Source organism: Aotus nancymaae, unplaced genomic scaffold (assembly GCF_030222135.1).
Source record: "Aotus nancymaae isolate 86718 unplaced genomic scaffold, 86718_ANA_hifiasm-v0.15.2.pri h1tg000020l, whole genome shotgun sequence".
Lineage (NCBI taxonomy): Eukaryota > Metazoa > Chordata > Mammalia > Primates > Aotidae > Aotus > Aotus nancymaae.
In genome coordinates, this window is record NW_026988432.1 from 15,423,076 (window position 1) to 15,924,864 (window position 501,789).

Below are 501,789 nucleotides of genomic sequence, written 5' to 3' on the forward strand. Positions count from 1 at the left end.
AAACCAGTGATCCACGGTCATGCTCTTCAGCTGGGCATCTGTGACCAATAAAGTCTGGGCAGTGACCATGATTAGTGCTTTTATAACCTACCAGATGTGCAAAAGTAATTTTAATTTGCTTGCGTATTTTTGCTTTTCTCCAGTATTTGCGGGGAACCAGCGCTCACTGGGTAACAAAAGATAAAACCACCCAGGGAATTTCTTTCCATCTGGAGCATCGTCTAGGTTTCTCACAAGAAGGATGAAGCCAAGAAAAAGGCACCTTTAGGAGAATAAGTTTTCTTAAATTCACGACGTGTGGATTTGACTTTAAATTTAAATGCACTGGAACATGGAATGTTTTCCACTTCTACAAGGCTAACCTACAGACGTACGATTATTTAGGAATAAAAGAGGATCCATTTATGCTATTCTTATCTAGACAAAGAAAATGCACACTAAAATTTCAACTTTACGCCAGGGACAGTGGCTCATGCTTGTAATCCCAGCACTTTGGGAGGCTGAGGTGGGTGGATCACGAAGTCAAGAGATGGAGACCATTCTGGCCAACATGGTGAAACCCTGTCTCTATTAAAAATACAAAAATTAGCTGGGCACGGTGGTGCACATCTGTAGTCTCAGATACTTGGGAGGCTGAGGCAGGAGAATCGCTTGAACCCAGGAGGTGGAGGTTGCAGTGAGCCCAGATCCCACCACAGCACTCCAGCCTGGGTGACAGAGCGAGACTCCGTCTGGAAGGAAAAAAAAAAAAGAATGCCAAGCTGCAGCAACTTGGAGTTTTAAAGATTTGGGGACTAAGTACCTGAGTGCTTCTTCCAGCATGGATGAATTAACCACCTAGGGGAAGGTCACATAACGAGCTTGGTTCTGCTTAAGGACTGACACAAACTTAAAAACATTCAGGAGAAAAAATAGGATTTTCCCCCTTTTCTTTCTTTTAGAAAAATGAGAATACAGAACATTTTTCAGAAAATGAAAGTCCCACCACATGTTCCTAGCAACTATCTCCAGGCCTCACACGTTCAGCCTTTTCCCAAAAGTGCTTAGAATGAACACACACTGGGAAAGCCATCTCTGAAATGCTGTGAGAAGGGGCACAAAAGAAAATATGTAAAGGAGGCCAGCATGGGGGTTCATACCTGTAATCCCAATACTTTGGGAGGCTGAGGCTGGAGGACTGCTTTAGCTGGGGAGTTTGAGACTAGCCTGGGTAACATGGTGGAACCATGTCTCTAACGGTGGGCAGTGTAGGGGGCTGGGGCGTGGAAGCTGGGCGTGGCATGCAGCTGTGGTCTCAGCTACTCCGGAGGTTGAGGTGGAAGGATCACTTGGATTGCTTGAGCCCAGGAGTTAGAGGCTGCACTGAGCTATAATCTCACCACTGCCCTCTAGCCTGGGCCAGAACCAGGTGCCAAAAAAAAAAAAAGAGAGAGAGAGAGAGACAGAGAGAGATGAAAGAAAGAGACCCTCGCCTTTAGGAGAATTTTTGAGAAAACTTTTAAATTAAAAAAAGAGGGGGGAAGGTGTCAAGAAATTAGCTGGGTGTGGTGGCACACACCTGTAGTTCCAGCTACTTGGAGGCTGAGGCAGGAGAATCACTTGAACTCGGGAGGCGGAGGCTGCAATGCCCCAGATCCCACTACTGCACTCCAGTCTGGCGACAGAGTAAGACTGTGTCACCAGGAATACAAATATGGGGGGGGGGGCACAGATTCCCGCCCCCCCCCCCCACACAGAACAGGAGTCATAAAAACAGCTGTCATAGGGCCACAAATTACTGCTGCGAGTTTGAGGGGTGGCAGGGGAGGCATCTGCCCCCCGTGTGGGGGTCTGCTGAGCAGCCGTGGGCATCGGGGAAGATCTGATCAATTCACTTTCTGAAAAGCCCATTTCCTGGAGGGCGAGGTGGGCAGAGAATGCCCGGTGGTCTTCCTCGACTGTACCGATCGATCCCTGGGTGGCCCGGGCTGGGGCAGAGACCGAGGTGCTGCCCTTTGCGAGCTGCGGGGTCGGGCAGGCCGGGCCAGGCTCGGCTCAGGTGCGGCCGCGCGGTCCAGGTCGGCGACCCTGGCTCCAGGCTTCGGCCTCCCGGCCATGTCGGGGCGCTAGGCCGGGGCTCCGCCCTGCTCCTGCACCGGCCGCGAGGCCTTCTCCGGCTCCTGGAGCCCCGTGGGGCCGCCGCACAGGTCCGGGAAGCGCGGGCCGTTCCCCGCGAAGGAGTCGCGGCGCGCCAGGGTCTCCTCCTGGACTGGGCGGCCCACGGGCTCCGCCGCCGCCGCCGCCGCCGCCGCGCCCTCCTGTGAGGTCTGGCTGACATAGACCACGATGATGTCGCCCTTGAAGTTCATCACCTGCCCGCTGGAGATGAACGTGGAGTTACTGTTTCCAGTCACGTTTCCTGCGGGGAGAGGAAGGGAGAACACGGGGAGGGTGAGTCAGCGCCGGGAGCCTGCCAGGTCTCCCGGGAGGAAGGTTCCGGGGGTGGAGGGCGGCTCCTCGGCTTCCCGCAGCCCCGGGCCACAGGGAACCGCCATCACACTCCAGGCCCACTGAGGCAGAGGAGGGTGGGGCGGAGAAAAGAGGAGGAGCAGAGAAAAAAGACAAAAAGAGAAGAGGCAGGGAGGGGAAGAGAGGAGGCAAAGGAGTGGGAGGAGGAAGGGGGAGAGGAAGGAGTGGGGAGAGGAGGAGGAGGAGGGGAGGAAGAGGAGAAGGAGAAGAGGAAAAGAGGAAGAGGGGGAGGAGAAGAGGAAGAATAGGAGAGGAAGAGGAGGAGGAGGAGGAAGCGGAGGAGAGACAGAGGAGAAGAGGAAGAGGAGAAGAGGAAGGGAGGAAGAGGAGAGGGGAAGAGGAGGAGGGGAAGAAAAAGAGGAGAAGGAGGAGGGGAGAGGAAGAGATGAGAAATGAGCAAGCTTAGGGGCAGACTCATGCTTTACTATTTGCCTGTGACTTGGGATCCTAGGATACTGGCAAGAGATCACATCAGGATTATAAAATCACAGAGATTCAGATGTTACAAAAGTGTGTGTGTGTGTGTTCAACACACAACAAGCACAGCTAAGGGAACAGAGAGAGCCCAGTCTGCTCTCCTCTCCGGACTCACATCCGGGGCCCCATCACCCGGGGTGCCCTGGTTCCTCATGGTCTCTAACAGCTCAGCCCTGGAGGATCATGGGGCCACGTGGGCTCAGCTTTCAGCAGAGAGTAACACAGTTCCTTAACATTAAAAGAAAACTACTTCTGGAAACAACAGAGATTCACAAAACTAAAATAGAAAAAAAAAAATTCCTATAAATCACTCTTTCCATCTGAACTCTGAAGGGTGTTTTGTCCCTAGGGGCTTCTATGGTCATTTCTTTATGGGTGACTAGGTGTGGCCAGTCTTTAAGTAATGGACCTTTTGAAAAACAAACAGAAAGTCCAACAGATGTTAGGAAACCTGCTAGCTCTTATGATTCTTCCATTTTAAAGACAGAAATTTCCTAGACTTTGGTCTAGGAAACTGCCGCAAACCAAGCAGATTAGAAACGCCCCAACATTAGCATCACAAACAGAATCCTTCAATTTGATCAGGGGCAGGAATGTCAAAATGGCTCCTCACGATTCACCACGTTTATCTTTTTCTTCTCCATTGTGACTCAGCTTAGTAATAATTAATATGAAAATGAAGTTTCTGTTACCACTCCACATGAGATTTTCCTCAAATATGGAAGGCATGTTTTGGATGGTCTGACTAAAATACTGATAGGCATATAGGAAATTCCTTTGAGGGGCCTTCCCTCGACCCACTGGGTACCTCTAGAGAAGCCAAGACCAAAATACAAAGAAAAGCTCATGAAAACACAAGGATGTCAAGTATGAGCAACAAATCCAAAGTCATGAAGGAGGTCTGCGTCTCATGATTTTTCTCCCACAGGCAGTTGTATGGAATGTCCTCCAAGGTGGACAGTGGAAGGACTTATTTGCCTAAGAACCCCCAAACAGCATGAGGGAGGCCCACTGGCATTTCTGTTTACCACCCACCCACCACACTCTACACCCACTCTACACACACCGCCAGGCACGCGGTGCACTCCAGCGAGGGTCTGCTCTCCAGTGTGTCTACGCCCTTCTGCGCCCACCACTTACCAAGTTCCTTCTCAAGTCTGTTATCACCAGATAAACTCATCAGGAAGTTTAATTAAATATTAGGTAAAGCAGTGAAATATTACAGTGAAAAAATGAAAAATGTTTCTATGAAAACTAAAGTGAATGTTTCACAAGTACCCAAATAAAGGTGAGTCACTAAAAAACCAAAAAAAACACAACATACAAACAAAATGAAACCACCACCACCACAAACTGTTAAACTGGTCTGGGATGTGGGCAAGGAAACTATGAAAAAAGAAAGAAAAAGAAAGGACTTCTGGTTTCAAAATGGGGGCACAGGAGCAAGCTGGTCCCACTCCCCCACAGAAATCCTAAAGCTAATATACAGTTCCGACGCTATCATTCAGAATATTCTAGAACACAAACATGACAATGAGACAGTTCCCAGGGCCACAGAGAAGTGAGAAAGGAAGAAAAAGAACAGGAAAAGGAAATAGTAAAAGTCCAGAAGGATTTTGCTCTCCAATATCTGTAACTTCTCATTTCACACTGAAGAAATAGAAACTGGAAATTAGGGTGCTGTGGTTAATGTAAAAAGGGCTCAGGAGGCCAGGCACAGTGGCGCATCCCTGTAATCCCACCACTTTGGGAGGTGGATCACCTGAGGTCAAGATTCAAGACCAGCCCGGCCAACATGGCAAAACCCAATCTCTACTAAAGATACAAAAATTAGCTGGGCATAGTGGCAGGTGCCTGTAATCCCAGCTACTTGGGAGGCTGAGGTAGGAGAATCTCTGGAACCCAGGAGGTGGATGTTGCAGTGAGCCGAGATTGTGCCACTATGCTCCAGCCTGGGCAAAAAGAGCAAGACTCCATCTCAGGGAAAAAAAAAAAAAAAAAAAGGGCTCAGGAAACTATAATCAGCCAGTACACACAGCCCTATACCAAACAATAATCAGTGTGTAAATATAAAGTATATGTTTTAAGTAAATTATTTAAAAGGGTTTCTACCATAGCAGCAACAGAACAAGTAGGCACAGCAACACAGTTAAGTCCTCTTATTTGAGAAATCACTACTTAGTTAATAGAAAAAGAGTGAAAAATAAAATGTACATGGAATGGAACATTCAGTTTAAAACAATGTACATACCATGAAAATTCTAGTCTGATAAAAAAAATACCATGTTAATTGAATAAAATAAGTAATTCAAAGTTGCTTAGACATATGATTATTCTTGACATAGTTTCCTCTACTTTTAACATACACCATGACACAAACAGCTACATCTCTGACGAGTAAGATAAAGAGACGAGGTTAAATGTAAAACCATCCATCAGGAGGTCTGATCACAACATCACTGCCTGCTGGTTCTGTTGTTCTTCAGCATAATGTAAAACTACACAGAGGACCTCTCTAACCACTGCATGGTTGATTTATGATTCTGAATCTGATCTCATCTCTTCTTTATCCTCCTCACTGATTTATCTGCTTATGTCATGGTATACATTATTTCTCTACCATTTTAAATTTTATTTTTGAACAAATCATCATGAATCCATTGTTGTTTACTTCTTTCTTGTCAGAACCTTTTGTGAGTCTGAACCTAGATAAAACTTACGCTTCTTGGCAGCATCTTACACGTCAAGGACCAGTGTCAAGTCTTCCATCTTCAGAATTTCATTCCATGCCATTGCTCCATGGCCGACAATATCTCTGATACTGATAACCTAAATATGCTATAGGACCTATATTCATTTTTGTTTTCTTTTTTCTTTTTTTTTTTAAACCCTGCAGAAAAATGTTTTCTTTTTTTCAAATGGACCTCAAACCCTTTTGCCTAAGTAAAATATTTAAATATTTCAGAATCCTTTGTTTCATGGACTGAACCAAGAATATTATTCTTGGGGTGCTGCTGAGTGCAGTGGCTCAAGCCTGTAGTCACAGCTACTTGGGAGGCTGAGGTGGGAGGATCACCTGAGCCCAGAGATGCTGAGGCTCCAGTGTGCCGTGATCACGCCTCCAGCCTGGGTGACAGAGTGACCCCTGTCTCAAAGAAAAAAAAAAAAGAAAGAAAGAAAAAGAAAAAATATATTATTTTTGAAAGGCTATGAGGCTTGTGAAAGGGCAAAAACTAGGCCTTTAAACTCCCGACCATTAAGATGTAAAAGACAGTTACCTAGAAAGATTTAGGAGATTCTCAAACAGGTTTATTCTTCAAGTGTTTCTTTAACAAAGTTACAATTAATGACAAAAACAACCTTTGGTCAAGTCCCTTCATGCTGATTCTTGTGAGATACAGTAAACTGATAGAGACTAAACTTTTTAAAAAAGTTATACTGATCTGCCCATCACAACAAGTGGCAATTCTTAAGCGGCAGCAGAGTGATGTCCGTGGGCCTGTGCAGCTGCGCAAGGCCTTATGCTCTCAAGAGCTCCACGCTGGGCTAAATTCTTTGCTGCCATCATGAAATTCTTATTCATTTTTGCAAAAGGGGAAAATTTTTCATTTTCCACTGGGCTATGCCAGTTATGTCACCAGTCCTGAAGGGTGGGCACCTCTTAGGAGCATTACTCTGGGAATTTTCCCCACTGATGCTCTAATCTAGCACCACCATTTACGGAAGTAACATCTTTTAAGTTGGACATTTTTCAATATTACAGAAGTGTTAGCTAATCAGATTTTCTCTACTAATGAACTAAATATTCAGAAAAACTGAGTTGTAGAAGCTATCCACTGATGCTTCTAAAATACTGATCCTGTGATGCATTTTCCTGATGTTTGAGCCACCCACCACTCGCTGTAACAACACCAACTTTCTGATGTAAAACTGGGGCCTGTCCTTTGAGGCCTGGGTCTACTGATTGCATCAACTGTATCATTAATGCCTTACATACAATTTCTAGCTTTGGGTTCTTTAACGTGTAATGAAAACTAAAAGTCACTTGCCAAGCAGTCTAAGTGTAGGATCCTTCTAGGGTTTTCTTCCTTCCACGTATCACAGGTGTCTCATTCACCTCAATTTCAATACCAAAAAGGTTTTAGCAATTCATTCCTTGAATCATCCCAAAGTACTCAATAGTTTTCATAGAAATAATGGTTATCAAACTCATGTTTTTCTTGCCAGTTAACATAATAGCTAATGTTTTAAATGACAAGATCTGTTCACACTCACAGAATCGGGAGCACCCATGGACTTTAGAAAACATGGCCCATTCAGGCCGGGTGTGGTGGTTCACACCTATAATCCCAGCCCTTTGGGAGGCTGAGGCGGGCAGATTATGAGGTCAGGAGATCGAGACCATCCTGGCTAACACGGTGAAAACCCATCTCTACTAAAAATACAAAAAATTACACAGGCATGATGGCATGTGCCTGTAGTCCCAGCTACTTGGGAGGGTGAGGCAGAATTGCTAGAATCTGGGAGGTGGAGGTTGCAGTGAGCCAAAATTGCAACACTGCACTCCAGCCTGGGCAACAGAGTGAGACTCCATCTCGAAAACAAAAAAAGAAAAAAAAAGAGAGAAAACATGGCCATTCAGCAGGTGGGAGCAGGAGGGTCTGGGTATTCCAGAGAGACCCATGAGTTGTGAATAATCAGTGTGCTATGGGTTTCAGTTGGCTTCCTAGGTGGGTGTAGGTTAATCTGCAGATTAAGTGGAGATAGACTGAGTACCTAATACCATAATAACAGTAACAGAAGCGACACTCCACATGCAGAATTGACTAAGCACTCTGTTCAGGACAGGCTGGCTGCATCACAAACACCAGCTTGCAGGTGCTCTGCATGTGAGCATGCCAGGTTTCTGTGGTTGTTTGTTTTCCCCTCTACCGACTGACACTGTTTCAAGGATGAAAACTGTCGAACAGCCTTCTTTTTCCATGGCTTGTCATAATTCAGACTCACTGGAAAGCAATCTAATGGCATCAATGTCATCATGGTGTTTCAGTCTCTGAAAAGCAGAGGTGAATAAAGGGGTGAATAGAGGGATGGAGGTATTAAGGCTGCCTGGATTCAGGAGGGGCAGAAATGTGGGACAGAGGAGAGAGCAGGGGTCTAGAAGCTCTTGGGTCTTGTCCTGACTTGGCTGTCACCAGTGGTGAGAGTTTAGGATGAACCACCTAACTCTCCCAATCTGAATCAAGCTGTGCTGGCCTGGCAGTGTGCAACTGCATAGAGCAAATATGAATAATGCACATTTGCCAAATAAATGAACAAATGAGCACATGAATATCCGTAGGATAGCATAAGGGTCAGACAAGATGATGGATTTGAAAATGCTAGGGAAATCGCAATCAGTCGCAGGTGCAATGGTGCCATTCCTACACCCAGAAAGTAATATCAGTGCTCACGGAACTCCCAAAGACACAGAGATTCATGAAATACACTGAGTAGTAGTAATATCTTTCCATCCCTGTCTTGTTGGAGGATCTCAACGTGTCTTGAAGACTGAAAGCGTGCTTTCTCTGGAAATCTAACCAACTTCTTTTTGCTCTGCTGAAGTCCTCAATCATTATATGATTGTCTTTGGTTAGAACACTCATCTATATAATTCTACACAAACCCCACAGTCTCATTTCTCATCACGCAAGTCTGCTATGAGTTGAATGTAGCACCAGAGTAGATCAAGGCTTAGAATTAGTTGGTAATATCCTTATCTACTAAGATACCTCAGTCCTGAACTGTCCTTGCTAAAAAGTAAGACTTCCTTAACACTTGATCTCTGAATTGCAGAACAGATTAGTTGTTCACATCAGAGAGTTCACATCTGATCTGCGATGGTGACATCAATAGGTCACCATGTTGGCAGCTGTATAATCAGGCAGGTGCTGTGGGTTTCCTTTTCAACATGGTTGCCATGATTTCTGCAGTTGATATGTGTCCCAGGAGGGTAACTCTTCCCACTGAGTGCCAAGAAACTCACTGGGGACCTCTGCAGTTAGCGGTGACCTCTCCCTTGCTGGTGGCTAGTAAGGGAGTATAAAAAGCAGGGGGATGGTTCAGACGAGGCTTACCCAAGAGGGCCCAAAAAGATCTGAGGCTTACGAGAATGAAGAAATGGCTGGGCATGGTACTCACGCCTGTAATCTGAGCACTTTGGGAGGGAGGTGGATCACGAGATCAGGAGTTCAAGACCAGCCTGGCCAAGATGATGAAAATCTGTCTCTACTAAAAATTAGAGAGCAGTGGCAGGTGCCTGTAATCCCAGATATTTGGGAGGCTGAGGCAGGAGAATCGCTTGAGCCTGGGAGGCAGAGGTTGCAGTGAGCTCAGATTGTACCACTGCACTCCAGCCTGGGCAACAGAGTGAGACTCCGTCTCAAAAAAAAAAAAAAAGAGAGAGAGACAGAATGAAGAAACAAGCCACAGACTGGAAGAAAATATTTGCAAATGCCATACTGATAAAGGACTGTTTCCCAAAATAAACAAGAAACTCTTAAAACTCAACAGTAAGAAAAACAACCTGATTAAAAAATGGGCCAAAGGTCTTAAGAGATAACTCACTAAAGATATCCAGATGGCAAACAGGCATATGAAAAGATGCTCCACATCATATGTCATTAGGGAAGTGAGAATTAAAGCAACAGTGAGACACTAGTACACACCTATTAGAATGGCTCAGATCCAGACCACTGACAACACCAAGTGCCAGCGAGCATGGGGGTGGGTGGCAGGGACTCTCATTCTTGGCTGGTGGGAATGCAAAAGGATACAGCTGCTTTGGAAGACAGTTTGATGGCTTCTTACAAAACTAAACATATGCTTATCATATGATCCAGCAATCATACCCTGGTATTTACCCAAAGGAATTGAAAACTTATGTCCACACAAAAATCTGCACACAGATGTTTACAGCAGCTGTAGTCATAATTGCTAAAACTTGGAAGCAGCCAAGAATCCTTCAGTAAATGAAGGGATAAACAAAACCCCCACGTCCATCCACACAATTTAATATTATTTAGTGTTAAAAAGAAAAGAGCTATCAAGCCATGAAAAGACATGGAGGAAACTGAGATTCATAATACTAAGTAAACAAAGTCAATCTGAAAAGGCTATCGCACGTATGATTCCAACTCTATGGCATTCTGGACAAGGCAAAACTGTAGAGACAGTAGAAAGATCAGTAGTTGCCAGGAGTTTGGAGAGAGGAAGGGGTGAGTAAGTGGAGCACAGAGGATTTGTAGGGCAGTGAAACTACTCTGTATGATACTATCATGGTAGATACATGCCATGATACATTGGTCCAAACTCATAGAACATACAACACAAAGAGTGGACCCCAATGTGTCAATGTGGGCTCATCAACTGCAGCAAATGTACCACTTCAGTGGGGGAGGCTGTGCAAGTGGGGGGAGCAGGAGGAAGATAGGAAATCTCTGTACCTGCCCCTCAATTTTCCTGTGAACCTAAAACTGCTCTAAAAAATAGTCTACATGAAAATCATGAAGGCGTGAGGTTTTCATAGGCATTGTTAGTCCATTAAGCCAAACCAAGCCCTGTCACTCCCCTCTTGCCTCCTCTCCTCGGGACCCCTTTCTGACAGCATTCCTCTTCAAGGCTGCCTCTGACCTTTATTTGCATTTATTTTGCTTGCAAAAAAATAAAAAAGAAGAAGATAAAATTTGAAGCATGTCGAAGAAAGGGCTTTCCCCACAGGAGAAAGTGATAGCGAAAACAGTGACGTTCCGAGACAACTGGCAGGAGAGGAGTCTCACCATAACCAGGGGACCATCACACACCATGCATCCTACTGTCCCTCCTGTGGAACCCTCCGGGCTGGGCTGGGCCTAGCCACTGCCTCTCTGTCAGCCAGAGTAGCCAATGATGCCAGGACTGTGTTTGTCCCTATTCTGTGGCACAGTGAGGATTCTCCAAGTAAATTCTCCAGAGTAAATAAATGAAATCAGCATCACTAGTACTGACTTAATAGGAGACAGCACGGTGGTTTAAGGCTGCACTGCAGCTCTGACCTCCCGGGCTTAGGTGATCCTCCCGCCTCAGCCTCCCGAGTAGCTGGGTCTACAGGCACACACTACCACCTCTGGCTAATTTTTTTTTTTTTTTTTTTTGGAGAAGAGGTCTCAACTATGTTGCCCAGGCTGGCCCCGAACTCCTGGCTTCAAGAGAACCTCCCACCTTGGCCTTCCAAAGTGCTGGGGTTACAGGTGGGAGCCACCGTGCCCTGGCCTGCAATCAGATATTTAAATCACGGCCTTGTCGCTTACTAGCTGTGTAATCCTGGGCGAGGAACTTGTGCCATAGAATTTCTGTGAGGAATAAGAAGATAATACACACAAAACACTTAAATCTGGTGACTAACATCTATCATACCACCGATAAAACTGTCATCTTCAGGCTATTGAACCAATCTTATAGGTCCCTGAATACAATATGACTGACAGAATTTGAAGGCTACCCAAAAGTATGATTTGAAAGCCAGAATGACATGGGGATTTTTATTAAATATGGGTATTTTGAAGTGTTTCTAACATTTAAAATAGATTAATTGTCAGGGTGTGGAGGCTGACACCTGTAATCCCAGACAGTGCGGTGGTTTAGGGTACCAGCTTCACAATCAGACATTTGTTTTTGTTTTTTTGAGAAAGGGTCTCGCTTAATCGCCCAGGCTGGAGTACAGTGGCGCGAACACAGCTCACCACAGCCCTGACCTCCTGGGCTCGCTCATCCTCCCACCTCAGCCTCCTGAGTGGCTGGGACTACACACCTTGGGAAGCTGAGGCGTGTGGATCTGCTTGAGCTCAGGACTTTGAGACCAGCCTGGGCAGCATGGTGAAACCCAGTCTCTTAAAAAAATACAAAAATTATCAGGTTGTGGTGGTACAGGCCTGTTGTTCCAGCTACTCAGGAGGCTGAGGTGGGAGGATGGATTGAGCCTGGGAGGCGGAGGCTGCAGTGGGCCAAGATCATGCCACTGCTCACCAGCCTGGGTAATAGAGTCAAACCCTGTTTCAAAAAGAAAAAAAAAATGGATTAGTTGACTTAACATTAATATTTAATGTGACTTAACCAGCAAAATGTTCAGGTAACTTGAGAGTGTTAAAAACAGCAAGTAAGTCAACAGAAACAACGAATCAAAGGAGTCTCCTGTTATAAGCAGAAGGATGCTTCTACTTCGTCCATGCTTGACATAACAGGCTCCGTGGAATCTGTATTTCTCAGGCAGGAAGAACAAACTTAGTTCTAAGAACACAATCCCTGACAGAATTTACATTTTTAAGCAAGATAACGCACACTTTTCTTCTCGAAAGCTTATTATGTTGTTCAAAATGCATAACATACGAATATTAAATCACAAGAACTATGCTAAATAATACCACCAAATTGTCATGTAGATTTTCTTCCAAGGAAGAGAACTAAAAATACACACAAATACACTCAAACTACCCAGGCTACATTGGGTTCTTTCGGAATTTTTTTTTAAACTTATTTTATATTTAACCCATATGCTTCTCATGTGATTTTCCTTTTTATGGAAATGTAAGCTCTGTTTCAGGCATTTGGAAGAAACTGGGTATGTGATGATAAGGGAAGGGAATCAGTATTTAATAGTTCCATTCTGAATCATGCTTGAAAATCACTTAGAAAGTCTTACAGACCAAAGCCTTCCAAAATGAGCCCTGTCAGTGCAGAAAGAAGGGAGGCCAGGCTAAATGAAGAAGAGTACACACTGACCACATTTTTCATATATTTTGAAATAGCGCATCGACGTTTTACAGCAATGAAAGCTGGATATTATCACCAAATAACCAAATTACGAAATACCTGTTTTAACTTAAAGATTCAGGGCCAAACCAGTATCTGCCTTTACAAGATTGAGCTGATAGTGAAACGCAAGGTGGTGAATGGCATTCTAGCAAGAGTGTGAAGAAAGAGATGGAAGGCTGTTGGTGGCTGGAGGGAGAGAAAGGAGGGGAGGTAAAGATAAGAAAATCTCTTGTCTACTCTCAGAATGGAAATGGATGGTCAACAACAGTCATTTCAAGAGAGAGTGGGACCAGGGACGGGGACTGAGGACAGGGGAGGATGAGGGGTCAGGCAGGTCTTTACTGTCCTGTGTCTCTGGCTCCCAGGTGATGGCCTTGGAGTGCCTGTGCTGCTAGGATGAACCAGCTCATCTGTGCTCTGTCACTTCTGCCTCCTCTGCCCAGGACACTAGGTGAGCCCAGGGCAGCCAGTGCCAGCCCTTTCATGCCCCTCCTCCTCCAGTTCCCTAAAGCAGACCGAAGAATTGGGAGGCTGACAGTGACTTGGAGGAACAAGCAGGACACAGTGGTCTTGTGTTCATCTATTTATTCCTGAATGGATGAATGAATGAGAGAATAAGCATCTATTCATTTAACATACTGAGAAACTAGAAAGGTTAGGCTATGCAAATTCCTTTTTTTTTTTTTTTTTTTTTGAGACAGAATCTCTCTCCATCACCCAGGCTGGACTGCAGTGACGCAGTCTCAGTTCACTGCAACCTCCGTTTCCCCAGCTCAAGCAATTCTCCTGCCTCATCCTCCCGAGTAGCCAGGATTATAGGCACCTGCCACCATGCCTGGCTAATTATTTTTCTATTTTTAGTAGAGACAGGGTTTCCCCATGTTGGCCAGGATGGTCTGGAACTCTTGACCTCAAGTGATCCACCCACCTCAGCCTCCCCAAGTGTTGGGATTACAGGCATAAACCACCACGCCTGGCCAGAATTCCTACTAACTGGTTGCTGCTGCCTAGAGCTGGGGTGTTGACAGGGTGTGAGAGTATCCAGGCTGGTGAGAAAGGCCTCAAGATTCATTACAAACAACAGGCCTCAGGTCAGAGGGGCAGGCTGTGGAAGGCCTGGATTTCTCAAATGATTGATTGCTTTTCACATCATCCACTCCCTGGCATTAATCCCTACTTGTTTTCCAGGCTTTGTTTTTCAAGTCTCTGTAGCTCAGTGGAACTTCAATAAAGGTCTGATTGAAAAACAAATAGGTATTCAGTGTTCATCAATAAATTTCTGCAGCCATAAAAAAGGAAGGAAAGCATGTCCTCTGCAGCAACATGGGTGCAGTTGGAGGCCATTATCCTATGCAAATTAACACAGAAACAGAAAACCAAACACTGCATGTTCTCACTTATAAGTGGAAGCTAAACACTGGGTATTCATGGACATAAAGATGGCAACAAGAGACACCGGGGACTCCTAATTAGGCAGGGGAGAGACGGAGAGAAACAAGCATGGAAGATACTGCGCTTACTGCCCGGGCGGCAGGATCGGTCGTACTCCAAACCTCAGCATCATACAGCAGACCCAGGTACAAACCTGCACATGAGCCCCTGAACCTAAGACAAAAGTGGAAATAATTAAAAAGCAAAATGATTTTTAAAATATCAAACAACAACAACAACAAAAAACAACTCTAACTTCCGTGGCTGAACCTAATGAGTGACTTAGGGAGCCAAAACCAAGCCGCCAGCCAAAAACAGACACATTAATCAGATGCAGTTATGGTTTCTTTCATGTGAAATAACTCTCTAGGGGCACAGTGAGAATGTGCCACTCTCCAGGTGAGAGGGCTTGGAACCAAGGCAACCATCACGCCATCAGGAGTAGGCACAACTTCAGACCTAAATTAAGGCATGGTTATTTAAGACGTCACCAGAAGCGTGCCTCCCCCTTGCTGATCTTGGCCCACCATTCTCCTTGCTTCTTAGGACCTATCACATGGCTAAAAGAGCCTGAACAGCACAGGGTATTATATTTTTTAAAGTTGTCTACACTTGCAGAGCTATCTGAAAAGTCATTCTCCTCAAAGAGATCCCGGGACAGGAGACACTCTTCCCTAAGGAGAAAGTCCCCCGTCACTGTCATTTCTCCAGAAACTGTATGATGTGATTGCAAGTAAAAACAAACAAACAAAAAATCCTCATCTAAAAATCCAGGAAACCTGAAAAAATGCCACATCAGCACAGTGCTGAGAGCGCAGCGGCTGTGCGAGGACCACAGGAGAAGACCCCTGCTGGACTGCTCACCTAAGCTCCATCCTCTTTCACGCATTTTACAGAACGTAAATTGTGACTTTTTAAAAACTATATAAAAAAAGCAAGAATGAGAAAGTACTATTTTGACCAGAAACCATAAGGCCTGTTCATGGAGGAGTGATTGTGGAGAGACCTCACAGCCTCCAAAATCAGTCTGGCTGCTGCCTCTCCTCAGGCGAAAATGAATTTGGCCTGCTTGCTGGCGCCGGCCACGGGCAGCCTCTCCACGGATGTTTTGCATGGCTAAGCACCAGACGAAGACAGAAACAGCACTATAAACTTCTGCAAATTAACACCACTTAGTTGATGACACACTTTTATTACTTTCCTCCATCCCTAGATGGTTTAGCACTGGAGAAATAAAAGATGATGGAAAGCAGACTAGGCCACTGTTTTGACTCTGACGGGAGAGCAAAGATCGCGCTTTTTGTTTTACGGCATTAAAAGATCCATGTCTCTCTCTTTAAATCTGGCCAACACTGTTCTTCTAAGAACTGCTGCTGATTTTCACACAGTGGCAACGTCATCTTCCTGGTGTCACCCATGGAAAAACCGGTCTGCCCCTGACAGTGCGGCCAGGACCTGGCTGCCACCAGAGACAGAATGCCAGCCTTTTCGCTCCCCACACCCAGGGTCCTGTCTGTCTCTACAACCAAGGGGAAGAAAACAAACTGAGTAAAGAAATAGAACAGACTGGGCACGGTGGCTCACGCCTGCAATCCCAGTACTCTGGGAGACTGAGGCGGGTGGATCACCTGAGGTCAGGAGTTTGAGATCAGCCTGGTCAACATGGAGAAACTCCATCTTTACTGAAAATACAAAAATTAGCTGGGTGTGGTGGTGTGCGCCTGTAGTCCCAGCTACTCGGGAGGTTGAGGCAAGAGAATTGCTTGAACTCGGGAGGTGGAGGTTCCAGTGAGCTGAGATCGTGCCATTGCACTTCAGCCTGGGTGACAGAGTGAGACTCGCTCTCAAAAAAAAAAAAAAAAAAAAAAAAAGAAGAAGAAGAAGAGAGAAAAGAAATAGAACAATGCAAATGAACAGCAGGTCCAGTCATAGAGATTCCTTACAATCTTAAATTTAAAAAATTCTGAGATCTTCTGATAGGAAAACATACCAGTTCTTTGAAAAATATCCTCAAACATATCTCCTTCTCCTTTCTGTTTGCCTGAGAATTATTATTGCTGAATTTATACATCAGTGAATCTATGTAGCTGCAGCAAAATCACAAGCTTGAGGAACAGATTAAAGCCAGGAGCCATCATTACCTCAAGGCAAAACAGTCTCTGTGTTTAAGGCACAGTTCTAACTACCTCAGGGTTATAAAACAATTCTAAGACCGGCTGCTAGCAGCACTTGCAGTCTAAATAAAGAAGCACAGAAGAAAAACCATCCCTGGAGAGGGATGGCCTATGAATGGGCCTTTTTAAAATTATGAGTTGGAGGTTTCTGTGAAGCCCCTTAAATAGTATATGTCCATATATTCGTTTTTCTGGAGGGAGCATCTGTAGCTTTTGGAAGATTCTCAAAGGTATCTTGACCCTTTAAATGACAGATAATTCTCAGAGCCAGAGCCCTCACTATCAGCTGCAAAGTCCTTTTTAACTACGTAATAAAACAGATGGTGTTTTACCCTCATGGAAAAAAAGTTATAATATCATAGCTGGTGGGTTGTTCATGCTCAGGCGGTGTTACAGTGATAAATCTTTATAATGATATTAAATTGTTAAAATTATCCACCTAGTTCCATAAATATATGATACATCGTGGTTATAAAAGGGGCCTCTCTTATGAAACTTTTTAAAAGACAGTTTTATCGTATCATTAATTTGGTATAGAATCAACACATTATTCACAATAAATATTAATTAAGGAATAACTAAACAATTTTGTGTGTCCTCCTAAAATTTATAAAAGCTTTCTTGGGGGAGATTTAAGAGACCTAAGGTGCTTTGAAAACAAATACCAACACCCAGAAATCTGAAGGAATGCCTTGGCTCAGCCAGTCCTGAGGCCGATGCTGACTGTCTTTCGGGGGTCAGTGCCGGGGCTTGAGGTCTAATCCCATCATGAGAAGCCTGAATGCGAAAGGGTAGACATGAAGCAGAAACTGCCCCAGCGGTAGAGGATGAAGCCACACAGCACTGGGCGCGATGCATAACCAAACACATGGAATGAATCCAAAGCCATCCTGTAAAAACGCTTATTAAGAAGCGCAAGCTGAGGCTTTCCCGTTCGTTTCCTCCTTCCTAAATGGTATGTGCTACCTGCCCCCAAACCCTGTACCAAGAACTGGCCCTTCTGCTCAGAAGCAAGAGACTGGGAAGTCACTTACCAGATGCAGGGGCCTGGCCACCAGGGGAGCTTGCAGACCCAGTGCCTGCCCTCGCAGAGCTTGGGGGCCTCCCATCGTCCCCGTCCTCGGGCTGGTCTCCAGCCTCTGCCCTGCCGGCTTCTTTTTCAGGGGGAAGGCCCATGCCATAGGTGCACCGGGGCAAGGGTCCATGTTTTGGGGAACCCTCCAGGGGCTCACGGTCCTCCCCAGGAGGGTTCTGGCAGCCTGTGCAGACATCTGCCCAGTTGGGGCTGGGGCTGGCTGCCCAGTGCGGGCAATGGCCACCGTCCACCTCTTTTTGCAAGTAGTTTTCAGAGGACACAGGGATCCAGTCAGTCCCGCACAGGGGCTCAGTGCAATTGCAGCTTTCTGAACACACGGTGCTCTGCGTCCCCGTGAAGCACTGGCTTAAACTGTCATTCTCCCCCACCTCCAGGGGTTCGGAGAAAGGAGGTGTGGATCTGCTTCCAGGCTCAGTGAGGAACAGTAAACGGTCTGCGGGCTGTGAGGTCCTGTCCATGTATTCATCTTCCATGGGCATCTGTCTGAAGCTGTCTTCCTCCATCTCAGTCTCGATGACCAACGAGAGCATCCTGGCACCTTCGCCTTGTGCGTAGGGCCCACTTCCTGCACACGTGCCCTGACAGACACCACCTTGATCTGGGTAGCACATATCATCTGGAAATGTCTTCTCCTCCAGAGTCAGTAGTAAGACACTTTCACACACTCCTTGCTGACCAAAGGTTGTCGTGTGTGTACTGACACAACTGTCGCCTGAGGACTCCTGCCGATATACATTCAGAAGGCAGAGGCGTTAATACCCAGAGTTATTAGGATGAGTTCAGCTAAACACTGCTGAAAACAGTGTTTGCACTGATTATTTCCACCATAACAAGTACAGATGGAGTACTGACCATGGCACTTTGTGCCATTCCAAATTCCCAAGTAGAGGAGAACTCTAGAATGGAATACAGCTAGAAACAAATGCATCTAGCTGCATCTCAGAGGGAAAGCATGTTCACACCTAACAAGGAGAGGAGCTAACCCAGAACCCAAGTTCTGTTCTGACAGAATACTGTCAGAACACAGTGTTCTGACTACATATTCTCAATCGAAATCCCAAACCCCAAACAACTGTAAACAAATATTGAACTCGAGTTAGCAGCTCTGTATATGACTGTGGTATGGTTTAGTAATTCTGAAACTACTTTCTGTGTATTCTAGAATTGAGCAAATGAGGAAGTACACTGAGAGTAATAGGAGCCAGGTTTCATACAGCTGGAGAAAGCAAGATTCAAATGTGGGAGAGGGAAAGACCAGAACGAATCCTGCTGTGTTGGGCCTGGAATTGGAGAAATCAGTTTGAGCTTAAACTTTCAAATGTATATGTTTTGTATCAAAGAAAGTAGATCTAGCCAGGTGTGTTGGTTCATGCCTGTAATCCCAGCATTTTGGGAGGCCAAGGTGGGTAGATCACCTGAGTTCAGGAGTTCAAGACCAGCCTGGGCAACACAGTGAAACCCCATCTCTACTAAAAATACGAAAATTAGTCGGGTACGGTGGTAAGTGCCTGTAATCACAGTTACTGAGGAGGCCGAGGCAGGAGAATTGCTTAAACCTGGCAGGCGGAGGTTGCAGTGAGCAGAGATTGCGCCACTGCACTCCAGCCTGGATGAGAGTGCGAGATTCTGTCTCAAAAAAAAAAAAAAAAAAAGTAGATCTAAAGGACATAATGAGATGATTAATGAAAATTTGACATCAAATGTGGGTTGAATAATAGCATTGTACCACGGTTAAATTTATTGATTCTGATACATGTACTATGGTTATATATGAGAATCTCCTTGTTCTTAAATATACATTGAAATATTTAAGGATGTGGGGCACACAGTCTGCCATCACTCTAAAATGGTTCAAGAAGAAAACGTACCTCTGTGTTCATATACGCACATACAGAGAGTAAGCAAATCACAAAGCAATGAGAGGAAAATATAGACAACTGGTGGGCCTACGTGTAGGGCATATGGGAGGTCTTTGTCCTATTCTCACTACTTCCCTACAATTCTGAATTGTGTCAGAATAAAATGTTACCAAAATAACTGCAGAGTCAAAGAAAGTTGCAGCTCATCCTTCCTAGGACTCTACCAGACAGTCGAGATTGGTACTAACATAATCACATGAACACAGAGATGAGAGAAGTGGAAACAGACAAAGAAAACAGGCATCTAGACTGAGCCTGCGCTTGGGCTTTGGGCCGCTCTGCAGGGAGCCATCCTGGAATTTAAGGTTCGATCACCACACGTGGAAGTGCCCCTTAAGCAAAAGGGCTCAGGTCGGGCACAGTGGCTCACACCTGTGATCCCAGCACTTTGGAAGGCCGAGGCGGGTGGATCACTTGAGGCCAGAATTTCAAGACCAGCCTGGCCAACACGATGAAACCCTGTCTCTACTAAAAACACAAAAATTAGCCAGGCATGGTGGTGGGTGCCTGTAATCCCAGCTACTCAGGAGGCTGAGGCAGGAGAATCACTTGAACCTAGGAGGCAGAGGTTGCAGTGAGCCAAAATTGTGCCTCTGCACTCCAGCCTGCGGGACAGAGCGAGACTCCATCTCAAAAAAGTGTGTGGGGGGGCGGTCTCATTATTTGACTAGGATGGCACTACCACCCTAACTGTTGAATGTACTTAACAAAGGCACCAACTGTTCACTCTACCTTATCTCCACTTAGGCGACCACAGGCCTCATTGATCCAGTGCCACAAATTAGCTAGAAAATACAAAGCAAAGATAAGGACTTTAGTTATTATTGCCCACTTCTTTTTTTTTTTTTAAATAAAGGTTATTATGTATATTTAAGGTATACAGCATGTTATAGCACAAATACAGATGGTAAAATGGTTACTATAGTGAAGCAAATTAACATACCCATCATCTCACTTAGTTACCCATTTTTATGTGTGTGTGGAAAGATCTGCTACAATCTACAAATTTAGCAAAAACCCTGAATACGATACAACATGATGAACTACGGTCCCCATCGTACATTTGATCCCTGAGCAGCTTCCTCCATCCTGCGCATCTGTTACTTCGTATCCTTTGACTCACATCTCCCCATTTTCTTTCCCCTTCCCCGGTACCACTGTTGTATTCTCTGTCTCTGTATATTTGACTTTTTGGGGGGATTGCACATATAAGTGCAATAATTCTAGATTCTTCTTTCTGTATCAGGCTCAGTATTATGACCATTAGGTCAGTTCAATATTATCTTTCAACTGTCTACTGCAAGTCTTCCAGTGAGCGTTCCTGGGAGTGAAAGCATTTAAAAGTAAGTCAATTGACTTAAAGGCTATGAAGGGCCAGGCGCAGTGGCTCACACCTATAATCCCAGCACTTTGGGAGGCCAAGGTGGGTGGATCACTTGAGGTCAGGAGTTCAAGACTAGCCTGGCCAACATGGTGAAACTATATCTCTGCTAAAAATACAAAAATTAGCTGAGCATGGTGGCACTCGCCTGTAATCCTAGCTACTAGGGAGGCTGGAGCCGGAGAATCGCTTGAATACGGGAGGTGGAGGCTGCAGTGAGCTGAGATCCTGACACAGCACTCCAACCTGGGCAACAAAGCGAAAACTATGTCTCAAAGAAACCAAAAAATTAAAAAATACAAAATAAATAAAGGTTATGAAGCCATCTTACTCCTATCAAAAACAGAACTTCCTGTTCTATGCAAAGCAAAATATGATTCACTAATGCTTCAGTGACTACCTCTAGGCACATCTGGGGCTGTCAGAGCTGCTGCTGTGATTATAGACATTCTCATTCTCCTAACAAGTTTTCTCTGACTATGAGGGACTAAGTTAGATATCATAGAAGAACAAAGAAAACATGTCTAGGAGACTGATTTTTCCAGTAAACTAGCTTGAATGTACTATAAAAGAAGGCGAACACAGCAAGCTAGGTGTCAGGCCCACTGAGTTCCAGCGTGCCCCAAGACCTTTTCCACTACACCTGGCTGCTTCTCAGAAGAAAGAAGAATATGTTCAAAAAGTGTGTCTTCACTCACTCTTACAGAAGTGATGAAACCTAAAAGGTTAAATCTATGAATTTTAAGAAATCTATGAATTTATATTATGCAAAGATACAATTTTATCCCACTTCTAATGAACATTTTATGTTGTTGTGCTCACTATAAAGACTAAAGTTAAGGTCATGCCCTGTGGCTCACGCCTGTAATCCCAGCACTTTGGGAGGCTGAGGCAGGTGGATCACGAGGATAGGAGTTCAAGACCAGCCTGACCAACATGGTGAAACCCCTTCTCTACTAAAAATACAAAAATTAGCCAGGTGTGGTGGCACATGTCTGTAATTCTAGCTACTCAGGAGGCTGAGGCAGGAGAATCACTTGAACCCGGGAGGCAGAGGTTGCAGTGAGCCGAGATTGTGCCACTGCACTCCAGCCTGAGTGACAAAGCAAGACTCTGTCTTGACAACAACAACAAAAAATGGTCACCACTCAAACATTGCTCAATGCTTAACACTGGCATCTGCAATCCCCATGTTTTCTCTTTAATTAGTCTTCTGATTGACTAGTGTGCCATTTGGCGATGTAATTAATGGTAAGAGAAGTAGCTATATATGCAGGGTCTCATGACGTCCAAGGGTGTGATATGGGAGAACTCATCAAATCACAGCAAAGCAAAGGCGGGTCATATAAATAAGCAAGCAACTGGGCTGGATGCAGTGGCTCATGCATGTAATCCCAGCGCTTTGGGAGGCAGAAGCCAGTGGATCATCAGAGGCCAGGAGATCAAGACCATCCTCGCCAATATGGTGAAACCCCACTTCTACTAAAAATACAAAAATGAGCCGGGCGTGGTGGTGAATGCCTGTAATCCCGGCTACTCGGGAGGCTGAGACAGGAGAATCACTTAAACCTGGGGGGCGGAGGCTGCAGTGAGTGGAGATTGTGCCACTGCACTCCAGCCTGGGCAATATACCAAGACTCTGTCTAAAAAATAAATAAATAAATGAGTAAGTAAATAAATAAGTGAGCAACTGAAAATGGAACAGGATGGTAAAACAGCAGGCTTTTAATAGTCAAGTCAAAGAGAATGACTTAAAGGATTAAGAGATATTCTTAGGAAATCTAGTGAAGGCTTGAATCCTTTTGTAAAAATTATGCATTCTTAGCTTTGTAGTCTAAAAGTTAAACATGACGTGATGTTTAAAGACACTAACAAATTTGTATGGAAAAATGATTCTCAAGAAACAGGATAAGACTTGACTGTCTATTCTAAGAATAAGCACCCAAATTTTATTCAATGTAACTTATTTTCAGAATCTGAGGCTTTTTTTTTTTTTGAGACAAGAGTCTCGTTCTGTCACCAGGCTGAAGTGCAGTGGTGCGATCTCAGCTCACTGCAACCTCCACCTCCCAGGTTCAAGTGATTCTAGTGATTTTCCTGCCTCAGCCTCCCATGTAACTGGGACTACAAGCACGCACCACCACACCCAGCTAATTTTTGTATTTTCAGAGATGGGGTTTCACTATGTTGGCCAGGATGGTCTCAATCTCTTAGCCTCATGATCCTCCAGTCTTGGCCTCCCGAAGTACTGGGATTACAGGTGTGAGCTACCGTGCCCGACCTTTTTTTTTTTTGAGATGGAGTTTGTCTCTTGTTGCCCAGACTTGAGTACCACTGGCGAGATCACGGCTCACCACAACCTCTGCCTCCCGGGTTCGAGTGATTCTCCTACCTCAGCCTCTCAAGTAGCTGGGATTACAGGCATATGCCACCATGCCTGGCTAATTCTGTATTTTTAGTAGAGATGGGGTTTCACCATGTTGGCCAGGCTGGTCTCAAACTCCTGACCTCAGGTGATCCACCCGCTTTTGTCTCCCAAAGTGCTGGGATTACAGGCATGAGCCACTGCACCTGGCCGAGGTTCCTATTTCAAAGTAACACTCCAGTCAGTCATATGTAGATGATTCCCCCTACTGATCATCTAAATATTTTATATATACTTTAAATTTGTGCATTAAAAATTGATGTGCTCTAGGACAAATGCAAGCTTCTGTATGTGTGATGCTGTGTGGTCTATGCAACTTAAACACGGAGCTTACAAATCATCAGTTTCCTGAATGCCAGATTATTCTTGTTCCCTTATATACAACTGGTAGAATATTAGCTTTTTAAAGTTTTTGGAGTTTGGTTTCTTTTTGCAGAGAATGATAAAACATGCTTTGCTTTAGTTTAAGCAGATCACCACAGGCAGCAAGTGGACAATCTACTCATTTTTCAAAGCATTTACCTAGAAATGTATCTCTTTTAAGATTAATTTGCAAAAACCACCATAGACACAATACCTGTGAGTGCTTTCCCTTTTTTCCTATAGTAAACGCCAAAGATGATGGCAGCCACTAGGGCCACAGACGCGAAGAGAAGCAGAATTATTAAACCCGGCAAGAAAACCTGGGGTTCTGTATTGGAAGAAAATGAGAAATATGGTATTAAAGATTCTTTAATATTGCGCAGTTAAAAAAAACAAAACCCAGTAAATCAAACCTCAGAATCAAGGATGCTGGTCTAGGATGACAGAAGTGAAAGTCCCCACCCCTGGCTGCCCTTTGTCTGCGAGCACTCACATTCTGAAGGGTGAAATCCACAATGTCAGCCAGCCTCGTTCAGTCCAGTTTCCTCTATGGGAGGCCAGCCCATGCCATTATGGTATTTCTACCTTAGAACAACTCTAATCATGCTCACCACGCCACCCACTCTCATTCTGGCTAACCTCCAGAACCCTTCAGTATCCCCAGATGACTCTGCAAACAAAAGGAGCTTCTTCTAATCTCTTTCCTAATAGCCACAGGGCACCAGGGGTTTGGCGGTCATGAGAACAGAACCACAGCCATCCTGTGAAATATTTCGGTAATTTTCATCCACGACACCATGTGGACCCAACCGTCTTCTTCAGCCCTCCCTGATTACTTCGTTGCTAGAATCCTTGTGTTAAAAACTCCTGATTTACTTGACCTGGTTTCCTGGACTCCTACTTTTCCTCTTCTTCTCTTTTTTAAAATAACTTATTCCTTCAGTTATTTTTAATGTTATCTGCCAAGTGGTCTTTTAAAAAGTCTACCTGATTGTGTAACTCCACATCCAGAATGCTCTAAGGTCTTCCTATTTCCCCAAATGTCAAGGCTAAACCCCTGATTTCTTTGTCAAAGCCTGTTAACCCAGTTATTCTGTGGCCTGTGTTCTCTTTCCTCATCAGAAAGGTCCCCTTGCCACTTAAGCAGTCTCTTCCAATATCTGCACCCACACCTCCACACTGTCCTGCTCGCCAAGTAACCAGCCTCCATGATCAACTTTATGGCAATCTGAAACTCTAAAGATTAATTTAATCTACAATGTGTCCCATAGATGATAGCTAGATCCTAACAGTTTTCAGAGATGACCAAAATCTCCTCATAGACACCCTCACTGTGACCACCATCATCCCACCAAGTTTGAGCATTTTAACTTATGTTTGTAGCTCTATTTTTTTAATGTATATTAATACATTGTTAGCTATCCTAGATCCAGCATAGGAAATTATCAAGGAAACAGTATACCTGGAATTAAAATACTAATTAAAATGGGGTATCACGCTGACCATGTGCAGGATGAAATACAGGGGGAGATGACCCCTCCAGATCCAGGTGCCATCTGGGAGGGATCTAATCAAGTTGACTACCCCGGGCACATCTATCAACCAACAGGCTGTTTTTAAACATACCATTTGGTGGTTTTCTGGATGGCAGAGAAGAACTACAAATCACATCGGATTTCTCTGTCCCATGACGTTCTACCTTCTTTCCAAGGATGGTACAGCTGTGGGGAAAAGGTAGTTATGTGCTTTGGTTTTATATGCTTCTTTTTTAAAAAAAAACGAACAAATGCAAGACTCTCCCAGATTGCCAGCTCCTTCAGGAGAGGAATCCATGCCTTCTTGGACATTTGAGTCCCCAGTGCCTTCCACAGGGAGGAGGACATCACAACAGGGGACAAACAAGTAAACAAAAGCAAACGCTTCCCGTGTTCTCTGACAGCTACTCTGAGAGCGTGGTCAGCAATGGAGCAGAGCAGAGTCTTCAGGAAAGAATATTCTGGCTATGCACAGTGGCTCAGGTCTGTCATCCTGGCACTTTGGGAGGCTGAGGCAAGAGGATTGCTTTAGCCCAGGAATTTGAGACTAGCCTGGGCAACATGATGAGACCCTGTCTCTATCAAAAATTTAAAAATTAGCTGGGTGTGGTATACATGCCTGTGGTCTCAGCTACTGGGGAGGCAATGGCGGGAGGATTGTTTGAGCCCAGGAGGTTGAGGCTGCAGTGAGCCATGTTTGTACCACTGTACCTCAGCCTTGGCAACAGGGCGAGATCATGTCTCAAGAAAAATAAAAAAGAATATTCCAATAGCTTCAACTACATAGCTAAGTGATACACTTTTGCTGATTGGCTCTTTGAAAAACACAGAAAATCCTCTTGAACATAAAATCTGGATAAGTGAATCAGAAAATAAACATTTATTTATGTATTTTAATTTTCATTGTTTAAAATGTAAGATAGGGTCTTCCTGTGTTGTCCAGGCAGTTCTCAAACGCCTGGACTCAAGCAATCCTCCTGCCTCAGCTTCCTGAGTAGCTGGGATTACAGGCATGTACCACCATGCCCAGCAGAAAATAAACATTTAATAAGGAATACACAGGGAACTGAAAGAATCATCACATTGATTAAAAGTATTCAACAACAGGCATGCGATGAAAGGACCCATGAATTCCACTGTAGATATATTCACATACGTGAGAAATCATACACATATGAGATTCTTCATTACAAAATTATGTATTACTGTAAAAGACTGGGAACAATCTAAGAATATTATTAATATTCTTATTAATAATATAGAACTTATTAAATAACTTATGGTACACCTCTACAATGAAATACGACATAGCTGTGAAAAGCCATGAAGATCTAATGAACTGGTGAACTGATATAGAAAAAGCTTCAGGATATATATATATTTTTTGGGGACGTTTCGCTCTTGTTGCTTAGGCTGGAGTGCAATGGCATGATCTCGGCTTACTGCAACCTCCACCTCCCAGGTTCAAGCAAATGCTCTGCCTCAGCCTTCCTAGTACCTGGGACTACAGACACGTGGCACCAAACCCGGCTAATTATTATATTTTTAGTAGAGATGAAGTTTCACTGTGTTAGCCGGGATGATCTCAATTTCCTGACCTCGTGATCCACTCGCCTCGGCCTCCCAAAGTGCTGAGATTAGAGGTGTGAGCCACTGTGCCCGGCCTGCTTCAGAATATATTATATGAGAAAAAAAAACATCCCAAGATGTTTGCAAACATTTATACAAACAGGAAGCTTCTATATGTACACACACAAATATCTGGATGAATGTATCAGTGATGCTGGGAAGTCAGAAAAAGTAGGAGTGACCCCTAAATGATAATAAAACATTCTAAGTCATTTCAACCAAACAAGGTTAGAAAAAGCTGCACCCATAAGTCACGGGTTACCAAACCTAAAAAGTCACACGACATTCCTGTCACACATAGGGCTGAAGAATGAGTTTGACTGGTTTATTTTCCCCATGCTGAATTGACAGACTTTTTCCATTTTGAATGTAGCTTCAAGAGGAAGCCTAACCCAACAGAATCTGTCTGTTTTCAACTCAGAGGAGACAGTGGAGGTTGAGTTGTTGAAAACCCAACCATCTCTCCTGACTCCTTGGCTGTCACCTACTTGGTCCAGGGTCTGCATTTGTCCGTGGAGGAAAAGGCGTCTGAGAAGTAGCCTGCGAGGCAAGGTTTGCATACTGTGTCCTTGTTGAGCTGCACTGTGAAAAAAAGAAAACCCAGAAAGAACACACAAAAACAAACGAGGTCACTTAGAGATCATCCAGGAGACCCCTGTGTCTAATTCCTTCAGCTCCCATAGGCTCGGGCCTGCGAAGCAGTTCTGACCCCAGCAGTGAGTTACGGAACCTGGCTCAGTGTCAGGCCACTAACACTGGTATGTGATGTCCAGGCCGGGCTAGCTCTGGTCCTGACTTTCTGTTGTTCGGAGTCACTTCCCTGGTCACCAACACTTTTTTTCCTAGTCTGGGAGCCGTTGTTGACGGCTCCTGCTGTCTGCCTCTTGCTTTCCCCCACACACCTGCCAGCTAACCCAGCCTTTGTCTGCAGGGAATGGCAGACCCATTACTGCTTTGAAGGGAAACTCATTGTCCTGACCTCTTCTGATGAGCTTAATCTCTTCAGTCCAAGTATTAGAGTGTCAACAAAGTTTTCTCAGTTAAAAAAGAAGAGGAGGGGGCCGGGTACAGTGGCTCACGCTGTACCAAAACTTTGGGAGGCCGAGGCAGGCAGATCACAAGGTCAGGAGATTGACCACATCCTGGCTAACACAGTGAAACCTTGTCTTTACTAAAAATACAAAAAGAATTAGCTGGGCATGGTGGCATGCGCCTATAGTCCCAGCAACTTGGGAGGCTGAGGCAGGAGAATCACTCGAACCCGGGAGGGCGGAGGTTTCGATGAGCGGAGATCGCGCCATTGTACTCCAGTCTGGGCAACAAGAGTGAAATGCCATCTCAAAAAAAAAAAAAAAAGGAAAAAAAAAGGAGGAAAAGCCCTGCAGGTCCCTTTCCCTGCAAACAAGGGTTGGTATCAAATATTTTCTATAAAGGATCATAGAGTAAGTATCTTAGGCTTTGCAGGCCTATGGTCTCTGCTGCAGCTACTCACAGCATGAAAGCAGTCCAACAATACATTAAAACAATAGATGAGGTTGTGTTCCAATAAAACTTCACTGATAAACACAGTGGTGCAATGGATGTTGGACCCCTTCCTTAATGGACAGTGTTGAAAGCAGGAGCTCATCCTCGTTAATAAACTGACTTGACTCTCATATTCCTCATGAACTACACTGTCAAAATAAATATGTCAGGTTTCCTATGCCTATTACCTCTACTGCAATCCACACACGATGACCCTTTGGTAAGTCCCATGAAGAACATTGGCTACTAGGTGATATCATCATCAGGCAATTGGCTGGTGCCCAAACCACAAATTACTCCTAAAATTAGTAGCACTTCTGTGATTTACTTTCATGAATAAAACACTAACATAAGGAATTAAATTTTCTTTGTCCAAAGTCAAGTAGGAAGTATGTTCTTGATTTCTGTAATTTGGCTGGCTAAGTAGAGTACCTGCTCTTTCATCTGGCAATTTGATTTGTCTTAAATCTTTATTAAGAAGAGCCCAGTTAACATCTAATAACTCACATTTTTTTGAACAGTTTTTTAAAAGATAATCACAATCTAGAGTTGTAAGAAGCCCTCAAAATCAAAGGGGGTGGGGCTAACAGGCATACAAAGGGTTAAGGGCGTTAATTTCCATAGCTTGACTTCGTAGGACTCTTAGTAACACTGATCTGCCAGAAACATCCTGCAGGCTCCTTTCCTTGATCACTTTCATAATCACACTTTTCTCACTTTACAAAAGATATACTTCATACCCACCCCAAATGCTGCTATGCTACCAAACCTGAGATGCTGAACAAAGTGACCAACAGAGATGCTGGTGATGGCACAGCTCCCACCTTTCACTCTCTATTAAGGGCAAAAGCAGGACAACAGAAATGGGGCAGCTGGGATCAGGCTGAGTGGTTCTGAATTCAAATATACCTCAGGGTGGGGCAGGAGTGAAATTTCCATTCATCTACCCTCTACCCTCTGCCTATTTTGTCCAAAAATGAACCCATTTCTAAAGGTGCAAGGCAGAGAGAATGTCTATCAGAACCCCTGATGTGACATGATGGTGAAAACCTGGAGGAAAGGCTCTGGGCCTCTTTTATTTTAGAATCAGAATTCAGAGGGAGTTGGCTGTGATAGGGAGATCTATTTTAACAATTAAAAAAATCAAATCGGACTTTTTCTAAGAGAAAGTACATCTGGTTTAGTCAATGCATTTGATAATAAAGATCGACTGTCTCAGACTCTGTGAAGGACATTTTCCTTGATATGAATTGAAATAAATAATATTTTAATTCTCCCAACCCTGTCCAAGATTTTGGGTTAAAACCAGGTACCTCGAAGGGAATGATTAACAGGTATAAATAATCATTTGCTAAGTCTTGGAAAAAAACTGCTGTTGTTATACTTCCTAGAAGTCAGGAAAGCAAATGACTCTAAGAAATACTTTTTCAAGTCAAAAAGATTTCTATTTCTTTACTTTCAACAAAATTGAAGGACACAATTGAATTCTGAACTGATAGATTATGAAAAATAACTTCTGATACCACATCAGTAGGTGAGCTTGGACACATAAATCAGAAGGTACTGAAAAAAATTGAGGACATATCTGTAACAAAAGTATTTCTTTAGTCATTCAGTTATCTATGTGAACAAATTTCTCAGCACTTATATATATATAAACAAAAAGTAAAAACAGAATTGACGTTGAATGCTGGTGCATGTTAGTAATAAGTAATATTCAGCCATAAATATGTGGATTGGAAAAAAATCCCACTCATTATGGAGGTCAGAAGTTTTTACTTTTATGATTATAATATAGCAAAATAGGATATATTCATCTTTGACCAATTGTGTGATAATAAATGTAGTGACAACTTGGTCCAGGAGAAATGTTTTTAACCCTGAGTCAAAGTAAATTTTTAAAATTTTCAGATTTCAAATACATACGTATTTTTAAATAGGTGTATATTCAAATATGTAAAGGAATCTGAAAAGGTGATTAGTAAAACCCCTCCAAGCACAAAAAATATATCAGGATAAAATTCTGTGGGGAAGGCGGACTGGATAGGAAATCAAAGGACAGAAAGGAACTATGTAAACTGTCCAATAGTTAAATGTGATTTGCCCATTTAATAATGAATCATGGTGGGCATCAAATGGCCGTGGTATTTAGATTCCACTGAATTCGTTTTTTTCAGTGTTGTCCCAGTTATAGTTCCCTGGTAACTAGGACCTTATCAATTCTTTTTTTTGAGATGGAGTCTCACTCTGTCACCCAGGCTGGAGTGCAGTGGCACGATCTCAGCTCACTGCAACTTCTGCCACCTGGGTTCAAGCAATTCTCCTGCCTCAACCTCCTGAGTGCTGGGATTACAGGTGTGCACCACTGAGTCTGGCAAATTTTTCTGTGTTTAGTAGAGACAGGGTTTCACCATCTTGGCCAGGCTGGTCTTGAACTCCCGACCTCGTGATCCACCCGCCTCAGCTTCCCAAAGTGCTGGGATTACGGGTGTGAGCCACCGCGCCCAGCCTCAATTCTTTAAACTTGTAATAAAAATTTTTAGATGTCAACTTAAAAATGTGCTGGGGTGGGAGATGGATGGTTTTCCTGAAATTCTAATGGCTGTACACTTTTTAAAAAGTCCAACGACCCCGGCTCTATCCTGTTGGCTCCTAAGTGGGGATCCCAGGTTTCCATGGATGGAGGAGCCCCAGCACCCCACAGCCATGGCCAGAGCACGTGGGCATTTTACCCACGGTCCCTTTGAAGAACCTAAGCTGGGGATTCATTCTCAGGTCTTGTCTGGGCCTGCATCCTCTGGAAAATCAGCCCCACCCCCCACCCCCCAGGTTCCTCCAAAGCTGCCTAGCACCCTGGAGCGTTCTTGCTGCTGTGATTAAAACTGTCTCAAAGCTGGCTTTGCATGGCTCAGCAAGAGCCGACAGACACACACATCCAACCCGTACACGGGTGCTGGGCGCCCAGGCCTGGCGCACACTCGGTGTTGCGGCGGCAGCACTCGCAGTCCTGGCTCCAGTGGTACCCGGCTGTGCAGGTGCAGCGCCGGGGGGCCGTGCTGTTGCCGATGTCCACAGCTACCAGGGCCTTGCCTGCGGGAGACAAGAGACAGGTCAGCGGCCAGGGAGGAGCAGGCAGCCCAAACATACCACCCATGACTGCCATGTCCAACATCCAGCTCAGAGTGGCCCAGACCAGCAGCCCGCCTGGCGAGCTTGCAGAGTGAATCACCAGGACACTGCTGGAAGAGCCTCAAGTTCCTCCTCATGCTTCCTGCACTGGCACGAAAGCGTCACAATGGGGTTCTTCTCTGTCTCATAATTAAGAGTTTTGTGGGCTTTTTTTAAGAGTCAATTTTCATGTTAGTAGGAAGATAAGGAATTGGGAATTGATCACTGAATGTTTTGGCAAATAGAAGGGTCACGGAGTTGAGCTTCCTTGTTTTTGGTAAATTCAAATGCCGTATGGGTAAGACTAATGCGAGTTTGGACCTAAGAGAACAGGGTTTCTGGAAGTTTAGGATTCATCTTAGGATCCTGAGGCGTGCCAGGGTGAAACATGTTGTTGTGGAGTGCCATCAGTGAAGCGGGTACAGAGGCAGGCCTGGTGACATGCTTGCAGTCAGACTCTCCTCGAGCACCTAGGATAATACTTTTGTTTCTGTTTTCACAACACACGGCCTTCTCATTCCAAGTCTCCTGGCCCCTTCCTGTTTTTCTGGAATGCAGGTACCTGGAAATTGATCTGCTGTAAACCACATACACACACACACACACACACACACACACACACACACACATTTATCTTATAAACTGCATACACACACAAATATGAATCAATCAAATTATTGATATAGTCGGTCCTCATTATTTGCAGATTTATATTTGTGAATTCACCTACTCGATCAAATTTATTTGTACCCCAAAATCAATCCCCTTGGTACTTCTGCAGTCCTTCGGGGACAGAACCGTGTACATTTTGAGTTGCCCCACACGCAGGTTTCTGACTGAGGTTCGGCCAGGTGATGCTCTGCCTTCTGGTTTCAGCTCACAGAAGGTAAACAAGCTTTTTGTTGGTAATTTCTCTGCTTACAACAGCCCCCAACTGTCATGCTGAAGAGCTGTCTAGTGTTCTAAGTGCAAGAAGGTTGTGATGTGCCTTACGGAGAAAATAAGTGTTAGAGAAGCTTCGCTCAGGTATGAATTGCAGTGCTGTTGGCCATGAGTACAATGTTAATGAATCAGCAACATGTATCAAATAAGGTGTCTTTAAACAGAAACACACATAAAACAAGGTTATGTGGCGATCAATCCATGACAATGTGACTGGAGGCCTGCAGGAACCTCACCCGGTAATTCCCTAGGAGTATGGCTCAGGATTTGCTAATTCAGTGTTCGTGGTGACTTTATAGACCATAGCCGCTGTGCATAACCAGAGTCAGCTGCACACAGTGCATGACCCCGCCCCCAACATGATACAAAACAATAACATTATTTAAAACAGACCTCGTTCCCTTCTAGGACTCCTTCTCACCTGGATTGTCCAAACAGCCCCTGCACCTTATATTCCTGAATACTTACAGGAATTCCAAGGGGAAAAAACCAAGGGAAAATTCCAAGCAAACAAACCAGAAACCTGCTCTCTCTTATTGTCTCAAGTTACAGCCAGTGGGAGGGGACATTTCCTATTTCCAATCTTTTTAGACCTAAGCTTAGTGACCCTGGAGAAGCCCCCATTCCCTGCAGTGTCTACCCTTCCAAGGCCCCAGTCAGCTCTGCAACATCAAGACCAATATGCAGACACATGTCTACAGACACAGGCCACTTCTCTGGAAAATTCCAAATACTCCTAGGATCCCATTGAAATGTAAGCCTGGGTAGGTGATGATGAATAATTTTGACGTAATTTAAAATATTGTATGTAATGTACCAGATTTTTGGCTTTAATAAACTTTGGCATTAGACAGAATGAATCTTTATTTCCAAGAGACTATAGTGAGTCAAGGTCATTACTAAGCAGTGGGAAATAAAAAGGGCTTGATCAGATGCTTCTGCTCAGTAGTTTCCATGTTACCTTCTCCAGCCAAAATCTGCCAGCTGTCTCCAGCACATTAGAAAAATATGGTGTTTAAAGAAAGAGGTACGATCTAATTCTGTCCATTGGGGGAAAAAAAACCTATACACAAAGGTCAATACAGTAGTGAGTCTTCTCTAGAATCCAGACTGAGGTCACTAAATAAAATGTTCCTTTAAAAACCATCAGGAATCCTTAGAGAAACATCTGATTGTAGTTTAAGACAGAATTATGCAAGGTAAGCATCGAAGCAATAGAGTTCTTCATGATGCCTGGGCTGTATCAAAACCCACTGGGCCACCTCACAGAAGTGTGACGATCTGAGCACCATTACAACAGTTACTGCGGGCTGGCACCATGGCTCATGCCTGTAATCCCAGCACTTTGGGAGGCCGAGGCAGGCGGATCACTTGAGGTCAGGAGTTTGAGATCAGTCTGGCCAACATGGCGAAACTTCGTCTCTACTAAAAATACAAAAATTAGCTGGACGTGGTGGTATCTGCCTGCAATCCCAGCTACTGGGGAGGCTGAGGCAGGAGAACAGCTTAAACCTGGGAGGCAGAGGTTGCAGTGAGCCGAGATTGTGCCACTGCACTCCAGACTGGGTGACAGAGTGAGACTCCATCTCAAAAAAAAGAAATAAAAAAGAAAAGATACATAAGGGACAGAAGAATACATTAAATGATACCAAGTGAATGTAGCCAACAAAATCTGACCTGTGGAATTTCCACAGGACTAACATCATGGCTTCTTCAACAAATACGCTCAATAGAAAAAGGAAAGAAGAGAGAGAAAGGAACCTCTGTCTCTTAAGAGATTAAGAGACATATTTTGCTCCTGATACCCACAAATAAACTATACTTAAAGAAAACATTCCTAGCATTTGACCCAGCAATCCCATTACTAGGTATATAGCCAAAGGATTATAAATTGTTCTATTATAAAGACATGCACATGTATGTTCATTGCGGCACTGCTTACAATAGCAAAGACCTGGAACCAACCCAAATGTCCATCATCGATAGACTGGATAAAGAAAATGCGGCATAGATACACCATGGAATACTACGCAGCCATAAAAAATGATGAGTTCATGTCCTTCATGGGGACATGGATGAATCTGGAAACCATCATTCTCAGCAAACTAACACAAGAACAGAAAACCAAACACCGTATGTTATCACTCATAGGCGGGTGTTGAACAATTAGAACATGTGGACACAGGGAGGGGAGCATCACACATTGCAGTCAGTAGCAGGGATAGGGGAGGGACAGCAGGGGTGAGGAGGGTGGGGAGGGATAATGAGAGAAGAAATACCAGATATAGGTGATGGGGGGGATGAAGGCAGCAAACCAACTCACCATGTATGTGCCTATGTAACAATCCTGCATGATCTGCACATGTGCCCCACAACCTAAAGTACAATTAAAAAAAAAAAGGTTCCTAGGCCAGGCTCATGCATCAAGGTGGGTGCATCATGAGGTCAGGAGATTGAGACCATCCTGGCCAACACGGTGAAACCCTGTTTCTATTAAAGATATAAAAATTAGCCAGGTATGGTGGCATGCACCTGTAGTCCCAGCTATTTGGGAGGCTGAGGCAGGAGAATTGCTTGAACCTAGGAGGTGGAGGTTGCAGTGAGGTGAGATCACACCACTGCAGTCCAGCCTGGGCGACAGAGCAAGACTCCACCTCAAAAAACAAAACAAAACAAAACAAAAACTCTTCCAGGCAAAAAACTTAAGGCCGTCTGCTAAGGAGATCAAACTGTGTTAATAAAATATTTATAGTTTAGGAAAAAGGTGAAGAGTAGATCTGGTTTTGAGTCCTGCTTCATATGTCACCTTGGAGACGTGACTCAACCTCTCTGAATCTCAGTTTCGCAGCCTTTAAAAGGGGTAAGTATGGCTACCTACAGGGTTTCAGGGAGGATTAAACCACACAAAATGGGTGGGAACATTACGGAAACATTATGCCAACTCTAAGATGTGTCCCATGATTAAACCGCAGCATAAGTATATTCCAGAACGAATGTTCTAAATGAAGAATTTTAGCACAGGCCTTGGGGATCTAAAACGCATCTTTCTTGGGATCTGTAGTCACAACTTCTTTCCATGTTCCTGAAACGAAACACCATAGGCTGCCTCTAAAAATACGTCTATAGAAAGAGATCTTAGGTTTCTACACTCCTCACTGACACACTGACATGACGGGCTTACCGGTATCACAGACTTTATGCAGCAAGCATTTATCTTCTTCATTCCAGGTATCCAAGTATTCATCTGGGCCACAGGGCAGACATACACTGTCAGAGTTAGTAGTGCATTTAGAAGACATGTACTTTCCTTAAAAAAATGAAGAGGAAAAATGCAACCATCAAAAAACCTAACAGTGACAGCAACACAAAGCAAAACAGCAACACAAATCGCACCCACCTATGGGACCAATAATCACCAGTGCCCATGATCCCAGGAAGCCCCCCAAAGACGACACGGCACAGGAGAAGAGGCCACACTGCACAATGACTGCAGTACCCTGGGCTCCTCAGGCCACTCAGCTGGCTGAAATAACCTCTCCTGGGTCTGCTGAGCCTCTGGTCACAGTAGTCTCTTCATTCTTCTAAGTAAAAAGCCAGCCACCCTCTGCACCCAGTCTGCGAAGGAATAGGATGATGGGCAGGGCACGGTGGCTCATGCCTGTAATCCCAGCATTTTGGGAGGCTGAGGGGCGCAGATCACCGGAGGTCAGGAGTTTGAGAGACCAATCTGGCCAACATGGTGAAACCCCACCTCTACTAAAAATACAAAAATCAGCCAGTGTGGTGGCACATTCCTATAGTCCCAGCTACTCGGGAGGCTGAAGCAGGAGAATTGCTTGAACCCAGAAGACGGAAGTTGTGGTGAGCCGAGATTGTGCCACTGCACTCCAGCCTAGGCAACAGAGCTAGATGCTGTATCAAAAAAAAAGGAGGTGTAAAATGATGATTCTAAACTGGGCCGTGCAGAAATCGAAAGATTCCCTGGAACCCACTCAGGGAATAAGGGGGGTAGGCAAGAGGAGCTTCATCACCCATCCCCTCTCCCCTCTTCCTTCCATCTGGATAAGTAACTTCTTGTTAACTTCTTCTACACATTACTGGCTCATGGTTAGCTTCGTTTGACCAAGTGTCACGCCGTGCCGCACTCGCCCCATCCAACACACACTTGAAAAATCACTGGATCTTGGTTCTGCACATCCAAGAAATATTTGTAGCTGAAATATCCCAGATATCTTTTTATAAGGTAACCCACCTTCGCGCCCCTCCACCCCGAATGATGAGAGTGCGGACCCCGCGGACTGTGGATTTCACTGGGGCTGCGGAAGTGCTTAGTCACATTTCTGGCAGAAAAACTTGGGGTAGGTGGCAGCCAGTCCACCTTCTGCTCCTCAACAGGTTTATGGAAAAAGGTATGACAAGGGTTTAGGCAATTTTTAGCAGCAACAATTCCAGTTTGGTTATTCCCAAATGAAATTTCTGTGAAAACAATTTTAAATGCGAGCTGCATTTCACATTTTGAGAGTTTGAATCATAAAGGGCTTAAATATTAGTTTTTAAAAACTCCTTGCCATCTCGAGAAATAGTGTTTTGGAAAATTGTGTTTCAGCACAAATTAAGCAAGAGCTTTTGAAGTTGTTTTTGGTTTTTTAAAGGATTTTAAAATCTCCTCAAATCTCTCTCTATTGAAAGATTTTTGCCTTCAGAGTGACAGACATTACCACCTGCCACTACCATAAAGAGTCTATCCAATTTCTTTTTTGATCTGGCAGACAGAAAAAATAACAACGAAAGCCTCACCCACTTTTGAGGGACAATGCAAGGTGGCTCAGAAGCAGGTGTACCTGGTTCACATTTGCTACAGCACCGTCCCAGACGCTCATAATGCCTCTCACTGGTACACGGAGGAGCGATCTGCAGAGCCACCTGCAAAGAACACGGAGGTCAGGCAGAGATTGCACACAGCTCTTTCTGGATAAAACAAAAAGTGAATCACCAAATTACCTTTTTTTGTGAGACAGAGTCTCGCTCTGTCGCCCAGGCTGGAGTGCAGTGGCGTGATCTCGGCTCACTGCAACCTCCACCTCCTGGGTCAAGTGATTCTTCTGCCTCAGCCTCCTGAGTAGCTGGGATTACAGGTGCCTACCACCATACCTGGCTAATTTTTGTATTTTTAGTAGAGACAGTTTCACCATGTTGGCAAGGCTGGTCTCAAACTCCTGACCTCTAGTGATCTGCCCAGCTTGGCCTCCCAAAGTGCTGGGATTACAGGCCTCAGCCACCGAGACTGATCTGCTTAACTTTCAATGTGTTAAACATGCAGAGAATTTTAAAAAGCAGGAAGAGCAAGGCATTGCAGGGGCTTCCTGGGCTCTGCCCTCCCTACCTGTTCTGAGGGACTGCAGGAGCCGTTTAAGCTTCCTCAGCCTCTGGTTACCATTTGGTTCAAAAGGGTATGATTCCAAGACAAAAACCAATTTCTGAATCTGCCCATCTGAGTAAAACAAAAGAAAACAAAGCAGCTCAGGCGCCTACTATCAACCAGAGATTCTTATCAGTTTGCCACAGAAAAACTCTTTTCCTCATCAGCAGTCTTGGTGTGAGAAAAAAAATAACAAACACTCCTGTTGACAAGCAGTCATGTTAGAAACCGAAGAGCTGGACTTAGCGGAACAGACATCCAGGTATGCATGCCACACTTGCAATTCATGCAAGTTCTCTGCTGCGTCCTGGAATACAGAGTCCCAAACCTTCCCCTCAAGGGGCTTAGAGTGGAATGAAAACACATATCAGGCTGGGTGCTCCAAGGGAGGCAGATGGGCCCTACCTCAGCAGAAGTAGGAAGGAAGCAGAAGTCGCCCAGGAAGGCTTCCCAAGGGAGGTGGTACGTCATCAGCCTTCCAGGACACACAGAAACCAGCCAGATCAGGAAACAGAAACTGCAGGTGGAGGTAGCAGGAGGATGTAGGAAGACTTCGGACAACAGGAACAGTTCAAACAGGGGCAATGAGGCCTGCAGCAGCTCTTGGGAGCAATAAGAGACCTTCAGTCCAGCTGGAGCCCAGTGTCACAAAGGCAGTCTGGGGAGGGCTTCATCTGCACGTGAAAGTGCTCGGATGGAGGGCGCAGAGATAACTTGGGTTGGAAGAAGCCATGCATCCTCGAAATACCTCCATTAAAGAAGGCAGGTTTATAAAGAAAGCACCAAACCCAGGAAAGCCCAGGCTAGCTGAGCGGGTGTGGGGCACAAAGCCATCAGGGGCCTCTTTGACCTCGCCCTGACCAGCAAAGGGCTTATGAGGCTGAGGTCCATGAGAAGGTCCCAGTGTGCTATTGGGTGATGTATGCCAGGAAGACTGACTTGGACCTGCTTCCTGTGCCCACCTAACACTCCCCATGGACACCAGGTAACATACATCAGATGCTCCCCATGTATTCACTGGGTGACAGTCTTAGGACACTGCATGGAGCACAGCGGAATGAGGAAGAATGGCTTAAAAGAAACCACCACATCTCTCCCTTCTGATGTGTTTTTGTTTTAGATGCCACCCTTCTCTGTCGCCCTCTGTGTGTAATGTATGTGCACAGAAGAAACAGGCAAAGTGGTAAAAATGCACACAGCCATGCAAACTGGGTTGAAAAGCAGGATTCATCCGAGCCTAAGGACTCGTGAGCACTGCTGCAGTGCTGATGACAAGGGCAAACAGGGTAAATACGAGGTGGGACTGCATTTCAGATACCAAAGGGCATTAAATGCTTCTGATCCCTGAAGGGGACAGCCACAGACTCAGTAAAATGAGCACATACTTTGTGTTAGACACATAGAAAGGTACTTTTTAGGGGAATTTGGTAAATGGAATACCCCTGAAGTAGCTGCTTAGGGACACTGTCAGATGTCACAGCTGTGTCCCGGGCTCCAAGCCCTGCTGCCTGTTGAGTGTATCTGACCTGAACATGGTAGACAATTCACTCCATGTTTATGGGGATGGCTGTGATTCATTCGACCCACCTAGCCTGTAACCCAGGAGCTTTACACCTCTTCGAAGAAACAAGGAAGTCACTACTTCCAGAAATGACCAGCTGTCCTGACCTTTATAGATTTTCACAGATATAAAATCCATTTCTCTCTCCTAAGCTTCTATCTCACTATGACTTTTTACCTGAATATACATTTCCCCCCCCCCCCCAAAAAAAAACTGAGGTGTAATTCCCGGACTATGAAATTAAACCTTTTGAAGTATACCGACCGTTCAGTGGTTTTTAGCACTTTCGCAAGGTTGAACAACCATCACAGCTATCTAATTCCTGAACATTTTCATCACCCCAAAACTGACACGTCTACTTGACAGAGCTATAGGATCACAGATCTTTTAAGCAGCAACAGAAATTTTGGTGCTGGGAAAATTGCTATGGTGAGGCAGAAAATTATGCTTTTAATCTCATTTAGGGTCCAGCTTAAGCAGAAACCTACTTTGTTCTCTAGTTATATGATATACTTTGAAGTATACCTCCAAACCTTCAACATGGCAACACACATACAACTTAAAAGGCCGCATACGTACATATATTTAAGGAAATGCGGTTTGCGGGTAAGTAAAAGAAATCTGGAAAACCCTTTAGGCTGCTGGTGCATGCCAAAGACAAAGCGTGGTTTTATTGTCCCTTTTCCTCTTGCTTCCTGGCTCTCTGCTTCCAAGCTTCTTTCCCTCCCTTTGCAGACCCTTTTCCTCCCCAGACCTCATATAGCCTGTAAAGCACACCCTGTGCTGTCTCGTTCTAATCCCGTGCCCCAGTTCCAGCAACGAATGGCCTGGTGACTGTGCACTGCAGCCCAGTGCTTGTTACTGTCAGGAAATCCAGCTTCTGAGACTCCAGCCTGTCTTGCTTTGCCAGGTACCTGAGGACTGACCGACTTGTTCCTCGATGCTGCAGGCCAGGCTGGCTCTAAATTGTTCCCAATCCTCAGAGTCTGTCCGGAGTCCCACATGTTTGTCGTCAGTTTCCTATTAGACTGTGCTGGATCTGTTTCCATATACCAGTCTCCCACTACCTGGATGGCCTGTCACATTCATCCTCTTGAGTGTCATTTTTTTGTGTGCATGAATGAATGAGTGTCCCTGCCCCTCCCAGTCTGACTTCTCATTTTGCCTACAGGATTCTGGTTCTGATGTCTACTATTTCACCACTAACTGCCCTGCCGGCCAGCAGCTGGCAAGAACCTGAAGGTGGCTCCAGACCCTCTTGGCAGTGGCCCTTCTGGGCTTTGGCCCTTCCCTTCCACCTGTCCAGAACTTCAGCCCGACTCTATCCTCCAAGATCAAGCTCCCCATGGTTGCAAAGTGGTAGCTATTATTATTGGTAGCAACCATAGTAAAGCAACAATTTGATAAAAACATGTTCCTGCTTAAGTGTTCTTAAGGAATCTCCCGGTGAATGGGGGAATTTGGGCATAAGGCCCCAGATCTTCAGTTAATAGAGTGATTTTGTCAGCCACTTACAGTTGCCTCTCTTTCTCCAACAGGCAGCAAGGAAAAGCCTTTGATGACTGAGTTGCGATGTACAGGCTTTTATTTACTAAGATTTTTCTAGTTCACCTTTAAGACTATTGATAGAGTCAAAGCTTTTGAATCCCAGTTGTTTTGATGAAGTAAACAAAGTGGAAATACTTTTAAAATATTTATTTATTGAATAGGGAATGTAATATAGTCCATGATACAAAATTCAAAACGAACAACAACTTGTTTAGAAAACTCTATCCCGCTCTCTCCAGTCACTCTTGCCATAGGTAACCCATGTTACCAGCCATTTTGGGGGGTCCAGTCTTCCGGAGGCAAAAGGAGAATGAATTTGTGACCTAATTGAGGCGCTATTCTACATCACAGCCGCCTTGGAGGCTGGCTAGGATCAGGTTGCTCTTGTGTTTTGGGGAATATAATTTGACTTCTTAGAAGTCTTGTTTAGAAAAACAGCCATGTGTTGATAGAGTACAGTTCTTAATAAGCTACAAATATTCTCTTTGGTCCACAGAATCTATATCAACTAACCTGTTTTCTGACAGAACTCACCTGAGTTCATAAGGAACATCAGAGTCTGTGTATAGCACATATTCTCTGCACATACAAATTCCCCCTACAAATTCCTTGCTAAGTCTAAAAAAAGGAGTTAAAACAGCAAGATGATTTGACTTCTCTTGCTTCACTTTCTTGTGTCTTTTTGTGTCTTCTACGCATTTGTTTCAGGGCATACAGGCTGGTGTTTATCTTAACGGCTGATGGACTCTTCTAGAATAACCATGTCCACAGTCTGTGCAAGGCTTTGGGAGGAAGGGGGAGATATAATAAATTTGAAATAAAAAAATCCCTTTATAAAACAACGTGGATTTCTTTCCCTAAGCAAAGCCATGTTGAGTCTAATTCTGAAAAACCATAAGCTGAAGAAACATAACATCTCTGCCAGTGGAGCCACAGAGATGAGCGGATCTGTATTTAGAATCCTGCAGGGAAGGTTGACTTAAATATTTATTTTCCATGCTGTTAACCCAATTGTAGTGCAAGTCATTATGGATGCTAAAATTACTTTCTTGCTCTACTGAAAATTCATGCTGACATCGAACGAGGCAGAAAGAGGCTTGGCCACTCTTGTCAGATCGAGATGAAAAGAACGTAACCTAGAAGAACAAATGAGGGATTTTCCATAGATTTTGTTTTATAAAATATCATCCGTGACTATGTTTCAGAATTTGGCTATAATTTCTGTAAGGCTGGTATCAAATTTCTGAATGTTACAGTAGAGTCGAAAGATGCGGTTTTTGTTAAGAAAGAAACTATTAAATGTGAAAATAACACTTCACTTAACAGCGCTGCTGTCCTGGGAAAAAATATCCTTAAAGAAAGTCACTATCAAAACTGCTCCTACCCAGAATAGAATACAAATAAATTACTAGTGACCTGTGTGCCCAAAACACTAAGAGAGCTTCCTTAAATAAGACAGTCTTACCCTAAGCATTTTGTTTTAGAAGTAAATAACAAACATACAAAAGGTAGTATTAATAGATCAGTGTAACCTACAAACAAATGCTCTTGCTTCCTGTCCATTTCTTCGAATGTCTTTTTTCTCAGACAGCTGAGCTGGGGGGCCAGCGAGGTCTCAGTTTCTCGTGGTCACAAGTGTTTCCATGAGTGAGTCAAAACATAGACCCTTTGAATTCAGACGTTCTGGGCGATTGTTCTTTGTCTGCCCCTTCCTTAGCTGCTTTCTCCAGCTAATTTTCTCTCAGTCCCATCCAGCTTTCTACTCTTGATCATGGCACAGTCCTGTGACTGTGAATGTAAGGAAAGCATCCCGCCATTGTGATTCTCAGCAAAATATTCATAACCAGGAGTGGAAATAATGCAGGAATCACATGAGGCCCAGACACCAGATAGGGTGGATTTCTATTGAAAACATTAAATGACAACGAAAATAAAGTCTGATATGACAGAATACGGGAATTTTTTTTTTTTTTGAGACAGAGTCTCGCTCTGTCACCTAGGCTGGAGTGCAGTGGCGTGATCATAGCTCACTGCAGCCTCGACCTCCCAGGGTCTAGAGATTCTCCTGCCTTAGCCTCCTGAGTAGCTGGGACCACAGGTGCCCACCACCATACTGGGCTAATTTTTGTATTTTTTGGTAGACATGGGGTTTCACCATGTTGCCTAGGCTGATCTTGAACTCCTGGGCTCCAGAGATTTGCCCACCTCAGCCTCCCAAAGTGCTGGGATTACAGGTGTGAGCAACCGTGCCCAGTGTGAATATGGGAATTTTATAGCAGAGCAGGGGTAAGGGCCGGGAGAACTCAGGTTGGAGGAAGGGACAAGGTACCTGGAGTGCTGGTGACAAGAGTAGGAAGTGGCCTGGCCAGGCGGTCCCCAAGAGCTGAATAGGCTTAAGGACAGGAGGATTTTTCTCCCCAGGGCAGCCCTCAAAACTGGGCTTCCAGTTTAACCCCGAGAGAAGAATGCCTGATTATTTCTTTAATAAAACTGACTATGTTTCTAACATGTCAGGACAAAAAAAAAAAAAAAAAAAAAAAAGAAAAGAAAAAGCCATTCTCAGCCTGATTCTCTTCACTTGTACAATGGTGCTAATAACTGTGCCCATCCTGCTGCACTGAGAGGCAGATGCGAGAATTCCCATACATGATGTGGCACTGGCAGGTGGCCATACTCCACACACACAAGGACTCTGCCTACTCAATTCAAAGCTGAAGATCTTTCTAGTAGGCTGCTGGGAAAAATGGAGATGTGATTGCATCATGCCTGCTCCAGTGCAGTGGTCTGCATTCAATAGAGGAAGGATATTAATGGGCACAGCTGCGTACAATTAGTAAAAGTATACATAACTTCCACCCAGTCATTCCTCGAGGGGGGAGAGGGAAAAGGGTGTCACTAGAAAGGGGCAAAGGATGGAAAAGATAAACTGGGGACCCAGAGACAAATCCTCAAGACCTGACAATTTTCCCACACAAACCATCTTTGTGCACTTTTAACCTGGTTATGACAAACTAAAGCTGCACAGCAGAGTATTTTAGCAGGACAACTAGGAAAAAAATGCATGCTTTAAAAAGCATGTTTGGGCTGGACACAGTGGCTCATGCCTATAATCCCAGCACTTTGGAAGACTGAAGTGAGCAGATCATCTGAGGTTGGGAGTTCAAGACCAGCCTGATCAACATGGAGAAACCCCGTCTCTACTAAAACAAACGAACAACAAAAGAAAAACCCCACAAAACTAGCCAGGCATGGTGGCACATGCCTGTAATCCCAGCTATTTGGGAGGCTGAGGCAGGAGAATCGCTTGAACCTGGAAGGCAGAGGTTGTGGTGAGCCGAGATCACACCATTGCACTCCAGCCTGGGCAACAAAAGTGAAACTCTGCCTCAAAAAAAAAGGATATTTGGTTTCACAAAAAGAAGTCCTTTGCCAAGGGACTGGAAACTTGAGGCATCAATCTGAAATTGACGATGAGTGGTCCGAGTCATTTCAGTGGCTTTCTGTCTGGGGGTTCAGTCAGTTCCATGAGCCATGCTTGGGTGACGGCAGACAGCTTACTCAGTCCGTCTGCTGATAAAGCTGCTGCCAGATTATATCTGTGATTTCTGTTAACTAGGACTTACCTAAGCAAATTATGAGCGAGTGCCCTTCTAGACATTCTCATTTTAAATAAGCTCGACAGAATTTCAATCTTACAGATTCACAGAGAAAATATCAGACATGTTTCTTTTGACAAACCAGAGCTTCATATTTCAAGCTTCAGAACAACATTGCACAGGCACCTACGAGGACAGTGTGTTATAAAGTGACAAGGAGGATAACGGGGTGGTGTTTTAGGATCCCCTGCTCACCTTGCTGGATCACCTGGCACACTCCATGGGTGTATTCACCCTACCTGGGAAACCTGTCAACTATGGAACATGTTAAAAACTTGGAGATCCTAAGTGACACCAGTCAGGTACACGGCCTAAGTCATAACAGAGGTAGATACAGAGAATCACAGAGTTTAACAGAAAATGCCCCGAGTGTTTAAAATAGAATTCATTTCTAAGAAATCTATTTTAAGATTTCTTGAAAAAAAAAAAATCCTGCTGCCAAAAGTTAGGCTCACATATTTTGTGAATTGTACAAAATGAAAAGATGGGTCTAGTTCATTGGAGAAGATCGTGAAGAAATTGTAACTGTCACAAACAATGTTATAATTGAAAAAGCCTGGCATAGTGGTTCACGCCTGTAATCCCAGCATTTTTGGAGGCAGAAGTGGGAGGACTACTTGAGCCCAGGATTTTGAGACACTTGTCTCTATAAAACTTGAAACATTTTCCAGGTGTGATGGCGTGTGCTGGTGGTCCCAGCTATTCAGGAGGCTGAGGCAGGAAGATCATTTGAGCCCAGGAGGTTGAGGCTGCAGTGAGCAGTGACTGCACCACCGCACTCCAGCCTGGGTGACAGAGCAAGATCCTGTTTTTTGAAAACGAAAAAACCAAAATGATTGATAAAAGATTTAGGACTTTTTTCTGAGACCAGGTCTCATTCTGTCACCCAGGCTAGAGTGCAGTGGTGTGATCACTGCTCATGGTGGCCTCAACCTCCTGGGTTCAAGTGATCTTCCCAGGCTCAAGTGATCCTCCTGGGTTCAAGCCAACTTCCCATGCCAGCCCCCTGAACAGCTGGGACCACAGGGCCTAGGGATTTGGGACATTCTAAAATGCACTTTATGAATGTGTATCTAGTGATAAAAAGTATTCAAAACTCCAACTTCAAGGCACTCATCACAGCTGGTCAGCTCCTACTGGTCTCACTGAAAATTACAAATACGAATCAGTCCTCTCCCCACACACATACTGTTCCCCACAGAAGGGGCCATGAGTTCATTTAATTATCGGGTAAGAGCAAGGCCAGTCATTCCTTTACCTGTCATTCAGCTTTATCTCAAAAAATTATTTTTCACCAGAAGAAATAGTTTGATGTAGTCAGAGTTTAACAGTAGGAAGTGTCAATCTCTTTACGAAGTTCTGCTGTCATCACACCGTCAAAGGCATGTTCGCTGAGCTCTCTCCCATACCTGCACGAGGTCCTGGCTTGCTGCAGGACTGAAGGCAAAACCTGTCTCTGCCCTTTTAGTAAACGGGGACACAGCCACAGATAGAGAGGAAGGAAAACTGTGACCAGTCAGAGCCCACACAACAGTCCCAGAACTGAATGCATTGGAAAGATCCTCCCTGATCGTGGACAAGGAAGGAGGGGAAACAACCCTGGACTCAGACTGGTGTCTATGTCTTCCTTGGCTTGGGAGGGGCAGGGAAACAGAAATGAGGAAGGGCTCGCAAGAGGAAATGCACAAGCTGGAGAGGGTGAGGTTTCCGGCAGAGGCAGAAGGATTTGAGATGAGGGAGGGGACAGAGCAAATGGGAGACTCGAGCAGGTGCAGGGGGAGAGCCTGGGGGGCTGGGGCAGTTATGTTCTCACCAGAAGGAAAAGGTGGGGGCTGTTTTGGGGCTTCCAGGAAAGGGCAGCTAGGCAGTGAGTTGTAGAAGAAAGGGAGGGTTTTTTTTTTTTTTTTTAGCAGCACCATGAAACATATTGTGAAGACTGTTGGGATGAGAAAGCGCAAGAAAGTGCAAACTCGTTTCAGACAAGAACAGAGCCCGGGCTAGGATCTCACGGAGGAAACGGAGATGGAGACGAACAGCGCGAGCAGGCGCAGACAGCAAAGTGGCAACTCAGGATGGCGAATCTGCAGGAGGCCAGGAACGCAGCTCATTTCGGGAGGCCATCCGCTGCCAAACACTGGGTTTGGCTCTTTTTATGCCTGTCCTTCGAATGCCTTTTTTAAAAAAAACTTGGGAGTAATTTAAAATTTTTTATTGTGGTTAAACATATAAAAGTTACCATTTTAACCATTTTTGGCTAAAATTCAGTGGCATCAAGTACATATACGATTCAGTGGCATTAAGTACATATACAATATGGCGCAACAATTGCTACTATTTCCAGAACATTCTCATCACCCCAAATAGAATCTCTGTAACCGTTGACTAGTAACTCTCCATTTCCCCTCTTTCAAGCCCCTGGAAACCACCTTTCTACTGTCTGTCTCTGAGTCTGACCACTCTGCATACCTCATATAAGTGGAACCATCCAATATTTTTCCCTTTGTGTCTGGCTAATTTCACTTAGCACAATGCCTCCAAGGTTCATCCATATTTTGTTATGTGCCAGGAATACCATTCCTTTTTATGGCTGCATAAAGTTCCACCACATGTATAGACTACATTTGGTTTATCCAATCATTAACTGATGGACACTTGGGTTGCTTTTGCCTTTTGGCTACAGTGAATAATCCTGCAATGAACACTAGCACACAAGTATCTAAGTCCCTGTTTTCAGTTCTTTTTGGTCTAGACCTGGGAATCCTATGGTAATTCCATGTTTAGCTTTTCGAGGCACCCACCCCTCAACTGTTTTCTGCAGGGGCTGCACCACTGTACATTCCTACCAGCACCACATGAGGGTTCCAATTTCTGCACATCTTCAACAACGCATGCTGTTTTCTGGTTTTGTTTGTTTGGTTTTTGGTTTTAAAATAATGGCCATCCTGATGTGTGTGAAGTAGTATCTCCTTGTGATTCCAATTTGCATTTTCCTAATGACTAGTGATGTGGAGCATATTCTCTTGTGCTTATTGGCCGCTTGTGTATCTTCCTTGGAGAAATGTCTGTTCAAATCCTCTGCCCATTTTTATAGGGTAATTTAATTTTGCCTAGATCTCTTCACAGGATTTGATTTAGCTGCTGACAACACTGACTGAGTTCACAACCTAAAAGTCAACAAAATAGATATACATTCATTTATGCCTCAATTAAGTGAACACATACTATGTGCCAGAGACAATGTCAGATCCTCTGGATACAGGGGATAGATACTCAACAGAGAGAGTCCTGGCTTACAGTCCAGGGGAGAAGAACGACTATAAGTAAACAGATAATGAAATCTGGTGGCAACAATTGTCACAAAAAAAATTAAACCATCTATGTAAGGTGATGGTATGACTACAGGAAGCCTCCTTGAGAAGATGACGTTTGAGTGGAGGCCTGTTTAAAGCCAGGAAACAAGCCAAATGAACAGCGCATGCCAGGAGGAGGAGGACTGCAGGTGGACACATTTGCAAAGGTCCTTGGAGGGAGCCTGCACAGCTTGTTGGAGAAACAGCAAGACAGCCCGTGTGCCTAAGCGCAGTGTGAGGTGGGTAGGGTATAAGGTCACACAACCGATTACGTAATTTATACAAATTGTGTGTTAATACACACCCATACCCATCCTGTCAGGATTGTGTGGTATTGATCATACTGGACATTGCCATTACCCCATAAAGGTTTAAATACTAAGCACTTCATGCTATTTTCATCAGCAGGCAAGAATTACCACCTTTGTCATGAGATTTAAAAAAAATATGTATTATCAATTGTGATGAAATACACATAAAAATTTGCCACAAATTTTTAGTTTTAACGATTTTGCCACAAATTTTTTTTTTTTTGGAATATATAGTATGCAAAGAAAAAAAATCTAACTTAGGTCAGGTTTGATTTAAAAAAAAAAAAACCTTCCTAAAATGCAATAAAAAAAAAATTGGGAAAAAAAAAACAAATTATCCCTCCAATAAAATATGCGGTTTAAAACTAAAAAACAAACAAACAAAAAACCTTAAAAATATAGGATAACTGTGATTAGAAGTCCTGACATATTCACTGTTTTGATTTAGCAAACTTTCAACAACTGACTTCATAAAGCATCTTGAAAGTTGCTTGCTATTGGGCCCATCAGCGTTCCCACCCTCCCAACCTTGATTCCCCTTGTGCTTCTTAAAGGAAACAAAGCGCACAGCACTGCCTCAGACAGGCGCACATCAAAGGTCTGTTGAATTTCACTCAGCCCTCTGCCTTACTCCCCTCACAATGCATTTATTATCTCTGCTCCTTGAAAATAAAACATAGGGCCCAAGGGAAAACGAAGAAACAACCTTGCATTTCAAAACCTTAATTGTAAGTTTGTCTTCCAGAGAGATAAAGAGTGAAGATGTCTGCAGCTTCGGGCTACCTGGAATCCAAGTGCAAAGCAGGTTTGTTTCCTAAACACAGTAATTAGGATGGCTTTGACTGGTCTTTATGCTATGATGCAGATGCACTCCCATTTCCTGTCAATGTCCCTTTATTCTCCCACTGTGAGAGCCTCTTTAAATTGTCATTCTTGCGGTTTTTTTTTTTTTTTGAACTTTGTATTCATTTCAGATAAGAACTGCTTTCTCTTCTGTAGGAGAAGTCCACAAGCCCAGTGCTCACTTCTGAGAATGCACTGGTCTGCTGGAGGCCATGCCCTTCTAGGCTCTGCCTGCATGCTGGGGGCGCACCAACTGCTAAGGCCAGGAGTCCTGAAAATGACTTAAGGAGAAGTATTCTCCTTACCTGCTGCCCTCCCTCCCTTCACTGCCCAGCGCTCAGGGTGAAATCCAGTGCTTACGCAGTGTGCACAGAATCGCCTGAAAATCTTACGAAAATGCAGGTTCTGATTCACTGGGTCTGGAATGGAGCCTGAGACTCTGCATTCCTAACAAGCTCCCATGTCAATGCTGGTGTCTGGGGAGCAAGGCTAGAGATTTTATTAAAAACCAAGAGCCAGGACTTTCCCATGTTCCCAAACACTGCATAGTCATCTCTGACTATACAATAGACAGTGAGAACCACCTCTCCCATCCCTGGACACCTTTATCTATTTATGAATGGGGGCAGAGGAAGAACTGGCCCGAGTGAAATATCTACTATATGCCAGGCACTGTGCTTGGAGACCTGACTTCCCTTCCCTTCCTGCACCCTCCCAAGAGAGATTAATCAACTTGCTGAGATGGCTGGTGATAAGGAGATTGGAACAGCGCTAGACATGTAGCAAATATTCAAATACTTGGTAAGTTAATGAATAATTTTTCCCAAAAGACCACTGTAACCTCATAACTTCCCTTTACAGAAGACTATAAGTTTCCTACTAGCTCTGAATCAAATTCACACTCCCAAGCATGCACTTGGAAAGACTCCACTAATTTGGGACAAAATCCCAGATACCCTGGGGGAAGGGGATTGATTGCAAAATCACGATTAGCAATCTCTTTCTGGGCTGGAACTCTCTTTTCTAATAAGGACTGAACATAGGGCTGCCTAACAGAAAACACAGCTGCTTCAGCCTCTTTGTGCCTGCCACTCATGCCAGGGAACCAAGAGCCTCCCACAAGGCCCCTTCTGCGTGATCTCACCCCTTGGGTGCAGAGGAGCGGGTGCCCGCCACTTTGAGTCCCCTTACCCATGAGGACTGCCCCACACAGTTAAGATGACTGGTTATACATTCTGGTACTTTGGTTACTTGCAATTTTACATAGCAATCAGACCCCAGGCCAGGTGTGGTGACTCACGCCTGTAATCCCAGAACTTTGGAAGGCCAAGGCAAGTGGATCACCACCTGAGGTGAGAAGTTCAAGACCTGCCTAGCCAATATGGAAAAAAAAAAAAAAACCCTGTCTCTACTAAAAATACAAAAAAATTAGCCGAATGTGGTGGTTGGTGCCTGTAATCCCAGCTACTCAGGAAGCTGAGGCAGGAGAACTGCTTGAACCTGGGAAGCGAGGCTGCAGTGAGCTGAGATCGCACCACTGTACTCCAGCCTAGGTGACCCCCCACTCCCACCAAAAAAAGAAAGAAATCGACCCAGTGGCCTAGTCACAGGGATTCCCAACTGGACCCAACTGGAGCATAGAAATTTCAGCCCGTTAGAAAGGGGCAATTTTTCACTTTTAAACCTTGTGACCCATAGAAATTAATAGGTTAAGGTTTAAGACAGAGATTCCAGTTATGTTTTCACTGAAGTTAACTGCCCCCTCGATCTCACAGGCCACTGTCATAGGTGTGGGGTCTGTTGCTAGATTTCTGGCCACTGTGCTTTAGTAACATCATGTGGCCATTCTCCCCCTAAACCCAGCAAGTGTCTCCTGATCTCACTCCAAGTAAAAGCTTGAGGCTGACCGTGACCCAGAGGCCATGTGTGTTCTGACCCTCTTTCTTACTTGAGCTTTTTCTTACTACTTAGAAAGTGGCTTTTAAGGGATCAAAAAAATGTTAGTAATAGAAAATGATTTTGATTTGTTCCATGGTAGAGACATGTCAAAAGAGGAGCCCAGGTCCTCCTCGTCAACGAAGAGTCCCCAGATTAGCTGTAATTATAGTAAGACTAAGACATAAAGGATCTTTAAAAATATAACTACCTACCTCCAAAAGCTTATGAAGGCAAAGGTTTAACCTATCACTGTCTGCTGCCCCGGGGCTCCGAGGCCATCCTTCTCCCTCCTCCCACCCTACATGGAGCCTGGCAGGTGGCGGGAGTGGGATGAACATGCATGGAGAGATGCGACCCTCTGAGCCGGGGCACCCGGGGCTACAGCACAGTGGCACAGTGCAGTCTACCTCTGGGGTGCAGGCGCATCGCAGAGCCAGTGCTGCCTTGGCTTCGGGAAGTGGTGATGATTCAAGACATACACTTCTTTTCCTCCTGAGTCAGGGATCAACTGCCACGTGGACCCCGTGCCAAGGGTGCCCAGAGTGCCTGTCTTTTATCTGGATCAGCCTTAAAGACACAGCATTGTCATTTCTGCTTAAGAATAGTTCTAGAGGTCAGGCGCGGTGGTTCACGCCTATAATCCCAGCACTTAGGGAGGTCAAGGTGGATGTATCATCTGAGGTCAGGAGTTTGAGACCAGCCTGGCCAACATGTCGAAACCCTATCTCTACTAAAAATACAAAAATTAGCCAGGCATGGTGACAGGCACCTGTAATCCCAGCTATTCGAGAGGCTGAGGCAAGGAGAAGTGCTTGAACATGGGAGGTAGAGATTGCAGTGAGCAGAGATGACACCATGGCATTCCAGCCTGGGTGACAGAGTGCGATTTCTTCTCAAAAAATAAAAAATTATATATATATAAAATAGTTCTATAAAGCCCTCAGTGAATGCATTCTTGAGCAGACAAGACAGACTCCCACAATTGCAGACTGGGCACGCATTTGCAAGGGTCTCCCCAAATACTAAAAAGCTTTCTGTCCCATCATTCTGGGAGATCTCTTTCTCCATTCCCTACCCATCATAGAGTTGCCTGTAAAAGCAGTTTACCTGAGGGGTTAAGACCACAGTCACTGGAGTGGCCACCTGGTAGGAGCTCCAGCTCTGCCACTCACTAGCTGTGCAAACTCAGGCAAGTTGATCAGTTTCTCTGTGCCTCAGTTCTCTCAACTTACTAGCACGGTGGAGTGAGCATCAGACATGATCCATATAAAGCACATGCCTGGCACGCAGGAGAGGTTTGACAAATGGCCAATACTTTTAATACAGTAATCATATAATATTGTGAGAGCTATTGTCAGAGCTGAGTACGAACCTTTTCATGGAATCCCGCAGTCTCTAGCAGCTGTTCTGAAACTTGAGCCTGTGTCAGAATCACCTGAGAGGTTGTTAAGCCACAGACTGCTGGCCCAGCCTGCGTTTCTGATTCAGTAGGAGTTGGTGGGGGGCCTAAGAATGTGCATTTCTAACAAGTTCCCAGGTGAGACTGATGCAGGGCTCAGACACTACAGCTGGAGGACTCCCGGCTTCAGGGCAGAGTCCCAGTTCTGGAGGTTTGTTCGCAAGCCCTTTGTGACCCAGACCCCCAGGACTCTCCCAGCTGGCTTTATCCTTCCCTGGTCCCGCTCACCAGCCCTGGGCCCCATACACTGGGGTGGGCCATGATTTTCTTACGCTTGTCACCACCTCGCCCTTCTCCCTCCAGCTCTTTTTTCCTCTCAAAATCACACCCATCCTTCCAAGACCAGATCAAACACCTCCCGCTCGATAATCCACTCAGAAGTCATCCTTTCCACACCTGTGTCCTGGAGGATCTCCTGTGTTTGTCTTGTGGGGCTTCAACAGAATGAGAACTGACCTTCCCCATCAGATCTCAGGCTCTCTGACGTCAGAGGCAGCAACATCCTAAGTCTGATGTTCCCAAAATACCTGGTAGGTTTTTGTTTGGTTTGGGGTTGTTGGTTTTTTTGCCAGTAAATACAAAATAAGTATCTAATTGAATTAAAAAGAAAAAAAAGCTTACAAAGAGGTTAAAGGAACTGGAATGAATAACCCTGGGGAAAGGGAAGCTGTGGGCTAACAATCTTCAACAATAGAAACATTAAAATAAAGAAGACATTGACCAACTGGTCTTTATCCCATTCAAGAACAAATTTGAGGAAATGGGGTCAAATTGTGACATGTTAGACTCAGGGCTGTTAGAGGGAAGTTCCTGACATTAGGAGCTATTCAACAAGGAAACAGGTTAGCAAGGGCGGAAATGAATAATCTCTACTAAGCTTTAAAAATGGAATAGATTCTCAATTACCATGAAAGTGTTAGATGTGCTCCTGCTTGTATATCTGACTATGAAGTCGAGAGAAGATAGGGGCTTTTAAAAGTCTCTTTTACTGGCTGTGAGTTTGCCAGCTGTTTGTGCTACTAAGAGATGCACTATTCAGTTAGGTGCTCACTACATTAGATAAGTAATGCATATTTTTAAAAAGTCCATACTTTAGAAGTGGTTCATTTCCCATCTATGGGATGTGATGCAAACCCCAAACCAGCCAACACAGTGGTGCTGGAAGGATTTCTGGCAATGCCACACAGCCTTTCCCCATATGCCCAGTTCAGCCGTCACATTCACCAAGAGCTAAACAGAGTTCTTCTTCCTCATTTTTAATGGAAAGTCTTCAAATTTCTGAGAGCTTGAGGAAGTGGTTCTTGTACTCTCAATACTCTGAACAGGAAACGTAATAAGTTATTATTACTATGATGAACTAAAAGGGTGGTTTTTGCAGTCAGGTCTTCCTGAGACTTGGAAATCTGGCAGGTCCGTCACTTTGCTGGTGCCAGACGGGGCTCCGTGTCACCTGCTGGGTTAGGATTTTTTGGGGATGTGGGGAAGTCTAAGAGGTGCTGGACACAGAGGAAAGGAAACACTCATCTTAGGCAAGGGCGATGTGCCAGGAAAATGTGCATCATGCAAACAGACAGTTTTTGCGCAGCTACTGGTCCAACATAAACACTGCTGCTTTTGGGGTCAGGTGACATATTTGAGGCCAGTGTGGGAAGACCACAGGCCAGGTCACACCTGCCTCTGCTCTGATGCGACTCTCTGGGGATCACTGGCTGTTTATCTCTCTTCAGTGTGTGTTAAGAGCTCTGTCTCTATCTCGACCTTCTCATTCCAAGACATCTCTAGGTCCGGAAATGGCTCTCTAGATTCCAGAGCTTGCAAATTTCCTGCAGAGCCCAATGCCATGGGGCTTTTAGCAGGAACTCTATCTCTGCCTCTCAATAAAATAACCCAAAAAAGGCGAGATTCAAGAGCCTAAACTTAATCTTTCTTTTTTGTTTGGGGAAAACAACAACAACACTTCTTCACTGGAATCTCAATGACATTTCAATTTGCACTAAGGCAGCAATTTCCTTAATAAAGGGAAAAATGGAATCCAAACGGCCGGCTATTTTGTCCTGACATCTGCCATGTCTTTTTTATTTTTTTTTGCCAGTTAAGTGAAGCAGTGGGAAGAGGAACAAAGAAATCTGTTGGGCCGGGAGCTGTGCTCAGGCCTGGAATCCCAGCACTTTGGGAGGCCGAGGCGGGTGGATCACGAGGTCAAGAGATTGAGACCAGACTGGCCAACATGGTGAAACCCTGTCTCTACTAAAAACACAAAAATTAGCTGGATGTGGTAGCGCACGCCTGTAGTCCCAGCTACTCAGGAGGCTGAGGCAGGAGAATCACTTGAACCCGGGACGTGGAGGCTGCAGTGAGCCGAGATCACACCACTGCACTCCAGCCTGATTACAGAATGAGATACCCTTTCAACAAAAAAAAAGAAAGAAAGAGAGAAAGAAAGAAAGAAAGAAATCTGTTAACTGGTTGTAAACACCACTGCACTCAGACCAGCCTGCCATGTCTTTTTTTTTTTTTTTTTTTTAAATAACCATCCACATTCGTCCTTTGCCCCTTCTCCTTCGGCCTCTGCACAGCCCCGCTGGCTCTGCAGTTGCCCCTGTACTCACCTTCTCCTTCTCTTGCCATTGCCCTAACCTGATTCAGGCCCTTTCCTGAACCAAGACAGTGGGCTCCTTCCTGGTCCCCCGGCCCACTCCCAGACACGTTTCTCATAACACACAAAACTGATCATGGCCCTCCCCTGCGCACAGTTAAGCAAGATTAAATCTGAACTATGTTCTTGTACCTATAGCCTTGGAGTGCTGGCTTTTCCCTTTCTCTCTCCCCACACCCCTGTCCTTCCTTCAGGTCCTGCAAACACTCCACTCTGAGGTGAGTCCCTGCTGTTCTCCCACCAGACAAAGCACTGGTCGTTCTGGAACCCGCCCCCTCTCTCAGCGTGCCACTCTCTCACGCTGTCTGCAGTGCTTCAGACACACGCAACCACACAGGAGGATTGGAGTCCTCCAGACACTCGCAGGTGAAGGCACCCCTTGATCTGTGTGCCCACCACAAGTTGAAAACCCTCCCCAGAACAGCGGAACCTGCTGTCTGGTCATTGTCTGCACACGCCTGGATTGCAAATCTCCTGAGGACAGGAGCTGTGGCCCTTGGTCTCTGCTTCCTTAGCCCGTTGCAGAGTGTGCTACAGGTTTTAGGCGTTCCATTTGTTGCAGTCACTGAATGCACTCAGCACAGATTCAGGTTTATTTACTCATTATTGAATGCTCTGCCCTGCATGCAGTGACCCAAAGCACTCAAAGGCTGAAAGTCCACGGTGGCTCATGAAACAAATACGCATAGAAAGTTATCATCACAAGGCCCTGAGGAATGTACCTCCCGCTGCTGACTGGGGCTGCTCTGGGCTTCTTGGTGTGAGACCACACTGCAACTGGAACGCAGTGCAGTGAGAACAGCAGCGCCAGCCAACTCTGACAAGGAGCTACTGGTGACCCAGGCAGACAGGCAGTCTGCCCGGGGAGCGCTGCCAGGTCGGTCTCGCTGGCAGGAAACGGAGCGTCTCTCAGAACCAGGACAAAAGACATGGGGCTGTGCGTAATCTTGCTCGACACCCACTCGGTTTTAAACCTCAAAAGTTCACTAAGAACTTCAGAAGGACCAAGGCTATTTTGCTGAAACCCACTGCTCCTTGTTGGTTCTCTCAAGCTCAGTGCTTTGGGGCAGAAAGGGTGAGCTCAACTTAAACTGTGTTGCCAGCAGTGGACACCATAGAAAGCCCACACACTGCAGCTAGCGGGGAACACACAGAAAGGCCTTCCCACAATCCAGGTAGAGCACGAAAGAGTGCTCGGAGGAAAAACCACCTGCCAGTCCTGGGGTGCACTGAGCTGGAGTCAGCAGCCGGTGTGCTCAGAGGCAGGGGTGCTTCCCTGTGAACTAAGGCCAGGACACTGTGAGGAGACAGCAGACAGGCCATGGGCCACCTGGCCATGGGGCGGATGCCCAAGGGAGTGAACCACCTGGACAGTTGAGGACCATCAGGATGGGCTGCAGACCCATCAGCCAAAAAAACCCAAAAACCAACAAATGGCCTAGACAACATTCCTAGAGACCACTGGATACAGCATGTGGGAAAAACGCTCTTTTTTTTCATGCACTTCAAAAATAGGAAAATACAATGGGGAAATTTGATGACACGGCAGATGAAGTCCACCCTACACCTTCTTAAAACAACACTCTTCGCAGAGGAGGCCCTGGTTTGGAACTCCCCTTTCCCTGTTCTCATAAAACACTGATTTACCGACCTTCAAAGGCACATTTTTATTGTTTCAGTTTTCCTGGTGTGAAAAGTTCTGGTAGATAGCTGAAAAAGCAAGCCCCTCTTTCCTTATCAACACAGAGAGTACGTTCGTATTACAGGTTTGCCATTTTTGAGGGAAGTGGTAGAAAGGAAATAACAGGGGAGGCATTTGAAATATTTATCAGCAGAATGAACTGAAAGTCCACAGATCTGTGTCTGTGCTCTCCAAACAAGGCACTACTGCATCTATCCCAGTCTCCCGTCTCAGATGGGATGGGGGGCAGGAGGAAAGGTGGCACAGAGCACCCACCCACCCTATGACCCAGGGCCACACCCTAGGGGATTTCCTCGGAGGGGTCTCCCTGCCAGCCTCTCCAGGTCACTGTGGCCTGTTTCTGATTAGTCGACTTTACCACCTCAGTAAGGGCCATCCAAGAGTTATCTCAAAACTATAAAAGTTCAATGACCAATTTGTTTGGTGGGGTTTCCTGAATTAGGTGCTTTGTGCTATCTGTAAGGTCATAAAAATATGTTTGGTTGTTTTTTTTTTTCTTGTCAAGTTTCCTTTAGGTCTAAACCACTCACACCATCCTCCCAACACAGGGAGCTTTCTTACACCTCTTAGAATCATTTCTTCTCTGACCTCTGGTTTCCCAACCATCCTTCAAAGACCACTTGGGAAATCTCTTCTTCCTGAAGTCCATATGGAGTCATCCAAAGGGCTTCCCTCCCTCCCTCTGCCACCATCTGTACTTTTCTTATCATATGCTGCTTTCTTATCACAGCTTTGCCCGTCTTGCCCTCTCCACTAGACTGTGACCCATGCGCCTTCCCCTTGGTCCTCACTAGCTCAGTGTTTTACACCATCAAGTTCTGCTGCCCTGCATTTGCACGCACCTGCTCTTGCATCTTATAACCCCAGATAAACATGGCAATGTACAATCCATTACCTTCAAGAAAACAGGGTGCATCTACATTTGTTTACTTGGAATAAACAGCAGGACTAGCAACATAAAAATTCAAAATGTCTTTATCTGTAGTTTCCTTCTATCTGAAAATGAATTCCCTCACAAACACAAGCAGGTAGAGGTATAATCATAGATATGTTTCAAAGGGCAAAACTTACAGCCTTTCAGCTAAGTTTAAATCTATTTAATATAATATAAATGGAACTAAATACAATACCTACAGATAAGGCACTTTCTGGATGTCATTTATGCCAACTATTTTGCAAACCCAACTTCCCTGCCAAACAGTTCCTGAAATCTTGCCCAGTGTTTGATCACTAACATCCTCCATGAGTTGTCAATGCCACTCCTAAATTTTGAGCTAATAGAATAGGCTGGCCAAAGAAGCAGTCACTGAATACAGAGAGTGCTTGGAACCACAGTATCCCTAGGAGATATTCTTTTAAGGCTGCGTCTAGTCTCACCTTTCAGAGAAAACGCATTTCTACTAGGAAGGCTGGGCACCAAGTGAAATCAGCAGAAAAGCATCCCAATGTCACTTGATTGTGAAGGAGTTCAGGAAATGCCACCCCAAAATATGCCACTATGGTACGCTTATTATTTTGAACTGAGGGCAGGTGGCAGTGACCACTGGCAGGGGTCTCTCTGAATTCTGCCCAAATTAAGAGCCTCCAAAAGGAATTCAAATGTCTCCAGTCTCCTCCGTGGGAATCTTTTCACCCAGAGGAGATTCACTCAGATTACAGGGAGGAGACTGCAGGTTGACATCAGCCCAGACTCTCACCTATTCTCCTAAGCGCTGCTCAGAGACCATTTTTATTGCCTGAGAACTTTGTATGTGCCTGACAAGATGTCCTTTATTCACCATCGAAGCCCTCCCATAACCTGTGTGCCGCACCCTGCAGAAGCCCCTATGGATGCTATAATGAGCTTCAATCCTCTGACCCTTCCTCAGGTTTCTTATTTTGTAGGAGTCTTGTGCCTATGTATGTAATTAAGTACGGTTTTTCTCCTGTTAATCTGCCTTATGTCATTTGAATTCGTAGCCCAACCAAGGAATTCAGAAGGTTCCTAGAAGGTTCGCTCCCCTAGAATTGAAACTGACCAATGCAAAAGTTTAGATAGAATTTTAAACATGCATAATGAAAGGGGCTTAAAGGGAAAAAGAGGGGAAATAGCACTTGTGGAAAGGTCTCCCTGAAAAATAAACTCATTGAATGACGTGTTGTTCACATCAGAACCGAATGCCTTTTATGCACATATGCACTATGTCATCTTGCAACAGCGGTGAGAGATCATTTTGCAACTGTGTGGTCAGGCAGGTTTTTCTTAGGTGGCTAGCTGTTTGCTAAAATCCTGGTCCTTTAGTTCAAATAAGGTAGCACCCTGTTCAACCTGTTGAACACTTAATTAAGCAACATCTGAAGTGCTTAAAATGAAAAAAAATCCATTAGATTTTTCCGCCTTCGTTTCTCTCAACCATACTGAGAGACCCATACAATTGGGAATGAATCTTCCTTAGAATCTTTTGCTTCAGTCCGCAACGCATCCCCATTATTTCTGTTAAGGCTTTCCCCCTGTCTTCTCACCCCAAACACGGTTCTCCAAGCGCTCCTCCACACGCCTCTCCGGGTCCCGTGCCCGGCTGCGGAGGGACGGCGGCAGCCTAAGCCAGTGTTAACAGAGGGGAAATCTGACCCTGCGGGAACCAACAAAACCACCTCTCGCCCTTCCCTCTGAGAGCTTTCAAGTTCGTGTCAACGACTTTTAAAGCGTTTGTTGTGCTGGGTGTGCTGCCCGAGGCGGCCCTCCTCCGGGAGGCAGAAAGTCCGTGGCTGGCTGCATTCGCTCGCTAACTGTGCTGAGAAATCTGTCCCCAGAGGACCGGGAGTCACTCGGGTCTGCGAGGGGCAAGTCCAGCATCCCCGGAGCGCGCGCGCAGCCTCCAGGCCAGCGGGCATCGGGTGTCCCCGAAGGGGCTCAGGGAGGGCAAAGGCAAGCCCGTAGTTCAGGGACGGAGGGAATCGGGTCTCTTTCTGGATGGAAGTTTGAGGCGGAGGCCACCTGGGAGAAATTGTATCGGGAACGGTGATCTCCCGCAGGTGCGGCCCCCACGCCACTGCCTCCCGAGGCACCGCCCGACGCAGCCGCTTAGTAGGTGCTCAAGAAGCGTTTGGAGAAAATGACAGCAACCAAGCCTGCGGCTAAGGGGGCTTTTGGAAGAACCCGTGTCGGGTGTTGGGGTCCCGCCAACCTGCTCCTTCTGCGCCCCAGTTTTCCTCCGCTTGCCCTTTCCCGCTCTCCGCCGTCCAACTCTGGAAGCGCCTCCCCAGCTTCCCAAGGCCTCCGCTCCCCAAAGCCCCTGCTCCTCTCGGAAGGCGGAGGAGTCAGGATGTCGCCGGCCCCGGCCGTTCCCTGGACTCCCGAGGAGGCGTCGGGCCGCGGGGCCGGGCGGGCGCCGGCGCTCCTTACCTGCAGTTGGGCGAGCAGCGCGCAGAGCAGCAGCAGCGCGGGTAACGGGCGGCGCCTCCGGGCACGCGGGGCCATGGCGCGGGGCAGGCTGGCAGGCGCCGCGGCCTCTGCGGCCTCTGTGGCCCGGCGGGCGCGCCTGCCGTGGGCCTGGGTGGTCCCGCCCCCGCGCCCCGCCCCGCACCTGCCCCCGCGCCGCCCTCCTGCGCCCCCCTCCGGCCGGGCCGGACCAGGCCATGCCCGCCAGGTGGTGCCCGAGCTCCCCGGGTGCGCGGAGGGACGCGGAGCCCCGGTCCGGGAGGGTCCCTGGGGGGTTCGCCGCGTCCGGTGCCTCCTTAGTCCGGTCCCCGCCCTGGCCTGGGTGTTCGGGCGGCGGACAGGTTGGTCCGAGACCCGCCCTGGGTTGCCCTTCGCCGCACTGCCCCCTGCCTTGCCGCACCCCAGACCTGCGGGCCCCGCCTTCCGGGAAGGAAAGGGTGTCCCTGCTCCGGCCCCGCGCGCCCACCCTTCCAGGCCTGGCCTTCCGAAGGTGGATGCGCCACAGTCAAGAAAGAAGGGGAGGAAGATCCTTCCTGGAGGAGATTTCATCAACTACAGTTAAGGGATCAACAGAACACACCATCCACCAAGCTTCGTAAAATACTACTCCTGTTTCTTTGCTTCAAAATTTTGAGGCCAGCAGCCACTATCTCTTATTCTCCTCCAGATCCTCTGCCTCCGCCCCTTACCCGCCCTGCACCCACCAAACTCCAGAATGGCTCCAGGCTCCACCAGCTTTGAGGCGCCTTCCAGCCCCCATCACCACATGGGCCCTTTCACAGACTGGCCAAATGTCTGGGGCACAGCGTTACCCAAAGAACTGAGGTCCGTTCTTCTGGTGCAGTAGGGCCAAGCAGTCCGCACCAAGGTTTGCAAAAGGAGAAAAGAGGGTACTGAGGTCCGTTCTTCTGGTGCAGTAGGGCCAAGCAGTCCGCACCAAGGTTTGCAAAAGGAGAAAAGAGGGTACTTATCTGCAGAGCGCCAAGGAAGGAGAATGGGGCAGCTCTTGCTTAAACCCTGACCTTCGGTTGGGTTGCAAGTAAGGACTTTTAAGTGCAGGGATAAATTTCAAGAAAGCAGAAGTTACAGGCAAAATTGTAATATACGGAGATTGCACATTGGTTTGGCCTAACAAGGTGGCTATCTTGAAAACTTGAAAGTGGGGGTGCTTATACGTTATAGATTCAAAGGTTTTCTGACTTGCCATAGGTGAAGGAAGTTTTGCTAAAAATTTGGAGTCAGCAAAAAAGAATGTTAGCTGTGGCTCCTGGGTGTGACTTCCTCCCGGCCCTTCAGGAAGAAATTTAGAAGAAAGAATGGTGGTCAGTTCAGTCCTCAGTTCCCCCTTGTCTGAGGTCTACATGCCAGTGGCTCTGTTTTGGTGGGGGTCTGGGTTTCTGAGAAACAACTCAGGGATATAAATTGAAATGCTATCTTTAGTTTCTGTAGGGAATCTAATTTCCTTGGTTATTGTTTTAAGCTACAGTTACCTTCTTGCTTATCAAGTTGCTTATTTACTTCTTAGGGCTAGCTAGGTACCTGGAATTTCCCTTGAAGGAATTCAAGATTTTCCTTTATTTCCATGCTTAGGGGCACTCCACAGGCTTTTAAGAAGGATCCCTGCTCCATCTCAACAGCATTCTATTGTTTTTGTTTGTCATTACTTACTTAGGATTGTGACTTTCCTCACATTCTAGGTCCATGTGGATCCATACATATAATCCCTCCTTTGTACGGGGTATAAATCTGTTTTCATGCTGCTGACATACCCAAGACTGGGCAATTTACAAAAGAAAGAGGTTTAATGGACTTACAGTTCCACGTGGCTGGGGAGGCTTCACAATCATGGTGGAAAGCAAGGAGGAGCAAGTCACATCTTACGTGGATAGCAGCAGGCAAAAAGATAGAGCTTGTGCAGGGAAACTCTCATTTTTAAAACCATCAGGTCTCATGAGACTTATTCACTATCACGAGAATGGCAGGGGAAAGACCTGCATTCATCTTTTAATTACCTCCCACGACGTCCCGCCCACAACACATGGGAATTCAAGATGACATTTGGGTGGGGACACAGCCAAACCGTATCATACAGTAACTGTTTATATGAAGATACTTGTCTCATGCCAATAGAATATAGTCTTTTTTGAATTCCTGGATTGCCAGGACTATTTACTTGCCCTACTTTTAGCCCAGCACATGGTGTATCTTAGTCAAAATTCCATGTGCACTTGAAAAAGCTATGTATTTTGCTATTGTCAATAAAGTATTTTATGAGTGTCAATTAGGTCAAATAGGTTGAAATATCCATACTGATTTTCTGTTACTTGTTCTGAGAAAAAGTGTGGAAATTTCTAACAACAACTGGATTTGTCTGTTTTTCCTTTCATTTCTGTCAGTTTTTTTCATATTCTTGAACCTCTGATTAGAGGTATAAACATTTAGAATTATTATGTCTTCTTGATGAATCGAGACTTTTATTATTATGTGTCTTCCTTGATTTGTGGTAAAATTTCAAATTTTCATGTCTACTTTGATATGAATTATATAGCCATTTCACCTTTCTCATGAATAGCATTTGTATGATATATCTTATTCTATCTTTTTACTTTTATCTATATCATTTAAAGTGACAGCATCCAATTGGCTTTTTCCCCCCATTTTACCCATTTTGATGATCTCTGCCTTTTGATCTGCTCATTTAGATTGTTCACATTTAATGTGATTATAGATATGGTGAAGTTTAAGTCTACCATGTGCTATTTTTCTATGTTTTCCACCTGTTTTTCTATTTGTTCCTTTTTTCCCTCTTTTCCTACTTTGTTTTGCTTGGAGTATTTTTTAGCATTCTATTTTCTCTTCATTGTTAGCTTATTTTATATGCCTCCTTGTTTTATTATTTTGGGGGCAGCTCTGGGTTTACAATGCGCATCTGTAATTTATCACAGTCTACTTTCAGATAAAATTCTGCCCCTTTCTCCCTCCCTACCTTTTTGCTGCTATAGTCGTACTACTTGGCTGGCTTTTTAACTCCCTACTCTACAGCCTAATTGGCGGACTGCTCAGTTGCTTTTGTGCCTTTTAGAAAGTGATCTGGCAGTGTCGATTTTAAAAATTAAAAATTGCAAATATCCTTTGATGAAGCAATTCTGTATCTGGGAAGCAAACATATCAATACATAATGAAAGAGACAAAAGGATGTTTGCTATAGCATTTTTGTAAAACCATAAAAAGAAAAAAAAAGTGAATATCTGTTGATAGACAAATGGTGGAAAATATTGCCCATCATAGTTTCAAATATCATGTAGCTACTTAAGTGTATTATGTAGTTTTGGAAAGATATTCATGATTATTAAGTAAAAGAAGCAAATGACGGAGCAATATTATCCCATGTTTGTAAACAACCACAAACATGATTTTATCTGTATAAGCAAAGAAAGTTTCTAGAAAGGATAATAGCAACCACTAATAGCATATTCACACTTAAAAATTAATTTAATCCTCACAACAGGCATGTGAAGGGTACTATTATTACTCCCATTTTACAGATGAGGTTACTGAGGTACAATGAGGTTAAAAACTTACCTGGGGTCACTTGTCGATAAGTGGCAGAGCTGTGACTCCAGTCCTGGCTCTCTGACTCGGGTGTGCGAGTCTTGCTTCAGTAAGCACCAAATGTTTAACATCAGGTGAGTTGCAGGAGGAAAAGGAGAAACTCATACTTTTATTTTTGATGTTTCTAAACTATTTACATTGAGGAAAATGCACTTTTTCTTTCTTTTTTTTTTTTTTTTGAGACAAAGTCTTGCTTTGTTGCCCAGGCTGGAGTGCAGTGACGTGATCCTGGCTCACTGCAACCTCCACCTCCCAGGTTCAAGAAATTTCCTCTCTTAGCCTCCTCAATAGCTGGGATTACAGGCGCCTGACACCACACCCAGCTAATTTTTGTATTTTTAGGAGAGACAGGGTTTCACCATCTTGGCCAGGCTGGTCTTGAACTCCTGACCTCGTGATCCACCTGCCTCATCATCCCAAAGTGCTTGCATTACAGGTGTGAGCCATCACACCTGGCCAGCACTTTTGCATTTTTAACTGGCAGTTGTGTAAACTTGGTAAATAGATGTTAAAACTCTAAATGAAGTAAGTACAGGAATGGTCATAAGCACAGTCAAAATAATGCTGGGCTATCTAGAATGTTGTCATATTCAATGAGGAGACAGACTTTCTGGAAAAAGCATGGTGGTGCTAGATGAGATTCTGATTTTGCTAAAAGGAACTGACTTGTGGAAGAAGGTACTTTCGCTGTGGCACTTCATGAAAAATACCAAGGCTTATTCGTGGCACATTTCCAACATTACCCCCTTCTATTTTCAAAGAAGAGTAGGGGACTTAAAACTTCTGCTTGGAAAGCCCCAGAGGTGAGTGTGCTGATTTTGGAAGCAATTTTGAACAGTAGAATGCCTATGTTAACACATTCAATCTACTAACAATTAAAAAAATTTTTTTTAATTAAATTACTCTTTTTTTTTTTTCCTGAGATGGAGTCTTGCTGTGTTGCCCAGGCTGGAGTGCTAGAGTACAGTGGTGTGATCTCAGCTCACTGTAACCTCCACCTCCCAGGTTCAAGGCATTCCCCTGCCTCAGCCTCCTGAGTAGCTGGGACTACAGACATGCGCCACCACGCCCAGCTAATTTTTGTATTTTTAGTAAAGACAGGGTTTCACGATGTTGGCCAGGCTGGTCTCGAACCCCTGACCTCAGGTGACCCACCCACCTTGGACTCCCAAAGTGCTAGGATTACAGGTGTGAGCCACCTCGCTCGGCCTTAAATTAAATTACTCTTAAAGATATCTCTGTTTATAGAACTATCACTCAATTCAAATACTTTATAAATATTAATATGTAATACAATATCATAATAAAATCAAATGAAATAGGCTTGAGGAAGTTATCTTTCCTATACATATAGCATTATTATGAGAAACATGGAAGTAATTTATCTCAAATAGTTTTTCTATATTTTTAAATTTTATTTTATTATTATTTTTTTGAGACAGAGTCTCCCTCTGTCGGCCCGCCTGGAGTGCAGTGGCACGATCTCAGCTCACTGCAACCTGTCTCCCGGGCTCAAGCAATTCTTCTGCCTCAGCTTCCCAAGTTGTTGGCATTACAGGCATGTGCCACCATGCCCGGCTAATTTTTGTATTTTTAGTAGAGATGGGGTTTCATCATGTTGGCCAGGCTGGTCTCAAACTCCTGATCTCAGGCAATCTGCCTGCTTCGGCCTCCCAAAGTGCTGGGATTATAGGCATGAGCCACCATGCGTGGTCTGTTTTTCTATATTAACTGAAGAATAAATGCATTATAGGTAAGGTGATTGCTCAGCTCCCATTTGCAAAAACTAGTTTCAGTGTTATTTGTGATTCTAAAAACTGACATTTGGCTGGGCATGGTGGCTCATGCCTGTAACCTCAGCACTTTGGGAGGCCAAGGTGGGTGGATTGCCTGAGGTCAGGAGTTTGACACCAGCCTGGCCAATATGTTGGAAGTCTGTCTCTACTAAAAATACAAAAATTAGCCAAGCATGGTGGTGCACATCTGTAATTCTAGCTACTGGGAAGGCTGAGACACAAATATTGCTTGCACCCGGGAGGCAGAGGTTACAGTGAGCCAAGAGGACACCACTGCACTCCAGTCTGGGCAACAGAATGAGACCCTTTCTCACACACACACACACACACACACACACACTCTCACATTTATAAGGACATATACAATTAAATTTTAGTTATATGTAACAAATGTAAAAATGTTTTAAACAATAGATGCTTTAATATTTATTAAAGCTAAATATTTTCCATTTTTAAAAAGTAATCAGCTGACAATGGACTTTCTTATTTGTCCCCAGGAAAAAACAGAGCACATTATACATATGCAGGAATCATACATTGATATGAAAACTCTTCTACATGGATAGTGTGCACCTCGTGCTGGAAATCCCCACTTCTCAATTCTGCAGAACTCCTTGGTTTTCAGAATTAAAAAGGTAAAATCAAAATGTAGCTATAATTTTTGTTTCTAGTGGATAGCTTGCAAGGATTATGTTACATTTTAACAGGTCTTCATTTAAGCACCAGAAAACATAGGCACAATCTTGTTAATGAAATGCTTATAAATCTCAGCAAGAATAAGAATTAATCAATCAGTGTATGTATTTTTTTTTTTCATGTGGTACTATATAAATAGTTGCTGTTACTGGGTATAGAACTAAAGAGAATGCATAAAAGACTTAAAGTCATTAAGCAAATGTAAGATTTTATGAATCTTTCATATAGGGAAAACTTATTAATAAGTAAAAATGTTTTTATTACCCACCTGAAATTTTTTTTTCTGAGACGGAGTCTTGCTCTTGTTACCCAGGCTGGAGTGCAATGGTGCAATCTCGGCTCACTGCGACCTCCGCCTCCTGAGTTCCAGCGATTCTCCTGCCTCAGCCTCTGAGTAGCTGGGATTACAGGTGTGCACTACCACACCCAGCTAATTTTTATATTTTTAGGAGAGATGGGGTTTCACCATGTTGGCCAGCCTGGTCTTGAACTCCCAACATCAAGTGATCTGCCTGCCTCGGCCTCCCAAAGTGCTGGGATTACAGGCATGATTACTGCGCCCCACCACCACCCTGTAATGTTTTGTTCTTCCTCTCATATCTCCTAGTAGTAAGAAATATAATTATTTTTTTACAAAAGTAAACCAATGATAAATCAGTGTTGACTCAGATAAATCAAGGTGCAATACTATTCCATAATCATACCCAAACATAACATGAAAACTTTTAAACTGTATACACGACACCTCTCTTGCCTTACTTTGGTAGGCAATAATTTCTTTAGTTGTGCAGATTTGGTATTCAAAATAAATGAATTTCTAAATTGTATGAGTCATATTAGTAGTTATCACATACTTTTTGGATATTTTGTTACAGGTAAAGTAGTATCTAGTGGAAACAGGGACATAATTGGCGTCTCCTTTGTTTCCTTTATTTTTTATTATTTTTTTTTTTTTGAAAGGGAGAAAGAGAGAAAGCTAAGAGAGAGAGACAGAAAAAGAAAAAAAGCCGAAAATACAGTTTTTTAGAAAACGGGAGCCTTTTATGCCAAAAGGCCAGCACGTAAATAATCCAATGCAAGGGGTTTTATTCAGGCTCCCGGACGAGGTTCTGCGGCCCGGACAGGAGGGGCCGGAGAAGTCGCCTGTTTCCTTTATTTTTAACTCTAATGATCTGATGCCGCATTTGGAGGAAGTGGCTGTGTGTACCTTATCCACGCACAGAAGCACAGGCGTTATCCTACAGGCTGATGGCAAAGTTCTACTTTCAGACTGGTCAGGTTCAGACTGCCCTAATAGACAACAAATGCTGCTACGTAGATTGAGATAGAATTATTGCCTTTAAATAATATTTTTATTGGAAGTATAACATATAAACCTTGCTGAATCATCAGAAAACGAAAACATACATATAGCCAGCAGTCAAATTACAAAGTAGAACATTCCCAGCAGCCCCAAAGCCCATTTATGCTCACTTGAGTCAGTATCCTCATCCTTGTAGATTAAATTATCATATCATGAATTAGTTTTGTCTGCTTTTGAACTTCATAAAGTCTATACTGTAGTATGTAGGATTTTGCATGTGGCTTTTGTTTAATATTTTGTGAGATTCATTCATGTTATTACTGGATAGTGTTGCATTGTATGAATGTATCACAATGAAATCATGATTTTGCTGATGAAGGATATTAAGATTTACAGTTGGGGCCCTTATGAATAATGCTGCTTTGAGCATTCATGGATGTCTTTCGGTGAATATGTGTATGTATTTCTGTAGAAATGCATGTTTTGCTGGGTCATAGGGAGGCTTGGTTCAATTTTAGTAGGTACTGCCAATTTTCCAATGTGGTTGTACAATTCCACTCCTACTAGAAGTGTCCGAAGAGTTGCACTGGCTCCACATCCTGGTCAACAGCTGAAATAATTGGACTTTTAAATTTTGGCTTTTTGAAGTATGTGTAGAGTGTGAGTATTCATTTTAATGATATATCATGATAAATGATACATCATTGTGATAATGTAACATTACATCTAAAGATGTCGCATTAGTATCATTTTATTTCCTGATGACTAATGAGATTGTGTCTTTTCCTATATTTATTGGCCATTGGGTTATCCTCTTTTGTGAAGTATTGATTCAAGCCTTTTGCCCATTTTTCTATTGGGTTCTTGTCCTCTTTATGGATTTGTGGGAATTCTTTGTATAATATGGATATTATTTCTTTGTTGGTTGTGTATCACAAATATATTCTCCTGCTCAGTGGATTTTCTTTTTAATCTTTTTCTTTTTAGACAAAGTCTTAGTTGCCCAGGCTGGAGTGCAGTGGCTTATGTATGGCTCACTGCAGCCTCAAACATCTGGGCTCAAATGGTCCTTCCACACCAGCCTCCTGAGTAGCTGGGACCATAGGTGTGTGCTACCACACCTGACTAATTTTTAAATTTTTTTGGAGAGACAAGAGTCTTACCATGTTGCCCAGGCTGGTCTCAAACTCCTGGGCTCAAGCAATCCTCCCATCTTGGCTTCCCAAAGTGCTGGCATTATAGGTGTGAGCCACTATGCCTGACCTTTATCTGTAGATTCTAAAAAGATTTTTTTTGTGTACACAATTGTGTTGTGTGTAAATAATGACAATCTTATTTCTTCTTTTCCAATTCCTATAGCTTTTCTTTACCTTGCCTTGTTGCACTGAACAAGGTCTCTGGTACAAAGTTGAATTAAAGTGGTAACAGCAAGTGTACTTGACTCATTCCTAATTCTGTATTTTACTCTGAAGTATGATGTTTGCTATAGGTAGTTTTTTGTTTTTTGAGATGAAGTCTGCCTCTGTTGCCAGGCTGGAATGCAGTGGTGCAATCTCGGCTCACTGCAACCTTTGCCTCCAGGGTTCAAGCAATTCTCCTGCCTTAGCCTCCCAAGTAGCTGGGCCTGCAGGCATGCACCACCACATCACACTTAGCTAATTTGTATATTTTTAGTAGAGACGGGGTTTCACTTCGTTGACCAGGATGGTCCCAATCTCTTGACCTCGCGATCCACCTTCCTAGGCCTCCCAAAGTGCTGGGATTACAGGCGTGAGCCACTGTGCCCGGCTGCTATAGTTAGTTTTTTGTAGCCTATATGTACATTTCCTTCTAAGTGTGGCTTTAGCTCAGTATCATCTCACAAGTTTGATATTTTTATAATTTAATAAGCATATTTTCTAGCTTCTATTGTCATTTCTTCCTTAACCTATCTTTTAGAAGTACATTGCTTATATTTCCAACATTTGGTGTTTGTAGTTACTTTTTTTTATTGGTTTATCACTTAATTCCACTGTGGTCAGAGAACATCGTCAGTAGGCTCGTGAGATAGCTGGAAGTTCCACAGAGATTTCCATCCTCCCCTCCAATCAGCAGCTGACTCCGGGGAAATATTGAGTTCATGTCTCTGGCTTCCCTTTAGCTACAGGATCTTGGACCTACGAGTACTTCCTTCCTGGAGAGCCCTCCAACATCTTTTAACCTATTTTTCATATTTTGTCCAGATTTTCTAGTTGTTCTCAGCAGTAAGGTTAACTTCAAATAAACAGATTTGCCACAGTTGAAAGTGGAATTCTGATAAAAAATAATATCAAATAATCTATAAAGGAAAATTATCAGGCCATGCCTGGGGGCTCCCATGTGTAATCCCAACACTTTGGGAGGTTGAAGCTGGAGGATCACTTGAGGTCAGGAGTTTGAGACGAGCCTGGGCAATATAGTGAGACCATCTCTACAAAAAAATTAGTTGGGCATGGTGGTGCACACCTGTAGTCCCAGCTACTCAGGAGACTGACTTGAGAAGATCACTTGAGCCTAGGAGTTTGAGACTGCAGGGAGCTATGACTGCACCACTGCACTCTAGCCTGGGCAACAGAGTTAGAAACTGTCTCTTAAGAAAACAAAAGAAAAGGAAAATCATATTTTTGGTTCAGAGGGCCTCGTATTGAGTTGTTGCTTTTTAAAAAAAATGATTGTGATAGGTAACCAGTAACATCTACTCTGAAAATTTTCGGGCTAAAATTAGTGCTCTAACGTACTGGAGAAGAGGTTAGCAAACTATAGCTCGTGGGCCAAATCTGACCCCTCACCTGTTTTATTGGAGACAGCCATGCCCATTTGCTTACTTACCATAACTGGTAGTTTCTGCACTGCAGTGACAGAGTTGAATAACTGTATGGCCAATAAAGCTCAAAATGTTTACTATCTGGCACTTTACAGAAATAGCTTTTCTACCCAGCAATTCTACAGCATGCAAAGAATTTTGAAGCCGAAATGCTTATTTGTCATTATGGTGGAACAAACGCACAGTTTGTCTGGTGGCAAATCTGGTTTTGCCTCATTGTTTCGGCCTTCTTTTTCATGTAGCGATTGGGGGTGCAATTCAAAGTATTGATTTGGAATAAGATTGTATCCTATTTCTCTTTGAAAAAGCATCTCAGCTCTATTTGCACTCTAAGGCAGGCTACTTAACATTAGTTTCGTCACTGAAAAATGGGAGAAAATACTATCTATCTAGTAGAGTTAGTATAAGGATTAGAGATAATGTATAAATATGTCAAGTGCCCAACAATCGTACACTCATGTTAACAATGCAATAAATAGTAGCTATTGCTACCTTTGGTTCTCTTTAAGCGTACTTCTATACAGGGGGTGGTGGCATTCTCTTCAAATTAGGTTGAATATAATGACTTGGTTCCTAATGGAACCTTTCTTGGTTCACAAGAAAATGTCAACCTCCTCAAAAAATAGAGAAGTGCCTTTAGATTTCAATACACACAGAACATCTGTATTCCTCATTTCTTGACAAAGAATACATTCTTAAACTCTGTCATCCAACTCCCTTTGAGAATTTGGTTGTAGGAAATAACGTTCATAAAAAAAATCATTTAGAGCTCTCGAAGTCCATCTGATCAGTGTCTCCCAGTGTCACCTAGAAAATTTCTTTGTTGAGATATTAATAAGGGAGACATTAAAAAAAGAGGTTCTTTGGTAAAATAAATTAGAGAAAGGCTACATTAAAGTTAAATCTATTTTTTTGCTGAGAAGAAATTTTCACAATCTTGAATGTGTTGATGTGCATTTTAGAAAAGGGCTGGGCTGGGTGAGGTGACTCATACCTGTAATCCCAGCACTTTGGGAGGCTGAGGCAGGCAGATCACCTGAGATCGTTCCATTGCACACTAGCTTGGGCAACAAGAGTGAAACTCTGTCTCAAGGAAAAAAAAAAAAGAAAGAAAAGAAAGGGCTAAGCTGGGTGTGGTGGCTCATGCTTGTAATCTCAACATTTTGGGGGGCCAAGGTGGGTGATCACTTGAGGCCAGGAGTTCCAGACCAGCCTGGTCTACGTGGCAAAACCTCGTCTCTACTAAAAATTCAAAAAATTAGCCAGGCATGGTGGTGCCTGCTGGTAGTGCCAGCTACTAGGAAGGCTGAGGCATGAGAATCACTTGCACCTGCGAGACAAAGGTTGCAGTAAGCCAAGATCACCCCACTGCACTCCAGCCTGGGCAATGGAGTCAGACTCTGTCTTAAAAAGAAAAAAAAGAAAAAAGAAAAAAAGAAAGGGCCAGAGCATGCAGCATTTCCCAAACTTATTTGACTATGAATCCCTTGAGGTATGCATCTACGTTCTGGCTTGAATCAAATGATTGGCGAGCAATATACTTGGACTATTTGTCTTGATCCCTTCTGGATTTCCTTTCCTGAATTCAGCTTTGGTAGTCTTCATTTATAATGAGGGACACTGTAGGAAATTATCGTTTAAAGCTCACTAGAAATTATAGGGCTATTGTTGAGGAAGAAGCCCATTACATTTATGAGGACTCATGGGAGAGATTTCTCTTGGGCTTCAGTACCAGGGAAGCTTGCCAGAAGATAAGCCCTACTCACTATCAAGAATTGTGAAGGGTCTGAGATTTTACCCTAATTTGCAAGCCCACAAGTTGGCCCATTTCATGGATGTCGGCAAAAAACACAAGGCTCCTGGGTCAGAGACAAACGACAGTTTGTTACTCATAGCAATCACAGTAACCAGACTAATTAGCATTTTCTTCAGCTCCTTGAACTCTAGTCCTACAGGGCAATGCAAAGAGGGCATGTGATGGCTGAACATGCATTACAGGAGAGTAACCATGAGCTTAGGGAACCTGAGTCTTTAATAATAGGCAGTAAACTTGCCTAACCTTTGCCCCAGAAAAAGATATTCTTATACCATGTAGGAAACAAATTTGTTCTTGGCTGTGGAGTAAGGTACTATCTGTATATCTTCCAAGACTGGATGCAATACCAGCATCCTTAAAGAGTCTGGAACTAAGTTAATGCCTGTGCATGTAAGACCTGCAAAAACTAGATGCCTATGGAGAATATTCTCCCAATATCGTATGCACAAAGATCCCAATTAGCTTACTTTACCTTTTTTTTTTGAGACAACGTCTCACTCTGTTGCTGCAGTAGTGCAATCATAGCTCAATGGAGCCTTGACTTCTGGGGCTCAAGAAATCCTCCTGCTTCAGCTTCCTAAGTAGCTGGAACTACAGACACATGCCACTATGCCTGGCTAAGTTTTGAGTTTTTTGTAGAGATGGGGTTTTGTCAGCCAGGCATGGTGGTTCAAGCCTGTAATCCCAGCACTTTTGGACGCCGAGGTGGAAGGATCACCTGAGGTCGGGACAAAAATTACCTGGGTGTGGTAGCACATACCTGTAATCCCAGCTACTCAGGAGGCTGAGGCAGGAGAATCGCTTGAACCTGGGAGCCGGAGGTTGTGGTGAGCTGGGATCATATCATTGCACCCCAGCCTGGGCAACAAGAGCGAAACTCTGTCTCAAAAAAAAAAAAAAAAAAAGATGGAGTTTTGCCACGTTGCCCAGGCTGGTCTTAAACTCCCGAGCTCAAGTAATCTGCCAGTCTTGACCTCCCAAAGTGTTCGGATTACAGGCATAAGCCACGGTGCTCAGCCTTATTTCAGCTTTAAATATGAATGAATAACCAAAGGTGACCAGATGTTTAAGAAAATGTCCATTATGAAAGAGAAAATGATGAACAAATAGAAAAATAACACTGAAGGAAACAGAGATAAGTAATAAACTAGAAAATTAAAAAAATGTTCATTAGTATCTGCAAGGAGATTAAAGCAGTTTTTGCATCCTTAAAACAGCAACAGAATGCTAAGAAAAAGTTTCGTAGAACACAATAGAGCTCTTGGAATAAACATAAATGCCGAAGGAAAAAAAAACAACAACTCAATACAAGGGTTGCAAGATAAAGCCCAGGAAGTATTCCAGAAAGTAGAACAAATGAGAGCAGTAGAAAATACAGAAGGAAAAAGGGTTTTCACAAACTTCTCTACCTTACGTCCTGTAGGTAGAATAGGTGTATTTGCTTTTCATTTTTACTTCCAAAGGAAGTTTCCTGCCGGTTCACTTATTTGCATTTTCTCACTAGAACATATTTTTTGGCTTTATTGAGACCCACTCATCAGATGATTTTCCCTTCAACATTTACCCCAATATCTCATTTTCCCTGTACCCAGTTTAGATTCTATGGGCAATCACTATAATCATTCCTTTGCAAACACCTTTAACGCCCGTGTCCTTGCTCTTCATCTTACACACCTGGAAAACCCCAGCCCTAATTACACTTTATTCTCTGCATCTGCTCCTGAATAGCTGCTCCTAGCTTGAGAAAAGTAAAAACAATTGTGTTCACTGGCTTCTCTTTAAATTCATAATTACTATTTTCAAGTGGGCTCTCAAAATTGCCCAGCAATCCTATAGTTCCTGTTGTAATCTACTCAGCCATTCTTGAAGACAACCATTGCTACCTTCTTTCTCCTCAAACCTCCAATACTTCCCATATACAGCCACGCTAATGTCTTTGCTACATACGTCACTGAGAAAATGGAAGAAATCAAATGGAAACCCCCTAATCTTCCCACCACTAAATCTACTAATTACCTGCAAGTCTATCTATTCTCTGCTTTCTTTCATTACAGTGGAAGCCAGTCCTCCATTTATGCTCTGAATCTCATGGCCCTTGCCTTCTCAAGGATTCCATTGTTATTGACAATTGCTGCTGCCACATCATCACCCTCTCTCACTTCACCAGTTTATTCTTGTCAATGCACGAATGTGATCTAACTGCTCCCGTTACAAAACAGAACTAAACAACCCCTCTCTTGACCCCATGTTCCCTTCTAGCTACCAGTACTTCTGCTCCTCTTCAAGGACTTTTTTTTTTTTTTTTTTTGAGACGGAGTTTCGCTCTTGTTACCCAGGCTGGAGTGCAATGGCGCGATCTCGGCTCACCGCAACCTCCGCCTCCTGGGTTCAGGCAATTCTCCTGCCTCAGCCTCCTGAGTAGCTGGGATTACAGGCACGCGCCACCATGCCCAGCTAATTTTTTGTATTAGTAGAGATGGGGTTTCACCATGTTGACCAGGATGGTCTCGATCTCTTGACCTCGTGATCCACCCGCCTTGGCCTCCCAAAGTGCTGGGATTACAGGCTTGAGCCACCGCGCCCGGCCTTTCAAGGACTTTTTTTTTTGAGATGGTGTCTCACTCTGTTGCTCAGGCTGGAGTGCAGTGGTGCAATCTTGGCTCACTGCAACCTCCGCCTCCCGAGCTCAAGCGATTCTCGTGCCTTAGTCTCCTGAGTAGTAGGGACTACAGGCAGCCCCCCCATGATGTCTGGCTAATTTTTGTATTTTTAGTAGAGATGGGGTTTCACCATGTTGGCCAGGCTGGTCTCAAACTTCTGACCTCAGGTGATCTGCCCACTGCAGCCTCCCAAAGTGCTGGGATTATAGGCGTGAGCCACCATGTCTGGTCCAAGGCAAGATTTCTTGAAAGAGCTGTTATCTCACTCTTTTTCCTTAACCTATTCCAATCAGGCTATTTCCACCAATCCACTGAAACTAGTAATGAAGTCATCAGTGACTTTCGTCTTCCAGTGGATGGATCTCAGACCCATTCCATCTTGAATGATTGTAGTTAGCAACTGATACAGCTAATTGGCCCCTTTGCTGTAATGCTCCTCTCTTTGCTTCCATGATGCCACTCTCTCCCGGTTTCTCTCCTACCTGATTGTCCACTCCTTCCGACTCCTTCAATAGTTCCCCTTGCTCTGCTGAATCCCCAATATGAGTGCCTCAGAGTTGACTTGGATCCTCTTCTCCACTGTTACTCTCTCCCTATGCCATCTCACCTAGTCCCATGGCTTTATCAAAATACTGATGACTCCATAATCTTCAGTCCTGACCTCTCTTGAGACCGAGATTTGGCTAAATTCTTTTTTTTTTTTTTTTTTTTGAGACGGAGTTTCGCTCTTGTTACCCAGGCTGGAGTGCAATGGCGCGATCTCGGCTCACCGCAACCTTTGCCTCCTGGGGTCAGGCAATTCTCCTGCCTCAGCCTCCTGAGTAGCTGGGATTACAGGCACGTGCCACCGTGCCCAGCTAATTTTTTGTATTTTTAGTAGAGACGGGGTTTCACCATGTTGACCAGGATGGTCTCGATCTCTTGACCTCGTGATCCACCTGCCTCGGCCTCCCAAAGTGCTGGGATTACAGGCGTGAGCCACCGCGCCTGGCCCGATTTGGCTAAATTCTTATTTGACACTTCCACAGGCAACTCTCAGACATCTTAAAGCTAACACATCTAAGACAAAATTGTTCTTTACTTCACTTTGTAACTATTGTCATCACCTATTATGTACTGTTATTAATGCCAAAAATCTAGGTGACATCCTTGGATTTTCCTTTTCCTTCACTCTTCGTATCCAATCTATCATGCCAATTCTATTTTCACAACATATCTCAAATCTGCCCTATTCCGTCCACTTTCTTGCAAGCTATCATCTCTTGCCTGGACTACTGTATTTGCTTCTGCCTTCAGCCTCTACTCTTGACCTTCTGCAACACATTCTTATATAGCACAAGTATATCTAGCCATGATATGAATTGGATCAAACCATTTCACTACTTATACTATTCAAGGGCTTCCCTTTCTAACGTCTAACCACAGTGTACAAGGTGCTATGTGATCCAGCCACATGCCTCTCTCCATCTCATCTTCTGATACTCTCACTCCAGCCATATTGGTTTTCTTTTTTTCCCAGTTCCTTGAACACAGCACAATTTCTCACCTTGTGGCCTATGCACACACTGCTTTTTTCCCCTCTTCTTAATTTCACATGGTTAATGCCTATTCTTCCTAGTTATCAAGTAAAATGTCACCTCAGCAAAGCCTTCCAAAGTAAACCATAATCACCTTAATTAGAGCAAATCCTCCTTAGTCCTTCTCTCTCAAGCTTTGTCTCCTTGCTTGCTTGCAAGCTCTGTAAGTAGGTTCTGTGTTGGTCTTATTCCCTCTATCCCTATGCCTAGCATAAAATAGGTACTCCATAAATATATGGTGAATGATGAATTACTTGACCATCTTTAGAAAAAAAATGGCTTCTCTGCATTTACAAATCCCTTGGTAAACTTGGTGAGGCTTGTTGATCAGGGGTGCTGCCAGAAAGCCAGATATGAATATAAGCTCAGCCTAGCTTTTTAGGCCACACTCTTTATCTGCACTCTTATTTAGCCAATATTTTCTACCTCAGATAGAAACAAGGACATTATGAGAAACAAGTACTTGCTGAGGTCAAGATGCACAATACTACACCATCCTCCTGACTGATACATAATAGCTCTATCAAAAGAACATTAGTTTTACACGTAGTCCTAGCAAACTCAAGTATGAGTTTGGGGGACCTAGAAGGATGTCTAATTATGCTCACAAACCATCCTTTTAATCTAGTCAACAATCTTGCATGGAATTAGTATCAAGCTCAATGATTCAATAATCAAATGTTTGTTGAGTACCTAGCATATAAAAGGCATTCTTTAAGTACTGAAAAGACACTGGTTGAAATGGATAGACATCATTTCCTTTCACAGAGATGAGACTAGTGAGAAAAAGAGACCAAAATGAAACAAAACAAGAAAATGAGTAAGAGTCATCATAAAAAAGAAAATCCAAGGTGCTATGAGGGACTCGCAGGGGGTTACTTTAGATTGGGTGGTCAGAAAAGGCCAACCTGAAGAGCTGTTATTTGGATTGAAAACCAAATCAACGATAATCCATGTTTTGTAAAACCTACTGGCTTCTCATTTTTGAAAATCACATTTGCCCATCTCTAGTATTCTGTCACCCCTCCATGACTTCCTGAGGATAATTACAATGCCGTAAGGGTTTGAGAGGTATGGCAAAGAAAACAAAATGGTCTCCACATTTGATATGTAGCATTTATTCCCTAAGATCTGAACACATTTATAGCTTTAGCAAGAAACCTAGATTCTAACTTCTTTCATTATTGGTCAATGGTTAACTGAAGAGGTTCTTTTTAAAGATAACACTAGGAGCCAATTGTTTTCAAGAAATGTCAATTCTTATTTTCCTTACTAGTATGAAAAGTTTAGTTCCAAGATTAAAGGAGGGAGCCAACACACTCAAACTCAGTATCGACGGAAGCCAGTTACTGTGAGAATCAAACGTACACTAATAGACGTGAGTGAAGTTATAAAGGGTAAAGTATCTTTCAGAAACCTACGTAGATTACGTAATGGAAAATTTTAAGTTGACTACTTAAATCACAAGTTTTGGTAAATAAAAAGTAAAATAACCTTGCTAGTCTTTACTAGGTTAGAAACTCTGGGAGAGGTTAAAGTAGGCAAAGTAACAATCAAAGTGGTTTCTGCCATCTACTGCAATTTTTCATCAATTATGCCTGGCGTGGTAACCTATTTACTTACTGGAACATGAGATCTAACAAAAAGATAGAGAAGAGGGTTATCCATGTTTACTCATGCTTTAGTTATTCAGTGGCTTAAAAATTTTAACTCCACCCTGAACTTCTCATATACTTTTGTCAAGTGAAGAATCATGAGGTTTATAAACTTGGAAATAAGAGCTTCATTTCTCATAAAGGACTGCAGCCTTCAGGTTGGCCGTCCTGCAGGTTGGGAAGTGTAGGCATCTGGCAGAAGCCAGAGCAAGCACTTTGAGGGAGGGGTAGAGGGAACAGGAACTGATGTTGACTGGTGTGGCTATAAACAACTTCAACAAGCTGTAGGAGGAGTCATGAATATTAATGAAAGGAGAAACATGCACATGTGAGCTTCATGCCTCTTCATGGATACCGTGTTAAAAATATGGCAACATTAACATGATCCGAGAGTGGCATTTTTGGCCCTTTGACATCAAAAGGTGAGGCAGAGGACACAAATTCCCTCACTGTGCATCCTCAAGTGGGCCAAAACTTGTCTGGAGATGGTCAGTTTCGAGGAAGGGATGCATTGTGAAATTGGTGAGCAGTCACACTGAAATTGCAAAGAGGCGGCTGCAAAGAGGGAGGGGGCAACCAGCAGCAGCCTCAGATGATTCGCTAAAGGCAATAAAGGAGTAAGTTGTTGGTTTCTTGTTTCCCAGAGCTGGTTTCTGCATCCTCCTTAGAAAAGAATTCTGGTTAAATGTTAATAAGGAAGAGGCATACTGAGGTGTGTCTGACCTCCCATCCTGTCATGCCCATATCTTAGTTTTGAAGGTTTCTCTGGGGTCCCCTTGGCCGAAAGGAGGTCTGTTCAGTCAGCCTGGGGGGCTTAGGATTTTATTTTTATTTCCCATTCCCTAAGTACTAAAGCACTTTCAGGTTTACTGTTATGTAATTTCTATAAATAAAGTCCCATGAGGAATAGAAAACAGGTTTTCATGCTCTTTAGGGGTCAGAAAAGAATTTGACCAGAAAGGTGACCATATTTAGAAATTCCAATGAAAAATAAATTAGAAAACAGTTTACATTATGAAAGTATTCACCTTTAAGGTTCATTATTTAATACATGATGGGAAGGCTTATGAACAGAAAAAGCTAAGAATTTAAAGAACTATCAAGTGATGATCAGAAATGAAGATAAAACATCTATGAAATCATAAAGACAATGAGAAATTATTAGATTTATATTACTCAGCAATGTATATTTTATAGAGAGATATCTGTAACATTTCCAGCTTCACTGAAGATGCATATGCTGAAAATATCTAAGGTTTAAAATACCAACAATTCAAGAAAGGGTTACTTTTCTAGGAGGGAAGTAGTTTGTTAAGGTTATAAAAAGCAGATTACTATTAACAAATGCCACCCTAAAAACATCACTGACGAATTTAATATATAACACGCAACACAAAATGCCAGTTTATAAACTACATATATTTTACTACATTAAAGTACCTCCAGAAATCTATTCATGAATGATCTAGCTGAAATAAACATGATGGATTAGTCTGTAATGGAATAAAAGGAATTAAAATAGTAATATAGTCCTCTGTATAGATATACTGGAGAAAGAATTTTCCAGATTTATTGAAGCCTCTTTGGAGAAAAGCAAACAGTTTACATTCCTCATGACACTGAACTGAAGGTATTACTTATATACTATCAAAAATAAAACATATTTGTTTTTGATGCAGTGTTAAGTTTATATTAACTGTTATGTACTTTATGATTGGTGTGGTCTTATAGAGAATAGGATATTTTAAGATTTTTTTAAACATGCAAAGTAAACCACAGAAAAGATAATCAAAACAGTCTCCTGTACTTGGTCCTGAAGAGAAAATATGAGTGATGAGATGTGCCACCTGGACACTGTGATTACAGTGTAGGTTCACACAGAAAATACATATAGAACACATTCTTATGTAGTATGAAAACTGTCTAAAATCCCATTATTTACCAATATGCAGAAACTTACCAGATACATTATTTTTGATTAGCAGTTTGTCTCTATTTTTTTTTTTTTTTTTGAGATGGAGCCTCGCTCTGTCACCCAGGCTGGAGTACAGTGGCATGATCTCGGCTCACTGCAACCTCCACTCTCTGGATTCAAGCAATTCTCCTGCCTCAGATTAGCTGGGATTACAGGTGTGCACCACCATACCTGGCTCATTTTGTATTTTCGGTAGAGACAGGGTTTCACCATGTTAACTAGGCTGGTCTTGAACTCAGCCTCAAGTGATCTGTCCGCCTTAAGCCTCCCAAAGTGCTGAGATTACAGGCATGAACCACAGTGCTTGGCCAGCCTCTATTTCTTTTTAATGTACTGAAAAAAATAGTAACAAAACCAAGCACGCTGTAAAGTTACAGTAGAACTTTGAAATACATGTCTACTCAGAAAAAGCTAAACTTATTTCATAGTTTGCTTATAAAAGAATTAGCATCCAACCTTGAAGTTTGAATTTTGTTACCTGGCTAATCCAGAGAATTTCATGAATTAGAATTGCTAATTACAAAGCTGTTTTCTTTATTTTGAGACAAGAGTCTCCATCTGTCACCCAGGCTGGAGTGCAGTGGTGCAATCTCGGCTCACTGCAATCTCCTCCTCCTCCTGGGTTCAAACGATTCTCCTGTCTCAGCCTCCTGAGTAGCTGGGATCACAGGCGTGTGCCACCACACCTGACTAATTTTGTATTTTAGAGGCAGGGTTTCACCATGTTAGCCAGGCTGGTCTTGAACTCCTGAGCTCAGGTGATTTGCCACCTTGGCCTCCCAAAATGCTGTGATTACAAGGCATGAGCCACCGTGCCTGGCCCAAAGCTCTTTAAGTGTAACATTAAAGAGCTAAATAAAGTGTAACTTTCTTTAATGTACTGAAAAAATTAGTATATTCTTTACACAAAGAATAGTTAAGAAAGTATAACCAGCACAGGATGTTCACTGTAGTTAGCTACTGCAGTTCAAAGATCAGCAGGGTAGTATCTAGAGAAAGTCATATCCTTGAAGTTCAAATAATGGTCCAAATAGGTTGTCTTAAAAAATAGGATGATGAAAAGACAGTTTAATACATACTGATATCACCTCCCTAAACTTTAACAGATACTATTTGAACCAACTTTTTAAAAATAAGAACGTGGTAGCAAGTTCACTTGAAACCTCCATTAAAATTACAGTGTAAAGCAGAGTAGTTGACATACCCTAAAAGCAATGTATAATGAGGACGGTATGACTGAAATTACTCACAATTTCGTTCAGGTTGAAAGTCAATTTGGTATTTAGCAAAAAAATCTCTCTAAAGAGGTGAATGATGCAAACCAATGAAGGTTATAGACACGTATGTATAGAGATAGATACTGCCATCATTCAAACACTGTTCTTGGAAGAATTTGGCTAAATTAGTAATTATAGCACTTCTGGATTTGTGAAAAAATTTAATCTCTGGATTACTCTGGAAACACAGGTATAATTTGAAATTAGCTTTTCATTACTTTGCAAACTTAGTTTTTCATTAAGTTGAATACTTAAAAACTTGTACCATAAGTTTACTTCTGTTTAAAATAATGAGTATGGGAGTTTTATGCCCTATTTTGGATCCAGTCCAAAACTCAGTCTCGATTATTAGTGTCTGTCTTGTCTATAATGACAAGACATATTTTAATAAAAAACAAAAAAACACAATGTGAAACAACAAAAAACACAAAAAAACACAATGTGAAATCTTAATAATATTAAAATATTTAAGAAGGGAGATTCTCACTTGAAATACACTGTGAATCTTGCCTACTATTGCCTTTTAAAAAAACATTAGCACTTAAATAAATATATTCACTAAATAATAAAAATGTTCACGAAAAAAAATTATACCCATTCACCTGATAACAAACATACACATATTCTACTATAGTCTGAAGCAAATCAGAGTTTAAACATTTTTCTTCCAGTTACCTCTTAAATATATTAGTTTTACAGCAACATGGTCCCTTTTTAGTAAAAGTAAATAAAAATAGATAATTTATATAAATTATATTTCTTTTTTTTTTTTTTTTTTTTTGGTGGAGTCTTGTAGTGTCACCCAGGCTGGAGTGCAGTGGCACCATCTCGGCTCACTGCAATCTCTGCCTCCTGGGTTCAAGCAATTCTCCTGCCTCAGCCTCCGGAGTAGCTGGGACTACAGGCCTGCACCACCACACCCAGCTAATTTTTTTTGTATTTTTAGTAGAGACGGGTTTCACCATGTTGGCTAGGATGGTCTCGATCTCCTGACCTCATGATCCACCCGTCTCAGCCTCCCAAGATTCTGGGATTACAGGCGTGAGCCACTGTGCCTGGCATAAATTATATTTCTAAAACATTAGTATATTTTCATGAATGTAGGTTTTTCTTATTTCCTTTTGTGTAATAGAAAATACAGTATTTCAAAATGAAAGTAAAACACATAGCCCAAACCAAAACAAAAACATATGCAAAAACATTTTATTTATAATAGATCAACATTTTTGACATGAAAGGTAGCCACTTTCAATTTCTCAGGAATGCCTAGAACCCAACAGTTTTCAGAAAGACTACTTAGTTCACAATTATTTCACTGTAGGTAAATGAAATAATTTCAGAATGAACTTTTTAAATGGCTTTGCCTATGGCAAATCGTTTTATAAACTTGAATGTGTGGTAAGCTAGCTTTCCCAGGAAATGAATGTAATCCAACTATGCTCCAAATGTATTAAACCAGTTTATACAACAAATAAGAGAATCACCTAAGTGCATCGACTGTGCTCAAACAAGAATTCTCTTTATCAAAATATTCATTTTTCAAAAAGGCCTCACATTAACCCCTCAAACCAATCACCCCTTTCTATATCCAGCACTCTTTTCTACTTCAAGTTGCATGACTGTATAGACAACTGTCAAATTCCAGTGGAACTGTACACCGACTTAAGACTCTATGTAATATACACCAAACACAGGAAGTCACTGACTTTAAGGGACAAGGTGAAACTAACCAGTAATAATTTAGCCAATGTCATTTTTAGTTTAGAGGGAAAAAAAAAGCAGCCCCCAAGTGTCCTTAACTTTTCAGTACTTCTCTGTAACACACAGAATGAAAAGATACTCTCTAAAATTAAAATCATTAGAAAATATCTTAAATAAAATGTTTTACATAAATGTTAAATTTCAGATTCAAACTATATTTTCTTCTGTATCTCAATTTGGGAAACATCTTACAATTATAAGCTCTTCTCAGTTACATTTATTTTTGAGCATTTAAATCTACTACACACCAGTTTGTAAAATTCACCTTGGTTACTTCTCCCCATGCCAATGTGCTGTCTTTCCTTAGGTAAGTCCATTGTATGCATCTAAGTGCTGGGGAGGTTTAAATAGCACTTAAAGAATATTCATGAGCATTCTGAAATGCAGGTTTCATCTTTAGCTAATTACTGTAGGATTTGTAATTCAAATCATCACAGCATCCTAAAGAAATACTGTGTGAATGGAATGCACACAATTCCTACAGAACACACAAACTGAAGTCCAAAAGGCACAGAGTAATGCTGGTGGCTCTTTCTAGTCAGTTAAGAAACAATAAAAAGTCTGCATTATTCTTTCATAATTTAAATACTTAAGTAATCTCCACTTTATTATTTTATAACAATGACTTCAAATTTACATTATTTAAGTACCATTGTAATAGCTTAGTGTATAATACAGATATTTGTGAATATCCCATTCAAAAATTAAAAAAAAAAACAACTTTTCACTATATATATATATTTATATAAAAATTATTCTGAAAGACAAGAACATAGACAAGGGACTTGGTACAGACCATCAACTCAATTTTCTATCACCACAGTCGTAACTCCCAAATCAACAAATATACAGCAGTAATCAAAAGCAGTGCAAATATCTTTGGAGGTTAGGATAAAATTATAATGCAAGAACATAAAACTGAGGAAATAAAAAAGGCAAGTACTTCAAGTACAAGGAACCAGTCTGCTTGAGGTCCACCTTAGTGTTTACTGGGGGCTTCCTTCCTGCTTCTACTTCTTTCTCTGAAACACATTGGCCAACATGGCACCTGATGTTGTCAACTGGCCCATTTTGTTCAAAAACTTGGTCTTTGTATCTTCACTCACTAAGCTTGCAGCAATTGACATTGAGCTAGGAAAGAAAATTTAAAATTCATATAAAGCAATTAAAAAACCAAAATAACATTTTTTTTTCATTTCTTTAGTAGCATATCCTGAATGAATATACTCTGTATGGCATCACAAAAGGGAAACTATATTTTGGAGGGTAGTTTGTCTATTCCATACTGGGTTTGGAGCTTTCACGTTCATCATCTATAGTAAAGGAAGCATCTATGTGTGGCGGTTAGGAAGAAGTCTGAGGCTGCACTGAATCTTGGCTCTGTTTACGAGCTATGTGATCTCAGGTAAATTATTTAATCTTATCTGTAAAACGAGGAGGAATTAATATAATTCCTAATTAGAATTATATTAATACAGTAAAGTGCTTAGTATAGTGCTAGGCACATAATAGCATGATGTAATTGTTAGTAGTTATTCTTTATCACTTCATTTAATTCTTACAGAAATCTTGGAAGATAAATATTATTAGTATTTTCACAAATGAGAAAATTAAATCACAATGAGGTTTTTGTCCTGTGCTGATAATAATCCTATGTTATATTCCTTTTTTGGGGGGGATATTCCTTTTTTGGGGAATGTCCTGAATTGCCAGTTGCATTGATTTCAATCAGGTTCACATCCATTTCTTCTTTCTTTTTCACCAACCTGCTGTGTCGGGATAAACACAATCTAAATGTCCACTAAAGATTGCTAATTTATCATAGTCCTGAACAGAAACAGAATACTGAACAGAAACAGAATACTGATCAAGCACAATTTTTCAATGACCTGACAACTGTCCTGTAATAGACTCAGGAATCCAGTTTATTGCCTTGTGGCTTTGGCCAAGATGTTTTAGATCTCTCTGACTCAGTTTCCTCATCTGTAAAACACAGCTTGCGATTTCTGTTGCAAAATATTCTGAGGATTTAAGATAACATGTTTGAACATGTCAAAGACAACATGTGGCAAGCTGTAAGTGCTCACCATGTCTACTCAGCAGTTGAATCTACTGCATGAGGTGTGTGCTGCCACAGAGGACACCCAGGTCTATGCAGTCTATAAGGGTGTGCACTGTGAATTACTCAAGTTAAAAACCCAACCACGACCCCCACCTTGAAAATCCTCACATTGCTCGCATCCCTTTTTCCGAGGGTCAGTCCCACATTACTATTATTTGCTAGATAAAGCCAACATCTCAAGCTTTTGTTCACACTCTAACTTTAGAAATTAAACTCCCCATTTTAATTCTTCCTCCACTTTTTTTTTTTTTTTTGCCAGTGGTTCTGCCATTTTCCTCTGTTCCTAACAGTGAATATAATAGCTCCTTCTACTTCTATTTCAAACCAATCTCCAAGTCCTGTGACCTTATTCTTTGAAGCATTTCCTCTGTTTCTTTTTACTTCCATTGCTAATACTTCACAACTCAGTGATTCCAAGTCTTGCATCTTTAAGTATCAGATTAACTTCTAAAAGTCACTTCTTGATATCACATCTTAGCTCAAACATCTTTAATGCTTATGTACCACCTACAAGATAAAATGTGCTTTGCATTCAAGAAATGTAGCAATCTATTTCGTGTTTTTCCATACCACTGTCACTATCTCTTTGACCCGCTCAGTCAGGTTTGCCCAGTCTATTGTTCAATCACTCTCACATCTTTCTCTCTATCCATTGACTACCCATCTTTCAAAGCCCAGCTGAAGTCCTATGGTGCCTTTCCTTAACACTCTAGCTTTTCAGTGCTTTTCCTTTTCTTTAGAAAACTCATCATAAGTCAAAAGATAAGTATGATTTACATTTACATCTAGAAAAAGGGGATCTATGGGTCAGACCATAGTTGAGATATCAAGTTTTAATGATATTCTCAGAGGAGGCCAATGATGATGTTAAGGAGTCTGGAAACTGTAAGAGGTTAAAATGAAAGAAATGAAGAATATTTGGTCTGGAGAAGATTTAGGTGACCTAACTGATGCCTCCATATGTCATATGTGAAAAAACTGGATATATAATGTATATCTGCAGGGGTATATATATCTACATAAGTCTATTGATTCACATCACAGTCACCTGGAAAACTTTTTTGAAAATGCAGATGCCTAGGCCTAATCCAGTACTTTTGATTCTTTCCATCTGAGGTAGAAGGCCCAGGTCTATATTACAAAGCTTTCCAGTAAGAAAAAAAAAAATCATTGGATTACAGCAATTCCACCCCCACTCCAAGACAGAGTGTAGATTTTTATCAGTTTTATAAAGGGGTCTGTAACACTCCCCCACCCCTCTACCAGATAATAAAGACCTGTTTTCGAGGGTGTAGGAATTTTGAAAAGGGAGATATTAATCCAAGAAAAGAGAAATTTTAAAAAAAGTTATTAAAATGAAATGGGCTGCCTAATAAAGTAATGTGCATCCTTACTGCAAGTTTTCAAGCAAATCTCAGATCTTTCCATTGCAACTAATATCCCTATCTTCTTTAAAACTATTTATGTCCTATATTATTTAATATTATTTAACTCTTTCCTTCTCTTTAAAATCTCCACTTGATTTCTAACACCATTCTGGTTTGCCTTCTATTTCTCAGTGAAGTTTTTCCACATGCATCTTAAATTTTGGTCTCTAATTCCATGCTTGGTCACCTTCTCCCCATCAGAGCCCCCTTTTCAAGTAATGTAATTTATCTACCCCTACTCCAACTGTAAGCCTTTAATTACCACCCATACGCTGCTAATGGTTCTTAAATCTCAATGAACTGCCTATAGTGTTTCTCTACCTGTGCTTCACATTTTAAATATTCCTCTTCAGAATAGTTCTTCTTATAGTTCCATTTTGTTGTATTTTATCATCATCTGTTTAAATGTTCTCATCAGAAATGTAGGAATCTTGATTCTGTTCTCTTTCACTCTTAATCTGCTGCCAAGTTAAACTGAGTTTACATATGAGATACATATCTCAAATCCATCTTCTCATATTCACTGCCATACACTGGCATTATAACATGGTGGTTAAGATCATGGTCTCATGATCATACTGTCTGGGTTCTGGTTCCTCCACTTAGTAGCGAGGTGGCCTCTGAGCAACTTAACTACCTCCCTGTCATCTGTAAAGTGAGAATAGTAAAAGTATCTGCTTTGTAGGGCTAGTACGACAGTTATTAGCAAATATATGAAAAATGCTTAGAATGGTATCTGGTTCATAAGCGTTATTTACTGTTACCTTCCCATCCAAGCCCACACTTCCTCTCATCATGTATTCCTGTTACAGCTTTCTAATCTGTTCTACCCACTTCCCTATTCACTAGAGTCTGATTCCTGAAGAGGGATTCTCAAGGTGTGGTTCCTAAACCTGCAGCATTAGCATCACCTGGGAACTTGTTATCACTACAAATTCTCAGACTTCACTCAGATCTTCTGAATCAAAAACTCTGGGGATGGTACCCAGCTATTTTCAGGTGATACTGATGGACACTAACACTTGACAACCAAAAGTTCCTAAGTGTTGGCTACAGGTAGCAGGCCAAATCCAGCCTGCTGTTTTTGTAAATAAAGTTTTACTGAAACACAGCCAGTGCATTCATTTACATATTGTCAAAGGCTGCTTTCCTGGTACAACAGCACAGTCCAGCTGAGTAGCTGTGACAGAGATTGTATGGTCTCCCAAGTTTAAAATAATATTTACCATCTCTACAAAAAAGTTTGCCAACACCTGGCCTATAAGATAAAGTCCAAATCTCCCAGTGTGGCACCCAGAATTCTTTATTGTTTGATGCCCGCCTACCTTTATGCACTTATCTCTACCATTCTCCCACATGTACTCTATGCTGTAGCTTTACTTACAGTTCCCAAATACACTCATCGGTAACTTTTGTCATTTTGCACAGTGCTGATTTTTCTGCATGTCATCCTCTTTTTCTCTTCCTTTTTCCTCCCTAGTCAGCCATTCATATCTGAAGACTCCTGTGTTCCTTTTTCCTTGGAACCATTGCAGGCATTGTTTTAGTGTTTATCTATATTTTTAGCTTCTTTTTCCCACTTTCAGCTGTGAATTCCCCGAGGGAAGGGATTACAATTTGCTCAAGCTCATCTTTGTGAACAGCCCATGGTAAGCACTCTGAATTTCACTTACTGCTGAATGAATATAAGAAGGGTACCAAAATAGTTGTGCATACTCTTTTCTGCCTGCAGATTACTGCTTTTCAAACTTTTCTGACACAGATCCATAGTCAGAGACACATTTTAAGTGATGACTTATAGCACTTACACAGCTAAGTGATGTTTCACAAGAAACATTCATCCTTACTACTTGGGATGTATTCTCTATTTGATTCTATTTCTTGGGACGTAATACTTACCATAACCAATTGAATTAATTAAACAATGTACTAACGTCATGATCTGCAGTTTGAAAAACACTGCTTTTAACCATAGGCTCTTTGAAGGTGAAACATTTGCATGCATCATCTTTGTATTCCCCACAGCAAAGGGGAGAGCTCTTCACAGACATAGATATCTTTATCTGCACCCACTATCGCTTTTCCTTCCATCCTAGAAGCAGTTCCTTTTACTGTTTAAGGCTTTCCTCTTGCACTTTTGATCTACAATAGACTTCTGAGCAAGGCTGGGGTCAAGGTAGGTTTCCCTGAAGAGGCAACATCTAAGCTCTGTCCTCAAGGATGAATAGAAACTAGCTAGGCAGAGTAAGAATACTCCTGGCAGACAGAATCATATGTGTAAAAACCTGAGGAGAGCAGAAGCTTGTCCTGAATCTGATTAAGTCTAGATCTTAATTTAGATCTAGACCCAGCTACTAAATTGGGTCTAGATCTAGACCCACCTACTAAATATACAAGAAATATAGAAGAACATGTTAAAAGACAGAAGAGAAATGCAATCAGCAAAATTCAGATGGTGGGAAACTCTATAGGACTCAGTTTCTTCAATAAGTAAATTATATGGAGAAAAAAGCAAAATTCAGACTGTGGGAAACTTTCAATAAGTAAATCACATGGAGAAAAAAGGAACAGAAGGGTAACATTCTGTCTATGGGTTAAAGGAGACCTAACATAGCAACCAACTGCAATGTATAGAACTCATTTGGATCCTAACTCAAAGAAACAAACTGTAAGGAAAGACAACCAACCAACCACTGACATTTGTGAAACAAGGAGAAATTTGAATAAAGGCCAGATAGTTGATGATATTAAGTTGTTATTATTATGTTGGTGTGTTAATGATATTGTATTTATGTTATTTTTAAAGTAATACTTATCTATGGGAGAGAGGGAGAAGTAGGTGGGGTATGGATGAAATTGAAGCTGGGTTATGGTTATATGTTCAGAAATTAATTATATTTTGTTTATTTTTGTGTTTGTTAGAAAATCTCTATAGAAAGCCACCAATAATATAGAAGATGTGAATGTGTCCATTGTTTGAACCCTCCATGGCTAAAATGGTAGGTATGTATGAAGATTGCTTCCATCCTAAGATGCTTTATAACGTAAGGGTTCTAACACATCAAAGACATATGTGTGTTGCACATGGGGAATAGGGAGGAGCACATGTGTGAGTGTGTGTGTGTGTGTGTGTTTCTAGACTGATAGGATGAAACACTTATTCCTGGTAGTCAGCCTTAAAGAAAATACTTTTGAGCTTTTTATATCTAACAGAGTCCATTTAAGATGCTCAAGGTTTATACACAGTCCATCTGTAAATAACTCCCACTCCTGAGAGCCCAACATTATACTCTTTCACATCTATGCTTATGTTTTCATTTTACTGAATACTTGGATTCCAATTAGTTTGATTAGAAGCATGTGACTAGAACATTCCCAAGTTTATAATCCTTTATGCAGTATGTTGTTCATCTTACAACTGTGTCACAAGTTTCTTGACATTATTTTGAACAGTGAGTGAATAATCCAGCTACATATCAGAATTTCGTTGGAAGCTTTTAAACGTACAGATCCCTAGGCTGACTGAGACTATTGAGAGGAAGGCAAAGGACATGGGGTAGAGACCTGAATTTTAAATTCCCCAGATAATTATGATGAGATGATTTATGGACCAGCATTTCAGAACCAATGACTTAAATCATTTTCTTGTCTTCCAAACAGATGACTATTAACATAACACAAAATGACACATTATACTCATTGATAGCAAATTTAGATAGAGAAATTAAGGTTAACACGTCGCCTTAAAAAAAGAATTCATGTCTTACCCTTGAGGCTCTTGGACGGTCTTGTTTTCTACTTTTTGTTCACATTCTTTTATCATGGAACTTAAAATAACCTGATTAAAAAAATTTACTTTAGTGAAATACAGTTTACATAGTAAAATACTATGGTTTAATCTAATGTTTTAATTTAATTTTTAATATTCTCATAAGCTAATATGTTAATTAAAAATTTAGTTTTGGCAGTTACTTTGTTAAAGGAATTCATACTAGATTGCTAAATTAGGCACAGAAATAGCTTTAAAAAAATCTCAATCATATAACGATAATTTAGTTTGATTTTCACTAGTCTTCTTTCTAAATGTTTTCTATTCTCCCTTAGCTTCCCCACCATTTAATGTTAAAAGTAAAGTTCGTATGCATCTATATACTTAACATACACACATACTATGGTCACATACTTTCCCAGCAAAGGCTGTTTTGTTCTATGCCCCTTTCCTTTCTCCGGGTTGCAAAAAGTAAGATCCCTTATTTTAATGTCTAGAGCTCAGACTAGGTACAGCTCCACGGCTACTGAAATATAAGGGATATGCTGGGTGGCTAAAAGTTAACACCATTCCTGCAGGGAGACTGAGTGATAGAAAGGGTAGAGAGATCTAAACTGCTGCTCTAATATCTGGCAACCACACCAGAAAATGCATGGCTCTTCTGAATATTCTTGGTCCATGTTTGGGCATGGAGGTCACTAAAAAAATATTTATTGTCTACCTACTATATGCTAGGCACCTTTTTAGACAGTGGGGATAGAGTAAATAAAACAGACAATATTACCTTCTTGTGGAGCTTATGTTCTAGTAAGAGAGATAGACGTACAAACAAAAAGCAGGTAAATTATGTAGTGTATTAGAAAGTGACAGGGTTTTAGAAAAAGCATTGAGTAAGATAAGGGGTACTAGGAAGACCAAAGTGGAGAATGGTACAATTCACATGGAGGTGTTCAGAGTAGGCTTCATGGAGATGGTAACGTTTCAGTAAAAACACGAAGGAGATGGAGGAGTAAGTGCTATAGACACTAGGAAGAGACTGCTCAAAGGCTGTGGGGTGGGGGTAGACCTGCCATGTCCTAAGGAAAGAGGCCAGGGTGGGTGCAGGGTGAGCAAGGGAGAGAGGATAGAAGATGAAGTCTTAGATGTACTAGAAGAGAGGGCCGGATCCTATAGTGCCTTGTAGATTACAGTAAGGACTTTGGGTATTATTCTGAGAGAATAAAACTTTTATCATGTGGGAAATTCTAGATTACCCTTTTTTGAATGTAATCTCTGCTTCCCCACTCTCTTGTCTTACAGGTTATAGCATTTGTTTGTTTGGCTAGTTATTTGCTTATTGGTTTTTAAGGAGTTTTTTTTGTATTTTTCTTTCTCCTCCTTACATTGTCCCGGTTTCCTCCAGTATCCTCCTTCTTTCTTCTATATTTTCATCTGTCTTTGGTATTCTAGGTCTTTCTCAAATGACTGGTAATCTTGGGATATCTACTAATGACCAGGGCACCAAAATGTGGATTAGAATCTCTTCATGCATGGGTAGACTTCACTTTAAGTTGAATCTGGCACAAGCCTAATGTTCTGTTGATCTTTTTTTCCCATGGGTCTAATAATCCTGACTGCCAGCATCAGAAGGGTAATGAGGTGTCCCAGCATTAACTAGCTGTCACTTATTTTCCCTTTTTACAGCATGGTTTGATCTATGAGTGCGCACCTCACTACTGCTATCAGCTATGCCAGATATCTCAAGTCCACAGAGTAAAGCTCCAGTCTCCCTTCAAGGTTGGAGAGGGAATCTGGGAATCTATCTGCTCCTTTTAAAGTCTTTAAATTAATCCTCTTACTCAGTCCAACCATACCCTAATGGAGGTAGGGTGATCTGTGGTGAAACAGGTTTGCATCTTATTTGTTCTGTCCTACAGACTTAGATTTAGCATTTATCTTAGAAGCCAGGATCCTCAACAAAGTACTAGCAAACTTAATCTAGCTACATATAAAAGGAATTCTACAATATAACCAAGTGGGATTTATCCCAGGAATGCAAGGTTGGTTTAATACTCCAAGATAAATTAATGTACTACACTGTATCAATAGAAGAATAAACAACCTCATGATCATCTCAACTGATGTAGAAAAAAATCTGACAATATCTAACATCCCTTCATAATAAAAACATTCAAAAACTAGGAATAGATGGAAACTTCCTCAAGCTGATAAAGGGCATCTAATTAACATACAAAGCAAAACTGAAAAGAACTAAAAGGGGAAGTAGACAATCCTCAGTCATAACTTTTCTTTTTTTTTTTTTGAGATGGAGTTTCACTCTTGTTACCCAGGCTGGAGTGCAATGGCGCGATCTCAGCTCACCGCAACCTCTGCCTCCTGGGTTCAGGCAATTCTCCTGCCTCGGCCTCCTGAGTAGCTGGGATTACAGGCATGCGCCACCATGCCCAGCTAATTTTTTTTGTATTTTTAGTAGAGACGGGGTTTCACCATGTTGACCAGGATGGTCTCGATCTCTTGACCTCGTGATCCACCTGCCTCGGCCTCCCAAAGTGCTGCGATTACAGGCGTGAGCCACTGCGCCTGGCCAGTCATAACTTTTAACAAGTCTTTCAATAGCTGACAAAACCAGCAGGTCACAAAAAAATTGATACAAAGTTAGAATTGAACCATAAAATTAACTAACTTTATTTTATTGAAATATATAAAACAGTATACCTAATAATGACAGAAGGTATATTATTTTCAAATGCCACATTGATTATATTCTGGGCCATTAGGATAATTTTAACAAATTTCAAAGGACTGAAATCAGAGTATCTTCTCTAAATGTAGTTAAGTTAGAAATCAGTAACAAAAATATCACTAGAAAGGCCGGGCGCGGTGGCTCAAGCCTGTAATCCCAGCACTTTGGGAGGCCAAGGCGGGTGGATCACGAGGTCAAGAGATCGAGACCATCCTGGTCAACATGATGAAACCCCGTCTCTACTAATACAAAAAATTAGCTGGGCATGGTGGCGCATGCCTGTAATCGCAGCTACTCAGGAGGCTGAGGCAGGAGAATTGCCTGAACCCAGGAGGCGGAGGTTGCGGTGAGCCGAGATCGCGCCATTGCACTCCAGCCTGGGTAACAAGAGCGAAACTCCGTCTCAAAAAAAAAAAAAAAAAAAAAAAAAATATCACTAGATAATTCCCATTGTCCCTCAATTAAACAAACCCCATGGGTCAGTAATGAAATACTGGAAATAAAACTCTAATTGGAACTAAATGATAATAAAGATAAAATATAGCAAATGCATGGGATACAGCTAAAACAATACTTAAAACCTTAAATTCATAGCCGAGCATGGTGGCTCAAACCTGTAATCTCAGCACTGTGGGAAGCCAAGGTGGGTGGATCACTTGAACTCAGGAGTTCGAGACCAGCCTGGGCAACATGGCAAAACCCTGTCTCTACTAAAAATATAAAAATTTAGCTGGGCATAGTGGTGCACGCCTGTAGTCCCAGCTACTCAGGAGGCTGAGGTGGGGTGATCAGTGGGAGGTGGAGGTTGCAGTGAGCCAAGAAGGTGCTACTGTACTCCAGCATGGGCGACGGGGAGACCCTGTCTCAAAAAACAAACAGAAAACCAAAACCCTTAAATTCATATACTAGAAAAGTTTAAAAATGACCTAAGCTTCTTCCTCAATAAGTTAGAAAAATACAATAAAAACAAATCTAAACAAAATAAAAGGAAATAAAGATGAAAATGGATATAAATGAAATGGAAAAAAAGCAGTAGGGAAAAATCAGCATAGCTAAAAGTTCAATATTTGAGATGATTAGTTCAAAACTAACTTTAAAAGAAAGAAAGAAAAATAAAACAGGCTGGGCACGGTGGCTTATGCCTGTAGTCCCAGCACTTTGAAAGGAGAGCTAAATAAATATAAGATAGAGCATGTTCTATATAGGAAGACTCAAAATCATACAAAAGACTCCCCAAATTAATTTACAGAATCAATTCAATTTCAATCAGAATCTAAATAAGATCCTTCTTGGAACCTGTCAATTTAATACTAAACTTTACATGAGGAAGCTAAGGGTCATGAATAGTCAAAACATTTCTAAAAAGGACAGGATGCTGGACTTGTCCTACTGGGTTTCTGGACTTTTAAACAAGGTAACTGTAATAAAGACAGCATATCATTTTAATAATAATTGGCAAAGAAATCAGTGAGAAAGAATGCTGCTCAATAACAGATATGTACATACATTGGGACTTCATATAAGACAGAGGCAGCATTGCCAATCAGTGCAAAAATGATGAACTGTTCAATAAACAATACCAAATACTGAAATAACAGACTGTCCATATAGAAAAAATACATAACTGGAGTGCTAGCTCATATCATACATAAAAACCAATTCTAGTAAAATTAAGAAGTTTATTGTATAAAGTCAATTAAAAAAATTTCAGAAGTATAGGAAATAATGTCTTTAGAAATGATCAATCTATTAACAAATTAAGAGTCAGTGTTCAAAGATGCCAAAACTATGAAAACACATATCATAAATTGGAAAAAGATATTCATAAAACATAAAACTAACTAAGTATTGGTATATTCCAGATATATAACAAACTTCTAAAAAATAACTGTTAAAAAGACAGCCTAAATGAAAAATAGGCAAAAAACCTAAATAGACTTTAATAGAAGAACACAACTCGTCAACAAGCATACCAAAAGATGCTCAAATTTGACAGCAGAGAAATGCAAATCAAAACCACAATGGTAATTTTATACCCACCAAATTAGAAAGTTTATCAATACCAAGTGTTGGTAAACATAGAACTAAAAGGGTACTCCCATACATTGCCTACAGAGGTATAAATTGTTAGCATTTTGGAAAACAATTTAGCATTAGCAGGCAAAACTGAAAATGTGTACACTGTACAACTTGTTGATTTTCTCCTATGTATATCTCACAAACTTGCACATGTGCATCATAAGATGCTTGTAATTCTGTTTGTAATAACAGAATACTGGAAACAACACTGATTTTCCCAAAAAGAAGAATGAATAAACTATGGCATAGTCATACAAAGGAATACTATTCAGTAAGGACAATAAAAGAACTACTTTTGCAAATATCAATAAGAATGAAACTTATAAACAAAATGAGTGAAAAAAGCAAATCATATAATACATACGGGAGATTCCATATACACAGGATAGGAGAAATATGCAAAATTAAACAATATGTTGTTCAGGGCTAAAAAAATATGTGGTAAAATAATAAAAACAAAATATGATAATATAAAATTCTGGGCAAGTGTTAAACTTGCAGGATCACAAGAGAGGGGCATGATTAGGGAGGGGCATATATGGAACTTTTAAGATATTGGCAATTTTCTATTTCTTAAGCTAAGTAGTAATTATATGGGTGTTAGTTTAATTATTATTATTTAAAATTTTTTTACTTCTGTTTTCCCTCATCATCTTTGTGACAGTATAATTATTGTTTTTTAAACCATACTGATGGTTGGTCATAGTCTTCTGTGTCAATTTGGCTAGGATATAGTACCCAGTTATTTACCCAGGCTGTGAAGGTATTTTGTAGATGTGATTAACATCCACAATAAATTAGTTTTAAGTAAAGGAGATTATTGCCCTCAAAAATATGGGTAGGCCTCATCCAAGCAGTTGAAGGCTTTATGAGCAAAAAGTGAGGTTTCCTGAAGAAGGAATCTACCTCAAATACTGCTTGAGTTTTCAGCCATATTTTGGACTGAAGCCTGCAACATCAATTCCTGCCTGAGTGTTCTGTCCTATGGTCTCTCCTACATATCTTGGACTTGCCAGCCCCCTCAACTGCATAAGCCAATTCCTTAAAATAAATCTCTTAATATATCATATTGGTTTTGCTTCTCTGGAGAACTCCGACTAATACAAACACATATGTAATATTATAGCCTTTGAATGTATATCCTACACTTTACATTATAAAATGGTATTCTTTTGACAGAGGAAAGAGAATAGGCAAAGGCATGGAAGCAGAAGATGATGTTACGTAGTGGGAGATGAATTAGTTTGGCATGGCTGGGGCAGAGTGTGTGATGGAGGAGGAAGGGAGAGGAATGAAACTATCAAGATGAACAGATGTCAGATGATAAAAGGCCTTGTGTGTAAGAAACCTGTAAAGGGTTTTTAACAGAAGAATAACATGAAGAGATTTATACTTAGAAAAAGTACTTTGGATATAGTGCGAAACAATAGTAGAAAGCTAAGATTGGAGAAAAATTAAGATATTCTATAACGGTTTCAATGAAATAACAATCAAGGATTCAACTAACAGAGTGGCACAGGTATAAAGAAAGGGAAGAGATTAGAAAAACATTATGAAACTAAAGAACTTATTGGATATATTCTAGGTTAACTATCAGGTATGCGACTTGGGGAGAAAGCAGTATGGCATTAGCCAAAGTGGGAGACAGAGTAATTCTGGTTGTGGGGATTGGCCATGCTGAATTTTACATGATGCCTGTGGGACATGCAGGTGGAATCAACAGGTGGCAGTGAGACATGAAGTTCTACGGCTCCAGCATGTTAGAGCAGAAGATGGGAATTTGTGTGATATAAACATACAGTAAAAGCAAGTTAGCTGATGAGTATGGATGAACTTGTTCATGGAGAATAATTCTAATGAATGAAAAAGGAAACATTTAAAGGTGAGGTAAGAAAAGAAGGGAGATTGGGAAGAACTGACTAGAGAAAAAAACAGGAATACAAGTGGAGTCCCAGGAGCCATAGGAGTTTTGAAACAGAAGATGCTGCAGAGAGACCTGAAGCTGTAAGAACTAAAAAAAGTCCTGTCAGGGTGGCAGCTTGGTCATGAGTGATCTTAAAGATGCCAGTTTCAATGGATTAGTGTGATGCAAGGAATATGTACCAATAGATACTGTAAAAGTTGAGAGAGTAAATGTGGATGATCAGGAAGAATAAGAGACTTGGAGAGGGATGAAAGGAAGTTTTTGCTATTTAGGAGTGGAGAGTTAAACATTGTAAAAGGAAAAGCTGATAGAAAAAAAGGTTGAAGATACAGAATAGGAAATAAATGATCACAGGGTTTTGGAGGAAAGAGGAGGGGAAGCAGGAGACAAATAGCATGGAATAAAATAGTTATGAGGAAATGAAGACAGAAAACAGAAACTCTGCATCTAAGAAAGTTACTGGTCAGAGATAACTAACATTTTATAGTTAAAAAATTTTCACATACATCATCTTATTAATGTCTCATTATATTAAATGAAGGAGAGTGTATTATCCCTAATTTAGACAATTAAAGAGAGGCTCAAAGATGTTAAAGAGCTGCTGAAGGTATCACATCTTGTAAATAAATTGGTAAAATGACATTGAGCTAGAGGTAAAACAATTACGATAGCATATCATAAGCCTCACACAGAGAAGAATGCAAGTGTGTATATGAGGTATTAAAACATGAACATGGCAGTGCTAATCACAGTGGCTCACCTCATGCTCTGGAGAGAGATGTTCCATGTCAGTCCGTAAACATCTGAGACCAGGTAAAAAGTGATTAACCATTAAATCCTCTGAAATGACTTAGGACAAGGTAGTTAAGGGAATTAAATGAAACCAAACTGGTATGTCCAAACAACTGAGTTACTACTTTATAAAAGAGACGCCTTCTTAGATGATGCTTATGGCATGCTGATCGCTCAGAGTAACGAGGCTCCCCTCAAGTATGAATCCTCAATTGCAGAAAGTAAGTTATTTATCAGGAGTCAATTGTGTTTATTCACACAAATCTAGTGATGTCAGTGGTATTCATCATTTAAATTACAGAATGTCATGTAAATGTATAAAATGAGCATAACAATTAAATCATGTAACCTAATCAGATGTTTCAGTGAATATGAAGGAAGTATCAAAAGTAAGAAAATGAATGTTTCCATGACAATTAAGTTGAAAGTTTTGGGGAAAATTGATAAATGCAAATTGCTTAAAACATTGCTGTTGAATTATTATGTATAGGACAATTGTAAAAGATTGAGAGAAATATAAAAATCTAGAAGAACTCTATACTGCTTATCAGAAATATTTCTGGATCCTCTTTAAGGAACTTTAACCAGAAAATTATAGACAATTGCATTACAGATGTGATTTACCTGAGAAAGAAGATGTTTAACTATAATCAACAGATTCACACAAAAGAAATGCCTACAAGAGACTGGTAAAAGAAAATACATGTATACATTTTAAGTTAAAATAAGTTATCTAAGGTAGATACCCTTTTCCTGATTTCTTGCTTTAACCATTCTGTTAAACTGACCTACTGTGGGTGTTGACTGAGTTGGATAACGGAGCTTTTGCTGTAATAAGAACGTTTGCTAAGTTTAGGATTCCTTGTAGTTCTTGGTCATCTTTGAGTTTCAGTTGATTATCTTGACCTTAAAAGGTATCAGGAAAGCAGACACATTTCTCCAGAAAACAATTCATCTTGTTCATTCACATCAATTCTGATACATTCTCCATTTATTCTAGTTGTTAGCCATGAAAAACTAGCTCCTATTTAACATCACACCACAAAAATGCCAGTAAAGGAGTTCCCTTATAAAAATGACGTAGTCAAAAAAAATGAATTTCTTTAAGAAAAAAGTCAGTGTAACTATTGCTTTGAAAATACAGTTATAAATAAAAATTGTTCACAAAGCTCCTATAATGAGTGATTTATACATTTAATAGGTATCAAAAATATAAGCATCATTTGGTCAAACCAAATCCCTATGGACATATAGATGGCTGCAACCTAATGATTATTGTAGTCTTGCTATCTAGATATGGGGAAAGTGGCACCAAAATATAACTGTGAATGATCTTTGAATTAGTAGTTAAGAGTCTGATCTAGAGAAATATGGGCATGAACTGAGAATCTGAAGATGGCCCTACTTAGAGAGAAGAGGGAAATCACTTTCCATTTCCTCTCTTTCTACTCACTGTTGGGGCCTACCTTTTCCCTATGGATCAATCTTTCTCAAGGACTGGAAACTCAGAGGTAATTACTTCCATCAGATATTAGGAGTCACCTTTACTTCACTGGTGAATGACAGTTAGCCTCTGACTGCTAACAATGAAAGGAGATTCACAGTTTATTAAGGGAGATCACTGCATTTTAGATAGCTCAATTATGAAGTTTGTTTATAAATGAAATCAGCTTCTGTTACCTCTGCTTGTTAGTGTCAGCTCTGTACCTTAGCTGCACAGTGTGCCTAATCATCCTTTTACCTAAAACCCTTTTTTTTTTTATTGAGACAGAGTCTCCCTCTGTCACCAGGCTGGAGTGCAGTGGTTCAATCTTGGCTCACTGCAACCTCCACCTCCTGGAGGTTGCAGTGCCTCAGCCTCAGCCTCTCATGTAGCTGAGACTACAGGCGGGTGCCACCATACCCAGCTAATTTTTTGTATTTTTAGTAGAGATGGGGTTTCACCATGTTGGCCAGGATGGTCTTGATCTCCTGACCTCACAATCTGCCTGCCTCGGCCTACCAAAGTGCTGGGTTTACAGGCGGAAGCCACCATGCCCGGCAAAACATTTAAAATACCTTTTCATCTACAAGCCATCTCTTCTCCAGGTTAAATATTCCTAAATTCCTTCAAACTTTCCTTAAACATGACTTCTTGACTTATTATTATGCCAAAATGTTACACACTACAGTTTTTATAATGTCTGAATTAAAACACGATATAGTGCTAAAAGGAACACTCTTCTGATTAGCTTAGCATATAATGGAGTGAAACAGATCAGAACAATGTGATTTTATTAGGGGCCACAACACTGTTGATTCAAGTACATGTTCTGACTCATGTAGAACTAACACTTTTAGTATTTGAACAGGGACTATTGCTAAGATGGTTCTTTCCATTACCGTATTGGTATGAAGACTTTTTACTGTATTTACTCTAGTGATATTCCATGCGTATCTAAACACACAATAATATTCCTTCTACATAGATTTCTATGCTCTTTGGAAACCACTGCCTTCCCTACTTGGAAAATTTGGTTTTACAGAGATAAACATTTGGATCTTTTGACTTTCCCATTTTCCTTGAGGCATATTCCTTTAGAAACTCTCTGCTATATAAGATTCTACATAACATTTTGCATAAGTTTTAAACATTACTTTCACAAAGTCCATAAACATACCAATCTTTTATTTTTTTGATACACAAACTCTGCGATGTGTCACTGTTGCTTTCTTGCAAGGGTCTTATCACTTCTCCAATAGTAAAGAATTCTTACTTGCTAATTCAGAATATCAGTTCCTCTTTTTGCTTCCTCTATCTTTCCTAAGTTGAAAATGCCAACAAGAAATCAAGAATAATAAGTTCTGCTTTTAGCGGAACTAAACTTATAGAAGATGTGAATAGTTGAGGTTACAAAATTATTAAATTATTAAAATATGGTGTCATCTATATTATAAAAAACATGGTTCATATCCTTCACATGATTAGGCCATTTGTAATAAATTTCCAACATAAACTGCTCTCAACCATGTATCCAGCTTTCAGTTTTTGTATTTCCAAAGACATATGGCTATTTAACAGATAGCTCTACTTTTCTACTTCTTCTGTTTGATTTATTCTAAACAAAAATAACCTCCTGTTGGTACATTCCAGTCAAGAGTCCAGTGTCAATGAGTGTTAGTAATATTTTAGGGCATATTTATCTCATTTAAAATTACCTGTTCATGCTGCTTATTACTTCAGTCTGGTATATAACAATGTAAACCATATATAATAATCCTGAAACTCTTCCTTTGCTCTGTTTTTTGTTTAGCATGTACTTTAGTATTCAGCCTTTCACTCTTTTTTCAATCTCTCATTTCCTCTTTCTTCAACCCTTCTGGATTTTAAATAAAACAGCCTAAAAGTTGGGAGTTCACTGTGTCCATTGTTATCTTTACTTCCTTCTTAGTTTGATTTTATAGGTATAGGAGAGTAAAGAGAACATTTAACAGAAAGGCTAAAGTTCTTTGTTCCAGTCACAATTTTGCTTTTAACTATAAAAAATAGAAGCCAGTTATATCTTTAAGCCTTAGTTTAATCATTTACAGTCATTGACATGGGATTATATGATCTCTAAGTTTTCTTCCAGTTCTACAATCCCTGGAGATCATTAGCCTTGTTGGCTCTGTACTTTTCCAATGTGTGATATCTTTCTAAGAGATAGTCATAATATTCCACTGGATACTGAGAGTTAAACATTCACTGAAAAACCTAAATGCCAAGTCATGTATATAAGGCTTCCTTTTGATTAACAGAAGTCACAGCTGTAATTCTTTCTGCCCTTTATTACTTGCTCAGTGATGTAGCTAACTAATAAAAATAAAAACCTCAGGTTAAGAACCTTATCAAAATTCTCAAAACTGTAGAATATAAAAGCACAGATGACTTAAAATTATCTTTTAAAATTATGAAATGGCTAAAAGAAGGAGTAGAGTGAAACAAATCAAATCTTCAATTTTCTACAATTCTTATGTAAGTTGAAGCAAAAAAGTTCTCCTTTTCAATATTTAGCAACTGAGGTCCCCTGTAAGATTGGTTATATAAATGTAGATACACCTTAATAAAGCAAGGATACAACAGCAGGAAAGTGCACTGTAAGCTTCAAAAAGATGTGTAGCAATGTCCAGTCTTTTAGAATCTACAATCTGTAAGTTGTTCACCAAGGCTAACTTATGCAAATGTGGTATAACAACTGAAAACAGAAAAAAGAAAGGGTTAAATTTTTATCCAAAACACGCATATAAAACCCTGATACACTTTAAAAATAATTTATCACTTTAATTTATTAAATTTCATTTTAATTCTGAATGACTTCAAAAGATTATCCACATCTTATACTTGCTTTTTCTTAACGAGGGAAGAAAGTAGTTTTCAAAATAAAAAGTGATCTAGCATTTGGGAGAAACAAATTGTGGCACTGTCACTATTACCTAATTATGAGGATGTATATAAATTATTTGGCCTTACTGTAATTCAGCTTCCCAATTTGAAAAAATGAAGCCCAAATAATTATAAACAACTTGCCTCTTATATTATTTATACTTTCAAATAAGTTTCTTTATAAAAATAAAATATTACCATTGCTATTAAATAAATACAGAGCATATTCTTTTTCAATAACCTATTATTTCACTCCTTCAGAATACTATTATTAGCTTTAGTTTCTCAAATTCTTAGCAAAGACCAATATGAAATAGCACTGGTGGCTGAGTTTTCAAGTTACTCAATGAGTTTAATATCCTCAAAGAGTAAAATAAAATTTCAACCTACTGCTAAATAAAAGCAACGGTCCAAGAAACAAAAACCAATTCAGTAGCAATGAGCACCTCTAGAGCCTAAGATTGTGTTTTCTGGATACTACTTTCGACTAAAACCAGGGTTCTTTGAAGAAATGGCTTCAGGGTGAGTGACTGTTAAATTGTTAATCACAAGACCAGTCACACAACCCCTTTCCAGTCTCTGCTAGGATCACAAAACTCCACTCATAAGAATCAACTGAGGACCAACTGTAGTGACCCCTTTCTTGTTTGCACTGAGTTTGTGTATATAAAAGTCATAATCTTCTCTTGGAAAAACTCCTGCTTCCTAAATAAGCTGAGGCAATAATCACAACTTTCATGCTTAGCTTAGTAAAACCCCACAAAAACTTAGAATAACAATGATCATTTTTAGGGGACCTTTTGACTTGTCAAAATTAATAACAGTATGTTTATGAGAGGCTCTAGAACAAATCAGGAGACAAAAACTCCAAACATTCAGTTGAAAACTTCATTAACTGGCATGCTGAGGCCTCAACAAAATAGGGACTCTTAACTTTCTCTCAAAGACGCACTAGTTCATTTCTACCCAAACCTTCAGAAACTTATCATCCTTGCACTTTATCTATTCATATATGGTTCCTTTTTTCCATATTCTCCTGAGTCTCTAAGCTTTTTCAGTGCTTTTCTTTAGAAATGCAACAATCACACTGCATAATATCCCCTTAAAATTGCTTGGCTAGAAGACAAATCTACAGAAGTTCATTTAAACTCTAGTCTCAAGGCAGTTAAAGGCCATAATTAAGGATATTCCTAATTCTCAGGAAGACAGACAGAACTTTACTATAGAATTCAGATTTCACTACACACATATTGTCCTGGGCTACCACATCTGTATTAATTAATTCACTTAATTGTTAACCCTTCAGATGTAGACAGATGGTCAAAAGCAGTAGGAGATGAAGGACCAGGAGGTGATTTAATAATAATCCAGATGGATATAATTCTTTCTTTTTTTATTAAGAGATAGGGTCTTGCTTTGTTGCCTTGGCTGGAGTGCAATGACTATTCACAGGTGCAATCATAGTACACCACAGCCTCGAACACTTGGACTCAAGTGATCCTCCTGCTTTGACCTCCCAAGTAGATGGACTACAGGTATGTGCCACCATGCCTAGGTAATTTAAAAAAATCTTTTGTAGGGACTTGGTCTTGCTATGTTGCTCAGGCTGGTGCTGAACTCCTGGCCTCAAGTGATCCTCCCACTCAGCTTCCTGAGTAGCTGGGACTGTGGACATGTGGCACCATGACTGATTCAGATGGGCGTAATTCTAAAACTGACCTTCAGTGGGAAAGAAAAAGAGGAAATACATAACATAAGGTCACTGCAGAAGCCTTTTTCTTTAGGCATATTGAACAAAGATTTAAAATTGCAAAGGGAAAAAGGATAATAGGAGATTTTATAAAACTGTACTTTACAAAAAATTAGCTGGATGTGGTGGTGCGCACCTGTAATCCCAGCTGCTTGGGAGACTGAGGCAGAAGAATCACTTGAACCAGAGAGGCGGAGGTTGCAGCGAGCCGAGATGGTGCCACTGCACTCCAGCCTGGGTGACAGAGCAAAACTCCGCCACAAAAACTGTATTTCAGAAAATTTTCAAAAAATATTCTGGGGTAGACCCAATAGTCATAAAGGGAATCTTGTCCTGGTTTTTTTTTTTTTGTTGTTGTTGTTGTTTGTTTGTTTGAATAAATGGGCTCAGACTTGAAACAAGAAACTTAGGGGGAAAAAATCAGAAATGGAAACTTGCCACTTTAGAAAATCTCCAATGTATGACTGAACATTTTCAGAGAGCCTTACTAAGTAAAATAGCTGGAAACAAAAAACAACTCTATGGTGTTCCAGATAAAACAACTGGCTCCTAAAAATAAAAGAATAAAGGCCCTGTGATAACTAATAACTGGGAAAGAACAAGGGCCACTGAAAGAACTAATGTCCTCTAATAGCCAGGAAATAGAGGGGCAAACACCTAAATACCAAAAATGCCACTCCAAGGGAGATATGACCACCCAGAAATTCTCTGTCCATCCTCCAAACTCCCAAAGCCAACTGAATTCTTCGTACAAGTTCTACTTCAATTTTTATGTTCTTAATATAGAATACTATATTACTTAAAGTTCAAAAGTAAAAGAGAAGGCACTTGAGTGAAAGTAAGTACAAAGTGGGGAAAAAATGGCTAATTTTTATCTTTAAAAAATTTGGTTTTACCAAAATGTGAAAGAAGATTGTATAAGACATACCTGTGGGTACACAGTAAGTTGCAGGAGGCTTCAAGGATAATGGTTTACTAGAACTATTCAAGCAGTGGGAATTTCTAACCTCAATCTGTTCCCAAACCAACCTTTAATTGTTATTTTGGGGCCATTAAGAGAAGAAAATTCCTTTTTTCCTCTTGTACAACTCCTACGGAATTTGATAGGTGGGTATCTACTCTACAATTAAAACTGTCAAATAAAATGGAAGGGTTATTTTAAGATGTTCTTGAAAATTTTAGAGACATTAAGATATTGATACTATGCTTAATTTAAGAAATAACTAGGCCGGGCGCGGTGGCTCAAGCCTGTAATCCCAGCACTTTGGGAGGCCGAGGCGGGTGGATCACGAGGTCAAGAGATCAAGACCATCCTGGTCAACATGGTGAAACCCCGTCTCTACTAATACAAAAAATTAGCTGGGCACGGTGGCGCGTGCCTGTAATCCCAGCTACTCAGGAGGCTGAGGCAAGAGAATTGCCTGAACCCAGGAGGCGGAGGTTGCGGTGAGCCGAGATCGCGCCATTGCACTCCAGCCTGGGTAACGAGCGAAACTCCGCCTCAAAAAAAAAAAAAAAAAAAAAAAAAAAAAAAAGAAATAACTATAGTCCCAGAACTACTGAGAACAAAAGATTCCAAAGAATCAACAAAATAATTGGAGCAGATCCTATAAGAATCCAGATTAATTCTTACCAGATTATCATGAGTCTTTCTTTTGAATGTACATTAAAAGGTCAGATCATGCTCTAGAAAAGTTTTCACTATACAACACAGCACATAGCAAGGACCCATTTAATGCAATGACATTGCACAAACCAAAAGCCCATTTAACTTGAGAACATACCAAATACCCATTTAACTCAACAACATGGCATACACCAAAGAGACTCAACAACATGGCACACACCAAAGACCCATTGCCTGTTGAGCCTATCCCTTAATCCAGGAGCCAAGAGTTATTCTCCTCACTTCAGAGCAACTACAGCCTCAAAAAGTCAAAGCACCTTCAGAGCTCCCACCTAGAATCACCTGTAAATTTGATCCTGCCACACGTGAAACTATCCCTAGTGCTAACTAAAATATCAATTTTCTCCTGTTAGTTGGCTAATTATGAAGACACTTACCAAGTGAAAAAAATGTCATGACTGCGTTTCTGTAGCTTGGTCAGTGTCTATGCTCTCAACCGATATTTTGGACACTGCAGTCCAATCCTGACTTAGTATTTTTTGTTGATGACTCTTATCTTAAAGAGTCATCTGCCAGCCTGGATATGTAACAGTCTGCCGGAGAATAAAATAATGTAGTAGAAACTAAACTGATTTAAGTGGCCCAACTTGTGGCCCTCTCTAGAGCATGTCAAACTGCTAAAAATAAAAGAGCTAAAATATAATAGTGATAACTGATATGCTTTTAGAGTCATAACTTCTTGGTGCTTTGATGCTATCCAAAGAAATTGTGGGCAGAAATATTGAGACCCACAGTAAAAGACACTCTGTAAAAACTAGAGAAAAAAGGCAGATAATCGTGGAAGAGCATGTAGCAGATCAACAAGCTATGAATTAAAACAAAGTCATGTATCATGCTGAATGGCATGCTTAGTGGGAGACAGGTATATTTTTTATAAGAACATGTCTAGAAACACAAACATTTCCTTAAAAATAAAACATAAATATAAGACAGCATAGTATTTAGCAATTGGCAGTTATTACGAAATATTTCTAAAATAACTTGAAATTAAATTTGAGTTACTCTTCATAGGTCTTACAGCAATCAGTATATGGTATAAGTCCATCCACTAGGATGGGCATAGTGGCTCATGCCTGTAATTCTAGCACTTTGGAGGCAGAGGCAGGCAGATCACCTGAGGTCAGAAGTTGGAGACCAGCCTGAACAACATGGCGAAACCCTATCTCTACTAAAAATACAAAAATTAAGGGGAGGAAGGCAGCAAATCACACTGCCACGTATGCACCTATGCAACAACCTTGCATGTTTTCCACATGTACCCCAAAACCTAAAATGCAATAAATAAATAAAAAATAAAAAAAAAATAAAAAAAATAAAAAAATAAACAGAAGAAACATATTTTTTAACTCAAAAAAAAAAAAAAAAAAAAAAAAAAAAAAAAATACAAAAATTAGCCAGGCGTGGTGGCTGGCGCCTGTAATCCCAACTACTCTGGAGTCTGAGGCAGAAGAATCACTTGTACCTGGGAGGTGGAGGTTGCAGTGAGCCAAGATAGCGCCATTGCACTCCAGCCTGGGTAACAGAGCAACATTCCGTCTCAAAACATAAAAATAAAAAATAAAATAAAAGACCATCCACTAATAACAATACTTATTAATTCACAATTATTAACTTGTTTCACATTCAGCTTTAGTACACAAAAGTACACAAGGCTTTCAGTACACAAGGCTTTAACACATGAAAAAGGTACACAAGGCTTTCAGTATACAAGGCTTTAACATATGTACTTTTAATACATGACAAGTCCTCAGAGGAGTGTCTAGCATTGATCTTACATTACAATTCAGGAAATAAAGTAGAAAAATGCAACTTACACTCATCTCGGAACCTGGGTTCTGCGTTAGGGCCAACTCTACCAAATGTTTTTATGATCTCTGTATGCAAAGAATGTTGGTCTTGATACTGAGGATCTTCCAGGAAAGAAGCCAACTGCATTTTCACTCTTTCCAGCAACTTAAAATTGGATATTGTACAGTCATTTTATAGAATATTGAAAACTGAGTAGTGTTGTTATAGTGAAAGACATACATTAAACATGACTTACAGCAGTGGATTAAAGCAACCTATAGTCCAATGATAGCAGAAATTTGGAATTAAATAAGTATTTAATCCTTTGGCTCAGAGAAAGTTTCCTACTTTTGCTTATGTTTATAAATTCTTAATTAAAAAATACAAATATTCCTGAAAAAATTGTAACAACAAAAGAAAAAATATCCCACCAGATTTAGGGAAAAGTAGGTAAGTTTATGATGATTTTGTATCTAAATTATAATTCTTAAAACAAATCATACTGTAAGTTACCCAATTATTCACCTTCTGAAAGCAATGAGTCATTAATGACTTATATCTTACTCACATTTCCCTAAAAGACATTTTTATTTTAGGATTGAGAACATGTTGAAATTCTGCCAAGACTGCAAGCTTTGCAGAATGATGTGCTTTTCCTCTGTGGCTTCACCAGTAAAAGATATAAGTGAAAAAATGAAAAACATTCTTTCTGTAACTAAAAAACTTTAGTTTTTGTTATAAAAAATCTATATGATAAAGGCATTTTATTAAAACTTTTCTTTTTTGGGTAATATGTCCACAAATTATGTTCTAATCTACAGGGTTTTTCATTTCTTTAAGGATATATCCAATAGAATAACAAATAATAGAAATCTGATACCAATTCTGAGAAGTATGTTATAGCTAGTGTTGCAAAGAGAACCTAAAAATATTGAAATCAGTTTCAGAATCAAAATACACATTTAAGAAGGAAGGCCTTGGTGGTATCCAGAAACAGGCATGACAGAGGGTCTGACCAGAGATCTACTCTGCAACAAGAGGATACCAGTCTACTAAATGACTTTTAAAGTTGGTATCAATGACACAGTTATCAGAATACAAGTGCCCCCTTGCCTTCATTTGTAACTGAGACAGATTTGTGTTCCTAATGTTATCTGGCAAAACAGTCCTCAAATCTGTGCAACATTGGCAATCATGAATTTATGTAGATTGGCCAGAAGCCTACTGGAGAATAGAAGGCTTTGGAACCAGACCTGATTTGAAGGATTATTCAAAACTGCAATATCCAGTTAGGCTTACAATAGAACATCTAGCAAGCTTGTCCAACACACGTTATTTTGTTATTGTTTTGTTTTGTTTTAAGGCTTTTAACAGCCTGGAGCCATGGTTTTTAGTTTCTGTCTCCAGTGATGAGTAGAAAAGAGGGATGAGGAAGGGGCTTTACTGGCCCAACCAGAAAGAGAAACTAAGAATCCATGACTATATTCTCTCCCTTGGACATCCCTGAAAGCTTGGCCTATACTTAATGTTCTGATTAAGAGGAAAGACTAGAGATTTCCTTAGGATATGGAAATAAACCTTGGTTAGGGTACCATGTTTTCACATAGTGAGATCCTCCTCTGGCCCATAACTAGGGCACAAAGTAAAAGATAAGATGCTCCCTGCTGCCTACCACCGAACACATGTATCAAGATCACCTCAAACATACACAGACATAAATAAATTTCAATTATTTCCTACCTCTCTTTGAATTACTGTTTCCATAATAGTGCCAAAGGCTGGAATTGTGGCAATCCTGACAGAGCTGTTAGAATTAAAAAAAGAAAGAAACTGAAGCTTTGAGATGAACAATGAGTATTATTAAATGTATATTAAAGTAAGTACAAGGTAAATATACTGTATTAGTCTCTAGCAATGACAAATTAAATAAATTTAAAAAAAGCAGACCAAGAAGAATGCTCAAAAAGACAGACAGGATAACTTAAGGTCGCAGTCTGTGAAACTCACAATTCAGGATCACTGGACAAGGTAACAAGGGCCGGAGCAACCCGCTTGTCAACTAACGCTTCACTCATGCCTCGAAGAGTCAGCTGTAAACCAGTCAACATGCAATAAAAAATGGTTTGGTAAACTGGAATAAGAACTGGGTTAGCTGTGACTGAGGATGGGCAGGCAGACTCATTGGTCTTTCTTGGTTTAGTCATCCACACGAGACATTAAAATGTTAGGCCTTTGGTTCATGCTACTACACTTACTGGTAACAACCTGTTAGTGAGATTAGCAGAGCATCCCTTCTTGGCTTGAAAGAAACAGTCCATCAGCATATTTTAGGTTTTGGAAGTATTTATTGAGCACTAACACTACTAATATATTTTTTCAATACATGGCCTCCAAATTACACTTAAGGTGAGGGTTGATTTAAAAAGAACCATGATATTTAAAGAATAATATGATAAAGTTTAAAATAAGCATAATCCAATATTATTGATTTAAAGAGATTCTTCAAAAAATTTAAGAGCTGATGGTTATTTCTTGACAGGCACATTTTGAAAGGGATGCTGAATGTAAAAGGCAGGGATGACACTTACATTTCAGGGTCACTGGAGAGAGTAATGAGAGCAGGAACAACCCTCTGAGCTACCAGAGTTTCATTCACCCCCTTCACCAACAGCTGATTGGTCAGCGCAGGGGGTATTCACAGGTGATGCATGGAAAGAGCAAACAGTGCGCCACGGGAAGAAGGAAGGAACAACCAAGAGAAAGAGAGAAAACACAAAAGCAAAACCAAAATTAGAAGCTAAGCAAATACTGCTACTAGAGTGCTTTACAAAGGCAGAGAATGCTTAGGAAGAAAATAAAGCTTAAGTAGCCTAGCAGTCCATGAAAACAGATTCTGTCACCAGTTGAACAGCGTTTGGACTTCTGATCAAAGAGTCTAAGCAATTTCAACGTCAATCAAAATGCAACTTAAAAGAATACTTTTTTAGCTTCTTTAAAACATATTGTGTTCTATGGTTAAAATTCTCAAAGTAAGGTGGTATGCTTTTATTATGACCAACAGGGTACAAACTGGGCTGTTTTTAAACCAAACTCAAATTGCTAGCAGCCACCACTAAGCCACTTATTATTGTGCTATAGCTATAGCAAGTGTATTTTAAAATCAAACAGGAAAATTCCTAACCTTTGAAATAATATAGTTTTCTCTTTTGAGGTACACAGATAATAATACTGTCTATTGGAAAGTATTACACTTGGGAATCAGATCTGGGTTCAGATGCTAGTTCTCCACTTATGAGCCACGTGGTCTTAGATACATAATATTTTCCATAATCTCTTGAAACCCAAGTTTTCTCATCTGAAAATGGTGATATCATTATCTACCTCAAAGGGCTGTTGTGCTATTAATTAGCAAATAACACACTTAAATACTGTGCCTGACAAACAGGCATTCAAGAAATGAGAGTTCAATTATTTTGATTACTGCAAGAACATATGATTTGTGATATGTTTGGAGGAAATGATCTTATTTTAAAAACTTTTTGGTAGTTAATACTTAAATAGGTCTTTTAGATTTCTTATATATTCAAATAAAATTTGAAATAAAAAAGATGAGTAGAACTAGCTCTCTATAATCTAATCACAAAATAATTTTAGCAACCAGTGCTAAATTGCAAAACAAGAGAACAATACAGAGCCTATATATTTTGTTTGATAAATATTACTGAATTTTATGAGTTCAACAGAGAAGGGCAATCCCTTCTCAATTTCAGAATGTAAGCACATATTAATCCTAAATGCTCATCAATCTGTTAACCTAGTAACTAGTACCTAGTCTTCACAGAAGATCAAAGATGTCACAGGATTTTTGGGAGGCCGAGGTGGGCGGATCACTTGAGGTCAGGAGTTTGAGACCAGCCTGACCAACATGGAGAAACACTATCTCTACTGAAAATACAAAATTAGCCGGGCATGGTGGCGCATGCTTGTAATCCTGGTGGAGACCGTGGTGAGCCAAGATTGTGCCACTGCACTCCAGCCTGGTCAACAAGAGCAAAACTCTGCCTCAAAAACAAAAAACAAAGAAAACCCTACCATTGTGTGCCTATGTGAAGGTATTTCTCTTATATGAGACATCAGAGAAAGTAGCTCACTTTAGGTGAAGATTCTTAATTTTGCAAAGATTTTTCACCGTTTACCCACTGATTCATTTTAGAATCTACTTTAATATTTTGAAATAATTTTATAGAAAAACACAGATTAATTAGCCAGGAATAAAATGACAAAGAACTTTTAATATCTTAAACATTACAGATATTGGATAGAAAGAAATAGGACAAAGGAGTTCAAATATTGTTAAATAAAACTTTCTTCTATTATTTTATAAATAAGATTGCTTAGAGTTGTATCAGTGTCTTGAAATTTCTGCTGTCTTGAGACTGTCAAAAGCATTTTAAAAAGAGGATAATGTAGGGGACAAATTAATTTTTCATTGCTGTAGGTTTTTTAAGTTCAATTTTTTAATAAGCTAGAAAATCAGAAAGTAAATTTAAGAGCTATCAATTGTGATACACTTTAACACAATATATCATTTGATCTTTTCACTGAAGTACAAATATTATCAACATTTTAACAGATGAAGAAACAGGCTTAGAGAAGTAACTTGTCTAGGGTATTAGACTCTAAGTAGTAGGGCTGGAAAAGGAACTCTGTCCAATCTGACTTAAAATCCATGACTTCTTTTAGTTGTGTTTTAATGTTACATGGTCAATTTCCTAAAATATATATGAAGTTCTTTTCTGCATCTTTTGGAAAATTTATGACACATGACAAATTCCTCTTATAATTTCATTAATTTGCTACTTCAAAAAGTAATTTATATTCTCTTATTTACATGAGAATAATATGATTGATTGGGTTCCCTCTTTTTGTTCTGCTGTCTAAAAGCTAACCTAAATTTAGTATTGAATTTCAGTAACCATATCCTATTAGGTTCCTGGTATATGCATTTCTTACTTTCTTCTCAACAGTTTCTGGTCTCACCTTTTAAAAAAAGAAAGTGTTTTTATATGTTTTTATTTTGAATTAACTAATTTTTAGGGTAAGCAGGCATAATTCCAAATTATAAAGCGTTGGAATCAAAATACATTTTATGACCCATTATTCTTTTAATATAATTTAGTTCAAATAAGAATCATTGACAAGAAAGGAACCTTAATTTCTCTGACAATTTTTTTGACATGCTCATTGAAATTTATCATAAAGGAATTTGAAAAATATTGAAATAGTTTCTCAAATAAGACCCAGAAGTTCATCAACAACCTGAGAAGACACTGACAGCTGCTTAAGCATAGATATAGTTTCCAGACCAGCACTGACAGCAAACAGAGAAACCAAAACCAGACATAAGCCACATATAAGAAGTAAGGCAGAAAACCAAACAAATCAAGCAAAAAACTCCAAAACAAATGAAAAGGGAGGCTACTTCATTTTATTTACTTATTTTCATTTACATGGTATGATTCACCAGTGCATACACACATTTCAGAGACAAAGGATTTAAGAAAAAGAAACAGCTTTTATGAGCTTAGAATAAAATCATAGGAAGAGAGTGTACTAAAGAAATAGCACTTCATTTAAAAGGATACTTTCTTCTTTTTGGGGAGAGGAAGGACTGATGAATGACTTTTCTTTCATGGTAATGCTCCCTTATCAGCATACTGAATAATCAAAATGATTTATACCCAGAAGGACCTTGTGCTAGACATAAAACCAAATGTGACTTTGCTATTCATCTTCACAAAGAACCTCTGATTATGGCTTTTTAAAAAACTGCTTTTGTTTGATAACTGAGGGAATAACATGGATGGAGAATTTTCTGATAATGTAATTTTCTTGAATTCACAAATCTAATTTATATATTTCAAAATTTTAGAAAGCATATATTTTAAATATATCAGTACCCCATCCTTCCAATTGCAATTTATCTTAAATTGTGGAGAAATTCTGATATTTAGGAAGATTTGAACTACCCAATTCTTTTTATAGAAATAAATGTTTAGGTATTTTAAGAATCACATGCATATTAGGGCAATTTTAGTTTGGATAAGTATATGTCCCCTATTACTATCATATATTTTGTGAAATAATAGCATAAATAAAAAAAAGATAATGACAGTAAACATCTATTATAAGCACTTATTAAGTTCCAGAGACTGCTTTAAGGGCTTTACAAGCATTAATTTAATATTAACAAAAATCCTTTGAGACTGATACTTTGAGACAGATACTTTTTATTATCAACTTTCTTTTGTAGATGAGGAAACTAAGGTACGAAGAGGTTCAACCTTGTCAAAGTAATTTACAAAGTCACTAAGTAGCAGAGATGAAAACCGAACCCAGACAGCCTGGCTTTATGGCAAGACTAAAAATCAACAAGAAGGAGTAAACCAATTTTAGTGCTCAAATAAAGTTCTAATGCCCCCCTCCTTTTCGCACCCCCCTCACAAACATACTAGGGCTATGATATAATTTGTTACATGATGGGTACAAAAGTTAGTTATTTCAATTTCATACCTAACTTGGGTAGGTGGCAGTTTAATGCAATTCAGGTAAATTATCTGGTCTCCTCTCTTTTACAACTCTATGGGCAGTTAATGTATTGGGATATTATTCTACATATGAAATGTTAAGGAATAGTTAAGTAAGAGTAATCAATAAAATAAACATTTCCATAATTGCAATAACTGATTTTCTAATGCTACTGATAAATTCAACTATATTTCACAACTTGAAGGTATCCTGTTGTTTCAGTTTATTTTCCTCAGTAAATAGAAAAGTATAGTCTGAAAGAGTTATGTAAGTCAGAAATTAATAAGATTTTAAAGATAATTAGAGAAATAAAAGTGATAACTGAATAACAGTCAAAGAACCAGTAAGGCGAGAAAACATTTTTAAATATGTCAAAGCTAAATTTCTGCCCCATCACACAGTACACAACTAGACACTGTTCAAAGCCATAAAATATATATGAACATAACATGATATGCAAAGCATTAAAAAAAAACCCTTCTCCTTCTTCTAAAAAAAAATTATTGTAATTGAAACCAACAGAGGCATCTGTTGACATACCTCAAACATTCTAGCAGCAGTACACCTCACGAGTGCTGAAGTATGGACAACGCCATACCACAAAACAGTTAATAGCAACTCATGGTAGGCTGGATTTGCACTAGAAGAAAAAAAACAGTGTTAACATTGAGAGCCACAGTCCCTTCCCAGTGTACTGAAAAACACTGTATTTATAAGAAATATTAATGACAACAATATTTGCAGAACATATGGAATTACTTTGGCTAGATAGGTTACAACTAAGATTCTCTAAAAAAGGATGTCACCTTCTTTATTCAACCACAATCTTTCAGCATATTCAGAAATCACATTTTTAACTTCTCTAAGAATTTGCAATTGTGACAGATAATTCCACTCTTTTTAATAGCATGCAAGTTAAAATTATGAAGAAACAACAAATTTCTCCATGAGAAAAAAGGAAGGTACACTGAACTAAGAGTCAGGTGGGTAAGCTACAACCTCTGTGGGTCTTGGTTTCTGGATCTATAAAAATTGGGGAAGCAGTACATATCCTATTTATGTCACATGGCTGTTGTAGAATCAAATAAAATCAACTCAAACCATCTGTATGGAAGGGTACGTCGGCTGTGATGCCTATGCAAACGTAAGGTGGTATTATTAATAAATGCATGATCTGTTTTTAGTAAAGACTGAGATAAAATTATTTTAGCAGCCAGATGATGTGATTATGAGCAGGACTAAGCAAATCAAACAGAGTGAAAATAGGAGCCAAAGAAACTGGCTTTCATTTGGGGCTCCTTTTTCAGTTCTGGGAAACTAAATTTTCTTCAAATCTGTATTTGATTTTATTTCTCCAACTGCTTGAAAGAAAACATATGTCTGCACCCTTTCCCCTACTTTTTAAATTACAATGTATTGATTACAAAATATTAAGAATGAACAAATAAGCAAAAACAAAAAACAAACTAAAATACACACAAAAAACCTTGAAGTTTCAAAACCAAGAGAACGGGTGTGCATGTCAATCCTTTAGAGTTAAAATATGTACTCTAGAAATCCAATCTAAAAATTTTATATGCCTTTTAGCAAACTATAAGCTGTTATTTCTTACCCTAATTCCACAAAAGAAGCCTTCAGGCTATCAAGAGGAGCATGAGATAATGAAAGCAGCGTCATTACATCTTCTAAGAATCCAACTAACAGTTTTCGGTCTTCTTCCTACAGAGGAAAAATACTAATAATGAATTTCCAAACAATCAATTAGAACTAAATACCATATTTACCTATCTATAATTAGAAAATGTTACCAAATAAGGGGAAAGTATCCAAATTTGGAAGCTATTTTAATTAAAAGATATTTATTAAAAGCATATCTATGGTCAGAACGGTATGAAGACAAAGACTCCTGATTCTTCAAGTTAGACCTGTGGTCTAATATAGTAGTAGACACTAGCCACATGTGGCTACTTATATTTAAATTTAAATAAAAAAATATGTAAAGTGAAAGATTCAGTTCCTTAGTCAAACTGCGTACAATGCAAAGGCTTAATAGACACATGTGGCAAGTGCCTAACTGATTGGATAACTCAGCTATAGATTATTTCCATCAATGTAAAAAGTTTGGATGTTCCTGATTTAGAATATTAAAAGGTATAATCTTACATTAAAATTTACCTTACCAATTTTAGTTCCCATGAATTTTGGCTCTATATAATACAAACTATTAGAATCGTTACACCCTGTAGAAAAAAATAGTAGAAAACTGATTTCTAAGAAATTATCTTTGGACTATCTTAGTGGTGAAAACTGCACGCTTGGTAAAATGTAGACTACTGTGTTCTTTTAAGAAACAGTTGCATACCTTGATTAAAAAACAGTTTGCATTTTTCAAAACTTTCTTTAATGAACTATTACTTTTAGAATCAGAAAATATGTTAGAAAAAGAAAACCTGCTAAATTAAGAGAGTAAAAAAAAAATAACTTTGTATGTTAAATTAACCACAATATGAAGGGGAAGGGAATCTGACAGTTTGTTGGAAAATAAATACATAATAAAGTCAAATTGACATTAGGGACACAGAAGGTCTACAGTAAATTTTAACAGATCATAGGAGGTCTACAACAAATCAATAGATCCATGAAGAAAACTGGATTATCACCTACCTTTTTTACTTCCTACATAATCAGGTTAGTTTAGAATGAAGTAGAGATAAGGACTGACAAAAGTAATGGTTAACATGAAAAAAGGATGAATACAACAGCTTTAAGCCCTGCAGTTTACTAAGTCTACTTAGTAAAAAGTAGACACTGACACATTAGCATCAAGGCAATGCTGGAATTGCGATTTCACCCATTTTTAGTTGCCTACTATTTCAAATATAAAATAGACATAACTTTGGAAAACAAACTGGAAATCTGAGAAAAACTTAAATATAAAATAAGAGGTACAAAATAAGACTTCTAAATAAGTATGAATTTTTTTGATTTTTAAAAATTTGCTATAATTTTATTTATCATTTTCGGAATCTCAAAACAAGTAATACTGCTTATATATTTGATTCAAGATAATTTTTGTTTACTGTGATTTATCCTAACAAAAATTTTTGTTCAGTAAGATAAACATTAACTGGTGTGCTTCCCAAAATAACCCCGGCAATCTGTGATTGCTACCTCAATTTACTATTTATTTTGTAATAAGTTGAAAAGTTCTTATCTCTTTACAGATATGAATAACATATAATGACTTCCTAATGACTCAAAAGAAATGTCCCTTATTCATTTATTCAACAGATCCAATCTGAGGGCCTACTATGAGCCAAACCTTGTTCTTAGTAGTTAACTATTATGATTTAAAATGTTACTTATGGTCAAAATAAAAATATTAACAAAACTTCAAGAGGGTGAAAAAGAGAATAAAATATTGACACCACACATTATACAAGGACACTTTCCAAAGTTAAAGAGGAGACTGGTAGGTATGCTGTTGTGTCTGGCACTGTTCGGACTTAATATCTTTGATCGCCACAAATTTACGAAAACAGACACACTTTATTAACATATATGACTTAAAATATTTTAAAAACAGAATAGTATCCATATCAGGGCAGTATTAGAAACTAGGGTAGAAAAGAAAAATTTAAAAGAATACTGTGCCCCTTTAACAGAGCTGTAGCTTCCATTGCAAGGTAATATGTGATAACAACTTCTGTTGCAAGGTAATATGTATTTTAGGTTAAAAATTCAGGAAACCATTGGAAAAGGTGTTCTTTCTTCATTCTTACATGTTAACTTCTAAGAGTGCTTTATCCTGAGTCAGTATTTCCACCTTACTGGTGGGACTGCCTTATACTTAAAAATTACTACTATGCTTTGAGACACATGATCATATGTTATTTACTTAAAACAATGTTAAGTAGAGTGTAGCAGCTGTTATATTGGTGGCCATCACTAAACCACACCTCCTAGTTCATATCCTGGCTTACTTCCCTCATTTCGTTTGAATCTGGGTTGGGCCTGTGACTTATTTAACAAGAGACTGCAGTAGAAATGACGTGCTAATTCTAGGCCTAAGCTTTAGCGTAGCAGATTCTGCCTTTTCATTCTTGGGAGCCGTTAGCCACCAAGTGGTAAGTCTGGCTCTGCTGCTTCCGAAGCCATGTGAAAAGAGAGAGGTCCTGAGACTTATTTAGAGTGGAGACCCCCTCAGCTAACCCACTTACTGCAGCAACAGAAGTGACCACCAGGAAGAACAGCAGAGGAGAAAGCTGTGTGAGGCCCAGATTGCAGAATCATGAGCAAATGAAACAGTTATAATAGATCATTACGTTTTGGGGTAATTTGTTATGCAGTAAAAATTAAGAAAAATAAATTTTCAGGTTGAGTATCCCTAATCTGAAAATCCAAAATGCTCTAAAATTTGAAACTTTGTGAGTACCAAATTGATGCTGCGTGTGAAAGCCTGTCGTCATTTGCTGTGGCTGCTGTGTAACAGCAGATACAGGTATTCTGGTGATGCTACTGTGCTTACCCTGAGGACATTATTTTTTCACTGTATTAATGATATGTTATATTTTCTTACTGTTAAGTACCTACATGTGAAAAAGTTTAAGAAAACGATTGCTTATTTGTAGCATATAAATGCAAAGTCAGGAACGATGGTGATGCCAACCAACCAGATTGTCCACACGGGTGTCTGAGACAGTGACTCCTTTGCTTTCTGATGGGTCAATGTACACAAACTATTTCATGCACAAAATTATTTAAAATATTGTATAAAATTACCTTCAGGCTATGTGTGTAATGTGCATATGAAATACATTTTGTGTTTAGACTTGGATCCCATCCCCAGAATATCTTATTATGTATATGCAAATACTCCTTTATCTGAAAAAAATCCAAAATCTGAAAACACTTTTGTCCTAAGCATTTGATAAGGGATACTCAACCTGCATTATTAAAAAGTACTTAGCTAAAAATGCTGATAAGGTATAGTATTCTACAGCACTTTGTAGTTTAGTTCATCTAACACATGTGTTCTGTTTGTCATTTATTTATAAAAACATTATGGCACGGAAAGAAACTCTACTAAGTAAGTACAATCTAACACTTCTAACACAATATCAAAAAGCTCATAATCTCTAAATTTATTTGTTCAACTGAGGTTTTAGTCAGGCCCTTATTATTCATATATGCTATCCATTATAAATTATTTATTGAATTGTTTTCAAAAATTATAAATTGTTTTCCTTTATTGGTAGCAATGTCACATACATACACGTTGAGAAGGCACAATACTAGGTGTTTTTCTAAATAGAAGAAAGACTTTTACTAGAGAATCAGAATTTTTCCCTTACCTGAATATAACATGTAAGGACTCCTGTTGCATAAATGGGGACTGTAGCTTTAGTGAGGACCCCATTTCCTGCTGAGGAATCTAAAATTATTAAAATAATTTAAAAAATAAGTATATTTTAAGTGTAAAGAATAAAATCACAATGTGATTATATTTAAAATTACAACTGTTTACGAGGTTACAAATAAATATTGTCATTACTTTGAAAAACATGTTTATTAGTGGTTGTAAAATACAACTTAAGTGTTTCTTGAAGAGCCATTAGCAAAAACATTTCAGATAAATGGGAAAGAACATGAATAAGCAAAACAAGATGTTATACTCTTGATTTCCATAATTGGAAATCAGAACTTTCCTCTTGAAAGTCTTCTAAGTGTCCATATAGGCAGATACCCAACATTTTTATGTTTTCAATTTTCAGTTTGGTAAAATGTAAAGGCATTCACCTAAAAACACCTAGATATATGTTACTTGATCTGTTTCTAGATAGGAGGTAGTTTCCCATACTAGCCTGATTTCCTGAGCCCCTCCTGCATCATCCTCAACAGGGTTTTCAGCCAGACAGAATCCTGATTATTTTCATGGAGGAGGAAGGAATCATGCTAAGTAAAGCAGAGAAAAAGGAGAAAGCATGCAACCGTAGTTGTGTGCCCTGAGACTGCTTTAAAAGAGATTTTCTTATACAGCTTCTGTGGACAATTCCAAAAGGAAAGTTGTAGACAATGATAATGAGATGCTAATTATTATTCACAGTACCCAGAGCTCTTATTTACTGATCATGAGGCACTGTTTTAAGTGCTTTATGTTTGCTGTTATGTTCCCAAGAATATTTTTTTACTATACTTATTTTTTTTATATGGCTTTCAATTATTTCCTGAGGGTACCAAATAAATAAATTAAGTTGAAAAGATTTATTTAACTAACTGCCCTGAAGAAATTTTGCAAAAAAGCAGTTCCATTTTCACATTAGTTAGTATTTGATGTTTGTTTATTCTCTTGGTAAGAGTACCTTTTCCTTGGGGAGTGTTGATGTTAATGTCAGAACATAAGCTTAAAGTATATTCATAAATATGGACTACACATACAAGGGTTAATAATTACTTCCTATTTCAACAGCTAAACATTCATGGCTAACTAATAATTCCAAAAGCTGTCAGTTTTTAAAATATTTACCTTTTTTCTTCACTAATGTATCACAATCATTAACAATAAACATATAATACCAACAATTTAGGCATTCCAAATATCATTCCTTTAAAAAGACATTAAAAATAACCTTCAGGAGTTATTTGTCGTCCCCCACCCCCCCACCCCCGTTGACCCCTTGCAAAATCTCTTCAGTGTCTTCAGGCTTAAAATAATTAATTTATTCATTCTCTGACTACCTCTGAGGACTGCCAAAAATGGACTTTTCTAGACCATTGAACCCAAACCACTAACGGGTGTGTGCGTGTGTGTGTGTGTGTGTGTGTGTGTGTGTATTCTCTATATCTATCTATCTATCTATCTATCTATATTCTATCTATATATCTATATATCTATATATATTTATATATATTCAAAATCAACCAAGTTAAAAATGGGGGTGGGGGTGCTACACATGTTCCACAGTTTATTCCTAGAAACTAGAAAAATACATAGTGACACAAGATCCATACGTGAACAAGTCCTGAGGCCAATGGCACCATAACTAGACTTCTTAAGGCAGATGAGGGAAACTATCAACAAAGTAGCTGGAGCTACACAGTCGAGCCTGTAGTTTCTCTCATGTTTCATTTTGAAAACATATATGGATATATACTGTTCTTTTCTACTATGTTTAATTTTTAAAAGTATTAAATAACTAATTAGGAATTAGATGCAACTTATTTTATAACTGTTAGTCTCTTGAATATACTATTTCAAACCTCTAAAGGTATGAGTACCCAGGTTGTAAAGCTCAGCCTTACATCAACTTGGTTACAATGAAGGTATATATTTACAATCAGATCGACAGGAATTAATCTCACTGCCACCTCATAGGAAGGATATTAGATGTGATATAGTTATAAAAACCAAGAACTCTATAATATACATTTTCCATTTTGATTGTACTTGCAAGTTCATTTATACAATTTAAAAATATGGAGAACATAGTATTTTTCCTGCATAAAGAAATGCAATTGTTTTTAAAAGTAGTAATGACAAACTTACCAATATTTTCTTCAGATAGTCTTAAAATCTCCTGGAACTGAGGTTTTACCTAAGCAACCCAAAGAAAAGATTCAAAAAGTCTCAGGTTCAATGGACCAATTGACTAAATGAAATGTCTACTACTGTTGCTACTACTATTTATTTACTTATTTAGCTTTATAGATGACTTGAGGCAAGTGGTCAGAAATGTAATAATTCTTAATCATGAGTCTTAGGATAAAAAAGTCAAGTTACTGAAAATAAAAACTTTAAGGATAAATTTTTGAAAAAGATCAGCTCAGGTCAGCAACTACTTTCTGAATGGCCTCTGGTTTCTCTTATTAAATTAAAATAATTTCCAACATGATTTTAAGTAGTTGTAATTACTGCTTTCTAAAACTGAACTTGGTTATAGAAGTATTAGTTAGGTAGATATTATATGGTTAGAATTATTGAAAAAAGCATTTGGCTGTATTTTTAAAAAATGAAAAGGAAATTTCAGTCACTTGAGGTGTTCAGTAAGTATCATAGTCATCATGTGATATTTATCTTAATCTTCTATTGTAACTCCTCAAATTTAAATATGAAATATAGAATTTAGTTTTAATATTTTAAGTTAGAACAAAGACTTGCTTAAATTTTTTATTATTAAAGTTATCATAGATTTCAGGCCACTGAAGACAACCACTTACTGTTAAGTGACTAAATGGATTCCTACTTGCTTTTCTAAAAAAAAAGAATAGCTACTTGTTTTGGAGATATCAAACAATTTTTGCCAATACTGATAACAGAGAAATCAAATTATATTTATTTAACAACTGAATGCTAGTGAAAAACATAAAATAATTTTGTTTTTCCTATAATAACTTCAAGGTCTGGTGTTTGCCCTCCTCTCTGTGGGTGAGGCACATAATTTGTACATTTAGCTTAAACTGAGAGAAAGTCCAATGTTAAAAGATTCATCTACTGAATCATACTTATAGAAGTAAAAGACACTTCTATAAAAATTCTTCATTTTACACATGAAAAGACTAAGTCTAGATAATTTGACTTATTTATTAAAGGTCACAAACATTAGTCAACAGATCACAGGACCATAACCTAAGTCTTCTGAATTTTGTCCAGTTCCTTACATCACACTATTTGCTTTAAATGTTTCAGCTATAGATTTAATAGTAAAGAGCTACACTAAATCAAATTTAATAATTAAAATGCTTACCTTTTAAATGTCTTTATTAACATTTGATTATAGAAACTGTATCTTTTTATGTTTTTTATTAGCTCTCTAAAGAACTGGCTTAACAAAATGTTATGAAGACAAATGGTTTAATAGGATTAATGAATACATTAGGATCTAATGACATTTCAATTTTAATATCTGAAACTACAAAATAACCTGTATAGGCATATGTGACAAAAGATACTTTTGGTAATGACTGAAATATGTAGAGTTTATCTCCAGTGTCCATGCTATTCTAAGAGGTGGTATCTTCGCAGCAAGTTTTATATATAAGTTGCTGTGGTTCCACAATCACTTGAGGTTTTTACCAAAGTGTCCTGAGCAAACAGCCGCTTCCTGAACCGGTGATATTAAGTACCAGCAGCACATTCAAAGGATTGTGGCTGAGTTCTGTAGCTGACACTTACATTGAAAATCTTTGAGGATATCCACAATGAGTAAAGCTTATATCCAAGTCTGGGTATGAACTAAGCTTAGGCTAAATCATCTACTGAAAATCAGTAAAGATAAGAATATTACCAACTAGAACTTTTTTTTTTTTACTATCATAGTATTCTAAGATACTAAAGAAGTGAATTAAATAAAAGAATGGTTCATGCTTTTATTTACTCTATTACAGTGTTAACACATTACATTTCTATGTCTTTTTCATATAAGAAAACATAGAATACAAGTTTTTACCTTAGTGTTTGTAAAAATTTTGCCAAATGTCCGGCAAAGGCGCCAGAAAAATCTGGAGAATTCATGGACACAGGCAGTTGAAGTAACATTAATTTTGCCAACTATTTCTATAAGTTGTGGCAACCTGAATATGAAAGGAAAGAAAAATAGGCAGGGGATACATATAAATTACTGTTTCCTTGCCAATTTCTGAAACAATGCAAATCTAACAACCTCTTCTATTTCATTCTCTGAAAGGAAAGGCATTGTTTGGGACCCTCTGAAAATGTTGTGAGATTACATTATACTGTATACACTTTAAAAAATAAATTTTAACTGTTTGCCAGAAAATATATGGAAAATGGTAGAATTCTGAGTACAGAGTTAATGTGACTCAAATCTATGGATCTGATGCTTCACATAAGAGCTTGGCTTTACACGGCATCATTTTAGCCTCAAAAATGAGAAGTATGGATGTAGTTTAAAATCCATTGCCACAACAGGACAAATGAGATGGCAGATAGATCTGGATAAAATACAGCAGCACCTTCTTCTCAGATAAATTACATATCCAATGGTGTGAGTCCTCTGTGTCCTAAAGTTGTTTACCATAAATGATGCCCAGTTACATTTTAAAAGTTTTCTTATATTTTGTTCTCAGGGCCAAGGCTAAATATAAGAGTTATCATCCATTCAAAGTAATACAGAGGTGGTCACTTACAATTGATTGACAACCCACAGTAAACTCTCCCAGCCTGTTGTACCCTCCTGTTCCAGCTGGTAGTCATAGAGTTGTAGTAGCACTGCCAGTTGCTCACGACTTCCGATAATAGTGGACACATCTTGAAGAGGTGACATAGGCCGAGGAAACCTAGTCACTATACATAACAGAAGCAAAATAAATCACATAGAAATTGGCATTATGGGAACTTAGATATTCTGTTGAAAGGAAAATAAGATCCTTCCTCCTCATATTTAATTACTTTCTTATTGTAAACTTTAAATATAAAATTGAAATATACTAACGAAGTCATTTTTTAGGAAAATCAAGAAATTCTTGTGATATGAGAACAAATCCAATGAATACCAAAAGATTTTACAAGACTAATTAAATGGAATACTGTAATAAAATGATTTGCTATTGAAGAATAAAATTTCACTTACATTAAATTAAAATTGCTCCAAAGATAAGACTGTTAGCTAAAACATGGATTTGAGTTTGGTTTTGAAAAAAACATAAATACTTGTAATTCTACTAGACTGTTTATGTCAGTGAAATAGTAAATTGATAGCATGTTTCTTTCAGGGAGTAAGGAACTAACAGGTTAACAGCAGGGAAAAAACTGTTTAATACCAGAGAATAATAATATAAAATGCCTTAAAACTTTAGCTGAACAGGTTTAAGTATTTAATGCTCACTATTAAATGCTTTTTTTTAAAAAAAAAAAACATTTTTCATAGTTTGAAAAATATTAACATAAAATGTTAAAGCCAGCGACTAGTAAGATACGGCAAAGTGTACTACAGATATTATAACCAAGGTCCTATGTTATACACTTTGAATGTTTTTGGAGAAAACTGAAAAACTTACTTTTAAAATTCTATAAATAAAACATGAATATATATATATATATATATATACACACACACACTAGTATATTTGAAAAGTTTAAATGTATCAATAAAATCTATGATCTACAGATAGTAATATCAGTTTTTTTTTGGATGGAGCCTCATTGTGTCTCACTCAGGCCAGAGTACAGTGGCATAATGTTGGCTCACTGCAGCCTCTGCCTCCTGGGTTCAAGCGATTCTCCTGTCTCAGCTTCCTGAGTAGCTGGGCGTACAGGTGTATGACACCACGCCTGGCTAATTTTGTATTTTTAGTAGAGACGAAGTTTCGCCATGTTGGCTAGGCTGGTCTTGAACTCCTGACCTCAGGTGATCCACTGCCTTGGCTTCCCAAAGTGCTGGGATTAACAGACATGAGCCACCACACATGGCCAGATACCAGGTTTTATTAAGTATTAAGGGAACATTTCTTGGATAGGTATTCAATAAATAATGCACATCAACGTTAGCTGTTGGTCCGAAACTTCTAATGGAGGCAACTCCTACATAAAGTAAAATATCCTAAAAAGACACAAAAGGATGAAGCATTTCTCAAAACATATTAATGTCTTAATGATAAGTATTAAACTTAAGAAAATTGAAAATTGCACCTAATTCTTAAAATATTCAATGACAAAACAAAGATTTTATTGTATTTCTATGCTGTACCAGGCATTTAACAATGTATTAAGTACAAAAGAGGTTATTTCTGGCTATCTGAACTCTCTATTTGCCATTATACTACACAAACAAAGAAATAAATGTGGATAATATGGTATCCCTCACTATCTAAGGTTTCTGCTTGAATTCCCAGCCCAGGAATCACACAGATTTGAATGGTGAAGGATATTTGTACTTTATATTTCTGTACCATGTCAAAGCATATCTGTTTTAAATATGGTTCTATTATATTGGTAATATTTTGCTATACTATGATGAAAGGAATGTTATTCCTTCAAAAATATTGATAAGTTATTGGAAAATAATAGAGTATTTAAAAGGTAGGTCCAACAGAAGCAGAGCAGTGCCAGGAAAATAAACAATTACATGGATTACGCAGTGATTATAGCTAAGCAAACAGAAAGGTCCAGGGGCTTCAAAATATTATTCTATTTAACTGTTATTTAAAAAAAAATCGAGTGTCTAAATTACAACACAGAAATGTTCCCAGAATGCAATTTTAATAGGCTGGCAAAACACTAGCATTATATTGTCAACAAAATAACTACAATATTGAGCAAAATAACAGATGTCGTGCATCTTCTTCCCCCAACAGAATGTAAGCTCTATGAGCAGAAATTTTTATCTATTTTATTCATTATTGTGTCCTAAGTGTCTAAAACAGTGCCTGACATAAATATTGGTTAATGTTGTATAATAAATTGGTACTAAAAATATTTATATGGGTTACCATTTTTATGAGAAAACAAATCTTCATTCATAACAAATTATAACCCAAATTATATGTGTGTGCATATATAAATGGACATATAGACACAGATATACCATAAATGAGGATATAATAAATTCTCATTTATAATAAATACATTGTAACCTAAATGAAGGTATAGTAACATTAACATTTATAGCTACTGTTGAAAGTTAGAAAGTTAAACTGAGTCAACAAGAATGAAAAATAAAGGACAATCACAAGAAAATGCCACATAAATGTTAGAAGGAATCCCACAAGTATTAGAAGGAATATGTTCAGGATGGTACTGTTCTATCTAATCTCCAGCATAGGCTTGGCAATAGATGACATTTAAGAATCATTTGTTAAATAAATGAGAGAATGATAACAAGTATTATGCTCCACCTATCCCCCAATTTTTATGTTTAAGTCCTAACCTCCAGTGTCTGAGAATGTGATCTTATTTGGAAATAGTGTTGCTATATAGATGTAGATAGATAAGATGAAATCATACTGAAGTAGTCCCTTATCCAACACAACTGATGCCCTTATAAAAAGGGGAAATCTGGACACAGAAACAAGCACACAGAGAGTATGCCACGTGAAGATACAGGCAAAGTTTGGGGTGATGCATCTACAAGCCAAGAAACACTAAAGATTGCCACCAAACCACCAGAAGCCAGGGGAGAGCCCAGAACAGCCTTTACCCCATAGTTTTCAGAAGGAACCTACAACACCTTGACCTCAGACTTCTAACATTCAGAAGTGTGAGATAATACATTTCTCCTGTTTAAGCCACTCACTTGGTGGTACTTTGTTAAGGCAGCCATAGTAAATGAATACAGAAAACTAAAAAGAAAAAGGGAATTAGAAAGATAGGAAAATCCCTAGGCGGATGAAACCTAAATGAGTAAGAGTAAAGGGGGAGAATCTGAAGTGGCCAGCTGTGAGAGCTTTATGAAGTCTTATTTAGAGTTTAAATTTTCATTCTCCTCAATAATATTATTTCAAAACGTTAAATTAACTCACCATTCATTCTCAATTTTCCAAATGAAACTGACATTCAAATAGTATACACTATTTTTATCACATGGCTTCATGTATCTTTGGACACACTGCATCATACTCCAAAGATTATAGGTAGTGTACAGTTTACTTTATATGAAAATGAAATCTTAAAAAATTAATTGTCTGTTGATGTTCTCAATGTTATAATACTTTGTCCATTAGAAACCAGTAAGAGACATGGATAATTTCACAACTTGGAAAAGGCTGCAAAGGTGCCTGATACATAGCAATAGCGTGTCTATAGCATTTGTCCTGGAGGTTAAGATGAAACATGGTTATCAATTGTCTGCCAAGTTTCAAAGGTCATTTACTAGCTACCTGGAGAGTACAACAAGAAAATACTGGTCTTTGCTGCCAATTTTATGTACTTCTGAAAGTAAGTCACATTTCCTCTTTGGATAAACAAAAATTCTGCCACCGATGCTTATATTTCTTTCTAACAAGGACATAGTAGGAAAAAGTAATTACATTTAGTTTCCTCTATTAAAAATAAGAATAAAAAGTTGGGGAAGAAAATATAAAGAAAGCAGAAATGACAAGCTTCATATACTGGCACTAATAACTATTAAATGAATCTTTTATTGACTCAGATCTATTCATGGAAGGAAATACTTATTTCAGTTTCCCCAGAAAGGCTAAAAAAGACTATAGATTAAGAGCAAAAAGAAAGTATAAATATTTTAAAACAAGACCATGGGGCTTATCCATAAAGGATGAAGCCATATTGTTTACCTTAGGTATCATATAATCTTACGACCATGAGATTCTACACACATAATACATTTTAGTAATTAGGCTATCATATAAGGTGATTTTTAGATTTTTAATAAAAAGCAATTCTTTGGGAAGCTAAGCTGTCCTCTACATTTTCCTTCTAGAATTTAAGTTCAGTACCTTCTATCTGTGGCACTTCACCATGAAGCTTGGCTTTGCTGGAGAAAGGTGCATTCTGCAGCACTAATGCAAAGAGAGATGGGATCAAGGACTGCAAGGCAGAAAGATACATGTGGAGCTTGTGTTCATCCAGCCCATGTTCTCCTTCCTGAAACATAAGGAGGTGGAAGCTAATTTTAGTCTTTTGAAGATACATTGCTAATTGGATTTATGTATGATGTTCTTCCTTTCTGTGGCAAATCAAAGATTTAAGGATCCGTATTTGGACTCAAACAAACAGTAAGGCATTATAGAGTGGCAGAATCTTTTATCTGGAAAACTATAGAGTAAATATCAGTCATTTCCATTTGTAGGGAATGGTTTTTATAATTTTACTTCTTCATTACAGAAGGCCTTATCTTTTGAAATTTTGTAAGTTAGGGTTAAGAAATTAAAGTAAGGCCCAGGAACCACTTTATCTTTTTTCTTGTTAGAATTGATACATAAATAATTGTACATATTATGGGGTACCATATGATATTGTGATACACGCAAACAATGTGTAATGATCAAATCAAGGTATTGAGATATGGATCACCTCAAACATTTATCATTTCTTTGTGTTAGGAACATTCCAAATCTTTTCTTCTAGCTATTTTTGAAAAATACAATATATTATTGTTAACGATGTTCACCCTACTGTGCTATCAAACACTAGAATGTATTCCTTCTATTTAACTGTATTTTTCTATTCATTACTCCCCCATCTCCTTTCTGGTAATCACCATTCTACTCTTTACCTTCTTGAGATCAACTGTTTTAGCTCCCACATATGAGTGAGAACATTCAATATTTGTCTTTCATTTCAATATTTGTGCCTGGTTTATTTCACTTAACATAATGTCCTCCAGGCTATCTGCTGCAGCAAATGACAGGATAGCATTCTTTTTTAATGGCTGAATAATATCCCATTGTGTACAGACACCATACTTTCTTTATCCATTCATATGCTGATGAACACTTAGGTTGATTCTATACCCTGACTATTATTAATAGTGCTGTAAGAAACATGTAAGTGCTTGAAACTCAACATGTGAGTGCTTGAAAGTATGTATCTTTTCAATATACTGACTTCTTTTCCTTTAGATATATACCCAGTGGTGGGATTGCTGGATCACAGATACTTCTTGCTTTCAGTTTTATGAGGAATCTCCACACTGTTTTCCATAGTGGCTGTACATTCCTACCAACAGTGTACAAAGATTCCCCTTTCTCCACACCCTCATCAGCATCTGTTACTTTTTGTCTTTTTAATAATAGTCATTTTAACTGGGGTGACATGATACCTCATTTTGGTTGAGATTTGCATTTCCCTTATGATTAGTGATGTTAAACACTTCTTCATAAACCTTTTGGCCATATGTCTCCTTTTGAGAAGTGTTTTTTCAGATAATCTGTCCATTCCTTAATTGAATTTTTTTGTTGTTGTTGCTGTTGAGTCCTTATACATTTTGGTTATTAATTGCTTGTTGGATGGTGAGTTTGTAAATATTTTCTCCCATTCTGCAGGCTGTTTGTTCACTCTGCTGATTCCTTTGCTGTGCGGGAGCTTTTTACTTTAATATAATCCCATTTGTCTATTTTTGCTTTTGTTGCCTATGCTTTTGAGATCTTTCCTCAAAAATCTTTGCTCAGACCAATGTCCTGAAGCAATGTTTTCTTCTAGTAGTTTCATGTCTTACATTTAAGTTTTTAATCCATTTTCAGTTAATTTACTGAAGAAACTGTCCTTTCTTCAGTGATGTTCTTGGTGCCTTTGTCAAAATTGAGCTGGTTGTAAATGGGTGAATTTATTTCTGGGTTCTCTACTCTGTTACACTGGTCAATATGTCTTGGTATTTATGCCAATACCTAGATGTTTGGTTGCTACTGCTTTGAAGTATATTTTGAAGTCAGGTAGTGTCCTTTTTCCAGATTTGTCCTTTTTGTTCAGGATTGCTTTGGTTATTCAGGGTCTTTGGTTCCACATAAATTTTCAGATTGCTTTTTTGATATCTGAGGAATGTCATCGGTATTTTGATAGGGATTGCAATGAATCTGTAGATCACTTTGGGTAGTATAGGCATTTTTAACAATATTAATTCTTCTATGAATAACTGAATATGGATACATTTTCTTTTCTTTTCTTTTTTTTTTAACATTTCCTCTTCAATTTCTTTCATCAGTGTTTTATAGTTTTCATGGCAGAGATCTTTCATCTCTTTGGTTATATTTATTCCTAGGCATTTTTTTTAAAGCTATTGTAATGAGACTGCTTTTGGACCGGGCGCGGTGGCTCACACCTATAATCCCAGCACTTTGGGAGGCCGAGGTGGGTGGATCACGAGGTCAAGAGATCAAGACCACACTGGTCAACATGGTGAAACCCCGTCTCTACTAAAAATACAAAAAAATTAGCTGGGCAGGCGTGGTGGCGCACGGCTGTAGTCCCAGCTACTCAGGAGGCTGAGGCAGGAGAATTGCTTGAACCCAGGAGGCGGAGGTTGCGGTAAGCTGAGATCACGCCATTGCACTCCAGCCTGGGTAACAAGAGCGAAACTTCGTCTCAAAAAAAAAAAAAAAAAAAAAAAAAGGAGATTGCTTTCTTGATATTTTTTTTTCCAGCTTCTTCACTGTTGGCATATAGAAATGCTCAACTGCTAACCCAGCAGCAGTTCATGCTATAATACTTCCCCTCTCCTACTTCCTAACTCTTTTTATAGATTTGGCACATAATAAGCACTAAACAAATAATAGTTTGTCTTCTAGGCTCTAAAAGAAACTTTTAGAACGAAAATTGGATCAAGAAATTTCTATTTTTTCATCAACATTTCTTTAATTCTTGTATGTGGGAAAAATAAAAAGTTCATTTTAAAAATGAGGGATGAATTACTGCAGTGGAATAACCATGGTTAAAGCAATTTTGATATTATGTAAGAAAGCTTTAGAGACTCATTTTCTCTACCTTCTGGAACTAGGGTTGATACTTTATGTAAAATATTTACGTACTCAGAAGGATCAATAAAGTGCTGGCTTTCTGAATAATGCAGGAGTTACTTCCATGAAGGTGCATTTTAGCTAACAAATGCACGTCATGCCCTTTCTCCTCCTCTAGCTTCAGCCAAGTAAAACTTCCCCAAATCTCTTTCTTGGGTCCAGTCCAACAGAATCTTTAACTAGTAATGTATTAATATGTTAAGCAAAGGGCACTTTCTATCTCTGTTCCCTAACTTCTTCCAAGAGGGCTTAGGACAGACCTTTTAAATTTCTATAAGCTATATAAACAAAGGAAGAACTTACCCTGAGAAGTTTTTCAATCTTGTTCAGTAGTGTAAGTATAAGATGAGACTGTAAATTTCCAAGTTCTGTAGTCCACGCAGCGTAAGCTGGTAAAAATACTTGATGTGTAGCACTAACTACTCTTTCTGAGGGATCACCCAAGGCTGATAGCAACAATTCAAAACCCTGACAATAGAAAACAGGCAAATGCAGAGTCTTAAAAGGATAACTGTAAATAAGATAAAATAAAAATTTCAATAAATTAAAAAAATGTTTTTAAGCAAGAAAGAAGGCCATCCATAATCCTAGCCTTGCCATGTATCCACTGATAAGCAAACCAAAGAGAAGGTGCAGTAAATACAGAATACCTCTTGCCAATTGCCTGCCAGAAAGCTGTGGCAGATACTATAGATGAACTGTAGTATTCTCTCTTCTGAGCAGTAACATTGAAACCAGGCAACCATCCCCAAATGACTAAAGTTGACACATCTGCCATCCTTATGATACTTTATAAAGTATCTAATCCAGAGATTTGGACTATTATATTACTTGGAATTTTATAATGGAGTAAAAGGAGTTCATTCTGAAAAACATACCTGTTGATATTTGTCTGGGTCATCAATGTATCCCATAATGATACCAAGGCTTTTGATCACAGCTTCTCTTACCAAATCTGCCTTATCTTCCATTAACATTTGTTGCAACATTGAAAGAACCAAGGAGCTACGGATTTCTTTCTGAAAATAAACATGTTTTTGCTATTTACACTTAAGCACAGAAGTATAGAAAATAATGTGACAAACATCAGTGTGGTCAAAATTCAGATTAAACAGGTATTAACATTTTTACTAAAAATGCTGAGGAACTGCTGATGGACAGAGATTTTGCTTCAGGCCTTAGTTTTCTGAAGACATAAAACATTACAGATACAGTCAAAATATCACTCACCGCCAAATCCCTTCCTCTCTAGAGGCAATAACATCTACTCTGAATTTGGTATTTATTATTCATCTCTCAGCATGTTTTTGTATCTTTACTAAATATGTAAAAATCTCTCAAATCCTTGCAGTTCACACTAGGAGGCACTTTCGACAAATCAACAAAGTCTACTACAAACTCTACTACAAATGGACAATGACTCCCTTGTCACTATTTGTTCCACTCAGAGAAGAGCAGAGAGTTACAACATGAGGAATTACAAAAATCACTCTGACAATTAGAATATTTGTCTGGGATATGGTAAGAAAACAAAATAAAATCCTGGCGTTCTTATTTCTTTGAAGAAGTGGGAAAAAAATTCAACAGGATAATAAAATATGAGAGCGAACCTTAGAAGTACTTAAAAAACTGCATTGCTCTTTTATTATGCTATTATTTAATATAATATACACCACCGCCTGCCTTGATTTCACACAGAATATTTTCCAGTTATGATAAAGAATGTTTTAGCTTAATGGCTGAGGTTAGGATAAAGAACTACCAATATACAAATTCATGCTCCTCCTATCCCTACTTGTACTATTACTGCGATTTAATCAATCTATAACATTCTTAAAACATCAACTTGTTTAAGTCCTTTTCATGTAATAATAACTAGGATAAAATAAAAATAAAGGCAGAGGACATGGCTATTTTTATAAATTTACAGCATGATTTGGTATGTAGAGTAAGACTTGAGAGACTTTTTTAAAAAGTCTGGTTTTCACTTTTTAGAAGCAAAAATACAGGCAATTTTAGCATTTCTTAAACACATTTAGGTTGGTGAATATATAACATCTTTTGTTATATGTTTATTTACTCATTTATTTTTTAGGCTAAAAATTGCACTAAAACACCTTAAACTATCTTAAAAGGGCTTGTTGGTTGGTATCAGCACAAGGCAATAAGACAGAGGTAAATAAGCTTCAAGTGGGCATTCATACTGATTTGGGCTGGGGTCAACTGTGGAAATTAGTTTTAGTACGCCACAGGGACCCCACCAGAGCATCGATCGGGAGGCTTTACTCTAAGTCATGAACACACTGATGTACAGAGATTTTGCTGCTGTCAGTGACAGTGGGGTACACAGAAGGCAAGTATAGATACACTGAGGAAACATTACATCTATTATTAATACTGCTTAGTATTCTAAGAGTAGAGTAGAACAGCCTATTTATCCTTTGAGAGCAAGGGATGCTCATCTGTCTTGGAACAATAAATAATAAGATGCTCAAACCCATTTGCATCAATCTATCTATATGATTTATCACAACAATAAGGCATTTTCTTCCATTAGAAAAACATGAAAAAAATTTCACCATGCCTAGTTCCTGGTTGAAGGTATGGGAAAATAAAAACTCCATGGGACTGTTAGTAGGAGTATAAATCCATGCTATTCCAGTTTTATCACTGGCAATGAATGCTGTCTACTTGTTCTCCTTGAAGTGACATTGTCACTCCATCCAATTTCATGAAAATGTCTGCGATATACCCAAGTCTGAATAACCAGTTTGACTCTAAGTGGTTCTGTGAAGTAAAATTGGTGTCCCATTAAGAAAAGCAGCTAGTTGAGCTCATAACTCAAATAACCACATAAGTGCTTTTCTTGCGAACAGCTACAATTTTTCAGTATGTAGCAAAGGGTTTTTACATGAGTACTTTCTATTTTGTCTCACAGAATATTAAAAAGATGCATGCTTCATGGGTCAAAATTTAGTAAAATTAATAATTTTACTGATTCAGCAAGCTCCTTTTTAGGTGAAATTGGCTTTTTCTGTAAAAGCATGGCAGTAAAGAATCCAATCATTATTATAATAGTACATTTGGGTGCCACTGCACTGACGAGTGCTAATGCAGCAGCATTTTTGCCCATCCATGCTTTTGCACCAACAATACAAATTTCAACACAGGGAAAAAGACAAAAAGTGTCTTATTATTTTGAAAACAGTTTTCTCCTCATGGACCATTTGGGAAGGATCTCAAGAAAACCCCCAGGGTCCTCAGACCACACTATAAGAACTGCTGATATCGTTTAATATATTCATACTCATCCAAAATTAGTGGTAATGTACCTACGTGTCTGCAATGCCATATTGTATTAATGTGAGTCTTTTCTTCTTTAGATTGTCTCTTTTCTTTATTAAGACAGCATGCCCAGGAAATATTTGTATAAAAATCTATAAGATACTCAAAAAAAGGTTTTTCTACATTAAAGAAGAAAAACAGTTTTAAGAAAAAAAAAAAGACAATTCTTACAGGAAGGTAAGGTGCCAGTGCTCCACAGGATTCTGCCACAAGCAGTCGTCTTTCTGGGTATTTGTGATTAATCTAGAGCAAAAATAAATAAATAAATCAAGTATAAATAACACACCCTCCCTTCTTCCAAAAGAGAATTACATTTCACCACAAATCCTGTTAAGAATGCAATACAGCTTCTTCCTTTTCCACTTCTGGGAATCCCTGTATGACTATACCTGGATCAGGAATGAGGGAGTGAGGGAGAACCTAAACATGAGGTTACAGGGGTCATCTGTTAAAGAAAAAAGGGAAAACCAAAGGTGAAAATTTGGCAAAGTATCTAGAGATTATGGGCTTGCCTAAGACTAGGCTTTCGTTAGGATATCAGGAGAAATCAGGACCCTTCCCTAGCAATAGTAGAATATTTTTAAATTTGGAAAACTCAGCTTCTGAATCTTATAGATACGAGCTATAATATGTGCCAGTCTTCTTTCTTCAACCTAAGGGATGAGGAAAAGTAAGTTAATCAATGATTTGACCAGAGCCCTTAATAAAAATACGATTTTATTTTTAAAGTGGACTTCAATCCATTCCTCTGTTTGCATATGCAAAATGATGGGGTTTTCCTATTGTGATGACTACACTGAACCATAACCAAAAATAACAAAAAAAATGACACATACTGGGTTTTGTTCCCATATGTCTTCTTCATAGAATATAAATCTTTCTTTGACTGGAAAAGAAGTATATCTGTTCTCATATTCCCATATGAAAAGGTGACATAATTCATTAATGTATTGGATGCCTAAAATTAAGAAAAAAAATTACATAGTAATCTACTGGGCAACAAACTGGAGGTAGGTGGCTAGACAGATCCCCGATAGCCAAGTTTACTCAGGTTACAGAAGAGGTGGTGGTAGAGATGTTTATAACCGACATCTTTGAACTAAATTTAATCCAGATGTAGTTACCTCAAAAGTTGAATGGTTTCAATGTCAAAGTATGGCTGTACATAAACTTTCATTTGCTTTTCTTTAGCTCAGTAAGTCTCAAAATTGAATGTAAATAGAAAAATCAATTGTATGTCTACATATTAGCAATGAACAAACTAAAAATAAAATTAAGAAAAAAGTCTATTTACAATAGCATCCAAAAGAATGAAATACTTAGGAATGAATAAAACAAAAGGGCAAAACTTATACTACTCTGAAAACTACAAATCACTGTTGAAACTTTAAAAGACCCAATCCATAGAAAGATATCCTAAATTCATAGATTGAGACTTAATATATAAAATCAGGATGGCAACGCTCTAGATAAATCTATAGATTCAATGCATTGTTTATGAAAATCCCAGCTGGCTTCTTTGGAGAAATTGACAAAATGATCCTAAAATTCACAAGAAAATTCAAGGGACCTAGAATAGCCCAAATAATCTTGAAAGAGGAGAACCAAATTCAAGCAGTTAGGGTTTGCCTTTAGGGTGACAAAACTGTATAAAAATTGATTGCAGTGAAGCTTGCACAACACTGAAACCACTGAAAAAGAGAAAAGAAAATGGAAAAATGATAAAAAATTAAATGTGCACAATTAACTGTATAGAATTGTAAACTGAAAGTTGTATGGCTATGTTGTAGCCAAGTTTTTTGACTTCAAGTGATTAGAACCTCACCCTAAATTTTAGTATGCACTGTAATTTATAGATGGTAGGAGAGATTATGAGAGGTGGTTATTACTACATATAATGTTCACTTTGCCTATTGAATCTAGTGGTTCTACTTTAGTTTGGTGGGAAAAAAAATGAATGCCCAAAGAAGTTGGGAATAGGACTATAAATGACTACATACTTCGGTGATATTCCAGAGACTAATAAGTAACTGTGCTATTGTAAATAAACCCACGTAATTTGTCTCTATAAGCAGGAACCCCATCTTTTTAAGGTAGAAAAATGAGGTTCTTAATGATCTAAACATTAAGTCTAGAAAGTCAGTGATTCTGAGTTCTACAGAGGACTAGAATATTAAAATTCAATATAAAAGCAAAAGCTTTGTTAGTAAGATAACGAGTTCAAGTATAAATGCAAAAACCTCTCACATTAAAGATTTACACTTTATGCATCTGTAATATATACAAGTATACAAGATATATTTCTACACACACACACACACACACACACACACACACACACACACGTCTTCTTGCTGTTTCTTGAAAGCATCGAGTACACTCCCACCTCAGGGCCTTTGTTCTGGCTGCATCTTACTTCATTCAGATCCTTACCTAAACATCACTTCCTCAGAGATTCTTTCTCTGATCCCCTTTTCTAGGAGAGCATTCCCCATTAATCTCACCCTTATCCGGGTTTATTTTTCTTCATAATATATATTACTACAAAACAGCTGACCATCTCTTTGTTTACTCTTATTTTCCCATTAGGATCTCTTTGTCTTTTGTTCACCACTGTATCCCTAGTGACTACATCAGTACCCAGCACTGAAATCAGTGTTTCATTAAGTATTTTTGACCGAATGAATAAATCAAAGCACCCCAGAACATTCTTAAGTACTAATAAATCACTGTGCTCAGCTACAGAAACATCAGCATAATTTATATCCCACATATTTTTTAATTGCATTTAAAAATGAAAATACGAATCTTTTAAAGAAATCAGGCTATAATGGCTAGGTGAAAACTCAGTACAATTATTTACCTGTTCCCAACACTGTGGTAAAAGTTCAGCTTCTACACGTGTTGGTCCAACATGACGCGCAAATGCCACACAACCTGTCAGTATCATTTGCCTGAAAAATACAAAAAAAAAAAAAAAAAAAAAGGCTTGTGTTTGCATTAGAAAGCACAACTAGGACGAAAGGTTAAAAAGTCTCATCTCTATAATTTCACATAGAGTACAAGATTTTTGAACAATCAAATTAGAATTTTCTTTTTTTTTTTTTTTTTAGATAGAGTCTAGCTGTCATCCAGGCTGGAGTGCAGTGGCGTGATCTTGGCTCACTGCAACCTCCACCTCCCAGGCTCAAGCAGTTTTCCCACCTCAGCCTCCTAAGTAGCTGGGACTATAAGTGTGCACCACCACACCTGGCTAATTTCTGTATTTTTTGTAGAGATGGCGTTTCACTATCTTGCACCATCTAGTCCTGAAAAATTAGACCTTTTGGCTGGGTGTGGTGGCTCACGCCTGTAATCCCAGCACTTTGGGATATCAAGGCGGGTGGATCACGAGGTCAGGAGATCAAGACCATCCTGGTCAACATGGTGAAATCTCATCTCTACTAAAATAAAAAAAAAAAAAAAAAAAAAAAAAAAAAAAAGCTGGGTATGGTGGCACACACCTGTAGTTCCAGCTACTTGGGAGGCTGAGGCAGGGGAATTGCTTAAATCCGGGAGGCAGAGGTTGCAGTGAGCTGAGATTGTGTCACTGCACTCCAGTTTGGCAACAGAGCAAGCCTCTGTCTCAAAAAAAAAAAAAAAAGGAAAAAAATTAGACTTTGCTAACAGTGGCCTAAGCTGCCACCAAATGCCTAGGTTCCTTACGATTAGCCACTCAAGCAGTGACAACATCATTTGTGACAGATGTTGTGAAGGAATTTCTGTATAGGTATGAAGCCGAATCTTATAACCTTCTAAATTACCTTCCTACACATACATTCTGAGATTATATATGCCCAATGCTTCATTTTCTACACAACTTTGGTTTCTAGCCACTAAAACAGTTATTCTCCCAGTGTTTCTATAATTAAAAACTACAGTATCATATTAGCAAAGTGGTATTTTAAGCATCAAATTCTTGGGTATTATACCTAATATAACTGTGGTAGGTAGTTTCTGACATGGCTTTCAATGGACCTAGTGACTTGTCTGTAATTAACAGAGTATGAGCAAAGTGATAAGAGGTCAATTTTGAGATTAGGTTCCAGAAGTCTGTGATGTCAATCTTGCTGGGCTCTACTGCCTTCTCAGCAGGCATGCTTAGCTAAACCAAGCTGCCATGTTGGAGAGATCCATGTGGGAAGAAATTAAAGGTGGCTTCTGGCCATAAGTCAGTGAGGAGATGAAGCTCTCAGTCTAACAATTCTTGAAGAATTGATTCTTGACAATGACCAACTGTGTGATTAAGATGAAAAGCAAATCTTTCTCCAGTTGAAGCCTGAGATGACTATTGCCCCAGCCAACCTTTGACTACAGAGGACCCAGATTCCTGACCCACAGAAACTCTAAGATAAAAGATGTTTTATACCACTTTCTCTTGGGGTACTTTGTTACAGAACAACAGTTAACCAATAACTAAAACATTATCTTCATTCGAATTGATATATTTGTATCAATTGATTTGATGTATTTGTAACTGAATGTAACTAAATAAATGAATTGATACATTTGCAGCTAAAAACTACAAAATTTGAAGTAAGATTTTGTACTCTTCAGAATGAAGTTCCATCTAAAATGACTTTAAAATGCAGAATTTGAAGTTCTTCCACTTTTGATTGTCTAACACTTTAAAAAAGTAAAACCTGATGGAAAAAAGTATATTTTTAATATATGTTTTAAAGTAGCCAACTTCAAGGAAAACTAAAATAGAACGCTTATGTAATTCACAATCATTATAAAATCAGCGCTTTATGTCTAGGCATTGCTCATTGCTATTTCTCAATATATGTCAATTTAAATTAACTGTAAAATGACTTTAAATTTCTATTTGGTTTAGTCAGATTAGTTACTAACTGTTTGCTTAGGTTATTTAACGAGAATAACGAAGTTTTTTTTGGAAACACTGGGGGAAACAGTGAGCCAGTGCATCTTCATTGAACATTGCAGCAGCTTCTAATTCACCACAATCCTTGTAGTTTTTATCTGATTCTCCTTTATATCATTATCCTCTGTTTCTATTTCTCAACTTTTATTTTGTGTTCCTATTTCCTTCTCTGATCATATCCCAATTAGGAAGGCAAATAAAGTAAATGAGAGGAAACTGCAAAAAGATATTAGCAAGCACTTTAGCTGCTTGCCCCTAATGAATATTTCCTAATAGCTCATCATTGTTTTTGCCCTCATTAGTGTATTAAAATGAGAAGGCATACACGTTTGATAATGGTAATAGCTAAATTTTCTTAAAATTTAAGCAATTTGAACACTTATAAGAGGTATACACTTGTACAGAAAGAACTTCAGATGAAATGACTGTAAATCGTAAGTCACCATCTCTATACTAATGACTACAAACTTCAATAGGAAAATGTATTAGGCCACTTGAAATAAACGTCTTAGAAGAGTTAATATAGAAAATTCTAGAAAATATGACAGCTTTGAAATACAGTCCCAAACAGATACGATTAGATGGCCCACAGATTATTAATAGCATTGGAAATAGGCTACTATGATAGTAAAAATAAATGTTGTTCCTACTTGTAGAAAATCACAGCACAGGGATTGTTTCATTAGTAAATGACACAGGCAGACATATGGCACCAATTATGGTTGTTAGAAAAGAACTGGCAAAAGCATCATTACTGAGCATAAAATTAAGTTTTTCTTGGGATAGGATCAAAGAAGCCTGAGATTCATTAAGAAAACTAACTGATTATGTCAAATATATTTTGCTAACCTAAAATGTTTGCTTGTTTCATGTATTCTTTATACTATTTAGCACACAGTTAATAATAAATTTATTAGTTTATTTTAATAAATTTGTATTTCTGTAAGGTGAAAGTAGATTTGTGTGGACATGAGTGTTGATCCCTGATGCACCTTGACCTGCAGTAAGGCTAGTAAGTACTTTTGGCCACCAGGTGGCAGCTGTTAGCTTTACATGCAAGGTTTATGAAAATAGCCTCTAAGACCAGGTTTTTGCCTTGAAAATCTAAAAATGAAAATGTAGTAACTGTATTTAATTATTAACTAAATTACCAAGATAAGAAATGCTATTTTAAAGGAGAAAATAAAATACTAATTTTCCTATAGTACCACCAAGTTGTCCTTGGGAAATTTTTAGTTTGCAATGAATGGTACTAATACAGTGATTTAACTTCCCTTATTCCTAATTGACCAGCATAGGGCTGCTGGTATAAATTAACCTTAGCTGGACACTTAAAAGAGCAAGTTTCTCCACTTGCTTAGGTATATATTGATAAGAGCAGAAAAGAAGTTTGTATAACAGAATTTCAAAGTCTATAGAAATGTTTGTATTCTCCTAGCTAAGGGGTTCTTTGTATTTTAAAATATAAGCTTGATATCTTTCATAGTTCATTCTTATTTATGATTTTCCAACATTCTCAGAAGATGCAAAATTATAAGTCAGAAAAACAAGTACTGAAATTACATAAAGCTACAAAATCATTAGGTACAATTCCATTATTTTGCAAACTATTAGCAAAAATCATTTTTTCATTAAGATAAAAATTATAGAAAAATACTCAACTGCTTTATTTTATCCGACTGGTGCTTAGTCCATCTATTCGCATCCAAGATGCTTTGTTCAAGTCCATACTTGCACAGCTTCACTTAATAGTTACGTGTTTTATGATTTGAGGTACACAGCTATCACTGCTGCTTGATCAAAATCCATTCCCCTTTCTTCTCATGTGTCACCCTGATCTGTGGCCCTCCCCATCACTCTGCTTGGAATGCTCTACTCAGGCATCTTTATTTGTGGGTATTAGACTCAGGACTAGCCAAAATAACACACCGTATCCCTTTAGCCACACAGCAATGGTTTACTGGTAACCCAGTGATGCACCAATTCATATGTTAAGTATTCTATTTTTTATAAAGCATTACCATTAAGAGGTCATACTGTATCTAGTTCATCTGTGGGAAAAAGGGTAATGTTTAGGAGAAATCAAGCATGACAAATAAAGGAAAGCAATATGTGAATTAGAAGTCCAAAGGTAACTAAAACAAAAGGGTACTAATTCAACATGAGTAACTAGATTAACAAGAATGAAAATATTGCAGAGCATTGTAAGTGGAGCCAGTGTTCCATCTGCTTATCAAAAACATTTGGGTAACATTTCCTCTATTAATTTATACATAACTTCAAACTTCAAAGACTTTCATAATTAAAGAGCAACTGGGATTTAACTGTTGAGTGAGTTGACTGGAGCCAACTTTCTGAGGATTATTAACAAACTTGCTCATTTTAAAACAGTATGACTGGAATAAAATGTGTTGCTAAGTTCATAAAAATGCATTTATAAGGAAAAAGTTTAAAGGGTTGCAGCAAAGTTTGCGGAGGAAACTTTATACATGCACTTTAATATGCATGTATATACAGGAGCTTTATACATGCATTTTTGTGAACTTATACTGAATGAAGCAGTAATTAATGACAAAATGCTTTTAAGGTTGTCAATTTGTTGATTTAACACTATTCATACCATGCACAAAGGTACTGCCAGTTTTCCAAAAGATTTTACAAAAAAGTCAAGCCCTGATATCATAGGAACATATACATTTACATTTTGTCCATCAGGATGTATTATGAGCTATGGTTGAAGAGTTTCTGGAAATTATTGAAACCATGAAGATTTGGGCAAACAATCCTTCAATCCAGCAAATGGCCAGTGAATACTGTGCTTTACTGATATTTGAAATTTATCAGCCAGGCACAGTGGCTCATGCTTGTAATCTCAGCACCTTGGGAAGCCCAGGCAGGAACATCACTTGAGTCCAGGAGCTCAAGACCATCCTGGGCAACATGGCAAAACCCTGTCTCTACAAAAAATACAATTAGCTGGACATGGTGATGCATGCCTGTGGTCCTGGCTACTTGGGAGGTAGGAGAATCACCTGAGTCTTGGAAGGTGATTGCAGTAAGTCATGATTACAGTGAGGTTTCAGTGAGCCATGATTGTGCCTCTGCACTCCAGCCCCTAGGAGACAGAGTGAGAACTTGTCTCAAAAAAAAAAAAAAGATCACTTACAACAAACATGGATTCGATTTTCAATAGTCTCAATTCTATTACTTTGTCTTTAACATAAGTTGGAATACACTGCATATTTTATATTTCTTCATTCTGCTAGCTCTTCTTATTACAGAAGTCTTTTTCCTCTGAGCCTACATTTCTTTTGGCTCCCTTCGCCTGTTTATAATAGCCAGGAATTCTTGCCTCTTTTTTAGGGCACTAAATAATGTTTTAAAATGTTTCTCTGGTTCTTGTAAGACATCATTTTCTAAGATATGCCTTTATTCTGAATTTAGAATAATTGCTATTTTCACTACACAGTGCAATTTTTATGGGGCTCATGTGGATTTTGGTTTCTATAGACGAATCTTTAAGAAGAAATTGATTCAGCTCCAGTTCATTTTGAGAGAAAGGGAAAAGCCACATTTAATAGCTTCACTCCCAGAGACATCTGAGGTATATTAAAGAGATAATAATTTAATGTAATTCTGCTGAATCCAGGTGTACTTTTCTCCTTTTCTCAATGCCCAGTTCTCTTGACAATGATGATAATTTATGCTATACAAGATTTAAAGTAGTCTGGAGTTTAATTCAGTCAAATATCATATAAAAAAACTAACCCTCACTGTGTACTTCTAGGGCTATTTTTGGCCTTCATCTGGCTTCTTTTGTGGTAAAACCACATATTCAAGGACAAAAGATATCATTTGCCCATCCCCCTCCATTTCTTGTTTACTGTGAATAATAATCTCTGAATGGATGAAGAAAGAGAAATACTACAGCAGACTGAATGAGGACAGAAATAACTGACTGCCTTAGATAAAAATAATGGACGTCAGACTTAGTGCATTTTACTTAGTTTTTAGTCAACTGAAACATACTTTTCTCAAAGTGAAAACTACAAGGGTCTTCCTAATCCAGAGTCACAGAAAAATTTCTCAGGCCCTTCAAATGGCTGACTGTTAACCTTGTTTCTCACAAGTGTTTGGTGTTTACACCTTAGTTTTTTATACCTTTTAAATGTCTTCATAGCAAATTCCAACTTGGGAAGGAAATACCAAGAAATGTCAAACTATCACCACCTTAAACCAGAAGTTCTCTCTCTCAACAATCAAGATTTAAAAAAAATAAACTCTACTTGCTTTCAATTGGGAGAATCTCATTGTAAGGTAAACATTAAGAAGTAGCTCAGAATCTAACAGAATAGAACATATGTACACATATGTCTAAGATAAGACAATTATTGAAGTTACATGAATATCAAAACTCATTATTAGGCAAGAAGCCATTTGAACAGGATTCTTAAAAAGAGAAAGTTTGGTGTATAAAAACTGCACCTGGATGTTTTAAAATAAGTGGTTTCACACAAAATCTGCATTTTGTGTCTTTATAGGTCTTAGGATTCATAAAAATGTTATTGAGAACATAATATATAGATAGGCAGATGAGGTCGGGCTTTTCTAAAAAATCTGCTTTACAGAAGGTTAGGTTTCTTTCTGGAGAACATTAGGATGCCTGAGGGGTCACCAGGTATGTACAATTTTCTGCTATGCTACCTACCTGGAATTTGTTGCACTTGAGAGGGGAAGAGTTATTTTCTAGCCAACATATGACTTACCTCTAACACCCTATTATCACCCTCCCACCGCTCACTCCCTCCCACTTCCACTAGAGGGTTTGGGCATAATCTAATCATCAATTACTAGTAGATGCTTCTCTATTAGAAAGCAGAAAAGTATATTAATAGAAGGCAGATTGTTTTCAGACAAAAGTAACTGTCTTACAATTTTCAGAGAACATTTACATTTTTACAAGAAATAAAGTTCATTAAAATTTATTATCATTTTAATGTTAGTTCCTGAAAAAAATAAAAGATAATTTAGATAATGCCCTGCAGTATATCTATCTAGTAACCTTGAGAAACTTAACTTTTTTTTTTTTTGAGATGGAGTTTCACTTTTGTCGCCCAGGCTACAGTGCAGTGGCACAGTCTCGGCTCACTGCAACCTCTGTCTCTCAGATTCAAGCAATTCTCCTGCCTCAGCCTCCCAAGTAGCTGGGATTACAGGCTTCCACCACCAGGCCTGGCTAATTTTTTTGTATTTTTAGTAGAGATAGAGTTTCACTGTGTTGGCCAGGCTGGTCACAAATTCCTGACTTCAGGTGATCCTGCCCGCCTCGGCCTCCCAAAGTGCTGGGATTACAGGTATGAGCGACCTCGCCCAGTCTAAACTTAACATTTTGAAAAGGTAATAGAATCCCTTTCAAGGATTTAAATGATGAGACTTGACAGTAATTATAACAGGTGATAAGTACTCTGATCTTAGTAGGATAGATCCATATTTTAGAAAGTTGTTTTTGTTTTAGGTTTTATTTACTATGCATACACTAAATTTCTTAAGAGTGAATTTCCTATTATCTATTTCTTTGTTGCAGTAAATTCCAGGTCTCTTTAAGAAGAGAAGGTGAGGAGGAAAGAGAACCTGATGACGACATTATGGTTTGAAATGTATTTTCATAGGATTTTAAACCATGAAGGAGTGAATCCATGATGATGGAATGCTCCAGTGCTGCTAAAATAGATACTGGGAAGGAAAGAAGGCAATTTAGATTAAAATGCTAATCGTGATGCCTAATTAGTAAAATCAGTAAGTCAACACTGTATTTCTTGTTCAAAGATGTAATCGTACCCACCTTTGTTCATCATCTGGCCTCTTGATCAAATTGAAAAGTATGTGGAGAAGTTGATCTCGCTCTTTAGGCTCAGGATGTAGGCATGCTGTACACAATATGAGGGGGATCAATTCCTAAAGAAATATGAGGACGGAAAAATTCAAAATAAAAACACATTGCACAATATTACTATTTTTTTTCTCCAGAATATTCATTCTTAAATGGACATTTAAAATGAAATAATCCTCAATATACAAAAGGGTAAATTAATTTTATAATGTTGGTAATTCAAGAGAAAACACTAAAACCTTTCTATGTCGGTTGTGCAGGAAATGTAAATCACAATGTGACAAAAGTTGCTTAAGATTCAGCTAACCTTGCTTTTTAATCTAGTGCTTCCCAAGGGTCCACTAGCTTTTACACTAAATAACATTCATCATGTGACATGCTGACATCATAATTTTAATTCTGAAAGCGTTTTTCAAAAAAAGTTTCAGAAGTTCACCATATTTTAAAATTTAAAGAGAGAATAAAAAATACAGACTGTTCTTCCCACTTCTATAAGGACAATATAATGCCTTCCTTATGATTAGATATAATCTAATAACTTTGTACCTTTAGCACTTGACCCAGTGCCTAATTAAAAAGACCATTTTCACAGATGTTGAATCCCTCAGTACTACTACAGAGTATCAGTAGAAATATTTGATGTTGAAATAGAAATTTTAAATAATATTTTGTTTTCTTCATATTTGATATGCAAAGGTAAATTCAGCATTTTGTAGGAAAGTAACAGGTAAAAGTTTATTTCTAAGAAATATTTGAAATTAACTACGTTGTTTTACATTTTAATTAAATTAAGATATTCTTAACACTAAAGTGCATTCAAAATATATGAATTTTTTCATTTGAGTGGATTTTCAAATCTAAGAAGAATAACAGTCCAAAAGTAATAACATATTTTTGAGAGAAATCCTCTCAGTTATAAAAACAATATTTTGTAAATAATCACTATAATGTAATTAAGAAGGGAAGAATGACTACACTCATTTCTCTTTCCCATCTGCCTTGATATTCACCAAAAATTGTTGAGATTTGTTTATAATAATATAACAAAAATAATAATGTGACCTGAAGAAAAGCATGATAAAAAGTCTACAATGAAGTATTTTCACACTTTGAAGATGCTTCCTTAGAGATGATTTTTAGAAGAGTTGAAACTGAAGCTTAAATACATGACTAGAAGTCTCTCTCCATTATTTCTAAAGGTCTTTATATATTATTTTAAGATCATAATTACATGGTATAAATCTTAATCTGAAGGTACAAAGATATAGGTAAGAGGAGCTAAGAATAAATCTGAGAAAAAAAGAATGTGAAACATTTATTCTGCCATTTTCAGTCTTCCTGTTTGGGCACCTCCGTAGGTTTTCCCTTAGTGAATAATTGAAAAGGAATAAAAAAATAATTGGGAATAATAATTTTGCACTGGAAATGAGAGAGCATAGGTACAGATCCTATATGTTTTCCCTAGAGGTTTAATATAATGCCTGATGGATTAGTCCTGATTCTGTAGAAGAAAATAAACACCCTTTTACAAAATATTAAATATTCTATCTGGCTGGAAATTTAACAATATTAGGGCAGGAGATCATTAATACCAAGGACTGTCCTAATCCTTAGTTGATTCCATACGGGCTGCTGAGTGGCAATGATACTACTGAAAGGACTAAGACATTGCATCATCAGGGCATTCTACTGAAAGTAGAACCTTAAGGATGAAAAGTAGTTATTCTAGAAGCATTAAAAAGTGAGAAGCTATTCTAATGTCTGTAAACCAAGAAAGGCCCCAAAATTTTATTTTACTTTGTCTTCATGTCAGATCTTATTTCATCCTAATCCCCCTTCCTGCTTTCCCATCATCTCTATGTGTATATTTCTCATACTATTTTTTCCCATTCTCTCCCTAGCCTGTTACTGTTTAAAGTTATGAAACGAAGGTAAGATAGCTGCTGTAATTGCTAACAAACACACACAAACATGCATACACACACACTTAAAATATAGAGTATAATCTTTAACTTCCTTATCTCAAAAACAAGCATACAAAAACAACTATATTGCACTTTATCCTTTATGCCTTATATTTTCTTTTCTTTTTCTTTTTTATCATGAGGCTTAGAAATCCTCAATCAAGGAGGGAGTTTATGTCATATATTAATATGGATAACACTTTAACTGAAATATGGCTACAGATATGCCAAACTAAGAACTCTGTCTGGGAGCTAGAAGAGTTCTTATCTTGGTTTACTCCATAGTACCAAAGAAACTAAAGAAAAGCACAAACTTCTCTTTTGGTTTTCTCAAGTGAAACATGTAGGAATTAAGATTAATGAACAAACGGAAAACATTTCATATACATTCTGCAGTTTATCTAGTGCAGCTAATTTTTCCTTTTGAAAGCAAAGGTGGCCTTAAATAGCCTTTTCACCACAGCAGCCTTTACGAATCAATTCAAATTAACATATTAGAAGGAAAGTATTTGTGAGTACATGTCTCCTTGAACCCTAAATTTCTGTGAATTTACTTTGAAAAAAATACTTTTCACTTTTCTTAATCACAGTAATAATTGATATTGCCATTAGCTTTTATTTCTTGCTGGCAAATTAACATATGGGAAGTCACTGCCAATAATTTTTGGTAGGTATTCCATGCCAAGGAGGGTGGTACACTTTGGCATATTATGGCTATGGCAGTTACAATTCAGAGTGTAAAGGACGCCGGATGGCTTCTTCCTCTTACAGCAACACAGAGCTGAGAAGAGATCAAGTAAGTGAGGAAGAAAAATGTAGAAAGAGTGGTCTGTTTCTGACAGAGCTAGCAGAAACACGATTAGGATTTTAATTGCTAGACTGAGACTGGTCCCAAATCTGTCAATTTCTCTATTACCCATTTATTTATAACTTCTTTTGTATTGCTATTAAAATAAAATAATAGATTTTATAAGTATATGTCTATTGTGTTATTTATTCTCATTTATTTATTGTGAATTCATCTTTCAAGTCTCTAAAACACTAATAAATCCACACCAGAATTTACTAAGTCTGTATTTACCATCTGTAGTCTATTCATATGTTAATAGGCTTGAGTCAATATTCTCCCTTTGGCATCATCTCTCCCACTGAAAAAGTATAGTCTTAAAACTTTCCTTTTAATTCTGAATACAGCACTTAGAAAATGGTGACTAAATTTCCATCAGAAGACAAGGTTTTAAAAATATCTTTGAAAGACTAAATGTAAATGTAATGAGGATAACAGAACGATAAAAAATCCTTAGGCATATAAGATTTAATATCTCATATAATATTAAAATAATAACCATGGTAAGAAAATACCTACGGCTTTGGTAATATTAGATCCAAGAGGTACTTTTTCTGCTTCACATAATAAAACTTATGTGTCTGCATTTCTTTCTTTTTATTAAGAGAGTAGGTCTTGTTATGTTGCCCAGGCTTGAATTGCAGTGGCTATTTACAGGCGTGATAATAGCACACTCCTGCCCCAAACTCCTGGGCTCAAGAGATCTATGGTGGGTAGTGACTATCTGGGGCTGGTGTTGGTCTGAGTAGTAAAAATAATTTGCCAAGACAGTTGTGGGTAAAGAAAGGAAAATTTATTAGACAAAGTAGGAAAATACATTGCAAGAAAGCAAAGGGCAGATCAGCAAGACAGGAGCTAACTGCAAGGAGACAAAGGCTTGCTGGTGCTTATGCTGTGTGGTGTAGAGGGTTTTGAGCAGTACTGATAAAGCTAAGGTTGCAGTGAGCTAACTAGGATTTTTTCTGTTAGCTGAGGTGTCTGGTGATAGCTTCGTGCAGGAAGATTGTGAGTTATTTGCACAGGAGGGCTATGTGTCCTGGTCCATGAAGAAAGGCAGACTTACGGTTTATCCGCTTTCTTTTTTGGTTTATCCCTTTCTTTATGGTTTATCCCTCAGTCTCGCCAGCCCAACCTCTCTTCCTTATTTAGAACTCTACAAGATTCTCCTGCCTCGGCCTCCTGAGTAGCTGGAACTATGTGCCACTGAGCCCAGCTAACATATCCATATTTTAAGCAATAGGAATGTTTAATATTAAAAAACGTGATTTGACAACCTAGAGAGTACTCAGTAATATGTATTGAAGCAAAATATTAAACCAAGTGTCTATGACCATTTAAGAGGAAATCAGTATAGTAATCCTACTGCAGAATTTCTAGAACTTTTAGAATTCATTCATAGCAGAGGATTAGCATTTGAGACCAGCCTGGGAAACATGGCAAAACCCCATCTCTACCAAAAATACAAAAATTAGCTGGGCGTGGTGGTGTGCACCTGTAGTTGCAGTTACTGGGGAGGCTGAGGTAGGAGGATCTATTGAGGCTGGAAGGTCAAGGCTGTAGTGAGATGTGATCACGCCACTGCACTCCAGCCTGGGTGATGGAGTGAGACTCTGTCTCAAAAAAAAAAAAAAAAAAGTTTTCTTTGAGTCAATGGTAATCTTTTGAAATTGATGTGATCTATCTATCCATATTTAAATAAATCAAGATCATTCTTTCACACCATCCAAAGGAAAAAACATATGCTGAAATAACTGGAGAGGGAGCAGAAATGACTGAAGAAGGAAGGAAAGATAATAAGCAATAGGAAAATAGCTGTTCTAAGCAGCTAAGCAGCTAAGATATCCTTGGCTTATCAGTACTCTAATTGTCACATTATATCCAAATGTAATATGTATTTGGATATCACATTATATATCACATTTGGATATAATGTGACAATTATGGTACTGATAAGCCAAGATACAAGTGTGTAAAATTTAAGCACAGAAAGCATGGCTCGTTAGTATAAGACAAGGAGGGTCAAGAAGGTAGTGTAAACATGTAAAATAAAGGGTATAAAGAAAACAATAATGCAAACGTGATGATAAACAGTACTAGCATGGGCTTTAGTGACTAGGAGCACTATGTATGTATGGTACACATACTATGTATGGTAGCAACTGTGGCTAACTAGAGATCCCATGTCCCACCTACAGGGGACAGGAACTGTGCTCCATTGAAAAAATCATTTGGAAATGTAAGCCCAGTGCTCTTAGATTGGAAGTAAACTCCAGACTAGGAGTTTTTGAAAAAGGCCAAAATTTTGTATTTTTAGGTAAAATATCAGTTTTTAAAGTTTAATAACTAGTACAACATTTTTAACAGGTCAAAGAACTGAGTAGGCCAAACAAAACCTATCTGTGAGCCTTTGTTGGTCTGTAGATAGTGTAAAACCTCTGATTGAAGTTTCAGTTGAAATTTTTCAGCATGTTCCTATTCATATAAAAAGAAAACCCAATAAGGACAGACATTACAAAGACTCACATAAGAAAAAAAAAAGATTACTCACCTCTGTAAAAGTTCTACAATTCAAGGGCTGCTAAAAATACCTATCTTAGAACTATTAATATTAAATATCTATAATTTCTGAGGCTGGCTCAATCTTTAAGAAACCTAATTAAAGAACTTAAATAACCTTAAGTCTCACTATTGCTAAAGAAATGTGATTTACTCCCAAAATTAAACATACACATATGCCAACATCACATAGGTGTAAAGATAGTCAAAACTTCCTATCTACTTTATTACACTTATCCACATACTAATAATGTATAATCTCATAGAGTTAAGATCCTCTGAGGTGATCATTACTCATAAGTTTTCCTTGAAGGAAACATGAATGGCAATGTAAAAGATCAAAGTCTCATAAGACAGGAGGTCTGTAGGGGTCTAGGGGTACAAACTACTTAAAAAACTTTTAGGAAATTGGTTCTCTCCTTTGCCTTTTTTGTTACACCTTTACAGAGATAAGTGGTTTTCTCCTTTGCCTTTTTAATGACAGTTTTGTTGAGCTGTTTTACCTTTCATAAAGTCCATCCATTTCAAGTGTATATGCAGTGGTTTTTAGCATATTCAGAGTTGTACAACCACCATCACAATATAATTTTAGAAGACTTTCAATATCCCAAAAGGAAAGTTTGTCCCCATTAATATTCTCTCCTCTGTTTTACTCCCATTTCAGCCCCAGACTTCTTTGATTTTCCAGCTTAGCTAGCTGATAGAATATATTTCCTTGGCATAGAATGAAAATGAAAGTCAAATTTTGATGCATGATTATAAAAAATGCTGCTTGAAGTAATCTTTAACAAAATTTTATTTTTTAATTATAGAATTTCCTCTTCAAATGCAGTTAAAGCGGAAATTGTGAAAAACCAACTACTTTACCTTATTTACTATATACATTTATCAAATGATAAATATATTTATTCTACAATTTGGCTCAAAAGATTCAAGTTTCCTCAACCAATCCATTAAAATGAACTACTATGTAAGCCACATATAAAAAACCAGTCCATCTTTTAATTTTTTCTCCCACAATGAACAGGCAAGAAACTATAGAAAAATCAACTAAACCCAAAGCCAGCAGAAGGAAGGAAAAAATAAAGATTACAGCAGAAATAAATATTTAACTTTAAAATATAAGTTAATAAGAAACTACCATTATTTCAAAGAACCTAAGAGGTACATTCTTTAAAAAGCTTTTCAGTATCTTTGAAATTGGGGTGTATCTTATGGTAGACAGCATGCCATAATTTAATTGGGATTCTTTTTCTTTCTTCAAGAAACATAACTGTTACAACCAATTGTATCTTAGATTTAAAATAAGATATAGTGAATTAAAAAAAATTAAAATTGTAACCTGAGGATTGAGTAAGGTTACTTTTCTTTTGTAAAAGAAAAACAAATAATGCTAATATTTATATTCATTGTGCTTTCTATTTAAAAAAAAAAGTTTAATTTATTAGACAGCTTCGATTAAACCTTTATCCCACTCTCTTTAAAACAGTGGGTCAAAAAATCAGTTGAATGGGTCATTTTTTTCATTGTTTATTTAAGGATTTTTTTTTAGTTTTCCAAAATATTTATAAAATCATGTTTGCTAATGCTTGTCTTTACTAACTTTTTTAATTAGTAAAGGCAATACTTGATTTGTAAAACTTTTAGTTTAATATGTAAGTATATATTAGTACATGATGTAAAACATCTTTTTTACTGAAGGTGTAAGCAAAGTTTAAGAGCACTAATAGATCTCTATATCATGATATAAAAAGTAAAATCTAATGTTAAGTATAAAAACGGCAAAGTAGAGAATAGTGCGTAGAATACAGTATCATTTGTTTAAGTCATGAGGAAAAGATCACATATTTCAATTTATACATGCACAAAGTATCTCTGAAAGAATATAAGACAGTGCTACAATAATAGTTGGAGTCTTCAATACCCTACTTTCATATTGCACAGAAATTCTAGACAGATCAATAAGGAAATAGAAAACCTGAACCTTATAAAACAACTAAATCTAATAAAATTAAACAAAACACTCCACCCAACAGCAGCAGAATATATATTCTTCTCAAATGCACACAGAACATTCTCCAGGACAGAACATAAGCTAGGCATAGGTAATTCTTAGTTAATTTAAGCTCAAAATCATATAAAGTATTTCTCTGACTACTACAGAATGAAATTAAAATTCAGTAACACAAGAAAAATGAAGCATTCACAAATATGTGGCTATTAAATAACATGCTCTTAAATAAGCAATAGGTCAAGGAAGAAATCACGAAGAAAACGAGAAAACATTGACATGAATGAAAATGAAAACAACATACCAAAACTAATGAGATGCAGCAAAAGCAGAACTCAGAGGGAAATTTATAGCTGTAAATATCTACATTAAAAAGATCTCAAGTCAGTAATTTGATATCTTATGGAACTACAGAAAGATCAAGCTAAGCCCAAGGCCAGCAGATGAAAAGAAATTATTAAAGATTAGAGCAGAGATAAATGAAACATAGACTAGAAAAATAAAGAGAATCAATAAAATCAGAAGTTGGTTCTCGAAAAGAGAAACAAAACTAACAAACGTTTAGCTAGACTGACTGAAAAAGAGAAGATGCAAATAACTAGGATCAGAAATGAAAACAGAGATGTTAGTACCAACGTTACAGAAATTAAAAGAAATACAAAATACTATGAACTGTTCATCAACAAATTAGATAATCAAGATGAAATAAACTAGTTCTTAGAATCACAGAAATCACCAAACTGATTCAGTAAGTAGAACACCCCAACAGACTTATAACAAGGGAATAGATTGAAGAATTCCTATATACGCTATTAAGCCAACCTTAGCCTGATAACAAAACCAAAGATACCAGAAGATAAGAAAACCGCCGAACAGTATCCCTACTGAATACAGACACAAAAATACTCAACAAAATACTAACAACAGATCCAAAAGCACATTGGAAGGTTTATAAACCAAGACCAAATGGGATGTATCCCACGAATGCAAGACTGGTTTAACATAAAATCCAGCAATATATTAATAATACAGGTATATCACAGTAGAACGATGGGTGAAAATCACATTATCATCTCAACAGATGCAGTAAAAGCATGTGGTAAATTCAATGCTATTTCATGATAAGAACATTTAGCAAACTAGGGATAAAAGGAACTTCCTTAATTTGATAAAGGACATTTATAAAAATTCTATAGCAAACATAGTCAATGGTGAAAGATTGAAAGCTTTCCTGTAAGATCAGAAACAAGGCAAAAATATCTGCTTTGTCAAAACACTACTATCCAAATTGTACTGGAAGTCCAAGCCAGAGCAATTAAGCAAGAGGAAAAAATAAAAGCCATCTAAATTGTAAAGAAGAAGCAAAACTATCTCTTTATGTGCAGATGACATGATTCTATATATGTAGAAAATCTCATAGGAACCACAAAAAACTAATAGTTAATAAGCAAATGTAGTAAAGCTGCAAGATTTAAGATCAACACACAGTGATCAGTGTTGTTTTGTTAAACCAGGATAAACCTTTCCTTTCTCGAAAAGAAAATTAAAAGAACAATTCCATTTACAAAACCATCCAAAAGAACAAAATACTTAGGAATAAATGTAGCTGAAGAAGTAAAAAAATTGTACACTGAAACTATAAAATCTTACTGAAAGAAATTAAAGATTTAAAACAAAAAGACATTCCATGTCCATGAACTGGAAAACTTAATGTTAGGATGGCTATCTTCCCAAAGAGATCTATAGCTTTAATGTAATCTCTATAAAAATTTCAACGACCTGTTTTGCAGAAGTGGAAAGTTGAGCATCAAATTCATATGGAACTGCAAGGGGCCGCAAACAGACAATAGTGAAATGGAGTTGGAGGACTCAATGTCCCAGTTTCAAAACTTACTACAAACAAAAGTTATCAAACCAGTGTGGTAGTGGCATATGGCTAGACATACAGACCAATGGAACAGAACTGAAAGTCTAGAAATAAACCCAAAGAATCTAGGCCCAAATGATTTTTGACAAAAGTAGCAAGACTATTCAAAAAAGAAATTTTTTTCTCTTGAACTGTTTCCAGATAACTGGATAGCCATATGAAAAGAATAAAGTTAGACCCTATTTCACTCCATATATAATAGATCAAAATAGATCACTGACCTAAATATATATAAAAAGGTTTTCTTCTAATTGTTTTATAGGTTTAGCTCTTATATATATTCATATACATATATATATCTTCTATAACATTGATTGATTTGGCAATGGATTCTTAAAATTGATACTTAGAGCACAAACAACACAAGAAAAAAATAGATAAATCAGATTTCATAAAAATGGAAAACATTTGCCCATCAAAGGATATGATCAAGAGTATAAAAAGAAAACCTACAGGATGAAAAGAAACATTTGCAAATCATATATATGATAAAGGTTTACTACCCAGAATATATAAAAAACTCTTACAACTCAAAAACATGAACATAAACAATCAAATTTAAAAACGATCAAAGGACTTGAAAGAATACTCTACAAGCTAGCAAAATTGACTGCATGTGGGACAGAAGCTCAAGGACAGGAATAAAGGAATTTTCAATGTACCTCTTTTTACATTAAAAAAAGTTACACCCTGTAAACATATGAATCAAAACATTAAACCCTGTTTCTAATGCTCTATTTATGTAATCGGCTAAGATATTACTACATTCAGTTTACTAAAGAACATTGAAATTGTATTTAAATACCAATAAAAAGGCTTTTGCTGACAAAAGAATATCAAACTTGAGAAATAAGAAGTCAAAATATTAATCCTTCAATCATAACATTTTTAAAAAATGTAGATTTATCACTTAAGCCCTGGAGTTTGAGGCTGTAGTGAGCCATGATTGTGCCACTGCACTCCAGCCTGAGTGACAGTGCAAGAGGCTGTCTCAATAAAAAACCAAAAAACCAAACCAAACCAAAACAAAAAAATGACAACTCTGTCTCCCCATAGACAGAGATATATAGAGATTTATAATAAGAAACAGGGGTGAAATATTAAAAAGTAATTCAATATCAAGAGATTAAACGAAAAAAAGTTTTGTTCTTTTATGCCCAGGGATTGATTTTAAATCAAACTAAGAAATATTTCATTATTTACCAATTTAATTTTGAGGAAATACAATTTTGTTTTATTATAAATGGCAACTTTTCTGATAAAACATATAAATAATTAAATGAACAAAGATAGATGATCAGTTTTTCAGGAAATGATTATATATTTTTTAATTATAAAAAATTTAAAATCAGCCAAAAAAGTGAACATCATACCACAAATTAGATATATGTGTGCATATATGCATATAATCTGTACGTATAATGTATCTGATTACTGATGATGCAAATTTATAAATATTTCATGCAGTACAGTCAGATTTTAGTGGTAGTCTTTTATGATAATATGGAAAATTAAAATCAAAAAGCTAAAACTGAATTTCATAATAATCAGGTTTCCATACTATTTTAAAGATGATATTAAGGAAATATAGTAAAAGGGATGCAAACATTAACGCATTACATGGATTATGTTACAAGCTAAAAAAGGAAAAGAAGCTCAAACACCATTCTGCCAGGCAGAACTGCAAAACAATCTGAAATTGGACACTGATCCTTCAAGACATATAATACTTTCCATACTTACTAATATCTTACGACTATTTCAAAATAATTAGATAAGAATAAAGCCATCAGTAGGGAAACCATCTTTTTAATTGATTTTATTAAAAAACCTGTGGGGACAAGAAATTTTAAAGCTCTACATGTTTTCTTGAGGATCAGTACAAATTTCTTGTGCTAAATGGATAATTGAAAATAAGCTTTAAATGGGTTTTGCCAATGCATTATGTACCTATCATACTGTAGGTCCCAGAAATTATGAGTAAAATCATTGGTAAATATTAAGAAGATAACAATATATTCTAAAATATTCTTCATCTATTCTTTATAAAATGTTTTTGATCTAAAAATTTTATCTCGAAAACTGAATTCAATTAAATAATTTAAATTATTTGCAAATAAACCATCCACTGCCATTTAAATGAGATTACAGATAACTTTCCATTAATCTTTTATTGATTAAAATATAACTATATTTAATAATAATTTATAAATACAACCATAAAAATAACTTCCTACAGTATTTATGGATCATAACATAGGCTATGTGGACTCAAATGTATTTGGAAATGTATTTTGGATACTTAAAGCATCTGTCAATAACAGGTTAACTGCAAGAAAAATAGAAAAGGTACTTTTAAAAGTTGTTTTAGTCAATATTATGACTATTCTATTATAAGAGAAATGTGATTTATTGCCAAAACAAGCATAATAACACATTTACAATCGGCAACTTCAAGTACATTTAAGACAAGTGTTACATTATTCATTCCTGTTAATTTAATACAAAGAATGTCCATTTCTGTAGACATATGAAGCATATCATACCAAGAGCAGAGATAATTAGTTAACTGGTAATGTAAAAACCAGACAGTGTTCATGGCACAAAAATGGACCTACAGTAATAGTTAGTGCTGCAGAAGCTAACAATGATTTAAACAAAATTGGAAAAACATGAATACCATGCAGTTTTACTGAACTCACCTGACAGAGATGTAAAACCATTCTCTAGGAGCAGAGATGCATGCACAAAAGTAAGAATATGATTGCAAGTAATAGACTTTAACAAAATAAAAATATAACACTAAACTTCAGAATGACAAAAAATGGACAACATGATGGGATTACCGGGATGAAAATACTATGTGTCTTACCTCTCTCTTTGCCAATAGCACATTGGGAACAATGTGTGGCAGGCAGCGTCCCAGCATTAACATAACACTTTTTTCACTGTCTGCAATACGAGACACCTAGAAAACCAAAGAATTAATAAATAATGATAGTGGAGAACTTCCATTCATAATAATATGGAGAAGTTCATTCTTTAGGCCCTGACACCTCTGCTCTAAATACATATTCCAATATTTTAACTTATGTAACAACAACAACAACAGTGCTCTAAATGATATTAATATTTCTTTGGGCTAGAAACAGATTTAAAATGCCATTAAAATCAAGGATGAAGCCAAGGGGGCCTAATAGGCTTCATTTCTGGGAACAAGTAGTGGGGATAGCACAGGAGTAGGGCAGCCTCAATGTTTGTTTGTTTTTGTCCTTGAAGAGATGCTCACAAAGCTACAAACATTGGCTACAGTGATACTCTGTACAAAGAACTTGCAAATACAAGGGGTAGGCTAAGGAAGGTGATTCAGTCTTACAATGAGGATTGACAGAGTGCATCTAAACCATCCTCTAGCTCTGTGATATTCTCAGTGACACTGGAACAGAAGCCCATGGGAAGTCAAGTGAAATGAAACACAAAACAGCTAGAAAGAGAGGAGTGAGTAAGGAGGTAAGAAAAAGCAATAATAGGGTTGGGTGCCGTGGCTCATGCCTGCAATCCCAGCACTTTGGGAGGTTGAGGTGGGTGGATCATGAGGTCAGTAGTTCGAGACCAGTCTGGCCAACATGGTGAAACCCTGTCTCTACTAAAAATACAAAAATTAGCTGGGCGTGGTGGCACATGCCTGTAGTCCCAGCTACTCAGGAGGTTGAGGCAGAAGAATTGCTTGAATTGGGGAGGTGGAGGTTGCAGTGAGCTGAGATTGTACCACTGCACTCCAGCCTGGGCGACAGAGTGAGACTCGGTCTCAAAAAAAGAAAAACAAACCAAAACAGAACAAAAATCAATAATAATAAAATACCCCCTCAAGATCAATCTGCAAAAATAAATATAAAATAGTTCAGAGAAACTAATATGCAAGCTAATAAACTCAACTATTGGACATAACCACTACTAATGAAATGGAAATAATGGAGTAATTTAAATAAACAATTAATATATAGACAGTGTACACTAAGTTGGTTTTCTGAATTATATCCAATAGGTGCTATCATTAGACATACTATTAAAAATAGAGTTTATAAAAGGTCACTTTAATGTTAATGTTAATAGAAAAAACAGAAATGATCAACTACTTTCCTTAAAAGTATAAAAGTTTAGGAACTATTTCTTAGAGCATTATTGTAAATAATGGATTTGCATTTGAAATATAGCCTTATCACAGATGCTTCTGTAGAAGAGATACTAAAAAGAAGAAAAACAGTAGAATGTTTTTAAAAAGTTGTGGGAATAGGTGGTATAATTTACCTCGTATCCCAAACGACTATCTGCTGACATTCGACAAAAAGAGAGTAGTGCTTGATGGAATGCAGGAGACAATTTCCTAGAAGAAAATATTGTTTGAAAAGGAGATAATACCAAAGAATTACCACTGACATTTAAGGAGAAATTTAAGTTACATATTACAACTCCCATTCCTGCATTAATCCTACTCCACAAATGCTAACCAGATTTCTGAGCCACCAGTGACTTGAACACTTCACTAGAGAAACTTATACAGGTCACTAGGAGAAAAAAAAGTCAACAATAACTGGTATTCTTGCAGTAGTTTGATGTTATGGGAATAAATGGCATTTATAGTTAGTGGATCAAACCTAAAGTGGTATAGTAGATCAATGACTATAGAAATGATTTGAAAATCTGAAATAAGAACTTTCTCTACCCCCAGTTTTCTATGGGAAACACAAAGGTAAAGTGGATACACAGGTTGACCTGGTATATTGCTGAGAGGAATTAAAGTTTTGCAGACATACGTAATGCTAATGATAAATCTGATTATTAGAAAACCACATACAATGAGTCTAAAGATAAAGGAGCACTTCATTCAATATTCATGATACATTTTAAAGAAAGTTTCTGTTTGCAGTTGAAAAAATTAGCCTATTTTCTTTAATATTTATATTTCTAAAATAATACCAGTCTCTATGTAGTATTATTCATAAAATCATGACTATGAGTTGTACTTTGTGATGTTAAATCTACAAAGAAAAGATAACACCAAAAATTACATAATAAAGCTTATTTAGTATACACTAAAAAGTGGTACTCAGTAATTTCTGATTATAGAGTGCTGTACCAAAGCTTGAGCCTTTTGCTCTTTTATGATCCTCCCATATTCTCTCAGAAAGGGACCATAATCCTTCCTCCTATCCTAATCAGAAACCTCAAATAAGCCTTGATCCTTTTTTTTGAGATGGGGTCTTGCTGTATTGCCAGTGCTGATCTAGAACTCCTGGGCTCAAGCGATCCTCCTGAGTAGACAGGATTAGAGGCACATGCCATTGTCCCTGGCTTCCTTCCCTTTATTTTCACCCCAAATCCATTCAATGTTTTAACTTAATCTTGCAGATCTATATACTTCTTTCCCTTCCCATTACTAATGTTTCAATATAGAACAGGCCTCCATCATTTCTTACTTGGATTCTTCCAGCATATATGTGTATAGTTTCCTTTCTCCCAGTCTTGCTACCTTCCAATTACCTCTAGCTCAGAGGGCCTGTTCCAAAGCTTAGATACCATCATGTCCCAACATCTAAAATGAATTAACACAAGCTTATATGACTTCTTAGACTTTGTTTACCTCTCCAACTTCGTCTTCTGTCACTCTTTTCACTAGCATTATTTGCTTAAGCCTTACTAAGTCCTTCTTTGTTCCCTAAAGCACTATTTTGTTTGTGCACTTGGAAACACTCTTTCTTTTACCTCTTTGCTTGTTAACTCTTACTTAGTCTTGAAATCTCAGATGACACTTCTACGAAACCTTTCCTGCTCTGAAGACTAGGTTACTGCCTTGATTACATGTTCCCAAAGGAAAATGAACCTCTTTCATCAAACTACTTTTCATACCTTAGTGTTATTGCTTGTCTCTCATACTATAAGGTTTGAGGTTTGGGCCATGTCCATTCCAATTCTGTGACACCCCCCACCCCACACACACCCCTCTACTATGCACAGAAATAGTGAAAAAGTTGTGGTTCATGAGTGAAAAGCTTTACTTAAGTAAAAATCCAATACTTCTTAATAATAATGAGGACCTGTAAGTCTGAAACAAATTAGTTGTGCTTTTCTAATATATGTTTATAGCAGGCATAACATCTCTCTTATTTAATGGGAAATGAAGTATAACCTTGTGGATGAAAATGCACCATAGGATATTTGTAAGAATTAAATGAGTTAGTATACATGAAGCACTGATCATTCTGTCTGAAATGTAAAAACAGCTCAGCAATATTCCTTTCTTAAAAGTATTTTTCAAATTATAATCTAAAAAATTTAAAATTCTATTTTGTCTCTTCCACTAGGAAACATAATCATAAAGTGCAGGGACCATGCTTTTTGTCACCTGTGAGTTCTGCAACCCTATATAAATTAAATATATGAATTAAAAAAAGATATTAATGATGTAATATTAGTAATAGAAGCAGCCACAAGAAAAAAAAACTAGGAGCAAAAATTATTCCTTCTTTAACACAGGCAACTATGCAGCACCAAAATACTCCTCTGAGTGTGATAACAACTAAAGGATAGAGAAAAGGTAAAAAGCACTGGGTAAGTGTTTAGAGCGCATAGTAATATACACATTATTTATGGGTTTAAGTACTTAGCTAAGATAGAACCTATCCCATTGATGGGGAATTCCTTTTTGATCTAATTTAACTTAGTAACTATTTTGTGACTTTCTTGTGGCAACTACTTTGCCATGTGTTAAGGTCATGTCAAATATAAAAATTCATATATCTGATCTGCAAAAAGCAGTTTAAATAAGAATGGTAGCTCTTCCCATTTGACATGTACTAAATAGCTAAAAGATGCATTTCAAAATACAGTATGCATACTAACCTATTGGGTTTATCAAAATGAACTGTGGTTTTACTTGATGGAGAAGAAGGTGGCAGTCCTTCTCTTTCTCTCCTGGGGAATGAATTTGGGGAATTCTCTTTAGGAATAGTGGAGTCAACTTCATCTGGTATTGAAAGATGGATATCTGTGTTTTTTCCCTTGTCTGAACTATTTACAACTGGATGCTGGCCACTGTCCTCAGAGTCTTTGTGGGGCAACTGATCCAAAGAATGCTGAACAGAGTCACAAACTGCGGGGATGGCAAAGTGTTCATTTTTGAGGAAGTCCATTTCACTGTAGAAAGAAAGACAAATTAACAGAAATCACCAGAGGACAACCGTAAAAACTAGCATAAATCTCATGATGAGTTTAATGTTTTAAAAATATATTTAAAAGTATTAGTAGCAAATGGTTGGCAAGTGATAAATCTTTTTTATGCAATATTCACTGTTGCTTCATATATCTAAAAATGTAGCTATACACTCAACAATGAAGCATAAAAATGGCCTTAAAAACCCCACTTTTGATAAGCAATTAAATTTTTTTTTATTCATTTCCAAAATGGCGATAAATCCCTGAAACCCACAGGATTATTATAAGAACTAAATGGAATAATGAATGGGAAATATGTACAACACTAATGTAGGAGAAATCAAAACATCTTATTTCTTACTTCCAATACACATCGATTGTAAGATCACCATATTGATTTAGTAACTTGTTTTGGGAAAAAAGACATATTACTATTTTAAATATATTAAGCAATTACAAAATTTCTTTCAGAAGTGTTAAAATGTGAAGCAGTTATGCCTTACAATTGGAATGTTGTTTCATATATGTGTATAACTTGCTAATAGCTTTAAACATGTTAAGAGGATTTTTAGGAATGATGATCAAGTACTAACCTTTTAAGTCTTCTGATTTGCTCCATCAATGACCATTTCTCACTATTTAATAAACTAATTTTATCTTCTAATTTCTGTACTAATATGGAGTTCTAAAATCAAAACGGGAAAAACAGAAACTCAGGATCTCACTGTATGCTTTTACGTAGTTTAAATACTTTTTGTGGACTTGACTAATTAGTTGATATCTCTCACCTCTGCAGGCTGGGGAGTTTCCAGAGTTGGAGGAAGGTTGCCTATAATTGGTGTAAGGGCCTCTAACTCATCTTCTTCTACTCCACTGGCCACATCTACAAGATCTTTTCCAGTCACTTGATGATTTCCAAAATCTCGGTAGAGTTGCAGTAAGTCTGGAGGTTTTGGAATATTTAATCCTACATCATCCCATAATTCAAAATCCTAAAAGATACAAAATAATAATATAAAAAATCTTTGATGAAATTTTACCTTGGATTTTTGAAATTCATATTATTATTGCTAATACCTTTTTTTTAGATAGGGTCTTGCTGTGTCATGCAGGCTGGAGTACAGTGGCACAATCATAGACAGCTCATTGCAACCTCGAACTCCTGGGCTCAAATGAGCCTCCTACTTCAGTCTCCCAAGTAGCTGGAACTACAAGCACCCACCATCATGCCCAGCCAATTAAAAAAATTTTTTTTGTAGAGATGGGGTCTACTTTGTTGCCCAGGATGGTCTCAAACACCTGGCTTTAAGCAATCCTCCTACTTTGGCCTCCCATAGTGTTGAGATTACAGGTGTGAGCCACCACAGCCAGCCTCTGCGAATATCCTGAAAACCCAACATAATCATAATTTTGTTGCAATATCAAAGTGTATGTTCCAAGTGAGTAAATACCAGTCTTAAATTTACTTTACATCTTCCAATATCCAATATTATTCTTTTAAGTTCCCTGACATTCTAGATAAATAGATTTACTTGTCTTAGATATCAAAATGTTACACAATTTTTAATTATATCTCTTAAAAATGTAAACTCTTTTAACTTTGTTTTATATTAACTTGAAGCTCATAAAACATGCTCAAATATTTGCATGAAGTCATAAAACATGTCTAGATTAAGGAAGTCTTAGTATATAAATTGTTCCTATTATTTATAGGTTATAAGTAAATCCATCGATATCATTAATTTTGTTCTTCCCTTATTACTCCAATGTAATACATATTAGTGTAATCTCTAGTGGGTAAGGAAACAATTTAATCTACATGTCTTCTTGCTGCAAATGTTTGAATATAAATCATCTTATTAAAAATGCTTCTGGCAATTTTCAGAATCCAAATAGCTACTCTTCAATGTGTTGTATATTCAAACATATTTAACAGTTTTATTAACTCTAACACAGTTTCATTAAAAGTACTAAAAAGCATAGCTTCTTAAGCATTCTACACTTGATCTTAGCCAAAAGGCCAAGAAGCGATCTCTTAAGCATTCTATAGGCAAAGATTTTTAGAAAAGCTTTAGGAAGTTGCTGAGTAATCAATTGCATGTAAATACATTGTCTCACCATTCTCTCTTCCTCTAATGTATCAGAATTTAGTACTAATTTAATATATTATAACTTATGAGAACCTCTATGAAAAACTATGGCATATTAATTTGAACATTCTAAACGTGATATTCTTAATTCTTTGATGGTTTATTTGAATAATGAGATAGCTATTACTGAAGACTAAATCTGGGGCAGATACGTGTATTATAAGTGGGGGCTTTAGAGAAAACCAGTAAGTATGAAATTTGTATTTATCTCCACTATTATTGTTACAAGTGAATTTGAGGGAGACTTAAACTGGTCATCTGTAAAATGGGTATAATATTTATTACCTCTTAGGATTTTTGTAAGGATAAATTAAATGTATATAAAGGCCTTAACTATATAAAGGCCTTAACAGTGCTTGTTAAGGCCTTCATATACATTTAATTTATCCTTAAATTAAATGAATATTACACATAATTCAAATGTCCATTTACCTATCATTCATCCAAAATTTAAGACATATTTACTTTGTGCTTAGAACTACAAATAATTTCTAGTTGCTCCATATCCTTTCCAAAACTTCATACAGTCTTAGCTAAACATTCTAATTAAGGTGTTGTGGTATCTCAATGTGACTGAATTTGCATTTCTCTAATGAATACAGATGTTGAGAATTTTTATCATGTGCTTATTTTCCATCCATATAACTTCCTTGGTGAAGCACCTGTTTAAAACTTTTGTCCATTTTTTTAAAAAAATAGGTTATTTATTATTAAGTTTAGAGAGTTCTTTATATATTCTGGATATAAATCCTTTAAGAGATATGTTACTTGCAATATTTTACCCTTTCGGTCTTCTCATTAACTTAAAAGTGGCTTCCAAAGAGCAGAAGTTATTAATTTTGATGAGAGCAAATCTGATAGAGAACACTATGCCTTTTGTGTCATATCTAATAAATCTTTTGCCTATCTTCCAGGCCTGCAATGATTATTTTTTCCTCTAGAAGCCTTATAGCTTTTTAGGATATATATTTAAGTATATGTTCCATTTTGAGTTAACTTTTGTATATGGTATGTTTTGATGTTCAGTTTTTTTGGGCAAATGGTTCCATTAACATTTGTAAAAAAGAGACTACCCCTTCTGCATGGAAGTTGCTTTGCATTTTGTCAGAATTCAATAGATCATCTAGGTATAAATCCATCTCTGGCCTCTATTTTGTTTCATTAATTTATTTGTCTATATACCAATATGACACTGTCTTTACTATAACATCTTTTAAGACTTAAAGCCAGGTAGTTTAGGTCCTCCAACTTTGTTCTTCTTTATTAAAGTTGTTTTGGCCATTTCATTTTTCATATGAATTTTAGAAAAAAATTCATTACGAAAAAATGCCAGTGAGAAGTGAGATTTAGATTTCATTGAAAATACAAATCAAAATTGTTATCTTGACAATATTGGGTTTTCTGGTCCATAAGCACAGTATCTCTTAATTTATTTAAGTGTTCTTTAATTTATCTCAGCATGTTTAACAGTTTTCAGTGTAGAAGCTGTCAGATTTATCCCTAAGCTATTTCCTATTTTTTAATACTACTGAACATATTAAAAAAATTCAATTTCTAATTGATTGGTTGTTGCTAACATATGGAAATACAATAGTTTTCTTATACTTACCTTGTATCCTACAACCTTGCTAACATCACTTAGTTTTTGTCTCTCTTTTTTTTTTTTGAGATGAAGTCTCGCTTTGTCACCAGGCTGGAGTGCAATGGCGCAATCTCGGCTCACTGCAACCTCCACCTACTGGGTTCAAGCAATTCTCCTGTCTCAGCCTCCTGAGTAGCTAACACTACAGGTGTGCACCACCACGTCTAGCTAAATTTTGTATTTTTAGTAGAGATGGGGTTTCACCATGTTGGCCAGGATGGTCTCAATCTTTTGACCTCATGATCTGACTGCCTTGCCCTCCCAAAGTGCTGGGATTACAGGTGTGAGCCACCGTGCCCAGCCAGTTTTTGTATCTTTTTTGGAAAGGCCATAGGATTTTATATACACATGATCATGCCATTGGTGAATAAGGACTGTTATTTCTTCCTTTCCAAAATGTGTTCTTGAATTATTTTTTCTTGCCTTATTGCACTAGCTAGAAACTTCGGTATGATGTTGAACAGAAGTAGTGAGTGTAAATGTTCTTGTTTTCATCTTCATCTTTCATCATTAAGAATGATGTTAGTGATAGGTTTTCTATAAAGTCCTCTATCAGTTGGGGAAATGCCCCTTTATTTCTAATTTCTTTAAAGTTTTAAAAGAGAATGGATGTTGGATTGAGTCAAATGCCTTTTCTGCATCTTCTCAGATGATTATATTATTTTCTTCTTAATATGATGAATTACAATGACTAATTTTTAGATATGAAATCAACCTTATATTCCCGGGATAAACCACATTTGGTCGTAATGAATTGTCATTTTAACATTTTGTTTAATTTGATTTGCTAAAATATCATGTATAATTTCTACAACTATATTCATAAAGGAAATGAGCCTATAATTTTCTTTGTTTGCAGAGTCTTTGTCCGGTATTGATATCAGAATTATGCTGGTTTCATTGAATGAGTGAGGAAGTATTCTCTTCTCTTTAATTTCTAGAAGAGTTTGTATTACTTCTTTCTTAAATGTTTGGTCAAATTCTCAAGTGAAGTCATTCAGACTTCGAGTTTTCTTTGTAGGAGGATTTATTATTATTATTGTTATTATTATTATTTTATTATACTTTAAGTTCTGGGATCAGAATGTGCAGGTTTGTTACATAGATATACACGTGCCATGGTGGTCTGTTGCACCCATCAACCCATCATCTACATTAGGTATTTCTCCAAATGCTATCCCTCCCCAGCCTTTGACCCCTCAATAGGCCCCGGTGGGTAATGTTCCCCTCCCTGTGTCCATGTGTTCTCACTGTTCACCTCCCACTTATGAGTGAGAATATGTGGTGTTTGGTTTTCTGTTCCTGTGTTAGTTTGCTGAGGACGATGGTTTCCAGCTTCATTCATGTCCCTGCAAAGGACATGAACTCATCTTTTTTATGGCTGCATAGTATTCCATGGTTTATATGTGCCGCATTTTCTTAATCCAGTCTATCATTGATGGGTATTTGGGTGGTTTCTTTATGCAGTCTATCATTGATAGGCATATTGGGTGGTTCCAAAAAGTGGAAGAAGTATATGAACAGACATGTCTCAGAAGAAGACATATATGCAGCCAACAAACATATGAAAAATGCTCTAAAAACCCTAGAAGAAAATCTAGGCAAAACCATTCAGGACATAGGCATAGGCAAGGACTTCATGACTAAAACAACAAAAGCATTGGCAACAAAAGTTAAAATAGACAAATGAGATCTAAACTCCAGAGCTTCTGTACAGCAAAAGAAACAATCATTAGAGTGAACTGGCAACCAACAGAATGGGAACAAAATTTTTGCAATCTACCCATCTGACAAAGGGCTAATATCCAGAATCTACAAAGAACTAAAACAGATTTACAAGAATAAAACAAACAAACCCATTCAAAAGGGGGTGAAGGATATGAACAGACACTTTACAGAAGAAGACATATATGAGGCCAACAAACATGAAAAAATGCTCATCATCACTGGTCATTAGAGAAATGCAAATCAAAACCACATTGAGATACCATCTCATGCCAGTTAGAATGGCGATCATTAAAAAATCTGGAGACAACAGATGCTGGAGAGAATGTGGAGAAATAGGAACATTTTTACACTGTTGGTAGGAGTGTAAGTTAGTTCAACCATTGTGGAAGACAGTGTCATGATTCCTCAAGGACCTGGAAATAGAAATTCCATTTGACCCAGCAATCCCATTACTGGGTATATATCCAAAGGATTATAAATCATTCTATTATAAAGACACATGCACACGTATGTTCATTGTGGCATTGTTTACAATAGCAAAGACCTGGAACCAACCCAAATGCTCACTGATGATAGACTGGACAAGGAAAATATGGCACATATACACCATGGAATGCTATGCAGCCATAAAAAATGATGAGTTTGTGTCCTTTGTAGGGACATGGATGCATCTGGAAAGCATCATTCTCAGCAAACTGACACAGGAACAGGAAATCAAACGCCGCATGTTCTCACTCATGGGCGGGTGTTGAGCAGTGAAAACACATGGACACAGGGAAGGGAGCATCACACACTGAAGTCTGTTGGTGTGGAATAGGGGAGGGACAGCGGGGGGTTGGGAGGTTGGGGAGGGATAACATGGGGAGAAATGCCAGATGTAGGTGACAGGGGGATGGAGGCAGCAAACCACATTGCCATGTATGCACCTATGCAACAATCCTGAATGTTCTTCACAAGTATCCCAGAACCTAAAGTGCAATTAAAATATATGTGTGTGTGTGTGTGTGTGTGTGTGTGTATATATATATATATAAAAGCTCATCATCACTGGTCATTAGAGCAATGCAAATCAAAACCACAATGAGATACCATCTCATGCCAGTTAGAATAGTGATCATTAAAATGTTAGAAAACAGCACATGCTGGAGAGGATGTGGAGAAATAGGAACACTTTTACACTGTTGGTGGGAGTGTAAATTAGTTTAACCATGGTGGAAGACAATGTGGTGATTCTTCAAGGATCTAGAACCAGAAATACCATTTGATCCAGCAATCCCACTACTGGGTATATACCCAAAGGATTATAAATCATTCTACTATGAAGACACATGTACAGGTATGTGTATTGCAGCCCTGTTCACTGTAGGAGAATTTTTAACTACAAATTCAATTTCTTTAATAAATATAAAGCCCTTCAGATAATCTATTTCTTTTTGAGTGTTCTTTGGCAGTTGTCTTCTTTTAAGAAAAGTTGTTCATAACATTCTTTTATTATTCCTTTAATATAAGTAAAATATATAGTAATGTAACCCTGTTCATTGTTGTGGTAATTTGTATCTTCTCTCTTTTTCTTAATCAGTTAGGCTAGAAGTTTATGAATTTTACTGTTCTTCTCAGAGGACTAATTTTTTGTTTCATTAATTTTTCTCTACTGTTTTCTGCTGCATGCATCATTGACTTGTGCTATCATCTTTATTATTTTATTTCTTCTACTTACTTTGAGTTTCACTTGGTTTTCTTTTTTTAGTTTCTTAAGGCAGAACCTGATTTCAGTGATTTGAAATCTTTTCTTTTCTAGTATAGACATTTAGTGCTATGAATTTCCCTCTAAGTGCTACTTTAGTTATATCCCACAAATTTTGATATGTTTTGTTTTCATCTTCACTCAATTCAAAACAATAATTTCCCTTTTAATTTCTTTTTTAACTCGTGTTATTTGGAAATAACTTTATTACTATTTGCTAATTTCACCATCTTAAGACTTTTTTTAATAATCCATAATGTGGTCCACCTTTGTAAGTGATCCATCTGAATTTAAAAAGAGTATGTATTCACTGTTGAAGGATGAAGTATTTTACCAATTTTAAATACGATCAATTGGTTGATAATGTAGCACAAGTCTTCCATATCCTAAATGATTTTCTGTTGACTTGTGCTATTAAGTTTTGAGAGAGCATTGTTGATATCTCTAAATTGATTTTTATTTGAGAAGGACTAATCATTTACATTTACAGAGAATATTGAAAGAGCTGGGTTTTAATCTACCGTTTTATTATCTGTTTTCTATGTATTCCATCTATTTTTTGCTCCTCTTTTATTCTTTTTCTGTGTTCTTTTTCACAGCTCAATGTTTCTCACGTATTTAAAATCTTTCCTATTCACTGTTTAGTTGATCATTTAAAAAACACGATTAACCTAAACTATAACCATAGTATATCATTGCATAATACTTATGTTAGTTATATGTCAGGTTAAGTCTCTTACATAGCACATGTTCAGTGAAACTACCATTTAATAAAAAATAATTAGGTATCTGTTGCATTTAATTTTGCCAAATATATTCTAATAACTGAGGGGGTAACTGAACTATCTTCCTCAGAAAATTTCTATTTTTGCTAAGGGATCTATAAGAGATTTTACGAACCAACAGAATAATCTTGATTTAAAATGATGGCCTTCAGAATCCTACATAATGAATTCACTGGCATTTACTTTTTTAAGGTACAAGATTCAAACCAATTCATTAGCACTAAGAAGTCAAAGTATTTCACAGTTGAGAAATGACACTAAAATAAGACATCTTGTTTTGCTTAAAAGATTTCATCAGGAAAATAATAATGATAAAGTTCTAAAATTGGTCCCTATTTAGAGAGATACAGCTTATTTTCTCACTCTCATTTAAAATATACTCTCTTAATTATTGTCATCCATTTATGTAACATCTTAACTGTCATAGTGCAATTGAAGAGGTTTATAGTTAAACTGAATTTATAAGTACACAATAACCTGTACTACCAAGTATATGTCTTTAAAAAAGCATATTTTATGAATATAAAGCAAAGATGAGTGGATTATATAGTCACTGAGGAGTTGTAAAAAGGAGTCTAGAAAGAATGAAAAGTCTTTATGTCAAAAGCAACAGGGAAAGAAAAAATCTGTAAGCTAATAGAATTAATAGACTAGGTAGGCAAGAGACTGATGTTTCTGGTAACCAGTCTCGTAGAATTTTACAATATACATAAATTACAAAAAAAAAAAAAATATGTAAAACAGAAAGTGAACTATAAGTGTAAAAAGATATAAATCACTGTTAAAATAAAAAGTAACTTTAACTTTACCTGATCATCATTTTCATCTGAAAAGGTTATTGATGTAAGCTTGTAGTTATTCTTCAATAAAAATTCATTGACTAAGAAGTTCAGAGCTCTCTTTTCAAGAGGTTTGATTGGCTCCTGGAAGCAAAATACGAGGCAAACAGAAAATCATAAGTTTTCTTCCTTCAATATTTATGCTACCATTTTATGTGGAAGATACTTTTAGATCTGTCTTCTGTCACCTACCTGAATTTCAGGACTTGATTTGTAATTTTTTCGTTCCTGTAAAGGAACTTCATGCTCTGGTGGAAAAAAACATAAATACTATTTTACTATTTTACATTCTAAAGTATCTCAGCTACTTCTACATTGTCAAAGTAGAAAAGTCTCAAAAAAGTTTTATGTACACCACCTGCAGCCTTTGTCAGGTTGGCTCGGAGGGCCTGAATGGTCTCCTTGGCTTTCCGTAGTTCAAACTCCAGGACTGGACAGGGATTTGGAATAAACACACACAGGCATCCAACCAAGAAAAGGGAAACAAAAATCAAAAAATAAAAAGCAAGGATGGGTATGAAAAAAAAATACAATTTGTATTGAAAACAGAAAGCATGCAATCTTTATGAAACTTGTGAACGCATGCAGCAGAGTTGATTTGCAAGCAAACTGGTGAATGTCTTCCATAGTTTTAGAATTCAGGGGATTATTATCAAATGTTCTAGCTGTCTGACAAGGAATAGCTCTATTTAAAAATAAAATCTATGGCCTACTCTCGTTTAGATAAAGAAAAATATTAATAATCTGGGTACTTCTGCTTTACTCAGTCTAGGTAAGAAATATAATGAGATGTGTTCAGGTGACAATTTTAGGGGACAAGGTAAAAATTAGATAAAGCTCAAGCAAATATTCTTAAAAAGAAAATGTTAGTTTTTTTTTTTTACACTAAAGTTAACTTAGAATGCATTGTCTAGAATGTTACAAATCAATGTATAGAAACGTTAGTGAATAGATCCCTTCGTTAGGACGTTGAAGGAATAGGTTTAACAAATGTTGTGAGGCCTATAAATTTTTCTACAAACAACAAGAGTATGTTTTCTAAAAACAATCATAGATATGTCAAACACATATCAAAAAAACAAAACAAAACAAAAACAAAAACAAAAAGCCCAAACCCCAAGGGTTTTATTTTAGTTTTCATTTAAAGCTACAGGATAGAAACAGTTTCTCTTTTAATTTCTAATTAAGATAATTCTATAGCAAATGGATGGTTACATTTCTAAAAGTATAGTTCTCTAAGGACAGTAGTAAAATTAAGTAGAATTTCAAAGCTTCTGATAGAATTTCAAAGTTTCCGATAACTCTTCTAATAGATATATTCATGTTAACAGGTACTAGTGAAACTCAGAATTTCTCCTATTATCACATAATCTGATTATAACATAAATATGAATATTTTAATAAGCTCTTTAAAATGTTTCATCATGAGTGAGATTTAACTATGTATGTCTTAACTGGTGATTTTTCTTAAAATGTGTAATTATTGTGCTGTAGAAAAAGCAAAGCTTAGACTTGAGAAAAAAATATATTTCTGAAAAGTAAAGCTCTGGGAAAATTAAGTGATCCTTGTCACAAATGGATATTAAGAAATTAGAGTAGTTAAATCGTTCTGCATAAAAACTGGAACTTAAGGTTTCATCTTAAAAATGCATTTTTTTCCTAATTGACTGATACACAGAAAAAAGATGCCAAATGAGATGTTATCAGAGACAAGCTATAAAAGTATATGGAAAAATTAGGATTCACTCAGTTTGCACATTTTCAATAAAAACAAGATGTAATTGAATCACATCTAGTACACAAAGGCCAATTATTTTGATGCACAGAAATTTAACTGCAGTAACATGGAAGTACCACTAAAAATCAGATGACATTTTATGTTACTATATATTTTTCAGTAGTCAGCAATGCTGATCTGCAAATAATTCTGTGCAACAAAGTTAAAACATTTTCCTTAAAACTTACACTTTCAGAAACTCTTAGAGTTGCACTGAAGTAAGATTGGACACATTCAGTGTGTAAGGCAAGTACAGAATAGGTTTACACAGCATGTTGTTTTTTTTTTTTTAATTTCAAAACTCTAGGCAACTGATTTCGATTTAAAAATACCTAACTGTATCTTAAATAAAATAAATATATATTATGCTTTTGATATCATTTAAAATTTTCTAAGATACTACAGAACAATTGCAGATCAGAAGTGCCCTATGCCAGAATGATAGAAATATGAAAAAAAAAAAATGAAAAAAAAAAAAACTGGTTAAAACAGAAACTCAAAAAAAAAAAAAACCAAAAAAACAACTCAAAATGCAACTGGTGAAAGTTAGGTGACCAAGAGTAAAACACTGATGATTAAGGCACAGAAAGCCAGAAAAACCCATGTCAGACGGCAAGAATTTATATTTTTATGCACATCTACAGATATATTGCGAAATGTTTGAAGTTAGAAGTTACCAATGCTTTAAAAAGATAGTACTTATCAAAATGAATTCACTCTGCTGCATGTTTCTTAATATACAATATAGACTTTAAAAGACAAAGGCTTATGTTTGAGTCTATAGTACATTTCTATAAAGGCATAATATAATCAAATAATTACATGAGAAAGTTTCAAAAGAAAGGTTAATAGCAGTGCTATATCTACAGATATATAAATGTCTCTTCTTTATTAACATTAGATTAAAGCTAAAAATTAATTATCCCATAAAGAGAGACATTGTGCCAAATAACCTTGCAAATATTTTTCAGATATTTTAATTCTTCCTAAAAATGTTTGAGGATAAGTATGTTTATTAAAAATGCTGCAGGAATGAATAATCAAGCTGCTCACTCTACTAGTCCAACTCTGCTAAATGCAATTTTACTAGAACTAAAGCAATAACTGCAAAGATGTAGATGTATATTAACATCGCATACCAAAATAGTTAATATTTAAGTCAGTATAAGCAACTCTAGATTAGTTGAAACAGTTATTTCTCAAGCTGCACTGGATAATACTGTAGTATATTAGAGGTACTTGAGTGCTTAAAGATTATCCTTTCATGATTTATGAGATTAACTCTGTGGAGACACCAAAGGTGAAATGTGAAATTTCAAGGTGGAAATAAAATATCAGTATTTTGTTGTCCAACTCAATTCATCACTAATATTATCTTGAAATGCTAGACTTAGTTCATTTTGGCCCATGCTCAAAATATTGCTGTATTTTAAAAGATGTTTTCCATAACACTGGTCTGAAGTAAGTATTTTTTCATTCCCATTCTAGTTCATCATTGAAGAGTTCCAATCACTAGGTCTGAGTCATCTACTTTGCTATGTAAAATTGTCTTCTTTCAAGTCAGAATTTTCTGGAATTTTTTTCTGACTATAAGGTGATTTGAAACAACACTTCCCAATCTTTAATACTTACTTTAGTATCCCAGAACAGTTGTAGGAAAAGAAAAAAATTCTCTTTTGAATTTTTATAAGGATATGAGTTAGAATAAAAACCCATCCCTAAAATAATACAAAACTCCCAAGATAGTACTATCGTCACCTCTACTAGGTTTAGAAAATTCTCCCTGCCAATTATAGACTTGAGAAACTTAGTACTGTTAGGTATGACGTAGCAATAAATAAGAGAAAACACTAGGTGGTGTGGCTCATGCCTATAATTCCAGTACTTTGGGAGGCAGGCGGATCACGAGGTCAGGGATTCGAGACCAGCCTGACCAACATGGTGAAACCCCATCTCTACTAAAAATACAAAAATTAGCTGGGCTTGGTGGCATGTGCCTATAATCCCAGCTACTAGGGAAGCTGAGACAAAAGAATGGCTTGAACCCAGGAGGCAGAGGTTGCAGTGAGTCTAGATTGCACCACTGCACTCCAGCCTGGGCAACAGAGCAAGATTCTGTCTCAAAAAAAAAGTGACAGCAAGATGCAATCTCCATAATTTGTAGATATTTCTTTTTCTATATTCAACTTGGTGTGAACAAAGCATCCTCTTTCCCACAGCCTTAAAAAAATTCTTCCCACTATTGTTCTTTCTGCTGGAGTTCCTCTATCACTCATCTCAAAGTTGGTGTTTATCAATATATCATCCTTAGCCATTTTCTCTTCTTAATTTACACACTCCACTGTAATGACTTTCACTCCTGTGGACTTGAAGACTCAGAAATTTAAAAATTCTTTTCACAAGACACAGACCCACCCAGTTATCTCCTGGATATGCCCACTTGAATGTCTCATAAATTACTAGTTCAGTCCTATCTAAATGGATTTCATAATCTTCCTCTCAAATCTGGTTCTCCTCCTGCAATCTCTCCAATAATGGCACCATTATTTACGCAGTTTGCCAAATGGAAAACCTGTAGATGACTATTCACTTACTCCCTCCCCTTACTCTCACACCAATTAAATGTCTAAGCCATACTGATTCCAACCTCTAATAATTCCCTAAATAACCATTCATCTAAACTGTCTCTGTAATTGTCATAGTTCAGACATTTATGACTTAATATATAAATTACTATAATAACCTAAAACCCTAAAGACCCTGAAAAATCCTGCAGAAAACCATGATTTTCTATACTTATCTGACCATAAAATTCTCATTTTCTTTTTTCCCACTTTTGTTTTTCCCCTATGAAACTAACATTCTCATGAAATACAGTTTTGGAAATGTTAATCTAAAGTAAAGATAAAACCCTTCTTCTCTGGCCCACAAAAATTTAATGAACATATAATCACTTTCATTTTTAGATTAAATATAACCACCCACCACAATGATGTATTCTTTTTTTTCTCTCTGAGCCTATTTTAATTGCATGGTGACAAATAACAAGAAATCTATTTTCAAAATGCTATTTATCTTCTTTACAGCCTTGTTGGAGCACCTATCCTATTTTAAATCTGACAAAATCATGAAATAAGATTTAGATACGGTTTAAAACCAGAAAATCAAAATGTACTGCTAATAGGAAGGAAAAGATTTACCTGTACCTGGGGAGAAACATAAAATTAGAAGCCAAATAGGCTTATTTAATCCTGATAAAGCTGGATATGGATGCTGCCAGGCCATTACCTAAGGAATGAGAAGGCTACTTCTAATCCACGGGACAGGGACAGATGATACCACAGCAAAAATCTAAAGACCATTTTAGAATGTCTACTAGATTATGTAAGCTTCATAAGTCTGTACTGTTGACTGTTGTTCCTAGAGTAGCATAATACTTGAACTATAGAGAAGGCACTATGAATGGAGATTCCAATACTTGATGTGATATGTGATAAATCTGAAACATTAACTGATCTTACCAGCAGTCAGGAGTGTCTTTCCTTACAAATCAGAAGGCATAGTTCTAGTTCTCCAGATCCCAAAACAGAGTTAAGGTGTGAACTAGAGAAGTAATTCAGTAATAGAGATATGAGAACAAATAAAGTCAGGGACTCTGATGCTAAAAGACAGATCTTGTCAACCCAAAACAGGAATATGGGAGGAGGGGGGTTCTAAAAACAACAACATCTCTATTATCACTTCCAAAGTACTGAACTTCTATCTGTATGACAGATATAGACATATTTCAGAACAAATTCCTCAAGAGCGGAAACATTATCTATCTTGTATGTCTACATAGAAACCTAACAAATAGTACCTAACAAATAGCAGATGCTTGAAATGCCTAAAATAAGTTAAATAATGGCAATCTCGATATTTAGAATATAGATCTCTCTTGTTAGCTTTAAGAAAACCAGAAAATTGAAGAGGTACGTTGTATATGTGCTAAGTACAGTAGTTTTAATAACATATAGAAAGTCTTTAATCTAAAATGAAAAACCACCTATATTACTGATTTTTGTTTGGTGCCTGCTACTACTTAAATCATTTTATATAAAAATATATACTTCATATCAAAAATAAATTGAGAAATGGAAAATATCTAAAATAAAAAGTTTTTAAAATTTTACTTTTCTAAGAAAATGGCTCTATGAAATAGTTTCACATGGGAAAGACAAGAATATGCCATCCACATGAATATACAGATGGGTCAGAGCTACAGCCTGATACTAAAAGATATATTGTGGGCTCTGCAATAAAAACTCTTTACGTGATACATCCTGATACAGCCCCTTACTATATGGAAGTACTGGGCAAATTTCTCAACCTTGGCATAGTCTTAGTTTTCTAGGCTTATAGAAACTATAAACCTAAAAATGACCTATTTTGCAGTATTCCTAACAAGATTAAATAAAATACTTTATATAAAGCACCTAGCATAGTGCCTGGCATAAAGTAGGTGCCAATAAACATTTGTTCCTTTAGAGATCCCTTCCTCTTTGAAGGAATATGTGTGTACATGTGAAAAAATAACCAAACTTTAAATCTAGGAGAAAGGTGGTAAGAATGATGCTGAAAACAAATCTGGTAGCTGTCTCATAAATTAATAGTTGATTAAGCATTAGAGGAGACCCTTCATTTGCCAGGTGGGTAAACAGACTCAGTGTGTTATCCACAAGCTCCCTCTACCCAGCACTGGTATAGGAAAATAATACAGATGTTTGTTCTTAGATGTCTCTTCATTATTCTTCTTCCGCCCATGCCCCCACCCCACCACATATCATAGTAACAGACACAGTTCATTCTGTTATCCTACAGAAGCTTATTTCATAGTTTCTGCTAACTTGGGTACATTCAAATTAGATATTCTGACACTTTAAGTCATAGAAGCTTCAAAATTAAATCATTGGGAGATGGAATTTATAATTAAAAGAGAAGAGTGGCCGGGCGCGGTGGCTCAAGCCTGCAATCCTAGCACTTTGGGAGGTCGAGGCGGGTGGATCACGAGGTCAAGAGATCAAGACCATCCTGGTCAACATGGTGAAACCCCGTCTCTACTGAAAATACAAAAAAAAAAATTAGCTGGGCATGGTGGCGCGTGCCTGTAATCCCAGTTACTCAGGAGGCTGAGGCAGGAGAATTGCCTGAATTCGGGAGGCGGAGGTTGCGGTGAGCCGAGATCGCGCCATTGCACTCCAGCCTGGGTAACAAACGAAACTCCGTCTCAAAAAAAAAAAAAAAAAAAAAGAGAAGAGTGGAAAAATTTGAAAAATTTTCAGCCTGTTCATGTAAAGACTGAAAAGGTACATTTAGAGAACAAACCAAGGGTGTGGTAAGTGGCCATTTGCTAAGGAGATGAGTAGAAGGAAGCCAGGTAAGACAGCAATACAGTGGGAGAAAGACCTTGAAGGCATCGCAGAGTTCTTCCAGGCTGTCCCTCTCATCACAGGCTCAGAGTCCTAGGAAGAGCAGAGTAGTTTTGGGAGACAGGACCAGGGTACCCTCCATGGTTTTACTGCTCAAAGCCGCCTAAAAACTCTGCTGCCTGCATTCTGGTGCAGTACTCCTTGGCCACTGCCTCTATGGCTCCAGCAGGTCCAAGCAAAGCTTGTGGTGAAGCTCCAGAGGGTGCAAGCAGTAAGCTTTGGCAGCTTCCTTGTGGTGCTGACTCTGTAGACATGCAGAGTGTATGAGCTGTGGGGCCATGGCGGCCTCCACCAGATTTCAAAAAATGTATTGGGAAGCCTGGGGGCCCAGGCAGAAACCTACTGCAGGGTCAGAGCTGCCACAGAGTCTCCATCAGAGCAATGCTGAGTGGACCTGTGGTAGTAGGGCCACTTCTGAGACCCCACTGTAGAGTCACCAGCTTGCAGGGGCAGCCTGGGAGAGCTGCAGGCACAAAACTCCAACCCATGAGGAGTTGGTGAGGTTTACACGTTATTCAATGGCAGATGAGAGGACAATTATCTTTTCCCAATTATTGGCCTTTTGATAGGCTTTTCAAGTAAAAGCAAAGAGTCACAATCTTTTTAGAAATAGGAATTGTGATTAATTGAAACTTTTAAAAAAGTTCCATCCACACACTTACACATTTGGTTCAATAACAAGCCATTGATCATGAGCACTAAAAGACTGAAAGATATTCTCTTGGGATTATATATGCTCTTCTTCCCCCTTTTCCTACTGAACATGAATCACAGCATTTATTTATATATAAGCACAGTATAGTAATTAAAAATTATTTTATTTCTCCAAACTTAGAGATATAGTATATTCTATAGGTTAAAATGTAAGGTCTGGTGTCTTATGATAGTCTCAAATAAAAAAAAAAAAGTAAGGCCAAAACTATCACATATTTAATACATTTTACTCCTAGCTGTGCAAATCTGAGGGTTATCCAGGTCTACTGCTCTTTGCTCATTGTCTCTCAAAAAGTGTTTAGGTCAGACAGAGACTATCAACCTTTTTACTCTGCCTTTAATAAAAAGTTAGACAGGGAATGAAATGATATTTGGTCAAAGGAACTTCTGTTTTCTTCTTCTCTTCTACCTTATATTGACATAAATAGTTAGAGATTGTATCAAACAGTTACTGATCATAAATTTAAGCTAAACATTTTGCTTTTATGTCAGTTCCCCCAATTACAAGTACTAAAATATCTAAACAATGAAAATAATAACAAACCTCTTTAACTTTGCTCAATCTAAAATATAAGTTTTAATACGGAAATTAAAGGAAAAAACCTAATTATATGGATAACTTCTGAGTAGGAGTTATTTTTTAATATGTAACAATTTGTACAATAAAACTATATAAAACTAGATATATCTCTAAATAAACTAAAATACCATATATTTTATAATATATAATAGCCAATATATACAAGTAGTATTTAACAAGTATATAATTAGAATAAATTCATCCTAAAATTTGAATTATTTATTTTTAGATATTACCAATGTGATTTGCCATTTTGATACAGTTGTCAATAAATGATGCTCATAATTCAACCATAATTTGAAATGGAGAGCCACATTAAACTATTCTAGTGACTTCGCCATTACATGGATAGTGGTATTATTTATATTGCTGAATCTTGTCTCAGTAAAACAATTTCATTTTTTTTCCAACTCATACAACACTGTCTGAGATTTTAAAATATTCAATATCTCTATTCTTGAGCAAGGAATGAAAATCATTTATTGAAATGACATTTTAAATTAGATCAAACCTAATCTTTCATGACTCTGTTCCTGGGTTATGTGGATTTGAATCCTAGCTCTGCTACTGAGTCTTATATAATTTCTCTCAGAGCCTCAATATCCTGGGGAGAGGAAGATAATAATTCTATAATTCAGTGAGTTAATATAAATTTAGAAGTGTTTAGAATGAAACAAATGCTATATAAGAATTCACACTCATTTTTATTCATAATGACCATGAGGGTTAAGCATTCAGTATGTTTAAAAAAACTTGTCCCAGTAAATGGTAGAAAAATTCAACGGAGTTGGTTAAGAGAGAAATCACGTTACAGGTATTCTGTTACCCCATTTTTCCTTCACAGGCCCCATCTGTCCCATTTGGTATTCCTTTTGTTCCAGAAGTACCCACCATTCTGATGGAGCTCAAAATACCCAACTGATGTCTGTCTGCTTTTCCCATCTCTCTCAAAGCCAAAGTCTTAGCAATTAAAGAGGATATTGTTCTTCTTACTGGGACGGGCAGGGTCCTAGAGGCCCTTACTGTACCAAGCATTAACCTTCTTTTTTCTGGATCATAGCAAAGTCTGACATTTCTGAAGACATGCTGTGACGGTTGCGGAGCACTCAAGGAACTCAAGGCAAACTTTTATCAACAAGCACAAAAGTATTTCAACTTTTTTTTTTTTAATTTAAGAGATTAGGTGTCATTATGTTGCCCAAGCTGGTCCCAAACTCCTGGCCTCAAGCAATCCTCTCACCTTAACTTCTCAAGTAGCTGACATTACAGGTGTGAACCACCATGCCTGGCTCAAAACCAATTTTTAACCATCAATAGAGTTGCATTGGTATACATATGTGACTATCAGTCCCGGTTTACAGGATCAAAGGAATGGGGCTAAGGTCCAACTTTGTACTATATTATGGCTAACTTAAACCTGTCTTACACCAGTTTTACAACTGTCTTACACCAATTTACAACTGTGTGGTTGTAAATTGCTGGCTCCAACCATAAAAGCAAATTATAGGGATACATAACCAGAAACTCATAGTACCACAAGAAGAAAAAGTTGGGGAACCTCCAAACTTACAGTAAATTAGTAATTAGTAACGTAACTTTGTATAATAACTATATATGCTATAGTCACATACCAAATAGTAGAAGGAAAAAAATTCTTCAAGTCATTTTATTATTTCTGGAATGTCAAAGAATCCAAATCTGTCCTTACAGTTTTACTCACCTGCTACTTTTTCATCTGTTTCCCTGTTACCATCATCTGAATATCTTGCAAAGTCTAAAGAATCAAGGGTACTAATGCTCCCAGCTCGATCTATAATAAAGAGAAATATAAAAGAATTAAATAAGCATTTTAATTTAATTGTTAAAATAAGTAATGGGAATTCAAATTCCTATGATTATTTCTAGTTAATAAAACTGTAATTCTAAAATCTAGTAAATATTTTAAAACAACAGCAACAACCAAACGAAGTAAAAATGTGCATAGCAATCACAATACTTTAAAATAACTAAGTTTCCCTGCCCCCAAACAACGCACATACAGGGTATATTGCAAGCAGCCCAGCTAAGGAGAAAACAAACAAACAATACAGAAATTTAAGCTGCCACCTAAGAAAGTTTGCAGATTGAGTCTGAACAAGTGCCTACTGAAAGAACAGAATCCAGTCTTCACAGCCTAACACACACATTATCTATCACACAGTCAAAACGTAGTTGTTACACAAAAACCAGGAAAATGTTATTTCCACTCCAAGAAACAACAAAATCAACTGGGACTAACTCCTAGATGATGCTAGGAAATAACGGTAAAGTCAGTAGACTACGATTTTGTAATAGCTATTATAACTATGCTTAGTGAAGTAAAGGAATATATGTGTACAATAAATGAAAGGAGATAATATCTTAGCAAAAATATGGAATGTAAAAAATGCCAGTAGAAACTCTAGAACTGAAATAGAAGAATCTGAAATTTAAAATATCTTGTATAGCCTAATCATAGAATGGAGATGAAAGAGAAAAGATTCAGGAATCTCAAAGATAGATTAATGGAAATTATTCAATCTGAAGAACATAGACAAAAAACATTGAAAAGAAAATTAACAGAGCCTTAGGGACATGTGGAACAATAACAAAGGTCTAACATACGCAGAATTGGAGTCAACAACAGATCAGGCAAGAGATGGGGTAGATACAGATTTGAGGTCAGAGAGCATCAAGGAGGACAAATAAAGAGAAGAGAAACTTTGGCACCTATTAATCAAATAGTGAAAAACCAAAAAATTAGAGAAAATATTAAAAGCAGACAGAGAAAAACAATATACTCATATAGGGAAACAATGATTTGAATGACTGCTGATTCCTCATAAAAAACCACGAAATCAAAAATATCCAGTTTAGAAAAGAAGAAGCAAAACTATTTCCATTCACAGATGACATGATGTTACATATAAGAAACTCTCAGGAATCCACTAAAAAACAATTAGACCTAAATTAGACATAATAAATTTTTCAGAGTTGCAGAACATAAGACCAATGCACAAAAATCAGTCAGATTTTTATACACTAGCAATAACAATCCAAAATTAAAACTAAGACAAGTTTCATTTCCAATAACATGAAAAAGAAAAAAATTGAGAATACATTTAACAAAAACATGCAAAACTTACACAGTTAAAATTACATGCTGGATGTGAGGGCTCATGCCTGTAGTCCTAGCACTTTGGGAGGCTGAGGCAGGCGGATCACCTGAGGCCAGGAGTTCAAGACCAGCCTGGATAACATGGTGAAACCCTGCCTCTACTAAAATACAAAAATTAGCTGGGCATGATGGTGGGTTCCTGTAATCCCAGCTATTCAGGAGGCTGAGATGGGAGAATTGCTTGAACCCGGAAAACGGTGGTTGTAGTGAGCTGAGATCGTGCCACTGCACTCCAGCAGTCTTGGACTCTGTCTCAAAACAAAAACAAAACCAAAAAACTACAAAACATTGTCCAAAGAAATTAAAGATGATCTAAATCAACAGAAAGACAGCCCAGGCTTATAGACTAGAAGATCCATATCAGGATAGCAATATTCCACAATTAATCTTCAGATTTAATGCAATTCCTATCAAAATTGTAGCTGGCTTTCATTTTTCACAGAAATTTAGAACTTGATACTAAAACTCGTAAGAAAATAAAAATGTCTCAGAATAGCCAAACAATCTTGAAAAGGAATAAAGATGGAGGACTGAGGCTTCCGGATTTCAAACTTAAGAGTAATCAAGGTAGCACGGTTCTGGCATATGGATATTTATCAATGCAATAGAATTGAGAGTCCAGAAATAAGCCATTACATTTATGGTCAATTGGTTTTTGACAATAGTACCAAGACACTTCACTAGAGAAAAGAAGTTTTTTCAACAAATTTTGTTGTGACAACTGTATATCTTCATGCAAAAAAAGGAAACTGGACCACTATTTCACATCATAAGCAAAAATGGATCATAAACCCAATTTAACAGTAAAAAGTTTAAGTAGAAAACTTTTAGTATGAAATGCAGAAGAAAATCCTCATGGCCTTGGATTGGACAATAATTTCTTAGACATAACACAAAGCATAAGCAATGTGATAAGCAGTAAAATGGCCCTCACAGATGTCCACATCCTAATCCTTAGATTGTGTGAATATGTTACCTTACATGGCAAAGGCAAAGTGAGGTTAAAATAGAGAGATTATACTGGGTTATTCAGATGGACCCAATGGAATCACAAAGATCTTTAAAAGTGGAGAAGGGCCATGAGCCAAGGAATTCTGGCAGCCTTTAGGACATGGAAAGGCTCCCCCCTGGAGCCTAAAACCTCCAGAACTGCCAATATCTTGATGTTAGACCATTCAGCTCAACATGATACCCACTGTGAGATTTCTACTACAGCCATAAAAAAGAAGAAGATCATGTCTTTTGTCAGGATAGCTGGAGGCCATTATCCTTAGCAAACTAATGTAGGAAGAGAAAATCAAATACCACATGTTCTCGTTTATAAGAGGGAGCTAAATGAAAGAACACATGGACACAAAGAAAAGAACAACAGACACTGGGACCAACTTAAGGGTAGCGGGTGAGAGGAGGGGGAGGAGCAAAAAAAATAACTACGGGGTACTAGACTTAGTACCTGAGTAATCTGTACAACAAATCCCTGTGACACAAGTTTACCTATACAACAAACCTGCACATGTACCCCTGAACCTAAAATAAAAATTAGAAAAAAGAAAAAAAGAACCATGAGGCAATAAATTTGTGTTCTTTTGCACTACAACATTTTTGTCAACCTTTTTCTTAATTATTATACTGTAAGTTCTGGGATAAATGTGCAAGTTTGTTACATAGGCATACACATGCCATGGTGGTTTGCTGCACCCATCAACCCCCAATCTACATTGAGTATTTCTCCTAATGCTATCCCTCCCCTAGCCCCCCACCCTCAGACAGGCCCCAGTGTGTGATGTTCCCCCCTTCTTGTGTCCATGTGTTCTCACTGTTCAACTCCCACTTATGAGTTAGAACATGCAGTGTTTGGTTTTCCATTCCTATGTTAGTTTGCTGAGAATGATGGTTTCCAGCTTCATTCATGTCCTTGCAAAGGACATGAACTCATCCTTTTTTTTTTCTTTTTTCTGTTTTTATTGGATTTTAGGTTTTGGGGTACATGTGAAGAACATGCAAGATAGTTGCATAGGTACACACATGGCAGTGTGATGTGCTGCCTTCCTCCACATCACCTATATCTGGCATTTCTCCCCGTTATCCCTCCCCAACTCCCCACCCCCCGCTGTCCCTCCCCTATTTCCCCCCTACAGACCCCAGTGTGTGATGCTCCCCTCCCTGTGTCCATGTGTTCTCATTGTTCAACACCCACCTATGAGTGAGAACATGTGGTGTTTGATTTTCTGTTCTTGTGTCAGTTTGCTGAAATTCATCCTTTTTTAGGGTTGCTTTTTGTCAACTTTTTACAGCAGTCATAGGAAACTAATACCAGTGATAAAGGAATGAATTGATAAACTAGATTTCATCAGAATTAAAATATTTTTTTCCTTAAAAGTCACTATGAAGAAAGTGAAAACACAATCTACAGAATGGGAGAAATATGTGTAAATCAAGTATCTGATAAGGGGTATATCTACATGATATAAAGAATTCTTATACTCAATTGAAAAAGACAGCACAATTTTAAAATGGACAAAGTGTTCTCCAAAGAAGATACAGAAATAGCCAATGAATGAAGGAAGGATACTCAAAAGGGAAATGATACTCACTAGGGAAGTGAAAATCAAACCACAATGAGATACACTTCAAATAAACTAGATGGTTATAATAAAAAAGATGGTAAGTTGCAGAGGATGTGGAGAAATTGAAACCCTCATACATCACTGGTCTTAATGTAAAGTGGTACAGCTGCTTTGGAAGTTTGGCAGTTCTTCCTTGAAAACATTATACTAAGTAAAAGAAGCTAGACACATAAGGCTACATGGCCATATATTGTATGATCATTTATATAAAATGTCTGGAATTGGCAAATCCATAGAAACACGAAGTAAATTTTAGCTGGCAGCATAGGAGAATGGGTGGTGACTGCTAATAGGTACAGGGTTTCTTTGGGGTGATGAGAATGTTCTAGAATCAGAGTGGTGATACTTGTACAATTTTGTAAATGCACAGAGAACCACCAAATTGTACACTTTAAAAGGGTTAATTTATGGTACATGAGTTAATTTTCACTTTAATAAAAAGATGTTGGAGACAACGTGGAGAAATTAGAATCCTCACATCTAGCTGGTGGGAATGGTATGGCCATTTTGGAAAACAGTTTGGCAGTTTCCTAAAAGGTTACAGAGTTATCTACCATAGGACCCAGTAATTCTACTGCCACCTAAGAGAAAGGACAATATATGTCTAAACAAAATCCTGTACATAATTATTCACAATGGCAAAAAAAAGTGGAAACAACCTGTAAGGCCAGTCGCCTCGCCGGGAGCTCGGACACCCCCCCATTCCCTCACCGGGAGCTCGGACACCCCCCCTCCCTTTCTGGAAGCTCGGACACGCCCACCCCCATCACACAGCACCTAGCTCTCCCTTAAAGAACCCCGCCAAAATGCAAAAGAAGTCTTGTAATCTACCCAATAGCATTAGAGTCTTAGCTACCCAATAGTAGTCGAGTCTTGTAAATCTACCCAATAGCAGTTGAGTCTTGTAAATCTACCCAATAGCATTCAAATCCTGCCTACCTGCCAATAGCAAGCTTGCACTGCCCATGCCCTGCTCTCCCACAACCAATCAAATGCCTCCACACCTATAAAACCCCACATCTGAGAGGAGTCCGTGCGACTTCTCTGGCCCCTCCTGTTGGACTGTAGAACCTCGCCCGAGAGCAGAATAAATTCGCATTGGATCTTCTTGTGCTGGTCTCAGTTTCTTCTTTTTAAACTCGGCAAGAACCCAAGAACCCTTACACAACCAAATATCTGTCCATTGATAAATGGAGAAATAAAAGGTGGCATATATCTGTACAATAGAATGTTATTCAGTAGTAAAAAGGACTGAACTATTGAAACATGCTACAACAATGGATGAACTCTGAAAACATTGTGCTGACAGAAGATAGTTACCAAAGAACCACATATTGTATTATTTCTACCTATAAAAACTGCACAGAATAGGCAAATATATAATGATAGAAAGTCTATCTCTATAGACACAAATTAGTGGTTGGGGGTTGAGGGAGAAAATGGAGTGTGTACTAACGAATAAGAGATTTGTTTTGGGGTTGATGAACAGGCTGCAAAAGTAGATTAGGTGATGGTTGTACAATTCTGTAAATATACTAATAAAGAATGTAAATATATTAAAAACTAATGAATTGTATACTTTAAATGAGGCCCAGACAGGAGGCTCACTTGAGCCCATGAGTTCAAGACCAACCTGGTGAGCAACAGAGCAAGATCCTGTCTCTACAAAAGAGTAAAGGCAGAGGAAAGAACAAACAAATTTACTGAGTTTTCAAAGTGTGGACAAGTTGTATATGAATAGCAGTTACAGTATACAGAAGATGCCGGGGGCAGGCAAGTCATGACAGCTGAGGCTAAGCAGCTTGTAAAGTACCAGGAAGAACATTTTATCTGCTTCTCTATTAAATTTTACACACACAAAACTTTCTTATCTAGCTAATGTTTAAAAAGGGATAAGAGGCTATTGTCAACTCGTTTGTTAAATCACGTTACTTACACAGTATTTAAAGTTTACATATTGATCTAAAGTAACAGATTATTTGTGTTCAGAAAGCACGACTTCAACAAATGAATGCAAGTTATAAGAATACAGATTTGGACTCCACCTTGGGCTCTCCCATGACCTTTTAAAACAGTACGTAACAATTTTCAAGATGGTTGACTCCTCAAATAGGGTTCTGTCATTATTAATGTACCACTTGCCTTTAAATCCCTAATAAGTGAACTAAATGAAATCCTACATGTATCACTCTCCTTTTTTTTTTTTAAGACGGATTTCGCTCTTGTTACTCAGACTGGAGTGCAATGGCATGATCTCGGCTCACCGCAACCTCCTTCTCCTGGGTTCAAGCAATTCTCCTACCTCAGCCTCCCGAGTAGCTGGGACTACAGGCACGTACCACCATGCCCAGCTAATTTTTGTATTTTTGGTAGAGACGGGGTTTCACCTTGTTGACCAGGATGGTCTTGATCTCTTGACCTTGTGATCCACCTGCCTCGGTCTCCCAAAGTGCTGGGATTATAGGCGTGAGCCACCGTGTCCGGCCTCATTCTTCTCAAACACTGTTTCTATCTGGAGAAACATTTAATTTTCCCGCAGTTTAATTATATCTGATAAGTAACAGCTTGCAGGTTCTCCTTTACCAGGCTGGCCAACATGGTGAAAACCCATCTCTACTAAAAATACAAAAACTAGCCAGGTGTGGTAGCAGGTACCTGTAATCTCAGTTACTCGGGAGGCAGAGGTTCTGGTGACCTGAGATTGTGTCACTGCACTCCAGCCTGGGTGACAGAAGGAGTCTCCGTCTCAAAAAAACAAACACAGACAACCAAAAACAAACAAAAAAACTTGCTATCTATCAACTTAAATTTTTGTTTGTTTTGGAGACAGGGTCTCCCTCTGTTGCTCAGGCTAGAGTGCAATGATACAATCATGGCTCACTGCAGCCTTGACTTCCTGGGTTCAAGCGATCCTTCCACCTTAGCCTCCCAATTAGCTAGGACTACGAGCCACCATGCCTGGTTAATTAAAAAAAAAAATTTATAGAGACAGGGTCTCGCCATGTTGCCCTGGCTGGTCTCAAACTCCTGGGTTCAAGCAATTCTCCTGTCTTGGCCTCACAAAGTGCTGGGATTAAAGGCAAGAGCCACCATACCCACTCCAATTTAAGTTTTAAGACAACAGAAACAAAAATAATAATGACAGAAAGCCAAATATTATAGTATTCCACATTATAACATAGTTTCTTTTAGCACAAACTAAGAAATACCAAATATAGTAACCACAGGCATCTCAAAAAGGTAGTATCAAAAACGTGCTGAACTCAGGAATACTTTCAGCAATTTAAAAATAAAGCAAAAAAAACTGACATATGCAATAATATGAGGGAATCTCAGATGCTTTATGCTGAAAGAAGCCTTATAGGAGTATCTACAATATTTCATTTATAGAAGTTTTTAGAACAGGCAATAGTAATTTATGATAGGGAAAAATCATAATAGTGTTCTTGTGGTAAAGGGCCAGAAGGGGTAGGAGCTGACTGGAAAAGACCTTGAGGGAACTTTCTGGGGTGACGGCAATATTCTATATATAATAGGAGTTTGGGTTACTATCGGTAAATTCTTTGTTCAAACTTATCAAATGGCACACTTAGATTTACATATTTTACTGTCTTTAAATATCACCTCAAAACCGCCACAATTTCATAATATTGAGCTCTAATTAATGATATACACGCTAAAGTATTAAGTGTACTGATATGTGCAACTTAATTTGAAATGCATAAAAAATAAGATGGACTGTTGATGAAGAGATGGCTGAAAAGATGTATTGATATGAGATAAAGCAAGTATGGTTAACTGGAATTTTAGGTGGCAGATGTATGGGTATAAAGTTCTTTCAACCTGTCTGTACGCTTTGAACTTTTCATAATAAATTGTCAAAGAAATAAAACTTGGATGTATGGGTGTAAAATGAGCTAACACTGATCGGGCTCCATTAATAATCAGAGTTGAATCCTGGAAAATAGCTATTCTTATTGTCTTAAATAAACAAACAAAAATTTTGTGTTTTTCTCCTGCTGTTTGAAATTGAACCAAAGCTAGACCATGAATCACTAAAAGAAAGAAAACAAATTTCAAAATATTGTGGATAAACCTTATAAGGCTTTTTACTAATAGACCTTTTAAACAAATGAAAATATAAAATGCTAAACTGGAATAAACCACTGGGTTATAAGTGCATCTGCCTCGGCAAATAACTAATATGACATATTATAAAATGGAGGGCTGGATATGGTGGCTCACGCCTGTAATCCCAGCACTTTGGGAGGCTGAGGCAGGGGATTGTTTCAGGGGTTCGAGATCAGCCCGGAAAACATAGTGAGACACTGTCTCTACAAAAAAATCGAAAAATTAGTTGGGCATGGTGACACATTCCTGTAGTCCCAGCTAGGAGGCTGAGGTAGGAGGATTACTTGAGCTCAGAAGGGTGAGGCTGCAGTGAGCCCTGATTGAGACACTATACTCCAGCCTCAGTGACAGAGGGAGACTCTATCTCAAAAAAAAAAAAAGCATAAATAAAATAAAGTTCCTGGATTACTATGCAACACCTAAATTTCCAGCTCTTTAAAACAAAATTAATCTAAGTACTTTTCTCCACTATTTTTTATTTCACCATAAATATTCCTTCCAATTATTAAAAAAAGTATTACAAATAATTATAAAATAAAACGACATAGAAGACTAGATAAATCATCTTAATACCACTAAAACTGGGGATAAGGGCAGTATATCATGAAACATTTTCCTTGAATTTCTAAATATTGTTTTCTGAACTTCCCCCATATGTAAGTATGTAAAGATATTTTTATAAAAATAGAATAAACCTATATATACAACTTTATATCTTGAGTTTTTTTTTTTGACACAGGCTCTTACTCTATCACTGACGCTGGAGTGCAGTGGCATGATCATAGCACACTGTAATCCTAAACTCTTGGGTTCTTGTGATCCTCCCACATCAGCCTTCCAAGTAGCTAGGACTATAGGTGTGCTATCATTGCTGACTGACTTTTTAATTGTTTTGTAAAGATGGGCCTCACTATGTTGCCCAGGCTGGTGTCAAATTCCTGGCCTCAAGCAGTCTTCCTGCCTTGGCTTCCCAAAGTGCTGGGATCATGTATGTATCGCTTTTTAAAAATGAAGCTTACATAAAGAGAAATTGCAATATTATTAAGGTTATTGATACATACTGCTAAACTGCTTTTTAAAATAAGTGTACATAGCAATTTGAACTTCACCAATGGTATGTAATAGCATTTGCCAATGTTCAGTATTATTTCAAATTTTCACGAATTTAACATACTATAAAATTGTATTTTATTTAATTATGCATCTCTTTAATTTCTAGTGATCTTGAACATTCTTTCAAAAGTATATTGGCCATCTATTTTTGGGGTTTGCGTGTGAATTATTCATGTATTTTGATCTTGTATTTAATATCTAGATATTCCTGATATATTAGTTGATCTGGTCATTACCACTATCTTCTCTTCTCTTCGGCCCATGTCTTGGCTCCTTATTAGCTACTCTGAAGTCTCTAACCTGAATATGGAAACATATACACCCAATGGATGAACTTTTATCAACCAGTATTCTGGTGCTGTGATACCAGGCTTCATAGTTTTACACCTGACTTTAATAGAATGTTAAGTAAGGTGTTGGCTATTAATTTCAGATAAATATTCCTTATTAAGTATCCATCTATTACTAGCTTACTAAGTCTTTCTCGTCTTCCTTTTTTTTTTTGAGACGGAGTTTCGCTCTTGTTACCCAGGCTGGAGCGCAATGGCGCGATCTCGGCTCACCACAACCTCCGCCTCCTGGGTTCAGGCAATTCTCCTGCCTCAGCCTCCTGAGTAGCTGGTATTACAGGCACACACCACCATGGCCAGCTAATTTTTTGTATTTTTTAGTAGAGACGGGGTTTCACCATGTTGACCAAGATGGTCTCGATCTCTTGACCTCGTGATCCACCCGCCTCGGCCTCGCAAAGTGCTGCGATTACAGGCTTGAGTCACCGCGCCCGGCCCTCATCTTCCTTCTAATACTTTAAATCATGTATACATGCCTAGAGTAGATACATGCTACTTTGGTCATGACACATTTTCTTCAATTATACTATTACTTTTTCTCTAAAAGTTTTAAAGAACTCATTTATTTAACAGGGAGAATCTTTGGGGAAAGCAAACACACACTTTGATTTGCATCTTGGCATTTTTATGCCCATTGAAAAATATTTTCTAATTTTTTTAGTTCTAAGCCCACAACTTCATACTCTCCAAGAAAAAAAGCTCTGCTATCTTTTAAAATAAATATGATGTCACAAAAGAAAAATAATCCCCAATTCATTAAAATCTACCCCATCTTGTCAGAAGAAAGAAATTATTTATGGAAGAAAGTAATTTTAACTTTGACTGGACTGCCCTATACGTACTTTGGATTTTAAGACTAATAACAGGTTATATTAAAACTTCAAGGTAAATGTGCTTCTTTAGATTAAGCCACAATTCTTTTCCAGGAGAAGCAAATGCCTTTTGTGTTCCAAATGTCCTAATATAAAAGAAGAAGAGTTCGGAAAAATTAGCTTCTTTTATTGAGAATCTACCATATTCTAATATGAAGCATTTTAACTACAGAGCATTTCTTCAAATACCAGTATGCCTGTTGTGTAACTTCTTAACAATTCACTATAACTCAGAAACAAATGATCAGGTACTTTCATCATAGTTGGTAAACTGGTAAAACCTGTTTGTAAGTTTTATCAAGTCTGAGAACTAAACCTGTTATACCCAGTGTGATTATAAGACATGCAGATTGATTTTTTAAGTCACATAACAAAAGTAGTTTTACTTAAATTTACGTTTAATATTTTAGTACTGCTGAAAAAATATATTTTCATTATAGTTGAAAAACTTAGTCTCAGATCCTTGAAAATTATATGGCACTTTAAAAACCAAATGCATGAGAAAAACCAACCAGCTATTGACTAATAAAAGAGTATTGGGTAAAATAAATATTTATTGAACAACTACTATGTACTAGAAGTCACTGACAGGAATAGCAAATTATTAAAGTATAATTTTTTTAAAGCATATGGATATAAAGTGTATGTAATTATGTTTACATATGCTTACATCTGCATTAAATGTTTTTGTAAACATGCACATTATAACTGACTCTGAGGAGCAGAATGTACATTTTTTACTACATATTCCTCTTTGTACTATTTGAACTTTTTGTTTTTATTTTTGGCATTTTCCCCAGTTACATTTAATTGTACTTCAATATCGGCACTTTATAATTTAAAAATCACGAAAGTACCCAATTCACAATTAAATGGAAAACAAAATCAGCAATTTGCTTTATATTACAATTCTTTCATTAAAGATGATTTATTGAACATGCTTAAAAAATCTGTCATGAGAAATATATAATAACGCATTCAATAAATATAAAGATATTGCTAATAACAGACTTACTTTGAAAGTAATTCTATTTAAACCTGAGTTTGTATGTAAACATTTTAAAATGTTCATGTAAGGAGGATCTCAGAGATGTATGTCCAGTAAAGAGAACCTAAGGCTACTTTAAAATATGAAAGTTAAAAAAATAAGACTATAAATTTTCTACTTTGGAAGTAATGTAAAATGGCATTCAATACTAATGAAAATTTTCTTTTATGTGGGCACTGTATTTATGAACACCAGAGTAAAACCACAGGGGTACTCTGCCTCCTACCACTCAAGGTCAGCTCTGAAATTATTTGGAAGTCCTAGCTATAGTAGTACCTTGGTGATAAAGAAAGGAAAGATTTGTAACACTTAGAATAAACATGCTACACCAGAAGAGAAAGGCCGATTTCTGGACAGACCAGGATCTAAACATCTTTCCTTTAAAATAAAAGAGTGGGGGACAGCCTTTTACTTTTATCAGTTGCAACACTCACATTTATATTTTCCTGATCCTCAATTCTTCTCCAATGATGGGCTAATTTTTCCACTGACCCCTATGTCCAAAATATTTGAGAGCTAAAAGGAATTTTTTAGATAGTACAACCCCTTCATTTTTACAGATGAGAGAAGTGAAGCTATGTACTTACTCAATATTTACTAAGCTATAGTAAGGAGTACAGAGATAAACTTTGGTAAAACTTTGTCCTTGTCTCAAGCAAGCTTATAAATCATTGGAATTAAGTCATAGACATAGATAACAATAATACAATTGGTTCACTTTATCTTAAAGTTTAAAAAATTAATCTGTGAGCAAGCCAGAAGTAGAATTCAAGCCTTCCAGTTTGCAGTTCATTGTCTTTATCTCTTTCTCACAAGGTTTCAGAAAGAGCTGAACTTCAAAGACAAGATATAAACTTGGGTAGAAACTTACATGCTGAAACTTTACTGAAAAGCTATTCACTTAAAATTTCTGTAATACCAGATGACTTTATCATATGAAAAGCTGTTAGTAAAGAGAATGATTACTATTAAGAGTGACAACAATAGTAATTATTAACATTCTTTTTGACCACTTATTCTGTGCCAGATACTTTATACAGATAACCTTTCACAATAACCCCATGCTAGAGGAGTCATTACCATCTGCATTTTACAGTAAAGAAAACAAAGACTATCCAGAGTTCTGCAACTAGGGAGTGGCAAAATAGAAATATGAACTCAAGCTCTCTGAGAGCAAAGCCTGAGCTCAAAACCACAGGTTCTCTTCAATAATATGTAACAGCATCCAGGTTCTGATAACCTAGATTTCAGGTAAGTTGGGTTTGATACTGTGAATGGCCTCAGAAACAGAGCCTTGATGGAATCTTGCTCAGAGTTGAGGAAGTAGGATATAGAGGAAAAGGTTAATTTTCACAAGGAAATATTCCCAACTTATAAATTTATAGGAAACTACTACCTAAAGATCAATTCTTTAACATAACTTCAATATTGACTGAAAGCTTATATGCCAGACACAATATTAAGTACTGGTAATACATAGATAAATTTTCTATAAACTGTCTACCTCAGCATTTGTGCTAGGCATGAAAGAGGACAATATAAGACCTATGAGCTAATGTCTTAAAAAAAAAATCTAGTCAGCTAAAACATTTACAAATATTTCAATAATATTATTAAGAATTAATTAGAAACACATGTTCACAGGTCTGTATATAATTGACTTCCATAAGTGGAACAGACAAAAAAATCCTACAAATTCAGAAGATTTAGAGATCACAATGGGCTGGAGAAGCTTTAGGGAAAGGAAGGAATATAAATAGGACTTTCCTTTAAGGATGCATGAGATTTAGAAAAAATAAGGAACAGAGGACAAGTTAATTCAATGAGAAGAAAAAACAATGTGGACAAGGGCAGCAGGCACCAGTTCAAGAAAACATAAGGCATGTTTCAAGGGATAAATGAAGCAACAATGTGAGTAGAATAAAGGTTTTGCATATGGTCAACGTGGTGGAAAGGGCAGGAAGAAGCAAAACTATAGGGATAACTTTATTATACATAGCCACAATAAAATATTTTAAAGCCACTTTTATACTTTGACAAATATACCATACAAAAATAGAAAAAAATTCAAAAATTCATAGTGAGGTTTGTAAATTTTTTCTATTATATATATATATATATATTTGCTAATAAAAAAAGGTTTGATCAAGTTGCTTTGGACAGGAGGAAGCAATTTTACTTAAAAAGCTTTAGCTAGAATGACATGAATGAATAGCTTTTAAAATCAAGTAAGAATAGGATGGAGGAAGAGATTAAAGCTACAGGATAAAGCTAAAACTGATGGTACAAATGTGAGCTAAAGCCTGAACTAAGGAAGCACACAAGCACACAGGTGGTTAGAAGTAACAGAAATGTTGATGATACTACCTTGAGCAATCTTATCCACCCACAACAGGACTAGCTGGTTTCAAAAACAAATGAACATTATTTCTGATTGCTGTTGATTTTTGACATAACAGGTGAGAAAATCTGGAAGAATGCTACACCCATGATTGCAACTGTGTTCTGCTCCTCCTTGGGGTTTAGTCATGCTCCATGACTAGACCAGAAACTTAAGTAACCATGCAGCAAACCCTGAAGATTAAAAAAAGAGAGCACAAGCTAATTAGACCTAGTTAGTTTATTTCACACAGAGGAATAGTCGATGACTATATTTGGCTGTCAGTTAAAGTTTAGTTGATCCTGGACTTTGCCCAGATATCCTCCAATCACATGTAGGATGTGAATATCCTAATTTTAAGTTTAATGCTATGCAGTGTGGGCACCTTGATGAAATGAAGTAATGCTTCAGGCAGATTATTCACCTGTGCCTCAGTGTGGTGCTATGGTTTGCCATTCTATTTTTTAAATGATCAATTTTGTACTACTTGGCTTGCCTTCTGCATTAAGAAGTGATCTACCCAAGGTGAAAGAGCTAGTAAGTGGCAGAGACAGGACTGAAGATCAGATATTGGTAAAAGTTCAGCAGTCTTCAAATAACAGTCTGAGTTCGAAATTATAGTTGGTATAGTCTGGCACAGACCTACTGTTGTTTTATCAGCCACAAATCTTTCCACAGCTACTCTGATGAAGCCGATATTTCTCTATTGGTTCACACCAACATGAGATGTCTGTCCTGTATCTTACTATAATCCAAATGTATCAGCTCTAGGGCATTCTTCTCGATCCCGCTTTCTTTTGCTGAATCTTGGTAAATACCATTGCTATATCCAATTGTTTTGGGTAGTCAATTCTCAGAAATCTATGAGGCATCTACCCTTAAAGAAAATTAATCAATTTACAGTCAACTTGTTCAGGTTTCCCTATATATATATATTTCCTTAGTTTGTAGAAGCTAAGTATACTGTATACGTGAAGCTGGGAGTCATCACTATCCCTTGCTCCAGTGAAATGGGGCCAGCAACAAATGTAAAAGTTAATTCCAATACTGAAATAAATACTTATATAAGAGTTACAGTAGATCAACCCCAACCTAAAGCAAATCTCCTATCCCTCTGATCAAAGAGGCACTGCCTTGAAAGTATAACCAAATATAGCAAAGCATTATTTATTCAAATACCAAGTATGGTTTTAGTGTAAATAATTTTAAAAACACATTTTATCACCAAATATCACAGTATAGGACGTTAGTAATAACTACTTGTGAGAAAAAGTAATTTTTTATAACTCAGATATAAGTAGTCTGGGTTTTCAGACAAGGCTGGGGGGCTGGGAGCTACAGGGCGGGGTAGAACAGCACAGTTAAAAGCTAAATTAAAAACAAATTCACTAAATTTATTTTTTGACTGAAAAATGCCAAACAACCAATCTAGGTTTTTAACAAACATTTTGAAGATCCACCCCAACTTCCTTGTTTGAGAAGTAGAAAGTATAATTTTAATTTTTCACAGAAATGAGTTTGGTTTTCCCAGATTAATACCCTTATCATGCTTCCTTTTAGAGTACCACAAGAGCCTGAAATGTCATACTGTATTTTTATAACTACCGCAGTGGAATCACTCTATTATATGGTAAGCAGATGACGGCAAGCAGGGAATGTCATGTTCCCAGATGATGTTTTAAACATGAAAACATATGAGAGCTGTTATCTTTCCTTTACCTGTACTTCCTTTTCCTTTCCTTACTCAGGATAAAGAATCTAAATATAGCCAAATAATAAAGTTACTATTCATTCGAAATTTTATCCATCCTTGAGGGTCGAACTTAACTTTTACTTTTCCCACAGGCCCATTTCATTTCTACAGAATGAAATGTTTAATGTTTACAGAATGTGATCAGAATGTTTACATTCTGTAAACATTATCTTTACCATAGGAGACTATTCTAAAATTCTTTCATCTGTTAGTCTTACCTCTCCATCAAGAACATAAGCTCAAGGATATACATTAAACTTTTATATTGCTGTAATCCTCAACTGATTACAATGTTTAATAAATATATCGATGTAAAAATACTGAATACCAACCATATTCAGGCCACCATGCTAAGCAGGGATCATATCTGACTAAATTTCCACAGAATAATTTAAACCAACCGGAAAGATATAGGAAAGAAAAATGACAGTTATATAGTAGATTTATTTAAGAATGTCTATGGTCCAGAGATCAGTGGAAAGTCTAATTCAGCTAAAAGCAGAAAACTTAATAAATTTTAGACATGTTGCATTGGGGCTGGGGGCGGTGGCTCACATCTGTAATCCCAGCACTTTGGGAGGCTGAGGTGGGTGGATCACTTAAAGCCAGGTTCGAGACATGCCTGGCCAACATGGCAAAACCTAGTCTCTACCAAAAATACAAAAATTAGTCAGGTCACTTGAACCCAGGAGGCAGAGGTTGCAGTGGGCGCGACTGCACTCCAGTTTGGCCAACAGAGGGAAACTCTGTCTCAAATAAAAAAAAAAAAAAAAAAAAGAAATGAAATGAAATATTGTGCTGGTATTTCTCTCTCAGAAAGCAGAGGAAACACTAAATCTAATATCAATTTAACAGAAAGGAACTCCTTTATAAAGTAGAAGAGATGACAACTTTGGAAGAAAGCAATCATGACATCTTAGTGTTGGTGATACTAAGAAAGGAACACTGGGCATAGTGAGATATATGCTGTCAGAGTTCTGAAAAACGATAGGTTGGATTATGAAAGAAAGATTTTAGGCTGGGCGTGGTGGCTTATGCCTGTAATCCTAGCACTTTGGGAGGCCGAGGCAGGTGGATCACCTGAGGTGAAGAGTTTGAGACCAGCCTGGACAAAGTGGTGAAACCCAGTCTCTACTAAAAATACAAAAATTAGCCATGTGTGTTGGCACATGCCTGTAATCCCAGCTACTTGGGAGGCCGAGGCAGGAGAATCACTTGAACTCGGGAGGCGGAGATTGCAGTGAGCCGAGATGGTGCCACTGCACTCCAGCCCAGGGGACAGAAGGAGACTCTGTTTCAAAAAAAAAAAAAGGAAGATTTTAAAAAGGAGGAAGATGATTTTGGAAGGTGCAAGCTCACAAGTGAAGTTACTACACTGAAAAATAAATGATTGCCTCCTGATTAGCTGCCTTGTAAAAACCTGAAGGCATGGTAAAAGAAATTTATCACCAAAAGGCATGTCAGTCATCCTCTCCACTTGATCGCATTCCATCTCTATTGTGCAAAGAACTGGGCTCATCTTAAGAAATTACAGTCTGATTTTGATTAGAGTAATAATGCTTCAAGCAGAAAAAGCATTATTTCTGCTAAGTTACAACCTGCTCAGTGTTATCAGTGTCATTCACAAATTTTATCTTGCAATGTAACTAGAAAGTAAAATAATTACTGAATAGAAGTTATCCTGGCTCACCTAGCAAAAATACAGGGTACACACCCAGAGTGTGTGTATATTCCAGCAAGTAATATTCCATATAAAAGATATAATTGGTTCATAATGTAAATTTAGGACATTACAATGATGCTGTAAGAATTTATCCAAAACTGAGATTTTTCTTAGAATATCTGTTAAAAGTAATTTTATTCAGTTAATAGAAATTGTATGGAAAACATTAAGCTTATAAAGCTATATGTCCTTGTATTTGAATGTTTTATAAATATGGATTATTCTTATAATCAAGAAAAAATATTAAACAGTATGAAGACTTCTTAAAGTGTGTTTAAAAGCACAACTATATTATAGATTAACTCAGGTAAACAGTTTTAGGGAAATAATTCACTCAATCTAAAATCATAAAGTTAATAATAGGATTACATTGTTCTTAAACATCATTAAATAAAGGAAACCACTTTTTATTATACATTGTTATGAAGTATTCTGAATTTTCAGATCGGGCACATATCAATCAAAATATATATAAAAACAAATCAAAATAATGTTTTAGATAATCCATATTGTTTATATTGTATATAATAAACAATTTAAACAATATGGATTATCTAAAACATTAGATACTTGTTTATAATAAACCAACAACTGCTTACTGAGTATCATAAAATCACACTGAAGTAGTATCAGTCGACACGATAAAATTGAATATATAGAGGACCTTTAAAAATAGGCAGTAGCTCCGTCCTAGAGAATATAATTTGTGTGATCAGAGCTTAGTTGAAATCTTCAGAATACAGTACTGAGCAGTTTTATACAAGTATTTTAAAACTATACTAAAGTTTGTATTATAAATGTCTGCATGTTTATAGGAGGAATATTTAAGAAACATTTCTTTTCTCCTTAATGATACCTTTATTAAAATACAGTTCCTGCCATCACAGACCTAATTGTAAAAGCCAAAACTATAAAATTTATAGGAGAAAATCTTTGCAACTCTAGGGTAGGCAAATATTTCTTAAAAGAACATACAAAACACAAATTATTTTTTTTAAAAAAAGGCAACTGAATTTGATGAAATCAAAAACTTTTGTTCACAAGATACCCTGTTTTCTGGCTTTTTTTTTTTTTTGACAGGTCTTGCTCTTTCACCCAGGCTGGAGTGCAGTGGTATCATTATGGCTCATTGCAGCCTCGGCCTCCTGGACTCAAGCAATTCTCCTACCTCAGCCTCTCAAGTAGCTGGGACTACAGGCATACGCCATCATGCACTGCTAATTTTTGTATATATATATATTTTTTGTAGCTATGGGAGTTTTATCATGTTGCCCAGGCTGGTCTCAAACTCCTGGGCTCAAGCCATCTGCCCACCTCATCCTCCCAAATTGCTGGGATTACAGGTATGAACCACTGTGCCCGGTCTGAGACACATCATTAAGAAAACATAAAGGCAAATCAGACAGGAAGAAAATATTTGCAAATTTCACATTTGATAATGGACATATAGAGAACTCTTACAACTTAATAATGAAACAAAACAAACATGTAAAAAAAATTTAAAAAAGGGCAAGATAATATCCCTGAACATTGATGCAAAAATCCTCAATAAAATACTGGCAAACCGAATCCAGCAGCACATCAAAAAGCTTATTCACCACCATCAAGTTGGCTTCATCCCTGAGTTGGAAGATTGGTTCAACATACACAAATCAGTAAATATAATTCATCACATAAACAGAACTAAAGACAAAAAACACATGATTATCTCAATAGATGCAGAAAAGGCCTTTGACAAAATTCAACATTCCTTCATGTTAAAAACTCTCAATAAACTAGGTATTGAAAGAACATACCTCAAAATAGTAAGAGCTATGTATGACAAACCCACTGTCAGTATCATACTGAATGGGCAAAAGCTGGAAGCAATCCCCCTGAAAACCAGCACAAGACAAGGATGTCCTCTCTCACCCCTCCTATTCAACCTAGGAAGTTCTGGACAGGGCAATCAGGCAAGAGAAAGAAATAAAGGGTATTCAAATAGGAGGTGAGGAAGTTAAATTGTCTTTGTTTGCAGATGACATTATCCTGTATCTAGAAAATCCCATCCTTTCAGCCCCAAATCTCTTTAAGCCCATAAGCAACTTCAGCAAAGTCTCAGGATACAAAATTAATGTGCAAAAATCACAAGCATTCCTATACATCAACAACAGACAAGCAGAGAGCCAAATCATGAATGAACTCCCATTCACAAATGCTACAAAGAGAATAAAATACCGAGGAATGCAGCTAACAAAGGAGTGAAGGACCTCTTCCAGGAGAACTACAAACGACTGCTAAAGGAAATCAGAGAGAACACAATAAATGAATGCTCCTGGATAGGAAGAATCAATATCATGAAAATGGCCACACTGCTCAAAGTAATTTATAGAATCAATACTATTCCCATTTAAGTACCTCTGACATTCTTCACACAATTAGAAAAAACTTTTAAAATTCATATGGAACCAAAAAAGAGCCCGTATAGCCAAGACAATCCTAAGCAAAAAGAACAAAGCTGGAGGCATCACGCTACAAAAGGTTACAGTAACCAAAACAGCATGGTACTGGTACAAAAACAGACACAGACCAATGGAACACAAGAGAGAACTCAGAAATAAGACTGCATACCTAAAACCATCTGATCTTTGACAAACTTGATAAAAACAAGCAATGGGGAAAGGATTCCCTACTTATTAAAATGCTCAGAGAACTGGCTGGCCATATGCAGAAAACTGACATTGGACTCCTTCCTTACAACTTATATAAAAATTAACTCAAGATGGATGTAAAACCAAAAACTATGAAAACCATTAAAAAAATATCTAGGAAATACCATTCAAGACATAGGGATGGGCAAAGATTTCATGCTGAAAATGCCAAAAGCAATTGCAACAAAAGCAAAAATTGATAAATCGGATCTAATTAAACCTAACAGCTTCTGCACAGCAAAAGAAACTATCAGAGCGAACAGACAACTTACAGAATGGGAGAAAATTTTTGCAATCTATCCATCTGATAAAGGTCTAACATCCAGAGTCTACAAGGAATTTAAGCAAATTTACAAGAAAAAAAAAACCCATTAAAAAGTGGCAAAGGACATGAGTAGATATTTCTCAAAAGAAGACATTCATGTGGCCAACAAGATATGAAAAAAAGCTCAACATCACTGATCATTAGAGAAACCCAAATCAAAACCACAAAGAAATATTATCTTATGCCAGTCAGAATGGTGACTATTAAAAAGTCAAGAAACAAACAGATGTTGGAGAGGTTGCAGAGAAGTAGGAATGCTTTTGCACTGTTGGTGGGACTGTAAATCAGTTAAACCACTGTGAAAGACAGTGTAGTGATTTCTCAAAGATCTAGAACCAGAAATACCATCTGAGTATTGGTATAATATACCATTACTGAGTATATGCCCAAAGGAATATAAATCATTCTATTATAAAGATACCTGCATGTGTATTTTCAATACAGCACTACTCACAATAGCAAAGACATGGAATCAACCCAAATGCCCATCAATGATAGACTGGATAAAGAAAATGTGGTACATATACACCATAGAATACAATGCAGCCAGCCATAAAAAGGAACAGGATCATGTCTTTCGCAAGCACATAGATAGAGCTGGAAGCCTTTATCCTTAGCAAACTAACACGGGAACTGAAGACCAAACACTGCATGATCTCATTTATAAGTAGGAGCTGAACCATGAGAACACATGGACATGGAGGGTGAGGGGGAGAGCATCAGGAAAAATAGCTAATGCATGCTGGGCATAATGCCTAGGTGATAGGTTGATCTGTGCAGCAAACCACTACGACACATGTTTATGCCTGTAACCAATCTGCACACCTTACACATGTACCCTGGAACTTAAAATAAAAGTTGAAGGGGAAAAGAAAGGGAGCAAAAGATTGAATAGGCGTTTCCCAAAAAATATACTAAGCAAAAGTCACGGGAAAAGGAGCTCAGCATCATTAGTCATCAGGGAAATAGAAGTTAAAGCCACAGTGAGATATTGCTACATTCTCACTAAAATGACAGATTAAAAAGCCTGAAAATACCAAATGTTTAGGGGAGGTACAGAAACTGGAACTCTCATACATTGGTGGTGGAAATTTTAAATGGTCCATTTTGGAAAACAGTTTGGCAGTTTCTTATAAACATAAGTGGGAGCTTTCTTTATAGTAACACAAAACTGGAAAAAACATAAATGTCTTAAAAAACACAAATGTTTTTTATCCCCCCCATTTTTAGAGATAAAACCAGAAAGAAGTGATCTACTAATACACACAAAGACATGGATGACTTTTAAAAACATGCTGAGCAAAAGAAGGCAGACACACACAAAAATACGTTCTATGATTCCATTTATATGAAATTTTAGAACAGACAAAACTTATCTATAGAAGTAGTTCTCAGCTGAGGAAATTATGCCCTCCCTTTCCCTGGGCCATGCTGGGACGTTTTTGGTTACAGTAACTGGGGTGGCATGGGTATGGTGGTGGTTGCTACTGGCATCTGGTGGGTAGGGGTCAGGGATACTGTTAAATGTTCTATAATACACAGGGTAGCAGCCACAGCAAAGCATTACCAGGCCCAAAATGTTGAGAGTGCCCAGGTCCAGAATTTCTGTTCTATGTTGAGAAATTCTGTTCTAAGTGATCAGTGGTGGTCTAGACGGAAGTGAGGATATTGAATGAAAGAATTCTGGGGATAATAAAAATCTTCTGTATTTTATTTTATTTATTTATTTATTTTTGAGACAGAGTTTTACTCTGTTGCCCAGGCTGGAGTGCAGCGGCATGATCGCGGCTCACTGTAACCTCTGCCTCCCAGGTTCAAGCGATTCTCCTGCCCCAGTGTCTCGTGTAGCTAGGAATACAGGTGCCCATCACCACGCCCAGCTAATTTTTGTATTTTTAGTAGAGAAGGGGTTTCACCATGTTGGCCAAGCTGGTCTCGAACTCCTGACTTTGTGATCTGCCCGCCTTGGCCTCTCAAAGTGCTGGGATTACAGACGTGAGTCACTGTGCCCAGTCAATGTTCTCTATTTTAATTGTGGTAGTGACTGATTTGTCAAAACTCACCACTCTGCACATACTTCATATGTGTAAATTTTACTGTATGCAAAATTTACTTCCAAGTTGATACTAAAAAATATAGTGCCTGTCAAATAATATTAAGACTATGTTAAACAGTTTGCTTTTTAAAGTACATGCACAGAAAAGACAGGAAAGGCAAATACCATTAAAGACAGGAAAAGCAAATACCATTTATAAATAATTTTGAATTTTTTGCCCTGTTGTTCATTTGCTTAGTATTAACCAAAAATTTAATAACCTTATGTGTACACACACACACACACACACATACACACATCCAGTACCTAAAACAGGTACAAATAAATGAGGAGAATAGAAAAGCACAGGTGCACATGAATATTTAATTGTGATATTTGATCATAAGACTTAAGTTATTTCAAGAAACTATAAAAATGTATAATGCAAAGGCACTTAGAAGTAAATTTTTATTCTAAAACACTGCTAAACTATTTAATGAGCTCAATTATAAATATAATTCTTTCAATACAAAAAGTTTGTAAGGAGGAATTTTCACTAGAAACAATGCTATAAAGCCCTAATAAGGCAGGGTGAAAAGGTTAAGAAAGTCTTTAAAAGTAAAGTAATAAAGTTACCAAGTAAGGAATAATCCATTTCACTGTATTAATATGGTTGAAAACATAGCAGATACAATTCAATTATGATCATCAACAGGCCAGGGACTGAGCAAAGTGTGAGGAATTTATTATAAAAATGTCTCTGAGGAACGGACCAATGGAGAAAAATGGTATTGTCAACAAATCAAATACAAACGGGTTAAAGGCTATGATGGAGGTTTGAAAGTGGTACAATGAAAGATGCCAAGCAACTACCTACGCCTGGAGGGAGCATTTACAAAGGTGACATCAGAGCTAGAGCTTTTCTGGTGAAAAATCATCAGATAATTTAGAAATCTTAAAAATAACACAAAACCCAAAAAACACCACCAGCATCACATAACAATTTTGTTACACTGCGGTCACATTTTATAGTCTTAAAGGTCAGCAATGAGAAAATCTTTTCCTGAAAAAGAAGATTATGCTACATATTAAGTAACGAAATAAGTACTCAGAAAATCCCATATCCAAGGGGGAAATACATTTAAGATTCACCTTGATAGAAAATGTACTCCCTGCGCTTCCACTATGTCTATGTTTGGCAATTTAAGTATCTGGCACTATTCAAAAGCATAGTGACCAAACAAAATCAATTAGGCTGCAGTTAAAGAATTCTATATAAATACATGTTAATATAGAATTAATATATAGCTTCATACTAAAACATCTCCATACATTAGTAAGGGAATATTTAAGATGCCTCCCAAAAGGGTGACGCTGGGAATCCTACAGTACAGTACATCTTTGACAGTAAGTTTTCAAGCCATAAGAGATGCTTATAAATATATGGGGCAAACAATTACTCTATGCTGCTAAAAATGATTCCAACAAGGTAAAAAGGTCAATTTCTATCTAATGCAGAGAGAAAAGCCTGTAAGCTGGTGGGCTGGTGGGATGGTGAGAGACTGCTGGTAGAACCTGTCTGCCTTGCTCTTTGGATTTCCTGTAATTTTGAACCTTACTGAAATTAAGCATTGAAACTGAATTTCATCGAGTTTATTTAAACAGAACAAATTCTGTGCAGCAGAAAATCCAATTTTGGCGGTGAAAAAGTCGTCCCAAAGACAAAGGGTCTTCGGTACATCTGACTTTTTGGAGACAGCAGCAATATGTCCTATTCTCTCTCTCCTGACTCAGACTGAAAGAACTACTGCAGGCAATTCAGGTAACACTATTTCCTGGTAGTGTGATTCAGGTAACCGGAGAAAAAGGAAAAATCCTTAAAGCAATAAACTAGTTTAAAAGGGAGCCTTGTGGAGTCCTGTAATAACCAGTAAATTAGAAACTCTTGATGTTTTATAGATACTGGCTACAGCGGAGCCAGGAGCAAGTGCAACACCAGTCAAAGGCTGGAGGCAGGCAGAGAGAACAGTCACTGCCTGATCCTTTTGCTTCCACCGCAAAAGAGCGCCCCCACCCCAATACTCTCGTTTCCTAAAATGTCCTTATCCTCAGGACCCACCCAGAAATACCCTCTCTCCCCCACAGTAACTCCTTACAATCCCAACAACCCCGCCAGAGTGTGACAGGCTGCGTCCACTTACTGAGCTGTCCCCCGCCCGACGTTGTACTCGGTTCCCGACCTCCAGTGCCTCCAACGCCTGCTGCTCCAGGGAGCCCTGGAGCCCCCATCCCCGGCGGGGTCCCACTTTGCCTCTCGAAGTTGCCTGGATTGGAGAAGTAGTCGCGCAGCCGAGGCAGCTCGCGGCCGCTCTCTAACAGCTCCGTATGCAACTCCAGGGCGGTCAGCAAGTATTGATCGCGCAACAGCTGAGCCGCGATTGCATCAATTGACAATCTGGCCGGGGTCTCCCCGGCGCCCCCCAGGGCCACTGCAGCCGCCGACGCCTCCCCAGGGAGCCCTGGCCGCGCAGTGCTTCCTGAGGCCACTGGATCCTGTGGTGACAACGAGCCCGCAGAGCCAGGATCTAGGCCACTCCCGGCACCCAGCCGAAGAACGGCCCGCCGTTCCTCTGTTGCCGCTACCTCGTCATCGTCCTCGTCCGAATCGCTGAGAAATGGATTCACTCCGCCACCACTGCCACTACCTCCAGGCGCCATCGCCGCCATCTTATCCTGTCAGGAGTGTGGGCGCCTCCCTTACTGGCTCCGACAGGCCGCAGCCCGAATCCCCTATGCCTCAGGGGACACAGCGCACCTCCACAGCCCCGGCCTGACCACGTCCTGCCTCCCGACTTAGAGACCAGGAGTAGGCTCCGAGGCAGGAGGTCCGGTTGCAGCTGCAACTGATGCCTCAGCCTCTGCTGCACTAGCAGCCCGGCTCAGCAGGCGTCTTCCTGGTCTCCAGTCTCGCGATAACTGGAGCGTGCCCTGCTCCTCTCCCCATCCAGCCCCGCCCCGGTCCCGCCCCAGACAGCTTCAGTTCCGCCCATTCCCAGCTCCAAATAGCAAAGATTGAAGGCCCCGCTCTCCGCTCAAAAGCAAAACCCCATCCACAACTCCTCCATGATTGGTCAGAGAAGGAAGGCGTGGTGAGGACTGACGGGGGACTGGCCGGAGAATTATCGCGAGAGCAGCAGCGACCGGGTAAGTGTTGGGGGCGTTCCGGGATTGAGTGGTGGTTGTAGTGGTGGCTTAGGTATACCCTCTCGGCTGTCGCTTCAGTGGGTAGAGGGGACCCCTGCCCGAGAGCTTTAATGGAGCTGGGTCCTGCCTTCGCGCTGTGGAGCTCTCGTTTTCGAGATCAGGCCTGACCAGGATAAGCTCCAGGTAAAGTTCAGGGACCAGTGCGCGGAGGGTGTCGGCGCCCAAACTGTGGTGTCGCGCCCGCGAACGCGCTGTTTCCCTTAGTGCGCTGCATATTTTCTCGCTGTTTGCTGCCAGTGGTGACATTTTGTCCCCACGGATAACAAGTGCCCAGGCCTGTAGCCAGAATTTGACTTTCCTTCTTTTCCCTTCTCTGCCACGTGCTTGCACACATGGGAGGCCTAGCGACAGCCTGACTTCTTGCAGCTGCGGAGCGCGTCTTCCTGCCCCAGAGTTGGTCCTGTCTGTGGGTGGGACGGCGGCTGGAGAGGCTAACCGGAAAAGGGAACCCCGAAGTTGGCATTTGCCTGGATCTGGAAAACAAACTGTTAGGTGCTCAATAAACGCTTAGGATTTTAATACCCGATTTACACAACAGGGACCCTTCAAAGCATCAAATGTTGTCTCACCAGTAAACAGATAAGTGAACTTAAGCCTGGAGTGTTTGATATAAAATCAACTCCAAGCCGGGCATGGTGGCTCACGCTTGTAATCCCAGCACTTTGGGAGGCCGGCGGGCGGATCACGAGGTCAGGAGTTCGAGACCAGCCTGACCAAACATGGTGAAACCCCGTCTCTACTAAAAATAAAAAAATTAGCCGGGCATGGTGGCACGCACCTGTAATCCTAGCTACTCGGGAGGCTGAGGCAGGAGAATTGCTGGAACCCGGAAGGTGGAGGTTGCAGTGAGCCGAGGTCACGCCGCTGCACTCCAACCTGGGCGACAGAGCGAGACTCTCTCTCAAAAAAAGAAAAAAAATCAACTTCCCTAATAAGGAGTCGATCATTTCTTTTACGTCCCAAACTCTTCTTTATCCACTGCCTCCTGCAACATTTCTGACTCGTTCATTCAGGACTAGAATCAAGGTTTTGGAACTTAACTGTTTTAAAAGTTGAATGCTTCAGAGAGTTTTGATTTCCTTTATGAAGTGTTAGGATATAAAACATGTATCCTAAGTTTAGAAGATCAACGTTCGTCTTTTATGTTATTCCTTGATTATGATCTGAAAACATTAAGAATTTTCCAGTCAATACGATTAAACTGCTATTTCTTATAACTCCTATTTTTTTCACCCGTGAATGACCACTTCTGCAGATTTTAGATTTCCTTTCTTAGTGTACAGCTTCCAGTTAGCGCCGAAATACATAGCAGCAGTAATAGGACTATCAGGTAAGTGACATATTACATTCAGTGTGTAGTAAACGTTCCACAGTAAAGTATCTCCCTTTAGCTCCATGGAAAAATTAAAATAGAGCATTCTTACATAGCCTTAGGTCAGGTTATTGGTTTACATGTAAAGGTATGCCAACAGTTAAGAGTAGGCTTTAATTTCAGTTTACGCAGGCTCAATAAAGTAAAATTCTCATTTGAATGGGTCTTTGGGTTTTTTAAATTTTATTTTTGCTAGAAGTTTTTTTAAAAAATAGTACCAAGAATTTAAAGTATTTTTTATAGGACATTAGTTCCCAGTATTTTCATGATAAATATTTGTCTGTGCTGTGTATTAAAGAAAAACATGGGGAAAAAAATCCCCCACATCGAAACAAAATGGCAAATACTGTATCCTGTTAGAGATTTCTTAACAAAAGGGATTGCTGATCCGTATTTTAGTTGGGTTTCCCAGAAGGATTAAAATGGAACCAGTTTCTGGAATGTAGGAATGGAGTATTAGTGAATGGCATGGGAAGGGCATGATTAGAAATAGATTGTTTATATACAATATTTCCATCTCTGTGATTGGGAAATTTAGAAATCTCCTGCATTTAGAATTCCTGAAGAGGATTATGCTTATCAGATAGAAAAGCTTAAGTTCAGATCCCAATTCTACTGGTTATTTATTGTGAGACCTTGAAAAAGTTACCTAACTTCTCAGCTTCATCTATCAAAGGGGATAAGGAAAGTACACAGAATTGTGAATGTTCTTGTCCCAGTGCCTGGTACCTGCTACACAATAAATGTTACTGTGGTCAGTTATTAATTAATGAAATATTAGTATATATTGAGAACATTTGACCGGTTTTTAAAATAAAACTAATGTGAATTTTTTTGGCAGTGCAAGCCCGAAAAAGCAATTAAGTCAGTCAGGCTGAAAGGGAGTATCTTATTTAGGGTCTCAGTTCTAAAGCACAAGTTGAAAATAGATTTAAAATGTGTCCTTAGAGAGTTGTAAGAACTTGCATGTAGTGAAGTTCTTCCTATACAATCTGTAGTTTTCTACTTCTGTGTCTGTTTCCTATCCTATAACCATAAACTTGTGTGTTTGATCTTGTGTGTTTGAACACTTGTGTGTTATGGGCTTACACCCCGCAACAAATCAACTGCCCAGTCTTCCCAGTAGGTACTTTTCTTTCCCACAATACAGAGGTTTGATTATAAATGAATAATGTGTAAGAAGTAGCACACACTGGAATATTAATAATTGCCAATCACTACTTATACCAATTTGTTTCTAATAGTGTTGGGGAATTTCCGTTCTGCTTAGTATGATTTTCATTAATCTAGACCCTTAAAACTAATGTTTCATCTGACTAATGATAGTTATTAAAGCTTGTGCCTTAGCAATGAAGATGTAAAAGACGGCTTTTTTCAAAGCACGTCAATCATTTTAGTATTTAAAAAATTATTCTAGGCTTTCATAGTCTTAAAAGAATGACAAGTAACTTTCTGAATGCAAGTTTTGGTTGATTTGAGCTTTTAGTAATACCTCATGTTTTATTGTTTTTCAATGTGTGGTGAACAGCCACAGATAGAAACTAGATAACTTTTATTGGTACATAAATATATCCGTTAATAATTTTAATAGTTATGTGTTTATTTGGGAGGTATTTCTTTTTCAATAAATCTGAATAAATTGTGATTTTCTTTAAAGAGAAATATTAAGTAATAATATTGTTTAGTATTAAGCAATTAAACTAAGATAGTAGTGTGTGAATGCTGATATTTTGCAATCACTGCAATTTTATTTACATTAATAGTAAATTACTTTAGCAGAAAAGATTTAGTTTTTTTTGTTTTTTTTTAAAAAGTATTTTGAATCTTCACATTTTGTTCTGGAGGAACAAAAAGCAGAAGCAGAGCATCCTCTAGTGGCTATAGTGCATATTGCATTTAACCTTGATAATTCTAAATAATTTCTTCAGCAAACATTTGAGTCCTTACTAAGTGGATAGGACTATGATGAGTGTTGGAGATGGGCGTCCTGCTGTCATGGAATTGTGGTGAAGTAACAGAGACAGATATTAATACAAATAGTCATAGACAGAGCTATGTAATCACAAACTGAACTAAAAGTTTTCATTTCTGACTTAATCTGCATAGTCCCTGAGGAAGTGATGCATGAAATGAAATGTTAGGAGAGAGTGGCAGATAGCTTGCAAGTGCATTCTACACAGAGGAATTGAACCTGTGAAGGTCTTATAGCAGTGGGATATTTGAAAAAATAAAAGCAGGGGCCAGAGATGTGAGATATTACAAAGTAAAGGGGAGTGCTATGAGACAGGGTTAGAAAGGAAGGCAGAGGCTGGTCTATAAAAGACTTCTTAGTCACATTAAGGATTTTATTCTTGATTAGTATGTGAAAAGGCACTGGAGAGTTTTATGCAAGGGGTCAAATGTTCAGATTTGCATTTTGAAAAAAAGAAAACAAGTAATACTCTGGCTATATGGCAAGAAACGGATCAGAGAAGGGTCAGCATATAAAGGGGAGACCTATTCCTGCATTGTAGGAGTTCGCATAAGAGATGGTCTACATCTTAAACTACAAAGGTGTCAGTAGAGATTAAGACAAATAAATAGATTCAAAAAACACAACTGGACAATTGTTGGATTAAATAGAGGGGAAGAATAGGATGTAAAGAATGACACCTGTTTCTCAGACTTACATACTTGGTGGGAAGGCGGTGCGACCTCCTGAGATTGTGAGCACTAAGGATTTAGGAGGTAGTAGACAAGGCTCATGAGAAATATTATGAGTTTGGTTTTAAACCTACTCAGTTTGAGTGTCTTTGAAATGTCCATGTAGATTTATGGAGGTTGGACTTACATATGTGGATTTGGAGCTTTAATTAGTTGAGACTTTTGCCTATAGGTGATAACTAAAGCCATGGATATGATGAAACATACCAGGATAGAAAGTATAGAGTGAGAAGAAAAGATAGCTGAAGACCAAGTTTTGAGTAACTCCAAATTTCAGTGACCAGATAGAGACTGTTCAACATTGGTCAGGGCTGTAGGTAAAAAACGAAAGCAGTAATGGTCACAGAAGCCAAGTGATGAGAGCCTATTAAAAAGGAGAAGACGGTCAGGCATGGTAGCTCACACCTGTAATCCCAGCACTTTGGGAGGCTGAGGCTGGTGGATCACCTGAGGTCAGCAGTTCAAGACCAGCCTCACCAACATGGTGAAACCCCATCTCTATTAAAAATATAAAGTTAACTGGGTATGGTGGTGCGTGCCTGTAATCCCAGCTACTTGGGAGGCTGAGGCAGGAGAATTGCTTGAACCCAGGAGGTGGAGGTTGCAGTGAGCCGAGATCAGACCACTGCGCTCCAGCCTGGGTAATAGATAGGGCAAGACTCCATCTAAAAAAAACAAATAAATAAAAAAGGAGAAGGCAACTGGGCCCAGTGGCTCACACCTGTAATCCCAGCACTTTAGGAGGCTGAGGTGAGTAGATGGCTTGAGCCCAGGTGTTCAAGACCAGCCTAGGCAACCTGGCAAGACCTCATCTCTACAAAAAATTACAAAAATTTTAGCTGAATGTGGTGAACCTGCACCTGTGGTCTCAGCTACTTGGGAAACTGAGGTGGGAGGATTGATTAGGCCCAGGAAGCTTAGGTTGCTTAGAGGCTGAGACAGGAGAATCACTTAAACCCGGGAGGCAGAGGTTGCAGTGACCTGAGATAGTGCTATTGCACTTCAGCCTGGGTGATAGAGTGAGACTTTGTCTCAAAAAAAAAAAAAAAAAAAGGGAAAATGGAGACTAAAAAATAGCTATTAGATTTTACACTGTTAACTGTCTTCACTTTTCTATGAAGCAATGAAAATATGGTTTAGGATGTTTGAGATTTAGGTGGTCAGGAAAAAAAAGAAGTCACACTTTTCAAGAAATTTGACTGTGTTGGGGAGAAAAGGGCAATAGATGTCTTAGATTTTTTATTAATACTGATATTTGTGAGATGTATCCTTTTCAGAAATATATATTTCCTTATGAATAAAGTTTATCTGTTCCCTATGGTTAGATATTGTTTCTAAGTTTTTATTATTACAAAAAGCAAAAGCCAAGATTTGAATGTAAAGGTTTTTTAAAGCTGTTTCTTTCTGATGTGTAATTTTATCTTAGTAAATTCTAAACTAGTAGCAGTACTAATACTTCTCAGCTTGTTAAAAACATAATCTGATCTCTGTCTCACCTCATATACAAATAATTATTTTTGTCTCAGAGGACACAAACTGACACAAATAAATGTTAAATAATGAAAGGTTAAAAAGCAAAAATCTAAAACTATTAGAAGACTATATGTGACATTAGAACCAGGAGAGTTTTCTTCTATAGTATGAGACACAAACAACTCACCCCAGAAAGGATGAATGTTTGATGAATTTTACTGTGTTAAAGTTGAAAACTTCATTTTAACAAAAGTCCCTATGAACAAAATTTATATATAACTGTGTATATCTAGCTATATATAAATATATACACACATATAATTTTAATGTACAAGTTGAAGTAAAGGCCAACAACCCTAACCCTCTGATCAAAGCATATGAATAGGCAATTGAAAGGAAGGGAGACCCAACTGGCCAATAAAAACATGAAAAAATGTTCATACTCACTAGTAATCAGGTAGATACATATTCAGATAACAGGATGCCGATTTTTCCTGTTCAAATTGGCTTAAGGTAAATATGACAGTATCAAGCAATTGTGGGGATTTAGAGATCTAGAAGCTTTCGTACATTACTTGAGGGTATCTAAATTATTATGGACACTTTGCCAGTAAAGTTGTAAAGTTGAAAATTTTGTTTATTAGAGCAATTCCACTTATAGGGATGGCTTTCAATCTTATTTGTCCGTAGAATAATTTGAAATTAAGCTTTCACTGCAGGTTATATACATGCAAGAATATAGATGAATGCACATACAGGAAAAAATTAAAACACAGTTTTTCAAAATAATCATGTACTACTTCTGAAGTACTTTGTGATGTGATATATTCTCTAGTTTATCATATCCTATTGTACTGTATTCTATTTCATTAAAAAAAAAAAAAAAAAAAAGGAAGGCTAATTGCAGTCCACCAAATTATTTTGTTGTGGGTCACTACAATTTGTAAAAAATTCTAAAAATCTCCAACTTTACCATAAGAGAGCAGCTTAAATGCCGTATTATTTGTAATCATGACAAACTGCAAGCAATGTTGATCAGCAGGATAAAGTTGAAATAAATTGTAGTAGAGTCGTAGAATGTATGTCTTGAATGTTTGAGATCATTTATAAGGCTTTTTTGGTAGTACCGATTAGTATAAGCTTATAAAAGAAATAATGGTTTTGCATCTATACTGGTAAAAATTAATTTACAAGTAAGGTGAGGAAAGCAGGATTGGAAAGGCTGATGATTATAATATTAATGTAATCTTGTAGAATGGTACATGGCTTTTATTTATTTATGTATTTATTTTGAGACAGTGTCTTACTTTGTCACCCATGCTGGAGTGCAGTGGCACGATCTTGGCTCACTGGCAGCCTCGATCTCTGGGGTTCAAGCAATCCTCCTGCCTCAGCCCCACAAGTAGCTGGGACTACAGGCATGCGCCACCATGCATGGCTAATTTTTTTTGTATTTTTTATAGAGATGTGGTTTCACCATATTGCTCAAGGTAGTCTCAAACTCCTGAGCTCAAGTGATCCACCTGCCTCAGCCTTACAAAGTGCTAGGATTACAGGTGTGAGCCACCAGTCCTGTTTGACAGATGGCTTTTAATTGCACAATTGACTGGGTTTAAAATATATCTTCTTCATATAGAAGAACATCAATTTATGTAGATGCCTCATGCTCTCAGGAGGTGGAGTGTAACTCCTCACTCTTTAAGTGTTGGCTTCACATAGTGATTTCCTGCCAAAGAGTATAGTATGAAATGGGGAAACAAGGTGAACTTTATGGTGAAGAAACCTAACAAACTGCCTCAGCCAAGTGGTCAAGTTTCATATTAACAGTTTGATAAGTCATGTTGACAGTACCTTTGATAGGATGTGAAGAAAATGGTACTTCATGTATGTATGTATGTTTCCTCTTCTGAACCCATAACCCCAGTCTAAACATGAGAAAAACATCAGATAAATCCCAATAGCAAGATATTATACAAAATCTCTGACCGGTACTCCTCAAAACTCACAAGGTCATCCAAACAAGCAAAGTCTGAGAAATTATCACAGCCAAGAGAAGCCTAAGGAGACATAGTGACTAGCTGCCCTGTGGCATCCTGGTTGAGTTTCTGGAACAGAAAAAGGGTATGAGATATAGAGAAAGGATTTTGAACTCAAGTGGGTATGAACTAACTTGAGAACTAACAAACTCTATTCTACTTGCCATGAGAAAATTTGCAAATTAGTTCTTATATGGGATTTTGTAAAGTCACATATAGTTTACAATTAAAAGTGACATAAATTATGATGAAAAATGTATACCACAGAATAACAAGCAAATGAACTAGTGCTAGTTATATGGCTTAATAATTTATTTGATAATCTTGTGTGCAGGCCCCAAGTACTATCTTACAGTTTTTCTTTTTCTTCTTTTTTTTTTAAGGTGGGTCTCGCCATGTTCCCAGGCTAGCCTTGAACTCCTAGGCTCAAGCAATCCTCCTATCTCACCCTCCTAAGTAGTTGGGACTACTAGCTCTGTCTTAAGTTTTGGCTGGTTTTACTTCACATCACAGGTTTGTGTATTTTTAGTCAATGTTGTAAGTGGTTAAGAACACAATCTCTAGGTGACATTACAGAAAATGGCAGAGTAGGGTGGTTTATTAACGGGTTAGTTCTTCCCCTGAAACAAGCATAAGGGGGCAAAGTGATAGGATCAGCTCTTTTGGGATTCTAAAATCTGGTCTGACATTTATAGCAACCAGGAGACTGCATAATGAAAAAGAGGGCAGCTGAATTTCAGTGAGAGAGTGCTGGGCATTTAATTCACTGGACTACTATCCTCATTCACCATTGTGGCAATAGCAGCAGCTGTGGGGACTATGGCCCACCTTCCTGGTGTGACTTGCTTGTATTTAGTATGGACTTTGTTCTTAAGATACTGTGGTTGTGCATTTTGACCTGTCTAATGATTTCCTGAGTGACCAATGTAGAGGCTGAATTTTGTCCCATCCTTATTCCCCCAAAATTTACATGTAACACATGCCCAGAAAAAACCTGAGAGGTCCTTAGGCTTCTGCCTTTGGCAGATCTGTGAGCTCTAGACAAGCAGAAGGTGAAGGCTAAGGCAGAAGTGTGGCCAAGCTTAGTGAGAGAGTACTTCAGTTGAGAGCCAGACTGCAAAAACTTGGGAGAGTACTATTTGTTTTAGTTTTAGGCACTTAAGGAAATCTAAATCTGCCATTAGCTGATCACTCATATGACAAAACAGAGACTTTAATGACCATAAACAAAAGGAATAAAGTCTTCGCAAAAATAGTTTGGAAAAGTTACTAAATAAAAGGCTGAACCCCTCAAAAATCAAAAGAAAATGCCAGAGTTCTAGAATCTGATTTCCAGAATTACTGCATTATAGTATTCAAAATGTAAATTTCAACAGAAAGTTACAAAAAAGCTTACAAAGACTCAGGAAAGGATGGCCTAGTCACAGAAAAAATAAATAAATGGATGGAAGCCACTGCTGAGGAAGTCCTGACATTGGACTTAGTAGACAAAGATGTTAATCATCTGTCTTAAATATGTCAAAATGCTATGGGAAACCATAGGCGAAGAACTAAAGGAAGTCAGGAAAGTAATGTATGAACAAGATAAGAACATCAATAAAGAGATAGAAATTATTAAAATGAACCAAATAGAAATACTGGAGCTTAACAGTACAGTAATTGAAACAAACCGTTCACAAGAGAAATTCAGCAGCAAATTTGAACAGGTAGAAGAAAGAATCAGTGAACTTGGAGATGGGGCAATTGCAATTATAGGAGCAGAAAGAAAAGGGAATGGAGAAAAGTGAACAAAGCCATGTGGACACCATCTTTAATTCATAAGCTTTTTAGTATGATTTATGCCAATGTGAACATTAAATCATTTATAGTCTATAAGTTTAGCAAATGTTTGACAAGAACAAAGGTTACCTAAAATCAGAGCTAGCCATAAAACTTATGGTGGTTTATAACTATAACAGTATACCTTTTAAGTATAGATTGAGGCTTCAATTTTTTCTTTTTTTACTTTGTATTTAAAAATAATTTTTAGATCCGTGGAAAAGCTGCAGAAACGGTACAGAGTTCCAGTACACCCTTTACTCAATTTCACCTAATGTAAACATCTTATGTAAACATAGTATAATGACCAAAACCAGTATATTAATATTTGTATAATACTATTAACTACAGATCTTAGTTGAAGTTATCTAGTTTTTCCACTAGTCTGTTTTCTCATCCAGTTTCCCTTGTTGTGTTTAGGTAAGTCTCTTTAATCTTCTCCATTCCTTTACAGAATACTTGTCCATTATTTTGTAGACTGTCTCAATTTGGGCTTATCTGATGTATTACCATTAATAGATTGAGATTATGCTTTTTTAACAAGCCAAGATTACCATGTTTTGCCTTTCTCTGTGCATCCGGTCAGGGTTACATGATGTTAGTGTGTCTTATTCTTGGTTATGTTAACCATGACCACTTAGTTAAATGGTGTCTTTTCTCCATTGTTAGTGTTTTTCCCTTTGTAAGGAATAAATATTTGGACAAGATTCTTTAAGACTCCAAATATCCTGTTTCCCTGAAACTTTGATCCATTGATTTTAGCATTTATCAATGGATCTTGGTGGCAATAATTACTGTGGTGTTTGCCTAGTTGTAATTTTATATCTCCCTCATTCCTGCTACATGTATTAATTGAAATTCTTCTGTAAAAAAGAGATATGGGATTCTAAACTCATTAATATCTCATTGTGTTTGGGTAGAGATAAAGATAATGAGTCATTACTTGATAAAGCAGTTCCCTCTAACACAATGTTAGAGAAAATTATCAACTGTATTCTCACTTGATTTTCCTTTCTGGAATTTTAGATACTCTTTTATAGCCTATTGATATATATATAATTATTTAATATATCTCATATTAAAGTTATTTAAAAATAAAAATTGCCTGAAACTTCTTGTTCATTTCTTACACCTTTTCTTTATCTGAAATTTGAGACAATAGAGCCTATACTTCCTGATTGGAAAGATTAATTAGCTAATGATGGTTCCTAAGATACCTAGGGGGAATTTTACAAGCTTTCAAGGACTTTTTATTAGCTGTCTTCCTGCCATCTTCCCAAAAATAAATAAAATTTCTCTTTGACTTGATGCTGCATTAACTGTACTTTTCAGCGAACTGGGGGAAGATAAATAAAATTGAAATATAAACTCCTTCCACCAATGAATCATAAAGTGACTGCACCACACCATTAGGTGGGGGTGAGCATGAGTGAACAGAAAGGCAGCCATTGCCTTCATTCTAGCTTATATTCTTGTCTGAGGATACATATTAGAAACATACATTTTGGGTGTGGTGGTTTACACCTGTAATCTCAGCACTTTGGGAGACCAAGGTGGGAGGTGATAGGATGCCATCATGAAGTGGGAGAGGGATGCAGGGCCATGGAGGTAGTGGAAGAAGATAGGGTATTATTCTTGAAACGATGGAAAGCCACCTACAGACTTCAAGAAGGGAAAAGATGTAATCTAATTTACATTGAAAGGGAAAAAAGGGGAAATTTTATGGGGAATGGATTGAAGACCTTTAATCTGAGTTTTGGGGTCAGTACCTATGTATAAAATTCTCGAAGAATAATTAGAATGAAGTATATGAAATTTACTACACTTCGTAGAATAAAATATATAATTAGAGGAAGGGAGAAACTTAGTTTTCTGCAGTTTGGTAGGGAAGCCATTTGTAAGTTGTTGAAGAGGTCCAGGTGAATAAAATGGACTTATGTGATGGCAGTGAATGTGGAGAAGTGAAAACATGAGTTCTTTTGAAAGCAGACCTCAAATGGACACTGAGACATATTAAATGTATAATGTTTATATCATTTGTATTTAGTAGTAATGAACACTGCAAGTCTGTAATCAAGAGATTATGATATTAATTTGATTAGGGGAGTTGTTTTCAGAGCCTCTTAAAAGTTTTTTTGAGGGGGAGGGGATTGAATTGCATGACTGTTTAAAAATGGTCTCATTGTCTCATAGCCATGATTTTTATAGGAACTAAGTAACTTGCATAGGACATTCAATTTTTTGTTCAGCTAGTTGCTACATATGTTTTTTTAAAATATCGTGAGTATTTACCTAAAGCACTTTTAAATATAATACATTAGCGTTAACTGATTTAATAAAATAATAATATTGGGGATTTAATAGGATCGAAAAAATGTGAATAATATAAGCTTCTGTTGCATAATGCAACAGTTAAGAGTTAATGCGTCTATGATGGTACTTGTCTTTATAATTGTTTACTTGTTCAACTTCCCTAATTAGATTTTTATTGCTGCATATTAAATAACAGTATGAGCCGAGACCTCACTTCATGTCTCTGGCCTTCAGCTTCTTCTTTTGTAAAATCAAAGTTTGACTCAATTGCCTTTGCTTTCTAATATATCATTTCTTCATATAGGCAACAAACATTTACTAAGGAGCTATTAATGAGTCAGTCACAGGTGGAAGAATGTTGTGAATATAGAAGTGACTGGGACTGTGTCTAAAAGATCATATAATTTAGTATGGAAAACTGAAAAAGTAAATAATTACAGCAGTGAACTTAGAGCTACTGTGGAAGTGTTTCTAAGGTAGACAATGGGAAGATGAGAAATGATCAGTTTTAATAGTGAAATTATGGAAGGCATTTTAGCTTTTGCACCCTATTTGTTGCTCTTCCTTGTGTTCCAATTGAAAAGGATGAAGGGAGAGAATTAATTAAGAGATTGAATTGCCGGAATTTAGTGATCATTTGACTATTCCTGTTTTATAATGTTTAGTTTGTCTTTGTGAAACAAAACTGAAGTGTTACCATTTACTGAGTACCAAGTGTTGGGCTAGGTACTTGATGTATGTTTATTCTAATCCTCACAACCACTTTTGTAGTAAATTGGTATTATCTGCATTTTACAGGTAAGAAATACAAAGTTCAGGTAATTTTAGTAATGTACCTAATGCCAGAATTTGCTAAGGACATGATATCCAAGCCTATCCAAAATAGACACCAAGGTCAGGTGCGGTGGCTTGCACATGTAATCCCAGCACTTTTTGGGAGGCTGAGGTGAGAGGATTGCTTCAGCTTGGAGTTCAAGACCAACCTGGATGACATAGTGAGATTGGTCTCTACAAAAAATAAACTAAAATTAGCCAGGTGTAGTTGCACACCCTGTGACCCCAGCTACTTGGGATCGAGTCTGATCCTCAGAAGTTGTGCCGCTGTACTCTAGCCTGGGTGGCAGAGTGAGACAACTGTCTTAAAAATAAATAAATAAACTAACAAAATAAACACCAAATTGCCATTTAAAATTTTGTAGACCACAGCCTAATAAATGGCTGAATAGAGTTATTGTCAAAATCCTTGTTATTTACAGAGTTTATTTACATGATTTGGATCACCAATAAGAAGTCCCAATCTTAATTACCAATTTGGCAGGAAAATATATCTTTGTCTTTTCTATTGCCTTCTTCAGAATAATATAAAGTCAACTATTTACAGTTACATTTAAAAAATATGAGTTGGGTTGCTTCACAATCTAGTTATTTTTAGTACTGCTAATATCTTACATTTGTATGGTATCATTGGGGAGTCTACTTATTTCCCACAATAGTTCTTTTTTTTTTGTTTTGAGACAGAGTCTCCTTCTGTTGCCCAGGCTGGAGTGCAGTGGCTCCATCTTGGCTCACTGCAGCCTCTGCCTCCTAGGTTCAAGTGATTCTCCTGCCTTAGCCTCCTGAGTAGCTAGGGCTACAGGCACGTGCCTCCATGTCTGGCTAATCTTTGTATTTTTAGTAGAGATGGGATTTCACCATATTGGCCAGGATGGTCTCAATCTCCTGACCTTGTGATCGGCCCGCCTTGGCCTCCCAAAATACTGGGATTACAGGCGTGAGCCACTGTGCCAGCCTATTTCCCACAATACTATAATGGAGTAGGGCTGATGGTATCTATGGATAAGGAAACAGTAACAGTGACTTTACTGGAATCCCACTCTTATTATGTAACAGAGCTATATTTTTATGTTGGCTATTACAACTTTAAGATGGTCAAAGTTCTCAAATAAAATGTTTTGTTACTTCAATAAACCTTGGAAAATTTATGATTTAGTAACTCTGATACTTAACTTAGCAAAGCTGTGCAGTGGCAAATGGGAAAAGAAAGAACATAAGCCCATAAGCCCAGGTAGTTATTTGTAAATGCAAATGCACGTTTACAAATACATCTTAATGTACTTAACTTACAAGTATGTTAAGAAGAGTACTAAGATTTATTTCCATGATAAAGAGGAGGTATTTAAATCAAAATGAACATCTGTGAATCTAAACATTCCATATGTACTTTAGCTCTGGATAGAATTTAAAATCTAACTGAAAGGAATTAAGTACTTGAAAAATGACTTATTTTGAATAACTAAATGTGGTACTTGACCCTAGACTGGGTCCTGGACTGCAGGATGGAAAAAAAGGATAATAGGTAAATATTATGGACAATTTTAGTCAATGAATTTAACATTTAGATGAAATGGACAAATGGATAAATTCCTTAAAAACTACCAAAGGCTTACTCAAGAAGTGATAGATAATCTGAATATCTGTGTGTGTGTGTGTGTGTGTGTGTGTGAAGAAAACTCCAAGCCAGTGATTTCATTGGTGTATTTTGTTACTCAATAAAGGAAGAAATAATGCAGATTTTATACAAACTCTTCCAAAAAGTACAAGAAGGAACAGCATTTCCCAACTCATTGTCTGATACCAAAACCAGAGAAAAATAAAAGAAAAGGAAATTATCATCTCATATCTTTCATAAACTTTGCTGTAAAAAATGGAAAAATTTTAACAAAGACCAACAATATATAGAAAGAATAATACTTAATGACTAAGTGGGGTTTATTCTGGGAATGTAAGATGCTTTTAACATTTGAAATTTGATCAATGTCATTTACCACATTAACAGGCCAAAATAGAAAAATCAGATGGTGATAATTATCTTAGTAGATGCAACAAAAAGTTTTTGACAAAATCCAACATCCATTCATGATCTAAAGCTGTCAGCATATTAGGAGTAAAAGGAAACTTCCTTAGCCTAACTGAGGCAATCTACAAAAACCTGGAAAAGTGACAGCTTTCATCCTAATATTGGAAACAAGGCAAGGATTTCTGCTGTAACCACTTCTATTCAACATCATACTGGAGATCCTAGATAATACAAAATGCATAAGATGTAAATAAAATACACAAAGATTGACAAGAAGTACAACTGTCTTTATTCATAGGTAACATAATTATTTCCTATGTTAAAGGATGTAAAGTTAAAAGCATATACACAAAAGCTACCATAGCAGTTGATCAGTGTTGTGGGGTGCAGGGTCAGTGTAGAAAAATCGGTGTTGATTTAAGAATTAACAAGGAGAAATTGATATAAAAAATAACAGTACAATTGTACCAATAATGAAATTTGTAAAGATGGGATTTAAAAATTATGTAGAAGACCTATACATTTGAAACTGCAGATCCTTTATTCTTTAATTAGGGAAATTAAAGAAGACCTAAATAAATGAAGAATTATACTGTATTCCTGGACAGAGAGACTAAATATTGTTATCAGTTCTTCCCCAATTGGTCTATGGATTTAACTGTTCCAAACAGAATGTCATCATGCTTTTTTATAGATATTGACATTTCTTCTGCAGCTTCCTTACCTCTCTCAGCCTTCATAGAATTGAAGAGAGGTAGGGTCTTACTCTAAATTAGGCTTTGGCTTGAGGAAATGTGGCTGGTTTGATTTTCTAAACAGACCACTCACATCTTCTTCATATCAGCAATAAAACTGTTTCACTTTATTAATCATTCACGTAGTCAGTGGAGTAGCACTTTTAATTTTCTTCAAGAACTTTCCTTTGCATTTACAAACTGGATAACTGTTTAGAACAAGAGGCCTAGCTATCAGCCTATCTTGGCTTTCAAAATGCCTTCTTCACTAAGCTTAATCATCTCCAACTTTTGAGTTAAAATGAGAGACATGTGACTCTCTCTTTCACTTGAACACTTAGGTGACCATTGTAGGGTTATTAACTGGCCTAATTTCAATTTAGTTGTGCTTTGGAATAGCAAGGTCCAAGGAGAGGGAGAGAGATAGGGGATGACCAGTTGGTAGAACAGTCAGAACACACACATTTATTAAGTTTGCTGTTTTATATGTAATTGTTTCAAAACAATTATAATCATAACATCAAAGATCACTGATCGTAGATCAACATAACTGATAATAGTAATGAAAACATTTGAAATATTGCAAGAATTACAAAATATGACACAGAGACATCACGTGAGCAGATATTGTTGGGAAAATGGCACCAATATACTTACTTAATGTTGGGTTGCCTCAAACTGTCAATTTGTAAAAATCTGCAAAGAGCAATAAAGCAAAGCGCAATAAAATGTGATATGCCTGCATCTAGAATATATTAAAAACCATTATGATTCTGTAACAAGAAGACAATCTAATTAAAAAATTAAATCCATACAAACAGTAGGTGAGTAAGCCTGTGGAAAGATACTCAATAACATTAATCATTAGGGAAATTATATTAAAATCACAACAAGCTACCACTACACACCCACTTCAGATAAAGTTTAAAAGATTGACAAGGCCAGGTGTTGCTGAGGATTAGAGCCACCGAAACTCTCATATGCTGCTGGTGGGAATGTAAAATGGTACAACAATTTGGAAAACAACGAGTTTTTTAGTTTCTGAAAAAGTTAAACATGGCTGGGCACAGTGGCTCACACCTGTAATCCCAGCAACTTTGGGAGAGTTTTATAAGATGAAAAGTTCTGGAGATTGGTTGTACAACACTGTGAATATATTTAACACTACTGAAGTCTGTACTTTAAAATGTCTAAAATGGTAAATGTAATGTGAATTTTTTAACAATTAAAAAAAAAATCCCAAAACCCAAACTGTTTTATGTTCTAGTAACAGTTATTATGTCTCAGTCCTGGGCAAAGTGAGATAAGATATAGCCTTATGGAGACCACTTTAAACATAGATGTTCCTTAAAAGGTAAATCTTTTTGAACAGATGACGATGAACCTGGAGGGTAAATTTAGAATATAGGTATTTTTGCATTTCTGCTTCTTCATATGCTGAGGGAATTTTAAGTAGTTGGCCCAACAAAATGCTCTTGAAGCAAAATCGGAAACAAAAAATCCCATGTGCTACAAAGGTAACTAATCTAGGTTTCTTCAGGGACCAGAACACCATGCAAATATTGGCTTTGGAAATAACATAATAAAGGTTATCTTCAACAGGAAAATACAACTGGGTCAGGTTTTTTATGAGGTGTACTGTAGTCCTTTTTTCACTGGGACCTCTGTGTTGCCTGTAGAGTAGAAAAGGTCCAATGTGTAAAAGAACTCTACTGTAGTAATCAAAAGAGCAAGTCATGAAGAACTGTAACTGGGAAATCAGTACACACCCCTACTGGCTAGCAGGCAAGCAAATAAAAGTGGACATAAATTTAAAGTACTGTAATATTACTGATGCACTAAAAAGATTACTGTTAAAGTTCAAAACTTTCAGATTTGGGCACTTTACAGTTATTTACACATTTCTAATGGAATTGTAAATTGGTTTGGTAATTTGAAGAATTTTTTCACAGTTTTTGTAACTTTGATTATACATTAAGAATTATATTTAAGGAAAGAACACAAATATATTCAAAATTATTTTACATTCACATTGATAATTTAGCATTTAATGTTCATTAGGTTGTTTAGTGAAAATACATGAAATTTACTTTTTAAAAAAATTAAGGACAGTGATTATTATTCTAAACTGCATCAAAAAATGGAAGGTTGATTTGTAGTAGCACGAAAGAGGGGAGGGAATATGCTATATGACAAGTAAAGATTCTTTTTGTCAGTTAGCTATGAGATGCAAAACAGCATCTACTCACTAAAGAATTTTTGTACTTTGTAGAATATCTTTGCTATTTAGTTGACCCTTGGTTCTCAGAAAATCATTGGCTTGTAATTTGACCTTTTGCTCTATTGTGTTTTCTTTTTTATAATCTGCTTGACTTTAATGAGTATTTTTCCAATGTTTCATTTGTTTTTGCAAGGTATTTTGCCATCCTTTCTTTCCATGATGTGATTCTTCATGCCAAGAAGAAAAAGATGTGTCTGTAGTTAAAATTACCTCATCTTTGGTGTTTTTCAGCCTAGGATCACTATATGTAACTAATGCTATTACATCACAAGTAAGACAAGTTCCAATACTTTTTTTTTTTCCTTGATCTGCAGAGATTCACCAACAATAGCAAATTACAGACTGGCTTGGAAAGCAACCCATGTTCAGTTTGATCTTGGCAGTTTAATGGTATATTCCTTTACAGTATTATTTAAATGTTTTATATTGCTTTTTCTTCCTTATGTATTTGTAAGTTCATCAGCCCTGTGATGAATTTACGGAGAACTCAATATTCTCTATAATACCCTAGCACTCAATTATGCATGGGATGTGTGCACAAAACATTTTTATTGAATGGATAAAATGTAACCTCTTTGATTAATTCGGGAAACTAAAATAAAATGTTTTTTAATAAGTACAAATTTTCTGAAGCACAGATGAAATTTAACTTCATATGATTCTGCCAAATGTGATAGAATGCATTTCCTGCTCAATATGTAATAATAGTCAAGAGAGCCAGAATACCCCTGAGCCGATTACCAAAGTAGGAAGAAAGAAGAAAAATCACAAACATTTTAATAAATTAAATCAATTCACACACATCTAAATAATTGTAAATTATTTAAATAATTAAAAATCCCTTATTAGCAATGATTGTCATATACAAAACCAAGAGTTTCACGAGTTGTGTTTTCTGTCTTTGTAGGATTTGACTTGGTTGAACACTAACTCTTTTTAGGTCTGATTTGATTTTTTATTTGTTCTTTGGTCCTGTGTTAATTTTTATGAGCTTATTATGCACTTAAATTCATTATAGTTTATTTGTCCCAATTACTTATTATATTTGAACTTTTTCTTTTTCCTTGGATGTACTTTATTATATATTTGATTTCAGTATTATGTCACATTATTAAATAATGCTTATTGTTATCACTACAAATGAAAGTAAAGTTGTGAGTTATATAAAAATTAAAAATATATGTGAAAATACATATGATCGCATTAAGATTTACCTCAATTTAATGTTGTTCCCTCTTTCAGCTGTTCTTGAAGACTAATTAGTTACACTGGACATGCTGCTGTTCTTTGCTTTGGGATTGCTTGTACATTTTGTGTTCTTTGCCTCCATCTTTGACATTTATTTTACATCTCCTCTGGTTCATGGAATGACTCCTCAGTTTACACCATTGCCTCCTCCAGCGAGAAGATTAGTGTTGTTTGTTGCTGATGGCCTTCGAGCAGACGCACTTTACGAATTAGATGAAAATGGAAACTCTAGAGCACCGTTTATTAGGTAAGCATGTAAACAGATACAGAGACATCTCTTAAAATGTTATTCTGAGTTAAGTAAACTGCAAAATATCTTACTGCTTATTGCTCACTGGGTGTGGGGTGATGATGAGAAAGAGAATAGGGCACTTGTATATTTGCCTTTGTCTTAAAGGTTAGCACTAGATGCCAGTTTATTTCCGCCTAGGTATTATTTCTACTGTTGTTGAAGCTGATAACCAGTGAATTGAAATGGATGGACTTAGCTGCTTTAGCTAACTTCTCCTAATTTCCCTAATCTGGCTCAGGACTCACTATATTATTTTTTTCTTAAAAAAAAAAAAACTCCTTATTTTATAAAGACAAGCATAAATATCAATGAATTACTAATTTCAGTGATGTTTATCTAGAAAATATGGATTTCAAATTAAGACACAATCTTCTATAAAATAGGATAAAGCCCTTCCAAGTTTATATCACTGTTTAATGTAACTTTGGCTTCTATTAAGTGGCATTTCAACTACACAAAAGTTAAAAGGACTATATGATAAAAAGAAATATTTAATTTCTTGGACTTACAAGGTGCCTACAAACAATTGCTCTTTTTCTGATTAGAGGCAACTCCTGAGAAGCTTTCTAATGGTGTTGTGGAGAGATTAAAATCAAATTCTAGAGGAAATTTCTCTAAAATATTCTGTCTTCCCCCATCCCCATCTGTCATCATTACCTCCTATCACTTTACTCTGTTTTATTTTTCTTTATAGTACTTAACATAGTGAAAGTTCCACGAAAGCTGGGACTTATCCACTACTTTATCTCCAGTTCCTATAATATAATGGGCGACTAACAAATATTTGTTGACAGCTAGAAGAGTGGATGAACTTGAATGTTGTGTTGAATTTTCAGAAATAAATTTATGATGGCTCAAAGAAATGCATAACATATTGAGGAATAAAAATAAATAAATGAGTGACTCAAGTTAATAGGGGCACATTGAGGGAAAATAAGATCAAACCAAGGTTGGGTACAGTACACAAAAATGTGTAACAAATTTCTATTAATAATTAAAATATTTGGGTGAATTTCTTAGTTGCCAAAGAAAAGAGAGAAATATACTTCATTTCAAAATTAAGAGGATAAAAATATATGGGTAAAATGAAGTCAAGTTTTTCTGGTGGCACTTGTTTCTCCTTTGGGTCTTAATAAAGGAAACTCTGTGGGCTCAAACAGTTGATGTTTTGTGTTGTGTGCCATTGTATATTTACAATTTCAGGAATCCCCTGGCTTCTAAACTAGTTTTTGAAAAGTTTTGTTTTTTAAAAATGATTTCAACTAATGCTTTTAAATAGAATGTTCACATTTCTTTATACCTCCCCTTTCTGTTTAAGTCCAGTTTTGGTTATGTAACTCAAGAAGTTTAAGAATATTTCTCTGTTATATTTGCTCCAGTGTTTTTGAAACGGTTTACTTATTATGTATGTGTTTCACCAAAACCGCTTTTATTATTAGGTAAGTCAATAATAAAAGAACTGACACCAGTACATATTTTTCTTCAGAATGTATTGAGAGGCAGATATTTATCTTGAAAAATATTATTGATGAGTTTGCTATTTCATGACTTACTGCTCTGCTGGCCTTTCACCTGTAATGCATCACTTGTAGTTTTGCTTTCTTCCCCAAGTTATGCAGATCACTGTGATACAACTTAAATAATGTCGACACCTTTTAGCAAAAGAAACTTTTGCTTGTTTTAATCTCAAATTTGGGGATATAATGGAACTCCTAATTAGTGGTGTAGCCACTTTCCCTCCCCTTAGTTTTCTATTTTAAGAATGTTTCAACTACACAAAAATTGAAAGGGCTATATGATAAACATCTGTATACCCTTAACCTAGTTTGACAATCTTAACCTTTTTTCATAATTACATTCACTCTCTCCTGCCCCCTCCATTACCCCCACCACAAGGGTGCCCATGTGCACCTAGTTTTTTTTTTTTTTTAATTGTTTTATTGTATTGTACTTTAGGTTCTGTGGTACATGTGCAGATCATGCAGGGTTATTGCATAGGTACTTACATGGCAAGGTGGTTTGCTGCCTCCATCCCCACCCCCCATCACCTACATCTGGCATTTCTCCCCATGTTGTCCCTCCCCAACCTCCCCACCCCCCACTGCCCCTCCCGTAGCCCCCTCAACAGACCCCAGTGTGTGATGCTCCTCTCCCTGTGTCCATGTATTCTCATTGTCCAACACCCACCTATGAGTGAGAACATGCGGTGTTTGATTTTCTGATCCTGTGTCAGTTTGCTGAGAATGATGGTTTCCAGATGCATCCATGTCCCTACTAAGGACACGAACTCATTGTTTTTTATGGCTGCATATATTCCATGGTGTATATGTGCCACATTTTCCTTGTCTGATCTATGATCAGTGGGCATTTGGGTTGGTTCCAGGTCTTTGCTATTGTAAACAGTGCTGCAGTGAACATACGTGTGCATGTGTCTTTATAATAGAATGATTTAGAATTCTTTGGGTAAATACCCAGTAATGGGATTGCTGGGTCAAATGGAATTTCTATTTCTAGGCCTTGAAGAATCACCACACTGTCTTCCACAATGGTTGAACTAATTTACACTCCCACCAACAGTGTAAAAGTGTTCCTATTTCTCCATATCCTCTCCAGCATCTGTTGTCTCCAGATTTTTTGATGATTGCCATTCTAACTGGCATGAGATAGTATCTCATTGTGGTTTTGATTTGCATTTCTCTAATGACCAGTGATGATGAGCATTTTTTCATATGTTTATTGGCCTTATATATGTCTTCTTTTGCAAAGTGTCTGTCCATATACTTTGCCCACTTTTGAATGGGTTTGTTTTTTTCTTATAAATCTGCATTAGTTCTTTGTAGATTCTGGATATTAGCCCTTTGTCAGATGGGTAGATTGCAAAAATTTTTTCCCATTCTGTTGGTTGCTGGTTCATTCTAATGATCGTTTCTTTTGCTGTACAGAAGCTCTGGAGTTTAATTAGATCCCATTTGTCTATTTTGGGTTTTGTTGCCAGTACTTTTGGTGTTTTAGTCATGAAGTCCTTGCCTATGCCTATGTCCTGAATGGTTTTGCCTAGGTTTTCTTCTAGGATTTTTATGGTGTTAGGTTTTATGTTTAAGTCTTTAATCCATCTGTAGTTAATTTTAATGTAAGGTGTCAGGAAGAGGTCCAGTTTCTGCTTTCTGCACATGGGTAGCCAGTTTTCCCAATACCATTAAACAGGAATCCTTTCCCCATTGCTTGTTTTTGTCAGGTTTGTCAAAAATCAGATAGTTGTAGATGTGTGGGCTTGCTTCTGAGGCCTCTGTTCTGTTTTATTGGTCTATATCTCTGTTTTGGTACCAGTACCATGCTGTTTTGATTACTGTAGCCTTGTAGTATAGTTTGAAGTCAGGTAGCGTGATGCCTCCAGCTTTGTTCTTTTTGCTTAGGATTGTCTGGGCTATGCGGGCTCTATTTGGTTCCATATGAAGTTTAAGGTGGTTTTTTCCTGTTCTGTGAAGAAGGTCATTGGTAGCTTGATGGGGATAGCATTGAATCTATAAATTACTTTGTGCAGTATGGCCATTTTCCTGATATTGATTCTTCCTAACCATGATCATGGAATGTTTTTCCATCTGTTTGCGTCCTCTCTTATTTCCTTGAGCAGCGGTTTGTAGTTCTCCTTGAAGAGATCCTTTACATCCTTTCTTAGTTGTATTCCTAGGTATTTTATTCTCTTTGTAGCAGTTATGAATGGGAGTTTGCTCTTGATTTGACTCTCTGTTAGTCGGTTGTTGGTGTGTGGGAATGCTTGTGATTTCTGCACATTGATTTTGGATCCTGAGACTACTGAAGTTGCTTATCAGTTTCAGTAGATTTTGGTCTGAGATGATGGGGTCTTCTAAATATACAATCATGTCATTTGCAAATAGAGATAATTTGACTTCCTCCTTTCCTAATTGAATACGCTTTATTTCTTTTTCTAGCCTGATGCTCTGGCTAGAACTTCCAATACTAAATTGAATAGGAATGCTGAGAGAGCGCATCCCTGCCTAGTGCCAGATTTCAAAGGGAATGCTTCCAAATTTTGCCCATTCAATATGACATTGGCTGTGGTTTGTTTTAAATAGCTTTTATTATTTTGAGATATGTTCCGTTGATACCTAGTTTATTGAGAGTTTTTAGCATAAAGAGCTACTGAATTTTGTCAAAGGCCTTCTCTGCATCTATTGAGATAATCATGTGGTTTTTGTCTTTGGTTCTGTTTATGTGTTGGATTATATTTATAGACTTGTGTATGTTGAACCAGCCTTGCATCCCCGGGATGCAGCCTACTTGATGGTGACGGATAAGCTTTTTGATGTGCTGTTCCAATAGGTTTGCCATTATTTTATTGAAGATTTTTGCATCTGTGTTCATCATGGATATTGGCCTGAAGTTTTTGTTTTTTGTTGAGTCTCTGTCTGGTTTTGGTATCAGGATGATGTTGGTCTCATAAAATGATTTGAGAAGGATTCTCTCTTTTTGTATTGTTTGGGATAGTTTCAGAAGGAGTGGTATCAGCTCCTCTTTGTATGTCTGGTAGAATTCAACTGTGAACCCATCTGGTCCTGGACTTTTTTTGGTTGGTAGGCTATTAATTGCTGCCTTAACTTCAGCCCTTATTGGTCTATTCAGGGTTTCAGTTTCTTCCTGGTTTACTCTTGAGAGGGTGCAAGTGTCCAGGAATTTATCCATTTCTTCCTGGGTTATGTGCATAGTAATCTCTGATGGTAGATTGTATTTCTGTGGAATCAGTGGTGATATTCCCCTTTATCATTTTTTATTACATCTATTTGATTTTTCTCTCTTTTCTTTTTTATTATCTATTTTGTTGATCTTTTAAAAAAAACACCTCCTGGATGTATTGATTTTTTTTGAAGGGTTTTTTGTGTCTCTGTCTCCTTCAGTTCTGCTCTGATCTTAGTTATTTCTTGTCTTCTCCTAGCTTTTGAGTTTTTTTGATCTTGCTCCTCTAGCTCTTTCAATTTTGACGATAGGGTGTCGATTTTAGATCTTTCCTCACTTCTCATGTGGGCATTTATTGCTATAAATTTCCCTCTAGACAGTGCTTTAAATGTATCCCAGAGATTCTGGTACATTGTGTCTTTGTTCTTGTTGGTTTCGAAGAACATCTTTATTTCTGCCTTCATTTCGTTGTTTGTCCAGTTGACATTCAGGAGCCAGTTGTTCAGTTTCTATGAAGTTGCATGGTTCTGAGTTAGTTTCTTAACCCTGAGTTCAAATTGGATTGCACTATGGTCTGAGAGACTGTTATGATTTCCGTTCTTTTGCATTTGCGGATTGATTTACTTTCAGTTATGTGGTCAGTTTTAGAGTAGGTGCGATGTGGTGCTGAGAAGAATGTGTATTCTGTGGATTTGGGGTGGAGAGTTCTGTAGATGTCTATTAGGTCCGCTTGGTCCAGATCTGATTTCAAGTCCTGGATATCCTTGTTAATTTTGTCTTGTTGATTTGTGTAATATTGACAGTGGAGTGTTAAAGTCTCCCACTATTATTGTGTGGGAGTCTAAGTCTCTTTGTAGGTCGTTAAGAACTTGCTTTATGTATTTGGGTGCTCCTGTATTGGGTGCGTATATATTTAGGACTGTTAGCTCTTCTTGTTGCATTGATCCTTTTACCATTATGTAATACCCTTCTTTGTCTCTTTTGATCTTTGTTGGTTTAAAGTCCACTTTATCAGAGACTAGGCTTGCAATTCCTGCTTTTTTTTGCTCTCCATTTGCTTGGTAAATCTTCCTCCATCCCTTTATTTTGGGCCTCTGTGTATACTTGCATGTGAGGTTGGTTTTCTGAATACAGCACACTGATGGGTCTTGACTTTTTATCCAATTTGCCAGTCTGTGTCTTTTGATTGGGGCATTTAGCCCATTTAGATTTAAGGTTAATATTGTTATATGTGAATTTGATCTTGCCATTTTGATGCTAGCTGGTTGTTTTGCCCATTAGTTGATGCAGTTTCTTCATTGTTTCGATGCTCTTTACCATTTGGTATGTTTTTGGAGTGTCTGGTACTGGTTGTTCCTTTCCATGTTTAGTGGTTCTTTCAGGAGCTCTTATAAGGCAGGCCTGGTGGTGACTAAATCTCTCAGCATTTGCTTGTCCATTAAGGATTTTATTTCTCCTTTGCTTATGAAACATAGTTTGGTTGGATATGAAATTCTAGGTTGAAAGTTATTTTCTTTGAGGATGTTGAATATTGGCCCCCACTTTCTTCTGGCATGTAGGATTTCTGCTGAGAGATCTGCTGTGAGTCTGATGGGTTTCCCTTTGTGGGTAACCCGACCTTTCTCTCTGGCTGCCCTTAGCGTTTTTTCCTTCATTTCAACCCTGGTGAATCTGATGATTATGTGCCTTTGGGTTGCTCTTCTTGAGAAATATCTTTATAGTGTTCACTGTATTTTGTAGACTTGAATGTTGGCCTGCCTTCCTAGGTTGGGGAAGTATTCCTGGATAATATCCCAGAGAGTGTTTTCCAGCTTGAATTCATCCTCCCCATCACATTCTGGTACACCTATCAAACGTAGATTAGGTCTTTTCACATAATCCCATATTTCTTAGAGGCTTTGTTCATTTATTTTCACTCTTTTTTCTCTAATCTTGCCTTCTCCTTTGATTTCATTGAGTTGATCTTCAATCTCTGATATCCTTTCTTCTGCTTTGTCAATTTGGCTATTGAAGCTTGCATATGCTTCATGAAGTTCTCATGTTGTGTTTTTCAGCTCCATCAAGTCATTTATGTTCTTCTCTAAGCTGGTTATTCTAGTTAGCATTTCATCTAACCTTTTTTCAACGTTCATTGTTTCTTTGCATTGGGTTAGAACATGTTATTTTATCTCAGAGAAGTTTGTCATTACCCACCTTCTGAAGCCTGTTTCTGTCAGTTCATCAGATTCATTCTCCATCCAGCTTTGTTCCCTTGCTGTTGAGGAGTTGTGATCCCTTGGAGGAGAGGTGTTCTGGTTTTTGGTGTTTTCATCCCTTTTGTGCTGGTTTCTTCCCATCTTTGTGGATTTATCTACCTGTGGTCTTTGTAATTGGTGACTTTCGGATGGGATCTCTGAGTGGATGTCCAGTTTGTTGATGATGAAGTTCTTTCTGTTTCTTAGTTTTCCTTCTAACAGGCCCCTTTGCTGCAGGACTGCTGGAGGTCCACTCCAGACCCTGCTTGCCTGGGAATCACCTGTGGGGGCTGCAGAACAGCAAGGGCTGCTGCCAGTTTCTTCTTCTGTTATCTTTGTCCCAGAAGGAAGGATACCTGCCAGGTGTCAGCCAGAACTCTCCTTTATGAGGTGCCTCTTTGGATATATGGGGGTCAGGGAGCCACGTGAGGAGACAATCTGTCCTTTATTAGAGCTCAGGTGCTGTGCTGGGAGCTCTGTTATTCCATTCAGAGCTGCTGGGCAGGTAAGTCTGCTGCAGCAGAACTCATAACCACCTCTTTTCCCAGCTACTCTGTCCTGGGAAGGTGGGCTTTATTTAGAAGTTCCTGATGTGCTGCTGCCCGTTTTCAGAGATGCCCTTCCCAGCAAGGAGGTAGTCTAGTCACAATCTGCCAGTAGAGGTGTTGCTGAGCTGCTGCAGTCCCTGCCCAGTTACTGTGTAAACTTCCTTGCAGTTTTGTTTACGGAGGTAAAGTTAGAACTGCCTTGGTAGTGGTGGACTGTCTTGGTAATGGCAGATGCCCTTCCGCCCCCACAGAGCTTGACCATACTGGGTCCAGCTGCGTTTGGCTGCGAAACTCTCAAATCAGGGCCTATCAGATTGCTGGTCTTTGTGGGGTGGGACCCGCCAAGCCTGATCACCTGGCTCCCTGCTTTTGGCCCCCTCTTTTTCGGTCGAATGGGTGGTTCTGTCTCCCAGGTGTTCCAGGCGCTAGCTGAAACAGCCAGCCAGATTTGTGTGAGGTTTTGTGTGGAAACCTGCGGCACTGGCTGTTTCTGTGCTGGAAACTCATGGTGCTTTTTGGACTGGGAATATCCTGGTCTGTGGGCTGTAAAAACTGCAGGGGAGGTGCAGTATCTGAACTGGAGTGCTGGGGTGTATGGAAAAGCCCCCGATGGCCTCTGTTAGGTAGTAAGGGGGGGTCCTCTGGGGATTGCACTTCTAGGGTGAGGCAGTGCCCCACCCTGCCTTGGCTCATCCTTCCTGGGCTACACTACTGTGCCACCAGTCCCATTGAGACGTGCCTGGTACCTCGTTTGGAAATGCAGAGATAACTCACCTTCTGTGCAGCTCTTGCTGGGAACTACCCTCCAGAGCTGTTCCTATTCGGCCATCTTGCTCTGCCCCTATGCACCTAGTTTTAATTATTTTTTCCTTAACCGTTTGAAAGCAAGAAACTTTATCTCAAACACTTCAGCCTATATCTCTTAAGAACAAGGCGTTTCTCCTAAATAGCCACAATACTATCATCACACCTAATGCAATTTAACATTGATATAATAATATTATATGTTTTATCTGTATATAACAAACCACGTCAATATTTTGTGTTTTTTTTTTTTTTTTTTTTTTTTGAGACGGAGTTTCGCTCTTGTTACCCAGGCTGGAGTGCAATGGCACGATCTCGGCTCACCGCAACCTCCGTCTCCTGGGTTCAGGCAATTCTCCTGCCTCAGCCTCCTGAGTAGCTGAGATTACAGGCACGCGCCACCATGCCCAGCTAATTTTTTGTATTTTTAGTAGAGACGGGGTTTCACCATGTTGACCAGGATGGTCTCGATCTCTTGACCTCGTGATCCACCCGCCTCGGCCTCCCAAAGTGCTGGGATTACAGGCGTGAGCCACCGCGCCCAGCCCTATTTAGTGGTTTAAAACAACAGTCATGCATTTCATCTGCTGGTCCTGTGCAGTGGTTGAGTCGTTCTTTGTTAGTCTTACATCAGCAAATTCATGCTGCTGCATTCAGCTGGTAGATGCTCAGAATGAGTTCAGCTGGGATTTGAAAGATTCCTTTCCTTCTTAAGTTTCGACTGAACTTTTTGCTCTTGATTCCTTCTGTAATTATCTTATTTTTCTAAAGCTTTATGTGAGAGTATCTAATCACAGTCTACGTTAACTGTTTGTCTTTAATATCTTTTAGGAATATAATAATGCATGAAGGCAGCTGGGGCATATCTCATACACGTGTGCCAACAGAATCTCGGCCAGGTCACGTAGCCCTGATAGCCGGGTTTTATGAAGATGTCAGTGCAGTTGCCAAAGGTATTGTCAATTTGGACAATCTTATTAAATGAAAAATTTGTTAAATATATATTACTGCTTTACTAATGAATTATGTCCCTAAGTGAAGGTATGTTTTGAGATACTTTGGACAAATGTTTTAGCGTGCCTTACTGACATGAACACCCACTGGTATTGAGTCCAGAATGAAATTTTAGTATTTCATTATCCTGTGTTATTTAAAGAGTTTGGGTTGGATGGAAGCATAATTTTCCTAGATATTACTCTCGAAAGTTCAAAAATGGTTTTGTGTTTCCGTACGAAGAAAATTATCTATTGTTAGTTTTTTTTAAATAGTGGTATAATATGCATAATACAAAATCTATTATTGGTTTTGCATTTGTTCTCTGACTAATGTAATTATTATTTGAATAATACTTCTTTAGGGGCTTATTGTAACAAGTATATATTACTGTTACTGCTTTCTTTTTTTCTGAAGGATGGAAGGAAAATCCTGTAGAATTTGATTCTCTTTTTAATGAAAGTAAATACACATGGAGCTGGGGAAGCCCAGATATTCTGCCTATGTTTGCCAAAGGTAAGAGTCATTGATTATATTCCTCTGGTAGTAAATAGGGAATAAGTCAATATGGTAGTTTTCTATATATTATTTATCTACTCTATTTATTGATTTTTACACATATTTTCACATTTTTAACATTTCTGAAATAGGAATGTTTAATTACAATGAATAGATGTGTCAGTTTAACTGGCAATGTTTTTTTCCTTCTTAGTTATACTTGGAATATTGGCACATCATACAGTTAGATAGTATTTTGGATTCAGTTAAATGGTATATGACTCTATCACTTAACAGCTTTATAATCTTGAGCAATTTTGATAACCTCTCTGAGCTTCGAGTTCCTTTTCGTAAAATGTGATAATATTAGTTTCTGTCTCATAGGTTTCTTTTTAAAATTAATTTATATAATTCATGTCAAATATTTAGCATAGCGCTTATCACATAACTTTATTATAATGATGATGTTGATGTGTGGTTCATTATACTTTGGTAAATCATTTTGAAAGTTAGTAGATATTCATATAAAGATTTAAACATTGGCTGGGCACAGTGGTTCATACCTGTAATCTCAGCACTTTGGGAGGCTGAGGCATGTGGATCACTTGAGCTCAGGAATTCGAGACCAGTCTGGGCAACATGGCGAGACCCACAATCTCTACAGCAAACAAAAAATTAGCTGAGCATGGTGTCATGTGCCTGTAGTCCCAAATACTCAGGTGGCTGAGGTGGGAGGAGCGCTTGAGCCTGGGATGTTGAAGCTGCAGTCAGTCATGATCATGCCACTGCATTCCAGCCTGGGCAACAGAGCAACATTCTGTCTCCAAAAAAAAGATTTAAATGTTAAAATGTATGGTTATAATTCCCATATTAATATATTGAATATGCCGTATGTTTTGGCATTTGATATATATGGCATTTAACATAATTTATTTAAGTTGATGTTTAATATATTGAATATGGCATTTAGATTTGTTATTTGTTTATATGCATAATTCTGCAAATATTGGGACATCTCTTAATTAGAAAATTCATTTATATTATTTTCTAAAATCAGTTGGGTGAATTTCATGTCATTAAATGCTTTTAAGTGGGAGAAGAACGATTGATCATTTCACTTATCTGAAAGGATTTGTAACATACTTAGTCATGAGTGTAATTAAAATAATGGGAACTATTAAAGATTATTATGTGTTTAGAAAGCAAAATATAAATTGAGAATTTTACGTATGAAAGTCATAGTACATTATTATACTGGGTGGACCAAAAAAAACCTCAAACTGTTTGACATTTATGTATCACCTTCTTTGGAAAGCAGTTTAGTTTTTTGCGGGGCTGGTAGTGGTAAGGGTGAATTGAGTTGCTGTGGCTTATCAAACTAACCTTCCTATTTCTGGCTACAATGGATGGGACAGGACTAATACTTGAATTAGAAATAGTCTAATAGGAATGTTATAGTAACGAACAAAACCAGTCAGACCTTTTTATTTGGGATGTGGGAAATAAAATAGCTGAGCAGTGGAATGGGGTCATTAGAGCTGAACTGGTGCTATAAAGATTGTATTACTTTATTATATCTCTTTCTTATTACCTGCAAGAACCTATCAAACTCAGAAATTCACTAAACTGATTAGATTCCTAATACAGTCTTATATGAGATTATTATATCTGTTGACCCCTTCAAACTCTTTGGCAATAAGCAATATTTATTCTAAGTTGAGAAAAATATGCATAGTGTTTGAATAAGAGAAGTGAAATATTTGGATTTTCTTCTTATGTTAAGAAGGTTTGTACACCACACACTTCATTTACTTTAGATTGTAACATTCTAAGGGGCACACATGTTTTGAATAGTTTAATCCTTAAAGGGAGACAAATATTGTGCTTATTTTTGTTCTATTGCTTATTAGAATTGTGATTTTGGCATGTTAATTCACATATAATGGATCTGCAAAATTAATATATGTTATTTTTGAGGACAAAAGGCATAGAATATATTAAAGTATGCAGCATGGCCCATAACTCATAAATAAATGTTCATTATTACTCCCATTTTTCTCTTCCCCATCATATAATGCTTTGCGAAAATTCTAGTTATTCACAGAAATATGTGAATGAGTAACTCCTATTTTATGATAGTTTAAAAGATTTTGTAAAAAATTATTTTTTCCGAATTTCCTTTTCAGGTGCTAGTGGAGACCACGTTTATACATATAGTTATGATTCTAAGAGACAGGATTTTGGTGCTCAAGATGCAACAAAACTGGATACGTGGGTTTTTGATAATGTTAAGGTTTGTGCTATTGCGTGGTTATTATACAAAAAACATATTTTTACCTGAAGTATTCAAGTCTGTATCTCAAGTTTTTTCTGCTTGCATGAGCTTTGAAAGTTCTATATTGCAGCACATCGTTCTGAATTCTGACTTAATTCTAAGAAATTACACATTCTAGATAAACAAGAGAAGTTGTAAAATTCTTTGTTTCTATTAGTAAGATAAGCCCTAGATTAGGATTCAGGAAACCTGTTTTCATTTCTAGTTTGTGATTCATCGTGGGTAAATTTTGATCTTTCATTGACCGTGGAATCAGTCTCTTGCAGTAATGGACTATGTGAGATGTGTGAAAGCCTTTGGAAAAATGTTGTTCAAATGTAATACATTAATAGCAAAATGGATGACTTTTTAAAAGTGATACTTTAAAGAAAAATTAGATAAGTAGATTTTATAGGCAAAAACAAATTAGCAAATTAATCAAAATAAAAATCTATGGTTTCTTTAAGTACTAGAGTTTCTTGAACATTTTATAGTGACAATTATCATACTTTCATCAGAAATACAATAGAATTTATATTCTCAAAAATTGTGTGAAAATCTCAACTGTGGGCATTGGCTTTCTTTTACCAGTCCATTGTTCCTCATCTCCAAATAACAACTCATAATTCATCCATTATAAGACGCTTTCTTTGATTGACACTTCTTTTTTCTAGTAGTGTCTTTTGAACTGACTTTGTGGACTTCTCCATGATGTAGACATTTCTGTTTGTTTGTAAATGTACTTCGCAGTATATATTTGCCTTTTTCTTTGTATTTCCTTACCAGAAATTAAGTGCTCTAAAATTTATTACTAAATCCTATTTTTTTTTAAGGATCTTTTCTTTTTTTTTTTTTTTTTCTCCACTTGAAATTTTCTTTTTACTTTTAATATATACTTTTGTCAACAGGAAAAACTTTCAACTTAAATAAAATATCTTTAAGAAAATGATTAGCAAATTATTTTGCTAATCATCACTTCTTAATATAATATACTAATATTAATATCTGCATGAAAACCTTTGGCTTCTAATTTCATATGTGTAGCTAAAATCTCTCCAAAATCATGGAATTAATTCCATGTGAATGTACATACATAGATGGTGGCTGGCCTGATTTTCATGTCTTTCTTCCTTTCTTCATTTCAATACTACTAGTTTTGACACGGTAGTGAACATAAAAAAGGATTTGCATATGACTTCTTTGTAAAATATGGTAACAGTGGTAAACAATGTGAAGGAAAAATACAGACCATGAATATATCTTCAGAAAATTCTAATCTAGACTGGGCAGTTAGGGGAAGGCTAAGAGTTTTGAGATAATCTCTGAAGAGGTATAGGAGACAAAGAGATGGATAGGGATGAATTGGTATGGAAAGGTATCGCAGGCCAGCAGCACTATGTAAATCTTGGTCAAGAGCCAGCATAATGGATTTGAGGAAGTAAAAGAAGGGAGGTTAGTGTGGCAGGAGGACTGCCTGGGAGTCAGGTCTTAGAGGAGGCTACAGAGTCAGTTGAGGGTTTTACTTGAACTTCTTGTCCTGGCTAGAGACTCATGTTTAATTCAAGCCAGACAGTTTCCAGATTCATGCAGTTTTCTAATAAATTTTTTTTGTAACTGTGGTAAAAAAATATATGCAAAATACAGAATTTACTATCTTAAGCATTATAAGTGTTTGCAGACAGTCCCCAGCTTAACAATATTTAACTTAAGATTTTTCGACTTTCCACCAGTGCAAAAGCAGTACATATTTAGTATAAACCATACATTGAGTATGCATACAACCATTTGGTTTTTTACTTTCAGTATAGTATTCAAGCACTACATGAGATAGTAACTATTATCTCACTTATCTCACATTATCAACACTTTATTAAAAAGTAGGCTTTATGTTAGATGATTTTGCCTAACCGTAGGCTAATGTAACTGTTCTGAGCACATTGAAGGTAGTGTAAAACAAAAATAAAATTCTAACCCTCCCCTACCCCAACCATCTCAATGGACTTTCTCAGCCAGGGTGCTTTTAAAATATAACCTGAGAGACTAGTTCAGGCCATGAGGGGAAGTGGAGGTCAGACATGCCCTGTTATATCTCTCTGGTATTAACATCAATTCAGACCTTAAAGTCTGATAAGAAACATTTTATAGCTTATTCTCTCTGAAGCCTACTACCTGAAGACTTCCTCTGCAAATAAGAACTTTGGTTTCCACAGACTCTTATCTTAACCCAGACATGCATTTCTTTTGATCCCAGGTCTTTAGAGAAACTCAAGCAATTCCCAACCAGAAAATGTTTAAATTTCCCCCCCCAATACCTGCTTTGAGTTGTCCCGCCTTTCTGGACCAAACCAATGTATTTCTTAAATGTATTTGTTTGAAGTCTCTTGTCTCCCCAAAATGTATAAAACCAAGCTGTACCCTGACCACCTAGAGCACGTTCTCAGGATCTCCTGAGGGCTGTGTCATGGGCCATGGTCACTCATATTTGGCTCAGAATAAATCTCTTCAAATACTGGGTCTGACTCTTTGTTGACAGCAGGCCAGACTAAGCTGCGATGTTTTGGTAGGTGAGGTATGTTACTGGTGGAAGGTATCCAAATTACTGACAACAAATCTGTAAGGGTCAGCAGCAACCTAAATTCTTACCTCCACAGAAGAAAGACTTCGACTGAGGGGCATAAGGCAGGAGAAGAGACCAAGGCAGGAGTGGAAGTTTATTTGCAAAAGTTTTAGAATAGGAAAGAAAGGAAAGTATGCCTAGAAGAGTTCCAAGTGAGCACCGAGGTCAAGTGCGGTGTTTAACCTTGATCCTAGGACTTTATAGGCTGACCCCTTTCCATAATTCTTCCCTTAGGGTGGTGCACCTGCAAACGCAGTGCCATTCTTAACCTTGGGAGGTGAGTGTGCACAGTGCGTTTAAGAAGTTGTATGCATACCCATCTGAGGCTTTCCTTCCTTTTCTGGTGGAGTACCGCTGACGGACATACCATGCCATTTTGTCTCTTAACACACATGCGTGGGAAGTTGCATCTATCTTCTGGTGCTTGCATTCAGTTAACACTTTAGTGCAGCAGGTGTGGGCCATCAGGAAATGGCCTCTCCCTGATGCCAGCTGCCAGTTTACCACAATTAGAGAGGCAGTGTGATAATTGCTGAATCATCACTCAACATTCCTAGTGGGTTGGGGAAGAGCCCTCTCTTGCCCCACTTATGCCTGTCTACCTGTAACAGGTATATTACATGCATTTTTGACTTACAGTAGTTTCAATTTAGGATGGGTTTGTTGGGATATAACCCCATTGTAAGTGAGGAGCATCTGTAATTTAGTAGTGTTAAGTATATTCACATTATTGTGCAACCAATCTATAGAATTTTTTCACCTTGCAAAACTGAAACTCTGTACACATTAAACAATAACTCTTCCTTTCCCCTTCCCCCAACCCCTGGCAGCCACCTTTCTACTTTCTACTTCTATATATTTGACTACTCTAGGCACCTTATATCTTAAGTGGAAGAATACAATCTATGTCTTTTTATAACTGGCTTATTTCACTAACTATAATGGCCTCAAAGCTTCACCTGGGTTGAATCTATTCACTTTTAAAAACTCAGTTTGTGCATCATCTTCTCTGTTAGGTCTTCTGTGACTTCCCTTTGCTTTATCCTATTTCCATTTTGACTTAGATAACCCTCCTCTATATTCCCTTAATACTTTATTGTGCTGTGCTATAATTGTTCATACATTGACATATCCCCTTCAGTATACATCTTGGTGGTAGAGATACTGACTTTTTCACACTGTAAACTTCAAACCCCTATCAGAAGCTAGGCGCGGTGGCTCATGCCTGTAATCCCAGCACTTTGGGAGGCCAAAGTGGGTGGATCTCTTGAGGCCAGGAGTTTGAGACCAGCCTAGCCAACATGGTGAGACCCTGTCTCTACTAAAAATACAAAAAAATTAACCGAGCATGGTGGTGCATGCCTGTAATCCTAGCTACTGGGGAAGCTGAGGCATGAGAATTGCTTGAACCCAGGAAATGGAGGTTGCAGTGAGCTTAGATTGTGCCGTTGCACTCCAGCCTGGGCAATAGAGACTCTGTCTCAAACAACAACAACAACAAAACTATCAGGGAATTGTTTGGTACATAAATAAGTATATTAATATAGATTAGATCATACCTGTGTAATAGGGGAAAAATGACTTCAAAGTTTACTTCTAGCTTAGTAAAGATAATGCCAGCAGTAGGCAGCCAAATATTGATGCAGTCCAGGATGCTGTAGTGGTTCCACAATGTCATTGACATTCAGTCTCCTAAAGTTTTCCTCTAACTTCAGGGTATGAGTTTTCTCTTCAAGGTTATTGCATGACCCAAGGTAATCTCGGAGTTCCAGCCCTTATGTTAGTGTTTTAGGTCAACAATATGAAGAATAAAAAAGGACCTTCTCTTCTACTGAATTATATTTATTTCAAAGAGCCGTAGATCCACATAGCTTTATACTGAAATGTCTGACTTAAATCTCATTGGCCAAAACCACAAAGGCACATCTAGCTGCAAGAAAGGATAGAAAATGTTCATTCAAATATGAATGAACAGCACTTTTTACATAGCTGAATATATTGTACCAGTCATGGAACAAATTATAGATGTCATTCAAGTCATTTGCTCAGTTTTTTGTTTTTGTCAGCTTTCAATTATGTATCTAAATTGTAATTCTTTTCTCTTACAGAACTTGTCATTTTTGGGGTTAAGTAGAATGTATATGAAAGTTAGGGGACAATTTTATATTTTTGAGAAGGACGAGAGCACATTACATATTATATTTGTTTATTTCTATTCTTGAATAGCTAGTTTCTCTAATTGCACCATTTGTATTTTTTAACATAGTAATGAAGAATTATTTGAAAAAAAATACTTAAATACTTCAGACTTTTGTTGAAAAGTTAAACATCTTTTGTTAAAAGTTTACATCTTCTACAGTTAAAGGCATTTATGGGAACAACAAGATGCATCTTGGATAGCCTGTTAACTTATTTAAAATAATTTAAAAGTAGTCTTGATAGTTTTGCATTCATGTTCATGCATATGTGAATACAGGGTGAATCATTTGCCTTAGAAGGGCTTTATAAATCTAGTTTATTATTATTAAATTAACATAATAATCTTCAAATTTTATTTTAATTATTCCCAGCCTCACCCTGCCAAATAGTATTTTATTTTATTAATTGTATGCTTTTCTGTTATATGATTTGAAGAATACATTCTATTTGGGGCAAAGGAAGTAATTAGGAGGCTATTTGCAATGTTCTAAATTAGAGACTAGGTTGTTAGTACACAGGACAATGAGAAGTGGTTCAGTTCTGAAATATTTAAAAATAATAAATCATTCTTAAACTGATAACACCACTACTATTTTATTTTTGGCTCTTGCCAAAATGTCTTCAAACTACTGTATTTTATTAAGTTAGATATGGGATGAACAACATTATGAGATCTCAATGAAATTATGATCCCCTTTCTAACATCTTTTTTTTGGCCTTATGATAACACAGAAAACAGCTATTTCATTATTTGAACATAGATGTCTGAACTAATAGCAAAGACTTTGTGTTGGTAGGTCTTAAGCACAGATTTAAATGATGTGAGGTAATTTAATTTTGTACTTATGTGTAAATTCAAATGTTTTCATCAGTTTTATTTTTAAAATAAAACAAATAAATATTTTTAACTCATTTGTTATATGTAGGACTTCTTTTATCATGCCAGAAACAACCAGTCTTTGCTTTCTAAAATAAATGAAGAGAAGATAGTTTTTTTCTTACATTTATTAGGAATAGATACAAATGGACATGCTCATCGACCATCCTCAAGGTAATTTAATGCTGTTTTTAATTGTATTTTTTAAGGGAAACAGCTATTTTATTGAACTTTTAAGGTATTATAATGTTTTCTTTGGACAGAGCTAATATTTTAAATAACTACTGTAATGTATATTAAGTTCTCAATTATATGAGATTTCTGATATAGTGGTTAAAATCATATGTGCTGTATCCAGATGGCACATTAATATAAGTAAAATATATCCTGTATATATTCCATAATCTTCATTTACTGAAGCAGAGAAAATTTTTTTTATCTAAAATAGCTATATATTTTAGAAATATTTTCAGTGAATCTTGAAATAAACAGCATTTTGTGGAATTAATTTTTATATCACCAAAAGATGTAATTAGCTATTCCTTGTGTATTCCCTTTAATTAGTATTGTATCTAGCAAATAAATTGTATAGATTTTTGTATAGCATAATTCAGTAACACTCCTTATATATAAAACAGCAAATATTTTTCTTACTTTTGAAGACTATAAGTAAAAGGAAGGTACCATGTTATACTCTCGTTTCTTATTTTGCATTTGGTTTAGATTAGCCTAACAGTAGCTGTAAAGCCTGTTGGGTTGGCTGCCAATAATGAATACCTCACAATCCCCTTCTTAAATGTGATGCGCTGTTGTAATTGATGGAATATTCGTGTCGAAAGAACCTTGTTCAGTTGTATGGCAGTCTTAAATATAATGTGTTCAAAATGTGACGTTAAATTATTATGTTTTATGTCACAAACACTTTAGGGAATGAAAATATTCTATACTTGAAATGATACCTTTAATGTGGCCAGAACAGTATAGTTTATGTAGTGAGAGGAGAGACATGAAAGTCATCTATCTCATTTAGGACCTAAAAAAGGGTTTATTAAAATATATTTGTTAATCAGTCCCCTCCTTTTAAATCATCTTTGAAAACAATTTCAGGTTCTTTTGCTTCATTAAAAGGAGAAAAAAATTATGTCAACAATCTAGAATGCTCTGATTTTAAAACATTAAAGATGAAATCTAAAAGCATTTCAGAAGTTAACTGATTTTGAACGTAATGAGTCCATGTTAAATAAATTTGATCTCTCCAAATTTAATGTTTTCTTCTGTTTTCTTTATAAATAGGGACTACAAGGACAATATTAAAAAAGTTGATGATGGCGTCAAAGAAATCGTTTCTATGTTTAACCATTTCTATGGAAATGATGGGAAAACAACATTTGTCTTTACCTCTGACCATGGAATGACAGACTGGGGTTAGTGTGTCTTTAATTGATATATACTTTACTATTAAAGTAGTGATAAATGTAGCTTGCAAATATTTTATGATAATGAGAAGATTAGGTGATTTGCTATATACAAGTGTCTACCACATAATTATGTGCTTAAAATGTTAAAAAACAAGTGATCTTATATAAAAATATTTTCTCTAACTAAAAGCGAATATATTCTCATTTACAGATGAGAATAGAGAAAAATAGAGAAGTAAATAAAAAGTGACTATTATTTATCTACCGAGAATTAACTGCAAATGATGGCAAAGGGACTAATGTTAAGGTGGTATTACTGAGGGACCGAGGGCTGCTAGAATTCTGTCCCAGATAAACCTGTGCACCCTGTGAGATTCTCAAGGCAAATGCAGTGTGTGCACAGAGAACAAAATAAAGCAAAGATGAGATTTGTCCCCAAAGTACAATATAGATTTCTAGCAAGTTGAGTTCCACTTTATATAGGACTTCTTTTGGCTACACTTGCTAGAGTGGTCGTCTGGAAGAAAATGACCCAGAGACCTTGCCATCCTCTCCAGAACAGACTTAGTCTCTACTGCTTGCCCCGAGCTTGGGTGGTAACCACCCGAAGGAGCTCTCTGTTCTTTCTGTCTGCAGTGCTATTCTGGTAGCAGCAACATTTCTTCCATGTCTTATTGTTATTATTTCATTCTTTTAACCATAGTTACTCAGCAGGCATTCTGGTTTTTTGTTTTAGTTTTTGCCGGTTTGTTGTTGTTGCTCTAACTTGCTTTATAGGAATATTGTCAAACTAATTGTCATAAAAGATTGTAACCATTTGGTAATGTAGTGACTAGAATTAACTATATATGGACCAACTCTTTAAAACAAACTATTTTTAAGAATATGTAGTTGTAAGTTAATTCTTCTATATTTGTCTTCTTCTTCTTCTTATCTTATTTGTAGGTTTGTTATCTTTTTTGTAGGTTGTTATTCTTGTTATCTTATTTGTAGGTTCCCATGGGGCTGGTCATCCTTCAGAGACTTTAACTCCTTTAGTCACTTGGGGAGCTGGAATCAAGTATCCCCAAAGATTATCAGCTCAGCAATTTGATGATGTATTTTTGAAAGGTACAAGCATTTCTTTACTGTGTTTATAAATACAACCTCTTAATATAAGAACAAAATTTAATTTTTTAAGGAATCACTTTTCAAATTTTAGTTGTAAATCTCTCATTTTCACATTTGTGCCATTACTATTTCTATGCAAACACTACAAGGGGTTGCTGGTTTTTCTCTTCTCACAGAGCCATTTGTTGAACCCTTCCCAGCACACCACTGCTAGTAACTAGACCTTTCTAAATGTCTAAACTGATCAACTGAACTTTCCATGTTCTTTTATTAATTTATTAATTAATTTGAATGTGAGGTAGAGTAATAAAAATTAAATAAGAGGAAATGTAAGGTTTCTTTGAAGTAAATAATAAATTTGATTGAGATTTTTCAACCCAAGCAAAGTACATACTATCAGTTATAAAATCACAGTACCTACAAGATATATCCATTAGATAAAAAGCAAGAGGTAGTACTGAGATATTTCAACCCTAGGCCCTAATGAAGACAGAAGAGCACAGTGAATAATGCACTCAATAGCATGTATGCAGTAAGTAATAGTGCATTTTTCAGAGGGTGATTTCTCATATGTTTGTCAGTGCTAATGGAGAGCATCATGCCAAATCACAGGTCTACAGAGGAGTCATTGACAAAGGGCCAGAACAGTGCAACCAGTTCATGGTCATGATTGTTTCCAGATTTATTTTAAGCATGAAAGAAAAAGAAGCTAGAGAACCCTTTTGTTCATCTACTACATATCTTCGAGATAGCCCTTGCTTTCTCAGAACTTAACATTCTAGTAGGAGAATTAAAGCAATTACAAACAAAACTTACAGATTATAATAATTTTATGAAGAATATTAGGATGATGTGATAGAAAAGGAGGTAGGACCAGTCTCCCTTCTCCACCCTGCCCTGCTCAGTTTTCTTAGGCACAGGTTCTTGCTGTGTCTCTAAAGGAATGGAATGGACTTGAAATGTAGTAGCTATTCACAGGTTCACAGTCCAATCGTAGCTCACTACAGCCTGGAACTCCTGGGCTCAAGAATCTTCCTGCCTCAGCCTCCCAAGTAGCTGGAACCACAGGTGTGTACCACACCTGACTAGTCCCCCACATTTTTATTAAGACACTTGGCAAAGGAGGCAAAATGCATTAGTTTTAAATGTATAACTATGAATTTTACATGCATATATACACCATGTAATCTCCACCCAGATTTGCCATACATTTGCAGTACCCTAGAAGTTTCCCTTATGGAGTAGGATACATTTTGTATAGTGGGCTAATAGTACGTCTGTTCACAGTTAGGATAAGAGGGAGCCATTCAAATGAAGGTTAGGGCAGGAATGTTCCAGGCAGAGGGAATAGCAAATGCAGAGGCAAGAAATAGAAAGAGCTTAGCTCGTTCGAGGAACAGAACTGGAAGGCTGGTATGGCTGGGCACTGTCAGCTAGGAGGAGAGTACAATGAGTTGAGAGGTTGGAGAGAAAAACAAGAGGTAGATCATTTGAGGCACCAAAGCCTGGGTAAGGAGAGCATGAAGTATGTTCTGAGGGCAGTGCTCTATTGTTAAAGACTGTTAGGCAGAGCATTGCCAGCATTCGTTTGCCATATGAGCTACAGAACTTTCTAACTGCTCTGTGATAAATGGATGAGATTGGATCAAAATAGAAAGTAGGGTATGTCTATACTTCGGAGAAAATAGTATGTTTGTACTTACAAGATTTAACTTTATTTTGGCATTTGATTTCTTAAATTGATATTTTAGAATCACATGATTTCAAGAATCATCACAGAAGCAACGTATTTTTTCTCATGAGTGTTAAATAGCATACATATTAAAGAAAGGGAATATGCATTTTTTCATCAACTGATTAGTGTGAATTTTTGGCAGCTGACTGATAGAGTCAGAAACATATTTTTAAACTTTAATTAGCTTATTGAATGAAATTTTATCATAAAAATATCTTAGAACTCTTTTGGTAGTATATCCTAAAGCCATTAAATCAAGACTTGGTCTCCCATAATCATTTGTTTTGATTTCTGTTTAATGCAATTTCTGAATTTATGTATACAAAGATGGAAGAATAAGGCTCTCTTTGAAGGCAATTTTAATAATAACTCAGTATACTCTGTTAACATTTGTGATTAGCAACTACAGGAACATCACAACTACAGTTTTAAGTGTTTTGGAAGCAACTGCCATCACAGAAAAAAAGAGAAGCTTGAATTAATTAACTTCCTATTAATTGCCTTAATAACTCTCTAGAACAGGATTGTAATGAGTTGTCAATGCTGACAGTTGTTACCATTGCGCTTTTTTACTTCCATCTTTGCTTCCTTAGCCTCTGATGTTTTGAAACAATTATTTCCAAATGAGCATTTAAAAAGCTTAATAAATCATCATAGGAAACCCTAAATATTTACTTTTTGGTTATTTTTAAGAAAATTCTTTAAAAAAAATACACCTTTGCCTTCAAGCATGATTTTTATTCCTTGGCTTAAAATGGACATTTCTAATACTTATGTTTTCCATAAATATTGGCCACTCCTAAAAATAAAATGATTTACTCTTTTTTAAATCTTAACATCAAATCTTGTGTCTGCTTTTGTATTTCAGAGTGGAGATTGGAGAACTGGAAGAGGCTAGATGTCAGTCAGGTATCATTTTCAATTTAATTACATTCAAATTTAATTTTGTCTTCTATAAGAGGTTTAGACAAAAACTATGAAAGATAATATTGACAAAGTCTTTTTCAAAATATTTCGGTTACTAAAGGGAATTATTTTAGCACAAATATTTTAGCTCAACTAATCTCTCTTCTGGCAAAATAAACAAAACTTCAAGTGAAAATAAAAGACTTCTTGTAAATAACACTGGATACTTATTTGTTATGTAAATTGAAATTTGCATGCCTGTTAAATTTCTGTGGTTGCTTACCATGGTTGTATTGCTTACTTTAAGCACAGATCTATTAAAGCTCCTATTATGGGTTTATTTTCTATAGTATGTCAGTTATCTTTTCTTCTTTGTTAACACATATTTTACCTTTGCTTCTAACCAGCAGCCTTACAAATGCAACAGGTAAAGAAGTGATGAGAGTATAAATTACTCAGCTAGAAACCTTCTGTAGAGGAAAATGTATAGCCAATCTGATAAAGTTAGACTAATAGCATTGTATATAAATATGAAGCACAGATTTGTCATCTTCAGTACTTGTAGAAGGTATAGCATCATCCGAATATGGCTTCCGAAGTGGCAGGAGTATCTTGCCTTCCAGGTCACCACACAAGCTAAGATTCCTTACTGTGGTGGACAAACCAAGGTCTAGAGTCTCACTTCAGGCCTATGGTTACAGAAACTTGTTTCTTCTCAGCATAATAAGAATAATCTCCTCCCAGGATAGATGCATATTACCCAAGTAAATGAACATGAACATATAAAGTCAGAATAGCAGTTTATTAATTTGCAATTAAAAATCACTGTCAAAAAAACAGGAATGACTTGAAGATCACAAAACAAGAACATCTCTTATTCATAGCCAGCCCAGATCATAATCAGCAATTGAACATAGATTCAGTTATTGTTCTCTGAACTGTCAGTCTGTTGGCAAACACTCCTGCTTCAGATCTGCATCAAATGAGAATCTCTTCTATTCCTTCCTTCTACTAACACAGTGATGTGTCTGTGGTATGTTTCATGTCTGTACTAAGCGTAGAAATTTAGTGTTGAGTAAAGGCAGACATAATCCCTGTCCTGGGAAGTTTATATTTTAGGGGTAAGAGCAGATACTAATCAGTCTATTATACAAATACATGTAAACTTGTAGCTATGGTAAGTACTACAAAAGAGATTTGTGCAGCTGTAAAGTGGATATATGTGGTAGACTGTGGTCAGCAAAGGTTTCCTGAAAAGTTGAGGATTGAACTGATATTGATGAATTAGCAGGCCAAGGCAGTAGGAGGAGGGCTTTTCAGGTAGAGGAAGCATGTGCAACAAGTTCTGGTGAGAGAGTACGTGGTATATTAAAGGGTCTTGAAGAAAGCCATTATACAGCAACAGAAATCATGGGGTAGTGAGGCAGAAGAAGTGGGGCACAGACCCTTCAGGGTCTAATGGGCCTTGTGAACTGAATTCTGAAAGCTTGAAGAATCCTTGAAGAGTTTGAAGCCTAGAGAGAGACACGATCTGGTTTTTTATGTGTGAAAGAATCCCCCTGGCTGCAGCGTGGAGAACAGATAAGAGGTGGCCAACAGTGGATTCTGAGGGAAAGGGAAAAGGTGACTAGGAGGACTTTGGAGATTTCCAGTTTTCTGGAGGGTGGTACTTGATAATGATGGTCTGAATAGTAGCAAGTGAGAAAGATTGAGAGCCTGGGAACAAACTTGGTGAATTCTGACTTTAAGTGAGTGACTACAGAAAGTATCTGAAAAGGAGGAGCCAGTGAAATCAAGGAAACTCAGCTGTGGGGTGTTGAGTCCAAGAAAGGAGTGGCCTCTGCCATATTGCTGAGAGGTCTAGGAATGCCAGCAACAATTGTAGCTACCATTATCACAGGCTTATTATATGCCAGGTACTTCATAAGTTTTATCTCATTTAATCCAGGCATAACTCTGTAAGGGAAAAACTTGTATTTGTTTTTTTAACTGATTAAAAAAATTGAACAATTGGAGGGTTAAAAAACCTGCCTGAGAATTTGAAACTGGGCATTCTGAATTCCAAGCACTTTATTGCCTGAAAAATTATAAGGACTAATATAAACATAGTCACTTAGATTTAGAAAATGGGCCTGTTAGCTCTCTTAGAGAGAGCAGTCTATGGAATGATAAAGGGTCAAAGTGAGTTACAGTGGGCAGAGGAGTGATGGGGAGGTGAGGAAGTGAAGACAGAAAAAGCATGAACAACTCTTCAGAGAAATTGAACTTGAAGGGGAGATATCCAAAATGGTATTTGGGATCTTTCGACTAGAGTCTCTTCTGTGGTTTATGTCTTTTCTGGACATCACTGGCTGGTGAAACCTTCTGGTAGATACTTTCTTTTTCTAGTTAATATATACATTTCTCCAGTTAAAGTTTACTCTTGATATTCATTTTATATCTAGATAAGACATCCTTTGTATAACACTGAAAAACTGTTACATAAAGTGGTCAGATTCTTAGCTAATAGGATAAGTTTTTTTTGTTTTACTTAGGGCTTTTAGTAGTTTCTTTGCAAAATGTTTCTTTATAAGTTCATATACCTCTAGCAAATGATACTTTCAGAGATTAATATCTTTTTGGATTAAATAAATGTTTGAAGATAACTCATTATAACAAATATTATGGTTATATTCCAAAATATGGTTGCATTAAATTATTTAATTTCTTTGTTGATGTCCATAGACCTCTTAAAATTGAGCTTTTTTATTTGTAGGCTGATATTGCACCATTGATGACTTCCCTTATTGGAGTTCCCTTTCCTCTTAATTCAGTGGTAAGGAATAAAATTTTATTATCAACTCTCAGTATATTTACATTTAGCACATTAAAGTGTACTCTTTTTTATGTGTTTCTGAATTATTTTTTTTGTTTTTGAGATGTGTTCTTGCTATGTTGCCCAGGCTGGTCTTGAACTTCTGTGCTCAAGCAGTCCTCCCATCTCAGCCTCCCAAGTGGGTGGGATTACAAGCATGTACCACTGCTTCCAGCTTATATAATCTTTGATTATATTTAAAACTATATATTCCTGTATATTTATATCTAAATATGCAATACCTCATAATTGCTTGTGTATTATATTTTATAACAAGGAACATGAGCCAAATAGCTTTTCTTTAAATATTTTAATTTTCTAAAATGTGTACAATTTATATTTTTGTATTCTGGTTATAAGTGATAGAAATGTATAGTAATTTTTTTTGTTACAAGCAGCAAAAACTGAGTTAGTTTAAAGGGAAATTATTGAAAATATATTAGTGACTTGCTGAAACAAAGTGGTGCTTGAAAACCAGGCTTGGAAATAATCAGGAACCAGGAGATCTGAAGACTTGAAAGAAGGAACCACAGCCATGATCCCATGACAGAGCTGTTCTCAGGGCAGTGACATGAGGGTAGAGTAGCATTGTTCCTTAGTTTCTGGCCCTTGACTGTCAAGAGTCAAATTCCAGATGGTCTAGCCTGGGTTATAATCAGCAGTCCCTGGATTATAAACCTATCATTCTGTATCTAATGGACAAGATTTCTCAACAGAAAATCGCAGTGCTGTTAAGAATGGGCCCTGGATACTGAAACGCTGAAAAACAACTACTTCAACCGGCAACTCTTACTAGCTCTTCAAAATCAAATGTACTCTTAAAAAATAATGTTATTTAACTCAGAATGCTGAGTAATATGACCCCGACAGTCATAGTGTGTGTGTATATATATAATGGTGCAAAAGTTTAACAGAATAGTCCTTACTCTTACTATGTCCAGTACACTCTGATATGTCTGAAGTCTTTTATTTTAAGTGTGCTGGCTGTAGCCCACCGTAGTAATTGTGTTTTGTGTGTGAAGCACTGAGTTCACTGACAAGCACATAGTAATCTCTCAACCAATGCTAGGTGTTACTGAATTTAATTCATTTCTTGCTTTGCTTACCTTGATACATCTACTTTGTGAGAAAAAATAATAGAGCATCTTTCAGTTATAGTTTAAAAAAGATTTTTCATTTAACTATTTTAGTTACTTATTTGTCTGTACATGCCTTACCTTTATTGTTTTTAAGTCTGCTTTTTTTGGTAAGAATAACTTGAGCTATGTTAATACTAACAATAAGCTAGTGTTTGTTATTTGCAGGGAATCCTTCCTGTGGATTATCTTAACAACACTGATCTCTTCAAAGCAGAGAGCATGTTTACAAATGCAGTACAGATTCTTGAACAGTTCAAGGTAAAAAAAAAATAGAAAAGGCACACATAAAAATGGACAATACTACAATTTAAAAATTGAATATATTAAGTGAAAATATTTGATTTTGTGTTTTAACTATTTCCTATAATTTCTCTTTTTTTTTTTTTTCTTTGAGATGGAGTTTTGCTCTTGTTACCCAGGCTGGAGTGCAATGGCATAATCTCGGCTCACCGCAACCTCCGCCTCCTGGGTTCAAGCAATTCTCCTGCCTCAGCCTCCCGAGTAGCTGGGACTACAGGCGCACACCACCATGCCCAGCTAATTTTTGTATTTTTAGTAGAGACGGGGGTTTCACCATGTTGACCAGGATGGTCTCGATCTCTTGACCTCGTGATCCACCTGCCTCAGGCTCCCAAAGTCCTGGGATTATAAGCGTGAGCCACCGCACCTAGCCCCTATAATTTATCTTTAAATTTTATGTATTTGACTTGTGTTTCACATTTCTGAAGTGTAGATTCTGTGGCTCAGTGTGAGGGCATAACATTTCTTTGAGGAGTGTCACTGAATGTAAGATTATCACATATGCTTACAAAGACTGCAAGTCAATTTTTAACTGTTAGAATTTGCCTCATAGAAGTAGTATTGGAGATTGCAACATTTCTTGTCATTCCATGTACATTATGAGATTCCTTAAAAATTTAAAGACATGACCCTTTTACTAAAACGTTCTGTTATTCTTAATGCTTTTAAGAATAAGCGGTTTGGCTTGTTTTGTTTTCAGAGTTAAGGAAGTACAGTTTTAATTACATTACAGTATGTTACTTTGCAAGATTGATATGTTTAATTTTCAGCTTATTGAGATAGAAATTATTAAATTTTTGTTTAAATATTTATGAAACAATATAGTAATATAAAATTCCATTTATTTTCAAAGTGGTTAACCATCCCTAAAGAATCATTTTAGTGGATGTTTATATTTCAAAATGAAATTCATTAATTTTTTTCTCATTTATAATATTTTCATACTTGGTTCCCAGGTGAAAATGACTCAGAAAAAAGAAGCTACTTTACCATTTTTGTTTGCACCATTTAAGTAAGTCCCTTACATTTTTTTATTAACTTGAAGGAAATAATTTTTCACTGAGTGATAGGATTAGTTTACTTATACAGTTTGCCTTTCTGTATGCATTAGTGTAAACTCCAAATTGAAATCCTCTTCTATGACTGTTGTTAAATAATGAGCTGGGTGCTAGATACCTTTGAATGGCTGGAAGAGGGGATCGGGGAATAGAGAGATCTATGAGAAATATTAAGGAGGTGAACTCCAAAGGGCTTGATGTGTTGACTAGGAAGGTGTGGGGGCAGGAAAGAGTGTGACTTCCTGGTTCTTGGCTTGGTTGATTAGGAAGAGGCTGGTAACCTATGGCTTACTGAAAGAAGAACTAGTTTAAGAGACAAAGATGAATGTTACTAAATTCAACTTACATTTGAAGATATCAGTTAATTAATTATAAAGATGGGCTTGGATCTCAGAAAATGTGTGCTGCTTGTGAAGATTTTGAAACCATGAGAATAAAGATAGGCTGGGCGCGGTGGCTCATGCCTGTAATCCCAGCACTTTGAGAGACTGAGGCAGGCAGATCTTTTGAGCTCAGTAGTTCGAGACCAGCCTGGGCAACATGGTGAATTCCTGTATCTACTAAAAATATAAAAATTAGCCTAGCATAGTGGTGCATGCCTGTAGTCCCAGCTACTTGGGTGGCTGAGGCAGGAGAATTGCTTGAACCTGGGTTGTGGAGGTGCAGTAAGCCAAGATCATGTCACAGCACTCTAGCCTGGGTGACAGAGTGATACCCTGTCTTAAAAAAAAAAAAAAAGGAATAAAGATTGTGGTGGTGGACTCTGTTACACATGTAGGAGGCTCTAGAATTCTGGGAGACGTCAACTCCTATTGGGTGGGTGTATTAGAGTTCTCTGGAGGGCACAGGTAATAGGGTAGATGAATATATGAAGGGGAGTTTATTAAGGAATATTGACTCACATGATCACAAGGTGATGTCCCAGAAAAGGCTGTCTGCAATATGAAGAGCAAGGAAGCCAGTCTGAGTCCCAAAACCTCAAAAGTAGGGAAGCTGTCAGTGCAGTGTGGCCAAAGGCCCGAGAGCCCCTAGCAAACTACCGGTGTAAGTCCAGGAGTCCAAAAACTGAAGAATTCGGAGTCTGATGTTCAAGGGCAGTTAGCATTTGACACAGGAGAAAAATGAGGCTGAAAAACTCAGGAAGTCTGTCCATTACACGTTCTTCTGCCTGCTTTATTCTAGCTGTGCTGGCAGCTAATTAGATGGTGCCCACCCAGATTGAGAGTGGGTCTGCTTCTCCCACTCCACTGACTCAAAAGTTAATCTCCTTTGGCAATACTTTCACAGACACACCCAGGAACAATACTTTGCATCCTTCAATCAAGTTAATACTCAGTATTAACTATCACAATGGGCAAAGAAGAGAGCTGACTATGGTGAACAGCGTATTTTGCTGTCCCAGGTCCAGGAAGATGTTTTCTTTGAATCAGGAAAGGGAAGCTCTGGGTCACAGACCTGGCTCTGCACTACTGACTGTATATGTGAGCTTACATCTCTGAGGTTCACATTCAATTAGCAAGGATTTTGCTATTGACCAATTAAATAGAAATTGTTTTATCTATGAGTTTTAAGGATGTGATTGAATGACTTCACTGGCATTATTTTTGACAACTTATGTTAGACTAGTGTGATATTCATAAATTAGAAAGGTACTTGGGTGCGGTGGCTCATGCCTGTAATCCCAGCACTTTGGGAGGCCGAGGAGGGCAGATCACAAGGTCAGCAATTCAAGACCAGCCTGGTCAATATGGTGAAACCCTGTCTCTACTAAAAATACAAAAATTAGCTGAGTGTGGTGGCTGGTATCTGTAGTTCCAGCTACTCGGGAGGCTGAGGCAGGAGAATCGCTTGAGCCTGGGAGGCGGAGGTTGCGGTGAGCCAAGATCGCGCCACTGCACTCCAGCCTGGGCGACAGAGACTTCATCTCAAAAAAAAAGAAAAAGAAAGGCATAAATACTGTATTTATTGTATTACCCTCTGAATAATGTAGCTGTATACTTGAGTTTCTATGTGTGTATAGGAGAGTAAAAATAAAATGAAATTAGGATTTTGCAAGTTACAATCATCTAAAATTGATTACTCTAAATGTATCGTTGGGATATTATTTGCATCTCTTATGCTAATTCTAATTTTCTTTTATTATATATAGTAGAATTGAGATTTGTTAATGGAATTGGTTCTGAGGAATATGTAAGTGTTTATACCTTTTTCAAGAAATATTGATTAAATAGTATGTGTTTTGTGGATATAGCAGTGAACAGGATAGACAAAGGCTTTGCATTCATAGGGTTTATTTTCACGGTAGCAGCACAGGCAAACTATAACCAAATAAAGAAGTGAATAAGAAATACATTATCAATTCATTTTATCAAGAAAATACAGGCTGTTGAAAGTGAGAATAAGTGAGGGTTACTTTAGATCAGCCACTTTAGAAAGGCTGGTTAGGAGCCTGGCCAATGTGGTAAAACGCTGTCTCTGCCAAAAAATACAAAAATGAGCCAGCCATGGTGGCACCTCCCTGTAATCCCAGCTACTTGGGAGGCTGAAGCATGAGAGTCGCTTGAACCTGGGAGGCAGAGGTTACAGCAGTGAGCCAAGATTCCACCACTGCACTCCAGCCTGGGCAACAGAGCGAGACCCTGTTTCAAAAAAAAACAAGTAAAGAAAAAAGGAAAGGCTACTTAGGGAAGGACTCTTCAGCAAGGGTTCAGGTACACACTGCCCCCACTTTTTCCACTTGGCATGGTAACTGATCATAAACTTCCCCTACTTTGATGTTCAGTGTCTGCCTGCACATATGTATTTAGAAGTACTACTAGCTTTGTGTCCTCTGGGGGCCTGGCAGCATGGCTGATTTCCATGTGCTGGCTCACCCACCCTGGAGCATAGTGACCAGCCCTGCCTGTAGACCTGTCTGGCTAAAAATCACCACTTGCTAAAAGCCTGCAGTATGACCAAAAAGATCTAAGATAACATGAGAAATGGACTCTTGAAGGCATATGAAATTCAAGGAACAGAACCAAGCCTAAAAACATTAAAATTCTTGAAATATTAAGGAACTATTGCACCTATAAAACAAAAGCAGCATTAACTTTGCAAAATGCAGAAAGGTGTACCAGATGCATTAAAAGTAACTTTTACATTTAACAAAATATTTCAAAAGAAGAATGCAGCAAAAAAACTTAAATTATACAAGAATGGTCCAAATGAGAGGCAGATTCTCTAAATTAGAATAGGAAGTGAGTAGACCTCAAGCTAAACAAAATGAATTTTAAGTAATAGATGGATTAGTAAGAAGCTGGAGGAAATTAAGGACATGATAGTATACATGGAAAGATAGAAAGCATACATTTCTTCATGCGCCTCCCACCAAAAAGACAATGGCAATCAGAAACTTAAGGGAAAAAGAAACATTTCAAACTTTATAAGAAAGTATGCTTCAAATGTAAAGCACCTTCAGATGTGGCATGATTTTGAACAGTTGCTAGGAGTATGAGAAAGGGAATTCATTTGAGCATTGTCACATGGATCAAGGCGCTAAATAGAGAAGATCTAATTGTAGCATAAAACTTTGTTTTTTAGTGAACAGTATTTAAATAGTTGTGATGATATAAATATTAGTTTTCAGCTTTTAGAGCCCAATCCTTGGACAAAGCAGGGAAGAATGAATTATGATTACAGAGTAGAATGCAAATGTTACCAGCCTTGAAAATGTGCAAATGCAATTAACAGGTTGGAAGGCAGAGAGGGAAGGAAATGTACATGGAATAGTAGCGGTGCTATTGTCTTCATGAAATGGAATATGGAGAATTTAATATTTAGTTGAATTAGTCAGAGGTTTAGGTATTAGATTATTAAAGTAACCAAGGTCGTCAAAAGGGTAGGTAAAAATGTGACATAGCCAAATTGAGTCAGGCGGAGAGCCAGAGAAAACAGGGAGTCAACAAAAAGTACCCCGTCATCAAGTCAAGAAATAGTAAGAAGAGCATGTTTTTTAAAAATGTAGGCAACTACCAGAATAACTAAAAACAAACACATGTAAAAGTTTTTGGTCTGTGTTGGTGAACTAAGAAATGAAAAAGAATTATTATGCCATTGTGTACTGTTTGATTTTTAAAAAATATGTGCATATGTTGCTTTGATAAAACATTTAAAAAAATATGGTTATCAAAATAAATAGATATTCTAATCATTGGCACAAATTCAGTAGAATATGTAATTGGAAAAAGATACTATTCATAATAGAAATAAAATACTCAGCAATAAAATAATGGGAAATGTATATTGTAGAGAAAGCTGTCAAATTTTATTAAGGACATAAGAGACAATATAAATAAACAAATATTGGATAGTACTGTTCAATATTATAAAAATGTCGATCCTCTCCACATTATTTACTGAATATAGTATTACAACAAAAAGATTTTTGTATAACTCAAAAACATAATTTTAAAATTTATATCAAAAATAAATTCTCAAGAATAGTTTAGTGTTGAGAAAGAAGATAAGAGATTTGCTCTGCTAGGTAACAAAACGCATTCTAAAGCTATTATAACTATTTAAAAATATAATATTGGTGTAGGCTAATCATATGGATTAGTGGAACTGATTAGTTTGTACATAAAGAGACAAGATTCACTTGTCTATAACATGCACCTTAACTTATGATGGAGTTACGTCCCAATAAACCAACTCATCCTAAATTGAAAATATTGTAAGTTCAAAATGGATTGAATACACCTAACCTACTGAACATCATATCTTAGTCTAGCTTACCTTAAATGTGCTCATAACACTTGCATTAGCCTACAGTTGGTCAAAATCATATAACATAAAGCCTATTATATAATAAAGTATTGAATATCTCATGTAATTTATTGAATACTGTATTGAAAATGAAAAACAAGATGATTGTATGGGTACTCAAAGTATGCTTTCTACTGAGTACATATCACTTCCATGGTAGCCAAAAAATCCTCTTAAGCTGGGGACTGTCTGTATATGGGATTTGGTTTTGACTAAAGATCGTGTTTCAAATCAGTAAGAGAAAAATTTTTACTAAGAAAATTAGCTATTCATTTGGAAAAAATAAGGCTAGCTCTTGTAACCTCATTTCATTCATAAAACTAAATTCCACATTGATTAAAGGACTAAATATTTAAAAATAAGTGAAAGTGTAAGATCTATAAAACATAAAATTTAACAGTTACATGTAAAAGATATTAGCATCATAATCAGAATTTTATTTTATCATTATTATTATTTTTTATAGAGATGGGGTCTTCCTATGTTGCCCAAGCTTATCTTGAACTCCTGGGCTCAAGCAATCCGCCTGCTTTGCCCTCCCAAAGTGCTGGGATTACAGGCATGAGCTACTGTGCCTGGCCATAATCAGAATTTATTAATTATATTAGTTATATAAAATTGGAAAATACACCAGAGCCAGGTGGAATGCTAAATTGAAAATTATTTTTTTAATCATTTAGGGAGATGTGAACCACATAAATTATGTGTTAAATTATTTTTAAGAGTATTTACTTTTACCCATTAAAATTTTTTATTCCTCCTTTGTGGTATTTTGAAACAGATATATTTGAGGGTACTGACTAAGTGTTAGCTCTGTATTACAGGTCTTTAATGTTTGTTATTATCAGAAAAAACAGTTATCATCATTTGCTGAGTACCATTGACCCTTTATTTCTTTAGTCCAGTGGTTTTTTTTTCACATCCACATTGTATGTTTCTTTTTAATAACTTTTATGTATGCACATAATGTCAGCATATCTTCTTAGAAACTATATAAAGTAAATATTGGCCCATAAACATGAAAGATGAAAGAATACCGTTGTCACACATACTTTTAGCAAAACAGATAACTCAGGTTCTTTTCATAAACTATTATGTAATAAAGTCTTTCCTTTTGTTAAATCATTTTTTTGTTCTTAGAAATATATTGTTCACTTGTCTATTCTTAATTTGAGAAAATTAAGACATTGGCATCTGAAAATGCATAGTATTAAAATTTTACTGACATGATTAATTTCACCAGCATCGTTAGATTTTAGTTTAATAATATCTTCACCATTGCTTCCATTGTCTTGTTCAATCTTTTCTAGCATAGTTATGAGTAATTAGTGAATAATAAAATAATTCCTAGGGTAATGAAATAGCAAATGTTTCAGGACATAGGAAAAATAAAATGGCCAAGATTCTTTATCTTAGACTTGTAAAAGGGTCTAACAGGTCCATATGGTAATTGCATATCCTATTTTTTTGTAAAAATAAGAAAATCTTTTCTTTGATATTTTAAAGACCTCTAAAATAAAAGTCATAAAATATTTATTCTGACAAATAGAACTGCTAAAACAAAACAAAACCTAAAACTAATAATTGGGTCCAGTAGACCCTGATGGTGTGCTAAACGATGACCAGCAGGTGGGGCTACCTGACCGGGAGAAGCTTAAAACGATCACCCATATGTAAAAGGAGGAAAAACACTATGTTTTAAAGTGTAGAGGGTGGAGTAAGACAAGAAATAATTTAAAAGAAAAAATGCCACAGAATAACAAAAAAGCAAAAAGGATCTCTTAGGAGATAACTTTGGGAGAAATATGGAATTAGGAAGGAGATATATACCTTGCCAATAGAAGCAAAAGTATTTGTTATTTTTTTATTTGAAAATTATTATATAAATTTAGGAAACAAAGAAATTTTAACAAAAAATTGTATTTGCTACTAAAATGGCAACAATATTTTGTTTCTCTAATAAAATTTGTTTCTTGTAGCTGATAAAGGTCCTTCCTTTAGACAATTTAAATACTAACTTGTATGTGAACCTTTCTACCAGTTTACCCATCTGATTTACTATTTATAAGAAACATAATTTTCTGCTTCAAAACTGAAATTTATCTTTTAAAAAAAACTTTTGTCCATCACATACATACATAGAAAAATATTTATTCACTTATGACATGAAGGTTGATATGGATTCTTTATCATTGGTCATGCTAAAGGAATAAAAATTATTCTAGAGATAAATTTCTATTCTGCTTTTTCTGTCTTTATACTCTTAAAATATTTTTCCCTTTAAATAAACAGTCTAAAAAGGAATGGACAAGTATCACTAAAATTTTAGGTCATGTGTAGATGCAAGTTAAAAAAAATTGTAACAAAAATCAGAGTAAGAAAAGGCAACATTTTAGGGAGATCTTGTCCTCTAAACACTTGTTGACCCTGAATAATCGATAAAATCCTTGATAATCCTAAAATGTAGTTTATTTTATTCTATGGTATTCAAGTAACCACGAAAATGAATAGTAACAATTACAGCAAAGTAACGTGCACATATTAAGACAATATTCATTTCTCTCCTTTTTTAACTTAAACATAACATGTTGGTTATAGACTCTTTTAAAACTTGATATTTTCAACAAAAACGATATTGTCAATAAAGGAAATGTTTCCTCACAAATTACTATGTAGAATGTTGTATTCCAAGCATATTGCTTTTTAAGTTAATATTCCAATCGTTTATTCATATCTGTAACTATGCATAGATTAAAGGGAAAATGAACAATAAATAGTAAAACCATCACTTTTCCTTTTAGGCAATTTGAATTTGGGCAATTGATAGGAAGATATATTAGTTTTCTAGGGTTGCCATAACAAACTACACAACCTACATGGCTTAGCATAACAGAAATACATTCTTTCACAGTTCTAGAGAATAAAGTCCAAAATGAAGGCTAGAAGTCCAAAATCAAGGTGTCACCAGAACCATGCTCCCTCCAAAGGTTCTAGAGCAGAATCTTCCCTTGCCTCTACCTAGCTTCTGGGGGCTGCAAACAATCCTTGATTTCCCTGGCTTGTAGCTGTATCATTCCACTCTCTCTGTCATCATGTGGTCTTCCTTGTGTCTCTGTCTCCAGATCTCCCTCTCAAGGACACCAGTCACTAGATTTAAGATTCACCCTAATTTAGTATTAACGTGCTTTAGCTTGATGATGTCTATAAAGACGTTATTTCAAAATCAGGCCACATTCCCAGATACCAGGGGTTAGGATCTTTTCGGGGGAAACAATTTAACTCTCAACATAAATCAATAGTTTATATGTCATTATTTCTGCCATTGCAGAGTAATTATCTACAATGCTTCGTTGATTCACCTAACCATTATTGATTGTTTTCCTACTGTGTCCCAGGCACTATACTGGATGTTGGGAAAGATAGACATAGTGCCTGTCCTTGGACTCAAAGTCTGATGGGAACATGTAGACAATATAGTAAATGATACAGCATGATAAGGGATAGCTCAATGTATTGTGAGTGACAGTTTGTTTTTGTAAAAACACTTGAGGAGCACCATACCCACAGATGAGGGATGCAAATTTATAGGAAGTAGGGAAATTAAACAAGACAACTTCAGTGAAAGTGGTGTTCAGAAGAGGACTTCTGATTTGTTGATACCTCAGAGAGCAGCTGAGATGGAGATGCAAGAAGTCTTCAGCTCAACACACTTCTGAGGTAGTAAAAGCCAAAAGACCAGCCGTCATTAACTTGATGCTAATTGCTGTGGGCTGCAGTGGGTCTGAGACAGGTAAGAATGTGGACTTACTTTCCCACCTGTAGATAGGTAAGAAGGTGGGAAAGTATGGCGCATCACTTTTACCTGTTGACAGGTAAGAAGGTGGAAAACTATGGCAGTGATGTGCTAGCAAGAGGCTCAGCTTTCTGAGAGGGAGAAAACTCCCATTAATAGCCTTTGCCAATTTCAGTGGTATAAATACTCTCACTCTCATCAGTTGCAAGCTACCAAGGATGATGCAACTAGAGAAAGGGAAGAGTTGTAAACCATCTGCTCTTGGGAGCTGGTGTGAGCAGGCCTCAGCATGCTGCTGAGGGAGGGAGAGAGGGGCATAAGGAATTTGAGGCAAGGGAAGAAAAAACCAGGGGTTGAGAGCTGATAGAAAGTGTTTTCCAATGTTTGTTTTGGATTGTCCTTGGGAAGGAATTTTGTAGTGAGTGGAGAGATCTGTATTTCCAATGAAACGTCTTTGTATATTTATGTTTTAATATTTCTTTATGATAACTTCTTATTTTAAAGCCACATAGAAGAAATCAATAGTGTTTTTTTTTCCTTACATTTTTCATGTTAAATATATTAAAGAAAATGTATTTTAGCTAAGGGACAGTGGATGCAAATGCAATAATAAGATATTATAGCCCTCTAGAAATAATGGGCTTATAGAACTTAATGAATACTTTAAACATTTTATTAAAATAATTTAATGACTCAAAACTCACTTTGGTAATGTGAAAACAAAGGATAATTTTTTTCTCAGGTCAACCTAAATGAACTCTTCTACCCTTTCTTTTCTTTTTGTCTTGATCTCTATGGCTGCATGTGAGTATCCAGCTGTACCCTGAGCCAACATTGTATCTGTGGAGTGATTCTGGAGTTGGATACTTTTTCCTCTTGATCTCTTAGGGACCCCATCTGTTCTAAAGTTCCTTGTTTAAATATAAAATACCCTCTGTGGCCCAGTGGTTTTAATTATGTTACTAGCTCTGTGGTCTGATCATTTAGGAGTTTCTTTGGCATTCCTTCTGGCTGGCCTCCAGCCATTTCTTTGTTTATACTTTTTACCAGAAGCGAATCTCATCATCTCCAAAGATGATTTCTCTGAAAGCCCTCAGTTTGCCACACCAGTAACAAGTGTCTGAAAGGAGGGGAAGAAAATAATCAAATCCTTTCCCCAAGTTTGAAATTCAGGAATTTTACATTTTTGGTTGTAATGTCATGAATAGTATAGTGATTTTTTTGAATGTATAGTTGTTTTATATATGATATTTTAAAATTCAAGAATAACTTGTGTGGGAATTATAAGATGTTTTTGACATTTTAAAAGTGGGAATAAAAAATATTTTAGAAGATACATATCCTAAGCCAAGAGTTAGGAAATTCCATAAGGATTTTTTGGTATGTTTGTTGAGATGTTTTCCATGTGTAATTACCCATGCATCTTCTTGTCGGGAGAATAGTTCCATGTATTTTAATTGCCATTTCCATCATCAGTCTTACCCTTTCCTTCCACTTGTTATGTATATTTGTTATAGCCTGGATAATTGCGCAAAATGCTACAGAATATAGGTCCCAGCTACTCAGGAGGCTGATGTGGGAGGATCACTAGAGCCTAGGAGGTCAAGGCTACAGTGAACCTCAATCACGCCACTACATTCCAGCCTGGGTGAACAAGCAATACCCTTTCTCAAAAAAAAAAAAAAAAGACTGTTGTAGTTGTTCAAGCAAATGATGAAGTCTTGCACCATTACTTTCCTCATGACTACCCGCTCACAATTATTATGTACTTAGTGTATGCAAGGCACTGTTTTAAATAATTTACCACTGTTAGCTCATTTAATTCTTACAACAGCCCTATATGGTGGGTACTGTTATTACAGATACCTTGACTACAGTGGTTTGACTTAGGCTTTTTCAACTTTATGATGGTGTGAAAGCTATCCGCATTCAGTAGAAACCATCCTTCAGTTACTGTATTCAATGAATTACATGAGATATTCAGCACTTTATTATAAAATAGGCTTTGGTTAGATAATTTTGTCAAACTGTATCCTGATATAAATATTCTGAGTACATTTAAGATAGGCTAGGCTAAGCTATGATATTCAATAGGTTAGGTGTATTAAATGGACCTTGACTTAAGATATTTTCAACTTATGGTGGGTTCTTTGGGGTGTAGCCTTGTCATAAGTTGAGGAGCACCTGTAATCCCATTTCACATGAGGAAATTGAATCAGAAAGATACTTTCCCCAAACAGCAGAATTAGTAGACGTTGAAGCTAAGATGGAACCCAGGCAGTCTGGCACGGAATCCATCACTAACCAGATTAAGATATATCCTGCCCAGTGTCCTCGTTGAGAAATATTGCTTTAGCATTGATAAGATAGGAATGGAAGGAAGTTAGGAATTTAAAATATAATGGAGGTTAAATCATTAAGCCCCAAGCAATGGCCAGATGTAAGAGAAAGGGGAAAGGTTGAAGTGTGAAATTTCCTGTTTTGAGAGATGTTGGACATCTCAGGAGAAGGGGCAAGTTCACTTGTGGATCTGCTGAGTTTGAGCTGTCTGTAGAGCAGCATCATCTGTGTACTGTACAGACAGTTGGAAATCTGAGTCTAAGGGTCAGGAGCATGAATCGGGCTCTAAATATAGATTTTGGAAATTATCCATATACTAGCGTTAATTGATGTGGTGAGACTGGGTGAAATTCCTCAGTTAAGTATACTAGAGGCTGGAATATTGGGCAAGGATAGAGAGAAAGCATAAGAAGTGCTAATATTGTTTTTCCCTATTTTTACATTTCGTAAAATGGATTTTTAATACATGATGAAACTGGGATGCAGAGACTTTAAAAAGTTCACATGAAGCTTCTAAGCACATGTAAGCATTTCATTACAGTGATTTGTATGTTCCTTGATCATAGTTTACACTAGTTCTTTTGTTCCAGTCTAATAAATCACGCAGAACCTGTAACATAATTTTCTGTGGTAAAATTTTAGAAAAATGACATAAACTTGTCAGTTTGTAAACACTATAGTGTTTACCATGAATTTGTGGTGTCAATATTTAGTTTATTTGGGTGAATGTAGAAAAATGCATTGATCACTAGAAAGTATGATAAATTAATCATTATTTAAATTTTATATATGTTGGAAGAATCTTCTTAGGACGAACAGTTGAAGTCTTACGGTATTTTGTGGTATATATCATAAAATTTTTGTAACTGCTTTGGTTTGTTAATAAAAACAGAAACTGCATGGACGAAAAACAAATACAATGACTGATCCAGATAGTCTTGTTTTCAGATTTTTTTTCTTATGCTGTTTGAATTGCAAATTGTTATAAAATTGATGGGTTCAATTTGGAATTGCAAATTGTTATAAAATTGACTAGAACCCTTGATGGGTTCTAGTAATCACCAGCTAGTAAGTCAGAAAACTTATAACTTTATTGTATTTCAGAGTTGTTATTAAGATTTTCCAAATTATTCTTTGTGAGTATTGTATGATGTCATGAAAACACTGATTTCTCAAGTGTACTCAAGAGACATTAATATCTCACTAGGGAGCATTTACAAGCACAACTAGTTTATTATTCTATTATGTAATTGTATAGAGATGAATTTATCTGTCATCTTTGACTTATGGAGATTTGAGTAAGCCTTTATTTTAAAGAATAATTTCACCATTGTAGGACTTTAAGAATGAAAGTCATTCTACCATGATTACATTAAAGGAATGCAGGTTATAACATTTATAACTATCCCAGAAAGGTGAGTTTACCCTATTTTAAAATATTTAGGGATATTTTACTTTTATAGCTTTATTTAACATCCCATTTTAAAGCCAGACTTAATTTCAAACACAACCTTGGTATTTATCAAAGAAAAACAACTTCAAGTGAGAAATACCTTTTTCTACTTTTGAAATCAGCAAAAAAGATTTTTATATGATTATGTTGCTAAATGGACACAAATTGCTATTGGTAGTGTACATGTATATAATTAGTCTTTTGGAGAGTAAATTCCACACAGTTGAGAACCTTTAAGTATTTAAAATATTTAACCAAGCAATTTTATCATTTGATACAGAACTTCAGGATGTGAATATGAAAAAGTCTTTGCCCCAAGGTATTTTTCATCCTAGGATTGCTTCTAATCAAAAAATAAGGAAAACTATGTAATCGAACAATAATAATATGTCTACTAGATGGACTATGCAGCCATTAAACATTTTTTCTAATTTCAGGTACTAGTATGTCTTAGAATAATGTTTATAATATAATCATAAACAAAATGCAACTTATGAAGTTACACATTTGGTATGATTACAACTACATTAAAAATCTGTGTGTGTGTGTGTGTGTGTAAAGGGAATTTAACAATAAATGCTAATGTTAGTAAGATATGTTCTGGCAGCGATTTTTATTTTTTACTCATTCTTTTTTGTATTTAATTATTACAAATAATTGCATGTTTTTTGATGAGAAAAATGTTTTTTATAAGAGAAGCATTTCTGTAATTTACACTTTTCTGAAATAGGTTTACATAAAGGCACATGAAGAGACACAAAGTTTTTTAGCAAAGAAAATAGGCAAAATGTAAAATTAATTTTGCCTGTTTTCCCATGCACACACATTGAAAGGAAATACAACAAGATTTCAAAGCACATTGGAGAAAGCCCTAAGGCATATGATACCTGGCATTTGAAGAAGTGCAGGAAGAGCAAAAGAGAGCAATAGGCAGGGGCCAGATCTCTCCTCGTAGGCAGGTTCAGCATTTGTACTTTGTCCTCAGAGTAGTGTATTTTAAGGCATGGCCAGGTTTGCATTTTACACATAGCATTCACAGGTACCTGTGAGTTGTGCGAAGCAGGTTTTCCTCCACTTTATAAATAATAAACCTGAGACAGCGGACGATCCAAGATGGCCGAATAGGAACAGCTCCGGATTGCAGTTCCCAGCGAAAATGCAGAGGGTGAGTGATCACCGCATTTCCAAACGAATTTTTCCTGCCCACAGACCAGGAGATTCCCAGGCAGAAAAGCGCCACAAGTCTCTAGTGCGGCTGTTTCAGCTGGTGCAGTGGGTCTCCACACAAAAACTCACACAAATCTGGGCGCTGTTTCAACTGGCGACTGGAATGCCTGGGAGACAGAGTTGCCTGTTCAACTTAAAAAAAGGGGACTGAAACAGGGAGCCAGGTGATCTGGCTCGCCTGGTCCCACCCCAACAAAGACCAGCAATCGGAAATGCTCTGGATTGAGAGTTTCACAACAAGCAAAGCCGGATCTGGGACAGTCCAGCTCTGTGGGGGGAAGGGCGTCCACCATTACCAAGGCAGACCACCATTACCGAGGCAGTTCAAACTATACCCCTATAAACAAAACTGCAAGGAAGTTCACACAGCAGCTAGACAGAGTCCATGGCAGCTTAGCAACACCTCTGCTGCCAGACTGTGACTAGGCAACCTCCTTGCTGGGCAGGGCATCTCTGAAAAAAGGTAGCAGAATGACAGGAATTTATAAATAAAGCCCCACCTTCCTGGGACAGAGCACCTGGGAAAAAAAGGTGGTTATGAGTTCCCCTGGAGCAGACTTAAACGTACCTGCTCAGCAGCTCTGAACAGAACAACAGAGCTCACAGCTCAGCACTTGAGCTCCTACAAGGGACAGACTGTCTCCTCAAGCAGCTTCCCGACCCCTGTGTAACCAAAGAGACACCTCATACAGCAGAGCTCAGGCTGACATCTGGCGGGTATCCTTCTGGGACAAAGATAATGGAAGAAGAAACTGGCAGTAACCCTTACTATTCTGCAGCCACTGCAGGTGATCCCCAGGCAAGCAGGGTCTGGAATGGACCTCCAGGAGTCTTAAGGCAGGGGGCCCTGACTGTTAGAAGAAAAACTAAGAAACAGAAATAACTTCATCATCAACAAACTGGACGTCCACTCAGAGACCCAATCTGAAAGTCAGCAACTACAAAGACGACAGGTGGATAAATCCACAAAGATGGGAAGAAACTGCACAAAAAGGATGAAAACACCCAAAACCAGAACACCTCTCCTCCTACAAGGGATCACAACTCCTCACCAGCAAGGGAACAAGGCTGGATGGAGGATGAGTCAGATGAATTGACAGAAACAGGCTTCAGAGGTGGGTAATAACAAACTTCTCTGAGCTAAAAGATCATGTTCTAACCCAATGCAAAGAAACTTAAGAACCTTGAAAAAAGGTTTGATGAAATGCTAATGAGAATAAACAGCTTAGAGAGGAATATAAATGAATTGATGGAGCTGAAAAACACAACACGAGAACTTTGTGTAGCATACGCAAGTTTCAATAGCTGAATTGACCAAGTAGAAGAAAGGATATCAGAGATTGAAGATCAACTCAATGAAATAAAATGAGAAGGCAAGAATAGAGAAAAAAGAGTAAAAAGAAATGAACAAAGCCTCCAAGAAACATGGGATTATGTGAAAAGACCTAATCTACGTTTGATAGGAGTACCTGAATGTGACAGAGAGAATGAATCTAGGCTGGAAAATGCTCTTCAGGATATTATCCAGGAGAACTTCCCCAACCTAGCAAGGCAGGCCAACATTCAAGTCCAGGAAATACAGAGAACACCACAAAGATACTCCTCAAGAAGAGCAACCCCAAGGCACATAATCATCAGATTCACCATGGTTGAAATGAAGGAAAAAATGCTAAGGGCAGCCAGAGAGAAAGGTTGGGTTACCCACAAAGGAAGCCCATCAGACTCACAGCAGATCTCTCAACAGAAACTGTACAAGCCAGAAGAGAGTGGGGGCCAGTATTCAACATCCTTAAAGAAAAGAACTTTCAATCTAGAATTTCATATCCAGCCATACTAAGCTTCATAAGTGAAGGAGAAATAAAATCCTTTATGAACAAGCAATTGCTCAGGGATTTCATCACCATCAGGCCTGCTTTACAAGAGCTCCTGAAAGAAGCACTAAACATAGAAAGGAATAACCAGTACCAGCCACTCCAAAAACATACCAAATGGTAAAGAGCATCGACAGTGAAGAAACTGCATCAACTAATGGGCAAAACAACCAGCTAGCATCAAAGTGGCAGGATCAAATTCACACATAACAATATTAACCTTAAATGTAAATGGGCTAAATGCCCCAATCAAAAGACATAGACTTGTAAATTGTATAAAAAGTCAAAACCCATTGGTGTGCTGTATCCAGGAAACCCATCTCACATGCAAGGATACACATAGGCTCAAAATAAAGGGATGGAGGAAGAACTACCAAGCAAATGGAGAGCAAAAATAAGCAGGAGTTGCAATCCTAGTCTCTGATAAAATAGACTTTAAACCAACAAAGACCAAAAGTGACAAAGAAGGGCATTACATAATGGTAAAAGGATCAATGCAACAAGAAGAGCTAATGATCCTAAATATATACGTGCCCAATACAGGAGCACCCAGATACATAAAGCAAGTACTTAATGACCTACAGAGAGACTTAGAATCTCACACAATAATAATGGGAGACTTTCACACTCCACTCTCAATATTACACGGATCAACAAGACAGAAAATTAACAAGGATACCCAGGACTCAAACTCAGACCTGGACCAAGCAAACCTAATAGACATTTACAGAACTCTCCACCCCAAATCCACAGAATATACATTCTTCTCAGCACCACATCACATCTACTCTAAAATTGACAACATAATTGGAAGTAAATCACTCCTCAGCAATTGCAAAAGAATGGAAATCATAACAAACAGTCTCTCAGACCACAGTGCAATCAGATTAGAACTGAGAATTCAGAAACTAATTCAGAACTGCACAACTTCATGGAAACTGAACAACTGGCTCTTGAATGTTGACTGGATAAACAATAAAATGAAGGCAGAAATAAAGATGTTCTTCGAAACCAACAAGAACAAAGACACAACGTACCAGAATCTCTAGGACACATTTAAAGCAGTGTCTAGAGGAACATTTATAGCAATAAATGACCACATGAGAAACAAGGAAAGATCTAAAATTGACACCCTATCATCAAAATTGAAAGAGCTAGAGGAGGAAGATCAAAAAAACTCAAAAGCTAGCAGAAGACAAGAAATAACTAAGATCAGAGCAGAACTGGAGGAGATAGAGACACAAAAAAACCTTCAAAAAATCAATAAATCCAGGAGCTGGCTTTTTGAATAGATCCACAAAATAGACCACTGGCCAGATTAATAAAAAAGGAAACTGAGAATAATCAAATAGATGCAATAAAACATGATAAAGGGGCTATCACCACAGATTCCACTGAAATACAAACCACCATCAGAGTTTACTGCAAACAACTCTATGCACACAAACCAGTAAACCTGGAAGAATTGGATAAACTCCTGGACACTTGCACCCTCCCAAGCCTAAACCAGGAAGAAGTTAACCCTGAATAGACCAATATCAAGAGCTGAAGTTGAGGCAGCAATTAATAGCCTACCAATGAAAACAAGCCCAGGTCCAGATGGGTTCACAGCCAAATTCTACCAGACATACAAAGAGGAGCTGGTACCACTCCTTCTAAAACTATTCCAAACAATCCAAAAAGAGGGAATCCTCCCCAAATCATTTTATGAGACCAACATCATCCTGATACCAAAATCTGGCAGTGACTCAACAAGAAAAGAAAACTTCAGGCCAATATCCATGATGAACATAGATGCAAACATCTTCAATAAAATACTGGCAAACCAATTGCAACAGCACATCAAAAAGCTTATCCATCACCATCAAGTAGGCTTCATCCTGGGGATGCAGGGCTGGTTCAACATACGCAAGTCTATAAACATAATTTACCACATAAACAGAACCAAAGATAAAAACCACATGATTATCTCAATAGATGCAGAGAAGACCTTCAACAAAATTCAGCAGCCCTTTATTCTAAAAACTCTCAATAAACTAGGTATCGATGGAATGTATCTCAAAATAATAAAAGCTACTTACAACAAACCTACAGCCAATATCATACTGAATGGGCAAAAACTGGAAGCATTCCCTTTGAAATCTGGCAGTAGATGCCCTCTCTCACCATTCCTATTCAATACAGTATTGGAAGTTCTAGCCAGAGCACTCAGACAAGAAAAAGAAATAAAGTATATTCAGTTAGGAAAGGAGGAAGTCAAATTGTCTCTGTTTGCAGACGACATGATTGTATATTTAGAAGTCCCCATCATCTCAGCCCAAAATTTCATAAACTGGTAAGCAACTTCAGCAAAGTCTCAAGATACAAAAATCAATGTGCAAAAATCACAAGCATTCCTATACACCAGCAACAGACTTAAAGAGAGCCAAATCAAGAACGAACTGCCATTCACAATTGCTACAAAGAGAATAAAATACCTAGGAGTACAACTAACAAAGGATGTAAAGGACCTCTTCGAGGAGAACTACAAACCATTGCTCAAGGAAATAAGAGAGGATGCAAACAGATGGAGAAACATTCCATGCTCATGGTTAGCAAGAATCAATATCATGAAAATGGCCATACTGCCCAAAGTAATTTATAGATTGAATGCTATCCCCATCAAGCTACCAATGACCTTCTTCACAGAACTGGAAAAAAACACCTTAAACTTCATATGGAACCAAAAGAGAGCCTGCATAGCCAAGTCGATTTTAAGCAAAAAGAACAAAGCTGCAGGCGTCACACTACCTGACTTCAAACTATATTACAAGGCTACAGTAATCAAAACAGCATGGTACCGGTACCAAAACAGAGACATAGACCAATGGAACAGAACAGAGGCCTCGGAGGCAATGCCATACATCTACAAACATCTGATATTTGACAAACCTGACAAAAACAAGCAATGGGGAAAGGATTCCCTGTTTAATAAATGGTGTTGGGAAAACTGGCTAGCCATGTGCAGAAAGCAGAAACTGGACCCCTTCCTGACACCTTACACTTAAATTAACTCCAGATAGATTAAAGACTTAAACATAAGACCTAACACCATAAAAACCCTAGAAGAAACCTAGGCAAAACTATTCAGGACATAGGCATAGGCAAGGACATCATGGCCAAAACACCAAAAGCATTGGGAACAAAAGCCAAAATAGACAAATGGGATCTAATTAAACTCCAGAGCTTCTGCACAGCAAAAGAAACAATCATTAGAGTGAACTGGCAACCAACAGAATGAGAAAAAAAATTTTGCTATCTACCCGTCTGACAAAGGACTTATATCCAAAATCAACAAAGAACTAAAGCAGATTTGCAAGAAAAAAACAAAGCCATTCAAAAGTGGGCAAAGGATATGAACAGACCCTTTTCAAAAGAAGACATGTATGAGGCCAACAAACATGAAAAAATGCTCATCTCACTGGTCCTTAGAGAAATGCAAATCAAAACTACATTGTGATAACATCTCACACCAGTGAGAATGGCAATCATTAAAAAATCTGGAGACAGCAGATGCTGGAGAGAATGTGGAGAAATAGGAACACTTTTACACTGTTGATGGGAGTGTAAATTAGTTCAACCATTGTGGAAGACAGTGTCACGATTCCTCAAGGACCTAGAAACAGAAATTCCATTTGATTCAGCAATCCCATTGTTGGGTATATATCCAAAGGATTATAAATCATTTTATTATAAGGACACATGCACACGTATGTTCATTGCAGCACTGTTTACATTAGCAAAGACTTTGAACCAACCCAAATGCTCATTGATGATAGACTAGACAGGGAAAATGTGGCACATATACACCATGGAATACTATGCAGCCATAAAAAACGATGAGTTCATGTCCTATGTAGGGACATGGATGAACCTGGAAACCATCATTCTCAGCAAACTGACACAAGAACAGAAAACCAAACACCGCATGTTCTCACTCATAGGCGTGTGTTGGACAATGAGAACACATGGACACAGGGAGGGGAGCATCACATGCTGAGGTCTGTGGCGGGGGGGTAGGGGAGGGACAGCACAGGGTAGGGAATTGGGGAGGGATAACATGGGGAGAAATGCCAGATATAGGTGATGGGGATGGAGGCAGCATACCACATTGCCATGTATGTAACTATGCAACAATCTTGCATGTTCTTCACATGTACCCCAGAATGTAAAATGCAATTATATATATATATTAATTATAATAATAATAAACCTGAAACACCCAAGTCCTTAGTCATCCTGCTAGTTAGATTTAGAGCTAAAACTTGAATCTAGACAGTCTGTCTCCTAATTTGGTATGTTTTTCACCATTCCTTCTACCTCAAATGCTATGTAATTTAGTACCTTTATGTCTTTTAAGGGAGTGCTGTCAGATCTTTTGGTAAATTAGTAAGTTTAGTGAAATTTGGTAAGTATTCCTTTAAGCAGATTTAGGTATAGGTCAGTAATATAGTAAATAATGGCATTTGCATGGAATGCTTGGTCTACTAATTATGCTATGGTTTATTCATTTTTCTCAAAGTCTGATCTTAATGGCAGCTCGTTATATAGACATAGTACATTTTTATTCTTAAGAAGTTATTCCATTTCTGAATAAGGAGTTGTCAGGGAGGTAAGACAAAAGTTTAATGTTATAACAACTTTGTGAAAATTTGAGTGCTTCAGTTTCTCTATATGATGCCTCATGCATTAGGGTTCATAATTAGTTCATAAAAGAAGAATTTTAAGGAACTTTTTCTATAAAGTTTTGTCTGACTTTTTTTCATTTTTATAGTCACAAAAGATATAATGAGTTATAACATGCAACAAAATTAGTAGATTTTTTTTCTCTGTCCTTCCAAGTTTCCTATTGTCTGCATTCAATTATCCTTTCCTATCTGAAATCTCACTATCCCAACTAATTTTCCGAACATAGGAACCAAACATTCAGTTAAAAATATTGTAGATACCCCTTACTATTCAAACTCTCCCTTAATATCTAAAATTCAAAAACTGAATAGATTTGAATAATACCATGTTTTCTTGTTAAACTAACTTGCTATCAGTCTCTCGTCATCATAATTCAAAAGTTGAAATGAATTGGATATTCATTGTACAACTATTTTCTAATATCCTTCAGTTTTCTCACTCTTATTTTCATCCTGATTTTAGGAAGTCCATTTGGTCTATGGAATAAATGGTAATATTCTTTGAAAGTTCATATCAGCAAATTAATATCATGATAGGTGTTTTCAGCCATTTAATTTGTAATATGCCATTTTTTCACTCAAGACATAGTTTGTTTTTTCTCATCATTAGGACAGTGTCCCTCCTTCTGACAATATGTTTTTATTATCCTCATTTTCTATCATCTTGTATGCATATAAGTGCAGATTTGATCACTTATGTAACTTTTCAGCAATTATTAAGATTGTAAGGATTTTTTCTATTATAGTCTTTACTTTTTTAAAATTTCATTTTTAGAAAGAGGGTCTCACTCTGTTGCCCAGGCTGCAGTATAGTAGCCCAGTTATGGCTCACTGGAGCTTTCACCTCCTTGGCTCAAGCTGTCTTCCTGCCTCAGCATCCTGAGTAGCTAGGACTACAGGTGAACAAGACCATGCCTGGCTCATGTTGCCAAGGCTGGTCTCAAGCTCCTGGCCTCAAGCAATCCTCCTGTCTTGGCCTCCCCAAGTACTATGTGCCTGAGTTATTGCATCCAGCCTCTATTATGGCCTTTTATGTTCATCAAAAAATTCCACTTAGCTGGGTGCGGTGGCTCATGCCTGTACTCCCAGCACTTTGGGAGGCCAAGGGGTGGATCACCAGGTCAGGAGATTGAGACCATACTGGCTGACATGGCGAAACTTTGTCTCTACTAAAAATACAAAAGTTAGCTGGGCGTGGTGGCATGCACCTGTAGTCCTAGCTACTCTGGAGGCTGAGGCAGGAAAATTGCTTGAACCCAGGAGGTGGAGGTTGGAGTGAGCCGTGATTGCACCACTGCACTCCAACCTGGCAACATAGCGAGACTACATCTCAAAAAAAAATTGCATTTCATCGTTGTCTTATTCTTTATAAGGGCATGAGAGTTAATTAACGCTGCAAATATACCAGAGACTTTAAAGTAAAGGTGAATAATTTATCATTATTATACTATATTGTATCTAAAACTTGTATTATTTTGAAAAAAGAAGAAAGATAGGTCTAGAGGGAACTGGAGAGAATCTAAACTCTTTGGTGTCAAGTTTAAACTTCTTTCTTGAAGAGAAAATGTATTCTCTGAACAAAGATTCTTGTACCAAGTAAATCAATTTACTTTTCACAAGTAAGAATAACTAATCAGGGTCTTTTTTATTAGCATCTGAGAACATATTTTCATTCTTGAAGTCTTCTCTTCACCATATTTTGTAGTTTCTTCAGTCTTCCCTTAGGGACAGTTAATTTTCAACCCTGTATTTGATCTTGCTGCTATTCTGAATCCACTCCAGATGTCCTTGTCACTGTTTGTGCTATCAACCTAGAAGCAAGGAAGTGCTAGGCATATGCATTCATTAAGAGGAAAGTGATAAAAATTTGCTATTGGGTTTTGAGTATTATAAAAGAAATATTAATTGAAATAAAAATAATGCAAGGAAGTGAAGCAGAAATTTAGCTTATATGAGTAATCTAGGAATTTTAGTTTGAGAATTTTCTTTGTAAAATTGATACATTATGTATGTATTTTAGGGGTACATGATACATTCATATAATCAGGGAAATTGGGATGCCCATTACCTTAAATAGTTATCTTTTCGGTACACCAGGAACTTTTCAATTATTCTGTTCCAGCTATTTTGAAATGTATAATAGATTAATGTTAGCCATAGTCATCTTACTGCTCTATTAAACACCAGGTCTTATTTCTTCTATCAAACTATATTATTTATACCCATTAATCAGCCTCTCTTCATTGCCTTTCCCCTCTACTCTTCTCGCCTCTGGTAACCACCAGTCTACTCTCTCCTCCTCATGTACTGTTGGTGGGAATGTAAATTAGTACAGCCACAGTGGAAGACAGTATGGAGGTTCCTCAAAACTAAATATAGAACTACGATGTGATCCAACAATTCCACTACTAGGTATATATATATCCAAAAGAAAGGAAATCAATATATTGAAGACATAATCTGCACTCCCATGTTTATTGCTAAGTGAACTAAGGTGGACACAGAAAGACAAATTTTACATGTTTTCACTCGTATGTGAGAACTAACAAAAATAGATTGGAAATTTTCTTACTATCCATTCAGATAAATAGAATTCCCTGCAAAAGGTTGTGTCCTTCAGAAGTAGAAAATTTTCTGTACCATGGAATAATCAATCTATGTGTCAATTCATGTATAACAATAAAATATTAAATAATATTTATTGAATATTATTCAAATAGCCATAGCTTTTAGTGATAAAAATGTGTGAAGTGCTTGGATTTATTGCCTGAATATGGTTTAGAATGGGAATTTTTACCTCTGTGGTTTGATAGGTGAATTCTGAGGTCTGGGCACAAGGAAGTGTGGTGCCAAGTCTCTACGTTACTTATTCCAACAGCTTTTCCTAAGACTAAAGTGACACTGCTGGCTGCTGTTGTGGCCTTTTCTTCTAAAGAAATATTCCTGGCTTTCTGTTGTGCTTTACATCATCTCTCGGCATTACCTTAGTCTCTGCATGCTAGTGTGTCATTGGCAAATGCCCTTGCCAATGCCCTAACTCTACCTTAAGACTTTTGCCAGGCCAGGCACAGTGCTTCACGCCTGTAATCCCAGCACTTTGGTAGACCGAGGAGGGTGGATCACGAGGTCAGATCGATACCATCCTGGTCATGGTGAAACCCTGTCTCTACTAAAATACGAAAAAAATGAGCTGGGCATAGTGGCGCATGCCTGTAGTCCCAGCTACTCAGGAGGCTGAGGCAGGGGAATGGCTTGAACCCGGGAGACGGAGGTTGCAGTGAGCCAAGATTGCACCATTGCACTCCAGCCTGGTGATAGAGCAATACTCCATCTCAAAAAAAAAAAAAAAAAAAAAAGACTTTTACCAATGACCTTCTTCACAGAACTGGAAAAAAACACCTTAAACTTCATATGGAACCAAAAGAGAGCCCACATAGCCAAGTCCATTTTAAGCAAAAAGAACAAAATGGGAGGCATCACACTACCAGACTGTAAATTTTATTACAAGGTACCAAAATGGAGATATAGACCAATGGAACAGAACAGAGGCCTCGGAGGCAACACAACACATCTACAATCATCCGATCTTTGACAAACCTGACAAAAACAAGCAATGGGGAAAGGATTCCCTGTTTAATAAATGGTGTTGGGAAAACTGGCTAGCCATGTGCAGAAAGCAGAAACTGGACCCCTTCCTGACATCTTACACTAAAATTAACTCCAGATGGATTAAAGACTTAAACATAAGACCTAACACCATAAACACCCTAGTAGAAAATCTAGGCAAAACCATTCAGGACATAGGCGTAAGCAAGGACTTCATGACCAAAACACCAAAAGCCTTGGGAACAAAAGCCAAAATAGACAAATGGGACCTAATCAAACTCCACAGCTTCTGCGCAGCAAAAGAAACAATCATTAGAGTGAATCAGCAACCAACAGAATGGGAAAAAAATTTTGCAGTCTACCCATCTGACAAAGGACTGATATCCAGAATCTACAAAGAACTGAAACAGATTTACAAGAAAAAAACAAGCCCATTCAAAAGTGGGCAAAGGATGTGAACAGACACTTTACAAAAGAAGACATACATAAGGCCAACAAACATATGAAAAAATGCTCATCATCACTGGTCATTAGAGAAATGCAAATCAAAACTACATTGAGATACCACCTCACACCAGTTAGAATGGCGATCATTAAAAAATCTGGAGACAACAGATGCTGGAGAAGATGTGGAGAAATAGAAACACTCTTACACTGTTGGTGGGAGTGTAAATTAGTTCAACCATGGTGGAAGACAGTGTCACGATTCCTCAAGGACCTGGAAATAGAAATTCCATTTGACCCAGCAATCCCATTACTGGGTATATATCCAAAGGATTATAAATCATTCTACTATAAGGACACATGCACACGAATGTTCACTGCAGCACAGTTTACAATAGCAAAGACCTGGAACCAACCCAAATGCCCATTGATGATAGACTGGACGGGGAAAATGTGGCACATATACACCATGGAATATTATGCAGCCATCAAAAACAATGAGTTTGTGTCCTATGTAGGGACATGGATGAACCTGGAAACCATCATTCTCAGCAAACTGACACAAGAACAGAAAATCAAACACCGCATGTTCTCACTCATAGGTGGGTGTTGAACAATTAGAACACATGGACACAGGGAGGGGAGCATCAGACACTGGGGTCTATTGGGGGGAAATAGGGGAGGGACAGCAGGGGGTGGGGAGTTGGGGAGAGATAGCATGAGGATATATGCCAGATATAGGTGAAGGGCAGGAAGGCAGCAAATCACACTGCCATGTGCGTACCTATGCAACAATCTTACATGTTCTTCACATGTACCCCAAAACCTAAAATGCAATAAAAAAAAAGACTTTTGCCTTAAAGTCAATGCCTTGACTGGTATTAGTATAATGATGGCTGCATTCTTTGTATTTGTGTGTTAGGTCTTTTCTCATGTTCTTTCACTTTTAACATTTTGATGTTCTAATATTTAATGTATGTCTTCTGTAAGTAGCACATAATGAACATTTTTTTAAAAATCCAGTATTCTAGTTTTTTTCTTTCAGTTGGTGTTTTCTGATCATTTATACTTATTATAATAACTGCTATATTTGGGTTTGTTTTCCATTTACCAATCTGTTTTATGTTCCTTTTTCTGTTTTTTATTTTATTTTTTTAGGATTAATTAACTATTTTAAATTATTTTAATTTTCCAACCCTCCCCTGTCCACATATTGGCTTGTTATTTATACATTCTTTTAGTGGTTATGTTAAATATTGTAACAAGCATTTTGGGCTCATTATTAGTTTAATATAAATTAAATTAATGTAAATTAGTACTCTGCCCCTTCCTAGCCATTGCTGGAATTTTAGAATACTTTAAATAACTTACTTTAATACCTTTAATGTTACTGTTAGTATATATTTTAATTATAAGTATATTGCTACATTTCAATCTGTTATTCCCTTGTGTTATCAACATTTATTTAGATTTACTCATATATTCACTGTGTCTTTTGCTCTGCATTTCTTTCCACATTTCTGTATTTCTCATCTAATCTATGACATTTCTTTTCAAGGGCATTTGCCAATGAAAGATATTTTTCTGTTTTTATTTGTCTGGAAATTTATTATTTTACCTTTACTTTTGAAACATCTTTTCAATGGGTGTGGAATTCTAGATTGTAGGATATTTTCTTTGAGGAACTTAAGGATGTCATTCCATCCGTTCTGTTCAGTAACCAACTGTTTTATTGTCATTTGTTTGAAGGCAATTTGTCTTTCCCTTCCCCCAGGTGCTTTTAAGATTATCTCTTTGACTAGTTTTCAGCAGTTTTACTGCTCTGTCCATATGCATGGTTTTCTTTGTAGTTATTCTGCTGGGGGTTTGTAGATGTTCTTAAATCTGGGGATTAGTATCTTTCATTAGTTTTGTGAAGTTCTTGGCCTTTATCTTATCAGATATTGCTTCTTCCATATTCCATCTCTCCTTCTCTCCCTTTCTGGGATTCCAATTACATTCATATTAGACCTGTTTCATCATGACTTGCATATCTATTTGTATAATCTTTTTAATATTTTTCTGACTTTTTGTTCTTCAAGCTTCAGGCAAGATATTTTTTTCTTCTCTTTTTTTTTGAGGCAGAGTCTCACCCTGTTGCCCAGGCTGGAGTGCAATGGCATGATCTCAGCTCACTGCAACCTCTACCTCTCAGATTCAATTGATTCTCCTGCCTCAGCCTCCTGTGTAGCTGAGATTACAGATGCACACCACCGCACCCAGCTCATTTTTGTACTTTTGGTAGAGACTGGGTTTCACCATGTTGGCTAGGCCGATCTTGAACTCCTGACTTCAAGTGATCCACCCACCTTGACCTTCCAGAGTGCTGGGATTACAGGCATGAGCTGCCATGTCTGGCCCAGGCAAGATATTTTCTACTGATTCTGTCATCAGCTACACCAGATTTCTCTTTTCCTATGTCTAGATTGCTGTTATTGAGTTCTTAATTTCAGTTGTTACATGTTTTTAAACTTTAGAACTCCCATTTTGATTATTTAAAAAAAATAGATTCTGTTCTTTGATACAATTTTCTGTCTTCTTGACATATTAACTATAATTATTTAGCATCTGTACCTGATAATACCAATAACCAAATCATTTGTGAGTTTGTTTCCGTTCTTTTTTTTTTTTAAGTTGGTCTTGTTTCTTAAGTATGATAGTTTTTAAATGAATGTTTATCTTTATATATTAAAAACTTTAGAAGCTCTGGATTATCTCATTTTTCTTCAGAGAGGTTTTACCTTATCTTCTGATGGCCACAGAGAGTAGTGGCCGACTCAAGGCTGTGCTGTAATTTTAAGCCTCCTTTGATCTCTGGTTCATCTCTGTTCTTAGAGTATAGTATCTCAGGGATCCCAATACAGACCTTGTGTTATCTAGAACCTTTCTTCTCTGGTGGTTACTGAATACCAATTTTTGTCTCTTGTACATCTTGAAGCTACCAAAACTTCTGTTTGCTTTTCAGGGGCATTCTTCTTAGCTGCTTGTCCTCTTATTCTACACAAATGAGTATCAGGCTTACCTTTTTTCTCACCTCTTTTCTCACCAAGACTTGGCCTTTGTTTCTTTACCTGAGTTCTCCAAATAATAAAGTATAATATAATATTTCTTTCTTATACAAGCCCTTTTTCTCATTCTTCTTAAGATTTCACCTCAGAATATGTGTTAAATTAGTTTTAAATTCCAGATGCACTTTTAACCTTTTTTTTTTTTTAAATCCACAGTGAAAATGTATATTGCTTTCTTATTTTTCTTTCTTTTTAGGTTCTCAAGTTCTGGCTGCGTTGGCAGCTAAAAGCTTTAGTTTTTATCTCTCCAGTCATACAAGATTGCCAAAGGCTCTTGGATTCTCTATTTCCCGGCAGTAGCTATATCCCCAAATTCATAGCCTTTTGCTTTGTGCCAAGAATAAGAATGGTAGATTCCCTCAGAGTTACAGTTCGTAGACTTTTGGATTACTTCCCTGTGGTTTCCTTCTCTCTAGGATCTTAGCCTTTCATTACTTGATGGGTTTGGTACCTTTAAATTTATTTTATTAGGCTTTCTAGTTGTTCTTGGTGGGAGCATTGGTATGCCCAAACCTTCTCTGGCATAACCAAAAGCTATGGTTAAATCTTAGTGTTTTAATCATTTTATTTAAAAATGTTAATGAACAAGTAATGCATGCACTCAATATTATTTATATAAACAATAATAAAAAGTCACCTTTCCTACTGTGTTCCAATCTTACAGTCTTTTTCTTTGGAGGCAAAGTTGCAGTTTATTATGCATCTGTCTATATATATCAGGTATACATATGTATATATTATATATGCATATCCTTGTCAACATATTTTAAGTTATATTTATAAGATATTTCAAATATGATGAAAAGAAAAGAGAATATAATAAAAATTATTGTACCCACCACTCAGGACTCAGGTTTAAGAAAATGTTAACATTTTACCATATATCTTAATTTTTTTTTATTTTTTGAGTTGGAGTTTCACTGTTGCCCAGGCTGGAGTGCAGTGGCATGATCTCGGCTCACTGCAACCTCCACCTCCTGGCTTCAAGCTATTCTCCTGCCTCAGCCTCCTGAGTAGCTGGGATTACAGGCATGCACCACCACGCCCAGATAATTTTGTGTTTTTAGTAGAGACGGGGTTTCTCCATGTTGGTCAAGCTAGTCTCGAATGCCTGACTTCGGGTGATTGCCTACCTCGTCCTCCCAAAGTGCTGGGATTACAGGCATGAACCACCATGCCCAGCCAACATTTTGCCATGTTTCTTTAGATTCTCTTTTTTTGGAGGTAGGGAATAGAATGGCATAATACACTTGAATTCCTATTTTAAAAATCTATTTTTTAAAACAATTCTTTTTTCCATTCAGTTTGGTTTTCAGGATTTATCCATGTTTATACACGCAGATCCTTGTTCATTTTAATTTCTATATGGCATTCCTTTAATTAATCCTCTGCCAACCCCCTTGATTTTGTTTTTATTTGGGTTTCTTTTTGTTTACATAAATCTGAAAATATTGTACTCTGTATTCTAGACTTTGTATTTCTTACAAAATCTCCTTATGTTTAAAGTATGTGATACCAAGAAAATTTACTTTATATCCCCTCTCAATTTGATGGAAAGCTAAAACTAAAAATTATATTGGGGGACAAGGGTATGAGTGTCTTTAATGTCATGGTGGTACAGTGAGGCTTTTACAGAACATTTTGGTGAATTCCAGATGTATTGCAAATCTTTGATATGTTTACCTTTGGTGTGTCCCAAGGTTTATAAATAGTGCATTTAGGAAAAATTATAAATTACCCTCATTCCTGTTTCTTTACCTTAGTACTTCCAATATAACATAGCATAATTTATAGTGTCAATATTTCTTTTTAAGAATTTTTTTTCTCTTATTCTTCATAAGACATCACTTAACAGAATGTCTGTTAAATTAGCTTAAGTAATTTAACTTCAGACATTTTTTCCTTCTTTTTATTTAAAATTTTAGGTACATTACAAATGGCAATGTATGTTATTCTCTTATTTTTCTTCCATTTTTTAGGTCTCCAGTATTTTGATAGCATTGTAATCAAGATTTATTGATTCATTTTATGTGCTTTAGCACTTAGCTAAGTATTATTGTGGATGTTAATGGAATATAAAACATTATCTTGGCCCACATGGAGGTTAAAATTTAATTGAAGAGAAATAAACTGATCATTAGACCACTAACTAAAGTGCTAATGATGTAAGGTGAGATTTGGAGTGGACCTTAAAGGATGATGAATATTTGATTTTGGAAACCAAAGAGGGGAAGATCTTTACGACACCAGATAGGTGAAGCTTGAAGAGTTTCACTATTATGCAGCTGAGGGTACACATTTATGATAATGGGAAATTAAGTGAAATAGCATGAGGGTCATCAATAGTCCAAGAAGATTAGAATTGATGAAGCAGACAATGAGATGCCCATATCAATTGTAAGTGAGAGGATACAATCACTATTTTAGGAAGCTGAGTAGATCAGAGCAAGAGGAAAGAGGTCAACTAGAAAGTTTTTATGGAAATTTGGGAAATTCAACTTTGATATAGCCTTCCAAAAAATGCCTGTGCCCTTTGGCACAGCAATTCCTTTGCTAAGGCTTCTGGAAAAACACTTCAAAATGTCTTGTGCCTGTAGGGACAGAGAACCAGATCAAAGCAACATTTTAAAATAACTTGTTTTTCTTTCATGTCTTTTTGCCTCCTGGAACCTTTTCCCTCCAAATCCCAGTAAGTCCAGTGGTGGGGAATTTTCCTGCAGTCTGCAACATGAGAACCCATGTTCTCAGTGACTGGATTCCCCTGAGTTGGAATATCTGTGAGCAATCAGAGTAGGCACAGACTCTTTTTTTATTTGTTGTAGAATTGATGTCTTGCTTTGTTGCCCAGGCTGGTCTTGAACTCTTGGCCTCAAGTGATCCTCTTACCTCGGTCCCCTAAAGTGTTGGAACTACAAGTGTGAGCCACTGTTCCAAGCCAAAGCACAGATGCTTAATCAGAGTATCCCATAGAACTCTGAGGGAGTTTATAGATAAGCTTCTGGGGTTTATGAATTTCTGAAATTATATTTTAGATTTTGGATTATGTGCATTTTCTAGACAAGAGTTTCAGATTCTGAAAGAAGTCTCTCTGACCTTCCCCGCTCCCAAATTAATAATTACTGCTTAAAAGATTTACTTCGAACAAGTCTCACTCCTGTCTCTTCAGAGACTGCTGGAGCCAAGTAGAAAGAAGATAAGTGATTATATTATGTCAACCCATGTGCAATTGCCAATATTTAATTTAGTAGTTTTTGACATAAGAAAACATCAATTTCATGTGATCCAATCTAATATAGCCTTAAATAACTTTTTATGCATTTTTAAAATGTAAAGACATTCACTTTAGACATGTAGGTTTTAGTAAAGGAGCACATATTCAAATTTGAATGTAAATGTATCGATATATTTCATTAAGATAATTAAATTTTGGTTATATTTCCTCAATTCCTACATTCCATAAACTTAATGCCTTTATATAATTTCAGGTTATGCAGTTTTTTTTAGGAGTATTTCTCGTGCATTTAAAGTTTCTACTTTGGTAAAATAAGACAGGAAAATATGGTGGAAAGAGAAATGAAAGAGGAACCAAGAAGGTATATGGCAAATAGGTTCAAATTATTCACTAACTTCCATTGTTGGTTAGGCTCTGCCTGGAGCTCTTTGATAATGAGAATTCTCAGGCCCTGTTTGGCTCAGGGATTAAAAGTACATTGATGGATCTGTCCTCAATCATCTGAAGTCTGCCATGAGCACAGGACAACTGAGCGGTGGAACTTATGCCATACGTTTGGTGTTCTGTTAATTACTTTGATTTAATCAGAATTTCTTTGTTAGCCAGAGTATTACATTTCTTCAGAATGATGGATTATATGACTTTCATAAATGTAGTTTGGCATTTGAAACTCTGAGTCAAGGAAACCAAATTTAACCATAAGCTATTTCTTGGAAGACTTCAGAGAACCAACAGCAATACAGTTCAGGTTTTTTTCTTTGATTTTTGTTTTGTTTATTGTTTTGCAATTTTCACTGTCTTTTTTTTTTTTGAAATTAAGGAAAAAAAGAGAAATATACAAGTGGAATGAGGAAACCCTTTAAACCTATTCTTTTTTTTGTAGGTCACTTTCTGATTCCAAACAGATCGACATTTTAAGAAAAGCAAGATCTTATATAAAACACAAAAAATTTGATGAAGCAGTAAGTATACTGGCCTTATAGACATAAGTAGCTGATTATCGTTCTGGGGATGGGGAGGAGAAAAGTATGGCAATGGAAGGCAAAGTAGGCAGGCCAGGGAGCTTTCTTGAGCCCTCAAGGAAGGATTGCATTTCCTGAGTAGCTGTTTTAGCAGTGGACATATCTCTCTTATTTCAGCTAATGTTATGGGTAAATTTTTATTTATTTATTTATTCTTACTATTTTTTTAATGGAGTCTCACTCTGTTGCCCAGACTGAGTGCAGTGGTGCGATCTAGGCTCACTGCAACCTCCACTTCCGGGGTTTAAGAGATTCTCCTGCCTCAGCCTCCCAAGTAGCTGTGATTACAGGCATGCGCCATGACACCTGGCTGATTTTCGTATATTTAGTAGAGACGGGGTTTTGCCATATTGGCCAGGCTCATCTCGAACTCCTGACCTCAGGTGATCCACTTGCCTTGACCTCCCAAAGTGCTGGGATTACAGGTGTGAGCCACCGTGCCCAGCCCAATTTTTTTTCAGTTTAGCATTAGAAATGAACTATTACCATTTTTTTAATGAGAAACATACGCCAAGTTTCTCTCACCCTACTTATGTGTAGTATTTTAGAACACTATATGCTTGCCACTTGGAATTATCTATACATTATTAAAAGTCTAATGATTCATGTTGAAGCTTTGACTCTTCCAAACTCCTTTCCCACTATATTTTTCATTAATTTTTCTTTGTTAAATGGTTATTTAATTTTAAAGTAGAAAAGAATTATGTTTTCATTTCTAAAATTGCCTAAATAATTGCCAGTCCGTGCATTTCTAATGCTTTTTTTTTCCAATGGTTTTAAGATGCTAAGCTATTTTTCTCCTGTAAAATATTAAGCTACTTAATGATGTTTTATATGTAATCTCATATGAGAAAGTAAAAAATATAAATATGGCCATTATCATCATTTGGGACCTATATTAGAGAGCCTTCATTTCTTTCATGAGTTATCTGAAGATCATTTCCACAAGCACACATAGTTTACATTTAAAATGTCCTTTCTTATTTAGATTAAAAGATTCATTTTATTCCAGATTTTTCTCATACTTTCAAAGAATATCGTCAAACAAAATCTGTTCTTAATCCATTATCTGTAGTTGCTGACTAATTTTAATACAATGGTTTTGCTGTAGGAATTTAAAATTTTCCTTTCTTTAAAATTTAGGTTTTCTTAATTCTTTCTGTTAGTGAGTTATATATGTTTTATCTCCACAGGTCTCCCTTTGCAAGGAGCTAATTCATCTTGCGTTGAAAGGATTGTCCTATTATCACACATATGACAGATTCTTTTTGGGCATCATTATTGCTATTGGTTTTGTGGGATGGATCTCTTATGCTTCTTTGTTGATCATCAAGTCTCATTCCAACCTTATAAGAGGTGTTAGTAAAGAAGTTAAGGTACGTTTAGAAAATACAAAGATTCAGATGACGGTATAAAATCACTGGTACTAAATCCAGTGTAATGAGTTTATAGGAGGTGCAAGTCATTGCTCTAAGCTAACTCTTATTTATCTTTCATTTGCTTTTATTGTATTGGATTTTTCCTCAGTTATCTCTGTTTCTTCAGTTGAGAAAAAAATGTATGAATAATAATGATCCTATGACTTATGAAAGCTAAAAAGATAGAGGTGTAAGTAATTTAAATGCTCCTATGTTATTAATGGTGTTGATCTTCTGTTCTTTTTATAACTATTTAGCATTTTATAAGTATTCCATATCTTTCTAGTACAAGTGGTCAGAAAGCTACTTCAAAACAATATGTTTAACTTTATCCAATATTAAAAGTTTAGGAGCTAGAAAGCGATAAAATTATTTGCTCATAATGTTTCTTCTTAAACAATGTATACATTTTTAAATTACTCTTCTTTTAACTTCCTGAAATTTCTCAAAAATGCAGAGTTCTAGACCTTTTCATGTATTCTTGTTTTAAGAATTTGTTTCTACTTTACTATGCTTTCAGTGAAAAAAAAAATTTTTTTTAAATCTATTTAATGATACTTCATATTGCTGAGACAATATAACAGTACATATATGGTTTTGCTACATTAAAACACTTTACTCTTTTAAAATATATTGCTAACTATCATTTACCAGGGAGAATATGCTGCTTTCATTTCCTTTGGTTCATTCTCTTTAATAATTCTTACCATGTTCAAATCCTCTAAAAAGTAATATATCCTGGTGATGTATTTTTAATAATAGTCTGCAGATACTTCCAGTGGTAACTTTTCCAATTTTGTATTTTATTATTCTGTAATGGAAGTAAGACCATTAGTGTTTATTATAATTTTATATAATGTTTTAATGTATCTTAAATAATTTCCCTCAAGTAATTTTAATTATTTGAATGTAGGTGAAATTGGCTGGAATGGGAATTATATTTAGGCATTCTTAGAACTCATAACAGTGCTAGAAGTAGACATTATAATTTATATTTACAACAAAGGAAGCTGAAGCTGAGGAGGATTAAGTAACTTATTAAAGGCCACTCAGCCAGCATGTGAGGGACTAAGACTTTAATCTGGAGCAGTCTTGGGCCAGAGATTGCCTTTTCATATTTATTTTGATATTCAGTTTATTGGAAAAAAATATGATTTTACAAGGATATATTAAGATTTCATAGCTGATGGTTCTTCCTTATTCATTAATCTGATAATACAGCCAATATTTAATTGGGTATATGGGACAATGCTAGATGCTGGCAAGGGAGTCCAATCTTTTGGCTTCCCTAAGCCACGTTGGAAAAAGAATTGTCCTAGGCCACAAATAAAATACACTAACACTAGCAATAGCTGATGAGCTAAAAAAAAAAAAAGCCAAAAAAATTCTGATAATGTTCTAAGAAAGCTTATGAATTCCTGTGGACTGCAGATTGGACAAGATTGCTGTATAGGCCATATAAAGAAATACTGGATTTAGATTCTGCCATCAAGGAGCTTAGAATTTAATAAAATAGGTAAGAGATGTACACATATAGCCACATTACCAAGTGTAGGTCACTATATCTACACTCTACTACAAAAGACAGCTTTGAGATATGTTTAGTGTTTGAGGTGATACAAGAGTATCATATTTTTAAAAAGAGAGCTGACTTTAGGGTGATGATAACAGGAAAAGTAACTCTTGGTGGGATTTTACCAGTCAGAATCTAGGGAGATAATGAGAATTAAAACAAATTGAATGATGTAAACAGAGGCAGATTTGGGAAGATGTACTGTTATGCTGGGATAATAGTAATATATGTTGAGCCCCACTGTTCCAGGACTGTCCTGGGTGCTTTATGTAAGTTATTTAGTTAAGCTTAACACTACCCTAAATTTGGTGGTTACATTTCTCATAATACAGATGGAGGGATTTAGGCTCAGAAAGATTACATGTTTTCCACAAGGACACGTGGGTTTTAAATGACAGAACTCATATTTTCTGACACTTGAAATCTTTCTCCACCATGCTTCATTCAAAATAAATAGTTCACTTTGGGTAGAATGTGGGAGGTTTGTTCAAGGGACTGGTAAGAAATAATACAATAGGGCCGGGCGCGGTGGCTCAGGCCTATAATCCCAGCACTTTGGGAGGCCGAGGTGGGTGGATCACGAGGTCAAGAGATCGAGACCATCCTGGTCAACAAGGTGAAACCCCGTCTTTACTAAAAATACAAAAATTAGCTGGGCATGGTGGCGCGCTCCTGTAGTCCCAGCTACTCAGGAGGCTGAGGTAGGAGAATTGCTTGAACTCAGGAGGCAGAGGTTGTGGTGAGCCGAGATCGCGCCATTGCACTCCAGCCTGGGTAACAAGAGCGAAACTCTGTCTCAAAAAAAAAAGAAAGAAAGAAAGAAAGAAAGAAAGAATATAATATAGATTAGGCCAAAGTAATCAAAGGCTTCAAATGCTGGACTGTAGCATTTATACTTTATTTAGTGACAAGTTGGTACATCTTAAAAACCAGAGAAATAGAACCAGGAGGCAATATATATCAAGAGATGTAGTGTAAGAAATTGGCTTATGTGATTGTGGGGCCTAGTTAGGCAAGTCCTAAATTCACAGGTCAGGCTATCAGCAAAGGCAGACTGAACTCGCCAGCAGGAGCTGAAGCTGCACTCAACAGGTAGAATTTCTCCTTTAGGGAACCCTTAGTTTTGCTCTTAAAGCCTTTCAACGGATTAAATCAGGCCCACTCAGATTATCTAGGATCATCTTCTGTACTTAAAGTCCCTGACCCTTGTACCATGGAGACTATCACTAATGAATTACATTGATGAATTCTCGTTTGGCAGGCGATTGGGAATAGTGCATATGACTGAATGAAGCTTCTATTGGGTGGGCAATAGAGAGAGAGGCTTAGGTATCATGTCACGTTGGAGCTTGAAAAGATAGAACATTGTTCCAAATGAAAATTAAGTCCCATACTTTATTATGGATTAAATAGGCTTTTGTGAGTTATCCAGATAACTCAATCAACATTTATAAAATTGTTCCTAAGAGGAAACATGTTCAGAATTCTGAATAAGTTACTTGCAAACAAACTTTAAGGCCATAGTCACTTTTAAGTTGAGAATTGCTTAATTGCAACAATTCCAGGCTATCTAGGTTTTCCTCTCTAATGTGCTCCTCAAATAATGGATTTTTTTTCTTGTTTAATATAGCTCTTTGATTAATCATCTAGTTATATAACCATTGAAAGAAAGTAATAGGTTTTCTTCACTTTATAAAATCTCCTTTAAAACCTATCAATTACCATTGGCTTAGAAGTGTTTTAATGTTTTGTTTGATTTTGCAGAAACCAAGCCATCTCCTGCCATGTAGTTTTGTAGCTATTGGCATTTTAGTAGCATTTTTTCTGCTGATTCAAGCCTGTCCCTGGACATATTATGTATATTGTTTGTTGCCACTGCCAATATGGTATGCAGTTCTAAGAGAGTAAGTAATGCATTTTGCTGCCTTGTTTTTTCACTTCACTAACAGTTAAATCTGTATTTAAAATGCATTAGATTTCTGTACCATAAGTCATCAAAGATATTTATAATACTGTACTTTCAAATCTCCAAAGCCTGTCACTTCATTTATAACTGCATAAATGTTGAATATAAACATTCTTTTTGTTATACCTTTCCCTTTCAACTTCATCTTTACTTTCCTGAAGTAGCAGTGACCTTATTCACTTCTTTGTGTGTCTTTTATAGAAAAAATTTGAAATAAAAGTAATGATTAATATTGATTATACTATGCCTAGATTAACTTGCATTTTGAACTTGTGTCATCATCTCAGATTCCAGTATATCTTCATTTTTGACAAAATGTTTGCATGTTTTATTTCCATACGTTCTGACTCCTCCTTTCCTAGCAATTATGTAGACCTAGATAAATTAAACTTTGTAATTAAATCTAATATGGTAATGTTTACACACAGGGATTAGTCTATATTTTTCACATGTGCTGTGGTTCTACCTATAAGTACTTCCTCACAGGTTGTACTTAAAATAGAGTGTATTGTTAACATTGTCAAAAACAGTAGGAGTAAGGCTCTTTGGCAAGTTTCAAAACCCTAAATAAAACCACTAGAAGGTGGTGCTAGTTCATGCTCACTGGCAGCCAGAGTCATGTTGCAGATCTTGTTGGTTTCTGTTTTTACACCAGTAATCTATAATTTAAGCTTAATCTTGGATATCAAAGTATTTTCTGAGAAAAACAGACCCCTAAAGTCAATGAAAGAATGAGAGCCTATTATAATAAGGGTGTCCCCATGATTGGCTTAGCACATGCATCATGACATTGCAATACTTTATTCTAATTTTTCCTAACTTTAGCTTTGACTGCTTCTTCCATCTTTTAAAATATGAAGTATTAAAAATATTTAAGGGTTGGCTGGGTGCGGTGGCTCACGCCTGTAATCTCAGCACTTTGGGAGGCTGAAGCGGGTGGATCACTTGAGGTCAGAAGTTTGAGAACAGCCTGGCCAACATGGCAAAATGCCATTTCTACTAAAAATAGAAAAATTAGCTGGAAGTGGTGGTGGACACCTGTAATTCCAGATACTCAGGAGACTGAGGCGTGATAATTGCTTGAACACAGGAGGTGGAGGTTGCAGTGAACCGAGATTGCATCACTGCACTCCAGCCTGAGCGACAACATGAGGCTCTTTCTCAAAAAAAATTTTTTTTAAGTTAAAAATATCAAAATATTAATATTAAAATATTAACTTTTTAAACATAAGAGAAAAGAACACTGATCAGATAACATGCTGTTACCTCTCCATTTGTAAGGAATAGGGCTGTTGTATATGTATATTTAACTCAGATTTTTAAAAACATCATTTGGTCTGGTTTTTAAACTTTTAGAATGAAAGTTTTTGTCCTTGCAGAAAATCATATCTAGTACAGAACTCCTCCTGAATTATTAAATGTCCTAATTATTAAGAAAACTTATATATATGTATATATTTAAATTTTAAGGGAAAACATAATTCTGAAAGTATGTTGTGTTCCATCTTTATCTTTTTGATAAATTATATAGATTCACAATCTTCTAAATGATTTTACAAAATTATCTCTTGTTCCTCTGTGCTTATTCATTGTTGAGAATAAAAGAAACATTCCCCTTTTGACTGGTGTTAGCTTTTCTTTCCTACATGGCGCCTTCATCCTTTTGATAACATTCTGTAGCATTGCTTTCAATCAGAGAAACGTCATAAACCAAATTATACTGACCTTCTAAAATTACCTACTTAATAATGCACTATAGAGTTACCTTTTTTTTCCTAGTGATGAAATGAAAAAAGTACTCAAGTATGTAATTCATTTTTGATGGTTATGAGTTCACTTAATTACAATTAGTGTACAGTTAGTGACATCTTAAATTGGGTTTGGAAAAGGTTATTTAGCTCAGTTAAAAAATGTAATTAAGATTTTTTTCCTAACTAGATTAGGAAACTGTACCTTTATTTCATTTAGATTTAAATGTAGAATTACTTGAGTGAATTTAAAAAAATTTTTCAGTTTATATGCTTTTGGACGCATTGTAGTTTATGTCTCATATTATATCTTTAATTGTATGAACTCGTGTTTAAACTAAGATCAAACAAGATTCATTTGTCATTAATGTTTGTAAAAACCAAGCAAATTTTTGTGATCTTTTTTTTTTTTTTTTTGAGAGGGAGTTTTGTTCTTGTTGCCCAGGTTGGAGTGCAATGACGTGATCTCGGCTCACTACAACCTCCACCTCCTTGGTTCAAGCTATTCTCCTGCCTTAGCCTCCCAAGTGGCTGGGATTACAGGCATATGCCACCATGCCCGGTTAATTTTGTATTTTTAGTAGAGACGGGCTTTCACCAGTTGGCCAGACTGGTCTCGAACTCCCAATCTCAGGTGATTTGCCCTCTTCGGCTTCCCAAAGTGCTGGGATTACAGGCATGAGCCACTGTGCCTGGCCAAACATTTTCAAATTAATTCAGAAATTACATTTCCCCTAAAATACTGCTAGATTTTTTTAAAAATTAGGTAAGTAAAGCCCTTGAAACAAATCTGTTAGAGTTTTAGTTTTTGAATAATCTATAAAGGGAAAAATTCTCTAGTTTTTTAGCTTCTTGCAAAGTTTGTATTTTTATACTATATATGACCTAACTTTAAAATCCAATCAGTCTTTTTATTTGAAACAGATTTCAGGTTATTCAAGACCTTGTCGCATCACTATTGACCTATCCTCTGAGCCATTTTGTTGGGTACCTCTTAGTCTTTACCCTGGGAACTGAAGTATTAGTAAGTAACTTACCAGATTACAACAATTGCAGATTTCTTTCATATATTTGTAACTAGTATTAAATGACCTTATTTTTGATTTCTTCCTTGGAACACATTACTAGGTTCTCAGTTTTTTCTACCGCTATATGCTTACCATTGGACTTACTGCCTTTGCGGCTTGGCCATTTCTCACTCAGCTCTGGACTCGAGCAAAGGTATGAGTACTCATTTTGACATAGGACAGATTAGTAACTACTTTCTTTTGACATATGTGTAACTTTATTTTTAAAGAAAAGGATAGAATGTGTTTTTACATTCTAGTCATATTGATAGGAGGACTGATATTACCTTTAAGGTTTCAGTAATTCACTTAGACTTTCACATCAAAATGGGCCAGTTGTGTGGTAATGGAAATGCTATGTAGTAGTGCTGATATGTCCATCTCTGAAGCACTTCCTGGATTTGTTTAGCTTCAAATATCTTGATAATGGACCAGGCGAGGAGCCGCTTAGAGCAGCGCAGCACAGTGGCTTAGGTGTCCGCACTCTGAACTTGAGTCATAGGAGACACTTCCCTCCTTATCCTGAGCCACTCAGTTTTTTTTTTTTCTGGAGAAGTATATATTTATTATAGATTGTTAAAAATATAATCAGTCTTCATTTTCTTCCTTCAGCTAGGTAGGGAATTACAATGTGCTACTACAAAGAATGCTTTCATATTTCCACTTTGATACTTTGTTATAGAAGTAGCAGGAAGATACCTTCTTTCTACTCTGAGAATTTATTAAAAATCTTCAATGAATGGGATTATTGATTTTTTAATTCATAGGTGGTCTTAATCTAATTACAAAATAGTTTTACTTATTTTTCTTCTGGGCTCAATTGTTTGATTATTGTAGGCCACCTTTTTTATAGATGTCATCATCAGTATGTGGTCTAACATAAATTGAATGAAGCACTTCTTAAAATCTCAGATGCAGGCTTAAATCCTGTATATTTTATTTACTTGTCATGGACCTGGTACTACTTATGTATTAACTTCTCTGAGCTCTGTTTCCTCATCTGATGTATTGGGAATAATATTACCTGCCTCCTGAGGTTATTGTGAGAATTAAAGGAGAAAATGATCATGTTATACCTAATACTATACCTGCTATGCCACAGGTCCTTCACAAATAATAATTATTACTCTTTAGAGTAAATAGCTGTTTATTCTGCTAGAATGTATTTGAAAAAAATAAAATAATAAACAGCTGTAAGTCTTTCCATTTTCCTTTTATCTTTGCAGCCATGTAGTCTATGAAACACTGATGATAATTTTCTATACCATATTTGTCTAAGGTTAACTTTTTTCTTGATTTTAGGTGACCTCACTGAGTTGGACTTTCTTCTCTTTGCTCCTGGCAGTGTTCCCACTGATGCCGGTTGTAGGTCGAAAGCCAGACATCTCTCTAGTGTATGAATAATACTGTAATTTATTTTCTTTTCAATACAGTTTTATTTCCCTCAATTAACACTGTGAAATTTGAACCTAATCTTGGTCATAAATTTAAAATCATGTGAACAAAAGAGAATTTAAAATACCGATATCAAACCATTAGTCATGATTTTGGCCTAGGTTCTGAGAGTCATTAAACCTCCTAAGAGATGCTTCTGGGCTTTTAAAATGAAATTGTGCCACTGATAACTTAAAACAGCACCCCCCCCCCACCTTTTTTTTTGTTTGTTTATGTCTAGAAAGTTTTATTTCTTTTATGCTTTGGGGAATCAGTAAAAGTTTTAGTTTCATATGAAAAAATATTCTGTGCCAAAACGAAAAGATCTCTAAACTACTATGTTAGCTCTCTTTGCTTCAATCCTGTCCACACTAAAATGTCATATAAAAATGAAATTTTCTCCTATTGTAAACTGATTGTAAAGCTCTCCATGGGAGGAAATTCTATCTACCTTGACAGCTTTCCCATGTGTAACCACTCAAATTATTTGAAAATTCTTCTGCATATCTTGCCTCAATCCCCCACTATGCTGCTATATTTATTTCTCTTCAATAGACCTAAATAAATATATAATTTAACTGGTTACCTTTGCTTTTAACTGCACTTTAAATTATTGTCAAGTAAAGTATGGACTGTATGAGTGTGTATATGATCATTATCTCATTTAACATTTCCTCTCACTTCCAATCATGTAATCGTCTTTGTTACTTTCTTTGGAACTCTATAAGCATTTTTAAAAACATTTTAGCCAAATCTGTAATGGATGAGGGCATATATTTTTAAATGAAGGAAGATTAACTAAATGATATTTTGTAAAAATATGTGCTGATCTATGAGGTTCTATATATTTTCTCCTGTTTGTATGAGAATACTAATATGGAATAGATCAGGAATTATCCCAGGAAGTCAGTTTATTAGCATAGCCCAAAATAATTGTGCTGAATTCGAACACCATACTATCTAAGCCATACTTTATTAGAGTGTTACTAAGTCAAAATATTTTGCAACTGTTGTAACCTATAAATAGTATGTGAGAAAATGAATTCAAATATTTTCATTTGTTTCTTGCTTCAGATTGCTCTGTAAGCTCTTTTATTGTTTCTATGAAGCCCCTTCCCTTCCCTTCATCAGTCTCTGCCTATCAGTCCTGCTCAAGCAGTATTGGCATCGTTGAACAGAATTTATCATATGCTAAAAGGGAGGGAAATTGTATAAATTTGCGACTTGCATATTCTATTAAAGATGAATGTGGGAAGCAAATAAACTTGTTAAAATATGAGAAATCTCATTTATATTTTAGAAAATTATGTTGTTTTCCTCTAAATTTAAATTGCCCAGTGATTTTAAGTTTATTCTACTAGCTATATTTGCCACTTATTTATTTTGATTCCTGGTTCATGGAGAAATTTGTACTCTTCTTTTTATCGGTCATAGCATCTCCCTTCCTTAGAAAGTTACAAAGATGTCATTTTGTGAAACATTTAAGGATACAGTTAAAGGAAAAAGCAAACGTGTACAACATAGTTGTAATGTCTGTTACTCTAGTGTCTGTTACCCTAGTGTTCTAAAGTAAAAACGTATTTGCCAATATGTTTAAATATCAAATTATTTTAAAAATTAAGAAAGAGAAAAAGGGCCAGGTGTGGCAGCTCGCCCCTGTAATCCCAGCACTTTGGGAGGCCGAAGCAGGCGGATCATGAGGTCAGGAGTTTGAGACCAGCCAGGCCAATATGGTGAAACCCTGTCTCTACTAAAAATACAAAAATTAGCTGGGCGTGGTGGTGGGCACCTGTAATCCCAGCTACTAGGGAGACTGAGTCAGGAGAATCACTTGATCCCGGGAAGTGGAGGTTGCAGTGAGCTGAGACCGTGCCATTTCTCTCCAGCCTGAGCGACAGAGCGAGACACCGTCTTAAGAAAAAAAAGAAAAAAAAGAATTTTGATCATATGTGACTATTTTTTCCTAAATTTTAATATTAATCTATGTTGACTATGTAACTGCCTTACTCCATATGATTCTCAAAGAGAGTATTTGAAGCATCAGAAACAAACAACCATTAAGCATTTTCCTCAGAATTCCTGCCTTACATTCTTCTTAGGTGTCCAGCTCTGGCTTTTGCTCTTTCTTTTTTCTCTTCAACCAACTCCTTTTCTCTTAGTTCTTTTTGGGTTCCGTATTCTGTCCTCAGCATACTTTTGGCTGTGCTATCTTATTCAGATGTTAAGAAGGTGAGAAAGAACTCAACAGTAGGGCACCATTTCTTTGGTATCGGTCACCTTTGACTTTAGGAAACATGGTATACCTGGTGTTCTTGAAAGGTGTAATTTGTTGTTTCATTACTATACAAATGCCTTTCCTGCATGCCACCCATGTGACCACTGGCTACCCCTTTCCTCAGCCAGGGGCAGCTGAGGAAAATACGAAGGTCTGTCACAGAAGGGAGCTGTTTTTCCTGCTAGAAATAATATAGGTTATATATGTAGATACTTTTTGCATGACTAAGTTTCATAATCACAAAGTATACGTTGTAGATGCTGATAATATACTTGTTACTATCTTTTATATTGTAAATGTTTGTAAATTTGCCCAATTCGGGCTAAGTATTATAGTACTTGGTATGCCTAAATTTTTTTAAATTAAATTATAGAAGTAAGGTAAAGATACTTAAAAAATTATGGAGAGAGGTTACAAATAATCCCATCCAGCAGTATCTTTATCCTAAGATTTAAAGTTTTCTTAAAATCTTGAAATGTACCCATTTTGCTACCTCCTCTTGATTAAGCCAAATGACTGAGAGGTTCTGCATTAGAGTAAGATATCTCATGTTTCCATTTGATATGTTTTCAGTAAATATCTGAAGAAAATTTTAAATTGTGTTTCAAAACAGGATGGGTGCAGGCTTGCTGGTTCTTCTGCTCTCCCTATATGTTGTAACATCTCTCACAAAAAGAAAAGATAGCTTTTTAAAGGAAGAGCTACTGGTACATCTATTACAGGTCAGTTACAGATTTTCAATACTATGTTATACTAATGATACACCACAATGTATCTTACGGTTATATTTAATTATATTCATAAAATGCCATTACCTTTATCTACTCAGTATCTGCCAGCTGAGAAGAAAGCTTTCTGTTTAAGATGCTACATGGAAATGTGTTCTTTAAGAGGTATGAAATAGCAAAAGGTCCTAAGAGGCAGCCCAGTGATACCTGAAGAGCAGAGGTTACAGAAACTTAAGTGACACCTGTATTGACCAAAGAGTTGAAATGAAAAGGGCTTCCTCTGGACTGAGATTCCACATTGCCCTCATTTGGGTCAGGGAGGGTCACTTCTTTGAAGTGAAAGTAGCCTGGGGTATGTTTATATTAAGAATAGCCAGTTTAAGGCTTCAGTTAATGTCCTAGGTGAAAATAAACTTCAGCATGGTTGGTGGCTTTGGTGTGATGAAAATAACTTTGAACTTGACGTTTCAAAATTGAGTCCATTCCCAGTTATGCTGTATACTAGATGGGTACTTTCAGTTTGTGTTTTTTTTTCTTTTTCTTTTTCTTTTCTTTTTCTTTTTTGAGACGGAGTCTCACTCTTGTCACCCAGGCTGAGTGCAGTGGTGCAATCTCGACTCACTGCAACCTCTGCCACCTGGGCTCAAGTGATTCTCCTGCCTCAGCTTCCTGAGTAGCTGGGATTACAAGCGTGAGCCACCATGGCTAGCTAATGTTGTACTTTTAGTAGAGATGGGGTTTTACCATGTTGGCCAGGCTGGTCTCGAACTACTGACCTCAGGTGATCCACCCGCCCCAGCCTCCCAAAGTCCTGGGATTACTGGTGTGAGCCACCACACCCAGTCACTTCAGTTTGTTTTTAATTTGTAGAGATAATAGCTGATAGGGTTATGACAGAGATTATATCATGTAATAGTCTATAAAATGACAATTTTTTCCAGAGATAAGGATGGAAAACATCTGTTTTTCTTTTTAACTGAATAAATAAATAAATAACCACTTCTAGACCACAGACAAAAAGCAAAATTAATATGAGTCTTCTCAAAAAATTTCCTCAAGATCAAAGCTGGGATAGTAGATGGTGTTTCCAGGAACACTCTGAAATAAAAATATACAACATTTGAAAGATTACATCACAAGTTAAATTCCTTCTTGGAGAGCAACAGGGACTTATAAAAAGAGAAGAAATTTTTTGTCAAAAGTTCTGTCAAGCAATTGGAACATATGTTTCTTTTCAAATGGTACTCTGGCTTTACACTTAAGCCATAGCAGCTTTGACAGAATGTATCTAGAATAATGAGTCCTTTGACAGAAGTGAATGTTTCTGAATCTCTCTCGAGGGGAACCAAGAATATCATGCTAAAATTCTTATGTGCTTTGTTAGACATACCCCTGAGTATTAAGTAACTCTGTAACAAATTCATTTTTGCATTAGGTTTATTAACTTGCATGAGTTCCTATACTGTCCACTATATTTCATTGATTCCAAGATACACATTTTTTTCCACATTTTAACATCTTAGATACAAGAATGTCTTACTAGTATATAATCTTTCACTACCTTCTCTTTTTTTAACCTATTTTGTCTTTGTCTTCAGGTGCTGAACACAGTGCTCTCCATGTATGTTGTGTATAGCACCCAGAGTAGTCTACTCAGGAAGCAAGGACTGCCTCTTACGAATCAAATTATTAGCTGGGCAACATTAGGTAAGAGGCCACTCAAACCAAGTGAGGTAATTTGACATCAACTTAGTTATCTCAAAATGATCTGTTTATGTCTGTATTATTGTTATTGAAAGAAATAATTTTGTTGTAGGAAAATAATAATAACTGGCTATTAGTTCTATCTCTTGATGGAATTTAACAAAGAAAATTCTTGTGTGCATGCATGTGTTAATAAGATAATTTGACAGAATATTTTTGACCTGATAATAAAGCTATATATTTATTAACATCTGGTAAGAGTCTACTAAGCGATTCCAAAAGAGAGAAGGGTGAAGAGGATCTTATGCTTCCTTTTCATGCCAGTTCATAAATTCTCCATTCTTACAAAGGGACTGGGAAATGGTTAAATTTTATGTTTCCCTTCCTAAAAATAACATCGACTAGTACAAATTGCATACTTTGAAAAGCTAATTAGACATTTGAAAGCATATTCTTCTATGTAGTCCTCTTAATTAAGAATATTGGAATATATATGTGAAGCAAACATGTAATTTAAGGACTTAGGTTTTCCCTTCCATTTGGAAGACAAAAGCAAGTTTTGAGTCCAGGTTTTTTTTTTTTTTTTTTTTTTTTTTTTCAAAAAAGGCATTGTAATGCCTGTGAATTATTTGACATATGCTTTAACTTTAACATCTTTTGATGATTTTTGTTGTTTGGGTCATGGAGGCCTACCCCTCATGAATGGCTGTACTAACTTACATTCCTACCAACAATGCACAAAGGTTCCCCCTTCTCTACATCATTGCTGGCATTGCTACTTTTTGTCTTTCTGATAATAGCAATTCTAACTGGGGTGAGATGATATCTCATTGTGGTTTTGATTTGCATTTCTTTGAAGATTAGTGATAGTGAATATTTTTTTCATATACCTGTTGGCCATTTGTATGTCTTCTTTTGAGAAATGTCTACTCAGATCATTTGCCCATTTTTTAGTTGGATTAATAGGTTTTTTGCTGTTGAAGTGTTTGTTCTTTTAATATATTCTGGTTGTTAATCCCTTGTCAGATGGGTAGTTTGCAAATATTTTCTCCCATTCTGTAGGTTGTCTCTTCACTCCATTGATTGTTTTTTTTGCTGTGCAGAAGCTTTCGAGCTTGATATAATCCCATTTGTCTACTTTTGCTTTTGTTGCCTGTGCTTTTGAGCTCTTAACAAAAACATCTTTGTCAGACTAGTGTCCTGAAGTGTTTTCCCAATAGTTTCTTCCAGTAGTTTCATAGTTTCAGGTGTTACATTCAGGTTTTTAATCTATTTTGAATTGATTTGTTTTTCAAGTGATGAGAGATATGGATCTTATTTTATTGTTTTGAATTTGGATATTCTATTTTCTCAGCACCATTTATTGGAGACACTGTTCTTTCCTCAATGTATGTTCTTGGTGCCTTTGTCAAAATGAGTTGGCTATAAATGTGTGGATTTATTTTTGGGTTCTCTATTCTGTTCCATTGGTCTATGTGTCTGTTTCTATGCCCATACCATGCTGTTTGGGTTACTGTAGCTTTGTAGTACACTTTGAAGTCATGACTTCATGATGCCTCCAGCTTTGTTCTTTTTTTTAAAAGGCTCAGGATTACTTTGGCTATTCGGAGTCTTTTGTGGTTCCGTATGAGTTTTAGGATTTTTTTTTCTATTTCTGTGAAGAATATCATAATTTTTATTTTATATATATGGTTACTATGTTGTTTGAAACAAAATATTTATAACTATTACATTATCATTGTGGATTGTCACTTTTAACATCATAAAGTGTTCTTCTTTGCCTTATTGTTTTTGGTCTAAAGTGTACTTTGGTATTAGGATTGCAACTTTAGATTTCTTACTGCTTCCATTTGCCTTTATGTTTAGCCTTTTTGAATCACTGTGTTTTAAGTTTGGTTTCTGTATTCTGCGTAGAGTTAGGTTTTGCTTTATGTGCCACTTCCACAATTTTTTCTTTTAACTAAAAAGATGAGTTGAGCTCATTCATGTTTACTAACATGACTCTTGAGCTTGTTCTCAAGAAGCATAGAAAATACTGCATAATGTGTAAGTGTGCTCTACTACAACAAATTGAAGATTCTGTCAAGAAGATTCTGTCAAATCTTCTTATGTTGTAGTAGAGCATGCATATACATTATACAGTGTTTTGTATGTTTTTTTCTCTGTTTGGATTATCCTATATGATGTTATTTATTGTCTTTATTGATTTGATTATTGTTTTGGAACAGTGAGGAGGAGATTCAGAATCCGTTTACTGCTATTGTTCTCCAAACATGAAAGCTTCTCTGGGCATGTATTTTAAACAAGATTTTTTTCTCGTTGGGATTGGTAGAGCTAGATTCTAGAGGATACCTATCAAATGATGAAATAGTTGACTCATAGGTAAGTCATCAGTATCTCCAAAGATCTCTTCTAGGCACAGATACACCATGATCTAACTCTAATGAGCATTTTTGCTTACTATACTATAATCTCCAAATGGATGTTATGTTCTAAAATTGGTTCTACTTATGTCACTTAGAATAGGCACTCTTATTTCCCCTTTAGTACCTTATCAAACATTTAGACAAAAGTAAACAAGGAGAGAAAATATATACAGTTTTACAGAAGAGGTCTCATTTGAACCGACTTTTATTTTTTGCTTTTTATTTTTTTATTTTTTAGCAACCATCATTTGCCCAACAGATTAACTGACTTTTAAAATCAGACATATTGAAATGTTATTTCTTCCAGTTAAAATATGTATCTGTTGATTATGATTGGAACTATGTATCTGGAAAACATCAGAAGATACTCATCTAAGGGTATTATAAATATAACTTCATAGTCTTAAATCTTGCAATGACTTGACTTTAGATAAAATTAACATTACATTTAGATAAAATTGACATTACAATCAACATTACAAGATGTTGACTAATAATAATAACAGCAGCTAACAGTTACTAGGCACTATGTGCTAGCACTATGCTCAGGGAATATTGTATAGGTAAAATTGTATTTAATCCTCACAACTTTTTAATGTTATCTCTATTTGACAGGTGGGTAAATTTCTGCTTAGATCAGTTAACAAACTTGCCCTACAGTTTAAACAGTTAATAAGTGATTCAGCTGGGATTTCATCCCAACTTGTCTATCTGCATACTCTAGAGCACTAGGGGATGAGGAAGTTACGTACACTTCCTTCCCAGAATAGAGATGGAGGAGTTTATGTTTTGCCACTCCACCTTCTTCACCTGCCCTTCCTCCACTGGGGTAGTTGCTTTTATTATCCTGGGGGAGAGTTAATACAACTTTGATGCATGGTTAAGTCATTCTTGTTTCTCTTTTCCAAGGGGCATACTACAACTGCCAGTACATAATTTAGAGTGGAAAAACCTGGAGAAGGATGAGGTTAGGAAAAATCAGTTTCTGAGGAGTAAGTTGTCTTTGAACTAAGATATAAATGTCTAATTAAGCAAAGCTTGCTAAATATTGAGTAATAATTTTATTTCAGTAGAAAATAATTTATGAGTTAATATTATTACAGTAATCTTGGCTGAATATGAATTGAGAAAATCTGAGCATAGTTAAAACAATGAAATGTAATTTTAATTAAAAATGTGAGGCCTGATTATGATTAGAGTAAATGTAGCCTCATGTTCAAGGTCACACAAACGATAGATGCCATAAATGATACTAGATTATTCAGGGCTTCTACACTAACATTTATGTATGTATGTATGTATTTATTTGACATAGAGATTCACTCTTGTCACCTAGACTGGAGTGCGGTAGTGCAATCTCAGCTCACTGCAACCTCTGCCTCCCGGGTTCAAGCGATTCTCCTACCTCAGCCTCCTGAGTAGCTGGGATTACAGGTGCACACCACCATGTCTGGCCAATTTTTGTATTTTTAGTAGAGATAGGGTTTCTACTAAAACAGAGTTTCCTGTCTCTACTAAAAATAGGTAATAAAGGGGAAATAAGAGTCTCTATTTTAAGTGACATAAATAGAACAAATTTTAAAACATACCATCCATTTGGAGATCATAGCATATTAAGCAAAAATGCTCATTAGAGCTAGACCATGATCTAGCTGGTCTTGAACTCCTGACCTCAGGTGATCCGCCTGCCTCAGTCTCCCAAAGTGCTGAGATTACCGGTGTGAGCCACTGCCCCCGGCCCTACAGTAACATTTTTTTGTGTGTCTCTTGTACTGACAGATGACCTGTTTTGTTTCACTGCAGCCTCTTCCTTGATTGTGCCACTACTGAGTTCTCCAGCTCTCTTTCAGCGATTGTTCAGCATACTTCTTTCCTTGATGTCAACCTACCTACTTCTAAGCACAGGGTATAAACTTTTTAACAATTTAATTTTATAGCAGCAAGTTTTAAATGATATATTGATATTTTCTCTTTTAGTATTTAGCTTCTAGAAATGAAAAATGCTTTCTAAATCTTGAGGAGTAAGTTATAAATATTTTTTTCTCTGTAAGAACTGTATTTGACTTGATCTGTAATCTTCTGTTTTCTTTTTTTAATCCATTTTATAGTATTGCTTGCTGTCTTTGTCTTTTTCTTTTCTAAAGTTACTAAAATATCATTTGACTATAATGTTAGAAAATTCTGATTGATTATGGAGGAATTTTAAGTCTCAATGACTTTTATTTTTTTGTTGCATTCCTCTATTTTAAATTATGCTTTGATTTGTCCATTCTTCTTTGGATGTAGTATTTTTTTTAATCTTACACATGTCACAGTTCAAATATTCGTTTGATTCAGAGAACCTTCAGAATATTTTCCCAAAACTCAAAGATTTATTTCTATTTTAGTTTTAAATTTTCTTACCAAAACAAAACAAAAAAATCAGCAGCTTAACTTGGGGTGAATCCCGAAGTATTTTCTGGAACTCAGTGAAGACAGGATATACTCTATTAAATTTGAAGAATTATTTTCTTGCTTTTGAATTTCATCCTTGCTTAAATCTTTATAAGGGTAAGAAATATGCACATTATACCAAACAATGACCAGAACAAACAGAGTGAATAAGCATCACTCATAAACAGTTTGAATTTTGGCCCAAATACAGAATCTTCATCAAAGTTAGATTAAACCTAGGGATTCACCATTATTCTATCAGATTATTCACAGTTTAAATGATTTTGTAAAGTCATTTGAGGTCCAAGGCTCAGGTTCTCCCTTTTGGAAACCTAGTTGTCGTAGTTCAAAATTAGAGAGATGTTCTCAAAGTCTTTTCACAGTAGACCCTAACACTCTAAGTGACCTAGACCCTCAGAGTTCTTGTAGTCCCAAATAAGAGATGATCCAGTGGGGCCCTAAACCTCTTTTTTTCACCAAAGCTGTCTACTTCCTTTCATTTCCTTTCCCCCTGCCTAGCCAGATGTGGGCCACAGCTCTGAAGATATGATATAAATGTCATGGAAATTTTTACCAGTTACCTAACTAGATTTTAGGATAGGCTTTCTTTGAGATTTAGACCTTTGAAATAGAACTTCAAAATAAAACTGGAAATCTATGAGCATCTGTTATTCAAGAGTGATGAACATCATGAGAACTTAAAATCCTTCAGTTTTCCCCCTTTATTAGTGAAATTTCCAGATAAATAATTTTGTTATATTAGAATCTATAAGATTAAAAATGAATTTGATTATGCACAAGTTTTTAATCTATGTGAAAAAACAGAGGTTAAAATAATTTCTTTTCTAACCTACCATTTCAGGGAAACTCATGAGTTTTATTAAGAGATCACACCCAGAGGTTGACTTAAGGAAATAAATGTTTGACAGTGTCCAGAAATATGTACTAACTTTTGTACAGTCTCTTAATAGGCCCTTCTCTTTTTTGAACCTTCAAATTCTAAAGCAATAAACAGATTTAAAGGGATGTGTAGTTGATTAAAAAATATAAACAAATATAAAAATAGATCTGATTTGCTGGATTAGAAAAGGAGAGAAAAGATAACTGAAGTTTAATTTTGAATGAAAATACTATTTCATAATACAGCATGAGTTAATCATGTAACTTACATCGGGGATACGTATTTTAAATCATCAGTTTAATAATCATAAGAAATGCTAAAACAAATTATCATAATAAGCATAATCATAACTTATTTTAAGAAAATCTAAAAAGTGAAAATTTTATACCTAAAATTAGAATACCAGTGCATGATATGACCTTATTAATGAATTCATTAAGAAGTATATTATTCAATGTCAGAAAGTGTATCTAGCTTTGCCAAAAAAATTAGAAGGAGTATCTTGAAATAGCACAGTTCAGTCATTTCAATCAGTACATTTTCTCAGTGTCAAATCAGTTTTGCAAAACATAGGCCACCTGTTATGAATCAGTTTGACCATTTTGGATGACCCGGAGGATTCTCTGTGTAAATTAGTAAAATTCAAAATTACAGAATAGTTAAAAGAAATGTGGTTATACTATAATATAGAAATACAGTAATAGTAATCCTAAATTCTTACGATGCATCCTTGATTTAATAAATAAAGAACATTTATTTTTAATCAGCACTTAATTATTTTTATGCAAATGGAACTATTATAATACTTGAAAATGGTTTGTTCTCTTGGTTAAAGTTGGTTAAACATTTTCTTTTGAAATTTTCTTTGCATTATCCCTTTCCTTAGCAAACTGTAACACAAAGCTAAATGCCTCGTCAGCCCTATTCAATTTGCACAGAGACCAAACCAGCAGATCCTAATTTAGTAAGTTTTCATTATGTTCTCCCTGAGCCTGTGATGACATTTCATTGATATTTCAGTTTATCAATGCAGATATACAGACTTTATACAAAACATTGATTGTCTTAAGAGATAAAGTCCCATAGGAGGATTATCTTTATCTGATTTATTCATCTACATTTTACAAAAGAAAGTGATCATACTGTATAGTTTTTGAAAGGAAATAAGTCTGTAACACTATTTGTTGATCTATGACATTTATGTTTTGAATTGTTAGGAAACAATAAATTCATATATAATTGCAAATCTTTAAAAAAAATTATGGTCCCCTTTTGTTCAGAGTATGCACCTTGATTCAGTTAATCAACAGTTTTTTTTTCTTTCATATCTCCAGTGTCCAGAGCACTGTGCAGACACACAAGGGAAAATCATGAGTGTACTACTGGTGTACAATAGAGTTATAAGCTGCTATAAAATAACTATATTTTACAGTGTTAGACAATTAGAAAATCAAACAAGTTGCTGTGAGTTAATGAAGTTGTGAATTGTGTGATATAAAGACTCTAGAGAAAGAACTTAAAGGGAAGCTGAGTTAATGCCATCAAGGACTCATGTGGATGTTAAACTGAACTTTAAAGAAAGGCAGGCAGGATACAAGCATTCTAAATCTTTGTTTTTCAATTTTAAAAAAATCATTGGAAAAATAGTGTCATCACATTATGGAAAGTAGGGATAAGGAATGAAATCACATAATGTTCTGGTATATTTCTTTCCAGTGTTACCTCTGTGTTTGTGTTTTTAACATAAAATTAATTGCTGTAGATGTTCTTTTTCGATCTTTTTTTCTAATTAACATTTTGAAGCATTTTCTAGGTGGCTCATAGGCTTCTTAGCCACTGTTTTAATAGGTATTTAATATTTCATTATATGGATTTTATTTTAACTTTTTATTATCACAAATGATATTTTAAGTTATGTTTTTATGCATAAGCTTTTTCATAGTCTAGATTATTTCCTTTGTTCACTTCTCAGTATAGTGTACATGGGCCATTGGGTACATTTCTTTTTTTAACTTGTAATGGTCTTAAGAAGAGTACCAATTTATAATGTCTACAACAAACTATGAGGTCTACAATTTCATCATATCTGTAATTGTATTTGGTATTTCCATTTTTAAATAAGAAAATCGAAATGTTATATTAACAGGCCAAAAGTGGCGCTGCTTTATACAGTTTTCTGTACTTGTTTTACTCATATTTTCTCATGTGTATAGTATCTGTTCATATCCCTGGGCCTTCTCAGTCTTATATACCAAGTGATTTTTGTATGCTTTCTGAAACCTGAATCTTTCCTTCTGTCCAGTCTTCAGTGTTGTAATTTTATAATCTGTAATAGTGTTTAAAGTATTTGGAGGTTTTTTGCTTTCTCATGTTTAGGAAATAGTGCCATATGCTGTAGGGTTTGGTAGCTGAAAGAATCAAAAAGGATATAAGGTTTGGTTTTGTTCTGTAACTTCTGATTAGATGTATAATTCACTCAGCAAATACTTGTGAATTAGGCCAGCAGTGGTGATGAGACAGACACAGACTTGGTTTTCAAAGATTTTATAAAGTATAATAATAGATGCATACAAGTAAACCTGTGATTAAGACGGTGTTAAGTACTATAACAGAGCATTTAGGGATTATGAAGGTGGAACACTTAACCCCAAACAAAGCAGAAACTGTTTAGAAAAGGCTTCTATCACTGTGTTGTTCCATGAGCATTTCTTCTTTGTTTTTGTGTTCATTTGACACTGCAGCCGTAGGCGTACCACACATTTAATCATTCCCCTGTGGACATGTAGGTTGTTTTCTGTTTCCCCCTTCCATAAACAATATTACAACAGATATTTTTATAATGGACATTGTAGCACATGTCTGATTGTTTTCTCAGGGTAAATTTTTAGAAATGGACTTATTGCATTATAGTGAATTAGTATTTTTGAGGTTCTTGATACATACCATCAAATGGTTTTCCATAAAGTATATATTCCTATGGCAGGAGTGCAATGGCACAATCTCAGCTTACTGCAACCTTGGCCTTTTGGGTTCACATGATTCTCCTGCCTCAGCCTCCTGAGTAGCTGGGATTATGGATGCACACCAGCACACCCAGCTATTTTTTGTGTTTTTAGTGAGACGGGGTTTCACCATATTGGCCAGACTGGTCTCGAACTCCTGACCGTGTGATCCACCCACCTCAGGCTCCCAAAGTGCTGGGATTACAGGCACGAGCCACCTAACCTGGCCAGCACTGTTGTTATTTTAATATTGGCAAATATGGTATGTCACCATTGTTTTAATTTCCGTATCAGTTATCGATAAGGTCAAACATAATTTTCATTTTTGTGTTCTTGTTGCACCCATTTTTTTTTTAAATTTAGAATGTTCCTCTTCCTCTTCTATGTATGTTAATAATTTTACCTCAAGAATTGTCTTTTTACCTTTGTCTTCATGTCTTCTTTCTCTTTTATGTATATCTGTCATTTGCTTTATGAATGGCTTTTCTATATCTCTGTTATTTTAAACACATAATTATCTCAAGATTTCATATCACTCAGAAAAGATGATATTGGAGTTAAAATTTAAATATTACTTTCCTACTTTCTTCTTCTGAAAAGCCTAGAAAATTTAAATTCTGAGATATTGTCACTTAGAAGTATTATGAAATTATTTTGATTTTGAGAAAAGACCTCATTGTAGATTTGCATTTTTACTTATTTTACTGTTTTTTTCTTTTTATTTCTACCTTTCCCCACCTGTTAGGTATGAAGCTCTCTTTCCACTAGTATTGTCTTGTTTGATGTTTGTCTGGATAAACATAGAACAAGAAACCCTACAACAATCTGGTGTTTCCTGTAAACAAAAGGTAGCTGGTCAAAGTCATTGTTGTTTTTATTTGAGAATATTAAAGTAGTCTCTATCCTATAAGGAAGTTGCAATGTTATTTCAAAAATTCTTTCTACTTAAAATTTTGGTGTTAAAAAATTTTAGTTGTTTGACATTAATAATTAGGTTAACCTTAATAATTGGTAAGGAATATTTTTTACTTATCACAGAAAAGCACAATTTTATTATTCTATAGGTTGGGCTTTTCTTAGTGATTACTTGAGAATCATTAATTTTAAAAAACATCAGTATAAGTGAAGGAATAGAGAAAAGAATGACCTTTATCTTATTTTCTTTATATTTCACATCCAATTTTTCCTTCTGTCAACTTATCTTAGTCAGAATAATTTTTATGTTGTCACAAGCCAATTTATGAATTTTATTATAAGGTGGCGTTTAAGTTCCTATTGTTTTTCTCTTTCTGGTCATCCTAATCCAAATTGCTTATTCAGCTGCCTTAATGATTGTGGCCTCTGTGCAAATCTTAGACTGTTTATACAACACATAATACTTTGAATTGGCTAAAATCCAACCAGTTTTTAAGGGTAACTTTATCATGATGGGCTACAGAGAAAATTGATGTTTCTTGTCTTATTTAGAGCTGAAGATAATTCTGAGAAATTGGTAATAGAATATTTACAATTTTACTAAGGTTAGATAAAATGAATATTACAGAAAATACCTTCATAGTTGATCCATCCTTATCTAGTTACAGTTGAGTTTGTAGATTATAATTAATAATTCAGAATGATTAATTTCAATAAAGAAGAAACTTTATTGAGGCATATTTAATAATTACTGGTTTTAAACTTTTAGTTTTTGAATATTAAAATAATACTAGAAAAGGAGTTTTCAGCAGATTCATGTAAATACTCAGAGATTAGCCTTAATATTAAATATTTCATCAGGCTGAGGATTATTGTGTTACTTTTTAAATTCTATGTTTTTAATTAAAAGCAAATGTATCTCTTTCTAGAAAAGAGTATTTAAACATCCCAAGAACTTACTAGAAAATTACGTGGGGAGTAGGAGTGGGGAAAGTCTACCTTTAAACTCACCGATTAGTGTTCTATTTTGGTAGGGAGATTAAGCATGAATGCACTCACCTTGTTGGATTGAGTGACTTTCTGTTCTACTAAAGACAGGAACATGTTGCTTTTTTATTAAAAAAAAAAACAAAAACAACTCTGCAAATAGAATTAATGGAGGGACAAATAAATATTTAATTTTACCATGCCTTTTAATATGATACCATATCTAGGTTTAAGATGATCAGGACACTCTGAGAAATTAGTCTTTGAAAAGGGAAGAATTATATAGGGTTTTTTAAATGAAGCATTTATATAAGAAAAGAAAAAGCTCAATTCTCACTTTTATTACACATATAGCAATACTACAACTGTGTTCTGTATATTATTAGCAACATATTTTATCTTTTGGCAGATTAAGCCCTAGAGAAAGATTTATTGTTGATTTTTTTTTTTGTTAGCACAGGACATGTTTCTAGCCGTTGTAAATTTGCCTTCAAATATAGAAATAAGCCAACTATTACTGTGTATTAATATTTTTCTTATTACCTCATAGCTCACTAGTATCCAGTTCTCTTATAATACCGATATAACTCAGTTTCGACAGCTGTGTCTGGATGACATCCGTAGGGCCTTTTTCCTTGTATCCTTTGTTGAGGCTTTGCTTTGAAGAGCTGCAACTCCCACTTAATGGAGTAAGAAGACATGGAAGATGTTTCTGCCCATCACTTAATAGTGGTATTATGTAGTTTAACCTCTTTCAACTATAGTTTTCTCACATAATTCACATTAAAAACATTTTTTTAACTATAGAAAAGTATAAAGAATGATATGTATGTATATATAGTCCTGCTATTCAAGATATTAACCATGAGTATTTTGTCACTTTTTTAAAAAATGTGTTTTTAAGAAATTAAAACATTAGAGCTAAAGCTAAAGTCTTTCAACTCCTGAATTTAATTTCTCTCATCTGAAAGAAACCACTATTATGAGTTCATATCTTTTTATGTGCATTTTTTTCTAAACTCACGTTACATAACATCTGTCTCACAAAGGTTTTTGGATCACCTCAGAGGCAATGTTGTGAAAGTTGTTAGTAGTAGAAGTTTGAAAGACAGATGACAGAGGAAACTCTTAGCTTGGAAAGGCTGACTGACTAGCTGGAAGAAATCATAGGGATTTATTTCCTTTATTTTATTTTATTCAGCTTCATTGAGGTATAATTGACAAAAAATTGTATATATTTAAGGTATATATTTTGATGTTTTGATATATATATATATATATATATATACACACATTGTAAAATAATCACCACAATTAAGCTAATATCATATCTATTGCCTCACATACTTACTGTTTTTTCTTTGTTTCTGTTTTTGCAGTGAGAACACTTAAGATCAACTCTCTTAGCACATTTCAAGTATACAGTACAATATTACTGACTATAGTCACCATGCTATACATTTCACCTCCAGACCTTACTCATCTTGCATAACTGAAACTTCATATCTTTTCACCAACATCTCCCCTTTTCCCTCCTCCACTCAGTCCCTGGCAACCTTCATTCTACTCTCTAAGTTTGACTATTTTACTTTTGCCAGCTGTAGGAGTTCCTCATATGTTTTGGATATTAACCCCTTATCAGTTATATGGCTGTTAAATATTGGTGGTAATTTCTTTGAGCTTACCATGGTATGGAGTCTAGACCTCTCAGGTACAGAAAATAAATATTCCTTCCTCTCTGTCTCTTGCTTTCCCTCTGTTTTGCTTTCTTTCTCTCTTTATAGATTCCTTTGTATCAGCTAATACTAATAAAGCACTTTACCCATTGAACCTTGCATTTCTCTAAATTAAAATTTCATCTTATCCTTTCTGTTTATATCCACAAGCCTCTAACAATGCGTGGCACGTAGTAGTGCCCTATCAATATTTGTCAGATGTCTCTGCCAAAGTTGTACTGTCATTGGTCTGAAGGGGCTTCCTGATCACTTCAATCTATTCCATTTACCTGGCCACACTTTAACATTCAACTCTGTGTTTTCTCTTTCTTTTCCCTTCACATCCAGGACACAGTACAAGTTTTCTTCTAAGTTTTTATATCATTTTCTATTATCTTCTCTAAAACTACTTCCTTTGCCTGATCTTCAGCCATATTTTTGTCTCCATTCTCCACCATTAACCCTCTCTTATTGTGCCTGGTTTTTGCCATATTTTCTTGTAACTTTGGTAGACACTTCTGTGCAAACAACTCTAAGATGTGTTTTTCCAAACTTGACCTCTCTCCTGACCTCAAGGACCACATGTCTGACATTCTGCTGGGTATCACCAAATATGTGTCCCAAACTAACAACTGCCACCCCTCTTCAAAGTCACTTTCTCTGGTGGGGCTTATCTCATTTAATGGCATCACCATACTCCCAGTCCCCAAGACATCCAACTTGTTGTCATATTTAACTGCTCCTTGTCCACTTCTAAAGTCCCTGTGTCTCCCTTCACTCTTGATTTTCATTCCCCCTGCATCAGTTAACACTGCCTTATCTCTAACATGGACTACTAAAATCGCTTCCAACTTAAATTTTCTGCCTCCAATTATTTGTCTCCCTTATCTGAATATCACACAGTCACTGGTGTTTCTTGATTATAACACTAGCCTAAAAGATTTGCTACTCTTCACTATATGCATAATAAAGTTCAGGCTTTTTATTAATATGTCAGCAGTCTATATTTCTTGCTTCGTCTTTCACCATATCCTTCAATAAAATCTAACCTCCTATCTATCAAGGCTTTTTACTTTTTCTTGGTGATGTCAGTTTTTTCTCACTGTTCTTTACCTTAAAATGTCTCTCCTCTATTTCTGTCATCATATCTGAGTCACCATTTGAGTATTTTGAGACTATTTTATTTATATTTATATTTATATTCTTAGTGCCTGTTTCTGTCTCTGACATATACTAGACAATAAACTTTGGTTGGTTAGATGATTGAATCACTGAATCCATGAATACATTTAAGGCTCAACTCACCAACTTAAATGCCTCTTTTTCACTGAAAATTGTCATGATTCATACTTCCTCTTCAGTGTTGCTTCACCATTTTTTGTGTGTGTCTATAGTAATAAAATAGTTTACACTTATCAAGCCCTTTCAGTGGGCCAGGCACCATTTTAAGAGCTTTACTAGAAGTTCTTGGACACTAAGATTAATATCAATGTTTTATTGCTTTACTAATACAAATGTAAGTTTAAGAAATGTCAAAAAGATGTTCAACACTTTCTCATGTGTCATTCTATATTGAATTATTTTAAAACATGGTATGTTGTTTCTTTCTGAGCCTTTCAAGCAGTCTAGCATGTGTTTAACATGTGGTGGGCATACAGCAAGCATATATAGACTATAACCATGTCTTTCAGCTGAAAATGTCTATGACATACACTAGATCCACATTTTTCTTTTGAAAAAATCATTAGCAGCCAACTACAGACGTGGTCCACCTTGCTCATGTTAGGGAAGAGGAAAATAACCTTCCTAAGGTTACTAGGGACTGAGTGAGGATGACCTCTCAGGCCTCATTATTCTCAGTACACTGCCTCTTCAATCTGGTTGTTTTAAAATGCATTCACAAGGAGATATAATGGAGTGTTCATTGAAAACAATTCGTAATCAATGTACAAGTAAAAAAGCAAATTACTCTCAAGGTGAAATTAGCATGTCTTTTTCTAAATGAAAAGGAAATTTGTGTGAAATCTGAGTAGTTTTGCCATTTCCTTGACTCCCTTTAGGTTTTCTTCTTAGTGACAGCATTTTTTGGAACCGGAAATATAGCTTCTATTAACAGGTAATTTTAAATGAAAGTGGCATATATATAACCAAAAAATAATACAATCTGGGACTTCTATACCTTTTTTTCTGTACCTTACTTTTTATACTGAATGATATATTTTGGAGATTGGTATGTATTGGCACGTTCATATCTACTGCATTCATTTTAGTGGCTTCATAATACGATCTTTGCTTGTGTTTTAGTAAGTAGATTTCAGAGAATTAGTTAAACATCCTTTTTAGAAGAACATTCTTTTAAAGTTACAGAGTGAATTCTAAATCCTTTTTCCTTGTTATAATTCCCTAGCTTTGATCTTGCCTCTGTCTATTGCTTTCTGACTGTGTTCAGTCCTTTCATGATGGGATCCCTGATGATGTGGAAGGTTAGTTTTCTTATTTTGTTATTTGTATTAAGCTATTGATTGATTAAGATTATGAACTCATTGTGACATTAAGGTTATAGAGTCATTTAGACAGAGTTAAATAGCAGTGGAGAGAAGATACCCTTTCAGAGTTGGCACTGCTAAACTGGAGGTAAGAACTCTATCCCTTGCTCCAAACCACAGTTAATCTTTTTGCTTTACTCATAAGTCCATTTGACTTCAAGAGAGTGGGAATTCCATGTTAATTTAGGAGGATCTTATCAGATGTGATTAAAGCCTGTTAGGAAGCCATGGATCACGCTGCAGTGCCGCTGAAGATTATAAGCTTCCCTGAACCCATGTTCTCTCCCCATGAGATTGCCAACGTAATCTTTCTCATAATCCATGTACCTAAAATTGATTGATTGATTCGACAAATGTGTCATTTTGTGCTACATTTAGTAAAGTACCACATACTATCTGGGTGCTGCCAATACAAATATAATGACAATTCTCAGCTTTCCAGGGGTTCAGATTCTTCATTAGAATGTAATTCATGTTCTTTTTCTCAAAGGTCATTATGTTTACCATAATGCCTGACACATTTCACTTAATATATATTTGTTTAAATAAAATAAACTGATACTGCCCTAAAATCCAATTACCTAATGTTCAGATTCATAAATAATAATAGTTAAAGGTATGTGTCATCTTAATAGAATTAATGTCTACTTTTTGTTACTAAGCTAATACAAATGGAAGTTTCGGATATGTTAAAAAAAAAAAAAAAAAAAGATGTCCATCTTCTCATGTCCTGTTCGCTATTGATTTATTTTGAAACATTTTACTATTTCCTTAATTTTCATTCACATTTTTAAAATGGTGATTGTTTTTTCCCAGTTTATTAAAGACCATGGGCCTTTAATTAAAAATGAAAGAAAAAAGAAAGAAAGAAAGAAGGAAGGAAGGAAAAGAAAGAAGGAGAGAGAGAGGGAGAGGGAGAGAGAGGAGAAAGGAAGGAAGGGAGGGAGGGAGGGAAAGAAAGCAAGCTCAAATTAGAATGCTAGGTTCTTAATCTCCAGCACAATGTAGTAAGCTTTAATGACATAATACACTTGATGACTTTTGTTGACTGATGTGTCTGGAAGTGAGGGCCCTGCTGAATTCTATTTTATTCATATGTCCTTCACTTGAAAAAGAACTTGATGCAGTCTTGAACATCATTTATTTTGCATACCTCTCCCTTTTTTGAAACAACAAGTTATATGTATTTTTCCAAATTGATCATTGAAAAGCAATATCTCAAGATACTAACAGTATTAGCTCTGGATTATGGATTTTCAACTAGCATAAATTTTACTATACCTTTATTTGCAATTTTTTATATGTTTTTTCAAATTTGTTATAATGAGTGTGAATTTTATAATCATAAATAAATTTGTATTAAAAAATAACAAGCAATGATTAAGAAGCTGAATCATGTTTATAATGTTATAGTTTTAAATAACCAGATGGGTTCAAGGATCTGTGAATCAAATTATCAAGTTATATAGTTTATTTGATTTGGGCATTCTGTGCTTTTCACACCCTCTTGGAATCTTTTGAACATTGTTGTTAATTATTAGAATGCATTAAATGCAACAAAATTTGTAATAGGCTTTTATTTGGAATATATATTGATGTTTGCTGTCTTTTACATTGTATTGCTTATTAATGTAGGTTTTTAAGTCAGTTTCATCACTGTACTATGTATCATGGGTATCATGCTTTTATTTCAGTGTTTGCTTTTCTCTAGGATATATAAAAGTTGCTTGAGAAATTGAAAATATTTTTGTAAGCAGAAATAGTATTTTTTGAAAAAGTGTTTCAAATGCTTCAGTTATTCATGGCATCATTTGTTGTTCTTTTAAACAGATTTTAATCCCCTTTGTTCTTGTTATGTGTGCTTTTGAAGCAGTTCAATTGACTACTCAGTTATCATCAAAAAGGTAAGATGAATTGGTTTAATAAACATTTGATTTGCCAATTTTTAGGAGACTAAACACTTGAAGATATTTCATATGATTGCTATTGAGATGCTATAACAGATTATTTATTATTACAAAAATGAGAAAATTTTCACCCTTTTAGTCAGTGTTGGTTATCATTAGAGGAAATTAGTTGATTAAGGCCTCTATCAGACAGGCTTGCTTTCTCAGCAATAAAATGTTATTAGAATATTATTCAAGCTAGTGAAGAACCTCCCTAGAAAACAGTAAAACATAAATGTTAAATTATTGTAGTTAATTACTTGTTTGTTATAGCTGTGCCTACAAAAAACAAAATGTACTCTAACTTTTATTTTGGCTTATTTCTGAAATGTTATTAGATAAATCTGTTAACATTATTTCTTTTTCCATGACTTAAAATTAACTTTTCTAAATGTCAAAAATATACTCAGTTTCTCAGTCATGATTTCTACACATTTGACTAATGGAGTGGGAAGTATTCTTTCTGAGTTTTAAGGAATTTCTGGAGCAGTCCGTCTTAAGCAATCAAGACTGTGGAATAAAAGCTGTCAACTCAACTATTTGCTTTTTTTAACCAATAAAATTGCCTCATCAGCACAGGGACTCTGGAAAATACTTGATATAAATATGAAGCTTAGCAGTTTTGTTATTCTTGAGTCAAGCTGGCATATTCAGTGTTGAAAGAAATAACTAATATTAGCATAAATTTGCATGTTGTTCTTGATGAATATAATAAGCTAGAACTGGGTTTAGCATAGTATTATGCATATGTCATAAAGAAAAAAATTTTTCTACCACTGCTTAAGAATACTAGAAATTTCATTTCTAGTTTTAGTATATTTTTGCAAGATATTTACATGAATTTAATATTGAAAGCATTTATGCCTTGTCAATATCACGTAAGAGATAGTTACTTAGATGCAATAAAAACTGGTGAATGACATGTATTTTCCTGCATCTTTGTTAGTGGGTAAGATTTTTAGAAGGGATTTTAATTAAAGTTTAAATAAGAAGAGCTGGGGATATGTTAAATGAGAAATAGAAGGCTCATCAAAGTGTATGTGTGTATATATACTTACATTTGTGTGTGTGTAGTAATGCTATCTGGAAACTAGTGCAATGAAAAACAAAACGCAACAGGAAAGAACTGAGGCAAAGGTGGCTCAGAAAGTTTTCTTTTGACCTTTAAACTGAGAAGTCACTGACAATTATTCCTGGATATCACACTGACTCATCCAATTTAATGTCACATATTGAACCCAGCGATCCTTTTCTTCCTATTGAAAACTAGCATTTCATCCTGTTTTCTTTATTTAATTCATTACACAAGCTGAAGTCTATCCACCCTCACTGCCATAGCAGCACCAAGTATCACTGATATCATCTCTCCTTTCTGTTCACATTTTACAGTCTCATTATTTATGTTGCTAAGCATTTTCTTACAACTGTTGGAAGCCTACAGGTTAAGATGGGGCTGGAGATATATACTAATGACTTATTTATTAGATCTATAATGGCAAGGATGAGTTCAATACAACAAACCAGTGAAATGATTTTGCTTCTCTTCCAACTCACTCCTTAAAATGTGTATTGAACAAAGGTGAGGCAGAAAAGGTGTATTAGCATTGTTTTATTTTACATGACTTAAAATTTACTTTTCTGATTATTAATAATTTATCTAGTGTCTCAGACTTGATAATTGGGTTCATCAACAAAGCTTTGTAAATTTTGGGTAGAGACCACAAAAAGATAGTAGCTGTGCATGAAGATTAGCTGATAGTTTATCCGTTAAGAATGCTTATGGATGTAAGCAATGAAAATCTAACAATAGCTAAGAGAAATAGAGATTTATATTCTCATGTAGCATGGAATCTGGAGGTTGGTGGCCCACAGTTCTGTGATGCCATCAGTCACCCTGCTTTTCTGCATTCCTAAGAATGGAAGAGTTTTACGTTGTTGCTTTTACCCTCGTGTTTTTCTCCTCATGCCTCCATCTGCCATCATATCTCATCTGCCATCCAGATAGGAACAATGAGGAACTAATGAGGAAGAAGGCAAGGAGATATGTCAGCTGATTCTCCTTTTCTGTCAGGGTAGTGGTGTCTTCCCCAAACGCCCAATCTGTGCAGATTTCTGACTATGTCTCCATGGCCAGAACTCTGTCTGGTACACATTCATTCTAAACTGGAAGGTGGTTAAGGAAAAGAGAGGTGTAGGGGGGTGTGAAACAACCTGTCGAAAGTGTCACAATTGTGGCCAGTTCATTTCACAGCTTGAGATAACATGGACCATGAAGACCTTTGTTACCTTGAGAATGCAACAAAGCATGAGAGAATTTTAGAAGGCCGCTGAGAAAGAGAAACAAGTTTTAGGATTACACAAATATTCAACAACCAACCATATAAGATCAAAAGGGATGATTTTTCAGTTCTGTGTTTGATTAAATACTCAAATGTACAAGAGCCGTGGCTACACAGCAGGGATTGGGGATAAAAAAACAACTTGGAAATATCAGTTGTCAACAGTGTGATCTAGCAGCCAAAAAGCTAGTTTTCTCGTGCCCTATATTAATTGAAGTGAATATATTTGACTCTAATTTTGAATATACCATTTTGTTCTGATGGGTGTTTTTATTTATTTCCATAATGTTATGCTTGCATATTTAGGAATCCAGACTTGAATCAGAATTATTATAATACTGAATAACTTTTATTGGGAAAGTATTTTCCAGTGGATACTCTTATTAAATCAGCTTAATTTTAAAATTAATTTTATATGAAGTAGAAGTAAATTACTTCTAAGTATTTCTATTTTGGTTTTAAATTTATTAAAATTATTTTTGTTTTCAAAAGGAAATTTTGGGTTATTTTTATTTCTCTTAAAATCTGGATTTCAGTTCCTACCAGTGTTTTTTTTTTTTCTTCTATAGTTATCATATCTACCAGGTCTCATTTACCTAGATCAGATATTATAGATCTGGTTGTTGTCAAGATTTGCTACTTCTGTCATTATTTTGTTAGTTACAGATGTTATCTGTGTGGTTTTAGCCTTCTACAATGTTATTTGGTGTTGTTTCTACCAGGTCTAGTTTTTTCTGCATCAAATTTTTTGTGTTCTATGAAATCAAACAGAAACGATTCTTTAGTCAGTCTTATATCTAAAGCAAATTTTGTAATGTGTAGCGTTAGCCATTTTCAGTTTTATGCTGATTATTGCTACCATTCATTCAGCACATAGGATTTGAGTTTGTATCATATTCTGGGCAGTGTACTAGCCACTGGTGATACATTGGTGAACAAAGCTTACTGTCTACCTGGGGAGACAAAGAAAATAAAATGCTTGTAATAACAGTAAAATTTCAAGTAATGTTAAATGTCAGGGGAAAACATGAAGTGATCCAGGGAGACCTCTCTAAGGAGAAGTGATTTAAGCAAAGACCTGAATATGGTCTTTACTCACATAGTTTCATGGTTCACTCAGGTGGAGGGAGTGAAACATACAATGGGCATGAAACATACAGAGGGCTTAGTGTATTTGTAGAACAGCAAGAAAGGCAGTATTAAGCAAAGAGTGCTAGCAGAAGAATTTTAGGAAAAAAAGTTGAGGAGGTTGGCAGGGGCAGAACATAAGGGGCCATTTAGGCCCAGATAGGACTTCAGAATTATTCAGTTGTGGCAAGAAGCCTTGGTAGGTCTTGAAGGCTGTTCTTTCTGCTGCATGGATAATAACTTTAGGAGGACAAGAATAAGAGCAGGGAGATCAGTTAAGGGTCTTACAAGTGAGCAGTCACAGTGGCTCAGTGGGGATGATAAGTAATATTTATTATCAATTGGATAAAAACTCAATAGCAGGTATTTATTTCTTGAATAAAAATGTATTTACGAGGAAACCTCATAGGATCTAGGTACACAGTAGCTTCAAAACATCTTGGAGATCAAATAATACCATATAACTAACCTGCATTTAATAAAATTGTTGTATTCAGAGCAAGGGAATGATAACCTTTTCCTTCTTAATATTAGATCACCATGAATATTGAATAGTTTTTTACATTTATGCCTTCTCATTTAAATAACATGTGCATAAACAAGGGAACCACGGACACATTCAAAGGAACATGATGAAGACGCTGAAGTCTTCTGAGAGTCAGTAGGGCCCTGAGGAGGCAGTGTAGGCAATGGGTAGGAACACGGGCTCTGGGGCCAGACTTGCTGTTAGAAGTCTATGACTTACTATTACAAGCTGTGTGACCTTGAGCAGCTTACTTCTGGGTTCTTCGGTTTCCACAGAATGGGTGAAGAATATAAAGATTTGCCCTGGAAAAGCTTTTTTTATTCTTTTTAATTAAGACTTAATTCAGGGATTGTATTCTCTGTTAAACTTTTTTTACCCAACTGCTTTACCCTCCAGAATCCTTCCACCCTCAAGTATCTGGCTAAGTTAGGTAACTCAGACTGGGGGTGATAAAATTGCATTACTTTTCTGTTTGACACGTAGTTAGAGGCTGATTTTTGTCCCCTAAAATTCTTATGTTGAAGTCCTGACCACCAAGTACCTCAGAATAGGACTAAATTTGGAGATAGAGCCTTTAAATAGGTAACTAAGGTAAAATGAGGTTTTATGGGTGGGCTCTAATCCAATATGACTGATGTCTTTGTAAGGGGAAAAGGTTAAGACACAGTTAAACACAGAAGACACAATATGTGAACATAAACGGAGAAAATGGCCATTTACGAGCTACAGAAAGAGACCTCAAATGAAACCAACCCTGCTAACACACTGATCTTGGACTTCCAGCCTCCAGAACTATGAGGAAATTTATATTGTTTAAGCCACTCAATCTGTGGTACTTTATTATGGCAACCCTAGCTGACTAATGCATACCCTGTGAACTCCATAAAGGCAGAGATTATATCTTTAATTTCATTTAAAGCTTTTGTTTAAGAAATGAGAATGAAACCAATAATTACTAGGCAAATACCATATGTCAGGCACTGTATTAGATATTTTCTACAAATTACCTGACTTAATTTTTCCAATGATACTAGGAAATATAGATATTATTATGCCCATTTTATAGATAAGGAAACTGAGGCTGAGAAGACAATAAGTAACTTAATCAGATAGGTGTTACTTCACAAAGATCCCAGAACATCATCTGTATCACACAGTAAAATAATTTTCTTTAGAAAAATGAAAATATTTATAAAAAAAAAAATCAAACAAAACTTTAAAAGGAGATATCTAAAGTTTTTTGTTGTTGTTGTTTGTTTGTTTTTGAGGCAGAGTCTCACTCTGTAACCGAGGCTGGAGTGCAGTGGTGCCACCTCATTGCAACCTCCGCCTCCCAGGTTCAGTCGATTCTCATGCCTCAGCCTCCCAAGTGGCTGGGATTACAGGAACATGTCACCACGCCTGGGTAATTTTTCTATTTTTAGTAGAGCTGGGGTTTCACCATCTTGGCCAGTCTGGTCTTGAACTCTTGGCCTCAAGCGATCCGCCCACCTCAGCTTCGCAAAGTGCTGGGGTTACAGGCGTGAGCCACAGCGCCCAGCCTAAAGGTCTTTTGAATTGTTTTTATTCTTTTTCTATTCCAGAAGAACTGGATCCACAGGGTAGAATATTTGTTGTGCTTTGATTCACAGAAGAACGAACTCTGCAGTAATTGGAGCTGCTGAAAGTGGAGTGGATTCAGTTGCTGCAACCACTAAAACTAGTGCTAGACAATGCCTTTATAGGGATTGATACTTTGGGAATTCATTCTTTAGGTTGAAGGTTGTACTCGATGACCATTGCATTCTCTACAAACTCTTAATTAGGTTAACACACTTTATTATGCATCTGAATTGAATTATACTTCAGTAAGATATGATCAGTCTGACTTGTGGTATGTATCTGCATATGTGAACTATTGAGTTACATTTATTTCAAACCTATGGTTAGAAAAACAGTAACTTCTCAAAAACAAGTCACAAACCTTTACCAAAACCTCACACTTTATTCAAAAATTAACTCAAAATGGACCACAGATTTAAACTTGTGGGGTAAAAAAAGAGCAAATCCTTGGGACTTGGGTTAGGCAAAGAGTTATACTTGATGTTGAAATTGTAACCCATAAAGAAAAAATTGATAAACTGGAGTTCTTCAGAATTGAAAGTGTTTGCTCTGCAAAAGACGCTGCTAAGAGGATAAGAACTTAGCTTACATACTGGGAGAAAATATTTACAAACCAGGTATCTGACAAAGGACTAGTATCTAGAATATATAAAGAATGCACAAAACTCAACAATAAAAAATAATTTAATTAGAAAGTGAGCAAAACACCTGAAGAAGATATACAAATGGCAAATAAGACAATGAAAAGTTGTCTGACATTATTAGCCATTAAGGGAATGCGTGTTAAAACCACAATGAAATATCATTATACACCTATCAGAACAGTTAAACAAAATGGTGGTATCACCAAATGCTGTTGAGGGTGTAAAGAAATTGCTCTCATGCATTGCTAATGGAAATGTAACATAGTATAACCATTCTGAAAAAGAGTTTTACAGTTTCTTATGAAACTAAACATGCTACTGTTATATGACCTAGCAATTGTACTCTTGATGTATATTTCCTAGAGAAATGAAAGGTTTATACAAAAAATTAGACACAAATGTTTATAACAGCTTTATTTGTAATAGCCAGAAACTGGAACAATAGCCACAATAGAAACAACCTTGATGTCCTTTGGTGCTTGAATGGTTAAGTAAACCATTGTATATCCATATGATGGAGTACTATTCAGCCATAAAAGTAAATGACCCATTGATATACACAGCACCTTGGATGATTCTTGAGAAAAGTATGCTGAGTGAGAAAAGCCAATCCCAGAAGGTTACAAAAGGTAACAGAGTGTTATGTAAATTGTTCAACTTCTTATATAAGTGATTCTATGCATAAACCACTCTTAAAATGACAGCATTATAGAAATGGAGAACAGATAAGTAGCTCTCAGTGGTGAGGGATTAGGCAGAGGGATGGTGAGGGGATTATAGATGTGGCTATAAAAGGGCATCATGAGAGATCTTTGTGATGATGGGAATGTTCCTTATCTTGACAGTATCAGTGTCAATATCCTGCTTGGGATATTATACCATGGTTTTGCAAGATCTTCCCACTGGAGGAACTGGGTAAAAGGTACAGAGGATCCCTCTGTACTATTTCTTGCAATTGCATAATAGTCTACAATTATCTCAAAAGTTTAGTTTTGAAAATCATAATGAAGTCCAAGTGCGGTGGATCACACCTGTAATCCCAGCACTTTGGAAGGCCAAGGTGGGTGGATTTCCTGAGGTCGGGAGATCAAGACCAGCCTGGCCAGCATGGTGAAACCCCATCTACTAAAAATACAAAAATTACCCAGTGTGGTGGCAGGTGCCTGTAATCCAGCTATTTGGGAAACTGAGGCAGGAGAACAGCTTGAACCCACCAGGCGGAGGTTGCAGTGAGCCAAGCTCGTGCCATTGAACTCCAGCCTGGACAACAAAGCGAGATTGCGTCTCAAAAAAAAAAGAAAAGAAAAGTAAAGAAAATAATAATGTAATGTCCCTTTCATTTTACTGAAATAAATATTCAGAGCACTTAATAACACCTTTTACAGCCCAGGTCATCACTGTGCATGGTCATCCATGATAATGTGAAAAAACCCATAAAAGTTGTATTTTCAGAAACAAAAATTCCAATAACACTAGGTTATTTGCCTAGCCTCTCATTGAAAAATGCACCTTTTGTACTGTATGTAATTTCTTCTTCTTTTTTTCCAGCCTTTTTCTCATTGTTCTCGTCATATCAGACATTATGGCTTTGGTAAGGCATTACGGGGTAGTCCATATAAATTAAGAGTGCTGGGTTAATTTAATAAAGAGAAATATGAATGCATTTCTATACGTGAAATCTATAGATATTGAGTTGTAAGTACTGGCATAATTTATGTTCTTTTTATATTAGTTATGCTAGATGTATGTCATTATATGTCTGAATGGAATTATACTTTAGTAAGATATGATCAGTCTGACTTGTGGTATATATCTGCATATGTGTCAAAAGTCTTACTACTTGATTTATTCAAGTCTGTCATACCTCATCTTCTATGATGCTTTGTATCTGAAATGAACCTTCCAAGGGAAGTTTATAGAGAAAGCTAACTTTAAATTTAGATAATACATCATTTTTCTATTGAAGTGTTGATTTTCAACCCTTCTCTCAGATTAAAAATGAAAGGAAAAGGGGGAGGGAAGGAAGGAAGGAAAAAGGAAATATAGCTTTTCTATTGGGAAGATGTTAAGCAGGATATAGCTATAATAAAAGAGTTCTGATGCATGTAGGTAGGCCTCTCGTATTAATAAAAAAAGGAGCCTATTTTATGTCTGCAAGTTTGGGGTGTTCCCAAGGCCACTCTCAGCTTTAGTAATTCACTAGAAGAATTCACAGAACGCACTGAATGCTGTTATAGTTACAGTTTATTCCAGTGCATAGGACAGAGTCCAGGACACAAGACGCAGAGCTTCTGTTTCTCCCTGTGGAATCAGGACAGCACTACCCTCCCACCCTTGATGTGTGACAGTACACCTGGAGTATTGCCAACTAGGCTTACCTAAGCTTTGTTGCCCAGACTTTTTAGTGGGGCTTGATCACATACTGCCTACCTGGCTGACCTTTAATCCCTTCTGGGGTTACAACTGATAATATGGCTCAAAGCCCTCATCATACATCACATTGTTAGACTGTCCAGTGGCCAAGACCTCAGGCAGAACACTTCTATGAGGCATGACATTCCAGGGGCCTAGAAATCACCTCCCAGTAGCTGAGAAACACCAGAGCTCTTGTTGGGTAAGGTTAATTCATCACTGTATAACATCCCATGCTAGAAGTAACTAGGAAAACTAGTAAGAGTAGCTTTCCAAATCCGGTTCCTAGTCACTCAGTTTAGATGAGAGTATTTTTGTGTGGTATTGAACTGTTATTCATTGTATTTCTGAAACTGACCACATATAATGTGAGAACAAAACAGCTTTCAGTTTTGTATGCAAAGTGGCAAACAGACATGTTAATAGATGAGGATTGAAACTCTGATTAATTTTATATAAAAAAGATTGCATAAATCAGCTTGCACAGCTATTCATGATCTAGCTTCTGCTCACTTGACTGGCATCTTCTCTCACCTCTCCATCCTTGTTTTCTCTACACCATCCTCACTTTGAAGCTACCAAGTTTTCTCTGGACTCTTGATGTGTATATAGGCTATTCCCTCTGCCAGAAACTTCTTTCTCCCCAAACCTCCATTCATCTGATTCCTACTTTTTACTTAGATTTCACCTTCCAGTAGGAAGCCTTCTCTTTCATCCTAATCAGGAATTAGGAAACCCTTCCTCTGTTTCTATAATTGCCTGTATTTTCCAATGGTAACACTCCCTCCACCCCGCTCTTGCACACCCCTCCCCTGATAATTTGACTGAATCATTTAGTAGAGCCTACGCCTTATGAGGAGGAGTTTATCTCCAACACCTAAGACAGTGATTGGCACATAGTAGGCAGTGAGTACAGTAAATATTTGTTGATAAATGAATGACATGGCTTCTTTCCACTGGCATCTTTAGTATTATCTAGTGTTTTTTATTGATGTTGGCTTGTTCTTCTTTATTTCTGGTTATTCAGAAATGCCACTTTTTTGATCATTTGATTGAATGGTAATTTTATTTCTGGATTTTAGACTACTGCTAATTCTAATCCAAGTAAAAGTTTCAGTAAATGACATATAAGTCTTATTGATTCCAGTCAGATAGTGATTCTCAGTTAGAGATCTGAAACATGATCCTAAAACAACTTTTAGACTGACTCTAAATAGCTTTGTTTTTAATGGAGTCTTTTTTTTTTTTTAACAGCATTTTTTCTTCTTGGTCAAGGATTATGGCAGCTGGCTTGATATTGGAACAAGGTATAGTATATATAGTCATGCATTGCTTAACACCAGGTATTGTTAGGCAATTTCTTTGCTGTGCAAACATCATAGAGTATACTCACACAAACCTAGATGATGTAGCCTACTCCACACCTAGGATATGGTATAGCCTATTGCTACTAGACTATAAACTTGTATAGCATGTTATACTGAATACTGTAGGCAGTTGCAACCCAATGGTAAGTATTTTTGTATCTCCACATAGAAAAGGTACAATAAAAAATTCAGTATAAACGATTTTTTAACTGGTACATCTGTCTAGGACACTTAACCATGAATGAAGCTTGTGGGACTGGAAATTGTTCTGGGTGAGTCAGTGAGTGAGTAGTGAGTGAATGTGAAGGCCTAAGACATTCATGTATACTGCTGGAGGCTTGGTGAACACTGTACAATTTGACTACATAAATTATTTTTAAAGTCTTTTTATCTGTTTAATAAATTAACCTTCACTTAAACTGTAACCTTTTTACTTTATAAGTTTTTTTAACTTACTGACTTTATAATAACATTTAGCTTAAATACACAAACACATTATGTAGCTATACAAAAACATTTTCTTACTTGATATCCCTATTCTCTAAGGTCTTTTCTATTTTAAAATTAATATTTTAATTTAATATTTTTTAATTATTTACTTTTTTTTTACTTTTTAAACTTTTTTATTAAAAGCTAAGATACACACACACACACACACACACACACACACACACACACACATTCACCTAGGCCTACAGAGGGTCAGGATTTTTATCTCCACATCTTGTCCCACTGGAAGGTATTCACAGGCAATAACAGGCATAGAGCTGTCATCTTCTATGATAACAGGCTTTCTAGAATACCTCCTGAAGGACCTGCCTGAGGCTCTTTTACAGTTAAATTTATGTATATATGGAAAAGGAATAGAGTCTAAAAAATGATGAAAAATATGGTATAGTTCATGTAGATACCAGTAACAGTTATTGTCATGATCAGATATTATATACTGTACATAATTGTATATGCTAGACTTCTATAGGACCAGCAGTGCAGTAGATGTGTTTACACCAGCATCACCACAAACAGATGAGAGTAACGCTTTGTGCTGTGAAGACACTGTGCTGTCACTAGGTCTCTTAAACGCTTATGGGCATGTATATGCAGTCCATTGTTGACTAAAATATCATTATGTGGCACCTGACTACAGTCAAGTAGAAGTTTTTAATAGTACAATAAAAGAAAATTGAAACTTAGTGTCTTACTATAGAAGGTGCAAATATGATTTTGAGGTAAGCACAGCAAGTAGCTATTATTTTAAGCCCCTGGAAATGAGACATCTGTCCAATTCTTGGCATTAGCACACTGGCAAATATTTCCATGGTATGCTCTGGGGAGGATGATAGATGTTAAGTCCAGAGAGAATTAAAGGGCAGCAGAAGATGCAAGAGAAACTGCTTGAATCTGCAGTTTCAAAGTTGATCCTTCCAGTGTCCTGTGTGTTTTCTTAATCTCTCAGTCTCTGTTTAGAAAAATGAGGCTGTTCCAGTTGCAATATGAATTTTATATGGTGCTTTAAATTTCATGTGATCATTATCTGCCTCTTACAATCTTTAATATGGTAATATTTTAACATATGATAACTATTTAAAGTGTAATTTGAGGCCAGGGACAGTGGCCCACACTTGTAATCCCAGGACTTTGAGAGGCTGAGGTGGGAGGATTGCTTGAGCCCAGGAGTTTGATACCAGCCTGGGCAACATAGTGAGACCCTGTTTCTACAAAAAATTTAAAAAAAAAAAAATTACCTGGGTGTGGTGACCCATGCCTGCAGTCTCAGCTACTGAGGAGGCTAAGGCAGAAGTGCTTGAGCCTGGGAGGTCAGGGCTATAGTGAGCCATGATTGGGCCACTGCACCTCAGCCTGGGCAACAGAGTGAGACCCTGTCTCAAAAAAATTAATTAATTAGTTAATTAAAAATAAAGTGTAATTTGAACAAGCAGTCAGTTTTCTTTTTATTGTGTTAAATGTCAACAATTGCCATAACCTGTTAAATTTCTTCTTTGAGAACAAGAAAGCGAAGTTGAACGTTTTGCCTTTTTTTCCCCAAATGCATTCTGAGACAGAATATATTTTTGTAGACTGATTTTATTTCATTTACTCAATATTTATTCAGCACTTTGTGTTGCCAGGAATTGTATGGGTTTGCAGGAGACACCGTGTGTTAAACATCCTCTTCCCTCTGTTGATATCTCTTAGGCAGCTCCTGGCATGTACTGCCTGGTTATTTATATGCATATCTGCCTCTCCCGATAGACTTTGGATTCCCTCAGATCCAGGATTGGATTTGAACCTCTTACATGCCATACGTGCTTGGCATGTAAAAGGTACTCCATAGATAATTGATTTTGTTTTCATTTGTCTCTTAAACTTGAATGTTTAGGAAAAGTTTAGATATCCCTTTCTTCTCCCCAGCCCTCTCATCCCAGAATCTCTAGGCAGATAGTGGCCAGAGCTTGGGCTTTAGACAGAGCACCTGGGTTTGAATCTCATTTCTGCCACTTTAGAGCTGTGAGACCTTGCTAAGTGACTTAATCTCGCTAAGTCCCCCATTTCTCTTGTAGTCATTTTGAATGAATTAATTTATATAAAGCATTTAAGTATTTAGCATAGTGCCTGGCATCTAATGAGCTTCAGTGAATGTCAACTATTGTCATTGTTGTCATTCTGTAATTCTGTTTTTTCTCCTTTATAGTACTTCTTGTATTTGGCATACCTCTCTTTACTCTAGCATTTGATTATTTTTATTTTAGACATAGGTCAGAATTTTGTTTCAAAAACATTCTGGTAAAATACAGCATTTTGTGTATGAGACTTTTTCTTTTATTTTTAATTGTGGTAAACTACACATAACAAAATGTATCATCAAAACAATTTTTAAGTGTATTGTTCAGTGGTATTAAGTATACATTCACATGGTTGTGCAACTATTACCACACTACCATCTGGCTCCGGAACTCTTTCCATCTTGGAAAACAAACTCTGAATGTGTTAATCAACGATATCCTATTCTCCTTCTCATCAGCCTCTGGCAATCACCATTCTGCTTTTTGTTTCTATGAATTTGATGACTCTGGGTACCTCATATAAATGAAATAATACAGTTTGTCTTTCTTGCGATTGACTTATTTCACTTGGTGTAATATCATTTTGCAACTGACATTTCACTTGGTATAATATCATCAAGGTTCATTCATGTTGTAGCATGTGTTAGAATTTCTTCCCTTTTAAAGGCTGGATGATACTTTATTGTATGTATATATGCATATACCATATTGTTTACCTATTCATCTGTCAATGGATACTAGAGTTGGTTCCACTTTTAGTTATTGTGAATAATGCTGCTGTGAACTTGAGTGTGAGACTTTTAGAAATCTAAATTGGTTTCACCCTAAAGAGGTGCCAAGGAATGAAGAACATGCAATTTTCATAGAAAGAAGTGCATCATTAGTTTCTGAACAGGCATTCATTTGTATTGCACTAAGAGTTTTAGATTTCCTTTAATTAGCTTGAAGTTTATCTTTACCTGGCATATTTTTTCTTCAAAGTAAAAATTTTTTACTTATTGCCATTAATAACATGTATAAAACACAAAGCACCTTTTCATATCCATGATCTCAATCCAATCCAGCAAATATTTATTGAGCACCAGCTGTATGCTAGGAGAGTTGCTGGGGAAGAGAAATTCACAGTTCTGAGCTCTCAGGAAGCATAATGCTGGGGAAGGAAGCAGATCCGTGAGCAGGCCATATGGTGCAGTGTGAGAAATTGTAGAGTAGTCTCTCATGTACTGTGAGGACACTTAGGGTGTCTGAGTCTCATAGCATAAGGAAGGCTTTTCAGGACAGGAGCTGTCTAAACACTGCAAGTGTGGGGCTTAGAAGAGTACGTTGGGTCACAAGAACTAGGGAGAATGTGTAGAGTGAGAGAAGGTGAAGAGCAGAGAACAAGTGTGGAAATGAGGCTGAAAGAAGTGGCCAGAAGGCAGAAAACCTAGAGAGAGCCATATTGAGAAAATCAAGCAAGCATTTCAGGAAGGAGGGAGGTCATGCAGTTTCAGATATGACAGAGTGTAAGTGAAAACATAAAGGTGTGCCTTGGTTGAAGCAGCAGTGGGCATTGATGAGCTTGGCTGGAGAGGTTTCAGTGGTAGGATCTGGTGCTAGATTGCTGCACTGAATCAGATCCCACCAATTTCCAGGTGAGGACTGCAGACCAAAGATAAACATTTTTCTTTTTTCTACCAAGACCTCAATAAAATAAACAAACCTAGCAAAATGAAAAAAATGGGAGAAGGACTATCAGCAGATTTGAGTTCAACAAATTTCTAGAAGATAGGTAACCAGAGGGAGGAAGCAGCAGCTCAGAAGCTACAGGCAGCTATGGCCAAAGGAAAAGGAGTTCCAGGGGCTTCCGACTCAGTCAGACAGTAACGTGGAATGAGGAATGAGGAAGGGAAGCAGATTAATTGGATATCTGTCTACCAAATGATGGTATCAACAGGCTCTCCATAGCCTGTCTCCTGCTTCCTTCATCCCCATGGAGAAAGTGCTACAGGCATTTTAGTCCTAGTAGAAAACCAGAAGACACCTCTTAAAGAGATTAAAAAAAAAAAAAAAAGAACTGGGAGGAATTTCACTGCTGTGATGTATGTGCCTCCACTTTAGTGAGGCTGTTCTGCATTCTAGCATTTGTAGACTCCTGCTAACAAAGGGCAGAGAGAAGCACCCCTCCTGCTCATCCTAAAACATGACATGGCAATTCCTATCACATGCATAGAACTAACTGGTGGCCATCCTATTGGTGAGTGAGACCTAGAGAGAAAAGAGACTTTCTTAAAAAGTGAAATACACACTACCCTATGACCTAGCAATTCCATGCCTAGGTACCCAAGAGAAGGCAAAACATATGTATGCTGAAAGACTTGTACAGGAATTTTCATAGGAGCTATATTCACAATAACCAAAATCTTGAGATGACCCAAATGTTCATCAGTACATGAATGGATAAACAAATTGTGCTGTATCCATACAATGGGATATTACTTACCTCTACAAAGAAATGAGTAAGTGATGGACTCAACTACATGAATGACTGTCAGAAACTTTATAGATTTAAAGAAACCAGATATGTATGAGTATATAGTATACTCCATTTATATAAAATTCTAGAGCAGGCAAAACTATAGTCACAGAAAGTTGATCACTGGTTGTCTGGGGTTGGTGGTCACGGTATGACTGACCACAAAAGGGGCCGTGGGAACTTTTGGGGTAATAGAGATGTTCTATATTTTGATGGTTTTGTTAGTTACATGAGTGTACCATTTGTCAATACTCAGCTAGCTGGACATTTAAAATGGTTCCATTTTCTCACATGTAAATTATACCTCAAAGTTGATTCATAAGGAAAAATAGAAAAACTAACAGTTGAAATGAGTGGAGCATAGTATATGTAGGTTAAATTCTGGTTAGTAGCCAGGACTTTGTTTTAAAAAGATGCATCCATAAACAGCAACATAAAGACAAGTCATGTCAGGCGGTAACCACCAGAAGATCTAAAAATAAAAGTACTTAGTGTGATTGCTCTAAAAAGTGAATACAAAGGAATGAGAGATTGTTGCTTTTCATTATAACTCTTTCTCCATTATTTTGCTTTTCTAATACTGCATGTATGACTGACAAAAATTAAAGAAAAAATGCATAAGTAGAATTTCAGGTTTAATTAGAAAGGGGAAGAGAAACAGAGTAGTATTTTCATGGGAATACCCTCACACCTCCCTTTGAGAGAGATTTTATTTTCATTTATTTTACTAATGAGCATAAGGAATATTATAATTAGGAGTGAATGTCCCTAGTTATATCAGTTTAATTACTGTCTGTTAAAGAAGGATTTTGAAGGCATTATGTGAGGGCCAAATGGAGGGAGCTCATTCCCAGAGCAGAGTAGAGGCAGAGAGCCACCCACAAGGTCACAGCAAGGCTGTGCATTGCTACACAGAGTTCACATACCCAACATTGTTTATCTGAGATAGGAGTCCTGAAAGACGTGATAAAGGCTATTTAGAGACCACAGAGTCTTCTCTATTGGATAAAAGGCAAAGTAAGACAGAAGCTCAAACTTGGGTAGGAGGCCCTGGATGTCAGTCAGAGGACTACCCCCATTCACACATCTACCAAAAATACCCAACACTTCTACTGTGCTACTCTATTTACATTATCTTCTACATTATTTCGTGTGATTTTAATCACAACACTGTGAAGTAGACATTATCTTTCACAGTAGGTACATTTACTATCTTCATTTTACAGATGAGGACACATTGGCCCTAAGGAGATTGTGACTTGTTCATGTCACAGAGTCTAAAAATGGTTAATTGATCTTAAAGGAAGCACTTGCAATAAGGGAAGCTGCCATGGGGTGTGCAGGCTGCTCAGTCACTGCCTGTTATGTGCATACTGCCAAACTGTACAGTTGGCAAAATGATTTGTCATTTATGTCAAAAGATGGAAATAAGTAGTAAATGTCACATTGGTAGTTAAGAGGAAAACCTGGTGACATGAAGACTATTGTTAGCAAGTTAAAAGCTGTGATTAAAGAAAGCCTGTGGGAGTATTATGCTGCCAAAATAAAAGCTTTGAGGAAGGCTGAAAAGGGTTTTTGTGGGGCTGCAGAGAATGGAGGGCAAAATCAGGGAAGTAGTGATGAAACAAGATACCCAGAAGCAAGCCCCTAAACAAATTTTTCTTGGCTGCAGCTTCCCCTTTGCTTACCTTGATTACCTTTATGCTTAGGACTGAAGTAGAGAAAATTTAAAGTTGAATTCCTTGGAATCCTGAATGCATTTATCTTTTCGCCACTTACTAACATATTTAATCTTTCATGCTTCATTCAACAACTACTTACTGAGCAACAATATAAGCCTAACTTTCTAATTATATTCATTCTGCCCCTTACTCAGTTTTTCTAAGCTGAATAATCCATTCTCTTGTTAGTTCATCATGGGTTCCATTCTGTTCAGCACTGTTTTCCATTTCATTTCTGTCACCTTTAGTCTTTCATCTAAAACTTGATCGACAGGGTATTCTCAGAACAACTTCTCTTTCCTTTCTCTACCTCTCTAATAATACACTGTTTTATTTAAAAAAGAAAAAAAAGGGAAGGGAGGGGAAGAAGGAAAGAGAAAGGGAAAGGAAGGAAGGAAGAAAGGAGGACAAAGGGAGGGAGAAAGAGAGAGAAAGAAAAAGAAGTGCTCACTTCAGCAGCACATATACTAAAATTGGAATGATACAGAGAAGATTATCATGGCCCTTGCACAAGGATGACACGCAAATTTGTGAAGCGTTCCATATTTTTGCAATGAAGAAAATGAGTCAACTAATGGGAAAGAAAATCAGCCAGTAACAACACGGCAGGATCAAATTGACACATAACAATATTAACATTGAATGTAAACAGCCTAAACGCCCCAATCAAAAGACACAGACTGGCAAACTGGATAAAAAGTCAAGTCCCATCGGTGTGCTGTATTCAGGAAACCCATTCACATACAGAGACACACATAGACTCAATATAAAGGGATGGAAGAAGATTTACCAAGCAAATGGAGGACAAAAAAAAAGCAGGGGTTGCGATCTTAATCTCTGATAAAATGGACTTAAACCAACAAAGATCGAAAGAGACAAAGAAGGACACTACATAATGGTAAAAGGATCAATCCAACATGAAGAGCTAACTATCCTAAATATATATGCACCCAACACAGGGGCACCCAGATACATAAAGCAAGTTCTTAATGACCTAAAACAAGATTTAGACTCCCACACAGTAATAGTGGGAGACTTCAACACTCCACTGTCAATATTAGATCAACGAGACAGAAAATTAACAAGGACATCCAGGACTTGAATGCAGAGCTGGACCAAGCAGACCTAATGGACATATACAGAATGCTCCACCCCAAATCCACAGAATATACATTTTTCTTAGCACCACATTGCACTTACTCTAAAATTGACCACATCATTGGAAGCAAATCACTCCTCAGCAAATGCAAAAGAACGGAAATCATAACAAACCGTCTATCAGACCACAGCACAATCAGACTAGAACTGAGAATTAAGAAACACACTCAAACCTGCACAACCACTTGGAAACTGAACAACTTGCTTCTGAGTGTTGACTGGATAAACAATGAAATAAAGGTAGAAATAAGGATGTTCTTCAAAACCAATCAGAATGAAGACACAACTTACCAGAATCTCTGGGACACCTTTAAAGCAGTGTTGAGAGGGAAATTTATAGCAATAAATGCCCACATGAGAAACAAGAAAAGCTCTAAAACTGACACCCTATCATCAAAATTGAAAGCGCTAGAGGAGGAAGATCAAAACAACTCAAAAACTAGCAGAAGACAAGAAATAACTAAGATCAGAGCAGAACTGAAGGAGATAGAGACACAAAAAAACCTTCAAAAAATCTATAAATCCAGGAGCTGGTTTTTTGAAAAGATCAACAAATAGACCGCTAGCCAGATTAATAGAAAAGGAAGAAGAATCAAATAGATGCAATAAAAAATGATAAAGGGGATATCACCACTGATCCCACAAAAATACAAACTACCATCAGAGATTACTACAAACAGCTCTATGCACATAAACCAGTAAACCAGGAAGAAACAGATAAATTCCTAGACACTTGTACTCTACCAAGACTAAACCAGGAGGAAGTTGAAACCCTGAATAGACCAATAACAAGCGCTGAATAAGAGGCAGCAATCAATATCCTACCAACCAAAAAAAGTCCAGGTCCAGATTGGTTCACAGCCAAATTCTACCAGACATACAAAGCGGAGCTGGTTCCATTCCTTCTGAAACTGTATCAAACAATAAAAAAGGAGGGAATCCTCCCTAACTCATTTTATGAGACCAACATCATCGTGATACCAAAACCAGGCAGAGGCTCAACTAAAAAAGAAAACTTCAGGCCAATATCCATGATGAACATCGACACAAAAATCTTCAATAAAATACTAGCAAACCAATTGCAACAGCACATCAAGAAGCTTATCCATCATGAGCAAGCAGGCTTCATCCCAGGGATGCAAGGCTGGTTCAACATACGCAAATCCATAAACATAATCCATCACATAAATGGAACCAAAGATAAAAACCACGATTATCTCAATAGATGCAGAGAAGGCCTTTGACAAAATTCAACATCCCTTCATGCTAAAAACTTTCAATAAACTAGGTATCAATGGAACATATCATAAAATAATAAAAGCTATGTATGACAAACCTATAGCCAATATCATACTGAATGGGCAAAAGCTGGAAGAATTCCCTTTGAAATCCAGCACTAGACAAGGATGCCCTCTCTCATCACTCTTGTTCAATATAGTATTGGAAGTTCTAGCCAGAGTAATCAGGCAAGAAAAAGAAATAAAGGGTATTCAGTTAAGAAAAGAGGAAGTCAAACTGTCTCTATTTACAGATGACATGATTGTATATCTGGAAGACCCCATCATCTCAGCCCAAAATCATCTCAAACTGATAAGCAACTTCAGCAAAGTCTCAGGATACAAAATCAATGTGCAGAAATCACAAGCATTCCTATATACCAATAACAGACAAAGAGAGAGCCAAATCAAGAGTGAACTCCCATTCATAATTGCTACAAAGAATAAAATACCTAGGAATACAACTAACAAAGGATGTAAAGGACCTCTTCAAGGAGAACTACAAACCACTGCTCAAGGAAATAAGAGAGGACACAAACAGATGGAAAAACATTCCATGCTCATCTTTAGGAATAATTAATATCGTGACAATGACCACACTGCCCAAAGTAATCTATAGATTCAACACTATCCCCATCAAGCTACCAAAGACCTTCTTCACACAACTGGAAAAAAACCACTTTAAACTTAATATGGAATCACAAGAGAGTCCACATAGCCAAGACAATCCTAAGCAAAAAGAACAAAGCTGGAGGCATCACACTGCTGGACTTCAAACTATACTACAAGGCTACAGTAGTCAAAACAGCATGGTACTGGTACCAAAACAGAGACATAGACCAATGGAACAGAACAGAGGCACCAGAAGCAACACCTCACATCTACAACCATCTGATCTTTGACAAACCTGACAAAAACGAGCAATGGGGAAAGGACTCCATGTTTAATAAATGGTGTTGGGAGAACTGGTTAGCCATGTGCAGAAAGCAGAAACTGAACCCCTACCTGTCACCTTACACTAAAATCAACTCCAGATGGACTAAAGATTTAAACATAAGACCTAACACCATAAAAATCCTAGAAGAAAACCTAGGCAAAACCATTCAGGACATAGGCATAGGCAAGGACTTCATGAGTAAAACACCAAAAGCAATGGCAATAAAAGCCACGATAGACAAATGGGATCTAATTAAAATTCAGAGCTTCTCTTTCATCATTAGTGGCTTATCATTCATCATTAGAGCAAACGGGCAACCAACAGAATAGGAAAAAAATTGTGCAATCTACCCATCTGACAAAGGGTTAATATCCAGAATCTACAAAGTACTAAAACAGATACACAAGAAAAGAAAAAAAACCATTTAAAAGTGGGCGAAGGATATGTACAGACATTTTACAAAAGAAGACATATATGAAGCCAACAAACATATGAAAAAATGCTCATCATCACTGGTCATTAGAGAAATGCAAATCAAAACCACATTGAGATACCATCTCATGCCAGTTAGAATGGTGATCATTAAAAAATCTGGAGACAACAGATGCTGGAGAGGATGTGGAGAAATAGGAACACTCTTACACAGTTGGTGGGAGTGTAAATTAGTTCAACCATTGTGGAAGACAGTGTGGCAATTTCTCAATGATCTAGAAATAGAAATTCCATTTGATTCAGCAATCCCATTACTGGGTATATACCCAAAGAACTATAAATTGTTCTACTATAAAGACACATGCACACCTATGTTCATTGCAACTCTGTGTACAATAGCAAAGACCTGGAACCAACCCAAATGCCCATCAGTGATAGAGTGGCCAAAGAAAATGTGGTACATATATACCATGGAATACTACACAGCCATAAAAAACTATGAGTTTGTGTCCTTTGTAGGGACTTGGATGAATCTGGAAACCATCATTCTTGGCAAACTGACACAAGAACAGAAAGCCAAACACCACATGTTCTCACTCATAGGTGGGTGTTGAACAATGAGAACAGATGGACTCAGGGAGAGGAACATCACACACTGGGGGCAGTTAGGGGTGTAGGGGAGAGACAGCAGGGGATGGGGAGGGTGGGGAGGGTGGAGAGGGATAACATGGGGAGAAATGCCAGGTATAGTATATACCTAAAGTAAAAAAAAAGAGAAAACGCCTTGTAGCCTTTTATTGCTGCCCACCCCCGCCCCCCAACTTCCTGCATTGGTATCAGCCTCTGGTCTATTCTGGAAGTCCTGTGTTTGTCTTTGACTAGGAGGCTTTACTTTATCCCCTCTGCAGTCTTTAATGTTGCTTGTTTAAAGACTCAACATTTTTCTCTTGAAAATTCTGGTTTTTTGTTTTTGTTTTTGTTTTTTTTAGAAATGTCAAGTTCAGCTGCTTTAAGTAATTTAATACAGCTGTGTTTCTCTAGGCTCCCTCTGGGATCACCAGAAACTTAATTGGGGGATTGGATTGTTTTGCCCCAGAAAAACTTCTACCCAAACCTGGGAAGAGGTAGGTTAAGTTAAACAGCAATTGGGAAAAGTTAAGGATTATTGAGCAAGGGATTAAATTAATGATAATGATATTACTAGTAAAATATCATTTATTGTATGCAGTGTATTAGGAATTGTACTTATGTTATCTCATTGATTCTCACTAAATGATGTGAAGAAAATAATAAATATTTCTATTTTACAGAGTAGAAACTGACTCTGAAAGATTGATTGCACAATAATGTGGCATAGCTAGGTTTTTTGTTTTGTTATTTTATTTTATTTTATTTTTTGCATTGTGTATATGTTTGATACATCAACCATTTTTTCAGAAAAAAATACATATTGAACACTCACCATGCATAAAGCATTCCCAGACATTGTCAAGTACTCAGAGATGAATGGGACTGCCGGCCTTAAGACTTGGTGATACTCCATCTCTGGAGATAGAGAGCTACTTCATCAGGAACTTAGCATAAGGATGTGTAACTAGTATAGGACATTCCAGTCCTGGGAATGCATGACTCTTAACACATGGCCACTGCTTTCAGGGAGGTTATGGCCTAATATAGGTTTAAAGACAAAATGATGATTATGGTATAAGGCAGATGTGGTTAAGGGCTATAAGAATACAGGAGGGAGGATGCTTCACTTAAGCCTTCAGTGACAGAAAACATTATGCCAAGTCTGGCATTTGAGCTGACCTTGAGCAAAAGGTGTAATTCAATTAGAGGACTTACAGGTTTGGGAAGAATATTTTAGATGGACAGATGGACATGAGCAAAACCATAGAGGTGAAAAGCCCAATACACATATGCATGATATGCGATAAATAATTTGGATTTCAGAAACCATAGATTTTGGAGAAAGAAATTTCTAGAAACTAGCCTTTGGGAGGCTTAAGTTTTTCATTTTGATGTAGTTCATTTCATTTTGTATGTTTATTACCTGTGTTTACACGATACATTTTTATTATGTTTGTTTCCCCTTCTTCTCGTGGGTGTTGAAGCTCAGTACATTTTAAAAGAGCTAGTGCAAGCTTGCACTTGTCTGTCATGATATTTGGGTGGTACCTCCAGCCTTATTCTTTGCATTCTTTACACAGCCGTCATGGAATAAACAGCACAAAATAGCAACAAAAAGACAGACTACAAAAGCATGAAACAAACAGTAAGCATCATTCAAACCAAGGGAAACAAAATGACGCATCAACACTTAGAGGTGGAGAATGCATTTAAAGCCACCACCACCGCATACTAGCCATGAGAAAAGGGCATTAACTTTATGTTTCAGTGTTCTAAATAATTTAAGTATACATATTAAAATATATTATTAATGCTATTCAGGGTAAAAATATGCTATATAAATATTTTGTGATTTTTTTCCTGACAGTCTTTTTAAAAATTATTTTTATTATACTTTAAGTTCTGGGGTACATGTGCAGAACATGCAGGTTTGTTACATAGGTATACACGTGCCATGGTTGTTTGCTGCACCCATCAGCCTGTCTTCTACATTAGATAATATTTTTTATAATGGGAGCTGCCCTGAACCTACAGTGATCCTATGCCCTGATTTATCTGGGACATTCCTCATTTATGCCTTTTGTCCTGCTATAATCATTACACCCCTGTCTATATAACATTAAAAATCCAAAGTGGATGAGAAGAAAATAAAGGCACATCCAATTACTAACTACTATGTTAAACCATAGTTTATCTCATTCTCAGTGGTTCATCATTGGGGATCTAACTTCCATAGGTTAAATGGGGTCCTTGCTCTGAGAAATTTCTCAAAGGCAGGTATAAGAAGCATCAGATCTCAGTTCTGTTCATCAGGCTGATGGCACTGAACAAATCTACATAAATTTCCCACATATTCTCTTAGTCATTCCTGATGAAATATCTCCTTGCTTTGTCTTCTTTGTCTCTTAATATATCATCTAAAAGATGCCCTTTTTAATAGAGGAAGTTGATTTCGGGGTAGCGGGAGTAGGGTCAGGATGGAGAGACAAAAATGAAATCTGAATTGGTGAAGTTAGGCTTTCTAAATGTAATTGCCCCTGATTGATGCTGCAATGTGATGTTTTTGTTGTTGCTAAGTTAGAATTCTAAGGTCTTTCCTTTGTATCCTGTGTAGCAGTAATGGCATATAGTGCCTCAGTGAGCCATGTGGTGCTGGTCTGATTCGTGGATAAGAGTGGTTCATGCATCTTCATAAACAAATAGTTTATTGTGAGGCTTGGATAATGGTGGAGAATTAGGAGGAAATATACTTCAAGACTCAAAACTAAAGTACCATATGATAGGGTTCACAAGTCAAAACTTCATTATTGTACTTTTTTCTGCTTTCTGTTTGTGAGAATGTTGCATTTAAGTTTTGAGTTTCTAATTATTCTTATATGAAGGAAGATTTGAAAAGCTGTGGTGTTTCTTGTCATATTGCTGATAGTATAAACGGACTGGCAGAGCTCCCTTAACGGCTGCCGGGGTTATTGGAATTGTGTTCCTACACTGGTTCCCCTTCATGACTAATCTTATTCCTAAACTCCTTTGTGTTAATAATATAATTAGCAACTTCAACCATTCCATGCTTTTTATTCACGGGAATGGAATGTTGTCCTTTTGTCCTCACTATTTTATTGCTTTGTGAAGCCTGAAATGGTGAGAATCTATCCCAGAATTTTAGAGAGTAGTGGGAGCTGACTGCCCTGTGAATGTAATCTGGCACGTGTCTGTCATGTTTTTAGTGTTGTGGTGACTGCTGTGGGATTTCAGAACAATTTTGAGAGATTTGTCACCTATTATTAATAGTTTCAGGTTAATACATATAGTTCTTAAACAATAAGGATTCTATTATTAGGGCATTGATAATGTATCTGTTTATAGTCATAGTACTGTGTGTTTCAAATGCATCTTCAGAGCAGATTTTACCAAACTGAAATTGAGACTCAGAAAGGATACACTGCAGTCAGTGTATTCAGCTGAAACTACTGGTGTAAGTTCAGTGTTTCTCTTGAGAACCTGTGGTTCTCAGGTATGCTTTTTAACAGCCATGTGAAAAATATCCTGCCCAGACCATTAAACTGTTCAGCTGACAGAGCTAATTTAGTATTTTCTTCTTTTGATCTTTACACTTTATCTTCATTTATAGCAGATCATAAACTTTATAGATTATTGCCTTTTATATGGCATGCTGAATGTGCATTTTTAAAACTAGAAAAAAAAATTCCTTTGAGGTAATTTTCATAACTATAAAAACATATATTCAGATTTATGTTGTAAATGCATTTGTAGTGAAGTGAATAGAGTCAGGATTATCAGTTTGACTGAGCTGCAGTTTGATTTGATGGCAGTGTTCATTTGGAGTTTAATTGTTTCCCACATGCACGATTGTTATACCTTATTGAAATACAAGTGACAACTAACGTGTTTATCATTTCTCTTTCAATGTAATGAGAATTTATGATTCTATTCAGTAATTTTTGTATATCCTAAATGTAATTAATAAGTGTCATAAAAACATCTGTACTCTTACAGTGAATACCAAACTTTATTAAAATCAGTGATTCTCAGACTTTTTCTGCCCCGCTACATCTAATAGATATGATCTGCTTCTATTGCCTGTCACCCTGATAGAGGAGAAACACAATCAACATTTTATCACCATTGTGCGGCTTGAAAAGGCCTGCCTAACAATTCCATGTGTGCCTTCACACACATGTCCACCTTGAGAATTGCTGATTTAAATGATGGCATAATAGTCATGGGAAGGGAGTGGCAACAGCTGAACTCATTTCAAGTTGAAATTTGATGTTCCTTTAATTCTGCTATGCTGAGATGACACCAAGATTTGATTGATACATGATATCACAAGCTGGATGCCTTATGGCTCAATTGCATGAAGACGATGAGCTTCTCAACTGTTTCCTGCCAATTATGTTAGCTTACATGAGCCAAGAGTCAGTAATTTCAGGCCACTGTAGGGTAATGAGTGATCTGCGGAATGCCTTTTATAGACAGACTTTAGATTAAATTTGAAGATAGGTCACCTACTGGTTTTGCAAACCATTTTTCTTTAGACATCAAGTCAGGTTTACTAGTTTAACCTAAAAGTGATGACAAAATTCGACAACAAACCTGCTAGCATGTAATCTTTTCTTTCTTCGTTTTTATTCTTAACAAAGGCTTTATTGAGAATAATACCATAAAATTTATCTGTTTAGTTTTTAAATGATTTAATAAATGCTTTAAATCATTTTGATTATTTTAAGCAAATGTATAGAGTTGTGCAATCATCATCACAATCTATTTTTTGAACATTTCCATCACACAGAAAATACCCGCTACCTGTTTGCAATCTGTTCCCACTACCACAGTGTGAAGAACCAATTAGGGGGAGCAAGAGAGGGAGCAGGAAGACTGAGTAAGAGGCTTTTGCAGCATCGTAAGCTAGAGATGATGGCAGTTCAGGCTAGGGTAGCAATTCAAAATGGCAACAAGTGACTGGACTTAGAAAATATTTTGAGAGAAGTTGATAGGATTTGTTGGTAGATTACATATACTGGGAGGGCAAAAGAAACAAGGGTGACTCCTAGTTTTGTTTTTTAATCTTGAGTAACTGAGTGACTTGGAAAGCCATTTCAGAGATCTGGAGAAAGCTCTGGGAGGAGTAAGTTTGGTGAAGGAAGGTGTAGGAAATTAAGATCTGGGTTTTGGATATTTAAAATTTAAATTAGGATGGTGCTGGAGGGGGCTATGGGATCTTGGGAGTTAGAATGAAAGAAATTACACATTTGTATGGCAAAGGACACGCTCACCATAGAGAAGGAAAAATTGGTGATATATAAGCGAGGAAGAGATAATTGGAAAAATAAATTCCTTTAGTACAGTCATTTTGGCACCAGAGACCAGTTTCGTGGAAGACAGTTTTTCCACGGATGGGGCGAGAGTTGCAAGGGCCAGCGGGGAATGGTTTCAGGATGAAACCGTTCTACCTCAGATGATCAAACATTCATTATATTGTCATAAGGAACACACAACGTAGATCCCTTGCATGCACAGTTCATAATAGAGTTTGTGCTCTTACGAGACTCTGATGCCACCACTGATCTGACAGGAGGTGGAGCTCAGGCAGTAATGCCAGCGATGCAGAGCAGCTGTAAATACAGATGAAGCTTTGCTCACTTGCCCACCACTCACTTCATGCTGTACAGCCCAGTTCCTAACAGGCCATGGACTGGTACCTGTCCAAGGTCTGGGAGTTGGGGACCCCTGATTTAGTGGGAGGGTTGGGATGGGGTCCAAAGTAGAAGTGGAGGGGTTTGTTTTAGACAAGAAAGGTGCAGGAGGCAATATGGGCACAGCTATGAGTGGGTTAGAAAGTTTGGGGTGAGAAGAGGCACTTATGATCACTTTATCAGGATTTTCTCAATTAAAAAAAGCAGAGTCATCTGATGAGATGGGAGGAAGGTGACAGAACTTTGAGAAGAAAGGACATGAATTTGTTTGACTCAGAGAAAAACAATTCACAAGTGTGTAATCAGGATTGAGACACTGATGAGAACCAAATTGCGTGTGTGCTCATAAATTTAAAGTGCATCCAGCCAGGACAGCTGTGAGTTTCTGGTGATGATTCCTTGATCTTGGGTGACAGGATGATCTGTTCTCTTCCATTGTCCTATTGATTCTAATGCCTATACTACATTTAGCTTTATATTTTAATATTTTGTAGGGCTAGTTTTACTTTGTTTTTGTAGAAACTTTTTATTTCTTGTGGCATTTTGGTTTTGCTTTTTAGCTTTCAGTGTTGATTATGTTTATTCTATTTTGGAGGAGTCTGATTAGATTAGGTTGGTACAGAAGTAATTGTGATTTTTGCCCTTTTTTTTAATGGCAAAAACCACAATTACTTTTGCACCAACCTAAAAAAGTTCAGATTAAATTTGCCTAGGGTAACATAAAAGAAAAGAAGATTTTATTATTTCTTTTAATTACAAATCATTTTTAATAATTCATTTAACAAATATTGATTGAATGCCTATAAGGCCTTGCATGAGACCTTAGAGATACAATGGGGAAAGAGATAAAAATTATAGTCCCTGCTTCCACAGGGCTTTCAGGCTAGGGTAGAGGTCAGCAGCCTATGCGCTTTAGGCAAATCCAGCCCACTTCTTGTTTTTGTACAGCCTGTGAACTAAAAAAAAAAAATTTTTAATTAAACATTTATTTTAACATTATTATAGATTCACATGAGGTTGTAAGAAGGAATACAGAGAGATCTTCTATACCCTCTACCTGGTTTCCACCCAGAGGTAACTTTATGCACAACTATAAAATAGGCCGGGCGCGGTGGCTCAAGCCTGTAATCCCAGCACTTTGGGAGGCCGAAGCGGGTGGATCACGAGGTCAAGAGATCGAGACCATCCTGGTCAACACAGTGAAACCCCGTCTCTACTAATACAAAAAAAATTAGCTGGGCATGGTGGCGCGTGCCTGTAACCCCAGCTACTCAGGAGGCTGAGGCAGGAGAATTGCCTGAACCCAGGAGGCGGAGGTTGCGGTGAGCCGAGATCACGCCATTGCACGCCAGCCTGGGTAACAAGTGCAAAACTTCGTCTCAAAAAAAAAAAAAAAAAAACTATAAAATAACATAGTATAACCAGGATGTTGACATTGAAACTGTCAAAAGACAGAACATTTCTATCAGCACGAGCATCCTTCATATTGCCCTTTCATAGCCCAGACACTTCCCTCCCACCCAGACACCTTCCTAACCCCTGGAAACATTTAATGTTTTCAGTTTCTATAGTTGTTACTTCATAAATGTGACAAAGTAAATCATATAGTATGTAACGTTTTGGAGTTAGCATTTTTTTCACTCTCAGAGTAATTCTCTGGTGATTCATTGAGTTTGTTGCATTTATTTCAGTAGTTCGTTACTTTTTATTGTTGAATAAATCCATGGTATGGATGTGCCACAGTGTGTTTAATCATTCACCTGTTGAAGGACATCAAGGTTATTTCAAGGTTTTGGCTATTATGAATAAAGAAAGATCTTATAAACATTCTTATGAACTTTTTTTTCCCTCTGGCATGGATGCTGAGAATCATATTTGCTGAGTCTTATGGTAGTTGCATGCTGAGTTTTAAAAGAAGAAACTGCCACCAGACTGGTTGTACCATAGACTATCAATCCAGTTTCTCTACATCCTTGCCAGCATTTGATGTTGTCACTATTTTTTATTTTAGCTATTCAAGTGGGTGTGTACTGATATCTCATTTTGGCTTCAACTCACATAATGGTTAATGATACTGAACATTTTTTCATCTGTTTATTTACTATCTGTTTTTCCTCTTTGATGAAATGTCTGTTCATGTCTTTTGATCATTTTCTAATTGAGTTGTTTCTGGTTTTTTTTAATGTTGAGTTTTGAGAATTTATTCTATATTCTGTTCTAGGAAATAGTCCTTTCTGGGTGAATGCAGTGGCTCACACCTGTAGTCCCAACACTTTGGGAGGCCAACACAGGCAGATTGCTTGAGCCCAAGAGTTCAAGACCAGCCTGGGTAACATGGCAAGACCCCATCTCTACAGAAAATACAAAGATTAGATGGGTGTGGTGGTACATACCTGTGGTCTCAGCTACTCAGGAGGCTGAGGTGGGAAGATCACTTGAGCCAAGGGAGGTCAAAGCTACAGTGAGCTGTGATCATACCTCCACACTCCAGCCTGGGTGAAAGAGCAAGACCCTGTCTCAAAAAAAAAAAAAAATCTTTTGTTGAATGTATGGCTTGCAAGTATTTTCTTCTAGTCTATGACTTATCTACCCTCTTAACAGGGCCTTTCACAGAACAAAAGTTTTTTTTTTTATTTTGATGAAGTCCAATTTATCAGATCTACTTTTTTAGATTGTGCTTTCTTTTTGTGTTAATACTAAGAATTCTTTGGCTAGCTCCAGATCCCAAAGATTTTTTTTCTAAAATGTTTATATTTTTACATTTTAAGTCCATGATCCATTTTAGTTAATTTTTGTATATAGCGTGAGACTCATAGGGTGTGGTGATATCAGGTATATGGTTTGCACTCCTTCGAGGGGGTGGGGTGCAGATTTGCATGGGTCTACTTCCCTGTCAGCGCTTGCTTTAGCTGTCCCATAAACTGTGATATGTTGGTTTTAAAATTTTTATTACATTCAATCTGTTCTTTTATTTCTCTTGAAACTTCGTCTTTGACCCGTGGATTATTTACTGTTGTGTTGTTTAGTTTCCAAGTGTTTGGTAATATATCTGTTATCTATTGTTGATTTCTAGTTGGATTCCATTGTGGTCAGAGAAGGCATTCTGTGTGATTTCATTTCTTTTAAATTTGTTGAGGTTTGTTTTATGTCCCAGAATATGGTCTACCTTGGTATGTATGGGCACTTGAAAAGAGCATGTATTCTACTGTTGTTGGGTGGAGTGTTTTATCATTGTGAATTAAATCCTGTTGTTTGATAGTGTTGACTTCTTCTGTATCCTTGCTGACTTTCAGTGTTGTTCTATCAATTTTTAAGAAAAGGATATCTTTGCTCTGAAATCTGTTTGCCCTGAAGTCTATTTTATCTGATATTAACATAGCTACTCATTTTTTAAAATTAATGTTTGCATGATGTTTCCTTCATAATTGAAGTCTCTTTTAGACAGCATGTAGTTTGGTCATGTTTTTTATTCTCTTCTACCAATCTCTGTTTTTAGTTGGTGTATTTAGACTACTCACATTGAATGTTATTATTGATATGTTAGAACTTCAGTCTGCCATTTTGTTTTTTTTGTTTTCTGTTTGTTCTCTGTGTTTTGTGTTTCTTGCCATCTGGTATGTTACTTGAACATTTTATGGAATTATTTTTATTTATTTGTGGCATTTTTAGTGTATCTCTTTGTATGACTTTTTAAGTTGTTGCTTTAGGTATTAAATGTACATAGCTAATCCCAGTCTACTGGCTGGGAAGGATAGAGGTTCTCTTTGCCTCCCATGTGGCCCCCACTAATAACATGGTCAGGGAAGGAATGGCCTTTCTGTCTCTGAATGGAGGTGGAATTCCTGGCTCTCCACTAGGCCTCCTTTGACATGACCCCATTGAAGACGGGGAGGGACCTCATTACTGCTTCATGGAGGTGAAAGTCCAAGCTTCCCACATGATGTCCACTGACATCTGCCAGGTATGAACAAAAGTACCAGCTACCCTCCTCGGCCTTCCCTGACACGTGACAGTAGAGGGGAGGGCATAGGTCGGGGGTTAGAGTGCCCCATTATAACCTGGTGAAGATGGAAGTCTGGGCTCCCCACTCAGCCTATGCTAGAGTAAGTCGGTGGGGAGCCACATTTTTTCTGTGGTGTTTGGCTGAAATAGATCAGTTAATACCTAAACAGTTTCTGTCTTTTAGGGCTGCCCCTTTCCTTGTCTGTCCCTTGCTAGAAACAATAGGCTCTTGTTGTGGTGGTATTATTGTTTTGGGGTGTGTGTGTGTGGTTTTTTTTTTTTTTTGGTCTGTTCCCAGTGGCATTTCCAAGTTGCTGATGTCTTCTTACAAGTCTGTATATGTGAGTCAAAAGAAAATTTAGAGAATTCTTTGGGTCCCAAGATCACTGACCAATCTGCCTTCTTTCCACCATCTGGAGTCTTTTTGTGTTTTATTTATAATGTTCAACATTTTTAGTTGTATAGTCAGCCCTCTGTATCCTCAGGTTCCACATCATGGATTCAGCCAGCTAGGGATTGAACATATTTTTTAATTGCATCTGTACTGAACATGTACAGACTTTCTGTCCTTGCTATTATTCCCTAAACAATACAGTGTAACAAAAGGAATCTAGAGATGATCTAAAGAAGCAGTCCCCAACCTTTTTGGCACCAGGGAACGGTTTCATGGAAAACAGTTTTTCCACACGCTACTATATATGGTAGGATAAGAGACGGTTTTGGGATGAAACTGTTCCACCTCAGATCATCAGGCAGGCATTCATTAGAGTCTCATAAGGAGTGCACAACCTAGATCCCTCACAGGCGCAGTTCACAATAGGGTTTGTGCTCCTCTGAGAATCTAATGCTATCGCTGATCTGACAGGAGGTGGAGCTCAGGCAGTAATGCTCTCTGGTCTACCGCTCACCTTCTGCTTTGCAGCTGGTTCCTAACAGGCCACAGAATGGTACCAGTGCACTGCCCAAGGGTTGGGGACCCCTGATCTAAAGTATAAAGGAGGATGTGCAAAGCTTACATGCAAATACGACACCATTTTATATCAGGGACTTGAGCATTCGAGGATTTGGGTATTCATGGAAGGTCCTGAAACCAGTCCACTGCAGATACCAGTGGACAACTATATGTAGCAGGAGGAATAGGGGAAAGGACACCTGCTCCAGCTCCTGAAAGACGAGGTTTTCATCTATGCATTTAAAACCATTCAGAGGAATCTCGTGCTTTTCCTCACCTGTGTTCTCTCTGCCTGTAGCATCTTTTTCTTCTTTTGCAGCATCAGCCACTATGTAATTGTCATGTCCATGACCATCTTTTTGGTGTTCCTCAATGGCCTGGCCCATCTGCTCACAACAAAGAAACTCAGACTATGTGGCAAACCCAAAAGTCACTTGATGTGATGTTGCTGAAACACCATTCAGCATCCGGATCCTGATTCTCCTTTTAAACTAAAATCTCATCAAGGATTCAATCAGAAGATGAGTATTAATGTATAATATATTCTACTCCTGTAAGGACAATTGTATTTGGAATTCTGAATTGACATGTTATCTGGTCTGGAACAAAGTAGCTTCTTTTCTTTTTTCTAGGTTTTGCAGGCATGAAATAATGATTGTATCTGTGGAAAAGCTTAGGAAGGCATTCTCCATTTTCATTTTTTTCCTTTGGCTGGCAGCTTTTCCTAGTGATGTTTAGAGCACCTGCAACAATCTGGTCCCCAACCACACAACTTCCCACATACCCAAAGGAGAACATATGCCGGTGGGGGCAGTGCTGATGGCATCCAGAATCATTGCCGTGGCTGAACTGGAAGGAAATCACCAGGTGGCACCATAAATATTTATCAGCTTTCAGCGCTGGTTTTGTTAGACAGTCAGGGTGTGTTATTTCAAATTTGCGAAAGCTTCAGTAGAAAAAATGTTTGCAGGTATTTGTCATGTTCCTTTAGTATGCAATAATGCTATCTTATCCTTTTTAGTGCTATTTCTAGGATTTTCCTAGTCAACCAGGTAGATGCATGTCTAACCTTCACTTTTTTTTTCACTTCTGGATTTTCATGGAATTTCAAATGATACAAAAGTAGAGAGTGCTTAGTATTTGTGTCTTATACATAGGAAAAAAGTTAAAAGAAATAGTTTTTAATTGTAGGTTCAACATCTGTTACCCCTGTAGCTTTTTCATATATTGTTTTTTTCCTTTGAATTTCTTTTTACTGTCATCTATTATTTTAACAGGATTCTAAAAATCAATGGTTAAACTTTCTGACAATATCATAAGAATTCATATTAAAGTTGTTATTCTTTCTGGTTGTGAGATTCTAGCCCAAAGGTCTAAAACCTCTTCAGCAAATTAGATTTCCGTTTGTAAACAACTTCAAATGGGCAAATTTTTTTCAGAGTAGTTTTTATTTGGATTGTCCGTACAATTACCCTTACGTATCCCTGTGGAGTTGGCCTTTTGTCCGTGATGTGCCAGTAGCTTTTGGCTGATGCTAAGCTTTCCTGATATGTGCCCTATTTTTAAAAAGTAATTACTTTGGAATTAAGTTATAGCATTACTAATTCACGTTAATGACTAGGAAACCCTCTACAGTTTACTAGATTTTTCAAATTGGCAGGGAGTGAATAAATACAATTTAAAAGAGTCAGAAATCAGTTCGGTAAAGAGTACTTTCTTAATTTCAATTTATGATGAAGTACAGTTATAATTTATTTGTAATACTACTTTATGGTATAGCAGTGAAAGACTTATAGTATAAAAAAGGGGTATTAATGTTTTATGAAATCTCATGCATCAGTTCATAGTATTTATCTAGCTGAACAACTAAGAAGCTGTGGTAGCAAACGCTGACATTGATGGAACAAGAATGATGAACTTTCATATTACCTGAAAGGATTTTTTTTATTAGTTATTTTCACACATCGGAGAAAACTGACTGTATAAATACTTACCATTTACCTCTTTATGTAGTTTTGTTTTTCATCCTTTCACAAATTTTTATATAATTAATATTTTATTACAACATTGTAAAATGTGCTCAGTTTTTTATCTTTATTTTGCTCTTTGAAGCATGTCTTTTTCTTAATTTTGTCCTGTCAGATTAGTGAGTCTATAGAATAGGTTGAACTTCCTTCTGACAGTATCGTAGAGTTTGTGTTGTGTGGCTGCAGCACGGGCTTGCCTCGCTGCACCGTAACTGGCCCCTTCAGACTCACGTGGGAACAGGCCTTTTTTGTTGCAGTTTCTCAGGTATCTTTAAATGTTTTGAAATGCATATTTTTATATTGAAAAACAGAGAAAAAAAGAAACAAGAGTTAGGGAAAAAGTATTTCTATTTAAGGTATTTATTTTTTTCATTCTACATTACGCCATAGATTTCCCAATCAAGACTTAGGACATTTGATGATTACTAGTGTTTAAATTAAGAATTGTTATAAGAATTAAAATGGGCAGAATAAATTGTGAAAACATTGAACCAAAAAAAGGCCATGCTGTAATTTTAGAGGGCCCATGAGTAAATCTTAGAGGGAACCCTAAGACCAGAAAACTACTGCAGCTTGTGTGTCATTTCCCAATATGTTAACTATTATATTTAATGTACACTATTTAGAATACAAAATGCATTTTTATTTTTTAGGAAAATAATGTTATAAATGATAACATATTTTCATTGTAATGTGTTCAAAATTATTTATTAATGATGGAGCTGAATTAGAAAAGCTTTTCATTCATTATAATACTGTTTCTCGTGTAAAATTGTTACAAATTTCAGCCAACTCAGATATTAAGAACATTAATGTCAACCCTCCTTCCCTCCTGCCACCTTATACACTTGTTTTGGTAGAGTAGGGGCTCCTTTTCTCCTCCTTTTTGACATATAACTGGGCCAGTAAAAACATGATTTCTGATGCAGCTGGCCTAGAGGGAATGAAGGAGACGTGTGGGTGTGGTCTCTAGGACAGGCGTAGCTGCTGCAGGGCTTCCCTGTGCTTGGGAGAACCTAGGGAGCTCCCATATTCACACTAGATGCCGTCTTGGGACTGAAGAGAATGGAGCTAAATCAACTCTGTCATTTGGAGAAGACCCCCTTTGACCAGTTCTGAGAACTCTTTTCTTCAAGAGACCAGAAGTAACTTGGTCATTTCTCACCTTTTCATAGTTGTTCTTTTTATGTTGACATTCCCCTTACTGTACTTGAAATGCTTCAAAGCATTAATCATTGTTATGCTGTGTGCTTTCAGTATGATGGTAATATCTTTTTAGCATTTTCCCATTTCTGTATCAGCATGGTTTTTTGTTTTGCTTTTTTTGTTTTTGTTTTGAGACAGGGTCTTACTCTTGCTCAGGCTAGAATGCAGTGGCATGATCTCAGCTCACTGCAACCTCTGCCTCCTGGGCTCAAGCCATCCTCCCACTTCAGCCTCCTGAGTAGCTAGAACTACAGGCACACGCCCCCACACCTAGCTAATTTTTAAAAATTTTTTTGATGGATACAGGGTTTTACTATGTTGTCCAGGCTGTAGCATTTTTTTAAAAAAAGACTGGGATTTCTTTATAATGCTTTGTTATTTTAAAAAAATGAAAAGGAAACATTAATTATCAAAATGTTCTTTAATTGGCCTCAAAGGGCTAAATCTAGAATTATTATTACCCTTGGGTAAACTCATGAAAAGTATTTAATATTCATTCTATAAAGAAACAAAAAGAACCTTTGAGATGTGTCTCTTATTTCCTTGGGTACACTAAAATGGATTACAGTTATTGTTCAACTTTCTACCTTTAGAATTGCAGCATTTATTTGCCACACAGCAGCATTTCTCAGAGTTTGTCCCTTAGAACATTGATTCCTTGTAATATAAATAAATGTCATAATAAAAAGAGTTGTTTGTTTGTTTGTTTGTCTGTTTGTTTGTTGAAACAGAGTCTTGCTCTGTTGCCCAGGCTGGAGTGCAATGGCCCTATCTCAGCTCACTGCAGCCTCCACCTCCTGGGTTCAAGCGATTCTCCTGCCTCAGCCTCCTGAGTAGCTGGGGTTACAGGCGCCCACCACCATGTATGGCTAATTTTTAAATTTTTAGTTGTGACAAGCTTTCACCATGTTGATCAGGCTGGTTTTGAACTCCTGACTTCAAGCAATCCACCTACCTTGGCCTCCCAAAGTGCCGGGATTATAGGCCTGAGCTGCCACGCCCAGCCAAAAAGAGTTTCTTAATTAAACATATTTGAGGAACATCTAGTCAAACCACCTTAAATAGATGCATTTACTTTAGTTTTAAGGGAATTTAACTTGTGATGTGTGTTGTGAAGGCAGGAAGATAGCACTATGACAAAAGTTTCCACTTCCTTGACAGTAGACCCTATCTTAGTTTCTTTCCCGATTGGTAAACATAAGAAATGTTTCCAGGCTGGGCTTGGTGGCTCACTTCTATAATTCCAGCACTTTGGGAGGCCAAAGTGGGTGGATCACTTGAGGTCAAGAGTTCGAGACCAGCCTGGCCAAGATGGCAAAATCCCATATCTACTAAAAATACAAAAAAAAAAAAAAAAAAAAAAAAAAGCCTGTCAGTGTAGCAGACTCCTGTAATCCCAGCTACTCAGAAGCGTGAGGCACCAGAATTGCTTGAACCTGGGAGACAGAGGTTGCAGTGAGCCAAGATCGTGCCATTGCACTCCAGCCTGGGCAACAAAGCAAAACTCTGCCTCAAAAAGAAATGTCTCCATATACTTTTACACTAAAACCTCAATTTGTCATAGTTTTGAAAATAGAGTATTGTATGCTTGATTGAATTTTTTTTCCTGAGAACTAGAATACCATTTTTACTGTAACCCTCAATGTGGGAAAACTTTACAATTTCCTGCAACTTTTCCTGCCTCTGTATAAGTTATACCTGCCATCATTTAGTCTTTTATATGGGAAAGGCCACTGCTACCAGACTGCATCCAGCTCATCACAGCTCATTGTGCAGCCCTGTTGGAGTTTAGACTAAGCCTTTATACCTTATGTTTTATATCTTTTACTTGAAAAATAAATTTGCACCAAATTTTAACTTGTTTTCTTATGATTTGACATTGTAGAAGGTGATTAGTAGTTACATTTTTTATAATCGTTTGTTATTTAAAAACATTGTAAAAAGAAAACATCAATTATCAAGATTTCCTTTAATTGGCCTCAAAGGGCTAAAATCTAAAATTATTGTCACTTGGGTAAATTCATGAAAAGATAAATTCTTTTTACACAAGAATTTAATTAGCTTGACTGATATCAAATACCAATTGCATCAAACATCAATGATTGTATTACTTTTTTTAAAGTTGTTTTTACTTTAAGTAGATAATATTCAGTGAATTTGAGTAATATGATTAACGAAGGAACCAACAAAGGTAATTGTCAATCTTACAGACATAAACTTTTACCTAGAATATCTCAATATTAGTAGAACATCTAGGAATAGTTGGTCAACATTTTAAAAGCTCCTCTCCTTGCTGGTAAGAAGTAATATTCTCCTTGCTGGTAAGAAGTTAGAAACCATACAATTAAATTCCAGTTTACCTGATACATGTTTGCTTGTCATGTCCTATCGATATCTCATGTTATTGTGATTGGTTTTATTTTATAAAAAAAGCTAATCGTAGCACAGCCAGGTGATCTACGTGAACATCAACAGTGAAAAGTTATGTTGACAGCACGAACCCTGGATACATGATGAGAGTGGCACTTTACCTATATGGACTTCCTCCCCAACACTCCTAAACCCAGTCTAATCATGAGAAAAACAGACAAATCTCAATATAGGAAGGAACATTTGGCAAAATACCTGGTGAGTACTCTTCAAAACTGCCAAGGTCATCAAAAACAAGGAAAGGCTGAGGAACCGTCAGAGCCTGGAGAAGCCTATGGAGAAGATGCGGCACCCTGGATGGGGCCCTGACACAGAAAAGGACCTCAGGTACAAACTAAGGAAATCTGATAAAGTATGGACTGTAGTTAATAAAACATCAATATTGGTTCATTAATTGTGAAAAGTGTGCCTTAGTAATTAGTAATTAGTCATCATTAGGTGTTAATAATAAGAGAAATTGGGTGAGGGAGTGTGTGGGAACCTTCTGTACAAATTTTGCAGAGTTTCTATAAAACTATTGTAAAATAACAAGATTATTTAAAATTGTATTCATAATGTTATATTTTTAAAATTTTTACTATATTCACATAATTTTACATAAATGCATTGGAAGTATAGTAACAGAGAAGCAGAGGATTAAAGGGGTGGTTCAGTGGTTTTTTTTTTTTTTCTGTTTTTGTTATTTCTCCCCAGTTTTCTCTCTGCTCTTTTACTTCTGTTACTCCCCTCTGAGTCGTGTTAGAGCCCAATATGTATAGCACTTTTCTTCCTGGATTACTTTCCATCAATTATTGAGGCAATTATTATGTTTTTTGGTTTTTTTTGAGACAGGGTCTCACTCTGTTGCACAGGCTGGCGTGCAGTGGCACAATCATGGCTCACTGCTGCCTTGACCTCCCGGGTTCAAGCAACCCTCTTACCTAAGCCTCCTGAATAGCTGAAACCACAGGCTAATTTTTAAATATTTTATAGAGACAGGGTCTCACCATGGTGCCCAAGATGGTCTTGAATTCCTGGGCTCAAGCAATCTGCCCCTTGGCTTCCCAAAGTATTGGGATTAGAGGTGCGAGCCACTGCGCCTGGCTAATTACTATGTTCAACATAAATCTCATGTGAGTGTGCAGTGCTCAGCAGGGCCGTTGCTCAGCATTTCCTCTTCTTGAGGTAACTTGAGGTAACAGAAACATTGCTAACCTTCTGCTTCTGGCAAGAGCTAACATTTTTTTTATGACCCTCTCACCACATTTGACTAGTTTAGGGGTGCACATCTGACCCAAGCCAGACCAATCTGAGTTTGCAAGATTTTCAAGCTGGAACTGAAAGTTTCTAAGATTCAGTTTCAGAGCTGTTGTTCGCCAAGTTTAATTAAGTGAGATATTCTAGTAACCTTCCAATAAGTAATCTGCTTAAAAAGGGATGGGGGATTGAATTCACTGATAATTCTAAGAACACTGTGGATTATGAGAAGTCCAAAACTCCACTTAAAATATTTATTTTTGTACCTGCTTTTTACCTTCTTCTAAGTTGGAATTGAAGGGGCAGAATAGTTCCATGAAAACTGGTTCAGACTTTATCCCTCCAATTCACAGTGCTAGCTACTTTCATGCCTGATATTAGAAAATGTTTAAGTGCCTGGTTTTGGTATTATGTAGTAAAAACAGGAATTTAAAAATCTTAACTTTGCATAGCCTCTATCTCCAAGAGAACTCTTACATATTCATTCCTCCAAAACAAAACACAAATTTTCTCATAGGTGCTACTTGAGAAACAGTAGCACAAATAATCCCTACGGAGAACCTGCTATGTGCCAAGTCCTTTGGCAGGGGCTTTACATTCATGATCTCATGTAATTGAGTTCTTGTAACCACTTGTGCAAGGCCAGACCTCAGCGAGCCTGGTCTGGGTTCCAGGCTGTCAAGAAGGATGTCAGACTGCTCCAGTTTGGTTTTTCTTCAGTAAAAGCAACAAACACTGGAAAGATAGTAAAGAGAGAATAATGTATAGGTGATTTTGCCCTCCCCTCAAAGGTCTCTCCAGCTCACCTTGCCTCAAGATTGGGGCTTTTAGAAGCCCAGGGAGAACGATATGCCCAGTAGAGCAGAGGAACACAGAGCATGGGCCTGCTGCCCTCAGTGCTCACAGCCACGGCAGCATTCCCAAACAACTTACATCATCATAAGAGGCAGTGGCTGTGCTGCTGAGAAGGGCCAGCTTCACTATGCCTTTACATCCCTGCTTTGTCTGCACTATGGGGCCCTGGGCTGTTCCACCCGGGCCCACTGAGGGGCTTTCATGTGGACAGGAACAGCCATGTCCCACACAACACCAACCAAGGTGAATATTAGCCTTATTTTCCAAATAAGAAAACTAAAGTTCCAGGAGACTAAATGAATGTCCCCAAGTCCTCCATTTGGCAAGTTGATTTGCTAGTCAACTCAGAGCTAATTTCAGTCTAAGTCTGAAATTAAAACTTTTAATCACCAGCTCCTTTAAGGGTATACAACTGCTTCCTTGGGGATCCCGGAACAGTAGTCCACACAGAGGATAGCACTTAGAAACAAAATACATTTATATTTTGCTTAGGTCACATGAGTGGAATTACATAGACGATGACAGCAGTAGTCTTAATGTGCAGGTCAGTGGCATGAGTTAAAATAACCCATTACATTAATCAGCAAATAATTCAATTCCTCTCCTAGTCAAGCAGAGTTCAGATACAAAGTATAAGACATCAGCTCTGCCCTTGAAGAGCTTGTGGTGTAATTGAGGAGATAATAATAATTATACTGGCAGATAATATTTACTGAGTGCTTCCTCTGTGCTAGCTGGTTGGCCTCAAATCCCTTACATGTCCCAGCTCAAGGAAGACCAGCAATGAAAGACATGGGCAGTTGAATGCTGAGTGGCCAGACACAGACAAAAAGCACTTTTGATGACAGGTTAACTTACCAGTTAGCATCTGCTAAGATAAGGATTATTTAAGGGCCTGTGGCAGTAATATGCTCCTCCTGAAATGCAGTGTCCTAACTAGCAGTTGAAATAAAAGAAGGGCGTAATATGGTCATTGAGAACCAGTAGAATGAAACTAGCCCTGTGGACAGCTTCATGGCCCCTAGTTTAGAATCTCTCCATCATTTCCTGGCTCCATAAACCATTTGTTAGGTAAGAAGTTCAAGGACTGAAATATTCAGAGGAAAAACAACATGATCCATGGTTCATATATGTTCTACTTGTGGCAAGCATTACTAGTTACCTACCCAGTATCCACTCTTTTTTTACCATCAGGACCCTGATTTGTTTATCAGAAATATGCCCAGAGTCAGGCAGGGTGGCATACACCTATAGTCCCAGCTACTCTGGAGGCTGAGGCAAGAGGATTGCTTAAGCCCAGGAGTTCAAGGACAGCCTGGGAAACATAATGAGACCACGTCTCTAAAAAAAAAAAATTTTTTTTTTTTTTTAAAAAGAAGTAGTATGCCAGGATTTAAAAAAATTAAAAAAAACCCTCCTTTGCAATGAGGCATGCCAATGCAATGCAGCTCTTGCCAATTATGTACACACAGAAGTCTCTGGGTAGAGCTTCTGGAAAACTCAATGCAGCTGATGTTCCTTCTTGCCTGTTGCCTTTTCCTCCTTCTGTATCTGAAATGTAGGCATGCCACTGGAGGTGGAGCAGTTTTGCAACCTAGGAATAATGCATTTGAAAATGAAACTACCTGGAAAGAAAGGCTTAGCTGGAAGATGGAAGATGACTGAGTCCATGGTAGAATCCCTTAGCTGCTCACCATACCATCCTAGGACAGTTTACCTCCAGCTTCTGGATACGTGAGAAAAGTAAAGCCTTTTTTGGTTAAGCACTCTAAACCTGATGATCTTTATGTTCCTGACATACTTGATGAAATTAGAAATATAACTACTTGTTAATAGTAAGTTCGGTTTCTTAAATAAGGCCTTCTGAAAAAAAAAAAAAAACATGATTGAACTGTCTGGTTTCCCAGAGGAACTCCACAGCTGCAGGAATTTAAATATTATGATGTTGAGTTACATTGTTTTGTTCAGAGATGGCCATAATCAAAGCATTGGTTCAAGGTCTTAGTTGAACTTTATATATAATTATACAAAAATCAGTAGATTAATTGCTATTGCTTCTCTTTGGGGTGCATTTTTGTATTAGTCTGTTCTCATTCTGCGAATACAGACATACCTGAGACTGGGTAATTTACAAAGGAAAAAGGTTTAATGCACTCACAGTTCCACTTGGCTGGGGAGGCCTCACAATCGTGGTGGAAGGCAAGTGAGGAGCAAAGTCATGTCTTACATGGTGGCAGGCAAAAAAGCATGTGCAGGGAAACTCCCCTTTATAAAACCATCAGATCTCATGAGACTTATTCATCATCATGAGAACAGCACAGGAAAAACCTGCCCCCCATAATTTAATTATCTCCCACATGGTCCTTCCTATGACATGTGGAGATTATTACAATTCAAGGTGAGGTTTGGGTGGGGACACAGCCAAACCTTATCTTTCCACCCCTGACCCCTCCCAAATCTCATGTCCTCACATTTCAAAACCAATCATGCCTTCCCAACAGTCCCCCAAAATCTTAACTCATTTCAGCATTAACTCAAAAGTCCATTGTCCAAAGTCTCATCTGAGACAAGGGAAGTCCCTTCTGCCTATGAGCCTGTAAAATCAAAAGCAAGTTAGTTACTTCCTAGATACAACAGGGGTACAGACATTGGGTAAATACACCTGTTCCAAATGGGAGAAGTTGACCAAAATGAAGGAGCTACAGGCCCCATGCAAGTCTAAAATCCAAAGAGGCAGCAATTAAATCTTAAAGCTTCCAAATAATCTCCCTTGACTCTACATCTCACATCTAGGTCACACTGATGCAAGCGATGGGCTCCACCCATGTGGCTTTGCAGGATATAGCCCCTGCCCTGGCTGCTTTTGTGTGCTGGCATTGAGTGTCTGTGGCTTTTCCAGGTGCAAGGTGCAAGCTGTTGGTGGATCTGCCATTCTGTGGTCTGGAGGATGGAGGCCCTCTTAAAGCTCCACTAGGCAGTACACCAGTGGGGACTCTGTGTGGGGGCTCCAACCCCACATTTCTCTTCTGCACTGCCCTAGCAGAGATTCCATATGAGGGCTCTGCCCCTGCAACATACTTCTGCCTGGACATCGAGTTGTTTCCATAAATCCTCCAAAATCTAGGTGGAGGGTCCCAAACTTCTATTCTTGACTTCTGTGCGCCCACAGGCTCAACACCACATGGAAGTTGCCAAGGCTTGGGGCTTCCATCCTCTGAAGCCACAGCCCGAGCTGTATATTGGCCCCTTTCAGCCCCAGCTGGAGCAGCTAATATACAGGACACCAGGTCACTAGGCTGCACACAGCAAGGGGGCCCTGGGCTTGGCCCAGGGAACCATTTTTTTCCCTCTAGGCCTCCAGACCTGTGATGAGAGGGACTGCCAATGAAGGTATCTGACATGCCCTGGAGATATTTTTCCCATTGTCTTGGTGATTAACATTCAGCTCCTTGTTCATTATGCAAATTTCTGCAGGTGGCTTAAATTTCTCCCCAGAAACTGGGTTTTTCTTTTCTGTTGCATCGTTAGGCTGCACATTTGCCAAACTTTTATGCTGTGCTTCCTCTTGAATGCTTTGCCACTTAGAAATTTCTTCCCCTAGATACCCTAAATCATCCTTCTTGAGTTCAAAGTCCCACAGATCTCTAGACAGGGGAAAATGCCACCAGTCACTTTGCATAGCAATAGTGACCTTTACTCCAGTTCCCAACAAGTTCCTCATCTCCATCTGAGATGAGCAGCATTTGGTCAAAGCCATTCAACAAGTATCTAGGAAGTTCCAAACTTTCCCACATTTTTCTGTCTTCTGCACAATCTTCCAAACTGTTCCAACTTCTGTTACCTAGTTCCAAAGTTGCTTCCACATTTTTGGGTATCTTTACAGCAGCACCCCACTACCTGGTACCAATTTACTGTGTTATTCCATTCTCATCCTGCTAATAAAGACATACTTGAGACTGGTAATTTATAAAGGAAAGAGGTTTAATGGACTCACAGTTTGAGATGGCTGGGGAGTCCTCACAATCATGGTGGAAGGCAAGTGAGGAGCAAAGTCACATCTTACATGCTGGCAGGCAAGAAAGAGTGTATGCAGAAGAACTTCCCTTTACAAAACCATCAGCTCTTGTGAGACTTATTCATCATCCTGAGAATAGCATGGGAAAAACCCACCCCCTTGATTCAGTTACCTCCCACAAGGTCTCTACACAACACATGGGGATTATTACCATTCAAAATGAGATTTGGGTGGGGACACAGAGCCAAACCATATCAGTTTTCTTTTCTGATTATATATTTATACATAATATATAACAGTATATACAGTTCTATTAACTTCATTGCTTAACTTTATTGAAAATTCATACAACTTAGCATGGATTTTCTTTTCTACCCTTTGTTGAACATTTTGTTGACGGAGCTGACTGGTTAGTTAATTACAAACAGTTGAACAGACTTTAAGTATAGATCAAACTTCTAGGTAGACATTTATACTCATATGGGCAAAAAATTATTAGATTCAGAAAACAAAACAAAACAAAACAATACAAAACAGGAACACATTGGCTTTCTAACCATTTACCAATGGGGTGTATGGTTTTAAAATGTTTGCCATTTTATCCGTTGGTTCTCAGAACTAGAGCCCTGCCTCTTTCAAGACTTTACCAGAAAATAAGGGAAACACAAAGGCATAGTCAACCTAATTCTTGCCCTCAAGAAACTGATAATACAATTTAGGAGGCAGAATTTATGCACTCTAGAATCACACAGACTTATCTGGGCTCTGCTTCTTATTAGTTGTGTGACCTTAGGCAAACCTCTCTGGGTCTCAACTGACTCATCTGTAATACTGTGATAATACTGCCTGCCCCATGACGTGGTTTTTGGTCTCATTGCACTTACGACTTAAATTAGATTAAAACATTAAATTGTATTGAATTTGTGTACAGGCTTCACCTCTGAATAAGCACATTAGCTTCTTAGTGCACTGTATAAGAAAGACTTAAAGTCTGGGTATAGATGATATAGCTATTGAATAAAGGCAGCATGTGATATTTGCCTTATGAGCAATATGTGCAACACGTATTCAGAGACTCAGAGACAGAAAGCTTAGGAAAACTGATGTGCTGAGAAGGTCAGCGATTGAGAAGGGGCTTGAGGGAAGAGTTCAAATAAGCACAGTTCTACAATGAAATACAGAACTCAGTTTATATTTAGAAGTAAAAGATTTAATTCCATTGATCACACACTATAGGCATTCGTGCTTAATGAGCCCTCAGTGTGTATCAGGCACTGAGCTACACTTTAGAAGAATTAGCTGATACAACCTATCATCAGTCACATTTATCAGGAAACTAAGATTCAGGGTAACTCACCCAAGTCAAATAGCCAGGAAGTGGTAGAGTTTTTTTATTTCATACAGTTCAGTATGAGGCAGGCTTTTTAATCAGTATGTTTTCCTCTCAATCCAACTTCACAAATCCAGTGATTTTATGTAGACAAACCATACTGTGTTATTGTGATTGTCAGCATTCTAACTTCTTATTTGAGTGGATCTCTATTAAAGGGGTATTGGGGGAATGCAGTGCTCTGTCTCCTACTATAGAAGATGAAGGTGGCTCCACACAGTGGTCCTTGGCAGCCCAGCCAGGGCAGACACAATCTATGGCTTCCAAGGGAGCTGCAGTGATGTTCCTTGCAGGTCCCCTTGCATGTGTCCTTTGTGTCCAGCTTCCCTTGGTCCCCAACCATTTTTTAAGCCTGCCAGTTAATCTACAAGCCAATTGTATCCTAAAATCTTTTGTCTACCAAGACCTTTAATTGATATGTATACATCAAATGTGTTTGTATCTCTTCAGCGTTTAGTGTGATTTCTCATTATGGCTTTTAACAAAATTTTAATAAACAGTTATATAGTCCTTACAATATGCCAAGCACTGTTTTAAATGCTTTACAAGTACTAACCTATTTAATTCTTACAACAACCCTATGATGTAGGTATTATACTATATTAGAGATGGGAAAACTGAAACGCTGGATAATCAAAAATAACTTGCTCAAGATCTCACAGCTAGTAAACAATGAAGCTTTTTAAAAAACATTTTAAATGGATAGTTTTCACAAACATTTAGTCTTGTCATCAGCATAAGAGCATCTGTAGATTTTTGCTTCTGAAAATGCAATCACTGCAGCTAACCAGGTGGTGTGGAAACTAGACTTTTTCCATTGCATATAGATAATCAAGTATGAACAGTACACTTAGGAAAACATGCTCTTGAAGTTGACTCTGTGTGTACAGTTGGCTTGGGGCACACTTGCACCAGATTTTTGACATTCACCTTTGAGGCATATGCCAGCTGTATTCCAGATGGCATGTGAAGCAGAAGGATGAAGAGCTTTCCTCGTTTCTCTTTTAATCAGCATTAAAGGATGGAAGTAAATATTGGTTGTCTGTTTTTAAGCAATTGAAGTTTTGTAAAGATGTGGAAGTCCACAATATACTTAGTATAGTGGTGTGAACTGTGGGCAACCCAAAAGATCTCTCCATGTCTTACCCCCCAGAATCTGTGAATGTGACCTTATTAGGAAAAAAGGAGTCTTTGCAGATAAAATGAAGGATGCTAAGATTAGTTCATCCTCGATTATCCAGGTGGTCCCTAGATCCAATGGCAAATGTCCTTAAAAGGAACAGAAGAGGAGTCACAAGAAGGATTAGGCCATGTGAAGCTGGAGGCTGAGAGTGATGCAGCCACATGCAAAGGAACAACTGGAGCCACCAGAAGCTGGAAGAGGGGAGGAAGGATCCACCCCGAGATTCTTACAAGGGAGCATCACTTTACTGGTACCTGGATATAGGACTTTAAAACTATGAGAGAATAAATTTCCATTGGTCAAGCTACTTGTTTTGTGATAATTTGCTATGGCAGCCACAGGAAATGAGTACACTTGGGGAGGTAAATTTTTTACTTTTCCAATTGTTTAGTTCTTTGACACCTACCACTCAAATCCTTACCATAGCAGGTTAGTTATCGAGACATGAACACAGAAAAGAAAAAAGGTCCCAAAGAGATGATTTTCCCTGTTTCTTTTGAATATTCATTTTTGAGGCAAAATCTGGACTGTGCTTGCATTTTTGGGGAGGATGGTCTTTGACCCCTTGGTTGCATCTGGGGGTACTCTGTAGATTTTTATGAAAGCTGTGCTTCTTCCTTGGGGCACAGCATCACTCAATTTTTCATTTCCCTTCAGAGAAAACTTCCATCTACTGAAATCCATTTCTGTGGACTTAGAAGATTCATCCCTACTTTTTATTCCAAGGGTTCCCATAAATAGTTTCAAACAAATTTGTTCCATGATGTTTCCTCAGTCTTGGTTTATGAGATATGCATAAACATATGTGTATTAGTCTGTTCTTACACTGCTAATAAAGACATACCCAAGACTGGGTAATTTATAAAGGAAAGAGCTTTAACTGACTCACAGTTCTACATGGCTAGGGAGGCCTCACAATTGTGGCAGAAGGTGAATGAGGAGCAGTTATGTCTTACATGGTGGCAGGCAAGAGAGCTTGTGCAGGGGAATTCCCATTTATAAAACCATCAGATCTTGTGAGACTTACTCATTACTATGAGAACTGTATGGGGGAAACCACCCCCATGATTCAGTTATCTCACTTGACCCTGCCTTTGGCATGTGGGAGTTACTACAATTCAAGGTGAGATTTGGGTGAAGACACAGCAAAACCGTATCAATATGTGTCCACTTTTTGAGTTACATATTTTATTTTATTTACAGATGGGATCTCACTATGTCCCCCGGACTGTACTCAAACTCCTGGGCTCAAGTCATCCTCCCACCTCAGCCTCGAGTAGCTGGGACCATCCTCAAGCCATCATCTCACCTCAGCACCTGAGTAGGTGCATGACATTGTGCCCTGCAAGAGTTATATATAACTTAGTACTTAGAAATCCCCAAAGGCACATGCAGTGCCACACAGCAATGAAAAAAATCATGATCCTTTTTCTTCATTTTGAAAGTGCAGATAATAGCACAAGCAATTTACTGGGCCACAAGTTTGAGTATCATAGTTCACCATGAAATGTGAATATAAAAATATCAGCACAATGCGAAGATAAAAATATCAGCACTTAAACCTAAAGGTGGAGTTCATTACTCTTTAATGTCAAGATTGCTGATGGTTTGGCTTTTCCGGAACATTCCTGCCATATTTTGCTGGAAGTATATAGAGCTCTGTGACTTTCCTTTTCCCTTTGATATTTTTGGCATTTATGTGTCTGGATCCAATTGAAACCAGGAAGTTGAAAGCTTATCATAAACCCTGTTGTCCTTTTAACTGTTGCCCTCAGGGGCTTACTTGAGAAGTGTCTCAATCTCAGTAATTCTGTGACCTGATCCAGGATGCAGAAGAGAATTTCCCCCCAGGATCTCTCCATGCGAGTCCTCTGAGTCTTGATCAAGATTTGGCGTAACTTAGACATACCACCACAGGCCTCTGCAACAGGGCCTGGCACCATCACAAGAACATTCTCTGCATCTCAGAGTGAAGGCTTCGAGTGGCATTTCGCTTCTTAATCCCCCAAGCCTTACATAATGCTAACTGACATTCTGGCTTATAAGATCTTATCTCGTGTCAGTCTGAAGGCTGGAGCTGCAGTTCTAAATGTTTCCAGGGCCTTGGAGGCTGACCGAACTCACAGGAGTCTGAGACAGGAGAATAATGAGAGGAGGACCTATTACCCATCCCCTGAGTCTTCTCTGCATTTGAGAGCTTGTGTGGTGAGAGGCTCACTCACGGGTCCTCTTATTTTATCTGGTAGACCTGCTCCTTCAGGATGCTACTAACATGAGGAACAAAACTGTTGAGTACTGGATCTGGTTTTATGAGTTTGACCCAGTACAATGAATGCTTTGATGTGAGCTGCAAATATATGTCATGCCTGCCGAGGAATTAGCTGAAGTTTAATGAAAGGCCCGTATCTTCTCCTGCTAAGAGTTTTGTTCTGCTCTCTCTGTTCCCATTCCTAGTCTCCCTTCTCCTCTCCACCTCCCCACTTTTATTGTTGCTTTTCAGAGTGGCCATTGGAAGTTCTGGCCTTACTCCTGAATATATCCTGGGGCATAGCAGTCACCAGTACTGAATACCCTCTTCCCTTCCTCATTAAATTTTCAGATTGAGCCAGTTTAACTGGCTGTTGACAATGCAAATATATCTCCAAGAAAGAAAAGAAGTTTAATGTCCTTTCACTCACCCATCTACCCAACCATCCTTCTATCCCCTTTTTCTCTGTAACTGCCTGAGCCCTTGTATCTCAGCTGTGAGGTTGGATTAGGGAAACTAAATTGGTTAGAGACCCTACATTGACATTATGATCACATTCTTCTCAGGGTTTGCAGGTGGTGAGAAAGGCTGGCGGGAATATGAGAAAAAAAAGGGGGAAGATCCAAATGTTTCTCTGGATCAGTTTATCCAAAGGACAGAGAAAAATGAAAAGTGGTTTAAAGTCATCAAAAGATGGAACAGACCTTCTTCTTCATCCTGTCCCTTCTTCCTGTTCCTTCAAAACTGTATGGCCACACAGGATTCCATGGGAGGAAGACAAAGAGATGGAAGGCACACAGAAGTGACTCTCACCAGGCACCACTGGCCTCCATGTCCGCAGTCCAGTGGCTTGTCCCTGTCTGTGTTGTACTAGAACTCTCCACGGCCTTTGACTCTTGGAACCATTTTATGTAATAGCTGTACAACATCTGTGCTGTTTTTCATATGGAGAGTTGACAGCACTGATCTGCTTCAAACGACAAGCGTGTTGAATGGCTTTTTGGGAATTGTAGTAGTGTTGCTATCAGTGAAGACTGCTTCCCTTTCTTCCTCTGATGATAACTTCTTTACTTGGGAAGCAAACCCAAAACCTTATTCTTGTTAGCTCCATATTCTAAGAAGCTAAGAAAAGACAATTAAGCAGCTGCTATCAAAGAGACAATGCCATCTCTTAATCTGGAAAACTCTTGCGACTTGGATCTACATGAAAATGTAGATCATTTCAAAGCGGCATTTTGCTCAGAACTGTTATTTTTTACAGCATAATGCTTTTCAATTTAAATAATTAGAATCATAATAGAGACAAGAAGGAGTAGAAACATGCTTCTAAAAATTTTAAGCAGAAAATGTCTGAAGCTTTGTCAAGAAGATGATTCTTGCCTGCTACTGCCATACCAAATAATGGCATTTCTTTCCATTAAAATATTTTTAAAACCTTCTTGTTTAAATTTCTTCCATTTCTTTTTAGAGCAGATGGTCTAAATGACCAAAGCCTATGCCAAGATGGTTTGATTCATTCTTTCGGAGGAGCTGACACCTTGGAAGTGTAAACAGCTGGATGGCTCAGGAGAATAAAGTCAGCCGAATTGCTCTGCTCTATCAGTGCTGTTGCAGATGTTTGTTGTCACAACCAGCAGAGAGACTTTCCCAGGAGGCTCAGGTATATAAAGGCATGAAGCACCTGAAAACTGTCAGCCATTCTTATCATCTCTGCCGTCATTGTCCTGAGGAGCGAGGGGGAAGAGCTGGAAGTGAATTTCCCTGCCATTCGGCAGGGTATTTCATGTATTGTGAAATCTGGTGCTCGCAGCAGCCTTGCTGCAGGGGAGCACAGTGTAATGGTGATATTGGAATGTACTGTCTGCTGATGGGGAAAAGGCACATTTACATAGAAATAAGGATTGATCACCTTACTGTCTTTTTTTTTTTTTTTTTTCTTTGAGACAGGGTCTCATTCTGTCACTCAGGCTGGAGTGCAGTGCCATGATCAGGGCTCACTGCTGCCTTGACCCCAGGCTCAAGTGATCCTCCCACCTCAGCCTCCCTAGTAGCTGGGATCACAAGTGTGTGCCACCACACCCACCTAGAGTTCTCACTATCGTGCAAGGAAAATAAATCTTGGGGCCTCAAAATCACTAAGCTAAAAGTCAAACTGGGCAAACCTGCCTCCCATTCTGTTCAAAGAGACCCCTCTGCTCTCTGAGATAAATGCATATCTGGTTGCCTCTCTTGGAGAGGCTAATTGGAAACTCAAAAGAATGCAACCATGTCTCTCATCTACCTACGACCTGGAAGCCCCCTCCCTGCTTCGAGTTGTCCTGCCTTTCCAGACTGAACCAATGTTCATCTTGCATATGTTGATTGATGTCTCATGTCTCCCTAAAATGTATAAAACCAAATTGTGTTTTGACCACCTTGGGAACATGCTGTCAGGACCTCCTGAGGCTCTGTCACGGGCGTGCATCCTCAACCTTGGCAAAATAAACTTTCTAAATTGACTGAGACCTGCCTAGATATTTGGGGTTCACAGTATGTTGCCCAGGTTGTTCTTCAACTCCTGGGCTCAAGTGATCTTCTCCCCTCAGCCTCATTTATTATTTATTTATTTATTTGAAACGGAGTCTCACTCTGTCATCCAGGCTGGAGTGCAATGGCATGATCTTGTCTCACTGCAACTTCTGCCTCCCAGGTTCAAGTGATTCTTCTGCCTCAGCCTCCTGAGTAGCTGGAATTACAGGTGCCCACCACCACGCCCAACTAATTTTTATATTTTTAGTAGACAAGAGGTTTCACCATATTGGCCAGGCTGGTCTCGAACTCCTGACTTCAGGTGATCCACCTGCCTAGGCCTCCCAAAGTGCTGGGATTAAAGACGTAAGCCACCATGCGTGGCCCCTGTCAGCCTCCTTTAAAAGCTTGTCCCTCAGAGGATACATCCTTCTGAGGCCACACTGATTGGCACATTTGCAGTAGTCATGACTCCACATTGTTCTGTTATGACTAAGGGGTCACCTCCTTCCTACTTCCCTGGAAACTTCTGATATGTCTGTCAAGTTCCCAGGCAAATTCATTCTGGAATGTCTTTTGACAAGAGTGGCAGTAGCAGAAGCAGAGTTAGGAAGGCTATTGGTGTTCTCCGTGTGAGGAAAGTACAGTGGGTACATTTTGAAGTAATAACAGACATCAGACTTTATAAAACTGTTACCCCAGACAGTTTTTAAGTAGATTACTCTCCAGTTTGAAAGATCTGGCTTTTTCAGAGAGGCCTGTAGGCTGCTATTTATCTTTGTTCTTGTGCCAATATTAGTATAATTTGTCATCGGTTGGTTCTTAGGGCTGTAGAGTTGGTGGTAGTCAAACACAGAATGAAATTTTCACCTGTTCTTGAAATTCAAGGAGGGCTCAGATTGCTTAAATGTATGCCATTCTTTAGAACTTATAATACTGAGTCTTGTTCAAATTGGTTGCTCTGGTCTTTTTTATTCTGCCAACTTTCAGATTATCTGTTGAAATGGGACATAATAGCATTAACTGTATGTTTTTGTTTAAATATCATAATTCACATTTAGAGAAGTTAGAATGGTTCCTTAGTATCTAAGGATTCTGTGTAATTCTTTTTGTTTTTCCTTTAACAGAGATAAATTACTGAGTTCTTGTGACATGCCACTCATACTGCAATGAATGAAAGGGATTTATAAACGAACAACTGAGCAATCACAATGTAAGTGATATAACAAATATATGTCCCAAGTGCTATGGGGGTTCAGGAGGGACACCAATAACTTCTGACAAGGTGCAAGGATTGGGTAGATTTCACAGCTGTGATATTGGATGTAGGTCTTGTTGTGACAGTTTTTATTAACTTGGAGGAATTTAGGACCAGATACATGAGTAGCAATAATCTAGGTTAAAGACTAATGGAACTCAAATTCAGACAGGGGCAGCGGAGGTGTATTTGAAACTTTTGGGAGACTTGTTGAATTGACTGCCTGTAGGGGCTGAGGGAGATGGAGGAGTCACAAATGTGGATATTCCTGCTTGAACACTGAGTAAATATGGGTACATTGGCTTAGGTAGGAAACCCAGGAGGAAAGGACATTTAGGGCACGATAATGAATTTTATTCTAGACATGATCAATGTGAGGCGTCCAGATGCAATCCTGAGGGAATGTCCAGTGGAGGTTTGCATAGGCAAAACTTAGAAACAAGCTCTGTGCTGAACAGATACGTATGGGAGTGCTAAGTGTGGCATGTAACATCTTTTGTGAAATAGTCCCTGGCTGTGCATCTAGCTTTATCTCTTGCTATTTACCTCTCTCGTTATGTTTGCCAGGCTTATTCATCTACATACAGTTGGATCCTCTCTCACTTCTGGTCTTTACATATACCCTTAATTGTGCCTGAAACACCTATTCTCTGTAAATTGGCAGGGGTTGGGAATGGGGAAGACCAAAAACAAAAGGAAACAAAATAACCATCTCAGTGAAGAACTAACAAATACGCTGGCTTATTCATATAGTGAAATACTATTCAATAGTTAACATGAATGGATTAGACCTTGATTTAGAACATAAAAGCCTAGTGTTGACTGAAAACAACCAAGTTGAACTGGCTATGTACAGCATGATACTATTTTTATGGTATCGAATACCATACAAGTGTAGCAAATACGTATATGAATAGAAGAACTGACAACTTTGAACATGATAAACATGATGTGTCTCCATATATTCAGACGTATTTTTATAGTCTTCAATAGAGATATAACATTTTGGCATAGAAATCTTGTGCAATTTTATTACCATCCATTCCCAATCTCCCTCTTATTATCCATCATAGATGCAGACCAATGTTTCTTCCTCTGCTAGGATTTCTCCTGCTTGTACCACAAGAGTGGTTGAAGTTTCCTTCTTTATGTTTCCATGGCCTCTCTGAGAATAAAGGCAATGTCTTATTCATGGTGACATTTCTGACTCTTCACCAAGGTATGGGATGTATATGATCATAATCAATATTTGTTTTTATTTTGTTTTGTTTTTATAGAGAAATCAGGTCTTGCTATGTTGCCCAGGTTGGTCTGGAACTCCTAGGTTCAAGTGATCCTCCCACTTCTGCCTCCCAAAGTGCTTGGATTACAGGTGTGAGTCACTGCACACAGTCAGTAATATTTGAAGACAAGTGTTAGTTGAGCCATGAGAGTTAATGAGCTCTTCTAACGGATGTATATAAAGGCAGCAAGAAATAAGGGGAGCCCTGACAAGTACCAAAATGTGGGGCTAAGGTTGGAGTTACAGAGCAAAAGAAAGTTGTGAAAAGGACTGAGAAGGACTATAGAGAGGAGGAAAAAGAGGAGAATCAGGATTAAGTGGAAGAGAATTTCTAGAAGATTGTATAAATGGTATCAGATATCCTAGAGAAGCCAAGTGAGATGTGGTCTGGAGTTTCTACTGCTAGAGAAAATCAGTGGAACCCTCATGAGAACAGGGAAGGGGCTGGGGCAGGAGCTTGACTGGGTGTGGTGTTTCTTTCCAATGTCTTACAGCAGCTATGGAAACTGAGATGCTTTCTTCTTTGTGAGAGAACTTGAGTTTTTTGTTTTTTTTTTGTTTAATCTCAATCTTTCTCTGCCATCTTCATGAGTATTTCCATGGTGGACTTAAATGCTTTTGATTTACTTGTTTGTAGGGTTTCAAAAGTCCAACGTATATCCAAAAGAAAGGAATTAATTAACATGCATCAGTCTATTCAAGTGGTTTCTAGCTACCTAGATGCCAGACTCTTTGTATCCTAATTTCTTAAACAAAACCTACTTTTAGTTGCCCTCTGTATTCCAGAAGAAAATAGAGCATCCTTGCTTTGCACAGTTTTGATATGCATGAATTTCAGCCACCATGCTTTAGTGAAATAATACCATCCCCCAACAGCATCACTCAAATTACCATGGTGTATTAGCTCTAAGTAGCTGTATAAATTACACAATTCACTGCTAGCTCTTCAGTCCACAAATCACTATGCAAATGACAGATGCACATCATAATCAGTGACCAATCATACAACTTATTTCAAAGTTTGTCAGTCACTGTGTATCTGATACTCAGTTCATGCACAGACAGCAAAGTGTGCAGTTGTGTTGCCTTCTTGTCTCCCACATGATGTTTCATCACAATGGATAATCAAAATAGGGAATTGACCAACAAAGATAAAATTGCAGCAAAAAAGCCCAAAAGTGATGATGCTGTAAGTGAAACTTGAATCAAATATAAATGGAGTTACAGAAGAAAGAGCTCATGGTGGAACTATTGATACAGCCACCATTGAGAGACTTTAGATAAGCAGCCAGAAAAACTTAATGAAGGTGAATTCATTGACAAAAATGAGAAAAGTGATTTTGACCCAAATGTCCATTGAATGGATGAGCAAAATGTGGTATACCCATACAATGGAATTTTATTCACCGATAGAAAGGACTAAAGTGCTGGTACATGCTACCACATGGGTGAACCTTGAAAACATTATGCTAAGTGAAAAGCCAATCACAAAAGACCACATAGATTATATGATTTTATTAATATAAAATGTCCTGGGCAAATCCGTAGACACAGAAAGTAGATGAATGGTTGCCTGGGGCTTCGGGAGTGGGTAATGAGGAGTCATTGCTAATGGATATAGGATTTCTTTTAGAGGTGATGAAAATATTCTGAAATTAGATCATGGTGATGGTTGCACAACTCTGTGAATATACAGTTAGTCCTTCATATCAGTAGGTTCTGCATCTGTGGATTCAACCAATAGTGGATGGAAAATATTCAGAAAAAAAAATTGCATTTGTTCTGAACATGCACAGACGACTTTTCTTGTCATTATTCCTAAACAATATAGTATAACATCTATTTACATAGCATTTACATTGTGTTAGGCATTATAAGTAATCTAGAAATGATTTAAAGTATATAGGAGGATATGTGTAGGTTATTTGCAAACACTATGCCATTTTATATCAAGGACTTGCGCATCTGCAGATTCTGGTATACACAAAGGATCTTGAAACAAATTCCCCACAGATCACCAAGGGATGACTATACTAAAAAGTAATGAATTGTGGACTTTGAGTTTTATGGTATGTGAATTATATCTCAGTAAAGCTGTTATTAATGAAATACAAGGTACTAAATAAATACTAGTTTTATTATTTTTTCATTTTCCTATATACTTAAAACCAATAGAGAGATTTTAATATTCTTACAAGAAATTTTAAAAGTCACAGAGCAATCATAATTTTTTCCCCTTGACTATTAAGAGTGTTTAATACAGTTTCAGCTTGCAGTCATTTTTACAGTCCTGCACCACCATGCAATGGAGGATTGCCTAGAATTTCTAGAACAGCTTAGCAGAAAATTCTCTAAATTCTCTAGCAATTCAAGGCTAAAGCTTATTGGCCAGTTCCTTTAATTATAGGTGCGGCTTAACAAAAATGGCTTTTACTAGTATTGTCTGTGAGAGTATAGTGAAGATTAATGTTTTCAGTTTGAATCCTTATCTATTTGTTAACTAAGATTAAAACAAATCCAATCAGTGAAGCAAATATTCAAGCTTCATTATGACTTCCAAGTTATCTCTCCTTGACAGGCAGAATTATAAGGTGGCCCCAATATTCTTGTCCCATGGTGTAAAGACTGTGTATGATCCCTTCACCTTGAGTGTGGTGAGGACCAGTGAGTAGAATAGGATACTCTCTCCCTTAGGCTATGTTATCTAAGATGCCATCATAGCAGGCTGGAAGGGGGATCTGCTGCCTTTAAAGAAGTTAACTGCTATGTTGTGGAAGGGCCCGCATGGCCAGGGCCTGAGTGCAGCCTCAAGGACTAAGAGCTAATAGTTCAATAATAATAATAATAACTACTACTGCTAATGGTAATAGCCAGGAAGAAAATGGCACTCAATCCTGTAGCCACAGGAACTAAATCTGCCAACACCTCAAATGAACTTGGAAGAGAACCTCAAGCTCCAGGTAAGAATGGCACTTGGCTGACACCCTGATTTCAGCTTTGTGAGACCCCAAATAGAGAGTCTCACTTGCCATGCCCAGGCTTCTGACCTATAGAAACTGTGAGATGATAACAAGGTGTTGTTTTACATGGCTAACTCTGTGATCATTTGTTATGCAGCAATAGGAAAGTTACAGACTTGACAATCAGAGCCAATAAAAAAGTTGACTCAGTTTTCTTCACAGAAATCCTGGTGGGGACACATCTCTCCAGAGAGGAGTAGCAGTGTGTTTGCCAGCAGCCCCTGTGTAAAGTCAGGGTTTCTGAATCTCAAGGTTTCGTCTCCGATAACGTACCCCACTGCATATGCATCAACACTTGGCCCTTTTCATGTCACCCAGTGCGATTGCAGCTCAGAGAAAGGATGCAATGATGTTTCTCTGCGTACTGCCATTGCTGTGAGTCATAAACTGTCTTTTGTCTCTAACCCAGAATGGCTGTGTCTTCTGCCTGTATCTATAAAATTGTGACAAGATACCTTGTTCCTTGCTAGCGGAATAAAATCTCAAGCCCTTTCACACACAGTTCCTGGCTTGACAGACACAACAATTTGTGTATCTATCCATCTGTTAATGGCATTTGGGTTGTTCTCTGTCTGGAGGTTTTTATAAGTAAAGCTGCTTAAACATCCATGCATAAGTCTTTGTATGAACATGTATTTCCTTTTCCCTTGGGTAAATACCTAGGAGTGAGATACCTGGATCATTTAGTAGGTGTATGTCTCTCTTTTAAAAAGAAATTTCCAAACTATATTCCAAAGTGGTCGTACCATTTTTTATTCACCCCAGAAGAATATGAGAGTCCCAGTTCCTCCACATCCCTGTCAACCCTTGATATGTTCAGTCTTTAAAAATTTTAACCATTCTAATCGGTAGGTAGGGGTATCTCATTGTAGTTTTAATTTGTATTTTCCTAATTACTAACCTGCTAATATGTGAACTTCTATATATCTTCTTTGGTGAAGAGTCTATTCAAATCTTTAGTCCATTTTTTAAAATAGCTGTTTTAAAGTCTTTATCTGCTAATCCCATCATCTCTGTCATTTCAAGGTCTTTCTGTTGACTGCTTTTCTCCTGGTTCCAGATCATAGCCTTTCTTGGATTTCTTCACTCTGGCTGATCAGTACTTGAGCATCTCCAGACCTGTTCAGGCTCCAGTAGTTCAACTCTCAGCTCCCTAGTGTTCCTTTATCAGTCGCACCGAGTCTTGCTTGCCCTACTAAGGAGTAGCTTGGTATTTAGCCACAACCTCCAGGACATCCCTATGCAGATATCTGGAACTCCTCCTCTGCAAGTGCTCTCTCGATGGGACCATGCTCTGCACACTCTGACTGTCTCTGTAATCCAAAGTCTCAATTTCTGTCTCCTCAGTTCATCAGCAACATTGTGTTATGTTGGGCTTCCTCCCTGTGCCACAGTCTGGAAAGTGCCTAAAGTCAGAAAGGGTTATCAAGGGACTCTCAGGGACCACAGTCTTGTGCCTCCTTTTGCCCCATGTCTGAAAACTGTAATTTCATATATTTTGTCCAGTGTTATTGTTGTTTACTGCAGGAGAGCTAGGCCAGTACCAGTTAATCTATTGTGGCCAGAAGCAGAATCCTTAGTGTGCTATATTGGAAAATTTCACTTAGGAAGGTGGTCAGGGAGGGCTTCCCTGAGGAACAGATAATGATTGAAATGAAAAGACATGGAGAAGTGGCTCACCTGGCCTCCTGAGTGTCTACCTTTTGCCTCCTGACCAGTTCCTCTGAGATTTTTATGTAAAAGAGGTTATTAGGGTGGATTTAAAGGTTTTGTCTTATTTCTGGTTTTCAGATAAGTAGCAAAACTAAAATGTGTCTAGAGCTAGTTCCAGGTAATTTTCCCTAATTCTTTACAAATTAATCATAGATTCAGGAAGTGAATCTTTTAAAGCTATTTGTTTTGTTAGTCTAAGAAGCAAAAATGTTAATGTGACTAATGAACTATCTTGAAGAAACATTAAAGTTTGAAAATAATGTTTATCTCTGGTAAACAGTGGATCTTAGTATTTTGCCCTCCAAAATACTAAAGGCATCAGTTATGAAGGCTACAAGTTTGTGTCAAAGAAGTAGAATGAAGGGATGTGGGAGACTGGGTTTAAATTTTTGCTTTGCTTTTTTTTGTTTGTTTGGAGTGCAGTGTTGCAATCATAGCTCACTGCAGCCTGAAACTCTTAGGCTTGAGGGATCCTCCCATCTCAGCCTTCTGAATATCTGGGACTATAGGCATGTTCCACCACACCTGGCTAAATTTTTTATTTTTTAGTAGAGCCAGGGTCTCACTATGTTGATCTCAAACTTCTGGCCTCAAATGATCCTCCAGCCCTGGCCTCCCAAAGTACTGGGATTACAGGTGTGAGCCACTGTGCCCAGCCTCCTGTGCTTTTTCTAACTGACAACCTTGGGCAGGTCCTTTGATACCTCTGGGCTGTGTGTGTGTGTGTGTGTGTTTCTTCTGTAGATGAGAAAGTGAGGTTAGCTCCTTTCTGGCTTCAAGGCAGCAAGTAGAGGGCTTTCATTACATGCATGTGGTTTCAGAATCAGACCTGTACTTGAACCTTGGGCTTGCCACCCACAGTCTGGGAGGCCTTGGAAAAAGAACTGCTTTCTCTGGAGCCCCAGGTTTCTCTTTAAAACTGGAATACCTAATGTTAAGGTTATTGTGAGGATAAATGATGTAACAAACCACGTGCTCAGCTCAGAGCCCAACACAAGGTAAAGGTATGTAACAGGCCACTAAAAAAAAAAAAAAAAAAAAAAAATGAACCTGCTAAAATAATCTGTGGTAAGTCAGCATGGCATGCCTATCCGTACTCCATCTGATGCTTCTGCAAGTCCTGGCTGCTAAACATGTGTTACCCTAGTGAATGTAAATCTTAATAGGAAAAGAATAATTTCAAGCACTTAGAAAATGAAGGAGGCAATGATTTTTACATGTGTACGGATCAAATGGAATTGTTCCACTGAATGTGCATGAGCCATCGCCTCAGGGCTGGTGAAGGCAGCCAACAGCTGTTTCTATTTAACTCTAAAACTTGATCTCACCCATTCCCAGCCTCCCAGCTCTACCAGACCAGCTGGAGGTCCTCACAGACTCTTTTGTGAAGCTTCACTTCTCAGAGGAGGACGGAGCCAGCCCTGCTTTCCCTGTATGTTTGTTATGTTTCCTCTGGTTTTTGACTTGATCTCCTATGGCTGTTAGTTCCCACGCCGTTCTGAATTGGTTCTTTGAGCTTTTAGCTATTGCCAAAGCCTCTAACTGCCTTTCTGTCAAGGTGGGAAGGAATGAATTTGAGGTGGGAAGAAGGGAAAAACAGAGTAAGCTTTTGTGGTGCACACTGTTGGCTGCCAACTGAAATCCATTGTCCCTGTCTCTTTTGCTAGTGGAACCTCAGTTTTGTTCAGGATGGTAATATGCCCATTAAAATGTTGACTTCAACCCTCGAAGCTAGGCGTGGCCAAGTGGAGTAGTCTGGCCCATAAGATGTAAGAGAAAGCTGCCGAGTAGGGCTGCTGGGAAAGCACTTTATAAAGGAGCTATCTCAAAGGGTCGCGTTTTTTTTGTTGTTGTTTTTTTTTTGCACTTCACCAGGCACTTCACTGTAGCTGACTGCGGAAGCACTGCCTGGGAGTGTAGGAGACATCTTACAAACCTGGAGCTAAAGGTCATGGTATCAGATGAAAGAATAGAGCTCAAAATAGGGTGGGTTTCCCATGGCACCAGGGAGCTGCTGAACCAACTTTGGATGACCTAACTCTGGACTGCTTTTTGACAAGAAAGAAAATGGAACTCTTGTTTTATTTAAGGTAATGTTTGGTTGATTCTTCCGTTATTTGCAGTATAATGCAAACCTAAGTGATAGTACTTTTTGTGTGAAATTGAGATAAATATTTGTCTCTGTCCGTGGGGGAAGTAATAAACTCACCAGCATAGAAGATCATTAAGCAAAGGTTAGATGGTCATCACTCAGGTGTGTTTAAAGGGATTCTTGCATTAAGTGGAAAGTTGAACTTGGCAGAAAAACAGAATGTTTATTAAAGAAAAATAATTTGGGATAAAACTGGCTTGTGGCACCTCAAAGTTAAATTTCAATTACTTTAAAATAAAATTTCTTTATTATTTTAGCATGCAAGGAAGCTACAATTCTATGTGTGTAACATATTTTTTCCCATTTTTTTCCCCCAAATCTATGAGGATTAAGAAAACATTAAAAAAGTTTGCAGGCTTTTAGGAAACACAGCAGAATTTTCATTCAGTGAATCAAGTTCACCTTAGCTAAAAAGTTGATTTTAAAAATCCTATCATTTATGACAACTTGGATGAAACTGGAGGACACTACACTAAGTGAAAAAGCCGTGCACAGAAAGACAAATACTGTATGATCTCACTCATATGTGAAATCTTAAATGTGGAACTTATAGAAGCAGAGAGTAGAATGGTGGTTACCAGGGTTCGGGGGTGAGGAGAGGAGACTGGGCGGATGTTGGTCAAAGTATATAAAACTTCAGTTAGACAGGAGGAATATGTTCAGCAGATCTATTGTACAACATGGTGATTATAGTTAATAACAATGTATTATGTACTTAAAAATTGCTAAGAATAGATTTTAAATGTTTTCAACACACATACACATAAAGCAATAAGTATGTGAGGTAATGGATATGTTAATTAGCTTGATTTAGTTATTTCACAATGTATACATACTGTAAAACATGTTGTATGCTATAAATATATACAATTTTTATTTGTCAATTAAAGAACTAAAAATCTAAAAAGTCAAACAAACTTTCTCAAATAAAAAAGATTGTTTCATGTCTAGCCTTCTGGGACTCCTAATTAAGCATGGTAGCTTGAACTCATGCTTATCTTGGCTCCTTCTTAAAACCTTATTAAAATTAAAGATATGAAAAATAGATAAGACCACAGAAACAAAGAGAATGTAAGAGATAAGAAAAGCTGGCAAGAACATTTAAGAAATTTATAGAAGATAGAGAATGGATGGGAGAATAGTAAAAAAATTAGTAGGGAAGAAAAAGGTAAAAATGAATGCCTATAACCTACAACCAACATCATATTTAATAGTGAAATATTAAAAACGAGAAAAAGGAAAAAGATACTGAAATATTGTAAGTTTTCTGCCTGTGATTGGAAATAAGACAAGAATTCCTGCTATTGATATCTCCACCTATACTCAACATTGTATTGAACGTACAATAAAATGTAAAATAACACCATTTACAAAAGCAACTCAAAACACCAATGTCTAGGGCAAATCTAGTAAAAATGTTAAAGACTGCCATACAAAAAAACTATATAATGTCATTAAAAGAAATTAAAGAATATCTTTTAAAAATGGAAGGATTCACTGTGTTCATGGATTGGGAGAGCTAATATTGTAAGAGACAATATTGTAAAATTGTAATTCTTTCCAAATTAATTTGTTGGTTCAATGCAATTCTAATCAAAATCCTGATAGATAATTTTGTGGAAATTGGTAAACTGATTCTAAACTTTATATGAAAATGCAAAGACTCAACAATAGTGAAGACAACCTCAAGGAGAACAAAGCTTGTAAACGTATTCTTAAATCGCAGTTATTGTGATGGTTTTGTTGTTTTTTTGAGATGCAGTCTTGCTCTGCCACCTAGGCTGGAGTGCAATGACATGATCTTGGCTCACTGAAACCTCCATCTCCTGGGTTCAAGTGATTTTTCCCACTTCAGCTTCCCGAGTAGCTGGGATTACAGGCGTGCACAACCACTCCCAACTAATTTTTGTATTTTTAGTAGAGACGGTGTTTAACCATGCTGACCAGTCTGGTCTCAAACTCCTGATCTCAAGTGATCTGCCTGCCTCGGCCTCCCAAAGTGCTGGGATTACAGGCAGGAGTCAACATGCCCAGTCTATGATGGTTTATCTTGTACCAACATTGCAATTTACTTGGAATTTAGTTTTTAATATGGTATGAGGTAGGGATCAAGATACATATTTCAGCCAAGACTGCGTCTGCCCCACGAGCACAGTCACACCCTTGTTGCTCCACTGCCCATCCACACCCACCACCAGCTCACCATGGATGATCATACTGTTTCACTCATTGTCAACAATGGCTCCGGCATGTGCAAGGCTAGGTTCGTGGGCAATGATGCTCCCCAGACCATCTTCCTCTCCATTAGGGGGTGCCCCAGGCACCAAGGCATGATGGTGAGAATGGGTCAGAAGGACTCCTATGTGGGTGATGAGGCCCAGAGCAAGAGAGGCATCCTGACCCTGAAGTACCCCATCAAGCATGGCATTGTCACCAACTGGGACGACATGGAGAAGATATGGCACCACACTTTCTATAATGAGCTGCGTGTGGCTCCTGAGGAGCATCCTGTGCTGCTGATTGAGGCCCCCTTGAACCCCAAGGCCAACCATGAGAAGATGACCCAGATCATGTTTGAGACCTTCAACACCCCAGCCATGTATGTGGCCATCCAGGCCATGCTGTCCCTGTATGCCTCTGGCTGTACCACTGGCATCGTGATGGACTCTGGTAACAGGATCACCCACACTGTGCCCATCTACGAGGGGTTTGCCCTCCCCCACGCCATCCTGCGTCTAGACCTGGCTGGCCGGGACCTGACTGACTACCTTGTGAAGATCCTCACCGAGCGCAGCTACAGCTTCACCACCACAGCTGAGTGGGAAATCATGTGTGACATCAAAGAGGAGCTGTGCTACGTTGCCCTGGACTTCAGGAAGGAGATGGCCATGGTGGTCTCCAGCTCCTCCCTGGAGAAGAGCTATGAGCTGCCCGACGGCCAGGTCATCACCATTGGCAACGAGCAGTTCCACTGCCCCGAGGCACTCTTCCAGCCTTCCTTCCTGGGTACGGAATCTTGTGGCATCCATGAAACTACCTGCAACTCCATCATGAAGTGTGACATGGACATCTGTAAAGACCTGTACACCAACACAGTACTGTCTGGTGGTACCACCATGTACTCTGGCATTACCGACAGGATGCAGAAGGAGATCACCACCCCTGCGCCCAGCACAATGAAGATCAAGATCATTGCTCCTCCCAAGCACAAGTACTCCGTGTGGATCGGCGGCTCCATCCTGGCCTTGCTGTCCACCTTCCAGCAGATGTGGATCAGCAAGCAGGAGTATGACGAGTCCAGTCCCTCCATTGTCCACCACAAATGCCTCTAGGCAGATGTGACTTAGTTGAGATACACCCTTTCTTGACAAAAGCTAACTTGCACAGAAAAGATGAGATTGGCATGGCTTTATTTGTTTTTTGTTTTGTTTTGTTTTTTGGCTTGACTAAGGATTTAAAAACTGTTTGAAGATGGCAGCAGTCGGTGGGAGCGAGCATCCCCCAGAGTTCTACAGTGTGGCTGAGGACTTGATTGTACATTGTTCTTTTATTTTGTTTTATTTTGAAAGATTTTAGCTTCTGTGGCTACCCCTTTTTTGTCCCTCAACTTGAGACGTATGAAGGCTTTTGGTTTCCCTGGGCGTGGGTGGAGGCAGCCAGGGCTTATCTGTACACTGACTTGAGACCAGTTGAATAAAAGTGCACACCTTTAAAAAGAAAAGATGCGTGTTTCTACAGGATAATCTAGGCACAAAATATACCAGTTGTATAGGAAAATATTGATGTGTGCTCTTACCTTAAAATAAAAAACTTCATTCACCAAAAGACCCATTAAGATAGTCAAAAAGTGAGCTGAAGTGTAAGATAAGATATTCACAATACATATAATTAGCAAAGGGCTTTTATCAAGAATATACAAATAATTCTGTCAAATCCATAAGAAAAAGACTACAATCTAATGAGAGCCTCACTGATATTAAATAACCCTTTCAAATATACGACAACATAACAATAATTAAAAGCAGAGGCTATAGAATAAGGTCATCTGAGTTCGAATCCTAGCTCTGCCTTTTACTAGCCTTGTTGTCTGCTATTCATTTCTTAACTTCTCTGTTGCTGTTGCTTTTTCCCACTAGTGATAGTACTTATATCTTAGGGATATTGCAAGGCTGAAGTGAGCTAATAGAAGCAAAGCTCTGAGAATAATGCCTAGCCCTTTGTGTTGACTAAATAGATTTGAATTTTTACTATTAAGAATTGGGAGAACAAACCTTTATTTGTTTTCATCCAAAACTCATGCTTTTGACCATTACGCTATATGGCCTTCAGGAAATTTTTGCTGTTTGGTTCCCAGTTCACTAAAACCCTGAATAATTTGCTGTTCAGCCTCAACTCTTATCAACCTTTATATAAGTTGTATTATAGGATTGGTGCTTTATTATAAATCCACTCACTCATTTCTAAAGAAGCCTTGCAGTAACACAAAGATGATAAAGATAATGATGCTGATAACCTTTATTTACTACTTACTGCATGCCACACACGAATCTACATAATTTATATGCCATTTCTCCTTTAACTGCCACATCGACTCTTTAAAGGAGGTATGTTATTATCCTCATGTTAAATAAAAGGAAACTGAGGCACAGAAGATTTAAGAAACTTGACCAAGATCATAGGCTGCTAAGTGGCAGAGAGTAGATGAGTCCTCAGCTTTGTTGCTCTCAGAATCTGCTGTAACTTTTCTGTAGGAGTAGTCAGATAATAGTTCATTGATTTTTTTGTTAGATATAAGAATTTATAGAGTGAAGCATAACACTGCTCTTTAGGATTCTCAGGGACACAGTGTAACTCACAAAAATAATTGAAGTTATTTATAATAGTAAATAGTTTGTATTATGTATATATAAATTAACCTCAGGAATATATTCCACATAGGCAGAAACGCACAGGCAGACAATACACTAAAATAATAACAGCAATTATTTCTGTTTAGTGAGATTAAAGGTAGTTTCATTTTCTTTTGTAAACTTTTTTATGTTTTTCCATTTTTCTATAATAATTTTACTATAAGAAAGGTACTGTTACAAGAAAAAAAATCCAGAGAAAAATTATATATTGTCGCAATTTCCAAATGTGAATTGAAAACTCTACTTTAGGTAGACAGCAACAGAGCTGTTTTTAGTCTTGCTGAGTCTTTGTGACCCATCCAGTGGCTCATTGTACCTCAAAAACAAATTTTTGGGTGAAAATTCTGTTTCTGGATATTAGGGTCATCTCCGTACTTAACCTCAGACTCACGTTAGGATTGACTTCATAGATTGGGTCCTCCATCTTCCGGAGTGTAAAGCAGCAAAGCCACTTCTTCTTGTTGCCCTTTGGGGGACCCAAATGCCCACAGGGAGAGAGCCATGCAAGGAAAGGGGAAAGCAAGTTGGGTGGCAAACAAGAATGTCATAGAGATAGGTACCTGGAAATAAATGTCATTGTTCAGTCTGTGGGCAGAAGACTTCCCCATGAGTTTGAGATTTATGAATGATGACTAGAGACATTGGGGAGTGGGGATGAGTAATCAGTTCCTTACAAGAACGTGAGCTCTAGAGAAATGTCCTGAGATGGAAGAGGGATGCTGGGCGCTTGGTTTCCGAGGTAAGCAGAGGAATTTGGATGTACTCAAGGGAAGCACAGTTATCCCAAGGTTCTCCATAAGGACCTGGAAGTGTTTGGTAAGGTCCTATCCCAAAGAAATTAAGTCAGAGTCTGACAGAGAAGGGGCAAAGAGACCATCCTAGCTGCAGCATTTCAAACTAACACAGCCATAACTGCTATGGATGCCAGTTGAAGGTGCCATAAAGAAGAAAGTTGCAATAAGATCATGATGTGAGCTGTAGTTATGAACAGAGCAGGGAATCTTGGTTCCCCAAGATTTTCCCTTCCCCTGCCAGTGTGATTTGGAATATGCTGGCAGTGGGATGATCTTGGTGCAAAAAAACCCAAAACTAACAAAGAAAAAATCTCAAACTGAGGTCATATCCATCCATGCACCAGCTCAACCTTCCCATCCTTAGCACTTGATACTCCCACCATCCAAAGCAAAGCTCGCCATTCTTCCTTCACTGCTTCCTCTCTGGGCTCTGGTTGTTTGAGACTTGGCTTATCCTTCTTAGAGTCTGTCTAGATGTTTGTTTTAATCACATATTTTGTTTCTTTGGAAGAACCCTGGCTTCAAAAATGTACAGGAAGAGACGTGAGGCAGAGTTGAAAAATATGACAGGAAAACAGTCAGAATTTGACAAAAGCCAGGACTCGGTGAGAGACGGGTGAGTCTAAATGACCTAGAGGTTTGTCTGTTAGAAGGTGGATAGAACCAGGGCCCTTGGTAGCTCCCTCCTGTCATAAATGGCTTTGTTCTCAGCACATTCTGACCTTAGTTAGGAGTACACAGAGTTCATCCATAGTTACAGGAAAGGGGAGCCAGTCTATGGGCACAAATACCAGTAGGTGACCACCAGGACTTTGGCTTTCTGTAGAGAAAAGCTCAGCACCAGATGGATGAATTCATTCCATGACATCCTGAACATTTCTCAGTATTTATAGGTGGTAATATTATTTATAGGTGGTAATATTTTAGGAAGTAAATGACAAAACTAAAGTTTACACAGCTTGAGGGCATTCATTTCCAAAAGGGATAATGTAAAGGACACAAGTTGCCTGGTACCAGGCCTTGGTGTCCTGCCATGTTGTTCTATTTGCATTGATTGACCAAACTCTGTTCACAAAGTATCCCATAAGGTCTGCTTTGGCTCAAACTAACTGAAAAACCATGGTCTTTTTGATAGTTGTGCAAGATGGGATGGACATGAATACTATAGAAATGAACTTCCTCAGTAATTGGCCACAAGATATTAAATTTATGATTCAACCATTACAATAGCCATATTGATTAACCTGGTTTCTTCTGTGCATCAGTAATGTGTTCCCCACCCTCTTTCAGCCATCCACTCCTGTGGCCAAACCTTAGACTTTGTTGTCACCATTAACTCCGCCCTCTCCACCATCTCAAGTGAACTACTCACTGGTCACCTTCCAGCACACTCTCCCTGGTAGTCTTGTAATCTTGCCACTTATCACCTCTCTTGGGCTTGCTGCCTTTTTATTGTCCCTTATCTACTTCATGTTTTCACACCCCCCATTATCCAGCTTAGAGTCCATGACCCAGAAACGCAAGCACTCTCATCTCCTTTGCCTCTGTCTCCAGCCTGCCTAGAAAAACTTCAACTTTGGCTAGCCCCTTCTCCACGAATTCACTACTACGACCTGCGGCCGATTATGGCTTAAGAACAACACTCAGCCACGCTGGTTGGCCTCACTCCGCATTCATAACTGACAGCTTCACATGGGCCCAAGAGCTGCGTGGAAATCCTGCCACATTTCCCTGGTCAATTCACTATCTGGCTCTCCTAGACACCTGTTTTCTCTTTCCTCAAGCCTCTCACACCTCCATCTCTACACTCTCAGGTGAAGACATTATTTAACTTTCTTCTGCCCTCACTCCCAAATCTGTCACCTACTCGCCTCCATCTGGCTTTTCTCCTGTTGTTGGGGATGAACTTTCAATGTTCCTATCTCAGGTCAACCCTTCCACTTGTCTCTCTCACTTAAGCAGGTGTAAATATCTAGTCATTCTCCCCTCTGTATCCCTTTCTATAGGATAATTCCCTTCAGCATACAAATATGTTACTTTCCCCATCTTCCAATAAACAAACCTTTAACTCCACATTCCTGTCTAGCAATCAGTTTATTACTTTGACATTCATTTCAGCAAAACTCCATGAAAAAGTGTGCTATACAGTTGGCCTCCATACCCAAGGGTTCTGCATTTGCAGATTCAACCGACTGAGAATCAGAAATATTTTAACAGAAAACAACAACAAAAAAACCAGATTGAGTGTAGTGGCTCATGCCTGTAATCCCAACACTTTGGGAGGCGAAGGTGGGAGGACCACTTGAGTGCAGCAGTTTGAGGCTGCAGTAAGCTATGATTGTGCCACTGCTTTCTAGCCTGGGTGACAGAACAAGACTCTGACTCTAAAATTTTTTTAATACAACGATAAACATCATGAATAAAAAAATATGGTATAGCAACTATTTTCTAGCATTCACATTGTATTAGGTATTATAAATACTCTAGAGATGATTTAAAGTATATTATAAATATATGTAGGTTGTTTGTAGATACTACACCATTTTATATCAGGGACTTGAGTAGATACAGATTTTGGCATCTGAAGAAGGTCCTAGAACCAACCCCCCATAGAAACTGAGGGACATCTCTACTTCAATCTCTCTCCTCCTACAATTTTATACGAAGTCACTCTGATTAGGCTTTTGTTCTTAATACCTCACCTTTACTACTTTTGTGAAGATCTTTAATAATCTCCAAATAGCCAGATCTGAAGGTCTTCATCTTCCTGATCCATCAACAGAGGCAAAGGAGTTGAGAGTGCTTATAATTCTGGATCACGGACTCTAAGCTGGACAGTGAGGAATGTGAAGACATGAAGTAGGTAAGGGACGATTCAAAGGTAGTAAAAACAACAGATCTGATGAGTCACAGGAGCTTAAAACACATCATCACTCTCTTTTTCAAACACACTCTCTTCCTATCTTCCAGGACACCACAATCTCTTTTTCTTTCTTCCTCACAACAGAGATGGATTTATCTTGAAGCTAAAGAAGCTTGAGTATCTTGATTTCCAGTAAAAAAAAAAAAAAAAAAGCTTAAGTATCAGGGCACCTCACTGTTATGGGCCCCTTCTAAGGCCCATCTAGGAATATGTTTACATGCTCATAGCTTTTTGTAGTATTTGCAAAATAAGATATTTTAACATAATTGGTCAAACTTCCCCTCATATGCAGATGGAGTGGACGCTCCACTCTGATCCCCTCTGATCTCTCATTACTGTTTTGTGCACCAGCTCCAGACATACAGAGCTGCTAATGCCTGGACAGTGCCCACCTCTGGAGAACTCTTCAACAATTACTGAAAAGTGCAGGTGTGTGAAAACCTAGATTCCTTTCCTTGAGTCAGTGCAGTTCTGAAGTGTAACCTACTCAATCAAGTTTCCCTGTGGATCAGGAAGAAACTGCCCTCTGGGATTTTGCCTGAGATCATGCTCCTGCTGGGCATCCTCTCCTCCCCTTTCTGCTTCCTGCACCACCTTCCTGGTCTCCTGAGGTGCTACATGGTCACCTTCACAGTGATCCTTATCTCTGGGTCTATTTTGGGGATGTCAACCTAAGGCCACATTGATCGTCAACATCCGCTAACATCAAACAGAGACACAACCAGACAGTAAGTGCACCCAACTTTGCCAAAAATGTCAAACCAGAATCTTATCAAGCTTCTAAATCCAATGACCAATTTAGAGGAAATTCAGTGGGCAGAGAACACAAAAAACACATGACACATAGGGATTTGATTAGAAAAATATAGACTGTGGGAAACTCTACAGAAAAAACAACCTGATTCCTTAAACAAATTAATTACAAAAAAAGAGATAAGGAATCTGTGGATTTTTTAAAAACTGGGTACATATCAATTAATCACAACTTTAAATTCTGATTCAAACTAACTAAAAGTAAAAGTATGGCATTTCATGAGATTGTTAAAAATTTGGATACGGTATCAGAATATTAGGACATTATTATTAATGTTTGCTGAAGTATATTTAGGGCATTGTTATTTTTAAAGAATTCTTGTATTTTAGAAATACATACTAAAATACTGATCGATAAAATACTGTAATATCTAGAAATTGTGTAAAGCTGCAGAGGAAGGGAGAAAGTGGGTGGATTACAGTGGAAACAAGACTGGCCATGAATCTACCATTGTTGAAACTGGTGAAAGAGTTCCTGGGAATGTACTATACTATTCTGTCTACTTTTGTATAATTTGAAAGTTTTCATATTAGAAACTTAAAAACTTTCCCTTGTGTGAGATGGTATTGGAATATTGGAATGACTTATAAGTATTTTGGAGATTGAGTTAATGGTAAGTTGAGTTGGAGATATGTTTAGTTTGGGTTTAGTGGGATGTATTTATGTGGTTTGCAGTTTCTCCTGTGGGTGGCTGAGTTCTTTCTATGACTCTGGAGTAGGAGTGCTTGGAGGAGTTCTCCTACTGCCCAGGGTACTGGCTAAACTGGAATTGAGGCAACGGTAGTAGGGCAGAAATGAAAACCTACTATCAATGTGAAGTACAGTGTGCAGCACTGGAAGTGTGTCAGAGTGAAAGAGAAACAAGGTTTGAAGAGTAGTTGTGGACAATTTTTCTCAGTATCAGATGTGTACAATTATAAGTTCTTTTTGTAAAATTCAATTCTTTGATGCTTCATCAGAGTAGAAGTTCTCTCTTAGGAATACAATTAAATAAGTACTATATACTTCTGTCTGATTTTTAAAATTGTGATGAAATATACAGAACATAAAATCTACCATCTCAACCATTTTTAGGTATGTAGTTCGGTGGTATTAAATATATTCAGGGGCCAGGTGCAGTGACTCATGCCTGTAATCCCAGCAGTTTGGAAGGCTGAGGTGGCAGGATCACTTGAGTCCAGGAGTTCAAGACTAGCCTGGGCGGGCAACATAGTGAGAGTCTCATCTCTACAAAAAGCATTGTATAAATCATTTAAAAGGAATAAAAAATAAATAGGTAAATTCATAATGTTGTGCAACCATCACCACCATAACCTTCATCTTAACTCCATAGCTCTTTCATCTTGTAAAATGGAAACCCCATACCCATTAAAAAATAACTCCCTATTCTCCTTTCCCCCAAATCCCTGGCAACCACCATTCTACTTTTTGTCTCTATGATTTTGATGGCTCTAAGTACCTCATATAAGTCACTCAGTTTTTGTTTTTCTGTGACTGGCTTATTTCACTTAGCATAATGTCTCCAAGTTTTATCCATATAGCATATGTCAGAATTTCCTTTCTTTTAAAGGCTGAATAATATTCCATTGTATACATATGCCACATTTTGCTTATCTTGCTTCTACATTTTAGCTATTGTATAGAATATGGGTGTGCAAATATCTCCTGAGATCATGCTTTCAGTTCCATGGGGTATATACCCTGAAGTGGAATTGCTGGATCATATAGTAATTCTATTTTTAATTTTTTGAGAAACTGCCATACTGTTTTTCATATTGGCTATACCATTTTACATTTCCACCAACAAAGCACAAGAGTTTCAATTTCTTACACCCTTGCCAACACTTGTTATTTTATGCATTTTTAAAAACATAATAGCCACTCTAATGGGGATGAGTGGTGTCTCATTGTGGTTTTGATTTGCATTTCCCTAATGATTAGTAATGTTGAGTATCTTCTCATGTGCACATGAGTTATTCATATATCTTCTTTAGAGACATGTCTTAATATAGTTTGGCTGTGTCCCCACCCAAATCTCAACTTGAATTGTATCTCCCAGAATTCCCTCATGTTGTGGGAGGGACCCAGGGTAAGGTAATTGAATCATGGGTGCCAGTCTTTTCTGTGCTATTCTTGTGATAGTAAATAAGTCTCATGAGATCTGATGGGTTTATCAGGAATTTCCACTTTGACGTCTTCCTCATTTTCTCTGCCACCACCATGTAAGAAGTGCCCTTTGCCTCCCGCCCGATCCATGTGGAACTGTAAGTCCAATTACACCTCTTTTTCTTCCCAGTTTTGGGTATGTTTTTATCAGCAGTGTGAAAACAAACTAATAGAGTAGATTGGTACCAGTAGAGCTTGGTGTTGCTGAAAAGATACCCAAAAATGTGGAAGCAACTTTGGAACTGGGTAACAGGCAGAGATTGAAACAGTTTGGAGGGCTCAGAAGAAGTCAGGAAAATGTGGGAAAGTGTGGAACCTCATAGAGACTTGTTGAATGGCTTTGATAAAAATGCTGATAGTGATGTGGACAATAAGATCCAGGCTAAAGTGGTCTCAGATGGAGATGAGGAACTTTTTGGGAACTGGAGCAAAAGTGACTCTTGTGATGCTTTAGCAAAGAGACTGGCAGCATTTTGCTCCTGCCCTAGAGATTTGTAGAACTCTGAACTTGAGAGAGAGGATTTAGGGTATCTGATGGAAGAAATTTCTAAGCAGTAAAGCATTCAAGAGGTGATTTGGGTGCTGTTAAAGATATTCTGTTTTATAAGGGAAGAAGAGCATAAAAGTTTGGGAAATTTGCAGCCTCGCTATGTGATAGAAAAGAAAAACCCATTTTCTGGGGAGAAACTTAAGCCAGTTGCAGAAATTTGCAAAAGCAGCAAGGAGCCTAATGTTAATCCCCAAGACCATGGGGAAAATGTCTCCAGGTCATGTCGGAGACCTTCATGGCAACCCTTTCCATCATAGGCCTGGAGGCCCAGGAGGAAAAAGTGGTTTCATGGGCCAGGCCCAGGTTCCCTGTGCTGTGTGCAACTTAGGGACTTGGTGTTCTGTGTTTCAGCCACTCCAGCTGTAGCTGAAAGGGGCCAACATACTGCTCAGGCTGTGGCTTCAGAGGGTGGAAGCCCAAAGCCTTGGCAGTTTACACATTGTGTTGAGCCTGCAGGTGCACAGAAATCAAGAATTGAGGTTTGGGAACCTCTGCCTAGATTTCAAAAGGTGTATGGACATGACTGGATGTCCAGGCAACAGTTTGCTGCAAGGGTGGGGCCCTCATGGAGAACCTCTGTTAGGGCATTGAAGAAGTGAAATGTGGGGTTGAAGCACCCACGCAAAGTCCCTACTGGGCCACTGCCTAGTGGAGCTGTGAGAAGAGGGCCACCATCCTCCAGACCCCAAAATGGTAGATCCACCAACAGCTTACCCTGTGCATCTGGAAAAACAACAGACACCCAATGCCAGCCCATGAAAGCAGCTGGGAGGGAAGTTGTACCCTGCAAAGCCACAGGGGGAGAGCTGCCCAAGACCATGGGAACTTACCTTTTGCATCATCAGCACAACCTGTATGTGAGACCTGGAGTCAAAAGAGATCATTTTGGAGCTTTAAAATTTGACTGCCCTGCTGGACTTTAGACCTGCATGGGCCCTGTAACCCATTTGTTTTGGACAATCTCTCCCATTTGGAATGGCTGTATTTACTCAATACCTGTACCTCTGTTGTATCTAGGAAGTAACTAACTTGCTTTTGATTTTACAGGCTCATAGGTGGAAAGGACCTGCTTGTCTCCTGATGAGACTTTGGACAATGAATTTTTGGGTTAATGCTAAAATGAGTTAAAACTTTGGGGGACTGTTAGGAAGGCATGACTGGTTTTGAAATGTGAGGACATGAGATTTGGAGGGGCCGGGGAGGAACGATATGGTTTAGCTGTGTCCCCACCCAAAGCTCAACTTGAACTGTATCTCCTGGAATTCTCCCATGTTGTGGTACAGACCCAGTGGGAGGCAATTGAATCATGCAGGCTGGTCTTTCCTGTACTGTTCTCATCACAGAGAATAAGTCTCAAAATATGATGGGTTTATCAGGGGTTTCAGCTTTTGCTTCTTCCTCATTTTCTCTTGCCACCACCATGTAAGAAGTACCTTTTGCCTCCCGTCGTGATTCTGAGGCCTCCCCAGCCATGTGGAACTGTAAGTCCAATTAAACCTCTTTTTCTTCTGAGTCTCAGGTATGCCTTTATCAGCAGCATGAAACAGACTAATACATGTCTATTTAATTGCTTATTTTTGAATCAGGTTGTTTTAATTAAGGATTGTTTAAACTCTGTCAGGGACTATAGACACCAAGGAAGTTTGTGTGTGAAGACACTCATTTTATGCATTCAAGCTAAGAATAATTAAAAACCTGTGATCAGTCATGCTAGAAGGTGAAGTGATTATTTTTCCACTTTCCCTCTAGAAAATAACAGTAAAAAAACCAACTGTAGTATAAAGAGTTATTTAAAAAGTATGCAGCCCAAATATGTAAAGATACAAATGTAGGCATGTATCAGGCAGTTAAATAATTAAAAATATTATGGAATTTGTGAACGCTACCTTAAATAGCTATTTTTAAAGCAGGGAGGAGTTTTGCAGATGTGATTAAAATAAAGATCTGGACGTGAGGAGATTGTCCTGAATTATACAGGTCGGACCTATAAAACCTTCACATTATCTACTCTATTTTTCAGCTTTTAAACACTGCAATTTGATGGGATTTTTTCCCATTCTAAATGTATATTCATATTTGTATTTAATTTTAATTTTGTATACTTTTTCTTTAAGATGGATGACAAAATTGTATAAGCTTCAGGCTCTTCTGCCCACTGGTCATTCCTGCTTAGTTTCCTTCCTTGATTCTTCCTTTTCTCTCTCATTTCCAAACTTTGGGGTGTCCCAGGATTCAGTTCTTGGACTTGTCACCATCTAGATTTGCTCCCTGGGTACAGGTACTCAGGGTTTAATCAGAGAAGCAGAATCATGATGAGTATTATTGAATGGTACTTGTTATTGGAATAAGACCTCATACAGTTGTGTAAGAAGCTAGGGAAGGAAGAGCCTGAAAGGGGGAGTTGAAGAAATGAGAGAAAAGTCACTACCAGCCCTCCTGAAGCACTGGGGTGGGTGGACGAGTTTGCACTTCCAAAGGCACATCCAGCTGCAAAAGTGGGACTGGGAAGGAGAGACATAGACATCTAGGGAAGGCTGTTGTCACCAAGCTGGCTGGTGGGCCTGGGGCTGCTGCTGTCACAGGAGGAGCTGGATGCAGTTTGGGGAAGACTGTGAGGCTGGAGTCCCCCTGCCGCTTTCTGTCTCTCTCCCTCAGTATCTAATCAGATCCCCTCAAAGAATACTGGTAGCTGCTTTACTTCTACCTTCCAATCTCATGCAAAGTTTTTTCTTGGTCAGTGCTAATCTGGAACAATACAAGGAAAGAAATTCTGAACATGTAATTCCAGTTTAGCCAAGCTAACACAGTTTCAAATCACCACACTGTGTAGTCTCACTTTGTCTCATGGCTTTACATTCTACCTGTATTCCAATAATTCACAACTGTATAGGCCCTGTCTGACCTTCTCTGAAATCCAGACTTAAGTCTAACTCCCTACTAAAGCACCATTTGTATATTTTATAGGATTTTCACACTTAACATCTCCAAAACTGAGTTCATTTTCTTCTCTGAACCTACTTTTCCAAAATCTTCCTCTGAGAGAGTACACTGACCAAAAGCTTTGGGGTCACCTTACTTCTTTCTCTCCCACCCAAAGAGTAATCCATCAGAAAATCCTACAGGTTAGTCTTTTAAAAACATTCATTATCTGATCCCTTCTATAATAAGCTGAAAAACTGCTCTTCAAAAGACATTCATATCCTAATCTCTGGAATCTGTAAATGTTATTTTATATAGCTGTTTAAAAGGGAGGAGGAACATCTTTGCAGATGTGATTAAGGATATTGAGATGAGGGGATGGTCCTGGATTATCCAGGTGAGACCTAAATACAATGACATGTATCTTTATAAAAGGGAAGCAGAGGAAGACTTGATTGATATAGAGGAGAAGGGTAGGATAGAGAGAGAGAGAAAGGAGCAGAGAGAGTAAAAAGAGAGACAAAAGAGTTGAGCAGATGCTGGCCTTGAAGATTAGAGTGATGCAGCTACAAACCAATGAAAGTCAGCAGCCACCAGAGGCTGCAAGAGCCAAAGAACAGATTCCCCACTAAGCTGCTGGAAGGCATGCACCTTGCCGACACCTAAATATTGGCTCAACAATACTGATTTTGGACTTCTGCCCCCCAGAACTGTGAGAGAATAAATGTCTATTGCTTTACATCACCAAGTTTGCAGTAATTTGTTATAGGAAATGAATACACTTTCTTACCATTTTCTCTACAATAACCGTTTCAGAGCACCCTCATTTCTGGTGTGGAATATCACCTAGCCTCCTGACAAATGGGTCTCTCTGTATTTGTCCTTGTCCCACCCCCATAGTCTAGTTCAACACAGCAGCCAGAGTGAACATTTGAAAATAGAAGTCAGATCATGTCAGTCCTTATTCAAAACCCTTATCTCCTGTCTCGTGTAGAATAAAACCTCAATTTCTCAAATAGTAATAGTCTACACAGACCTATGGGATTGGCTTGTTTCTGACCGTCTCACTTTATCTTTGATGCTCCACATTAGTAGCATCAGTTTCCTTGGTGCTCCTCAAGAATACTATGTGTGTTCCTGCCTCAGAACTTTGGCACTTACTTTTCCATCTGTGTAGAGTGCTCTCCCCCTCTGATATGGTTTATATGTTTGTCCCTTCCAAATCTTATGTTAAAATGTGATGCCCAGTGTTGGAAGAGGGGTCTGACCAAGGGTCATGGGGGAGAATCACTCATGAATGGCTTAGCACCATCCCCTTGGTGATGAGTGAATTCTTGCTCAGTTAGGTTGTGTAAGATCTGATTGTTCAAAAGATTCTGGGACCTCCCCCTTCTCTCTCTCGCTCCTGCTCTAGCCACGTGATGTGCTTGGTTCCACTTTGTCTCACACCATGATTGTAAGCTTCCTGAGGCTCTCACCAGAAGCCTAGAAGATGTCGGTGCCATGCTTGTACAGCCTGCAAAAGCAGGAGCCAATTAAATCTCGTTTCTTTTTAAATTATCTGGTCTCAGATATTCCTTTATAGTAACACAAGGATACACTAATATAGAAAATTGGTACTGAGGAATGGGACATTGATATAAAGATACCCTAAAATGTGGTAGTGGCTTAGGAGTTGGGTATCAGGCTGAGGGTGGAAGAGTTTGGGAGATTCAAAAGAAGACAGGAAAACTAGAGAAAGTCTGGAACTTCTTAGAGGCTGGTTAGGTGATTGTGACCAAAATGCTGATAGAGATATGGACAGTGAAGTCTGAGCTCATGAAGTCTCAGATGGAAATGAGGAAGTTATTGGAAACTAGAGCACAGGTTACCCATTTTATGCTTTAGCAAAGAACTTAGCTGCATAGTGTCCATGTCCTAGGGCTCTGAAAGTTTGAACTTAAGAGTGACGACTTAGATATGGTAGAAGAAATTTCTAAATAGTAAAGCATTCAAGATGTGGCCTGGCTCCTTCCAACAGCCAGGATCAGATATAGGAGCAAAAGAATGGTTTAAAGTTGGAACCTATATTTAAAAGGGAAGTAGAGTATAAAAATTTGGAAAAGTTACAACCTGGCCATGTGATGGAGGAAGAAAGAGCATTTTCAGGAGAGGAATTCAAGTAGGCTGTAGACCAACCACTTGCTAGTATAGGATGACTAAAAGGAAGCCAAGTGCTAATATCCAAGACAATGGGAAAAGTCCTGGAAGGCATTTAAGAGATTTCTGAAGCAGTCGCTTCCATCATAGGCCCAGAGGCCTAGAAGAAAAGAGTGGTTTCAGGGGCCGGGCCCAGGATTCTGCTTCCCTGTGTAGCTTCAGGACACTGCTCCCTGCATTCCAGCTGCTCCAGCTCCAGCTGCAGCTCAAAGGAGTCCAGGTAAAACTTGAGCCACAGCTCTGGAGTGTGCAAGCCACAAGGCTTGGCAGTTTCCACATTGTGTTAAGTGTGAAGGAGGTTTGGAGGATCCCAACTGGATTTCAGAGGATGTGTGGAAAAGCCTGGGTGCCCAGGCAGAAGCCTGTTGCAAAGGTGGAGCCCCCCGCCCCGCCTCGACCAGAGAAACTCTACTGGGTTGGTGCAAAGGAGAAATGTGGGGGTTAGAGCCCCCACATAGAGTCCCTACCAAGGGACTGCCTACTGGAGTGTTGAGAAGGAGGTCACCACCCTCCAGACCTGAGAATGGTTGATTCACTGGCAGCTTGCATCCTCTGTCTGGAAAAGCCACAAGCACTCCAACCCATGAGAGCAGCCACATGGGCTGCACCCTGCCAAGCCACAGAGATAGAGCTGCCTGACACCTTGGAAGCCCACTCCTTTCAGAATTGTGTCCCCGATGTGGAGCATACAGTCAAATATTATTTTAGAATTTAAGATTAATTGACTGCCTGACTGGGTTTCAGACTTGTGTGGGGCCTATTGCCCTTTTATTTTGGCTGATTTCTCCTTTTGGGATGGGACTGTATCCTCAATGCCTATATCACCATTGTATCTTGAAAGCAAATAATTTGCTTTTGATATTACAGGCTCATAGGTGGAAGAAACTCATCTCTAGATAAGACTTAGGACTTTGGGATTTTTGAGTTAAGGCTAGAACAAGTTAAAACTTTGGGGGACTATTGCAAAGGCATGAGTGTATTTCGAAATGTGAGGAAGACACAAAATTTGGAGGGACAAGAGTGGAATGACATGGTTTGGATATATGTCCCCTCCAAATCTCATGTTGAAATGTGATTCCCAGTGTTGAAGGTGGGTCCTAGTAGGAGGTGATTGGATCATGGGGGCAGATCCCTCATGAACAATGTAGTAGTCTATTTTCATGCTGCTGATAAAAGTGTCCCTGAGACTGGGCAATTTACAATAGAAAAAGGTTTAATGGACTTAGAGTTCCACAAGGCTGGAGAGGCCTCACAATCATGGTGGAAGGCGAGGAGGAACAAGTCACGTTTTATATGGATGGCAGTAGGCAAAGAGAGAGAGCACTTGTGCAATGGAACTCCTCTTTTTAAAACCATCAGATCTCATTAGTGAGTTCCTCTCACCACATGTGGGAATTCCAGATGAGATTTGGGTGAGGACACAGCCTAACTGTATCAAATGGCTTAGCACCATCCGTTTGGTGATGAGTGAGTTCTCACTGAGTTCACACAAGATCTGGTTGTTTAATAGAGTCTGAAACTTCTCCCTTCTCTCTCTTGCCCCTGCTCTTGCCATGTGATAAGCCTGCTCCTGCTTCACCTTCTGCCATGATTGTAAGCTTCCTGAGGCCTGCACTAGAAGCTGAGCAGATATTGGTGCCATGCTTGTATAGCCTACAAAACCATGAACCAATTAAACCCCTTTTCTCTATAAATTACCCAGTCTCAGGTATTCCTTTATAGTAATGCAAAAATGGCCTAACACATCATCCCTCCCATGGCCATATGGTTACCTCTTTACCTGATAGATGAGACCTTTTTCTGACCATCCTTTTCAAAATAACAACCCTGTAACCTCACCCCCCTGCATTTCTTAATCCTTTTCCCTTCTTCTTCCTCTATAGTATATATTAATATACCTATATGTATATATATGTGTGTATATAAATATATATATTCTTGGTGTGTGTGTGTGTGTGTGTGTGTGTGTGTATGTGTATATTTTTCTTTTCTTGGCTGTTTGTCTATCCTCTCCCATGAGAATATAAGCTCTGTGAGGGCAGGGATATCTCTGTTTTGTTTTTTTTTCCACTATTGAATTCTATGCCTAGAAAGGTCTATGACACATAATGGATGCTGAATAATATTTGTTGAATGAATAAATTATCCAAGAATACCAGGCCAGTTTTTTATTACAAACATTTTGCTCCATTAAAAGGTCATGTGTTGAGTTGTAATAGGCAGCATAAAATATCAGCCAACTCATTCCATGATTTCATTAATATTCCTTGGAGACAGGATGCTTGCACTTTTCAAAATGTCACTCTGGTCAGCAACTGAATCCTATGCTGCATTCGGTTGTAAGGTATATAATGGGACTGTCTTGCATTCCAGAAATGGAGATAAGATCATGTTTTCCCCAGCCCTCTGCTTTAAGCTGGAAGAAAGGGATCAAGTGGGAATTTGGTATTTCTTTAAAGGGCTTTTTCAATCTAACAGTCTTTGATCCCATCTGTGGGTTGAATAAGCAACATACCATTTCATTCGTCCCTCTCAGCTCTGAGGTCCTTCTCTTTTAATTCCTCCTCTCCCTAGTCACTTCCTGTCACAGCAATGGTTTCAAAATTAAACTCCAATTCTAAAACAAATGAAGCAAAGGCAGGAAGGGGGAAATGAATCACAAGCATATGGGAACAGTTTTGTTTGAAAGCATGATCAGCATTCTTTGCAAACAAGCTGTGGCCATATGTGGCAGGGTGGGTATAGAAGGAGTTTTTAAAATAGGAGTTATATACACTGTGATAAATCAGAGAAGAGTTATAAAGAGAAAGCTCACTAATGATTGGTTTGATGGTGAGATAAAGTCTCTCTCTAAGGAGACAGGTATTTTTGCATCTTTTTTTTTTTTTTAAATCAAATGATTGCTAAGAGGCAGCCTGTGGTGAATGAAACATCTTGCCTGTATTAGGCAAAGAATCTGTAGACAATTCACTGGGACTTGTTGCTTGGCTAAAACCTGGGTCACTTGAATTCAAATGTGTTGATATATCAACAGAAAGTTAATTGTAAAGCCAGATCTATTGCCTCTGGGTACTCAGCCCTACAGGAAGAGAGGAAGGGATGTAAGAGATGCGTGTGTGCATTTCATTCATTGATTGATTCATGCAATAAATATTTATTTAGTTCTGAACAAATGTCAGGTACAATGCCAAACTCTGAGTGTTAAATAGTGACCAAAAATCAGGGGTGTTAAGTAGTAAGCAAAATTGTGATGGTTCCTACCTTCATGGAGCACAAACAAATCAAAAATAGCAACTATAGTTTGTGCTACCAAAGAGGTGATTCTACGAGAGACTGTGATGGGACATGTGACACCTGACTTAGTCTGGGGAGTCAGGAAAGGCTTCCCTAAGGCAATGCTTGACATGCAAATGAGAGATGAGTCATTTAAGTGGTAGGATGGGGTGCATAGCTAGTGTTCAGGGCAGATGGGCTATTTGTGCAGTGGCCCAGGGGCAGGTGGGCTTGCAGGTTCAGTAACTGAAAGAAGGGCAGTGGAGGGCAGTGCATCTGGACTACAGAGCATAATGGCTGGTGTCAAGAGATGGGGAAAAGGGAAAGAAAGAGCTGTGTTTTATTCTCGAGGAGAAACCCTCAGAAAGGGGGGCAGGGCACCTGATCAAGAGCATGCTTTCTCCTACACCCTCTCCATTCTGAGTCATAGAGAATATGCTGTAAGGAGGTACACGTGATAAAAACTGGGGACATTAAAGCAGTCTTTCATCTGGCAAATGTGAAGAGTGCCTAATATGTGCCAGATATTGTTCTAGGTCCTAGGATGCAAGAGATGAACCAGAAATGTCCTGATTTCCTTTCATAAGGCTGACAGTCTGGGTAGAATATGACACATCATATCATAGTCATATTAATAAATAATGCATTGCAATTGACACAGTGCTACAAAAGAACAGTGTAGGATGCTCTGAGATCCTAACAGGCATCCTAACTTTGGGTGGGTTTGGCAGAAGGCTCAAGGATGGTTCCCACTGAAGACTGGGTTGACTAAGAGTTATTGGTATAATTATTAGAAGGTTACTGGGAACTTCAATTATCCCTCCTATTTCTATCCTCAATCTTTATTTCATTAGGTGACCTTGACCTTCATGCTTTCTCCGTCTTATTAAATAAAAACTATACGAGGTCATTGTTTTGGACTAAACTCCTGCACTAGTTTCCAACAGACCAGACTAAAAATCAAGATGGAATCACCCATGCTCTCCAAACCAACACTGAGTTGTTATTTGGCCTTCCAGGAAATCAGAAGAGAGAGATAGCCCAATTTCCCAAAAAGACGAGTTTCAATCTTCAATCAGCATGATAATGATGTTTCCTCTATTTTAATCCTTACAACAGACTGACCTGAAGTAACCTGCTGTTAACCAATCAGATTGTTCTGTTTCCCTGTCCCTTGCAAGGAAATTAACCAATCAGATTGTTCTTTCTCCCTGTCCCTTGCAAGGAAATTAACTTTGAAATGACCAATTCATTTTGGTTCTTTGTTTCTCCTTTCTTCATTCCCTTTTCTGTATATAAATCCAATCTCCTCTGTTCAGTTCTCTGAAACACTTATTTTATTTTATGGAATGAAGTGTTGCCCAATTCTAGAATCACAATAAAGCCAGTTGAGATATTTAAGCTAAATTTGTTGTAATTGTGTCTTTTGACACTCTGTATGTAAATAGCAGCAAGTGAATAGCAAGGTGATAGTGTTTCTAGTAGAGATGCAAAAACCTACATACTCTTGAGAGTCACGTTTGTGAGTGGGATGTGGTGGTAAATGAAATAATAAACTATCAGATCGTTGGGAAGCTCTGATTTTGTTCTGTTTATACTGTGTATTAATCTGCCAGGAGGGTAGCAATATTGATATTTCTGAATTAACACCTTTTTTCTTACTAAACCAATTACTTCCAACATGTTACAGTTCATCACCTCAAACTACTTTACTTTCCAATCAATTGAAGACAGAAAATCCATAAGCAGTTTATCAGTGTGTGATGCTGTGTACATTTCAGTGCTGCCACCGATTTGGATTTTCATCACTCTTGGTACTCCCAGCCCAATCTCTTCACAAATTAATGTATTTATCTAAAAACAAGCAGAAACTGTGCTTATGTATGTAGCCTAGAAGCCAGCCAGAGCTGACTTCCAAGGAATTTTGGAATTGATATAGTCCTTTACCGAAAGCACACAAACTCTATGCCTACAGTGGAACCGTAAGTGGTAACCCACGAAGAACTATTGTAATGTGGATTTTAATTACATTGTGGTCATTTAATAGTGTATACCTTGGACAAGTTTCTTTTTTTTTTTTGAGATGGAGTTTCACTCTTGTTACCCAGGCTGGAGTACAATGGTGTGATCTTAGCTCACCGCAACCTCCGCCTCCTGGGTTCAGGCAATTCGACAAATTTCTTAAGTTCTCTAAGTTTCCCTGCCTCCTCTCCCCTCCTTTTTTTCAGTAAAGTTGGAATAATTATATCTATTCTGCCCTTTTCATTTAATTGTCCAAATTAAATGAGAAAATACTTGTGAGCATACTTTCTAGTCTCTAAATCAATATTTATGTGTAGGATATCATCATTGCAATACAGGATAGAATTGCATCATTGACCCCAATTCTTTGCTCCTTCTTGTAACTATGCCCTTTGCCATGTGACTTTGCAAGTCTTCCTCTGAAGAGGGAAGATGTATTTCCTTGCTTCTTGACTTGGGTTTGGCTATGTTACTTGCTTTAGCCAATAGAATGTGGCAAAAGTGATGGTGCACAGCTCTGAGCCTAGCCTCAGCCTTATGAAGACAGGTATGTTTCTGCTTGCTCTTCTATGCTCTGCCAGTTACCATGAGAACACGTCCAGGCCAGGTCTCTGTTCCTAGGAAGAAGATGAAAGGTATGTAGAACAGAGTGACTTCAGCCTAGATGTCCTAGCTTAGCCTCACCGAGACCAGCAGCCTCCCTGCTTACCTGCGTATATACGTGGTTGAGTCCAGCCAAGATCAGCCAAACCATGTGAACTAAATAAATGTGAAGTGTTATATGGCACTTTATAGTAATACTTAATTAAATCATCCATCCCTCTACCCATCCAGCCAATCAAACATACGTTGGTCCACTAAGCCCATGGTGTTTTCCAGGGACAAGAACAAGAGATTTCAGTTTTGAATTGACTTTTCCTTCTCCCTTTTTGCTCCTGTATGCTCTTCCCTGCTTGTCCCAATTTTGAAACATAAATTGTTCAAGAGTTGCAAATAGGGACTATTCTGTATGGCACTTTAAATTATCTGAATGAAAAGCACAAGAGAAAACTAACAAATTTTTAAAATGTTTATTTTTGAAATGTAGATGAGGAGTCTGTTAGGATCCCATGCTTTCTTTTTTATAGTCTAATTTATAGATAGGACTTGTCTATAAGCAAATGCAAAAGACAGAAACAGATTAAGGGCCTTAATGTCACCCAGTTTTGGAAGTCTTTTGGGGCAGTTTTAAGTTAATAATTTAATATAATACACGTATTGAATATATACCACATGTAAGGCATAGTATAAGGTCCTGAGGAAACAGAAATAAATGAGGCTCTCAAAGATGTAGTAAGGGAAATGAAATGCAAACTACTCATCATGTTGTTCTCATCAATTCTGTAACTTTTTTTTTCACTTCTTTACATTTTAAATTTAAGATGATGTGCAGTTAGTGTTTCTTCTTTCTTTGCTGTATATAAAATAATGACACAGATTATAATTGATAGCATCTTAGAGTCAACAAACAGGAAAGCAGATTGCTATGAGAACAGCATGTATACTGTAACATAGGATCAAAAAGCAAGGAGAGATTACTTCTTCTTGATAATAGAGGGGAAGACTTCTTGGAGGAAGAAGAATTTATCTGAGATGCCAAAAACATGAAGAATTTCAATTTAAAAACTAAGACTAGAATAAAGGCCACAGTAGATCAATTGGTTCCTAAACTTTCTATCATCAAGAGGCAATTTTTAAATTACCTATCCCCTCCTCTACCTCATGTTATTGTTTAAAAGATCTGGCATTATAAGTAAATTTGCATTTATCCTGAGGTACTTCACTTTTCAAGTTGATAGAAAAACTGATGTATTACAGTGAATCAGAGTTTCTAATCAGATGAGATAATCAGTATTTCATGCTGAGTTAGCATTTTCGGCCAAAAGTAAAAGTATTTCATATTTTAGTTAGTCTATAAGATTATTGTTCTAGGTGACTGTTTAATTCCTATTAGGATTTTTAAAATATTAACAAGAATTCGTTCTAGATGGGAACCACCATTCTACATGAGAAGTGCATCACAAAAAAATATGTAGACATGTGACTCACAGGTTGTGATTGTGAATATACTTGCCCAGTGCTTTCAGCAAATGAGGAAAAATGAGGGAGATGGTAGAAAGTATGAGAGGGCCAGCTCATAGAGGGACTTGAATGTTGTACTTAAGAATTTAGACTTTCACTGTAACCATGATTATAGAATTCATTACTGAACATAGAAATAATAGTATGAATTTGGTAGGAAGGAGAAGAGAAGGTGAACCACCATATATAACACAGCCAAAAGTTAAAACTGAGTGACTAAATTTCCACCAAAAGAACAGCAGATGTGCCACAGCTTGCATGCTTATCTATCGTGAAGTGGCTGCCGACAAACTAAATTTGAGAGGAACTGGTAAGCTTCACCATCAATCTCTATTTCTACATGAAGGTTCCAGGGAAGATACTGTATTGTGCAATAATAGCAAGAGCTTGAATTCTGGAGTCAGACCACATGGGTTCATGTTCTGGCTCGATTACATGTTAGCTCTGTGGCTTTAGGTGAGTAACTGAAGATCTTTGACCTTAACTTTATAAATGGGAAAAATATTGTCAATATGAGAAGACATTTGTAAGGATGACATGAAATAATTTTTTAAGTTGTCTTGTACGTAGTTAGCAGGATTTAATCACTTAATTTATTTATTTTAGGTTTGCTTGGAAACCCAAATGTCGAGAGACTTTGTGGTGGCATAGAAAAATAAATTCAGTCTTTTCTCTTTCCATCATCTCTTAAGATGCCAAACTGACTGGTAATCAAGACCCCAAGGAGAAAACATACGCTCCAGACCCCAGCTTCATCTTGGCAGTGGTCTCAGTTTGACTTGAGAGTAAATAGGAGATGACAGCTGAATCTGGTGTGGAGATTCAGGAAGGTGGTTTTCTTGGCGGACATTCATTAACTGGAAGTTTACCAATTGCAAATAATGATCATTGTTGTAAATACATGAGGGTAGGGGAGAGAGGAAGCATCTTGCAGAATAAAGTTCTGAAATTCCTGAACAGGATTGAAGTGAGAATTCAGAAGTACTAGAGCTTGATATCCTGTTAAGGAGATCATGGCTGCCTCATTGCCACTGTTCTGCAAATTTCTTTAGCAATTCCTTTAATCAGTCACCTTTGAAATTGTCACTGCAGAAAATGTTTTCCTAACAAATATGTTTCAACATATGCTGACTAATAATAGTGAAACCTTATCTTTGGCATGCACTTTTGGACTGTTCAAAGTGCTTTCACATTTATAATTGCATTTGCTTTTCAGAATGACCTTTAGAGGAAAGTAGGGTATTATTATTCCCCTTTTTTAAATGAGGAAACTGAAACCACAAATTGTGTAAGGAACTTACCTAATTTTTATGGTTAATAAGTGGAAAAGAAAATTTAGATTTTTCCAGTCACCTCTTTTTTTGGGAGACTATTTTGTTTTCTCATTTTATATTTTCTCCCTCAACAGTTTTGTGTCAGCCCACATTGTTTCTAGGGTCACAAGAGACAAATACTTACCATGTCTCATCCTGCATATTTTCTGGAGTTTGTTACAGAAAATTGACAACATTCTTCATCCGTTTGATCCAAGGCTTGCTGAAGGTTGAGACTTAAACTCTTCTGTGTCAGGAGTTGAGGGTGGAATTGTTGAACCCGTGGTCAGTACCAGATCCCCCTTTTTTCCCCCCACACCTTAAGTCTGTTCACCTTCTAATTGTTAGAGACTAAGATGTCAATTCAGTCCCTTGCTTTTTCTTTTCCAGGGGCATTGACCATGATAAAATCCACTGTTCTTCACAACAAACAATACTTTCTCTGGTTCAGAGCATTTCACATTCCTTCCATATTACTCAGCCTTCTACAGTCATTTTGAGGCACAGACCTGTATGTGCCTTCCCCTTCTTCATTTTCCTTCTCATTTTAAACAGGAAATCACCCCTCAGAAACCCTTGGGTGAATTAAAACAATGTAATGAGTAATAAGTAGGACATCTTACGAAAATGCCAACAACTTTTTGCAAAAGCCTCAGGGTTCTCATCTTTTTACTGTAATTTTATTTACATATTTTAGCATTTTAATAGTAATTCAAGTTGATGATTGGTCAAATCATCTCTCTAATGTTTCAAAAAGACTGTTTGGGTTATTTTCCACTTTTTTTGGGGTTATATACAAACTACAGCCATGTATTTGCTTGTGATTTTGCAGTGTGAGTAGTTTTGGTCATCTTTCTTGTAGTCTCTCATGCAGCTGGAGTGGTCTGGAGGCTTGAATGAGGCAGGAAAGTATAAGATAGCATCTGAACTAGGTTAGATAATATCTCCCAAAAGTTTATGTTTACGCAGAACCTCAGAATGTGACCTCAGAGGTTTAATTTTCCAAATAAAACTTTCCTTTCATTTGGAAAAAGGGTCTTTGCAGATGTAATGAGTTAAGATGAGGTCATGCTGGATTAGAGTGGCCATGTGTCTAGCTTCCTGTCGGGGAATGGCTGGAGGATATGGAGCCTGACTTTTCAGACTTCTAGAATCTCTCTCCATGTGGTCTCCCTATCAGGCTACCTGGACCTCTTGATGTAGAGGCTTGAGGTTCCAAGAGAGTGAAATCTGAAGCTACCAGGCCCCAGATGGGTTCAGCTCAGAGCTATCAGCAGGTTACTTCTGCCATGTTCTGTTGGTTAAGGCAAATTACAGGGCCAGCTCCAATCAGGAGGAGAAAATCGAGTCCACCTGAGGATGGAGGCACAGCAGGCATCCACAGGGTTGAGAGGAATTGTTCACGTTCATCTTTGGAGTCAGTCTCTAACAAGGATATGGAGACCTGAGTTTGAGCATTTTACTGCTTTCTAGAACCTCTCAGTGTGAGTCACCATATAGATTTCTTTCACTGACAATCTTCTGGACTTCCAAGTCATGTCTTTGAGTGTCACCCAGCCCACTCCTCCATGTCAGCCCCTCCCAGCTGGGCAAGTGGTGGTCCAGAAGGCAGCCCGTGCTGAGTTTCTAGCATCTAGGATTTGGTATGGGAGTCGGTGTGGTTGCCCATAGGGAATTGTGGCATTCCTTGTAGAAACAATTATTGTTCTGTGAGGCGAGTGCTGACCACAGCATATACCACTCTCCAAACTTGAGTTATCAGGATGATGGTGCCTTTCTGAGAAAGATAACAAAGGTAACTGTTGACACAATCAAGGCAATGCACATGAACAAGTGAAATGAGGGCAGAAGGAGGAGTAGCTATAAAAATACAAATTAGTAACTGAGAGTAGACACGAGAGATTTAGAGGTCACAGGTGCTGAATTTGAGTTGAGTTGATTCTAAATTTTTGCTTTTCCCACTCTAACCTGCACAGTATTTTTTGAAGCATTGAAATATTTGTGGAAGAACTTGGAAGATGGGTAAAAAGGAAGCTATTCCTTAAGGTTATTGAGGAAATGAAATAATATTGCAGGGTTATATAATTGTTTCTCTTGCTCAGGTCATTTGATTTTCTTTCCTTAAAAATGTTTTTATGAATTAATAATATTTATTGTATATCTTAGAATTGCTAACAGTAAATTTCAAATGTTATCACTATAAAAAAGTTACATATTTGAAGTGATATATTAACAGACTTGATTTAATTATTCCACATTGTATTAATCATATCACTTTGTACTCATTTTGTACATAGATACAATTATAAAGTATCAACTTATAATAAAAATCAAAATTAAAAATATTTTTATGTAACGTGATAAATACAAAATAGTATATATTATATATAAAATTATGACATGCATAGTAATATACATTCCTGTGAACTCACCACCTAACTTAAGAGCTGGAACATTGACAATATAATTGCATCAACCTTCTTGCCTTTTCTATCTCTATCTGGAAGATTTCTATCTGATCTTTTCTAATCACCATTCTGAACTTGGTGGTTGGCATTTTGTTGCTTATTTGACACCTAGATCTTCAGATGTGAATTGAAAGGGAAAATCTAGCTTGACTCCTAACTAATGCTAAAGGGATTTTCTGGTTAATTGTTAGCCTATTAACGCACCTGCTTTTTGTATATTCTATAGAAGTATTACACTTGTATGATGAGCAGCCTCTAGCAGCCACACTGACTTAATGAGTGCTGCTAGGTTTGTGTGACAATGTCTCATTGCATGTTTGTTTTTTAGAGACAGGGTCTCTTGATCTGTTGCCCAGGCTGAAGTACAATGGGCATGTTTGCAACTCACTGCAGCCTCGACCTCCTGGGCTTAAGTGATCCTCTTACCTCTCTAGTCACTGGGACCACCACCCAGCTAATTTTTTTAAAAAAAATTTACTGTAGAGACAGAGTCTATGTTGCCCAGGCTAGTCTTAAACTCCTGGGCTCAAGCGATCTTGGCCTCCCAAAGTGATGGGATTACAGGTGTGAGCCACTGACTGTGACTGGCCAGTGCCTCATAGTTAATCATATGGTGGTTTTTTCCTTATAATCTTATATAGGCACTATGAACCCAAAGGACTTAAAAAACATTTTCCTCTTCTTCCATTCTTAATTTGCACCTCTTTAAAATTTTTCTGTTTGAGTGTCTAGGTCAGTTGTACTGGGATCAAAATAGGTGTTTTCTGGAAGTCTTGAGAGACTAAGTCTAGAGCAGAAAATGTGGTAATTGCGGAGCTGTTCCGTAATTGTTTCTACTTTGTATAATCTGTTTCCCAGGAACGTAGCAGAAGTATGGAGAAGCTTTTTCAGGGTTATGTGAAATTTCAAAGGTGACAATTCCATCTGGGAAATATTTGCTGTTGAATTACTTCAGTAGCATATAAATCACACAAATTATGTAACAATCATTTTCATCACAGAAAATCATTTTTCCTACCTGGAGAATGTTAAATTTCATCTCCCTTTTACCATAGTAAAATTACACACACATAGATTTTGCTGTTACATAGAAGATTTCACAATAAAGTGTGACAGTCCTTCCACTTCACATCCAGGCCAATTTCCTAGAGTCGACTACCTTTAACATTTCTCATTTTTAGTTCTTCTGGTAGCTCCTTGAATGTCTTTAAATAATATACTTCTTGATGTATCAATAATATTGCTTATTTACTTATCTCTATCCTGTTTTGATGTTATTTTAGTTTTTTTTTTTTAATTGCATTTTCGGTTTTGGGGTACATGTGAAAAACATGCAAGATTGTTGCATAGGTGCATACGTGGCAGTGTGATTTGCTGCCTTTCTCCCCTTCACCTATATGTGGCATTTCTCCCCATGCTATCTCTCCCCAACTCCCCACCCCCGCTGTCCCCCCTCAACTCCCCCCCAACAGACCCCAGTGTATAGTGCTCCCCTTCCTGTGTCCATGTGTTCCTATTGTTGAACACCCATCTATGAGTGAGAACATGCGATGTTTGATTTTGTGTTCTTGTGTCAGTTTGCTGAGAATGATGGTTTCCAGGTTCATCCATGTCCCTACATAGGACACAAACTCATCATTTTTGATGGCTGCATAATATTCCATGATGTATATGTGCCACATTTTTCCTGTCCAGTCTATCATCGATGGGCATTTGGGTTGGTTCCAGGTCTTTGCTATTGTAAACTGTGCTGCAATGAACATTTGTGTGCATGTGTCCTTATAGTAGAACGATTTATAATCCTTTGGATATATACCCAGTAATGGGATTGCTGGGTCAAATGGAATATCTATTTCTAGGTCCTTGAGGAATCACCACACTGTCTTCCACAATGGTTGAACTAATTTACACTCCCACCAATAGTGTAAAAGTGTTCCTATTTCTCCACATCCTCTCCAGCATCTGTTGTCTCCAGATTTTTTAATGATTGCCGTTCTAACTGGAGTGAGATGGTATCTCAATGTAGTTTTGATTTGCATTTCTCTAATGACCAGTGATGATGAGCATTTTTTCATATGCTTGTTGGCCTCATGTATGTCTTCTTTTGTAAAGTATCTGTTCATATCCTTCACCCATTTTTGAATGGGCTTGTTTGATTTTTTCTTGTAAATCTGTTTTAGTTTGTTGTAAATTCTGGATATCAGCCCTTTGTCAGATGGGTAGGCTGCAAAAATTTTTTCCCATTCTGTTGGTTGCCGATTCACTCTATTGACTGTTTCTTTCACCGTGCAGAAGCTGTGGAGTTTGATTAGGTCCCATTTGTCTATTTTGGCTTTTGTTGCCAATGCTTTTGGTGTTTTGGTCATGAAGTCCTTGCCTACGCCTATGTCCTGAATGGTTTTGCCTAGGTTTTCTTCTAGGGTTTTTATGGTGTTAGGTCTTATGTTTAAGTCTTTAATCCATCTGGAATTAATTTTAGTGTAAGGTGTCAGGAAGGGGTCGAGTTTCTGCTTTCTGCATATGGCTAGCCAGTTTTCCCAACACCACTTATTAAACAGGGAATCCTTTCCCCATTGCTTGTTTTTATCAGGTTTGTCAAAGGTCGGATGGTTGTAGATAACTTGTGTTGCCTCCGACGCCTCTGTTCTGTTCCATTGGTCTATATCTCTGTTTTGGTACCAGTACCATGCTGTTTTGGTACCAGTACCATGCTGTTTTGATTACTGTAGCCTTGTAGTATAGTATGATGTCTGGTAGTGTGATGCCTCCCACTTTGTTCTTTTTGCTTAGAATTGACTTGGCTATGCAGGCTCTCTTTTGGTTCCATATGAAGTTTAAGGTGGTTTTTTCCAGTTCTGTGAAGAAGGTCATTGGTAGCTTGATGGGGATAGTGTTGAATCTGTAAATTACTGTGGGCAGTATGGCCATTTTCACGATATTGATTCTTCCTAACCATGAACATGGAATGTTTCTCCATCTGTTTGTGTCCTCTCTTATTTTGTTGAGCAGTGGTTTGTAGTTCTCCTTGAAGAGGTCCTTTACGTTCCTTGTTAGTTGTATTCCTAGGTATTTTATTCTCTTTGTAGCAATTGTGAATGGCAGTTCATTCTTGATTTGGCTCTCTTTACATCTGTTATTGGTGTATAGGAATGCTTGTGATTTTTGCACATTGATTCTGTATCCTGAGACTTTGCTGAAGTTGCTTATCAGTTACAGGAGATTTTGGGCTGAGATGATGGGGTCTTGTAGATATACAATCATGTCGTCTGCAAATAGAGACAATTTGACTTCCTCCTTTCCTAATTGAATACCTTTTATTTCTTTTTCGTGCCTGATTGCTCTGGCTAGAACTTCCAGTACTATATTGAATAGGAGTGGTGAGAGAGGGCATCCTTGTCTAGTGCCAGATTTCAAAGGGAATGCTTCCAGTTTTTGCCCATTCAGTATGATAATTGGCTGTTGGTTTGTCGTAAATAGCTTTTATTATTTTGAGATATGTTCTGTTGATACCTAGTTTATTGAGGGTTTTTAGCATAAAGGGCTGTTGAATTTTGTCGAAGGCCTTCTCTGCATCAATTGAGATAATCATGTGGTTTTTGTCTTTGGTTCTGTTTATGTGGTGAATTACATTTATAGACTTGCATATATTGAACCAGCCTTGCATCCCCGGGATGAATCCTACTTGATCATGGTGGATAAGCTTTTTGATATGCTGTTGTAATCAGCTTGCCTGTATAATTATTGAAGATTTTTGCATCTATGTTCATCATGGATATTGGCCTGTAGTTTTCTTTTCTTGTTGAGTCTCTGCCGGGTTTTGGTATCAGGATGATGTTGGTCTCATAAAATGATTTGGGAAAGATTCCCTCTTTTTGGATTATTTGGAATAGTTTCAGAAGGAATGGTACCAGTTCCTCTTTGTATGTCTGGTAGAATTCGGCTGTGAACCCATCTGGACCTGGGCTTTTTTTGGGTGGTAGGCTCTTAATTGCTGCCTCGACTTCAGACCTTGTTATTGGTCTATTCAGGGTTTTGACCTCTTCCTGGTTTAGGCTTGGGAGGAGGCAACTGTCCAGGAATTTATCCATTTCTTCCAGGTTTTCTAGTTTATGTGCATAGAGTTGTTTGTAATAATCTCTGATGATGGTTTGAATTTCTGTGGAATCTGTGGTGATACCTCCTTTATCATTTTTTATTGCATCTATTTGGTTATTCTCTCTTTTCTTTTTTATTAATCTGGCTAGTGGTCTGTCTATTGATCTTTTCAAAAAACCAGCTCCTGGATTTGATTTTTTGAAGGGTTTTTCGTGTCTCTATCTCCTTCAGTTCTGCTCTAATCTTAGTTATTTCTTGTCTTCTGCTAGGTTTTGAGTTTTTTTGATCTTGCTCCTCTAGCTCTTTCAATTTTGACGATAGGGTGTCAATTTTAGTTCTCTCCTTACTTCTCATATGGGCACTTATTGCTATATATTTTCCTCTAGAGACTGCTTTAAATGTGTCCCGGAGATTCTGGTATGTGGTGTCTTCGTTCTCGTTGGTTTTGAAGAACATCTTTATTTCTTCCTTCATTTCATTGTTTATCCAGTCAACATTCAAGAGAAAGTTGTTCAGTTTCTATGAAGCTGTGTGGTTCTGGGTTGGTTTCTGAATTCTGAGTTCTAACTTGATTGCACTGTGGTCTGAGAGACTGTTTGTTATGGTTTCCGTTCTTTTGCATTTGCTGAGGAGTGATTTACTTCCAATTATGTGGTCAATTTTAGAGTAGGTGTGATGTGGTGCTGAGAAGAATGTATATTCTGTGTATTTGGGGTGGAGAGTTCAGTAAATGTCTATTAGGTTTGCTTGGTCCAGGTCTGAGTTCAAGTCCTGGATATCCTTGTTAATTTTCTGTCTCGTTGATCTGTCTAATATTGACAATGGTGTGTTGAAGTCTCCCACTATTATTGTGTGGGAGTCTAAGTCTCTTTGTAAGTCATTAAGAACCTGCCTTATGTATCTGGGTGCTCCTGTATTAGGTGCATATATATTTAGGATCGTTAGCTCTTCTTGTTGCATTGATCCTTTTACCATTATGTAATGTACTTCTTTGTCTCTTTTGATCCTTGTTGCTTTAAAGTCTATTTTATCAGAGATGAGAATTGCAACTCCTGCTTTTTTTTGCTCTCCATTTGCTTGGTAAATCTTCCTCCATCCCCTTATTTTGAGCCTTTGTGTATCCTTGCATGTGAGATGTGTTTCCTGGATACAGCACACTGATGGGTTTTGGCTTTTTATCCAATTTGCCAGTGTGTGTCTTTTGATTGGGGCATTTAGTCCATTTACGTTTAGGGTTAATATTGTTATGTGTGAATTTGATCCTGCCATTTTGATGCTAGCCGGCTGTTTTGCTCGTTGGTTGATGCAGATTCTTCATTGTGTTGATGCTCTTTACCATTTCGTGTGTTTTTGGCGTGGCTGGTACTGGTTGTTCTTTTCTATGTGTAGTGCCTCTTTCAGGAGCTCTTGTAAAGCCAGTCTGGTGGTGATGAAATCTCTGAGTACTTGCTTGTTCACAAAGGATTTTATTTTTCCTTCACTTATGAAGCTTAGTTTGGGTTGATATGAAATTCTGGGTTGAAAGTTCTTTTCTTTAAGGATGTTGAATATCGGCCCCCACTCTCTTCTGGCTTGTAGGGTTTCTGCTGAGAGATCTGCTGTGAGACTGATGGGCTTCCCTTTGTGGGTAACCCGACCTTTCTCTCTGGCTGCCCTTAGCATTTTCTCCTTCATTTCAACCTTGGTGAATCTGACGATTATGTGCCTTGGGGTTGCTCTTCTAGAGGAATATCTTTGTGGTGTTCTCTGTATTTCCTGGACTTGAATATTGGCCTGCCTTGCTAGGTTGGGGAAGTTTTCCTGGATAATATCCTGAAGAGTATTTTCCAGCTTGGATTCATTCTCTTCATCACATTCAGGTACACCTATCAATCGTAGATTAGGTCTTTTCACATAGTCCCATATTTGTTGTTGACTTTGTTCATTCCTTTTTACCCTGTTTTCTCTAAACTTGCCTTCTCGTTTTATTTCATTGAGTTGATCTTCAACCTCTGATATCCTTTCTTCTGCTTGGTCAATTCGGCTGTTGAAAGTTGTGCATGCTTCGCGAAGTTCTCATGTTGTGTTTTTCAGCTCCATCAATTCACTTATATTCCTCTCTAAGTTGTCCATTCTCGTTAGCATTTCGTCAAATCTTTTTTAAAAGTTCTTAGTTTCTTTGCATTGGTTAGAACATGTTCTTTTAGCTCACGGAAGTATCTTATTACCCACTTTCTGAAGGCTGATTCTGTCATTTCATCACACTTATTCTCCATCCAGTCTTGTTCCCTTGCTGGTGAGGAGTTGTGATCCCTTGTAGGAGGAGAGGTGTTCTGGTTTCGGGTGTTTTCATCGTTTTTGCGCTGGTTTCTTCCCATCTTTGTGGATTTATCCACCTGTTGGCTTTGTAGTTGTTGACTTTCTGATTGGGTCTCTGAGTGGACATTCTGTTTGTTGTTGATGAAGTTATTTCTGTTTCTTAGTTTTCCTTTTAACTGTCTGGACTCTCTGCTGTAGGACTGCTGAGGTCCACTCCAGGCCCTGCTTGCCTGGGGATCACTTGCAGCAGCTGCCGAACAGTGAAGGTTGCTACCAGTTTCTTCTTCTGCTTTGTCCCAGAAGGATACCTGCCAAATGTCAGCCTGGGCTCTCCTTTATGAGATGACTCTTTGGATATACGGGGGTCGGGAGCTACTTGAGGAAACAGTCCTTTATATTAGCTCAAGTGCTGAGCTGTGAGCCCCATTGTTCATTCAGAGCTGCTGGGCTGGTAAATTTAAGTCTGCAGCAGCAGAACTCATAACCCCCCCTTTTTTTTCCCCAGGTGTTCTGTCCCAAGGAGTTAGAGCTTTATGAGTTTCTGCTGTACTGCTGCCTTTTTTTTTCTTCAGGGCTGCCCTGCCCACAAGGAGGCAGCCTAGTCACTCTCAGCCTGCAGAGGCTTCGCTGAGCTGCTGTGGGCTCTGCCCAGCTGCCATGTGAACTTCCCTGCAGTCCTGTTTATATGGGTGTAGTTAGAGCTGCTTCCACAATGTTGGCCTGCTTCTGTAATCATGGACTTTCTCTGTAATGGTGGGTTGCCGCAGCAACAGCAGGCTGCCTCAGTAATGGCGGACACCCCTCTCCCACAGAGCTGGACTGTCCCAGGTTCAGCTGTGCTTGCTGTGAAACTCTCAACCCAGAGCATTTCCAATTGCTGTTTTTTTGTTTTTGTTTTTGTTTTTGTGGGGGTGGGACCAGCCGGGCCTGATCTCCTGGCTCCCTGCCTCAGAACCTTTTATTTTTTCATTGAACGGTTGGCCCTCTCCCAGGTATCCTGGTTGCCTGTTGAATAGGTGCCGGGATCTGTGTGATTTCCCATGTGGCAACCCACTGCGCCAGTGAAACCGCGGCTCTGAGATTCGTGGTGCTTTTTTTGCCTGGGAATCTCCTGGCCTGGCTCCCTGTTTCAGCTCCCCTTGCTGGCTAAGTGGGGACACAGTCCCGTTTACTCTGCACTGGGAGTGGCTGTGCCAGGGTGCAGGCAAAACAGCGGCGCCGGCCAAAACAGCTGTGCTGGCGACCCGTGGGGCTCCTCTGCCTGTGAATCTCCTGGTCTGTGGGCAATAAAAATCCGTCTGGAAATGCGGCATCCACTCACCCTCTGCAATTTCACTTGGAGCTGCAATCCTGAGCTGGATCTAACCGGCCATCTTGGAACTCCTCTGTATTTTAGTTTTTCTAATGGCTACAAGTACACGTTAGGAAACTAATAGGACTTTCATTGCTGGTTGCTTCTCATTCTGACCTCTGAATATTGACATGCCCAGGGACTCACTTCCTGAGCCTTTTCTCTTTTTCTTCTATACTTACTGCATAGGTGACCTTCTACAGTTCCACAGCTTTAAATATCACCTGTAGATTGATGCCTGCCAAGTTAATATATCCAGCCTGTCTCTCCCCTGAATTTCAGACTTAATTATCCTATTACCTACCTGCCATCTCCACTCGAATATATAATAAGCATCTCAAAGTTAACATATCCTGACATTACCCAAAACCAGCTCTTCCCCTCAGTCTACTTCATCTCAGATTATGGAAACTCCTGTTACTGTTACTTAGGCCAAAAATCTTGTCATTATCCTTGACTATCTGGAAGCAAGCCCTCTTGCGTCTACCTTTATATCCAGCATTTGACGACTTCTTACCCATGCCTCGCCTCTACCCATAGGTCTCAGCCACCATCATCTCACCCTCCGATCATTACAAGAGCCTCCTAAATAGCTTTTTGCTTCAGTTGCCTTCAATTAGCACCTTGATTACTTTCAATATCTTCTCAATACAGCAGCCAGAATGGCCTGTTAACACCTGAGTTACATCAAGTCCTTCCTCTTCCCAGATACCTCTAGAGGTTCACTATCTTCTTCAAAATAATAGCCAAAATCTTTATTATGTCCTACAAGGCCCTACACGACCTGGTTTCTTGTTGCCTCTCTGCAGGAGTTTAGATAAATGTATAGTTAGAGGAACACAGGCCATATAAATCCACTCTCACTCTGACACCAAACTGCAAGGTTGGACAGTTTCCAAAACCACCCCAGTTTGGATAATTCACTAGAAGGACTCAGGAAACTCACTGAAAACTGATACGTTCACAGTTACAGTTTATTACAAGAAAGGATACAGATTAAAATCAGCCAAAGGAAGAGAGACATTGGGCAGAATTCCTGGAGGGTCCCAAACACAGAGCTTCCAGTCATCCTCTCCTAATAAAGTCCAGATGGTGTTATCCTCCCGATGTGTGACAATATGCACAAAGTATTGCCAGCAGGGATGCTCATGTTAGCCTTGGTGTTCATTGTCTTTATTGGGTCTCTACCACATCGGCACAGTTTACTGCCCATGTGACTGATCTGGTTCCAGCCTTCAGGAGGTCAAGCTAATACCACATGACCCAAAGCACCCCTATCCCCCAACCACATTGTTCCTTGGCCCAAGACCATAGACAAAGACACTGCCACCAGGCATGATGTTCCAAGGGCTTAGGGAGGACCCCTCAGAAGTCAAAGGCAAAGGCCAGGTCTCTTTATTGGGCAGGGTAAGATTCTTTACCAGATAGTCTCTTAGTCCATTTTCTGTTGCTTAGAACAGAATGCCTGAAAGTAGGTAATTTGTAAAGAAAAGGAATTTGTTTCTTACAATTATGGAGGCTGAGAAGTCCAGGGTTGAGGGGTGCATCAGGTGAGAGTGTTCTTGCAGGTGGGAACTCTTTGCAAAGTCGTGAGGCTACACAAAGCATCAGTTGATGAGGAGGCTCAGCATGCTAGCTGCCGTGTCTTTTCCCCTTATAGAAACACCAGTCCCATTCCTGTGACAACCCATAAATCCATTAATCCTCTATTCCATGAATGGATTCCATTCACAAGGTCAGAGCCCTCATGATCCAATCACCACTTAAAGGCCTCACTTCTTAATACTGCCACATGAGGGATTAAGCTTCAACATGAGTTTTGGAGGGGACAATCATGTAAATTATAGTACTCTCTGGCCTTGTAACTTACCACTCTCTCGTCTTGTAACTTACCACTCTCTCCCACTGAGAAACAGGACTGCTCCTCAAACACACCAGGCTTACTCCTGCCATAAGTCCCTGGTACTTCTTGTTCCCACTGCCTCGAATACATTTTCTCCAGATGTGCACATGCCTCACTTCCTCCAGTCTTCAGGGTCCTCTCAGTGAGATAGAGTTGGGATTTAAATCTAGACTGCCTAGCACCACAGCCCCCACTCTATTTAATGTACTATATAACCTGCAAGTCAAGATTTTTAACAATGCAGTTTGTTCTAAAATTATATTGAAATCTTTCACGGGTGAATTCTTAAAGTTGAACATCAATCATCTTTTTTTCTTTTCTCATGAGACAGGGTTTCACTCTGTCACCCAGGCTGGAGTGCATTGATGCAATGACAGCTCACTGCAGCCTCAACCTCCCAGGCTCAGATGATCCTTCAGCCTCAGCCTCCTGGGTACCTGGGACTATAAGCCTTTGCCACCACACTCTGCTAATTTTTGTATTTTTGGTAGAGATGAGGTCTTGCCATGTTGCCCAAGCTGGTTTTGAACTCCTGGGCTCAAGTGATCTGCACGTCTCAACTTCCCAAAGTGCTGGAATTACAAGTGGGAGCCACACTGTACCTGGTCAATGATCTGTTTTTACACTGTGTGCTAGGATAATCATCCTTTATTGCAGATTCAAAATCATAACTCGTTTTGCCAATCATAGAAGACTGTTCCAGCCAATGCTTCCCTTTGTATGCCCTTGGTTGATGCCCAATTCACCTTCTGGTGATCCTGGGGCCTGGTGAGGCTGTTTGCTAGTCAGAGAAGTCTTTCTTTCACAACAGTTTCCACTAAGGGTCCCTCTCCCATTCTCTTTGCTCCTATGGATTTCCTCCCATGTGATTGGGATCTCCAATGTAGTGAGAGGTGAGGCAGAAAGGGCCAGATGAGGGATGGTGAGCAAATACCAGTGCTCACTCCCTCATCTGGACCTGGAAGCCCCAACACATATATATTTTTTGAAATTTTATTTTAAAATTAGAATCTGCAACAACAACAACAACAATAGATTAAGGAAATAAACTAATATATATTGAGTGGTTTAGAGGGTGCCAGACACTATTATAATCACTTCCCAGATATCACCTAGTTGAATCCTCTTACAGCCCCATCAGATGTAAATGCATCATATATGAATACATTGATTTCTAATTTACAGATGATAAAACCAAGGCTTATAGACAAGTGTAGAAACTCACTGAAGGTCACAGTCTAAAATGCTAAAGGTCTAGCAAAATAACAAAAGGGGTATTTTAGATGCTTGGAACATTTCCTTTGCACTATTCATATCATCCATGGATCCTTCACTGCTTTCTCACAAGAGTGACTCGGGACACAAGACAGAAAGAAATACAGCTCTTGGACATTTAGACATATGGACTCCTTGAGGCAAGGCCTTGGATTTTGCTTAGAGCCTTCTGGATTATCCGTCAGCTCATGGGCAAGCAGTAGGTTTGCATCTCTCAGTGTTGCAATCCCAAACAGAGACTATATATGTCCTTGCATTTACTATCTTTAAGAGATATTTACTTTTTCTTTTTAAAAGGTAGAAGATAAATGTTGACAGTACCATTTCACCATTTAAAAAGTAATACAAATTAGTAGGTGTACTAGTCCATTCTCATGCTGCTGTGAAGAAATACCTGAGACTGGGTACTTTATAAAGGAAAAAGGTTTAATTGACTCACAGTTCCCCAGGGCTGGAGAGGCCTCAGGAAACTTAGTCATGTTGGAAAGGGAGGCAAACATATCCTTCTTCACGTGGTGGCAGCAAGGAGAATTGCAGAGTGAAGTGAGGTGAGGGCCCCTTATAAAATCATCAGATCGCATGATAACTCACTCACGATCACAAGAACACCATGGGGGTAACCACCGTGTGATTCAATTACCTCCCATAGGGTCCTTCCCATGACATGGGGATTATGGAAACTACAATTCAAGATGAGATCTGGGTGAGGACACAGCCAAACCATATCAGTAGGGTACACCCATGTACTTTCAAACCCAAGTATTTTCTAAAATAATTATATTAAATGATTAATGTATGGGTCTCTGAAATGAGTCTGGGGATAACTACTGATCTGCATGTGGTTTAGAGTTCACTGGGTTAGACTGTTGTTCAAACTGTTGTCATAAGATAGATTTAAAATGTTTTAAAATCCCTAAAAATAAGGCCAGGCGCTGTCATTCCTAATGATATTCTAAAATTTCCTGAAGGTCACTGTGATGAATGTGGGTACATAGGGAAATATTTCTTCAAATGCCTGACTCTTTCCATCATGACCAGGAAGAATGGGAAAGGTTTTGCCTAAGACACATCTGGGGCTGTGGGAAAAAAAACTGGAGGATTTTAGAAAGCCCTCCAGGCAACTGTAAAATTATATTTTGTAGCAAACACATTAAAGTAGCTTCCAATCCATGTGTTATGGGGAAAATGAATTGCCACTGTGCTGTCTTCAGAAATTCAAATTAAGCCCTTTTGCAAAGGGAAAAGAAGTTAGATAAATGCCAAGGTTGACTACTTCCCAGTAAGCTCTATTCCCAAGTAGGCAAGTGTATTGGAATTACTTTAGGAAGGCTGGTTGTCAGCTTTTCCTTGTTTTTCTTCTAAGTGAACTCCTAATATAAAAATGTTCCTGATTTAGACCTTGGCAGTCCCCAGTTTACAGATGGATTGAGTTCTGCAAATTGGATTCTAATCTAGCTGTTTGGACACAAGAATATATTTTCCCAATGAAACCATGTTGTAAATGATGGTTAGAGTCCCAGGCCAGCACACAAAACTCTTTTTAACTCTCAATGTTCTAAAAAGAATATCATAGATGAGTGTTTTTTAAATGAAAGCAACTGCTGATTAGCGGACTATTGCTATAGACTGAAGGTTTATGTTCCCCCAAAAGTCTTATGTTAAAACCTACTCCCCAGTGTGAGATGGTATTTGGAGGTGGGGCCTTTGGGAGATATTAGGTCATGAGTGGGGTTGGGGGCTGATATGCTTTGGCTCTATGTCCCCACCCAAATCTCATCTTGAGTTGTAATCCCTACGTGTTAGGGAGGGACCTGGTAGGTAGTGATTGGATCATGGGGACTGTTCCCCCACGATGTTCTGGTGATAGTGACTGAGTTCTCACAAGATCTGATGGTTTAAAAGTGTGGCACTTCCTCCTCTCCCACCTCCTGCTGCCATGTAAGATGTGTTTTGCTTCCCCTTTGCCTTCTACCATGATTGTAAGTTTCCTGAGGCCTCCCCAGCTATGCAGAACTGGAAGATGCCATCTGTGAACCAGGAAGCAGTTCTCACCAAACACCAAATCTTTCAGCACCCTGCTCTTTGACCTCCAGTCTTCAGAACTTTGAGAAACAAATTTGTTTCTTATGAAGCCAGAATGCCCCTTAGGTTTTCCCTCTTTGAACATTTAGGGTTTAAAAGAGTGGTGTTATGGAACTTCTATTTCAGTTATGAGTGTATGTGAGAAATATTGCAATAGGCCAAGACTGTTTCCATCAACTAAAATGTCCCCATGCAGGACTCTTCCAAAACCACAGATATAGGTGTCAGGATTACATTTCTGCAGATACCTTGAGTTTCAAGTGATTTGAACAAACTCCCATGTGGTTTGGTAGCATATTTGAAGCATAATGTGGTTGGTAGCACATATATGCATGTGCATTACATGTGTGTGTGTGTATCTTGAGTAGAAAGCTGAAAGCTGGTTTGACTGGGAAGGAGATAAAGGCTAGCCATAATGTGTGCTAAAGACTGGGAAATAGTGGCCAGAATTCTGTGGTGAGAGTTAGCAAACTTTTTTACATCCTGTGAGCTAAATTGTTTTTCTCACTTTTAAAAAGTGGTTAAAAACAAGAAAATGAAGAATATGTGACAGGACTGCACATGAACTACAAAGCCTAAAATATTTACTATCTAGCTCTTTAGAGAAAAGGATTGCAGAACCCCCTTTCTAGGGGAAGAAGCAGCAAGTAATTACTAGGACGCTAAATAAAAGCAGGGATGATTCAAAGTGCACTCTCAACACCAAGTCATAAGATAATGATGAATCTTCACCCAGTGAGACTATAGAGGATCGTGAATAAGGGGAAATCTTAAAATTTTTTAATGAGAGAAGACTGAGTACCTGCTATGGTTTGGTTTGTTTCCACCAAAACTCATGTTGGAATTTGCTCTCCAGTGTGTCAGTATTGGGAGATGGGGCCTAGTGGGAGGTGTTTCAGTCATAGGGGCAGATCCTTCATGAATGAATTGGTGCTGTTCTTGCAGTAGAAAGTGAGTTTTCACTCTGGCAAGACTGGATTAGTTGTCAGGGAAATGGCTTAGTTCCCTTGAGAGTAAGTTACTTTAAAGCCAGGATGCCCCTGGGGTTTTCCCTCTTCAAATGTATCCACTTCCCCTTTGACCTTTGCCACTTTATGACAGTATGAAATCCTAACCAGAAGCCAGGGCCATGCCCTTGAACTTCCCAGCCTACATAACCATGAGCTAAATAAACATCTTTCCTTTATAAATTACCTAGTCTCAGGTATTCTGTTACAACAACACAAAATGAACTAAGATAGTGTCTAAGAAGAAATGACTCTCAGGCTGACAGTTGACTTCTCATTAGCCACAATAGATCCCAGAAGCAAAGTGTTGAGGAAAAATACTTGCAACTAGAAATTTTATGCCAGATCAATTATATTCTAAGAGTAAGGATCAAATAAAGCATTTTATGACATAAAAAGTTTATTACTTCCTACTTATAATTTCTCAATAAAATAGCTATTAAAATAAGTACTCAGCAAGAAGAAATGAGAACTCCCAGGAAAATCAGGGATAAAGGAAATAATGAGGATAAGGATGGTTCTTAGAGGTTGGGAAGAGTATGGTACTAGGGGTAAGTGAGGATGGGTAATGGGTACAGAAAAATACTTAGAACGAATAAGACCTACTATTTGAGAGCACAATGAGATGACTATAGTCAACAACACCTTTTTTTTTTGAGACAGAGTCTTGTTCCATCACCTAGACTGAAGTGCAGAGGCACGATCTTGGCTCACTGCAATATCTGCCTCCCAGTTCAAGCAATTCTCCTGCCTCAGCCTCCTGAGTAGCTGAGATTACAGGTGCCCAAACTATGCCCAGCTAATTTTTGTATTTTCAGTAGAGACAAGGTTTTACCATGTTGGCCAGGCTGGTCTCGAACTCCTGACCTCAAGTGATCAGCCTGCTTTGGTCTCCCAGTGTGTGAGCCACTGTCCCTGGCCAATAATAACTTAATTGAACATTTTCAAATAACTGAAAGAGTATAATTAGATTGTTTGTAACACAAAGGACAAATAAATGCTTGAGGAGATGAATACTCCATTCTCCATGATGCATTCTCCATATTACGCATTGCATGCCCCTATCAAAACATCTCATGTACCCCATAAATATATACACCTACTATGTACCCACAAAAATTTAAAAATTTAAGAAAAGGAAATAATGGGGAGCCCAGAAATGGTTACGATGTATCATCAAATTTAACTCTTGTTTAAAATTAACCTAAAAAGAAATATATATATATATACATATATATAAAACAAAACTGTAAAACTACTAAACAATTACACAATGAGAAAGGGTGTTCAATTATAAAGTGTGCTAAAGTTCTTAGACTTGATGATAAAAACATTATATTTTAGCTATGTTAGAAAACTGTGTGGGAGGCCAGGAGTGGTGTCTCATGCCTATAATACCAGTACTTTGGGAGGCCGAGGCGGGTAGATCGCCTGAGCTCAGAAGTTACAGACCTACCTGGGCAACATGGTGAAACACCTTCTCTACCAAAATATAAAACATCAGCCAGACATGGTGGCATGCATCTGTGGTCTCAGCTACTCCAGAGGCTGAGTGGGGAGGATCACGAGCCTAGGAGGCAGAGGTTTCAGTGAGCCAAGTTTGCGCCACTGCAATCCAGCCTGGGCAACAGAGCAAGACTGTGTTTCAAAACGAAGAAGAAAAAGAAAAGTGTATGGGAAAAATGGATGTTAGTGTCTCTATCTCCTTCAGTTCTGCTCTGATCTTAGTTATTTCTTGTCTTCTGCTAGCTTTTGAGTTTTTTTGATCTTGCTCCTCTAACTCTTTCAATGTTGATGATAGGGTGTTGATTTTAGACCTTTCCTTGCTCCTCATGTGGGATTTACTTGCTACAAATTTCCCTCTAGACACTGCTTTAAATGTGTCCCAGAGATTCTGGTATGTTGTGTCTTCGTTCTCATTGGTTTAGAAGAACATCTTTATTTCTGCCTTCATTGTTTATCCAGTCAACATTCAGGAGCCAGTTGTTCATTTTCCATGAAGTTGTGCTATTTTGAGTTTGTTTCTTAATCCTGAGTTCTAATTTGATTGCACTGTGGTCTAAGAGACTGTTTGTTATGATTTCCATTCTTTTGCATTTGCTGAGGAGTGATTTACTTCCAATTATGTGGTCGATTTTAGAGTAAGTGCAATGTGGTGCTGAGAAGAATATATATTCTGTGGATTTGGGGTTGAGAGTTGTGTAAATGTCTATTAAGGTTGCTTGGTCCAGATCTGCGTTGAAGTCCTGGATTTCCTTGTTGATTTTCTGTCTCATTGATCTGTCTAATATCAACAGTGGCATGTTAAAGTCTCCCACTATTATTGTGTGGGAGTCTAAGTCTCTTTGTAGGTCATTAAGGACTTGCTTAATGTATCTGGGTGCTCCTGTATTGGGTGCATATATATTTAGGATAGTTAGTTCTTTTTGTTGTGTTGATCCTTTTACCATTATGTAATGCCCTTCTTTGTCTCTTTTGAATTTTGTTGTTTTAAAGTCCATTTTAAGAGACTAGGATTGCCACCCCTGCTTTTTTTTGCTGTCCATTTGCTTGGTAAATCTTCCATCCCTTTATTTTGAGTCTATGTGTGTCTTTGCACATGTGATGTGTCTCCTGAATACAGCACACTGATGGGTTTTGGCTTTTTATCCAATTTGCCAGTGTATGTCTTTTGATTGGGACATTTAGTCCATTTACATTTAATGTTAATATTGCTATGTGTGAATTTGATCCTGCCATTTTATTACTGGTTGGTTGTTTTGCCCTTTGGTTGGTGTAATTTCTTCACTGTGTCATTGGTCTTTACCATTTGGTTCTTTTTTGCAGTGGCTGGTACTGGTTTTTTCTTTCTGTGTTTAGTGCTTCCCTCAGGAGCTCTTGTAGGGCAGGTCTGGTAGGACACAATTTCTCAGCAATTGCTTGTCCATAAAGGATTTTATTTCTCCATCATTTATGAAGCTTAGTTTGGCTGGATGTGAAATTCTGGGTTGAAAGTTCTTTTCTTTAAGGATGCTGAATATTGGTCCCCACTCTCTTCTGGCTTGCAGGGTTTCTGCCAAAAGATCCGCTGTGAGTCTGATGTATTTCCCTTTGTGGGTGACCCGATCTTTCTCTCTGGCTGCCCTTAGTATTTTTTCCTTCGTTTCAACCCTGGTTAATCTGATGATTATGTGCCTTGGAGTTGCTCTTCTAGAGAAGTATCATTGTGGTGTTCTCTGTATTTCCTGTATTTGAATGTTGGCCTGCCGTGGAAGGTTGAAGAAGTTCTCCTGGATAATATCCTAAACCATTCAAAAGTCAACAAATCCAGGAGCTGGTTTTTTGAAAAGATCAACAAAATAGATAGACTGCTAGCCAGAGTAATAAAAAAGAAAAGAGAGAAGAATCAAATAGATGCAATAAAAAACAATAAAGGGGACATCACCACCAATTCCACAGAAATACAAACTACCATCAGATATTACTACAAACAATTCTGTGCACACAAACCAGTAAATATGGAAGAAATGGATAAATTCCTGGACACTTGCTCTCTCCCAAGACTACACCAGGAAGAAGTTGAAACCCTGAGTAGACCAATAACAAGGGCTGAAGTTGAGGCAGCAATTAATAGCCTACCAACTAAAAAAAGCCCAGGTCCAGATGGGTTTACAGCTGAATTCTACTAGACGTGCAAAGAGGAGCTGGTACCATTCCTTCTTAAACTATTCCAAACCATACAAAAAGAGGGAATCCTCTCTAACTCATTTTATGAGACTAATATCATCCTAATAACAAAACTGGGCAGAGACACAACTGAAAAAGAAAACTTCAGGCCAATATCCATGATGAACATCGATGTGAAAATCTTCAATAAAATACTGGCCAACAGAATGCAACAGCAAATTAAAAAGCTTATTCATCATGATCAAGTAGGCTTCATCCCAGGGATACAAGGCTGGTTCAACATATGCAAGTCTATTAACATAATCCATCACATAAACAGAACCAAAGACAAAAACCACATGATTATCTCAATAGATGCAGAGAAGGCCTTCGACAAAATTCAGCAGCCCTTTATGCTAAAAACCCTCAATAAACTAGGTATCAATGGAACATATCTCAAAATAATAAAAGCTATTTATGACCAACCCACAGTCAATATCATACTGAATGGGTAAATTCCCTTTGAACTCTGGCACTAGACAAGGATGCCCTCTCTCACCACTCCTATTCAATATAGTATTCGAAGTTCTAGCCACTGCAATCAGGCAAGAAAAAGAAATAAAGGGTATTCAATTAAGAAAAGAGGAAGCCAAAATGTCTCTATTTGCAGACGACATGAGTGTATGTTTAGAAGACCCCATTGTCTCAGCCCAAAATCTCCTGAAACTGATAAGCAAATTCAGCAAGGTCTCAGGATACAAAATCAATGTGCAGTAATCACAGGCATTTCTATACACCAATAACAGACAAACAGAGAGCCAAATCAAAAGAAACTCCCATTCACAATTGCTACAAAGAGAATAAAATACCTAGGAGTACAACTAACAAAGGACGTAAAGGACCTCTTCAAGGAGAACTACAAACAACTGCTCAATGAAATAAGAGAGGACACAAACAGATGGAAAAACATTCCATGCTCATGGTTGGGAAGAATCAACATTGTGAAAATGGCCATACTACCCAAAGTAATTTACAGATTCAATGCTATCCCCATCAAGCTTCCAATGACCTTCTTCACAGAACTGGAAAAAAACGCTTCCAAAAGAGAGCCAAGACGAGAACCAAAAGAGAGGCAAAAGAGAGCCCACATAGCCAAAACAGTCCTAAGCAAAAAGAACAAAGCTGGAGGCATCATGCTGCCTGACTTCAAACTATACTACAAGGCCACAGTAATCAAAACAGCATGGTACTGGTACCAAACAGAGACAGAGACCAATGGAATAGAACAGAGGCCTCAGAAGCAATACCACACATCTACAATCATCTGATCTTTGACAAACCTGAGAAAAACAAGCAAGGGGGAAAGGATTCCCTGTTTAATAAATGGTGTTGGGAAAACTGGCTAGCAATGTGCAGAAAGCAGAAACTGGACCCCTTCCTGACACCTTACACTAAAATTAAGTCCAGATGGATTAAAGATCTAAACATAAGACCTAATACCATAAAAACCCTAGAAGAAAACCGAGGCAAAACCATTCAGGACACAGGCATAAGCAAGGACGTCATGGCTAAAACACCAAAAGCAATGGCAACGAAAGTCAAAATAGACAAATGGGATCTAATTAAACTCCAGAACTTCTGTACAGCAAAGGAAACAATCATTAGAGCGAACCAGTAACCAACAAAACGGGAAAAAATTTTTGCAATCTACCCATCTGGCCAAGCGCTAATATCCAGAATCTACAAAGAACTAAAACAGATTTTCAAGAAAAAAAAAAAAGCCCATTCAAAGGTGTGCAAAGGATATGAACACTTTTCAAAAGAAGCCATCTATGAGGCCAACAAACATATGAAAAAATGCTCATCATCACTGGTCATTAGAAAAATGCAAATCAAAAGCACATTGAGATATCATCTCACACCAGTTAGAATGGATCTGGAGACAACAGATGCTGGAGAGGATGTGGAGAAATAGGAACACTTTTACACTGTTGGTGGGAGTGTAAATTAGTTCAACCATTGTGGAAGACAGTGTAGCGATTCCTCAAGGACCTAGAAATAGAAATACCATTTGACCCAGCAATCCCATTACTGGGTATATACCCAAAGAATTATAAATTGTTCTATTATAAAGACACATGTACACGTATGTTCATTGTGGCACTCTTTACAATAGCAAAGACCTGGAACCAACCCAGATGTCCATCAACAACAGACTGGATAAAGAAAATGTGGCATATATACACCATGGAATACTAGGCAGCCATAAAAAATGATGAGTTCAGGTCCTTCATAGGGACATGGATGAATCTGGAAACCATCATTCTCAGCAAACTGACACCAGAACAGAAAATCAAACACTGCATGGTATCACTCATAGGTGGATGTTGAGCAATTAGAACACATGGATCCAGGGAGGGGAGCATCACACACTGTGGTCAGTTGGGGGGAACTAGGGGAGGGACAGCAGGGGGTGGGGAGGGCGGGGAGGAATAACGTGGGGAGAAATACCAGATATAGGTGATGGGGGAGGAAGGCAGCAAATCACCTTGCCATGTATGTACCTATGTAACAATCCTGTATGATCTACACATGTACCCCAGAACCTAAAGTACAATTTAATTAAAAAAGATGGATTTTAGAAAAACGTGTATATTTAGAATATTGTTAATGTTAATGTTAAAAATATTAATGTCATATAAAACGTTAGTGTTTACAATGTTAAAAAAAATTGTTAGAGAATTGCATAGAAAAAACTCAGGTCCAAGAACACTGGCACGGAGTTTAAAGATGAAGGTCAGGCTGTTCCGTTCTATGTTCTATCACAGCAGTTTTATGGGAAGAAAATAGTTGTAGGATATGCCTCAGTGAATGTGGCTTCCCCAGTCTCCCTGTTTTTCCCTAGCAGAGAAGCACTGAGAGTGATGCAGATGGTATGCAGTCCTTAGGAGGTGCAGAATTGACCAGGTTTGAGAAGCTTTGGCTGAGGAAATGCCAGGTTTTCTTTATTTGCTTCTTTTCTTCTGCAGGTAGGCCCTGATGCTGCTATTCAGCAAGCACATCATTCAGGTTTGATAGAAAGATTTGGCAAACTGAAATCTTGCTGAGTTGTACTTACACAATCGCACGCGCTGTCTCTGTCTCTCTCTCTTCTTGAACCTGCGCTGCAGGTTTTGCTGCATCAATTGTATCAGTCTGTATCCACAAAATACAGTATTACAGTACTGAACCTACTGTATCAGTCCCTGTGAGGCAGGACATAGTTCATTCCCATGCATGTTATTTTTGGGGTTTTCCATGGACAGGCTTGTGCATGGCCTTCCATGTGAGAAAACAAAATCTGACAAAAGGTGGGAAAGAATGGAAACAAAGCAGAGAAAAATGTTGGTAAGCAGAAAACTCAAAGAAACTGAAGACAGCAGGAGAGTCTTAGAAGCAGCTGGGAGTGGTGGGGTTGGGGAAAGAAACTACAAATTAGCTTCAAAGATGCAAAATAAAACAAGAGATTTCTCAGCAGAAATAACCAAAGCCAGAAGATAATGAAATATCTTCAATGTGTTGAAAGACAATAATCTCCAACCTAGTATTCTATACACAGCAAAAATATCCTTTACCAATGAAGGTGATAAAGACATTTTCAGGCAAATACAAACTGAGTGAATTTGTTACCAATGAAACCACACTGATGCAAGTATTAAAAAGCATTTTTCAAATATAAATATGATCCCAGATCACAGCTCAGAGATGCAGGGCTGAATAAAGAGCAATAAAACGGCAAATATGTAGGTAAAGCTAAATAAGTATTGACTGTATATAATAATAATGATACCATTTGAGAGGTTTCAATTATATATATAGAATTAAAATGCAAAACAATAAGCATAAGAAGCAAACATGGTTAAGTGTAAAGTGTTTTAAGGTCTTTGCATTATCCAGAAATAAAATATGAGTACCAGTTAACATTCTATTTTTGATAGATTAAGGATACATGCCCATTATCCTTAGCAAGCTAATGGAGGAACAGAAAGCCAAATACCCCATGTTCTTGCTTAGGAGTGGGAGCTAAGTGATGAGAACACATGGACACATAGAGGGGAACAACATACACTGGGGCCTACAGGAGGGTGGAGTGTGGGAGGAGGAAGAAGATCAGGAAAAATAACGAATAACTGCTGTGCTTAATTCCTGGGTGATGAAATAGTCTGTATAATAATCCCTGTGACACGAGTTTACCTATATAACAAACCTGCCCACGTACCCCTGAACTTAAAATAAAAGTTAGAAAAGATACATGCTGCAATCTAAGATACTTTCAATAGATTAGTAAGAGAGTGTATAGTTTCCAAAATAGAAAAAAAAGTGAAATAAAAAATAATGGGCTCATAGTTTCTGTTTGGGATTTTAAGAAAGTTCTGGAAATAGATCATGGTAATGGCTGTGCAAAATCGTGCATGTACTTAATGCCTCTTAAATGTGCACTTAAAAATGGTAAATATGGTACATTTTATGTGATGTACATTTTACCATAATAAATTTTTTCTATCACTTAAGAAAGCAAGAAAGAGTAAAATAGAAATGTAGGAGAGGCAGAGGCCATAATAAGGTTTAAAGTTTTATATCTATAATCAATACATAGACTGGACTAAATGCTTTCACTAAGAGACAAAGTTTAGCAAATGGGGCATAACAAAGAAAATTCAACTCTTAGCTGCTTTCAAGAGACCCGAGAGAATACAGATGGAAAAATAAACCTGCAAGTGCTAAATTTAAAAACCTGGCATAACTATGTTCATAACTTACAAAGTAATTTTTAAAGCAAAAAACAGTACTAGAGAAATAAAGAGGAATGCTTCATAACGATAATGGTTTAATACACCTCAAGGATATGATCATTCTAAATTTGTGTATAACTATAATATGGTATCAATATACAACGTAAAATTTGAAAAAAACTGAAAAATAATAGACAGAGCTATAATTGTAGTGGTTGCTTTAAATGTACCTTTTTCTGCAACTGATAGAATAAGCAGAGCAAAAAGAAAACCCAAATCACAATCAATAATTATAATAACTAAATATATAGAATATTTAAAATGCATTGTTAAATTTAATCTAATGAACAAATAAATTTCTCCTAACAACTATAGAATGTGCATTCTTTTCAAGTATGTAGAACATTTGTAAAAACGAACATATATTCAGCAGTAAAGCAAGGCTCAAGAAATGTCAAAGGATTAAATCATATAGAATATTGAGTTATCTAACCACAATAGGATTAATCAAAAGGTTACTAGAATATCCCCACATGTTTAGAAATTAAGTGATACACTTCTAAATAAACTATGGGTCAGAGAAGAAAGATTTTGATTAGTGTGATAATGAAAATATGACACATCAAAACTTGGAGGATGCAGCTGAAAATCTAAATACTTACAATTAAATTTCTAACATTAAAAGCATGGATGAGAAAAGAAGAAAGGCTAAAATTGAAGAGCTAATCATCCATCTCAAGGAGTTAGGAAACCCAAGGAAAGTAGAAAACAGAAAATAATCAAAATAAAAGCAATAAAGCAGAAATCAATGAAATAGAAAATAAACATTTAATAAAGGGGATCAGCAAAGCCAAGTGTTGATGCTTTGAAAAGGCTCATAAAACTGAAATCCCCTGGTGCTAGAAATCTATTTTAAAAAGAGAGAAGGCACACATAAATGTCCTTTGGAATGAAAAAAGGGTCACCATTACGAAGTCAGCATTAAGATCATAAGACAAAATTATGAGCAGTTATCTATATATAATAAACTTGAAAGTTTAGATAAAGTGGACAAATTCCAGGAAATGTACAACTTACCAAAACTGACACGATGATATAGAGAGCCTGAAAACTTTGAATATTGAGGAAATTGAATTAGTTATGAAAAGCTTACCATGAAGAAAACATCAGGTTCAGGTGGATTTACTTGAGAGTTCTATCAAGTATTAAGGAAGAAATAATAATAATCTTAAATTTTTCTAGAAAATAGAAAAAAATCAGAATATACTTCAATATATTTTATGAGACAAGTGCAATCTTGACATTAAAATTTTACAGAAAATGAAAAAGGAAAATTACAGACCAATTTTACTTATGAGAATAAAAGCAAACATCACAAATAAAATATTAGCTAACCAAGTCTAGCAACATATAAGAGTAACATATCGTGACCAAGTAGGGGTTATTCCATGATTGCATGGTTGGTTTTATCAAACAAAAATTAACAATGTCATTTGTTCATGAATACAATAAAGGAGAAAAAATATATGATAATCTAAATAGTTGCAGGAATGGTGTTATATAAAACATTCTTGCATGATAGAAATTATTAGCAAATCTGGACTAGAAGGGAACTTTCTTGACCTGATAACGTATGCCTTTCCATAAACCTACATCAAACATCAGGTTTAACAGTAAAAATTGGAAGCATTCCCATTAAAATAAAAAAAAAAATGTGTTCTATCATTGTTTCTATTCAATGTTTATCCAATGAAATAAACTAAGAAAAATAAATAAGAATATAAGTTTCAGAAAGGAAGAGATGATCATCATTTTCAGATGTAACTGTCTCTACAGTAAATCAAGTATCTAAAGCTGAAGCTGAAGAAGTAATAACCAAATTCATTAAGACATCTAGATACTACATCTATATATAAAAATCATTAATAATAATCAATAGAAAATGCCAGAAAACTCTATTCACAATAGCCACAAATATTTAAGATACTTTGGGGTAAACCTAACAAATGATGTATAGGAACTTTTATGTAAAAATTGAAAAACATGTCTGAAGGATTTAAAATAAGACACAAATAGACTGATATTCTTATTATTGAAGGACAGAACCAGTATTATAAAGCTAGCAAGTTTTCTTAAATCCATAAACTTCTAAAAGAAAATACAGGGGGGTATCTTTATGACCTCAATATGGCAAAGAATTTCTTAAGACATAAAAAATACAAACTTACCAAAAAAATTGAGACAATGCTAAAACTAAAAACTTTTGTTTAATGAAAGACATCATAACAAAGTTAAAGAACAAGTCCAAAGTAGGTGAAGATATTTATAAAAGATAAGTAACTGGAATTTATAGAATGATCCTAAAGAGCAACAAGAGAATGATCCTCCAACAGAAAAATGGGGAAAGTCTAACAAACTGCCAATACAGAAAGAAGGAAATGAGAATGGCTGAGGATCATGAAGAGGTGCTTTCCCGACCTGGTACCAAAATGAAAACAACAGCAACCTTGTGACATCACTTTATGCACATCAAAAGCATAAAAATGTTTAAAGTCGAATGATGCTAAGTACAGTCATGTGTTGCACAAGGACATTTTGGTCAATGACAGGCCATATATATGACAGTGGTCCCATAAGAAAATAATAGTGTATTTTTATTGTACCTTTTCTATGTTTGCATATGTTTAGATACACAAATACTTAGTATTGTGTTACAGTTGCCTGTAGTATTCAGTACAATGCCGTGCTGTATAGGTTTGTAGCCTAGGATAAATGAACTATCAGTATAGCCTAGGTGTGTAGTAGCAACACCACCTAGGTTTGTCTAAGTATACTCTAAGATGTTCACACAGTAACGAAGTCACCTAAGGATGCATTTCTCAGAATGGATCCCTGCATCCCTGCTGTTAACCAAAGCATGACTGTATTAGTGAGGTGGCAGAGCAATAGGGACTCCCATGTACTGCTGGTAGGAGCATAAATAGTTACAACTACTGAGAGCAATTTGGGACTGACTAATAAAGTTGGAGATGTGCACAGGGACACAAGAACTAGAATGTTCACAGCAGCATCATGTGTAAAGAGATGTCTGGAGTTACACGAATGCAGATGATGTATGAGGAACCCCTGCAGATGCACGATTTTATTAATATTATTGTTCAAAAGGAACAACCACACACTAGAAAAAGGGGAGGTTCTGTCACTGCAGAATTCAAGGAGACAGTGATGTAGGATAAGTACATTCAGAGCCACAACCAGGTCCAAGACAACTGTCTATCCTGGTGGCTAGAGGCTGCTGTCCACTCATCATGAAGAGACATTTTATAATTAAATAAGAATTCATGGATGTAAAACTGAAATTATGGATGCAATTATGGATGATATTTGCACATATTGTAAATACTTGATGAATCTGTATGTCACCTATAATATTCATTTTCAGTTACTCCCCTTAATTCCAAAGCCTGAAGTTAGGGTGTGGTTAGAATCCCATTTAGTCATGATTGGAGTAGAAACCCCTGAACTGAACTGGATCATTGGAGTATGATTTTGTTGCTTCTGTAGGCCTGCCTTGCCAACTAAACACAGTTTCTATAAAGATGCTATCACAGATGTTCACATTGATGGACTTATCCCAGAAAAATGTCTCTATCCAGTTATTCATTCCCACTCAAACATTCACCCACCTATTCAACCCCTGATCACTGAACATTTACAACATGATAAAGATTACAAGGAAGTATATTTGGGCCCTAATTTTGAGAGGCTCAGAGTCATGTGAGTGGGAAAGAAAAGCATACAGGTGAAGCATTGCAATACAAGACATTAACTGCTATAAGAACTGTGGGAGCAAAGTGCTTTGACAGCCGTAGAAGGTGCTCCAGAGTTTGAAATAACTGAGTGGGTTCTTGCGGAATAAGCAAAAAGTATGTGGAGGGTCCAGAGTGTTACCATATTTGCATGTGAAAAGCTGTTTCCAATACTTTGACTTAGGATTTCTAAGCCTTGGCACTATTGCCATTGGGGCCAACTATGTCTTTGTTGAGGGGAACTGTCCTGTGCATTGCCTCATGATGAGCAGCAGCCCTGGCCTTACCCACCAGATTCTTGTAGTACCCCCAGCTTCCCCTAGTGAGCTGTGACAACCAAAAATGTTTCCAAGCATTACCAAATGTCCCCATGGGGCGGGGGTGAGATTTTCTCCCCTATGCTTGTTAAGAACCACTGCTCTAGCTGACGCTGTTGTTTCTGCTGTTCTTCTTTATTTTTTCCCATGTATCTCTGTGCATTATCCAATTGGAGAAATGATTTGTAAAAAATTCATGATGCATCATATCTCAGTTTTCTTTTATTTCACTTTCCATTGGATTGGGCTCACCTGGGCTCCTACCTTGTACTGCTCATGTCACCCCTTTAATTTGTCTCTCTGTGCTACAAGGATAAGTCCAGACTTTGTGGTTCCCTAAGGGACTCAACCCTGGACTCTTGATCACAAGTTCAGATGGATGATCACAGCTCCTCTCTGTTTTCATCTTGCCCATCTTTAGGAATATATTCTCTATTCTTTTCTAGTTTTTTTCTTTTGTTTTGTCTCCTGTTTTGTCCTCCAGGGTGGAAGAGGCTATTTATTCTGCTTCTATTGCTGTAGGCAGAAAGCTATAGCTTATAGCCAAAGTGCTGTCATAAAAACTTCCCGCTGGGAACAACAAGCCCCTTTCTCTGGCCCAGGGTATTTCTCTTGGAACTTCTGCTTCTCTCACACTGCTGGGCCAGGGACAAAATGGCCATATTTAATATGCAAACACTGCAGGTCACTCCTCTAATGGCAGCTGTCCCAGCAGAAAAGCCCTTCTTAGCCCCATTAAGTGGTTTGGCTTCTTCCCTTCTCACTGTGTGTGGATTACTTTCACGCTTACAAAAATCCTTATGAAAATACTCTTAATCGTGGCAGCAAAAAGTCAACACAATTGATCATTCTGGCAGGTTCTATAGGTCCACTTTTAAAGTCCAAATACTCGAAGAGGTTTAACTGTTAAAAAAGAATGCACTTACAAAGAAATGGGAACCTCCATGAACATGACCTGGATGTGTTCTTATTTAATTAATATTGACAGAGCTGGGGTGGGACAGAACACAGAGGAGGTGAGTACTGTGCACTTTTCTTTCTTCCTATTAACATACATATTACTGAACCCAGTCCTTCAGAACTCCGGTATCAAAACAAGAACAATCTACTCATTTTTAGGTCAACAGTTCTCAAACTTTAGAGTACATCAGAATTGCCTGAAGCACAGTTTTAACTGGGCACAACCCTCAGCATCTCTGATTCGGCAGGTGCCATGGACTGAATGTGACCCCCAGAATTCATATGTTGAAGCTCTCACCACCCATTATGATGCTATCTGGAGGTAGAGTCTTTAGGGAGGTGATTAAGGTCAGAGGAGGTCATAAGGGTAAGCCCTGATCTAATAGGATTCCTGTCCTTATAAAAGGAGGAGAAACCACAGAGCTGTCTCTCTTCAAGCGTGTACAGAAGAAAGGCCATGTGAGGCCACAATGAGAAGGCAGCTGTCTGCAAGCCCAGAAGAGAGCCCTTACCAGAATCCAACCCTGACGTCACCTTGATCTTGGACTTCTCGCATCTGTAACTGTGAGAAAATGAATTCTCTTGTTTAAGCCAACCAGTGTATGGTATTCTGTTGTGGCAGCCTGAGCCGAGAATATAGTGACCTGGGCTGGAGTCTGAAAGGCCGCATTTGTAACAGGTTCCCAGGTGAGGCTGCTGCTTATGTGGATGCTCCAGGGACCACACTTTGAGAACCACTGTTTCACCTCTTGCTGGTCATCAGCCATATGATAGACTGGAGTTGTAATTTAGATGTATTTCTGTATGACCTCTTGTATTTTATCCCTTTGGAATTTAAATGTGATCTCAGGCTTAAGAACCAACAGACCCCGTTGTTTGCTCCCCATGGTGTGACCTTTGAAAAGACATCCTTCTGTCTCTTGCCTCCTTCCCGCTGGGTGCTGGGAGAGAAGCCCATAGAATTTTGGTATCAGGTTGTTAAGATACAGAGTAACCAATGAAAGCAACAGAGATTGCCACTGTATCTTTTTTTCTGATCTGTAGTAGCAAATTTGGGCTTCTCATTTGGACATGCACCCAGGGGTCATTTTTATACTATATAAAATTATGTGCATGTGCGCGCGCACGCGCGCGCGCACACACACACACACACACACACACACACACATATATTCTGGCAATGGAAAAGAAAAGTGCTGCTCAGGGCTGGAGTGGAGTTCCAGGGAAGTAGATCATAATTCATATCTGTTTTTCTGTCTGGTTTCATTTCTGCCTTGTATTTTGGATTTTATTCTGTCAAGTAGAGGCTCCTGTCTGAACACTGTTACCTCTGGTACCCACCTTTAGTTAGTGACCAGTTTCACCCTCACCTTGCTTTTTGATCTCTTATGACCTTAAAGGAAAAATAAAAGGAATACGTTTGACAAGAGAAAAGAAATTATGGGCTTCAGGAGGTGTCATACTTAAAGCTTTTCCCGACAGGCTGACAGGATGAATTGCTTTAAAATGCTGGGCTTCCTGATCTTATAACATTGAGGCAGTTTTCACAGATATTTTCAACAATTGGGAGACACTGGACTGGGTTCAGTAATATGTAGGTTAGTAGAAAGAAAGGAGAGCATGCAATTGGCTCCCTCCTTTGTGATTTCTCCCCTCCCTTCTCTGTCTGTCTGTCTCTCTCTCTCTCTCTCTACATATATATGTATTTTTTTTTTGAGATAGAGTTTTGCTCTATTTGCACAGTCTGGAGTGCAATGGGACGATCTCGGCTCACTGCAACCTCCGCCTCCTGGGTTCAAGAGATTCTCCTGCTTTGGCCTCCCAAGCAGCTGGGATTACAGGTGCCCACCACCATGCCCAGCTAATTTTTATATTTTTAGTAGAGATGGGGTTTCACCATGTTGACCAGGCTGGTCTCGAACTCCTGACCTAAGGTGATCTGCTCGCCTTGGCCTCCCAAATTGCTGGGATTACAGGCATGAGCCACCACACCGACTCTTTCAATATTAATTAGGAAAACATGCAGGTCACATTCACAGAGATCTCCCATTTCTTTATGAGTGGACTCTTTTTTAAAAGTTAAAAGTCTTTTTGAACCTTCTAATAGTTAACATGCTTTTAAAAAGTCTTTCATTCACCTTTCCTTTTTTAAAAAGATGAATTAGAGCTTTTCTCCCTATGGCAGGAATAGTTGGGCATTAATCTCCCCCTAAATAAACAATTCTCCTATCAGGGAAACCTCCAAGAAAATAAGGTATGTTACCTGTTTCCGGCGGAAGGTATCCGAGTTACCGGTGGCGTCTCCATGCGAGTCCGCATCAACTTCAATTCTTGCCTCCTCAGAAGAAAGATTTTGACTGAGGGACATAAGGCAGAAGAGACTGGGACAAGATTCAGAGCAGGAATGGATGTTTATTTAAAAAGGCTTTAGAACAGGAAAGAGGAAAATTCATTTGAAAGAGACCCAAGTGGGCACCTGAAGATCAAGTGGTGTTTAACCTTTATCCTAGGACTGAATAGGCTTGACTCTTTCCGTGAGTCTTCCCTTAGGGTGGGCTGCCCGCATGCGCAGTGCCCTCCTTACGCTTGGGACGTGAGCACGTGCAGTGTGCGTAGGAAGCTGCACGCATGCCCATCTGAGGCTTCCTTCCCCTTTCCAGAGGAGCGCCTCCGGAAGGCCATACTTGGCCATTTTGTCTCTTGCTGCACATGCATGGGAAGTTGCTTCCCCTGATTCCTGCGTCCAGTTAACACTATAACAACATTCACAGCTGTGGGTCATCCGGAGATTGTCTCTCCCTGGCACCCTGGCACCGGCTGCATTATCACTTTTAGAGAGGCAGTGTGAGCACTGTTGAACCATCACCTGACATTCCTAGTGGGTTGGGGAGAAGAGCCCTCTCCTGCCTAGCTCATGCCTATTGTTTTACCTGTAACAGACACCAGTGATTTCTTCCATGCTTGATTATTGAAATCCGTTCCTGAAGTTCAATTCTCCTTCTCAAAGACTGTCTTAGCAAATAGCACATGACCTCACTTAATGTGAACTCTAAAAAAGTTAGTCTTTTATAGAAGCAGAGAATAGAAAGGTGGTTATTTACCAGGGCTGGGGTGACAGGCTGGGGAAAGGTAAGATGTTGTTCAAAGGGTGCAAAGTTTCAGTCTCAGGAGGCATAGTTTTACCCAGCATGGAGAGTACCCTTAACAGTGATGTATTGTTTATTTCAAAATTGCTAAAAGTAGCAATTGTTGGCTCTAAATGGTGACTTTTATGTTATATAAATTTCATCTCAATAAACAAAAAATGTATAAATTAGGGGGAGAAAGGTATAATTTCCAATTGTACTTCTCTTAGATTTCATAACCTTCATGTCTGCCTTTCTCCTAAATTGTGTCACAGAGAAAGTTTCACATTTAATTTAGATACTAAGCCCCACGGAATAGTCCTGAGTTGACCTCCAAATCTTGTTAAGTATTGTATCAGTCTTCAATAAAATAGCCCTAATAAGAATGGGAAGAATAAAGTCATCCTGTGAGTCAGGGAGAGAACTGGGAATGGATCCCAAGGAGCATTACCTTGCAGTCTCTTCTGAATTCTGTTGATATCTCTCCACGTCCCTGAAACTCCTGACATAATGGAAGATGACTTGTCAAATGATGTCATCTACCCAACCAGGAGAAAAAACGCAGAGGAGCCTCGAACATAGGTTACAGATTGCCACATCCTCTGGAGGCCGTTGCATTCAGATTCGATTGGGCCGTTGGCAGAATTATGAAGCAACATAACATTTGTCTGGGTTGCTCTTAGCTCACTCTTTTCTGTATCCTTTGACCTTCTCTGGGACCTTGGCTTCTAGGCTTCGGGCACCTAGAGAGAGCTTCTACCCCTCTACCTCTCCTTTTATTCTTCCATCTATACCAGTATTTAGAAAGGTGACATCATTTCTCCCTGAGAGTGAATTTTACATAAGCGTCTCCTACTAACATTGTTGGAGATATCTCCACTTTGTTGTGGGCCTCAGATATTTTTACAGGGTTGCTGAGCATTTTCGGGACCCTCAGTCCACCTGGTGATCTGCCTGGTGTATTTCAGGAAGATACACTGGAGTAATTAACTGTTGCAGATCACTGCCAAATGTGAAGTCTAGGACCACAGGGAAGTACTAGTAGTCAGGGCAGCCTAGCTGGTAAACTGACTAAATAGATTGAATTGTAGAAAAATACAAATCTACAAAAGTAATTAAGGTTTTGGCTTTAACTTTGCCCGGAGGCAAATTGCCGAGTTTCTATGCCTAAAAGGATCAAAGGACCAGTTGACTCAATGGTCCAATTTGCATTAGATCCATTTAACTCAAAAAACATTTTACCCTCAAGGAGTTTATAAGTCATTTCTATATTCTCTTTCCCACACCTGTAATACCTTCCAGTAATGTGCACTCACATTGTCCCTGCTTATTGAGATCACAAGAGGGGGCACCAGGTGATGGAAAGCTAAATTATAATCAGAAAAATATATCTCTCTACTTGCAGGTAATACAGATTTAGCACCTCACTTGGCTAGCCAACCTCTTTTTGCAATTTCAAAAGCATTCATTATTATCTAGTTTCAAGGAAGTGGGGAACACTTCCAAGTTGTTTGTTATAACCATGTACCTACGGGAGTCCCCACTTTCTAGGAACATAAGGTGTTATCAGTATCAGATGATCCAGTTCACAAGTGGTTATTAACTGGTGGTCAGCTGAAGATGTCCCCCGAGCTGTCTACTCTTGGGCGCCTCTCACAGACTTCAGCTTGTACCGCCCATTCAAGTACCAACCACGTCCCACAGAACGAGAAATTGGAGCAAAAATATTTAGGCCTACACTTTGCTCCTAATTTTCTTGTGTTTTAAATGCAAACTAATGGAATCTGCAAGAAACATAAGCAAAGTAAGTGTGCAAATGTATTTGCCAGAGGCCTTTTCAGGATCCTTATCCTTTCAATGAGAGAACACTCCTCTGTCATTTTCTAACATTTGGGTTTGCTGAGTTTCTATTGACTACTTGGCATTGATTTTTACAAATCTTCTTTGGGGGTAGGGACTACATTTTTTCCACTTCTTATTTTCAATATTTATTTTTCCATTCCAAAGCTTAATCTTAGGGGGAAGTTCCTTGGTCTGTGTTTGGGAAAATTACTCTTGGGGCCGTTGCCAAAGTTCTGGGTGACTTTGAAGTCCAGACAGCACTAAACTAAACATGGTCATCGCCCTTTTGCTGCTATTTGTGTAAGTGTCCATCATTTGGTGCCTCTGGGCAGGCCCAGGGAATCTTTGGAAATTAGACTGATCCCAGTGAATAAATTAACTCAACAATATTGCACAGATAAAATCAACCTGATATTGATGACTCTGGAATGGACGAACATTTGTTAATATGCTTTTACATTTCCAAAATAACTTGGGCTAAAGAGGTGAAACAAGTCATTACTTTTAAATCTTGTATCAACATCATTTTAGGAGATTTTAGGAGTCAAACTGAGGGATAATGGTTTGGATGGATAACTTTTGTGGAATTTTTTGTAAGACTACCTGATATTGCCAAGGGGTGCAGTGGGGCTGATACTTGAGGACAACTCATTAGGGGAGGTTCAGCTCCTCCTCCAGGTGCCTAAGACAGGACTTTGACAACTCGCTGAGGAAATTAACCCATGGCATTGGTAACAGAGAAAAGATTGGATGCACCACCCTTTCATCGTCTGCTTAACCAGGTTCTCTATTTGTCTTATATTTGTTTCTACTCATCTGCACTCTGTAATGTAGATCGGCACCGCTACTGTCCCTCACACTCCAAATCTGTGACACAGGTAAATCCTGAGAGGGTAAAATAACTCTTAGACTCCATGGAGGGCGATGACAGAATTAGTATGGTTACTTCCAGGTATTCAGGGAAAGTCCTTATGTATAAAGATTTCTTTATGTTTCTGAGCTGTGATCACCATGATTTTGCATTTAGTAATAAACCTAGTATAGTATTTATCTTTTACTGCGTAACAAATTGTCCCAAAACTTAACAGCTGAAAACAATAGCACCCATCCATTATGTCACAGCTTTTGAGAGTCAGGAGTCTGGTGGTTCTGGCTCAGGGGGTCTTATGATGTAGGCCAGGGCTGCAGCCATCTGAAGGTTTGAGTGAGGTTAGAAGATCCACTTCTTCTTTTTTTTTTTTTTTGAGATGGAATATCATTCTGTTGTCTAGACTGGAGTGCTGTGGCACAAACTTCGCTCATGGCAAACTTCACCTCCCCAGGTTCAAGCAGTTCACTTGCCTCAGCCTCCCAAGTAGCTGGAATCACAGGTACTGGCCATGATGCCTGGCTAATTTTTGTATTTTTAGTAGAGACGGCATTTCACCATGTTGGCCAGGCTGATCTCGAACTCCTGGCCTCAAGTGATCTGCTTGCCTCGGCCTCCCAAAGCGTTGGGATTATGGGCATGAGCCACTGCCCCGGCCCATGGAAGACCCACTTCTAAGAAAGCTCACTCACAGGGTTGGTAAATTGATGCTGCTTTTTGGCAAGAAGCCTTGCTTCCTCACTATGCAGAATTCTCCGTGGGGCACTTGACTGTCTTCATGACATGGCAACTGGGTTCTCCCAGAGTAAATGATCAGAGAGAAACAGAAGACACAATGTCTTTTGTGAGCTAGCATGGACGTCACAGACGATCAATTCTGCACATCCTCTTGTTCCACTGGCCAGCCCTATTCTTTGTGGGCAAGGAGGACATGCCAGGAGAAAGAATCACTGGGGGCCATCTTGGAGACTGCCTACCACACCAAGAATTACCTGGCCATGTTACCTTGGACCAAGTAGAGTCTTGGGGATCCAGGAAGGCATCTGTTTGTGTGGCTTCTTTGTGGACTACAGTCTTGCCTGTTTCCTATGCCTCTCCCTAGTGAGGTTTCCCTGGCTGGCTGCCTGCTTTGTTTCCAAGTCTTTAGAAATTACTCCTATGGGCTGGATGTGGTGACTCATGCCTGTAATCCCAGCACTTTGGGAGGCTGAGGCAGGTGGATCACCTGAGGTCAGGAGTTCGAGACCAGCCTGGCCAACATGGTGAAACCCCATCTCTACTAAAACTACAAAAATTAACCAGGCATGGTGGCGCACACTAGTAATTCCAACTACTCTGGAGGCTGAGGTGAGAGAATCACTTGAACCCAGGAGGTGGAGATTGCAGTGAGCCAAGATTGTGCCACTGCACTCCAGCCTGGGAGGACAGAGCAAGACTCCTCTCAAAAAAAGAAAAAAGAAAAAAAGAAAAGGGAAAAAGAAATTTTTCCTATGGCTGGATTTCAATCTTAACCTTAAAGCACCCTGGAATCAGCACATTGCGGAGATGGAAAGGTCAGCAGTGGTCCAATTCCCTTCTTTTGTAATAAGGAACTATCATTCTTTACAAAGTCAATCTAAGATAGTTCTTAGACAGGTGAACTGTAATAACCTATAACCTGTGGCTCAAAGTGAGGAGTCTGGAAATTTCCATCAGTGATTTGGGCTACTAAGATCCCGAGGGTTGAGTGTTGAAGAGTTCCCCTTATTCTCCTTCTCTCCTTATTTTAATACTTCATACTCCCCTGTACACCTAGATCCTTGTCATTGTATGAATGAATGAACAGAGAATTGATTTTGAATAAAGAAATGGGAAAATTGCTGAAGGCCTTTGATGCCAGGAGTGTGGAGAAGGGAAACACTGGAGAGAGGTTTATCCCACAGTTTGTCCCACTATATGCACCTCCTACTAATTTGGCAGGGATGTCGGTCATGCCAGAGACTGAAGGAATAAGTGAACTGAACCTCTTGTACTCAAAGCCTCCCTTCCTTGGGCTTTACTGTCAAGTTTCCAAAGCAACTGTCTTTTCCAGAAAGCGACCATAGACTGGGCATGGTGGCTCACATCTGTTATCCCAGCACTTTGGGAGGCTGAGGCGGGAGGATGGCTTAAGCCCAGGAGTTTGAGACCAGCCTGGGAAACATAGGAGGACCCCCATCTCTACAAAAATAAAAAAATATTAGCCAAGTGTGGTGACGTGCACCTATAGTCCTGGCTATTTGGGAGGCTGAGATGGGAGGATCGCTTGAGCCAGGGAGGTCGAGGCTGCAGCGAGCCGTGATTGCACCACTGCACTCCGGCCTGGGTGACAAAGTAAGACTCTGTCTCTAAATAAATAAAAAAGGGTCCATAGTATTCCCCATGCCTTAGTCCCCATGGCTGTCCACGTGTGTATAACTTCCAGCAAGATCAACTGAACCGAAATAGGGGTCATTTCCTTAGGCTTGAAACAAATAAGGCATGAAAAACTAAAAGGTAAACAACTGTATTTCCTGAGGGGATGGGACTCTAGCAAAGAATCAGAATTAAGGCAGGCCTTTTAGGTTTTCTTTCTTTAAAATGATGCTTGATTTATTTCCAGCCCCTTCTTCTCAGTCTATACTTGTAATTATACATGTGAACACCGTGTCCAGTACTGGCAGCCTTGCTCACCTCACAGAAAAAACCACAGCGCTTCTCATTGTGGCTGTAACCTATGAACTGATGATTCTCCCTGTGTACGTTCTATCTGAGCCAATCCCAGAGAAATTTAACACAGCATTGTTCCAGGGGAAGAGCGATAAAATAGCTAGCGTGAATGATTTATCCCCGGAACTCATTAAACTTGTTTCTTCTTCTACATCTAAGCTAGCCACATATTTTTTTGCCATGTTTTGCTGGCATTTTCCCATCCATCTGGACACATGCCAGAGGCAACCCCTCTCATAAAGAACTTTGGAACTATGACTTGAAATAATGCAGACTTGCATCATTTTGAGCCGTTTGGCAAGGTGGCTTGAAAAATGTGAGCACTTGAAGATTTCAAACTGTTGGCAATAATAGGATGGTCTGTTTCCAGGAACACTTTCAGGCTTTAGGTCTTGTTGCTCTGCTTAAATTATACCAGGTACTAGCCATATTTCCAAGAGTATTTCCTAACGTGGGGTCTGAGAATTTTTGGTAGTGTGTGTGTGTGTGTGTGTGTGTGTGTGTGTGTGTGTGTGTGTCTGTGAGAGAGAGAGGAAGATGCAGAGACAGAAAGAGGCTGAAAGATGGAGAGAAAGAGAGAGATAAAAAGACACACAGAGGCAGAGACAGAGTCCTCACTCTTGACTGCAGCTCCTGAAGGAATTCTTAGAAGCAACTGACACTATTGTTGGAGCATCAAAAATTGGAGTGGGAGAATTAGGTGAAGACTGAATGGAATGTCAGAGAGGGTTGTAAGGATGAAAGCAGTTTCACCTTACGAGGTGAAGGAATATTGTCATAGAATGAAGGGAAGGAAGAATTTTTATAAAAAACAATAGAGGTCTTAGACAATCTGCTTCATGATTGAGAGTTTCTGACAGCAAGAAACAGGAGCATGTGCACTTCCCAGAAAAGAAACCATTGGAATAGCATAGAAGGAACCTCTCAAGTTCTCCCAAAGGACGTGGCCCCTCCCTAGCCAACTGGAAGAGAACAGCCAAAAAGTTTCTTTGTAGTAGAGGGTGCAATGTGCTCTCAGGAAATACCTCGTAGCTTCTCTCTAAACCAGGGGAACACAAGGAATCCCTGAGAAACCCAGAAGAGCTGATTAAGCTGAGTCACAGCAGAACGCAGTGGCTCATGCCTGTAATCCCAGCACTTTGGGAGGCTGAGGCAGGAGGATTGCTTTAGCTGGGGAGTTTGAGACCAGCCTGGGCAACATAGGGAGACACCATCTTTATAAAAACAAAACAAAAACAAATATTGATTATAATTTTGTATGTGCATGGTAGTGCATGTCTGTGATCCCAGCTACTCAGGAGGCTGAGTGGGGAGGATTGCTGGAGCCCAGGAGGCTGAGGCTGCTGTGAGCTGTGATTGTGCCACTGCCTACACTCCAGCCTGAGCAACAGAGAGAGACTCTGTCTCAAAAAAAAAAAAAAAAAAAAAAAAAAAAGAGAAAGAAAGAAAAGGAAAAAGTTGAGTCACATTTATGACAGGCTGGAGCAACGAACAAAGAAAAGCTAAGCAAAGGAAAAAGATCCATGGGTGTCTGACAGAACCATCCATGTAAGCCGACAGATGCTGCCGGGACTCGCAAAGATGAGACTTCCTCATCTCCAATGAAAAAATACAGCGCACGAAGACGTAAATGTTTGTATTATTACATGACTAGTACATGAACATCACTGTTGTCTTTCCATAGGGTTTGGAGGACCTGATGGTTGTAAGCACGTCACAAGCAGACGCGAGTTGGCGAGCACCTCATGTACAAACCGTCCAGCACCACAGGCCTCGTCCCTTGTCCCCTTCCCTCCATAGCCTCGAGAAGTGTGAATGGTTCCGTCTCTGCTGCGCATACCAATTGGTGCTCCTGGGGTAGCGGGTGACTAGATAATGGAAAAATTTTATAGATCCTGTGATTTCAAGAATAGATAAAGTAGATTTTTGAAGAGGAGAAATCACTTAGAGTAAGTGACCAGGGCTGGTCGGCTGTTTATGGTGGTTCCTTTGCCCCCAAAACCTCTGCCGCTGGTGCGGCCTGCATGTGTCGGTTTACGAAAAATCATAGTAATAGGGATTGTTTGGGATAAGATGTGTCTTCTAGGGGCAGGATGTGGTAGGCTATTAGTCATTCATCATCAGCGTGGATTGGCTTGTGAAGACTGTGTTTCCTCTATGAGAGTTGATGGGGGTCGTACCGAGGCAATGGACGTTTGATTTGAGAGCAACCGAGGAGCAATTGGATGATTGTGGAGCATGGAGCATTCTGAAGGGATGAGAAGGGGTGGGATGCTTCAGTGGGAGCCAGAGAGCAGCTCCACAACCCTGGAGACTAAGAATCTACGGAGCATGCCAAAAAGAAGAACCGCCCGAGAAACTTCTTCAGGACCTAACGTAATTGGATGATAGAAATCACAGAGCAACCAGGTGCAGTGGCTCACGCCTGTAATCCCAACACGTTAGGAGGTCGAGGCAGGAGGATCACAAGGCCAGGAGTTCAAGACCAGCCTGGCCAACATGGTGAAACTCCATCTCTAGTAAAAATACAAAAATTAGCTGGGTGTGGTGGTGCATGTCAGTAATCCCAGCTACTTAGAGGCAGAGGCAGGAGAATCACTTGAACCCAGGAGGCGGAGGTTGCCAAGTGAGCTGAGATTACACCATTGCACTCCAGCCTGGGCTACAAGAGCAAGACTCCATCTCAAAAAAAAAAAAAAAAAAAGGAAAAGAAAGAAATCACAGAGCAGATGCCAGAGTGAGGCATCAGGAGGCAGTGCTCTGGGCCCTTCAGCAACCTGTACAAGTGGCTCCTGGTGCTGCTCTGGGGTGGGCGGTGGTGCACCTCCAGCGGAGGTGGGAACAGCTGGAAGCTCCAGGGTTCCCAAGTGCAGCTCTCAAGGCAAACGCAGTCCAGGCCCTGCTGCCATGCTGGCAGCACAAGCACCAGTTGTGGAGACTCCAACAGCATCTGCCTGGTCCCCTCCATGATGTCCACAGCCGAGGAGGCCAAGAAGCTGACTGGCCGTGGGGTGGTGGAGAACCACGTGAGGAATAACCCAGTTCTGGGAACTGGAAGTGGTTCCACATGTGTCCATGCTGTGCAGCGAGTAGCAGAAAAGTGAGTCCAGAGAATCTGAACCTGGTCTGTGTTTCCACTTCCTTCCAGGCTCATCCTGCAGTGGGTCTTAACTCTCCATGACCAGGATCAACAACCAGAGATTGACCTCACCATTGGTGGAGCTGGTGAAGTAAATGCTGATGTTAATCTCATCAGTCTTCTCCTCCTGATCTAGGGGAAGACCGTGACTGGCTATGCCAGTGGCTTCATCATGATTGGTGATTTCAGGAAAGATTCAAAGAACCTTGGGGATCAGTGGCACAAGGGAATCCCAGTGACCTTCATCCCAGTGAGCTGAGCTATGAGCCAGAAGTTTAGGGGTGTGGTTGAATTCAAATGGCTGTCAACAAGGCAGGTCCATTAGTGACAGATAATAGGAATTTTATCTTGGACTAGAGGTTTGACCAGGTACATAAATGAGGTAAAGTGAACGGAGCCGGACGGCTCACTGAACAGGAGGGAACAGCCTTTCTGCTGACCTTGCGAGGAACAGGGTGTCTTCCCCCTTGAACCACAGGTCACAGTCAAGGGGGACATTCCTCTCCCGGGGCCTTTGCCTTCATGTATCTGTGCCAGGGTGGACAACTGGCAGGAGGGAGAAGAGAGGGCAGTTAAATCCAGTCTTCTGAAGTATTGTTATTAAATATCATTTTTCTTTCTTTTCTTTTCTTTCTTTTTTTTTTTGAGACAGGGTGTTGCTTTTTCGCCCAGGTTGGAGTGCAGTGGCATGAACTCGGCTCACTGCAGCCGCTGTTTCCTGGGTTCAGGTGATTCTCGTGCCTCAGCCTTCCGAATAGGTGGGGTTATAGGCGCCTGCCACCATGCCTGGCTAATTTTTATATTTTTAGTAGAGACAGGGTTTTGCCATGTTGGCCAGGCTGGTCTTGAACTCCTGACCACAAGTGATCTGCCCACCTTGGCCTCCCAAAGTGCTGGGATTGCAGGCATGAGCCACAGTGCCTGGCTTGTTATTAAATATCTTTTAAAAGAGAGAAATATAAACATATATTTTTGCCATTAAAATATTCAGGTTTTTTTTTTTTTTTTTTTAATTAAGATAAAAAAGAGAGAAATCATAGTGGGGTCTGAGGTTGGGTTTCCTATGTTGTACACTTGGAACAGTAGCGGGAATTAGGGTAAAAGAGTTCACTTTAGGAAATCAGGAGTTAGTGTTTCTCTGCTGCAGGACTCCTCTGAGACGTTTATATGCTAATGAGCATCATGAATATCCAAAAAAGACTACAATATAAAGTGTGTAACAAGCTTATTTTAGCAAACATTTGAAGGGCATCTCAGGGGACTAGTGGTCAACAGGATACATTTTGGGGGAATAAATTTGTTTATTGGAAACATCAATATCCAAAATCTTGGGCAGCATTTTCACCTCCAAACTTCAGATGAAAAGAAAGGTGTTAGTTGGGCCATCTGTTTTCTTTCTAATTCTGGAATCTATACCCATTAGAAATGCAAGGGTACCATCTGAATGAGGAGTGATGGGGCAATGGAAGGAGGTAGGAAAGGCAGTGAAGGCAAAAGTCAGCATTATGAAATCCTCTCAATGCAGCTGACACTAAAAAACAGGAAGGAAATGCATTTCCTCCTGCACTCCTCATTCCACAGCTGTGGGACCCACAGCTTGGAGCACTCCACACTGCAGTTACTAACTTTTTCTCTCTACTGACAATGCTCAGACCTGCCCAGCGTGTCTTGGTTAAGTCCTATCAATTTTATCTCCTAAATGGCTCTTGTATTAGTCTGTTCTCACATTGCTATAAAGAAATACCTGAGACTGGGTAATTTATACAGAAAAGAGGTTTAATTGGCTTATGGTTCTGCAGGCTGTATAGGAGGCATGATGCTGGCATCTGCTTGGCCTCCAGGGAGGCCTCAGGAAACTTACAGTCATGGCAGAAGGCAAAAGGGGAAGTGAGACATTTCGCATGGTCAGAGCAGGAGGAAAAATGTGGGGGAGATGCTACGTACTTTTAAACAACCAGATCTCATGAGAACTCACTCACTATCATGAGAACAGCACTAGGGGGATGGAGCTAAACTGTTAGAAACCACCCCCATGATACATTCACCTCCCACCAGGCCCCACCTCTAACACTGAGGATTACAATTGAGCATGAGATTTGGGTGGGGACATACATCTAAATCCTGTCAGCTCTCACATAGAACTGTTGTATGACCTAGCAACACCACTGCTGGGTATACATACAAACAAAAAGACATCCACATATTTAAGAAATATCTGCACTCCCATGTCTGTTGCAGCACAATTCACAATAGCCAAGATATGGAATCAGCATAAGTATCTATCAATGGATGAATGGATAAAGAAAATGTGGTACATATACATAATGGAATACTATTCAGCCTGAAAAAGAATGACATCGTCATTTGCAACAACATGGATGGAACTGGAGGACAATATATTAAGTGAAATAAGCCAGGCACAGAAAGACACGTACTGCATGTTCTCGCTCATATGTGAGAGCTAAAAAAAGAAAACTGAAGTTGGCCAGACACATTGGATCACGCCTGTAATCCCAGCATTTTGAGAGGCCAATGTGGGTGGATCACGAGGTCAGGAGATTGAGATCATCCTGGCTAATATGGTGAAACCCCGTCTCAACTAAAAATACAAAAAATTAGCCAGGTATGGTGGCACGCACCTATAGTCCCAGCTACTCCAGAGGCTGAGGCAGGAGAATCGCTTGAATCTGGGAGACAGAGGTTGCAGTGAGCCGAGACCGTGCCACGGTACTCCAGCCTGGCACCAGAGTGAGACTCCATCTCAAATAAACAAACAAACAAAACCAATTGAACTCATGATGATAGCAGAATGCTGGTTACCAGAGGCTGGAAAAGGCAGTGTGGAGCTGGGGATATAGAGGATGGTTAGTAGATACAAAAATACAGTTAGATAGAAGGAATAAGATCTGGTGTTCAGTTGTACAGTAGGGCAGCTATAGTTAGCAGTCATTTATTACACATTTTCAAGTAACTGAAAGAAGGGAATTGGAATGTTCCTAACACCAAGAAGTGATAAATGCTTGAGGTGACAGATACCCCACTACCCACATTTGATCATTACACCTTCTATGCTTGTAGCAAGATATCATGTGCACCCCATGAATATGTACAACTACTGTGTATCCATAGTAATTAAAAATTTGTAAAAATTTAGAAATAGCTCTCAAATCTGTCCCTTCCCTCCGAATCTAACAGTTCTCTACTCTCGCCCTGGTCTCCCAGCATAGGCCCCATGGGCCCTCGCCTGTCTGCCCCAGCCCCATCTAGCTCATCCTCCATGCTGCAGTCACAGCTTCAAACACGAATCAGATCAGGTCAGCACGCCCACCAGCCTGCCTCTGGATGAAAGTTCTCTCATTTTTCTCGCAGGATGGAGAATCCTTTACTGAGGAAGGCCCTGTGTGGCTGGCCCTCGCACACCTCTCCTGCCTCTTCTCATCCTCACTGTCCCTTGCTCCCTGCACCCCAGACACATGGGCCCCCTCCCCACAGACTCCCTGCTGCCCTTTGCCACAGGACCTTGGCACATGTGGCCCTCTCTGCCTTTGCCACACTCCCGCTTTCAGCTCAATCACATTTCCTCACGGCATGCTTCTCTGGTCTCCCTGGCTGGTTCAGATCCTCCTGTAAGTCCTCGTGGTACCATGCACCTCTCCTGTTTACTTCCTACAGCTGCACTTTGTGTTGATTTCTGCGACTGTGATTAGCGGCTGCCGTTTGCATTGGGCAGGCCAGTCAGATCTCCATGAGGACCTGCAATCTTTGTCCATTACTGCAACTCCATCGCTTAGCGTGGTGCCTCATAAATACAAGAACACCAATCTGGTAATACTGTTTGATTTCATAGCTTGAGTGATTGGTTGGACCTAAATCCCTTGAGAGCAGAGGTTTCTGCCTGAGTTCCATGGAATACATATAGACCCTTCTAGAGAATGTATACAAATATTTGTGCCGTTACATTTTTCTCAGGGAAAGTGTGCACAGAGGGGCCTATGAACTGCTCCCCTTCCTGCCAAAAAGTTAACCATAGTGGTCCTATAATTATCTGGATTTTCAAAAGAATTACCTCTTACCCAAATGGATCTTAAATAACTAACATGCGTCAGGCACAGGAGCAGTTAAGGCCAAGTTCTGACTGATTGGACCATAAAGCGCAATGAGACATTCTCAGCGCATTGGTTACATAGAGAGAAAGGGAAGACCCACCGAAGTGCGTGTTCCCCACAGTACTTATCCCACGCGTGAAAGAGCAGGACACCAAGGCAGAAGGAACCATGACTCAACTTGAGTTGGGAGGAACCCTGTTGCTGAGAACCCAATCTTAGCAGCTAAGCAGTTTCATCATCTGCAGTTTTTTTTTTCCAAGTGAGCAAGGAAGGAAACCTCCTTCTTCTTCGCAACCTGGGAGATGATGGGAAACTACCTTCTAACAGCCTCTCAGAAGAGACAGGCAGGAAGGGGAGAGGGTCTTCCAGGGAGCGCCGTGAGGCGTTCTGCCAGCTCAGAGGATCCTTGGCTCCAGTTTCCCCTGCAGGGCGTATGTGGACGTGCACAAGGTGTCCCGGGCACCAGGCGGGAGCGGCTCCCTTACAACAGGTTGACAACAGAGAGTGAGTATTTCCAGGCAGAGTGAGAGAGGATCACGTCGGCCCATCCAGTCGTTCAGTGTGCCGGCAGAATATTTCTCACTACTGCTTCTTTCCTGGTTTCAACTGCTGAAAACTCTCCCTGCTTTTCATTCCTCTAATCACTTACAGTCTCCGAAACCTCAAACCCTTATTTATCCTTTTGTCCCCTAATGGTTCTTGCAATAGCACCAGTGGACCAGAGCTGTCTAGTTGTAAGAATAAAACTTTTCTAAATCCAGGGCTGGAATTGTTAGGGAGGACTGTGGTGATGCATTCTGCATTTCTTTTCTTTTCTTTTTTTTTTTTTTTTTGAGATAGAGTCTTGCTCTGTCACCCAGGCTGGAGTGCACTGATGTAATCTCAGTTCACTGCAACCTCCACCTCCCAGGTTCAAGCGATTCTCCTGCCTGAGCCTCCCGAGTAGCTGGGATTACAGGCACCTGCCATCACACCCGATTAATTTTTGTATTTTTAGTAGAGACAAAGTTTTGTCATGTTGGCCAGGCTGATCTCGAGCCCCTGACCTTGGATGATCCCCCTACCTCAGCCTCCCAAAGTGCTGGGATTACAGGCGTGAGCGCGTGCCTGGCCACACTCTGCATGTCTAACAATTGCTTGAAAATGCACTGCTTAGGAGTGGAGAATTGTTTGCATTTAAGAGACAGCCTCAGGTAGTGGAAAGCCCAGTTTTGCAGCTGAGAGTGTGTGGTGATGACTCATGGATGTGTGGATAAAAATGCTGTCCCCTCCCTGCCTCTGGTGAGCTGACTGTAACAAGGCCTCCTGTGAGGCTTGCGAGGACTCGCTCAAGCTCCTCGGAGGAGAAGGGAAAATCCTGGGAGGCTGAGAGAAGAAGCAAATTGGTTTCTCTTACAGTGAAAGGATGCAGCCCCTGGTGATAAGCAGCCCACACTCTGGTTTTAATAAGCTTGAGAGTTGGTACTTCTTAGTAATGAGCAGACTTTAAAGGAAATGGAACCAACTCAGGAGTTTTAGTTCATTTGTTGTATAGTAGAAAGCACCAATTAGTGATTTGAATAGCGGTAGGTAATGTCTTGGAACCAAGTGATGGGTGGAAAAAGGATTTGGTATTTCTCCAGCCTAATTTATGGTTGATAGAATTTTGGTCTCTCTCTCACAAAATAATATGCAGGCCCTTATCTAATTAGGAAAGGAGGTGATTGGCTGTTCAAGGCAATGTCATCCCTGAGTAGTGTTAGTAAGATGCTCCTTAATCTGGGAACTGTTTCATGTTTAAAGCCACTGGTGATGTCAGCACCAGCAACCCTGGAAGTGTTGGTTTTTTGGTTTTTTTTTTTCATTCACCATGAGAGAATGTTTTTGGGGGAACTCAGCACCATCCTGTAGTTGATATAAATGTCCATGTATCAACAAGCAAATGCCCATGTCTCTCACATTTAACCATACGGAAGAAACAGTACACGGCATGAATTCTCAAATTTTCCTAGGTAATAGGTAAGTGGCAAAACGAATTGGCTTTTAACATTGAAGGAGACCCTAAAACTCAGACCTACTGAGTGTTTTGCTGACAGCAGCGTAACCATATTGAGGGAGTGCCAGAGATGGGGCCGATCACCATGGAAAATCCTGAGCCAACTAGATGGGTGTGGTGGCAGGCTCCTGTAATCCCAGCTACTCGGGAGGCGGAGACAGGAGAATTGCTTGATCCAGATGGCAGAGGCTGCAGTGAGTCAAGATCCTGCCACTGCACTGCAGCCTGGGAGACAGAGTGAGACTCTGTCTCAAAAAAAGAAAGAAGGAAACAAAGAAAAGAAAGAAAAAGAAGGAAAGAAAGAGAAAGGAAGGAAGGAAGAAAGAGAAAAAGAAAGAGAAAGAAAGAGAAAGAAAGGAAGGAAGGAAGAAAGAGAAAGAAAGAAAGAGGAAGAAAGGAAAGAAGAAAGAAAGAGAAACAGGAAGGAAGGAAGAAAGAAAGAAAGAGAAAGGAAGGAAGAAAGGAAGAAGAAAGAAAGGCATTGCATCACCACAGTCCTCCCTAACAATTCCAGCCCTGGATCCAGAAAATTTTTATTCTTACAACTAGACAGCTCTGGTCCACTGGTGCTATTGCGAGAACCATTAGGGGACAAAAGGATAAATAAGCATTTGAGGTTTTGGAGACTGTAAGTGATTAGAGGAATGAAAAGCAAAGAGAGTTTCCAATAGTTGGAACCCTGAAGCAATCCAGGGTTTTCTCTCCAGGAACCTCGAGACCCACATGAAGGAACCCTGGGCTTTCTGCAGGATCCCTGCTCCTTTGGCATCCATGGAGTCACATGAAGGACATTCCCAGCCATGTTTTGGGTGGCTGATGGGAAGGCAGTGGTCATGGAACCAAAGGATTTGGAAAAACTTAGGAATGAAGACACAAATTGGAAACATAAGCCTTGAGTTCTTAAAGGCTTTCTTGGACATAAGCTTGATTTTTGCGTTTTCGCCTCTGAAATGGGAGTGTAATTCTGCTCTGATTTTCAAAGGTGCCGTAAGGGCTGATGAATTAAACAACATAAATTATTTTTGCAAATATAAAACTCTAACATAAATAAAGAATATGTAGCAAATATAGACCCTCCATAGTCTATAAACAAAATTCATGTGGATGCAGAAAGCTATTCTATTTGAATGGTTAAAAAATGAGTAGCATTTCCTTTCTGTTTGGATTTTAATTTAAACCTAGGGATTTATGTGAGAAAACACCTGACTGAGCATGGACAAGGACAATTATTTGGAGAGAAAAATATGATTTTGAAATTCACACCCAGTGCCAGTGCTCTCAGGGTGCATGCCAGGTTTCCGGGAACATTGCCTGGTCTCAGGGGTGTACATATGCAGAAATTTACTTTGCTACTGATTTATATAGTATGGACCAAAAATAAAACATGGGTGACTGTTTCCCTCAGATCTCGGGGATATTATAAGGGATCTTGTTAATAGAAAGAAACAAATGGAAAAAATGTAAAATGTCCGCTCTGCTGCCATTTAAAAATGTCACCGCACTGAAGAGAAAATCTGTAATAATGCTTATCTTTCAATACAGTTTTGCATCTGAAACTGGCCAAAGATGTCTCCAAACTTCTCCCTGTTTTGCTTAAGTATCCCAGTTCCAATGCCTAATAAACCGATAGCATCCCAGTATTGTTATGTACACCCAGAGTGAAACTTAGTAACCGAAAGCCCATATCAAATCAGAAAGCCTGAGTCACTGCCCTCACGGGTGAGAGAGATGGGGAGAAGCACAGGCTATGGGGCTGGGTCCCAGGGATGAGCTGGGAGAGCCAAGCTCGGACTCCCGTTGTGATTTGGCTCAAGGGCTTTGCATTCTAGTTTCAATTCAGGTTCCAGCACGTATACTGACTCATGAACAGGGCACAAATGAGCATGGATGTTGTGATTAACCAAGAAAAAGGAATTGAACAAAGCAGACAGCAAAGTCAGTGGGACACGTTCCCGGGGCCACTGCAGAGTCAGAAGCAGGGAGTGACTGCAGGTCAGACTGCATCAGGCTGGGGACATGTATTTCCAAAGGGGAATGGTGAGAGGGACCCAGGTGGTAGGGAGATGCCAAACCACATCCGTCTCATCTTGATGGCAATCTCACTGCAGTGTTTTGATCAAAAGGAGGGAAAAACACAGACTGGATGAGCTGGGTGAGCAGAGAGAGAAGTGGGCACCTTGGCTGTGTCCTAGAATTTTCACACAGGGGAACCATAGGCCAGATGAGCAGTGGGACTGTCACTCATGAGGGGCAACAAGCAGCACTGGGCAATATTGGGCCTATTTGGGCAGGGGAGGATTGAGGGTCAGGCAGGGAACTGGGATCTCCCACTTGCCTTTAGTGAGTGGTCTTTGAAGTCCCAACTTTAGGACTAATGTGTGTAGGCAGTGGACTTTAAAAAATTTTTAGATTCAGGGAGTAACTTTACATACAGTCAAGCTTGAGGAATGTTTGCATATGCATATGCCCATGTAAACAACTATTTATGTTACCCCATGTTATATGTACATTTTCGGTGCTGCAAAAGAAGTAGCACTCGAATATAATTTTTCTCAGCAAGGCAATTTACTTCTATAGAAGAGGGCAGCTCACAGATGGAGCAATGGAGAATGCACACCTGGAGACAAAGGAGGGGAAGGGGTTCTTATTTCTGATGGAGGTCGTCCCTACTGCTGAGTCGTTCCCCTATTGGCTAGGGTTAGACCGTACAGTCTAGGCTCATTCTGATTGGCTATTTTAAAGAGAGCAGGGTTATGAGCTGGAGCTGCTGGTTGGGTAGTTTGGTGGGAAGGACAGTTATGGGACAGGTCAGAGTGGGTAACCAGGGGCCAAAGCAGGTGACCTGAGCAGGTGACTGGGATGAGTCAGGATGGAGCAGGGAATGGGGAAACAGATGTGAACTACTTGTTAGAACTGGTGGAAAAGGTTGGTTACTGAAATTACAAGGAAGTTAAACTTTAAAATGGAAAATTAAAGAATAAGAGAGCTGAGCATACTGACATACTGATTCTTTGAAGAGAAACTTGGAGTTCACTATATCTAACACCCAGCCTCCTTCATCCGCCTTCCCAATCAAGAACATCATTCAGAGGCAACCACTTCCCGATTTCTATCATCATCTATTAATTTCACCTGTTCTTAGGCTTCATGTACATGGAATAGTAACAATATATATTCATTGTGTTGGCCTTTTCACTCAACAAGATTTATTTGAGATGTGTCCTTGTTTTTGGATGATGGGTGGCAATGTGAAGGTCACAATTTGTCCTTCCTTGAGTGCTACTTTCACTTTTACTGAGTTTGATGTTGTGTTAAGAAGATAGATGTCATACTATGTAAATTCTAAACAAAAAGAGAAGTCCTGTATAAAAAATATCTGACTGCATGCTACCAGGGACATCACAACCCCTCGTCCTGCCGTAGCAACTCAGCAAGCATGTTTTGGTTGCATGGTTTTTACAGTGTGTGCTTCTCTGCCTTCTACTGCAGGGTAAGCCCTTCCCCCAGTCTTGTGAAGGTGGCCTTTTGTTTTCAAAGAGCCTCAGAAATGCTACTGGCTAAATCACAGGGTGGTTAAGGTTGTGATTGAAATTTAGGAGCTAGCATTCAGTGTCACCTTTGATGATCTAAAATTGCACACAAGGTAAACCGGATCTTCCCATAATAGATGGCACACAGAGGCTCATTTTTAGATTGTGTTCTCACAGGGTCTCACTGCAGTTGACTGATATTGTTAAACTTTAAGGACCCCTCTGGGAAGGAGGTTTGCTCTGAATAGCAGTGTTCTCAGGGAGATTGTGACCTGGTGACCTCACCCAATTGAATTTCTTTCATTTTATAGAGAATCTGAAGCTCCTCATTATGAAGCTGACCAAGAATAGCAGTGCGGCTTTTTCCTTTCTGTTTTAGCGCATTCCAGGGGATCAGGGGCTGAGCTTTCTGAATATAACCGGGACATGAGCTTATGGAAATAGAACGAGACCAAGGATGTACAGAGCGAAGTTCACAGGTGCTGCACAATGAGCAATGCCGTGTCCCTAAGCAAGTGGCACCAAGGGTCCCCTTACCCTTGGTAACTGTACCATAAACAGATCTCCCTTTTATAGTTCTGTCTCTGCAGAACAGCAGCTCCAAAGAACTAATTGGTTCTCAGCTATGGTGACAGTATCTACGTGCTCCCTTGACGGTGAACACTCAAGCCTGTGGCTTTGAAGCCCCTGGGGAGGGGAAAGAGGGCAGCCAGGGTGGTCCCTTTTCCTGGCAGGACATTGCCAGATAGGTTTGTGCAAAAAATGTCCTGAAAGAGTGAGTAACCCTCCCCTATGTGAGTGCCTGATTAATACTGAAGTGTGGTGATTTTCTGCACATTTTGAGAAAATAGCAGACAAAAGCTTTTAGAAAGAAGAAATGAGAATAAGTTAACTTACAAAGAAGTGACGGGAATCAGATTTCAAAAGGACTGATCCTCCTTAGAGAGAACCAAATAAAGGAAGAAAACCACAGCCTTACAAGTTGACCAAATTTACATTACTTCATTCTTGGAAAACAATAACTTTTTCACATGATCTTCATACTCACACATATTGACATTGTGAAATACCCATGTAGACAGGGATAAAGCCATTTTTGTTTGTTTGTTTGTTTTTTAGTTTAGAGAGTCAAGCAGGGTGTCAGAAATATTCAAGTTTTTATCATCTGGGGCACCAGACATCAACAGAGCGACCCTATTTTTTTGGTTTATCTCAGAGTATAAATTCTTTCCCTTTTTTCCTAACTGTACTTTGTCATGTTCTTGACCACAGAGAAGCAGAGCAAAGGATCAGTTTTGCCTTGGGAGATCCCTCTTTTGTTCAAGTTGCCCGCCCCTAAGGGGCAGTTTGATCATTTAAGATGCTTAGTGATTTTCAGATTCAGTATCATTAATTTGATGTTTTGTTTTATTTGATAACTTTCATTTTCATAGGAGCAGTAAGTGTTACAAATTACACAAGGACCCCTTTTTTTACTTTTAATAAAGGTAGAGCAACATGATATTAAGACTTAAAAGTTAGTGCTGGAGGCCTTGTTAAACCCCTAAGGGTATAATTTATCTTTATATTTCAGAAGTATTTTATTTTCGTTGTCAGTTTCTCCACTGAGATCAGGAACCAAGAACCATCCAATTCACGTCTACCAGCCTTTGCCCAAAGTGCTTCTAACTTTTAAAAGCATCAGAGTCTCATCTTTCCCTGATACCTTTTTGTTGTCAATATTCCCTGCCTGCCTTTGAGGCAGGGGTTCCATAAGCCATGGAGCAGACTGTAGATCAATTTGATGGGAGGACCTCGAGGGTCTTCCTCCCCACATGTGAAGGCATAGTCCCTGGGCTTGTCTTACCTAATTAGATGAGATTTCTGGCATGATCATGGTTATAGATTTGATTTATCCAATTATACCCTGGCTGGAAAAGGAACATATACTTGCTGAACTTATGCAAATAATTTATAGTTACAGAGAGTAGAGGAATTTAGTGAAGGTACTTTGCATAATATTTAATCATTGCTATTATTGTTCTATCTCATTTTTTATAAAATCACGATTCTTTTTTATCAGAGGCGAAAATTGCAACTCCTGCTTTTTATTTATTTATTTGTTTTTGCTCTCCGTTTGGTTGGTAAATCTTCCTATATCCCTTTGTTTTGAGTCTTTGTGTATCGTCACATGTGAGATGGGTCTGGATGCAGCATACCGATGGGTTTTGGCTTTTTATCCAGTTTGCCTGTCTGTATCTTTTGATTGGGGGATGTAGTCGATTTAAATTTAGGATTAATAATAATATATGTGAGTTTAATACTGCCATTTGATGCTAGCTGGCTGTTTTGCCCATTAGTTGATGTAAATTCTTCATTATGTTGATGCTCTTTACTTTTTGATATATTTTTGGAAAGGCTGATACTGGTTGTTCCTTTATATGTGTAGTGCTTCTTTCAGAAGCTCTTGTAAAGCAGGCCTGGTGGTGGTGAAATCTCTAAGTACTTGCTTGTTTGCAAAAGATTTTATTTTTCCTTCGCTTGTGAAGCTTAGTTTGGCTGGATATGAAATTCTGGGTTGAAAGTTCTTTTCTTTAAGGATGTTGAATATTGGCCCCAACTCTTTTCTGGCTTGTAGGGTTTCTGCTGAGAGATCTGCTGTAAGTCTGATGATAGACTTCCCTTTGTGGGTAACCTGACCTTTCTCTCTGGCTGCCCTTAGTATTTTCTCCTTCATTTCAACCCTAATGAATCTGATGATTATGTGCCTTGGGATTGGTCTTCTTGAGGAATATCTTTGTGGTGTTCTCTGTATTACCTGGAGTTGAATATTGTCCTGCCTAGACTTTAAAGCAACAAAGATCAAAAGAGGCAAAGAAGGACATTACATAATGGTAAAAGGATCAATGCAACAAGAAGAGCTAACGATCCTAAATATATATGCACCCAATACAGGAGCACCTAGATACATAAGACAAGCTCTTAATGACTTATAAAGAGACTTAGACTCCCACACAATAATAGTGGGAGACTGTAACATCACATTGTCAATATTAGATCAACGAGACAGAAAATTAACAAGGATATCCAGGACTTGAACTCAGACCCAGAACAAGTAAACTTAATAAATATTTATAGAACTCTCCACTTCAAATACACAAAACATACATTCTTATCAGCACCACATCACACTTATTCCAAAAGTGGCTACATAATTGGAAGTAAATCACTCCTCAGTAATTCCATAGCATTTCATAGGTTTAAATGAAATATTGGTTGGCTGCTTGTTTGTTATTTTCTTCCCTTATTCCTTCCTGTCTCCATGGTTAAGCACAATTATTGGCATAAAAGAGTTTTTCAATACCCATTTTTAGACTGCCTTCTAGCCTGGGCAATAAAGCAATACTCCTGTTGTCTCTCCCTCTTTCTCTTCCTTTTTCTTCCTCTCCTCCATAAAAATAAATAAATAAACAAATAAATAAAATAAAATCATGATTCTTATATTAATTTATAATCTATGTTATCTTTTGTAAGACATTTTTTCCCCTGAATTCCAAGGGCTCAGTTGGAACAAAATACCATTTAAAGAAAATTTCATACCAATTTGAATAAGTGTAACCTATCAAATTGAGGGTCAGTGCTAGATTAAGAAGAAGATGCATTTCTTGCCATGCCCGTTTAAAATAGAATCCTGGCCAAAATTAAATCACTACATTTCATTCGTCTAGTCCTAGGGAATTAATTTGTATTTTGTTGATCTTAGACTAAACAGTCTGTTTCCATGAAGTCATTTGCTCCCGGAGGGGAAAAGTTTCAGGATCCTGATTCAGTCCCTTGGTGCGGTCTTGCAGTCTGGGGTGAGGATGTTGGCTCATAATGAGAAACCTGTACCTATGAGTCTATTCCCTATAGTTTCAGCTGTCTGAGGATCTGGTTCAGGCCTTTACTTAGGCTTTTTTGATATTTCTTTTAGTGTCAATTTCTGGTTTGTTTTTGTATTTTGGTGAGTGTAGGGGAAAAGTGGAAAATACTTGTGAATGGTAAGATTCAAAGGCTTTGCTTAATTTATTAAAATCATTCTAATATCAGAATGTAAAGAAAAATTCTCTCTTGAGATGCAATAAGTAATTGATTTGTAAGGATTTTGCTGATGCTTGTTCAGAGGTTAAGAACACATAAACAGTGAGGACATTGTCAAATCTTCAGGGTCTTTAATTTATCCCTCTGTATTCTGATTGTCATCAATTGACAAGAGTATTTATGTAGAAAACCAAGATGTCTCTTTTTAAAATTAACCTATTTATCGACAGTGACTGTGCCCACCTTTGAACATGAACGTGTGTGTTTCTGATACAAAATTTCATCACTACTGAAATACTTATATTAATTACATTTTACTTATATATAATTAATACAGAGGTTTTTAGCTTCTATTTTTAATTGCTGGTTTTTCATATTGTAGACATAGCATGTCAAAAATTTTAAAACTAGAGAATGCGAGATTATTTCAATTATTTCTTTTTTTTACTCTCCATATTATCTGTTTTCTTACAAAATTAAAAACTTTTGAATGTCAAAGGACATTATCAAGAAAGTGAAAATATAACCTATAGAATGGGGGGAAATATTTGCAATCATGTATATGTTAAGGGCCTAGTACCCAGAATAAAACACTCTTACAACTCAACAGCAAAAAGACAAACAACCCAATTTAAAAATGGGCAAAAAATTTGAAATAGACGTCTCCAAATACATGTAAATGGGTAAAATGCCCATGAAAAGATTCTCAACAAAATTAGTTATTAGCAAAATGAAAATCAGAATCACAACAAGATATGACTTTATAGTCACTAGGATAGCTAAATAAAAGGAAAAAAAGATAAAATCATAAATATTGGCAAGGATGCAGAGAAATTGGAATCTCTGCACACTGCTGATGAGAATGTAAAATGGTCCAGCCATTGTGGAAAATAATTTAGTGGTTTCTGCGAAAGTTAAACATAAAATTACTATATGATCCAGCAATTCTACTCCTGGGAATATACTCAAAAGAATTGAACAGAAGTACTCAAACAAATACTTGTATGTGACTGTTCATAGCAGCAGTATTCACAATAGCCAAAAGGTAGAAATCACCCAAATGTTCATCAGTGGATGAATGAATAAGCAAAATGTGGTCTAGTCAGGTGTGGTGGAATGTACCAATAATTCCAGCTACTCAGGAGCTGAGGCAGGAGGATTGCATGAGGTTAGGAATTTGAGACCCGCCTGGGCAACATAGTGAGAACCTGCCTCATAAAGTTAAGAAAAATTAAAAAAGAAAATTAAAAAAAAAGGAAACTAAAATAAAATGCAGTATATACATACAATGCAATATTATTCAGTCATCAAAACGAATGAAATACTGAAATGTGCTACAGCATGCATGAACCTCAAAAACATTGTATTAAGTGAATGAAGCCAGACACAAAAGGTCACATATTGTATGATTCCATTTATATAAAATACCCAGAATGGAAAAGTCCATAGAGACAGAAGATTGGTGGTTGCCAGTGGCTAGTGGTACAGAGGACTAGGGAGTAACTGCTTAACGTATACGAGGTTTTCTGGGGTGATGAAAACCACATCTAGTTTTGAAACTAGATAGAGGTGGTAGTTGTACAACATTGTGAATGTACTAAATGCCATTGAATTATATACTTTAAAATGACTACTCATGTGAATTTCAATTAAAAAACAGGTATTTTCTATGTCTATATGCATATATACAGACATACATATGATATTTAGAATGATAAATTTTAACAAGAATAAACCCTTTTGAAGAACATAAGTTAATAAAAGTTATTTAGTTGGACAAATAATTTTACATTTTTATAATAACTATAACTTTATTGACTCATAAAACTTTAAAACATTCAGATTAATTAGGCTTTCCATGAGAAAATAAATCCAAGTTTTATATAAGGTAGAATATTATTTTTTATATTTTGATCGAAAAACAAGTAGAATATCATCATTTTGAATGAAATTTTTTACCTGGCATAATACTGTATTTTAAACTTTTAGATAGATTTATATGTTATAAATCTCTAGACTTACAAACAAAATATTAAAAACTCTTTAAATTGTGTTTTAAGCCCCTTCACATTTCTTTGTTTTTTATCTTGTAACCTATAACCAAAGTCACTAATTTATCTCAAAGTTAAACATTTTTGTTCCACTGAAGTACAGATTAGCAAGCTTTTGAAGTTGTTTTCTTAAAGAATCTTCATATTGAAAGCATTAAATTTGATTTTCCACATTCTTTCTGCAATTACTTTTACATTTATTTTAAACCTTTAAAATCATTATTTGAAATTGATATGTGTTTCTTCGGTTCTCTATGCCAATCGAGACAAGCCTGCTAAACATAAGCAACTTTATCATGTAAGTGGCTCATTTTCTCCTCTTTGATGTTGGAGCTGACTGAACTAGTTAGCCGTAGACCACACACAAAATAAAAGAGCTTTATACCCCACTAATCACTGAAAGTTTTTTGAGAGATGAGGGGAGAGGAAAGAAAAGAGGTGGGAGAAGAGAAGGAGTAACCACAAATGCAAAATGTAGTAAACAAACTGTATTAGGAACGTTAATCACTTTCATTTTGCCAGAAGAGAAAACAACTATTTTTTTCACACAAGAAAAGAACTAGTAGTTTCATGACTTTTCTAACTTCAGCCATTCCAGATCTCAAAAGGCTGTTTGCATTTTTAGTAGGCACAGGAAAGTTTCTTGAGTGATAGAAGCTTATAGAAGAGAAGTTTGCTTTGCCGGTGTCTAGCCATCAGCACAGTTACCAGAGAATCGGAGAGGGAGTGGATAGGCAAGGCTTCCGCCCCAGTTAATTTCAAATGGAGCTCATGAAGATTAGTTCGTTGCAAGTTAGGTGCATACTTGTACATGGCCTCATGGTTCTTTCCATATTAAATCTTGTTGCCAGCTTAGAGTATTTCTAAAACATGTCTCTTCATTTTATAGAATGTTTGTACTAATATTTTAACAACAAAAGTTGTCAGACTCTCCAAACCAAACAAGCAGACAAAAGAGCTGGGTAAACCCCTTCTGTTACTTGCCCCCTTGCCCCTGTTAATATCTTTCAGCCATTAATAGGGAATTAATTACTGCCCTTCCTCAAACCAGAAATAAAACCAGACTTGATCCAGAAATCCAAATAGAGACAAAGCCAGAAAACCACAGTTGGGAAAGAAAAGAAAAAAAAAAAGGCCCCGATGGTAAAGCTCTATTCTTGCATGAGATTCTTTTTGGAAACCAAAAGGCCTGTCCCAGTTTAATGGTACATGTGGTGAGTGTGGCTCTTTGTAGTTTGATCGGCTCAAGTAGGTAAGGGTGAGGGTAAAACAAAAACAATTTTTAACAAAACTAAGGTTTCTAGGACCTGCTAAAGTTTTTCTTGAGGGCCATGACTAGGCAGAAGGACTGTGTTATTTTGGGTTTATCTCGAGGTACAGCTGGTCTCCTTTTTTCCTATTTTATGTCATGTATTTAACTAAGATGGCAGCAGGGGACTGTTAGTTTTGGGGATATGACAATGTGAAGTGTTTTCTAAAGACTCTGGGGTCTCTAATCACACCTTGCAAGTTCCCCGAAGAATGAACAAGTCTGATATGGTTTGGATGCTTGTCACCAAATTTCATGTTGAAATATGACCTCCAGTGTTGGAGGTGGGCCCAGTGGGATGTGTTTGGGTCATGGGGGTGAAGTCCTCATGAATGACTTGTTGTTGTTCTCCCGGTAATGAGTGAATTCTCACTCCACTAGTTCACGTGAGAGCTGGTTATGTAAAAGAATGTGGCACCCCTTCCTCTCTCTCTCTTGTTCTCTGTCTCACCATATGACACCCCTGCTCCCCCTTTGCCTTCCCACCATGCTCGTACAGCCTGCAAAACCATGAATTAAATAAACCTCTTTTCTTTATAAATTACCCAGTATCAGGCATTCCTTTTATAGCAATGCAAAATGGACTGACACAAGGACCTTGCAAGAGAAAGGCACCAAAACTGGATTTTAAAAAAATGAACAAGTCCTGAAAATAATGGCATGGTGGCAGCTGGCTACTGTGACCTACAGCTGGACCTTGTGGGGCAGGGCTTCCCAATCCTGGGTATACGTTAGAAACACCCAGGGAGCTTTTAAAAAAGTAACAGTTCTCATGTCTCACCCTTAGAGAATCTGATTTAATTCTCCTCGGGTGAGGCCTGGATATCGGTTTGCTTTTTTAAAGCTCCCAGGTGATTCTATATGCAGCCAGGTTGAGAACCAACATCTACAGCCCCCAGTTTCCCAGAAGCTGCTAGAATCTACCTAAAAAGAGTCGTCCTAAGCTTCTGAGCCTTCATGTATGCTTTTAAAGCTGCATCAACATATTTTCCAAATCCTGGTGGAGAAACAGGAAAGCAAGCTTGTGTTCCAATTTGTAAACCTAAAGTAGGGCATCCTAAGGGCAGGAGACAGAGTCTAGTCCTAGGAGATGGGAAAAATAGTTTGGTTACATGTATTTGAACTGGGAAGAAATAATTTTAAAAAGTCCATCAACCATCAGGTTTTGGACTTTGAAATAAATTTATACTCTTCCGTGGGAACTTAGTGTTTGATCATTGAGATCAACATTAGCCACTCTATTCCACACTTGTTGGAAGCCTGCAGTCTTTCTCCTAGAAGAGGATTTGGAGGTGAATGAGCCTTGAGAAAGCTCTAGAACAGTATGTCTCAAGTATGCACAGTGACATAAATGTCGTGGAAAAAAGAAATTTGCACTTAGCTAACTCTGGGAGATACTGCATATTGTTCCTCTCCTTGTGATTCATAATGCACAGTAACATTTTAAGGGATCTAAGAAATTCTACACTAATTAAATCAGTGGTTTCCAGACTTCAGTGACTAGGAATTCTCTCCCTTTCTTTTTTTTTCTCCTTCAGGTAACAGCCATTATCATCCTACAGAATTAGTGGTCCATGAAATATATTTTGGGCAATGCTTTATTACAGGATTTTATCTCCAATTTTTTTTTTTGGTGGAGGGGGTAGGTGATGGGGAAATAATTTGTGTGAGAAATAAATGCTGGATGCTAAAGCGTTTTTAAAGCCTCTAAGCTTGATTTAGGGGGTTTGGCCAGAGCCATGGTGGGAGGTGCTGTCAATAGGTAATTATCCAAGGCCTCTATTTTGGTGCGTGTTCCGTGGCACTGTGATGTGTTTGTGACCATCTCTGCCACTAGCCTGTGACATATTGAAGGATGTGATGTGTACCTGTGTTGAATGAATGATTCATTCACTCTGCTTTTGCTGAGTGCCTCCTGAGAGCCAAGCCCTACGCTAGGAGATAAGACTGTGCTTCTGCTGTGGTGAGCACCTGAGCCGTGTCACATTCCTCTCCACCATCCTAAATTTCTAGGCCCAGGCATTTAATGTTTCTCACTTGTTCTAACAGATTAATACATAGCAAAGGACCTGGTTGAAGAGGAGGAATTCTTTGCTGGTGACTAGCTGTAACTGACTCTCCCCAGAGAATCTGAGAAGAGGCCAGGTGGGACTGTCCTCCTTGTGCCCCAGTGAATCTTCCACTGGGGCCTCCCAAAATTGGCTCATTATAACTTAAATATTTCCTTGTACAGGGCCTGATGGTGCTTCTTTCTATATCAACTCTTGTTACCAGCTTTGAATATTTCTGAAACATGTCTCTCCTATTTTTACAGGATGTTTGTATGAACATGTCTACAGTATACATTTTCAACATATTACTGAAATTACTTTTCTCTTCCATGTTGTTTCAGTGACAAATGATTTGCAAGATTATAAATCTCATAAAGCAATAATGTCAAGATGACAGCAACCTTATGCAAAATTCATAAGTGCTGCCTGAAAGAAGTCAGCCAGTAGAGACCAGAACTTAAAGAATGCTATTATGAGTATTATCATTACTCTAGGTGATCATTATTAAATGACCATCTGAATACTTTTGATGTTGGCCACAGTAATTAAATTGCTGTGAGTTAACTAGTCATGATGCATTTATTGAGTGCCTCCTGAGAGCTAAGATCTACACTAGAAGATAAAATAATAGGCAAAACAATTCCTGCCCTTGGAGTGTTTCCAATCTAGTTAACAAGACGACCTTGAACGGAAGCAATAAATGTATGCAAAAGCAACTCAAAACTAAGTGATTGAGGCTAAATGACACATTTGTACTTACGTTCTGTAGACCAAAGAAGGGGTCACAAGGGAATGAGTTAATCAGAAAAGATGGAGAAGATGAGTTTTAAAGGAGAAATGGTGACATTTATAGGTCAAGCAAATAAACCTCTAATATATCTATTTAGTGAATTATTTAGAACAGCACATATACATCAACTAAAGAAGAAGTGTTATTTTTCAAAGATTTGCTTATGCCTTTAATTTCTGAAGTGGGAATATAAGTGAGAGGGAATTAAGGTCTTAGGAATGTGACCTAGTGCTTCCATCGTTGATTTCATCAGGAATGAAAAATGCTTAAGTGGAAGGATTAAAACCATTTAAGATCATAGCTCCTGTCTTATTGACTAAGAGGAAGAAGTAAAGCACTGGGCCCCAAAACAGCAATATTCAGCCCAAACCTGCATTTCTTTCCGAAACTCTCATTGGAGACAAATATTTTTCTCCAGGCCCAGGATTTAATGCACCAGAACTAGGAAGCAGTTTAAAGACTATAATGAGGAAATTGAATCTGAGCACTCCCTAACCCTTTCAAGATTTTGATCACTTTCTAAATTTAGTCTGCAGAAGGTAAGATTATTGTAGCAGAGATCAGCACTCACTCTGCCCTATGGCTGCTGAGACGTTTGCAGTCCATATGTTCAGGTGGAAATTTGATGTTGGAGTTAAGAAAATTAGTGACATACACCATGAGGTAGGCCTGGCATGAGAGTTGAGGGGAAGAAAAGTTAGGAGAAAAGAAGATAAATTAGGAGACATAAAGAATTGCATCTTCACATCTTCACAATTCTATTCCATGAGGAAGAAATCCAAAAGACAAATTCAGGAAGGGCTTGCACGCTCTGAGTATATTGGTTTTCCTATGTCGTTTTAGATACTGTGAGATACTAAACAAATTCTATGCAATCCTCTGTAAAAATGTTGCATTCAGAAAAAGAAAACAATTTTTGGCTGCCCCTTGATCATTGCTGAGGAGGAGATTGGAAATAATAGATTATTCCTATTTCCTAGTCTTTCTCTTTGATGATGCTCTCAAAAGTCACGGATGACAGGACAAAGTGATACTTAACAGAACTGGTTTGTAAATCGTTCCAAGACTCTTAGTGTCCAGGCTACTAAATCCTTTGTCAAGGCTAAGGTTAATTCAAATCTTGGGACCACCTTTATCCCTTTCCCAGAGCTCTGTCTTTGAACAGCCTCAATGCTGGCAAATCTTCATGCTTTGAAGGGTTATTCTGAGGATTAAATGGGAGAATATTTCTAAAGCGCTTCATGCAATCCCTAGCCCTAAATAAGTGGAAGGCATTGTGGGTTTTTTATTTTGGCTATTATTAATATTAGATTTGAGTTTTTGCAAGCAGTGAAAAGCCATTTAGGGGAAAGTCTGATGAATAAGGAGAGGCAGGGATGCGGTCAGGCCAAGATATGGCATTTGGAATCCAAAATGCAGGCAAAAATGGTATAATGATTTCCCCTCCACCAAAACCTAAAATGTAATTAAAAAAAAAAAGAAGAAGAAGAAAAAAAAATGGTGTGATGATTTTATGTGGTTTATAAACTGAAAGTGAAAAGTTAGGTTTCACTAAAAGCTACTAGAAAAGAGAAAGTTTTGAAAATATCTTGGAGTAGGTCTCTGCATGCTCAAGGTGACAGGCTTCATTTGTATGTGTACTTCCTGGTGTGCTCTCTGCAGGACAGCATTGGGTGTTTAAGGCGAATCTGAAAACAGTCAGGGAAGCCTCTGTGCTGAGGCTGCGGTTGCAACAAGCCCGATGGTTCACCTTGCTCCTGGCTAGTGCCTTCTGGGAGTAAAGAAGAAGCAATTCCCTCTTACCTACGAGCCTAGAGGAACAGCCTCCAGGGGGGCCCCCCTTTTGACTTTGTGAGGCAAGGAGTTTGAGTGGTCAGAAATACCTGGATTTGAATTCTGGCTCCACTGTGTCCTGGCAGTTGGGCAGATTGTGCAGTTATTCTGAGTTCACTTATCTTTTCTAAAAAATTGGGGCAGGTAACACAATCTTCAAAGAAGTTTCTGATTTTGTGTATTTTTCTCTTATGAAAATTTTCAGAAATCTAAAAAAATCATCAGACTAGCATATGTAAAAGTATAGGGCTGGGCACGGTGGCTCACGCCTGTAATCCCAGCACTTTGGGAGGCTGAGGTGGGTGGTTCACGAAGTCAGGAGTTTAAGACCAGCATGGCTAAGATGGTGAAACCCCATCTCTACTAAGAATACAAAAATTAGACAGGCATCTGTAATCCCAGCCACTCGGGAGGCTGAGGAAGGAGAATCGCTTGAACCTGGGAGGCAGAGGTTGCAGTGAGCCAAGATTGTGCCACTGCACTCTAGCCTAGGCAACAGAGCAAGACTCTGTCTCAAAAAAAAAAAAAGTATATATAATGAGCCCCTGTGTATTTGTAACCCTGCTTTAATACCTATTACTTTAAGCTGATCTTATCTTTTCTCCACTTTAACTCATCTCTCAAACCCAGATTATTGCAAAGTAAATTAAGGTATCATGTCATTTAATTAATAAATATTTCTGTTTGAATCTCTAAAAGGTAAGGTTTGCTTTAAAAACCATAACGACAATGCCCTTGTCACACCTAAAACAAAAAAATCAGTAATTTCATAATATCAAATATAAGTATCAAGTCAGTGTTCAAATTTCCCCAACAGTCCCATTATAGTTTTAACAGTTGGTTCAAATCAGCAGTAAAATCAGGTCGCTACATTGCCATTGCTCAATATGTTTCGTACTATGGCTGAGACAGGGTCTTGCTCTGTCACCCAGGCTGGAGTGCAGGTGGTACAATCCCAGCTCACTGTAGGCTTGACCTTCCCAGCTCAAGCAATCCTCTCACCTCACCCTCCCAAGTAGCTGGGACACAGATGTGTGCCACCATACCTGACTAATTTTTAAAAAGTTATTTGTAGACACAAAGTTTCGCTATGTTGCCCAGGCTGGTCTTGAACTGGGCTCAAGCGATCCTCCCACCTCTGCCTCCCAAAGTGTTGGGGTTATAGGTGTGAGCCACCATGCCTGGCTTTCTATGGTTCTTTTAATCATAGATTCTCCCCTTGTCTCATTCTATCACCTTGCTATTTCTTCTTTTTTTTTTTTTAATTTTTGTTTTCTTTTTATGATTCGGTTCCAATGCAAGATATTTCTTCTTTTTTATTGAGGGAAATTCACTTGCAATTTGTTTGTTCTTTGTCTTGTAGAGTTTCCCACAGTGAAGAGTTGCTTGTTATCTCTAGGACTGGGTAGTCCTGGGACAGGCAGTCTTCCTTGGTCAGTAAGGTCTCAGGGGCTTTAAAATGTAGGTTATATTATTATTCAGGGATGGTTAGGCAACAGATCAGGAGATGACAGCTACTGAAAAGATAGTCTGTTACTCACAGTTCTCAAGAGGAAGGGGCCACACAATGCCACTGAGGGCCTTATAGGGAAGCGTCAGGGTCAGTCAGAAGACAGACAGTGTGAAGAAGATGGGGCAAGAGTTTTTATTGTGGTTTCCATGGGAAAGGCAAGATCGGGTAAACAAATTTAGTCAGATAATTTGAATAATTTCACCACATCCTGAGGTATAAGGACTGTCTCCAGTGGTCTGGTGTCTGGGCTTAGAGTTATTAGGGTAGAGACGATTGCCCAGGAGTGTAAAAGCTCAATAGAGGATGTGGGTGTGTTGGGGGAGGAGGTAGGTATGGCTTTGGATTGTTGGTTTGCATATAAAATGTACGCTGCACACTTGAAAACAGATGGCTTATTATCTCTAGAACTGAGTAGCTGTAGAATAGGCAGTCTCTCTTGGTTAGTAAGACCCCAGGTGTCAAAACATCAGAGTAAAAAAAATACATACTTAATACACAAAATGTTGCCTACTGCATCCCTGTGATGTCATTTTGCATCTTCCTCTGTCCCTACATTTGCTATAATGGTAATAAAATATAGAGGCTTGTGTGGATTCAAGTTCTATTTTTTGAGACTTCCATCACAAAAAAGGTTATATTCAATTGTCTTCTTTTTTGTTATGCTAGTAGCAATAGATAAGCAATAGCTAGATTTATTATTTAATTAGGGATTGCAAAAAATGGTATTCTAATTCTACCATTCCTTCTTCATTTATTAGCTTGATAATTTTTTCCATAAAGAGAAATGTCTCCTCATCTATCACTTGGTATCTCAGAGAGACAATCTGTATGGGAAAGGTAGGTTAAATACTTGATTCTTTCCTTTTATTTACCTGTTTTCAAAAATAATGTGTTGGTGTTAGCATTCTCTGAAAGTGACCAGTGGGAGTTCATTTCATAGGTTTAAACGTATGCCTTTGTTTCAATCCGTTGTAGTTATTTTTCTTATTGATATTGAAATTGTTCTATTTTTGGCCACTGGGAGCTTCTGCAAGCTGGCTTTGACTACTTTTGACAAAACATAAGTGGTCTTTGATAACTGCCTGTCTTTTGGAATGAAAAGATTTCCAGTCTAATGTTAAACACTTCCCATCTAACACCTGGAATCAGTTATATTGACGGTGATCCATGCTCCTATTGATGGAAGGTGTATTAAGAGGCTATCATTACATTGTTTTCTAGTGCTTATTGCTTTGAAGTTGGTTGTTGTTTCAAAGGCTTTCTCAATGGACAAAGCAAGAAAATCCATATATAGGTAATTGGCTCACATGTTTATTACGTCTCTTTCAAGCATAGGTTTCCTTTCTCCTTTTTTCTTTTTTACTTAGGGATATTCCCCTTTCAATTTGGTTAAGTTCATACTGATACTTCCAACACAAATTCAGGTTCTCAGGTTTAAAAAAAATTTTCTAATAATACCTCTGCATCATCTTTTTTGTTGTGGAAAATGTTGGCACCCAACTTAAAGCAACATATTGACTTATTTGCTTTATCTAAAAATATACAGGAAACAGTAGGGGATTAATGATTGCAACATTACCACCAACAATGCGATAACTGAAAACGGTTTAATTATGTAATAGTTCTTCTTGTGTTTAGGTTATATTTTGTGAAGATGTCCATTTGGATTTTGTGTTTTAGACTCATTGACGCCATCCTTTTCTGTATGGGCATGCTGCGGGCTCGATTCTCCTGATGAGCCCATTCACTTTCTGTACTTTGCTTTAGATTTTTAAGGATTGCATGTTTTTTAAAATTAAAGTTTTGGGTACAGTCAAGGTATATTCAGAAAAAGCCATCATTTATCTCAGCCTTCTCCATCCTGTTCCATCTGCTCCCATTGTTTTAGTTTTTGGTTTATCTTTCCTTTTTATTTTTTCAGTATAAGCAAATTTTAAAAATATAGATAAATGTTTATCCCTCCTCCTTTTCTAAGTTACAATCCATGCTTTTCTCCACCTTGCTTCTTTTCACTTAATACATGCTGAGGAATACTTCATAGGAATATTTTAAGTACTAAATAAAACAAAAGTCCACAGTCCCTTATCTGCAATTTCGAAATCCTCAAAGTGTTGAAAACCCAGAATTTCATTATAAGTTTGCAGCAAACTCATTCAGGGGAAAAAAAAAATCTAATTTAAACACACATAAAGTTATTCATTGTCTTATTTTTTACACTTATGTGCACATTGACACATTTTTGATGCTGGGGTATTTAATATATTCGATTATGGGCCAAACCTCATACCTCAATGGAGGTGTTGAATAATAATGGTATGTGTATTATATTACTTTTCAGAAACCTGCAGATTATGAGTTCTCAAATTTATCTGGCTTCAAGGAGTTCAGATAAGGCATTCTGAACCTGCAATATATAAATCATTTATCAGTGACTTTTCATCACCTTTCTTTCCCTAGCATTTGTTTTCAGATTTTTTTTAAAAGATCGTGACCTTAATGCTCAGCCTCCCATTTTATAATAATATAACCAGGTAAATATGATTCTCAGTACAATTTAAATGAGAACCAGAAACCCATGGGTTTTCCTTGCACAAGCTAATATTGGCTATGGTTTTAAGACTTCCTTCTAGATAGGGCAATTTCAGGGCAAAGATTTCTGGTTTGAGGATTAAAAGACTTATAACATTAGTATTTTGAAATTTTAAGATAATTATGAAGCAGATACATTTTAAAGAAAAATCTGGCTAGAAGGTGTTCACAGAATTCTCAGACTTTGCTGACCTCTTGTGTGTTATAGTATAGAATTCTGAGGTGGAAGGCATATCAGTCATTGCTGGTAGACATCTTCCAGAAAATCTAGATTGATCCTGACTTGGACAAGAAGCCTTTTTCTAACTTTCCCTGTTGCTTTTATGAGGGAACACTGAATTTATGGTGCTTATAGCCAGCAGGTACGAACTATGATTATAATAATACTGCTCTACTTCACTGCCAAATAGTTTTTGGAATTATTACATCATAGGCTTCATAGGAAGAGTAACATAAGCCAAACTTTTTCACAAATGGGAAAATGGAGTTCTCCTTCTGCGATAGGTGTATAATATTCCCAGTAGTTGCTGCCTGTCCTTGTGAGAGGATGATGTGTCCCACTGACAGGGCCATTGGACTTGCTCTGGCCAACAGACTGAGTGGAATGACATAGGCCTCTTCTGGGAAGAACCTTGAAGAGTCACCATGTCATTTTCTATGTGTTCTCTTCCCTCTGCCACACAACTAGGCAGGTCTGGGACAGAAACTTCTCCCTCAGTCTGGGTCTGAGAATGAGGATGATGGGGTGCAAAGCCATGGCCATCCTGTGATAGACACATGGCATGAGTGAGAAATAACCTATTGTAGTTATAAACCACTGAGATCTGAGAGTCATTTGTTAGCACAGCATAGCCTAACTTATTCCGACTGACACCCTTGCTAGAGTCATGCAGCCAATAGCTAGATGTCATTGGGAGCCCCAGTGTCCAGACAAAACCCTTGAGTTTTTACTAGGAGGTAGGTGTTGCTTGCTTGATTTTCTAAAGCTCACTTTCCTTATGTATTCTAATTTTTGGAATAGCTTGAATCCCCTAATGAATATTCATGAAGTTCTTTGAGATTCTATGCGTATGGCAAATATTAAGTACTAAAACACCAGTGTCTTTAGATATAGCAAGTGTTAAGTATTATAAATGGTCCCACCATCAGATGGGGAGTGAAAACAAGGTGACTGAATGATGAGTAATCAGGGAAGGAGAAGAAGGATGAAAAGGAGACAAGAGACTTATCATGATGGATGAATTTGTTTGGTATTTTAATATTCCTTGCTCTGAACTGACAGGGGGATCTTTTGAAAGAAAGGTGTTTTCATCAATCTTTCTCAGTTCTTCACCAGAATAAGGAGATGGGAAGGATTCATTTCATGAAAAAATGACCACTCCCAGGATGGAATTTTTGGAAGTTTAGTTTGTGCACAGCATCTTTTTGTTCTCACATGCTCATATGAATATGCTGACTTTAAGGGTTGAAGGGCCCCCCTCCTCTCTTTTTTCTCCATCTCCTCCCTTTTCTTTCATTTTATTAGAAGAGAACCCCTAGGGCCAACCTGTCACACTAGTACAAGTCCATATCAGAAGGTGTAATTATAAAGGCTTTCATAGCTCTAGGAATAACAAATCTTAGATAGATTATGGAATTGCATATCCTCATTGATCAAATAACTCTAAGCTCCAGCATGTTTATTCCATGATCTATGGATATTTGAAGATATCAACTAAGAGTGGGAAAAGATGTGTTAATCAGGAAGCCGGGAGAACTCTGCCCCTTCTAGAAATTCTGTTTAGTGCCCCCTGTTATCAAAGAGATCTTGAGTCCATGTGTCACATGCCATCTTGCTTCTACTTCTGATAATAAAAATTGCCTCAATAAAAAGTCATACATATGTACTAGGATTCTATACACACTTATTGAATGCCTACTGTGTGCCAGACTTTCTAATTCTCATCCCCAAGATAAGCAATTTGGAATAATTTTGGGATTGGCACAAGATTCTGAATTGTCTTGGACCCAACTCATAATTACAGAACAATAGAAGAGATGGGAATAACCTCTTGAAAAGCATCATTTTGTCTTGGCTTATAAAATCTCAATTAAACTGTGAACTGAAAAGGCAAGAAAGACCCACAGATAAGCATCCAAATGGAAGAGGATCAAACTGGGTGCTGGTGTGGTGGGTGTGTGGAGCTTTGTAAGCCTTTAGATGATTTATCAACCTTTGGGCAGCTGAGTGGCCAGAATCAGAGTTGGAGATTCACCAGCTGAGATACTCAGGGACTCACTGACTCACTCTAAGAACTAGTATTACCAGGTAAAACATGCATTTCTTTTGAAGGATGATTACAGTACAATAACTATGATGGGGCACATTCTAATTTACATGGAAATTCCAAATAATGCATAAAAAATTAAGACCGTGGAACACATATATTTACATTTAACACCAGCATTTTACTCTCTAGTTCTGACATAACTGTAGGGGAAAATATCCTTAATTCTATCCTGGTGTCAGCACAAATTCTTTAGTCACCTATAATTTGAAGACAGCAAAGTAACCTTTCCCTTCCATCAGCTTTTTTCCTGCTCAGAGATGTCTGAACAGGTATGAGAGAAATAAGTTCTGGCAAGCAATAACTTGCAACTGCAGCTGTTTCCATTGTTTGTGGATAAAAGAATACAATGCAAGTTCAGTCCCCCACAAGGAGAAGCCTACTGGCTGTTGTCAGTAAAGCAAGTTCATGGACTAACTCTTCACTGAGCCCTAATTTACTGTTTAATGACCTCCTCACAGCAGTCTGAAAGACATAGGAACCCATGCCTTATGTCAGAAATGCTTCTCTGCTGAAACACTAATTGGCCAGAGTCAATGGGATTGGCCGTGGCTGTTCCTGACTGTTTTGCTCAAAAGGCACCAAAGACAGAAAGGCATTCTCTCATGGGGCTAGAGCCAAATCAGGTAGGTTTCACAGATTGTTGTTACAGGATAATTTGGGAAAGGGGCTGGGTAAAGAAAGCTAGAGCAGATAATTCATGAAAACATAACCAAGATAAGCCCTGCCCTGACACCCATTGCCTCTGCCTCCCATTCCAAGTGAGAGATTTCTTTTGGACATCTTAGGGAAAGGTGGCAGAGCCATCCATTGATAGGATTTAAGTCCTGGTAGCACAGCTATAAGAAGGCTTAGATGGCATTTACATTGCTGAGATTTGTGGTGAGGTGAGCTAGGTAAAAACACATGCAATTAAAGAAATGGTAATGGAAAGTTATCAGTAGACAATTTAGAATTTCATTGGAAACCAGAGGAAAACAGGTTTGGGATCAAAGAATCACGAGAAAGAATTCTTTCATGTTGAGGTAAAAAGCTGATAATTTTTGATGATTTCACAAGACCAATTAGCCATGCATGCATTTTTAATGTATTAGTTATCTATTACTGTGAGAAAAATTACTACAAAACAAGGTAGCTTAAAACACACACACACACAACTCCACACATCTGTTATCATGCACAGTTTTGAAGGTTAATAATCCAGATGTGGCTTAGTGGTTCTGGGTTAGGATGTCCTAGGAGGGGGTTGCCCCAAGATGTCAGCCAGGCCTGCTGTCATCTGAGGGCTTGACTGGGATGGGAGGACCTGCCTTCACAGTGCCTAACTCACACTACCCTCAGCTGAAGCCCTCAGGTTCTTGCCATTTGGACTTTTCTATGTAGCTGCTGGAGTGTCTCACAACATGGCATCCAGCTTTCCTGAAAGAGTGATTCAAGAGAGGGAGTGAGAAGGAAGCCACAATGCCTTTTACCACCTCTCAGGAATCTCACATGCTCACTTCTGTTGAAGGAAAACCTATGCTCAAGTGGAGGGAAATTAAGCTCCACCTTTTGAAGGCAGGAGTAGCAAAGAATGTGTGGGCATATTTTAAAGCTACTACAGTAACAAATCAAAGTAAAAATTCTATCACTGTGTGGCAAAAAACTATTTTTGATTATTTAACATGAACAAGTGTTCATTTGTTCTCCATCCTTTAACCTTAGATTGATCTAAGGTTATGATTTGGATCTGTGTCCCACCCAAATCTCATGTCAAATTGTAATCCCCAATGTTGGAGCTGGGTCCTGGTGAGAGGCTCACCAGGCTCATGAATGGCTTAGCATCTTCTCCTTGGTGCTATTCTCGTGATAGTGAGCGAGTGAATTATCACTAGATCTGGTTGTGTAAAAGTGTGTGGCACCTCCCGTACCTTCCTCCTGCTCCAGTCATATGAAGTGCTTGCTCCCCCTTTGCCTTCCATTGTGATTGTAAGTTTCCTGAGGCCTCCCCAGAAGCAGAGCAGATGCCAGCATCATGCTTCCTGTATAGCCTGCAGAACCATGAGCCAATTAAACCTTTTTTCTTTATATATTACCCAATTTCAGGTATCCCTTTATAGCAATGTGAGAACAGACTGATAAAGGGACAAAAGAAGAACCTCCTTTCAGGTGATAGGTGACTAGGAAAGAGTGACTGTGTCTGGCTTTCTTTTTTTAATTGGAATTTCCCAATTGACTTACCTGGGCATGGTTCTAGCAAAAGCCCTTCAGGAGTCCCAGTAGAAAAGCTGCATCAGAACCACACCATATCCACTCAGTTTGATTAATTTCTCTTGGCCCCTTGGTGGTGGAACCTGATTGTGTTTGCTTCTACCTTTGATTAATAATAGTGTCTATTCTGTATTGTACATGTACTTTCTGGGACCAGAAATTTGGGAACTGGGAAGGCATGGCCACACATGGAGTGTCATGTTCAGTGCTGAGGAGAAAAACAAAAATGAAACAAACAAAGCCAAGCCCAACTGATGGATGTGGATGGAGGAGACCTGTGGCTGTGCCATAGGCACATTCCCCCGAAGACCTCAGGGCAGATGGAGAATGTGCTGCCCATGTCCCTTCAGACCTTACTACTGCAGTGCAGGCTGGCTGATTTCCAGCGGTCACCTCTGCCTGTCTTTGTTTGAGGGCTTTCTCTAGAAGCTGGAGCACAATCTGCCAGTTTATATTAATGCTTTTCAAGAGCAGCCCTCAACTAATACCTGACGAGAGCTGGTGCATAAATCCACAGCTCCCTCGTCCCTCAGGTGGGGTAACTCAGAGGCATGCATTTTACGCTGGCTCCTCAGTACTTCCCAGTGGGATGGAGCTCTGGTTGCCTGCAGTGGTAATTAGCTTGACCATGCACACTTTATCAACTGTCTTCTCTTTTCTCTCCATGCTCTCCTCCCTTACTGTGTTTTCTAGAACCATCTCTGACATAAACTTCTTGCATTTGAGCAGATCCTTGAGACAGAATCTGCTTTTTAGGGAACCAAAATTAAGACAGTGAATGACATGACCAGTGTCTTCAAATGTTTGGATGACTGTCTTGTGGAAGAGTGATTAGATTTATCAGTCAAAGGAGAGACTTAGAACCATCGGATAATATTAATAGTTATTAGGAGGTGGGTTTAGTTTAGCATAAGGATATACTATTATATCCTTATTTAGCATATACTATTACTATATGCTATTTAGCATATGCTATCATTCTGTAGTAACTCAATATGTCTACAGATGGACTGGGTGGCAGTGGAAGGTAACACACTCAGCGTCACAGAGGCCGGGGTGTTTATACAGAGGGTGCTTAGCCACCAGAGATCTATGATTGATATGGAGCCCAAACCAAAGAACTTCTAAGGTCAGAGGGAGGTTTACTGTCAAGCAAATGAAACGGAAACTTCCACCTCCCGCTTGTGCAAAGGATCCTTGTAAATTCCTAGCAAGGTGTTTATATGAGTATCCGTTTCTGTAAATTTGCAGATCTTTGAATCACAATTCATGAAGACCATTGTCTATTTCCACTTCAACTTAGTTTTATTCCGTGACTCTTTTAAAATAAAATTGCTCAGAATTCTGGGGCTTGTAGGTAACGTGTGCAGCGGTGCTGGAAACGGCTACGACCTTTTGTGAAGTTGCATGTTCTTATGTATCTCAACATATCAGATTGAATTTTAGTGTACCTGACACATCTTGTCCTGACAAAGCATAGTGGTTCCAGATGAAACAGTATGCAAAATTGCCACGAACACAGCAGAATAGCCTGAAAAAACAATTGACAATATCAAAAAGGAAGTTCCAGTGACAAAACGCATGCACTAAGAGTGATTTGATAGCACAATTAAGTTACTCTGTACAAAGTAACAGCAATTATAAAAGTATTCTAATTTTAGATTAATTAATTTATTATTAATTATTTAATTAATTTTTTCATACTTATGAACCAATCAAAAATTTAAATGTGACAGGAAGGAAGTATCTCAGTGGAAACCCAAAATGTAACCTTGAAGAAAATGGCTGTAGTATTCCTCAGCTTTTGAACATTTATAATCTGTTGAGATCTCTCCTCTCTTTAGAAATAAATGGTTTTATACCAAATTTTGCATTCATAATTTTGCATACATGATGTGTCCTCTCTGTTTCTTTTATTTACAGGGACTCACATATAACTGGGAGCCACCTATATCTGAGGTACGTTTTGGTTCTGAGATTCCGAGTCATGAATCTTGATTCTAAGAGCTGCATGGTAACCATGCTCTTGATGTATCTGATTAGGATTATTTTGTGGGGCGGAATAATGAGATGTGTGATGACCCTCTAGCTCAAAGTGCAGGGAAAATTCCCAGCCATCTTTAAATACAATCTTAGAATACAGTGCCAAGGTTGAAGAGACCCTCTGCTATCTCCCTCTGTCTTTATTCTCATGTCCTCCTGGGGGGTTGTGTGGGGGATCATTTTGGATGCCTACCCACATTCTCTACAAAGAATTTTCTTGAGACACTGTAAGCATATTATTAATAACAATGAAATTAAATGGTAAAACTATTCTTTTGAGTGCATTCAAATGTATATAATACTGCCCAGGGATGCAAGGCCTTTGATGATAATACAAATACATATGATAATTTATTAATCTGAATATTAATCAGCATGAAGAGAAAACTGAACAGTAAGACAAAATTAAAATTGACTAGTTACAAAAATGCTTTAAACATTCTTTGATTGCAAACTGCTACGGTTGTGTTGGTCTAGACAGGGAGTCAGCAAACTATGGGGTTAAATCTTCCCCTGCCTTGTTTTGTAAATAAAGTTTATTAAAACACAGTCATGCACATTTATTTATGTATTGTCAACGGCTGCTTTCATGCTGCAACTGCAGAGTTGGTATGACAGAGACAGCATGGCTGGCAAAGCCTAAAATATTTACTCTCTGACCTTTTACAGAAAAAAATTGGCCAATCCCTAGTTTAGAGGTAAACTTTGGGCTGGGTAGGTCTCTGTGGAAGTTTGTAATAAGTATATATGAAAAGAGAAAATCCTTTTTATATTAAAAAAATTCATGAGAATCTTAATTCCATATGGAACTCAATGAAACTACTATTGCTCCAGGTAGAGGAATTTTAAAAATTAAAATAAAATTTTTAACAGTGAAATTCATGAAGCTTCTCTACATTCGGGTCAGGCTATTAGTGATGACTGCAGCAGGAGTGGAGAAAGAATTCTGGTTTAAAAATAAGGCTTTTATATTCTTTGCACATCTCTTTACTGAGACTGCAGTTAAGATAGAATGAACTTACCCTCCTCACCCAGGGCTGGGGGGCTGTTGAAACTGCAGAACTAGTTTCTCTATGAGGGCTCCAGGGCCACCCTCATAAGCTGTTCCTTCCCAAGCTTAGGTCCTGCCTGCAGGACTTTTTGGTAAACACTTGAACTCAGCTCATCTATCAACCTTTCCAGTGGCAGCAACAAACAATCCTCCCTATGACCCTATGCATGAGTGCACATCTGTGCATGTCTGTGTGTGTGCGCATCTGTGCATACACACACACACGTTCATGCATGCACTGGACTTCGGCTGCATGAACTTCACAACTCTCTGATGCTATTATATGTGAACATCACTGTATTAGCTTCCTAGAGCTGCTGTAACAAATATGTTACATGAGTTTCAGAGGGGTTCATGAAACTCAGCTCTTTGATGGTATTATATGTGAACGTCACTGTATTAGCTTCCAAGAGCTGCTGTAACAAACATCCCATGAACTTTCACATTTTCTGCATCTTTATTTTTGCTATTTTGTGTCTCTTGTGCCTATTGAAACTCTACTCAGTTGCCCCAAAAATCTGGTTCTGGAGATCCTCAAACCACATTTATTTTCTCTTCCTTGGAGCATGTTTGAGAAATGTGCTCTTCTGTTTGAATCTCCTGTTTCCGAGCTTGCTTTCTGCATGCCTTTCAGTGAGTTAGAAGAAATTCAAAGCGTTCAATTAGTGGGCCTCTGGCACCTGGGCCTTCTGGATTACATTTTTAATACTTAGAGAAAAATTCTAAATTCTAAATCAAAGGGCTAGAGTCTGCAACTACAGGGAAGTTTTCTGACTCGTTTGGAGCCAAGAAGTAATGTCTTTTTACCTTCTTCGATGATAACATCATTGTAAGCTTTATCAGCGAAAAGTTACTCTTTTAGTCTTTGAGTGGCCACTGAAACCCCCAAGGGAGAGGCTGGCACAGAGGGGCATGTTGCGTGTGTTTATTGTAAGAAAGAAAGAATGAACATGAAGCATGGATACCGAGGGATACTTGGTAGGAAGGTGAGCTATTATATTTCAACTGTGGTGTGGCTTCAGCGTTTGTCCCCTCTGAAACTCATGCTCAAACTTAATCCTCAATGTGGCAGAGTTGAGGGGTGGGGCCTTTAAGAGGTGATTGGGTCGTGAAAGCTCTGCCCATGGATTAATCCAGTCATGGAGTAATGGATTGCTGGGTTATCATGGGAGTGGGACTGGTGGCTTTATAAGAAGAGGAAGAGAGGTCTGAACTGGTACCTGAGCATGTGCAGCCCTCACCACATGAAGTCCTGACCCACCTTGGGACTCTACACAGAGTCCCCACCAGCCAGAAGACTCACCAGATGTACCCACTTGACCCTGGAGTTCCCAGCCTCCACAACTCTAAAAAAAAAATTCGATTCCTTTATAAAATTACATAGGAAAGGCTGGGTGTAGTCGCTCATGCCTGTAATCCCAGCACTGTGGGAGTCTGAGGTGGGTGGATCACGGGGTTAGGTGTTCGAGACCAGTCTGGCTATCTCTACTAAAAACACAAAAAATTAGCCAGGTGTGGTGGCATGCACCATAATCCCAGCCACTTGGAAGGCTGAGGCAGGAGAATCATGTGAACCTGGGAGGTGGAGGTTGCAGTGAGCCAAGATTGTGCCATTGCACTCCAGCCAGGGGGACAGTGTAAGCCTCTGTCTCAAAAAAAAAAAAAAAAAAAAAAAAAAAAGGAGACTCCAAACAGACTAATAAAATGTGGGTATTCTATTATAAGCAACAGAAAACAGACGAATACAGATTGCTACCTGACATTTTAGTGGCATATTAAATGACTCTGACATGTCTGACAGTTTCTCGTAGCTTGTTTGTCATCATTGCATTCCTATCAGCCAGTACAGGGCTGCCGTCTTGCACAATCAGGTACATTCTGTGCACAGGCTGACCTGCTGTGTGCAGCTGGCCTGAGCTACTGCTGAGCGCATTGCATAGTTGCAGGGTACACTTTCCCAGATTGGATTCCCAGCTTCAGCATGTGCTAGTTTATCAGTTTTATGAAAGTTCCTTGAAGTTCTTCAAACCTCTATTTCTTCATCTTGAAAACTGGGAGAATTAGACATCATTGTGTCGTTACAAGGATGACATGAGGTAAGATATGACACCCAAGGCAATGATAAATGCTTAACCTGCTTTTCGTGGCATGTGCTTGTGGTTGGCTGTGAATCTTCACTAGAGACGTTTACCACTGCAAAGGATTTTAGAATAGAAAGAATTTTGTTGCTATTATGAGCACCGCTATATTAGCTTCCTAGAGCTGCTGCAACAAATTACCACAGACTAGGGGCTTAAACCAGTGGTCCCCAACCTTTTTGGCACCAGGGACTGGTTTCATGGAAGACAATTTTTCTGTGGGCGGTTGAGGGGGTGGATGGTTTCGGGATGATGCCAATGCATTCCATTTATTGCACACTTTATTTCTATTATTATTACATTATAATACATAATGAAGTAATAATACAGCTCATCATAATGTAGAATCAGTGGGAGCCCCGAGTTTGTTTTCCTGCAACTAGAGGGTCCCATCTGGGGATGATGGGAGACAGTGCCAGATCTCGAGGCATTAGATTCTCATAAGGAACCGCAACATAGATCCCTCACATGCGCAGTTCACAAGAGGATTCACGTTCCTGTGAGAATCAAATGCCTCTGCTCATGTGACAGGAGGCAGAGCTTGGGCAGTCATGCGAGTGGGAGCACCTGTAAATACAGATGAAGCTTTGCTTGCTCACCTGCTGCTCACCTCCTGCTGTGCAACCCTCCTGTGGTGCAGTCCATTATGTTCATGGCCCCGAGGTTGGGGACCCCTGCTCTAGAGGAGGATCCTCGTGTGCCTGTTCCAGCGGCTGGTGGTTGCCAGCAATGCTTGGCTTGTAATGGAGTCACTCTAATCTCTGCCTCTGTCACCACACAGCCTTCTTCTTTCCTCTGTATGTCTGCGTCTAAACTTCCCTTCTGTTACAAAACCATCACCCATTCGGTTAGGACTTGCCCTACAGTATGGCCTTAGCTTAACTTGATCTAGTTCCCTGTTTCCAAACAAGGTCACAGTCACAGGTACGAAAGGTTAGAACTTGAACATATCTTTTGGGGAGACACAATTTAACCCACAGCGGTGATCATGAACATGGTGTAGGGAGGTGGCAGGGAGGAGAAGGTTCTCTCCAGAGACTTGCACTATGACCTTAGGTGCATCCTTCAAACAGGTTTTGGCCTCAGTTTCCTCATCTGTACCAGCTGTGAAATGCTGGCTAATTGGATAATATGCTTGCCTAGATCCCTCCACTTTAACATGGGGTAATTCCATGAATGATCTCAAATTCCGTATTTGCTGAACCTGAATTCATGAGGTTTCTCTGTAACTGGAGCCTGACTACTGAAGAAAGTACCGGCCAGGGTGGGTTCACTTGCTGTGCTCGCCTGCCTGGTATCCTGGGAACAGCTCCCTAACAAAAGCCTGCCAATGGTGGAGGCCTTTTCACACCGAAACGTGTTCTTTATTTCTTTCGTTCCTAAACCACTGAAATTAAAACGTATTTTATTTTTACAAAACCTGCCTTCCTTTTAGTAGATGGCTATAGGGTCCAGCTTTGTCTCAATGCCTACTATTGGCAACTTTTTGCTTTTTGAGACACAGTCTCATTCTGTTGCCCAGGTTGGAATGCAGTGGTACAATCATAGCTCACTGCAGGCTTCACTTCCCCAGTTCAAGCCATCCTCCCACCTCAGCCTCCAGAGTATGGAGTAGCTGGGACTACAGGTGCACCCACCGTGCCTGGCGTTTTGTTTTGTTTTGTTTTGTTTTTAATAGAGACAAGGTCTTGCTATCTTTCCCAGTCTAGTCTCAAACTCCTAAGCTCAGGTGATCCTCTTGCCTCAGCCTCCCAAGGTGCCGGGATTACAGGTATGAGTCAGTGTACCCAGCCTATTGGCAACTTTTGAATACTGTTAAGAGCCAAGCTAACACACAGCTTTTAAAAAAAAATAGGAAAGCTCACACAGGAACTTCGAATATGTTTGTATTCATTCTAAGTCTTTTGAAGCCCAAATCTTCCGGGGGGATCACTGATGTCCATGTGGTTACTGGCTAAAAATGGACTCAGAGATTCATATCTCATGTGAACCTGAAATAAGGAATAAAAATCCTTTAGTCTAGCCAATACTCCATAAAGAAAAATATTTGTTTCAAACTTGCAAAGCAATTGAACATATTTTATAGCCTGGAAGAACCCTTAGGGTCTCCCTAGAACTTTATTGTTAAATAACTTTTAAATCCCAAAGCTATTGAAGTCTTAGAAGTTGCAGTTTTTATTATGAATGATGTTATTACCTAGGAAATAATCACCAGAATCACATTCTGTGTAAGAATTATATTGAATACAACACAAAAGTGTAGATTTTTCTGTATACAGACATTAAACAACATAAAATTATAACAAATTGATTATGCAAATTAAAAAAATAACCAAATCAAAAGACTTTGCTGTATAAATATTTCTAGTAACTGTATGCTGTATTACATATAGAGGGAACTCTATTTTGCCTTTTTATTAAGTTTTACAAGTGTGGCTTAATATAATCATAGTCAAAATAGAAATGTAGAATTTTAATCAAGAATGATAAAATGCTCTGGAATCAAATAATGAGTAAATCTCACAACTGTGCAATTAATTTCTTGATTTATTAGGAAAGGGTTTGGAAAGGTAAAATTCAGCATGACTCCTCTTAATTTAACACTGATTTTGAATTAGGGGCATCTGAATTAAGGAGGTTTAATTTTGAGTGAAACTTTATTTTTGAAAACATTTGTTTTGATCATATTAATTTTTTTTTTGGTTGCATTCAGGATGTCTCCCATAACTGAAAATGCTCACTCATGGTAATCAAAGATAATACTCCAAGGATCATAATATCAGGGCATAGTGTTTAAAGACATGCTCAACTCATATTATTTGTGATTCTTGTGGGTTACTTTAATCCCGAGTTTGTGGTTTGTTCCGGAGCAGTCTACTCCCTTCCCATAGCTGGGCAGTATAGTGTTGCAACGTAAAGATCTTCCACCCTGCAGTCAAACAGACCTGGCCGGGCATGGTGGCTCACGCCTGTAATCTCAGCACTTTGGGAGGCTGAGGCAGGTGAATCACCTGAGGTCAGGAGTTCAAGACCAGACTGACCAATATGGTGAGACCCCATCTCTACTAAAAATACAAAAATTAGCTAGGTGTGGTGGTGTGTACCTGGAGTCCCAGCTACTTGGGAGGCTGAGGCAGGAAAATTGCTTGAACCCAGCAATTTTCTGGAGGCGGAGGTTGCAGTGAGCTGAGATTGCACCACTGCACTCCAGCCTGGGTGACAGAGCAATACTGTGTCTCAAAAACAAACAAACAAACAGCAGACCTGACTGCAAGTGCTTTATCCACGGCTTCCTAGGACATAATCTTGGCCTTCCTTAACCTTTCGAAGGCTCGTGTTTCTCATCTGTAAAATGTGTCCAACTTCATAGGATGGTGAACAGGATTGAATGAGAGAACTCCAGGAAGCACTCTTTAGTGCCTCATATAAATGATAGCCAGTGAGATTGGCCAGGACCGGGTCTTGCTCTTCTATCCCTGGCAGTGTCCAGCACTTGTAATTGGCTTTGAAAATATTTATTGAACAAAACTGAGTCGCCATTATATATGCTGGAGGGTTCATGGAGATAAAAGGCAATGGGATAGTTGGTTTGGATGAAGTGATCTCACAGACCCCCTTTAATGCTAGATGAACCTGTGGGATATCAGAAGAAATATATATTTGGTCTTTGCTCCAGGCTTCTGGCACAGAGCTTTTAAAACTGTTGGAATTTACTGAGTGACAGTGGTGCTAGGAACCTCTTTTGTTATTCATAAGGAGCTTCTTTCAACCATACCTGAGTTTATGTTAATGACATAATTCTTGGTGGCCCCTAGATGGGAGTTAGCTGCCAGAAAGACCAAGCCTTGATTAGAGGTTGGAACTTTCAGCCTTATTTCCCAGCCTCCAAGGAGGTGGTGCACTGTGACTCCGCGGGGACAGAGGCTCCCCTGCTAGGGACCCTTTCACACCTTACCAGGTGTACCTGTTCATCTGGCTGTTCATTTGTTTCCCTCTAAGAAACAGTATTGGTGAGTTTAGCATTTTCCTGCATTCTGTGAGTCATTCTCACAAATTATGGGGCCACCTAAGCACCCTGCAAATTTGTAGTGAAGCCAGACAGAACTGCCTGGGCATTCCATTTGTGATTGGTATTTGAGGTGAAGGCAGTCTTTTGAGACTGAATCCTGAGACCTGTGGAGTGTGATGCTGACTCTGGGTGGTTTGTGTCAGAATTGAATATGACTGTTGGACACCCACTTGGTATTGAAAAATCCTAAAATCTGAGAGTCTCCGAGGTTCATTTCTGCTAAGTTTTGTAACCCATCACATCTCGGCTGGGACCAGGGGAAGGTGTGTGTGTGTGTATTTCTTCTTGGGGTCTCCACAGTGTGTGTGCAATTGCATTGATGGGGGTTGTCTTTCTCTTCTGGATTGCTGCTACCAGATGGGCATTTCAGAGTGGGAAATTAGTGGCCTAGATGAGCAACGATAGAGCTAACAGTCAAGAAAATAGGGATGTTGGTTCCCATTGCCAAGGTCACCCTTGAGCTGCAAACATGAACCTGCATGTGACGCCTTACATGAGCACAGGTCCCATGCTTAGTACGATGGATTTTTCAGATAGGTGCAAAACACTGCCCAATCCAGACTGAAAATGTCCCCCTCAGCCACTAGGATTTTCTCATTCACTGTGAATCCTTTTTGATAATGGACAAGGTGCAGTAAATATATGAATAAACACACAAATAAATAGATCTCATCTTCATGTTAATATCGCTAGGATGAGTCTTGTTCTAAGGAGTTTCCATGCTCCCAGAAATCACGTGTCTACCCTCATGATTCATATTTTCCATTTTGAAATGCTTTCCCACAAGCCATTTTCTTTCAGGTTCTGGGCCTATGAAGCAAAATTAATTTACTTGCCTCTTTTCTGGGGTGTCAGCTCAGCCCTGTTAAGTTGGATGCTAGAGGACATGTGTTATAACGCTCCATGAGAACTAAAAATGTTTTCCAGTTGTAAATTGCTTTTTGTTTATTTAATTGTGTCTTTCACGGACTATATATTCAGTATATGCCTCTGGGGTCTTCTGTACATTAACAATTCAAAAACCACTGACCTATAATCATATTAAAACTCCCATTTTGTCTCCAGTTTACGCATAATAGAATCCTCATACAGGAGCTGGGCAGAAGCCTTTGTAAATAGCCAGTCTTGCATCTAAAACACTAATGCTTTGTGGAGTAGCTAGGGCTTGCAAATTCAAATTGTGAGCCATTTTATTATTATAAATACTGTCATTATCATACAATTACAGAACATTCCAAATTTTATTAATCTAGGTAGTCATCTCCTGATCAGTTTATTTTTTTTTCTTTTGGTCAGGATTACAGACCTTTACAACAGGTAAAAATGAAAGTAGTTCCTAGTGAATAAAAGGGTGGCCCAGCTCTGTGGCTCACGCCTGTAATCTCAGCACATTGGGAAGACAAGGTGGGCAGACCAGGAGGTCAGGAGTTTGAAACCAGCTTGGCCAACATGGTGAAACCCCGTCTCTACTAAAAAATACAAAAATTAGCTGGGCGTGGTGGCACGCATCTGTAATCCCAGCTACTCAGGAGGCTGAGGCAGGAGAATCACTTGAATCTGGGAGGCAAGAGTTTGCAGTGAGCCGAGATTGCTCCACTGCACTCCAGCCTAGGCTACAGAGCGAGACTTGTCTTGGGAAAAAAAAAAAGGGAGTGCAGGAGGCCTTCCAGGTTGTTTGCACGTGATGAATGAATTTTGGGTGTCTCAGTGATTCAGAATCAAGAGGCCGTTCCCACAGTAACCTGAGAGATTGGAATACATCACTTAAGCATCTTGTCCATTCAAAAAGTAGTTTAAGCTTGGGACATTTGAAGTGTTAGCTGAAATTTGTTTCTCCAGCTAAACTTCATCCTTTATCTTCTAGATGAGTCCCTTAGCCTGTTCTGAGTAGAAAATTCGAATTATTTGTTTAAAACAACAATGACTCTGAATGTCTGCCAGGTTTTGATTAACCAGACAAGTTATTATGTCTGTCCTGTTAATGACGGCATGATCTGAATTTCATGATTCAGTTTTATTGGGAGTTATATTATGAGAAAAAAAAAAGGAGACAAGTTTAAAGCTGCAGGTATACATAGCCATTCATCCAGCAAATCTCTGTGTAGGGTGGTTGTTTAGACTTTTCAACAATAATTAAGGTTGATTTTTGCACAATTATTTGGCTTACCATGTGGTTAAGCCAATTCCGTCATTATGACTGCTAAGAGAATAGACTATTCTGTTATATTTATTTTGGCCATGTTAGGACAAATGAGGCTATATTTTAAGGAAATGTAACTGGCTAATTAAGTGGGATGATCTCAGTGGATACAAAAGGGATGCAGAGTTATTTATTTTTCCCTTCATGGCTTCCTGTGCTCTCTGTTCCCTGACCCATGACACCACCGTAGGCAGGTCTTATTGCTTTTGAATGGCTCTCAGTTGTAAGAACAATCTGAGGTAGCTGTGATTCACTTTCAGGAGCTAAAATGTCTCCTTGAGTCTAAATCAAAACTTCCATCTCTCATTCCACCCAGAGCTTCTTCCCTCCCTACCTCTGGCCTCACCTTGGCTCAGAGACACAGTGGGAAGGGCCAGTTCCTTCACTCTTCTTCCCCCTTTCCTGGTCCGTCCACATCTTCTTGAAGATGCCCTCTTTGACCTTTGTGAAGGAGTCTCTCGGGGCCTCCCACTTCGGGCTCAGGGCAGGAGGAGGAAGCCCCTGAACTGCTGCTTGATAACTTTCTCTAATTGTTCTTTTTCATTTCTGGCCTTTCTTAAATAAGCTGAAGGTGGACTTCAGGAATTTTTCTCCAGTTGTTCTCAGCATTGGGGCTGTACTCAAAATATATGACAAGAAAGGTCTCATTAAACATCTTTTTACAGATGCATATATCACAGCACAGATCTATGCCAGTGTAGAAACTTCTCTTTATATGATCAAAATCTTGTCTCTTTAGAGACGAACATTAGTCCTAGAAGTTCTTAAGTTTACCAGGGAAGAAGAGACTTGACTCTAGTGAGTAGAAAAGAATAGCCAATATGGAGCTTGGGAAACTGATGCTTTTCGATTTGGGGCCTAGATGATCTGTGTGTCTTGCTAGATTGTGTCTGTCATGCACACGATGAGATGATGCTGGTGTCCACATTGACACAGTGGTTCTCATTTGCTGGAGATAGAATTGGTACCATCTATATCCTCTCGGTACCACCTCCTGGGGAGAAGGCGGGTGGTCTGAATAATGTGGAGAGAAATTTTAAGCTTTGTGCTAATTTAATTTGTTTATATTTTCATTTAACTACTCTGTTGGGAACATTAAATCAATGTGGATGATTTTTTGAAGAATGTAGTCTAGAAAATTCAATTATTTAGTGCCTGGAAGGGTTTCGAAGATTAAAATGCTGTGTAAAAATGTGTAAATATTTATTATTACAATTAAATACATGTTTGCTCCATGCAATTAAATTGTATTGTCAAAATGGTTTGCATAACTCAAAACACATTTTGTGTTATTTTTGTTTTACCTTTTCCTAATGCACCAGGCAGAATTAGAAATTGCTTTCCTCTGTTGCTCCCATAGCTGCTTCTTTATGCTTTCATTTTAGTTAGATTCAATTTCATTATATTTCATTTCAAATAACACTTACTAAGTGTAAACTATGTTCTAGGTACTGTGCTAGGCCTTGAAGAAAAAAAAAGTTGAATCATACCCTCCAATAAGCATTGTGTGTGTGTCTGTGTGTGTGTGTGTGTGTCTGTGTGTGTGTGTGTGTGAACTTTAATGCAGTTAGTTCCACGATAGGAACAAAATTCAAGGGAGGCAGAGGAGTGGAGACATTTATCATTGTTCCTGGTGCTGAAGAGTTTAAAGGTAAATAATTTTGGTTACATTTAATTAACTATGAAAGCTTTCAGCAAAACTCCTCCTTTCCTTTCTGGAAGGATTCAAATCTTTGTGGACAGGTGGAGAAAGTTCTCCTCCTCTCCACCCCTGAAGAAGAAGCACAAGAGAAAACTATGGTAGTAAAATTTTCCTTTCACTAGTTTTGCCCTTGAACTTGATGAACACACTTCTGCAAATTGGAAATATTTCTGAGGTTTCCACACTGTTCAAATTTCCAGCAAGTGTGCCAGTGGTGATGGCAGACTTCTTCCTGGAGTCAGGAAGTTTTCTTCACTTGCTCATAACTCTGGCTTGTTTACTGAGGAATTAATCCTGAATATTAAACAGTTGGTATTTGAGAAAAAATATCATTGGTAAGGAACAGCACTTAGAAGTGTGGAGTTACTGCAAATGTAAGAATTAGAAAGTCAGGATTTGGGCTGGGTGTGGTGGCTCATGCCTGTAATCCTAGCACTTTGGGAGTCTGAGGCAGGTGGATTACCTGAGGTCAGGAGTTCGAGACCAGTCTGGCCAACATGATGAAACCCTGTCTCTACTAAAAATACAAAAATTAGCTGGGCGTGGTGGCGGGTGCCTGTAATCCCAGCTACTTGAGAGGCTGAGGCAGGAAAATTGCTTGAACCCGGGAGGCTGAGTTTGCAGTGAGCCGAGATCATGCCATTGCATGCTAGTCTGGGCAACAAGAGTGAAACTCAGTCTCAAAAAAAAAAAAGTCAAGATTTGGACCTAGATTCTTAAGAGGATTAGCAGAGATTTTAAAGGGGAAAGACGTTAAATAGACTAAACTAAGCAAAAAATATATATATTAAGGTTAAAATACAAAAAGGAAGGATGATAATTACAAACCATGTGTCTTTGTTTAAAAAGCAAGAGAGAAGTCACCCACATTAAACATATTTACTGTTGAAATTCTGGATCTGAAGAGGATAAGGAAAACATTTTTCTGCTTCTTGTCTATAAACATGTTTCATAGCCTATTAAAAGCTCCTTAGAAGCAAAAACCTTTTCAAACCATTTTGGTCAGGCAACAAGTTTGATGGAATATGGGGTTAACTGAGTGTAAAAGATCAATAAAATAAATAAATGATGAAAGATACGAACAGAAGAAAGTGAAGAGAAAAATTACAGAATAAATGGAGTAATTTCTATTTCTCACATGCCCTAAAACAAATTATAGAAGATATAATTTTTGTTTGTTTGTTTTGAGATAAGAGTCTCACTCTGTTGCCCAGGCTGGAGTGCAGTGGCACCATCCCGGCTCACTACAGCCTCCCCCGCCGGGTTCAAGTGATTCTCCTGCCTCAGCCTCCCGAGTAGCTGGGATTACAGGCATGCACCACTATGCCCAGCCAATATTTTGTACTTTTAGTAGAGACAAGGTTTCACCATGTTGGCCAGGCTGGTCTCAAACTCCTGACCTCAAGTGATCCTCCTGCCTCAGCCTTCCACAGTGCTGGGATTACAGGTGTGAGTCACCACGCCCGGTGAAGATACAAATTTTTATTCCTTGAGCATTTGAAAAAAATCTACTAGCAAAATGATCTGGTTTCAGATTCTTTTTTGGGAAGTAGTTATTTGATTATTTTTTCAGTTTATTTTATTGTTACTGCTCTAGCATAGTTTACCATTTCTGGTTTCAGTTTTGGAAATTTGTATTTCTCAGATAATGTCCAGATTCTGGAATGTATTAGCATAGGGTTGAACATGGTACAAGAATTGCATATACAAGCTTATACTCATCTATTTAGATAAAATCCCTTCATATTCATTGTTGCATACTCTACCATTTCTAAGTATTATTACTATTATTTGTCTTCATTTAATTCTTCAGACATGGTTTATTTTGCTTATTTTTCTTAAGTATAAAGCTCTTGAATTTGTTGGCCAGTTCCGAATATTATTATTTTTAGATTTTTACCTTTATTATTTTCTTTTTTCTCTTTATTTTAGGTATATATGATGTTTTTATACCTTCTAGAGTTCAGTAATTTGTTTTTCTTTTTTCAACCTTTCTTGAATTAGAGTGAAAGCTTTCAAAACTTTGAATTTGTTTCTGGGTACAATTTTGGGCAAATTCCTTGTTTTAATATATATAGTTCTAATTTATGTTTCTTCTAAATAGTATGCATTTTTACAGAAGCACAGTAGGATGTATATTAAACATACATATACAAATATACACATGTATACACAAATATAAACAAGTATACAAATATACACATGTTTGTGTATCTATATTATAAATCTCCAACTGACATTTATAAGCATATATGTTTTTTAAACTTTAGATTCAGGGGTACATGTGTGGGTTTATTACATGCATGTATTGCATGATGCTGAGGTTTGGGTTTCGATTGAAACCATCACCCAAATAGTGAACATGGTACCCAATAGGTAGTTTTTTCCCCTCCCCTTGTAAATGTATATTCTTATTTATTTATTTATTTTGAGAAGGGGTTTTGCTCTTGTTGCCCAGGCTGTAGTGCAATGGTGCGATCTTGGCTCAATGCAATCTCCACCTCCCGGGTTTGGCCTGTCTCAGCCTCCTGAATAGCTGGGATTACAGGCACCCAGACACCACACCTGGCTAATTTTTTGTATTTTTAGTAGAGATAGGGTTTCACCATGTTGGCCAGGATGGTCTCGAACTCCTGACCTCAGGTGATCCACCTGCCTCAGCCTCCCAAAGTGCTGAGATTACAGGCGTGAGCCAACGTGCCTGGCCGTAAATGTGTATTCTTAAATGAATACAGACAGGTATTAAATCAACTTCATTAAATATTCTGATCAAATATTCCTAGACTTCTTTCATAACTTTACAGTATTGCCCTTCTTCTCAGCATATAAACACATTTGACCTAGAAACTCTTCTCTCAATGCTGGTACTTCTTTGAGGCAGTGCTGGCTCTCCCCTTGCCTGCGCTGTATTTAGAAGTGTTGGCCACACCTTCACATACCAGGACCTCATTACCTGCTCCCTCCTTACTTTCTTAAAATTCAAACCTTTAAGCATTCACTGAGAATTTACTTGAGGTAGGCAGCAAAGGTGAGATGAGATCTGTGATCTGAAAGAGCTTGCACTGGGTTTGAATTCCAAGGCTCACATCAAGGTCCTCTGACTTTGCTTGGTAGGAGACAGCCTTATTCCGAAGCTAGTTAGGAAGAATGGAGAACAAAGGCAAAACAGCGGCTTCTCTAAGCAGTGGCTTAATTATGCTTTCCTCTTCTTACCCTTTTCTAACCCAGAGGTTAAGGGTGGGGAGACGAAAGGCAGGCTGACAGGTTTCAGCAAGTCCGGCTTCTAGGTCAGAAGCAGGACCAGTCTCCATGAATCTGGAAGGTGGGTGCGATGACTAAGCTGCTGAGAGCTTTTGTCTCTTTAGCAAGGGGGTCAGTGGGACCCAGAAAAGGATATCCAGAGGTTTGGCTGATGATTTGTAGCTGTCAGTTCTTCCACTCAGAGTGGGGGTCCTATTTCCTGTTTTTCTACTTATAGGGATCACTATACTTTTTAATGTACTCTGGGACCCCCACTGTAACAGATTTTTTTTCTTTTTTGAGACAGAGCTTGCTGTGCCACCCAGGCTGGAGTGCAGTGGTGCCATCTTGGCTGACTACAACCTCCACCTCCCAGGTTTAAGCAATTCTCTGGCCTCAGCCTCCTGAGTAGCTGGGATTACGGGCAAGTGTCACCATGCTTGGCTAATTTTGTATTTTTAGTAGAGACGGGGTTTCACCATGTTGATCAGGCTGGTCTCGAACTCCTGACCTTGGGATCCTCGTGATCCCAGCCTCCCAAAGTGCTGGGATTACAGGTATGAGCCACCACTCCCAGCTCAGATGATTCTTATCTAATGTTATAGATCATGTTTTTCGGGGCACCATCTCATTCCTTGTGTGACCCCAAAAATTTTAAGCCACTGCACAACTCTGCTATATATAATCCGAAGAGCTTTCTAATTTAAAATCAGCAAACACAACAATCTATATATGCAACATTTATTTATCCTGCCATCCTGAAGCAGAGATGGATTATTATAGCATATTGTGGCTAGAAAAAGTGGCATCGCCTCTGACCCTCACTCAGACACCCAACCTTTCCAGGGTTTGGGGTTCGGGGCTCCTTCTCCATCCAGGTTCCACTGCTCTTGCCTCTCACCGTCCAGCCAGGGCAGCCCCTGCACTAGCCATGCGGGACTTCTCGTGGGCTCTAGATCACAGGACTATGTATTTGCACATTCTTTTCTTTCTGACATGCCTTTGGAGCCTGTTTTCACCTACATCTGACAAACTTCTGCTTGGTCTGCAAGACCCAGCTCCATAGAACCTCCTGTAGGAGTCAGGCCTCTGTTGAATAACATTGACAGTCATTGATCTCAAAGTAGCTTTTAGCAAATAAAAATAACTAAATGCAGAGGTGCTGTGGCTTCAGAGAATCCCAGCACTGGTGAGGTCATCAGGACAGGCTTCCTCTCCATCTCTACTTCCCTCCATGAGGATGTCAGTCTCTCCAGGTCACGGTAAGGATGCTTGCTGGCAGCTCCAGCAGGCTCGCAGGTCCCTGTCTCAGAAGAAGAGAGGAACTCTTCCATGAGTTCCACCAGGAGTCTCTGGGGAATGGTTCACATTGGTCTAGCCTGTGTCATGTACCCATCCTCGAACCAATTTATATGGCACAATTTAGAGAGACACTGTGTCCAGGGCATATGGGTAATTGGAAGGGCTCCTTATATAAAAAGAGTCACTGTATTACCCGAAGACAGGGTAAAGGGTGCTGAGTATGCAGAAACAACAGAGGTAAAACATTCTGCACAAAACCTTTCCTGACTCCCTTATATTTGGCTACTTACATCTCTGTTCTCCCATTGTGCCTTCTTATTTCTCTTATAGCACTTGCTGTATTGTATAGCAATACCTACTTACTTGTCTTTGTTATTTGTAGAATTAAGTGAAGCTTCCCTCTCTTATTTTTATCTATCACAATGCACATGACAGGTATTCCATAAAGGCTCACCAAATAAGCCTTGTTTTGAATTAAAGGTCAAGAGTTTGAATGTAGGGAAGATTATGGCGAGTGGATGTGGTGGTTTTAAATACAGATGCTCCTCGACTTAAAGGGGGTTATGTCCCAATAAATCCACTTTAAGGCCGGGCACAGTGGCTCATGCCTGTAATCCCAGCACTTTGGGAGGCCGAGGTGGGAGGATCATGAGGTCAAGGGATCGAGACCCTCCTGGCCAACGTGGCGAAACCTCGTCTCTACTAAAAATACAAAAATTAGCTGGGTGTGGTGGCACGTGCCTGTAGTCCCAGCTACTTGGGAGACCGAGCCAGGAGAATTGCTTGAACCTGGGAGGTGGAGGTTGCAGTGAGCCAAGATTGTGCCACTGCACTCCAGCCTGGCGACAGAGTGAGACTCCATCTGAAAAAAAAAAAAAAAAAAAAAAAATCCACTTTAAGTCGAAAATATCATAAGTCAAAAATGCATTTAATACCCCATAAACTCTTTGTGAGGTCAAAAAAAAAATCATAAATGGGACAATCATAAGTTGGGGACCATTTATATGTCCACAAATTCTTTAACACTCTTCCCTTCCAAAGCTGAAGCCAATTCCCTTTTTCTTGAATGTGGGTTGCACTTAGTGACACACTTGTAACAAATAGAATAAAAAGGAAATATTGATGTGCCACTTTGGAGACTAGGTCATACAAGGCAAGTGACTTCCTGCTCTCTCTCTCTCTCTCTCTCATCAGATGCTCGGGGGAAGCCAGCTGCCATGCTGTGAGGATTCTCAGGCAACCCTGTGGAGGGGCTTATGTGGCAAAGAGCTGAAGTCTTCTGCTCAGGCCAGTGAGGAGCAGTGGCATCCTGCCAGCAGCCATGTGAGTGAACCATCTTGAGAGCAGGTCATCCAGTCCCAGTCAAACCTTTAGAGGAGGGCATTCTCAACTTAACACCTAAGCAACCTCATGAAAGGCCCTGAGCCAGAACCGCCTAGCTAAGCCAATCCCTGCTTCCTAAGCCCCAGGAACTGTGAGAGATGATAAATGTTTGATTTTTTTAGCTGGTAAATTTGGGGGCAATTTGTTATGCAGGAATAGCTAACTGCTGCAGTGCATAAGAGCTTCACAGAGAAGTGCAATGAGGGTTAAAGAAGGGAGAGGTGATATCCACATGGGAGGACAGACAGCAGAAAACTTTCCAAATGAGAGAGGGGCATTGGAGAGGGATCTTTCAGACGACTGACCCCACATGTGCATATGGAGAAGAGAAGAAACATTTTGGGAAAAAAAATGAGGAGATGGAATAGTGAAGGTCATATTCAGGGCCTAGGGACAGTCTCAGAGATTTACCTCAATGGTGCAAGTAAGAAACCAGTGGGAGAGGATCAGGAAAGGTGATGGTACTCAAAAGTAAAGCACCCTTTGTGCATCCTCCTTCTCAGCTATCCAAACCCCAAAGGATAGCTGTCATCTTCTGTTTGGTCCTTGAACCTCTTCTTCATTACTGAGTTGCTTGTTGATCTCATCCACACCTAAGATGCTAATCAACTTCTACTGAATTGTTTAAGATGCAATCCAGTGATTCAGTCTCACACCTCCAATGGTTAGCTGGTCGTCTGCACCCGGATATGCTGCCAGCAACTCAAATACTTTGTCTCTTAAATCCATCTTCCCTTCCAGCCATCCTGACTTCCATTTCAAGAACAGCCCTGCTGTGGTCGACATCACTCAGGTTGTTTGCCCATGGGCCACGAATCCGGGTATAGATGTGGAAATCCAAGAGCCAGACAATCTCATGGAACGTTTCCAAGGACAGAATTTAGCACCACAGGATAGAAGCCTGTGGGACACTTCACAGGAAGCGTCGTCCATATCACTGCCTTTAGAGTTTGCCACCTCCAGCCCCCACCGAAGAACACACATTTGTCACACGCATACCCATGCTGTTTACTGTCTGTGAGATGGATGACTGTTTTTGATCACATTGAAAGCAGCAATTTTCCTGTTATTCTAATCCTGAATGCAGCTGCTCCCAGGTGTATGTGTATTCATCCTGGTCTGGTTAAATATGAGGTTAAAGAGGTAGTTAGTCCCTGAGGCTAAAAACCTCATTGCCTTGGCATCTCTCTGCAGTTCAATGTCAAGTCTCATCAATTCTGCCTTCCCATGGCCTCTGGCTTTCGGGCCCTGCCTTACAGCCAGGCTGTGCCACAGCCCACAGGTTCTCCACCTGGCTACTGTTGAGAGTCCCGGGGAGTTTTGAAAAACTCCCTTGCCTGGGTTTCATCCAAGACCAATTAAATCAGAGTATCTGGGGGTGGCGTCTAGACAGCTCATTGTTTGAAAGTTCATCCAGCAACTGGAATGTGTGGTCAGGGTGGAGGAGAAAAAGACTTGCCTATGCAGACCTGACCTGGCTGCGCTCTTTAATTACTCCCACCTGGGAAATGGTTCGCACTTTCCGAGAATCAATTTGCAATTCTATAAAATGCAATAATACTTTCCAAGCAGGATTACTGAAGGAGCAAATGAAACAACGGTGTGAAAAGACGTGATAAATGTAAAGAAGTGGGTACTATTATTGTGATGATCACAGTTACTGCTACCCAGTCTAATTCTAGTCTAATCACCTCCATGGGAACTGGGGAAATGGCTTTCTAGCTGCATGCTTTGCCTCCAGTAGCTGCTCTCCAGCTCATCCTTCATCCCAGGGTCAGGTCAGCTTTTCCACATCATCTTTTTGCTCAAAAACAATCCTGCTTTTTCATTTCTACCAAACTAAGTCCATGACTCTACACCTCCTTAAGTTGAAACCCAAAGAACATTTCTAACCTTATTTTATATTACCTAAACATGGTCCATGTATGTCCAACCATCACCACCCAGCTAGCCAGCTAGCCAGCCAGGGTTTGAGTTCCTATTATATGACAGCATTGTGCTAGGAATGTGGGAAAATGCAAAGATGAACCAGAGGCACATCAACCAGAAGCTGACCATCAGAAGCTCATAGAAATGATCAATTTTAGATCAATACAATCCCTGAAGTCATCTTTAATTTTCCCATCTCTCTGCCTCTATATTCTCTAACATAAAGTTGTACCCAATGCTCACTAGTTCTTGAATAGTCCTTGAAAAAGCTTAGATGAATAGACACAATGTTCAGTGACTAAATGGAAGAATAACTGGTGTCTATTCCCCAGATTACAATAGTTGGCAGACCTGGCTCCATGGGCATGTGACCTGTCCAATCATACAAGGTCTCACACTCAGAAGGGTCCAACTTGTGGTTTAATGCTCTGCTGTCATCATCTTGAAATTCTTGATAACTTGTGGGCAAGGACCCTACATTTCTATTTTGTATTGGGCCCTACACAATGATAGTGAGTGATAATGTTTGATTATTCATCAATTTTATTTTTTATTGTTTTAAAAAGGATTTAAGGCAGTATTAAAAATGGCTAAAATGAAGGGAGATAAAATGAAATTTATAAGTAGCTTTTTAATGAGGCAATAGGAAGTTAAGATGAAGTGGGGACTGAGTTCACTCCCTTGGAAAGCATGTCAGGATGGCCAATTCACCTGCTAGAAATTGCCCATGGCAATCCCAGCAGCCATGGTGAGAAGGGAGGAATGGTCAGTTATAAGATGTGCATTAAACAGGATCAGTGGCTAAGGAAGAAGCACAAATATCTTTGACAGGAGACCAGAGGGAAATTTCTCTCATCAGTCTTCATAATTGGGATACGCTAAAATACTCTTTATGGACAACGTGACTGGCAACATCCATACCTTGAACCCAGCAACAAGTGGCACAGGGCCAGTTCTTTTGATGTTCTTCACACCAGCAGCAACACACAATTTAGTAAAATTGCTTAGCATAGCTTTGCCATGGCAGGGTCTCAGCACATATGTGCCCACTGAGTGAATGAATGAATAAATATGATGGGGTTATACAAAGCAAACTAGGTGTCTGTCTCTGGTGGCCTGACTTAATTCAGAGACAGGTTTTAGAGTATTGAAGAATGAATGGACTACATGTTCTTTAGAGAATCCTCCAAAAAGAAATGCTGCTTCTCTTTTGTATTTCAAAAGATGCTATCAACAGAGTAAAAATGCACCCTGCAGAATGGGAGAAAATATTTGCAAATCATTATCATATCTGATAAGGAATAGTAATCCAGAATGTGTAAAGAATGACTAGAACTCAACATCAACAACAACAACAACAAAAACGGTTCAAAAATGTGCAAGGGACCTGAGTAGACATTTCCCCAGAAAAGACACAAATGGCCAGTAAACACATGAAAAGATGCTCAACATCACTAATCATTAGAGAAGCGCACATCAAAACCACTGTAAGACACCTGCATCCATTAGGATGGCTATTACAAAAACAAACAAAACAAAACAAAACAAAACCACAACGAACAAGTGTTGGCAAGGATGTAGAGACACTGGGACCCTTGTGCATGGTTGGTGGGAATGTAAAATGGCATTGCTGCCATGGAAAACAGTAGGAAGCTTCCTAAAAAGTTTAAAAGTAAAACTCCCATGTGATCTGGCAATTCCACTTCTGGGTATATACTCGAATGAATTGAAAGCAGGAAGTCAACTAGGTATTTGTACACCCAGGTTTGTAGCAGCATTATTTGCAATAGCTGAAAGGTGGGAACAAGCCAAATGTCCATTGACAGATGAACAGATAAAATGCGATATATGCATACCATGGACTATAAGCCTTAAAAAGAAGGGAATTTTCATATATGCTACAGTATGAATGAATCTTGAAAGCATTAGAAGAAAAAAATGAACCACACATAAAATAAAAATATTGTTATGAGTCCACTTATATGAGGTACCTAGAGAAGTCAAATTCGTAGAGACAGAAGGGGAAATGGTGGTTGCCAGGGGTTGAAAGAGGCAAATAGGGAGTTATTGTTTAATGAATACTGAGTTCCAGCTTGGGATGATGCAAAAGTTCTGGAGGCCAGGTGCAGTGGCACACGCCTGTAATCACAGTACTCTGAGAGGCTGAGGCAGGTGGATTACCTGAGGTCAGGAGTTTGAGACCAGCCTAGCCAACATGGTAAAACCCTGTCTCTACTAAAAATACCAAATTAGCCAGGCATGGTGCCCCATGCCTGTGACCCCAGCTACTCAGGAGAGTGAGACAGGGAAAATTGCCTGAGCCCGGAAGGCGGAGGTTGTAGTGAGCCGAGATTGTGCCATTGCACTCCAGCCTGAGCAATAAGAGTGAAACTCCATCTCAAAAAGAAAAAAAGGAAAAGAAAAGAAATAAAAAGTTCTGGAAATGAATGATGATGATGGTTGCATGACAACATAGATATACTTAATATCACTGAACTGACACTTAAAAATGGTTACAATGGTAAATTATATATATATTTTAACCAGCTTAAAAACATACACAAAATGTTTTTCTCTCTGGTGCGCCTTTGAAACTCTGTATAGCAGTGAATCTGAGGTTATTTATTTCTAATAATATGATGTCTGAAAACTGTTCTTACTGTGGAAAATCAAAGCATATTGGTAGAAAGGGCATAGTGAGATGATTTCAGCAGCAAATAGCAGAAGGCAACACAAAATGGCTTAAACAATAAAGAATTTATTATCTCACAAAATGAAAAATGTGGAGGGGGAGCACCTGTAGGGTTGGTGACCTCAGGCAAAGTGATGTCATTGGTGCTGTTTCCTCTTCTCCTCGTAGAATGTTCTCTTTGAGGAACCTCTGCTCTTTGCTACGAAGTGGTTGCTGTCATCCTACCATCGTATGCGGATTCGGTAACATCCAGCAGCAGAGCTGCCACTTTGTGCATGTCTTTTTGATAGTAACGAATCCTTCTTCTAGAAGCCTTCCAGCCAACTTCCTCTCATTTCTCATTGTCCAGTACTGCTCATATCCCCATGTAAACCAATCATGAGCACGAGAAATGGCACCACCACAGGTTACCGCATAACTAGCTAGGATCGTCTAAGGCACTTGGGTTGGTGAGGATACTGGAACAGAAAAAGGAATCTGCCACGTGGGGGAAGAGCAATATAGACAACCATCGGGACGCAGCCAAGCCTTGAAGTTCAATCCTGTGACTTACACTAATATCTCTGAGCCTCCATTTCCACAACTGTGAACTAAGGATAACAATACCCCCTCCCCCCAATTAGGTGGCTGGGAGGATTGAGAGAATGTTTGCAAAGCACCTCATATAGTGATTTACACACACTACTGTACTGAATATCATCTCATTGCTGACATACACAATAATGCTTCATGATAATAGCCATCATTACTATTTTTCTTCTCTCAAAAGGGAGGAGGCACAATTGCTTGGTTATCCTCTTAGTTTATCCATGAAGGTAAACCCTCAGAAAATAAATGGCATCTAGATAAGGACCCACTGCAGGTTGTAGAATCTAATTCTGTGTGAACAGGAGTCCTAGGACATATGCGCTTGTAGGGCTGCCATTATAAAATGCCACAGACTAGGTAGTTTAAACAGCAGAAACCTATTGTCTCACAGTTCTGGAGGCCAGAAGCCTGAAATCAAGGTGTCAGGAGGATCGGTTTCTTCTGAGGGCTGTGAGGGAGGGATCTGTTCCAGCCCTGCCTCCTTGGCTTATAGACGGCGTCTGCTCCCTGTCTTCACATCGTCTCCCCTCTGTATTTGTCTATGCCCATAATTTCCTCTACCTTTCAATTAATTTATTTATTTTGAGACAGAGTCTCATTCTCTCACCCAGGCTGCAGTGCAGTGGCACGATCTTGGCTTACTGCAACCTCTGCCTCCCGGGTTCAAGTGACTTTCCTGCCTCAGCCTCCCAAATAGCTGGGATTATAGGCACATACCACCACGCCTGGCTAATTTTTATATTTTTAGTAGAGACAGGGTTTCACCATGTTGACCAGGCTGGTCTCGAACTCCTGACCTCAGGTGATCTGCCCTCTTCCACCTCCCAAAGTGCTGGGATTACAGGTGTGAGCCACTATGTTCAGCTGATTTCCTCTACTTATATGAACATCAGTCCTACAGGATTAGAGTCCACCGCACTGACCTGATCTTAATTCCATGATCTCTGTAAAGACCCTAATCTCCAAATATGGTCACGTTCTGAGGTACTGGGGGTTAGAACTTCAACATGTGAATTTTGGGGGACAGAATTCAATCTGTAACATAAGGTGAGGATTGGCATTGGGCAGTCCATATTACTATGAAACCAAGAGTAAGATCTCTCATGTCATGTCAAAACCTTTACCCTATCCACACCCATCCCCTTCTCTTATCTCTGTTTTAAATGAATTTGGAAAATAATCCTAAATCTCACTCTGACAGAGCTGGATCAACTGGGTTGGAATAGATTTGTGAAGAGACAATTTAGGACTAATTCTCCTAGAGGGGCTATAGGAAACATGACTCTGGAAGAGAAAACAGAAAGTCCCAAATGATCATTTTAAATGATCATTTTTTATTTATTTTTATTTTTTGAGATGGAGTTTCACTTTGTTACCCAGGCTGGAGTGCAATGGCATGATCTTGGCTCACTGCAACCTCCACCTCCCAGGCTCAAGCGATTCTCCCACCTCAGTCTCCCAAGTAGCTGAGATTACATAGAGCCTGGAGCAACTGAGTTGTAACAGATTTGTGAAGAGACAATTTAGGGATAATTCCCCTAGAGAGGCTATAGGAAACACGACTCTGGAAGAGAAAATAGAAAGTCCTGTCTGGTCATATTTAAATGAACATTTTATTTTTTTTTTTGAGACGGAGACTCACTCTGTTGCCCAGGCTGGAGTGCAGTGGAGTGATCTTGGCTCCCTGCAACCTCTACCTCCCAGC

General features: G+C 38.3%; 4 protein-coding genes, 1 long non-coding RNA gene, 1 other non-coding gene and 2 pseudogenes across 24 annotated transcripts; 4 read left to right on the plus strand and 4 right to left on the minus strand.

The window, feature by feature from the left end:
* Window positions 1-2,105: 2,105 nt before the first annotated feature.
* TNFRSF11A (TNF receptor superfamily member 11a) lies at window positions 2,106-40,384 on the minus strand. The gene is made up of 10 exons (XM_064378936.1): window positions 40,295-40,384; window positions 37,242-37,323; window positions 35,582-35,707; window positions 31,237-31,380; window positions 27,255-27,348; window positions 25,229-25,323; window positions 23,817-23,930; window positions 20,166-20,218; window positions 17,453-18,236; window positions 2,106-2,398 (listed from the first exon to the last, which is right to left on the minus strand). Exons 1-10 carry the CDS (start codon window positions 40,382-40,384, stop codon window positions 2,106-2,108), a joined length of 1,875 nt encoding a protein of 624 aa, XP_064235006.1.
* A 42,278-nt stretch (window positions 40,385-82,662) lies between these two features.
* RELCH (RAB11 binding and LisH domain, coiled-coil and HEAT repeat containing) lies at window positions 82,663-207,034 on the minus strand. 11 transcript variants are annotated; one of them, XM_064379068.1, is made up of 30 exons: window positions 206,277-207,034; window positions 181,553-181,642; window positions 171,652-171,723; window positions 171,486-171,541; window positions 171,264-171,377; window positions 163,194-163,397; window positions 162,999-163,090; window positions 162,094-162,387; window positions 159,502-159,577; window positions 158,066-158,161; window positions 145,841-145,953; window positions 137,938-138,028; window positions 135,246-135,317; window positions 132,608-132,748; window positions 132,033-132,197; window positions 128,715-128,862; window positions 124,452-124,608; window positions 123,752-123,875; window positions 121,852-121,900; window positions 119,660-119,739; window positions 119,088-119,189; window positions 115,918-116,024; window positions 114,846-114,945; window positions 110,306-110,388; window positions 109,458-109,521; window positions 107,744-107,882; window positions 102,188-102,304; window positions 98,059-98,147; window positions 90,551-90,621; window positions 82,663-84,365 (listed from the first exon to the last, which is right to left on the minus strand). In XM_064379068.1, the coding sequence occupies exons 1-30, from the start codon at window positions 206,800-206,802 to the stop codon at window positions 84,245-84,247; spliced, it is 3,753 nt and encodes a 1,250-aa protein (XP_064235138.1). In that variant the 5' UTR covers window positions 206,803-207,034; the 3' UTR covers window positions 82,663-84,244. The 11 variants fall into 11 exon arrangements, with proteins under 11 accessions (XP_064235138.1, XP_064235130.1, XP_021527701.2 ...); XM_064379060.1 differs by lacking the exons at window positions 110,306-110,388; window positions 119,088-119,189 and adding exons at window positions 109,725-109,807; window positions 157,896-157,919; XM_021672026.2 differs by lacking the exon at window positions 119,088-119,189 and adding an exon at window positions 157,896-157,919.
* Window positions 164,297-164,437, minus strand: LOC135276182 (U2 spliceosomal RNA; annotated as a pseudogene).
* Window positions 207,035-207,296: 262 nt separating the features above from the next.
* On the plus strand, window positions 207,297-353,017 carry PIGN (phosphatidylinositol glycan anchor biosynthesis class N). 9 transcript variants are annotated; one of them, XM_064379069.1, is made up of 31 exons: window positions 207,297-207,462; window positions 215,307-215,436; window positions 225,060-225,197; window positions 226,169-226,421; window positions 235,576-235,697; window positions 236,155-236,253; window positions 238,422-238,528; window positions 244,292-244,416; window positions 245,536-245,666; window positions 246,654-246,770; window positions 249,374-249,414; window positions 252,167-252,226; window positions 253,570-253,662; window positions 254,661-254,716; window positions 286,252-286,330; window positions 287,584-287,766; window positions 291,146-291,285; window positions 294,020-294,119; window positions 294,224-294,316; window positions 295,465-295,556; window positions 298,485-298,593; window positions 300,198-300,306; window positions 304,533-304,635; window positions 309,811-309,913; window positions 311,518-311,604; window positions 314,743-314,798; window positions 315,090-315,165; window positions 317,059-317,132; window positions 324,962-325,004; window positions 327,080-327,132; window positions 349,414-353,017. In XM_064379069.1, the coding sequence occupies exons 4-31, from the start codon at window positions 226,201-226,203 to the stop codon at window positions 349,535-349,537; spliced, it is 2,796 nt and encodes a 931-aa protein (XP_064235139.1). In that variant the 5' UTR covers window positions 207,297-207,462; window positions 215,307-215,436; window positions 225,060-225,197; window positions 226,169-226,200; the 3' UTR covers window positions 349,538-353,017. The 9 variants fall into 9 exon arrangements, with proteins under 9 accessions (XP_064235139.1, XP_064235141.1, XP_064235146.1 ...); XM_064379071.1 differs by lacking the exon at window positions 225,060-225,197 and adding an exon at window positions 225,241-225,316; XM_064379076.1 differs by lacking the exon at window positions 225,060-225,197 and adding an exon at window positions 225,241-225,316 and having other exon boundaries at window positions 226,328-226,421.
* LOC135276092 (U6 spliceosomal RNA) lies at window positions 334,436-334,542 on the plus strand. The gene has a single exon (XR_010343662.1). It is a non-coding gene; the product is annotated as a U6 spliceosomal RNA (small nuclear RNA).
* LOC135276054 (uncharacterized) lies at window positions 344,913-355,850 on the minus strand. The gene is made up of 3 exons (XR_010343609.1): window positions 355,744-355,850; window positions 346,534-346,652; window positions 344,913-345,096 (listed from the first exon to the last, which is right to left on the minus strand). It is a non-coding gene; the product is annotated as an uncharacterized LOC135276054 (long non-coding RNA).
* A 23,648-nt stretch (window positions 355,851-379,498) lies between these two features.
* On the plus strand, window positions 379,499-381,315 carry LOC105712983 (actin, clone 302-like). The gene has a single exon (XM_012446465.2). The coding sequence runs from the start codon at window positions 379,822-379,824 to the stop codon at window positions 380,947-380,949; it is 1,128 nt and encodes a 375-aa protein (XP_012301888.2). The 5' UTR covers window positions 379,499-379,821; the 3' UTR covers window positions 380,950-381,315.
* Window positions 381,316-445,002: 63,687 nt separating this feature from the next.
* Window positions 445,003-445,775, plus strand: LOC105712943 (ribose-5-phosphate isomerase-like; annotated as a pseudogene).
* Window positions 445,776-501,789: the final 56,014 nt, after the last annotated feature.

Coding starts and splice junctions, on each gene's coding strand:
- RELCH (XM_064379068.1), bottom strand. CDS start 206,802: ATGGCGGCGATGGCGCCTGGAGGTAGTGGCAGTGGTGGCGGAGTGAAT. Junction 171,542..171,651: donor CAACCTGACAAAGGCTGCAG/GTGGTGTACATA, acceptor TTTTTCCACCAG/AGCATGAAGTTCCTTTACAG. Junction 110,389..114,845: donor CTGCTGCTAGAATGTTTGAG/GTATGTCAACAG, acceptor CTGACCAATCAG/CTGTTGGTGAAGGGGGTGAA.
- TNFRSF11A (XM_064378936.1), bottom strand. CDS start 40,384: ATGTGGGACTCCGGACAGACTCTGAGGATTGGGAACAATTTAGAGCCA. Junction 35,708..37,241: donor CTGTAGCAAATGTGAACCAG/GTACACCTGCTT, acceptor CATTTTTTTAAG/GAAAGTACATGTCTTCTAAA. Junction 27,349..31,236: donor CCTGGGCGCCCAGCACCCGT/GTACGGGTTGGA, acceptor TTTTTTTCACAG/TGCAGCTCAACAAGGACACA.
- LOC105712983 (XM_012446465.2), top strand. CDS start 379,822: ATGGATGATCATACTGTTTCACTCATTGTCAACAATGGCTCCGGCATG.
- PIGN (XM_064379069.1), top strand. CDS start 226,201: ATGCTGCTGTTCTTTGCTTTGGGATTGCTTGTACATTTTGTGTTCTTT. Junction 249,415..252,166: donor AGAGGCTAGATGTCAGTCAG/GTATCATTTTCA, acceptor TTTTATTTGTAG/GCTGATATTGCACCATTGAT. Junction 325,005..327,079: donor TATCAGACATTATGGCTTTG/GTAAGGCATTAC, acceptor TTTTTTTAACAG/CATTTTTTCTTCTTGGTCAA.